The 576,716-nt window shown below is 42.0% G+C and overlaps 1 protein-coding gene and 1 non-coding gene across 3 annotated transcripts; both read left to right on the top strand.

Moving 5' to 3' along the window:
- Positions 1-196,232: 196,232 nt before the first annotated feature.
- LOC118787541 lies at positions 196,233-196,394 on the top strand. Its single transcript, XR_005005378.1, has one exon. It is a non-coding gene; the product is annotated as a U1 spliceosomal RNA (small nuclear RNA).
- Positions 196,395-227,149: 30,755 nt separating this feature from the next.
- Positions 227,150-457,348, top strand: mdga2a (MAM domain containing glycosylphosphatidylinositol anchor 2a). 2 transcript variants are annotated; one of them, XM_036542144.1, is made up of 18 exons: positions 227,150-227,349; positions 309,721-309,860; positions 320,805-320,979; positions 334,952-335,148; positions 338,060-338,192; positions 340,223-340,492; positions 361,120-361,449; positions 368,141-368,434; positions 388,818-389,087; positions 400,596-400,744; positions 431,201-431,378; positions 434,512-434,529; positions 438,765-438,785; positions 440,312-440,467; positions 443,842-444,000; positions 449,281-449,411; positions 454,921-455,020; positions 455,302-457,348. In XM_036542144.1, the coding sequence occupies exons 1-18, from the start codon at positions 227,277-227,279 to the stop codon at positions 455,388-455,390; spliced, it is 2,883 nt and encodes a 960-aa protein (XP_036398037.1). In that variant the 5' UTR covers positions 227,150-227,276; the 3' UTR covers positions 455,391-457,348. The 2 variants fall into 2 exon arrangements, with proteins under 2 accessions (XP_036398037.1, XP_036398038.1); XM_036542145.1 differs by lacking the exon at positions 434,512-434,529.
- Positions 457,349-576,716: the final 119,368 nt, after the last annotated feature.

The following is a 576,716-nucleotide window of genomic DNA, read 5'->3' on the forward strand; positions in this document are numbered from 1 at the left end:
ACACATGGGAACTGTAAACAAAAGCACATGGGCGACACTGACAGACAAGGAGAGCACAAAAACAGCTAAGGGGCCAAAGTACTGACATTTGGTGTATGCAATGACTGGACTATACAGGAAAATAAGCTTTGAACCCTAAGGATCTTTGACAGGGGGGAAATATTTGATAACAGTATCTCCAGTGGAGCTATAATCTATATGTTCATCCATCTGATAATTGAACAAAGCTTGCTTAATCCAGATCAATAATTAGCCAGCTAGTGGCTGAAAATGATTCATTGCTAGCAGGGGCGTCATACAAACCAAATTTGTGGCCACCATTTTCAGACATGTTCAACACACACAAGACAAAAAATACACATGCATATATTAATGTTCTTGACCTGAATAGCTTACCACATAGGCTAGCTGTCCCTTGCTGGAGTATGAAGCTTCAGTAGCATCTTCTGTTTGGTCCAAATCTGCCTTGTCCTGTCATTTTTTTTTTAAATCCATAAAACACCTCTAACTTTGTCTGCTTCATTCTACCAATGGAAATAATGCAATAATATAAAATAGTCACCGACAGGATGATGGTCATTTATTCAACAATAGCAACAAGTGTGTAACTACAGTCAAATTCTGTATGTGCCCTGTGGAAAGGCTACATAGGCTACTGTTTCCATCAGATTGGAAAAAAGAACAAGGCACACGGAACAATCACACATCCACAAAAAACAACTGGATCAAATTAATGGGCAAAAACGCACCATGTAAGTAGATACCGAATCATGTAACTATTCACAGTTGCCGTAGTGCATTACGTGGCGAGCATGAAATGAAGTTCTGTCAAGAACGGGGATCGGGACACAAACGCGGACCACCGGGTAAACGTAGCCAAGCGTTTAATTATAATCACCGAGCAGTTCGTCGTACAGGGACAGGCAGGGTTCAAAAACACGGGGAAGCAGTCCGGGGGCAGATCCAGGATCGGAAGTCGGGGCGGGCAGAGTCGGTAACCAGGCGGGCGAAGAGTGTCAGACAGGATGAAGTCGGCGGGCGAAGGACGAAGTCGGGAGACAGGCAGGATTCGGCAAAACGGCAATCAGAATACAGGTTCACTAAAGCGGGGACGAGACAGGAAGAAACTTACTGTGACGAACTAGCAACAAGACAGAGACACGCAGGGAAGATATAGGGCTGGGGTAACGAGGAGATGGGAAGCAGGTGAGCAGGCAGGCAGGTGCAGGCAATGAGGGAATCAGGTGGGCGGGGACCCGGCGGGGAGCAGGGCGGGGCAGGAACACAAGGAAAACAAAAGCACAAGGACAGGGAAAACAAAAACACTGCGGCTTAAGGGGGCGGAGCCCTGACAAGTAAGCAAGTTTGGCAGTGTAACATTTAACTAGCTAGCTAGTAGTGATGTGCGGGTCAGGGTTTTTTAATACCCGCACCCACCCGACCCGTTATGAGAGCCAATCCGCACTGCCCAACCCGCAAAAATATGCGTTAATCAACCACCCGAACCCGACCTTCAAACCGCCAACTTTAGCCTGTATAGCGATGGCATCCATATCATAGAGTAAAAGATAACGTTTTCTTATTTAGTGCATGTTTAAAAAAAGGACAGACACTCGTGTAGACAACAAAGTTTTGCACAAGCCACAGTAAGCTACAGCAAAGTGAGCAGTGTTGCACCATTTCGTTTTTGGCCTGTTTGCCCAAACATTAGCATAATACACTGATTGCAAGGCATAACCTAATAGTGTCTGGGTCTAGGCTACTAAATAAACAGACGAATTGTTCCAAACGGTGTTCTTTATTGTTGAATAGCAGCAAAACAAGTAACCCTTCATTAAAGACATGAACTCTGTCTCTCTCTTTCTCTTTCTCTCACACACACATACATCATGCATCCTTCACATCTTAATGGTGAACAAAATAGTAGCCTACATGTGTAGGGCTATACTGTCTTTTTTAGCCTTGGCCATCATATTTGTACAATGCCTCACAACTCAAGCAGATAACGTAATGGTGTCATCGGACAGGACAACCTGCCCGAATCTCTCCCTCTCTTTTGGCTCACTTTGCGTGCAACCTTAGCATCACCTGTTTTTAAATTTTCTCTGATTAAGTCAGCCATATTGTCAGTGGTAGCCTCTTCTTTCTGACCAAAAAAAAAAACAAAAGAGTTTTGACGGTGTATAATCTAAACAAAAGCTATGGATACCACTTAGGGAAAAACTCGTAGGTGAAGCCTATTATCAACACTCTAAAACGCATGCATTGACCAAATCCACAATTGCAAATTGATGATAAAACTGCTGATTAGATATTAGGACAGGCTAGAATTATAAATTATGGCCTGGCCTTATGCATAATAAATTATAGTCTGGGTGCAGAGAGATGTGTGGTAGATGCAGGTTAGTGTCAGGGCTCAGGCAAGGACTCAAGCGCGGACACAAGAGCTTCAGGTTCCAAGAGCTTTAATAAAGACGTCAGGCAAAGTAGCAAAACCAGAACAGGCAGTGTTGGTAACAGGCAGGCAGTCCGTGGGCAAACCAGGGTCAAAACAGGAAAAGGCAGGGTCGGTAACCAGGCAGGCAGACAATCAGGCAAACAGAGCAAGACGGAAAGCAGAATCAAGGTTGAGGTCCAGGCAGGATCAACAACCGCACGACTTACAGGCAAAAACACGGCGGGAACGAAACAGACGATAAACACTGCAATGATCTGGTAAACAAGACAGAGACAAGCAGGGTTGATATAGGGCTGGGCTTATGAGGTAATGGGAAACAGGTGTGCAGGCAGGCAGGTGGAGATGATCAGGTGGGCGGAGACAGGGCGGAGAGTGGGGCAGGGCTGGAACACAAGGAAAAACAAAAGCACATGGACACAATGACAGATGGGGAGAACATAAACAACAGCTAGGGGGCCGGAGTACTGACAGTTAGCACCTACTTTATAGTTTGGTAATGCTCGGTAATATAATTGACAGCCAGGGCATAAGGGGACCTCACCCTCCAGTGCGTGCATGTGTGTGTGTTTCAGAGAGAGAGACAGAGACAGAGAGAGGGGAAGAGAAGGTGGAAGGTGGACTAGTAATCACGGCCTAGCCCGGAGCACAAAATTCAGAGAGCCTATAACGCAAAGCCTATTGCCTAAGCCTAAGTTATAACTTAGTCAGAACGTTGCTTTGACCCGACCCGCCTGAACCTGTGATTTTTTCTAGTAAGCTTACCCAAACCCACCCGACCCGTGGGTCAACCCGCACATCACTACTAGCTAGCTAGTTAAGGTCAGCCAGAAAATAGTTCACTAGTTATGTTCAAAATATGTGACATGGAGATTGAAAAGGCTGTGTTGTGTTGGTGGCTAGCTAGTAAGCACTGACGGACAGTGTAATTGGTACAGGCAAAACTACAAAGTGACAAATAAGCTGTAGCTGGTCTGCCATTATAACTGAGGATGGGAGACCTTGCTGGCTAACGTTAGCCATCTAACATTAACATAAGTTGATAACGCAGCTTCACAGTATGTCTGTGCTAGCATATTGATTAAATAGCTAGCCAAGTAGACATGTGCGTGATATATTTTGACAGTTTTAGGCTACTGCAGCATATGTCTGTGGGACAACACAGGAACAATTTAGTTGCCTTCTTATTCTTGCAGCAGCACATTTGCTTGACTAGCAATTGTAAACAGCTAAATATAGCTAACCTTATTTACTGCCGCTGCGATGTGAGATGAACTTGTGGATGATGGGTGGGGGGATGGGGGAGGGGATTAAGAAGTGCGATTTGGAGGAAGCTTGCTCATTTCAGCTAAATCTAGCCCGGGTTACCCTGACTGCAGGCTTAATGAGTTAATGAGTTAATGAGGCAGTTTATTGATTGATTGAATAATTATAAATACATTTTTACATATTGGGTGGGCACGTGCCCACCTAAATTGATTGGCACGACGCCACTGCTTGCTAGCATGGTATATATTTTATCATAGTTCTCAACCAGTATCTCAAACTCTCTATTCCTTGCTGTGATAAATATGAGTGATGAGGCTGAGGGAGCATGAAAACATTGAAAGTTGCCAAATTCAAGATTATTCAAGAATTCAAGATTATAGACAACCTATGATTAAAATCTTTCCAGATTGATCCAAAAGTATTTATAACAGTATTGGCCTGACTGTAAGGCCATCTTGATCATAAGATGATGCCCCTCTTTTCAAAGAGGCAAATTAAAACAAACAAACAAAAAATAAAAACAATTTAAGAAACCCAAAACAATGATGCATTTTATCCAACCAAAAAGAAAAGACGGAATAAAAACCCTTCAACAACCAATAGAGGGAAAAAAATGTTTTCCATAAAAGGCAACAATCTGCCAGCAATTAGCAATCAACAACATTAACAAGATTTAATTTCAATATGCAACCAAAAGTGATTACCATTTTGCAAAAAAAGTACTTAATTTATCAAAACAGTCATGTGTTCAGTGTGCTTATTTGCCCTAGACTGCTGCATTTTTTACTGTCATTTATCCAAAAGAAAAAAGGACCATATATAAATCTTTAGTTAAGATTCCAAATAAAATTTGGAATCTTAACTAAACTGCAGTTTTGATATCACTGTAATTTTTATTATCTTATATATTTGTTCAAATTGCAGGTTATCAAGTATGTATCTGCATGCAGAAAAATAAATTCAGAGAAATTCACTGCTCCTGTAAAAGAACATAAGACAACAATTATTTAGAATTAAATGGATATTGAAATAATTATATTCTATGCCTTCATGTGCAGCATACATAATTCTTTTCACTGAAATATAGCCTATATATATAGAGTAGGACTATCCCCTGCAGAGTAATGTTTAAATTGTGTTCACTATGCTGTAACTCATAACAATAAGCAATCATGAATGCATTTTTAAATGTAGACATAATTATCTATAAGGGGAAATCTTCTGTCCCAGTAAGGATCACTTCTGTACAATGTGATATGCATAAAAGGTTGACAGATGGATGGACAGACAAATATGGATGTGTGATAAATATAGTACTCAATATGAAAATGATAACTAAAGGGTAATGGAAACCAACAATGTGTATTTGAGAAAACATGGTGGAAATTTGAAGAAAAAAAAAAGCCAGTTGTAAACCCTGAATTATTAGAGCTCTGTTTAGTTACATTGTGCATTTTAAAAATACTCTATTTTGAAAAGGCAGCCAGGGGAGCAGAACACTGGAAATCTTTGGCTGAATAAAACCTCTTTTTCTCATTGCCAGTGTGACGATCTCAGCCTGGCAGCAATGCCTTACTTTCTTCAACATACGTTAATCTGGACTAATGAAAGAATTAGTGGGTGGAGCTGGATGATCCAGCTCCTCTCAGCCACCCAGCTCCACCCCGTTACATAGGCTGTAGTGAAAACTACTGGTGAAAGCTGGAGAACATCAAGGACTGTCATTTGTTACCAATCAAACTTTCTGCAAGCCTATTTGTTGTATATCCTGGTGTTAGTATGCAATACTGTTTTTCGCTGTTATAAACTCAAATCAGTTTTTTACACTTCAGTTTGTTCTGCTTTCATGCAATTAGCCTAATTACCATACAGATGGGTTTAACGCGCAAACAGTCTCCTTTCCATTATCACTTTTTTCATTGTCATTTAACAACAGGGTGAACATGACAGGGATGAAAGAACATAGCATGCAGTGTATAACTTCTGTCTGCCACCTCTATTCCTCCATATATCACTATATGTAAAGTTCAACAAATGCTACCCTTGCTTCCCTCTGCAGTGACTTTTTTCAGCTCCCCCCAAACTTACACTTACTCACCTAACTAACCATGTTGGTGTGCATCGGGAGACGCTTTTATTCGTTGGCTTGACAGTAGTTCATCCACTGAGGCTTGAAATTGCATCCTCTGTACCTTGGCAGTCCCTGCTGGGGAGTGCCGCTCTTCATTCTAGGACTGTTGTGCTTACTTGTCACAGTGTGGCTGTGGTAGGTAAGCACTGACAGGATGCTGCCTCCCTGATCCTCCAGCTGTGTGGGAGGCGTTTAACTGGGGCTTCTCATTGCCTCGACCAGGTGAAAAGATGACCGTGAATTTCTGCACTGAAAGATGCAACGCAACCCACATGCAGCCAAGCAGACTTACAGACAAAAGAACACAGCCCATATGCAACCATGTTTGTAATGGTAAAGTTTGACAGCATCACATTGCTCCCAAATTCTCTATGGTGTGTGGATCAGCTGATGTGGTGGGCACAATGAATGGGATGGGCCACTTGGATGATGTCAGTGAATTAGATACCCTCAAATATGAATGAATTTCCATAGAAGAGGATGCATCACACTTGCAACCAATCAAAAAGGCACAACTTCACCATCCTCTGTCATGAGATTACTCTGCTTTACATGCATTTCGCAGATGGTCTTATCGAGAGCAGGATAACAGAAGTGTATCCACCTAATTTATATCACCAACAGTGATAAACCAACATAGCACTCCTAGCACTCCAGCAAGCACATGCAAAACACCATTAAAGCATCATCATCACAGAGACTACATCCTTCTCTGTCCTCTAATCATACCACGCTCTTTTACCCTCAATTGAAACACAGTGTGACACTCTCAGATTGACAGGATAACAGACTAACATGTCCTGTTTTAATGTCCATGGTCTATGCTCTCAAAGGGCATGATGTCAATTAAATCTCGATCCACTAAAAGTGCTTGGAAAACAAGATGTTTACTTCTGAAAGTTCTTCTTGAAAGTCTAATTATTTACACTGTCAAGTCTTCAAATCAGAATGCTTTCCAGCAAGCTATTGGTGATGCTGATGAATGACCTCTGTGAGGTCACATTAATCCGCCTTGGCAAGATTCAGCATTTGTTAGCAAGAAGAGCTTATTTGTATGCTTTTATATGGATTCAAGAGTTTATTTTTCAGAGAGACAGCAATGGTTACTTGTGAATGGGCCATGATGTTAACATAATTTCAGTTTAGACCACGAGTTTCATTAAAACCAAACATGCTGCTTAGATAAAATAATTTGTCCTGACTGATTGTGACAAGCAAATAAATAGATGCCTCTTATGTTGAGGTCTGATAGTTTACAACACACACAAGAAGACTGTTGAAACAGCTCTTACCTTCCTGTTAAACATGCTTTTTTGCTGGGGTGTAATGTGACTGGAACGTGGGTAGTATCATCCCTTCCCTCCCATAAAGGACCTGGTTACATTCAACACAAAGACTGAAAAGGACATGTTTTCTCAACAACTTGAAGAAAAACCATACACACCAGACAATAATTTCACATTTGAAGGGACAAGCATTGTTTCACAGCTCAGGTAAATTTTCACATGTGCACTTCCATATTGGTCTGGTAATAACCCACAGGAGAAATACCCAAGCAAGGGAAACAGTAACGGCTTTTATATTACATGAAATTTCATGATGGGTAAATTCCTGATGGAGGAACTGGGAAGTCCGTTAGCCAAAGCTTACTGCTGTATGGTGGACAAATTCCAATTGGTCATTCCCAAGAGACAGCTACAGTACTGTAGTATCTGTACCATACAAATAGCTGTCTGTTATCTAGTTCTTTTGGATGTAATCACATTTCAGGGGGACAGGTTGTTTTTTAAGAAAATTACTCTTCAAATTCAATTGTGGCAGGCAGTTGTTCATCCCCAGATGGGAGATGTCCCATTGCTCTGCCATTTCAATCTGACAATAATTTCAATTCAGACGATGATAATGCAATGCAATGTAATAGCAAAAAAGTCTTATTAAAAATGTTCAAACCATGCAACATGTCCTCTTGTTAACCGTGTTTAAAAATGTATTGGAATAAATGATAATATTAAATAAATGATATCCCAGAAATATTAGCATAAATGTATAGGTTTAAATATGCCTGTTTAAAATTTATCCAAGTGTTACATATTAATCATTGGACTGTTCTTGTATTCATTTTTTAACTTTGTAGGGCTTTGCAGCGAGTGTGTGGAAAACTGTCACAGGCTCAGGAAAAGTGCTGGCTCCACGCCGCGGGCTCCTGGGATGTCAGGCATCGCAGCACCGTCTCCAGTTGTTGATTTGCCCGCTCGGTCTGGCCGTCGGACTGGGGGTGGAAGCTGGACGACAGACTGACAGTGGCGCCCAGTAGCCTGCAAAAAGCTTTCCAAAAATGAGAAGTGAACTGGGGACCCCGGTTGGACACGACGTCGGTGGGCAGACCGTGCAGACGGAACACATGATTGACCATTAACTGGGCCGTCTCCTTGGTGGAGGGCAGTTTCGGCAGCGGAATAAGGTGAACAGCTTTGGAAAAACGGTCTACGACAGTGAGGATGGTGGTGTTACCGTCAGATGGGGGCAGACCGGTGACGAAGTCGAGGGCGGTGTGAGACCAGGTTCGTCTGGACACAGGCAGGGGTTGCAGCAGGCCGGCGGGTGGTTGGGTGGTAGTTTTGTTCTGGGCACAGACCGAGCAGGCGGCTACGAAGCTCCGGATGTCCTTCGCCATGGTGGGCCACCAGAATCGTTGACCGATGAACGCCGTGGTGCGACGAGCGCCGGGATGGCAGGTGAGTCTAGAGGAGTGCCCCCACTGCAGGACCTGGGAACGAGCAGACTGGGGAACAAAGAGACGGTTAGGAGGACAGGAGCTAGGACCCTGTTCGGCCCGGAGAGTGGTGCGGACGGTGGTCTCGATGTCCCAATGCGCTGCCCCGACGATACATCGGGCGGGCAGGATGGTGCTGGGCTCCTGGGTCTCCTCGGCAGGGGCGAACTGACGGGAAAGAGCATCTGGTTTACGGTTCTTGGTACCCGGGCGGTAAGACAGGGTGAAGTGGAATCGGGAGAAAAACAGGAACCAGCGAGCTTGTCGAGGATTCAGGCGCTTAGCTGACCTGATGTGCTGTAGTCGCAAATAAAACGTTGATAAAAGTTAGCAAATCCCAGAAAGCGTTGCAGCTCCTGATGGGAGGCGGGACGTGGCCATTCCTCCACCGCCTGGACTTTCTGCTGGTCCATCTGCATGCTCCCTGCCGTGACGATGAAACCCAGGAAGGAGATAGTGCTACGGTGGAATTCGCACTTCTCCGCCTTGACGTACAGGTGGTTCTCCAGCAGGTGCTGGACGTGTTCTGACAGGGAGCGGGAAAAAACGAGGATGTCGTCCAGGTAAACGAACACGAACTGATTAAGCATGTCCCGAAGGACGTCGTTAACCAGGGACTGGAACACGGCAGGGGCATTCGTTAAACCCAATGGCATGACGAGATATTCGTAGTGCCCGGATGGAGTGTTGAAGGCCATCTTCCACTCATCCCCCTCTCGGATCCTAACCAGATGGTCGGCGCTGCGAAGATCCAGCTTGGTGAAAATGGTAGCCCCCTGCAACGATTCAAAAGCAGAAGACAGAAGTGGCAGGGGATAGCGGTTCCTCTCCGTGATGGCGTTGAGGCCCCGATAATCAATGCAGGGACGGAGGGAGCCATCTTTCTTGCCCACAAAGAAAAACCCAGCCCCGGCGGGTGAGGAGGACGGACGGATAATGCTGGCGGCGAGGGACTCCCGGATGTACTTGTTCATTGCCTCGGTTTCCAGTGGAGACAGGGAATACAGGCGCCCCCTAGGAGGTGACGAGCCGGGCAGGAGGTTGATAGCACAGTCGTAAGGATGATGCGGGGGCAGCGAGGTCGCGCGGGACTTGCTGAAGACCAGCTTCAGATCCATGTACTCCGGCGGCACAGCCGACAGGTCCGGGAACTCCTCAGGAGCTGGGGCAACCGACGATACGGGGACCAGAGCGTCGCGAAGGCAGTTGGAGTGACAGAATTGGATCCAGCCCAGGATCTTGTTTCCTTCCCAGTCGATGTGGGGGTTGTGCTGGGCCAGCCATGGGTAACCCAGAACCACGGGAGCTTGAGGGGTGTCGATGACGTGCAGCACGATCGCCTCGCGGTGCTTGCTGGAAATGAAGAAGTTCACCGGGGGAGTGGTGTGGGTGATGCGGACCAGCGTGGCTCCGGTGATGGCGTGGGCTTCCAGAGGCAAGTGCAGCGGGATGCGGGGGAGATGCAGATGGGCCACCAGGTAGGCGTCGATAAAGCTCCCGTCGGCCCCTGAATCTATTAGGACAGAGACCGCATGAGGCTGATCCCCGACGAGCAGGGAGGCAGAGAACAGGGGGCGGATTTCAGGGGACTGGCAAATAGGAGTAACGCTCACCTGTAATCCCGTCGCTACGGGTGAGCGCCGGCTTTTGCTGGACAGGTCGCCACGAAATGGCCGGACTGCCCGCAGTACAGGCATGACCTGGTGCTAATCCTCCTCTGACGTTCAGTGGGGGACAGGTGAGTGCGGTCAACCTGCATTGGCTCCAGAGAGGCAGGAAGTGGAGGTGTGGACTCGGTGCTGCGGGCGCTAACGGAGGGGCTCTAGTGGGACCAGGCAGTCTGCCGGCGGCTCTCTCCCTTCGTCGCTGCGTCAGGCGCTGGTCCACACAGACAGCCAGTTCCACCAGGGCGTTGAAGCTGGGGGGTAGCTCCCGGGTGGCCAGCTCATCCTTGATAGGCTCTGCAAGACCGTGGAGGAAGGTGTCATACTGCGCCTCGGTGTTCCAACCACTGGTGGCAGCTAGGGTGCGGAAATCGATGGTGTAATCTGACACCGACCGGTCCCCCTGGCGGATCAGCAGCATCTCCCTGGCAGCCTCGCGCCCGTGCCTGGAGCGGTCGAACACCTTCCTCATCTCCTCGGCAAAGGCGGCGTAGACGTGGCAGAAAGGGGTGTCGGCGTCCCAGACCGTGGTGCTCCACTCCCTGGCCCGGCCTGTCAACAGGGTGATGACGTATGCGATCTTGGCTCGGTCTGTAGGGAACGTGGAGGGTTGGAGCTCGAAGATCAAGGAGCACTGGGACAGGAACGACCGGCAGGTTCCCGGATCTCCTGCGTATGACTCCAGAGGTGGCAATCGGGGCTCCCAGCTCAGGGGCGCGGGCGGGACAGGTGGGGAGGCTGCCGCGGCCGGAGGGGAAAAGGAGTGGCTGTCCTGGTTCAGCTGCAGCTGCTGCAGCTGAGCGGTGACACCAGCTAGGCTGGCAGCAAAGCTCTCCAGGGATCGACCAATGGCGTCCAGCTGACTCTGATGCCCCCCAACAACGCACCTTGCAGCTCCAGAGCGGCCTTCAGATGAGGTAGGTCTGCTGGGTCCATGATGGCTAGTTCGTAATGTCAGGGGCTCAGGCAAGGACTCAATCGCAGACCACAAATGCGCCGGTTTCCGCAAAGCAGATCGTAAAAGGCAGGGTCTAAACCAGAGAGGCAGTCCAAGGGAAAATCCAGGTACAGGAAAGTTGGAACAGGCAGGGTCGGACACGGCACGGCAGGCAATAAACAGATCAAAAAACAGGCAGGTCGAACACGGGAAACAGCAAACAGACGGGAAAAACGGCGGGGACGAAACAGTCAGAAAACACTGCTACCGACGCAGAAACTTAGGCATACATGTACCAGTCTAATTTCAATGGGCACATTAGAGGAAAAAGCTTGCCCTGGGATTGTGCAGGAGAATGCCATACCATTTGCTAATTAAATGCTTTCTGGGAAACCTTTGGCTAGACAGGACTGTGAAAAGGAATCATTTCAGGAGTTTTGGTTTTTGTCTCAGTTTCTAGGCTTTTGTTCTAAAAGATCTAATGCCAAGTGCCTGAGAGTTTGCGGTATTTCATCATGTTTTCTGTTACTGTGTTTAGTAATTGGCTGGGGTGAACAGATATGTTCCTATACAGAAAGACACAGCACACGTCTGGGCTGTGCACAGGTGTAATGATCTGCTACTGTGCAGGAAGCTTTCTTTAAAAGTCACACATCTGTTTATTGGATTTTGTTGGCAACAAGCAGAGGGAGCTGTCTGAGACTGTGAGCAGGTAGCTGATCTGAGGTCAGGTGTTGTTACACTTAAAAGCCATTCACCCAGAAGAGCAAAGAGTAATTCAACATCAGCTTACATTTAAGAGGAGGAAAGTTCTGTGAATTTGTGGCCAACTGTATTAGAAGCAATAATCATAGTAGTACATAATAGTACATTATTGAAAACACACACACACACACACACACACACACACACACATGCACACTGCTGATTAACCAGTTTGAACAGTGTACTTTCAGCAACAAATTGCAACAGAGTTGTTTGTTTGGAATGCATGCAGATGCAGATTCACTCATAATCATTTGGATGGCTCTCCTCTTGAGCTAACTGTATCAGCCAATCTACACAGTCAGGGCTGGCCCTAGCTATAAACCAGTCTCCCAGGGCACTGCTCATCCTGTTTTTATTTTTATTTATTAGTTTATTTTTTGGTTAGGCAGTGTGTGTGTGTGTGTGTGTGTGTGTGTGGGGGGGGGGGGGGGGGCAATCACCTTAGGAGAGTGCAGCTGAGGACACATCAGTACAAGCAGAGAGAGCAGTGGCAGTTCTAGCTTGTATGGCGCCCTGGGCGAAACCCCCACCACCAACAAAAAAAAGTACTAACTGTAATTTTTATTCAGACATTTGGAACAACACAAATAAATAATCATAACATTTAAACTATATAAATATAAAAATATATACAAAAATAAGACTCATAAATATCAAAAAGAAGTAACAAAGGCAAATAGAAACAAATTGTAGTATATAAATGTAGCAGAGCTGAAGTAATAGCTCGTGTGAGTCCTGCGTAAAAAGCCTTAGGTAGCGGGTAGCCGAGTGGTTGCAGCGGCTACGTCACTCCCCCGAGACCTGGTTAAGTAGCGTTGTTGCCGACAGGCTAAAGGCAATTTGCCTTTAGCTCAACTGGCAACAACACTGGCCATAAGCGGTTGGCAGCGAGCAGTAAGAAGAACCTTGGTTCAAAACTCGCTCGCTCGCAGACCCTCGTTAACATCTAATACACAACACAGCAAGATATCACCCGTTACATAAATACAAATAAAAAAGAGAATCGAATTATTACACTATTACCCTATTGCTAACAAAAAACACACAAATAAAACTAAATTGCACAAATCCTACATCACACAAATACACAAATAGAATAACACACTTACAACGAAGAGAACCTGATTATTACACTATTGCACTTCAAACAAGAAACACACAAACTAAATCATACAACTGTCATCTAAACCCTGACCTTTCTTGCCTTCCTTGATGCAAAGTCATCAATTACATCATCATAAGAAATCTGCCTAGCAATTGCATGGTTAAGTAGTTCCCCTGATTTTGCCTCGAAATACAGTATATGAGTCTGACACCCTAAATTCATTTGTTGCACAATTAAATATACATGTCATTATGCACAATTTATAAAACTTTCAGAATAGGACCCAAATGAGCCATACAACCTCCTTGGTTAATTCTAGGCATAACACACCCCCAAAAGACTCAATATATTACAAAATATACAGCATTGGAAATTCCCCTTACTGAGCTCAGAACCTAGTCAATACAATCACAGAAAATCTTTATGATGTCACCTCAATGAAAGCTAACCAAATCAATAACATGCTAGTTAGGTTGTAATCGTTTGCTGCAGGCTACACACATTATCATGATGAAACTGTACGAAAGTATATCTAATGTTATGTAAGCTAGTTGGACAGAAAATGGAATATTGTCGCCCTATGTGTAATAGCATAGCAAGCAACATAGCAACGTAGGCTAACAAACATAAGTGTTACACTAGCCTCTTTCATTACATGCATGATATTATATTCATAAAGAGATGACATAGCTGCATACCTTTATCTTTTGCACATTTCTCCTCTTCTTTCCTCTTTTTCCTAAACTGGGCACCTGATGGTTTAAACCTTTTCTTATCCATTTGTGTTGATTTGGCACTTGAGCATCAATACATTACCCATCCCCCAACACTGTCAACCAAGAGTCAAGACTAAACCAATTCACCTTGATGGTGTGCAGACTGGTTTTATATTATTCTTAACGATTTTGCACAAACCAGAAAGCAACAATATTTCCGTGAAACTATATATTCACAGTATTATGAATGAATTGTGGTTTATTTGGTAGCATTTTGTCATTTGACTGATTTTACTAATTGCATTAGTACTGTACAAAGTTAGAGGTATATATATATAGGTATATATATTTTGAAACTATTAATGCTAACCAGAAGTATCACAATATGCCAAAGCAGTGATGATGCACATATTTTCAATATATTGACTGAGCTAAAAATATAATTACTAAAATATATTCTCACTATATCATAATGTATGGGTTTGCGTTTAACTGCATCTTGAACTGAGCACAATATTATAATGTTCAACTATATTTCAATTAGTCAAAGCTACCCTGAGGGATGACATACAATATAGTTTTCTGAGGAAATGTTGTAAAGAATGGGAATAAAAGGCACGTTTTTTTAAAACATCAACAATGTGGTTCATTAATTTCATCTCACGACCTTGCAAAGGCTTGTCTTCTTACAGTAGATATTTGTATAGGATTTCATATAGAAGATGGCTGGCTCCCTGTATATAGGCTGATAAAAAATAGCCTGAGGATGGTGAGGCTGAAGTTTAAGTAAGTAGTTGCCTGGAAAAATTATGAGATGTCATAAGGACTTTATCAAAACCCCCTGGCCTCCAGGAGAACTATTGGACTCCTTTTTGTCCATTCTTTCAGTTCAGATACTGGGATGAGACAGAGCTGTCAGATGTGCGTGACCTAACTAACAATTGAAGGTCTTGTGGAACCATCTTTTTTTTAACTTGTTCATCACAGTCCACAGTTGTGTTGATGACTATTTAGGCAGCTGACTGGACTACCTTATTCTCATGTCATTTTTGAGTTGCCACTTATCAGTTAAAGCTCTCTGTTTTGCTCACTCTTGTGTCTGTATGTATATATGTACATATGTATACATGCATGTATATATCTTTTGGATGAACACTAGACTTCAGAATTTGATGAAGGCGGTTACATTTTAATAGAATTCATTTTTTCCCTTGAAAATAGAGTTTTGGTGGTGCAGATAAGGAGGGCACTGAAAACCCCCTTAAATTGAAAGCACCAAAAATCAGTTTAATTCCACTGAATGATTGGAAGGCAGTTGAAGTCACCTCTCTTTTGCTGAGCTCCTATGATTTGCAAGACCGCTCTCTAGATCACAAATACCAATAAACGTTTATCTAGCGCACAATCTTTCAGGCGGCGAGTTTTTCAAATGGAGCCTCAAGGTATTATTCATCCAAGGCCACAGAGGCACAGATGGGGGATGGAAATTGAAAATAAATGCTTTCCATGAAGAGAATTCTTTATTTTTTGCCAGAGACATTTCAGACCCCATTAGTTTTACAAATTGAGTCAGAGGTGCTTTGAACTCACCGCACCTCTGTGTCAACTTTGTGTTCCAACTATTTATCATGGTGGAGCGCATAAATTTGAGGCTGTGGGTGCAAAAGCAGAGGAAGTTACATCACACCAGCTGATATATAATGGACTTTATTTAGACAGTGTTATTCTTGTAGATCCCTCAAATAATAAAAAGAGTGATTGGTTTTCTCCATGTGGTTTTTGTTCCTGTTTTTTGTTTATTTTGGGATTGAAGGGTGTAATTATTTACTCTCTGAGACTGCTGTCAAAAAAACCGAGCACTTCAAGCACCCTTAATGGAACAATCATGGAAATATATTGAAGCTGTCATAAACTATTGTGCCATTCTTCAGGCTTCTACATTACAGGCCTTGGTTTTTAGAGCACTGTGTTGCTCTGAAGAATATAACAAAGCGAGCGCCTCCAATTCACCGGCAACAGTACAGCACGATCATTCGCATAACCAGTGGTCGGCTTTATTTAATTTCCAGGCAACTAACTCAGTGTCTGTCTACACTTTATGTTACAAAATTATTTGGTCATTCACAGCCAAACCAATGCAGAACTGCAGAAAAATACATACAGTCTGATATCAATGAATCTTTTTCAATATAGCTGAATATATGTTTTCTGTCTCAATTTGACTCATCCTGTTTTTCAGCCCATACATACCATTTTCCCCCAGTGAATGTCAACATTTGTATGGAAGCATCCTTTAACCACTAAAACCTTCATGTCTTACATAGCCCTGTGAAACAGATTCTTGCAATCGATTTGTGCTTTTGTTGGGCCTACATTTGAAATATAATTCACAGAATCTTACTTCAAAACCTGGCAACCCGCTAATGTGTAACATCAGATTGGGGTGTAAATGTTTCAGCAGCAGTCTTCATGAGACAAACAGTGAGGGGAGATGTAACATGAAGACATTGTGGTAGCTCTGCACAAAAAATCCCTTTCATGTCCTGCGTAGGTTTAGACTTCACAATGCTGATCAGACGTTTCTTTTTTAGTACCCACTACAAAAGACTCCAGTCCAAATGCAAGTTCAGAAGCACATCTGCTTCGGAGGGGAACAAAAGTCATCAAGAGAGCTCTGCTCGAGTCCCAGTTTCTTTGGTATTGCTTTAAATAAATCATCAAACCCTTCTGCAATTCTCAGGGCTTCTGTATCATTTTGTAAAAAGTTCAGAATGATGTGCTTGGGTGGTTTTTCCCCTTGAAATTCCATCACAAAGAAACAAATGTTCCAGTTGTAGATACAACCTACTTAAAAGCCCCAGAAATTAACTAATACCTTCAACACTACTGAGAGGAAAATGTATTTTAGTTCCTTATGTTTATATATAGTTATGGATTATGAGGCAGCTGTATAATAAATCATTTTTTTGGCTGCGAAGATTGTTTGTCATAACAAGCCCAGTAGGCTGCAGGCTCTCCAGACATAGCTGGCATTACGGGCTGCCAAGTTCGCAGACGTCTCAAAAGGCACTATCCATTAGAACACCGAAGATACAGTAACACCCTAAGATGACCAAGATTCTGGAAAACAGTGTCTGAGATTATGAAAATCAACCCATTGAATTGGATTCACATTACATTCTTGAAAAGCAATGAGACTAAGCATGCCCGTCGGCATAAAATTTTGCCGAACACAAAGTCTGATACATAATTGGCAAGCATCGCTTAGATTTCTGCACGAACCTCTTGATACGCATCCCACCTGTCTAATGGACTTTATGCTTTTCAAGAATGCAGTGAGTATCCACTTGTGGCAGATTGGCAGGGATAGCCAACATGGTGGGTGGTGATTGAATAAGAGCACAAGCCAGTGATGGGATATTTAGCTGGCAACCACGTATTTCTCCCACTTGGAAATAAATAATACATATCACATATCTTCCAGTGGAATTAATATGGAAAATCATATGTAAGTACCGTGTAATTATGCTGTAGTTACATGTAATTACATAGTGCCTACATGGGAAATGTTGTGTTGCACATACCTACATGTAATAGTAGTTGTAAGCACAAAAGTGTGACAAGGACAGTCTAACAAGAAAGAGATGAAATGCATATTTACACCTCTATAAAAATGACTAAGTTCATTGGGTAAGGACACCTGTGTATCAAGGAATGTGTAACAATGGCCAGGTCTAAATGTACCCATGTGTAACAAGGTTGCAGCACTCCTGTGGCTGTTGCTGCCCTTGGTGCTGATGCACTCCTGGACACATCATGGTGCTGTTCTTAGCCCTACAGCCCTCTTGTGGGTAGGACTGGTGCTGCTCTTGGTCCTGCAGCACTCCTGTATGTAAGTTGTGTCTGTCCTTGGTCCTACAGCATTACTGCAGGTATAGTGGGTGGCAGTCCTTGGTCCTGCTTTTACACCTGTCTGCTGCAGCACCTGGAGTGCTGAATGGTTGGAGACTGGGGTGTTCCATGATGAAACAAGATGATAACAAAATAAAAATGCACCTTTGGAAATAAAAACATTGACTAAATATAGTACAATTTTTGTTGACAAATAATAACGAAATTATTAGACAGACAAATGGACAAGAAATTTAGCTACCATATTTTTTTTATCAAATTACGTGCAGTCACTCACTTTACAAGATATGCATAACCGAGTACTGCATGCTTATGATCGGTTGATATACAGGTCCAGGTCGTGCTGCCCCACCAATGGAACACTTGGAAGAAAAAAGAGCCGATTTATGGAGAAATTGTATCTATATCACTAGTGGGAAAAACAGTACATGCATCGAGGCATTTGAAGGCGCAGCAACCAGAAATATATGATAGGGTAAGTTCTACAGCTATCAAAATCAACTTAAAGGCTTGACTGTTAGCTAAAAGCACACGGCTATCTTTTCTTGTTCAATCAACTTGTTAACATTAATTGTGCACATCTGTAGGTAAGTTGTTTGGGTGCAGGATGAATGTTAACATTACATGAACAACATACTAAGTCAATGTTCCTTGTATTATCTAGCTAGCTGGACTGCTCCTTAATTCGGACTGCCTCTTACTTCCCCACTCTACAGCATAATACAAACAGCGCTCACTCTCGTTCTTGCCATTCGGTGTTGGCAAGTTCGCAAGCTTATAACTAGGATATCCAGCAATGCTAGCGTTGTTCTGAGCTAGGTCCTACACTGTAAGACAAAGTCAGTAGAAATATTGTCTTTTTTCACTTTGTCGTTAGGAACAGTATTGCAAATGAAGCGGTGGCCAATATGTGTTACTTGTTAGTGTTTAGGTTAGCTTGCCAGTGCAATAGCAATTGTTGGCGTTGTTTGTTTACAGGACAGCTAGTGTACAGTGTCCTATTATGCTTGTGTCGTAGAGATATTGTAAATTTATAACCATTATTATAATCTTCGATTGTTTTCATGTACCAATACCAATGTAAATATTGTGCTAGTTAGGTTTTATTACTCTGTCCGCTTCCACTCACACTAATCCTAGTGTGAATGTTGTAACCGCAAGTGAGAAGCACTGCTCTGATAATAGCCTGCCTGAGTTTTGCTTAACTCAGTTCTGGGTTGAGACTACTGCTAATGCTGTGTTCCAGATGCACAGTGACAATGCCCTTATCACTAAGTCTCGTGTCCTTTATTTGTCCAGCACTTTAGTATGTCCTTTATGGTCATTTGCACTACTATTCCAAACATATAAGTGACTTAATTATACTATATTTGCACTGACTTTGTCTTACATTTGGGTAGGTTATATGCCCCGAGTATACTGTACCTCATTGCAGTTGTTTTTTTTTGTCATTGGCACTGCAATGATAAACAACCGAGTGCAAAAGAATATTTTTAAATTAATGTCAGATTTATTTGACAGATAGCCAAAGAATAAGTCATATTCCTTCCACAGTGCAAAAGACACATATTACATCTTTATACAGCATACTGTGCATGACACAACCTTTCTGGATGTAACTGTATTATTAAATGCATCAAGTTTAGGCTACAGCTAGGAGTCCCTGGCCCTGAGAAGAAAACCTAAGGAATGTAGCTGGCTGAAGAACATCTGTGTGCTTGATGAAAGGTCATCATAATGATTTAATAAAAAAAAGCAAATCGACTAAAACGTGACAAAAATGCATTTGCCAAAAATTAGACTAAATCTTCTATAGTTTCTGTCAACTAAAACTAGACTAAAACTAATAGTAATTTAAAAGGCTAAAATGTGACCAAAGCTAATATGCACTTTAGTCAAAAGACTAAGACCAAGACTAAGTCAAATTCAGCTGCCAAAATTAACACTAACCCAAAAACAGGATCAGCTCCTCTGCCCCTATGTCAACTCCCCTGGCATCATGCCATCCTACCAAATGGACTCAGTCTGTTACTTTGCTGGATTGGACTGGATTGATTTGTATTTGTTGTATTATTGAGTGGTTTTGAGCTGGAACAAAGTCGTTTTTGAGACAGAGTGATGTAACTTAGTCAGGCAACAGAAAGAGAACTGGGAATACAGCAAATCACATAAGCTGTTTTTGCACATGAACTCCGGACAAATGTCTGGAGAATCGGGTCCAGAAATTGGCCGGAATTGCCCTTTCACACATGTAGCACACAACAGGAGATTGTCCGTGACAGACGCATTCTCACATATTAGAAATATTCCGGCTACTTCTGGCGAGGGGCAGCGCCTGAGTAGAGCGTGCAGGAGACAGGACATGACGCAAAAAGTACGCTGCAGAAATCGCAGTGGCTGTATTTGAAACTGCCTACTGCATACTATGTACTGCGTACTACACAAGTATATACTGTACACTGCATGCTATTTTTCAGTGTAGTACCCAGTATGCGACCATTAATGATTACATTTGTAGTATGTAACATTGTCGCGTGAAATCATTGTGAGTTTAGAAACATCCAGTTTTAGATTTCCTCGTGGTATTTTCCAGTTAGACGCCACTTGCATTCTCACGAGTGAAAAGTATTGATGTGTTCATAAAAAGTATGCTAGAGTTGAAGTATTTTCAGGTTTTTTCTTTTCAATGTCTTCCCTTTTGGTGGTACGGGCACATAATGTGGCACAGAGGAGGAAAAGGCGAACATAACTATTGTACTTTTGGGTAGCCTATAAAATATATCACACATAGCCATCCAAATGGTGCTACCGGTACACATAATTTATTATTAATTATTAGGGGTGCAGCAGAACACAAAACTCACAGTTCAGATCGATCATGGTTTCTGAGTCACGGATCGGATCATTTTTTGGATCAGCGAAAAAAGGAGACAAATATAACTTTGCTTTCCATTTATTACTTAAAGAACACTTAAAGCAAGGGACTTTTGCCCATGGTCTTAAATGAAAACAACATTCAAGATGTCCAATAAAATCTTAAAATAAAATATTCAATACTCAATTGTTGAATGCTTGCTCTGCTGTTCTTAGGCTTTTCTGGATATAGCTGTCTGAAATCGCCCCCTATTCACTATATACACTACTACTATTCAGTATATAGTGCATATATATACATTTTACACTTGATCGTTGGACTTAACTGCCAGCTAGCTAGCTAACGTTAGTTTCAACTAACTTGAACAGATGAGGCTGGGTGCTAGTTCTTTATGTTAGCTACATAGGTAGTGGTATTATCTAGCTAGGAGATTAATGTAAGTTGCAACTAGCTAGTCACTTAGCTAGCTAGCTGGCACAGTTAGACACAAAGATGTTCATACAAATGTTTGAATAAACTATATCGTGAGCGATTTCGGAAGCAGCCTTTGTGTTCGCAATGCTTCTGCTAAGTAAGGTTGCTAGTTTTTAAAATGGCGCTTGTATCTTTTCACTGCAACTCTGCATCTAGATTTAGGAAATTATTACTTCAAAAAGTAACAGCGGCAGAAAAACTGCATTTCACACTATTATGGTTAAACTTTGCAATTAATCCGCTGTTTACATGCGTGCCAAACAGGGTGGGGAGGATCTGCATAGATTACGGATCAACTATGGTCCGTTACACCTCTATTAATTATACATTTATTATAACAGGAAGTAAGTTTTTGTTGTTCACTATGTAATGTTAGGTCACCAGTTCACCTATGTCACTATACCTATCACTATTAGCTACAGCTTAGCTAGCTACTAACCAATAATAAACTACTAACCAACGTTATTAATCATCGTAAGAGACAAGTTTTGACAGTATAGTATTGATTAGTATAGACAATTTTCTAGTGAGGGAAGCAAAGGCATATTTCTGAAAAAAGGACAATTTGGTGGATAAAATAAGACAGAATGGAGACCTACATGCCATATAGTATATTTCTGCAGAAAATGTTCATAGTTCTAAATGTTCATAGTTCTAGTTAAAACTTAGTATGAATACCAAGAGTCAACAGGTCATATCTTGGGTAGGAGTCAAACAGTGAAACTCCACATACAACCTTATCTCTTTGTGCTTTGAAAACACAATTTTTAAAGACAGCATTCACTGAAGAAACATATGCTTCAAACAGAAAATGATAATATTTGCAATTAGATTGCATTTCCTTTAAAAAAAAAAATCAGTAGTTTATTTTGTACACAGTGAACTGAGTAGACACAAGACCTCTCTTGTGGCATTAGCCCAAAACTATGCTGTTTTACAGAGGTTAAACTGTTTCCCCAGAGGGATTTTATGCTTAAAATGGTTGGAACATTGGGTTTTTGAACCTGAGTGTTCTTTGAATGAGGACACAGCTGATCTAATGTTTGAAAGAAAGAGGCTTAGAGAGTGTCTTAGGTTCCTGCGAAGATATCCCCTGGCATGTGGGCTCCAGACACAGGGTGATACCTACATGATGAGACACCTTCTGCTGCAAGGAGTTGCAATGGATTTAATTTATAATTATAGGTATGCCTCTATCAGGGGATATTACATAATTTTCTTACAATGATATTACAAATATTACATAATTTTAATACTCTAGCTGGCAATGTTGCAATTATTTTTTTATTATTATTTAAAACTATTTATTGCTTCCTCCAAACACCTGCTGACATACCCACCCCCATCGCTGGCAGAACAAAGCCAATTTGTTCCTCCACTGTGGGCTCATTGTCATTGTTGGCTCATGAAATAGCTGAGATCAAGCCTCTGCTGTAGAGCTCAGCTTGCACTGAAAGTGAGCGCCTTAGCCGCTGAGCTGCTGCGGGACCCCATATAGCAATTATTGTTCAACAAAGATAGCTAGACCATGGTGCTGCAGCTGCTGCTACCTCAGTTTCAACTGGAAAATGTAAGGGCCTTGGCTGCAGAGTTGTCTCCCTAACCCCATGTCCCTCTCTCCTGGGTTCCATGACTCCCCACTTCTGTGTGTTCTGTAACTGGTTCTACATCATATGCTTTCGTTGACATTCTCCCCTCCTGTGTCTGTTTTTTAATTCTGTTTGACTGATGGTAATTCTGTTGCGCCCTTTTGCCTCGTTGCATCTCTCTGCATGTGAGCCTTGCAGAGTAAACTTGACTTGCAACCTTTTATTATATTATAATTTTAAAGTCACTTACTATTACTTACTACACAGTATATCCATGTGAGTTTATGAACAGAACAATATAGGCTTAGTATTGCGCATAGAGATACCATTACAACTGTATTAGAGCCAATTATAATACCATTACAAGTGTGGTATTTTAGCAACTAAAAATTGTAAATATTTCTGCTTACAGTTTCTAGTGGCTAAATCCCCTGTTCTGACTACAAATTCGAAATTGAAAAGAATATTTAGTTTTGATTACATTCCTTCTTGTTTAAAAATAAGACATAATAAGGCATTTTTATTCAGCTGAACACCTGGTAACGATACTTTAAAATCATGGAATTCTCAATGCGTCCATCTACATTCTACAAAGTTGCCTTTCACACTGGGGCTTGGCGGGTGTCAGTGCTCCTGCCCCCTAGCCGTTGTGTTTTTGTTTTTTCCCGATCCATGTGCTTTAGTTTTCCTTGTGTTTTAGCCCTGCCCTGCTCCCCGCCCGGTTCTCCGTACATCTGATTGCTCATCGCCTTCACCTGCCTGCACACCTGCTTCCCATCCCCTTGTCAGCCCTGCCCTATATCTGCCCTGCGTTTCCCTGTCCTGTTGCTAGTTCGTAGCAGTTCATTTCTGACTGTCTTCGTCCCGGCAATTTTTCCTGTTTGTTGCCTTATTCCGTTTTCGACCTGCTCGTTTTTTGACCTGATTTTTGCCTGCCGCTCTGTACTGTTCGCCCGATCTCTCTGCCTGCCTGTTGTTCGACCCTGCCTGTTCCGGTTTACCCTCTCTTGGATTTTCCCACGGACTGCCTCTCTGGTTTTCGACCCTGCCTGTATGCTGTTTACGATCTGCTCGTCGGATTACTTCTGCCCGGACATCTATGCACGGTGGTCTGCGACTGAGTCCTTGCCCGAGCCCTGACATTACGAACTAGCCCAACATGGACCCAGCAGATCTACCTCAGCTGAGGGCCGCTCTGGAGCTGCAAGGTGCGTTGTTGGGGGGGCATCAGAGTCAGCTGGATGCCATCGGTCGATCCCTGGAGAACTTCGCTGCCAGCCTCGCCGGTGTCACCGCTCAGCTATAGCAGCTGCAGCTGAACCAGGACAGCCGCTCCTCTTCCCCTCCGTTCGCAGCGGCCCCTCCACCTGTCCCGCCCGTGCCCCTGAGCCAGGAGCCCCGATTGCCACCTCCGGAGTCGTACGCAGGGGATCCGGGAACCTGCCGGTCGTTCCTGTCCCAGTGCTCCTTGATCTTCGAGCTCCAACCCTCTTTGTTCCCTACGGACCGGGCCAAGATCGCATACGTCATCACCCTGTTGACAGGCCGGGCCAGGGAGTGGAGCACCACGGTCTGGGACGCCGACACCCCTTTCTGCCACGTCTACGCCGCCTTTGCCGAGGAGATGAGGAAGGTGTTCGACCGCTCCAGGCACGGGCGCGAGGCTGCCAGGGAGATGCTGCTGATCCGCCAGGGGGACCGGTCGGTGTCAGATTACACCATCGATTTCCGCACCCTAGCTGCCACCAGCGGTTGAAACACCGAGGCGCAATATGACACCTTCCTCCACGGCCTTGCTGAGCCCATCAAGGATGAGCTGGCCACCCGGGAGCTACCTTCCAGCTTCGACGCCCTGGTGGAACTGGCCGTCCGTGTTGACCAGCGCCTGATGCAGCGACGAAGGGAGAGAGCCGCCACCGGATTACCTGGCTCCGTTCAAGCTCCCCTGTTAGCACTGGCAGCACCAAGCCCCACACCTCTGCTTCCTGCCTCCCCGGAATGGATGCAGGTTGACCACACTCGCCTGTCCTCCGCTGAACGACAGAGGAGGATCAGCCCGGCCATTACGTGGTGACCTGTCCAGCAAAAGCCAACGCTCACCCATAGCAAGGGGATTACAGGTGAGCGTCACCCCCATTTGCCAGTCCCCTGAAATCCGCCCCCTGTTCTCTGCTTCCCTGCTCGTCGGAGGTCAGCCTTATGCGGTCTCTGTTTTAATAGATTCAGGGGCCGACGGGAGCTTCATCGACGCCGACCTGGTGGCCCGCCTGCGTCTCCCCCGTGTCCTGCTGCACTTGCCTCTGGAAGCCCACGCCATCACCGGAGCCCCGCTGGTCCGCATTACCCAGGTCACTCCCCCGGTGAACTTCCTCATTTCCGGCAACCACCGCGAGGCGATCGTCCTGCACATTATCGACGCTCCTCAAGCTCCCGTGGTTCTGGGTTACCCATGGCTAGCCCGACACAACCCCCACAACGACTGGGAAGGAAATAAGATCCTGGGCTGGAGCTAATTCTGTCATTCCAACTGCCTTCGTGATGTTCTGGTTCCTGTATCGTTGGTTGCCCCAGCTCCTGAGGAGTTCCCGGACCTGTCGGCTGTGCCGCCGGAGTACATGGATCTGAAGCCGGTCTTCAGCAAGTCCCACGCTACCTCGCTGCCCCCGCATCGTCCCTACGACTGCGCTATCAACCTCCCGCCCGGCTCGTCACCACCTAGGGGGCGCTTGTATTCCCTGTCTCCACCAGAAACCGAGGCTATGAACAAGTACATCCGGGAGTCCCTCGCCGCCAGCATTATCCGTCCGTCCTCCTCACCCGCCGGAGCTGGGTTTTTCTTTGTGGGCAAGAAAGACGGCTCCCTCCTTCCCTGCATTGATTATCGGGGCCTCAACGCCATCACGGAGAGGAACCGCTATCCCTTGCCACTTCTGTCCTCCGCTTTCGAATCGTTGCAGGGGGCCACCATCTTTACCAAGCTGGATCTTCGCAGCGCCTACCATCTGGTTAGGATCCGAGAGGGGGATGAGTGGAAGACGGCCTTCAACACTCCATCCGGGCACTACGAATATCTTGTCATGTCGTTCGGTTTAACTAATGCCCCTGCCGTGTTCCAGTCCCTGGTTAACGACATCCTTCGAGACATGTTTAACCGTTTCGTATTTGTTTACCTGGACGACATCCTCGTGTTTTCTCGCTCCCTGCCAGAACACGTCCAGCATGTCCGTCGTGTTCTTCAGCGCCTGCTCGAGAACCATCTGTACATCAAGGCGGAGAAGTGCGAATTCCACCGTAGCACTATCTCCTTCCTTGGTTTCATCGTCACGGCAGGGAGTATGCAGATGGACCGGCAGAAGGTCCACGCGGTGGAGGAATGGTCACGTCCCGCCTCCTGCCGGGAGTTGCAACGCTTTCTGGGGTTTGCAAATTTTTATCGCCGCTTTATCCGTGACTACAGCACGGTGGCGGCTCCCCTCACTAAATGCCTCTAACTTTGTCTGCTTCATTCTACCAATGGAAATAATACAATAATATAAAATAGTCACTGACAGGATGATGGTCATTTATTCAACAATAGCAACAAGTGTGTAACTACAGTCAAATTCTGTATGTGCCCTGTGGAAAGGCTACATAGGCTACTGTTTCCATCAGATTGGAAAAAAAGAACAAGGCACCCAGAACAATCACATGTCCACAAAAAACAACTGGCTCATAAATTAATGTGCAAAAACACACCATGTAAGTAGATACCGAACCATGTAACTATTTAGGGTTGCTGTAGTGCATGAGCATGCGAGCATGAAATGAAGTAAGCGAGTTTGCAGTGTAACATTTAACTAGCTAGCTACCTAGTTAACGTCAGCCAGAAAATAGTTCGCTAGTTATGTTCAAAATACGTGACATGGAGATGGAAAAGGCTGTGTTGTGTTGGTGGCTAGCTAGCAAGTACTGACGGACAGTGTAATTGGTATAGGCAAAAATACAAAGTGAGAAACGAGCTGTAGCTGGTCTGCCGTTATAACTGAGGATGGGAGACCTTGCTGGCTAACGTTAGCCAGCTAACATTAACGTAAGTTGATAATGCAGCTTCACAGTATGTTTGTGCTAGCATATTGATTAAATAGCTAGCCAAGTAGACATGTGCGTGATATATTTTGACAGTTTTAGGCTACTGCAGCATATGTCTATGGGACAACATATGAACAATTCGGTTGTCTTCTTATTCTTGTAGCAGCACATTTGCTAAGAAGTTGTCTTCTTATTCTTGTAGCAGCACTAGCAATTGTAAACAGCTAAATATAGCTAAACATCTGCAAGGTAAGGAAAAAGCTAAGAAAGTGGACCAAAGGTATCTTTCTGTAAATAAAGATTTTAATCTTATCCCACTTTTGCCTCCCTCTGTCAGTGCTCCCGCCTCCTAGCCCTGCGCTTTTGTTTTTTTTTTTTCTTTTTTCCCTTGTGTTTCTGCCCGGCCCTTCTCTCCGCCCTGTCTCCGCCTGATTACCTGCGCACCTGCATCTCATCCCCTCGTCGGTCTGTCCCTTTATATGCCCTGCTCGCTGTGCAGTCTTTGCTAGTTCGTAGCAGTAGTTTACTACCTGTTTCGTCCCCGCGTTATCTTTGTTCGCTGTTTTTTGTGATTCGACCTGCCTGTTTTTGACTCCGTTTTTTGCCTGCCGCTTTGCTTTGTTCGCCTGATCGTGCCCTCCCGTTTTCCGACCCTGCCCGTTCTGACTTTCCCGTTTTTGGATTTGCCCTCGGACTGCCTCTCTGGTTTTGACCCTGCCTGTGTACTGGTTTTTGATTCTGCCGTGTGTTTCTCTGCCCTCGCGTTTTTGGGTCTGCGACTGAGTCCTAGCCTGTGCTGCCTGACACCCTCCATTTTTAGATTTAATTATGAGCCAATTCAAAATGTCATTGTGGCTGGGAACTTCACAAAACTACACATGAATGTAGTTTTTTGAAAGAACTTCCATGGTTACAGATCAACACTGTCACTGGTAATTCCTGACTGTGTCCAAATATATTAATATTTTTATAGTGGTTTTGCATTTGTAGAAAGTAGTTACCCATAACTGAGTGGGTAAATTTAAATTTAATATGTAGTAAAGTGGGAACATGTCTGTTGCCAGTTTTTACTTAATGTTTCTACACAATACCATATGATTGTCATTTTATAATGTTGCTAAGTATGTATTATTAGGTAATTATGAATAATTACAAACCAGTTTATGACAACCTACTAATTTCTAAAAACTACTTTTTGGCATTTAATGATTGCATAGTGATTTTATGTGTTAAATATTAGGAATGTATTTTGGTAATTGCTGTGTAATGTAGTGCCATAAGAAACGGACCGTGGGGTAGTGATGCCATTTACCTGCCATTTGCTTTTTGTGTCTGTAAATTTGTAGTATTTGCATAGCAGTCCTCTATATTTATGGAGTTTCATGGACTGGTAATTATGAGTATAAATGTCAGTCACACAGCAAAAAGGGTTGTGTATGTTCTCTTTAAATATTTGAAAATACACAAAAAACCTGCTGTGTGAATGACATTTATAGTCATGATGGATAGTCCATGAAACTTCATAAATATACAGGACAATTGCGCATCTCATCCTGACAAAGCAGGGAAGCTTCACATGTTCCATGTACGAGATGTTGTGTACGACAGTACCGTTTTCCACTGTGTTATGACAGTCAACTGCTTTATGTGTACTTTCGTATTGAACACGAGAGATGTTCCGAGTAAAGCTAATGGTGTTTAAGTTAACTACTGTGCGGACCTCCAGTCATTGTGTTGGCTCCCTGACTCCCCTCCTCTCTTCATGAATGTCCCCACTTGAGCTGACGAACAAGTGCGACTCTTGATCCCTTCTTTAATCAGTTGGAGTTACACCATTTGCAGCAGCTCTCTAGGTTCAAATGAGGTATCAAAAATAAATCAAGGTGAAGGTGTTTCCATGTCATTTCTCTGCAAAGTATACTTCATGTCTTGCAAAAATAAAGTTGTTGGGGGTGGACTTGTCATTACAATATGTTAAACATATTGTTTCCATTTGTGAGATACACAAGTTACTTGCACACCTTTAATTAAATTTTCTTATTGGTGTTGCATATCTACAATTTCAAAAATATTTTACCCAATGGTTTGTCCAAGATTATTGACTTCAATAAAAATATTTAATCTGGCAGGCATTTAATTAATATTCCCACTCATTTCACTCACTATAAGACCACTAATAAACAATGCAAAATATTCCTTAGCATACAATATTAAAGCTGTGATGGCATAATTAAATATTGCTGCTTTCTCAAATGTGGTAATTTGCTATCACTTTCCTTTACTTTCAGTCATGCAAGTAAATCATGCAAGTAAATTGTGTTAACCACATTTTCTGCAATTTGTGTGCAATAAATGTCCTGAAATGTCCTGAAATCTGATTGACAAATTGTTTTCTTTGTACACAAGGACATCAGAACCTGTTGTTCAATTCATGATGAAAATTATGCTTCTGTACAGTTGTACATCAATCAAAACACATACTTGTAACATGATAGCACAGCAATAGGAAAATGATAGCAATCTGAGGAAAAGATTTGGAAACTCTCATTACCCTCAAGCTTTTTACACTTAGCAGCTATTTACATCTGTACATGTTTAATTTATTCCTCCCATAGGATTTATAACTCAGGGGGGAGGCAGAGGTCTCCTGCCTCTAAGCATATATTAATTGCTTAATTGAATGCATCATGCAGAGTGGATGTCAAATCACTTCTTGCCCCAGGTCTAAATCTATTCTTAATGGAGAGACACCAATAAGATCTGTTGTTCTCTGATCCTTGAAGATGGCAAATGTGCTTGCTTCTGTGGTCTGTTGCCCTCTGATATTTTCCTCATAACCTGCAGAAAAAATTGTATATGTGTGAGAATGTGTCCGTCCCCTGTCAGGGGCTGTCCTATGGAGTCAGTCCAGTGCAATCCTGGAGATGGATTTATAGAGTGGCTAAACATGTGTGTTAACACATTCACACAACCATCAAGCTTTATCCAGTTCATTAATGAACAGGATTCACAGCACCGGTCAAACTGGTGTTGTTTCATGTTGTGGCAGAGCTATGTACAATCCAATGCAATTTCCCACACTCCCTAATTATCAATTAAGCCAATATATGCTCAGGAAAGCAATGAGATGACATTGCCCAGGCATTAGAATCCTGTTCCAGAGAAGTAGTTTAAAACACATAAATAGCCTGCAGATCCAGCCTTGCCTAAACTGTTATTAATATCAGGGCTTGCTTTAAATATTAAATATCATCCATATTGACAGTTCCTTGCTTCCTTGTAATCAGGTCAGCATGACTCAATGTATGGATAGTGCACCAGTAGCAGTCTTTTGTGATTCCAACTTTTCAAAAAGTACCAGCTTTGTAAATCAGTGTGATGGATGACTGGCATGTTTTATTATAATTCATATAGTTAATATAAGCATTTTAACACAATTAGGCATTATAACACAATCCTATTGATAATGATTATCTATTTATACAGCCATTCATAAGATAATCTGAGGGTGTTTCAACCCCTTGGTTCAAGTGCAGCAGCAAAATATTACACATTTGGCTCGTCAGAGTGCGTGGCAGTCCATAAGTACTGCATCGAGTGAGTCAAGAAGACCAGGGTGAAAACATGACTAAGTAAAAACATTACACTCTTAACATTGAGTGAGTTATTATCTTTATTTGTAAGGTTAACAGAAGAAAGATAATAAAATATGGTAAAATGCATATTTCTTTTTTCCAAATTAAATCTTAATGATAAGCTGTAGCCACCAGTAATGTGCAGTTTGAGCCATGGTGATCAGCATGGCATTGGCTTAGCTGTTTAACTGTGGATGAGCACATTGTGAACCTAAAATAGCAAGGGAAACACCAGGCTCTGAAAAGGCAGATTTATGTACAGTCTGTGAGCAGTGCAGCTGGATGCCATGCCTGCTGACTAAAAAGGTCCAAGGGAAATGCATGGATAGGAAATTACTCTAGGGCTAGAACTGAGCTCTTGTAAAGTGTAAAGATTTCAGGCATGTGAACCCTATACAGCCCTTGGAAGCTGAAATAGAGCTACACCGTTGTATGCAATGATAATGTGGTGAAGAATTCCATACACACAGTGGACACTGCCATATGTCTGCTGTTAGTGAAGGCTAATGATCGTCTCAAGTGCTAGTCCTTTGATACATTTCATTTGTGCAGCATGTCGAGGTCAAGAGTCATGTCTCTGTACAGTGGCGGAGCCAGAGGGGTGTCCGGGGTGGCACTACACACCCCTGATATCTAATTAGCCGCCCCGGGTGGCACCCTGAAATTTCATTCGCTATCACTTGCAGTTTCATGCTGATTGACATCTCATTTCACCCGTGAGCTGTGAAAATATTCTCTCTTCCTCGTCCTCGATTTGAAAAAGGTGCCGCCAGATGTCAAAATAAACACTTCTTTCAAGAAGAGGTGAAATGAGATGTCAATCAGCATCAACTGCCAGTAATAGCGAATGAAATTTTAGGGTGGCAGTCAGACCTGCGGCAAAAGCACTGAACAACTTTTACGAAAGTGGAGTCGCTGTGTAGATGTGTATTGGCAATTTGGCTCTATAACAGACAGTTAATCAGATAAGAGAGATCGGTTCCCAATTTAGCCTAACATTATGTTTACATCTGTGCTAGTAATACACGCCACGCATATACAGTGCAGTGTCGTAAGTTAAGGTATATGAGTGTTTAGCTAATGTGGGGTAATTAGTACAGCTGTCAATGTTCAGCAAGTTAGCATTTAGCGATTTGAAATCCATTAACTCAGATTTTTGTACTTGAACTCAAAATGAACAATTGTTATTATCAATCTGTTAATGTTACTCAAAAGATTACCACAATTTGTAGACAGCCTGTTTGCTATCGTAAAGGTGTAAGAAATTATAGCTACTTATTGCAGAGTAGGGCTAGCCATGATCTAACTAGTAACTTAGGCTGGTACGGTAAAGTTATGATAATGGGGTTTTGTAATTAAGATTAAGATTGAGATTGGACTAAAATGTGGGTAATTGGATGCTTAGATATAACCATAGACTGTCTTATTTTTGCAATTCAGTCTAAATTGGCTGAGAAATAGAGGTTGAAAAGTAACGTTACCATTTTGTTGCATGTGCAACTAACAGGACAACAAATAAGTTACATATCAACAAAGCCTGTAAAATACATGTAAGCTTGAGTAACAAAAAAAGATGCACTTACTGTATGTTAAATAGGGGTTGTTGTTGAGAAATTATGTTTTTGAATAAAAACAACCTTGCAATAATTGCATGGAGCACTGTTTAAGTTTGTAATATTTGTGGACACCAAAATTATTTTTCTTTTTCGAGTCCATTCCTATTTGATAATATTTTGTGCAGGTATATCTTGTGTTTTCAGTCAGACAGAAAAAACATTGTTTGACCTGGGTGGATTGGAGGGGTCTGTACAAGTTGGTCATACCTGGTGTGTCAAATTTCAGTGTTTTTTTTTTTTTTTTGGTAAATTTACTTCCATAAACTATGCAAATTATGTCACACAAATGCTATCTTATCTCCTTGGTGCTTGAGCTTTATTTTCTGAAAATATTTTGGATGCTATAGACCCAGATTATAAATTCATGAAAACAGAGTGACCTAAGTCTCTCCAGTATGTCAGTACTGTACAGTGTGTGTGTGTGTCTGTGTGTGAGTGTGTGTGTGAGAGAGAGAGAGAGAGAGAGAGAGAGAGAGAGGGAGAGAAAGAAATTGAGCTGCAGTTCTGAGGGAGGGACACGGGCTATTCATAGTATGTTAAAGAATTCTAGTGAAGAAACCCTAGTGGACCACACTATCTGCCACACTGAAGAACTCCGGGTTAAGTGAATTATCACTTCTACCTCTACCTCAGCAATCATAGGATTCATTCATGCTCCTTAGATGCCAGGTTAGGGTTACACACTAATTTTCTGTCATGGTCCCAGTCCCTCACTCCAAAGCTCAGCAAAGCCTTTGAAATGATAGCCATTAGGTCCCGAGGATCGCCTGCATTTTGTCAGAATATTAATTGAAATCGTAACAGCCTTGCCGAGACATTGTTCTGTGAATTCCCCGAGTCTCCATCCATAAATGTTTAATGACATCAAGGTAAACAAAAACAGTGATGAAAAAAGAAGGTCCCTTAAAATGGAAATGATGCTCATGTTGGATAAGCTTATTAGAATTCAGTCCACAAGCTGCCTTCTGCCTGCAGTTTGGTGATCACTCTACATTCTAATCTGCTTATCTTTCATGAACAGCGATTTCCAACTGGGCCATCATGGATAACCTGGAAAATCAGGCATGTTCGTAATCAGTGATGATCAGATACTTCTGGTTATACACAACATTGTGGCAGTCTTTACTCTGTGACTTTTAAGGATGATTTGAATAACGATTTGAAAGTGGTTTTGAAATTCTGATTTGAATTGGTAATTTTTTTCTGAAGTAAATAGAGACAAAATCCTTGTGAAAATGTTTATATAAAATATTTCATACGCTACCTTGTGAAATGGTGTTTAAGACAACCAAAAGATATCTGCACCTTAGTAATGATGTATTTCTAATTGGAAGGTAATGAATTCAAATGAGTCCTAGTCATATCGAATCAGCTCACCATGTAAAACCCTGCACCTGTCTCTAACAAATAGTTTGTCTGTAAACAGATTGTGTAATTGTGTACAGGTTTTTGGTCCAAGTGCAATGCCAAGGAGTGCTTTAAATTGCAATCTTAATTATTTTCAGTGCTTGTGAACAAACCAGTAACCTTCAAATGTTCTTAAAAATCATGACCTGATATGTTCAGGCCATTGCATAAGGGTGAATTAACTATGCAATTGCATACTATGAAAGCAAACTTCATCTGTTGTACTGTATTTATCCTGATAATTATTGTGAATCTGAATCAGAGGCCAATGAGCACTTACAGAAATGAACTCCTTTCCTATATTCCCCACAGATTCCACAGTGAATATTTTATTTTTTATCAAGCTAGTGGGAAAGTGAATGGAAAGGCTGGTGGGAAGGTAAATGTATGCAGACTAACTGCACAGCCCTACTTTCATAATTCATCTGATGGCTGTAATCCCCCAGCGTAGCGTTGTAATCTCCCTCCTGTATGTCGCGGCTCAGAGACTTTGCTCTCTCTGTCTTTATTACCTCTGGTAGTCTCAGCTGACAGGAAACATATTTACAGTCTTCATTGTTCCTCTTTGTTCCAATAGCCAGCAGTCACAGTCTTGGCATACATTCTGATGGCATTTATTCAGTAATAACAAAGTAGATTATATTCATATTCGGGCAAATCTGTGATGCCCAAGGCACCCTTTTGCTCCGTGGCAGTCGATGATGTTAATGCCCCAGTCACTCATTTGTCAGGTAGGAAGATCTAATGCCTCTATCTGGTGAAAGAATGAAGAAAAAGGTAACATTCATATTGAGTTGTGATGCTATTTTTTTTCATTTTATGAAAGTTGTCTTCATTCCATGAACCCCCTTGTCTTCATTCCATGAATGTGTACATGGCCTGAAAGAGAAAGAGGGGGGGAAAGGGGGAAAATATAATGTGCCCTCTACCATCGTAGCAATCCTTCTCATCTCAACTAATTTCATATGACTTTACCTCATTTCCTCTAGAACACATGTTAACATGTATGCACTGTGAACACTATTAGAGATGTCGACATGGGCAACTCATTGCAAAAGTCATGCAAGGTACAGTTTATGCACTATGTAGCTAATAATGGCAAATTGTTGTGTAGTTAAAAATAAGTTAAATAAACCATCCACAAAAGTAAAGCTGGGTGTAAATATCTTGTAATATATTATTTTAGTTATGATCTCTGACCCTAGACTGGCGGTTGTAACATATAGCTGATGAGCCACCCACCTTTGTGTTTGAGGCCCTGGTGCTTTTTTGTGCTGAACAAGAGATTTTGGGGCATTTGAACATATGCCTCCACAAGCACAAAAAAGGCCTTCCTTTCACTGAGCTTCAATACAGAATTGCCATGACGACTCAGATTGCTAAAGTGATCAGTGTGGTTACCCTCCACCTTTAACCTAGGCCCTCTGTCTCAAGTTACTGTGCCAGAGGGATTGCCTATGCCAGCCAGCAGGGGGTGAACCAAGGTAATCTGACCATGGCATTGTCTTCACCAGCTTCGTCCTGCACCAGGGTGCAGATATCATTAAACAACATGGTTCAGCATTGTCAGCCTGATAATGTGTGTTTTAGCTAGCTAGATATACAGATGCAATGCTAGCTAGGTAACTAACTTATATACTGTCTTGTTGGTTATAGCTACGGATATATAAGCTACTGAACAAGATGTATAACTAGCTACTCAGCATTATAGATATATTAACGGGCAAAATAGATATGAGAGGTGCTTCAAACAACAAAAAATATATATATTGTAGCTTGCTAATGATCCTGCAGTTTTTGTCAGTGCCCACAGTAGCTCACATCAATACCATATACTCTTATCATTAGAAATGCCATTTATTGTGTTCAAATGAAGGTGTATCCATTTTAGCCAAATGGCATAAACCGCAGTTAAGTATTGCATACTGAATTGTAATTGTAATTGCCAAATTACTGTACTGTGTATTTCAGTCCATTGAATGATTGTGTGTTTTCATACAATTTACTGGCAATTTACATAATTTTGTGTGGCATATTGTTAACTTACCGCTGAGTAATTGTATTTTGAATAGTTTTACATTGTAGGTAACTCATGACCAAATTTATTCTTACCATGCTTAATTAGTAATATCTAACTCAACTAGTCAAGGAGACACCTCTCAGCCTTGAATCAATATGGCTGCTGTTGCTGCATAACATTCTCTCATACACATTTTCTATAGAGTAATTAACACATCTTAATTAAATAAATTGATAAAAAGGTTCATGCAGCCTCTGAAATAATCTGATCAAGGGATTATCACTCTAACTTGTCATAACTAATTAGTATATCATAAGTATGCAACATCAAGGTTCCCTCCAGCATGAATGCCAATAGCAAAAAGGTAAAAAAGATAATTAAAAAAGAAATGCATGTTTAAAAAATACTGGAGGATAACATCTTGGATCTCTACCTATGTCCAATCCTTCTAACTGAAAGGGACTGTGGTCTCACAAATATATCAAAAATTATCTGAAAGCCTGATAATCTCATAGTGGAAGCACAGGCTGCTATGAAAGATTGAATCTGATGACATTCTTACACAAACCCTGGGCTTTCAGCAAGGCCACAATGTAGCTGTTGTGTCACACTGCTGCTGATTTGGGGGGAGGTGGGATTAGTGACTAAATTAAACTGATTACAAGGCCATACATGACAATTTATTTATTATATTCATTGAGCTGAACCTCATAAAATGAATCTATATAACTCTGAATATTAGTAGACATGTCCACACATAAATGTGCACTGTGAAATTTTGAATGAATTGTACTTAGTGCCTTATCAGTTTGAACTTGTCATAAATATTTAAGTTCACTTTCGCCATTATTGTTCCTCCATTGAAATCGGTAAAATACACAGAGTAAGAATTATTACAACTCCCCATTCTCCCCTTTAAGGTTCTTCCTGAAGCAAACAATTTGGTTGTTCTCAGCAGATAAATGGGCTGTTGAGACAAGGACTTAAAATTCAACTGTGAGACTAAGGCAACTTTGAGAGGCAAGCATTGTGCAAAAAAACAAACTGTTTGCAAAGCTCTCAGTTTAAAATATGCATACCTTCATTCACACCTCTGCTCACTTGTTGCCCTTACACTGTTTTGCCTAATTCAAAGCCTATTCAGACCCAAGTGGTCATTTTGTGTTTATGACTGAAACTGGTCCAAGAAACTTCAGTTGCTTTATGCCTGGTATCTTGAGTTCCCCCATTCTGTTCACCTATAGTAGTGCACTACAATTCAAATCTTTTTTTAAAGTATGCTGTCAAATGAGAATACCATGCCCAAGGCCTGGAGGCACAATTTGCTTACTGCTTTTAAATAACTTATAGGGCTGCAGCTGATGGATCTGATTTTCATGTTAACAGAAACAAGATCTACCACCTACTCAGTGGACTTTGCCAGCCAAAGTGTGAGCCAAAGGCAAGGACTGATTACAGCACTCTGTTGATTTCCTCTTAAATTTCTTTTAATATTCTCCACTTTATTTTTGACCAATGGTGGATTTAGGTATAGGCAACATGGGCAGCCACCCAGGGCAGCATCTTGCCGGGGGGCAGCACGTGGCACCTGCACAAAAAAATTTGGAATGGTGACATTTGCGCGATCGGTTTAATGTCACTCATTTGCACGTCACATCAATGATATCATGTCACTGTGTGGGTCAATTAACCTTGTCGGAGTTGGCACCCTGATTGTAGTTTGTGAGCTTGCAGGCTACTGCCTGGGATAGGGGGTAGAGGGAGCGGGGGAATCTATCAAATAGCGCACTTCTAACTTTGTACAGTGCTAATGTAATCAGTAAAATCAGTCACACTACGAAATGCTACCAAACAAACCACAATTCATTCATAACACTGTGAACGTATAGTTTCACAGACATATTGTTGCATTTTTTTCTAGTTTGTGCAAAATCATTAAGAATAACATAAAACCAGTCTGTACACCACCAAGGTGAATTGGTTTAGTCTTGACTCTCGGTTGACAGTGTTGGGGGATGGGTAATGTAGTGATACTCGAGTGCCAGATCAACACAAATGGATAATAAAAGGTCTAAGCCCTAGGTGCCCAGTTTAGGAAAAAGAGGAAAGAAGAAGAGGAGAAATGTGCAAAAGATAAAGGTATGCAGCTATGTCATTTCTTTATGAGTATAATATTATGCATGTAATGAAATAGGCTAGTATAACACGTATGTTTGTTAACCTATGTTGCTTGCTATGCTATTACACATAGGGTGACAATATTCCATTTTCTGTCCAGCTAGTGTCATGCGTTTCACACAGTTTCATCATGATAATGTGTGTAGCCTGCTGCAAAGTGATTACAACTTAACTAGCTCATAATTGATTTGGTTAACTTTCATTGAGGTGACATCATAAAGGTTTTCTGTGATTGTATTGACTAGGTCCTAAGCTCAGTTACAGGAATTTCCAATGCTGTAGGCTAACTTAAAAGACGTCTATATTATGCTGGAATTTTGTATATTTTGTGATATAATGAGCCTTTTGGGGTGTGTTATGCCTAGAATTAGCCAAGGAGGTTGTATGGTTCATTTGGTTCCTATTCTGAAAGTTTGATAAATTGTGCATAATGACATGTAAATTTAATTGTGCAACAAATGTATTTAGGGTGTCAGACTGATATACTGTATTTCAATGCAAATTTAGGGGTACCTCTGAAATATTTTGGACTCATTGTTCCAAATGCCTGAATAAAAATTACAGTTAGTGCAGAATGGTGCTTTTTTTTGTTGGCAGGGGAGCACTGAAGGGGGGGGGGGTTCACCCAGGGTTCACTATACAAGCTAGAACCACCACTGATTTTGACAATGGACAAAATGGGACCTTCATTACTCCTGTCATTCTCTTAAAAGGGTCAACATGTTAGGTTTACTTTTGCAACTTTATTGTGGGTAAAAAAGTTTTTCTTTGGCCATATGGAAAAAGTTAAAGTATTTATTATTGAGTGATTATCTTTGGACGGGTTTTGTCTGTGTCCTGTGTCACTTCAGCAATGTGGTTGGCAGTCACAGTTCTGAAGGATTTATAAATATGTAAATGTCTGTGGAGGTGGACTATCCTACCTCTGGCAAGACGCAGGCAGTAATGGAAATCTACAGTGTATCGTGGTACTGCTCTTTATTATTCTTTGTCACAAAAATGATTCCAGGGAGTAAAATCAAACTTCTGTGCTTTTATTACAATCTCTCTTTTTTCTAGTGTAATCAAAGTAGAATGCTCTGGCTTTGAAATTTGTTTTAAGCAAACATAAAAGTAACTTTTTCTGTTAGGGAATTGCACTAGAGTTCAAAGCTGATTGTGATGCCCATGTTAATTTCCCTGTATTACCTGGTGGGATTTCAGGCTGAAACATTTGTACATAGCTGCTGAGTCAGTGAGATGTGTTTTATTCATGGCTGCTGGCAAATGCTGGGTTAACGTGGAACTCAAAAGCTTCAAATCAGCGATGTTTTGGTCCCAAAAAAGTGTCATCTTAAACATTGGGCAGGATTTTGAGGGGTCTTTGAGACATAGACCCCCCCCCCTTTGAAATAAAATATGCAACTACATGAATAAATACATTATTTATCATTATTACCATGTATTGCAAAGTCTGTTCTCATAGACATAACCCACCCTTTTCAAATAACTTTGCGACAGTCACAGGAAAAGAATTCAGCTTATGCTTTATACTTCCAACTGTTGCTTGATGAGCAGCCGTGCATGTGTTATAGCATGTATTACAAAACATATGTCTGTATATAACAAAATTTGCTTTGCATCACACTTGCATCTACATTATTAGTCTTGCTCATTGAAAACAACAGACAACAATGTACACATAAAAACCATTTAAAAAGAAGAGCTCTCATCTATATTGTAAAAAACTGAAAAGAAGGAAATATCCAATGAGTGTTCAATACAATCCTTGGTCTGGTCACAAAGTCCAAGATAAGAACTTTCAGTTTTTTTTTTTTTTTTTGCATTTTCCAGTGACAACAGCAGCTTCATAATAATAAAATCACAGCATCTGACCTGAGCCAAATAAATGAATGATGTTATATATAGTGCAGTGTTTGGAATTTGTAGCACTGCACCAACAAAAGATGTACATTATGATGTACATTATCAATTATGATAATCACAATGTGAGAATAAAATGGTCTCAAAGAAGCTCCAGAAGCTTTGAAAGTGCACATTTTTTATTTTGAAAATCTGTGCAATGACTTTCCTCTTAACTCTCCGTTCCTATGGGAAGTCATTACAGGTCAGAATTGCACTGAATCAAATTTCAAATTATGAAGAGATGTCTCATGTAACAGAAATGCCAATAATAACAAAATGAGTTACATTACAGGGGATCAATAAGAAACAAAAAGGCGAAACAGAGCAATATCAGCCATGTCCCCTTGTGACATTCAATTTTCCTTCGTGAATCTCAGCGCCAGAGTCGATGAAGTCGATTTTGTTTAATTAAAACACCATGATTTTATTCATGTTTTACCCAGGGTGGAACATACTGTATTCAGACTTTTACATAATTTATGTCAGAAAGTGCACTCTGTAATACCTCCCATATAATCTAAAAGTCCAAGACTTGCCTGCAGCAAAGCAGGCTTAATTGAGTCACATTGAATAAAAGATGGTAGGATGGATAAAAGGGCTTCTCAGCATGCTGAGGACTCCAGACAGGAAGTAAGCGGGGGCAATGTACTTCAAGTTTCCCTCAGAAAGCAATTGATGGCTGCTGTACTGGAGCAAATGTGTAATGGTGGATGATCAGTTTAAAATCTGACTGCAACATTTTGAAATGTGAAAGTGTTACTCCTCCACTCTCCATCTCCTCTTACTGCAACAACATAAATGTTACTTTTTGAGGATTAATTATTCATTAATTTCCAGTGAATCAAAGCAAATCAGAGAAGGTAATATTTCTTCATTTCAATTTTGGAGGGAGAAAAAAATGAAATGTGGATGTTTGCTCTGTGTCTCTCATTCAGAATTGATTGAAATATAATAAAGGTTAAGCACTCCATTGATGCAAAATATTGCAATAATGTAGGAACAATGAGAAACACCAGTGATACATTTTTGCTTAATATTCTACCTGGTGTACATTTGAATAGAAAATTAGTTACCTGTTATTGTCTTTTAGAATGAAGCATAAATATTTTAATGTATGGTGACTCCTTTTGACAAAGCTTATTTTGAGACTTCTACTCTGCAAAATGTACCAGAAACATGTTTAATACATCAAACCAGAAACATGTTTAATACATCAGAGTCTACCTCCTGGGAGTGACGGGTGCATAGAAGCACTGTCCTGGAGAGCATTAGTCCAGTGGCCTTATAATGAGAGTTAGAACATAAACACTTCAATGATGAAAACACAGCCATTCAGTCCATGTAGGTAAAAATCATCATTTCCCCTGTCTGCTTCCACTGCTAATGCTAATAAGCTATTTTATGCACTAAATAACTGGGCCATATTTTGATGCCAAAAATGCAAATCTCTAATGCAGTGTGCAGTTGTCAAAATAAGGTCATGTGCTGTCCTCTATACGAGTGATGTACTTTGACAGCCAGATAAACGCCTTTCTCATAGACAGAATGATTGTTGTCCATGGATTTATTTGTTAGGAAAGGGTGAAACTGAAAATAATACAGAAAGTATAATCACTTCAATTGTCTTACATTTGACAACCAGCTAACATGTCAGGATCGGAGATCGGGACACAAACGAGGACCACCGGGTAAACGGAACCAAGCGTTAAATTTCAATCAGCAGGCAGTTCGTAGTACAGGGACAGGCAGGGTTCAAAAACACGGGGAAGCAGTCCGGGGGCAGATCCAGGATCGGAAGTCGGGACGGGCAGAGTCGGGACCCAGGTAGGCGAATGGCGTAGAACGGGTCCAAGTCGGCAGGCAGAAACGAAGTCGGGAATCAGGCAGGCGACGGCAACAGCGAAAGACTCAAGGGAACTAAATGCGGGGACGAGACAGGAGGAACTCACTGAAACGAACTAGCAACAAGACAGAGACACGCAGGGAAGATATAGGGCAGAGGTAACGAGGCAATGGGATGCAGGTGAGCAGGCAGGCAGGTGCCGGTAATGAGGGGATCAGGTGGGCGTGGACCAGGCAGGGAGCGGGGCGGGGCTGGAACACAAGGGAAACAAAAACACAGGTACAGGGAAAACAAAAACACCACGGCTTAAGGGGGCGGAGCTCTGACATAACACATACCTGGCTCAATAACCATCTTTTTAACTAACATATCTTTTTAATGCTCAATGTACATATTCATGAATTACAGTGACAATGGAGCACTTTAATCTCCACATTAATGTACATGAATCTATGTATTTAACATAACATAGCATGTAGCTAGCATTACAAATAAACTGGCATAGAGTTTAGCTAACACACTTTATAAACTCACAAAATAATAATGTAGAAATAAAGGTATGTGTAAGAGATGAAAGATACATACAGACTCAGACATGACGTGGAGATGCGCTCTTCCTCCAAGCAAGGTTATAATAGTTCTACATTTTCAAATTCGTTTTTATTTTGATAATGTGTTTGTATTCAGTCTGAATTTCCGTTTAGTTTTAGTTAGTTTCACCAGTGTTTTCATTAGTTTCAGTTTAGTTTTTATTTCATGGACTCATTTCTATTTCGTTTTAGTTTATTATAGTTTCAGTTTTAGTTTTAGTAATTTTAGTTAAGGAGAAAAAATTGTCTAAGATTAGTGCAGCGTGAAAAATAATCTGCTTATCACTGAAGATATCAACATTTCAAGACTAAATTTAACTAACATATGCGATACATTTGTTTCAGACTACACAGAATTTTGGGAGTGTGACCAGTGGCGGCTCCTGCCAAATCTCTCGATGTTTAAATTTGGTCTGGGTGGTGCTAATTCTTTAGTTGCCAATTTATCCTGCTTACCATGACGACTGAACGGTATTTTTTTTTAATGCCACGATCGAGTTGCTCTGAGTTGAGGTAACATTAGCCATGTTGACCTTGAATGTGACAAGATCGCTGGCTGCCCCAGCTATCCCTACACCAGGTTCCGTATGACGAAAGCACATTAGTGCAAGCCCACCCAGAACCCATACAGATTGCATTGCAGCGCCTGCAGTTCGAAAAAATTGCCTTAATATGAGTCTATCAAGGCGATCTGTGCGATTTTCAACCAGACTGAAATCGCCCGAAAGGGGCGGTACTCCACGGAACACGACTTGACACTGATTGGACTATGATATTCAGAGGCAGAACTGTCTAGAACAGTCACGGCTAGTGTAGCATTGAAACTGAGGGGGCAGTTTCACCCGTAACCAGGTTCAGGCTAATTTGCTGTCACAGTGGGGTGTCGGTCAGGACACAGGAGTCAGGTTCCGGGTTCAGTTGTTTATTGGGGATTTTGGATGGGTGGATGTGAGGGTTTGTGTTGTATGTGTGTGTGGTTTCCTGCAAGGAGTAAGCAGGGAGAATGAATCAGTACATTGCACCAGGATAACAGGTATGGTACATACCGGCTTTGACTGCATGAATGGCTATGGAAACATTTATACGTCAAGGAATCTTAATTAACATGCACACCCCTCTCTCTCTACAGGCAATTGTATTACAACCAGTTGAACTTAGGCATACTACTTACTTTGGCACAGACGCACACAAGAACAGCACAATGCTTGGTCCCCAAAGGCTTGGTCTCCCCAGTTCTTCACCTCCCAGGTATTGTTGCGGTACTGAGGTGGGGGAGGTCACTACCACCTTTATATTGTCCCGTATCCCTGGCCCTATTGATGGCCTGATTGGTGGCCAAAGGATACGGGCAGGTCCGAGGGCAAATGGTGACCTGGGGGCCGTCCTTGGGGGTGCGTCTGTGCCTTGAGTTACCTGTGGGGGTCCTGCTGATACAGTGGGGAGAACAAGTATTTGATACACTGCAGATTTTGCAGGTTTTCCCACTTACAAAGCATGTAGAGGTCTGTAATTTTTATCATAGGTACTCTTCAACTGTGAGTGACGGAATCTAAAACAAAAATCCAGAAAATCACAGTGTATGATTTTTAAGTAATTAATTTGCATTTTATTGCATGACATAAGTATTTGATACATCAGGAAAACAGAACTTAATATTTGGTACAGAAACCTTTGTTTGCAATTACAGAGATCAGACGTTTCCTGTAGTTCTTGACCAGGTTTGCACACACTGCAGCAGGGATTTTGGCCCACTCCTCCATACAGATCTTCTCCAGATCCTTCAGGTTTCGGGGCTGTCGCTGGGCAATACGGACTTTCAGTTCCCTCCAAAGATTTTCTATTGGGTTCAGGTCTGGAGACTGGCTAGGCCACTCCAGGACCTTGAGATGCTTCTTATGGAGCCATTCCTTAGTTGCCCTGGCTGTGTGTTTTGGGTCGTTGTCATGCTGGAAGACCCAGCCACGACCCATCTTCAATGCTCTTACTGAGGGAAGGAGGTTGTTGGCCAAGATCTCGCGATACATGGCCCCATCCATCCTCCCCTCAATACGGTGCAGTCGTCCTGTCCCCTTTGCAGAAAAGCATCCCCAAAGAATGATGTTTCCACCTCCATGCTTCACGGTTGGGATGGTGTTCTTAGGGTTGTACTCATCCTTCTTCTTCCTCCAAACACGGCGAGTGGAGTTTAGACCAAAAAGCTCTATTTTTGTCTCATCAGACCACATGACCTTCTCCCATTCCTCCTCTGGATCATCCAGATGGTCATTGGCAAACTTCAGACGGGCCTGGACATGCGCTGGCTTGAGCAGGGGACCTTGCGTGCGCTGCAGGATTTTAATCCATGACGGCGTAGTGTGTTACTAATGGTTTTCTTTGAGACTGTGGTCCCAGCTCTCTTCAGGTCATTGACCAGGTCCTGCCGTGTAGTTCTGGGCTGATCCCTCACCTTCCTCATGATCATTGATGCCCCACGAGGTGAGATCTTGCATGGAGCCCCAGACCGAGGGAGATTGACCGTCATCTTAAACTTCTTCCATTTTCTAATAATCGCGCCAACAGTTGTTGCCTTCTCACCAAGCTGCTTGCCTATTGTCCTGTAGCCCATCCCAGCCTTGTGCAGGTCTACAATTTTATCCCTGATGTCCTTACACAGCTCTCTGGTCTTGGCCATTGTGGAGAGGTTGGAGTTTGTTTGATTGAGTGTGTGGACAGGTGTCTTTTATACAGGTAACGAGTTCAAACAGGTGCAGTTAATACAGGTAATGAGTGGAGAACAGGAGGGCTTCTTAAAGAAGAACTAATAGGTCTGTGAGAGCCGGAATTCTTACTGGTTGGTAGGTGATCAAATACTTATGTCATGCAATAAAATGCAAATTAATTACTTAAAAATCATACACTGTGATTTTCTGGATTTTTGTTTTAGATTCCGTCACTCACAGTTGAAGAGTACCTATGATAAAAATTACAGACCTCTACATGCTTTGTAAGTGGGAAAACCTGCAAAATCTGCAGTGTATCAAATACTTGTTCTCCCCACTGTAAGGGGAGCAGCAGGACCGGTTTGGCCAGGTTTCAGCTGAGTTGTAAACAAGTGCCTGTGAGAGGTGGGGGTGGTGCGCAAACAAGGACAAAGACAAAGACAGCCACAGAAACATGTGGCCCTTTTCTACAAGCACTGTGGTAGGATGTGTGATGTGAAAAATTCCCTCCTTTTCCTCCTTTGGTGGTGCGTCGCCCGATCGCCCTAAGGAACAAACCGCCCCTGAGTGTGACACCCGCCGTGTTGAATGGATACGACTACCGCCGTCTTGAAACGATAACGACAATTATTTTTTGTCTTTTCTTATTTTATTTTCTTTAGTTTTTTAGCAATCATTCTTAGTTTCGTTTAGTTTTAGTTTTACATTTTCTTCGGGTAAATTATTTTATTTCAGTTTATGAAAATGTCTAAAAACCATTACTTTTCGTCTTAGTTTTAGTTTTACTATACAATAATAACCCTGCTTCCAAGTACACGAAGTCATCTACTAAAAGTGACAATACAAGAGAGAGAGATGAACGAAAAAAATCACAAAAGCCCAACTAGCAAGACTAGCTAGCTCCAGCCTCACTAACATTCAGGACATAGTGGCTGAATTAAAACAGCTGCGAAAGGAAAATCAAGAGGGTCACCGCCAGAAAAAGTTGTCTCTTTCACGCCTTGAATCCTCGGTAGACGAACTAAAGAGCCAAATTAATAAACTCAAGGGTAGAATCACTGCTGTCTGCGAGATGTGATGAGCTGCAAAACAGACTTAGACGCAACGATTTAAGGATTTACAATGCTCCCGAAGATAGCGAGAGAGGGAATATGGAAAAACTCGTAACAGACATTCCTAAGCACAAGCTTACACTTACAGTAACAGAGGCAGAGATTAAGATTGAAAGGGGATACAGAGCACCTGTAAGCAAGCCAAAAGACACAGAGCCACCTAGATCAATCATAGTTAAACTTCAAGACTATTCCGTGAAGGAAACAATATTCCGTCAAGCTTGGTCACAAAAGTAGGTCTCTTACAATGGCAGGACAATATATTTTGACCAAGACTACTCTCCAGAACTGCAAAGAAAAAGAACCCAGATTCACGATGTGGTTACACAGCTGAAAAAGAAAAACAGTGGAGCAAAGTGCTTCTACCCGGCCAAGTTAAAGATTTTTCTGGATGCCGGTGAGAAAACCTTTCCTAATCTGATGGAAGTGGCACCAGCATTGAAGGATCTGGGAATTATAGTGAAGATCACTGGACGGGACTCGCTGGAACTATGACAGACGGACAAACGCAAAAAAGAACCAGCAACTTTATCCGAGACGGATGTGAGAGCCTTCTTCAAAGACACGACTGAGTGATTCTCTTGCTTACGAGAAACGGCGAAGTGGAGCATCTAAGCACGGTTACTGTAATTATTGAGGCTCATCTTTTTTTTTTCGACATTTAATGTGACATTTAAATATCAAGTTGATTTTTTTTCTTCTCTATTCAAGCATGGTTTGTTTTTGTCAGGCTAAGCTAAATGCTGGTTGTCGATATGGACGGACTTATATTATGATGGCCTATACAACTGGGTTATACAATTTGCCCAGCGATCTGCGATCATCCCGACTTAAACTGAGCAGAATGGTCGCACAAACAAAATGCGCTGAGTTGCACATTATCCCAGAGAGATTTAGTCACCCCTCTCCGCCCTTTGACCAACAGGAACTGGCCGTTTCATCTGTCTCCCAGTTCTGCATAACAAGGTGGAGGCCAGTTGGGTTTTTGGAAGTCAAACTGTACATATTTGTTTCTCTAATATGTGAGTTATTGGGAACCATTATGTGTTTGGCTTATGTTCTTGTTTTCAGTTAGTCCCTGACAGCAAATTTCTTATTGTTGTTATTTATTTATTTTTCACAGCAATGTGTCAGGAATGGCATTATCTGAACACATCTAGACAGTATTCATGGATAACGTAACTTGTGTTAGTTATAATGTTAAAGGAATCTGTAGCCCAATTAAGAGGAAAAAAATTATTAGTCAGCTAAAGGTGTTACACTGCTCGGTTGCTATGATACAAGAGACCCATTTATTTGAAGCTGAACATCTAAAATTAAGAGTGTGGTTTGATCAGGTGTACAGCACCTCCATTGGGAGGAAAAGAGGGGTTGCCATTCTGTTTAGCAAATCAGTTTTTTACAGCAATGAAAAAACCTTCTGGGACAAAGTGTCAGTGCTCCGCCTCCTTAGCTGTTGTGTTTTTGTTTTCCTTGTCCATGTGCTTTTGTTTTCCTTTTGTTTTAGCCCTGCCCCGCTCCCCGCCCGGTCTCCGCCCGCCTGATTGCCTGCACACCTGCTTCCCATCCCCTCGTCAGCCCTGCCCTATATCTTCCCTGCTTTTCCCTGTCCTGTTGCTAGTTCGTCACAGTGTGTTTTTCCTGTTTCGTCCCCGCCGTTTGCTTCTGTCTGCGTGTTTCTCGTTTTCGACCCTGCTCGTATCCTGACCTCGTTTTTGCCTGCTGCCTTGCCATGTTCGCCTGATTGCCTGCCTGTCCAGTTCCCGATCCTCATTCTATCCACGGTCTGCCTTCCGGTTTTTGACCCTGCTCTGCCCGTTTCTGATTTGCGATCTGCCTGACGATTGGAACCCGAAGCTCCCGTGGTCCGCGCCTGAGTCCTTGCCTGAGCACTGACAGTACAAACTAGCCATCATGGACTCAGCGGACCTACCCCAGCTGCGGGCTGCACTGGAGCTGCAGGGCGCATTGTTGGGGGGCCACCAAAGCCAGCTGGAAACTATCGGCCGGTCCCTGGAGGGATTCGCAGCCAGCCTTGCCAGCGTCATGTCTCAGCTGCAGTAGTTGCAGCTGAGCCAGGATAACCACCCCCTCGCCGCCCGCAGCAGCTCCCCCATCTGCTCCACCTGTACCCCCGAACCGGGAGCCCCGTCTGCCACCTCCCGAGTCATACACGGGGAATCTGGGAACCTGTCGGTCATTTAACTCCCAGTGCTCCCTGGTTTTTGAACTGCAGCCTTCCACGTTTCCCACGGACCGGGCAAAGATCGCCTATGTCATTACCCTGCTGACGGGACGTGCCAGGGAGTGGGGCACTGCGGTCTGGGACGCCAGCGTCCCTTTCTGCTATTCCTTCGCGGCCTTTGCGGAGGAGATGAAGAGGGTCTTCGATCGATCCAGACATGGTCGCGAGGCTGCGAGGGAGATGCTCTTGATTCGCCAGGGGCGTCGGTCAGTGTCGGACTTTGCTATTGACTTCCGCACTCTCGCTGCCTCCAGCGGCTGGAATACGGAGGCTCAGTACGATGCTTTTCTCCACAGCCTTACAGAGTCCATCAAGGATGAGCTGGCCACCTGGGACCTGCCGGCCAGCTTTGACGCCCTGGTGGATCTGGCTATCCGGGTCAATCATCGCCTGTCACAGCGGCGCCGGGAGAGAGGAGCCAGTGAACTGCCGAGCCCCTCTCGAGAACAAGTGCCCACGCCAGTTGCGTGTAGCCCTGCTATTCTGCCGCCTGCTTCCCCGGAGCCAATGCAGGTCAACCGCACTCGCCTGACTCGGTCCTGGGCCATCCCCGGGTCCTCCCGTGGTCCTGGGCCATCCCTGGCTAGCTCGGCACAACCCCCACGTTGACTGGCAGGGCAACGAGATTCTGGGCTGGAGCCCATTCTGCCACTCCCACTGTCTTCGTGATGCTCTGGCTCCTGTGTCGCTGGACGCCCCTGTAAGGTGGGAATGGGAGACGTCTGACAACATACGAACTGTGGCACACTAAAATAAGGGACTGTTGCTCAAGTAAGCAGTCTTGGGCCATAAAAGACAAGGAATGTGTCCCCACTCCTCCACACCAAGGAACTATACGACAGGATGGGTCACCAGGGGGTAGGGAGAGTCAGAGGGCACGGGATCTTGATGATCCCAAAACTCTCAGGGACCCTTCCTCCTGACCAGTGGTGAAATCCCAACCTGCAACTATCAACTATTATGTCTGTATATTCTGTTTGGTTCAAGGTACACATGTCTTGTTTGGTCTCATTTTGATCCATACAATGCGAGTAGCAAAGGGGTGACAGTTCTATAACAGTAGAGGGTCTCCTAACCCTTAGTCTAAAAATCCGCTCAGCAAGATGAAAGAGTGAACACCAATGCACATGCCCCAAATAACGGGACAAGAATAAACACTGGCACCAATCAATAGCCAGATAAGGACAAAACCTAGTGGGGCTCTGTCCATGACCCCACCTCATGTGCTGACCAACTCCTTATGGTTTGGGTATATAAAGGGAAAGATTTCTTCACTCAGGGAGCCCGTCAGAACGGCCTCCTGCGCATTCAGCGTATAGCTATGTCACTCCGTGTAGGGAGCCTGTCAGAACGGACTCCTGCGCATTCAGCGTATAGCCATGTCACTCCGTATAGGGAGCACCGTTAGCACGGACTCCTGCGCATCAAGCGTATAGCCACGTGACTCCGCATTGGTAAGCTGTGTATATTTGCCATCATTTGCACTCTGCCATGCTGTTTACTGTAATGCGGGAATTTCTAATTTAATTGGAACAGTTTGGACTAATAAAAATATTAGCCTTAACCTTTGTTTGTGATTTCTCATTTGGCCATTTCTAACGACGCACGTAGCAGGATTCGAGGTTTTTCCGTATGTTCTTACCGTACCGCTCGAAACCCACTGATACTTACGCTCATAGTCAGTCTTAAGTATTGCACTATTCTGACGAGTCTGCAGTCCCTAGGTGGGCCTATTCTATAACTTAGAATATAATACGGCAGCGAGTTATATTAAATGTGCTGGTACGGTATCCTACGTCGTGGACTATGTAGCCTGATCACCTACAAGCCAAAGCAAACTGAGAATTCCTGGGATGCTAAGTAGAATTGGGAATTGGGGAACTAAAACGCAGGTTGGAACAAAATGGAGTCAGATTTGAGATATTTGATAGGCAGATTTTAACATCACTACTTCCAAAGACGCAAACGCACGCATCTGCCTTCAACAGCCACCATTTCCCTCATTGGTTGTGACTGGCTGTCCTACACCCCCTCACCCGAGGAATTCCCGGATCTGTCGGCAGTGCCACCGGAGTACCTGGACTTGAAGCCGGTCTTCAGTAAGTCCCGCGCCACCTCGCTTCCTCCGCATCACCCCTACGACTGTGCAGGACCCCAGGGGGGTCCTGTACTCCCTGTCCCCGCCAGAGAGGGAAGCCATGGATCGCTACATCCGGGAGTCCGTAGCTGCCGGGATCATCCGCCCATCCTCCTCGCCTGCTGGGGCTGGATTATTCTTCGTTGGGAAGAAGGACGGCTCCCTCCGTCCCTGCATTGATTACCGGGGTCTCAATGCCATCACCGTCATCACCTCAATGCCATCACCTCAATGCCATCACCCCCTACCGCTCCTGTCCACTGCTTTCGAGTCACTGCAAGGGGCCACCGTCTTTACTAAACTCGACCTCCGCAACGCCTACCACCTGATCCGTATCCGTGAGGGAGATGAGTGGAAGACGGCCTTCAACACTCCTTCGGGGCACTATGAATATTCGGTCATGCCGTTCGGGTTAACGAATGCCCCAACTGTGTTTCAGTCACTAGTAAACAATGTCCTCCGGGACATGCTGAACCAGTATGTGTTCGTTTACCTGGACGGCATACTCGTCTTCTCCCGCTCTTCCTTGCCTGAACACGTTCAGCATGTCCGTCGGGTTCTCCAGCGCCTGCTGGAGAATCACCTGTATGTCAAAGCAGAGAAATGTGAATTCCATCGGGACACCGTCTCTTTCCTGGGTTTCGTGATCACAGCGGGAAACATCCAAATGGACCAGCAGAAGGTGCGAGCTGTAGAGGAGTGGCCTCGCCTCACTTCCCGTCGAGAGCTGCAGCGCTTCCTCGGCTTTGCCAATTTCTACCGCCGTTCCTGGTGTGGACCGATCATAAGAACTTGGAATATATCAGGTCGGCTAAGCGTCTGAACCCCCGACAGGCCCGTTGGTCCCTGCTTTTTTCCCGGTTCGACTTTACTCTGTCCTACCGACCGGGAACCAAGAATGGGAAACCCGATGCCCTGTCTCGCCAGTTCGCGCCAGCAGACAAGACCCCGGAACCCAGCACCATATTACCTGCCCGATGCATGCTTGCAGCGGCACAATGGGACATCGAAACCATCATCCACGCCACTCTCCGGACCGAACCGGGCCCTAGCTCCTGTCCCCCTAATCGCCTCTTTGTTCCTTGTTCTGTCCGCTCTCAGGTCCTGCAATGGGGGCACTCGTCCAGACTCGCCTGCCATAATATATTAATGAGTTATACATAGGGGGGTGAAGTGGACAGAGTTGGAAAGGGGAGTGTGTATATATATATATGTAGCCGGTTGAACCCCGGTAGTGATCAAATTGATTAGGTTCACCTGGTGCGACGGCTCGTAATGTGCATGTAACCTCCTCTGGTATTTAGAAGTGCCTCGGGATTGTTTGAAACTCATGCGGTCATCCCTGAAAAAAAGCTGTTTGTTGCGGGTAGCTGTGCCGTTTGTCCATGGAAGCTTGTGAGGTTTATTCCAGCCGAGTGTGTGAGGTAACTGCTTTCATCTTGTTCCCAATTCACTAAGCTTGCGAGTTTTAATGTCATCACTCGCCACTTGGTAGTAACATTCACCTGTTGTACCGTAGTGCACCGAGAGCTCCGGGCTTCTTTTTCTTCCCTGGGTCATCAGTAGCATTTACCCCTGAGAGTAATGGTAGGCATAGCAGTCTCATATATATCTCCTGCTGTCTATGATTGTGGTCTATATGGGTATAGGCATCCAGGCTGTTGGGATATTAAGATCTGCTCTTTCCCGCGACAGATTTTGTTGTGGCTGTGGACCTGGATTTGATCACTGTTTTCCCCGTCTTCCTTTTATTGTTGTTTTGGTTTAGCGTCACAGCCAGCCTTATGTTCTACAGTCTTGTGTTTTTTTCTCTCTTATTGTGTGCGTGAGTGTGTTTGGTGCGTGTACGTGTTGTACTGACTGAGGCTGTGTATGCAGTGGTTAGCATAGTCTAATCAATGCCGGTCGAGTAGCGTCAGTGTTTGTTTGACCGAGTCTACCGGCTGCAGAGTATAGCCCCCTCATTAGTTTTCCCCCCTTCCTCCCGCTTCTTAGCTTTCCCTGCCGTCACGGGTTCGCCCGTGTTGATTCAGCGGCTCACCTGTGTCCGGCTGCTGCGTATCTGATTCTCCCTCCTTGGTTCTACTCTCCCCCTTGCCTTTGCTCCTCTTCCTCTTTTGTAGTAGTTGAGAGTGGTGTACTTTTGTTCTGTGTTTTTTTTTGTTTTTTTTTCTGAATGATTTTTTTTCTTTATTGATTTATTTTGTTTCCGTGCCACTTTGCTGCCCCCATCTCTATGATCTGTGGCCTGACTGTAACTGTTCCTGTTGGCCGAAGTTTACATAGCAGTATTGTGTGGACACGCCCTAGTGGCAAGAGTGTGGGTTGCACCTTTTGTGTGCTTGCTGTGCAGTGTAGCGTGATGCTTGATAGCTCTTAACCATTGTGTGTACACATGATATAATCCGTCACTATGAGTTTTTTTAATACTGCTTAGCTCAGGGCACAACTGTGCTTCAGTTAAGTGGGCACAGGCTCTCAGTGAGGGAATTCTTGGTTTTGGCATCTTTGTCCGTGTGCCACTTGTTGGTTTAGCGTGTTCCCTTTGTCATTTATGAATGTATACTGCCGTGCTTGTTTTTAACTAAAGACTGCAAGAACACAAACATACATGAAATGGAATAATAATAAATTATTGATTATTTATTGACTGTAACAGCCTCCCTTCTCCATTTATTTGGACAGCCTGGGTTTAGGTCATCATCCATCACAATAGCCTAAAAAATTACCTAGGGTATCCTTGTAACTTGGGGTGTATATTCCTGTTACATATATATATATATATATATATATATATATATATATATATATATATATATATATATATATATATATATATATATATACAGGTTATATATATATATATATATATATATATAATATATATATATATATATATGGGTTGTATGTACAGTATAGACAAGATATGTACAGATGATTGTGTGTACAGCAGTGCAAATATAAAAGTAAAAGTACCAAGACAGTGTGGTAATGAGTGCAATAATGTTTAGCAGTGTGGTGTGGAGTTCAGCAGGGTCACAGCCTCAGGGAAGAAGCTCTTCCTGAGCCTGCTGGTGTGGTAACGGAAGCTCCTGTAATGACTGCCTGATGGGAGGAGAGTAAATAGTCCCTGGTTAGGGTGGGATACTGAGCAATTGCCGTACCACACTGAGATGCAGTTGGTGAGTATGCTCTCAATGGTACAGGGATAAAAGTCCACCAGTATCCTAGGACACAGGTGAGCTTTCTTAAGGCTCCGCAGGAAGTTGCCTTTTGATCAGGTTGGAGGAGTTGGGGGACCAGGTGAGATCGTCGGAGATGTGGACGCCAAAGAATTTGAAGCTTGATACACGCTCCACTACAACTCCGTTGATGTGGATGGGGGCGTGTTCATGGCTCCTAGCTCACCTGAAGTCCACAATGATCTCATTGGTCTTCTGGGTGTTGTCAGCACACCACGCGGCCAGGTGCTGGACCTCATCCCTACAGGCAGTCTCATTGTCCCCTCTGATCAGGCCTACCACCGTGGTGTCATCTGCAAACTTCATTATGGTGTTAGAACCATGTACAGGAATGCAGTCGTGGGTGAAGAGGGAGTACAGAAGAGGGCTCAGCACACAGCCTTGTGGCACACTGGTGTTCGGGGTGAGAGTGGAGCAGGAGAGGTTGTCTAACTTAACAGGCTGGAGTCTGTTAGTGAGAAAGTCCAGAGTCCAGTTGCAGAGGGATGTGCTAATACCAAGCTGGCTAAGCTTGGAGATCAGCTTGGAGGGAAACACAGTGTTGAATGCTGAGCTGAAGTCAATGAACAGTATTCTGATGTAAGAGTTGGGACAGGTGGGTCAGGGCAGAGTGGAGTGCTGTGGAGATGGCATCCTCTGTTGACCTGTTGGTGCGGTAGGCAAACTGATGGGGGTCCAGGGTAGTGGGCAGACAGGATTTCAGTTGTGATAAAACCATTCTCTCAAAGCACTTTGCAATGATGGGGGCGAGTGCAACCGGGTGGAAGTCATTCAGGGCCATAGCAGTGGAGTGCTTTGGCACTAGCACAATGGTGGCGGTCTTGAAGCTTGTAGGGACAACTGCCTGGGCCAGAGACAGATTAAAAATGTCCGTGAAAACCCCGGCCAGCTGCCCTGCACAGACTCTGAGCACACGGCCAGGTATTCCATCCGGGCCAGCTGCCTTCTGTGCATTCACCCTGCTCACACATGCTACTTTAATACCTCCCATAAAATAACCCTGCCTTAGGGCTCAACACCAGGACATTACATCAAAGCCAATTTTGAATCTCCCTTGTAACTCCACGTGAGTCCTACTGATTTCAGGTGGCTACTGAGTTGTTGATCTGGTACTTTGTCAAACTCTTTTTGGAAATCCTTGTGTACAGTGTCATAAGCCTGGTTTGAGTCTTCTTTTTAAGGAACAATTCTAAACTGTTCCTGATGACAGAATAATAGAACAATATACAACTTAAACCAACCACCCTGTGGTATCCTTCAACAGAGCAGTGTGATCCCCTTTGTTATAGCATGGGGAACACGCTCTTCTCTGATGAGATGGACAAACCCCCTGGCTAACCTATCCACTCTATAGCCTTAGCAAACAAAGACGACTCATTGCACTGCTCTGAGCTCCTGGTCATCCTTGGCTGATGACATGGTTGGAAACCAAACCGGGCCATAGGGCTCAGCCTGTGGTCTAAACAACCACTTTTTTCTGACCCACTCGGGAGCCCTAAAATACAAATATTTTAACTGTCCTCTTCTTCAACTTTTCTTTTTGTAGTACAATGCTGAAAAAAGTGCTTAAGGTTATTTTTTTTTTTTGCATGTTCAGAAGTTTGTTTCTTAAAGAGCCTTCACGCGTCACACCACCCATATATGTCTTTAAACATGGGTTTGTTTATTTCAGTGTACTAAATTATTACTCTCTGAGCAATCCATTTATGTATTTTGTAAAGCTTCTCTTGTCTGGTCTTCCAAACGTATTTATGTAACCACTGTAGAGAATGCTTAATCATCCTATTTTTCATTCATTTTGAAATGAATGTACTATGCATGTCAGGCATGATTTCTTTGAATCCATGTTGCTTCTCATTCACAGATCCTCAGTCGGGGGCCAGCCTATGTTGTTTAGATTCCCTTTCATCTTTTAAAAATTGGCATGTTTAAAATAAACCCTTGAGTTGGATGAGATGGTCTGACTTGCTGACAATGAACACTTTTTTATGGTATTTTATGGCAACCAAAACACAAACACTACTCCCACCACCACTAGCCCAACTGTCACTGCTGCTGTCAGTGCTACCATCACCTCTACAACCAGTATTTATACAACTACTACAATTGCTACTACTGCTACTTCCAATAATCAGTTTATTTAAGCAGAAGTATGTTTGCCAGGGGCATTCAGTCACCTCCCATCCAGACAGAGACAAGGATGAATCTTGCTCTGCTCTTTTTCCATCCCCTTTTTAATCCCCTGCCTTAGGCAATGCCCACACTGCTGATTTTAAAGACCAGATAATACATTACAGCATACAGTAATTTGTTAATTTATAGTCATTCTTAATTCAGTGTAATATTACAAAGGCAGTATTAATCCTTTTCTTAAATTCTAGGCTGTTAAGTGGCTATGTAGTCTCAGATTTTACTGGTAACTTTTAAAGATGCACTCCAAGCCAAGTTTATTTTGAAGTGATATTCAGATTCTGACAATTAAATTGGGTCGTTATAGGTAAAATAAATTAGCTTTTAAAAATGCTTCGAGCCTACAGGCCAGTGACACCAGAAACCAACATGTTCATCAAACATTTAAATGTTCATTAGTTAAGGTGGGCAGAAGGGTGTTTTCTGATTTTGAAAGGACTTGGTACCATAGCAACCGATAGCACCTCGAGAGAAGGGGGCAAAATCGGAAGGGAGTGAGCAATTCACAGTCAGACACACAGGCAGACATGAAGCCTCTGCGTTTGAATACATGGAGATTTGGTTTGAGTTATTATTTCATGTCATCATATTGTGTTGGGAGCTGCTGGATGATTTGTATTGATTTAGAGATTCAAATATGCATTTTCACTCATTTCCAAAAATAACCAGCCTGCAGAACTGTCCCTTTTGGTCTCCCATCACATCACACCTGAGCCAGCACAAGGGTGGTGTGTGACACTAGCTCACTTTAAAAAATTGCTCATTTATCTACCAGCAGCAGCAGTGAATGGTCACATTGTGCTGCTGATATACAACCCAAATAGGGGCCATGCCTACAGTCCGGGATGGTTTTTTTCACCCTTTGAATGGTATGAGTGCCCTTCTGCTTTTGTAATTATATATCTTCTTAATCTTGTTATAACTGCTCACCGAAATACACACATTTAATGCATTTTTACACATCTCCCCCAGAGTAATGAATCCTTACCCTCATATTTTACTGGATATATCCAAATTACCCTGGCAGTATATCAGATGGCTTTCACTGGTGTCTGTCTTTAACTTGTGTTCAGGGACAACAAGCCTTTATGCTCAAATCAAGTGCTTCTTACTTACTTAAGTACTTCTTACTGTTTGGACGAAAACCCTCTAGTCCTGTAACTAATAAACGCAAATTTACTTTTTATAGACCGCTGTGTACTCAACTGTGTCTTTGTATTATGGTTGTGGTGGATTGGTGTTACGGCGATTTTCGTCCACTTTGTTATTGCAGCATTGCTGGATTTTTGGCCTGTAACACGTCTAAATGTTCAAAGAATCCATCTTGAAGCTGCTGAGGGGTAAGGACAGAATCGTTGTGAGGATGATATTATTATGAGGTAGTACACACTTTGCAAAATAATACACAAAAGAGATGTTTTTTTGTCCAATTTTTAATTTGCCTTGCTTTACTCTTTATTTTAATAGTCCCATCCCAGAAATTTAATTAGAACCTCCTTAAACAAAAATGCGCACACACACACACATATATATACAGGACATACTTTTTTCATTTTAGACAGCACAGTTTGCACAGTGACCTCAAACTAACTTTTTAATTATTGCTCTGTGATCTCTGCTGTGTTGCACTGATAAGTGGAAGTATAAAAATGCTTGAAGAAATGCTGCCAACATAGCCATCTCACCATTAAGAAGTTTACAACAGAAGTATGGCTATGCATTACTCAAAACCTGCAATCACAGTGCTATTCCCCAAGGCTGTCTGATTTAATATGTCCTATCTACTAGACAAGTTGTTTTATTAAATGCTGAAAATAGTTGAATCATTTAAAATGATTGGACTTTACAACAACAATGATTTGAAAAGCTTATGATTTTGAAAATGATTTTGACAAATTGAAATTGGAGAGACATGTAACACAAAACAAGAAGAAACTAGTACATTACTTATTAGCTGCCTATTAGTAATGCATGGACTCTTCTAAAGGAGGCGATCCCTTTGGGGAAAACCACAAGCCGAGTAAAAGGCACCACCTGCATCTTTTAATGGTTTTAATGGTACTTTAATAAATCAAAATACACAGTTCCATATAGCATTTTGAAGCCATGTTTCCTTTATATTTCTAGTGAATCAGGCTATTGTGTCATGCATAAGTGTTTTTCACAACTGAAGTCTGCAGGAGCTGAATTCTGAAGTCTGACTCAGTAAACTGGTCAGCACTGATCCAAATGTGGAGGCAGATTGCCTCTAAAGGCTAATTTCCCCCATTGATCTCCAGATTGTTATTGCCATTAAAGCTACTCTTGTCTAGCCATACATTTGAACCTCCATTGTAAGGGCTCAGGCAGGGACTCAGTCGCAGACCAAGAGAGCTTCAGGTTGCAGGTGGGATTATAAATGACGGCAGGAAAGTTGCAAAACAAAAGCAGGCAGGGTCGAAAAACCAGAAGGCAGTCCGTGGACAAAAACAGGGTCGAATAACAGAAGCAGGCAGGATCAGGAACCAGGCAGGCAAACGATCAGGCAAAGGGACAAAACGGCAGGCAGAAAACGAAGACGAAGGGCAGGCAGAGTCAGGCACGGAGAATACGGAAATCCAAAAAATTGCGGGAACGAAACAGGTACGAAAACGCTGAGACGAACTGGCAAACAAGACAGGAACAAGCGGGTAGAAATAGGGCTGGGCTGATGAAGAGATGAGATGCGGGTGGGCAGGCAGGCAGGTGAAGGTAGTGGGGCAATCAGGTGGGCGGGGACCAGGCGGGGAGCGGGGCGGGGCTGGAACACAAGGAAAAACAAAAAGCACATGGACAGGGAAAAACAAAAACACCACAGCTAGGGGGGCGGAGCCCTGACATCCATAAACCTACATATTACCTGATAAAATGGGCATTACCTTACATAACATAAATCCTTACTTTTACCCACACTTATTAGAAGTATGCACAATATGTAGTTACACTCAAGTCATATGACTAAAGATTCCTTTTGAATTATTCATTGACAAATAACAGAGTAGGTGATGTTTTCTAATCAGCCAAATGTGTATTTGTGTGTCCACTCATTTTGAAAACTTATTACTGTGTAATTACATGTTGATTGGCCATTATGAGAATAAACAGCAACACCAAAAGCTGCTGCCATGACTACATCTCAGTCAGTCATGAGCATAATTGCACCATTCACCAAAAATAATAATAAAAACGTGACACTATAGTAAAAGAAAGAGCTTAGTGAATTGTTTTTAGATAGTTATACTCTATTTGCACATCTATTACACTTTCATTAATGACAATTTAGAAAAGCAATAAGCCTGATTCTCAGGACTGTGATTGTCCTAATTGAAGAGAGGAATCAGTGGCAATCAGTAAATCACAGGCAATGACAAAATAAGGGATGGTGTCAGATGTTTGCAGACAATCCATTGAAGATAATGGTGGAGAAACTAAAGCTGTTTTCACATATGAACTCCGGACAATGTCCGAAGAATCAGGTCCGGACATTTTCCGGAGTTGCCCTTTCACACATGTAGCACACAACAGGAGATTGTCCGTGTCAGACGCGTTCTCACCTACTGGAAATACTCTGTTTGGTTTAGGCGAGGGGTGGCGCCTGGGTAGAGCGTGCAGGAGGCAGGACATAGAGGAGGCAAAAAGTATGCTGCAGAAATTGCATTGGCTGTATTCGAAACTGCCTACTGCATACTGTGTACTGCGTACTACACAAGTATATACTGTATACTACATGCTATTTTTTAGTGTAGTACCCAGTATACGACCATTAATGATTACATTTGTAGTATGTTACATTGTCGCATGAAATCATTGCGAGTTTTGAAACGTCTAGATTTCCTCATGGTATTTTCCAGTTAGATGTCACTTGCATTCTCACAAGTGAAAAGTATTGATGTGTTCATGAAAAGTATTCGCGAGTTGGAGTATTTTCAGGTTTTTTCTTTTCAATGTCTTACCCTTTGGTGGTACGGGCACATAATGTGGCACAGAGGAGGAGAAGGCAAACATAGCTATTGTACTTTTGAGTAGCCTATAAAAAATATCACACAAGCCATCCAAATGGTGCTATCAGTACACATAATTTATTATTAATTATACATTGATTATAACAGGATAATAAACTACTAACCAATGTTATTAATCATTGTAAGAGACAAGTTTTGGCAGTATAGCTATAGCTAACTATCTCTTTAATGAGCGTTGGACGTATCCTCAATATCAACAAAAGAGTGGAAAGCAATATATAGGCAAGCAGAAAAGAATATGAAGCAGATGTTTATATTCTTCTGGTTTCGCACCATTCGCATGATAGAAACGTCATCAAAACGCCCACTCGCTCGCTGTGAATTCTCTGGACAATTTCCTGCTCTATTCACACATGGACTCAATCGGACATTATATGGACTTTGTACTAGGGAGCTGGCAGAATCCAACTGATTCGGACATTTGCGTTTCCACATACATCTCCTGCGGGTAATGTCTACATAAGTTCAGGGTTGCAGTGCATGTCTGAAAGGGGCTTAAATGACAGAATCTCAAAGCAAAAAGTGCTTGTCCTGGTTCTTGTAGTTTAATTCAGCAAATTATAAAGATGTCCTTTATGGATCAATGCTGCTCTCTTGAATTATTACAAGCATGTTACTAGTGACATGATGGACTGTTCAAGAGAGCATTTTATCAATCCTGAGTAATGTGCATAAAGCCGTGCGAGAGTACCTGAAACATTATTTAAGCTGGCTGCTTTCTCTGTCAAATCAGCAGAGGTGACATGGTCCAGTTTTTGGTGAGTGGTGCTATGCATCATTTCTATGCCTTGGGATATGACTAAATATTTTTTTGTTAAATAATTAAATATTGTTTGTTAACAAACTTACAATCTGGGCAAGCTGCTTGCCTGGTTAAAGGTTTAAGGCTATGGATATGGTGACAGGTGTGTTTTGGTCATGGAACAGAGTTAAGGTTGTGGTTAGGGTAAGTTTTTGGGTTACGTTTAGAGGTGGAGCTAGGATTATGCTTATATAATGGAGGTGTTGGGAGGAGCCTCTATAGTGGAATCCATTGACAAGACAAGGGTAACAGTTGACGCAACACACTGTTGTATGGTTAATATGAGGATTAAGATACATAACCAGGGTGTGGCCTTGGTTTGGGGTTAAGCTTAGGGCTAAGGTTAGGGTTAGGGTCAAGGCTGAAAATAGACACAACTCAATACAACAAAATCACCTAATGGCCCTATCAATTTGCATAGCTATTTCTTTCTACTTATTGTGCCTCTGCTTATTGTGTTTGTGTCTCTGGTCTCTAGATGGATCAATTTAAAATTCATGCTTTTGCTACAGATCAGTACCCCCTCATCTTCCATTCCTGTCCAATGTGTGTTTTTGAAATCATGTGCCAATGTGTACTGATGTTCTGCACTCTCTTGATTCTTTTTATCATTGTTGCAGTATGTTAACCCTTCAGGATTGTTAATGCATTTAATTGATTTTTAGCGGGTATATTTTAGCTACATTCATGAAACACAAGGTCAGTTCTCATGTCAGCATGCACATGCTGTTTCAACAACAGAACATGTGGTTCATAGCTGCCCTTGCAAATCACATGACATCTCTGTCTCAGGCAGTAAATGGTGAACCTTCTTTCCTAGGCAATCTCATCTTTGTCTTATTGTCTCCTAACTGAATTCCCACTGAAGTTGTTTCCACTCACTCAAAACAACTTCAGTGCAGAATATCAGACAATGACTAGTGCCTGCTATCACCCTGCTGTCACTTTCGGAGTTGGATTCCCGAGGCACTCATTTCCACTAAATGTCTTGGTGTCCTTTGTCCTGGTTCTCCTCAGTCTATCCACTACTTTTGATACAGTTGATCATCGGATCCTCATAGCCACCCTGGCTGAACTGGGCATTTCAGGCACTGCCTACAAGTTGTTTTCATCTTCATCTTATTTTTCTGACTGTTCTTGCTAAGTAAAATGGCATGACACTGTATCAAAATCTCCCAGCAAGTCCCCAGGGGTCCTCCCAGGAATCCATCCTTGATCCCCTCATATTCTTCCTGTAAACAAAATCTGTGGGTTTGATAATTTCCTCCCACAGCTTCTCCAACCCTTGCTCTGCAGATTGCTCTGTCTCCTGTTTTCACCCACTGACAAGCATATTTGCTCATGCATTAAGGTGTGCCCCAATGATATATCAAATTTGATGATCGGGAAACTTCTTACGCTCAATCTCTCCAAAACCAAATTGCTGTACATACCGGCTATATCAACCACTGCATGACCTGTCCTTTTCAATTGACAAGGTGATTGTGTTAGAATACCAGACTGCCAAAAACCTGGGTATGGTGCTGGATAATAACCTGTATTTCAAAGATAATATTGCATCAGTCACACCTGTAGAATCTGTCAACTTCCCCACAACAACAAGGACAGCAGGTTTACCTGAAATCACAACTTTTCAGAGTACACCTTGGACCCCTAACCCCACTCTACGCTACTCACGTATGATTGCTCTGCAAGGTACCCGGGCAATCATATTGTGAAGTTTGCGGATGACACGGTTGTTGTTGGTCTGATCTCCAACAACGATGAGTCTATGTATAGGAGGGAGGTAGAAGAACTCGTTGACTGGTGTGATGCAAATAACCTGTGCATCAATGCGGGGAAGACAAAAGAGATGGTGGTGGACTTTAGGAGGAGAGCTCACACCCCTCCTCCCCTCTTCATTGGAGGAGAAGCTGTGGAGCTGGTGAGCACAGCTAAATACTTGGGTCTGGATATATCCAATGACCTTACATGGGCCACAAACACAGCCAGCATCATTAAGAAGGCTCACCAACGCCTGTATTTTATGAGGAAGCTGAAGCAGGCTGGCTTCAGTGCTGCTGTGCTGACTTCCTTTTACCGGTGTGTGGTGGAGAGCGTCCTGACATCCTCTGTAACTGTTTGGTACGGCAACTGCTCTGTGGCTGACAAGAAGGTGCTGCAAAGAGTGGTTAAATCTGCTCAAAAAATGACCAACAGCAGCCTCCCTTCTTTGGAGGACATTTACAACAGCAGATGCAGAACCAGAGCAACAAACATCATGACGGACGCCACCCACCCAGCCCATGAACTGTTCACCCTCCTCCCCTCAGGCAGAAGGCTGCGCAGCCTCAGAGCTCAGACAACAAGGCTGAGGTGCAGCTTCTTCCCTCAGGCTGTGAGGCTCATGAACTCATAAGTTGCCCTCTGCACTAGATCCCAATGCTGCTCGTTTTAACAATGTGTTTTAGTTATTATATGATTTTAGGTTTTGATTATTTATTTATTTATTATTATCTATTTTAAATGCTGGTCCTGGGAAACAGTTTTCGTTCTTCGTGTTTTTAACATGTCGAATGACAAATAAAGAACCTTGAACTCCCTTGTACTACTGTGGTAAAGGCTTGTGGTAAAATTTCATTTATACATGCCAGCATCAGAGACTAAAACCTGGTGACAGTATAGGCCTTTGCTGGTCATCAGAATTTGGTGCATCTGTTGTGGTACAAGCTTTTAATGGCTGAAAATGAGAACAGTACATGTTTGTGGACCTTATGGCAATGTTTCCCACAATGGTCCTGCCTGACACTAAATATTTAGTAGCTGCATGGCTACATGCCTAACCCCATTGAATGCACTTTCTGAAAGTCACTCTGGATAAGTGCATCAGTTAAACGAATAAATGTAAATGTAAAATGCAAATGTCAGGTGCAAATTAGGTTCCTGGGGAGAGGAGTAGGGCACCTTAATTGCTGGGGATGAGTGATAGCTGCATCACATAGCAGAGCATGGGGATGCAGCTTGTTTAAGTCAGGATGTAGAGAATCAAGAGAGGGATTGAGGTAGTGAGCTCTGGTGAATGGAAGTGAGGGCCTTAGACTCACTTTATTTAGAGACACTTAGGGGAGTATTCCCCATTTTCTGTTTCACTACTTTATATTACTTTTTGTCTGTGTGTACGTTTATTGTGAGCAGAAAAATACACACTATGAGGGAGATGTAGCAGTGGAAAGTGAGGGGTAGGAAGCCAGTGGGAGAAAAGCTTAGCTACCAGCAACCCCGGGACAAAGCAGATAAGCCAGACTAGCTATGGAGGCTGAAGCATGCTCACTGAAGGGTGCCCCTGTGTAGATGAGGGGCACATTTTTTTCAGTGTGATTCCGGCTGTATATGTGTGATGAGGGGAGAGTGTGGTGGTGAGCCCTAAAAAGAGCATTATCCAGGGTCAACGAAGCAGTCAAAGCACTGAAGGTTATGAACTGTGCAAACAAAAGCTGACTTTTATTGGCACTTACCTGTTCTGGATGATGGGTACTGTGGAGGAAAGGTGCAGGTGGATCTCAGGGGTTCAGTCAACAGGTGACATAAATAATCTCACACTCATGTCACCAGGTACTGAATAGATGTATTATTATTATTTTAGGCACACACACACACACACACAAGGAAAACCTACACATGTACACACACTCCACAACATTGCAAAGGACTTTTGTTTCCATTAACCTCTTTAACTGGAAATGTGCGAGTTTTTCTACAATTCACCAGCGTCTATGCTTTGTAGACTTGACTGAATCATATTTTAAATAATTTTTGCAAGTGCAAATAAACATCACAGTGTGTTTATTTTAGTGTTCATTGCAAACCCTCGTAATCTCTTAATAAACTGGTTGTGGATGGCTTTTTGCCAGTCCACTTTGTGATTGTAATTCAGTCATATTTCAGCTGGCATTGGAATGCTGCATAATTCACTGTGGCAGTCACCACCCTCAGCCCATTAGTACCAGCTGGTCCTGGTGTTCGCTCCACATCACTTGCCTCAGTGTTAAAAACCGGCCCCAATAAGGCCTGCCTGCATTATTAAACACTGGTGAAACGCGCCATGTTCCTCATCTTTCTCATGGCTTCTCCAAGAGAACCCAGAGAAAGACTTCCTCCCAGGGCTTTGATATTTTTTTCCTTTTAATGTTCCAAAGGCAGTTTTCAATTAATTTTCCTTCTCATTGCTCCCCTTTTTATCCCTGTTGTGAAATCACTGGGCTCCATTAGATTGCATGACTGTGATGCAGATGTATTCATGTCCCTCATGCTGAGTGAGTGAGTCCGCTTTTATTGTTATGCAATTGATCTGGCACCAGTAACTTCTGCACCAAGGGTCAACCATATGGCCCCCATCCATAACCTCTCCAAGACCTTGCATCAGAGTGACCATGTCTTAAGGTATGTCATCATTGTAAAGTTGAATGCATCATTATTTTCGTGCTGAATTTATAGATGTCAATCCATAACAAATGTTCCAAATTAACCATTGGTTATACACAGTATAGACAGGCATCTGCAAAAGTTCAGTATGTCTGGTCTTTCATGTCTTGTTTCATGTTGTGAGGATTGTTTAAGTCAGGATATACAGGATGCAAGGGTGAAAGTGTCACACAACAGCAACAGCCAATGTATAGTTGACTACACCATGTGGTGAATGATTGAGCACCAGAACTTGTAAATGAATGTTCATTTTGTTCATGTGCCTCCCCTAAGGACAGTTCCTGCAGTGCACTCTAGGGGCTCCCTTCAGGATGGTGCAGTACACTAAAGATTTGTTAGGAGGTGCTGTTTGGGGATGTGCAATACACCCAGTCGCCTTAAATATGGAATATCACACAATGACCAATGACCAAGCTTTCCCCCACTTTTAGCTACAAATTGCCATACCACAGTAAGGTAGCAATAAAGATAAACAATGCTACCAATGCTACAAAGACGACTATTATAAAATACCATAAATGCCACCAATACAATGTTATAACCAGTCAGTAGAACCGTAATCACAGTGAGATGGGTAAATATGGCACACTTGCCATGATGAGCCCAATTTCAGCCCTGTCACTTTCCACCATGTTGAGGGTCCATGTGATGATGACCTAGTTGCTCTAAGTCCCTGGGCTGTTTTGAATGTGCTCCTATTAGACAGCTTAAATACTGTCCAGACTCTGCCTCTGCAGTCAACAAATATGGTTCACCTGCTATAGTGCCAACACTGAAAATAACTATGGTTACCATACTGCATTGTGTAGCTTCCTGGTTTTAAACTGGCTTGCACACAAGGACACAAAGGGTGCATTCCATTTCTTTAGAAATGAGTCCTTAGTTCTCCTCCCTGATTCCTCTGGAAAACAAACTGAGGAGTTGTGGAGAAATGCAGAGAGGAAAGGAGGTTCCCCACACAATGTCTTTGTTGAATTAAAAATCTTGCATTCATATTACTCTGTTCACAATTGCAAAAACCACTCCATACACCAATTCTGTATGATGTTTAGCAGGATTCCCTTCCCTCTTCAGGACACATGTTTTCAGCATGGAATGGTTGAATATGACATGTGTGGGAGCTCATATATTGGATACACTGGTGTTGCTTCTACTGGAGGAGACAGTCGAGGAAATGTCTATCTTCCTTCACATGTCTTCCACGGAATCTTTAAGATGGTAAATAGTTATTGATTTCCAGGTTACGGAGGATGCAAAGATGTTGGAATCAAAGATAGATATGATAAAGATATGATGTAATGTAGAATGTTTGATAGCCAGTTACAAAGATACAAAGTAATTGTATCCTGTACTCAAGCAACACTGTTCCCGATTGAATCGGTGACTTAAAGCCAAGTTGTGTTTGCTGCATTATTTGGCATGGAAAACTTTGTTTGTCTTAATGCTAACAACACTAGCATGTTAGGGAACTTGAAGCGCTGAGATCAATGCTGCTATGATGTGACATGCAATGTGCTGTAACTCAATGACAAAAGGCCAATCAAAGGGCAAAGGTAATCAGCTGGCATGTGGTGTCTTCCATGTGTTTCCTTAGCTTATATCTCATTGGTGCAGAGGTCTGTTTTATGACAGTCAAGTGAGCTCTAGTTCAAATTATAGATGCAAGCCATTATTAAGATAATAATCAACTGCATTTCAATAGGATTTATTTCTAAAGGGATGTATCATACAAGCTCTTCATTGCATTATTTAATTTTTAGTTATGGACAAAGCATCTATGATTTAACTGGATGATTCATTTTAACCAACCTGTGTTAATTCTTGCACAATAATGTACTTTGATTTTAATCAGTAAGTAGCAATTAGTAAAATTCACACAAATGAAGAAAATCACACAGCTCAACTTATCTGTAATTTCTGCAAATACTAAAAGCAGTACTGTACAATGTCAAATTTATTTGTTTTATGTCAATACACTGTGTAATAGGAATTCACACAGACAAAATGCGCCGTAGAAGAAAAAGCATAACAAACAGACGATTTAAAGCAGACTTCCCTCAGGATGTACCTCCTTCAGCATTGTCAAATACCCTGACAATTCTATAACCATGTATTATCTCAGACAGATGCTGTCACATACAGAGAAATGGCTATGCAATGTCAACAAGAACAGTTGGGTGAGAAACAGGTAACAGTTTTACTGCATGCCATTGCTTAAGATAGTGCAGTGGAGTTGGATTAATCAGACTCAATCAGATCATGCCATTGGAAAGACAAAGGTTGTAATTTCTGTTTTGCAACCTAACCTGGATTGGCTGGATTCTCATGGCTCATCTCACCTGGGGTACATTAACCTATGACCAAATCAATCTCCAGCATCGTCTTTAATAGCTCAGGTTGGAGAAAATGAAGAGCGATGATATGGTTCTATATAAATACATCAGCTGTTATTTTAAAAAGCCATTTTAGTTGTTTAGATACAGTACATACATATTTTTTGTATCTGACCAACACACACATTAAGTGTGTGTATTGTATGTGTGAGTGTGTGTGTATATCCACATACACTGGAACACAGTACATACTGCCTTTACGTTATGTGCAGACATTAATTTGAAAAATAAAATAAAAACTCAAACCTTCAAGAACAGTCAGAACATATCAGGATCAGAAATCCAGAAAACTATTTTTATATTTTGGTAGACAGTTTACACTCTTTTCCACCAAGTGTATTTAATGCGGAACCATTTTCCTGACTGTTAATAGAATGGATTTAACAGCTAATTAAGACTCCGGGCGAGGCAAAAGAAGCCTGGGGTTCATTAGCATAATGTTGTTGATAAAATGTAAAGATGCCTTAATCATGCCAAAGAAGGAATAGAAAAGATAAATTTATATTGCACAAATGAATTATTCCACGTCCTGGGTACGAATGAAACATTAACCCTCATTTTGACAGGGGGTTGATGCTGTGGGAATTTGCTGCTGTATTTGCCCATCACTGGCTTTTGTTATTTTTAATTATAAAGCACTGTCATTGTCTTTCCAGCTCAGAGAAGACTTTATTGAGGTCCTCCGTTTGCCCTCCCTGACTGATGTGAACAAAGAGACGACTGTGCACATTTGCTATCAAAGAAATGAGGCTGTGAACTGAGAGTTTTGGGAAAATAAATGTGATAATGTCCAACTTTAATGAAATACCAAGGTGGATTTCAGATTTACCAGCTTGACGTTTTGGTGTATATACACAGATCAGCACAAATCAGTGATGAGCATGGGCATGCATGTGTCCCATCCTAAACTATGATCTATGGGGAGATATATTGTCATTCCCATGATACAATAACTACCGCAATAACAAAATATATAGCAGTAACAATAATCATTATAATTTATTCATCTGGCTGATGTCATTATAAAGGGCTATCTTCAGCAGCTGCAGATTGTCCTTGTCTTGGTCATTTTGCCCTCGTTTTCATCTCTTAAATTTGGAGGCCATCTAATACAGTTTCACTGCCTGTTTCATCAGCTGAGCTCAAGTAGGAAAAAAAGAAGAATTCAGCTTGCTGGTGCCAAGGTGTTTTTGGAGCTCTCACCTTGCCTCTCGTTCTTGACATGGCAAGTCCAAACCCACTGCAAAATGATGCCAATGCAAAACCACTGCAGTATTTTGCATTTTGTGGAATTCAGTGAGCAATGAATGGGGATGGCTTTAGTGCTTTACCAGGATCAAAGTGGTCATAATCCTGCCTGGGCCCATGAAAAATAAACCCCTTGACTGTCCGACAAAAACAACTTCATTACAGATCTGTCCCATGCACTTCAGAGGAGCGAAGTCAAAGGACGAAAGCTAAAGCTAATCAAATGATTCCTTTTGAAGTAGCATGAGAGGCCTTCTGTGTGGGCTCTCCGTGAAATGCAGATGCTCTGCGCAACATCCTCTCATCCCCTCACTGCTGCTTATTATATAAGAGTATCAAAATCCTGCCTGGCTCCTCAGAAAGGCACAAAATTGTAGTATGAATCACAGAGTGAAGGCTAATTCTCTCACAGAGTTAGCGTAATGGGCTAATGCGCTGTGATAATCACAGTGGTCTAGGTGCGAGGCATGACTGTACTGCAGGATTCAGGCAATAACTCCCACCTCTAACTATGAGAGCAACATCCCTTTCACCTACAGTTCAGCCTAAATTCTGACCTACCTTGTAATTAGCAAACCCAGTAGTAATAGCAGCCATTTATCCATAGGTTCTTAATTTCAATATTGATTAGGGCTGTCAACGTTAACGTGTTAACGCTCGTTCGCAATTAATCGCGAAACTTTAAGGCGTTAATGTTTTAACGCAAAGTAATCACATTATCAAGTTAGACCGCAACTTTCTTCCGTAATTCCAGCGCGGATATTTACCTGGCTGAATTACTGAAAGGCGTGGCAAACGCAGATGTGCTGAATGGTAACTTGATTAATTTGCGTTAAAACATTAAGGCATTAAAGTTTCATGATTAATCGCAAACGAGCGTTAACGCTTTAACGTTGACAGCCCTAATATTAATTATTCATTTCCTCACATAATAAATCTGGTATTTGTAAGAAGGTTATCAAATGTGAAAACAAAATTGGATGGATCAAAATTGCTTAAATTTGATTGGCCTTAAATCGCTTGCAGTAAAAATGTTTTAACTGGAAGTGTTACAATCAAACAAGTCACTTTCCATTTCATCACTTTCATATTATTATTATTATTAGTAGTACTAGTTGTAGTATTAATAATAATAATAATAATAATAATAATAATAATAATAATAATTAGTATTATTATTATTGAGTTCATGGCATTTAAAAATGTAGGAAAATGTGAATATGACATTAAACACTGATTCTGTAACAGTTTTATGACATTTCATGGCTGACATGTAAAACCAGTGGTGGTGGTATACATAGGGAACACTAATTACATTTCATCAATATTAGGACATGGACATTTACGTGCAAGTAAATAAGCCTTGATATGAAAGCTCTACTATACACAACAGATTTAACCTTTGCAGATTACATGGGATTATATGCAAACGCTTGTTTCGGTCTGTAAAGCATTATAATAGTAGGTCTCCCTGCAGAGGAAAGTACGGGAGCAGGGTGCATCAATGGATTCAGTAATTAGCCAAAAGCATCTGTAAGAGCCAAACCATGAGGCAGGATGTGTTCACACAGGAACCAGGACAGGCATGTCACATTGCTCCTCTCCACTGCACACTGAACAGGATAGACAGAATGCTCCAAGATGTTTAACACCCAGCATTGAGGTGGGGGGTGGGGGTAGTTAGGGGGGGGGGGGGGGGGGGGTGGATGTTGATGTCACGGGTTAGCAGACCCGGACACCCAACTGCTCCAACCACTGTAAGCCCACCACAACGCAAGACTGAGTAGGTAGCAAAAAAAGCCAACTTTATCACAGTTAGGTTTAAAATCTTACATAAATGGTGTTCATTTAAAGACAGAACACCCTGCAGTCAGCCCCTTTTGCCTGCTCTCCCCACTGCAGGCCCGGCGGAACCTTGCCTCCTCCCGAAGGATAGCGCCCCCCACAGGTAAATGCACACACTGCAACCCACAGCACACGGTGATCCCCTCACACCCTCACACTCTGGCAGGTAAACAAGCACTGCAAATTCCCATACAAGCTGCAGGTGGCGCCTCCCTCTGGCCAGGGTGAGCTGGTCCAGGATCGGGGACAGACCGGGGGGGGTCACAGGCTGCCACAGGGAGCACTGACACTCACACACACACTTGATACAAAACAGGCGTTGCTGCTAATCGCCTCTCCCCCAGGCAGCAACGCCAAAAATAAAAATAAATCTTAAAACCAAACACAAGATACAAAAAAGAATCCCCAAAACTCCCTTGTGTCCAAGTAAAATAGAGTCCCTTGGTTGTCTGGATGCCAGGCAGTTCCGTGCTGCTGGGTGGGGTTATGCTGCCTTTCAGATCTGATCTCTCACCGCCCTGCAACTCCTGCAAACGTGAAGAGGGAACTGAGAGAGCTGGCATAGCCACTCCTGGTCACACACACACATGTATTGTGCAGGACTGAATGTAACACATTCCTTATGAAAAGCAGGGCGGATGCTCCTGCTATTTACGCCAATTGACAAGCCGGGCAGCAGCTTCTCTGTCGAGCATCTGAGGTCGACAACCTTCCTCCTCCCTGGGCTCTCTGCTCTGGCTATGTTCCGCCCTGCCAGAGTCCTGCACAAACACAAAAGCACGCGACCAAAAAAAGAAGAAAAAAAAAACCCAAAGAAACTAATACAACCAAGAAAAAACCCTCGAACTTACTAGTGATGTTACGTTCGTGACCGATCCAAGTCTTTTGAATGGCTCTTTGGTACAAACGAAGGGATCCGAGTCGTACTTGAGAGCCGTTCTTTTTATCGTTGTGCCAAATTACACTGCCTGCCCTAAATCCACTCAGTGGCTGCGAAGCTCCCCAACATGCCCAGCTAACAGGTGCCCGGCGTAGCTTGCTCATTATTCAATCATTCAATAATTGCTGTACCACACACACATGCAACTCCCTGGGCTGCCCAAACCACTGTCTGACATTGAGTTCTAGGGGACATCTGACTTTGGCCTATATGCAACCAAACATAAGTCTGATGCAGTGAAAATGCCACAAGATAATGCAGTAAAACTTAATGTAAATGCGACAATATGGGATGTAAATGCAGATGGATAAGGGGAGTATAGGGGTGGGGTTGACTGTAAGAAGGGAAGCCCAAGTCTCCCTTGTCAATACTCAGTCTGTGTCGCTTCTGACAACAACAAATATCAAACAACAACAGTGATACATCATCATCATCATCAACATTTAGCAGACACGTGTATCCAGAGTGACTTACATCATTTACAGGTTTTTACAATGTTATCCATTTATGCAGCTGGATATTTACTTAGGCAGTTGTGGGTTAAGTACCCTGCCCAAGGGTACAACAGTGGTGCCCCTGTGGGTAATCAAACCGGCAACCTTTCGGTTGCAAGCCCTGCTCCTTAGCCACTATGCTACACTGCAACAAACAACAACAGTAGTGCAGGACACATACATGGAATGAATGAGGTATATAAAAATAAATATGAACAGCTAGTATACAATAAGTTAACAGCTACTGCACAATAAGTTAAAGTGTACATGACTGCTGGCCGTGGGTCTGTACAACTATTAGTTTTAAACAGCTATTGCACTGTAACAGAGCAATAGTTGACACATCGCTGGTTTCAAGAGTGTGATGGAATATGGGAAGAAACTATTCCCATGTCTGCTTGTTTTGGTGGGTAGTGATCTGAAACGCCTGCCAGAAGGAAGGAGTTCAAATATGTGGTGGCCAAGATGTGAGGGATCAGCAATGATTTTGCCTGCCTGTTTCCTGTGAGAAGATCTGAGAGTGTGGAAAGGTTAACTCTGATGACCCTTTCTGTAGTCCTGATAGTGCGCTGTAGTCTGTTGATATCTTGTTTGGTGGCAGAGACAAACCAGACCGTTACAGAGGTGGTGGGGACAGACTCAATGATTGCTGCGTAGAACTGAACCAGCAATTCCTGATGGCAGTGGCCTCTTTCAACAGGATAATGCACCCTGCCATACTGCACACATTGTTCGGGAATGGTTTGAGGAACATGGTGAAGTGTTCAAGGTGTTGCCCTGGCCTCCAAATTCTCCAGATCTCAATCCGATTGAGCATCTGTGGGATGTGCTGGACCGACCGGCGGCTCCACCTCACAACTTACAGGACTTGAAGGATCTGCTGCTAACGTTTTGGTGCCAGATGCCACAGGACACTTTCAGGGGTCTTGTAGAGTCCATGCCTCGGCGGGTCGGTGGTGTTTTGGTGGCACATGGAGGACCAACAGCATATTAGGCAGGTGGTCATAATGTTTTGGCTCATCAGTGTATATATCCAATCTATTTCCTCATCTGTTTTCATAATGGAGTTTAAAACAAACAAAACAATGTGTCTTATCATCCACACATTAATGGCATACATTAATTTATATATGATGTTTGTTTGTCTGTGCAAATAAAATGATTGTGCAAATTAAATAACACATGTGAGTATAACAGTAGTGTTCTGCTCTGTTTCTTGTTTTTTATGTATGGCTGCATATTATGTTTTATTGGTAATTTTATTTTATTGGACAAGTAAGGCCCTGCTGCTGTGAAAAGGATCTGAGGCTCTACAGAGGGGTAACAAGGACACAACCTGTACCCATGCTTCTGAGGCCACAAGATCCCACCTGGCAATTCTTGTCATACCATTGGCTAATGAGAATTTTGTATTTCACATTAAGACGCTGAGGCAGTGTCTGATTCCCATACAAGGTATGACAAATAACTGCCCAGTGTTGTGGCTCTAGTAAAAGGCTGCACCTTCTGTTTTGCTGTTCACCTGTCACCTGAGATGTTTCCTGGCCAAAAAGGATGAAGAAGTAAAAACAGTTGCTCTTGTGATTCCCAGGATAAATGGCATTATAATGCCGACTGGCAGCATTGTGGTGACACTTTAAATACAGCTGCCAGTGGCAGCCAAGGCTGTCATTACTGCAGTTACTCTCATGCCAAAGAGTAAAAGATAAAGGTTCACTGTTAGATGGGCTTAAGGTTTATCTAGGTGCTGTTCCTGTTAAATGACTGATTAAACATTTCTATGGTTTGTCCTGTTTTTTAAGGAAAGATGGATAGTGCCTTACCACAGGGAGTGCTATACAGAGGATCTGTCATGCTGGTTCATGGAGTTGCTTAGTTTTCAGGAATCTCAGTCACAGCAATATTTCATTTGATTAAATTATCACCGTTGGACCATGACTTTTATCACCACTAGCTGTACACACCAAACCATACCACCATTTTATTGTTAATGAGATATTTTACATTGAAGTAGAGACTTAGTTACACTTGAAGTACTAATGTTGCATCTCTGTAGAAGGAACACAGTAGGTGAACACAGTGAATTTTAGTATGATTGTCATTGCAATATCAGATTCAAGTAATTTGTTTAGTACTTTGTAACCTCCAATTGAAAGTGCAATTGCTTTCAAAGAGGAAAGCACCCTTGATGTTTTCTACACCTGACAGAAATGATTATACATTATTTCCAATCAGGCTGTTGACACAGGGGAACTGCTGTCAGCAAGACTGCAGAGAGCAACCAAGGGGTGTGTAATCTACAAATTGAGTCCATGCAAATTGCCAGAAATAGCTGACAGCAGATGGGAAAACAATGGCATGTCCCCACAGACAGTTTTTGGGGTGTGGCATTGTGGGACATAACTGAAGTCACATAAACACTGTTCAGGGTACTGTGGTTTGGTGCCCTTTTTAAACAAGAACAGCACAGAATTCTGTCTTCTTTTCTCTATTTCTCTTTCAAATAGCATAGTGGTGACTGTCTTTGAAAGCCCAGCAGAGAGATATTCTGGCTGGATGTCCTCATTCCTCATACCAAGAGAGGGAATTGCTCAGCAACGATGTGTACAGCAAAGTCACTTAGAAATCACTTCTCCGAAAATCAAATTATAGAGCCATTAATTTCTTTGGCTAATCCAGACTGTCAGCCATGTTGGAAAAGCAATCACTTGGGGATGTTTTCATCAAGTGCCCGATGCCATTTGGAGTGACGCATTATCTGATTAATATGAAAGGGGGGAGAGTAGGTCTAACAAGTAGTGATTGCACACCCCACTCCCACACACCCCTAAAGGAGAGAAAAATAAACAGATGTATATCTTGACCAACAATCAGACAAATTCCATATAAAAGAAACAAGCGCATAGCTATAAATTCCTGTCTGTGCATACTTTTACATGTCTACTCAATGATCATGATTAGCTTGTTGGCAAGGTGTGCTGGGTAATATCTTGTCCTCTCCATGGTAAAGGGGTCACCCAAAAGGGTGGAGCTGAAGGTCTGGAAATAACATACAAATCTATCTATAAATACAACAGAACTAATTAAAACATAGCTCAGCCTATTTTATTGTGTTTTCACCCAGTTGCATCATTTCCAGCTGGTTCACAACTTAGACATAATGTAGCAGAAACTTCCCTCACTGGTTCCTCCTGTTCTGCAGTGAAAGCATCACTTGCACCAGACTGCCATTTAAAATATTGAAGGTAACAACTGATAATGTAATAACTCTGCATGGATAATGTAAGTTACAATTGCATTCAAAATGTAATAAAAATAATCTAATAACCTTCAGATAAACCTGGAGGTTAACCTGAAGAGACTTCCTAGTTAAGGTAAATTATAATAAGCTTGAACAGATAACATAATAATGGTTATTACTTGTGAGTGCATTTTGAAAAGAATGTGGTAATAAGCTACTAAAATAATGTTGTAATAATACTTTTACACATACAAGGAATTCGACTCTGGTTTCAGTGTCAAGATGACAACAACAAATATCAAACAACAACAGTGATACATCATCATCATCATCAACATTTAGCAGACACGTGTATCCAGAGTGACTTACATCATTTACAGGTTTTTACAATGTTATCCATTTATGCAGCTGGATATTTACTTAGGCAGTTGTGGGTTAAGTACCCTGCCCAAGGGTACAACAGTGGTGCCCCTGTGGGTAATCAAACCGGCAACCTTTCGGTTGCAAGCCCTGCTCCTTAGCCACTATGCTACACTGCAACAAACAACAACAGTAGTGCAGGACACATACATGGAATGAATGAGGTATATAAAAATAAATATGAACAGCTAGTATACAATAAGTTAACAGCTACTGCACAATAAGTTAAAGTGTACATGACTGCTGGCCGTGGGTCTGTACAACTATTAGTTTTAAACAGCTATTGCACTGTAACAGAGCAATAGTTGACACATCGCTGGTTTCAAGAGCGTGATGGAATATGGGAAGAAACTATTCCCATGTCTGCTTGTTTTGGTGGGTAGTGATCTGAAACGCCTGCCAGAAGGAAGGAGTTCAAATATGTGGTGGCCAAGATGTGAGGGATCAGCAATGATTTTGCCTGCCTGTTTCCTGTGAGAAGATCTGAGAGTGTGGAAAGGTTAACTCTGATGACCCTTTCTGTAGTCCTGATAGTGCGCTGTAGTCTGTTGATATCTTGTTTGGTGGCAGAGACAAACCAGACCGTTACAGAGGTGGTGAGGACAGACTCAATGATTGCTGCGTAGAACTGAACCAGCAATTCCTGTGGCAGGTTGAACTTCTTCATCTGAGGCAGGAAATATATCTTCTTCTGGGCCTTCTTGCAATGGAGACGGTGTTAGTCTCCCACTTCAGGTCTTTGGAGATTATAGTTGCAAGGAACCTGAAGGTCTGCACAGCTATGACAGCACTGCTGTTTTATTATTATTATTATTATTATTATTATTATTATTATTATAACCATCAGCATCCTCATAGATTAAACTTATAATGCATTTTTTATTATACCAAACACACTTTCCAGAGCAACCAATGTAAATATGACAAACGTATACTAATAGGCCAATAGGGTGATTATTCTAAGTATAAGCTGAAGAAGTGAGATTTGAGACAAGACTTAAATGGATGGAGAAGAACAAGCAGGAGGGGAGAGGTGTTCCAGAGCAGCAACGTGATAATGGTATGAAGAGGAAGGTGTCTTAATATGCATTAATAGTGAAGCAGGAAGTCAGAGATTTAGGTGTGGGCAAGTCTGGAAAATGCTTTATACGTAAGTATGAGAATAGAAACATATAGTATCATAATGTATATTAATGTATGTATGTACAGCAATGTGCAGTATGTATGCATAGTAATGTATAGTGACTGGTAATAGATGTCACACCAGAGCACCTCTTTACTTCCCAGCCGGCATAGGTCTAATATACTTACTGTTTTAGCACTGTCACTCAGAGTTATTTGTCTTTTTCCATGCCATTTTTAGCTGTCTGGTAACATTCAGCATCACTTTTTAGTAATGTACTCTTTGAAGTACTCTGTGGCAAGGCTTTTTAAGAGTACTATAAAGAAAGATTTGACTGATTGAACGTTCAAGGTTTGATTTAGACATAAAGATCTAACTCCTAAAACCCAAACAAATATAAACAAACACATTTGCAAACATTCAACTGAAGTTGATACATTTGATGTGCCTGATCTGTTTCTTCTGAGTACTGGAGATGAGGCAGAGAATAAAGATGAAATTCTGTGAGTTGAGTGATACTGTTTCTCTGAAAGATGTTTTTCTGAACCTATTGTTCAGACACATTGTGGCTTACCTGAGAGAGAACCAATGCAACATTCAGATGAGATTTTAAATTTCATTTTAATGAAATGAGATTTTTTTCAGAGCCCCCTGTGATTGACAGATTGACAGACTTTTCATCACTGAAAGTGCTGTGGTGTTCAGGTAGTATTAGCAAATATCATTTTGAATGAGAATTCAATTTGAATGAGGACGGAATAAAACTGCATTCAGGCAACCTGTATCGAAAGCTCAAGCTTATGACATTGAGCCCAGGATCCACCCACAACTGAAATGCCTGGGCAGATGGAGTTGATGCTCTGGCAGGGAAAAATTGTGCCTCTGTGAAGCTGCTCACGTTGCAGGAATACATTCACCTCATTCCAGACTTCATCACCCATAATGAGGCATCCCTTTACATGAAGATGCACGTCAGCCAAAAGCTCTATTTGGTTCTGCTCAAATCAATTGGCAGTGATTTTTTTTCAATTGGAGGTCGCCACTTTTTGTACTGCTTGTCTAAGCAGAAGACCAGAAAAGATCCTGACTCCTTTGGTATAGAGGACTAACGTTTATCCAATGTCTCAGGCTTTCCTCCTTTCTTTCTGTCTGTCCCTGTCCACCTGGTTCAGGGTTCAGAATAGTTTTATTAGCATGCCAATGTATCCAGTTAAACAAACAATTAAACAATTCCAATTAAACCGACAATTACGTAACGTAACCTGTTAGAAATAAAGATGATGAATGCAGATCTGTTATTGACAAGTTTGAGATGATCCCATTAATATTTTCACAAATATGTATAAAAGTTTAATACAACTAACCATTAAACAATTAAACAACTGTTTAGGGATTGCTGAAGCTGCCTCCTCCACAGTGTAAAATGTTTTTACAGAATTCCAGAAGTAACCTTTCAGTTTGATTTTTGTTCCAACAATTTGTGCTATTTAGCGCACTAGTAATTTAAGCCAGCATCTTAGATCACTCCCACAATGACACCCCACAACAAATTTTCCCAAATAAAACACACTTTGCCTCACCTGCACCTCATTTAGATGGACTTCATCCACTGATGCAGATTTTTCTTTCTCTTGACTTCACAAGGCATCATTTTTCATGTTGAGATGTCTTCAGCCAGTAGATAGATTATAAGGTTTTGTGGTGTGTTTGTTAATCACAAACCATGTGCATAAACTAGGTATCTATGCTCAGGTGTACAGCATATTTCACGACCAAATATACAATCTGAACAGTGGTTTATGGCAGTTTGATGAATGAAATGTAGAGTTCACTCACAACCATTTATTGTACACATTGGTTAAATCTTTAATAATTTGATAAATTAACTATTGTATTTAGTTATGAAGGTCAGTCTCTGTGCATTAATTAAACTGCAAAATAGCTTCCCTAGATTACTGTTCACACAAATGGCTTGGTAGTAGTTAGCATCAAATTTGTCTCCACTTTCATACGTTGGTGTAATTAGGCCTTGACTCCAGATGTCAGCAAAGAAAGATTCAGCTGTAAGTATGCAGTTGAGGAACTTGGGTATGGACTCCTGCAGTTAGGGCTACTGTTTCTTAGCATCTCCGTACTGATGCCATTGAACCCATAGACTTTCCTTGTCTTAATGACCTACAGTTTCATTTCAGGCTTCAGCAATGTGATTGGTATTATTCATTTTTTGTGCATTGAGGTGTTAGTGAAATGTGAGTTCTTTAAATTCCTTGGTGGAGACCTTCAGAATATTGCCATTTTGTATTGTCATTGTTTTTCTGTTGTTTGCATTGAGGAATGGTTACTGGGGTTACCTGCTGCCTTTGGTCACTTTCTTGCATTTCCTTATTTGTTTTTAGGTGTTATTCAGTCTTCGTATTTTTGCCAGTTTTACAAATATGTTGTTTGTGTTTTGTACAAAAGACTTGTTCCTGGTTCACTGTATTAGTATTGCTTATTTGCAGGGTTATTTAGCATGACTTCAGTCTCCACTGAAGTTCAGTGGAGTGTCCACTGAATGTAAGCTGAAGCTTTACCAGCTCAGTTGCGTGGTTTTGATCTCCTGTGGGATTTTAAAAAAATTCATTTTAGTTACAGAGATACAGTCTCAGAATGCACAGATGCATTTATACAAACAGGTTATCTGGGCTTGGAAGTGGACACTTTCCTCCTTGTCATATGGTAGGTTTGTATGCCACTTGCATATAAAGTCATTATTGGTGGTTATAATTTCTCTTCTGATTTGGATCCAAATATGTATGGGCCTTCTTAGTTGGGAGCAGCATATTGTTCAAAAAGATAATCCCTCTTACTCCTGCCTCCTGCTAGGACAGAGTGTAAACACATCATCACATCTATTTTTGTGGACAGTTATATCTGTTATTTACATTTACAAATTCAGGGTCTAATGATTTCATTAGAAATGTTGTGGAATTCAGGCCTTACAATACACATTTTAGAAAATGGATCAGACATCCTTTTGGACATCAGATTTCTGATATGTAACAAGCCCAAACTTATTGCAGAAAAACCAAAAGATCTGGAGTGGGACTTCAGTGACAAAAATACAGACCAAACCAGTTACGAAAGAAAGCAAGTTTAATAAATTATATTCTTTCTTTTGTCATTAAAATCAGGCAATCAGGCCAATAGCCACTCACAGTTCACACATAGGCACATCAGTTACAAAAGCTATAAATTCCCACACTAAGAAACCAAACCCTCAAATAACACTGCACAGCAGATATCAATATGGTGATATCACAGCAAATACACACACAGTGACTCACTTCAGTGACTGATCTGACCCTGCTAACTGTTCTAGGCAAGGGCAAGGGGCAAGAAGAAGAAGAAGAACAACAACAACAGCCCTTTCCGCAGTGCCCCTAGCAGATAGAGAAGCCAGTAATAGTCATTTTTTACACCGTTGCTGGCGTTTTTGACAGTTGAAAAAAGTTCAGTTTCTCAGAAAAAAACACCCTACATCAAGCGCTTTTTTGACAGCTGTCCAATCACAACTGGAGTAGTGACACCTGACGTTTCTCATAACAACCACCAAAAATGGAGAAGGTAGCGGTGTTGACTGCTTGAAGTTTTCGTTAGCAAAACTAGCCTGTTAGCTAATGTTAGCTGTGCAGCAATATATAGCCAGCTAGATCTCTAACAATGTACATGCTATGGCAGCAGCTCTCAACTGCTTTTTGGAACAAACGTATGGCGTCAGATTTATGTCAAAAGTCGCGAGCGCAGAAAATACTCTCGCAAGCACAGGAAACATGCTACGAGCGTATAAAACACTCTCGCGAGCGCAGAAAACATTCTCGTGCACAAAGCAGCCACCACGCGCGAGAGAATTTCTGCTTGGCGAGCGCTGGAGGGCATACGCGCTCGTGCGAATCGACCTGAGTTTGGACAATTTGGGGGCGGAAACCAAGGGAGGCACTGGCCCTCTTATGATTGGTCACTTTCAATGCAATCACACCCACACAACCTCCTTGAACCTTGATTGACAGCTTCCGTGAACTGAACGACAGGCAGACACTTTGGCCAGAGGCTTATTTTACATTTGCATTTATTCATTTAGCAGACCCTTTTATCCAAAGCAACGTACAAAAGTGCAAATAGTGGGCAAACGGGCACAAGGGCAAGATGTGTACAGGTCATACAATGCAGATAGCGCTGAAGCTGAGCGCAAGGTCAGTGTAGCGGCACAGAACTAATTTGATCTGAGGTTACATATCAAATACAGTCACTGGGACAATAAAGCTATACTACCTACGCAAAACGTGCTACAAATACAATGTAACTTGCTACAAGTAGGCTACGAGCCAAGAATCTTAGATTTACAAGGTCAAATGGCAAGGGTGTCAGTCCAGGTAGAGTCTGAAGAGGTGTCTTCAGCCCACGTCTGAAATTGCAAACAACTAAGAAATTTCAAACATTTCAAACAACTGAGTCCTACCAACAAGTTCGGAGTTGTAGACACAGTGGACGGAACAATGGCGGCGATACCTGAAGATTTATATGTAAGTGATACTGATAGATGGCTTCGTCTAACAACCCAGCAATTTACTCTGAAATTTGGCTGGAACATGTAAATAGCTAACGTTAGCTAATTAACGTTAGCAATGCTTCCCCTATCATTCAGCCGATTGCATGCAATAGACGTTAGAAGTAACGTTAACGTAAGTAAATTGCTTACATGTAAATCTTCAGGTATCGCTGCCATTGTTCCGTGCACTGTGTCTTCAACTCCGACCTTGTTGTCAGTGTCTGCCTGTCGTTCAGTTCACGGAAGCTGTCAATTAAGGTTCAAGGAGGTCGTGTGGGTGTGATTGCGTTGAAAGTGACCAATCATAAGAGGGCCAGTGCCTCCCTTGGTTTCCGCCCCCAAATTGTTGAAACGCAGGTCAATTTGCGCGAGTAGAATTCAATTTAGCGCGAGCAGAGTTAACCCGCGCGAGCGCGTATGCCCTCCAGCGCTCGCCAAGCAGAAATTCTCTCACGCGTGGTGGCTGCTTTGTGCGCGAGAATGTTTTATACGCTCGGCGGAAACCAAGGGAGGCACTGGCCCTCTTATGACTGGTCACTTTCAACGCAATCACACCCACACGACCTCCTTGAACCTTGATTGACAGCTTCCGTTAACTGAACGACGGGCAGACAGTGTTTGAATTTAGAACTTACGATTCCAGGACCTGTAGATGCAAAACAATCCTGAAAAGAGAATAGACCCCTTGTCATATTTTATAGTGGGTGAGATATTTCCTCTCTCATACTGTTAGCTTCACCTTTTTATACCAAACATAATGCTGATGAATGTATCCAAAATGCTCAGTTTTTAGACCATATGACATTGCTTTCTACCCTGTCAAATTTAAGTAGTCCTGACTTGCCTTCAGAAGAGACTTCTTTACAACCTTTTTTAATGCTGGGATAAAATTTCATGTTCATGCAGGTGACTTTGAATGGCACTTTTTATTAGTGTGAATGCAATATGCGAAGCAGTACAAGCAAACTATTGTTATCCGATAATTTTATTCTTCTTCCTCTTCTTATTCCACCACATTTTGGACCGCTTCTCCTCCCACAGTTTTTAAGATATCGACCCCAAACCAACTGTAACCCGTCCGGTCTGACCCCGTTCGGGTTGCTTGTATACAGCTAAGCCGTACCCGCACGTTCTCCGGTTTTTGTCATTTTTTCATCCCTTTTTCCCTATAGACTCCCATTCACTTTCAAAATCACCCCCCTCACGCTTCATGGCCTTCCCACTCGGTCACTTTTCACCCCAGAGCCACCATATCTCACATATTACCTCAGGACAAACCACCCAACACTCATCCAAGACCGCCTTGACCCGCACTCGTCTTTTTGCCATTTTTTTATCAGTTTTTTTTTACTCAATTATTCATCCCTCCATCCTGCCATTGACTTAAATTCATTTTTCAAAGTCTTACCGCTCGGTCACCTTTGGCCCGACAGCCACCGTACCACATATGCTGCCTCAGGTCAAATCACCCAACACTCATTGAAAGCCATACTGACCCGCACTCATCTTTTTGTCATTCACTCATCCTCCATCTTCCCATTGACTTCAATTCATTTCTCAAAGTCTTTCCCCTCGGTCACCTTTTGGGCTACGGTCACAGTACTTCATATGCTGGCTCAGGTCATGCCACCCAACACTCATTGAAACCCATACTGACCCGCACTCGTCTTTTACTTGTTTATTCATCCTTCCATCTTCCCATTGACTTCAGTTCATTTTTAAGGTCTTACCGCTCAGTCAGCTTTGCCCTGACAGCCACCGTACCACATATGCTGCCTCAGGTCAAATCACCCAACACTCAACGAAACTCATACTGACCCACACTTGTCTTTTTGTCGTTCACTCATCCCTCCATCCTCCCATTCACCTCAGTTCATTTTTAAGGTCTTACAGCTCGGTCACCTTTGGCCCAACAGCCGCCGTACCACATATGCTGCCTCAGGTCAAATCACCCAGCACTCATTGAAAGCCATACTGACCTGCACTTGTCTTTTACTTGTTTATTCATCCCTCCATCCTCCCATTGACTTCAATTCATTTTTCAAAGTCTTACCGCTCGGTCACCATTTGACCAATAGCCACGGGTCCTGATATGCTGCTTTGGGTCATTTGACCCGATACTCACCAAAGGTGGGTGTGTCCCTAACAACCATATTGTTTACCCTAGCAACCGCCTAGCAACCCCCTAGCAACACCCTAGCAACCAACTAGCAACCACTTAGCAACACTTTGGCAACCACCCAGCAATGCCCTAGCATCGCCCAGCGACCATATTGTTTACATTAGCAACCACTTGGCAACACCCTGTCAACCACCCAGCAACGCCCTAGCAATGCCACAACGACCATATTTTTTAACCTAGCAACCACCCAACAACACCCTAGCAACCACCTCATGTACCTTAGCAACCACCTAGCAACAGCCTAGCAACCACTTAACCACATCCTAGCAATCGACTTATATACATTAGCACGTTTTCGCTGCAGGGTCGCAATCACACTGCATTTTCTTTAGGAAAAGCACTTTTCTAGTTCTTTTCTAGTTTTCTAGATGTGAGATTCCAATTTGTTCCAGCTGTGGACTTTCCAAAACCACCTGTCTCACTGTCCATGGTGGGATGGCAGAGCGGCATCCTCTTTCTGGCAGGGTTTCCACTATACAAGTATAGCTTTACATTTCTCAATAATGGACACTAAGGTGTAAAGTGTTAAAGTTAACTTTTCTTCTTTTTTATACCCATCTTCCAACTTGTGGAGGCCAATGACCATTTGTCTGCAGTCTTTAAGAAGTTCTCTGGCTTTTACCATGATGATGCACATTACTGGCAAATTTCTTCTCTGTGCTGACTCTTTTTATACCTCTGAGGAAGCCTTTCTTGCAAGGCCTCTATATAATCACCAAATTGTTGGATTAAAAAAAATGCTTAAAGGTTAATGGGTGTAATCATTGTGTTTTTAGACCTAAATATGACTATGACCAATATACTTACTAATATAATTGGGTAAATAATTTGGTAATTATTGGATAATATCGAGGTGTAGGGTTTCAGTTTATTTTACAGTGCAGCTCCACAGTAGTAAGTGCCACGTGCCCTCCACCTGTGATGCTATATTAGGGCTTTATGCATTGAAATCCAGACATCCCACCTCTCCCAAAAGTTCCGGGAGTCTCTTGCATATTGATAACGGCTCCCTGGAGCCTGCAAATTATATACAATATCCCAGAAATCGATTTTTTTGAGAGCGAGAGGGCGAGAGAGAGAGACCGAGAGAGCAAGTGACAGACGTAGCGAGAGAGTGACAGAGAGAGCATCCTTATTGTTCTCTCTTTGTGCTAAGTAGACCTATCAGTTTTCTCTGTCAAAAATAATGACAGTGTTGCTCACTGCACTGTTTGCAACAGTGACTTTTCTATTTCCCATCGTGGGTTAAATTACTGTAAAAGACATATTGAGGTGAGTTTAACTGGTGCCATTCATTCATTAGCATAGCTAACGTTATTTAAACTAGCTGGCTAGCTGCTAAGGAGCTACTCTATTGATGTCTAATGTGATGAGGCCAAACTCCCTGTAGACTTGCTTAAAGTTGTAATAGAATAAGATTATATAAGACAATATAATAGGTATACACCTTATGCTTTTATTTCTTTTAGGGACCACAACATATTAGGGAGGCTAAGTGCAGGGAAGTACTGTATTTCACAATTCTTTTCAGCAGAAAACCAAAGTCTGACAGAGAAGGTCACTAGAGCTGAGGTGTACTTTACATCTTTCATCGTTGAGCATAACCTGCCATTCCAGGTATGTAAGCACACAGGCAAGCTATTCAGGAAAATGTTTCCTGATTCAGAAATAGCAAAAAACTGCCTGCTCATCAACCAAGACAGCAGCTATTGTGAACATGGCACTAGAACCTGAATGTTCAGAGGATCTGTTCAAGTTCATCTGGACAGAAAAAAAATGCCGTACAGTATTCTGGTTGATGAAAGCAACAATATCATGTGTGAGAAGGAATGTGCCATTGGACCTAAATGGCTAACATTTAGGTCCTATAATGAAACACAGGATAAGGTAACAGTTGGATTTGTAGACATGCCAGTGTGCAATGATGCCAAAGCTGAAAACATATTCAACTGTATCGCATCATCCATGCATGACAAAGGCCTTGAATGGTCTAATTGTGTAGGATTTAGCAGTGACAACTGCAATGTAATGACTGGCAGAAACAACTCTGTCTTATCAAGAGTGAAAGCACAGGCCCCTCATATTTACAGCGTTGGCTGTCCATGTGACCTGGTCAACATTTGTGCTTTCAATGTTACCTGAAGTACTGCTCATTGGCATCTACTACTACTTTGAGAAAAGTTCCAAATGAAGAGAAGACCTAAAAGTTTCTGCAATAATGCCCAGCAGAGAGTACGAAAACATTGTCCTACATGCCGGCTTTCTTTAGGAAAAGGTTTGGACCATCTGCTCCACCAATGGCCAGCCTTTATTTCATATTTTGAGACAAAGAGTGAGAATCAGAAGTCATCTCATATTCAGAAGAGGCTGAAAGATCCCCAAATGAAAATATACACATGCTTTCTCCATAACGTCACACAATGTTTTGACAAATTCAATTTGATTTTTCAAAACAAGGCACCTATCCTCTGTAGAAGAGCTCCTGCATGACATAGCAAGCAGATTTATTCAACCAAAGGTATTGAGAGAACAGAACATTCAGGAGATAGATGTGAGCAACCCTGAAATTCACGGCCCAGATGAGGAGCTTTTTATTGGGTACCTGGCAAGGAGGCAGTTGCTAAGCGAAGAAGCACAAGAGATCCCTCCTTACAAGACAAAGCAGTTCTTCAAAGATGCCAGATCATTCTATGTCAGGAGCTTTCAAAAAATCTTGGAGAAGTTCCCAATGAGAGACCAAATCTTGAAAAATCTGTCAGTGGTCAGTACAGAGAGCCAAGATGAGGTGAATCCAGAGCAGATTTTGACTTTGGCAGAGAGATTCCAAATGTGATCAAGGCAGATGCCAGAGAACAGCTCCACTTGGAAGTCCTGGATTATGTCTCAACTAACTGAAGGACTGGTGCCAAACTACAAAAGTTTGCCAGTTGATGAGTTCTGGGGGAAGCTGTCCAAAGTAAAATCTGTGAGCACAGGGCAGTTGAAATTCAAAGAGCTCTGCCAGTTGATGAAGCTGCTTTTGGTGCTGCCAAATTCTAATTGTGATGCGGAAAGGGAATTCAGCATGGTGTGTCACATTAAGACAGAATTCAGAAGTCAGCTGTCTCACAAAACACTTGTGAATCTGATGTATTGCAAAATTAACAAATTCATTGACATAGACTGCTATGAGGTTGAGACTTCCGGCAAAATGCTGAAATCTGCCAAGCAAGCCACATCACAGTACAAGGAAAGTTTGCAAAAGAAAGAGAAAAGCTATTTGCATTAGCATTTAGCTATTAGCATTGAGACTGCCAACAAAATACTCAACAAGGAATGTATATATATTGGACCAGGGCCAGGGGACTGTAAGGAAAAACAAGGTGCAATTCCGATCTTCGCAGAAAAGACTTCTTTATTTACAGGAATGGCAGTTGTCAGAAATACGTGAAAACGCACTCTGGGTTCAGCGGAGTCAATCTGCACCCCGAGCACTCAGCGAAAGCATTCTTTATACTGATACAGAGCTTTGATCAGGATCGGCAATAATTAGCATACAGGTGGTGAAATACAGGAGGTCTGGTAATTGCATTATCTTCCCTAGCAAGAACAGTTCTCAATCACCCATCACCGGTTTCTTTAGCCACGGCCAAAGTGACAATTGAGGTCTGTGAGCAGAACTGTGGTTACAATAAGGCCATCTAGACAAATGAATACAGGTATTAGCATACCTTAAGTGAGAGGATCTGTGCTATCTTATGCTGCACTGAGTGAGTTAGTTTAGGGATCTGGACCAAAATCTTACAGGACACTCAGCCTCACACATCTTCAACAATGCATATATTTGTACACTTTTCTCGTTCTTAATAATTGAAACAATGACTAAAACATGTTTCCTTCGTAGCTGTAGAGAACACAAATGAGGTGATGTAAGAACTTGTGAACATCAGAACTTTCACGGGATTTCCCTTTTTCTGTCAATGGGTTTCCTTAACCTTTTTGAACGTAACTTTTATGCTATGTAGCGCGCTGTTACATTGCATGGTTTGTTATGTTTTCATTAGCGTTATTAAGCTTCTCATAGTTTTCAGTTAGCATTTGCTATATTTTTTCAATGTTAAATCGCTGTTTCCTCAAAGTTAAAATTAGCTAGAATTTTTCCAATCTAGTTTTCTAATCGCATCAGTTTTAGCATACGGGCTAAACAGCTAATCACACCAGTGTGCCCGTACGCACGATAGGGTTAAAAGCTACCTACCTAGCTGAGATCAGCGATCTCAGTCACTTGTCAGTCAGTCAGACAGCGCAGATGACAGAGTGATAGGTGGATGGCAAGGGAGGGAAAAAATAGGTCAGAAACTGACATATTTAATAACAGAATGTAAATTGCTCTGATATTCTGCTTAACACAATGTTTTGATTTTACTAAATGATAGTTTACCGTAAAATAGTTTGCAGCAGGTTGCCTCCAATCTGGTAGCTAGCTAACTGTTACGTATTGAAATCTCAGCATTGTCAGGACAATCGTGGTTTGAGCAGAATATCAGAGCAACTCAAATTACACCATGGCTAGGTAATGCAGGCTAGTTTGACCATTTCCTAGCTATAACATTAATTAATAACTGGTCTTACTGATACTTTTACAGTAAGATGTGCACAAAATGTTTAGAAAGTCATGGAATTTGATTGTGTTCTCTGTGATGGAATTAACTCTAATATTAGCCTACCATTTCCAATATGTGTATTGATGTGGAAGTTAAAATTCCTCTATCTAGCTATTTGGGATAATATGTCTTCAGTGAGTAAACATGTAGTTTCTTCTCCATTTTTCACTTTTCTGTCTATAGATTATGGTTAGCAAGATTGCAAGGAAATGGTGATTGAAATTTTATGAGACTTTGAAAAGTAATGGAAAGGTTTGGAAATTTGAAAAGGTGTTGGCAGCCTGTGTATATTGTAATATTGTAAGATGTAAATTAATTCCAGTTTAGTGTAACTATTAAAAAGACTGTTTTATTCATATTACTTTGTGTTATTATTCTCTCCTTTAGTGGTAACAACACCATTTCTATATTTATTATAGATACACAGGAGATATATACAGTGGGGAAAATAATTATTTGATTCCCTGCTGATTTTGTAAGTTTGCCCACTTACAAAGAAATGAACAGTTTGTAATTTTTTTGGTAGGTTTATTTTAACAGACAGAGGTACAATATAAACAAAGAACCCAGAAAAAAACACATTATATAAAGGTTATAAATTGATTAGCATTTGATCAAGTGAAATAAGTATTTGATCCCCTACCACCCAGCCAGAATTCTGGCTCCCGCAGATTGGTTATGTGCCCATATGGCACACAGATTAGTCCTGTCACTTTAAGAAACTACTCTTAATCTCAACTCGTTATGTGTATAAAACACACCTGTCCTTAGAATCAATTTCTTCCATTACAACCTCTTCACCACCATGGGTAAGACCAAGGAGCTGACAAAGGACGTCAGGGACAAGATTGTAGACCTGCACAACGCTGGAATGGGCTACAAGATCATCAGCAAGAAGCTTTGTGAGAAGGTGACAATTGTTGGTGCAATTATTCAGAAATGGAAGAAATATAAAATAACCATCAATTGCCCTCGGTCTGGAGCTCCATGAAAGATCTTGCCTCATGGGGTGAGGATGATCATGAGAAAGGTGAGGGATCAGCCCACAGCTACACGGGAGGAGCTTGTTAATGACCTCAAGGCAGTTGGGACCACAGTCACCAAGAACACTATTGGTAACACACTACGCTGTAATGGACTGAAAAAATCCTGCAGTGCCCGCAAGGTCCCCCTGCTCAAGAAGGCACATGTACAGGTGCGTCTGAAGTTTGCCAGTGAACATCTACATGATTCAGAGAAGGCTTGGGAGAAAGTGCTGCGGTCAGATGAGACCAAAATCGAGCTCTTTGTCATCAACTCGACTCGCTGTGTTTGGAGGAAGAGAAATGCTGAGTATGACCCGAAGAACACCATCCCCACAGTCAAGCACAGAGGTGGAAACATTATGCTTTGGGGCTGTTTCTCTGCTAAGGGCACAGGATGACTTCACCGCATTGAGGGGCCAATGGACGGGGCCATGTACCGTAAAATCTTGGATGAGAACCTCCTTCCCTCAGCCAGAACACTGAAGATGGGTCGTGGATGGGTCTTCCAGCATGACAATGACCCAAAACATACCGCCAAGGCAACAAAGGAGTGGCTAAAGAAGAAGCACATTAAGGTCATGGAGTGGCCTAGCCAGTCTCCAGATCTCAATCCTATAGAAAATCTGTGGAGGGAGCTGAAGCTTCGGGTTGCCAAGCAGCAGCCAAGAAACCCACAGGATTTAGAGTTTATGTAAAGAGGGGTGGGCCAAAATCCCTCCTGAGATGTGTGCAAACCTTGGGTATCAAATACTTATTTCACTCAATGACATGCAAATCAATTTATAACTTTTATTTAATGTGTTTTTTCTGGATTTTTGGTTGATATTCTGTCTTTCTCCTTTAAAATGAACCTACCATAAAAATTAGAGACTGTTCATTTCTTTGTAAGTGAGCAAACTTACAAAATCAGCAGGGGATCAAATAATTATTTTCCCCACTGTACTGTATATATATGGGGGTTGCGGGGGGCGGGGATGGTGGTACTACCTCCCTGAAATGAGTTTTTGCAGGGTGGGATGCCTGGAAATCCCAGTTCAAACCTTACAAGTTCATGCGCAAAATTAGTGGGTAACTATTGGCTATTATCCAGGGAAAAGATATCACTTTCTTTTACAGTCCAGTTTCTATGAAATTACATATGAATTTCCAACATACATTCCTAGTACTTAGTGTCTAGAAATGCTATGCAGTCACAGTAATTACTGGTAACATAGGTACATGTAATATTAGGTACATACTTGTTTAGTACAATTTATCTGCAGAATCATGGGTAAATATTTTGAATTCAAATCAGGCACAGGTTTCAGGTAGACTGTGATTAGTTACTGGGATCAGTGATCTGTCAGAACTCAGGCAGGGACTCAAGCGCAGACAGAGGAGATGGATGCCAAAAACAGGTTTAATAATCCAAACGGGTAATCCACAAAACGAAGTCAGGGCAAGCAGAGTCAAAAACCGGGCAGACACGGCGACCAAAACCACAGGGCAAAAATGAGGAACGAAGTCAGGAAAAACAGGCAAAGTCCAAAACCAGAAAAACACAGCAAACATACCACAAATCAGGTCCAGAAATCGGAGTCAAGAATAAACAGGTAAAGCAAACGGAACCAACAGGCAAACCAGAACAGACGGCGAGTAGCGAAACAGCAAACTGAGACGAACTGGCAAACAAGACAGAGACAAGCAGGGTAGATATAGAGCTAGGCTGATGAGGTGATGGGAAGCAGGTGTGCTGGCAGGCAGGTAGAGACAATCAGGTGGGCGGAGACAGGGCGGAGAGCGGGGCAGGGCTAGAACACAAGGAAAACAGAAGCACATGGACAGGGGAAAGAAAACAACCGGCTAAGATGCCGTAGTCATGACAGTACCCCCCCCTCTACGGACGCCACCGGGCGTCCCAGCAGGCTGTCCGGGATGCCGCCGGCGAAAGTCTGCGATGAGGGAAGGGTCGAGTATGTCACGGGCTGGGACCCAGCATCGTTCCTCCGGGCCGTAACCCTCCCAGTCCACCAGGTATTGGAGTCCTCGGCCCCGGCGGCGAACTCCCAGCAAACGGCGCACGGTGTATGCTTCGGATCCGTCGATCAGGCGGGGGGGTGGAGGAGCCCGCGGAGCCGGGCAGAGTGGGCTGCGAACAACGGGCTTGACCCTGGAGACATGAAAAGTCGGGTGGATGCGGCGGAGGGAGGACGGGAGCTTGAGCCGGACTGCAGTGGAACTTATCACTCGGGCAATGGGGAAGGGACCGATGAAGCGTGGGGCCAGTTTGCGGGATTCCACCCTGAGGGGAATATCGCGTGTGGACAGCCACACTCGCTGCCCCCGGACGTAGCGGGGAGCTTTGGAACGGAGCCGGTCAGCGGCCCGCTTGATCCGGGCAGATGCACGTAGAAGCGCAGTCCGGGTGCGTTTCCAGGTACGCCGGCAGCGACGGACGAATGCCACAGCTGAGGGGACCCCAACCTCCTCCTCCTGAGCTGGGAACAGTGGGGGCTGGTAGCCTAGGCAGCACTGGAACGGGGACAGGCCGGTGGAAGAGGATGGCAGGGAGTTGATGGAATACTCCACCCAGGGCAGCAGCCGACTCCAGGAGCTGGGATCTTGCGAAGCGAGACATCGCAGCACCGTCTCCAGCTGCTGATTAGCCCGCTCAGTCTGGCCGTTAGTCTGCGGGTGGAAACCTGAGGACAGACTCACAGATGCCCCCAACAACTTGCAGAAAGCCCTCCAAAAGCATGACGTGAACTGGGCCCCCCTATCTGATACCACGTCAACAGGCAATCCATGCAGTCTGAACACATGATTGATCATCAACTCAGCCGTTTCTTTTGCCGTGGGCAGCTTTGCGCGACCACGGTTAGGATAACCGTATTACCTTCAGACGAGGGCAAACCGGTGACGAAGTCCAAGGCGATGTGGGACCAGGGTCGCTTGGGGATAGGCAGAGGGCGCAGCAGTCCAGCAGGGGGGTGATTGGAGGGCTTGTTCTGTGCACAGACCGAGCAGGCGGAAACAAAGCTGCGGACATCCTCTTCCATGGTGGGCCACCAGAAACGCTGCTCGATGAGGGCCTTGGTGCGTCTAACCCCTGGGTGGCAGGCCAGCTTGGAGGAGTGTCCCCACTGCAGGACCTGGGAACGAACAGACTCTGGAACAAACAATTAACCGGACAAGAACTGGGGCAGGCGTCGCCCTGCTGAGAAGAGCGTACTAAAGACTCAATGTCCCATAATGCTGCAGCCAGCAAGCAGCGAGCGGGCAATATGGTGCTGGACTCAGGCGCCTCCTCAGGTGGGGAGGACTGGCGAGAAAGGGCATCGGGTTTGCCGTTCTTGGAACCTGGGCGGTAGGAGAGAACAAAGTCGAACCTGGCAAAGAACAGGGACCAGCGAGCCTGGCGAGGATTAAGGCGTTTCGCCGTACGCAGATATTCCAGATTCTTGTGATCGGTCCACACCAGAAACGGGATACTCGCCCCCTCCAGCCAGTGCCTCCACTCCTCCAAAGCTAGCTTAACAGCCAGCAGCTTCCGGTCCCCGATGTCGTAGTTGCGCTCCGAGGCGGAAAGCCGGCGTGAGAAAAAGGCACAAGGATGGAGTTTATCATCTTGTGCGGACACTTGAGAGAGCACAGCCCCCACTCCCACTTCTGAGGCGTCCACTTCGACGACAAACTGCCGGGTAGGATCAGGCTGGGCGAGCACAGGCGCAGTGGTGAAGCGCCTCTTGAGCGCCTGGAATGCCTCTGCAGCGACCGGGGGCCAGGAAAAGCGTCTGGAGGGGGAAGTCAGAGAGGTGAGCAGAGAGGCAACCGAGCTGTAATCGCGAATGAACCGTCGATAAAAGTTTGCAAAACCCAGGAATCGTTGGAGCTCACGACGAGAAGTTGGCGTTGGCCACTCCTCGACCGCCTGGACCTTGCGACGATCCATTCGGACCCCTCTGGCTGTGACAACACACCCCAGGAAAGAAATCGAGTCCCGATGAAACTCACTCTTCTCCGCTTTAACGAACAGGTGGTTCTCCAGCAGTCTCTGCAGCACTTGGTGGACATGAAGGCAATGTTCAGCAGGCGAGCGGGAGAAGATGAGGATGTCATCCAGGTATACGTACACAAACTTGCCGAGCATGTCACGGAGAACATCGTTTACCAGGGCTTGGAAAACGGAAGGAGCATTGGTAAGACCGAAGGGCATGACCAGGTATTCATAGTGACCCGTCGGGGTGTTAAACGCGGTCTTCCACTCATCCCCCTCTCTGATGCGGACCAGGTGGTAGGCGTTGCGAAGATCGAGTTTACTAAAGATCTTCGCTCCCTGCAGGGACTCGAACACCACAGACATCAGCGGGAGAGGGTATCGATTTTTCACCGTGATGGCGTTTAACCCCCGGTAATCGATGCAGGGGCGGAGTCCGCCGTCCTTCTTGCCCACGAAGAAGAAACCCGCTCCAGCAGGCAAAGAAGAGGGGCGAATTATGCCGGCCGCCAGCGACTCCCGGATGTACTTATTCATAGCCTCTGTCTCAGGTGGTGACAGGGAATACAGGCGGCCCCGGGGCGGAGTGGTGCCAGGCAGGAGGTCAATGGCACAATCATAGGGACGATGAGGCGGCAAGGAGGCAGCGCGGGACTTGCTAAAAACTGCCTTCAGGTCCAGGTACTCAGGGGGCACTCCAGACAGGTCAGGAAACTCATCAGTGATGGTGGAAGCTGCAGAGACGGGGACCGGAGCATCTTTGAGACATTGAGATGCACAGAACGGACTCCACTCCGATATTCTGTTCTCCACCCAATTGATCCAGGGGTTGTGCTTGCAGAGCCAGGGGAGTCCCAGTACTAACGGGGCTTGGGGTGTGTCCATGATGTGCAGCACGATGTCCTCACGGTGGTTGCCAGACAGCAGAAGACTCACCGGCGGAGTAACGTGCGTGATTCTGACGAGCGGCCTCCCGGTGATGGCAACCGCCTCTAGGGGGGTCTGGAGTGGGACCCATGGTAACCCAAGCTGCAGGACCAGGCTGGCATCGATGAAGTTCCCGTCAGCTCCAGAGTCAATAAGGACAGCAACCACCTGTGGCTGGCCATGAACAAAGAGGGACGCTGACAGCAGTGGGCGAGTGATTGGGGAGTTAGGAAGAGGCGTTGCGCTCACCTGCATCTCCCCGGTTATGGGTGACCGCTGGCTCTTTACTGGGCACTTAGAGACGAAGTGCCCTGGGTTGCCGCAATACAGGCAGGACCGGGTCTGGATCCGCCTTTGTCGTTCCGCTGGAGAGAGGTGCGTGCGGTCGATCTGCAGGGGTTCCGGAACAGGGGGCATCGTTGCAGCAGACTTGGAAGGCCTCCGAAACTCCCCAGCTGATCTCTGAGACTCTGCTCTCTCTCTCCGACGAGCAGACAGGCGGTGGTCGATGCGGATGGCGAGGTCGACCAGGGTGTCGAACCCAGCCGGCAGATCCCGGGTGATGAGCTCGTCTTTAATCTCCTCAGACAGCCCATGGAGGAACGCGTCGTACAGGGCCTCTTGATTCCAGCCACTGGTTGCAGCAAGGGTCCGAAAATCAATGGCATAATCGGAGACTGAGCTCCCTTGCTGACGGATCTGCAGCATCTCCCGAGCAGCCTCATGACCGGTTGTGGACCGGTCGAACACTCGCTTCATCTCCTCACAGAAGGTGGTGTAGGAGGAGCACACAGGCGAGTGGGCATCCCACACTGCCGTTCCCCACTCTCTGGCACGCCCGGTGAGCAAGGTGATGACATACGCGATTCGTGCTCGGTCTGTGGGAAAGGTGGACGGCTGGAGCTCGAAAACCAGAGAGCATTGTGACAGAAAGCAGCGGCAGGTTCCAGGCTCACCAGCATACGGTTCCGGAGGTGGCAGACGGGGCTCCCTTCCTGGCTGAGCGGCAGGAGGTTGCGGAGCAGGTGCAGGGAGGTCTTGTGCAAGCTGGAGCTGCTGCAGTTGAGTGGAGAGATTGTCCATGCATGCCGCGAAGCACTCCAGGGTCTTGCTAACCGATTCCAGCTGGTTCTGATGTCGGTTGAGCAGGGCTCCCTGTCGGTCTAACACTGACCGTAGCTGGCTACTGTCTGCTGAGTCCATAGTTGGCCAGTTCGTACTGTCAGAACTCAGGCAGGGACTCAAGCGCAGACAGAGGAGATGGATGCCAAAAACAGGTTTAATAATCCAAACGGGTAATCCACAAAACGAAGTCAGGGCAAGCAGAGTCAAAAACCGGGCAGACACGGCGACCAAAACCACAGGGCAAAAATGAGGAACGAAGTCAGGAAAAACAGGCAAAGTCCAAAACCAGAAAAACACAGCAAACATTCCACAAATCAGGTCCAGAAATCGTAGTCAAGAAAAAAAACAGGCAAGGCAAAAGGAACCAACAGGCAAACCAGAACAGACGGTGAGTAGCGAAACAGCAAACTGAGACGAACTGGCAAACAAGACAGAGAAAAGCAGGGTAGATATAGGGCTAGGCTGATGAGGTGATGGGAAGCGGGTGTGCAGGCAGGCAGGTGGAGACAATCAGGTGGGCGGAGACAGGGCGGAGAGTGGGGCAGGGCTAGAACACAAGGAAAACAAAAGCACATGGACAGGGAAAAGAAAACAAGGCTAAGACGCCGCAGTCATGACAATTTCATAATTAAAATTGCAGCTGTCTTGCATTGGTTGAAGACAAATGGCTGTAATGGAACTTCGTTCCTCGTTCTTACCCTGTGGTTTTAGTCGCCATGTCTGCCCGGTTTTTGACTCTGCCTGCCCTGACTTCGTTTTGTGGATTACCTGTTTGGATTAATAAACCCGTTTTTGGCATCCATCTCCTCTGTCTGCGCTTGAGTCCCTGCCTGAGTTCTGACAGAAATCTACAAGAAATTAAAGCAGTTCGGCACTCAGCTGGGATCTCTTCAATGCTTCTGCATAAACACTAAAATTTAAAAATATTAATATAAAATATTTTAATTAAAAAAAGGAAAAACATGACATCTTACTTGGTCCAAAGTTCTTTCACAGTAGTTATCAGTCAGATAATTAACATAGCAACGATGAAGATATCGATTTAAATTTGAGAATCAAGGAATATTATGAAGGCATCTGTGTGTTATAGCATCCCACACTGAAACTGGATAAAGCAACTGGACACTGGAGAGGTAATTATAATGTTTTGTGATCTGTGGTCCAGACCAGGGAATTACTGGTTCAGTCCACTGAGTGGTCTGACATATTTAGTGTCACAGGATAATAGACCTTTTGCTAAAACCCTCCCTTGAAAAGTGCTCATCTAACCTACATGTTAGCAACATTTACTACCAACCATTTTTTAAGACAAACAAAAGTATTAGCAGGTGTAACACTCATTGCAAACTAGCAAGTAGTTAAACTAGATTACACATTATGGTTGTGCAGTGCTCATGGGTATGCTTGGGTCCAGGTACCCAGAGAAGTTTGACATAGCATTTTTGGTTACAGTTCCAAATCGTAAAGCTAATTTAGAGACATGTATGCTATGTATTAAGATTTGCTGCAGACCAGTTTAAAGGCCTTTACATTCCAAATCTGATGCAACTCCTGTCACCAGTGATAAAAATGGAGCCTATGAGCATTTAATAATTTGATCCTAATCTTAAGCCAGACAAAAGATGACGATACTGTATCACCCCATACTGAAAAAGAGGCAAGAGCCCAGGGAATTTCATTAGGTTGTCCAAGAGCTGCAAACATAGTATGGTCATTTCAAGACCTACTTCAGGATGTCTGTGGGGCAGTCTGAAACACTTTTATAAATGCTAAAACTTCAGTAAACAGAGGACCAAATATCAGTATCCCATCAATTCAGAACAACGTATAACAGTGTGTTTATGGTGAGATATGTATTCCTAAAGATTTTCTTAAAGTGACAGATGAGATCTATAGGCATTGTCACTTACTGCTAAGGTAGATAACCCGCTAGCTACAGTTATCATTGCAGTGAAATCTAACTAGCTAGCTAGTTAACATATGCCTTATTGCCAATGAAATTTCATTACCAAAACTGGATTAAAATATTAAACTAATTGCATGCTAACATTTACTAAGATAGTCAACCATTGCTTTCTGCCCCCAGTGGCCTTAACCCCACCAAGATAATGAAAGATATCTACAGTATGTTTACTCCAATGTAAGTTAAACACTTTTGCAAACAGTGCTTTACTTGTCACCTTTATGCTTGCTCTTACTTTCACCTCTCTCCTTCTCTTTCTCCTCTAGCTCTCTTTGTCTCCTTCTCTTCATCAAATTGTATTTATTATTATTCACTGGCATATCTTATCTAATATATCTAAGTAGTGAAATAACACAATAAATTGTAAGAATGCCAACATTTAGTGGCAGCTGAAGGTTGACCTAGGGAATCAGCTGAAGTTTCGGGAACACATTGCAAGGACGACACTCAAGGTTTGGTCCAGATATGGTCTTAACATCTAACTGTTCCAAGCAAGTGGTGATGTTGGAACTCACTGTCCCTTAGGCAGACCAGATAGAGGAGGTCCACGAGAAGGCCAAGTATCTCAAACTGGTAGAGGAATGTAGAAAGAATGTGTAGGAATGGCAGTCTGTATATCGGACACTCAGTCAACTTGGCATTAGAGGGTTGCAGGAAAGAAGAGCCACCAAGAACATAATCGAAGCTGCAGAAAAAGCTTTAAGGTGGCTGTGGATCAAGAGGGGTGATCCATGGTGTAGCGTGGTACTTGGACACAAGCTGGGGACTGATCACCCCTGGCTGGGTCGCCCGGGCAAGGGTGTCTGTCGATGTAAGACCCGAAACACCCTGTGACCCTGGGTTCAGTACTGATGATGTGGCGAAGTTGCACCATCTGGTGTTCAAGAAACAAAACTAATACATGAAGATACGAAAACAATGACAAAGGGTTCTTCAGCACGGACCCTTCCTCAGTTACCAGACCATGCACAAATATGTTTCCCTCTCCTTTTCTATACTGCCTTCTCTCTCTTTCTCTCTCTCTCTAACACACACACACACACCCATATGCTCTCTATCGTCCTCTCAGCAGGGTTGGTTCATTGCTTACATTGCACAATGCCTTGTCGGCACTGAACTTTGTTACAAAGCTCATAGAGCTGCTGATCCTGGGTGCTCTCCTCTTTTGAAAAGTGTTTAAATGCATAGACTAGAAATCTTATTCCCAAGAATGGCTTCAGCCAAGGCCATATGTGGCTTAAGGAAATTGATGCCTGGCCCCTTCATTCAGAAACAAACAACACCTCTCTCAGAAATCTGTGTATTTTTTCAGCCTTCAAACAAAGACTGCATGTTACACAGCAGGCCTTCCTGGCTGCATCCTATGAAGTGGTATACTTAATGCACAATATTCAGGATGCCTAAATTGCAATGGTCACATGTGACCACAGTACCAATACATGACAGTGCTTGAGGTGGGCTTCTATTTCCATCACCAGCAAGTGTATATGCAAACATCCCTGCCAGCAATCTTAGCATGACAAAAACAGAAAAGCTCTTAACAAAACAGCCAATCGAGAGGATATGGCTTCCCTTAGCATGCTGCTAACAGCCCTAAGAAATGAGAGGCTGCTCTTTGAACAGAACACAGAGCTCCCTGGCTCCCGCTACAAGACAGCGGTGCTTTGTGTGTTGCGGCCTGCGTAATTGATTAATTGGAGGCAGGCTGGAATCGGCATCCTGTCAGAAGGGTGAAGCAAAGTAGTGCAAGAGGTGCAATTAGGCCTCCCAAAGGAGCACCCGGAGTGACAAGGTGGCCTCTCACTAGGGATCTTGGGGCTGTCTGGGTCATTATACAACACTGCATGGTCCTTCCATCCATCCAGCACAGGGCCCAGTTTATAATCTTTTAATTGCCTGTAAGTGTAAACTGTTTGTTCAGATTCCAGCAACAGACCTAAAGAGCTATACGAGTTTGATCAAGGGCCTGGGATTTTTTTGTTTGTTTGTAGGAAATGGAATACAGTAAAGGATGAAAGAAGGAGAACAACTCACATCTTAAGTGGGTTAATTATTGGCTAAATTAAGTGGCTAAATTATTACATTACATTGTTGGCATTTAGAAGACGCTCTTATCCAGAGGGACTTATATCAATTACAGGTTTTTACAATGTTATCCAGTCATACAGCGAGATATTTTACTGAGGCAATTGTGGGTTAAGTACCTTGCCCAAGGGGAGAGCAGCAGTGCCCCCACAGGGACTCAAAACAGCAATCTTCCAGTTTTAGGTCCTGCTCCTTAACCACTACACTGCAGCAAATGGTGGACTGAACAGAATTCAAATTAACAGTGTGTTGACCTGTTTTGCTGTATGCATTCAAATGTATGGTACTTTCTCAGATTACTACTTGGAATGCCAAGAACCATTATCTACCAAATATTGATTTATTCTTACTGAACATATACATATACATATACATATATAAACATTACCAATGTTAAACTCACCTGGAGGGCTCTAAAAGCATGTAAAACGTGGAGTTATTACTTTGCTTTCACGCGGTTCCTCTGTAGACATTAATCTCAGTGCTAGTGATTTGCCCTGTTCCTAACAGCACAGACAAAAGGGTCTGAAACAAATGAAACAGGAAGGGGAAACTACATTTCGGGTCATTATCAATCACAGAGCGGCTCATATGACACTGAGGAAGTTGGGAAGATTCTTTTTTCATCTGTAGTTAAGCACAGAGACAATCCATCAGCAGGAAACCAAAACAAGCAAGGTTTTCAGCAATGCCATGCATAGGAGCACATTCCAATAAGGAGCATTGGAAGTGACAGAAAGTCTTAATGCACAAAACACAGTAATGAATTAAGGAGAGTGGGTTAAATTACAGCTTTGTGTACCTTTTGATAAGCTTTTTATAGTGTTTATCAGGTAAAAGGAGAACTTGTGCACCATTGTACAGCATTTCCAGTTTTGTCATTAAGTAACTCTGTTCATGGCAATTGAACAGCATTAAAATGTAATATTTTGTGAGGCATAGCATCCTAAGTGCACTTCTGCATTCAGACAAAATGTTCTGCCAGCTCCATACTGACGTAATATGTACTCAGGACGTTTCTGTCCAAATCACATATTACAGCAATAAACACAATAACAAAATATAGCTGCAAGCAGCAATACAGGGGCCAAGCACAATGAGGACCTGTTTTGCAATAAGGTAGACATTGAAACCATTAAGTGTGCTGAACTTGGCATGACTGAGGGAATCATACGAAGAAAGAATTATGATTTTAGGCCATGCAATTCAAAAGATATGTCAAAATATAAGTATAATACAAATTATATGCAATATGTTTCATAGCACCACCTAGTGGTCAAACATCACTAAAACACTTGGGCACCCTCAGGGCATAGTCGCAAACACAGGCACTCAATTTGGTGTCAGTACACAAAAGCACTGCTTAGATATGGCCTCACTACCTGTTTGGTGTCTTCGCTGTTGACTTTGTTAGCATATTACTACCGAGTGCTTTCCATAAACAAAAAATCATGGATGACTATTGTGTGGCATGCTCTCAATATGCTCTGACTCAATTTTTGAGAAGATTGGAGAAAATTTGTGGGAAAAGTAGCGAAAAGACAGTTTTCATTAAACTTCAAAATGGCGGACAACCAAATATGGTGGAAATGAAAATTTTACATCTGTTCAGCCTGACATGACCCAAGGAATCAAAAGTAAAAAGAATCATAATTCTCAGCTAAAGACATCAAAAGTTATGAGCAGAAATTCAATTGTTTTAGTTATAGCGCCACCTATGGGTGAAATGACACAAAACTTCTTGGACACTCTCAGGACTGCATAGGAAGTCCATATACCAAGTTTGGCATGAAGACACAAAAGCATTGCCGAGATGGACTCACTTCCTGTTTAGTGTCTTCGCTGTCAAACTCATTTGCATGTTATGGCCGAACACTTTGGAATATCTAAAATATTTGGATAACTTTTGTGAGGCATGGTCTGAAGATGATATGTACCAAATTTGGTAAAGATTGGACAAAATCTGTAGGAAGAGTAGTGAAAAAACAGTTTTTGTAAAAATTCATAATAGCAGACTTTGATGGCAATGGGTGCGTTGGACTCGGCTTGACTTATGGAATCTAGGAAAAAAGAATTGTGAAAAAATTCCAACAGGGTCAGGAGTTATGGCCAAAAATGTCAGCTGAACTTTGACGTAATGGTGGCGCTAGAGGGCTTGATTAACTGACCAAAATTGGTGAGTGGTCAGCTGGGACTGTCCTCTGTGAGTGTGCCAAATTTCATAAAAAGCGTACAAACGGATCTATGGGCTGCCATAGACTCCCATGGCAGATGTATAATAATAATAAGAAAACTAACAATTACAATAGGGTTCGTGCCCCTAATTATCATGCATGTCACAGACTACATGGAGAATGTTGCAGTTGCAATGTTTTCAGTATAAATAAATAAATAAATAAAACAAATAAATGAATACAAATGCAATACAAAACACGACACACTCCAAAATGACTGTTCCAGCCTCACAAAGCCTGTTGAAACATGCTTTGTGATCATCACACAAAAACAAATTTCATTCACACGGTCATCAATCAACCACGTGTTTTTTTCAAAACCATTTGAAAAAATCCATCCCCATCCTGGAACAACTCAGCGTGAGAGCATTTATTTATGTTTTATGAGGCAGCGTCTTCAAACCAAATTCAAAGTTATGGCATATTACATACAGAAACTCTGCTAGCATTATAATAATTGAACTCCATTAAATCAAAGCACCATTACATCACACAAAAAAGCAGTCTTGATTTCCCTTTAATTCAGTCATGGCCTGTACCATGTGTATGATGTCTATGAAAATGGTAAAGCTAAAACTCTGATAACTGAAACTTTTTGTTGTGAAGATACTATAGTCTACAGTGTTTGAAATGTTAAAGGTGAGTTCTCATTTTTTGGTGTCTCATGAATGTCACAGCTCCCACTGTCACACCCGCTCCCAGTCAGCCAGCTCAGCCACGCCCAATTCAACCCTCTCAGCCACGCCCAGTTCAACCCAGCTCTACCACACCCACTCATCAAGCGCACCTGTGACTCATGCCTCAATCAAGTCCTGGCTACATAAGGACTCAGTGTCTGTTGCCTCATTGTGAGGTATTGTTTGTTTTGACATCTGAGCCTGCTCTCTGCTATTCCGTGTTTTGTCTTCTGGTTTTGACCCTTGCCTGTTGTTTGGACCTTGCTCATAGTTGGATCTGATGATCCATGCGGCTTCTTGTTACTGACCAGTTTTGTCCCTGACTACAATTTTGCCTTGCGTCATTAAACGTGGTTGACCGCTCTTGGATCCCAGTCTGTTTTCATTACACCCACATTCAGATGGCAAAAGGACAGAGAGTCCAATAAATAATTTGGTGCTGCCTTTCAGTTGCTGGGATGTTTTGTGACATATGGCCTGTGATTTATTGTATATTCATATTTCAAGTGACAGGTCTTGCATTAAAATTTACAATGGTCCTTATATCTCTTAAAATATAACAAGGCAATAAAATGGCAGGACAAATTAAGCATTCTGGTGGTGAGTCCTGGATCCTCATGCCAAGGAGGTTGAAAAGCATGAGTCTACCCTCTCCCCATCTCCTGCTCTTTCCCTCTTCCTTTCTCCCTCTCTCCCTTCTGTCTTAGGGCAATATTGGTTTCCCTCACAGACTGCCCTGCTATATTTTTTGTAGGAGAAAATGTATCACTTTGTTTGTTCCTCCAGGCTATGGACAGGCTTGTTTTTGTTAGTACTTCAATTTTACAAAGTAAAACAAGACACATTCTTCTGCCCACTCACATATTTTGTTTTAAAATAAATAATTTCAATCAAGTTAATTAACAAAAAGTTCCTCCAAAACTTTGTCTGGACCATAGGCGTGATGTGGTTAAATAAAGTTGTTTAGCCTCAAGCTGTGAAAATTAATATACATCATCTGGGTTTGTTAGAATTGTTGTTACAATAGTCCTTTTCTCTGCATCATATCCAGATCAACGATTGGCTCATCCAAGCCATGCTATTAACCACTGATGTGGAATTGATGACAATTACCACTCTTAAGCAGGAAATAACCCAATAATTCAAATTATGAAATTTAATTTATGCACATTGCACATGTATAGAAATTATATAAATATCTATAGCCTCAATGATGTGAAAGTTAGCATTGCCCCCTGCCAACACTGTTTCAAAAATAACACAAACCAGGCACTGACACCTTCATGAAATAAATGAATATGGGGCCATAACCACCTGACAGAAGTGAAAAAGTATTTCTTTTTATGCAGACAAGAATACGGCCATTTAATGAAAACATGACCACCTCTACAAGGTAATTATACATGCTCATTTGCCACAACACTGGAGATGAATTTGATAAAACAACAAACAAACAAACCAGCAATAAATAAATAAATAAACATGAAAAAACCTAAAGCAATATAAAGAAAAGCGATTTATTATATTTATATTTCCATCTATTTTCCATCTTTGAACATACTACCATTAATACAATTGTCCCTGTGTCAGCTGGCTAGCTACAGGCAGTCCCTTAACTTAAAAATATAAATATAAATATAAAAATATAAAGATTTCCTTTATATTTACATATAAATATAAAGGAATTATACTTATATGAAAATATAAATATATATATGCATTATGTTACAAGCTAACTAAGGGGATAGCAAACTGTCTGAAAATAAAATGAGCTAATGGGATAACTAGCCTCTAATAAATACAGTTCAAATTGCTTCACTTTTAAATTGAGATCACCCAGAGTCTATTATCTTTGGCAAACTTCAAGTGATGCTGAACATAATCCTGAACATAACCCTTTCATGACTGACTAGGAACAATGGTTGGCATGACAACTAAGATGAACTTTTCAGACATAATGGTCTGTAGAAATAAGCTTTTTATTTATTCAAAGAAGAAGCACTACAATTTTTTAAAATTTATATTCTAAGCCAGTATTCAATGTTCAGTATATTACTGGCATATCGTTAATTAAACATGAGCAAAGATATAATTGAATCTGCACATAAATAATATAAAGTAACCACTTTCATAGCAAATTCCACGGTAATTAGTTAAGTGCATTTGCTGCAGCAGGCTATTTGACACATGCAAGCCCCAAGACAGCTTAGGTTGCAAAAGTTTGCATTTCTGAGACCCAACGTTTATCTTTGCAGACATTTTTGCATTTCTGAAACCTATTGTTTATTTTTCTGTCTTTTACTCTTTTACATAGTTGATATCCACCACTATTTGTGCCAAATAGAAGCTTGTGAGTTTGGACTACTTTTCCCTTCTCCAATTCCATGGGGTGTTTCTTAAAAGCTACAGTTTCAGTATTTGCAAATACATCACATATATTTTGCTGACTGCTTATTGCAGATGACTGTACCGTAATACATGTGAATGTAAAATGTGAACAAAGTGCCAAAATTCTCCTGCTCTGACGGGAAGGCTGATTTTGTTTAAATTATTTTATTACTCAAAGAACTGGGCTGTAGTACCATGGACTACTGAGTTTGTCAGTGTTATACCTTGGGACTCTTTGACAAAACAAAGAGAGTTGTTTTTAAAGTCTGTACTGCTTTTCTTTTTACTATACTACTTTGTTGTAGTTTTCTTATAGGTTAACACTAAATAAATACACTGTTCAAAGTAACCAATGAATCTGTAAATCATGTCAAAAATAGCATTAGTAACTTCAGAACTAATAACTAATGCATTAGCTTGAATATATCAGTCTTGGATGAATGTTACATTAGACACATTAGACCATTAGATCTTGTGAGACAGGCAGCCTTTTTATTTCACAAACAAATCTATGAAATAAAAGGTAGTTAACAAACACCACAATCATAAGCACACCAAGAAGTCATTGCAGACACACAGACCATGGTATTGGCCTCTAACAATCTAACAAGTAAAACACCTGAATACCCTCCCAGGGGTCTCATGCATCCCCATACTCTCCCAATGCAAAAAAAAGAAGTAACTTGGAGCTTGCTTACTTATAGATTCAGTCAAACATTTCTGCGGATTTCATCCCAGATTTATAGTGAAACTGTTTTCAATTTCATGTATATTTTGACCACAGTCCGAAGTTTTTAAATTTTATGTCTGTAATAGAACTAATAAAATTTAAGCATGACACCATGGCCAGGGACCAAGACATTTAACCAGAAGATTGTTGGTACAAAATCTGTGTGAGGCACAAACTACCTTTTTCAGTACTATAAATAACCAGCTGTATAAATGGATATTGCAAACTATTTAAGTTGTCTTGGATAAGGATGTCTGCTAAGCAAGTATGAAAAAGTACCAAAGTGTTACATTTTCATGAACATGCAAATCTAAGTCCTACGTTACTCCTATTGTCTCAGAAGAGAAACCTCCTCCTTTTCCACTTGAGAAATCTGACACGTACCGCTCTTCCCCTTAGCCCACACAGACAACTCCATTCCTGCTTCAAAGGTTTTATGTCGCTCCCAGGGAGAACAGCAAAGGTTTTGTCAAACACACTTTGATTGTTTCCTTAATTAAGATAAAAGTCTGAGAGCTGTTTCTTTGAGAGTAAGGCCTTGGAGACAGAGAGACAATGCAGATAGGGATGGAAATGCACTCCAACATTGACTAAAAACTGTCTGTTTCCACAGTGCTGCCTCCACTGGGTATTCCTGCAGCTGCCTCTCCCAGCTGATGGCAGTTTGTCAGCAACTGAATCATTTGAGTATCACTCTTCCTTGACCTTGGTGATTGGTCCATGCAATCCAGGGGTGGAGCTCAGCAGCAAGAAACCCAAACAGTAACAGACCTGGCAAGTGTATGACCTGTCAGTCAAAGGCCCAAATTCAATAAAATTGCATCATAGTTTGTCTTTAACTCTGAGTTACAAATCTAACCAAGTGTTACTTTTTCAAAGCTCACACAATATCAGTGCTATGGTCACTAAATTATCAGGAAGTGTTGCCCAGGAAGTGATAACATTTTGCACTTGCTTTATTTAGTTACTTGGATGTTAAAGACAAATGCATATGTAATTTTCACTGTGATTTTTTTCTCATGCTGTTGCAGATATCTTAATGTTTGTTGCAAATTGTTTTGTATTGCTGTTAAAATTGCAACAGTCTTTACTCCAAGTTTTTTTCTGCTTGTTCTCCTTTTAAATTAATAAATAACATGTTAATTGTGTAGGCAGAAAACAATTTTTTGGTAGTCTTAGACAGTCTCTAGACAGTTACAAACATTAATAGAAGCTATAAGGGTAGTCAGATGTAATTAAATTCAACCAATACAGTATGTCTCGTTTAATCGTTTGTTGATATACTTTTATCTCAGTTCAATCTAAAGAAGATTCAATTCCATTTGGTTTTGTATGTAACATTAGTTTGCTTATGTCAGGAGTTTCTCTTGACACCGGTAAGTGGACGCGTTGTATTGGCAGAATGAGGGGACTCAGGCGTAAAGCAATAATTGAATTATGAGTTGGGTGACGGGATTCGCTGCCGGTGTGTGCTCTGTACCTGCTGCCTATCTGGTTAAGGAGGACGCCAGGACTGTTTAGGCAGATGAGTGGAAGCAGCACGCAGAGACGCTGGGAGGCCGAGTGCATGGGTTTTAATGTGGGGATTTTTGTTTGGGTTATTTTTTGTTGACTGTGCCGGCACGGCGAGGTTTACGTTGGTTATTTTCCATTTGGTTTGGTTTCGCTTTGTATTTTGTTTGAGCCCCAGGAGTCGCAAACCAGGGTGGAGTTTTGCATTTGATTGGTTGATTAATTTCTTTTCCTTTTCTTTCGGGTGTGCGTGGATGAGAGGTTTGTCTTTGTGTATGTTTTTTAGGCTCCAGGAAAAAGCGGCAACCAGAATAGGGTACTTTAAAAGGGTTCCTTTCTGTTTTGTGTGTGTCTTGTGTGGTGTGCATGTGTGGACCGCCCCATGTGGACAGGAGCGGTTCTCTCTCTCCCTTTGCCCGGGTGGCAGGGGGCGCCAGATCACGGAGTGTATTGCAGGGGGCACGTGTGCGGAAGGAAAGTGTGTGGTGTGGGTTTGAAGTGTGTGTGGGGTGGTGCACCTGCTATCTGGGTGCGGGAAGGGGAGGACAGGAGAGGATAGCAGGATGGGGGGAAGGAGAACAGCTGTGGGTGGAAAGCGTAGTAGCATCTCCTTGTTATGAATTGTGTGTAATTTCTTTTTCTTTAATTTCTAAAATAAAGAACGTATCCTACTCACCTTGTCCTGGTGTCTTTGTGGTGGGCGGATCCCTTGGAAGGAACAAACTGGTTGGGGTGGGGCTGGGCATACTGTCCTCTCCCGACACTTACTAATGTCATAAGAGGCTATAAAAGTTGTGTCTCCTTCTTTAATAGTGATGCTCATGGTATTTAGTAGGGATGTACCTGAATCCGAATACGTTATTCGGGAAAGCACAAATAATGTGATGGAAACACATTTCTTCTACCTGAAGTTGCTTGTTATTATTTGGGAAAAAAAGCCATGATTGACATGTCTGTGCGTCAGCCATTATGTTTCTTCAAATTGATTTATATCATTGTGGATGGGCACAAGATAAAAATGCCCATTCTCTTTGCAACATAGGACTTTGATTTCACTAACTAGTCCTTTCAATTACTACACATTATTGAAAAGTGATCGCTATATTCTGTAGTTGCCCCCACCGAGTCAGGTGCGGGAGCTAGCGAGACATTACACATTATTGAAAAGTGATCGCTATAGTCGCCTCTGCTGAGTTAGCGCAAAGCATGCAGTGGACTGAGAGCTGACTATTCCAGGCTATCAGTCAGGGAAATTCTTGCATCAAGAAGGAGTCGTCAAGTGCAGGAGCTAGCGAGACAAAAGCCTGGTGTGGCAGCTGGATTTCTTTCAAACCCCTGCAACCTATACATCAAAATCTTTCAAATTATAAAACTTTTTTTTTCAGTTTCTGATTGTTCAATGTCCCCCAGTTAAAGGGCTGGGGGGGGGGGGTTGGGTCAGACAGTTCATAAAACTTAGTTTAGTAAAAAAAGGAGAGAGAGAGATATGGAAATATATTTCATAATTAATTATATGCCAATATTAAATAAATTTGATGCTTTGAAGACACAAAAATTGGATTGCCAATGAATTAGGTTAGAAAATAAATTTGCCCGATTTAACGTGACTTCCGGCATAAACCACGCCCACTTACAGTCTACTATCCGAATACAGACACAGAGACAGATAATTTTGTTGGTCGAACAGACACAGATACAGATAATGACGTCTCTGTACACCTCCAGTATTTAGCATGTTACATGAAGCTTTGAAAGGCCTCACACTAGGCCTGGAAATGTTAGTTTTAAAGCAAGACCACTGTGGCCTTTGATAAATCAAAATTTGACAGGGCATCACAGCCATAAGGCAAGGCAAATAGGCCAAAAAGAAATGCAAAGGAAAGGCACTTAAAATTGCAGTCAAATGTGTACAATTCCAGCTATAAAATCAAGAGATAACTCAAAGTATGCTGTTAAAACTGACCCTAGATCAGCTCTTTTACCGTGAGAAACTTACATACCCACAACAAAACACTTATACCTACCTGAATAGAGGTGTCTGTATCCCTGAATGTTAACATTTTGTGGTGGCCCATAATATATTTATACATTAAATAATTCATGAATAATTTGGAGTATTAATAGTCCCAGCAAAGTAAAAATTCAGATTGGTATAAAATCAAGTTTAATGTTTAATTAAGCAACTAAAACAAATTTAATGGGATGAGTGGTCTTTTTTGTTCAGGGTTACATCTGGCTGAGGTAAGTTAGTTAGCTAGCTGGTTAGTCCTGCTAGTTCAATAGGATGGTACAATATACCAATGACTTTAGGGATCTAACATCTTCACGTATAACACAATGGCAGTGTTTTTTTTTTTTTTGGGGGGGGGGGGGGTGTCAAGCTGGGAGAGGGGGAGATTTCATAATGAAACATTGATGAGCAGTGACTAAATCACCAGGAGTAAACATTTAATGCAGACCTATTGGCCACAAGAGTTGCATATGTGAGATGAGGAATCACAATAGTAAACAGTTGATCCTGACCTGCTAGGTTTGCTGACAGGTGAAAGAGGTCCTTATATCACGTTCTGCCAGTGTATGATTTTTGTCAGTTTTAAGCTTGTGGTTGGCTGTTGGGTGCCGTCATCCATATACAGTTTTCATTGGGTGACTGAAATGGCAATTCTAGCCAAGTGAAAAGTGGGCAGGGAAAAACTGGGTCTCTGGAAATTTCTGCCAAATCCACCACAACCACAGCATTGGCTGTTTTCCCATGGTATAATTCCTGCCCTGTCCCACACATTATTTTGGTGATTTAACTGAATGTCAACATAAGAAAAAATGCTTGGTTGATCCAGCTAGCTAAATCTGGTGGCTATTTGCCATTTCCCACACTGATGGATTTAAAGTGTTATTTACTGTGTACCTTGGATGTGTTAACAAAGCCAATTCAGAGGGGGTGACAAGAAAACAAATCAATGGTGAACTGCATACCATTTTTACAGCTCTTAGCATTTGATCAAACAGTTTTGAAGATAAAATATTTTTGGCATTACTTTTGCTTAGACCCCTTAGTATATTAGCTTTATTAGCTAACAATTTACCTGGGCCACAGCTCACTCAGGCCTAATACTGCATCTGCCCCTGGTGCTGGAGTGAATAAGAAAAAGTTGACAATGTGACTGAAAAGCTGCTGTCAGACAATGAATTTTTCTAGACATATGACATCCATCAATGGATGGATTAACACATTGTGCTCATTCATGAGTGATACGGTCAGGCTGGAGGCTCATAATTTAAGTGGTGAAATGAGAAATGACATGCAGCCTCTCTTCTTTTTATCTCCATTGGATAGATATCGAGTTTGAATGCCAAACTGAACACCAAGTGACATTGTTATGCAACATACATAACCTAGCAAATCTAGGCCCTCCCACTTAATGCAGAAGAGCAGACTCAACAGTCAGAAGGATATGAGAAAACGATATTGTGGATGGTGCTGCAGGGCCGTACGTCACATCCTAAGTCACATCTCTGTGACTGAATCTGTCAGAGCTTATAGTACTAACTGTATGGGATTTTCAATCTCTATCTTTCACCTCAGCGGCTTTCCATTTCACGCAGCCTCCCTAAGGGGCTTGTGCTGGAGTATGAACATATAAGCCTGGGTCCTTTGTCATCCACATTGGAGATTCTCCTTCTTCATCCAAGAATCACTTTAAAAAATCAAGAACAGGCAGTGTTTAGGTGTGACATTTTGGTGGGTCTCCATAGTGGTAGTAATGGAATACTGATGGTCTTCATATGTCATAACATGGACAGAGCTACTGGGTGATATGAATTGAGCATAGTGGTTTGTTATGGAGAATAAAGTGCTTTGGTAATGATTTAAAAACTACAGAGAATTCATGAGCACTGTATAAACATGACATAAAAGTTATATAAAGTATTATAAGAGCTTTATAATAATAAGTCAGAGAACTTCATCATTATAACACACTAAATTACACATTCATGAATGCATCATAAAACATTCAATGTAGCTTCATAACAAACAACAAGGTAAAGATTTATGCTTTATCCAAAGCATTATGTCATCACTTTGCAAACATTACATATAAGAGGACTGCTGACCCATACAAAACCTACTGACCTTCCAACTAGTTAACTTTAGTTTGCCACCCAGCTTATGCCTCAGCTACTTAGTTAGCGTGGTAGCTACCTAATGGAAAACTGGCTGGAAAAAGTGACCATTTTTATACTATAAATGATAGGCTACAGCTGGATGTGAATAGTTCATCCAATTTGTGGATAGTAAATGTCAAATCTTTGGTTAGAAGCTTAATTAGCTGCTTTCATAAACAACTTAAAATGGCTGTCATCTCTTTTCTGCTAAAGACAGAAATTATTGCAGTTAGGTACAGTGAACAGATCTGGCAATCGGCTGAACATGAGGAGAGACAAACATTTTTTATAGATGGATGTATGGCCATTAGCAAGGATGTTCACATGTTTCTACATTTTGTAATTACCATAACAAGGACTAAGATTTCACTTTAATCAATTTTCATTTGATTACAGCAAAATTAATGCTAAGTGTGGTGCAAAATGTTTGTGTCCTTTGAGTGCAAAAAGGGTGAAGATTCAATATATTTTTTTCTGTGATAACTCTTGTGCAAGACATGCAATAAATTACCAGAGCAAAGGTAGGAGGACCAATGCAATGGCCTGGATGCATTTACATGAATGAAATGACACCAAGATCAAGAAACAAAGACAAAGACCAAGTTAACAATAGCACAGAATTGTTGTGGATGAATTCCAGAGTGCCATCTTCACTTGGTTGTTAAGAGTGAGCATTACCACATCTGCGATCCTCTCTGAAGGCTTTGATGAACAGCGCTGCTGAATATGTTTTTGAAACAATAAAAGATCAGGGGACATAAATCAAAGGAAGCAGAATGAATTATTTGTTCTTTGAACACTTTGGTTTGTCTGCAATAGGTTGCCCTTGAGAACAGCCTGTAGTCCAAAGATAAGTGAATTTCTCAGTGAACAAACCCAGTACAAGGGGCCAATTTCCCTACAACAGGACTGGTGTTAAGCTTTAGCTACAGAACTCTATTCTTGTGTGCATCTGAAATTTTGTGGGCACATTCTGTTTTCCTGCAGGGGCATTGCTAGAATTTGGATCGATTCAGGGTAGTAATACTAGGATGTATGCATTAATTGTTGAGCAAAGTGTTTTTAGCTTTGACTGAATTGCTCTGCAAGCGTGATTACCTGAACTCAGATTTGATTAAGTAGTGATGGCATTTGAGTTGTTCAATTCAAGTAAAAAAGATTAATCCAAAAATAACAAATCATTCAGAAACTACCTATTGCTGATTGTATCTGAGCCAGTGCTCTGTGGTTTTGGTAGTAATCACAGATGTAAACAACTCAATGTTGGATAGTTAGCAGCAGTATCTACAAAAAAATCTGATACTTTGATGTTTATGGTACTTTAGTAAATGAAAATATTACATTTTTTAAAAATGCATCAACTAATATACTGAATGTGTACCTTGTCCATGGTTTAATATGTCATAATTAACCACATAACTGTCAGTACTTCGACCCCCTAGCTGTTGTTTTTGTTTCTCCCTGAGAATATTCCAGAGAGCGGGTTTAACAAACTCTGAGCCTAACCCTGAACTCTGAGTTGATGAACGCTGAGATGGGAAACACAGAGTTTTTGGTTACAGAACAGCTGATTTGTGTTAGTTCAATCAACTCTGAGTATGTTCACTCTGAGTTAAGTGTGTGTGTGACAACTATAAAAAGCCATCATCAATGGAGCTCTGATACTACGATTCACCATGGCAACTGGCGAGAAAAAAAGGTCGTCCTACTTCACCCCACTGGAGTTAGAAATTCTGATACGTGCTTATGGCGAGTATGAGCACATTTTCAGGAAATATAAGCAACACAACTGCAGCAGCAAAGGAGAGACAAAATTTGCGCGAGAGAATTGCTGCCCGAGTCAATGCGTGAGTTTGAATGCAGTAGTCTATTCATTTAACACCACACTTTCTTTTAATATTACAGGTGAAAAAGTGGTGGAATGTTATTGAATAAAATTCTACTTTCATTTAGGTGCAATCCCATGGGCACAAAGCGCACTTAGCAGCAGCTGAAAATGAAATATAAAAACATAGTTCAAACAGGTTAGACATATTTTGCTTAGGCCTATAGGCTCATGATTGTACCTCACTTTGGTTTTAATCATATTTGACAAGTAAATAATATCCTAATATCCTTCTTAACATTTGAGATTAACATTTGAGTTTTATTCAGCTAACAGAAAGAAGGCAGAGGCCCGCAAAACGGATGGAGGGCCACCAACGCCACCTCTGACAGAGGCAGAAGAGCTGGCCCTGAGCCATAATACTGGGCGACCAGTGGCTGAAGGCATCCCTGGAGGGAGCTCATCACCTACCATGACACAAGTGCCTACATAAGATGTTAGTGTGTGTGTGTGTGTGTGTGTGTGTGTGTGTGTGTGTGTGTGTGTGTATATATATATATATATATATATATATATATATATATATACACATAATATATATATATTGGATTTTTCATTTCTCCCAATAGTCACTGATGGTGTCATCTGCCTTTTTGAGCCTCCTGCCACAACAGAACTCCTTGTAGTTGTAAGTAATCAATACTCCAAAGATTTTGCCAAATATAGTAGCTCAAAGTATACTGAAACAGAATGCTCTTCATCACAGGATGATGATGATGAAGACACGTTGTCTCTTGCCACAGAGGGGGATTCAGAAAGGCCTACAGAGGTATACATCTTAATATTATGTATGGTAACTACTGACAATTCTCTCCCCATTTAAATTTTTTTACACTCTTGTGTGGAATTTTGAGTTTGAAATGTATATTGAAGTGATGAGAATAAATAATGAATGGAAAAACAATTTGCACATTCTTATCCTTTTTAACAGAGCGTTACTGGGCATTACCAGAAGGAGGGTCCATCAACCTCCACAGCACAGATTAACACAGTGAGATGTTCAGTAAATGCCAGGTTAAGTCTGCATGTAGAACTTAATGTCATCCTTATGTTTTCCCAGTTACCAGTAAAGGAGTTACAAAATGCATCTCATAAAGAAAATGGCAAAAAATTTTACTAGAAATGGTGTACTTGGAGCAGCAGATTAGAAAGGCAGATCTTGAAATTGAATTACTGAAACCCCGGTTAGAGGTGGGTGCATGGTCACAGGTGAATTATGTTAATTGTTGGAACAATATAAAAATACTAATTATATTTGTAGGAAATAAAGAAAACCAAATGAAATGTGAATGTTTTTTCTTTATTTGACTGCTGGGGGTGGTGGTAGCTTAATCTGTGACGTTCTGGCAAGTTATGTCTCGGACAGCTCTTCCATCCGGGACATCTGCATGGTGGATGGGAGTCTTCCTCAGGGTTGTACATTTGTGTGGCAGGGTGTTGCTCTCCTCTAATTGTGGCAATAGAGAACAACAAATGCCACAATAATGTCACATGCCCTCTCTGAGGTTACCCTGAGTTTACGTAGACACTGGAACAGGGCTTTGAGCATGTCTATTGTCATCTCAACCTGGGCTCTAATCCTCTAGTGGGCCACATTGAAACGCTGTTGGGGGTCAGGGTAAGGGGTCAACAGAGAGGACTGGCATGGGTATCCTCTGACACCAAGCAGGTGACATCAAACTCTCCTGTAATTATATAGTGGATACATTTTGAGGGTGTTAAAAGAGGGAGACAAGAGAATGATATTTGTACAACGCTTTACTTACCATGTGCACATCTGTTGCTCAGGGTACACTCATGATACATTTGTGAGTCATGCACAGAGCCGAGCAACTTGGCTTCAACATTCGTGATCAAGTGTGCTGCATCACATATGATCGTGACAGTGCAGAGAATGAGAGATATTAGTTGCGATAATATTGTGATGTGATGTATAGAATTTGTTATTGTAAGACAGTGGTCAATGTCCTTCCACATTAATGCTGTGGAAAGACTTCCTATTCACATAATCTACTTCATTAACTGAAGGAGCAGTGATAGTGATATGTGTGCCATCAATGCAGCCTATCATGTTGGGAAACCCTGCACCATAAAAACTAATTACTGATCCCAGTCAGAGGTCGCAGCAGTATGTCATGAACAGAATATACAGTAATTTAAAATATCGTCACTAACTTCAACTGAATGATTTCTACATCATTCACCTGCAATCCCGTGGAATTCCTCTTTGATGGTCCTTAGAGGTTTGTGCCCAGGGAACACTACTAAAATGTGCAGCAGGCGTTTAAGTGCAAAATTTTTTACGGCACTACAAACAGTTGCTTTTCCGATATGTTTTGCGTTGCCAATGTTGTAAAGGAAACTCCCGTTGGCAAAAAAAAAGAGCAACACAACAAATTTGCTCTGACCTGAGAACAAGTCCGCGGTGTGTAAGATGTGTGTGTGTAAGGCCGGAGAATGTTGTTCAGGTAAATGACAGAGTGTGACGAAAAACGGTAACATTCGATTAGGTAGTCATCAAAGAATGATAGCACATCCAATTGGGGTCTCAAAATCCTCTACCGACATAAGGCTATGCAAATTAATTCAGCTTCAACATCAATTGGGTTAACGAGGAAAGGACACCCCATGTCCGACAGCTGCTTTAGGCTCAGCAAGAGGGAGGAGATAGGAAGAACCTCAGGGTTTGTTAAAGAAAACCTGCTAGCGAGCAGGTTAGGTTCACAGAATCAGTTACCAAGGTAACTGACCCAGAGTTTGTTTTACCTTTCTTTCTGGAATGAAAAACCCAGGGTTTCCCTCATCTCAGGGTTAATGAACTCAGAGTTTTCACTAAACCTGCTTTCTGGAATACCCCCCGTCTGTCAGTGTCGTCCATGTGCTTTTGTTTACAGTTCCCATGTGTTCCGGCCCTGCCCCACTCTCCGCCCTGTCCACGCCCCACTCTCCGCCCTGTCCACGCCCACCTGATTTCCTGATCGCCTCAACCTAACTGCCTGCCCACCTGCATCCAATCTCCTCATTAGCCCAGCCCTTTATATACCCTTCTTGCCTCTGTCTTGTTGCCAGTTCATCTCAGTTTTTCTCTGTTGCGTACCTGCCTGTTTTCTCGTGTTTTCTCATGCTGACTTCTGACTTAGTCACTGCCCGCTGTCCTGCCTTGGTTGCCTGATCTGCCTGCCTGCCTGATTTTTGACCCTGCCTGTTCTGCCACCACGAACTTGCCCTGCGATTCTAATAAAACCATTTGGAACCTGAATACGCCTGGTCGGCATGCCTGTGCCCTGACACATCACAATTGACAATGACAAACAGTGAATACCTGAATGGTATAAGACACAGGAAAACAATACATTTACCTGTAGTAAAATGAAAGGAAAATAGATTAAAAAAAAAACATATTACAATATTGTACCTAGAAAGAGGAAGAGCCTCTTTTATTAATTTAAATTTAAAAGAGATTAATTTCCAAGTTACAAGGACACCGCTGTTCTTCTGTACTTAAGCACCATAAGCACCTGTCCACACACACACAGCTTCCAACTTACAATAACACATAACAAATTAAGCACTCAGCAGATGAACACTTGACTTTTCCCTAAAAAAGTGACTTAATATATTGGACTATATAATGATTAAAAATCACAATATGTCAGTGATATCCATTAGAGAATGTTTGCAATACTAACAAGTGTGCTGAGAAACATATGAATTAGGAAATTATGGCTAAACAGTATGTATTTTACTAAATTGGAAAGATAATTGTGTGAACTTTCATGAGGACAATACATAATCTTGTCACTTGATATACAGTACATCTGAGAAATCTGGTGTTCATTTCATAAAAGCAATCGGTGACCACATATATGTCCAAGATCACAAGAGCTTGATGAAAGCATTTCAAGAAAGATGCAAGTTTGGGAAATTTGGGACCAGTGTTGTTTTATGGAAGAGAAAAGAGAACATAGTGAAACTTCAGGGGCTGAATGAGTTTGTTGTATAATATGACAATCAGCCAGGTAAGCTAAAGACAGTAGGTTGGCATATTCTTGGCATGATACTGACACTGATTCCAGTAATTTTTACAAGTATTATCTGCAGTACATTTGTACAGCATGCACTCTTTACCTTCACTGGTTACATAGCTTATTTTACATTTTATCTATTTATACAGCTGGATATTTCATAATACAAATATATTTGAAAATATTTCACTGCATTTCTGTTATATGATTATAACCATCTAATGCATACTTGCATTGCAAGGAGACAAGGTGACTTTGTTTAGAATCTGTATTTTTTTATTATCAAGCTTGCCAGTTTTAGAAAGATTTGCCATCAACAGCAGATTCCTTTCTACCCAATTCTGTCTGTAATACAGCTGCAAAACCATTGCACACCTTGCATTTAATCATATCAGTTACAGCAAAGTGATCAGGTGACTTCAAATTCTTTTTATAACAAAGAGAGCTCTACTTTAATTTTTTGTTATACATTATAACTGCAATTATTCCATGAGAAGTGCACAAAGGCAGAGCTATCACATTTAGATGCAATCAAAGCAAAAAGGAACCAGCTGTGAATGGGTGATTGTTATTTTTAAATTAGCATGCAATCAACAATGGGTTCTGGATGGTTATCAACCAAGAAAGGTATTTTCATTGCCTTCTGTCCTGTTCGTAGCTCACTGGCTCCCACTGCTCCCGAGTCAGGGAAGTGGAGGGCGTTGGCTACCCATAACCCAATAAACTGTCTGCGGCAAAGAGGATCCAATAAAACTTTTCATGGGGTGATGAAATTATTTTATCTCTTTCATCACTTGATAAATGGGCTGTTGCATATAGTTATCACAATCATGTAAAAACAATTAAGCGTTTCAAACAGCACTGCCTTCAGACTCAGCCTCCTCAAAGGCCATCATTCAGTTAGCAACAAAAGGGTGTTTATTTCTTGATGAAACCAGCCAACAGTGGTCAATATTGCCATTATTTTAATAATATTTTCATAAACAGCATTTGAGGGAATAGCCTATGTTGAAGTGTGTAATACCATGACTGAATCAAGATTGTCTGATCTTGGGCATAAAACACATGAAGACAAGATCTTGACTAGTGCTGGCTGATAAATTGTATTTTTATCGTCATCGTGATATGAACATGTGTGATAAACACATCGCAAAAGACTGCCTGAAACGCGATGAATAAAAAAAAAAAAAATTATTTACATGCGCCATGCATTTACACTCAGCATGCCAACATTTTACCTATGTGCTCCTACCGCCAGGATAGGAGCACAGGATAGCACAAAACTGATGTTCCACCAATGAGCAGGAAAGGGGCAGGGGCATAGTGAGCACTGGTGTTGAATAGGAAATAAAATGCACTAAAGAAGCTGTCTTTGGAATAAACTATAGTCGGTCTTTTCGACAAGGTTGCCAGTCTGATTTCAAGTGAGGTCACATAAAAAGCTGAAATTGTGTTACACTCTATCAAAACCGATCCCCGACAAGGTTTGCTAAAACACCACTCTGCCAAGTGTTTTCTTACAATAAACTTCTAACCGTGGAAACAAACTGTGGCTATTTCTGCGCAGGAAGTGTTGAAATTGATGGCTAAAATGCATGTTTTATTTTGTTAAGTTGACGCGATCTGAGTAAGGAAACCAGACTTGCCATTTCAGTCACACAAGTTAGTGCGAAATCACTACCAATTAAGCAAAATAATTATGCCAGAACTGGCAGCCCGGGTTAGCGGATTCTGTTGTATTTCCGACCAATATTCTGTTGTTGGTGTTATTAGTTAGCCGACGTTACTATACAACGAAATTACCAAATCGTTCCAGGAGTGACCCTGTGAATGAGAAGCAAATTTTCGTGTTTTGACATTGTGGCTCATTAGCTACCATATGGGGGCATTTTGTGATGTGTAACTTAAACATTGCTCAATGTAAACATAATATCCAATATTGATTTGTTATTCAGTGTTGTCACTATGATGTTTGTATTTTTGTCAATTTTTCAAGATGAAGTCAAATTTCTACTCAATTACAAAGGTGGACAGTACAGCTGTCTTCAACGTAATTTTCTAAAGCGCCCCGAGTTGCATGCACTTTCTGTCAGAAAGGTGTCTTTCCTTTTTAATATGTTTATGCTCCCAAAAAGAAGCATATGGATGTTTTATTTTTTTGACAATCATCTCTGCAAATTAATAAAATTACTGTTAAGCAGATTAAAGAGTAGTGTTTGTATTATTTTGGAATTTTATTTTAGATTTAGAATATTAATTTTCTATAAAATATAATGCATTTTAATGTAATGTAATTTCACATAACATCAACATTTATTTTTGGCCCTTGGCCTTCCATCCAGATTAATTTTTGGTTCTTCATAGGAAAGATTTTGGGCACCTCCGGTTTAGAAAAAAATACTTTAAAGGGAGCAGGGGAAATTAAACTTTCATTTCTTATAGTTATTATGTCTTATTTAAATTAATGTTCTGTTTAATTGGTTGGGAATTCATGTGCAATTTGTTCAATAAAAGCATGTTAGAAATAATTTATTTCATTTCTTTATTCAGTGGGCATAGGCTATTCAATGTTTGGAGTCTATGTTAGCAGTGTACCTCTTAAAGCAGAAAGACATAGGAACTGTATAGCTAATATGCACACTTCAATATTTGTTTATTTATCGCAAGTCATATCGTCATCGCAATATTGAACAATATTGAATGTTATCGCACATCGCAGATTTTCCTCATATCATGCAGGCCTAATCTTGACTTGAATGGAGCAGAATAAATATAGACAGTCTCATTTTAATGAGTGAATGTAAATGAAACCCTGCTTCATAAATCTAGTGAGTGTCATGGAGGTTCTGATATAGTAGTGACACATCTTAATTACATAGTGAATTGAGCACTGTAATCACATGAGTGAGGATGTACACCATGCCTTTCTACCTCACTTACAGCTCTTTGCCTTAAATGGACATTTGTGAGCATGAACTAGAGGTGGCTAAGAATTACCTTTAAACTAATAATTGTCCTGAACCTGTTGATTGTTTTGTGTAATTATCAAGTGTGCCATTTTAAATAAGGATGACCCATCTACAGCCGATGATCCATCTGCTTGGCTTTGTGTCTCAGTAACGCCTTCAAATACATGGAGCCTTGCATCACTTGCCAGTTCCAAAGCTTGTTTCAGCTGCACAGGCCTGTGTATTATGTGAGATGAACATATTCACATCATTGGACAAAATGGAGCGAAGGTGGTTGAGGCAGGGAAACTCACCGAGTTGCTAAGGACTAGTATGTGTCAATACTGTCAGCTGATTATCTCAGCCACCAATCATCTGCAGCCATGTCTTCCTACCTTCTAATTGTTCCGTATGGGAGGTTGGGCACTTTAAACATACCCTGTTAACAAACAGAAGCACAGATGCTGTGGATTTCCATTTCCTCATCCACCCCAGCTGTCTTACTGTAATGTTTAACACTATGCACATTTTCAGTTAGAAAATTACTACTGCTTTCACGTGTTTACATAACACATTTCAAAAAGATAAGCATTACTTTTGATTATACTTATTAGCTTAACACTATGGAAGACAAAAAATGACATAAGCATAAATAAATAAATGCAGAAATTTGATTCAGTAAAAGGACTGGATGTTACAATCCCTAGTGTTGCATTACAACTATGTGTCAGGGCTCCCGCCCCCTAGCTGTTGTGTTTTTGTTTTTTTTTTCCCTGTCCATGTGCTTTTGTTTTCCTTGTGTTCTAGCCCTGCCCCGCTCTCCGCCTTGTCTCCGCCCACCTGATTGTCTCCACCTGCCTGCCTGCACACCTGCATCCCATCACCTAATCAGCCCAGCCCTGTATCTACCCTGCTTGTCTCTGTGTTGTTTGCCAGATCGTTTCAGTGTTTCTGCCTGTCTCGTTTCCCGCCTATTTTTCCCCGTTTGGATTTTTGCTGGTTTTTACCTCGCCTGTTCCTCGACATCGTTTTTGCCTGCCCTTCTGTCCTGATTGCCTGATCTGCCTGCCTTCAAGGTTTGACCCTGCCTGTTTCTGTTTTTGATCCTTGTTTTCCTCTTGGACTGCCTACCTGGTATTTTGACCCTGCCTGTTTTTGGACTGCCTGCTTGTATGACGATTCTGCTAATAAACGCCTGTAATTGGAGCACTCGTGGTCCACGTCTGAGTCCGTGCCTGAGTCCTGACACTATGTCTGTGGGAGTTACTGGCTGCCAAGTGACTTTTCTACCATGAGGACACATCGTCAGTCGTGTACCACAGCATCACAGGGTGTTTCGGCCATTTATCACGAGACACTCTCTGCTGAGGGGGGCCCACCGCAGGTTGATCAAGCCTGGGTTTGTATCCTGTGGTTAGCTGTCTCCCTTGGCAGCCCAGATGAGATCTCCTCTTTTCAGCCACAGCCAGTGACTGGTCTGTTCGGCAGTGTCGACCAGGTTTTTAATTTCTTGCCTGTGAGCCTGCCCCCTGACGCCTAACTCCCTCGGGAGTTTTACTGTAGAGGTGGCTACGAAGCCCCTACACCCCACCTTCATCGGGCGCACCTTCACCTTCCAGCCTCTGTCCTCTGCTTCGGCTGCTAAGTTGGAGTACCACAGCTTCTTATGCTCATACGCTTCATCGACTGCATCCTCCCAGGGAACTGTCAGTTCGACGAGGTAGGCGTGGTGGCAAGAATTGGACCAGAGGACGATATCTGGTTGCAAGGTGGTTGTTGCGATCTCTGGGGGAAAGATTAGCCTCTGGCCCAAGTCCACTCACATCTGCCAATCCCTGGCTGCATTCCGTGGACCTGAATTGGGGGGTAAAGGGTTGGCCTTCAGTTTATCCCCCTCCCGAATGAAAGAAGGATGGTGTCGGAGCACTACCTGGTTATTGAGAGGTTGGGCATTGATGGATACCCTCTTGCGCTCAAGTACATCTGCCAAGCACCTGAGTACTTGATTGTGTCTCCAGCTGTATCTGCCTTGGGTGAGGCTGGTCTTGCAGGCAACCAAGAGGTGCTTGAGGGTTGCTGGGGCTGAACACAAGGGGCAAGATGGGTCCTGTCCAAACCAGAGCTGCAGATTTGTGGGAGAGGGCAGGACATCATATGTGGCTTTGATGATGAAGCTCAGCCTATTTGATTCCATGTTCCAGAATTCGCTCCATGTGAGTTTCCTCTTTTCGACACTCTCCCATCTCATCCAGCGGCCCTGTTTTGCTTGTGCTATGGCTTTGGAACACCTGGCTGCTTCTTCTTGTCGGCATACCTCCTCTACCACCATGGTGCGTCGTTCGGTGGTAGTCGCCTTTTCCCAGGTAGGTGTTTTTGTTCCCCAGCCGAGGCCTCCTCTGCCTTGTTGGACGTGGCCTACTATGTCCTGGTGATGGAGGGCAGATTTCGCCTCCAGTACAGCTGTGACTGGAGTCCACTTCTTCCCTGTTACTAGGGTAGGAGCAGTACCTCTCACTACTGGTCCCGGGAGTCCATGAGGGACATGTCCAGTCTCACTTTTGTGCACTTTAACTCTTCAACCAGGCTAGAAATTGGTAGTGACAAGGTTCTGTGCCCGTAGAGGCTGATACTGCTGAGGCATTTTGGAAGTCCAAGCCATTTCCTCACCTGAGAGCTCACTAGCCTTTCCAGGCATTTGGCATGGGATAGCGAGACCTCGTACATGGTTATTGGCCACAGAAGTCTGGGTAGCAGCCCAAACTGAAAGCACCAGAGCTTCAGTTTCCCTGGTAGGACAGTGTTGTTAATTAGCTTAAGGTCATTAATGGTATCCTGCCGCAGTTGCTCCAGTTCCTGGGCATCTTTGAGATCTGCATTATACCACCGTCCAAGGCTCTTGATGGGCTTCTCTAGTATTGGTGGGATTGGCTCATCGATGATGTAGAAACGCTCATCCGCTAGTTAGCCTTTGACAATTGAGATGCTGCGAGATTTGCTTGGTTTAAGTTCCATATGTGCCCACTTGATGTTTCCCTGGAGTTTCTGTAGTAGGCGTCTCCTACAAGGTTTCGTTGTTGTTTGGATGGTCAAATCATCCATGTACGCCCTGATTGGCGGAAGCTGCAGGCCGTTGCTAGCCCTTTCACCTCCCACTACCCATCGAGATGCCCTGATGATGAGCTCCATCACCATGATGAATGCCAGAGGGGAGATGGTGCAGCCCGCCATGATGCCTATTTCCAGATGCTGCCAGGAGGAGGTTTTGTTCTGCGTTGTAACACAGAACTGGAGGTCCTGAAAATAGGTCTTAACCAGCTCTGTGATGTGCGTTGGTATGTGGAAAAAGTTGAAGGCCGTCCATAGGATCTTGTGAGGAACCGATCCAAAGGCATTGGCAAGGTCTAAGAAAACCACATGCAGGTCTCGCTGTTCTTTCTTGGCAGTTCTGGTGCCAGATGATGTTTGCGTGCTCCAGACATCCTGAGAAGCCTTGGATCCCAGCCTTCTGTACTGATGTATCCACAAAGTTGTTCCTTTGCAGGAATGTAGAGAGTCTTTGGGCCAGCACACTGAAGAATATCTGTCCCTCTACATTCAGAAGGCTGATCTGGTTGAGGAATTCTTCTCTCTGGGGATCAGGATTCCTCCTGCTCTTCGCCATGCCTTGTATTTTTACATTTATTCATTTATTTCTGTATTTCTACATTTATTCATTTATGCATTTCTACATTTATTTCTGTATTTCTACATTTCTACATTTATTTATTTCTGTGTCCGTATGTTAATTGAGTGGGTGGTCCTATACCTGTCTAAAGCTGGATTGGTCAGCTGGGCAAACCAGACAGAAGCAAACGATTCCTATAACATCTACATTACACAAGCTGGTTAGCTAACCTTGGTATTAACTCCACGCAATGGCTTGTACAAAACTTTCCATCAATAACACAGGGCTACATTAAAACTAACTGTCAACAACTCAGTTTAGCTAAGTGGCTAGTAGTGAGCTAAAGGCAAACCTCCCGTATAGAGGGTATGCACTGACATCACTTTCCCACTGGAATATGCCCCCTCAGTCGGAGTGAGTGGCAAAACATGCTGCAACATGGCTGCCTGTAGAATAGAATAGAATGGTCTTTATTGTCATTATACTCAGGTACAATTACATTTCGCATGGCTTCTCCCAATGTAGTAAAATAAGACAGATAAACAAATAAATATAACAAATAAATAAATAAAAGCAGTGCCAGTAAGACAGACAGCAGTATTAGCAGCAAAGATAGCAGCAATAGCAGCAGAATTTACACATACACAGAGTTGCAGAGAATTGTGTCTGTGTGGTAGCAGTTCTGGGGGTGGGAATGGGTGTGTGTACGTGTCACAGTCTTTGATGTGTGAGTGTGTGCATGACATTGTCCTGTCCTGTGTGTGTATCACAGTCCTAATGTATGTGTGCGTGTGTGTGTACTCACACTTCCTGTATTCTGTTCTGCAGTTGGGCAGGGAGGGGTGTGATGGAGGCCACAGCTCTGGGAAAGAAGCTATTCCTCGGTCTATTGGCGCAGGATTTTATTGCCTTGAACTGTTTGACCGCAGCGGTTCAAACAGAGAGTGGCCAGGGTGTGTGGTGTCCCTGATGATGCTGCTCACTTTCTTCCTCGGTCGGCTGGCGTAGATGGTGTCCAGTTTCGGGAGCTCCGTCCCTACAATGCGCTGGGCCACCTTCACCACCCGATGCAGGCTCTTTCGTTCAGCAACTGTGCAGCTAGTATACCACACAATGATGCAGTTGGTCAGGATACTCTCGATTGTGCTCCTGTAGAAATTTAGCAGCAGTTTCTGTGGGAGCTGGACCTGTCTCAGCTTCCTGAGGAAGAAGAACCTTTGTTTGGCTTTTTTGACCAGGTGTGAAGTGTTGGTGGTCCATGTCAGCTGTTTTGACACAATGACTCCAAGGAATTTTAGGCTTTCCATGCTTTCCACTGCTTCTCCATGTATGTGGAGAGGGAGGTGGGCTCTCTCCTTTGTTCTCCTGAAGTCAATGATTCTTTTGTCTTCGAGGTGTTAAGGGCCAGGTTATTGTCCTTACACCACTTAGCCAGATGTTCCACCTCACAATTATTGTGGTGTCGTCTGCGAATTTAATTATGGAGTTGGAGGTGTGGATGGGGGTGCAGTCGTGGGTGAAGAGTGTGAAGAGCATAGGGCTCAGCACATTGGCCCTATGGGGGCTTACGGTGCTTACCGATCCTGACTTGCTGTGGTCGGTCAGTGAGGAAGTCCCTGACCCTTGCGAACAGCGAGGAACCAATGTGTAATGTAATGGGAAGGGGGAGAACTTGGAAAAAGGGGACTTTATTTTATTCTGGTGTTTTCTCCCGGCATTGCCAGTAAGTAATCGTTAATGAACCTGAAAGTAAAGAAAAGGGATAGTTAGACATTTATGTTACCTTAGCACTAAGAAGCATACTTTCCTGTAAATCCTGTTGGAAACCTGTGGAGAGAAGATTGTTAGTAAAATAGCTATAATTTGTAATACTTTTATACTTACCCGTACCTGTATTTGTATCTATTTCAGTTTTACCTTTTCTTCATTAAATTCTGTCCAAATACAACACCCGTCTGTTCCTTGGAGAAGATAATGGGAAATGAGTTTAAGCTTACTGTTTCATGCTAGATGAAGACAGTACACAAGGCCTGGGTTGTTCAGTTTGCTGACAAGTTTGTGGGGGATAACGGTATTGAATGCAGAGTCCACAAACAGCATCCTCACATAACTGTTGGGTTCCACTAAGTGTGTCAGAGCAGTGTGGAGAGTTGTTGTAATGGCATCCTCTGTGGAGCGGTTTTCCCGGTAGGCAAACTGGTGCTTGTCTAGATCAGGTGGGATGATGGTTCTCATGTGTGAAAGCACAAGTTTCTCAAAGCACTTCATAGCTATGGATGTTAGCGCTACTGGGCGGTAGTCATTCAGACACTTCACCGATATTTTTTGGGCACTGGAATGATGGTGGAGGATTTAAGGCATGTTGGAACAGCAGTTTGTTGTAATGAGAGGTTGAATATCTTAGTAAACACCTCTGTAAGCTGATTGGCACATGCTTTCAGTACCCGCCCAGGCACTCCATCTGGGCCTGCCGCCTTGCTCACATTGACCTTCCTCCGGGTGGTCCTCACCTGGTGATGCTATAGAACCAGTGTCGACTCTCCGTTGGGTGAGTTGATGCGTGGAGCAGACCCTCCTCTCTGGGTGTCGAAGCGGGCAAAGAACTGGTTCAGGACATCAGGCAGTGTGGTGTCATCGCTGGGCAGCAGATTGTTGTTTTTATAGTCAGTCAGTTCTTTTATGCCGTTCCACATGCTGCAGGGGTTGTTGTTAAATTGGCCCTCAATGAGCTGTTTGTATTTGCGCTTTGCCTCCCTGCTGCCTCTTTTGAGTTTCCCCCATGCGTCACTGTAGGCTTGTTTGTCGCAAAACTCTCCTTTGACGCCCATTATAAAAAAACGCTTCATATGTTAATTTTGCATTTTTGATAGGAGATGGTGTTTGACATGTGAGATGTGAGACAAATTGGGTGATCATTGGATGCTATTTTGGAACATTAAGCCACATTAAGCCTTTTCCTTATAATGGGCGTCAATGGAGAGGAAAACGCTTAATGTAAGATAACGTCCATACTCATAGGATTTCGGTTTTGATTTTTTGACAGGTGAAAGTGTTTAGGCCTGTGACAAGAGATGTCCGAGAGAAATCTGGTGATCATTGATCGCTGTTTTGGAACATTAAACCACGTTAAGCCGTTTCACGTAGGCCTAAGCGTTTTAGAATGTCCGCAAAAGTCTTGACGCTTGGTCGTAGGCTAGCGTACTTCAAGGCAGGATTTGTTAGTGAAATTAAAGTGATGAGAACACCAATGGATATTCTGGTTGTATGTGGTTTGTACAAATATTTTTATTTGATTACAGCTTTTATTTGGAAAACTAAGCTACATGTTTCAGTTCCTGGATTCCAGTTGTTTCTCCGAATTGCAGCGATCCATTTGCTTCTCGTTTCTTTAGCTTTCGGCAGTCTGTAAAAAGATTTCTTGTTGATTCTATTTGTACAGTCAATCGCACAACAGCTCTTTCCCATTTTAGATGTGTTTTTTTGTGTTTTCGTAGCATTCAAGCTGAACAGTAACGCTGCCACTCATTAGCCTGAGTCTTTCTGCCACTCAGTGGGTGGAAGTCGCAGTGACTCCGCTTAACTGTGACGTCACGTGGATAACCTCAGTCAAGTCAAGGCAGTAGCAGTAGATCCAATCGCACCGCTATAACCAATCCAGCTTTAGACTGAGGTATAGGACCACCCACTCAATTAACTTACAGACATAGAAATACAGAAATAAATAAATAAATAAATGTGGAAATGTAGAAATACAGAAATAAATGTAGAAATGCATAAATTGATGGAAAGTTTTGTACGAGCCATTGCGTGGAGTTAGTACCAAGGTTAGCTAACCGGCCTGTGTAATGCAGATGTTATAGGAATCCTTTGCTTCTGTCTAGTTCGCCCAGCTGGCCAATCCGGCTTTAGACTGAGATATAGAACCACCCATTCAATTAACATACAGATGCAGAAATACAGAAATAAAATGTAGAAATGCATAAATAAATAAATGAAGAAATATGGAAATACATAAATAAATAAATGTAGAAATGAATAAACGAATACATGTAGAAATACAGAAATAGCCTTTTTCATTCCCAAAATGTATTTATGTATTTATTTATTTCTGCACTTATTTATGCTTATGTCATTTTTTCCATATAACACATCTCAACAACAGCTAAAGTATAACTGGATTTATTATACTTAAACATTAATTTCCTTTTCACAAATTCAATTTGTGAAATTGTTGATAAATTTGCAGAATTAGAAATACCCTCATAAGAAAATGGATGCTATCAACTTGCAGCATTAGTTGACAGGGAAACCATTCACTTCCCCTTTTTCCTTAACAATATCTTCCGAATTGCATCGTTCACAGATTGACATGTACCTATCATTTACAATAATATCACTGGTGATGTCGCTAAACTCAAACCATCAACTAAACATTAACTTGCAGTTTGAATCCCCACTAGCAACATGCTTGTTATGCTTATTAAAGTGATTCCCATGAAGTGGATACGGCTACTAGCTCACTGTTAGCTCACGCAATTTCACCCACACTAGTTACCTCCATCCTTCTTGTAAATAACAAATACCTCATTATAAACATTGCATAAGTGCTAAATACACTTTTACATTTATTCATTTAGCAGACGCTTTTATCCAAAGCGACTTACATAGGTTACAGTTCTTTACAATGTCATCCATTTATACAGCTGGATATTTACTGAGGCAATTGTGGGTTAAGTACCTTGCCCAAGGGTACAGCAGCAGTGTCCCAGCGGGGATCGAACCGGCAACCTTTCGGTTACAAGTCCTGCTCCTTAACCACCATGCTACACTTTTAAAGAGTAGATTCTAGATGGATAGCTTATATTAAACCATAAAAGTAAAACATTTTACCATGCTTGTTTATCACGCTATTCTGTGCTAGCTTCAGCTACGTTTCCATTCCTAATAGAGTTAAACACTGCATAACAGCCTATTGCTGAATTTATGTTGGTAAGTCTGGTTGTTGGACACCTGTATTCATATTTCGACTAGTATCTTAGAACATTTTTATAATTTCTCACATACAAAATAGTAGAGAATATTCTTAACACACAGGTATTATATGGTAGCTTCTACAATCCACGATCACTGTTTTTCAGGTAGATCGTCACTGCTAGAGAGTGCTATTACAGGGTGCACAGCGTGACCCAGTGGTCAGGAGTATTAACTACACTCTTTATAAGAACAGATAAATACAATGTTCCGTAATGTACTACTAACCCTTTCACATTTTCTATATGTGCCACACAAGTCTTAACTGATATAACATAACTTGAATAGTTCTTATCAAAGCCTGACTGGAAACTGAATTTGTATTAGTGGATTGGCAAGAATTCATTTTAGGAGTACTAAACTGACTGAGCGCTACCACTAGATCTTTAGTCCTTTCTAAAAATGGGCTTCAAATACCTCAAAAGAAGGTTTAATGCATGTTTAAGTATATAAAACAGAGGATAGGTTAATTAGCCTCTAACACAGCTCTCATAAAATTACATTAACGTCAACTTAAACGGCTCACCTGTGTCATTTGCTCATTTCTTGTGAAATGAATTGAGTGTGCCTCTGTCACCTAATTCGGGCCAATTAATTCTGTGAATTCGCATAATGCCTTCCAAAAAATTTCACCCACTCCCTTGTCTAGTTTGTTTAACATGTTGTTTATTCATTTATGTACTTTATGTACCCCTTTCCAAGGCACTGGCTTACATTTAACATATTATTCATTTATATTTCATGAAACAATTCAGGTTGAGTACTTTTCCTGTATTCTTCTGGCAATTCCCTAATAATTATTGTAAGCTTGTTTCAGATCTCAGTATAATGATTATAATGCTCAACCTCTTCCCATGGTGCCGTTTTGATTTCTTTTCCCTTTATGTAACCCTGTTTTGGAATTGGCAATTGTATATTAGGCTTTTCTCATTGCAGCAACCACTGCAATTGAAAAGGAGCACTAAGCTGAGTCAAATGCAATCCTCATATGTGCTTACATGCAGCCAGTGGCACTAGAATTTACACAGCAAACTGTAGTGGAGTGGGTGCTCATTGGAGGATAGGACCTATTACACTGATGTCTTCCAAGCAACTTGCAGACACCTTTCATATCAGGGTGCCTGGAACCCCTGCTGATATACTCACGTCTATCTCTGGCCAACAAAGCCAGTTTGTTCCACTGCCATAAGCTCCCAGTCACAGCCAAGATCGAACCTCGGCCATAGAGTTCAGCTTGTGCTCTAAGCAAATGCCTTCACCGCTATTCAGGAGCCAGTGGTGCCTTATTTAATGGTTTGCATTGCTTACAATGGTTTCCTATTGTTTTTAACATGTGCATACAAAATATTATTATATATATATATATATATATATATATATATATATATATATAAAACTGCCTCTCTATTTCAAATCTTAAAACCAATATCAATCATGTATTGAAGTAATTAATCTTAATTTACAGTGTGTTTTATACTTATATATGCTGTGGCACCTCACTGCTCCAGGATACTGAGTCTGAATATTTGTATGGTTCCCACATGTTCTCCATGTATACACACAGGTCCTATCCCATTATCCAAAGATATGGTGTCCAGGTGAGCTGGAATCTCTAAATTGTCCCATGTAGAAATATACCCTTTAGTGGACCATCTACCCGAGGACTGCTCTGCCTCATGCCCTCTGCTTGCTGGGATTGGTTCCAGCTTATCTTGATGTTCTAATCATTGACACATAGATACAGATATCTCACAGATGGACAGTAGCTTTTTTGTTTTAATTTACTTGTAATGAAACAGACTGGGATCCAGATGCGGTTATGGGGTTTTAACAACAGAATCCAAGAACGTGGTCAGTGACAAAACAGGTCAGCAACAGGAATCAGAAGCACACCAATCCAGAATCCAAAACACACACAAGCAAGGTCCAAAAACAGGCGAGACGTCAAAACACAGAGGCACCACAGTCGAATGGCAGCAAGCAGGCTTGGTAATGAATCTGAGAAACAATACCTCACAATGAGGCAACTGAAACAGAGTCCTTATAAAGGCAGGGCTTGATTGCAGGAATGGATCACATGTGTGCTTGAGTGGGTGTGGTTAAGCCAGGCTGAATTGGGTGTGGCTGAGCTGGCTGACTGGGAGCAGGTGTGACATTACCGGCAGACTGAAGCTGGTCAGGATGATTTACTGGTAAATAGTTAAAATGCATTTAGACTCCCTTCGATTAAATAAGTAGGCAAATTATTTTCTTTTTTCAATCTCTGGCTTTCCAAAAAGGGCTCTTTCAGATGTTTATAACATGAGCCTTGTTAGGTTGTGAAGAAAAAGTGTATTTTTTTTTCTCACTGGTGCCAAAAAGAAGATCAAACATGTAATTAGCATATTAATTAAAATTGAAAGTCTTTGATGAGAAAGGCGGAAACCATACAGAAACAAAGGTGAAAAAGAAACAGCAATTAAGAGGTTATTATTTTTGTAAAGTGATTTTACTTGCAATTCACTTAGCACTGGAAAAGACTGAATAAGAGCAGAACAAATCAATTTTGCTTCCCATTTATTGGGCAGATTTCAATTTGATGAGTGTTTAATAGATTTTAAGAGCTCAGATATATGCATAATTGAAATAGCTTGTTAGAGCACTACACCAAGTCATATTACGTTTATTTCCTACACTGACAAAACAATCAGATATGGACCCATTCTTACATTTTGTTCTCATGAGGCAGAGAGAGACAGATATATTTAATACACTATTGCTTGTGTTTTGACACAGTCATTATAGTTCACAAGTAGAGATAAGTACAAATCACACCACATTAAGGTTAACCATATACTTGCCAAAGCTTTCCAATGACTGGATAGTAGAGGCCTGCAACCTGATTGGGTGTGTGCATAACACAGCCCAGCCCAGTATCTAACCATTTACATTACACTACATTATCTCACTGCACTACATTCTTCAGGTAGTTTACTTACATCAGAAACAGGGAGTTTTGGTTGGTGTTATTGTCTTTAATGGTTGGTGTCATTGTCTTCAAAAACAGCTGGAGACAATTAATACACCATTAAGCATCACTATACAATAGCAGCTCAATATTCTGACATGGGGGATTTATGCATAAAACCAGGTGAACCAGGTTAATGTGTCAGGCAGCCACTCACATTCAGATCTTTCTGGTTCATGCATGGACAGGATGGAAACACATTTACATTTACATTTATTCATTTGGCAGACGCTTTTATCTGAATTGACTTTCAAGTGAGGTACAGTACAAGCAATATCCATGTAAGGAGTCAACAATATTAGAAGTGCTGCATGACCAAGTTTCAATAGCTGGCCAGACAAGGTACAAGCTAGCTAGCAGAGATAAGAAAACAAAAATTAAGACATAAGAAAGTGCTTTAGGTGGTAGTGGTTCAGGTGGAAGAGCTGTGTCTTCAGATTTTTCTTGAAGATAATGAGCAAATCAGATGGAGTGTGGAAGTTCAATCCACCATCGAAGGTTCTGGATAGTGATTCCATGCCATAATGTGACGGGACGCTGTTTGGTATCAGAGTGCAGTGGTCAGGAGGGAACACAGGTTTGTAGCAGTGAGTTGACCTGAAAAAAAAAAAAACAAACTCTTCAGGTGCAGTTTTGTTGGCTGACCTGGAAACCATATTTCATATCATAAGTGCACAGAATATATTTTAAACAGCATTTTGCTAATTTCCTCTTTGTTTTGCTCTTTCCACATAGTCACCTCCCTTTCTATCTCAAGAGCTCCAACCTCCAACCCCTCCTGTCTTAAATTATTCAGTTCCTTGGTTTACCAATCTGGAAATCAACAGGAAATATGTTGATGGGACTACATGTAAAAAGTGCAAGCACAAAAACATCTTGTTGTCTTATGACCTATAGCTGTATTCAGTACCACATATTGGCATACTCTAGTATAACTTAACATGATACCATCTCTAAACACAGATATGCGTAAAATCAAAGAGCCTTTATGTTTCAAACATTTTCAAAATATGCCCAAAAAATTCATGAGTCAGACTTTTGAAAGCATATTTTAGAAGTCTCTTAACTTCATTATAAATGGCATGCATCAGGAAAAAATAGGCTAGAGATAAAATCCATACATAGGTCTGTCTCCCATAAAAAATGAAATGGCAATCAACAAATGTAAGATACTCCCCCACCTTCTTCCAAGTCTGAGTAATCTTATCTGAGAGTAGAATCTGATATGTAATTTTGGTTCATTAAGACCAAATATGTACAGTACCTTTATCATGTTAATATGATGTTAATTGCAGAAACACATGTTTATAGGCATTGCCAAGTAAATTGTTTTAATAAAATTTCAAGAATTAGCTATTAAAATGAACATAATACAATATACTCAATCCCGATCAGCTGCAGCCATTTAAATTACTTGTTATATTATATGTATTTAATATGATATGTATATTATATGTTTAGAGGCCATGCCCAGTTTTCATATCACGGTTACTCTGTAATACATTTTACACCTCTTGGCCTCTGTAAGGTTTTCCTGAATGTTAAAAGTCTATGCTTCTGGTGATAGGAACTACACAGTAAAAATTAGTAGCACAAAGCCAGGAGGCCAATTATAGCATGTTAATTTACTAAAAAATTTGCTTTGACCTCAGAACAACATTCAGTCTGTATGATGAGACTCATTGAGCTATCATTGCTTGTTGTTTAGGTTTTGGAACTTTTTCAATATAATTACAAAATCAACCATCTGAGCCCATCCCGCACACAGCTGCATTAAAAAACTGTAGGAAATCTGAAACATACATTTGCATTTATTAATTAATATAAATTTATTTTTTCTTTTTTCTCTCTTTACAATGGGAATCATTGATAATTCCTTAATCTTGACATTCCGTCAGCTGAAGCACAAAGATCACCTTCCAATACACTCACACAGTCAAAGGCTGTTTTTCATAATGTGTCTCACAGTGCACCAATGGAGGATAGGCATATCTCCACAGACATTGTCTGAGTAAGTCATGGGTGCTAATGAGCAATGGGACATGGGGACACAGTCCAGTCTGGAGCTTGTGTCTGGGCAGTAGAGTAAATCCCTGTTTTATTTTCTATTGTGAAATGTTTCAGCATAGTAGACAGAAGACATAGCTGACTCGAGAAAGGCTCACCTTTCAAGTTAAACAACTGTACTGAGTTCACAATCGTATTTAACAATCATACTAAAGAAATTTAGTTGAAAAGTAGCCTACAATAATAGGATTTTGGATAGTCTGTTTTAATAAAAAATGCATAATTACCTAATTTTGATTACTTTTTATCTATTTAACATGTTTGAAAAATGCTTTTGTCTTTCATTTTCCAAAATATTAGTTTGAATATTTTTATTTTATTTACATTATTGTCATTCAGCAGATGCTCTTATCCAGAGACCACTTACACTGGTTACAAGGTTTTTTTTTCCCTTTTACAATATTATCCATTTGGATATTTACTGAGGCAATTGTGGGTTAAGTACCTTGCCCAAGGGTACAGCAGCAGTGCCCCAGTGAGGAATTGAACCAGCAACCTTTTGGTTACAAGTGCTGCTCTTGAACCACTATGCTACACTACCACCCCCTATTCTAAACACATTTCAGTATTGCTATTAATGTCACTAAAATTCAAAATATTCATCACAGTATTAAAAGGTAATGTAAATGGGATTTTTTGTGGCACCAGAGCAGTCAGGTTCCACAAAAACTGGTATTTTAAGGCATTTCAAATGAAGACTTTTTCCATGGCATTAACATCCATTCATGCTCTGTGACATATAAAAATGCTGAACAGGCCCAGTTGATCTCGATTTTGGATCAAGATGGCAAGAGGAAAAGATCTAAGTGACTTTGAAAGAGGGTTCATTGTTGAGGCAAGGATGGCAGGAGCTTCAGTCACAAAGACTGCTCAACAGGCTAGTGTTTCAATTGGTACAGTGACTAAAGTGACATCTGCATTTAGATCTATGGGAAAGACATCAGTAAATACAGTAGGGTCAGAAATTGTGGTCGACTGCACATTCAATGACCGTGATGCTCGCGCATTAGTGAGATATGTAAGGAAAAACAAGAGAAACTCCTCCTTGGGTGACTGAGAATGTCAATGCAGGAAGTGATCAGCGAATCTGCTTAGCGATTCCGATTCTTATCGATTCCCTGTTTTGATTCCAAAATGGTAAAAAAAAAAGAGGTCAAATATCTTTATTCTGTCCCTGTGAACTAATGTTACATCATAGTTGTCAACTTTAAGAACTGTAATGAATATTAATATCTCATGTATTCCATGACTACACAGTGGAAAGCAGTAGCGGTTGAACCATTTGTGGATAATAACATTTTGAGCTGCTTATTGTATGTCTTATTTATAGGAAACCTACTGACATAAATCATACAAGTCGTGTTCAAGAAAAATAAAACTCCATCCGAGCTGCAATAGGGGCAAAATGCTAGAACTAAAGTGCATTCAGTCCACAACACCCATCTGCCTGCAACCAAATAAACAAAGTCAATACAGAAAAAACAGAAGGTATGTATGCAACTTAACAGTTCTTGTTAAGAAAAATCAGCATTTTCCGGTAGTATGCATGATCTTTCTGGGCAAATAGTGTCTCCAGCAGTGGAGAAAACCCTCTCACTAGGGGTTGAGGAGGCCTGCATGCACAAATACGAAAAGGCCACCTCTGATAGCAAAGGATATGTGGTTCTTTGTTTCCACCACCAGGCAGCAGGGTCATCAGATGTCATTGTTGGTGGCATCTCTTGGTACCTCTTCAGCTCTCTGTCAGTCTGGTGCTGGTTGGATGTGGTGCTGTTTGATAAGATTTTAATCTTCAGATCGTCTTCAGCAGCAAAAAGCTCCTCCAGCGGAGACATTATAGCCCTCTTGCAGGGAGGTGGCTGCTCCTCCTCTTCCTCACTCTCCTCTCCTTCTTCCTCCTCATTCTCTCTTTGTTATTCTCCTCCTCTGACTGCATTGTTACACCATCTTCTCCAAGGTCATGCTCTGTTGGCTGCTCAGACTCAGTCAGCTTTCCTGCCATCAACCTCAACTTCTCCTTGATCATTTAAATCAGCTGTGTTGGAGCAGGGAGAGATCTAGAACGTGCAGGTGTGTTACTGACACACTAATGGAGATATATATATATATATATATATATATATATATATATATATATATATATATATATATATATACATATATATATATATATAGACTATATGGACAAAAGTATTCAGACACCTGACCATTACACCAACAGGGACATTGTATTCAAATACATATACTTAATTATGGAGTTGGTCCCCTTTTGCAGCTATAACAGCTATAACAGCTTCTTGGAAGGCTTTCCACAAGATTTTGGAGTGTTTCTGTGGGAATTTGTGCCCATTCATTCTGTAGAGCATTTATGAGGTCAGGCACTGATGTTGGACGAGAAGGCCTGGCTCGCAATCTCCGTTCCAGTTCATCCCAAAGGTGTTCGATGGGGTTGAGGTCAGGGCTCTGTACGGGCCAGTCAGGTTCTTCCACACCGAACTCATCAAACCATGTCTTTATAGTACATGCTTTGTGCACTGGGGCACAGTCATGTTGGAATAGAAAAGGGCCTTCCCCAAACTGTTGCCACAAAGTTGGAAGCATAGCATTGTCCAAAATGTCTTGGTCAAATACTTTTGTCCATATAGTGTGTGTGTGTATATATACATATATATATATATATATATATATATATATATATATATATATATATATATATATATATATATATATATATATATATATATATATATGATGCTTCACATCGTCCTGGTTCCAGTGTTTCCTGGGAATGGAAATACTATGGTTCTCTTGGATGCAATATATTGGCCAAAACAAAAACCCCATCTGTAATCTACGAGAACAAAACCAGTGAAACACGCCATGTATAGTACAATCCTGTTTCCCTACATAAATACAATTTGACTTCCGTCACAGTTCTTTGCTCTACAATATAAATGGCTTTTTTCCCTGCTGTGGATAATCCAGTTGTTGTATAGCACAGTGGTTATCTCTCCAGAAGTCTTGTGCAACCAGAGATACAATTACTGTGTGTTTAAAAATCATCAGGTTTTAAGTTAATCAGTTTTTATCCTGGTATTGACCATTCATTGGAACCAACAACAGACCACAAATAAACCTGCAGGCTCTGTGATGTAGGTATAGCTTGCTGCAAGACTATGCTGCTATTGTTTGTTTGGAGTCTGGATCCAACGGTAGCCTGTGGGTATTATTTTGAGTTAATGTCATACTAGTTATGTGCTGTGACTAGCAGAAGGGGTTAATGCAGAAGTGAACCTTTGTCTATCCTGTTCATTTCAAAGTGTCAGTGCTCCGGCCCCCTAGCTGTTTTTGTGTTCTCCCCATCTGTCATTGTGGTGCTTTTGTTTATTGTTTTTCCTTGTGTTCCAGCCCTGCCCCGCTCTCCGCCCTGTCTCCGCCCATCTGATTACCTTGATCATCTCCACCTGCCTGCCTGCACACCTGCTTCCCATCACCTCACCAGCCCAGCCCTATATCTGTCCTGCTTGTCTCTGTCTTGTTTGCCAGTTCGTTGCAGTATTTTTTGCCTGTTTCATTCCCGCCTGTGGTTTCCTGTTTGGATATTCTGGTTTTTGCCTTGCCTGTTCTTCGACTTTGTCTTTGCCTGCCGTTCTGCCCTGATTGCCCGATCTGCCTACCTTCCTGGTTAGACCCTGCCTGTTCCTGTGTTGATCCCTGTTTTGCCCTTGGACTGCCTGCCTGGTTTAGACCCTGCCTGTTTTACTATTGCCTTCTTGTCCGACAATTCTGTTAATAAATGCTTGGAATCTGAGCGCTTGTGGTCCACATCTGAGTCCGTGCCTGAGCCCTGACACAAAGCAAAATTTCTTTCTGTTGTATTGCCATTGATATTGTCTGGGAAAACACCCATGCTGCAGGACAGAATTTTAAAATTTAGCAAATATTTATTGACTTCTAATGACAGTCAGTACCATTTCCCTTTGGTAGAAAGGATGGTCTATTTTTTTCTCTTCTTTTCATCTTTGTTAATTACATACAAATAACAGGGCATTTAATCAAAGATTTTCACTTTTCAAAGTTACATTCATTCTCATACTCCTATCTGAACATGCACGTAGCAGTGTACAGGTTTGTATTCTGTGATTGGAAAGTGGGTTAAAGTTTTAATTTAATTTAGCCTCTAGAGAAATCGCTCAGCTTCTAAGAATCTTACACCCTTCTCTTTAAAATGGTTGCTTTCAGAATTTTAATTCTTTACCCTCCTCTGTAAGATGTACCTTAATAGATTGTGGCTATTCTTTAAACACGTAATGGTGAAAATATTTCCTAAAACAAAAGTATATATATCCTCAGAGGAAAATACACAATCCATGTTCTGGTTAAACACTATCCACTGAACTGAAGGTAGGCCAGATTTTCAGATGATTTCAAATCTGGTTAAAATGTAAGCATTAAAAGTGATAATGGCCATATTCTCCTGCTTCAACTTCATGTAATGTAATATGAAGCACCCTCCCAGTGCACCAAACACACAATGGCAAATCAATTTCAATAGCTCTGAAAATTATACAATATGGCCATTGCCTTTGTGCATTTGCCCCCTTTATTTCCATGTCATCAAAATGTTTATATTCTAACATTCCACGCTGCAGTGGAGAGAGAAGGTGCCACTGACTTGGTACCTTTGAAACCAGGTTGTTTCAATTTGCTTGGTAGTCATGGACATATTTGTAGGGCTAGGTCTAAGCCCTGACATGCTCTGTGTTGCACTTCATCCTACTCTTGTGAATTACATAATCACACGTCCCATGCCCCATGCAGTGGCCATTGAGAGCTGTCCTTTACCATGAAGGAAGGTTAAAAGATTCAAACCCTGAGGTAGTGTACAAGAAGAATTTCCATCCCAAGGGTTTGTTTGCTACAGGTCTGTCCATAAGTGTAACAGGCCCAATCTCTGCTGACTGCTGAGCTCTTTGAGCACTACTGTAATTTCAGATACTTTTGTAGCATATTAGCAAAGTGTCTGGGACAGGGCAGTTGGAATCATACTGCTGTCAATCAAATAAGTTAGGCTACTGTCAAGTTTGCCAACATGTTGTCACGTCAGTTACACTGTAGGCTAGCTACTGAGGTAGCTACTGATCTAAAGCCAGCAGTTCAGTGGTGTTAGCAAGCCAGTTTATCTTATAAAATAGCCAGATTTATGATGAACAAAGAAAGTGACCAGGCCAAAAAAAAATGCTATTTCCATGAGGAATGGGAACTTGAGTTTTTTTTTCTTTTCCATGAATGTGAAGGACAAGTGTGTGTCTAATCTGGGGTACCAGCGTTTCAGTCAGTAAAAGATGCAACGTTCAGTGCCATTTCAGGGACATTCTAAAGCTCTTAACGTGAAAAGGCTTAATGTGGCTTAATGTTCCAAAACAGCGATCAATGATCACCAAATTTCTCTCGGACATGAACACTTTCACCTGTCAAAAAATCAAAACCGAAATCCGAAGTATGGACGTTATCTTACATTAAGCGTTGTCCTCTCGCCAATTGACGCCAATTATAAGGAAAAGGCTTAACGTGGCTTAATGTTCCAAAATAGTGGCCAATGGTCACCAAATTTGTCTGACATCTCACATCATCAACACGTAGTAATGTTTTCTATGACTTTGGTGTGAATTTAAGTTGTTTTGATATGTGTGTGACAGAGTGCTGTCACTACGGTTGAGTATGTGCACTGACTACCATATCAACGAGCCTGGCTCTTTGGCATTGCGGTCAAAGCTGCAGTTTGGTATCCTGTAGACCCAGGTTCAAGGCTGGGTGGGATGACTGCTTGTGCCCTTTGCTACAGTGAGCTTGACACATTGAAATTTTAAACATATGAATACAGAACTTGCATTTGACATGCTATTGATGTGAATTTAAGATACTTTTGATCCAAAATGTGAGCTTTTGATATTGACATTTGATACATGTATATACAAAATATAGCTTAATTCAGCTGGTTAATGTGAGTGTTTTAATATGTTATGTGAATAAGTGTGAGTAATATAAGACATGAGTAATATAAGACATGAGTAACTCTCCGCCACTCATTTTTTCAAAGTAGCTCTCAGATGAAAAAAGGTTGGAGACCCCTGCACTAGCGTATTTTGTTCTCAGGAAAGGTTTGGGTTGAAAAAATCACATCAAATCACGAGGCATGTGGGAAAAAATTTTTTTTTTACCTGATGATGAATCCCAACTGTTCATAAATGAGATGTTCAGTCACGTCATCTGTAATAAGGATAATTAAACACTCTGAAAGTTCCATGTAAGAGCATTCTGTACTCCCAAGTTACAGGTACAGCCAATATGCTTCTGAAAGGGAAATAAAAACAAAACAAGTCTTTTCTCTCAGAGATTCAGTCATGTGAACAATTCTGACAGAGGTAGATGCAAGAAAAAAAAATCATTGCATGAGCAGTGGACAACAGTACAACAGTAAATCACTGGTCAAAATAAGCATGACTTTGAAAGGACTCCAGTGGCTAAATAAATCATTTTTATAACAAAAATCTTGTTCTTAGGTTGAATTCTCTAACAATGAAATTTGTATCCAACCTTCATTACATTAGATACATTACATACGTCATTACATTAGCACTGTAGCACTGATCCCTATGGAATACCTGTCTTCAGGAACCAGGGAAAGAATGTGGAACCCTGCCGGCAGACCTGGTAGGTGTGACCACTGAGGTAGAAGGAGAACCATTTCAGGGCCGTTCCAGTGATTTCCAGGGCCAACAGCTCAGACAGGAGGATCTGGTGGTTGACCATGTCAAAGGCAGCTGATACATATAGGAAGATAACAGGTGAGAGAGAGAAGAAAAAACATTTGTACCAAGGCCAATCACAATTATGTTACGCTACAGGTTATTGACTAGTGAGGGGTGCAGAGTGGGTTTTTTAATTAGTTGATGGCCTGCTTAAAGGACTCAGGGACAGTGCCAGAGGTTAGGTGCAATTTCTTGTAGGAGAGGTGTTGGTATTGGGCCTAAAGTGCCAGTGGTTGGTTTATGAGCTGAAATCAGATTGAGGATGTCAGATTCAGGGCGAGGTGTGAATTCAGAAAAATTCAGAAAATAGGCTAGAGCTTAGGGGTGATTTCAGGAGAGCCTATTGCTCTGGAATTTGGTTGAATGATGAAAGGATCTTATCTTCTTTCTCCTCAAAGAAATTTGCAAATTCTTTGCAAAAAAGCTTACCTTGGTCATTGGTTGCATTCTTGGAAATACTTGAACTTGGCTGAGGCTGTAGCAGCAGTGAGGTCCACTAGGAGAGATCTATAAGCTGAGAGGTCACTCTTGTCTGCTTTTCCTCCATTTCCTCTCTGCAGCTCTCAGGGTGGATCTGGAGTCACGCAGCACATCAGTCAGGCATGGAGCAGGAGCGGACCTGCAGGGGAAGGGGGGGGGGGGGGTGTAAGGACACAGGGCACAGGGCATCAAAAGTATCTTTGACATGGGAGGTCAGGGTGTTAGTAGCTGAGATAGTTGTTAATTGGGAAAAATGTGAGAGATCAGGGAGAGATGAGCAGGCTTTAGCAGAGAAAAGTAGAAGGAAGAAGTTTATGGAGGTTATGGTACAGAGGGACTTTGATTAGGGGGCAGTTAGCTTGTTATTGGGGTTGCAGAAGACTAGTGAAAGACAGGAAACATTGGTCTGAGACATGCATGGGAGAGACATTCATACTATATACTGGAGTATTTCTAGTAAACATAAGATTAAGATTAATTGCTTTGTGTGTTTGGGGGGGACCAGTGAGAAGTCTCATTTAAAGTGAAGATCGTGGGCTGTCCATCGGGTTGTTGAAGTCACCAAGGAGAATTTCTGGTACTTCACTTCTTTGCAGGACACTTAGGAGCATGTCTGTCTCTTCAAGGAATGCTCCAAGTGGTCCTGGCGGTCAGTACACCACAATCATGTACAGCTCAGAGGGATTGAAGATGGACACTGCATGGCACTCCAATGAGTAGTAGTTCATCAGCTCTGGGATTGCAGAGAACCGCCAACTGTTTTTTGCAGAAGTCCAGTCCCCCTCCTCTGCTTCTGCTCCGCGGTGAATGGGAAACTGAGAATGTAGCTGAGATGGCTGCCAGTGTGGCCAAATGTTCTTTGGGGTGATCCATGTTTCTGTAAGGGTTAGGAAATGCAAATTGAGAGAGAGAGAGAGCAAAGGAAGAAATTAAATCTGCTTTCTGGACTGCCGATTGGCAGTTCCAGAGACCACATTTAATTACAGAAGTAACAGCAAAATCTCTTGCAGGATAAATTAAATTGGGATTACCTCCATGTTTTGCAGCATGAGAAATGCGTTTTTTGTGATGCCACCATGTCTGTGATCACAGTGGTGATAGGGTGACACATAGAGAAAGTACGCAAGGTGATACGAAAGTGGAGGGGGAAAAAAGGAATAGGCAGTGAACCTTCCTTGATGGCGGCAGGGTGTACAGATGTACCTCTGATTATCAAAACAGGAGTCAGAAATGTCCACCATCTAATTTATCTGATAGTTGGGATGTAATAGGTATAAAATGAAATAATTGGGAAAGATACAAAGTGGATCACCTGAAGATCAGGCAGAAGACATCTTACCTATCTACAGGAGAGAGGAACAATACTTTTACAGTAGTATAATACTGCACAACAGATATATATTTTTCATCTCATCTGCCTCATGATTCAAACATCAAGGACCCTAATCATACCAAGAGTTAGCCATAAAATCCTTTCAAACCTGTTCTTTATGAAACCCCAGATAATATCTGGTCAAAGATTAGCAAAAAAGGGATGGCCAATTTTATCCCTTGATTCCTTTTCTTCGTTTCTTTTTTAGCCTAGATCTATATAGTATCTGTATCACATAACAACATGGCAGTGTAGGTGTCCTTATTTCAGAATGCTCTTCTTTAAGTTGACATGCCAGTTTGAGTTTAAACTCCTACATGAAATTACACTTCAACAAGAGACCCCTTGCTAAATTGAAATAAATAATTACGAGCTACAGAAATAGAATTATAATGTCTTTTAGTTCTTCAGGTACATCAATGTTATTTTCCGGCTCTGCAGGAAGGTACCTTCTCATGGATTTGTTAATAGTCATGCAAGAGATCACTTGTAAATAAGGTTCTAAACAGTATACCACCTTGAAGTCTTGCCATTTTCAGCAAGTATTTGCTACAGATGCCTCACACACTACTGTCACATGTTTTTTAATTAAAGAAATGTACATGTCAATATAAACAATGGAAAAAACTGCATGTTAAAAATTAATTTTGTCTTGGTAGTCTGGAATGGCAGTACCTGCAGATTTACACAATAATAATTAGTTGTCTTTTGTTTGGCAGGAATAAACTGTTCCTGATCACCATATCAAATCCAGAGTGATTTAAATTAATTTTCATCATTAAGTCACCTCATTGAGGGATGATTTGAAACTGTCTTTAATAGTAAGCAAATGTTTTCTTAGTTTTGAACACGTCAGACTATTTGTTTGTGACACTTGTCCACTATTTTTGACATTACTTTGCAAGATACCCAGATGCAAACTTCCCACCTCTTCAGAATGTATTTAATTTTCTCAACCTTAATCTGGTCCCTTCTTCCCTTTACATGTATTTTTTTATATGTGGTAGTTTTTGTACTTGGTATGTTGTAGCACTTTTTTTGAAATGTTGTAGTCATTGTTTAAAACATAGTTATTTGTGTAAACATTATTGCACTTATGTCTTGAACCATGTATGCACTTGTGTTTTAAGTAGAAAAAAAAAAGTTACAATTAGGCACATTGAAACACTGACGTGTTTTAATGTGCCTAATTGTAACTTTTTTTTTTTGCATAACATTTTATGCTGATTTGTTAAATGCGCTTTGTAGTCATACTTTGAAAGTTGCTCTGGATAACACTAACACGGAATGTTCCAGATTACTGCATTTCATAACATTCTCTTTCAAACAATAATAGGAACAGACCTTCCAATGCACCTTAAATGTTACAGCTCAAGAGAAAAAGCAATAGGAGGTCTCTGATTCACTGCTGACATTTTTTTCTACTAAAGTGATCAGCAAAAAATAAGAGGTCTGTGCATCCTGCTTCATTTTCTTCCATTTTAGAATGAGAGAGACATCTCTGCGTACATCTGGCTTGAATTGGACACACAATCCTGAGCACAATATCCCTGACATCTCTCATATTCAACATTTTACTATACAAAGACTTGTTGATGAGGTACACAGTGATAACGAAGGAAACATTTCATCACTTTTCCATGGGGCAATGTACCCAAACATGTGGCTAGTCATATTCTGTCAATGGTTATGGACCATTTGTAATGGTTGAGCAGGAGGGACCCAAATGCAGAGATCACTCAAAACACACAGGAGGATTATAACAACCAAAGAAACTTTACTGAACATGCAAAATGTTGGCACAAGAAGGCACAGAATGCAAGTTCAGACTAATTGCAGGGTGGTCAGGGTGCTGGCAGAAGTCTCTAAGGAGGCCCGGGTCGAGAATGTCCCTAGCAGGGACCCAGGAGCGCTCCTCTGGGCCGTAACCCTCCCAGTCCACCAGATATTGGAGACCCCCACAGACCCGATGAGAGTCCAAGAGGCGGCGGACTGTGTAGCCCGGTGGGCCGCGATGATGCGAGGAGGTATACAAACTTGTTGTGGACAAACTCTACATCGATGGACATCTATTTCGAGACTGTAACACCACACCCTGGCTTCTCTGAGACCCCATTATACCAACAATGCCGGCCACTAACAATTAACCCTCCTACTGCTGTGTAACTAACTCCACTGTCTTGACAACCTCAACACCAACACTCACACCCTCTACCTTACTTACTTATTCACTCTCTCTCACACACACACACACTACCTACACACATCTATATATATATATATTTCTTTCTCCCTCTCTATGTTCTATTCTATCTCATTGTTATCTGTTTGTCGTTGTCTCTCTTTCTGTATTTCTCTGCGTCCGTGTGTCTATCTTTGTTTAGAAAATTGGGAGAGAAGGGAAACTGGGAGAAAATGGGGATATGCAATTAATCTCTTAATTGGGATGACACTGTATTATGATGTAAGCAGGATGATTATGGCAAAGTCGCTTCTCTATGATGTTATTCATTTTTCTGTTAATGGATCGTTATTACTGCAGGTATCTCATTTTTTGCCAAATGTGGTATTGCAAACAAACACCAGCCCACTACTTTATAAAACATGTCGCTCAAATTCATAACCTGGAATATCCGTGGGATTTCCTCACAGGCGAAGAAAGTTAAAATTCTCAACCACCTAATCAAATTACAGGCTGACATATGCTTACTACAAGAAACTCATATAACAGCAGCTGAATCTCAAAAGTTAAAAACCCCACATTTCAATCAAGTATTCTCATCAACCTATAACTCAAAGAAAAGAGGCGTATCAATTTTAATAAACAAAAGAATACCATTAATTCATAAAACCACCATTACTGATCCTGAAGGGCGATATGTCATCATCAACGCTTCCATTAACAGCAACAATATCACCATAGCAAACATATACGGCCCCAATACTGACGATCCCACTTTCTTCCATACATTTTTCTCTTCACTGAATGAAACCCCAAATTCAACAATAATAATTGGAGGTGATTTCAACACTGTCATCAACACCAACCTAGGTCTAGCATATCAGGTAATTCTAGAAATTGGCACTCCACCGAAACACTTAAGCAGTGTATGAAAGATTTCGGCCTTGGTGATAGTTGGCGATTAAAAAACCCTTCAACCAGAGAATACACGTACTTCTCACCGGTTCACCAGTCATTCTCTCGCATAGACTTTTTTCTTACCAGTAATTCAATTATATCTGATATTTCAGACTTTCACACCCACCCCATCATAATTAGCGATCATGCCCCTGTATCCTTCAATCTAAACACTAAACAATTTAAACAACCCTCACCCAGATGGCGTTTCAATATCTCGCTGCTTAAAGATCCTGATTTTAACACTTTCTTCAGAGAAGAATGGACATCCTTCATGGAAATAAACGATTCCCCGGATATCTCACCCTCATCACTGTGGGAAACTGCTAAAGTAGTACTGAGAGGAAAAATCATATCATACTCATCACACAAGAAGAAAAAGGAAAATGAGATTGAAAAGAAATTGGAACAAAAACTCAGAGAATTAAATGTCAAGTATGCTAATAATCCCACGGAACAACTTCTGAATGAATTAACAACAACCAATTTTCAATTGAACACTATTATAAACAAGAAAAACCAATTCATACTGCAAAGACTAAGACATGACAATTTTGAATACAGCAACAAATCTGGTAAAATATCTGGCAAACCAATTAAAACGAGCCAAAGACAAATCCATTATCCCGGTCATAAAGAACTCAGCAGGGGAAACCATGCAAACACCTACAGATATAAATAATACATTTCAGGAATTTTACATTGAATTATACACCTCAGATCATGAACCAAAATTGACAGACATCCACTCCTTCCTCAATAGTACTGACCTTCCTCAGCTTAACAAGGAAACAGCAAATGAACCAGACGCACCATTAACATTGGAAGAATTCTATAACGCCCTCAACCAGATACCAAATAATAAAGCACCAGGACCTGACGGTTTCCCTGCTGAGTTCTTTAAGCACTTCTGGCACACAATCTCCCCACTTTTTTTTAGAATGACTGTTGATATTAAACAAAACTCAAAAATCCCGCCACATATGAACACAGCACTCCTCTCAGTACTACTGAAGCCTGACAAAGACCCAACTCTATGTTCTAGCTACCGCCCCCTATCACTCATCAATACCAATCTCAAAATTATCAGTAAAGCGCTAGCCATCAGAATTGAAAGAGTAACCCCATCACTAATCCACTCAGACCAAACCGGATTTATCAAAGGAAGAGATTCATCAAATAACATGCGCAGACTATTCAATTTAATCAATATATCCCAAAAAAGTAAAACAAAAACAATACTTGTTTCGTTAGATGCGGAAAAGGCATTTGATAAAGTAAACCGGACATTTCTATTCAGAACACTTCAGAAGTTTGGATTCGGGGAATCGTTTATTCAATGGATAAAAACACTGTATAACTCACCGATGGCCACAGTTTCTACTAACGGACTAACATCACAGAGTTTCATGCTACACAGAGGGACCAGGCAAGGATGTCCACTCTCACCATCACTATTCGCCCTGTTCATTGAACCTCTAGCTGCTGCAGTACGCCAAAATAACAACATCAAAGGAATTCAAACCCCCAACACACACCACAAACTCAGCCTTTACGCAGACGACATACTGCTTTGCCTCCAAGACCCATCAAATTCCCTGCAAGAAGCCATGGAGCTTATCAATTTATTTTCTGAAATATCAGACTACACTGTAAACTGGACAAAATCAACAATTTTACCCATCTGTGGTGTTGACTCATACGCTACAGCGAAAAACACGCCCCTCACCTCCTCAGGTAATATTAAATATCTAGGCATAAATATCTCCGCCAAGCTGTCAGAGTTGTTTCGCCTTAATTTCACTCCACTATTAAAATCAATAGAAAATGACTTAAACCGCTGGACAAATTTACCACTCTCTCTAAATGGCAGAATATCAACTGTAAAAATGACCATACTGCCTAAAGTGAACTACCTCTTCAAAATGACTCCAACTCAACCCACTACTAACTGGTTTAATTCACTCAACTCCATGACAACTAAATTCTACTGGAAAAATAAACCAACCCGGATTAAACTAGCAACTTTACAGAAACACAAATCTCAAGGAGGACTGGAAGCACCAAACTTCTACTATTATTACCTGGCTAATCAACTACAGTATATCTCAAAGTGGATTCATCCCAACCAACAGAATAACCCATGGATTGAAATAGAACAGTCAGAATGCAAAGAAATTTCAATCTCTGACCTGCCATTCCTTAGCACTTCCATAAAACACCACGATTGCTTCAAAAATACCGTAATCTCAACAACCCTGACAGCTTGGTGGAAAATTAATAAAATCTTTAAATTCACAGTGTCACCATGTAAATACACCCCAATATGGCACAACCCTGACTTTACACTCAACAAATCACCACTCCACTCCACCACTTGGAAACAAAGAGGTATCACACAGCTTCAACGCATCTTTCAGAATAACACCTTCATCACTTTCCAGGACCTGGTGCAAAAGTGTAACATAGGGTAAGAGCAATACTTTCAGTACTTACAATTAAAATCCATTCTAAAATCCAAAATTAATGAAACTAACAACAACCTACATCCACCCCCACTAGTGGAAGAAATGGAAAAAATAAATAATACTAAGAAAACTATCTCCAAATTATACAAACTAATATCATCCTCTGACCAAACAATATCCCTCCCCATCCAAGACTGGGAAAAAGACCTATCACTCTCTACCAATGCAGACTTCTGGACTCTAATCTGTAGAAACACTTTCACAATGACAAACAATACTAATCTTCAACTAATATAATATAAAGTAATCCACAGAACACATATCACCCAGCACAAGATGTATAAGATGGGATTCCTAGATTCAGACATATGCTCACATTGCACAATGAACACCCCAGACAATTATTTCCACTCTACCTGGTTGTGCCCACCAACTTACAACTTTTGGAAACAAGTTACTGACAGAATATCACTTTTTATGAGCTGTAACATCCCGCTTTCTCCATCCCTCTGTCTGCTCGGGGATACCTCTGTGATCAGCCCACCAATCCAAAACCCCCAACCCATACTTATCGCCCTAGCAATTGCTAAGAAAACTATCCTCTTAAACTGGAAAACAAGAAACACAATAAACATCACACAATGGTTAAACTTTCTCATAGACCACATATCCATGGAAAGAATTTCATTCCAACACCAAAACTTATACTTTCAAAAAATCTGGGCCCCTTTCATAAATTCACTGAATTTGCCTGCTAGCTAACCCCCGCAACCCCCCCCCCCCCCCCCCCCCACACACACAAACGCATACTTCAAAGAAACTATCACTATTATTGTTATTATTGGTAGTATTATTGCTGTTTCCATATTATAATTATTGGTGTTGCTTCCCCCATCACAGCATCAGTCCTTCGTCTTGTCCCACATATAGTTGGTTTTTTTTTTTTTTTTTTACTTTTCTTCTTTTTCCCTCACTCCCTTATTACCTTTCATTGATTTTGTCCTTCTGTCTGTCTCCTTGTCTACCTGTTCACCAGTCTGTCCTTCATTCTACAGTATGTCACCTGTCTGTCTGCATGTTTGTTCGTTTGTCTGTCCACCTGTACACAAGTATGTGGACTTATCAAATAAAATTTATAAAAAGAAACAAGAGAAAAAAAAAGAGGGAAAAGTACGATGTGACTCCCATGTTGGAGGGGTGGTGGTGGGCTTAAAAAAAATAATAAAAAAATAAAAATAAATAAATTTACAGTCGGAAGTGGTGCTGATGATGTCACCGATGATATCACTAATGACGTGAGCAAGGGATTCCCGTTCAGTTTTGTAGTTCTTACCCAACAGCATGATTTACAGTAATTGATCACTTGATAAAGCCCAGGCCAATAAAACCACCTAGCCACTCTGGCCAATGTCTTTTGCTGACTCAGATGCCTAGTCCAAGGAATGCTATGCCCCAGTTCTAATACCTTCGCTCTCCGCATTTTAGGGACCACCAGTTGCTCCCCGTCCTCACTCTGACGGTATAATTTGCCATTTCTGAGAAAAATCTTTGCCTTGGACCCTGGCCTATTGACCTGATCTGGCGTGCATACCTTCTCAAAATAGGGCTTAAGTGAGTCATCATTTTGCTGCATCACTTCAAAGTCAAGGGGGATAATTTCTTGCTCTTCCAGCCCTGGGTCTGGTAACACCTCAAAACATACGGTACCCTTCACTTTTGCCCTCCTACGTTCTGCTTTTGACTTCCTTGCTGTACCGGCCTCGCTGACCGCAAATGGCAACACGTCCCACACATTGTCAAGCAGGCTCTTGCCCCGTCCTCGACTATGAACGGGTCACCACTAAAGACTGGGCACTCTCAACGTCACCCTGCAGCAACTCTGCCAACACAGGAACGTCCTGACCCAGGATTACGGGGAAAGGGCTCTCATTCATTAATCCCACATGAAGCATGTATGTCTGGCCATCTATTTCCACAGCAGTATTTACAACCCTGTTTTCCCTTTCATCACCATGAATGCACCGCACCCGCAATTTGCCTGATGAACTCAGTAGATTAGGATCAATGCATTCCTCATGCACAAAGGTCTGACTATTGCCGGAGTCCACCAAAGCCCTCCAGCGTCTTCCTTTGATAATGACTGGTACAAAAACATCCTTGAACATTTGTGGGCCTGCCCTCTCACCCCTAGGGCGTGGCACAAAACACAGCTTTGTCTCCGCTATGGCCAGAGGACACTCCGGTTTGACATGTCCTGCCTGTCCACAACCATAACAAGTGATTTTATCTCGGTCTCTACTGTAAGTGCCTGCTCTGCCTGCAGTAGAACCAGGACTCTTAAACTCACGACCATGACCACCCACAGACTTACCTGGGCTTGGCTTGAAGCTTCTGTCTTTCCTGGGCCCTTATTCTCACTTTGGGCCAGATTCCGGGCAACCAAGTTGGTATCTCCTTCTGGTCCGTCGTGCTGCGATGAATGCCCCTGCAAGCTCGGCAGCCTCCCTGGACGTTCTTGGATTATGTTCTTTGACCCATACACGGAGCTCTGGATTCACCATGCGAAGAAATTACTCCAAGATGATAATTTCGTCGATCTGTTCCTTGGAGCGCTTTTTAGGGCAGATCCACTTCGCATAAAGATCTTTCAACCTGGCCTGAAGCTCTTTCGGCGTTTCCCCTTCATTGACAGTAAGAGAACGGAAGCGCTACCGATAAATTTCAGGCTGGATTTCATACTTATACAGGACGGCTTGCTTGACCTTATCATAATCCCTTGTCTCAGCAATGTCCATCACTCCATAAGCAGCTCTCAAATCCTCTCAAAGGTGGTGAGGTAATGCTCAATGTCCTCATCTTCAGTAAATGGACTCATCTCTGGGCCTTTCCATCCCCTATAAAATGGGGCTTCTGGCCTATGCTGCGCTGGGCTGTGCAATGCTGACGCTGATTCAAGGGGCAGTGTTGGCGCACCTCCTAACGCCTGTCACTCCCGCTCTCTGTGCTCGGCCATCACCTCCTCTTGCAGAAGCATGAACTGATGTTACAGTTCCATCTTTGTTCCTGGTGTTGAGCTTCCCGCTCTGCCCTATCCTCTCGCAGCTGCTGGACACGGATGAAGTCAAGCAGAGCAGCCTCCACTCTGGCTGTACTGTCAGGTGCTCCTGGGTTTTGCTGCTCCACCTCCAGCTCCGCTGCATTGGGGCCCTCTCCAGCTGCTCCCGCTACTGGCCTCTCCTCCAGCTTTTTCTTGGGAGACATTCTCATTCACCCCGTTGCTGTGCACCCCTATTGGCCACTGATCCCACTGCTGACACCATTTGTAGTGAAGGGTGAGAGCAGTCACCCCACCTGGCCTTAAACCCTGGTCTACAGGGTACCAAACATCACATTTGACCGTGATGCCAAAAAGCCAGGCTCGCAGGGCTCAGGGACATGGCCCTGTCTATACACAGCCCCCTTTAATGAGACCATGACTTGCTTTTATACTTTAGGAGTGCTGGAGCCACTCCCAGGCAGAACCATCCTCACCCCTGAATAAAGCTTTTAACATCTTAATTTCAGTAATCTGCTCCACAGTTACATCCTCACAGTCAAGTACATCAGCGGCTATCAAGAATACAATAGTGTAATATCATAGGATAACAATAAAGACCACAATCATATTACTAGCAATATAAAAAACACATTTTTTGCCGGGAAAACACCTTTCCCCCCCTTAAGGTAGTTCCAGTGCTTAAAGCAGCGCAAGAGTCAGGTGCGCGCTCCCTTTGAAGACTCCACGCTGCCAAATGAATCAGAGGTAAGAAGCCAGTCCTCCTTGGCTATGTGCTGTAAAGTTAAAATGAGAAGTTACGTGGGTAAATCCAGCTTCAGTGTATAGTTATCAGCTGTGTTCTCATCACCGAGTTCATATAATTTGTGGAAATTGATTAAGAAACTGTTCCGGGATTCACAGCTGATGTGTGCACTCACTGACCCTGAATCGGAAACAATTCATAACATTTTATCACACGACATGCTGCCGTAACAAATAAGGGACAAGTTGGGGAAGCAGGTTTATTTTATTGTGGGTCCCGCACAACTGCAGCAGGCGATTAAACAGATTAGCCCCAAATTATCACCGCCATCGAAATGTATCACGGCTGCGAGAACTACCGCAGTTGTAATGCATTAGGACGGGATGATGGGGTTCGGCCACAGACCCATCATCACACACAGAAAATGTTGCACAGTACCACTTCAGCAGTCTCTCAGGCTGAGGGGAGCTTGGGTAGTGGCAAAAATTGGCAGGCCTTCGAAAACCAAACAATTATCACCAAGATGGTTGTGTTGCCTTGAGACTGGGGTAAGCCTGTAATAAAGTCCATGGAGATATGGGACAGGGGCCGGGAGGGAATAGGTAGAGGATGGAGAAGGCTCTGATGTCTGGACCTGGGGCCTCATATATGTTCTTATGCACAGATTTGATTTTAGAATGTATGTATGCTCAAATCCACGCCAAACTTCAGATTTATAAAAATGGTCTTTGATGTGGAAAAGTACTTAGCTCCATGTCAGGTTCCAGCTTAGCATATGCACATTTCCTCGTGGCAATGTTGGAGTACTGCAGGTATTTGGAAATCTAAGAGCACCAACATGTTGTCTGCTGCCTAATTGTTTCCTCATTATTATTATTATTATTATTAGTAGTAGTAGTAGACAATAAAAACACATATTGGTTTTCCAAAACTACCCCTATTAGCATAATTGACACATCCTTGAAGGAAATTTATTACATTAATATTAATATACATGTTATGGTTCCACATGTGTTAAACATTTTGGTCAATCTATGGGCTGTAAAATGTCCAATAATGCAGTGGTTTGGAAGAGGAAGAATGGCAGCATTGGCACTTCTCAAAGATATCGCCAACCGCACAATAAGAAGGGAACGAGTTTCTATAGATTGGGCAGACGTCTTTGCGCATGATGACGAATGGCTGATAAGCAGGTACCGTTTGCCAAGAGGCAACAGCTATGCTATTAGAGCTTTGTGCCCAGATGGCATGTACTTGGTTTTAGTGGTAACGCCACTGGAAAGGCTCCCAAACAGCGTCCCTGCACGCATCTGCACCTCCGCCAACAGGACCTTGATTTCAGTCTCGCTAAAAAAAAAATTCTTGCAGCTTGTCATTATCAATTAGGGGATTTGGGTATTGATTTGAGCTCCTTTATATGCTAATAAAATTAACTAGGGGGTGTTTTCAAGGCGGAGATCTGAAACCATTCAGCTAAGCACATTTTCAAGATCATTTATGATTTATAGATTTCACATCTCTGAGAGTGGCATATGCATGTTTTTTGTGCGTACCTTCATTTTCTCTGAATCATACATACACACATTTCAGAAATGATTTTAGATCAAATGTAGGATGGTTTCTGCACAACTTTTTTGTATAAATGAGGCCCCTGCAGTGCTTATTTTGGGCGCAGATGGAATAGGCAGCCACAAAGGAACGAATGTCCTTTTCCATGGCGGGCCACCAAAAACGCCTTTGGATGTACTCCAAGGTCCAAATGGCTCCAGGATGTCCAGTAAAGGGTGACAAGTGACCCCACTGCAACACCTCCAAATGGACAGGGACGAAAAGATGACCCGGGGGGCCATTACCTGGATCCGCCTCCCTCTGTTGTGCCTCTCTCACTGCTTCCTCAATTCCCCACTGCAAAGGAGCCACAATACAGGAACTCGGCAGGATGGGCTTGTCTCGATCTGGGGGGTCAAAAAGCCTGGAGAGGGCATCAGATTTCTGATTCTTGGAGCCTGGACAGTAAGAGAGAACAAAGTTAAATCTGGTGACGCAAAGAGCCTACCTTGCCTGCCGTGAGTTCAGCCGCTTTGCCTCCTAAATGTACGGCAGGTTCTTATGATCTGTCCAGACAAGGAAGGGACGTTTGGAACTCTCCATTCTTCCAGAGCTAACTTAATGGCCAGCAGCTCTCTATTGCATATGTCATAATTACGTTCGGCAGCCGACAGATGACGGAAGAAGAAGGTGCAAGGATATGTTCTGTTGTCCTTGCTGGACCTCTGGGAGAGGACCGCACCTACCCTGACATCAAAAGCGTCCACTTCAACAATAACACAGAGCTCTGGATCAGGAAGGACCAGGATGGGAACAGAAGAGAACCGATGCTTGAGAACATTGAATGCCTTCAATGGCATCCAGATGAATCTTGTGGATGACCCCCTGGTCAATGCAGCTAAGGGAGCAGCGATGGCACTAAAGTTGCGAATGAACTTATGGTATAAATTTGCAAACCCTAGGAAGCGCTGCACTTGTTCCACCGTGGAAGGAGCTAGCCAGTCCCTCACTGCCTGGACCTTGCTGGGGTCCATCTGGATGGAGTCCTTTGCAATGATAAAGCCCAGGAAGGGTATGTGGATACATGGAAGACACACTTCTCCAATTTAGCAAAGAGGTTGTTGTCAAGGTGTCATTACAGGATCTGCCTTACGTGCTGGACATGATCTGCAAAAAACTTAAAGATGAGAATGTCGTCCAAGTAGACAAATACAAAGTGGTTCAACATATCATGAAGAATGTTGTTGATCAGAGCCTGGAACACGGCCGGAGCGCTGAGTCTGAAGGGCATGACCAGGTACTCATAGTGGCTGGTGGGTGTGTTGAACGCACCCCCACTCATCCCCTTTTTGGATCCAAACCAGATTGTAAGCATTGCGGAGGTCCAGTTTGGTAAAAATGCTTGCACCCTGCAACAACTCAAAGGCAGTAGACATGAGTGGCAAGGGATAGCGATTCTTTATGGTTATCCTATTGAGGCCCCTGTAATCTATGCATGGACGAAGACCTCCATCTTTCTTACTCACATAGAAAAATCCAGCTTCTGCTGGAGAGGTGGAGGGACATATAAAACCCAAGGCAACGGCCTCATGGATGTAGTTATCCATCGCGGCTGTCTCGGGACCCAACAAGGAGAAGATTCTTCCTCGAGGCTGGCAGGTTCCCGGCAGAAGGTCAATCGCACAGTCGTAGGGATGGTGGGGGGGGGGGGGGGGGGGGGGCAGAGATGTTGCTTTTTTTTGCAAAAAACCGTTTGGAGGTCCATGTACTCCAGAGGGATCAATGGCGGTGACTCGGTAGAGCAGGGCGGTGACTCGGGAGAGCAGCAGTGGTGAACGTATGAAGGCCCCCATTTACTAATGATCCACTGGACCAATCAAAGTGAGGGTTGTGTTGGACCAACCAGGGGAACCCCAGGATCAAAGGGAGCTCAGGAGAGTCAATGAAATGGAACTGGATGGTTTTGTGGTGGTGTGTTATGAAGAGGTGGACAGGGACAGTACACTGATGCACCTGACCAGAACCCAGAGGATTCCTGTCCACTGCAGTCAAGGTCAGCCAGGGGGACACCTAGGCGGGACTTGGGAGAGAGCCATCATGGACCTCCTCTTCCTGGATGAGGCTGGATGAATCTCTGGGTAGGATATGCGAAAATGTCCAGAAGCCCCACAGTACAGGCAACACTGCTCTGCGATCCTGTTCTGACTGCGAGAGATGGGTCCTACCCAACTGCATGGGCTACCCTGGGTCAGGAGTCTGCGGACACGAGGGGGCTTGGTGGTGATCAGGAGACTTACGAGTGGAGCTGGAGCTTGAGACCTTGGGAGAGGCGCAAAACCCTCACTGTTTGCTCCTTCTCTCTCGAAGGCGAATGTCCACCCAGATGACCATGTCAATGAGCGACTCTAGGCCATCCACTGCCACCCCGGAAGCCAGCTCATCCTTGATGTCCTCTGACAGCGCATGATGGAAGGTGGATATTAGCGCCTCAGGATTCCACCGGCTCTCTGCAGTCAGGGTGCAGAACTCTATGGCGAAATCCACCACACTCCGGGAGCCTTGGTGGATTTGGAGGAGCCTTTTAGTGGCTTCAAATCCGGTCACTGGGTGATCAAAAACTGACCTCATCTCTTCCATGAAACTGTGAATACTTGAACAAACTGGTAGCCTCTGTTCCCAAATCACAGTGGCCCAGGCAAGCGCCTTGCCGGTCAGCAAGGAAATGATGAATGTCACCCTTGAACAGTCTGTGGGAAACAGAGAAACTTGCAGTTCAAAGTTGAGTGAGCACTGGATCAGAAATCCTCAACACTTGTCTGGAGTCCCATCATATCATTCTGGGGCTGGTAAACAAGGACTCCTGCCAGGCAGGGATGACGAAGATGCGTCAGGAGGCAGCAATTCAGATGGTGAAGGAGGAGATGAGGCAATCAGTACCTGATGGGTCTGGAGTGCCGAAGCAAGGGTTTGGAGATCTCCCAGGATCTCGCGGAGGAGTTGTTCATGTCTCTCACTGCCAGATCCTTGAGAAGCCAGAGTGGTTTTCTGTCAGACTGGCTGTCACGAAGACGCCTGCTGGTCATTTCTGGAAGTCCTCTCCGAAACCCTGACACAATTTGTGAATTTGCAACAGCACATTGCCAGTGGAGTCCTTGAATGCCTCAAGGTTTTTCTTTTTAAAATATGATTTTGAGCAATTGCCTTTTTGCAGTCATATCCTCAAATTCTAATAAAAAGGAATAGCTGTGAGGTATTAATCATGTCTGTAAACCTGTCAAATTAAAGTGAAGAGATTACACACCTATTTATGTCATTTTACAGTTGTTCACCTGTGCTATGTCACTGTTTCTGGGTAGACATTGTTTCAGATATATTTTTTAAATCCTTTAAATGAGGACTCTGCTACCTTTTGTTGTTTCCATAGTATGTGACTCATCTGGAATGGCAACATTCTTGCTGCCTTTGTCTTTTTGAATGGGGCCTTTCAGTTAGTAAAGATGAGGAGTTGGGTAGTAAGTTAATACTTCTGTTTGTCTACTTTCCTCTTTGAAAGTTAACTTATAGGAGGAAAATCACTCTACCTCATACTTACTGTGAACAGGTTTGAAATGTCCTTGTTTCCTGTCTTGACAAGCACTACACATATGTGGCTTATCAGGCACACACAATTCTAATTCAATCAAAAAACCCCTTCCACTCATTGTGAAAGTGGTATGTTGTATGTCTCCTTGGTATTTGGCGCAGCACTCAAGACATTAACCTTGACAAAACAGAGTAGTTGGGTAAAGTAAATCAGATTAATTTAATGGTCATGCTGCTTTATCTCTGAGTAAATCCTTAACTGAAGTGGCTCCTTCACAGAAGGCAGACAGTTTCTATAGACAGTTGCTATAGTAGCGACAGTTTATAGTAACAGGCAAAGCTTTTCTTAATACTCAGTTCTACTTTTGAAATCAAACACAACTAGTTAAGTGATGATTATGGCAATGTTATATCAAGACAGTAAAAAACAAGGACCACTACATTTTTTGGTTAGTTTTCACTATGCTTTGTCTCAGTTGTACAGTAGGCTTATAAAGCAATTAATTCTTCTCAGCAGTCCAGGAGGAGCAGCAAATGTGTCTGAAAATAAGCACTACAATCTACAGTAATGGATAGGATAAAAGGCTATGTGAAGTCATTTTATTTAGGTTTTCACCTCTTAAGAGAGAGATCAGGAAGCAGCTGGACTGCTCCAATGAGCACTCCAGAAAAGAGAGAAAAACAACATTTGTAGTAGAGAGAGATTTTAAAGCAGACATGCTTTTAAAGCCAAATCGAAAAGAATAACTCCTATATGTGGATACAATTTCCTGAGAAAGAGTACCAAGTGGGTCTGTCTTGATTTTAGGAGATGTGTCAGGACTGCGGTGTCTTAGCCGGTTGTTTTGTCTTCCCTGTCCACATGCTTTTGTTTTTCCCTGTGTTCCAGCCCTGCCCTGCTCTCCGCCCTGTCGCCACCAACCTGATTGCTTGACTGTCTTCACCTGCATCCCGTTTTCTCATCAGCCTTGCCCTATTGAAGTCCTGCTTGTGTCTTGTCTCGTTGCTGGTTCGTCCTGGTTTGCTGTGTCGTAACTCGCCGTTTGTCTTGTCTTTGTCTTGTCATCGTGTCTGTCTGCCGGTTCTGTTTTCTTGCCTGTTTTCCTGACTTTGCTCCTCTTCCTGCCCTGTGGTTTTGGTCGCCGTGTCTGTTCTGGTTTTTTGATTCTGCCTGCCTTGACTTCCTTTCTGGATTGCCCTCTGGACTTAATAAACCTGTGTGCCCAGTTTTCTCTGTCTGCACTTGAGTCCCTGCCTGAGTTCTGACAAGATGTTTCCAAAGCTGTTTCAGGCTTAAACTGTGAACTTAAGAGTCACAAGTCATTCTGAGGTCCTCTCCTCAGGCTGAAAGAAAATCCCTTTGCTTTCAAGTAACTTTCAGATGAATCACCATCTGCTTGGGGACAGGCCTATCTTTCATCAGGATAAATCACACATCATCCAGCTCCCCTCACTGGATGTAAGGTAAGATAATGTTCTGCAAGAATCCATGATGCTCTATGGAAATGGAGCAAATTCCGTAATGGGAAGTCAAAGGATTCCATGGCAAAGGCCAGAAATGAAGGGTGTCATGGCTATAAAGAATCAATTTGAAATATGCAGTCATATGATACGGTAAGAATAATGCAGACAAGAAAATAAAATCAAGCTCCATCTCCTGAACCATTTCACAGATGCTGAATAAGAAAAAACAGAGTAAGTTACCTTACCTAAAAATGTAATTTCTAAGAAAGATTTTAAGAAATACAAGACAATGAACAACCAATAAATGTGTACAGAGAAGGAGAGCCTTTCTGAGACTGTAAAAATGGAGTGACCGAGAGGGTGCGAGGAGGATTATCTTAGCACACACTGTTTGCTTTCCAACAGCTGTAGGAGAGAAAAAAAATCAATACAGGCAAGTATGGCTGGGATACTATATCAACCCTTATCCCCTTTCACCAACATAATGCCGATTACTGTGTTGTAAGTACCACTGCATGTTTTATAGGGCTTGAGGCTGAGGCTCAGGTCTCAAATATCTACAAGCTCTCTAAATCTCCTTTAAAACATACCATCTTAAGGCACTTAGTGGTCCGAGAGGGGAGCCTTTCAGGTAAAGTCTGATTCATGTCACTGATTATGACATTTGCACCTGTTGCATATGCTTTTCAGTGACGCATGGCTTCATTCAGCCTTGACAATGCTTCACGAATTTATTATAGAGTTAATGAAATTCATGTGGATATGCATAAATGTTTCTATTGACAAACCCTGCAGAAACACAGACATGTCTATCAATGCATAAAGTTTTTTTTAATGAGGTTTTTAAAGTGATTTGGCTCATTTGGTGTCAAAGATATACTCTTATTCCTGATTTGGACATCATTAAAGTCATGCATAAAATTGCATTGCCACAGTATTGCCATCAACACATGGTTGGCAGTGTTACATCAGCTGTAGTCAACCATGTAATTTACATACGCAATGTATTTCATGATAAAACAATGCATAACACGTAATGATTTAGATGGCTAGATTCATTTTTATGTGTCACTGGAATGACTGAGCATCCTGTACAGAAGGTGACATAACCCCCTGAAGCCAGAACATCAGTAGAATTAGTACTCTTAGTACTCTTAGACTCTCATCAGAAGACCTGCTTCAGTTACATTTATATATACCCTCTCTGCTTTTGAAGTGCTGGCCAGTGTCTCCAAGAACCTTCACTGCTATGATTAAAAACATCAAACATCAATCATCTAAATCTCTGAATGCAGAGTGGACCCCCTCAGCTGTTATCTACGACATATTTTTGGCCTTTAGAAGAGGTGGCTGCCAGATCTTGATATGAAGTGTTTATATGGAGTCCAGTTTCATGAGGTTGCAACAGAGAACAAAGGCTCTTCTCTTCTCGTTGCTTTCCAGCACACCATCACACAAGCAAACTGATAAAACGCTGGTTTGTTGGTTCCTTGCCTTCTCCCCTTTTTCCTCCTTCCTCTTCCCTGAAATTGAGCCCTCAGTGACATTTATTACATGCCTGGCAAAGTGGGGCAGATTTCCTGAATTTAATGACAATGTCACACCACTTTATGAAATCATAACAGTGTAAGGAGTGACATCTGGTAAATACATGGTGCGTGTAATGTTTGCTCAGCTCCACTGCCTCCTTGTATTTCCACAGTTTGAGTAAAGCATGTGTGGCAGGGTGCCAGATGTGTGTGTGTGTGTGTGTAGGGGGGGGATCTTATTGTCTGGACATTGATGGGTTGACCAGGAGTGAGTATGATAGACAGAGAGAGGGAGATTCGAAGACATTACAATGAATTTTTGGTCAAAAAATTACAACCACACATGAACAGTGCACTCAAAAAAAAAACTAATGATAAATGCCCAATAAAACAGCATAGATCTGCTTGCCTGAAGCAGAGATCAATATTGAATATATTCATGTTATGTTTTGAAAGTAGGTTTATTTTCCCTCTTTGCAAACCTCACAGTCCTACACTGCAAGTAAATAGAGTAAATTAACCTCACTCCCTACTGTTAATGGAGTTGGGTAACAGGATGTCTGTCTCTCTCTCCCCACAGAATAACAGGGAGTTATAACTTTGTGGTCTGATCTTTTTTTATGAGCAGAAGAGCTTGTTTTCTTAGAATGACCGTCAAGAGAACACAGTGTTTTAGAGAACAGAGTGGCCTCTGTTTGGATTTTTGGTAACACTTCTTATGAATACCCACTTCATAATGCATTGTAAGAACATTTATAATTCATTATATGCTATAAATAATGCATCATAATGCACGGCATAGCCGCTAATAACTCCTCACAAGCAGCTATGACTACACTTATATAGCATTATGCGCAAGCAGTATAATGCCTTATGAAGCAAAGTGTTAGAATGTCCCATATGCAATGCTCAGCAGGAAATTCTGACCAGAGGAATATAATGTCTTATCTGACACACTGTACATTTTTAATGATATAATGCATTATAATTATCTGGTTTGATTGATACCAAAATTAGGCCTATCCCCCCCATAGCATTAAAAAACTGATTATGTGTATGACCTTACAGAAAAATCTTTTTTATAGGCTTTAAGTGAGGTGATGTCCTCTGGCACCATGTTTAACACATTATACAGCATAAATACTTTTACAGGCTTTAGTAATTACGATAAACAACATACATACTTGGAACACGTTTTAATTGCAATAAAAGCAATCAACCTGCCTCATTAACATAAGGTGTTACAGACTGAGACAACCTGTAATTTTTTGTAGTTTGTATGAGATTTCAAGCAGACACAAGACATCAAAGCTAGTCAGTTTAATTCAAAATTACTTGTTCAAAAAGCCATGAATCAAAATAATCCAGTTTACCAAGAACCAAAATAATTCAGTTTATCATCATCTGATGTCAACATGTTTTAATTGAAATATAAGCAACTAACATCATAAGGTGTGGGTAGACTGAATACTGTCACACTAAACACTTAACACATTTCATTTACTAGAGCAAATCAAGGCTAGTTACAGTATTTTATGTCAACAACTCAAAACATAACTAAAAAGAAAAACTCAAAACATAAGTGATTTTACTACACCAAAAATCAAAAAAATTACCCAAGCCTCTCAATAACTCTCCCCTTGTCAAGAAATATGATGGTCACCTTCGCTTACGGGGATGGCTTTTCTATGTCAGCTTCCCGGAAAACTTTATGTCGTGGAGTAACTGTCCAAGTATGCCCCATCTGTGCTTTTTTGCAAGCCAATGCCCCCATTCAATGATTTTAAGATGTTGTCTAAGATGACTGGTTGAACAGTTGCAACGGTGACGCCAGACATCGCTTTAAAAGTTTGCCTAGCCTGCTCTAGATGCTGACTGTGGCCTTCTGTTGTTGGGTCAACTGTGCCCAAAATGGTGCCCAAACCAATGCTCCTCTAAAGCCTGGTATACTCGCCGCTCATCAGTAATGACGTGGGTGCCCCTCTTCACATGGCATGCCACAATGGGAAGAATTTGTTGTCTTGATCAGGTTGAGATTATTTTCAAAACAGGCCTCCTGGCGGTTGGCTGAATTTCTAAGATCCCAAGCACCCACTTTTTGTGTGGTGCCATGCATGACCAATGCGACGACAATTCTACTGAAAACGATGATAAGAAAATTGTCAGTAATACTGAATCATACAGGGCATGACAAAAGAGAAACATCTTCAAGTCTGAAACACTAATATTACTGAACTAACATTAATACATCTTAGGTAGTCATAGCTGGGGGCTAATACAATAAAAAATCCTTTTTTTTGACATACTTATGCTTTTTGAATGTTCACACAAATCTTCCAATATGAGAAATAATGTACTTCTATATGAATAAGGTTCTACAAATGGAAGCGTTTGCCCTACTGAAGTCTGTTTCTGTCTTAGATATCTTCTTCAATGGCCTCTTTAATAAGTTTTTTGTGGAGGAATTATGAAGTATGACACTTTTATACCATATCCAACTCAACCATGTGCATAAACAATACCTGATCATTTCACAATACACAATATCACCTACCCAACTGAACTCAGTACTCCAAGAGTTTATTGAAGAAGTTGAAAAGTCAGGATGAAAGAGGAGGATGAGTTGCCCAGCCATTAAAGCTTAACACTGAACAACCTGCTGGCTTTTGGATCATGTGCTTTCTAGTAATGAAGTCATATATATATTTACCCCAATCCTGGAAGGTGAAGACTAGCACACACCTCCTCCGATTTGTGTGCTGCAAGCCACTGTTTATTTTTACTGTACGAGCTGTAGGTTTACAAGAAGGAATACAAATAACACCCATAGACTTCTATGGATTACATTACAAGATTACTTTTGAGGAGTAAACAAGAGTGCAAACATGAGAGCAACAGATTGTACATCAAGAACACACCTGTCAGCATTTTTCCATAAGAGCCATTAGGTTCCTACTCAGAAGTGATTAAAATTCTATGCAATGACATGGTGCCTTACTTTTCTTTTGTGTGAAAATTTACTTTCATCAACCATCACAAAGTGATGCCTGCCTCCAACACACATCCTTCCCTGTCTTTTGAGAATTTGATAAAATTGATAAAATACACACCTTTAATGGGAAAAACACAACATGGTCAGTTGCTTTTACGCTTCAATATTTGTAATGAAACAAGTCATCTTATATAGAGAGAGAATCTGTTGATATTTATTTCAAGACTGATCTATTACTGATGTAGTATGATGCCAACTACACGTAGATTAGACCACGCCACCCTCGCATTAATGGGGCGAGGGACCCTACTAGTCGTGACGGCTAGGCTCCCTGCAGTAGCTGTCTCCAATGACCCAGACAAGAGGCTGATGTTACAAAGATATAAGAATATATACTTTATTGTGTCACAATTCGAAAAGAGATTAAAAATATAGCTATTTAAGGCTGGCAATAAGGCTACAGTCAATTAGCGCAGCAGCTATCAAGTGGCAGGGCCTCCTTGTACAGGGCCTAAAAAAATCCCATCAAAAAGGAACAACCGTAGGCAGGCACTCAAAATAAGACACCACTCTATATATATACTGCCAACTCAGTATGATAGTTTTTAGCACAGCAAACCACGCCAATAAATAGATAAATAAATAAGGGAATGCCCATGCCAGGTTGAGGTTCTAAAGGCTAGTCAGCTATGCCAAATGATTGCACATTGCCCAGACCTTTAAACAGACCAAACACAAAACAAAGAAAATAAAAATAAAGACATTAAAGTTTACACCTGCGGTAGGCACACAATAATTAACAATGGGGAAAACCGGCAATTACACTTGGGGGCACCTGAATTCTGTAACCAAACAAAAAAAAGTACCATAAGCACAGGCCTGCATAGGCCCATATGTACATTGGTTCCCTTTTCACTCCCCCATGTGACAAAATAGTGCAAACATGCAATATAAAATACTGTTAAAAGCACACAGTGCAAGTGCATAAATAACCAACCCCATATTGCACACATGCCCTCCTTCATAGGCCTATGGGACCCCCATATTTGGACATACAAGCCAACAAAGAGAATAAAACAATTACAAACAAATACCCAGAACACATCTTATTATAGTTAATTAGTATATGGCTACCTTCGTATAGAACTCCCCACTCTAATCCATAGTCATCTATCCCGTTGTACCCCGGCTGCAGATGTAGCACACTGACACTGTTTGGGATGCAACATGACATTTAAATTCAGCTATTTGGCAGTATAACCAAGCACATTTTGGCAACAAGACTAAACTAAAACTAAACTAAAACGTACCGCTAGCGGCATTTTGCCTTAAACTCACATGCTTCGTGTAGCAATAAATATAGGGCTCCCCTACCCACTGACCAGCAGTCGCGTATAACATCCACCTTAACTGAGTGCCACTTGCGTGTTCTCAGCGTCTGCTTTATCTTTAATTAAATGGTGTGCTTAACACACAGCGAATAACAGGCAAACATCCACCTTTCACTTGTGGCTAGCATACAAAAATGGCGAACAAACAATTTAGCGCCGCTTCTCTTATGCTGCTTCCTCTTCCGCTCACCCAATATTACGTGGGTAGCAAAAGGAAGGAAAAGGGGGAAGGCAGCAAAAGGCTCCTTGGGTCCTAAAATCCCAGTTCTAAATAAACAACTAGGCAGAACTTAAAAAGGGGAAGGGGGAAATAATACTGACACTACACCCCATCATTTAGTTGGGATTTTGAGGCCAAAAATGAAATGACTGTATACCTGTAGATGAACTCAATTTGTTTTTGAAGGGGTGTACATGAATGGTAAAAGATAGACCCCTTCCTCACAGACACCGAGACTTCATTGTGTTTCCATTCTTCTTACAGAACCTGATATACATTAAAACAATACTGCTGTTGCATCCACTTACAATAGTTAGGCTACTGATTCACATTCAGTTATCTTTATATCCAATTATAGAATGAAACTGATAATTACACATCAAAAGCATGCCACGCCTTGCCAAAGTATTCAGGGCCTAGTCATTCAGGAACGGTTTTCCACAGTGCAGAGCCGTAGCCTAGGGGGGGTCGGCGGGGTCGTTCGACCTACCCCAAAACCCAAAAAGTCCACGCTAATTCAAATCTTGTGCTCAAAGTAAAAAGGTCCACTTTTTAGGAAAAAAGACCCACCCCTTCCAGTAGGCTGGCTATGGCCCTGCAGTGTTCATCCTGGGGACTAACTGTATATGCTTGACTTCATGATTAAAGAAATGGAATGCAATGCAATCCAGTTGCAAATCAATGTGGCAGCAAAGTATCTTATGAGCAAAACTGAACAGATAGTTTAGTTTTAACCTACCATATATAGCCATCCCCTCGGGTGACACAACATCTGACTATATCTCTCTTGCATCAAGGCTGGATTATGGCCAGTAGCGCCAATGCCCTGGGGCCTCAGACTGCCAGGGGGCCTCCAAGCCTCAGGCCAGGCCCAGTGTGTGGCCCAAGACTTCCGAAGGAAGTTGAACGCCAGGGCCCTCGGTGTGCACAGCGCAAGCTGACCACAGGTCCCTGTGTGCTTATAGTGTAAGCTCACCACTAGGGCCCCCCAGACCCCTCAGTGCTTACAATTTGAGGGCCCTCAGACCCCTTGATGTTTAAAACGTGAGCTGACCACTACTGCCCCCCAGACCCCTCGACGCTTACAATGTGAGGGCCCCCGGATCACTTGATGTTTAAAACGTAAGCTGACCACTAGGGCCCCTCAGCGCTTACAGTGTGAGGGCCCCCAGGCCCCTTGGCATTTAAACAGTGAGCACTAGGGCCCCTAGGCCCCTGCGGCTTAAAGTGTGAGCTGACCACTAAGGCCCCCAGGCAGACGAACATAAGAAAGTGGGGGGTCTCCAAAAGACATTTGCCCAGAGGCCTCATGGGACCATGATCTGGCCCTGTCTTGCATGCAGGGCACCTCATCTGCCTTTGCAAAATCTCCCTTCTTAACATCCATGAGATTGTCCTACGTTTGGTATGGAGACTATTTTTGGCTTTAATGAATTCCAGAATTTTCCTGTGTAAATGGGACATAATTACAGCCACAGTTGTTTCAAATCATATTCGCCTGTAGATGCAGAATTATAAATGCACATTTCATGATTTAGCACCTTTTTCAGCCCTTCCCTTCCCCACCACATGAAGTCGTGTTTTTCACTTACCCATCCTAGATTATATTCTACTAAGTGTCTTGTCCCGCTAGAAATGAGCAAAGGCTCGAAAGAACAAGGGAAGCTAGCAAACGACGAAAGCTGGAGGTTTGTTAAAATTAGAAAATGTACATTCTCAAACATTTAGTATTATAGATTTTGTAACGGTATGCTTAGGTCGTGGTCCTTTTATGATTATGCGTGGTGCAGTTTTTTTTTTTTTCAAGAGAATGAGTGTCCAGCCGAAAGTTCACAGAATAGCTAGCTAGCTAAATTGCCAGAAATTTCCATAGCCATCAAATGATAGCTAGCTAGTTGACTTGTTCATGTAATTTAGTTAGATAGTTAGCCAGTTGGGTTAAAGTTTGATGAAAGACAGGAAGTAAGCTAGCTAGCGAGCTAACAAACTACTAGCTAGCTATATATTGGAAAACGCTCAGGCATTTTTTTTATTATAGCAGAATGCAATTTCCAGTAACGTGCGGTGGTTTAATTATTTTTAAAATCTAGCTAATTGTTTTGAAGTAGTTCTTTTTTTCTATAAAATATTGGTGTAGTGTGGGCCAACACTACCCATTATATTTACTCCAGAAATCAAATGTGTATTCACATAAATAAATAAATAAATAAATGTTGCATGCTACCTCTAATGATTCCAAACCCTAGAAGTTTAATATATTAAATGAAAAATATATCATGAATAATAAGTTAAGTATTAGACTTTTACAAACAGATTTTAATAGCCCTTGAAGAACCACATAAAGTAGCCAGCTATGTGAAAAATGTTTTAGCTATAAATATTTGTAAGTACTAGCTAATATTTTCAACCATGGTATTTACAATATTAGCAAGCTAGCTATGTAGCTAGTAAGCTATTGATATGTCCGATATTATAACAAGGTCGATTTGAAACTCCCATTGCAGCACATTGTGTTCTAGCTAGCTAGCTAGCTAGCTACTGTGGTTATATTCATTATAACCCAGTGCTACGCGTTCCATTGATTTAGCGTATTGCCAAAAGACTACAATGTTTGCACTAGTGCTCTCATAAAATCAGATTCGATTCCGAATCTATGAAAATTATCAAAATTCCAATAGATTTGAATCCTAATTATTATTTTGGTCGTTAATAAATTCCACATGAAAAGTGAAACATTGCGCAGATGGTGCCGTTCTGTGATCAGCAGAGGGAACGAAGCCACTGCGCAGACAACTTCATTTCAAAAACCAAAAAGCTACTACATTTTTCCCCACATCAAATATTTATTGACAGCTTGTAAACAAACAAAAGATGTGGGACCTGTCAAATAAACTGCTGGTTGATACAGCTTATTTGTACTCAGAACAAGTGGTTTATTAACTCCACGACAATATCGTAACATGAGCAGTACACAAAGTGCTCACAACCAAGCATACTGTCTCACTTCCTGTTCGTCACAGTGTAGCTGCTTATTATAACTCTGATTGGTTACACAGTCTGCCCGTCTACTTATATTACCCAATACCTTGACATCTCCCCCTCAAATTATCCTCCTTCTGGATCACAGGGTTACAAACGAATAACTCTTTTACTCTAGACTTGTAACATACTGAACATTAATGTGTTACCTTAGCACTAACACCTTAAGGCATCATACACATAAACATAACATTTGCTAACTTAAACTGACAGTCCAGTAATCAACAGCTTAACTCTTTTTTTCTTTCAGGATAAACAATAACATTCCTAATTCCTCTTAACTTTTCATTCTATTTAGGACAATGTATATTAGAGTTTCCACTTTACCTCTTTAACAGGATATTACATTACGCTTACATATCAAGTCTTACTACAGGTTTACAAACTAAACCTTGTCGCTCTCCGACCTTCTGGTGTGTTTCTATTAAGACCGTTACTTCCACTCTGTCCCTGTCAAGAGCCCTGGTGTTTTTCCTGTTGGCTCTGTGCTTGCTGCCATAGTATCTGTGTTCGCTGTTGCTGCTCGTGGTGGCAGATGTCGCCTGTTCCTTCTTACCTCTCCTCCCCTCGATGAGTTCACTTGGTATGAGTGCTGAGTACAGGTTTCCCGGATGACAGATGCTGGTCCTCTCCATGTCTTGTCCTTGTCCAACTTTAACAAACTTGATCTCCTGGTTGTAACAGTGGCAAGTCCTTAACTCCATGTCTCCTGTTGAAGTAAAATACCTGTTGTTGCTTACACTCTGCATCTCTGTATCTGATGAGAGCTTTACCAGGCCACTTAGGGACCAGATTCCTTTTGAGTGAAGGGAGTGTGATTCTTATCTTCCGTCCCATGAGCAGTTCAGCGGGGCTTACACCAGTAGAGGTTGTTGGTGTTGTTCTGTAGCACATTAATGCTTATAGTGGATTTAAGGATGTGTTTTGCGGTTTGAACAGCAAGCTCCATGTGTCCGTTACCCTGAGGGTTGTGGGGACTGGATGTGACATGCACAATATCATACTGTCTGCAAAAGTCTTTCCAGGTCCCACTTGTGTATTGTGGACCATTATCACAGACTATCTGGTCAGGACTGCCAAATCTTACAAACGTGGATATCAGTAACTTATCAACCTGGTCCGTTGTGGTAGTTGGCAAGTACAAGATTTCCAAGTGACGTGTGTAATAGTCTAATATCACAATGTAGTGCTTGCCTTTAAACTCACATGTGTCCGTGGCTGTCTTTTGCCATGGTCATTCAGGCAGAGGTGTGGGTTGTAGTGGCTCTTTGCACTGTGTACGCTTATTTTTCTGGCAGAAGCGGCATGTTTCGATACAACGTTTAATATCAGCAGATATTTTAGGCCACTACACAGTTTTCTTTGCACATTCTTTACATTTTGACAGGCTTTGATGTCCATCATGTATGTACTGCAGTATTTCCTGTCTCATTGACTGTGGAATTACAATGCGACAGCCTAGTGTGATAAGGCCCTCACATGTCGACAATGAATCTTTCACTGTATAATAGTCTTTTGCACTGTTTGTGATGCCACTTACTCATTTAGGCCATCCATCTTTGATCAGCTTCCGTACACTTTGCAGCTGCTCATCCCTCTGTGTAGTAGACCTTATCATGTCCAGTTTGTACTATGATATTGGCCCACTGCAAGTGACAGTATCAACGTAACAAGCAGTGATCATCTCTGTGGAGTTGTCTCTGTCTTTTACAGGGCTGCGTGACAGGGCATCAGCAATGACTAGTGTTTTCCCTGGTGCATATTCTGCCTTGGCATTGAACTGCATGAGCTGCATCAGGAGTCTTTGACATTGCACTGGTACCGCATCCAAATCCTTACTGTTTATCAGTGGCACCAGAGGGTTATGATCCCTGATAAGTCGGAATCTGTCCATGCCTACCAGGTACTTTTGGAACCTCTCACAGGCCCATACTCCTGCTAAGCATTCCTTCTCAATCTGCGTGTACCTGGTTTCTGCATCTGTTAGTCTCCTAGAACAATATGCAACAGGCTTCCGGCTTTCACCGTGCAACTGTAGAAGGACGTCCCCTATCCCGTAACTGCTCGCATCTGCTGAAACAGCTGTCTGACGGGCGAGGTGATAAGGGCTTCTTTGAGTTGCTGAAACCCTTGTCGTTGTGGCTGATCCCATGTCCAGGCAGTTTCTCCCTTCAGCAGATCATACAGAGGACCTGCTGCTGTTGCCAGGTCTGGTATATATTTACTCATGTGCAGTGCTTTAGCTTCTGAACATTTGTGGGCTCCTGAAGCTCACTGATGCCGTTCACTTTTCCTTGGGTCTGCTCTCACTCCACTGGCGTCCACTATGTGGCCCAGAAACCGCAGCTCTATCTGTCTGAACACACACTTCTCCTTATTGAGTTTGAGACTGGCCTGCTCCATTCTCTCCAATGTGCTCTGCAGGTGTGTGTCATGTGCAATCATGTCCTTATACACTGCTACTCCCTCCAGTAGTTCATTAATTTTGCGCTGTGTAGGGGGAATGTTAGTCTTCCTCACATGGGGTACCAATTATGTAGGGGACTTGTCTATCCCCACAGAGGTACCGGCCATTTGGCAAGGATAGTTAACATTCCTCAACGAACATAATAATTAATAACATGAGGTCTTTTAAGCCTATTAGAGCCTGGTTTGTCAATACAAAATTCAGTTGAGACGACGATATAATTAATAAAACAAGTTTATTAACACAACGCAGACAAACATTGACAAAACAAAATAAACTAGAATATCTAAACAAACAGAACAGAAAATGAATTAATGAATCAATCGCGAGAAGGTTATTGTAGGACAGGACAACACAAAAAGGGGAAACGTGACAATAAAGATTTGTGTGTTTCAGAGTGGTTATCAGCAGCTAAGTCAAAGTACAGGAGATCATGAAGTGATAACCGTAGTTTGACATGCGCTGGCAAAACATAATTAGACATGTGTCTAACCGTGCAAGTTACCTTACTTGACAAGCTTAGCTAAACCATGTGTAAGTCAGTCTATCCAATCTCGTAATGGTAATCGTAATGGGGAAAAATTATCATTGTACAAGTCGCGGATATGTCTAATACATCTCATACAAGATGAAATCAGCTAAGCAAAAAACGATTCCAGTCTTAAACAATAGTCTGTTTTCCGTCGGAGGCTTCTAGGTTTGTTGGCAAAGACAGAGACGCATGCCGGAGAGATCCGTTGCCTGACGCGGGGAACAAACGCGGCGTCCAGGTCCATCACTGGAGGTCTGCTTATTCTGGCTTTCCTTGGCAGACACACATAAAAGAAGCGCTATGTATTACCCGCAGCTAGGTCTTCTGGCATCCTTGCCAGGTACAAATGTCGTTGACACAGGAATGACGAAGAGATCTGGTCGTCTTCGCATTCAATGAGACAGCCTCCAACTTTGCATCGGGGCATTTCGGTCTCTACAATTGCGTCGTTCATTGTCGAGGGTCTTGCTTCCAGAGCCAGTTGTGGATTCATAACAGGTCGACTGCAAAGAGCTTGGCCGTCCAGAGTTGAGGATGAGTTCACGATGCATTGGCGGTGAGCTCAAGATGCATCGGTTCGATTTCAGGGGGCATCAGTGATCAAGGAGTCTTCTCTTTCTCTTTCTCTCTTTCTGAGCTTGCTGATTTCAGAAAAATTAAGTGCATCTGTTTCGGGGGGAAAGGACTCCCCCCCTCCCAGAGCAAGGAGGGGGTCCCCTAGCAGAGCTAGATGAGGTGTGATGCCATCAGCAACAGGGAGCCTGGGAGCCAAGGGAGATCCCTGGGGGGCTAGGGACACTGCTTTTTGCACTTATATAGAGCCACTTCAAACCCTATAGTCCATGTGGGCACACAGTTCAGTCACTGGTAGAAAACTCACGCCTCTAATTGCCATGCAATCTGATTGGATGAGAGGAACCCATGTAAATGCTACATGACAAAGACCTTAGAATCTCCAGTGAACTATGTGTGATCCCATAGGGGCTCATGTTTCAGGTGTCAAGTGTCTCAGAGGTATTGCACGCATGGCTGTGCCAGGATGTTTGTGTTTATCTTAAACCAAGAGCAGTGTCATGAAGCCCAACAATAAATGGCTTGGTGTTCTTTTATTGCCTGATAAGGGTGAAGGGTCATGCAGAGCCCAATCGTCTCCTTACCAGATGGCCAGGGCCATATACATTCCGAAGATGCCAGGAGTAAGCATGGTAAATGACTTGATTTTGGTTGTAGATACTGTATGTGTCCATATCCCCTACAGCTGGAATATCTCTGGAGCGATAGTTATCCCAAAAGGCAGGCACTTGAAACAATACCTCCCAAAAGGTGTGATGAAGGTGGTTAGGAGTTTGCTGTCTTCATGCAAGGGTATCTGCCCAAAGCCTGAAGCTGCATCCAGAGACATGAAGACTGTGGAACCTGACAGCTTGGCCAGTGTCTCTTCTGTCATTGGCAGTTGATCTCTCTCTTTTGATGTTCTCATTCAGCTTTTGGAGCTTACACAGATTCTCACTGTGTCTGTTGGCTTCATGACCAGCATAATAGGTGCACAACAGTCTGTAGGTTGCGTGACTCTCTCTCACACCCTGCTCATCTATTCGCTGCAACTCAGTTTGGACTTTAGGAAGAAGTGGTAGAGGGACTCTTCTAGCTGTATGTACAGCGTATGGTACAGCTCCCTCTCTTAGGTGAATCTTAACTGGGTCTGTTTTAAGTGTCCCCTGATGTCCTGCCTCTGCCCTAACCTGCTCTACTCTTTTTACCAGCCCCATCTCTACCCCTAGGGTGTCTAGGGGGGTCCGCTAGATCTAACTAGCTTTCTCTTTGGCCTAAGTGCTCTGAATGTCTTCAGGTTCATTACGGTAATGTCAACTCCTGTATCAGTTCTAAATCTAACTGGAGTGTGTCCTACATTTGTTCTGTCCGATGCTCAACACTGCCCTGATTTACTTTACTTACTGCTCCAAGACAAAAGTTTTCCTCAGTGTCTTTACTATAACTGACTTCTCTTGCTGACTTGGAGAAGCATTTTCTCTCCCCTTTTTCCCACATTTTCTATACTCAGATTCTAATGCTGGGCATTTGACTGGGGCTTTGTGCTTCTCTTCCCTGTATCGGCAGCTCCTGGAGTCCCCCAAGTGGGCTTGCTCCCGTCTATCACTTCTCTCTTTAACAGGCTGTCTCCCACCTCTCTTCAATGGTCGCCGATGTGTGACCTCCTGCACGTTGAGTGCTGCCTTTTGCTCCTGCTGACTTATCTGCTGTGCTACGTCCTCAGCTTGCTTTCCATCTGCATTGCAGTTTCCAAGGTGGAAACTCAGTTCATGGTCTTCTTTGATTGATGTTTAGGTACATTAAGCCACGTTAAGCTTTTTCCTTACATTGGGCGTCAATGGAGAGGAAAACACTTAAAGTGAGATAACGATGCAATGCCACTGCCAGCAGCAGTAACGTAATCACCGAATCACCGAACGAGAATATTGAGGGCCAGGTGGCAGTTGAGCCTGAGCAACATCCGCAGGCTGCTCATGATGATGAGGGACAGACAGCAGAGGGACTTTCATATGGGCAAGCGGTAGGCTACTGGTAAGTAGCCAGGCAGGGACACAATTATATTTATTCAGGTTGCCGTTGCCCCCTTTCTCACTATAGTTAGCTTCTATCAACTAGGTCTGCATCATTAGCCCACATTAGGCTGCATTCACACTGAGCACCTCTTTGAGAGGAAAAAGCGCTGCCTAGAGCACTTTTTGTACTGATATGAGTGGCTCACACGATGCATACTTTATAACCATAACAAGAGGACACTCAGTTCTGCTTTGTACCCGATCATAGAGGCTAGCTAGCTAGCTAGCTACTACAAGTATCAGAAAGGCTATTTTCCTCAAAATTTAACTATTTTATACAAAACTACATAGCTAGCTTCTTCATTTTCGGCACTATAACACCTAAGATTTGACATGTCTGTGCAGCGCAGCGCGTCCATCACTGGGATCGGTGGCTTTTCCGCCTCCGCATGAACAATGACATGATGAAACCGCAAATAATGCTTTACCGTCGGTTTCTATGATGTTAATGTGTTTGCTGGTAGGTCTGGGGTTTAGCTAGAGTCTGTGATAACAATTAAAAGTTGTAATGTAAGAATCAAGGAAAGACGCAAAACACGGTACATTGTAATTTAGAATAGCAATGTATTTAAATCGGCTATGTAAGAGTTCTTTTAGTGCGCACATTTAACATCAGAACACTTGCTAATTGGCTGTTATTTATGCTGTTTCTAAATGTATGTATCTACTTACTGGTGGTTCCTGTACTCCTGTTGTCTTCTGGGTGTGAGCGAGCAAACTGGGGTGCAGGACGGGGAAGCTTTTTCTGCGCTCTTTTCGCACTTCGATAAGGAAGCGTTCATTGGTGCAGGGGTGCTCCGTGCAAATTTATTTTAATCGTTAAAGAAGTGTCTAAGGGCATTGATAAAATAAACACCTGATTGTCTGTAAGGAAGGTGTTTTGCCTAGGTGCTTAGATCAATGAAATATTGTGTGTAGTGGTTAATTGATTTATGTCTGTGCAATGGATGAGACCGGGGTTTTATATGGTTGCTGTGTAGCTCAGACGGGGAGATGCCTCTGAAGTGAGAGGTCATGCCATGGGACCTTTGTAATAGGGCCTAGTTAGAATATGGGCATTGTCTCAATGTTCTTTTCCTTTTTTTTGCCGAAGTGTTTTGTTTGTTTGTCTTTAGTGTTTGCATGTTTATAACCCTGCCGGTAGCCTAAAGTAAAATAAAAAGTTTTCAAATTGGAAACTTTTGTCTGCAGTTGTCCCTCTTTCAGTCTTGACCACCTCTCCGCTCGGGCACACTCCTTTACAATGTCATATAGCTCCTTATATTCACTCACAAACAATAGCAATCTCTCAACCTGCGCTCTCATTTCTCTCAGTTGTTTTAGTTGGACTAGAATAATAGATTGTTACGATCATGGTTGTTACTGTTTGTGTTTGTTCGTTTTCCCGATGTATGTGTTTTTGCTCCGGCTGCGTGCGTTGCGTCGTTTTATGTTTTCCCCAGATCCGTCTCATCCCTTCCCCGAGGTGTGTCCTTCGCTGGGTATCTCCTCCCCTCGACCGTGATTGGAGCTTTCCATCATTTCCTGGCCGGCCCGCTCCCTTCAAAGAGGCTCAGTCCGCGCAAAGGGAAGAGACCACTTGTTGTTTATGTATTTGTGATTGTTAGTTGTACATCATTGTGCGTATGCTTAGGTCCTCGTCCATGTGTATTTGTGAGTATTGCTTTTGGTCTTTGTGACACTGTGGTTGGGTGTGGGAAGTAGGGAGTCGATGCCATTTTCTTTCCATCTCTTTTTTCATGTTGGTTTCGTTAGGAAGGGAGAAAGGGAAGTTTTACTGTATCTTTTGTTTTGAGATTTATTTTGTGTTAGGTCAGTTAGTTTCCCTCTCTCTTTATTTATGTTATATGTTTTTTGTTTTTGTCTTTAATGTTAGTGTAATAAATTCTGTTACACATTTCCCAATGTTCGCGACTATGGTCTCCCCTTTTTTCCCTGTTACGGTCTGACCCTAGCCCGGGCCGTAACATAGATGTTGTCGTTATTTGTAATCTGTTCTTTATATGTCAAGATAATCTCACTGCACTTACTGCCAAGCACTGTCAAATGTGAGGGCATGGTTAAATAGAATAGCCTCCAGCCTGGTCAAGAAATACAGCATATAGGAGGTAAAAGCTTTTAGTAGATTATATGAAAGCTTGAAAAAATAAACACATCATCATCAGTGGTATTCTGATGTTATTTGCTATCGTGAATGTGATACCTTCATTGGCAGTATTGTGAGATAGTATCATGACAACCCATAGGGGCTCTGTGTATGCGTGCTGGTTGTGGTGGGCCTATTTGGGACAAAGTCCAGGGCTGTTTTTTAGTCCCAGTCCATCCCTGGATGTGAATGAGTTGCGCATGTGCAAACAGTTTTGCCAAGGACCAATCGCCAATCTGTATTGTTTGCTCCTCCTTTATTTTAATTTAAACAATTTAATTTGATCATTTTTACTGTTATCACTGTCTTATCACTCATTATCAAACATGGCCCAGAAGGAGGCTGTGCGGTGTGTGAGAGAAAAAATAAGATATTCTGTCACTTCTAACTTTCACTCTGAGTGATCATAGGGATGCACAATTTTGGATTTTTGCCGATATTCGATATGCCGATATTTTCAAACTCATTTTGGCTGATTGCCGATGCAGTGGATCGCCAATACAGATATGGTATATTTTATAAATATTGTTATGGTTGGGGAAGTGGGCGGAGCCCGACTAGCATGCTCTGCGGCTCATTGATTTGCATATGTACAAAATTGCCCACCATGACTGTGTTTTACAGTGCGTTACAGTTAGTCCCTTCCCTTTTGTGTGAGCCTGTTTGTGTTGCTAATAAATGGCTGACTAATATATGCATTGCTCTGTGCAGCAACGCTATAACTGGTGTCAGAATTAGGCGGAAGAATGATGCCATTTCAGGAAGTCAACAGGCTTCTCATTCATCTGCATGTTTTGGGTCATGCCCTTTGGTCTCTGCAATGTCCCAGCCATCTTAGAGCGCCTAATGGAGAGGGACCTGGCTGACATCCCCCGGAGCCGCTGTGTCGTGTACCTGGACAACCTCCTCGTCCACGCTGCGGACTTCGGGGGTGCCCTAGCCAACCTAGAGATCTTCTGCGCCATCCGCTGGGGCGGTGTGCGGGACCTGTTCGAGTCCCAAAGCAGGAACTAGGCGATTGTGGGTTGTCTTGTTTTATTTCCCATTGCAGTCTCTGTTTCTGGAGCCACGTTATTCAAATTTTTTCTCACGCACCCTCCAGAAGCAGACAAAAGCTTAGCAGCACACAGCTAGCATCTTCACAGGGTGAGAAACTTAGCAAGGGGTCGGTCGAAACCATTAGGACCTCCATTCGAGTCCCAAAGCACGAGCTCGGCGATAGCGGGCTATCTAGTTTCATTTCAAATGAATTACAGAGCCTTGTTATTTAAAAATGGTTCACACCCCTCCAGAAGCAGAGAAAAGCTTAGCAGCACACAGCTAGAGTCCTCCCAGAGTGAGAAAATTAGCTATATATTTTACCCCTCCTTGCAATTTTGTTATCTGTTTCAGTTACTTTGAAATACTTCCATACAGCTGACATGTTGAGAGCTTGTTGATGGCGCTCATAATAATTTGCCGATATTTAACTTCTTACATTTTTTTCGGCTGATACCGATATCATCATGCATCCCTACATTTTACATATAAATATAGCCGAAATCACAGCACAGCCGTTGTCTTTAAATTATGTGTATGGTGATTTTGTCTGACAACGTCACGTGACGTCGCATGACATCATCTAGCGACATTTAGCAACTTTTCGAGCAGGCTTTCCATTGAAAGTAGTTGGCAACACTGCTGCTAAATAATGTGGCCATATGTGGCCCAGACCACCTCCGAATGTGGTCTGAGCGATTGGATCTCAATGCGTCCTCAATGTGTCTTGGGTGCGTTCACACCTGTACTTAGCGCTGTCCACTTGTGATCAGATCACCCAAGATGCATGTTAATGCCAGGTGTGAACAGGGCCACGAACTATGTCCAAGTGATGTCAAAATCTAAATAGCTAAACTTGAGTGATTTTTTTTTAACGCAATACATAAAATACAGTCTATATTTTTAAATTATGATAACATAAGCAAGATGGAATCCGAAAAATGTTATTAGCGGTTTTTTAAAGAATGTTCATCCGACTAAGGTTCTGAACAGTTATTTTTAGAATGTTGACTTAGCATTCTTGTGGCTAACATGTTGGCACCCCTATGTTAAGTTATGGGCATTTCATTGCAGTTTCTTTAGAGTTGTAAATGTTAATTCAAAAACTGTACATTACACGAAAACATGAATTAGAAAAAGCACGAGCCACCCTAAATACATTGTTAGTGAGAAAGGAGTAGCTTAACAATATAATGTATAATATACGTAGTGTAAAATTGTTGGAGTAATCGCAGTTTTGAACATATGAAATTTCACTTGTTTTGTCACTGTATCTACTTGTTAGCTAGTTAGCTTTAATACTGTACTACTAGCCTACTAGCTAGCTGAATAGCTAATCCAGTGCAGCCAAACTACGTAAGATAGCTAGGTAGTGATCAATATTATCTTAAATAATGAAGAAGAGAACTTACTTCAACATGCTTCTTCAGGTTAGAGGTCGACTCTTTTTAAGCAGAGAGCAGTTTGGTTGCTGGCAAACACAGCTTGCATTGTACTGTTATGTTGCAACTTGTGACCTTTGCCAAATTTGAAAGTAAAATGGTTCCAGTATTTCCATGGCATAAACGTGTTGCGCTGGTTGCTTTCTGTCTCACTCTCCATTCTACTGTCTTGTGATGCAGGCTGTGTGCTTTTTTCTTCTTCTTTTTTTTTCGTGAGGGGCATATGGGAGATACACAACGGAGTTGCCTATCATTGGATAGATTTTCCAACTGAATAAACATTAAATGAAAAAAATAAATGAAATTAAATTTTAAAAAATCCAATGTAATCCCTTCAGTAATCTAAATATTTTTTAAAATGTAACTATAATTTGATTACCACCAATTTAAATAACTGTAACGGAATATAGTTACTCATATTTTGTATTTTAAATACATAACGCCGTTACATGTATTCCATTACTTCCCAACCCTGCTCATAATGCTATATAACTGTAGTCGTAGCTGCTTGTGAGGAGTTATTAGTGTCTATGTCATGCATTATAATACATTATTCATAGCATATAATGCATTATAGATGTTCTTATAATGCATTATAAAGAGGGTATTCATAGGAAGTGTTACCGGATTTTTCTATGATTAAGCATCCAGTACCCTTTATTTCCCTGGGTCATGGTTGTCTACTGTCCAACCCAGTATGAAAAAGGGCAGGGTTTTTCTCTGTGAGATGGAGCAGTATGAAATGGGCCAAAGTGACTTTTATTTTCCTGCCATGGTCTGAAATTCCACCTGCAACTTCACAGAGTGAAGTTTTGGGGTTTCCATTTACCCAACCTTGCCTGTTCACCCATTAATGTATAGTCAGCAGTGCTATGTAACGCTTGGCATGATTTTTACAGCTGATAATTTAGCCCTGCTCCATAGCCTAGGTTTCTTTGGGATAGGGTGCCTACAAAGATCCATTCCTGTCTTACAAAAGAGCAATGGTGCTTTCAATTTCTCTATAAACCTTCCTTGTACTAGCATTACTGCAAACATGGATGGCATCTAATTGCACATTTGGCACACTTCCACTACAATCATTTTCCTAACTTATCCGCTTATTTTCCAATTTCCTCCTCTTAATTATTTAGTAATTCTATCAGAATTAAAACAACTTTTACAGTCAGGCATCTTTTTTATATGCTTAATGATTTGTAGGGAAATAAATAAACAAAATGTCTGCATCCATCAAATATTAATCAAGGGAAAACAGTAGATTCATGATTCATACACTCCACAACTTTTCAAGTGTTGCTCAGCCTAAATGCTTTGCACATGTGAATTAGGCTATGCAAAGAATGATGCAATTGTATTACTTGAGCTTCACTAAACGTCTTCTTGATTAGTCCAGCTGCATCCATACATTTGTGAACCAATTTAATGGGGCAAATATGCTAAATTTCAGAAAAAAAATTGCTTATTTTTACAAGGTCATATTTAATTCACTACAAATCTGGAGTAAGTACATGAGTACATGCCTCAGAGGTTAGTGCCACAAATGTTACAACTCCATTTGTCATTGATGCCTCTGTGTTTGTTGCATGTATCACTTGAGGTCAGGAGTTCAGTCACAAGGAATGATGGTGGTGCACCGATGGGGTTATTTTCAGGTTTATGAGCACAATAATATGTAAGGATTAAATGCAATTTGTTAGAGTTTTATTGTTTTCTTAGCTGCAAAAAAAAATGACAGATGTTAGAAAATTGTAGTTTCCTAGAGATTGCGTTTATCTTCCTGGATATCCTCAGTATTTGCATTGATTGGATGTGACATGGGATGGACCACTTGTTTGGGGGTGTGAATTGGTTCTATAATGGAAGGCAGTAGTATTGTGATGTTTCAAACAAAATAAATAATAATAAACACGTGCTTAATATCTTACTTGTGGTACAATCCCAGGGGCGGCCACTATGTTGTGTAGTGATTGGACAACTTACTCCGATAGAGAAGGACTTTTAACATTGACATTTTATTTCCCCCTTTAAAGACTACCATGCCACAAAACAAGGGCTAAATGTGAAATAGAAAAAGGACTCCTTGGGTTTGGAGAAAGGCAGGACCACCCGACAGCAGACAAAAAACAGAAGTCTGTACTTTCTACTCCTGCTCCACCCATAACCTCATAGGCACAGCGACTTCCCTCTATCAGGATTAAAGATACCTCTCATCTGTTGGCACCATGCGATAGTCATGGGAAGGGTGAAGGACAGAGGCTCACTGCATTGAGCAGTGCAGGATACTGGAGTAGCACTCCCAGGCACCCCCAGTAGACAGGAGGGAAGCTCAAGGAAGATGATGTCTGGCAGGCTTTGTGAAAATTCAGAGCACCAGCACATTATAAAATGAGCTTTGCTAATGAAATAATAATTTCAGTTGTTAATAAATGGACAAGTGGTGTAGGATCATTGCTGTTTTGCCATATGTGGGTACTGTAGTGTGGAATTCATTTGAACTTCTTTTGTGTGAGAAGGCACATTTGGTTAGCAATAATAAAAAGAAAGTTTCTGAGCACTTACAACTGACCTAATTACACATGCTTCACGTGCAAAATAGTCATTTCCAAGTACTTCACATCCCTATGACTTACTTGTCAGTCAATTGTAAGCTTAATGTCAGTCAGTAGTAAGCTTTTCAAACCCTACCAGGAACTTGCAGTTGTTGTCTGACCTTCAGATCTGAAGGATAAGCTGTGTCCGACCATAAGCAGTGGGAACATCAAGTGTTTCATCAGGCAACTGCCGTGAAGCAGCATAGCAAAACACACATGTACTGGAGTCATGGGCAGAGGGGTTTTTGAGGCCTATCATGCCAACATGACACTCATTTGTTTTCATCTCACCATCCTCTTTCTTTCCTCTGTTCAGAGGGCTGGAGGTGACTTTGTAGCCAGGGCTCTTCAGAGGATCTCTCAGTGGTACCCCCGAATGTCACTGACCCCATCTCCCTAACCTTCACTTTCAGACAGCTTCAAAGTAGAGATGATGTCCACAGAGAGACACTGACAAGAATCTAACTGGATTTTCCCATACTGATCTGTGGGCATTACATTGTGGCCAACAGCTAGTCTGGCTGTGTATGATTTGATTTTTACTTTGTTTGACTGCATCACTCTTACACCCACATTTGAAAATAGCATATAGCATTTTAACATTTATTCTTTCTTTAATTTGTACATTCTCTGAGTGATGCAAAGAGGATCTGGCTTCACTTTTCAGGGATGTGTTTGCGGACAGTGATGGGGCTCAGGCATAGTGTTTGTGGGTCATCAAATTATCAGGACTTTTTTTGTTCTGTTTGTGGACGAGAAGCATGACATATTCACAATGCACTGGGCTTGTTCAGCTGGAATACACTTTGTTTTCCTGCTCTTTGTTGTCATGGTTACCTTGCCATTCAAGCAAATTAAAATGATCCACATACTCATTTTTCCAAAGGCTTTCAATACATCATGTGTTTCTGTACAAGTGTTTTGCATTCAGACTCTCTATTCCTGTTACTGTTTAATTTTGAGTCAAAGCTCCACAAAGGTGCCATGTTTGGCTGGCCTTTCTCAAAATAATTACAGAATTTTTAATATACAACTTTTAAGGTTTGTCATAACAATTAATTGACAATTACAACACTTCAGCATCTCCTTGACCTGACCACTCCAGGCACCTGAAAACATCTAACTAGGATTGTCCGTAATGGCTGTCTTTTGTACACAATGCATTATATTCGCTTTTAGCTCTACCAATCCTAGCAACGTTGATAAATGTGGATGTAAAAAAAAATTACCTGTAGTACTGAACTGACAGAGAATGTTGCCAAATGGAAAACCTGCATGTGGAACCTTGCAGAGAGAGAGAGTTGACAGCTCTCTCTTGTTGGCTGCAGATACTCCAGCTCATCATTCCACCATGGCCTCAGCAGAACTGTAGTTGCCAAGCTTTTTCATAGTTCAAAAGAAGCATAGCATCATGCCAAATTCTACAAGACAACACTAGTAATTGAAACGCCAACAGATTGCGTGGCCGTATGAATGAAATGGTCCCTGACAATGTAGATATTCTTCACTTATGTCTAATGTGGCTCAGACCAGAGGGATATACAGTGGTACATATATGTATATATATACAGTATATATATATATATATATATATATATATACTGTATATACATATATATATATATATATATATATATATGTGTGTATATATATATATATATATATATGTCATATCTAGCAGTCATTACTAACAATGATTCAATTAGAAACATCAATGTGCATGTAAATAATGTCTCTGATTCACAAACATTAGCCTTCCTGTACATTCTTGACTCAATATTAGTACCATCTAGATTGAGACTAAACAAACACATTATTGTAACCGTACATTAGACCTGGTAATTACCCTTGTCATTAACATTAGAAATCTAGCTGTCATTCCACATAATGCTGCATTTCCTGACCATTTGAGATTGATATTGCATATCTTTCAAACCCACAGTGTAGATATTTCCTTAGTTACCCTCTGAACTCGCAGTTCAAAATTTTATTGACAACCTTTCAGAATTCTTACCACAGTAATAAGAGCTCAACAGCATAACCTTACCAAAAATATATGATATGTCTTCAACCTTTGAATCTAGGGAAGAAACAAGCAATTTGGAGAAAAGACTTGCTGCATACTATACTCACTACACACACAGCTTTAAACAAGCCCACCAATTGATGGAAATGACATGCAAATGGCTCTCAACTAAATTAGAGGTATTCTTTCTTGAATGGACAGTGTTTTAAATGACAAAATGTGCTGCCATTTCTCCAAAATAACATTATCATGTTATTTTTCTAATTGAGGAAAATAAAAGCACTTCCTCAAATTCTTTGTTCAATTTTCAATTCAATTCAATTTTATTTGTATAGCGCTTTTTACAACACAAGTTGTCACAAAGCAGCTTTACATTGTTCCCAGGCCTGAGACCCCCTGAGAGCAAGCCTAAGGCAATGGTGTCAAGGAAAAACTCCCCAATTAACACGAAGAAACCTTGAGCAGAACCTGGCTCAGAGGGGGAGCCCATCTGCTTCTGGCTGGCACTGGGCAGATAGAATTAGAGAGAGACTTAAAGTTGTACAGTGTACTTTAAGACATTTGAGTTTGATAGACAGCAGTAATTAATGACATAGTAATTATAAAATCTATCTTATAATGTCTGGTTCTTGGCATGGTAGCAGGACTGGAAATCGGGATGTGACGCTTGGGCTACAGCTCCAGGCAGGAGCCCGGAGCAGGGATAGGAAACAAATAGAAAACATGTTTTCTATTTGTTGTTAATACCTTGGCTAAATGAACAACTAGTCATTCATGCCTTATCTCAACTTTACCCCACATTACAGCAGAAATTATTCCATCAACTTATCATATTATTTTGTTTAGTAATAAGTGCTATATTAACTCTCTCCTAATTCAAAACTTTATTCTAGCCCAGGTGCCCTTATACCCTACCTAAAGATAGTCAAAATGACTGTTTGGCTGTTCCAAGAACTAAACAAAGAACTAAAGCTAGTGGTAGAGTACTGTCACACAGAATCCTGCTACTTGTCAGATGGTGGATGGTTTATGGCTATAGAGAATTCCAGTATTGGCTTCATTGTTGGTGCAACTGCCCACAGTTTCAAAGGGGCCCTGTTTGTAGTTAAGTGGGACAGTCTTATATTTCCATCATGGCCACATTCTTATCCTTACTCCTCACCTCTTTTGTTTGCTGCCATAATCCTTACCTGCTGAGGCTTTGTGGTGTCATACTGCCCCTTTCATACTTTGCTCAATGACCTCAGCCACCTATTCTGGCCACTCTTTCTCTCCCCCTCACACCTTTTGCAGTGCATCTCGGCTACCAAAATGTGACAATGAACAGCAATCACCTTGTATCACTGAACCACCCTCTAAATTTAGGTAGGAAGACTTCAACATCCCTCTTCTGGCCAATGACAAGCAGGAAGACCCCTAACGCAGTCAGCCATATCCCACAAATGGGTTTATCTAGTGAACTAATGGATAGTTTAATGCACAAGTCTTCATTTTTCTCCTAACCAATATCCATTCAATCAAACCACCTTTTATTGGTTTCTTGCAATCAATTGTTTTTTATTGTTTTTTTTGTAAGTGGTACTGGGTTCTCTGTTTTTTTCTGTTCACTCTGGGAAACATGCTCCATGCAGGGCTTCATAACAGTATAATAGCAGAAAATGCATTACAACAAATGCTTTGCATTGATTGATTTATTGAAATATAGGTAGTTAGCCTGATTTCATGTCATGTGTTTTCATATATAGTTTGATTTCATGCTTGTCTTGAATGACTGCTTAAACACAGCCCCAGTGTTACAAAGACTAACATTCCTCCCTTTGTTTGTAAAACTGCCATGGAAATATCATGGATATCAATGGAAAAAATGTCACTGAAAGTTAAAACAAAAGTCATGGAGTGTGCAAAGTGTTCAGTCACAGGTGGCTGTGTTCTGGTGACTGAGTGCAGCAGTATTTTGTGACTCGCTGTGGTGCTATGTGAGGAGTTCTGATGGGTCATCCCATAAAAAAATAATAATAAAAAATAAATTAAATGCTTCCATCTGCCTGTCAGTTTGCTGTCCTACATCCACTATATCCTCTGTCCACTATATCCATTCCACATCCTGACAGACACAACCACTTTTGTAGGACAAAATGTTGGGACCTTAAATAAGTTAAATAATGGCAAAGGGCCAAAGATTGTAATAACAGTAAAAATGTTCCCTGGAAAAAGTCCAAATACGCACACATTGAGCTATTACCAAGTTGCTTAGTATTAATGCTGGCCTCGTTGACACTTGCAGTATTGCTCTTGGTTGCTGCCAGGCCATGTAGCTGTTATCTGTCTCAAAATAGGGGTTATTTCAAGGTCATGTGGGATGCTGAAAATGAATAAATACTTAAAAATACTGTATGTTATTTTACTATGTACAATTATGAATGCACACATCTCATTACAGCAAGGAATTGCTTTAGAGGGGAAGTCCATCAATTTGTTTTTGAAAAATTTGGCATTTATTTTAATACCACTTTATTTCAAGGGCCTTTTTAGGCTGTTATTAAACAGCAGATAACAACATCACTGCATATTGGTGATGTTAAGGAGTTTATTTAAACGAGGTCCATTAAATATTCTTCTCAGGCTTCATCCACTGCAACCCTCCTTGTTGCATGAAACTTTACAGCTTGTAAGGAGGTTGCTGTAGCTGCTTGATCATACTGTGGCATACTTAAGGCAAGGTGAGAAACAATTCTAACTATGCCATGACAGCTGTCATTGGAAAAAGGAGATATGGAGAACAAAGAAGAATATGAAAAGAGGTCTTTCAAACACAGGTACAGTAACCATACTATTTTCAAACTACTTGTGATAGTTGAGAGTAGGAGAGGGGATAGGGGTGTGGGTGCTCTGCCTCTCCGCCCCTATGATTAAAGATGGTGAGTGGGCTAGCCCTTGCCCAGGACCCCCCGATCTGTCAAAGTGCCCCAAACCAATACCTGGGCTTATCAGAGAAGCTACAATATAATGCAGTATTGCACCACAGGTCTCAAAGAGGGTTGCCAATTAATGTCAGAGCTGAATAAACAAGTATTACATTATTTACACCTTGGATTTCTGGGCACTAATGTACATTCCAGTTATATGCACTCATACTTGCCTCCAACTAAACAGACTAAACATGCTAAGAAACTTATTTGAATAAATTAACACCATTCTCTCTAAAGCGATTACAATTCATGTGTATGTGCGGGTTTCTGCATTGACTAATGTGTGTACCGGAAGCATCTTCTGCCTTTAGAAATTGAGCACAGACTGATCTATCAGAGTGAATGTGCTAAGAAAAACACTGAAGCAGGAGAGGGATGCAAGGGAAGCATTTAATGTTAATACAGCAGGGGCTTTTAATGAGCTACTGTAGTTACTGCCATGCCAGAGAATGGATATGTGAGTGTGAAGTGTGAGTTATCAACTCACTGACCGCAGGTTGGCTTTTTCCTCAAATATTATTCTAGCTAGAAAGAGTTAATGTCTTCAGTTGTGAAATTGGGAAAATTAAACGTGATACCAATCCAATGAAATTCCTTGGTCTCAGGTGGCATTACACATTGCTAGGCGCTGGCTCTGTAGTGATACAAACATGGCAATCCAGGGACATGACTGCTACTAATGAAAACATTCCTGGTTGAAATCACAAAACTCTTTCTTATGGCTCTGATTGGTGTGTGAGAGAAGTAGCTAGGGTCCCACAAGTGTTTGTGCCAAGGCCTCAGGATTCTTTAATTCACTCCTGCCCATGGATGAAGGAAAAACAAAACCCCTTCATGAAGTTGGCAAAGCATATTTTAGGGTAGGGGACTTAAAATTTCCAAACCTTTAATGACATTCTATATTTATTACCACCCTTACAACTTCAAAGTGCCCTTACAACTGTGCAGCTTTGATGCCCATGTGTGAGGCCAGAGCATGACACACACGTTGATCACAACGGAGTGAAAAAAATGGAAAGCCAAATCCAAATCAGGTTCACGCAAGCATTTCTTAAACCTAACTCAACCCTGGCTCCACCTCTGCTATTTGGTGAAATTTAAAATGCCATTGAACCAAATACTCAAAGGTCAAAAGCTCTGCCAAGCTCTGCCAACAATGGTGAATTTGCTCGCCACTTTCTTGCGTTGGCACCTGGTAGCTGGTATTCTGCAGTCTGCATTTTCAAAAATTCTGTCCACTGTGCTGGATGCTTTGTTACACCACAGTTACATACACACCAGCAGAAGAGGTCCAAGGTGTGAAACAGTTCTTCACAATTGTAGATATTCCTACTGTTCTGGGTGCTGTCAATTGCACACATACTCCACTGGGTCCCCCTTCTCACAACAAGAACCTAAAAGAAAACATATATACAAATGATATCAGTAGGAGGAGTAGGAGGAGTATAACATTCATCATCCGGTAGATGACAGTTGCTAGCCCTTGCAGCCCTGGAACTTGACACCAGTGCTAAACCTGCCGTCAGCGGCAGAACTACTATCAAGCCCTTACAAGCACAAGGACAATGACCGAGTGTACTTTCTGTGTTCAGAAGAGGCATTTTTGCTGCTCAAACTGCAGCCACAACATACACAACAAGATATATTTTTCCTTGTTTAGAAGAAGAATCTTCCTTTTTCTTTAGAATCTTCTTTAGTAGTTTTTTTGCAATAAAAAAGGTAGACGTTTTTGGACTTTGTGATCTGAATAACTAGCTTGTTTCATGTTCAAGGTCAGTGTTTGACTGTCCGTGAGAGAACAGATCTGATAGCTCAAACCAGGCTTTACTCAATATGTTGTTACAATTGCAAATTTCAAAAATAGGTGAGGTTTTGACTGACTGCACAATTACCCCGGATCTTAGTAAATTACTTGTAAATCTAACAGTTAAAGCCAGTTATGTAATTTACAGTGTTAGGATAGCATGTTATGCAATTATCAGTGATGTTATTTTACTCTATGTCAGTAAATCTGCTCTTTATTTGGGAAGTGCTCACATTAAACATTTACCTATATTAACTGTATTAACAGACCCTTCAAATAAATGTTGAGCACAATAGTCAAACACAGGTCAAATGAGGTGGAGCCAGAGCAACTGACAACACATAAAACATAGTGCAATGGCAAATGGGTTGGGGAAATTACAGCCAGGAATTACAGCCTGGTGCATCTGTCCTTGCACCAAAAAACAAAGAAATATGCCCAAAGTGTGACTGTTTCAAATCCCAGTTTTCAGATCTCATATCAACTCCATTATTCCAATAGCAAAGCAAATCCCCTGCTTAACCTGCAGGCAAAGTTTTAAATAAGAAAGAATTATGTAAAAATAATTTGTTTTTCAATTTGTCAAAATCTAGAGGTTGGTCATGCTATGCAGACAACAAATAGATGGCTGGTTGATAAAAGCCTGCAATGTCACAATGTGTGGTGTGCACAGTGCATAACCACAAGCTACATTAATTTAGCTTATTGAATTTTCACAGAGACAAATATCTTAATTTCTGCTTAATTTTTGCCAGGTGCAAAATGAACTAGCATGGTTGAACAGACTTCTGACAGGGCCACAACTGGGCCCTGGTGTGATGCATCCTCACCACACCCACTACAGATTTGATGTCATTACTGTAGTCCTTGAAAAACTTCACTGCCATCCACTAACATTTCACTCCCAATTTCAAATGATATTGCTCACATCTGAACTGACATGTTCACGTGTGTATATCGAACTTGCACTGGTCTGCCTCCTCTCTTCCTGTAATTAATTGAAAGAAACAGATGAGGGATGTCATGAATGTTTATCAATTATAGTAGGAATTGAGTAAATGGTCAGAACAACCTAATATCCTCATGATAAATGGATAGGGAGTCCACTTTAAGTGAGGTGTGGTTGACTCGCTAAGACACACTGGTCTGACCCCTGAAAGACAGTGGAAAGCAGAAGATATTAAATAAATACTGAATGCAGGAATGTGGCATGAAAATGCCATCAAAGAACAAGCAGAAAGAAAGCAACCATTTGCTTATGACAGATGTTCATTATAGTAAAGGACAATGCAGTGAGTTCATGCAAAAAGCATAACAGAGTATGCATAACCTGCCCTCAAATAATAAACACAAGGATTCTCTGAAGCATTATTTTAGCAACTTGAATTACATTTGGCCTTGGATGGCCGTTTAACAGTCAAATTACAGCTTGCAGGGCTAATTATACAATCCCTGCCACAAGTGAGGCAGGGATATTTCATTGAAAAGAGAGTATTCACTAGCTGGATCTATATAAATAAACAAAAACTCAAAATGAAACACTTGCTTAGTTTTATAAAGTAGGTGCATGCATACCTTTTAAAAAACAAAAAAACAAACAAACAGTACAAACAGTATCACAGGTGAAACTTCTTTTTAGCATTTTCTGTGGCCTTGAATTTTCCCCCTAATCACAGAAGGCCATCATTAAAATAGAGCTGGAGGGTTTGATTCATTATTCAACCCCCAACCCTTGGACACTGCAGTTTCACTGGCATGCTCAAATTAGGATCAGTGTCACCTTGGAGATTCCTTATTATTGTCACTAAAATCTAAAAACATGCATGGGTTCAGGCAGCATCTGGAGGATTTACAGTTATGTTTACCATCATGGAAGTTAAAGAGGACATATTGAACCAAAAAAGCCTTTGCAACAAAACTATGTTGTGAAATACAGGCAACTGCCAAAATAAAGAAAGCAGTAAGTATAGTATTTCATAAAGTATTTCAAGAGGGAGTTGGGACACCATGAGAAGGCAGACTGGTACTTTGGGACCTTGGGATAGATTCTAAATGTGTCTGGAACTTTGTTATAGGAATGTGAAATGCAGGGGCGTAGGAACCGGGTGGGGGGTGGTCCTACGCAAGCACAATCAACTTGGACCTAACCCTAAAACCTGCACACGCTTCGCGGGAAAAGAAAAAAGAAACAGACATTACTAAGTAAGGTAGATGATAGTGATAGGAGTTTGTGGATTTATTTAGCGACCAGTTTCACGTTAGTCATCTTTTGAATAATTTGGCAACAGCATTTGTAGCCTAGGCTATTAGGTAGCTAATTTCTGTACTGTTGAAACTACTGTACGTTAATTAAAATTTGATTTTAGGATACGTTGAATTCATGTTAAATGATGACCTCAAGCACAGTAAATTCATTAAACAGGTTTTTATTTTCGAAGATAACTACATGCTCCCGCTCGTTGACACAGCAGATTAACTGGGACACAGCTAGCTACAACAGTCATTTAAAAAGCACTGAGCTAAAAAAAAAACATTGAGTTCATGAGGTAACCGCCTTTATAAATAAAGGACGTAGGAAGTATTCTGGACTACTCGCCACACCCTATTTTCGGTATAAAATTCTCTGTAGCCTACTACTGAACAGTATTCTGTTTGAGTATGTCATAAATTTTTCATATATAACGTTAGCTTGCTACTTATTTCGCTGATTGTTAAGGAACAAGCTAACGTTACCTAGCCAGCTGTTTTGTCACTGACATAGGTCTATTGCTGAGGTAAAGTTCGTATCAGCTAGCGAGCTAGTAATACCGGTGGGAGAAATTTGTGACCAACTTTGTGAAGAAAACTTCACCACAGTATTCAGTTGACATTTTAAGTTTTAGAAACTGCAGATGAATAAATGTTTTAATTAAGTTAAACATAAAATGTACACACAATATGTACTGTACTTCCATGCTTTCCTGTTGTTCAAGGCCACAGATTTTCATCAACTTTGCACCTGTTTTCCCTGGCTATACAGTGAGGGAAAACCTGTCTGCTGTGTGCAGTCCATGTTTGGCAGTCTTCTGCGATGATTGGATGGCATGCACCGTTCATTACGTCAAAGTGTGACATTTGGTTGTGTGGATTAGTGTCATACACTTTCCATCTCTACGAGGAAAATAACTTCTAATATATAGGCCTAATGAGACACATCCTAATGCTGGGTGACACACCTTCATGTTGGGCTAAACTCTGCCCCAGATGTGCATCTCCTATATGTCAAAATGAGCTTAACAGAAGTAGTAACAGATGTGTCCAGCTCTTCTTGAAAGCACTTAAACAGTGTTTACACATGCATACCTTCTCATTTCCAGCTATGCTGATATTGTTTTATTCTTCAATAAAAGGCAGCTGCCAGAAAAATGCAGGATCAGCCATATTACAAAAGTAGCTAGCTAGCTAGATGTCACTGACAGTGTGGAGTGTGAAATGTGCAGGGGTGTATTGGCAAGAAGCCAATGTAATTATATATGTTTAACATATAGGTTGCACTGTTTGAGTCACATTATTAAAAATCAACCTTCAAATCTTGCAATCTCAGCATTTCTTGATGGCATCTGCAGCCAAGGGCTAAGGTACACTGTCAGGGAGGATTATTTTCAAATTTTGAGATATGGATCTTCTTTGCAGGACAAAGAAAATATGTGAAACATACAGAAACATACAGTACTAGCTAGATTTCTTTGTGACTATATGTACACACTGTCAGATGTTTTGATCAGTTGGTTCAATTTGTTGTATATAAGACGGTTGCCCATGGAATATAATTCTGTTGAAGTTGGTTGGTTGATGAAGCTGCCCCACTGTTTATTATATGGGATTATTCATTTTGTCAAAAGGAATCAAGGCTTCAACTGTGAAAATTCCCATCTGAAGGCAGACACGTTGAACATTTCCATCTTTACGAAATTTTGTCCATCATCATTTCCATAGATAAGGAATAATTGTTTCATTACTATCAAAGTATCACAAAGACAGCATGCTATTGATACATTTTACAAAACCTTGACAATTGCGCTAACTCAACATGCTCTATACTGAATATGTTAGTTGTGGCAGTAACCTTCAAAATTTTGCCATGAATTCCATGAGTGTTAGTATACACCACAGTATGGCCATGAAATGCATAGTACAATAATTCCACAACAATAAATGAATTCAAATCTATTAATTTATTTTACAAATTAATTTAGAACATCAGTATTTGAATATTAATGGGACATTAAAAAGAAACACTAATTTGGAAATATCTTTTGTTCTTTTGTGCACTGCAACAGTCACCCTGCATGAATTGTTTATTAGTATTGAATCTATTACAAGCTCTTTGACATAGAATCACACAAGGTTATAAGCTTGATAAAAGTCATTGTCCTCCATATTCCTGCACAGTTTTCATAATCTCTTGGTCAGTGTTACAGACTATTTGCAATAATGATTGACATTGTAGACAGGTAGTCTTTCAGACAGAGGCTTTGAGACATCCCTTGCAGCAAGTGCTGTTTTGTAATTGTAAGTGTTTACTGTAACATAAAATAAAGAGTTACCTTAATTGGAGGACCAAACTGAAACCTTTAAATGGGAGGAGCATCACATATAGTGTCCTCTATAAATCATGTTTAGGATTTTGGTTGGTTAATGGAAACCATGGCCAATTTTTGCACTTACAAACGCTGTCAAATCATAAATAACAGTGCATACTCTTGCCGTCAGATCTGTTTGTTGTGGATGTTCTTGATATTCCTTCCATGGCTACTTTCCTGTATTTCACCCATTAGATAAATGACTGTTTTTTAAAGAACATCTAAATTAATTTATGATAAATTACCTAAGTGATTGGGCAGATTGCTTAACCTGCACTGATAACTGAGTGCCTACAGTAACACCTGCACCAATTAAACCAATTAAAATACAGTTCAAATCCCCAGAGGTCTCATGGTTGAGAAAAACTGAGGGCCCACTAATGATGGATGTAATATTTCAAATTATTAATATACTGTATCATTAAGATAAGAAATCTTCTATCTTAAAAAAGATATGTCATCAATTACTAACTGAACTGTCATGAAATTGTTATTAAATGTATTGTTTAAATGAAAAAAAAATCTTTTGGTTTAAGTTTAAATAAGCCGCAAACCTGGCTAATGCTAGTCTGTTTACCTTACCAAAATCTTCAAAATATCCGGAGAGTCTTTTTTTGCCCTAAAGGTATAGAACTCATTTCCACAATTAAAACATACCCTGAAAAATTGTTTAAAATTAATTTATTTTATTGATCTTTGTTTTATCCCCCAGTTTTGATTTCATTGAGCATATTTTGTCATTTTATTTTATAAAGATTTTAGTATTGTTTTACCCATTAATATTTTGTATTGATAATGTTTTGACTACTTTAGATAATCTGCTGTTTGAAGATAATGGCAACATACGCAGAGAGAAGCAGTCCTGGTTGCATCTCTGTACTCTTTGACTTTTTAAAAACTGGTGATAATAGATGGCAAGTTAATGTTATTTCATCAAAATTTTGGACAAAATGCTGTGTCCCTTTCTGGCTGTCTGTTATTCCTTCTTGAGGAAGAAAAAAACTGCCTTTAGATCTCATATTTTTCATCCAGATTTGATGTAAGCGATGTTAATGAATAACGAGGTATTATTAGCATTCATGTGGTAATGTGGTATGTGATTTTTCACACCAGTTTTATAAAATAAAAACTGAGCAAAATAGATGAAATATAAGAAAATAGAGTCAGGCACATAGCAAGTTCATTATTATGACAAAATAATGAGCTGTCTACTTTAGTTCCAAATCCACCATAAAACAGCCTGCCATGTAATTCCACTAGTTTCATTTGTTGTGGTATTGTTCTTATTTCCTGTTGTGTATTCTTTTTTTTTTTTTTTTTACTATTACCTGTTTTGGATTTGACTGCTCTTATTCATACATTGTCCTTCTGTCCAATTTAGGTAAAGTGTCTTGAGTTTCAGAAACACTATAAATAAAATGCATTCTTCTTACTATTATTCTTCTTATTATTTTGTTTACAATGAAACCAGTCTTGAGTCCACTACTCATGACTCTGTGCTCAAAGGCCCATCTTAGAGTCTGCCACTGCCATTCAGCTGTGCTCAGATGTTCATTAATAGCAACGTCTGGGGGGTTAAACGCTGGCAATGAAAATCAGCAATGAACTGTCTGTACAAATAACATTAGACGCAGACAAAGGCAAATGATATGTTTCCATAGAGCGGGAAATGTGTATTTGCCTGGTAGAGCTCAAACAGCACAGTGCTCATCGGATTTACATTATATTTATGAGCAGCAGTATTCACGCATCACAGACTGGCACCCACGATGCTGAAGGCGAAATTATGCGCAGCACAAAAAATATGCAAAGAGCTACTGGCACGACCCATTAAAATGGGAAATTAGATTTTCCTTGGGTGTCATGCTGGAAGTCAGTGGTGGTATGTGTATTATTCAATCTGATAGTTTTGCATGGCTTTTTTGGGGAAAATCCAAAATCTGCATTACCATTAGTGATGGGAAACTGAGACTTCATGAACTTAAAAATGGAAGGAGAAAACCATTTGGAACCACCATATTGTTTTGCCATGGAGAGCAAAATCTTTTTATTGGTTCACATAAGAGTGATGGACAACATGTGATCACTCTGCCCATTATGGGGTACATGAAATGTTATTCTTCCACTGCAAGTTACCACATGTCCATCTCCTCTTAACAAAGTGTCCACAGAAGTCATTTTTGTCACATCAGGGTATCAGACTCAGTTACAACATGTTGAGAGAATTAAAGATGGGCTCCAGCTAACTACTCCACAAAATGGCATTGAAATTTTAGTTTTTTGGGTAGTTCAAGCAGGATTTCAGAGAATTTAGGTAGATGTCATGCATTCTCCCAACCAGAAATACATCATCCTTGATGATGCCTAGCAGAGTGCCTTTTCTTGTAACGCTATTGATGTGTGTTAGAAGTAGAAAGATGAGTTGTAGTCTAAGCAGTCTTTCCACTTTTACACTATTTAAAAGTGGGGTTTTTAAGATAACAGCATCTACCACCAGATTTGTCATTACCCCTCACCAGAGAAAACAACCCTTTCCCACCCAGTGCTTCTCTGCTTGATTGAAAAGGACATGGCTGAATCATTTGTTTTATCCAAGTGTCTTCTGATGAGCCCACCAGAACCTCTGATATGAAAGAACAACTAACCAAAGCCCTTGATGGAGAGTGACGTCTCAAAAAAGAATAGCAGGAAAATGACCCTATTTAATAAAGGGCTGGGAAAATGGCCTCAGGCAATTGTCCAGTATCTGAAAGAAAGAAGAAGAGTTTTTCCCCTGGTTGGTAGAAATCAATAATTACATAAGACTCTTATGAAGGTAACAAACTTACTAGTAACATATCAAATTCCACCTGCCCTGATGGATTGTTTAATAGTGCTGCCAAATTTACATAAATTATTCAAGGGCCCCTTTTAAATAGCCACTTTTAAATGTGGTTAATAATACAGAAATACTCTCAACCATTCCCTTATGTTTGCCTTTTAACTGACCCATGCACCATCTTTTCATGTATGAATCAATTATGAATTGATTTCCACCCCAGGCATATATTGACTACCAAAGTAAAATAAGGTATCCTTATGTTTACAACTTAACCACAACTCCATGGTCTCACATATGCACACACCCACAGGCACACAGAAACACACACACATCATTGACAGTAGGGCACTGATTGAAAAGGGTGGCCATACCTCATTCTCCAGATTAGTTCATTAAAAGAGAACAAAGCTTAATTGCATTCAACAGTAATAAAGTTAGCAGCAGACGGCCAAATGTCTTCGATAAGAGTAGTGGTAAATAATAAAAAAACAAAGCCACATTAGGTGCTGGCCCAGACTGAAGATGTGAAGATTAGGATGGAGGAAACACAATGGCTAGCAATGAAGCCTGGTGTGGAACTGGAGTGGCACACCTCACCTCCATGTGTTTCGCATTATGCCTTCAGCTATGTGATTAACCCCTCCATCAAGGCCTGCTCCTATTAGCATTCCCCTTTGTGCTTCTCAACAAGGATACCAACCCCAAGGCATATCTTTTTGAACAAGGTGAGAAATGGCTTGGTTCAAAGCACGTGGGCTTTGATAATAAGGAAGTGCTGAGAGTCTGGTGGGGAGAGAGATGGATATTGCTCATGTAATAAGAGCAGGGCCTTTTGTTGTCCTTTTGTGCTCCTGTGCAATTCTTGTTTCTTGGTCAGTGGCTGCAGAGGGTTAGTAAATGTCACAGACTTTACAGCACTTGTTACCATGCTGTACTACAAGTGTGTGTAATTTTAGTAGAAGAGCTAAACTATAGGCCATGTATCTGGATGGCATTTTCTCCAGAGCATTTTAATGGCATGCCTTATTTTAGTTGTGCCTCCAAGAGGGTATTGGTGGACAATGTAAGCAAACCTAGCATTTAAAAGTAAGGTAACTGCAAAACAGTGATGTCGAATAGAGCAGAGCTAATGGAGTCATTCTGCGCTCTGCACCTTGGATTGACAAAGATTCCTTTTTCTGAAGTGCTGATGACAGTCTAAATCTCATTGGCTACATAAGTGATCTGAGGGTTTAAGCAATAGGAATACAGAAAAAAGCTGCTGTGAGAGCAGGCAGCAGTCAAACACAGGAGGGCACAAGGGCACATATCCTTCACAAGGCTTAATGAAATAACTGGCTTTTCTTTTTCTCATTTGGCTTGACATTTGTATGTATTTGTATGCCTATTGTCTATTTTTACTGTACTGTACTGCACTTACAGACATGTTAATTGTTATGAATTAAGTTTATTAATATCAGCATATGTAGCATGTCTGGCATGTACAGATGGGGCTGGGATGGCTATAATATTTATATACATGAGAGAATGCAATGGGCATGCTGTACTTGTATCTAAACTGAAAGCAACATGGATTCTATCACTAAGCAAAAAGTGAACAGCCAACCTAAACTACCCCACGAAACAAATGTGTGGCTGTGCTCATTCTCCCTAGAGTAAAGTGAGAAAAGCATCACAAGCATTGATTTATTATCTGGAGGTGACACTAGATGTCCCCTACTGACACCAAATAAATACAGGGTGTGTAATGGGCAGTAATACAAAAAGAACAACATTAGTGTGGTGTGCTTAGTAACCCTTTGATCACCCAGAATATAACACAGCTCAGCTTCTGTCAGACTGGAAATAAAACAGGGCATAAAGGCCCGAACTAAGTAGCTGCCACTGCCTCTGTTGGGGTGTTGCATTACATACCTGGCAGGGGAGATACCATGATCAAGAAGGTGGTTCACCCAGGGCGAGGCTCAGTCATTGCACTCTGGCTGTGCTGAGCCCTGCGAATTCCAAATGTGGGAATCTCGACTGCATAATTTCTGGTAGTGGGGGACTGTGTTCACGCTCTCCCCTGATTTTTATTTTTTAATTTATTTTTTTGTTTGTTTGTTTGGGGGGGCAGCACGAGTTTGCATGTTCTCCCTGTGTTTGTGTGGGTTTCCACCGGGCGCTCCAGTTTCCTCCCACCATCAAAAGACATGCATGTTTGGAGTTAATACTTCTGTCAGTGCCCTTGACCAAGGCACTGGCAAAAGAACTGGAGTTGGTCCCGGGTGCTGCACTGCAGCTGCCCACTGCTACTAGCTCTTGGTATGTGTGTGCTTACTGCTCACTGTGTGTGTAGGATGGGTCAAATGCAGAGGACGAATTTCCCCATGGGGGAATATACGATTATTATGTTGGCGGACAGAGAAACCTCTTTCAGGGACTGAAAATGACCATGGGGTTCAGCTGTGTATCCTGTTTGAAATCTTTCTCTTCACTTTGCATTCCTTATCTGGGCTTCGGGTAGCATTCCACAGGTTAGCTGACATGCCAGCAGTTGTGAGCATGAAAAGATTAATATCATCCAAGGGACAGTGAGAAAGCCTGTTACCTCATATTATAATGTCATCTAGCTCACGTAACAGCCCCTTGTGCAGGTACGTGGTGTTAATGTGGCCAAACTTAGAAAATTATCCAAAATCCATCACAGTGCTCCTGAAGGCTGCTGCAGGCAAGGGGCACTTTGTTTCATCTAAAAAAACTTACAAGAGAAAACATTACAGGGAAGTGTAATAAATCTGTAGGCTTGCCTGTCAAAAAGGACAAGTTTTTATCCACAGTCACAGTCAATTTTTTTTTTTTTGAAAGTTTGGAAGGTGGAGTATAGGGTGAAGCTTTTCTCATTGCAGTTACTTGTTTATAATATTTCAAGTTGAGGTTATCCAAAGATAGTGTATTTGTAGACACCAAGACAGCAACTGCTGTATTCTTTACATTGAAAGTTATGTCCCTGCAGTGTTGAACACACAGTTCCATTTCCAGAACTCCCTGGTTTAGCAATTCAAATATTGACCCGGATTGCTGGATAAGGAGGCAGTGATCAACGTCTTACAATGTAGCTTCCTTAGCAGTGAACATGCATGATTGTGATTGTGAGATTATAATTAAGGGAAAATAAACATAACCATTGCACTGAAAATAGAGAAAAGACAGCCATGCAGCATAACAGACATTGGAGAGCACAATATGAACATTCAGGAAGGCCCCCATTCAAACAGCTGAACAATATTCAATTAAATACAAGTTTGAATGGAAAAATATGTATACACACTGCAAGCAGTTGCTCTCATCTTGAGTAATTTTGAGACTTCTTGTGGAAATTCATATTTTCACCTCATTTGTTGCTTCATGACGGAAATGTCAGTGCCCTGCCAAACAGAGAATTGTTTTATTCTGTTCTATTCTAAGCATATTTTGGGTCAAATTGTTGTGTGAGTTTTCCACATTGTTTTCATGCCATGTGTCGTTGCAGGCATTTGAATAAGTCAGATAATCACAGAATTCAATATTCAATATAGTTTGGACAAGTGCAGTAGCACCTCAACTATCTTGTACTTGGTCAGATATATTGTTATTAACACTAGCTTTTGATGCAACTACTTTTCACACCTAGTCATTTGAGGCATAGAGTGTGTCATGCATCCCTTGGAAAAAGCAATTAAAATGCAAATGCAACTGACTGATTGAAGTGCAAAACAAAACAAAAAAATCATTCAGATTCAATCTTGAATTGTGTTATTCGCCAAGATGCAATTACACATCACTAATCACCCCCAAAGGGTCCCACACTCTAAGTATTAAATGTACTGTAAAGTACAGCAATTAAATTCTCATCTTGCACACAATATCGCAAAAAGAAAAAATCCAGTTACTTTGTTTACGGACAGAACAAGCCATACCAATATTTTTTTCCAGCAGTGCAGTCTAGAGTTTGGCAACACAAGAGTGCAACACTGCACTCCTTTATCTAATTTGATAGTCTGCCTGTTTCTGCTTGTGGATGGTGTGTACTGAATTAGAACTGCAAGCAAACAGAATAACCCTATTCCCTCTGCTTCATTGCAGGGCTACCTCAGCAGCCTAAGATCAAATCAGGGGTTTTGATGCTGAAACATATTATATGGCCCATCACTTCACTGGTCCCACTCCTCTGCACAGAGAAAAGCTGATTACCACTTCACTGATTCTGCAAGTTGGCAAGTTCTACAGCGATGATTCTTCTATTCGGAACCATGAGCAGAATATTTTCCACTTTTTTTAATCTCATTTGAACACTTATCTACTGATGAAGTATATATGCCCTAGGGTGTGGTTTTCTGGGGTTTCTGGTAAGATTGTCATCACATTGATCTGTGTTTTCGTTATTGGTTTGTTATTGGTAATTGGTTATTGAACAGGTCAATTGGCCTCAACGAGCCTGAATGAGAAGATTGCTAGAGCCCATCCTTTGTGATTCAGTTTAATTTGGTGTGTCTTGCATCACGAATTGGAGCTGACTCAGTTGGCTGCACTGTTCTATGTATAATGCTCGCTGATGCTTATCAAAAGACTTTCAGGTGAAGGGACAGATGGTACTCTACAGTGCATTCTCAGGAGTGAGACGCCAATGTAAGTTGTATCGCTTTGCCAACATTCCACATGTCGTCAGTAACCAGTTAGTGTATTGTTTTACCCTGCTGATTCTGTTTACGTTTTTGTCTGCTTCATTTGTTCACTGCCTTTCATTATACCTGCATACCAAATGAGTGAACTTGTGCCTCTGCTAAAATGGATAGTCTATAATAAATGACAGTATTTATGGAAGGAAACTGTCTTTTATAGTCTGTTGACTTTGAACATCAGAAATAAATTCTAAAGGCATTACATCATTTTTGTTTTTCATCAAGAATGAGAAAACCATGCTGATACACTGACCACAAAGTAGAATTTCAAGACGTGTTTATTATTTTCAGGATAAACAAAGTTTGGATCATGACATCAACTGTAGACGATGGAAGAAATGCAAATATTACCACCATATTGCTCTGGCTGAAGCCTTCCATGTGATCTGAATATCAGCTTGTAAATGCACCACTGTTGCTGGGGAATGAACCTTACTTTCCACTCTGGGAAATTGGAGGCTGTCATATGAGCAGCCACTGCTTCACCACCACGAAGTGGAGGGGTGTCACACAGGAGTGCCACACACAATGGCTTTGAATCACCTTTTTTCATTCATTCATAATACAGTACACCTGTGTTGAAGGAGCAGCAATATAGTGGAATATTGTTAGGATAAAAACAGATGTTTGCCACTATACTGCATATTTGCTTATATTTGCAGCAATCTAAAGCCAGATAAGTCTGAATCAATTGGAAAAATAGAGCTTTTATTATATCATTACTTCAGCTACAGCGTCAAATCCATTTGGTGTAAATATGTTCATGTGGCACTCAAGGAGGCTTTCAGTCTAACCACTTTGGCATAAATATTATGCCCTTAAATTTGTCTAAGGAGTTTAAAGAATCACCACATTATTTTATTACACATCATCAAAAGCTTGCGTATCTACAAAATCAATAAAAACATGGTATAAGAATTGAAAAGAACAATATATGAATTAAAATAAAAGGACATACATTTGCTATACCTTAAATTTGCAAATATTATTGTAATGCATATAAATTTGCAAGTGCTATACCTGCCTTAACACCTCCCGTGCACAGAAAAAAGCATTAAGATGATGGTCATCAGGTAAATTGTTGCTCATGATAAATTACATATGAAGAAATTTCACTACTATCACACATATGACAATGGTAGTTAATAACTAAGGATCCAAGTCATATTTGAGGGTGCTAAGCTTTTGGTGTCTATGTGTCTTTTGAATTCAGGCTTAACTTATGCACCTGAGAAATTCTTAAAATGACTGGTACAAAGTTGTATGCTTTAACATTATATCAATAGTACAACAAAAGCAATCCAGCTGTAAGGATTGAACATTTTTTGATTCTTTACACTAAGAGGGTTGATTTAAAATTAAGTCTGGAGGAGTTTTATTAAAGCATCTGTGTGCTCTAGCATCCTACATGTGAACTGGTTGAATATGGACTCCCCATGAGTCTATATTCAATATAACCTTGCTAGCTAACTACCAATTGCTAACTAGCAATGGTTACTGCAACTGAATTGGCTGAATTGTTGCTTGTCCCCAAACACAACACATTAAAATAATTTATCACACTGGTTGTCAAACGGAAATTCCAGTTTTCCATGTTTATTTTCACTGGACTTTGCCTGTCTAGTTGCCAACAGTGTTGTTGTTTCATGCAAAAGCTACTGTGGGGTATGACTTATTTGATCTTTTCCTGTGCAAAAGGGTTGCGGAGAGAAATGAGACTTTTTGTCACATCAGAATACATGTATCTTATAAAACAATAAGACACACCTTCATTTTGGGCAAACTCTGTCCCAAATGTGCATCTCCCACACAGGAGATTAAACTGTCCATGTCTGAATGCACTCAGCAGTAACAGAGGTGCGCATCTCTCTGAGAAAGAACTTAAGCAGGGTTCACACCTGTGTATCTCAAATCTGAATCGCCCCCTACGTGTATACAGTCTATTAAAATCCAGTTACATCCTACATTGTATTTTCTCAGTCATATTCTGAAATACTGTCATATCTCCTGCTTTTCATTAAATTCAAATAATGACAGAAATGCAAATCTGGAGCTTGTAATGAAGGGGAATACCCCTCAACCTGTAGTGCTAAATTTTCAGCCAAGGTGATACACACTGGATTTATGCCTAAAATATTACTGACATGGGAGCAGTATGTTCATACTGTTACAAAAAAATAAACTCAGTGTAGGACCTGTGAAGAGCAATCAAAATAAGTGACATGCACTACAAAACAAAACAAAACAAAAAAAACCAACCAAAAAAAAAAAAACAAGGTGCAGATATAGTAACAACACCATCATTATTATGCAATTTATTATGCAATAAGATGGTAAAAATGGACTACTTACAATACTTACAATAAACTGCCAGCATATTTTGGATGAACTTGCTAGCTCATATTATTTAGAGAGAGTCTGCACTCTTACATACAATAGATTCAGCAAAACTGCCTTCATAGCATCACATTCATAGCACCTAGGGATACAACTGGTTGTTTTATGCTTCACCATGTGGGATGATTATTCAGTTTTGAAATAATGTAATTTTTCCCACTGTGTGTTCATATTGTCTCAAGGAAACTGCCGACTCAACTCTCCCAATTCCACGCACACCTGTTTTTGTTATGTCTGCATGCATTAATTTAGGGTGTCTCAATGGGGGCATTTGTGGCCTTCAGGGGGGAGCTGAAGCAAAAGTTGTTGGAAGGGGGAGAGCTCAAGCCGGAAAGAGGGGAGCTGCATTCTGAATATCTAACAGATAAAACACAGTAAGCTGTATTAGAAGGAGAAGGTGAAAATAAAATTGATATTAAGGAAATCAATAATGTGGGTATAGTAAAGGGGCTAAACACCCAGCTCACTGCCTTTGATCAGAGCCGAGATCTGTGCGCCTCTGTTTTTGAGCAATGAGAAAAAAAGCCAATCAGCATGACTCTCTTTCCTTTAATTTCATTTAAGGACAAACGTCTTGTCTCAAAAGCCTTATGAACCAGCCTATTGCTGATTTTTTTGTGATTGTTTTTGGTCTTTGGTTTACTTTATTTTTCAGCTTTCTGGTTTAAACATTTAATGATGGTTAATGCTTCTATGGCCATGATTAAATGATATTTTTTATTTTAATTAAAATTCAATATTTAAATTATTAAATTTTATTTTAATTTTATCATTTTGATGATAAACAATTGATTCATTTGAGTGATCACTGCAGCTTCAAATAATCACTGCACAATAAGACTGGTGTCACACAGTTAAATAAGCAGCAGTATACCAACAAACTGATAGTCTAGGTACTATGGCTAGCTACTATGTGTAAAATTTGAATATAGGAATATGTGAAGTTAGTTACCTATAACAGCATTGTTCATAGTAGAAATTAACATGGTTGCACACAGTAACATATTTCCCAATTTATGCTGCTACATGCTTACAGGACAGCAGTGTAGCTTAACGGTTAAGGAGCTGGTTAACGAAAGGTTGCTGGTTCGATTCCCCACAGAGGCACTGCTGCTGTACCCTTGGGCAAGGTACTTAACCCACAATTACCTCAGTAAAAATATCCAGCTATATAAATGCATAACATTGTAAAAACCTGTAATGGATGTAAGTCACTATGGATAAGAGTGTCTGCTAAATGCTCATAATGTAATGTAAAAAGAATAGTATGCTGGTGTTCTTTCAAATAAACTGAAACTAAATGGTAAATGGTAACACTGGCTTGTTGGTCAGTTTATTTATATATCTCAAATAAACTGAGACTAAATGGTAAACAACACTGCCTTGTTGGTTGGCTACTTGTTACAAGATGGAAATTGCTTACAGTATATACCTAGCTAGCTGTATTACTCATTGTACAAAGTAGTGAGGCCACAGGAATATGTATATACATAAATATCTTAAATGTCCTCAATTCACAAAACTAATACTAACTAATAACTAATTACTAATAACTTTTTCTTTAAAGTTTATGTGGCCAGATGTACATTAAAATCTCAATACCTAATGTGATCCTTACAAACATGTGAACCTAGCATTTTCCACTGTGCACTGACAGTTGTGGTGGAAAAGCAGTATACAGCATACAGGTAATTCATAAGCATTGGCAGTGGGTTATTTTAGGTCAAGCGGATAATCGGTTATATTTTTTATCAGCAGTATGCGGCCTTGGAAATAATGGTAGAAAGCCAAGGCAGATGTGTGTTTTTTATATACTAGAAATGCATGGCCTTGGAAATAATGGTGTACAGCCAAGGCAGAAATGAAGTGGGAACAAGGCCAGAATGGGAAACAATGGTGTACAGGAGAAGGTAGTCTGAAACTTTAGGGAGGAATTTGAGTTTAAACTCCACAAACGGAGGAGCTAGGGGAAGAGCATAAAAGAGAAGTGCATGCAGAAGGTGAGGCAGAACAAGTAAGGGAGTGAGTGTGTGAGTTGCAAAGCGCAGACCAGCCCGGTTTATTGTATGTTATGAATTCAGACTCTGTGGATTGTTCCTTTTTTGAAAGAAGTGCTAAACAGTGTGGAGTGAAACACTTGGTCCATCTGGCCCAAGCCAGGAGCAACACTACCACATTTAATTGATGAGCCAGCCAGGAGAGGCTTGAGGAAGCCGAACGCCTGGATGGAACTGCTGCTTCTCGGTTCAACAGTGGCCACAAGAAATGAGGTAAGCAGAGCCTTTTTCCAAAGTCTGCAACTGTCAGGGTGCAGGCGCGGACTCAGACGCAGACCAGGCGGGTGCAGGTTTCACAGGTTTTATTAGAAATCGCTGGGCAGACTCAAGGTAGCAGTACAGACAGGGTCAAAACCGGGAAGACAGTCCAAAGCAACACAAACTGGGAGCGGGGATCAGGGATAGATACAGGCTGGGTCGGAGCCGGGTGGGTGATCAGATCAGGTGACCAAGGCAGGAGCAGCAGGCAGAGACGAGGAACAAAGTCGAGCAGGAGTCAAACACAGATTCAGTGTTCAGATTCATGCAGGTGAGCAGGCAGGCAGGTGGAGGTGATCTGGAAATCAGGTGGGCAGGGACAGGGCGGAGAGCGGGGCAGGGCTGGAACACAAGGGAAAGCAAAAGCACATGGAGCACATAGACAGACAGGGATAACACAACAACAACAGCTAGGGGGCTGGAGTACTGACAGCAACTGTTAGTTGTATCTGAGAGCAGTGCGTGTCCACCCGGGCCAAGGCAGCGCAAAGCCTCTCCTCTAAAGAATCTAAACTTGTTAAGGAGAAGAGTCTGATGCAATGTTGAGTGTACAGTGGTGAATGAGAATGTAAGAAGGAATGACTGAGTGGATGCTTGAGGTGAAGATAGTGTGTTGTACTTGTTGTTTGTCTTGCGTTTGATGGAGGTTTGGCTCATTTGGTGTTGATGCATTACAAGTAGTGAGGCAAGGGACAGACAGACAGGAGAATAGTAGAAGGTGCTATTGGTGCATGTGAAGTCCTGTGGATACCGCTCTTCCTGTTTTGAGGAGGTGTGTCAGGAGGAGGTCTGTATGGGCTGGCAAATAAAGAGGTGTAACCCCTGTGGACACCGCTCTTCCTGTATGGAGGAAGTGTGTCAGGAGGAGGTCTGAATGGGCAGGTGGTTATTCAGTAAGTAGGGGAGCTTTTGGGCATTTAGTTGTTGGGGGGCGTCTGGGGCGGGCATTCGGGCCATTCATTTGTGTGCTTGTTGGTCCCCTGGGGCCTCGTTCATTCAGTGGTTTGACTGTCCGTCTGAGGATGGTCACTCATTCAGTTGTTTGCGTGGTTGTCCTTGTGGGAGTGCAGGGTGGGGCGTTCGTTTGTTTGCACGCCTTTAGCTGGCACTCACTCATTTGTTCCCCTTCCTGTGGGCCCCTGTGGACTTTCATTCATTCAGCGGCTTGTCTGTTCACCTGGTGTTTGTTCACTCTATTGTTTGCTTGATAGTTTGGGAGGGTCCTTGGTAGGGCGTTCAGCTGTTCTTACACCCTGAGTAGGGTTCGACATTCGTTCCACCAGCCAGGGCCTCTTTGGGTTGTTCGCTAGCCTGTGGCATGTCCCTGTTCATCTGTCTGCTCAACTGATCGTTGAAAATAATAAAAGTTTGCTAAGGGGCCTACGGTACAGCAACTGAGAAGTCGCTAAGGGGCCTACGGGACGGCGACACTGGCCAGAAGCATGTGAATGTGCCGGCAATTGTATGAATGGAGAGTGTATCTGGTGAGTCTTATGTGTTGAATCAGCTGTGTGATTGGGGATTTGAAGGAGTAAACTGGAGAAAGGCATCAGTGTGCATTTGGTGTCATAACACAAAAATAACGGTGCATGCAAGGGAATATTTTGAAATAGGAAATGTCTTAATAACAAAGAGTAAGAATTGAATTTAGCCTGGAATTGGAAGTGGTGCTGAGAGTACTGCGGAGGGTAGCTAATGTGAAATTGGAAGAATTATAGAGGCAATAAGATTTAATGTGGGAGACGGTATAATCTGGAAAACTCATGGAAGGAAGCAGAAAGGGAATTGATTTTGCTAGAGCTAGGTTACCCTAGGAGATTCTCATTTGAAACGGATAGCATACCCCGATCGCCATGTGAACCATACAGGTGTTCGGCACCAGTGGGAGGAGAGGCAAGCACGCATTGTAAAATAAGGTGTCGGCAGTATTGTTTTCATTTGACTCCTTTCTGACCTCTTTTGGTTGATCAGAAAAGGGATATTGAGGAGAGTGAAGGCTGGTTCTAGGAGTGGCGTGAGGACTGGAGTAGATGCAGAACCTCCTTGAGTTGCCAGTTAACTTAGAGGAAGAGTGCCCAGAGAAAGTAGTAATTAAACAACATACACATAGGGGCGTACAGACATTTTTGGTCTTCTGGACCATTTCATTTGTGGTATTGTGGATAGCAGTCATTAGATGGATGTTTAACCATAGATAGGGGGATATAGAAACTCAGGGGATTCAAACACACTTTTGGCTGGAGCGTACCTACATAGATTAAGAAGGAGTTGAACAATACCAGGACACACAGTTGATTAACTTAAAACATTGGCAAATTACTAAGTGGTTAAATTTGAGACAGGTTCAAACAGATTTTCCACACATACCGTGGGTACCGTTATTGCAAAGACTGTGGACAGTAGTGACATTGGGACTAGTATTAGAAAGACTGTGTGACAACTCAGAGGCAACAGCAACTGTGACGCTGGTAGGTCTAGGAATACACCATTTGTAGCGAAGGGCGAGAGCAGTCACCCTGTCTCTTTGGTGTCGCGGTCAAAGTTGCATGTTTGGTACCCCGTAGACCCGGGATCGAGGCCGGATGGGGTGACTGCTCTCGCCCTTCGCTACAAATGGTGTTAGCAGTGGGATGGCTTGCCACGAGGCCATCGGAGGCGTGCCCGGTGTGTGACCCGTATGAGGGACCCCCAGGGTCAGTTGACCCCGGTGTGTGAGGGACCCCAGAGATGGGTGAAGCACGGTGTGAGGGACCCCACAGATGGGTGAAGCACTGGTGAATGGGGCACCCTGGGATGGGAGAAATACAGCAAGAGAATGCGTGAGGGACACCTTGGTGTGTGAAGTGCACGGACATGCTTCCCGAAGGGGAGGGCAGTGTGACGGAGTGCTGTCACTACGGTTGAGTATGCGCTCTGACTGCCATACCAACGAGCCAGGCTCTTTGGCGTCGCGGTCAAAGTTGCATGTTTGGTACCCTGTAGACCGGGGTTCGAGGCAGGGTGGGGTGACTGCTCTCGCCCTGCATTGTACTTCCGAGAAGTAGAGTAAGCAGTGAAAGTGAAGGAGAGGAAGAAGCCTTATGAAAAAAGACAGAACGGTTGGTGCATGGGAAACTGTGGATAGAGAATGAGCGAGAAGCCCAAGCCAGAAGAAAAGACAGTGAGGAGAAAATGCAGAGCAGGGTGGAGAGATCATTAAGACGCATGGATATTATTGATAAGGAAATCAAGGCGCTGGAGGAAGAACTGCAGGAGGAACAGGCCTGTGGGGTGTTGGAACCCATGGTGTTGAGAAATGGTAAAGGTAATGGTAATGGAAAAGGGAGCATTCCTGATGCCCCTAGTTCAATAAGGGGGTCAGACGCAGTATGTGCCATGGTCATTTATGGACATGGTAGGGTTAGCAGGACGATGGCCAGATCTAACAGCGGGAGCAGGAAAGTGGATTACAGCCCTAGAGGAGAGTACAGGGGGAACTAGGTTGGCTCTAGGTAATATTAAAGCTCTGTTGATGCACCTGGTTGGAAAGCAGGTGACCAACGAGGTTTTCAGGGCTATGGGGTATGGATCAGGTAACTATGGAGTACTCAGTAGATCATGTAGGATTTGGAGGATACAGGACCCAAGAATGTGCAGAACTCTGGCAACAGTATCCGGAAAAAATGGATCTCTCAAAGCTAGAAGGATAATAATAATAACAATAATAATAATAAACTTTATTTATATAGCACCTTTCATACAAGAAATGTAGCTCAAAGTGCTTTACAATAAAGAAGTTACATGCACAGAGTGCTTCAATGAACATAGAATGTCATAATTAATGTAAAGTAAGATGGAAAATAAAAAATAATAACAAAAAGATAAATAAAAGTGAAATTAGAATACATAGAATGCATAAAGTCAATTAAAATACAGCATTTTAAAAGACGTACAGTATTGCATAAAAAGAATTTCAGGCCTGTATCAGGGAAATCATAGCTAGTTAAAGGCTAATGTGAAGAGATAAGTTTTTAGCTTCCTTTTAAAAATATTTAGCGAGCTGGCTTCCCTGATATCTATAGGTAGTGTGTTCCATAGCTTTGGGGCGTGATTGACAAAGGCTGCATCCCCTATTTTCTTTCGGCTGTTGCTGAAAACTTTCAATAAACCAGCAGGAGATGATCGCAGCGTTCTTGATGACAAATAGTTGAGAAGGGAGTTAGCAATGTAGCTTGGTCCTAGCCCATTAAGGGCTTTGTATATAAAGAGGAGGACCTTGAAATCAATCCTAAATGTTACAAGAAGCCGTGCAGAGCAGCTAAAGCTGGACTAATCTGATCTCTCCTCTTGGTTCTGGTTAATAGCCGAGCTGCAGAGTTTTGAATGAGCTGAAATCTCTCAGTGTTTTTTTTTTTTGGGAGGCCAGTAAAAAGTGCATTACAGTAATCAAGTTGGCTTGAAATAAAAGCATGAATCAGTTTTTCAGCATCTTTTTGATTTATAAATGGTCGTACTTTAGCTATGTTCCTAAGGTGGAAAAATGATATTTTCATCAACCTTGTTAATGTGGGACTTGAAGCTTAGATCAGAATCTAAGACTTGTAACCTCAGATTTAATCAAGGGAGTTAATTTCCTCAGATTATTAAACAGAATTTCCCTTTTTGTTTTAGGGCCGACTAGTAGGATTTCAGTTTTGTCCTCGTTTAACTAAGAAATTATTGCTCATCCATTTATTTATTGCCAAAAGACAGGTAGTAATAGAGTTTCTAGCTGCAGCATCATTTGGTTCAGCAGAGATGTTCAGTTGCGTGTCATCCACATAACTATGGAAACATACATTGTGCTCTCTAATGATGTCACCAAGTGGCAGCATGTATAGTGAGAATAATAATGGACCAAGGCAGCTCCCTTGTGCAACCTTGTGCAAAACAGATGTCATGTTCCTCTGACATATGATTTCCAAGACTGACGTAAAACTTTTTCCCTTTGATGTATGTTGTTAACCAGTTTAACACACAGTCAGAAAGACCAACCATCTTTTCAAGATGATTGATTAAGATATCATGATCAATCGTATCAAACACTGCACTTAGGTCTAAGAGGACAAGAACTGAGACCTTATTTTCATCAGAGTTCAGAGTTTTTCCCTTTCAGAACACAACTTTTGCCCAGGTTCTCTATAGATGAGGTCAGACACTCAAACTCAGCATGCAATTTCATTGATTGTCTGGACATGACATCATTTGTTCCTACATGCACAATCACGGTGTGGACAGAGGAGTGAAGATCAACAAGCATTGAAATGAGTTCGATAAAATTCTGTACTTTATCACCAGAAATACTGTAGGTAATGGCACCAGGAAGATTGATGAATCTGATGATGGAGTCGCCCACGCACTGAATCTCAGGATCCCTGCCATCTCAGCATCTGTTGTTTATGGAGAGACGTGGAGAAAGCGACTGACTGGCAGCCACGATGCTAGCTATGCTAGCAGGCCCATTTCGAGCCGGGGGAGTGTTCTCCTGGTTCGATAGCGGTGAGGAGGCAGGAAAAACAGGGAGGATGACAGCTGCAAGAGTGCTGGATGCTTGATAGACCCTATCTCCATCAAGATGTTGGCTACTTTGGCTTCTGTGATAGATCGTCTCTCCGCCATGAATTTATTTCTGCACCACATGAAAGAAGGGGGCGAAAGCAACAAGAGAAACAACAGTTAGCAAAATTACGCTGTGTGAGGGCAAGTGGACAAACTGATAACAACCGGTTCCTTGTTTAATACAGAGGTCACTTATCTGTTCAAGCCAGGGTGAATGGCGTTGCCTTCCAACTAAGACTCCTAGTTTGGGTCCCGGCTGGGTCCTAGCCAATCGGCGTCTGTCTGGCATTTGGGAAGTGAGCAACAGGAAGCAGGTAGCGAGCAGGTAGAGAAGAGTTAAAAGAAAGAGAGAGTGTGAAGACGTTTCTGCACACATTCTAACATAGATGGAGAGAAGAAACAAGAAGTCCCTGGAATGCAAATGCCACCACACAGAACTGGTTTAAATTGATGATCAAGAAGAGCAGTACAGAAGTCCCTGGAGGGGGTAGTACGATTAACAAAGATGGAGTGGCCAATGTTTTCAAGATGTGAAAAACCATACAAGGTGGTTCTGATGACGCCTACTGCACTTAAGGTTGAAGGTAAATCTGTATAGTTCCACCTTAATCACTGATGCAGGGCTGCGGAACCAGGACGCATGCAAGACGAGGCGAGAGACGACTTGAAGAATGAATTGCTGAGGGGAGTATGGGGTGTGATGTTCGGAGTACTGTTTCTGCTGGTGGGGATAGGTCCTGCTGCACATGCTCTGCCTGTTGCCATAAACAGCGGCCAAGTGGAAGGTGGAAAAACATTACATGATGCGCAAACTCACCAGTGGCTGACATTGAGCAGCAGCATACATCACGATGGTAGACGAATATGTTTTACCAGCAGCTGAACTAGTATTCAGCAAGGAAAGCGAGTAAGGACACGTGTGAAGAATAGTAATGCTGACGGAACCGTTCAAATCACTGTGGAGAGTCTGGTTAGAACTCCGGTGCTGTAGAAGAGGGATTCCAATCACCAGGCCTTGTTACCATAAAGGGTTCCTTTATTTAGGTTTGCTGATCAAAGCTTGAGGTAGTGACATTGGTAGCATTGAGACTCGAGGTATTGAGATTTGTGGTTTCTATAAACAAAGTAAACAGAATACAACAAACTTAATAAACCCAAATACAAATCAACTTAAGCATACATATGAATCTATACACATTAAATACACATCCTCGCTGATATCTTTAATGAACTCAGAATAACATGACCCTATATTGTCTTAGATATACCCTCTACTTAGGTGCATGCTATCTGGTTACTGGTCCACGTAAGAGGCGCATGAGCCTTAGTGCACATGCGCCAGTGTAAAGGAGAAATGGCATAAACTTTGCACTTACTATTATGTACAGAGTACACGTATGCTTAATTAATTTAATATACGGCTCACTAACAGAAAGGCGAACTATTATCTTTATCTTGCGATATTTACGCCGTCTTACGATGATCGCTACAAACCGTAAACATGTTAGCATACATGCTGCGATCTCTCACTGCTTACTTATAGAACTATGCAAAGGACAACACAGAGAACAACTTACGGTTTACATCGACGCACAAATCCCAATGTAACTATGCTAATTGTTCCTACACTGCGTTATTTAAATTCGTTATTTAACTACACTCTTAATGAACTCGCGGCTCTCCGTGCTGTTCGCGAAATTGTTTTTCTCAATTCTTACGCAGGACTCTGGGGGCCCGCCTTCTGCTGGCCAGTGATTGGCTTCTCAGCTCCCACAGTCTTAAAGGAACAGTCGGCCTTTTTAACAACGTGCATATATATAATATAATAGTGTGCAATATGTGAGCCAATATTAGCCAACACTTGTGCAATATTCAAATACAGCTAATGGTTGTGCAATACCTTGCTACTTGAATATAGTCTTATTTATATATTATATGTTATTTTACGCTCTATTTATTGCATTGCTTGCCTACTCTGTCTTATTCTATTCTATTCCATTTTTATTCATTGCTGCATTGTTTTGTTTTTGTTATTGTAAGTGAGCAATTTTCGGCACAATAATTTCCTTCGGGATCAATTAAGTTTTTATCTTACCTTATCTTATCTTATCTTATCTAATCTTATCTTAAACTCCCACACATAATTATTTTCTGCACCTCTGCCCAAGAAGAATTATGACCAGCAATGGCTGAGTGAAGTGCTAGCAACCACCGGCTCCGGCTCAAGACCATGGGAGAAGAGAAGACGTGATCCCATAATAAAGTCTGATTATGCTTCTAATGCGTGATGTTTGATTATACCGTGACTGGTTCCACTACTGATGTAACCATGCTTAGCGGGCGTATTTAACTGATGCAATTATAGTATGTAAGAAGAGTTAGAGGACAACCTGCATCGAACTTCGTTGAGTGGTACCGAGGGCCATGTTGTAGTTGCAGGGGCCTCCAGCGAGAGGCAGTCGAAGTCCAGGTGGCGGGTGAACAGAGATCCCAGACCACTGCAATTATAGCCAATATCCATGTGGAGGGGGGCTACATGGCGATGTATGCCTTAAAGACACTGGCATGCCTTCATAGACAATCTGGCAACTTGGGTAACGTCAGACAAATATACAAAACTTATGGATCCGTGTATGACGATTATTCATAATAAAGTTTGCCATGCAAATTAGGGGAGTTTCCCTGGAGAAACAACAAAACAGGAGGGCGCTGGGAGATGGCCTTGAAATACAGGAGAAACCCGGGAAAACGGGAGTGTTGGCAGGTATGCCCCTACCTAGTGCTCCAGTGTTATGCTGAAGTCTTACACACACTCAATATACAAGATTTCATGGATGCAAGCCAAGGCAATCAACTACGCTATACAGGCTTTGCACACACATCACCAAGTCATATATCGTTAACATGACTTAGCAATTTGAAAAAATATGTGATTAGTACCTAATGGAAATAAATGTCATTGTTTTATTCACTGAGGTCTTGTCACTCAATCATTGGATGAAGAATGTGCTTTATTTTATGAAAACCTGTGCACGTCTTTTGACCACAACTTTTGAACCATTGCAATGAAAAGCAAATACATTATTAGGGGTCCAAGCACCGAAGGTGCTGGAACCCTCTTGTTTTTACTCGGATTAATATTATTATTCTTTCACCACTTTTCCAATTTTGCCCATAAAACCAAAACCGTGCATGGAAAAGTCACCAAAATTGGTAGGATGGTAGAGGGTCATCTCCTGAACAATTGTGTACAATATTGCATCCATAGGTCACATGACCTGGCAGCCATCTTGGATTGAAATCGCCATTTTCAAAAGCTCAGCCCCCTTGACCCATTTCACGAAAATTCACGAAACTTGGTACACAGGTTCCCCTCAAGGAACAACTTTGCCTCTTGAACCTTTCAAGTCCGCCGTATTGGATTTTGAGCTAATTTGCATAATTATGATTTCAGCAAAAATGACATCTTCTCGGTTGGGGCGATTTGCACGGAACTTGAAACATGTCGTCTTGAACCAAATTACGACTTAAATTGCGAAAAAGAAGCTGCTACATCAAAAAAGCATGGCCACCACAATCCAATCAATTTGCCTCATTTATTAATTAATATGCAAATTGCCCAATATCATTCACCCTTGCATCAATCATCATCTTTCTTGTGCACAATAACAAGGCCTCACTGACAGGATATTCCAAATTTGAAAGCAATCTGTCAAAAAACACAGACTCCACAAATGCTTGAACACGCCCATTTTTAATATGTGAAAAATATACTTAAAAATCTTCTTCCCATGAACCGTAACTTCAATTGGTGCAAAATTTCCAATGTATTCCCTTTGGGGTATGCTCTATCTAAATTGCGAAGGAGTAGTTGCTACGTCAAATAACACCAGAGCTACGTGCCAATCAATTTTGTTATGCCCACGCATTAGATGCACCTGGGACCTGCCTGTCCTTCAGAGAAGCTCACCTACCCCTTTCTTCACCCAAGCTGTTTTTGTTTTTTTGTGTACGACTGCCATGCTTTCAGGAAACTATCGCATACAACTGAACTAAGCTCGAAAACTAAAAACGCAGAGCTCTTTGCCGGCGGAGCGGCTGTTTGGACTGGCCCGGAGAACTTATGGAGCGACCTGGTGAGGGTGAGTTCCGGTTTCCTTCCAGTTTTGCCATTCCAGGCCAGCTTAATCACTAATTTCAATCAGGTGTGTTTGGAGTAAGGATAGATAGAAGATATGTAGGACAGGAGCAGGATTGAGAAACACTGCCCTCGACCAATCGTGCCCATGACAATTTGCAAAGGTCTCAAATCAATGTTGAAAAATAATTGTGTTCAAATGGGTATAAATTCTAGACAGCTGCTTATAAAGTGTCAATACTTTGCATTCTTCTATAAGCCCAAAGGATGATTCTTCTGTATGAAAATTTTGTACACTAATGACATGGTTTGGCTGCTACATTGAATTTTATGTTACAAATTCAGTTTGTCTTCCTACCAAAACAAAACACTGGGAACTCCTGAGACTTAATAGGTATGTTTCTCCCTCTGTCAACAATCATCCCAATGAGAGACAATGCCATAGGTCACATCATTTGGTGAACATCTTGAACTATCTGTAAGACTCAACTTTTGTCAACTTTTCTTGAACTGTGTGGCATGACCATAATGCATTCCCCAAGGCCTTCATAACTATTTTCAGACGGTTTTATTAACAATGAGCCAATAGTTTTATCTTTCATCAAATTCTTCTTAACACCGGCCTGTGAAAATCTTCATCACAGACTTTTACTGCATGATATTAAAGACTCCCAGGCAATTAGCTTATTTGTGCTTGGACCCCCCCCCCCCAAGTAGCAAAAAATACGCGGGCCAAGTGCAGCTCGATTACGGCCACCCTACTCGGCCGAGCTCTGGCCTTGAATCTAGGTCCAGGTCTGGCCCGAACACTCAGCTTGAATGCGGCCCGAGTGTGGTATACCACATGCTTACGAATCGGACCGCTTCCGGCACAGACAAAAAAATACCCTTTGCCACACACTCGGTCCGATACCAGAACCCCGAGTGAGCAGGTGCTGCTTCGGTTTGGTCCAAAAACTTGCCACTGCGTACAACTTAGCTATACAGGTTTACTGCTTAGCTATTTAAGGTATTTCAGCTCTGACATGAACTGCTTGAGCTGCTACTCCTGGCAAAACTGTGCTTTTGAAAAACTATTAATGACAAGGTAAGCTTAATAAACAATTCCTACTAATAATTACACTGTAATCATACTAATAAGGAGACAAACCAGGGCTGCATCCGAATACTCAGTATGCACTAACGTCGGTTAAGAACGTACTACCCGACAGTTACTGTACGTACTATTGAGTATGCGAGCGAGTAGTAAGGACACAATTCGGACGTACTCCGCCGCCATCTTACCTGTTTTTTGACCCGGATGTTTAAATGTTTATATGTTTTAAAAATCAGTCTGCTTTACTTAGCTGACTGTCAACCTGAGGTAAAACAAAAACCTAACATTACATAACCAGCTAATTGATTTGTTAGCTTGACCAAGCTGACAACACTGCCGTCTTCTTTCTCTTTTTCCCCGGGGAATTCTTCTTCGGTTATTTGGGCTCCGGCTGACTTATGGGATAGCATTGTGTAGTACGTTTGCATACTTCGGATGTAGTAGGTCATCCGGGTACCGTTTGACTACTATTAAATGCCTACTAGTTATTCAGACACCCTACGTAATGTGACGTACTGCTTTTTGTGTACTATATAGTGTGGAAGTATGAGTATTCGGATGCAGTCCGGGTTTTCTGTGGAGTGTTGACACTGCCTTTACTCTTTCACCAAACCGCCTCCAATTTTACAACAGTAACCTATAACCCGAAGCATAACACTTTACGCCAACGCGGTTGGAGGGAAGTACATCATTGACGAAGACAGTTACATTCACAGTGGGCTTAGCAACAGTCAATCCCCCCAAAGGATGCTGGGAAGCTCCACCCACTTACCCCTAACACGTTACAATAATTGGATAATGCTGCCAAATGATTCTATATGTAAATTCCAACCCGTTGAAACAAACGCAATAGGTCTAATATTGGGCTACATACCTAACAAGTATTCATTATTCTTTAAACATAAATGTAAATTTGCTAGCCAGTTAACCCAAAAGCCCCCCAAATGGTTAGCAGGTTAGCTAGCCAACGTTCAAACCTATCTGGTCAAATGGTTGCTAATGTTAGCAAGCTGAGTGCGAGCCTTTGCCAGAGGAGTTTCATAAATTTGTTCAACTAGATAACCTTATCGTTATCGCGTGACAAAGAATTTTCTACATCAATAACTTTACCATAGGCTACTGGTAACTGCTTGGTCAGCTCAAAGCTCTTGGCGCTTCATGTTAGTTGGCTAGCGTAAAATGTAGCTAGCTACGGTTTGCCATGTGAAAATAACGTTAACAAGCCTGACTTCATTTTTAACTGCTCGCTGCTGCTCAACACATATTTAGCCAGCAACAGTATGTAAGAGGTGATATTTAAAATTTACAAATTTATGTGCTAAAATATTTTCCAAAATGTTGATTTTGGTCAGCTAATTTGGCTATAATATTCCAATGTCAGAGTGAAATAAAAACGAAAGAAATCACAAGTAGCCCAGGAATTTGTTTTACTGAAGGTAATTTATTTAGGTTATGGCTGTAATGGGTTATCCTTCGCGGTTTCCTGTGGCACATATAGGTTAATGTGCATCTGGGCTGAGTAAACACACACGGAATCAGCGCTACTGCATTTTGCCGAGGCGCTAGCTGTCAGGTGGCAATCCACACTCGGCCAGATGACGGTTGACCGTCTTAACCGAAGGCGCCGAACAGTTCCTGGACTCGGCCCAAGTCTTCTTGCTAGCTGGGCTGGAATTGCTGCTTGCAGCTATGTTTTTGTGTTTATTTTTCATACAAAGTGGGATGTAATGTCAGCCCTATGTTGGAGACAATGCAGAAATTTGCTGTGATTTAAAAACCGAATTACTCGACAATGCACAGAGAAACAACTAGTATCATCGGAAAGGGTTACGCTGTTTATTTTGATATGCGGTACGTTGTCAAGCGATAGGAACTTCGTGATTTATTCAACCGAGAAACAGGAGTGTGAAAATGGGTGAAGAAATTAGTACAGATATTACTTTGCAGAAGTTTGATCTGTCTTCATAACGTGAGTACTTTGGTATGTACAAATATGTGACTAGCATCATTACAAAGCTCCAGTTCCGCTCTTTCTTGTGATATAGTGGTGTTCAAATGATTATTTTCGGTTCGGTTCCTTTCGTTCAGTACAATAAAATTACTTGAATCTTTGACTCACTGATTCGTTCATTTCCATATCCGGTCGGGCGGCATACACGAATCTTTAAATAGTTTTATTGCATTTTAAAAATTACCCTACATTGTTCCAAACATTATGTCCATTATTAGCCTGCTCTGCAGCAAAACAGCACCTGTGAAACACCTCTGAAATTCATGTCAATGAAATTAATAATAATTAAATCATAATATCCATTACGTGACACTGCACCATGGTATTCAAACAATCATGCAGCCGCTGAGTATACTTAGTTTTTAGGAAGGTAATGGAACCCCTCATTTTAACGCGTATAATAAGTAAGCCTATATGTAATTTACTAAAATAAATTAAAAAAAAAAATGCACTGAGGAAAAAAGAGCTACGCTTATATTTGAAATGATTCGTTTTACAAGAACTAACCGAACCCAAACATTTTCATATAGGCTACGCATAGTCACCACTCAAATCGTAATGTGACAGTGGGCATGTCACTGCTCCCGCCATCTGTCATACATACGGTAGCCTAGTTCATTAAACGCACCTAACAAACACATGGGGTCTCCCGCGCACACATGACCTAACATAACGGTGTAACAATGTAACATAGCCTACATAACAAAGTCTTAAAGGAAGAACATTAATCATAAAGAACAGCTAATGACAAAAGGCTTTAAGGGTTGAAAGACATTTTTAGTGACAATTGCAAGTGACAAATAATTTTTTAAAGATTTTTCCAGAGACCCCCCAAAATTTTGCTGTTGAGGCTTTCAGGGGGTCTCAAGTGTCAATCAAAGGGTCTCGGAACCACCGAGACCCCCCGTATTTCGCACACCCTGTATGTAACTGTATATTGATAATCTGTCTAAAAACAAAATTGTAGTTCGAATATAAATACTATGGACACAATCACATCCAATTCTATGGACAACATGTAAGACTTATAACCCCTGTAAATTGCTCTGGACACGAACATCAAGTTTTATTTTAAATATTAATGTAGGACTTTGTCTTAACTTCCTTCCCCCAGCCATTACTTCAGCAAAGATCTTATTGTGAATTGATGAAATTAAAAATCTATTATCTTTATATACCACTGATGCTCTGATGCTGACTGTATGAACCAATCAAAAGTCTTTTCCTGTCATAGAACACAAATTCAAGTCACTGATTACACACAATTCATTGTGAAGGCTCAACCTGAACAGACTCAACACACCCACTGCAGACTTTTTTCCTGACTGACACCTTAAACATGCATGTACATTCCTCTGCTCATATATTTTTCACCAAGTCTTTCAATCCATACCCAAGATTTGCTGCTTCCCTTGCTGATATTGTTCATTAAATTGTTGCTAACCACTAACCACTAATCACTTGCATGTTGAATTAGCTTTTTCAAACGTATTTCCAAAAAATGTAATAAAATCTTGAACGGAGGTGACAATGTTTATGCCTAAAAAGGTAACATTACAAATGTCAATATAAAATATTTTAAATAAAAAAGGAAAAAAAAAAACATAGCCTATTTTAATAAATGTTCTCTTTCACTTTATCTTGTAGATAATGCGATGAGAGCAGTAGAAAATACAGAAGTTTGTATATGCACAACAGCCATACTGTATGAACTGCTATAGTTAACCATATTGCTGAATTCTTCGTATGAAACAGTACATTTAAAATTGAATGTTTGGTAGTTTTATGGTGGAATTTGTGCATCACTGCATCCCACACAGAAGTTGAAATAAGAAATATTCAGCCCCCCAAAAGAGATGGAGGGTGTAACATTTCATGGTTCATTGTCTGGACAAATGGCCAATGTTTCCAATCGTTCGACAGAATAATTCTGACAGCTGTCTTACTGAGCTTTATCCTGTCTAGCAAGCATTTTTAACATGCTTAAACTAGCAGGAGCAGGCCTCGTAACCAAAAGGTTGCAGGTTCGATTCCCTACAGGGACACTGCTGCTGTACCCTTGCGCAAGCTACTTAACCCACAATTGCCTTAGTAAACATCCTGCTGTACAAATGGATAACATTGTAAAAAACTGATATAAGTCCCCTGGATAAGAACATCTGCTAAATGCCAATTTTGATGTGATGAAGATGTTTAATTTTCAGCAGCATTTATAAGATAGTCCTATTGTGATCCTCTGCACATAAGGCTATAAAATTTATTCAGCATTCAAATGTGAGATGTTAAATTCCTTGCAGGACATGGGGTAACTTATAAAGCATAGTGAGAGATGCTTTATAAGTTTATAAGAGAAGCTAAGTGTGGTAGATCACCCGGTTTGTGTCCTGAACCACTGGACAATCACTGGACACTAGCCCGAGTAGTGTGAACTGCAGAATGTTGCCACTGCTTCCACACTAATGGCAATATGTCCCATGACAAGCACTGCAGTGACCCAGTGGCCAATACTGAAAGTGTGCACATTATTTTCAGTATAACTGGGATGACAATTTGATTGATGTGGCTTTCCAGGTTTTTGGGCGGTTAATGTTGAGCTAACCAATCATTCAAAGTTCGTGCCCTGCATGTTACAATAGTTCTTCATGTAATATTATTTTGCTGCTTCATCTAAATTACCTATTGTGGCATGTAGCTAAGTCCCTCTTGATTTCCAATTTAACAGTGGCACAGTTTGACTTCTTGGAATTCTTCACTTTATCAATGTTAAACCAACACCTTTGCAAAGCAAGCAACTCTTCAAAAATACATTACATTTGAATATTATTTTTTTGTCTGATACTAACCCCCGTTTAAGATGAATGTTATCAATACAATGGACTTTAGCTTGTAGCTAGCTACTTATGGCTGTAGTTCGCTAAGAATGGATGCAGAACAATGTACTTGCATCCTTGCTATTCAGACAACAATGTTATGGTTTAAATATAGGTGAGTTTATAGTTATGCATCTGATTAGCTAAACAGTCATGTTAGCTTAGTATTATCATTGTATTAGACCAAGTTTACTTCATTATCTAGCTAGCTTGTTCTTTCCAGTGTTTTCCCAAAAGTGTTGAAAACCTGTTCACTAGCTAGCTAGTCAAGATAAAACATTATACTTGCTTATTTGCTTAATTGCTTGCTAGCAATCACAATGTTAAAATAGGTAGGAAAACTAAAAACACAACTCTTGTTCAGCCCTCCTCTGTATGTGCAGTCAACAGCACTACCACAGCAAGTGACAGACATTACACATTTGGTAAAAATGCCAAAATAATCTGATGTCTTTTTCATCCTAACTGTAATGTGATCAATTTTGCTAGTGTGTTGTTGACCTCTAAAATGGTAATTTTATGTTTTGGGATATCATATGAAGTCATTGATGCCCTCAATGTATGCAATTTATTTGGTGACTTTAAACAGTAAAGTTTAAAACAATTGCTCACTGAGTATATCAATGTTTATTTGTTACAATTACAATTAATTACAATTATAATTCTTATTATTATTGCGGTAAATGAACAGTGTCATGTTAATGAGAATATTCAGTCATTTAAACTGAGGAATTAAAGCTTCTGTTCAGTGCTGAGAAATAACCTGCCGTCAGGGTGGCTGTCAGTACTCCAGCCCCCTAGCTGTGGTGTTTTTGTTTTCCCCGGTCCACGTGCTTTTGTTTTTCCTTGTGTTCTAGCCCTGCCCGCTCCCCACCCTGTCTCCACCCGCCTGATTGCCTGATCGCCTTCACCTGCCTGCCTGCACACCTGCTTCCCATCCCCTCGTCTGCCCTGCCCTATATCTTCCCTGCGTGTCTCTGTCCTGTTGCCAGTTCGTTGCAGTGTGTTCGTGCCTGTTTCATCCCCGCCATTGTTTCTGCCTGTTTGCTTTCCCGTGTTACGACTTTGCCTGTGTTCCGACCTTGTTCCTGCCTGCCGCCTTGCCCCGATTGCCTGATTGCCTGCCTGCCTGGTTCCTGACCCTGCCTGCTCCTGATCCTGACCCTGGTTTCATCCATAGACTGCCATCCTTTTTCCGACCCTGCCTGCTTTTTATTTGTGATTTGCCTGACGATTGCAATAAACCCGCCTGGAACCCGAAGCCCTCATGGTCTGCGTCCTTGCCTGAGCCCTGACAGCGGCACTAACTCAGTCAATTCAAACAAAACAAACCACCAAGGAAAATGTCACTTCAATTCAACGATGTTACTGAAACCACACCTCAAAAGGTAGTTTGTTTATCTGACATTCCCTACCCTCATACAACACAAAAAACTTTAAACAAGCATCAACAATTGTAACTGGGCACCGAGGCACTCTTACTTATTACAGTTGCTTAGCAGATTGTTTGGGTTCTTTTGCTTTGAGCTTGGTTGATGTGCAATGAAGGTTTTCAAACATGAAGCTAAACAAATGTGATCCATACAGTTAATTAGTGCATATTTCATTTTATGTTTTCTTGAAACCATGATCCCAGTATAAATTTGTTCATACACTAAAACATGGAGGACACTGATCCATAATGTTTGACTGTCTGAAGACACAGTAGCTGTCCCAGTGGATTCTCCAGCTTAGAGATTACAGCACTGAAAAGGGTGACAAGACAGAAGCAAAGTGTTCACAGTCCCCTAAGGGCCCCAATCCATCTCTGCTGATATAAAACAATTTTTAGAGCAGCTTGCCAAAGTAGCGCGTAACCTCGAGCGTGAAAGTGAATGCTTTTAAAGAAAAAGAAACTCTTGCAGGGCAAAACTCACACAACATACCTGCACACCTCAAAGCTGCTGACTCAAGACCACCACACCAGGGTGTATTATGAAACACACACACACTTCAACAGAGCACACTAAAACACTCAATTGGTCCTAGGAGGGAAACATTGTTCTTGTTAACAAAATTGAGACAGTTCAAGACACTAAAATGAAGCACTCCTAATCACAACAGAACAAGAGGTTACAAGCATGTTCATGATGGCCTTTAGTGTACACTCACTGTTTCACCAGGGTTAGTAAATGGAAGGTGTAAGGTGCTAGTAGCCAGTTTGATCACAGAATAGGAGTTGCGAGCTCATTGCCATGCCTTAGTAGAGCTAGTGCCCTTTGAAGTTACGGCTGGTGTCTTTGATTTGAGGGACTGTTGAGGAAGTAGTGAAGGAGGAGAGAAGTAGCTCCAGTCACTTTGAGGTATCAGCTAATGGTATGGGCTGTAATCACTGCAGATGCATTTTGTTTGTTTGCGTTACCAGAACCAATCAGTGTAGGGCTTTGTGAGCCTCTTTCAAGTAAATGATCCCTGTCTCTGCTCCGTTATCATTTCTCTCAGATGACAGTGATTATATAACTATAGTGTCTAAATTGCTATTTAATGTGGATACAAAAATAGAGATAAGCTGTAGAATCAGGAGAAATGAATAGTGCAGAGCCACACATGACAGTGCTGGCCAATACATTGCCCATGGAAATGCCAAAAAATATAAAAATTACAAATAATTCACTTTAAAAACTCCAGCATGATCAAGGAACCAGAGCACTGCCAGGGTCAACCAACTAAACCAGCAAAACCAACTATCCACCCTCCACAACTATTCAGCTGCTTACTGCAGCTGCCATACACCTCATTTTAAATCAGGTGTGACTTCATCTTCAGCTTTTCTCTGCCTTTTTCTCTCTGTCTCACACACACACACACAAGCACACATTCCTCACACAGACAGAGAATTATCCAGTTAGAAATGAAGTCGATTGAATTGATCTGCAATTGCCAAGTGTGGTAATGGAAGGTATTGAGCACTGATTATCCTCAGAGGACGCATTTACACACACATTCATTCTTGCACTTAAACCATTTAAAATACAAATGACGTGCTGCTATTATTTAAAAAAAAAAAAAAAAACAAAGTGAGCACAGTTTCTCTACATACATAGAAGATGAAGGCTTGGAATTTTGGAACACATTTCTCTCTCTCTCTCTCTTTTTAACTTTCATTTTTAAATTTTATCGTTTTTGAGAATAACAGCATCTGCTTTAATGATAGGTAAGCAGATAATATTAAAGTATTCATGAATTGTAAGTTGAGGGTTGGGGTTAGAATTAGGAGAAAACGTGTTTTGGGATAAAGTAAACATAAATGTGCCATGAAATTTTGTTCCACATTGGTAACTGTGTGACACTGTGAGCTCAGCATAAAGTAGCATTCAATGTGTTCAATGCAATTCAATTTACCAGTCACCGTGGGTAAAAATTGGTGCATCACTGGTGTATGTGGTAGTATTATGAAAATATGATATATGTTCACGTTTAAATTGTACATTCATGCATAATTTGAAGTGCAGTTACACTTTATGACCCACACCCATGTTAAAAATTACAATTTGTTTTTAAACATTCACATTCATAAGCAGTGAAATCTGTGCCTCTCCTCTTGTTTATTTTGTGATGCATTCCATAGACCCTTTGACGATAATCACATTCTGCTGCAGCTCTGGATATTAGCAAACGGTTTACACTGGGCGTGTACTGCATAAGATTCTGTGCTGGTGTGTGGCTTTGTTTTCCCACCTCAGGAATATTCACAGGACTGCTTTCTGACATTCAGCTCCCTCAAGACCCTGGAGTGTGGACATCAAAAGAAATGTGGAAAGGATATGGGCTGGGTGGACAACTCGGAAATTATAGGGTTTGAAGATGACATCACACCAGGAGAGAAGAGTGGACCAATGTGATGCCTCTAAGTGGAAACGATCAACAATGTGCCACAGGCGGAATGTCACATCTTTTCCCCCTGTGATACATTTCCAACTCGATATGGTAACGATATTGTATGGTACTGCGCCAGAGCTGGCATCTCAATGACTAAATTAATACTGCAACACCAAGTAGATAAGAAAGCACAGCAGCTGATTGGTGAAGTGCATATTGGATTTTGGTCTACTAAAGGAATGGAAAATGGGAAGCAATAGAGCTTTATATATACACATAAAAACACACACAGGCTCACAGACATACACAAAGACACGCACATGCACGCACACACACAGGTAGATAGATAGATAGACAGATAGATTGATAGATTTGTACTGTGAAGGAATGCATTGCCTAAAACTGCCTATATTTCTACTGTAATGATTTCAGGAAAATTATGCAAAACATGCAGCATTGTGGAACATCATTTGTGATCATATTTCTGTCTGAAAAGTTGGTCAGATGTTGACATTTTCTGCTTTTCACTGTGAACTCAGTGCAGTCTTATCATGTCCTTATCATGTGATTATGAATTTTTCACCAAGCATGGTTTGAAGTCTTACTGCAATGTATACAGACAGAAAAAAGAAATCACTAAAAGGAAAAGGCCAGGGACAGATCAAATTGTCCTTCTTGAAATTCTTGATCTGTTCATATAGAAAATAACATGCAATGGAAAAGAGGCACACAATTCTATCTCTTCCACAATGGAATGAACAATTCCCTCCCTATTATAGTAATAGATCACTGTCCCACTGTCAGCTCTGATATACCTGTACATTGTCAAGAAAAAAGGCATAAAATTGAATCCTTTCCATGCCCGAGTGACAAAAGAGATCTGTTTCATTTGCGTGGTGAGGCCAATTATTAGAATCTGGGAATGCATAAGCTGGTGTGCAGCGCCATGCATTCATCATTTTGACAAGATACAGTCCACCTCAATCATTAGGGCTTTGTAAATCAAACACATGGCCCTTGTGCTCCTGCGGTTTAACAGGGATGTATGTCAACAAGAGACATTTTGCTGTCTGCTAGACAGCAAAATGTCTTGTGTGTTCATAAAAGTGTTGATAAAAGACTAGCGATGGGGTGATTATACAGAAACACTCTCCTACACTGCGGATTGCCAGACAAACGAAAAAGCAGTGGTACGCTACCTAAATTTTGTCTACAGTCTCTGTCCTCTGTCCTATACAAGTGCCTCATTTCTTCATGTCGGTGTTTTCATCCCCACTGACGTAAATTACCTGTTATTATTTTTATCTGACAGTAGAGGGCACCCCGCAACACAACTCTTACAGGCTCTACATCGGCTCCGATATCGACACATTTGCCTTGCAATAAGTGAGAGGCATATTTATTATGTACTGACTGTGGTGCGAAAGACCCTGGAACTTAATTGTTTCTCTGTGATGATGAAGAACAGAGCGGCGCCTCTGGGGTTTATTTACTCTGGGAAATAAACTCGGCATGATTGTGTTGTTTTCAAATATCCACCTCCAGAATTAATTTGCATATCGCAAAAGGGGCAAACCCACCTGGAAATTCGGAAGCGCATTGACGCACTGAACGAGAACGAGAACTTTTCTGCTGAAAATGCATAACGCATTTTCGTTGGAAGGCGTAAGCTTTATTCCGTGAGGGAACAGTCAGTTCGGTGAAGAAGTATCAAAACTCAAAATTACATAAATCCACGTGCATGTATCTCATTTTGTCTTTGTTTCCGCTGAAAGAGCGTATTTGTTCCTTTAATGTGCAAACCTGGTGTGTCAGAGACACCCTTATGAGTAGCAAATCGGGTTTTAGCGTATCTTTACAATTTATTACAGTGCACGAGTCACAGAGGCATAGTTAAATCAAAATGAGGTAACCATTTAGCAAATATAGGTCTTAGACTTATCACTTTAACGATGTTAAGCTATAATGAACGTGTGTGTGGAGAGACTGCCCGGGAAATTTTAAGATTGTCCGTTTGAGAACAACTGCGTGGTATTGCTATGCTACACATGTAGCATATTTCTTCCTCTTCGTGCCATCAGCAGGAAATTCAGCTCTGGTTCCAGCATCATTTTGCTCCATTTCTTTCCCAGTTGGAGACCTGCGGAACTTTTTTTAAATGTTTTTTTTCCCCTGAAGGTGCTCTAATAATGCTTTGGGCAAGACCAACACTTGAATACACTACTGGTAATGTGAAGAAAACCACTCAATGATTGCTGTCATGCTCCTTAGTAAAATACTGTATAACAACAACCACTATTTCAAAAACATTTGCAATGATTTTCAGTTTGGCACTTATCACCACACCGAACATCGTGAAAAATGAATTTTGAGTGAAAGGTGTGATTGCTCATGTCTTGCACTGTGAACTGTGAAGCTAGTAGGCCCATTGCTAGTGTCCCCCACCTCCTCTTCTATGTTACATTATATTCATTTAGCAGACGCTGTTATTATGTATGTACATGCTTTAGGTACGTATGTATAATCACCAGCATCAAAATTAGTATCACTAGCGTCATCACAATCATAATTATCATTTTCAGTCAAATTAAATGACATGGCATGAAGACGACGACTACTATGATAATGATAATGATAATGATGACGATGATGATAACTGTTGACAAGGAACATAATCCCTACATTTTGGGGGGGGGGCTTGGTACATGTAAATCGGAGACATACAGCCGAGACGGAGTTTTGTTTAGCAATGGTTAACAACTCAGTGGTTTCCATGAAAGCTGTATGTAACAATTAATCGCAAAAGCGGAATAGCTATGGTAGAATGACAGAGGGCTTTAGTTCGGCGAAGTATAATTTTCACAAGCTTGGTGATTTGTAAGCACTTTGCTGTTGTCTTATTAAACTATCCTTTCCTTATTTCCACCTCTCTCCGTCCAACAGTAAAATTTTTCACAAGATCCGCTTGACGCTGCTCGTTGCTTCCCATACAGATGAGATCTGAGGACTCACGCACTCCTTGACGTCGTTGGCTGGCTGCGGCTCCGCGCTCCAGCACAGCACGTATTGCGCAACGTGACTGATCATCCCTCAACCAATCCATCCTCTAAAACATTCTGTGTGTATGGGGGGGGGAGGGGGAGGAAACAACACACACATACATCCACAAAATTCACCTCCTAGTTTCTTTCTTTCTCGACGAGGCAGTTGGGGGGAGCTAACAAGAAAACAGGTGCATTGCCTCCGTTACTAGACCCGTCCTCATCCGCCGGAGATGACTCGTCTGGGGTCCCTGGATGCAGCTGTGGTGTGTCTGTGAGCGCATCCTTCCGCTTCAGAATCGTGGAACTCCCTCGCCTTTCGCACCCATCGGGTCGCCGTGAATATTCGAAAAAAAAACGAGAGGAAACAACTTGCATTATTTTACGGTTCCCTCGGATCTTCAGACGGACTACGGCTTGTAGGATGTGTTTTGTCTCGCTATAGCAATGGGAGCTTCTAGAATTGGTGAAGAGGCACGCCAGTGGATATTGCAGGACTGCAATCAAACGTATTTGTATAATTATTCTCCGGGGACCATCCTCTGCTACTTTTAACGTGTCAGACCCGAAGAGATCCTGGTTTTTGTCTCCGCGCTGTATCGCGCAGCCCACTCAATTTCTCATCGGTTTCTTAGCCGTAGAATATTCTTTTCCCCCATCACTGTGAATCCGTTGCTTGTGTGTATACCTGCTTTCCAGATCAGTTCATCAAATCTCCGTTAAAACATTCGTTACAAATGACAGCAACAAAAATGAAAAAACATTTGGTGATCCTCCTTTTAAAAATTTAAATCAATATTTTTTATTTTTCACACTGTATTCAGGACCTTGATTTGTCATCGGGGGCACGGTGTGATTTTACCCACGATACGAGTTCTGTCTTGCAGTCTCTTGCCTCAGGAAGGACTCGTCACCATCGTGCTGGATATGTTGACATTCACGTAAAGATGGATTTAGTTTTCGGTCTCTTGTGGCTACTCACTGTGTTTCTGGAAGGCATTTATTGCCAAGGAGTGTATGGTAAGTGGATATGCACAGAAAATTTGAGTCGCATTTTAATGAATACGATCATGACCTTGTGAAAAAAGGAGGAAATTCGCGCCCAGAATAACACTAATTTCCTCTTAAAATATGGAGACGATCTCCATATTTTACCGGATGTCATCGTAATAAGGGGTTTATGTGTGTCAGCGCAGTATTTACTAGAAACCGGCTTTCCATAAATCACAGGTGACATGTATTGAGCGTATTACCTGTGAATACATAATATTCTCAGCAGCGCAGCATTTCATATGAGTCATGTACAACACATTGCTCCCTGTTTTAGGACACAGGAAAAGCTTCTTATGAGTAGGCTACTACACATATTATACCGCACTTTCTGATCACTGATATGGTTAAATATCGTTTTATCTCAACAGTATCCATTCGTTTGCAAACGCCAAACCAATCTTTCACCACAGAAATTTACCGGTTTCTAAGTAATCAAAACGGATGTTCGTTGATATTGCTACTACTAGCTACCAATACATCGGTGTTGAATTCTCGCTCCTTCGGCGAGGTCATGTCATTTATTAGGGGATCTTGTGTCCCAGTGTCGAGGACAATGAAAAATAGCCATCTCAAGACAGTTGGGTTAACTCTTTGTATGCATCTTTTCACAAATTTTACCGATTACAATCATGTTGGCTACAGAACGGTTGTAGATGGAAAAAATAGTTTCTGATTTAAGGTTGCTTGAACCGTAAAGAAGGCGGAATTTAATGTTCACGCAAGTCAAATGCCTAGAAAAATACTTTTGTGGTACTCTGTTAATAAATCTATATTCGGTTTTCATTTTTTCTTAGGGACCGCTCAGATGGTATGCGGTGCTATTTTATGCCAAATCCACATTTCTAAGTGGAAGATTCAAATGATCGCATGGAAAATTGTATCTGAACTCTGTAATCCTGTTCATATGACAACAGCAACGTTGAGCATGGTCAGAATAGGATAATGTCGACTTTGTGAATGAAACGCCTACAAGTCCTATCCCAAATAATCGATGTAAATTAGAAAAATAGATGTCATCTGAAATCTTCCCCTCGGGCTGTTGAAGCTTCACGCTCAAGTGCAACCGGTTGCACAGTGATGCGCCGATAACGCAGACCATTTGGATGAATCGGTTTATTTCTTTTTGGGAGGCTGGAATTAAATATCAGTTGTAGACATAAACGTCATCTATGGACATGAATATCATAATAATAATAATAAATTAAACAGTGTTGAATTGCAACTGTAAGTTGAGGTTGGATAAAGTCCATCGCAACCGGTCGAATGGATAGCACCAGGAGTAAAGCGGGAAAGTGCGAACGACAACGTGATGCTTTGACAAATAACTGCATTGGTCAGTAGCATCTGACATTCTCTCAGACTGCCGATGTCCAGCTGATTTGGCACACTTGTGAACAGCACACTCCTAGCTGCCTGTGAAGGAATGAAGTCATATCAAGCCGTGTGAAATAATCGCAAGCTCAATGACGCAAACGCTTTGGTGGTCACCGCTTTCACTTGATGAATGCGATGGTGCTACGCTCTAGAATGTTATCTATAGAATACTCTAATTTCCGCTGCTTGATTTTTTTTAAAACGAGGATGCTGTTTAAGAATTTGAGGGAGAAGGAGATGCAGAGACAAATCATTAGGATTTATTCAATGCTCAGGTACGCGAAAATGTAAAACAAAGTGGTTATATATGTATCCTTGCTTCTCCCGTTGCACTTGCCCACGCCTGTTTGCCTATGAGCACTGGTCTGCAGATCTTAGACTGGACCTTCGATTGATATTTGGCTGTATTGCCACTTTGCAGAAGTCTTGATTTCTAAACTTCACAAAAGAAATCAAAATGTTCAAAACAAATCAAAAAGTTTTTCCCGTCGCTATCTCAGATATGTAAATTCTTCTAGGCATATCGGAAACACCATTACATACTGCATGGGTTTTGTATTTGTAATCACTTGTAAGCTATTTTAAAGAACTTAGCGAGGCTTAGGACGCATTTTGGAATACAATAACAACAATATGCAATATGTTATTTGCACGTTTTTTCTACATTGTAAATGTTAGTAACTACATGATAACATACAACATGAAATCGTAATCACAATACAGGCCACATTTGGTGTTTTCATGAAGAGGTCTGGCTTAAATCTCTGTCAGAATTGATACAAGTTTGGGATGGGCCTTTCTTTAGCATTATCTTAAAGTCAGCTGGTCAGTTCCTCTTGGAATGTTTGAGTGTCCAGGAGCAGCATGCTGCTCCAAGCCAGGGGAGTCATTGATTATCACTGTCTTTGCTCAGCAGACAATCTATGTCTGTGAGCACTTAAAAGTGGGTAGAATTGTAGATGTTTGGTGACCCATGTATGTATATGGCTGAATGCTTGCTAAAGCAGGCATGGTGAAATGCTTTAGCTCAAGGGCAACGCTGCACTCAGCACTGATGTCACCTAGGATGTTAAATTATCACTGTATTTTTCAGTACGTTAGTCCCACATGTTCACCTTTCCTTTTAACTGAAAGGTAGATGAAAACTGAAGCACCATTTTTATTATTGCATGAAAATAATGAATCAGGTACAGGTATTGCTCATTAGACCTCACTGATTTTCTTTGTCTGGTGGAATAAACAGTATATGTATTATTAAATAGATTAAAGAAGTGGTTGGGAACTGGATTTATAGACATCACTGGTTCCAATCCCATTTATCCCTGTAAATACTCCGCTGTTTAAACAGATATGCAAAATTTCATCAACAAATAGTCTTGCATGAAAGTTGAGTGTGTCAAAAAAATACACTGGGGTAGCTTTATGAATATGGCTTGAAGATGAATTTGGCCTGAAGATGGATCTTCAGCTACTGGATGGATATGGCTTTATGAAGATGATCTGAGTTGATGAATAATACTGTATTGGAGAATGAACAGCACAATACAACATTTAACTCCCAACTTCCTTTTACATATGGAAAAAAGAGAAATTGTTGTGAACACCCAAACTTATCATTATCATTAATCACAATATTCTTGCTTTGAAGCTGCCTTGGATATTTGTAACATGAAAGCGTACATGAAGTGTAAGTGTGACCACTCTCATTCAGCTGGGTGGAAAACTAGTTTGCTTATCATATATCTTTGATCAGCATGCCTTGTTCTAATTTTTTAGGCTTCGTGTTTCTTTTAAGATCAAGACTGAGAAATATAAAGTGCAATGGAAGAGATTTAATGAGCATTGCAAGGAGATTCATTTTAGGTCAATAATGTTTCACTTTCAAAGTGGTACATATTCTGAGTTAATATGAACTGAATAGAAAAAGACCTATGTTTCCCTCTTTGAACACCTGGGAAAATACAACCATATTGAATCTTTATGATCTTGTTCTTTGTTGGTAAGCCATTGGGCCTTGATGGGGCTATTCTGAGGAAATGGTTTTACTGAAGTAAGAATGTGTAGTAGGGAGGGTAAGCAGTGCAGAACGAAAATTAAAAGCCAAATGCATCCCTTCTGTTACTGGAGTTTATGTTATCAGCTGGCATCTGTTCATTTTTTTTTGTCTGCGAGGGAAGGTGTCTATAACTGCTGATGGATTTCTACTTGAGTATCGGCAGATGATGCAACAGAAGTCAAACCAGTTTGAGCAATCATGTAGCAAGGCAAAATTAGTATAGGTGGGAGGTATTAGAAGGAAAAACATAGCACTGAGTATTAAAATCACCCTTTGATATAGATGCCCTATAAGGCATGAATTCAGTACTTCAATCAATGTCAAAAAGACCCTGTTTTATCTCCATTTCATTTTGTAAATAACAAAAGGAATGTTCATCTTCACTGGCCAGGTAAGTCATGTGCTTCCTCAAGGTTGTGGAAAGCACTGTGTGACACTACTCTAGGACCCAAAAGGCTGTACTATAAACAGAGGCCTGGCTAAGGCCAACACAAGAGCCCTTTCCTTCCAATTAGCTTTGAACAGGCTTTCTGACATTCCTAACAGCGTTTGTTACCAACTCTGTCGCTATATGCAGACCTTGCAAGACACATGAAAATGACAGTGCGTGGCACAGAAAAGCATATATGGAAAATGGAAATATAATATGCTACAAGCCTTGTTTGAAAACAGCATGTATAACCTTTTGAAGGGTGAGTCGACATCATTTTAAGGCTACATAGACGTTAAAAAATGGAAGCTTTCCTTCATTTGCACCTGTACCATTGTCCTACATTATCTTGAGGCATAGTACATCTACTAGTAAAATTCTTTTTTAGTGTCCGTCCAATCCCTATTGTTAATGTGTTATTATTTTAAGCATTTTGGCAATTGTTTTGACCAGGTACAGATAACTATAGAAATGATATTCCTGTTATACAAAAATGCTTCTAACCTGCAATCTGCCAATGAAAACTCCAATCTTTGCTCTCAGTACATCCTCTACACTCATCAGCTCCCCTGGACCATGCGAGGCCCTTTCATTCCCTACCAGGGTGAACCATATTAAAATCAGCCTCCTAGCTCACCCATCTGCTTACTATTCTGTAAGCCACTCGGGAGGAACTCTTGATCCTTGGTCAGATATAACTTAAGCACAGACAAGAGAATTCATTTAGTTTCACCTGAAGTTGAAGATTCACTCTGGTCTTTTTCCTCTCAGCTTTCCAGGAGGATTACACTAAGCACATGCCATTGGCTCAGTTTGTCCTTTGCTGTCTGTGCAAGTTGTAGTTCCTTATAGATCAGAACACTGAGTTCCAAGTTTTAGCAAACAGTAAGTTAATGGACCCAATAAAATGGTCAGGTGTGCTGTGTCTAATAGCTTGTGGAATAACTGCAACCTCTGTTCACCAGGCTTGCTTGGAGACTTGACCCACCTATGAATGTACATGAAGTAGGTGGCCTTGATATGGGTGTGAGGAGATAAAATATAAACAGTGTATTATCATCATGTGAGCCCTGCATTCTGATCATAGAGTCAGTTTGTTCATTACATGTTTTTATTTGCTTAATGGACACCCTTATGTAGGGCAATTTACACATCTTACATTTTATCCATTTATAAAACTCAATTTTACTGAAGGAGCTCTGGTTAAGTGCTTTGCTTAGGGGTACAACAGCAGTGCCCCACCCTGGAATGAATTTAACAGAACTCCTTAACAGCTACACCACACTGCCACCCATGCTACAGTACTGAGACTTTTAAGGAATTCTGTCAATATAACGTCTTCACTCAAAGCCCCATTGTCAGCATCTGGGATCATGAATAATATTTCTTACCTGTTTGTGTGAATGAGGCTGTTAATTGATGGGACTATTGATTCATGGCAGGCTGTGTGGTATAAGACTGTTGCTGGGATGTAGCTGGTGCTGAAGTTGCTCCTCCAGATGAGGGGCTTTTGTGTAGCCTGGTGCAGTCACCGGCATTATCCTGATGTCTTGTTGGTGAGTTATGCATCATCTACAGATCTGACAGCTGGTGGGGCAGCAGTAGAGCCTCGCGTGGCTAGAGAATATTGCTGGGGAATGATTTGCCTGTGGAAAAGTAGAGGTTTTATCTGGCTGGCGCATAGTGCTATGGTTACAAAGCGACCTTTGTGTCACTTTGACAAATATGATACCCAACGACCAGGGATCACTTTGTCCCCCACATGGTGAAGGGAGTTTTTTTATAATGCTGCCTCTCTTGTGTTCCCACTGATCACTTCAGTAATTTGAAAGTACATTATCAGATCATTTCCAAATGCATATTGGCGTCACATCTCTAAGGTGGAAGCACATGACCAGTGGACTAAAGGTCTTGGCTAACATTATACTGTTGTAGTGAGCTTGCTGTAGTGGTCATTTAAAAATGCCCAGGGTATTGTCACAAAATTTACTCCACTAGACTTTTCAAACAGGCATTTGGGGCTTTTGGACACACACACACACAGTAGAAAATGGGTTATATCTGTAAAATATATCTTTTTATATCTTGACAAATCTATATCAAGTCATGACCTCACTGAGAATTATTCACTGCCACAACTTTATACTTGTTGGGGAGGCTAGGCCCACCGCAACAGTGATCAGTCTGACAGCCACAACACCTGCATGACACAGAAATGCAGGAAGCCCTGAATCATAGCCATTATAGTCCTGGAGCAACTCAGGAAGCCTACTTATCTCTGTGGCAAGTAATGTTTAAGTAGCACTGACAAGCAAGAGCAGGGTTGAGGTATTGTGCTGACAGTGAAGCCTTCAGAAGCCTCAAAGCTTAACAGTCACATGCTGAACATGTCATGCAGCAGACATTATTAAATTCAGAGGAGCAGTGCATAATTTCAGCTTTCTCCAAGATGTTTCAACATTCAGATTCTCTCTCATTTAGTTACTGAGCAGAATCCAGGATATTTGATGATTCATTTGAACTATTGGTTGAAGTGAAATGTACTTTTACCTATATCTACATATGATCAAATGTATCATAAGAACTGAGTGCACAGCACTAAAAACTGAATACATTTTTTCTTCACTTTGTATTCAGTTACTGGTGTGGTATATGGGGAGCTGAACTTGTAACCAGGTTAAAGTCCCACTTGTGGACTGTTAGAGGTCTCAAGTGCTTTACCCTTGTACATGGTACTAGACCTGAACTATGTATATAGGCTTGGACAAGGGAAATTGAATAAATGATGTAATGCTATATCAGGGGCCCAAGAATGGATGTGCTAATTAGTATCTTCTACAAGAGAAACAAGTCTAAGGGTATAGTGGGGAAGTGATTCATAACAGGTGTTAGGAGACAGTTCTGTGGAACGGCACGGTGTTTGATCCGGAGACAAGCGATGTGTATTAGAATACAAACGCCGGAGACAAGTGATGTGTATTAGAATACAAAGCGATGCCGCTACATCCGACCAGAGCCAAAAGGCGCCTCTTGATAATAACAGTCTGCGGAACAGGGGGTCCCCATGACCATAAAACTTGTTTTGGTATTTGGGACAGTGCCAAATTTGTTTGTGAATGTCCCAAATACCAAAACGAGTTTTATTCTAAAGTAGCAGATCCGATGTTCGTAGCAAAGTCAGGAAGGTTTATCTGCACAGCAGACCGTGGGAACAACAGCATGGAGCAGAAGTTCGACAGGTATAGGATTTATGTCTTTTTTATACAGTTACAGTAGGTACATTTACATATGAGTTACAATGACCAGAGGGGGTGCTGTTTTTGATTGGTTTTGTGGAGCTGTGCATTGCTAAACAGCTCCCTCTCTAATTGGGTCTCTCCTGAACCTCGTTACCTAATTGACTCTGTAGGGTTCAAACTTCGGAAGTGAGGTCCATATATGGTCATGGGGAACCCCATGTTCCGCAGACTGTTATTGTCAAGAGGCGCCTTTTGGCTCCGATCGGATGTAGTGGCATCGCTTTGTATTCTAATACACATCGCTTGTCTCCGGATCAAACGCTGTGCCGTTCCACAGAACTGTCTCCTAACACAGGTAAAGGTAGAAATCTTTTCAAGTTAGACGAAACGCTTCCATGAGCTTTTTCAAACTACACCAGAATATTAGCAGTTGGTGGCATGTTTATGATGCCTGTCTTTTCATAACTGTGTAACTTTATCACCTCCCATGCACTCATTGAAATAGCAAACAAGGGATAGGCATAGCAGGGTTGCATCATCTTATCTTCAATGAGGTGATGTGTGCCTGCATCTTTCCAATAACTTTAACTTACAGTGGCTTTGCATTAAAATCCTTTCTTGCCGTGTAATTTTAGTTTGTCTTCTGTATTGCCATAAATTGCATAATTTAAAACTATGACCTTAAATAGCAATTTGCTACCTTTGTACACATGAAGGATTTTTACTTGTCAGATGATCATTGCTGTTAATTCAAGAGGAATCCTGTGGCGAGCTGCAGGTGGGTAATTTATGATTAGACTATTCAATTTAATATTGAATTTAGTGCACTGCAAGCCTCTAAGCATTTGGTCAACACATTATTTTTCTGCATTATCTCTTTGAGAGCTGACTGGGGAAAGCACTTTTCCCTCAGTGAAGAGATGCTTCAGCTTTAATCCTTTCCTGCACCATTCACAGATTGTTGAACGTTCCCTCAGAGGTACCTGAGGGCATTGTGCAGTTCTGCGGTGTACAGATGAAACAGCCTCCGTAAAACATCTCAGAATTGCTTTGGAAGTTAATATTTGTGCAAAGGGAAATTCTATTAGTTTAATCGTACATGTGCTGGAATGTGTGGGAAAGAGGAGGGAAAGTGTGTAAACAATCCTGTGACATTGGAGTTTTTATTACCCATGTACCCCTGGATAAGGTGTTGTGAATGAATAATATATATAACAACATGAGAGAGGTAATAACTGACAGCCAAGGCAGGGTGTGTCCCCTTTTTCACCCATCGGTGTTTTGTGTCCTTCTATGTTGGCCTGCAGAGTTCACCAGCTGAAGAATAAATAGAGATAGATATTTCCTCATGGCAGACTGGACAAATAGCTGTGAGCTTGGCATTCATCCTCAACATGAGCAATGGGCTGTGGATTAGGTGATCATCTCAGTGGTGCGGGAGGACATAGATTATACCGATATCCCTTGCAATTTTTGGGACTGCAGAAAATGTTTTGCTGTCCTAAAAATTAGGAAAGAGCCTGTTTTTAGGTAGCTAAATTGAGGCCAACATTCAATCCATCTGCAATCTAACCATGCACTTAACTTCGACCACCATTTTTTAGCAAGTGTTACTATTAGTCATTCCCCTTTTAACATTTTTCATTAATTCCAGCAACAGTTTTGGCAGGAAGTGAACAATACCCAAAATGTTAACACATGCCTAATTATGCAATAGCCAAAGTATTTTAAAGTGGTACTTAATCAAATGCAGGGTGTTATTTTGGGAATCACAGCACCTTCAGTCATCTGGCCTTTCTGCATGTTGGCTGGTTTGTCTCCTTTGCGACTCCTCTTTAGAGGAGTCAAACCTATTTTCAAGGCCCATTGTTGTAAGAGCTCTCAAAAGGCACCAGCCTGGGCATGGAGTTGCTACAAAGAAAGAACAAGGCGAAGGAGGCAGCTGCATGTGACAGTCTGGCTCCTTTCCCATATGACAGTTGTGTCTGACACCCCTGAGTGTCCCCTCTGCATTCTCACTCTAGTCCTTGAGTCCCTTCGACCATCAAAGCCCAGAGGCCTAATGCGAGACATCCACTGTGCCACTGTTTACAGCTTATAGGCTGAATCTGAGCTGCGTGAGAGACCAGGGAAGTGTGAACATTATGGTGTTCTCCAGAAGACTGAGCTGAAGACGGGAATTCAGAAAGCCTGGCTTACTGCCTGAGCTGAAGGCGTACCGTCTCAAAAAATATAATTATCAGTTTCAGTGATTACTTGCATTATGCAGAATAGCCTCCCCACAGCACAGGTACAATATTGACCACATAGTGGAAAAATAACTGATAGGTGAGATCTGCAGGCCAACAGGTAAAGCCAAGGTGCATTAGTGGAGCTGTTTTATGGGGCTGTAAATTTTAAGCCTGAGTGTCAGGATACTGGCTATGTGTAGAAAACCGATTTGGACAGAGAGCCACAATGGAAGTGCTTCTGTGGTGTGCTTTCTGTCCAGTGATTTGTTTTGGCATTTAGGGAGTTGGATCTCTTGGTATGAGTGATAGTAATGATAAAAAATTATTTTGGCAAAGAAAAAAGTTTTTTTCTTAGTGTCGGAAAACAATATTACTCAAAAACAATATGACTCGTAAAGCGTGGCCACAAGATCAATAACTCATGGCCACGAGCTAGTAAGGTGTGGGAATGAGATAATTAAGTCGTGGCCTCGAGTTAATAAGGCATGGGAACGTGATAACTAAATTGTGGCCACATCTGATATGGAATCTGTTGTTTACTGGCAACACCGGGCGAACTCCGTAGGGCTATTATCACGCATGAAGCATGGATAAATTTGATATAATTTCATTTTATTTTAATCTTGGGATGAATTATAATGATATCCTGCAATCTCTTGCAGTTAAGCACAGTGTTATTATTAGTAAAAGTTCGGAGCCCACCTGGTGACATTGGTGCGAAAAATATTATTGCGTGCCTGCGTGGCCACGAGTTAGTAACGCGCATGCGTCCTGCGTAATAATAGACCTACGAAGCTCGCCTCGTATTGTTGGTAGTGATGGGAATTCCGGCTCTTTTTAGTGAGCCAGATCATTTGGCTCGGCTCAGCAATAAGACCCGGCTCTTTCGGGTCCCAAACGGCTCTTCATTTAGTGCTACTACTGGCTTTTATAATTCAGCCAAATTTAGCAATGTTTTGACCTATGATTGGTATGTGTGCATGTATATCACTTAAATTATTCAATGTAATTATACTAAACCTTATAATTTTCAGAATACCATTAGGCCTATTTTACATTATGTTTGGTATAAAAACATTAATGTAAAAACATCAAACGCTATCACACATGTGTATTGAAAGTTTTATTTATGCGCCAATATTGAATGTTGTAAATTAGTGTTTCGCTACAAACACTAAACACAGTGCATCTGGTCCTTGTACATAAATGTATGTTACAATTCTAATGCTACTGTGATGTCCATATCAAATAAAATAGTAAAATAAATAATAAACTATCCAAAACACAAACCATTCCAAACAAATCACACTCAAAACGGAACACGGTGTGCCATATAACAAATAAAACATAAATTACAATGTGCAAAACGGCAGCATCAAACCGTTTTAACAGTGAAACATTGTAAGATTGTCTTTAGCTAAGTGCCTCATCAGAGGAGCTGATCCGGTTTCTTCTCTCTGTTATTATCTGCCCTGTTTTGGAGAAGATTCTTTTTGAAGGGACTGATGTTGCTACAAATGGCTCTCAGACAGGAGCTGGCTCCCATCGTTCACGTAAAGGAGCTGGCTCATAGAGCCAACTTGTTTGCAACCGACACATCACTAGTTGTCAGTAAAGAACAGATTGTGTATCTTGTGGCCATGCATTATTAAGACGTGGCCACAATTTAGTTATCACGTTCCCATGCCTTAGTAATAATAATAATAATAATAATAATAATAATAATAATGTTACATTTATATAGCGCCTTTCTCAATACCCAAGGTCGCTTTACATGGTAGTCAAGGGGAAAAAAAGGGTAGAGCTATGCAGTGGCAGTGCAGGAGAAGTGATCATTGAATTAGAAAGGTCTTGAGATGTGCTTTTAAGAACGGACTTAATTATCTCATTCCCACGCCTTACTAACTCGAGTTAGCGATCTTGTGGCCCCGCTTTACTAAACTTGTGGTCACGCATTACTAACTTGTGGCCACGCAATAATATTTTTCCCACCAATGTCACCAGGGGAGCTCTGTAAAACCCCAATCCATTCAATAAAACAAATTAATATGGATAAAACAAACTAAAATAGGGGCTCCCAAGTGGCTCAGTCGGTAAAAGCAGTCATTCTGAGTGTAGACTGAGTGCTACGCCCTGGGCTCGAACCCGACCGTGTCACTAGCCGACAGCGACCCGGAGCCCATAGGTGGAATACATTGGCTTTGTTCCGGCGTGGATAGGGGTGGGTATGTCTGCAGGGGCTTCGGTCCCGTTAGCAACAGCGACCCCTGCTGGTCGATCGGGCACCCGTGGTCAACATGCCAAAGCTGCATGCGAAATGTCTTCCTCTGACTCATCTCTGTGCTAGCTTAGCTTGTGGACCACAGTGCGAAAAGAATCAGTGGCTGACATCATGTGTCTTGAAGGAGGGCACATGCTTGTTCACACTCTCCCGGATTGACAGTGGGGGTTGTGCAATGGATCGAACATCGATGATGACAAATTGGACATTCCAGAATTCGGGGAATTGGCCATTCCAAATTGGAGAGAAAACGGGGGGAAAAACTAAAATATGCCAGCTGGAGTTCCACAAAAATGCTTTATTGTTATTAAAAAGCCTATAAAATAAAACAGAACATTTCACAGGGTCATGTTGAGATTCACTTGACATTAATGATTCAAATGAGTGGATTTGTCCCCGACATGCTCATTAGGTTGTACGTATAATCGTATGCCTTGCCAGTATGACTGTGGGAGGAAAGTCTCCAGAGAACAGTAGCAATGTGAAATAAATTGCTTTGTGATAATAAATGGGATTATTTAATGTTTAATCTTTTAATAACATGGAGCAGGAAGTTGTACGGTGTTGTGTGCTGTAGTCATTATGGTGACCTGTAAGGTTGCGCAGAAAATCCTCAGACAAAGAACAGGGAAATCCTGCCCCAAAGGGTCTCTGCAAATGCACAATGATATGGGTTCAGCTTCTGCTCGAGTATTGTGAATCACAGCAATTGTGATGGCTGGTTTGTGGATGTTCTCAGCATTACTGCCAGGTTTACTCTGAAGGTTATAGCTACTTCAGTTTCCTGCCTTTATGTGGTTTTATGAGCGGGGGATTTGCCTCATAAATAACCTTGCTGTCTGCCTGGGTGCAGCCTCTGTCGTGTGGTATTAATGTCCAGTGTTAATGGTCACATTAAAGGTGTCGTACAAGCAAATGACCATGAGAGAAAGCACACTGTCTCCAAAGGCTGATTGGATTGTGTCTGAGGAAACAATGTTTCCAATGTGCATTGCAGCCATTACCCAATCAATATCCCTTAATAGAGAACTATAAATGGGGTCTGCTCCAGTTTACCTTTATGTGTGAACCACAGATATTTTGCCCTAGGAAATTTCTGGGTGTCACAGAGCAGTCCCATGTAAAATGTACTGAATGTTGTTTTTTTAATCAATTTGTCCAGTTGCCACATATATGTACACTCCTGGGCAAAAATGGGCCAAGCCCAAAATCGCAAAACATTAACCTTTTAATGGTCTTAATAACAAATCATTGGTCAGGAAATTAGCAAGAATTATACAAATACACTCCTGAGACCTTCTGTGCCACCATTTGCTCGTTAACTTTTGCTGCAGTGAATATTTTGGGAGAAAGCTGGAAACAGGGAAATTCACTTATATAGTGTTCTTGTACACAAGGTAAAAATAATAATAATGATTACAATGTTTGATATAAAATTCAAACTAACACATGTCTGGATGTACAAAATTTTCTAAAAATATCTTCTGGGATGTTTTTATTCTGAAAAGATAAGTCATTATTTGGTGATCTGCCACACCTAACGCAGCCCATCAAAGGCCTGATAATGAGCTCATAAGTGGAGCCAGGAGTGATAGAGAGATCTACAATATGCAATGTTGTGAATCCCAAGGAAAATCTGCTCCAAAAAAAGCAAAATATCATGCAGGGGTTGCTGTCAGAAATCGCATAGCTGGTCTTCATCAGGCCAAGTGTAATTATTCTGAAATTTACAAGACCCTCAAGGCAGAGAAAAATACCTATTTCTCTATCAGCTATTAAGAGAATAAGTCAATGCTTTGAAACAACAGGTGATGTTGTTGAAGGCCAAAGTCATGTCATGCAGGGATGACCACCTGCTGAAATTTACAGTTCTCAAAGACAGGAAAAAAGAGGAACAATGTTTTCTAAAGAGGAACAATCAGACATTATTTTTCAACAAGACAATGCTCCTGCCCACACTGCAAAGACCACCAAGAAGTGGCTTGAGAACAAGTCCGTCAGGCTCATGTTTTGGCCTGGCCAGAATCCAGATTTCAACCCTACAGAGAATAGTTGGTCTCACATTAAACACAAACTAGCCGGGAAATGTTTTCCAACTACTCATCAACTGTTTGAAGCCATCAACACTTAGTGGAACAATATTGACTCTTCCCTCTGTAAAAACCCCCAAGGCTTCAACATTTAAAGAAATTACAGGGGGAAAGCTATCCCATACTTAGTTACTTTATCTACTTGTTTAATTCTTGCCAATTTCCTGAAATGTTATTTGTTATTAAGACCATTAAAAGCTTAATGTTTTTTTTTTTTTTTGCCCAGGATATATATACTATAATATACTATATATGTCAAATATAGTATGTGTCCAAACCAATGCCAGTTCCTACAAATTAAACACAGTCTTACATATTAAAAAGGCTTTGAAGTCAGCCATACAGGCTATCTAAAACCAACCATGCCATTTCTAACACCAAGGGCTGTTAAAGGATATTTCATTCTTTTCTTGTTATTTATAATTTACTTTGTAAGCAAACCACAGTCTTGAGAAGAATTTAGCAATCCACATTGGGAAACAGTAACATGTAGTTCACTTTAAATCAGCACAAAAGAACTGCACATCTTTTATTACCCCATGGCCAGTCAGTTAAGTTTCACAAAGCTGTGGTCATTTTTGAGGGGATAATGCAATGCAAAGTTGTGAACAGATTGGCGTATTTCTGTTGGTTGTGGATTGGCTGTTATGGTGGGTATATTGAATGATATGAGTCATCCAGATGCTGTAAAGACAAGTGAATCTGCACAGAATTTTATGGGGTGAGGTGCCCTCAAACATGACTTCTATGAAGATCATGAACTATTTGTGTATAATAGTATTTAGAGTCTGTTGCAGAAAGTGCAGCATTTGTTCCATTCAGTAGTAATAATTCTGCAAAGAAAGAAGGTTCGTTCTATTAGAATACTGCCACTCATGCAAGACTGAAAGCAGAACCTTATAAATGGAAGAGAGTGGCTACTGTAGTAACTACCACTGGGGGAATTAGAGATCAAAAAGACCAGTACTGGACTCAAATATGAGGGTCTTGTATACATTAAAATATTTACTTGCTTTACAGACACCTTTACTAAGACCAAATGACTTAAAGTTTATTATAGTTTTTACTGTTAGATACTTACTGAAGAAACACTGAAGAAACATACTTACAACATCAACACCCAATACAGGATTTGAGCCTGTGGGAAATCGCATATATATATAGTCGGAACATGGTTTTATTTTTTAAGAGTATTTAATTTATGGTTCCCACTGAGGTGACACATTGAGTGTGTGAGTATGAACTGAAAGCTTACTCCTTGCTCTTGTTGCAGAAATATGAGGATTAGCATGGATTCTGAGCTGTATTTACATGTATATACATCCTGTATATTATTGCTGTCTGTGGTTGTATTTTAGTTGTTTTTTTTCTTCCTGCAAATCCACATATTTGTTTGGCTGTGAATTGGCTCACACTCCAGTCTTTATTTTTTGGATGTTGGCCTGTGTCTGACCTCTTACTGTTTGTGTCATTCTTGAATAGTACCGAGCATATAAAACATAGCATAAAATTACTTCCTCATGATCATTTTTAAGTTAGATGAGGATAAAATACGCTTAGCTATCTAACCTTTCCTGTTTTGGAAAAAATCCTCTTCTCAATTTATACCTCGGGTTGCAAATTTCAGTACTTTTTAAGGTATACAGCTGTGCAACAGAGCAGCAGAAAGAGCATTCCAGACAGAACAAGCAGTTCAAGCAGTAAGAAAATTGCCCTTCTTCTCCGTTGTGGCTTCCACAGCCAAAAGAGGGATTCAAAGCATTTTTGCTTGGGGCCAGCCACGTTAACTGTGGGTGTCTCACATCAAGCTCACTCCGTAGAGACTTTCTCTTAACGAACACTGCTCAGAAGTCACGCACTGAATGGATTGAGCAGAATTTGGCATTCTGAGTGATGTTGCCACAAAAATAACAAGCTTTGAATTCCGCACGTTGCCTCACGGGCAGAGCTTTCTTGTGGTGCCTTCTTGATCTAACAGGTTCAGACATTTCGATGAAGCATTAAGGAGGAAGAGGATCCTCTGCTCTACCTAGACTGATTAAGCAGGTTGATTGTGGCTGAGTGTGGTTTATGAGACTTGGCGGCCATTGTTGTTGCGCCAGGGACCTGCCGGCAGTAAAACTCACAATGTACCCTATGTCTGATTCTGAATATTTTTCATTCTCAGCCTGCATACAGCTCATGCAACCAGGCCTTTTTCCATTTAAAATGGATGGCTTCAATTATATATAACAAAGAGAGGTCATAAAAACACATCTCTCCCCAGTTCTCTAAAGATGAAAACGTCTGGGTCAGATCAAAACGGAGTGCAGTATACCATCTTTTTATGAACAAGTGGTGTGATATATTAAATGGGGGAGTACTGCCCTTAAAAAGAATTTGCTTTTCCCCATTGCTTGTGGACTTCTTGTTGAGTAATGCTCTCACAGGAAGTTGATGGAGGCTTCAGCATTCAAATGTTGACTATTGAATGCATTTGTGACACTCACCAATGTCTGTCAAGCTAATAGCTGCATCAACCTAAATTGGCAATTGCAGAAAAATGAATGTATTTAATGAATTGAGATTTTAATTGATTATTGTTCACACGTCTTTGACCAGCTAATTCGTATGACATCTGTTACATGATCTGAATGCGTTTCACCGTTCTTGCACTGACTGATGGAAGAGCACTGTGATGCATTTTCCTGTCCTTTTGGGTACCAAATCCAAACACTAGAATATGTGAATATAAGAAATGCACCAAATGCAGAAATGCACACCTTAGCAGGGTGTGCTGCTACCCTAGCTTTCTTGGATTTCACTTTCTTTTCTGTCTTTTAGTCCCTCACTGGAAATGCAGTGTCCTCATTTTTTTACGAAAAAAAGTTACATACACTGAATCTATACAGTGCTTATTTATTTAACCTTTATTCAACCAGGAAGTCACGTTGAGATTAGAGTCTCTTTTTTGATAGAGATCTTGTGTATGTTTAGGAAAACAACACATAATTCAGATTTGGCTGTGGGCTTCTCCCCTTTTGCTCATTGCAAATTTATTCTGTTCAAGCGGGAAAAAATGACAAGGTGTGCAAACAAAATTCAATCGAAGTGGCTGTGGTTTGGCTATCTCTATGAAAAAGTCAAAATATGTTAAAAACACATCTGTAATCTCATCCACCAAACATCCACCAAAATTTTCACCTAACTTTGCTCACTTGAGAGCTCAGAGGATGCTAAAGGAATACTAGTGTGGGATTCTCTTTTGTGTTTTACTGCTAACACAAGTTGCCACTCCCGCTTTTATTAGGCCATTAGCTGTAGATTGGGTGAAATGAGTGTTAATGAGGATGCTGTTGATGAAGCCATTACACGGCTACCCCCTTCCCCCCAAGGGAAGCCAAGCTGCGGATTAGAAGCAGCAGTGTGGACGTGCTTCATTTTGCAGTTCAGTGCACAGTTCAGATTTATGTGTCCAGGTTCGCGTTCCTGGGCCATCACTGTGGGATTATCCCCTGGAATGTTATCTCTCCCCAGCCGTATGAAACCAGGTCATTTGTCTGGCAAGATCCATCAAAGGCTACAGGAAGGCCCAAAGCCTGTTTTGACTCAAAGGTCAGCGGATCTACATGGTTCATCTCTGCATCAGATGCCATCCACTAACTTTCAATCACATTATACTTTTTTAACGTCTTACTCAGAGAGGGGCTGGTGTGCTAAGGGATGAGGACAAAGGTAATTGTTGTCTCCCTTCTTCTGTGCTCTTACTTGTGCTTTGCTGTCCAAGACCTCTGGTGACCTTTTTGTGGTGTGTCTTTTCAATTACCGAATTAATTACTCACAATCTGGATGGCTCACTCACTCAGGGCTGCTGATAAATTCCAGTCACATGGAAGGTGAATTTTTTTTTCAAAACAGCTTTGCCAATGCACAATTAAAATGAGTGATTAGTTCCCAAATTTACATGAAACCAGATGCGCCCTCTGGAAGTGTGAGGTAGAATAACATAGAGGTGCGACCACTGAAAAGTGATATTTGGTGGTTTATTTGCTCTCAGGGAAACAGATGGTGGGCACACACCACTGGCCCATGCTTGCCTCTGTCAGACATATGTTGGGCAAGTCAATCGCCTCTGCGATTGAGTTATTCCCCAGCCTCTTGGAGATGTTATTGTGGCTCTGATGCTCTAAAATGAAGGCCATTTTTATGGCCTCTGTGGCAGTGGTCGTGCATCTCCTCAGCCAGAGCAATCAAGGTGACGGGGCCCTGCCAAGGTCAGGTTATGTGGCAGATTAATGGCCGCGGCCAGGAGAAAGAGAGGCTTGTGTGTCAGCCCTGTATCATCACAGCTTTGTAACGTGCAGAGGGCCTTATTTGTTACAGGGCTCCTGGGGTGGTGGGGCCAGAGAATGTGTGTAGGATACATCACAAACCCCACAGAAAACTCCCAGTCTGACATTCAATAGAAAGTTACATTCTCTGTGTGTTTATGGAAGCTGTCATTTGAGAGGCAGACTTGATATCAGCAGAGATATTAGTACATGATGAAATATACACCAAATATACATAATAAACACAGATGTGTGCAGACTTTTTAAAAATCATTTAACTGTGTTTTAGACAAAGTCTGCAACTATTTTAAAATGATGATGGTGATAACGAAAAATAATGATGGTGAAGATGATGATTACTACTACTACTGCTACAGCTACTACTACTACAAGTAATAATCATGTGTATATTACATGTTGTATTTCTTGCTCAAATTCTCAAGTAAAAAAATGTTACATTATTTCAAGGAATAAAGCCACCATGAAAAGAGAGGACAATATCTCCACAGGAGGACATCATTTCCAGCATCCTAGATGTCCTCAGTCCCTAACTGTGGATAGTCCCCTGTGCCTCCTTACTGTTTTTAATTTTGTGACCCGTGTATATGACCTTCGGATGTAATTACTCAAGCCCCTTTCACACATGCACTGGACGCCGGAATTTATCCGGCCCTTAGCCGGAGGAGCTGTATGTGAGAATGCAAATGTCCGAATCAGTCAGACCGGACATGTGACGGACTTCGTTCTGCCAGCTCCCTAGTAAAAAGTCCGCCTCATGTCGGAGTGAGCCCATGTGTGAATACAGCAGGCAACGTTTCCGGAGAATCCACTGCAAGCGAGTGGGCGTGTTGATTACGTTTCTGTCATGCGACTGGCGCGAAACCAGAAGAATACAAACAACTGCCTCGTAGTCTTTTCTGTGTGCCTGTATATTGCTTTCCACTGTTTAGTTGACATTGCAGATATGTCCAAATACATGCTATTTTGAGTCCAATGATCGTTAAAGAGATAGTTAGCTATGGTTATACTGCCAAAACTTGTCTCTTACGATGATCAATAACGTTGGTTAGTAGTTTATTATCTGGTTAGTAGCTAGCTAAGCTGTAGCTAAGTAATAGTGATAGGTATAGTGAGATAAGTGAACTGGTGACCTAACATTACATAGCGAACAACAAAAACTTACCTTCCTGTTATAATAAATGTGTAATTAATAATAAATTATGTGTACCAGTAGCACCACTTGGATGGCTATGCGTGATTTTCTATAGGCTACCCAAAAGTACAATAGCTATGTTCGCCTTGTCCTCCTCCGTGCCACATTATGTGCCCGTACCACCGAAAGGTAAGATATTAAAAAGAAAACACTTCAACTCGCGAATTCTTTTCGTGAACTCATCAACACCTTTTACTCGTGAAAATGCAAGTGGTGTCTAACTGGAAAATACCACAAGGAAATCTGGACGTTTCTAAACTCGCAATGATTTCAAGGGACAATGTAACATACCACAAATGTAATTATTAATGGTCGCATACTGGGTACTACACTGAAAAATAGCATGCAGTATACAGTATATACTTGTGTAGTACGCAGTACACAGTATGCAGTAGGCGGTTTCGAATACAGCCACTGCGATTTCTGCAGTGTACTTTTTGCGTCATGTCCTGCCTACCCAGGCGCTGCCCCTCACCTAAACCAAACTGGAGTATTTCCTGTAGGTGAGAACGTGTCTGTCACAGACGATCTCCTGTTGTGTGCTACATGTGTGAAAGGGCAATTCTGGCCAAGTTGCGGACCTGATTCTCTGGACCTTGTGGTCATATGTGAAAACGGCTTCAGTGTCACAGGAATGACTTACAGGGGGAAAACTGCAGTGTAAAGCAATGGGCTTATTTAATGATGAAAACAAAGCTTCACTCCATGACTCCCTGGTGGTCTTATAACACTGGCTTCCAGGCCCCAGCATTTACTTACAGCAGAGGTCTTGCCTTAAATGTACAGGCACTCTTAAACCCAAGGAGAAGCCTCTGAGCCTCTGTGAAAGAGTCCAGCTCATGAAAATACCAGAGGATGTCATTCACAATTCAGCTGGAACCACTGTGTGTCATTTAACTCCATGAGGTTGGAAGCCATGTTGCTTATGGAGTCTTCCACTTTCGAGAAATACCATCTGACTTAAACAGAGCAGGCTGACCCTAAGGCTCACATGAATTTAGGACCCTTATGTGTGAGAGATGTGTTTACATGAGCACCATTCCCTCATGGATGTCTTGTATACTGTCTTACAAGAGAGTCTACAAGACTTTTTTCTTACAAGAAGGTGTAAAAGATGTATATGTGTGGATTCAGCCAGTTTAAACCTTAAGGGCGTACTCACACTAGGCCCGGTTCCCTTGTACCGTGCCCGAGCACAATTGTCCCCCCTCCCCACTCCCCCACTGGCCTGTGCTCACACTGCGCTTAACGTTCCGGGCCCGAGCACACTTACGTCATCACGATGCGAACTTTTTGTGTTAAAGAAAAGCACTCCCGCACAGCGCAGTGGAGTTCATGATTGTACTTAGTTTGTGGCTTATTTGGAGTCGTTTTGGGTGCAGTGACATACGGCCCTCTCACATGCCTTATAGATTATGCAACGCATCGATTTTCAGTTAATCGTGCTGCACGTATAAGAAGATTTTTATTGAGGCAGTTGACGTTTCAGTCATTATGCTAAGGGACAGACCAATATTTTGTGTCAGATTACAGTGGCCTAATCGCAATAATGTTAGCTAATGTTAACCAGTTAGGGCTACTACTTGTGTGTGTGCTACTGCCATCATTACAACAACAAGCATCTTCTGTTACTACTTGGATAGTACACTTTTCAATTCATTCGAGAATATTTAGATTGATAACGGGTCTGGTTCTCACCTTATTGATGAACATGAATTGTAGTCAGTGAGTAAAGCTCCAAATTCCTCCCTCAACATCAGCTGCCTCCATAAAAATCTATTTATATGTGCAGCACGATTAACCAAAAATCGCTGCATTGCATAATCAATGCTAAATGGCTGGGGAGCTAACGTTAGCTATCTAGCGATAGATTTGACAAACATAGCTAGTTAGCTAACAGGCTACCTATCTGAACGATTGTTGAAGACTAGCTACTTAAACAGGTTGGCTACTTCATTTGTGATATTCTGACTAAGCCCTTTACAACAGCAATGCTTACATCGCCATGTACAGTATTATGGTTAGTTTTATTTCACTTGCTAGTAATCAAGCTAATGTGAGGATCCACAGAGTTATTTTTAGGTATAGATCTACAGAACTAAACAGTCAAAGATCATTTTGGAGGCACCCAGCTTGTTATATTTAAGGAAGTCAGCTAACTAATCAAATGATGGTTTAAAGGAATTATTATGACTGGACGTGTAACTAACAGATATACAGCTAACTGTTGCTATAACGGATATATTTGTTAAATGGGACAGTTGCATCATTGGCGTCATGTTCGAGTTCCGTGCCCAGGCACAGTTAGCGATCACACTGATGCGTACCGTGCCCGAGTCCAACTGAACCGTGCCCGAGCCCACCTCTTCAAGCGGGCCAGGCATGGTACGGAGCAATCACACTAGTCAAACGAACTGGACTTTGGGGGTCAAACGTGCTCGGGCACGGTACGGATTACCTAGTGTGAGTACACCCTATAAAAGGAATGCTTATCCCAGCAACTCTTAAGAGCCTCTGTCCAAACCTCCATAAAAGGTGTCATTGTAAAAAAGTGTTTCCATGCCCTGGCCTGCTCTTTTACATTTAAATCTTCTGAATTGATTGCATTGTTAATTTAATTGTGATCTTGACTGGCAATCGAGTTGTGTCTGGTGTAGTGCTCTAAACATCTCTTTGCATGCAGTGTTTCCCACAGGTCTGAAATATACTTGTGGTGGTAGCTGGCGGAAAGGGCCAGCATTACCTGCCAGCACAAAAATGTGACACTACATGTGACAAACAACAAATACGTGTGACCATTAACACATAATTTTGAATTATTGAATATTACTATTAATTTCACATATTTCACAAATCCAGCCCAACCTTCCCCTCCATTGACCCACATGGGAAGAGTAAGACAAAGTAAAAAAAAAATCACGATAAAACACTCTTTAGTGTGTACAAAGATGACACTGTTTGTCAGAGCACTTAATCTTAATCTTTCTTATATTTAGCCAGGACACATTGGCACATTGTTGTGCAATGGTCAAATTACATGTGCTGAATACACTCCTGAGTCTTGTAGCTACCAACGCAGCATAGTTGCCGCTTTCTTTCATTCCAAAGCTACGACCAAAGTCAGATAACAATTAAGCTGCTTACACATGACTAGTGTTGGGGCGTCAACGCAACGCTTAGCATAGGCTTGACATGCCGCTCAGTCCTCCACATGACAAGCGTCTGAGATATGTAATCACGAAAGTGCTATTTTAAAAAGTAGAGCGGGAGAGATAAGGCAAAGACAGAACCTCAAGTATTTACTATCTCAACAACTTTGCTGAACGTGTATTTCAGCAAACAACAAAAAAAAAGCCCTGGCAATTGCTCTGATAGTTCGCCGAAGGAGGAAAAGAGTCCGTAGAATGTGTGTTCACGAAATGTTGCTGTCTCGGGATCTTTAATGTTTAAAATGTTTCGGATGTTTTACTTTTACCTATAATTTGTTGCTAAACCGTAGACATTCAAATTTGTTGAGTCAGAGACGTCTTCCAGATGAGCAACAGCTCTTTTAAATACCTCTTCCAGATCTATCGGCATACGTCGCATAGACGTCTAGGAGATGTATGTGTGCTTACAGGGATACTAATAGGCTACACTAGCTAGCTATCGAGTTTTTGTAGCTCTGTAACGTTAATATTATAAACTCACCTTTGGATTTGGCAGAACAACTAAGCTAGCTACTAGCTAGCTAGTTAGCTAATAACCAGGGATGTAGCAAGCTACTGAGTATGCCGGGTATGTAGCTAATAACTATAAATTATTACAGCTGAATCTACAAACCTGGTAGCCCCATCTCGATGCTAACTTTGCACCATGCATGGTTTTTTTTTAGCGAGGTCGTGGTACGACTTCGAAGTGGTGTCATACAACTCTGAAAAGCCTGACACACACAGTATAAGTTTCTCTAGTTTGTCCTCCATTCTGACTTTGATTGGATATTTTCAATTCAATGTTTATATTTCGTGCTGGTGTCGCGCTGCCCATGTACGTCACTGTAAAATCATTGGTTACACTCAGAAAGGTCAGCGCAGATCGGTAGAAAATAATCGATTGTGGATGGCATCATTCTCTTGGATAGATAAAAAAATAAAAATAAAATATAGCTGCAAGCAGCGATACATGGGCCAAGCACAATGAAGGAATCAGAAGAAGAATTATGATTGTAGGCGATATATTTGTTGTATCGCCACCCAGTGCTCAAATGACATGAAAACGCTTGGGCACCCTCAGGGCATAGTCACAAACACAGGCACCAAATTTGGTGTCAGTGAACAAAAGCATTGCGTACATATGGCCTCACTACCTGTTTGGCGTCTTCGCTGTTGAATTTGTTAGCACATTACTAGCAAATGCTTTGCATAAACAAAAAATCATGCATATCTTTTATGTGACATGGTCTCAATATGCTCTGACTCAATTTTTGTGAAGATTGGAGAACATTGTTTTCATTAAAATTCAAAATGGCAGACAACCAAACATGGTGGAAATGAAAATTTTATGTCTGTTCAACTTGACATGAGGACTCAAAAAGAAAAAAGAATCATAATTCTAAGCTAAAGACATCAAAAGTTATGAGCAAAAATTCAACTGTTTTGGTTATAGTGCCACCTAGGGGTGAAATGACACAAAACTTCTTTCACACTCTCAGGACTGTGTAGGAAGTCCATATACCAAGTCTGGTATGAAGACACAAAAGCATTGCTAAGATATGACCTCACTTCCTGTTTGGTGTCTTCGCTGTCAAACTCATGTGCATGTTACGGGCGAAAGCTTTGGAATATCTAAAATATTTGGATAACTTTTGTGAGGCATGGTCTCAATATGATGTGTACCAAATTTGGTAAAGATTGGACAGAATTTGTAGGAGAAGTAGCGAAAAAAACAGTTTTCCTAAAAATTCAAAATGGTGGAAAATCCTTTGAGTGCTTGATCCCTAATACAGTTTTTTTCAATTGTTTAAGCACAATTTTCCACAGGGCTCGGTTTTTCAAAACACTTCACACAATTAGCACAACACTACACCCAAGTACCACAACACCTCAGATCATTTGCAAAATGGAACACTTTAGTCAAAAATATACAATTTCTTATGAAAACCCTATTTTCTTGTCATAACATAAACACATCCATCATATGGTCTGGTTCTGTTTGAATCAGTTAAACACTCCTGTGCTCAACCTAAAACACTTTTAGCATTTACACAGAGTGTAAAAATAAATTCACCAACACTACATGACACCAATTGTGCAGACTAATAAAAATATTTATTTCTTTTCATATACTCAAGTCAGTCAATACTGAACATTTCAACAAAACATTCATAACAAAACGTTTTCCAGTTTTCATACAGTATTACTAAATGTACCATTGTACTGTCAGCTTACAGTAGTACTGTAACATAAATTACATATCCAGTTCAGTACTGAAAAAAAAAAGAAAACTAAACATCATCTCTTCGCCTAGCTGGATCTGGCCACAGAGCCTCGTCAACATCACAGGCTATATTTTCATTTGCAAGGCAACGTGGGAAGAATCTTCTGGAGTGACGAATCCGCCCTTGTATTGATGCTGCATCAATTTGATCACATGCTTCCTCCATAGCTTGAATGAGGGGCGTCTGGACATAGGGTCGGAGATCATAAACCTTCCACCGCCATGCTGAGAAGAACTCCTCGATGGGGTTTAGGAAGGGGGAGTATGGTGGAAGGTATTGAACTGTAAATTGTGGGTGTTGATGAAACCAGTTTTGGACCAGAGCAGAATGATGGAAAGATACATTGTCCCAGATGACAATGTATTGCATCTGGTCCCTTTTGGTTTGCTGCTGTGATAATATTGTGTAATCTGTCTAAAAATGTAAGAATGAGGTCAGTGTTGTAAGGACCTAAGTTGGCATGGCGGTGGAGGACCCCATTCTGTGTAATGGCAGCACAAAGGGTAATGTTACCCCCACGTTGCCCTGGTACATTGACAATAGCCCTGTGGCCAATGATGTTTCTTCCCCTTCTTCTCACTGTAATCAGGTTAAATCCAGCCTCATCAATGTATATAAACTCATGCGGGACCTCCCCCGCATCCATTTGCAAAACTCTGAAATACAGCAAAAGATCACATTGTGTAGATCAATATACTGTAGGTCTGCTATACAGTAAAATTACATGTACAGTAAAAAAGTTATGTGTGTAGTACACAATACTACTCAGTGAACAAAACTTACCTCCACATATTCACGCCGCAGGACTTTCACTCTGTCTGAATTTCTTTCAAATGGCACTCTATACAGTTGTTTCATCAGAACTTGATGTTTTTTAAAGATACGAGCTATTGTTGACAGAGAGACCTGTTGGACATTATTGCAAATTGTGTGATCATTGACAATATGGGTTTGAATTTCTCTAAGTCTGATTGCATTATTGGTCAAAACGAGGTTTATGATCTCTCTCTCTTGCCCCTGTGTGAATATGGGGCCCCTCCCTCCTTAGTGTTCTCGACGTTCAATCCTATGTAGGCCAAACAAAATACATGTAGCTTACTGTAAAATGATACAGGAATAGATACCAAAACTGTTGAAATAGTACATGCAGTAAACTATGGATTTTCTGTTGACAGAAGATAAGTTTCTCACCTGTGCTCTTGATGAAATGTCCAAACTATTGATGCCACCGTGTACCTGCTTAGGTTAGGCTGTACTCTCAGTCCAGCCTCCCTCAGTGTTAGTCTGTGGTTTATTACATGGTCCACAAGTGTAGCACGAAGTTCATTAGACAGATTTGGTTGTCTTCTTCTTTGTCCACATCTTTCCCCTCCTCCAGGTCTTCCTAAATTTACATTTATTTATTTGGCAGATGCTTTTATGCAAAGCGACTTACATAGGTTACAGTTCTTTACAATGTTATCCATTTATACAGCTGGATATTTACTGATTTACTGGTTAAGTACCTTGCTCAAGGGTACAGCAGCATGGCCTCTAACTCGGCCTCTTCCTCCACCTTGTTCTCTCCGGATTCCTACTCTCATTCGCACTCTCCCTCTTCCTCTGACACTGTCCATTTTTGTTGAAGACAGGTGAACTTACCTGTTGCCTTTTTATAGTGCTTAAACCTGATTGGTGTGTCTACAATTAAGCACCTGTGTGTGTGCACACCTGGTGGCTGTGTTGAACCAATTGGTTCATGGGTGTGTTCATTTGAAAGCCTTTGCTTTGAAATTGCAAGGAAATGACATGATACATTTCTGTGTCAAATGTATACAAGGGGGTTTAGTGTTTTGCAAATCACTGTCTGTAGTGTTTTGCAAGAAGTGTGAAGCTGACAATGTGCTTACAGTTGTGCAAAATTGGGCCAGTGTTTTGCTCCTTGAGTGTAAGGTTTTGCTAATTGTGGGAAAGTTTTAATTTTAGTCTGTAAGCAATCGTAAAAAACTGTAATAAGAAAACTAACAAAAACAATAGGGTTCCAGCACCTTGGTGCTTGGGCCTAAAAATGCTAAAATGGGTCTCCAAATATACGTTGGTGGCCGTTAATATACCTGGGCGGCCCGCCCAAGTAAAGTCTATGTGTGGGAAACACTGGCATGTGAGTTATAAAGAAGTGTATTTGCATTAAAAATAATAAAATTAAAATCATACAATAAGACAAAGGCACTTTATGCAACTAATTTTTGTTTGTGTCTGCTCTATTAACAAATCTGGGGCATCTCTCTCAATAAAGCCGAGTAAAAGTTTTCAGCACTATAAAAATTGATTGGAGCTAATATAATCTTAATTGAGATGAATACTAATTTGACCAATTCTTAGGGGGGACGAATTACATAAAACAAAGGGAAGAAATTGTTAGTTTTTATTGTTTTACACACCTCCTTTCCTGAAGAGGCCTTAAGCATCAGAAGTCCTTGTACCAACATTAGTATTCAGTTAACAGCTAAATCAATCCTAATTACTCAAGCAAATTTTGAGTGAAAACCAGCTTACACAATGGATCCCTCCCTAGACCAAGATTCGGAAATGCTGTTTTACAACCTCTGTAACAGTCTACGCTGTCACTAAGGATGACTAAGGTAGTGATTCACAAACGTTTTAGAGATCCCTGTTGAAAATGTGAGTTCCTCAGGACTAAGGGATAGGAGGCACTATGCGAAGTAGGTGAGCAGAGCGAGCATTGGATTAAATTCACTGAGGACGCACTGCTGTCTGTGAGGACTCGGGCTGCAGCCCTTTATGAATATGCAGTGACACATGTGCGCTCTTTAAACATTCCCTCGATGTCCAGTCATGGTTCATATAATTCGGCTCCCCACGGCATTCTCCGCTCACCATATATGGAGAACTGCCTCTGCTACATACACACCTCTGCAAATTACCATCGCTGTAAATCATGACATGCCATAAAATCCGCTGTTTGCAAGAAGGTCAGTAGGAATACATTCATCTGGAACAATCTGAGACAATGCCGGGGCCAGGAATGGTGGTCTGTGAAAGCTGTTGTGGGTAAATGGAGGGTTATTTTGCTCCACTTGGCTTTGGTGGAGCCCAAGGCTGGGTGGAGAATTGAACCTGATTAAAACTGTACGCATGATGGTCCCTTTTGGACACCTGTTAAGTAAACGTGATATTATTAGCAATTGTTCCATTAGAAGTTATTGAAGTCAGCTGCTTATTGGGGTGACTGTGTGGCCTCTGAGATGCTGAGTGAGCAGTATGCATCAGTGCGGTTGGTTTTTAAGGCACGCGTGTAAAACACTTTACCGCTGTTATGGACGTTTTGGTTCATTAACTAAATCCAAGATGACACTCATACTGGTTTAAATTGCCCAGAATGGAAATCATGGGATGAAAATGCAAGGCTGCTTCCTTTTATAAATGAAACATGCTGTCAGCTGTGATTGATTTCCATGTTTCTGGGGTGCTTTCCCCCAATCACCATGATGGACTGACTATTGACTGTGGTGGAACATTAGATCTACTGTGAGGCAGGGCTGTTGAGGCAGAATTAAGACCATGTTGGCTTATCAATTGGAGCTGCTGTCTGTCAGCAGAGGCATGCAGTGTTACAGGCTGTGTGGTGCAGGTTAGCAGTGCATACGCGCAGGCGCTTTGCAAACATGAAGGGTGCATACAGCATTAAAAGCAGGAAATGTGCACACACAAAGGAGCGTACATGCATGAGTCCCAATGTATTCATCCTCATGCTTATGCTGGCTCCTGGTTAATGTTACAGAGATGCAGATCAGGCACACCATGCCCACCAGATCTGCAAGGAGAATGCAGTAGTATCATGTGTTTGGCAACTTGATAGCACCCAATGAGGGTTTGGATTTTAGATTTCCTGGAGTTAAGACATCAGACAGGTATCCTGAAGTCAAAGGTACAGCCGTGGCAGAGGACATGGGAGTTCATCCCACAGCCAGTCTGGTTAAATGTTCAATACCATAACCACTACTCTATACCACTGTCTTCCCCTGGTACCATATGGTCAAAAACTTAGAATAGGAATCTGGCCTCCTCTCTCTTTTCCTCTTCACCTTTTCTAATTGACAAGCATACCACTGCTCCTCTCAAAGTAATCAGTAATCAAGGGAGCTCTCCAGACCACTTCATCACAGAACAGGTGCCTGTTTGCTAAACAGAAGCTCCATCCATACCGTGTCCTCGGTACCGCTTGATGAGAACCATCAAAATAGTTGACAGAGCGTGTGGCAGGACATCACTGAAGGTGGCTGTCCCTCTTCTCTGCCCTGTGGCATTGTGATGACATCACATTGTTGATAGATGCCACAGTCAAAAGATGCATTTAGAGTCAAAGTGTGTGACAGGCTGGGCCATTGCAAAGCAATAATGTCATGGCTTTTTAGATGAACAATACAGTAACAATACAGACAGCACAGGAGTGTGATTCTGTGCTACGCACACTACAGAAGCATAGGGGGTTTTGTGGTTTTGGTTGTTGTTGTTCTTGTGCCTGATTAGACTTTTATGGGCCCATGGTCTGATCCATTGGTCCCCTTCTGATTTTGTGACAATTGTCAAATACTGGAGAACCAAAAACACAAGCACTGGGGGAGCAGGGGAGGAGCAGGACTGGGTCAAACCTGGCCTTCACAAGCGCTTGTTACCCATGGTGTCAGACAACAATGCGTGTAACCGTGAAACTGCTGTCAAACTCCCACGCCGCCCGGCTGTACCTCATTAGAGCATCCTATCACTTGCTCTCTTGTTCGTTCTGTGGTACCGATTTAGTCACGCTCTTCTTACTTCTAGAAACTCACAAATCAGTGATGATCAAAGCTTCCTACTGCTGGTGATGTCTCTGATGCACACACTTGTGCACACATACATATGTGCACAAATACACACACAGGTGACACTGCATGCTCTCAAGCAGTGTGGAGGAGGTAAGCGTGGGGAAGAGCAAAATAAACTGTTCCCTCTCCACTGAAGAAGCAATATCCGGTATCACAAATACAGAGTTTGCTAGTTTAATATTATTGGTCTGAGGCTGCTCATTTGACAGGCGAGAGGCCGACAGTAATCTGAAATTCATTCTTTCATGAAAGTACTTTTAGATATGCTGTAGTACTAGCTGCAACTCTACCGACATGACTCCCAAGAAACAACATGTGTATTTGTGTTCCTAAGAACCCAAGCACATGGGAGCTCTGGTTAGTGTGTGCATCATGAGCACTAACCTGCTTTCTGCTGAAAAAAAAAATCTAGTTCTTTGTGTAAAATAGATGAATTCCCATGTTTCTGCCCTTAAGGTAGAGGTAGTCAAATATATTCAATTTAATCCCATAAAACAGATCCAAAGTTTAGTTATAGTCATCAGTACATTTAATCTACATTCTACATGAAAAAAATCACAATAAGAAGCCAAAGATACCATTAGGGAAGGGACCAGGACTAGTGAATACCACAATTCACTACATGCTCCAGAATATACTTACAAAGGGTAACGTAACTACCAAAGTGCACTTAAACAATTGTCATGCATTTTTTTTTATTTAAAATATTAAACTAGAAATGCACATACTCTGTGTTATCTACTTCCTGTAGTTACTACAACAGCTCAGAGTTAACTTGATGGGTCCACTTCCAGCAACTTCAGCTGCACCGTAACTAATCCAGACTGGTCTAGGCCGAAGAAATCAAGAGCAGCATTGTAGTTCAGGTCTGATTACTGTGTGATTTATGAGCAATTTGCATACTTCAAAAGTGTACCTTTGATCAGAGTAGGTCATTTTTGCTCTTTAGGTAATACTGGAAATAAATGGACATTAAGCCTGTGGGTATTTCCTGTACACAGCATGACAGGAGCCCCTCAACTCATCCATTGGCTCAGTTCATTTCCTGTCCCTGTACCTGGTCTTGATTGCATTCTGACACAAGCTTGGCGATCCCTGTGGGGAGTAGAAGCCATGGGAACACATTTGCTAATTCAAGCAAGTCCACTGTGTCAGGTTTGCATTGAAGGCCTTGCATATTACCAGTTGACTCTGAGTTAAAGCCGCATGCAGTCGCAAGGACTCGTCAAACAGGGGCTTCATGGCCTATGCATGGCCTAGCTCCATGGCCCAGCCTCACCCCTCTGAACATCGGCATCAACACAGAACATGACTCTGGCATCAGCACACTGTGCCCTCAATGCTATTGCGAAAAGCAACCCTCTCAGGGAACTGGAGCATGAGGCTAACTTTTTTGCTACCATTCCTCCCAGAAACAGTCCCAATAATATCAAATGGGAGATTGGTCTGTTTATACACGCCATCTTCTGCTCTGGTTTTGATTAGTTGGATTCGCAGAGGGTGGTAGTGTTCATTAGTGTTTTCAGTGTAGGACTCTGTTTATCCTCATGCACTGTAAGACATGATCAGCAGGGTATTCTGTTTCCTTTTTAATGATGATGGAGATGGGAGGAAAACCACAAGAGGAAGGTGTACATTGAATCAGCCTTTAACCTATATCTCATTTTTTCCATGACAAAATTATACACCACAATGATAAAATGAGACTAGTTTTTAATTATTCTAGCCTTTCAACAAAACCATTTATATAATATTCACAAAGAATGCTAAAACATTATTACATTATTCATATTTATATATTTATTATATCTACCTGCCCAAACACAAAGACAGTGAGAGTCTTTCTATTTGGCCAGACAGATATGTTGCCAAAAAGGTGGCACAAATTTCGGCTACATGGATGTTGGCTGATTTAATTATATAATTATCAATCCTGTGAACAGTGTTCATATCTCTGTGCATTCTAAAGACTCTTCATACCAGAATTTGTTCTCTCTGGCTCCCCTTCATTTAAAAGGAAAGGCCTTGCTCCCAACAGGCCCTAATGGAAAACTCCCATAAAGCTCTTAGGAATGTGCTTGTGAATCACTACTGAATTGCAGGTAATGAGTGCTACGCATTAGATGTAATTTTGCAGAGATCACAAAACTCTGTTCATTAAACTCTGAATCAATGAAGTCCTTCAACAACTTTCAAACCACAACTTGCAGTACATGAATATTAGATATTCTCTGTCATGCACATGTACGTGTTGGATTACATTTCTTCAGAAGCTGTAGTGTTTTTGCAGTTCTTTCAGAAAAAAAGAAATCATATATAAAGAATGGAACATCTTTGATAAGTCTCTATAGGGGATAAGTACATCCAATGGAAGACAAAAGGGTTTAGTGATTCAGACAACAAACAGAACTGAAGTGAACAGAATCTGTATCCAGCTATCAGCTCCGTGAAAAGAGGACTGTTCTGTTCCTTTTGGGTGCATGTGTTCAGAAAAGAAGCCCCTTCATCCCACGGGTGAGTCATATTAACAGAAGCAGACTGGTGCTGGGTACTTTGCTGTGGGAAAACAAAATATTTCAGACATTCTATGAAATACTCAGCCTAGATGCAAGTCATTGAAAGTAATGTTTTTTTTTTATTATTATTAATGATACGACTGTCCTGTGTGATGGAATCACAGGCCGCCAAATACCCTAAGTGGGAAAATTCTGGAGAATCAACATTTCCATCTCACTGCAAGGATAAATTGGAAATGTTCCCAGAAACTTATGGAATTTAGATAATAAATTCAAGCCAGTGGTTTCGAATAACTAATGTAAAAAAAAGTGAACTGAACACTGTTCCACTGATTCACATTTAAAGATGGTTGTCAATGGGCCTGCTTTGTCTTTTTGTACTGTGTAAGTGAGAATAACCTTTATCTCTATTCTTTTGTTACATTTTCATTCAGCAGATCATGAATAGTGTGCATGTTGATATAACAACTACAAGTTTTATGTCCATATGTAACATGAGATATGTTGTGAAACAAAATGGATTCAAGATTTCTGCAGATTAACACAGTGACATTATTATCAAGCTCTATTCAGATAAATTCAAATAAAAAATGACTGTCCGTCATTTATCACAAAATCTTTATGTCCTTTTTCCAGGAAACAATTGGATAATTAAGGTAATGGTCAGAGCATGTTTTTGAAATGTAGGGCGAGACCAGAAAAAAGCTTTGGCCCATCAGCTAGTCACAGATTACGAACCCATTTATTACAGCAGTTTCTTTTGGAGGGAGAATCAAAAGCCCACAGGCAAGCAACAAATAAAGATGGTGTTTTTGGGGGCAGGTTTTCTGTGAGAAATTAGCAGGTGTGCCAACATTTTAATTGGATTCCAGCTTTAGAATCACAGTTGTTGGGCAGCAAGACTTAAGAACCTGAAAAGATCTATGCATTCTTGTGCTGGAGTGTGTACATATTTATGACATGAAAAGAGAGTTGAAGGGGGCCCTTGACTCAGGTTGGCCTATTTCCTTTAAAAGAGAAGACAGAAAAGAGAAAATGGTCCTTTTGCTTGGAGCCAGTCAGTGTTCCTGTCTATGCTTGGTTAACATTTTAAAATACTCCTCCCAGTTGATTCGTATGAGCAGCTGTTTATAAGAGTTTATCCGTTACAATTGTGCCTGTTGGGGTCTATTGTCAAGAGGAAAGCCAGATGGACAAATGATTGACTGGGTAGGGGGAGGGGGACATGGCAGGATTTCATGCTCATGTGACTGCATTGACATAAAAATACTCTGTACACACATGCTATTGTATACCCTAGGGAAATTAACTGATGTTTACATCATTTAAATTAATAGGGGATGGTTATAACGCAACAGTAAAGTATATGTGCAGTGTGATGTGCTGCATTGTTAAGCACTCATGATTCTATTGGAACATGATTGGTCACAATTTGATTGGGTTACTGAAGTGCGTCCAGATAATAACTGCACACATTAAGTGAAACTCAAACTAAATTGAAAATTTGGTGTATACAGAATAAAGACAGCATCAAGACTAATATGAAGTATTGGAGATACAGACATTTCTTATCAAGGTCTCAATGTGATGAACACTTTATTATATATTTTGTTAAAGGAATGTTAGTATTTTAGTGGGTAATCCACTACCTCATAGAATTTTGTTTATTTTTAAAACACAGCTGATAGTTCAGCCAACATGCAAAAAACAGTGTCAAAAGTGATCACTTTCTTACTTACATTTACTCATTTGGCAGACACTTTTATCTAAAGTGACTTACATAGGTTACAGTTCTTTACAATGTTATCCATTTATACAGCTGGATATTTACTGAGGCAATTGTGGGTTAAGTACCTTGCCCAAGGGTACAGCAGCAGTGTCCCAGCAGGGATCGAACCAGCAACCTTCCGGTTACAAGTCCTGCTCCTTAACCACTTTGCTACACTGCCACCCACATGTGACTTGCATATCACAGCACATTTGTAGTATCAGGTAAAGTGCAATGGTATGTATTTTTGTCAGTAGTAAATGTATTTCTGCAGTTGTGTTCACACATATTTCTCATTTGTAGCCCTGGATTGAATTAACTGTGATTTATTTCAATGTGTGATTACCAGAGAGGACCTTAGCAGAAAAACTACACTATAATAAGCAGAGAGGTGTCAAAAGGGATTTGGGTTCACAATGAAGATTTACTTTTATGATTTACTGATGTTTTTCAATGATCAAATTACATTTGATTGTGATCCTCCACCAAGGAGCTCACAACAAAGCAGAATGCCTGTTTCAGTACAGCAGTATATGGAGCTGCACCTTAGGAAAAAGTCTCTTCTTTCTAAACCAAACTTGGAATCCTGCAGTCATGACTTAACTCTCACCATGAAAAGTTGCCATGTCAGGCTAACTGGAGGCATGCCATATGCACTGCCTCACCAACGGGCACCTGAATGGCTTCAAGGCTTCAAAGCTTCACTTAGACCCATCAATAAAGCTCCCTAGATATGTTTGGTAGGGCTCCGATCCCTCCAACAGCCTCTGCAGCAGACATTTTTATGGCAGTGTTGTACATTGGCAAGGCTCAGCACAGCATTTCGAGTGTGCCCTTGCGACCCGATGGGAAACATAAATTTGCAGCTGATTGGGTTTCAGTTGTGGTGCCATTGCCCAGTGAGGCACAGTGGAAGAACCCCTGTGTCTGTTTCAATCTTCAGCTTGCTCAACGGAAACACATTGGATTTTCTATTCAGTGAGCTTATCCGTACAAAGAAGTAGTGAACAGATGCAGAGAGGTTGCAGTTGCAGACGCATGTACGTTCAGTTGAACAATTCCGACATCTCTGGATGCACTGTGGGCCTCAGCTGTGTTTTCAAGACTGGACGTTACTTTCCCTTGGCAAGCTTACTCTGGTTATGGAATAATTCATGCAGTATCTAATCATGGTCTGTATTTTCTATCTTGCCAGGGGCCCTGTGTTCTTTAAACAAATAAATGATTAAATAAGAGGAATGCAGTTGTTCTTACATATTCCTGGTAATGAGTTTGTTCCTTGTTGTATTCAGTGTATGCTCTGAATAGAAGCTTTTCCTCTGGGAATTTTCTGGTCCCCCTTGCCATACTGGAGGTGAATCTATTCCTTTCTTCTTCCTCTTATAGTTGAGTTCATCTTCACAAAGGCAAGAGTTCTCATAAATAAATCACACTTTGACTGTGAACCCAGCTAAGTGGTGCTCACTTGGTTTAGATTCTGATTAATTTGATTAATTTGCATTGCTAATCTCAGCTGGAATCTGCAGAGGCTCAACAGGAACTTGGTTGAACTTGACATATCCTTTGTTACTGTTGACACAGGCAACCCTGCCTTCCTGGTGGTCTGAAATTAATTTTCATTATTTAGAAGGATGATTCAGTTGCAGTGGTGGCGGGTCAGGTCAGGCCAGGAGGAACAGGGTGGATGGAGGTGGATGGAAAACTGCAATTCAGTTGGTGATGTGTATCACTGAATAATCAGTGGTCAGTGAGGAATAATCAGTGAATAATCACCAGTTATTGAAGAATAATCACAAATCAGTAAAGAATAATCAGGAAACAATCCAGTCAGCAGAGAGTTTACAGTACCATAAGAACATCTGTACACGAATAAAAATGTCAACCTCTCTCCTGCAGTTTGGAGTTGGGAAAATGGGTTTTCAATACAATGTTTTGGTGAGCTGCAATTCTACAGGGAAAATACTTTATTGATGTGCAGTGCAAGGGAGTAAGCAGCTTTGTCCAAGATGCCTTAAGAGTAATATTTAGTTACACCTACTGATAATGTGCTAACTGAGACTAAATCATATGGTTTCACTATCAGTCACAGTGTTGTCGTTCTGGATGTCAGTACCTGTTAGTACTGAATAGTACCTGTTTGTTGCTAGGCACCATTATGAAATACAGAGAGGAACAAATTAACATCTTTCATATTTAAAAATGTATTTGCATATGTAAAAATATTTGTGGATGACATGTAAATTAGTCAACAGATAACATATGCATGCCATTAGCTGTAACATCAGAATCAAAATGATGAACTAATGAAAACCTGGTACGTGAGATTTGGTGAGAGAGCAGTTAGCTAGCAATCATGTATTTAAGTTGATTTGGCAGTAACAGTCATGTCACACCAAGTGTGAGTTCTGTGTGAAATTTGTGATATTGTGAAAATACGAAGCACTCATTTAATTGATTCAAATTAATCAATTTAGTTTTTATGACTTCTAAAAGCTGATTTTAATATTAAACACATACATCCACTGTATTGTGAGAATGCAATTTTGCAGTTGACAATAAAAACCACCTTTGTGAATTTATACATAATTAATAGAATTATTTTGATGTGAAATATTTCTCACGAGTTTGTACAAGATGCCTTGGGAATGGCCTTGAATGTAATACACAAATGCAATACAAGTGGGGCTATTTAAGCAGGGGCGTTTCTTGCTATTGAAAAGATCAGGGGCTAAGTCAGGTTTGCCTGTGGCTTGTCTTTTTTTTTTTTGAAGGGAGATCAGCATCAGTAGGTTGGGGAGGTTATATCTACCTTTATAATAAATAAATATTATCACACCTTCGGATGCTGCAAGTCAAGTTCTGCTTTGTTACACTGTCTGTTGTTTTGCTATAAACACCTCCTTTTTCAGGGCGAAAATACTCAGGGCTAGGCTTAAAATATTCAGGGCTATAGCTATAGCTACTAAATGCAATCCACAGGCAACTAAATAGTAGTAAGGGCATTTTGTTTTGACTGTGGTCAGGTTAACTGGGAACTGCGGTCTTATCTTTCATGTTTCCTTCATTTTTTGTTTTGAAGTCAAAGGTGGATGGTCTGCTTTGCTTTTTTCTGTGGATTTTTTTTTGTGTGTAAATAAGCAGTTCCCCCTATCCACTATATTCCAACTACAAACTACTGATATTTACAGTTAAGGTGGGTCAACCCTTCTGATATTATTAAGTGGGATGAATGCACATGAACAATTTCATAGTTAGCTAGTAACAGGTACTTGAAATTTGTTGGAGTCAGTTAGCCAGCTAGAATTATACATGAAGCTGGTTTATTTGCTAGCATAGCATTTCTATAATGAATCGGCATTCCTTTTGCTGTTGGTGTTTGTTGTTGTCATATTTTATACCTATTTTATAAGTTAGCCATAGAGTCCACAACCAACCTTGCTACGCAGCTAACTGTTAATTTTGAAGTTGGTGAAGTCAACGCAATATTCATCTGACTAGTAAGCAAGTTAATATAAACAATAATTAACCAAGAGCTGCCTTGCTAGTATTCAGTTCAAGCTTACATTGATATAATATTGACTGACTGTAATGCATAATAATTGAAAAATGTGTCCTTGATTGATCCATGATATTTTACGACATCAGCCTGGACCTCTGTTGTCTGTCTGGATGATGCCTGGGGTAAAATCTCTCATGGGAAAGACGGACATGCCCAATACATATGTAGAGGGGACCCATACCATTGTTAACCATTGTTGTGGGCAAAACTAATGAAAGGAAATGCTTAGTCTACCCTTTTGAGATGTTTGCCTAAATGACTGGCTGCATGGCACCAACACATCACCTTGGCTGTGGAAATTAGTCAACGGTGGACCAGAGGTGCTGTCCTGGTTAACTTAGGCATATATCATTTTTCTTTGACATAAAAACATGTATGAAAAGTTAGTTAGCATTATGAAACAAAAATAGACAAAACATAAAATGTTATTTAACAGTAGGGAAGAATGTTCTTTTAAGAATATACCTCCTCCCACAATACTGGGATAGTTGTTTGTTATATACATGTGAAAAGGTTAAATGCAATTCATTTCGATGAAAACAGGACTTATCACGGAAAGGTTTAGCAGATTAACTGGACAATCAATCATCTAATTATTAATCATGTCATTTCAATTAATTATTACAGAGGAATGCTGTATTGAAGAATTTATCAACTTACTGTGCTAATAATAATTAATGTATACATGTTCTGTAGTCCTAATAACATAAGTCTACTAATCCTCCTTGCCACAACTTTGCATGCTACAGATACTACAGGATATTCCTATGAGTCCCATGAGATCAGATTTTTATAATGAAGCAGAGGAGTTTGAATTATCCATTAGGACATGTTTATTATTCAGTATGTGAAGTATGTTGAGTCACTGCAAAAGGTAATGGAAATAACAACAACAATAATGAAATGTTGATTCTTCTGTTTAATAACATTAATATAAAAGAATGTTTATCTTAAACATGTATGTATTGCCATTGTTATTGATATCAATACAATGATCAAGAACTATTTAGTACTAATTTCCCAAAAATGATTTTTGATGCACTATTGGTGTGTCCTCACACCAAATGACAGACAAATTCCAAAACATATGGCTGGCCCTCTTTTTGTCCAGGCTAATTACTGCAGCCTGCTGAACTTGGCTCTCCTTCCACCTTAGAGAGAAGGAGAGGGAGAGAGAGAGAAAGGGAGAGAGAGGAGTGAGGTGAGAGAGAGAGTCTCTCATTGCTGGCTGTCCTCTCTGTCCTCTCCTTTTTCCAAGGTCTTCCTCAGCACTGCCCACGCCTGTGCACCCCCCCAGCTGACTGTCTACAACAGGTACAAAGAATGTGACCTAAGGCCTGAGCTGCAGGCCAGTAAAAGGTGTAACCACAGATTCAAACTATTTTTAGTTCTTTAAAATAATAACTTTATTGTCAGATTGTTAGTATTCCGTGTCACCACTAATGGGAACACACTGACACATTGACTGGTGCTGTCAACTTCTTACAGCACAGAAAATTAAAATTAACAGAAAATTAAAACTCCACTACTTCTTGAGTCTGAATGCAGCCATTAAAAATTGATGACCACCTTCTTTTTAAAATAAATCTGGAAGTATCCCACTATAAAATCTTATTCCCAACTATGACTGTGTCCAAACATTTTACATCGTGTATTGCTGTACTGTTATAGGGTGGAGCAGCCAAAGACAGAAATAGTGGTTCATATATCTTCTGTGTGAGAACACCAGTCAGGCATTGTTTACATGTACTGTAATATATATTGTAACAGAGGGATCACTCAGGTGGACCTGGCTAACCTCCTTCGATAAGAGGGGACCTTATAATTTTCTTTACAGCTTTGGTAATTACTGCCACCTTCTGGCTATCCCCTGTACTAGATTTGTACAACATTGCTGGAATTGCACATTTACATTTATTCATTATTATTATTATATTTGCACTCTTAATGTTCATAATAAATTAATATTTCATGGATCATATCAAAGTCTAGACTAGGCCATTGTTGCTCACAGACTGAAGGCTCCAGACCCCTGGTCTACTGCACATGCATCCGACAAACACAAGGCCTCTGCTGGTTACTACTGCTGGAATGGCGCATATCTCAACTTACCCAAACAGTAAGCAGTAAACGAGAGAGCTAGAGGCAAGTGTGATCACAATTTCTTGTTTGATAATGGGCATTCTGAAAGAGGAAAATTCTACTTTTCTTGTGCTTAATTTTCAGTATCTCTTAATACTTAATGCTCTTAATTACAGTACAGAAATTTCAAACATCAACACTGATTTTATCCTGTCTGATATATCCAGCTTGCTCGTTCATGCTTCTACCTATTTCCTTTAATGAGTAGCCACATTGTAGTCATTTCTTTAATTTGTGGAAGACGGTCGCCCCCCCACTAGGACAATTCGGCTCCCTGCCCCATCTCCTCTCAAAGCAGTGCAATTTCGGGAGGATTTGTGTCTGGCCTCGTTCCCACTTAGCCTGACTCTTCTTGTTCTGTAGGTGTCCTGCTAGAAATAAAGTTGTCCAATTAAAAAGAAGAGGTTTAAAGGAGATATGAGCTCAGATCAATTTGTGTGGAAGTCAGAGCTGGTACCCTCTCATAGAGGCACTCGCCCCTGTGGTTTGCTCCCCTCTCTCACCAGACAGTCAGAGAGATGAGCAAACACAATTCCTCACCCCTAGACCGGACGCCTTGTTAACTTTTCTGCTCTAATGGTTTTCTGTCAGCCGTGCTTCTCATTTGATCATCTTTCCCATGTTTTCTTTTCTTCTTGCAACTGTAATATTTTCCCTTTTCGAAGTTAACAGGTATCTTCAGGGAGCAGAAACTGGTGGTAAGGTAACATGTCTCTTTTCACAGCATCCATTCTGGCATAGCCTGAAATTTACTGCTCATCTTACCAGCATTGTTGCCTTTTAATATTTCCAAGACATGACTGAACTAGTCATGGCAATGTCTCTGTGCTGGGTTTTAACCCCTGGTCAAATGCTTATTCTTTGGTGGGGTGCCTGTTTCCAGTATGTCAAAACAAATAGCATTTGAGGTTATTGCAGTGGTAGACGATGCATTTTCTCATAAAATGTGTAATATTAAAATGTGATTGATGTAGTGTGATGAATAGCAAGCAGACTGCCATACGAATACCCTTCAGTGAAACAAAGCCCTTGTAACTTGAGTAAGTCACTGCTTCTACAATGAATTAGTGACCTCAGAACACAAGGCCTGTTTGGTTGATTATTGTATATCATTGGAAAGTATGAATTATGTCATGCTTCAGTGTCCATGCATATTTTATTGACATTCTTCACCCCGGTGACTATGAGGAATCTATAATCATACACCAGAAAGTCAGGATTATTAAATGGTGGTGGTGAGCCATGTACTTGGGCCTTATTTAGAGGTTTGTAGTCAGTGAATCCACACTCAAATAATACCAAAGGATGATCCACCTCTAGTTTCAAGATTAAAATGGGGGGAAAGAGCTGTTGAGGCACAGACAGGCAGTGCATTTTCTATTGTTATTTTTATACGTTACTCTGATCGTATCTGCCCTGTTGCAGAACATTAACATGAAAAATGAGGACAGAGAGTTTCATCACAGCAAGGTGCTCCTTTGGCATTTGGATTCCTCAGTTGTTTTCTCTCTCGTCGACTTCATGAATTTACTGAATAAAAAGAGATCAAAGGCTCGGAGGAGAAGCCGTGTTCCAGGGACTGGGTATCAAATTAAGTAGAACGTGGGGATGAGACATGAATTACAATGTAATCCTACATTGTTTCCCTCTCCTTGTGGCATCCAAGACTGCAGAACAATAAAGCAGACAAAAAAAAAGATTAAATTGTTACAGTGGCTATTTTTAGAAGGCCATGGATGACACTTGTCCCTGAGCTTACAGTCAAGGTGTCCTGAGATCTTCTGGAGGCATTTTAAAGTGCCAGGAAGAGAGAAGTGATGTGCTGATCATGTGATTATTTTCAATGATAGCGAGCAGAGTTCCTTAGGATGATGAAGCTCAGTTTTAATGCTGAAATTATGCCCATATGCTGTCCATTTTGCATAGCTAAGGAATTCTTGTCTCTCATTCTCTGCTGTCCATTCTGAACTGGTTGGCGTTACATTCATGGTGCAGGAGATAGGTGTGCACTGCAGTCCATGAAACTCAATGCTGTTGATATAATAGGCCAACTACTTCCATAGGAAATTGTGTTAGCATTTACAAGCATGGATGCAGTTGTCTGAATGTGCTTTAAGACAGGACACACCATCGGCTTAAGCACACTGCACAAGAGGTCTAAGATTCTATTCTGGTGTGCCTATAGTGGGCTGGGTTGTATGAATTGCATTCAGGAGAACAGAAAGACATTTCTGCACATTAACACAATGAAAATGGAACTCTGTGTTAAAGATTTCATAGCAGCTCTGAAGAGATATGAAGTCCACAGATGCAACATGCTTGTTGTCTGCAGCAGGTGACTAGAAAGAAGCAGATTCATCCAAATGACAAAATCTGGAAGCACTGAGTTTTCAGACAGGCCTTTTGAATGGAATTGGCATTTCACTGTCAATAGTTTTACACTGTAAAGTACTACGCGTTTGTGTTCACTGACATTTGGAAACAGCTAGCCGGTTCTTGTGAAGTCAAGTAAAGCAACAACAAAGAAACATTAGTATGGCCAGTGGGCAGACAATGAAATGTTATGTAAAATAGCTAATTAACAAATAATGTCGTAGAGCACACCATGTAGTGCACTGCAGAAAAATGATATGGAATTATAATCAATACAAAATGGGAGCTACAAAGATAGCTCCCACAACTGTACAAGAAAGCTCTCCATTTTACATGCTCATCAAAAATCCCAAGAAACGACTAAAACTGTTACCAACCAAACAAGCCCTTCATTGTAGAATTCACCTCTGATATGTAAAATTTCTGGTTCATAAATGTCTCAGCAAAGAAATTGTCATGAGTTAGTGTCTTAGGAAACACAACAGGCTTGAGAAACTGAAAAGACATAAGGATTATAGTCTCATTCAGCTAGGCATTATAGGCCAGCTGTCAACATCTGACATGTAGTGCTGTGTCAATTGGTAATGTGAGATATTAAACAATAAATAAATAAATTCCCTTTGCATTAAAGGTATTAAACAACAAATACTGAAAATTGGACAATAGTACCAGGTTGTCTTTTTTTTTCAACCCCTGGCCATAGGGCTCAGCCAGCACCTGGAACAAGTGCCTGAGCCACACAGGGGCCAAAAATAGTGCATTCTTCATGTTTAGCATAATTAAAAGGTTTAACATTATACATTAAAACCTGTTTTTTTTGAAGGACTGAAATGACCAGAAACCTTCCTTTGCAGACTCTCTCTATTTTGTGTTAGGGGGGCATAAGCTGATCACACTTTCCACAACAGAAGTTTTCAGTTTTCATTCATATAACCTTAGCTTTGCCATTTCTGGAGAGAGGCTGAAATTATGGCATTACTGGCCATTTCCTACCAAATCATATTTTTAGACCAATTGAAAGCCTTAATCACACATAAAATGCAGTAAAGAATGTCTTTACTTTGGGGAAATAATATTACAGGGATTTATTTGTCTTTTATATGTCAGCAGGATAATAAACACATTATTTGATTATGCAACAGTTTATTTATACTCACAAGGTATTACCCATGCTTGAGTGAGGTTTGGAGGTATATAAGCTGTTTCACAGAGAGTGAGCCAGTGAGAGAGAGGGGGAAACAGAGAGAGAGGGAACACAGTGCTCAGCTATCTGCCTGTCACAGCAAAGGTCTGTTTCCATGCCCTGGTCTTGTGCTCTCAGCTTAATTCCAAAGTTACTCTCCAGTGCTTTCATTCCTGTGCTGTTTAAATGCAGCTATTTCATCTACCTGGCACAGTACACATCTACATGTTTTACTGAAATATGTATCCATGTGTGTTTCATTCAGCTATTTTTGAATGTGTGGCGCATTACACACTAGACATTGCTATATATGATAGATGCAATCACACCCAAAGTGAGATGACCCTTTTGAAGCATATTGTATCTGTGGAGAAGCTTTTTTCAGCGTGCTGTTAAACGAGACATTTGAGAGTCTTGATTAATCTTAGCTTTGAAGGATTGGTGTTTTACCACTGCTGGTAAAAACACATTACCATTGAATTATGAGTGGTACACAACTACGCTCAGAAACAAAATACCCTTCAGTCTTTGCATGCTGTTTTTACTGAGTGAAACTCTGCCTTTTGATCTATTTTTCACATATTTTCCATATTGCTGTGGATATATTTCCTCTCGCATTAACTATTTATTGTTATTATTTTTCATCTTCTTTTCCCTTTGATTTTCCATGCTGTTCATTTTAATATTTATCTGCATTAAAAAGCCAGATTGATACAATATGAGGCCAGCATTTTAGAGCAGAGTTGGGGGGTGTATGCATTTGCCTTTTCTGCAGTGGTTTCATATGCTTCTTGTGCCTTTCCATAGAAAAGCCAACATTTTCTTTGATTTTCTTTTACCTAACAATTTGCCATTACATTACATAGATCATGAGCACAGAAAACAGCCCACGTTCAGTCTAACCACAGTGAGCTTTGTCCTTTGACTGAATGAGCAAATGAGTTTTCTGACCCTCCTATAAAAATATGTTGATGTTCTGTATGTTCATTAGTTTAAATAAAGGGCATATTGCATTGCAGTTAATATACTGAATTTGGACTTACATCCACAATGGTATGTTACCACAGTCCCATCTTCCCAAGATCCACTCAACATTTTCATCTTTCATAGCCTCCATCACAGACCTTTTTCTTTAAAAACTGAAAGAAAGAAAAAGATTGTGAATAAGTACAAAACACAAGCTAGCTTAATGCTCCTTAGATACTGTTTAACTGCTTATACAGCTATGTTAGCTGCAGCCCTGAAAGAAATCAGACATAGATAAAGGCCCTTTAGGAGCTATAGTGATAGCTCACACAGGCTTTGTATGGGGTAAATGAAGCCATTCTAATGATTTCAAAAGGGGGCCAGCAGAGACAGTCTATAAAGGATTCACTCAGGACTGCATTGAGTAAGCAGCACCAAAGAGACAAATGATTTTGTTTTTCTCTCCAGTTGAGCATTCTTCATCAAAGAGTTTTCAAATGGAAATCTGCCACAGAAACAAGACAATCTCAGCAGTCAGTTACAGTTCCTTGCAAACAAAATCCTATTCTGCGTGTCTTCATGACTTTCAGTAATCCTTTATCTACTGCAAACATGTTTTGGTTAATGGATTTGCAGGTGCTTTATATTGCTGTGGTTTCTGAAACAGTTTCCTTTACCTAAACCAGATCAAGAGGAATCCACTCATCTTGCTCATACCCAATTTGGCAGCTGTTCCTACATTCAGAGGTTCCATGGCCCCTAATTGAAACTCTAAACTGCCGAGCGGTTTGTAGGACAAGAAAATAATTTGAGCCACTCTGCCACAAATACTCATAGACCTCTGGGAAAACAACAACAAAAAAGCCAAGGTCAAACACAGGATCTGAGACCGATGAATGTCATTACACCGCTGTCTGCAGACATACTGTCCATCTCAAGCAGTTCATTACTGGGGAAAAAAGGGGAATGGCTTCAATTAGGAGAAATTGAGTTGATGGAGAAAGAGTGCAGTGTCATCAGTGTCCTTGGGAAAGTGGCAGTTCTGCCTCTGTAAATTCTACATCCACTTCTAATCACCTGCTCTGAGACCAGAGCAACAGGCTCTTGACCCTCTACTTATTGGATTTAATTGCATTTAGTTCATCTCTGTAAAAGTGCCTTGCTGCAAATCAATTCCTTTTCTATCTGGAGTGTAAAGTAAAATGTACACACAGGGCATGTGTGTGGCCAGACCAAGCTAAAACCTTGACCCATATAATAATTAATAAGTATGCAGCAAGTGCAATTATGAGCGGTTTTGGATAGTCCTGCTTCAGTACTGTAAATGCACTATGAATTGGTTCAACAATAATTGATTACCAGTAAGTGGGTTTGCTATGATTAGTTAACCATTTGCTCATTTTTGCTGTTTTTCCTTTTCATGGGGTAGTGAGGTAATGGATGTTGTAGTGTTGTTACTTCTTACAAGAAAGTTGTGGGTTGAAGTCTGGTATCATTGCTGTCTTCCAACTAAGCAGATTTACCTGACCTTCCAGGTATGGTTCAATAAACTACAAAAGTAAATTCACTAAATTACTATTGCACTGTTCATTTGTCAGATATAAACTACCCATAGTTTAATAAAAACTCCATAACTGAATAGAAATGTCACATCATATTGTGCATATGTTCTTAGCTCTGACAGCAAGGTTTTTCCCCCTTGCAGTAGTGTACAGGTATGTCATTATTAATGAAACCACATTTCCCTGAGTAGATCTAAAGGTGCAATGTTGATGGGAATTGGAGAATCTGGAGTTCCATGAAGACTGCCATGCCTGATGGAAAATAAATCATAGCGATCAATGGGATCAATTCCACAACTTTCCAGATTTTCTCTAGTAGTGTTCAAGCAGCTCACAATGTTCTCTTTGAAGACATCTTTGCATAGTAACATTAAAGGTATCACACCCACTGCCAGTCAGCCAGCTCAGCCACACCCAGTTCAGCCCAGCTCAACCTCACCCACTCATCAAGGGCACCTGTGACTCGTTCTTCAGTCAAGTCCTGGCTACATAAGGACTCGGTTTGTGTTGCCTCATTGTGAGGTATTGTTTCCTGCAACACTACCAAGCATGCTCTCTGCCATTCTGACTTTTGACTACCGTGTTTGACCCTCGCCTGTTCTTTGGATGTTGCTTGTGTTTTCTGGATCTGGTTTTTGTACTGCTGCTTCCCGTTGCCGACCTGTTTCGTCCCTGACTACATTTTGGCTTCTGCGATTAAATCTTATTGACCGCACTTGGATCTCAGTCTGTTTTCATTACAAAAGGAGTTAAACTAATAAGGCCTCCCTTTCAAAAAGTCTGTCCATGATCCAAACACTTGAAATTAGCACCAAGATTATTCTATCCAAACACATTCATCAGTTTAAAAGTTGAATCGACTCAATTTGTACAAATTCAAATCAAATCATTGACAAGTATTAAAAATGGTGTATGGACACAGGAGTAATATATAGTGTTTGAAATAACTGTGGCCTTGTCAACAAATCACTCTGAAAGACAACTAATGGGGGTCCTTTTGATACTTAATTTATTACAGGAATGTTCTCCATTACCTTATTTAGTTTGTAATGATTTGAACAAAATTACATGCAGGCCATCTGTACTGTGCTCTGACCAAGCCTACAATGTTCTCTCCATCAAACATGGTAAAAATGTGTTAAACACAATGTTAATGAATTACACTTCCATCACAAAGTGTACTGTAGAAAAGAGAGTATGAAAACTATTTAATTATCAGTTGGGCCTGTCAAACATATTACTCATGCTAAGCTATCTAGTTTGTCCAAGTTTAAATAAAGATGAGGTGAACTCATTAAATGCTTTATCATGTTAGTGTTATTGGGTTAATGTAGGCTATATTAAGTTATCTGGTACTGGTAACTCCCTGCTTATTTTTTAGCTCGATCTTGGTGCTGTCAGATTTTTTTTACTCAGTGTCTCCAGTTTGTATAATTGCATGTAATTAATTGATGGGACAAAATGGTTCTGTGTTTCCTGTAATAAGAAAGTACAGAGGACTAAACATTTAGTACATACTGTATGTATGTGATGGTGTGGCTGCAGTGCAACCTACCTAGAAGTGGATTATATGAATTTACTGAGAGTGGCTTCTGTGACACCATTTATCAACGATGCTTGCAAGTACATGTGGGTGCAGTGGATGTGACCTCATGAAGAGCAGTACTGACAGCTGACAAGGCTGTCCACAGGGTGCTGGGACAACCTGGTAGCACAGAAGGACAAGCAATAGCTGTTACCTTCACAGCAACAGGTAGAGAATGTGGAACAGGTTACTCATTAAGTGCATGATAGATATCGGTCACTGAAGCCACTGATAATCCTCTGAAACAAAAAGGGATCATGCCAAGGTTCCTTTTCATTGCCATCCCTTTTGTGACTGTCCCCACCAAAGAACAAATGGTTGTGTGTTGGAGTTGTTTCTCTATCTCGTTCTTATTGTGGCTGCCTGGACCATGTTCATGCTGCACTTGACTATCAGTGTTTTGGTATTCAACCAATGAGGGCTATTTGCTGTATTAATTATTGCTGTTTGTACAGAAAACAGAAGTAGTCAATGATAGAAGCCATGCAAAACAGCTAGTATACTTATATTTTTCAGTTTCACTGTGTCTGCTCAGCAATCAATAGCATTTAGTTTGTTTAAATTTCAATGTAAAAACAACCAGTGCAGTCAATGAAATTATTAACACTGTCAATGAAATGTTGGCATTCATCAGCAGATGCCTTTCTCTCTTCTCTAATAGTTGCTAAACACTACATCAAGCTTTCCATCAGGTCTCAGGTGGTCTAAATGCACATGGAAAAATGCCTTCTGCGCTGTGCCCCTGTGCCCTGAATATTCACAGCCATACCCACATTTTTTGACCATCACCCATCGCCCGTCTACTTTTGACAAAGCGCCCCTGGCTAATGGGACAAAAATAGCAATACCGGTGCAGCTGGCATTTTTTGACGACTGTGCTGACATCAAATTACCAAACACAGCTGCCATTGCTGCCATGCCAATTATGCCATCATTTTGTGCCATTAAAATCAGGCCATCAGTCTTGAATTTCTGGTTTCAGCTAATTTTCATCAGTTTGTCTAAATTCCATTCATTTTGCTGCAGGTAAACTACCTATTAAGTAGTTATAGACCATTACCTGAGGATGGGATGTTGTTGAGAACAGACCCCTACACATGTGATAAGATGGATTTGGAAGTCTCTTTTAGAGAATAGCTTTCTAGCCATTAGTGCATCTCAGTTACTGGTGAAGGATGATCTGCAAGATTTAGCATTGTTCTAGATGTGTGTAAGCTTAACATTACAAACAAGTGAAGTAATGCTACTGTCTCATGTGTGCAGAATACATACAGAGTTTCAGTTTCAGTTTCAGGTGAAGTGACATTCATTCACATACTTTAGACATTTTATAAACCTTTAAAAGAGCAGAGATGGCTGGTAGAAGCACTGAGGGCCATATGCATACTGCAAACATATGAACTTAATGCAGTTGTGGCCTGTAAAACTAGGTTTATAGAAAGCAGGTAACGGCACAGCCAATGCAAGAAACACCACACTATTAACAGACAGACAAACACACACACACACACACACACACACACACATCAGAATCAGAATCATAATCAGAATTTTTATTCACCAAGTACAGATGTACAAGGATGTGCAAGTGTCGACATTGCCAACAAAACATAAATGCAGACAGAATTATACAATACAATAAATACAATAGAATACAAAACAATTAAAGAAACTGCAATGCCTTTGGTTTTGTACATTTGTGCAATAACTTTACAGTTTTACAGTTCCATTGTGGGATCTGTGGGATGGACAATTAAAGTGCAAGTGTGAAACTGGACAGGGGGTGGATATGGGAAGGATCCTTATTTGAGAGGATTACAGCCTGGGGAAAGAAGCTGTTCAGGTGACGTGTAGTCCTAGTCTTTATGGATCTCACAATTACTCTGGGTTTAGAGGGTAGCCGCCGGAAGAGAGAGTGACCAGGATGTGAGGGATCAGTCATGATTTCCCCCACCCTCTTCCTCATCCTGGACGAGTACAGGTCTGTGAGGGGGGGGAGCTGATGGCCAATAATCTTCTCTGCACATCGCAAAATGCGCTATAGCTTCTGCTTAGAGTGCAAAGACGCAGATCTGAACCAGACGGAAATGGAGGATGTCATCACTGATTCAATAATGGCTGTATAGAACTTGATAAGTAGCTCTTGTGACAGTTTGTATTTTTTGAGCTGTTGTAGGAAGAACATATGCTGTTGTCCTTTCTTGATTATTGTGATCATGTTCTCTTCCCACTTGCGATCCTGTTGGATGATGGAGCCAAGGAATTTATAGGACTTCACTCTGCTGACCGTGGTGCCGTGCATTGCCAAAGACGGGTGTGGGGTGGGCTTCTTCCTGAAGTCAATGATCATCTCCACAGTTTTTTGTATGTTCAGCTCCAGGTTGTTAGCTTCACACCATGACACCAGTCATCAGCAAACTTAAGAAGTTTGACAGATTCACTGTTATAAGTGCAATCATTGGTGTAGAGTGAGTAGAGCAGTTGAGACCACAAACATCCTTGAAGAGCGCCAGCACTGAGGAAGAGGGGGTCTGAAATGTAGTTACCCACCTTGACATACTGTTTCCGATTGGTTAGGAAGTCCTGGATGCAGTGGCAGACAGGGGTGGACACGTTAAGCTGTTTTAGTTTTTCCAGTAGTAGGGATTACAGTGTTGAAAGCAGAGCTGAAGTCTACAAAAAGGATGTGGGCATAAGTGTGAGGGCTGTCTAGGTGTTGTAGTATATGGTGCAGAGCCAAGTTGCTGGTATCATCAACACACCTGTTAGCTCCATATGCAAACTGCAGGGGGTCCTGGAAGGTATCACTTGTGGTTTTGAGTGCAGGATGAGTCTCTCAAAGCACTTCATGATAACAGAGGTTAAGGCAACCGGCCTGTAGTCATTCAGGCAGGAAATCTTGTTTCTTGTGGACTGGAATGATAATGGAGGTTTTGAAGAAAGCAGGCACAGTGCACTGGGCCAGGGACTGATTAAAGAGATCAGCCAGGGTGGGAGATAGCTATTGTGTATTGTGTATGTGTGTATGCACAGTGCATAAGTGTTGCCGGTGAGACACGATCAAGGCCGGCTGCTTTTCTGATCTTTTGTTTCTCGAGAATACAGCTGAGTTGATGGTTGATGATAGTAATAGGAGCCGGGGAGGTGGGGGTTGTAGGTGTAGGGAGGTTAAGGTCAGAAGGGGGGAGGGGGGTAAACAGAGTGTCTCAGAGTGGGTGTGGCTAGGTTGGGGAGAGGGGGGTGGGGTGAAAGTCCTTTGTTTTTCAAATCTGAAGTAGAATGTGTTAAGCTGGTTTAGGAGTGAAGGGTCTGCCATGGTGTTGATGGGTTTATGTTTGTAGCTTGTGATATTCTGGCATCCCCTCCAGATGGAAAAGCAGTTGTTAGTGGAGAAGTGGTTTTCTAGTTTGTCCCTGTATCTGCATTTGGGAGTTTTGACTGCTTTATTGAGTGCATACTTGGCCCTCTTGTATGTGTCTCGGTCACCACTCCTATAGGCGTCTTCCTTGGTAGAGCATAATTCCCCCATCTTTGTAGGAATGCAGGTCTCCTCACAAAAACTGCTGTAAGAGGTAACTGCCTCCGCATAGTCATCCAGGCTGTCATTGGTGTTTCTGAAAACATCCCAGTCTGTGGAGTCCCAGCAGTCCTGCAGATCCTCTATGGTCTCAGAGGACCATATATTCACCGTTTTCACCTCAAGCTTGGCAGTTTTAAGCTTTTGTCTGTATGAAGGGATGAGGTGAATAAGGGAATAGTCAGAGTTCCCCACTGGGGCACAGACAGTTGCCTTGTATGCATCCTTGATGGTTCTGTAACAATGATCCAAGATTTTGCCTTCTCTGGTGGGACACTTGATCGGTTGTTCACATCGGTTGGACAAAAGTATTCAGACGCCTGACCATTACACCAACAGGGACTGTAATGACATTGTATTCAAATACATATACTTTAACATGGAGTTGGTCCCCCTTTTGCAGCTATAACAGCTTCCACTCTTCTTGGAAGGCTTTCCACAAGATTTTGGAGTGTTTCTGTGGGAATTTGTGCCCATTCATTCTGTAGAGCATTTATGAGGTCAAGCACTGATGTTGGACGAGAAGCCCTGGCTCACAATCTCCGTTCCAGTTCATCCCAAAGGTGCTTGATGGGGTTGAGGTCAGGGCTCTGTGCGGGCCAGTCAAGTTCTTCCACACTGAACTCATCAAACCGTGTCTTTATAGTCCTTGCTTTGTGCACTGGGGCACAGTCATGTTGGAATAGAAAAGGGCCTTCCCCAAACTGTTGCCACAAAGTTGGAAGCATAGCATTGTCCAAAATGTCTTGGTATGCTGAAGCACTAAGATTGCCCTTCACTGGAGATAAGGAGCCTAGCCCAAACCCTGAAAAACAGGTGTTAAAAAAGTTTGGTCTAATACAGAACTCCTGAAGTGTTTTAACCCCAGGAATGACCTGGCTGACGCACTAGACTTGACGTTGCTAAATTCGCTAAACCTACCAGATTGTTCAACAAAGAGACGGTTCTTTAGTAGCAACGCAATCCTCATTTATTCCACAGCAGTCGCAGATAAAGCTCAATGTCCATTCCCGAAACACCACACTAAACAAACTTGTGGTATAGCTTACAGCAGGCATGAGCTTAGCATGAGCTCAGCGAGAACCTAGCGGTCAAAAACCCTTTGCTCTTCCAGGGTCAAACACCTAACCACAACATTGAACTTGGCTACCTATATACCTGAGCACCCCAATTAATAACACTGACACCCAGTGTACAGAAAGAAAATTGCAACTGAATTATCAGCAACATTTGGCTCCTACAACAGGTGTGGCCAAATACTTTTGTCCATATAGTGTATAATGATGACTGGAGAGTCAGGGTATTTTCCTTCAACCTCTACAATCTGGTCTGCAAGCTGGTGTTGTGCTGAGTGGGCATTTGCCTGAGGTGGAACGTACACCCCAACCAGTATTACAGAGGTGAATTGCTGTGGGGAGTAGAATGACTTGCAGTTGACAATAAAACTTTCCAGCTCGGGAGGATATTTTTCACTGCAGTTTTGTTTAAATTAAGGTGTGTGTTTGACTCCTAAAGATGTATATACTGTGCTGTACGTGGCATGTATAGAACAAAACAGACCTAAAACGGCAGTAATTTAACATGTCAAAATAATGAATATAATTTCAAAGTAATGCATGCTGTGTGGTTGTGGGTTTCCCTGTGCTAGTGTCCTACCAAACTCTTTGTGCTTGGGGAGGGCACATGCAGTGCACGTGTACTATTTGCGTGTATAGGTAGGGGCCCGTGGCGAGTCTGTGTCCAGGGCCTGTGGTCATGATAATCCGTCTATGCTCGGGAGAGCACATTTTGCCCAAAATAGACACATCGCTGCACCAGTATTGGTTAAAATAAAAACATATTCCTCCGCCTCTGGATTTCTGGCAAAGTGCAGGATCGCAATCTGCTCTGAACAGTGAAAAACCAGGCAGATCTACCGCAGCGTCGAGAATGTTTTCATGTAACCACGTTTCAGTGAAGCAGAGTGCAAATGTAGTAGAAAAGTCATTTATCGTGCTTACCAGCATTTGCAGTTCGTCGGATTTGTTGTGTAGGGAGCGAACATTTGGAAGAAATATCCCAGGAAGTGCCGGTCAAAAGCTGCATCTGTGTAGCCGCGAAAGAGAACCACCGCCTCTGAAGAATAGTGAACTTGTGCTGATGGGACCGTTCAAATCACTGTGGAGAGTCTGGTTAGAACTCTGGTGTTGTAGAAGAGGGACTCCAACCACCAGGCCTTGTTGCAATAAAGAGTTCCTTTACTTATGCTTACTGATCATGAACTTGTACTAAACTTGAGGTAGTGCAGCTTGGAGTATTGAGACTTGTGGTATTGAGACTTGTGTTTTCTATAAACATAAACAAAGTAAACAGAATACAAACAGACTTAATTTGCTCATGTCACGTCGCTTCCATTTTGAATATTTTATGCGCGAAAACGAGGCTGAGGTTGTAGGAACAAGGAAGTTCGTTGGAAAGTTGCAGTGAGTGAATCGAGTGATTGACAAGCCATGGCTTACTTCTGTGTACCAGGCTGCCATTCTTACCAAAGACGCAATCCAGAGCTGTCTTTTTATTGTTTCCCAAAAGACAAGGACACCCGTCGGCAGTGGATTGTCAAAATAAGGCGTGATGTTGCACCATATTTTCAGATAACTATGAAGTAATGCAAGAGATAAGCTAGCGTTAACTTTCAGTGTTGGCTAATGTGTGGGGTCGATAGATGCCGAAGCACCAACGAGTGCAGCAAAGTTAGTTATAACGTTAGCTAACGTGGAAAGTTACCTTTGCAAGTGAATTAATAAAATAAAGTGAACTATTTTACGTGATAATACTGATAATACATCTCTCATCTCAGAATACGGACAACACAAGAGTGTGCTCCACACACTTTACTGATGACTGTAGAGTCAGGTTGCTCACCGGTTTAAAGAAACTTAAGAGTGGGAGTGTGCCGACTGTGTTTTCATGGTGTCACCCGAAAAAAAAAACCTGTGAACTATAACCTTGTCACAAACACATTAAAACACAATGTACTGTTACATAAAGCATAGGCCTACATCATATTTCATGTCTTCACTTTAGTGAGAAGTATATATTCGGCCAGGGGTGTCAAACATACGGCCCGCACATCAACCAGAGGATGTAATACAGGCCCTACTATTTGCGTCAACTCTTTACCATTACCACAAAACGTAATTCGTCATCCATCCACTAGGTGGCAACAACCTCTTTCAACTGAACAGCTAGTCCTCTTTCATGACTAAAGAAAGATCGCGAGCTAGCTACTTGCTGGCAAGAAAATGTTGTCAAAGATAAGAAAAGTTGATAAAGAGTGTCGGGCCTTTCAGGAAAAATGGACAAACGCCCACCTCTTTTGGGAGGTTAACAGTAAGTGTATCTGTTTAGTTTGCTCACAGCAAGTAGCTGTTCCAAAGGAGTATAATATTAGATGGCATTACCAGACTACTCACGCTGAGAAGTATGATCGCTACACCGGGCAGTTGCGGGAGGAGAAAGTGAAGGAGTTAGTGGCTACATTACAGAAGCAGCAATCAGTATTCACAAGAGGCCATGAAACAAGTGAGGCTGCTGTAAAGGCCAGCTATCTGATAACCAATGACATCGCGCAGGCACCAAAGCCATATTCTGAGGAAGAGTTTGTAAAAAACTGGTTAAAGCAGCTGAACTCGTGTGTCCAGACAAACGACAGGTTTTCGTCAACATTAGCCTCTCCAGAAACACTGCGGCAGCACGGATTGAGGACATCGCTGGACAGCTGACACAAAAGCTCATTCAAAAAGTTCAGGGATTTGTTGCGTTTTCGGTCGCAATTGACGAAAGTACAGATATAACGGATGTGGCACGGCTGGTGATTTTTATTAGAGGTGTTGACTCTACTTGTAACATCACAGAGGAATTCCTAGAACTGGTACCCATGACTGACACTACTACGGCTAGTGACATCTTCAGTAGTCTCGCTGCATCATTGGATAAATTGGGAGTGGACTGGGCCCGTGCCTTAAGTATGGCGTCAGATTTATGTCAAAAGTCGCGAGCGAAGAAAATATTCTCGCGAGCGCACGAAACATGCTGCGAGCGTATAAAACATTCTTGCGAGCGCAGAAAACATTCTCGCGCACAAAGCAGCCACCACGCGCGAGAGAATTTCTGCTTGGCGCTCGCGAGAATGTTTTCTGCGCTCGCGACTTTTGACATAAATCTGATGCCATACGTAAGTCTTGCGACTGTTGTGGCCAGACTTCGAGAGGAAGTGCAGCAGTGTGGAGGGGGTGAGTTTTGGAATTTTCATTTCAATACTCCACAGAGAGGCACTCTGTTGTAAAACACTGAAAATGGACAATGTCATGGCTGTTGTCATCAGAACTGTCAACTTCATTCGAGCCAAAGGGCTCAATCACCGCCAATCTCTAATATTTATATGTTAAAAGATATGAAACAAAAAAGTTGGAAATGTATTGAAATGGAATCAAATAAAATAAATGGGAAATTAGCTTAGTAGTTGTTTTACTGATTCCCAATGAAACGGTGTTCAAACTGTCTTGAAAAAACGAATCGTACTGCTATGCAGATTTCATGGTTGCCCTTTTTGAATGGATGGCCAACGATTATTTGGCCCTCGATGACCTAGAAATTTAGTGATGTGGTCCTCAGTGAAAATGAGTTTGACTCTGTATTAGGCTATGACTGAAGTTAGCTCTTCACGCTACCAGTATTTTGACGTTTGCTAAGATAGTGCACCGATTGTTTACTTAACTTCTATATCAGTGATGTAGCCCTCTATCCAGTTGCTGTAACCTTTCAGTAATACTGATCTTGGGATACGATTCCCTTCTTCAGCCCACTTCTCAACATCAGTCATTGTGAATGATGGTAGAGACTCAAGGCTTGTAGTCAAAGCCAACCTTACGTTGTTGACACTGAAACTGTACGGTTGCATTGTACTCCATGCAATGTAACAGAATGTGACGTCACAGCTACCACCTCTGCCTCGTTCTCGCTTCAGCGTGACGTGAGCGAAATGACCAAATACAAATAGACTTAAGCATACAGATGAGTCTGTAAATATCAAATACACATCCTCTCTAATATCTTTAATAAACCTAGAATAACACAAACATGTATTACTGTCTTAGGGGTAACCTACAAATATTCTACAGACTATTCTCTACTTGCATACTATCTGGTTACTGTTTACGAGGCTAAAGCATGCAAAACATAGACATAGACACCATGCAACCGTTGCTGCCTCTCGGGGCACCATTTTAATTAGAGGTACAAGTGATGACAACACTTAAAAGAACAAGTTTTCTAATGTCTAACAGCAGAATCTGAAATCCAATCATGCACAGAGTAGAAATAATGGTATTATCACACGTTGAATGAAGGTGAACCAGCACATACAGACTGAGCCAGAAGCCAGTATATTGATAAACTGGTAACATGAAGTGTCGGAGGGAAAACTCCATTACACAATTCATGGTAGTCTATAACTTTTTTGATGGGACTGTATTATGCGTTTGTTACCTTTGTTGGATTGGATCCCTACCTTATCCAGATATAGCTTATACGTACAAAAATTGGTAGAAGCTCCAAATACCACTTATACAAGCAAGTAAATGCACGTACGCACGCACGCACGCACGCACGCACACACACACACACTGTGAAGAACAACTATGTGGACATTTTGACCCATTTAAATCAGGCTGTCTGTGCTACACTATATAAATTCAATTGAAAGGAAAGAAAATGTCCATGCACATATGAAGCTTGCAGATAATATTTCACATAATGTAAAATATAAATCTGTTGGAATACTCATTGGAGTTAAAAAATCCCCTTCTAGTTTGTGGCCTTAATCCTATTACATATATAGGCACATATGTACCAAAAGTGTCAAGGGCAAAAATGCACAGTTTCATTTTGGGCAGCTGTTGCTGCCGCAAATGCGAATGCAATCCTTAAATAAGTCCCATCTTGAGAATTAAGAAAGGTTCTTGGTTTCATTCTTTTGAAATTGTTGTGAATGGCCCACAGCGAATAGTTGCTCCTGAACTTCATGAAGACATTGTTCATTGAGAAAACATCTAAATGAAACCATTTATTGCTATTCTCAAAGAGATAATAATACTGGGTCATAACCTTTCCCATTGAATGCATTTATAAAGTGATTGGCAAATAGCCTCCTGCTGAGAACAAGAAAAAGAAATAAAACCAATGTGTCATCCCCTAACGTTTATGCTTCCTTCTCTCAGATTTCAATGACCCACCACAGGTACTTTGAATTGAAGCACCAACCTCAAATGAAAATCTGAAAATTAACAGAGGTTCACTGGAATTTCAAAGGGAAACTGATGAAAAATAATGAAAATGTATCCCTGCATATTCTTTTCTCCATGTCACCATATTGACAGCATGGAATAAACGTGGAATATGTGACAACTACTTTTAAACTAGGAAATTACTGTTGTTCTTTTTATTATATTGGAATATATATTATATATACATTTTCATGTGACATAAAAACTATCATAAAATCAATAGGTTGTTCAGTTGCTAAAACGGCAACTGACTGCACTTGAAATCTTACCAACCTCAGGGCCACTGCAAAAAAGTAATGGTAAAGTATTTCTAATATGACAGGGCTGTATAGCCCCAGTAGGGCAGCATTAATAAAAGCAGCAGTTGGCAAAGTTAAATTTAATTTCTGCACACAATGCAAAAGCTTCCCATTACAGTTTGAGCTGAAGTTTGTTTGTTCATTAAATTTGTATCTCTCAGAGCAATAAAGTGAAAGTTTTGTTTGCTCTTTCAAAAAAAAAAGTTTAGTAGCTTTTTTGTTGTTTATCTTTAATTGGGCGATCCTCAGAACGACTGCTCCCAGGCAATTTGTCAGATAATGTTTAATTTAGGTTCTGCAATTAATTTAAGTGTTATCACAAGGATACGGGAAAGCTATAACTCAGGAGTGGGTGCCTAAGGAGCACTTGATGATGACAAATTGCCAAGTGGCACAGGCATATACATTGGACCCTATGTGTATATTATTTGCAGACAATATGCCTTTGCTCTGCGCAATACCATTAAACGATTAAGATGATCAAGCATAATCTCAAAAAATAAGCAGAAAAAAATCCAATATGCTCACTTTTCGATTATGTCAATTTTTTCCCCTGTCAATCAGGGATAAGAATAAGTTCTGCATTATAATGTAATAGGTGACAATAATGCGCTAAAGCAATGTCAGGCATGGCTCTGGGGATATCATCACTACTTACTAATGTGTATTAACTAAAAACAGTAACAATGAACATGCTATTTAAATATACTCTCTCCCTCTCTCTCTCTCTCTCTCTCTCTGGATGTGTATACAGTATATGCACACACATCCAGTCAGTAATTGCACATAACACAATAGAGATGTCACATAACATCACAAAACATCACATAACACATTAAATATGTCTCTCATTCCCTGAAAAGGTTGTGTCTTTTTTGGAAATAAATACAGGTAACATTATCTGGGAGCACAATATTATTGTTCAGCCCCTAATTTTTGCCCTAGTTCAAGATAAGCCTCCAGAAAGCACTGAAATGAACAAGCATGAAATACATTTGTGTACACGCTACATAACCATCACCCCCTGCAAAGCTGCACCAATCCTTCCAATTGTCAAAGATAATATACACCAAAGTCTGGTCAAGGAGAAAGATTTCTCCCTACAGTTGTTTTGATTCACAAGGGCCTTTAAAGACAAGAATGTTCTGTCCAGCTACTGTATTCTGTCACAGTCACTCTGTCGGTATGCATCTGTATAAACCCATAAAGCTTTTGTTGTGTGAATCATGGCAAAGCAGTATAAAGTGCTAGGATGTGATATGCACAGCGTGAACCCATTATCAGGATAGTCTCCACTTTGAATATATAGAGCCTTATAAAATTGGGCCGATAGATATATTACTGAAGGTCATTCATTGACTGCTGGTTACAAGAATGCTCGGCAGAGGGCAAAGGGGGGACACCATACATTCTCAGTTCTACAGTTTTTTAGTCCTGGAATTTTTAGTGGTCTACAAACTATGACCCATGTCATCCCTGAAGCACAGCCCGTTTGATTCAGAAATGTTTGGTAGTCTGCGTATTTTCATGTCATCTTGGGACGAGATGTTTTAAACAGCCAAGGAGGACCTAAATCTGATTTTGAGATATAGATCCTCAGCTGAAACTGCATGCCTTCCTACTGAATGTGATCCATTGCTTTTGTGAGCACATGCCAATATCAGTCAGATGGCTACTTATTGAAGACAGTCAAATGACATAATGGTGCAATTGATTTTTATCAGTGTACTTTCTGTTATTTTCACCATCAAAATTAAGTGTCTTCATCATACACATTTTGCCACCAAAATCTTTCAGGAAATAATGTAGCTTAATTGTTTTACCAATCACATATTTAACGTGCTTTATCTAAAAAATGGAGGTCTCTTTGAGTTATGTGATTATCTATTATTACTTTGGTGATATTGTTTTGGATACAATTTATATCCCATCCCAGGTGATTAACACAACTTACATTTTATGTCCATGTAAAATGTATACATCTATATATAGACAAAAAATAGTTTGGGTTAAGGTCAACAGCATTGCCATGTCTGGGACTTGAACCTGAACCCACCTGGTTATAAGCACAGTTATCTTCCCTTATCTTCACACCACCCTCTTGTAATCTCTGAATGTAGCTGCCTCCAAGCTTATGATCTCTATACTCTATTAAGCTATATATGAATCCTGGGTGAGATGTGTCTATCATATGGCTTCTACAGGACCGTAAGGGCATGAGGCTCCTCCCCCATGATGAATTTTGTATCCCTCTCACAATGAATGGGGCATGACAGCCAAGCTGTTTACCTGTTGTGATGACCTCTGTCTACTCCCAGGGGGTGCCAGTAGGATCAGTGGCAGTCTGACCTTGCCCCACTGTCGGCAGCCTGTAAATCCTGTCTCCCTCCTGTTCGGTGCAAACATCTCATTTCTTGGGCCCACTGGAGCCTGCGCTGCCCAGCAGAGGGTACAGGACACACTGGAAGGGTGTGGCAGGCAAAGGTTGTATGACTTTTTGGATGAATGCCGACCACCTGGCATGTCGTTAATTAAACGCCAATTGCTTGGTTGGGCACTGTTTCCGAGATTCCAGACAATATGTCTGAAACTGCCAGGGATTTGCATAGCTTTTTCTGCTGAATATTTCCTCTGAATTCTTTGCCACTCAAAACAATGATAGTGTTCTGTACTGAGAAAATATTCTGTAACCAAATAATCACAATAAAAATCTGTCTCATTGTACAAAATTATACTGGAGTTTTATATGTGCATCACTATATTCATCATAACTTTGTATTACAATCTTGAAGTACAGAATGCCAGAGATAGCCTTTGTAATGTACTCTTTAGGTAGCAAAAATTTGACACCTGACAAAAAACACCATGACAAAAAAAACATTTAATGTCATTCAATCAATCAATCGATTTACATACTGTATATGCTATTTTTTCCTTGTGAACATTTTGTCTGTAGTATAATATATTGGTCAGTATATATGGGCAGTGTCCATAATCCAGACAATGTCTGTCATTATGTATGTCTGAAGTCATAAACAGTTGATTTTCTAGTAAGATTTTCAGCACATCAGTATTTTGTTATACATAACTGAATGAAATGATACTAGTTATATTTTCTGATTATTTAAAATGGCAAAGTACCTACAGTTTAGGAGGAGACACTTTTATATGAATGTTTTCTTCTGCCTTCCTGACAAATTAAAACTCATCTTTTGAATCTGTATCTCTCGCCTACCTTCCTCCCTATCTATGTCTATCTATCCTATCGATTGCCATTTTCTTTATAAAAAAAAGGGCACTCTACACTAGCTTAGCACTTAACTTACATCTTACTGACCTCTTGTAATATTTCGCGATAACTACTCATACTACTTACTACTTACTACTTAGCATAGTGATGTACTTATTTGAAAGTCGCTCTGGGTATGAGCATCTGCTAAATGAAGTAATGTAAAAACTCAAACCTTGCTCTTAGTTCTTAGTCTTGTGGCGCTGTGTTCACTGTTCAGTAATGCGAGGCAATGGGAGAACATGGTGCCAAAATGTACAGAATGTCCTTAATTGTCTCAAAGCAACAATGGAAAATGAGGCCAAAGCCCAAAGTATTGATTCACCTCTAATGAGTGGTAAGCGCTAATGAAGCATTGCATAATCTACATCAGCCTAAAGGCTTAACAGTCTTTGTCTGTCTCTGAGGAAAATGGTTTCCCTCACTGTAAAAAATAACGATAAATGTGAGATTACATTTGATTTCTCACATTTGTAATTATAAAGCTATATTTTGGTCATACAGACTGTTTCTATACCTTATATATTAATTTTTGAAGTGGAAACATATTTACCAAAGAGGATCTGCAATATCAGTGTTCCTGCCAAAAATAAAAACAGAAAGAAAACAGAGAGACACATTGTATTCAATATTGCTGATGAGCCACATTTAATATGTCGCCTCAGAGAGTGTGGAATAATATGATGTGAGGCATGCCAGGAGCAGTCATTATAGTTTGGGTTCACCAGTCCAGCTCTTATTTGTACCCCACTCACACCTGTGCTCTTTGGTTCCTGTCTCTTTCTCTGCTGCTGGATTGAAAAGCACAGCATGGAGTTAGCAGAGCCTGCCATCAACAAAGTTTGCCTCCTTTGTAAATGAATTAGGGATGAGGGCCCTGAAAGGATAATGCAATTTCATTTATTGTCATTCTTTCACAATGATTAATACCATGGCTATGGGGTGCATTGCTAGGTATGGGTATTCGAGCTTACTCAATTTACAGCCTAGTGCTTTGGTGGCATACCTCCTAAAAATTAAGTTATCGGGTCACCTGACAGTCAGTCAGTATTTCATCGAGCTGACCTGCACAAAGGCAAAGACAGACCTGGAAACAGGTGGCAAGTGTATTTCATTATGATAATTTTTTTTTCTTTCATGGAACTAAGTTTGCTCTTATGTTTGACTTCGCCATATTTTCAGACTTCCAATGGCGTTTTGTCATGGAAGATTAATGGTATAATCTTGTGCTGTCCTGTCAACTGTGTCCAAGTCTTTATGCATGAACAGAGGCTTGAAATATGTCTGGCATAGGACTTGCTGGGAGTAACAGAATGTGGGGGGCAGCAAGCCATCATTTCAGCACCTTCTGAGGCCTCTATTTTTTGCACGACCTGTGAAACTGAGGGGGCAGTTTCACCCGTAACTAGGTTCAGGCTAATTAGCTATCACAGTGGGGTGTCGGTCAGGACACAGGAGTCAGGTTCCAGGTTCAGTTGTTTATTGGGGATTTTGAATGGGTGGATATGAGGGTTTGTGTTGCATGTGTGTGTGGTTTTCTGCAAGGAGTAAGCAGGGAGAATGAATCAGTACTGATGGTTACATTGAACGTGCAATATACAAACAGGCATGCAAGCAGTGCTGCAAAGTACATTGCACTGGGATAACATTGTATGGGACATACAGGCTTTAACTGCATTAATGGCTCTGGAAACATTTATACATCAGGGACACACTATCTTAATTAACATGCACACCCCTCTCTCTCTACAGGCAATTGTATTACAACCAGTTGAACGTAGGCATACTACTTTGGCACAGACGCACACAACAACAGCACAATGCTTGGTCCCCAAAGGCTTGGTCTCCCCAGTTCTTCACCTCCCAGGTATTGTTGCGGTACTGAGGTGGGGGAGGTCACTACCACCTTTATATTGTCCCGTATCCCTGGCCCTATTGAGGCCCTGATTGGTAGCCAAAGGATACGGGCAGGTCCGAGGGCAAATGGTGACCTGGGGGCCGTCCTTGGGGGTGCGCCTGTGCCTCGAGTTACCTGTGGGGGTCCTGCTGATAAGGGGAGCAGCAGGACTGGTTTGGCCAGGTTTCAACTGGGTTGTAAACAAGTGCCTGTGAGAGATGGGGGTGGTGCGCAAACAAAGACAAAGACAAAGACAGAAACAGAAACATGTGGCCCTTTTCTACAACCTGTCTGCCTGCTTCAAATGATTATGGATTTTTTTCCTTTCCTCTGCTTTTGTATATGTTGATCCACACTATTACCAAAATGATTACGAAAATGATTGTTATACAAATGAAGATCTTTCCCTCCCCTAACTTCTGGATTATACAACTGCAGAAATATTGCTGTGCAAACTCTGTCATTGTTTGAGCCTTTTCTGCACAGTTTTGTGATATGTCAATGTTTGACAGTGCTCTGCTACTATAGAGGATGAGCATGGTTTGGGGCTTTATCAGCAGGGCACATTACCACTCTCAGCACTTTTAATGCCAGTTCTGAGTGAAACTTTTGATGAGGTCACCTTTCAGTGTTATGTATTACTTACATGTGTCATAGCTGTATAGGCAGTTCTCTCAAAGTGCATTCAAATGAAAATAAGATGATCTTGGTTCCAAACCAATGAAATGTGGATAATCTAGAATACCACAGGAATTTTGACAGATATTGATGGCACAGCTTTGAAATGTTCAAATATCACTGACAGGTAGTAAAATGGCGATTAAATTAAGACTGATTTTAGCATGTCAGCCTGGAGAAGATCAAACTTTAGTCATTTAAATAATAAGAGAACATGCAGCAGTCACATCGCTGTATGAACATGTTTACTGAGAGAATGAATAAATGCAATGAATCAACACTACAAGACCATGTGAATTCAGCATGCATGGAAAAAGCAAGACATTATGTCATGGAACAACTCAGTCCTCCTCCTGCTAATTTAATAGATTTTCATCTGTGAAATCATTACCTCAATTTCATCTGAGCACATCCTAAGGAATTAATTCCTATCTAAAGATGGCATCATGTGTAACATTTTTTTAATCTCAAAGTTAAAATACAATAAATACCACAAAAATATTAAATATTAATAAAACAAGATACCATAAGAAACTTGCTATGAGAAGAAGAAAAGCTAATTGTCTTTGTTTTCAGAATTCAGTGACATGTAGTGCAGGTGAAGAGTACATTTTGCAGTGAAATGGACTGCAAAATCACCTATGTAGATTTCTGCTGGCTACACATGAAGTCAATTAATGCATTTTTTCTGTCTGTTAATCTTGAATTTTGAAAAAGAACAACAATTCTAGTCTTCCTGGGTGACCCGTCTGAATTGGCAGTAGTGTGGGATAATAGTGACAGATGTACAGTATAACTGGCATGTTTGATTCCCTGGTGGGCCATAATATGTTTGAGCAAGTTGCTTATCTGCAAATTCAGTAAATATCCAGCTGTATAAATAGATATAATAAAATGTATGATGGTCAGTAAGCAAATTAACAATAATTTGTCGCTCATATGCACCATTGTAGAAAAAGGGTGACCCAAGGCTATTCTTTTAGGAAGTGAATTACTACTTTTGACACATATCCCACAGATCACAATGTTTAAATGTAACAACAGTAAATAAATTAATTGAAATGATTATGGTTACAAACTTGGGTTAAACATGCTCACATGAAAAAGCAAGGACAATTTTTTAAAAATGTACTTCTCAAGATTTGTGTTTGGTGGGGGGTGCTGTTTTATGTTATGACACCCATAGCACAAAACCAAGTCAGTCATTTTAGGTGGACTCAGAAACTGTTTTTGGGTTCAAGCACACATGACACAGTTCTGTTTTGGACAGGAATGAGGTACAGCCTTAGAATACACATGGGTCATACACAGGGTTGGGAGGGTTACTTTTAATATGTATTCAACTACAGATTACAGAATACTTGCCCTAAAATGTAATTTGTAACGTATTCTGTTAGATTACTCAAGGTAAGTAGCGTAATCTAAATAGTTTGGATTACTTTGAGAACAGTTTTTTAAAGAATGTTCATCCGACTAAGGTTCAGAATGATTATTTTTAGAATGTTCACTTAGCATTGCTGTGGCTAACATTTTGGCACCCCCATGTTAAGTCTATGGGCATTTCATCACAGTTTCTTCAGAACTGTAAATGTTAGTTTAAAGACTGTACATTACACGAAAACATGAGTTAGAAAAGGCACAAGCCACCCTAAATACATTGTGAGTGAGAAAGGAGTATCTTAACAATATAATGTATAATATACATAGTGTAAAATTGTTGGAGTAATAGTAGTTTTGAACATGTGAAATTTCCCTTGTTTTGCACTGTATCTACTCATTAGCTAGTTAGCTTTAATACTATAACTACTAGCCTAATCCAGTGCAGCCAAATTATGTAAAATAGCTCTAACTAGTGATCAAAATTATCTTAAATAATGAAAAAGAGAACTTACTTCAAGATTCTTCTTCAGGTTAGAGGTCGACTCTTTTGAAACGGATAGCAGTTTGGTTGCTGGCAAACACAGCTTGCATTGTACTGTTATGTTGCGACCTTTGCCAAATTTGAAAGTAAAATGGTCCCGGTATTTCCATTACATAAACACGTTGTGCTGGTTGCTTTCTGTCTCACTCTCCATTCTACTGTCTTGTGAGTCAGGCAGGCTGTGCGCTTTTTCTTCTTTCTTTTTTTTTCGTGAGGGGCATATAGGAGATACACCCTGGAGTTGCCTATCGTTGGATAGATTTTCCAACTGAATAAACATTAAATGAAAAAAATAAATGAAATTACATGAAAAAAAATCCAATGTAATCCTTTCAGTAATCTCAATATTTTTAAAATGTAACTGTAATTTGATTACCATCAATTTAAATGGTAACTGTAATGGAATATAGTTACTCATATGTTATATTTTAAATACGTAACGCCGTTACATGTATTCCGTCTCTCCCCAACCCTGGTCATACACACACACACACACGCACACACACACACAAATTGATTCTGACGAAAAATAAAAATATGGATAACTGACAACACAGAACAGTGAATTTTCTGCTGCTGGTCTCACTTAAAACCTCTGGCGTCCTGTGCATTAAACTTGAATCTACCCATGACTGCAGTACAGGAACATTTTTAAGTTGGGCTTTGCACATCAAATAGTCATAGGCTTTGAAGTGGTCTGGTAGTCACATTTCTGCCAATAAGGTTTGCATGCAACAGACAGAGTGCACGATTTGCACTGCTGTTTGTGCGTATAATAATGAAGACACATTAAGCTATCTGGGGCTGGACTTCGATCCCTGCAGTATTGTTGAATGGTTGAAGCCACACTCAAACAAACCACTTGGTGGAAAATCAAGAGGCTTTGTACCTGTGGCTAATAGGTACATCCTCTCTGAAAGTGCATTGTAGATTTATTTATTTACTTTCCCGCAAGTGGCTTTATCTGCTACAGTAGTATCCTGTCAGTGACCAGGGACAATAGTTTAACTGCTCACTGAAGTACATGTGTAATCTGGACATCATGAAGACTTGCTGTGTCAGTTTAAATATGAAGCTGAGGACTGATTTTTCCCAAATGTTGAAAACAATGCCCTGTTTGTGTGCAGTGCTTGGTTTCTCAGTTAACAACATAAGTCAACCCATGCACTGAAATCCCATTATAAATATAGTCTTCTTCCCCTGTAATAAACACATATGCGTCATGCTGAAAGTGACTGGGGTTCTATTATCAGGTGTACAGAGGATCACAATGGATTACTCCCATGAGCGAGGTCATTCTCAGTGAGGTCATTTGCATGGGGCGTCAGCCAATCACCTGCCACTTTTACACCCACTACACTCTCCAGCGGATTTGTGGAATTTCATTCCAGGGAGGTGTTTGTACCATCTCATTCTAATAAAGCTCTCTAAAATAAAGTTATTGAAATGCTGATCCCTGTCTGCTTTTGCCCCCAGTGGCCCACCCACAACATCTGCTCCTGTTTTGATAGCTTTTTGTACAGATTAATTTTGTTTTTGGAAAAGGAATGCCAGGTGTTTGGGCAGGGTAGATGGGGAGAACTGGTAAAGTCATATTCAAGGCCACAAGTAGTGTATTTCCTCCATTAACAGCCTTCATCTGATTTTTCTTTGTGACTTCAGAGGCTTCTTTTGCTCATTAATTTCATTTAAAATTGAAGGCCAATAAACTCAATGACAGCAAACATTTCCAAGGTGGTTTTGCAGAAGTAAATACAAGAATATAGATATATATTTCAGCAATAAATTTCAAGGCATAAAAAAGTTCATAGTTGATCTCAAAATAAAATATTAATCCCTCTTATTTCTTTTTAAATAATATGAAGGTGATCATCATAGCCATTGGCTGTTACAGTGAAGATGCTGATTATACACTAAATCAAATAATTTTTGATTACCCAGCTTCAGATGAACTAGCATGAATTATTTGTGAAAAATCTCATCACTGACTCATTGATCGTGAAAACTTAAAATTTTAAAAAAACAGCAGCTAACCATATTACAGCACTTACTGTTGAAAAAGCTTTTGTGTATGATTGGAAATAAGCAATTACATTAAGTTATTATGTTGCCGTGGCACAGGTTTGCTATTCAAGCTTTCCCCTCCACTATGGAATTAATGCTGCCTGGAGCATTGGTGAATCAAAACAGTAATCTAATCAGCACCTCTCGTGTGGACAGCATGCTGTATGGGGGGGGATTAGCCTCACTAAGCCGTAAGCATCTTTTCTAAATTTCATTATTTTATTGTTTATCATCAAGTGCTTTAATAAAATGCCCTGGTGTCTCTGAGATGTTAGCGATGGCTCTGATAGTAAACAGTGGCAAACCTTTGTGTCATGTGCATACAATATTGTTTCCCACCACAGCTGAAAGCATGATGGCAGATGAGGTTTTATTATTAGAAGCACAACATGAGGTGCGCGAGATTCCTTTCCATTATGATTAAGTCAAAGAAAACAGACATTGGATCTCATTTAGATTCTCTGAAGCTGTGGCAAATGCGATTTGTTGATCGGGGCTTTTATTTCACTCCGTGTCAAAACTTTGGCAGCCTCAGATCAGACGAAGGGCAGCACACAAATGGTATTCATGAGCGAGCTCTGATCTGACAGCATCAGTATGCTGTGCGGAGCCCAGGCTAGGACACTTTTTGGCAGCTGAACTTTCCTCTGTGCTGTTGTGGGATGAGTCACTGTCGGCTCAGTGCTGCCATGGGTGCCAAATCGCCATGCCTGAAATCAGGTCCAGCAAGCTCCCCCGTGTCCTGTGTGTCCTGTTACACCACAGCAGCAGTCTGTGTCTTCCCGCTGCTCCTGTGCTCACTCACGCCCTCTCCTCTCCAGGCAAACAGACTTTTTTTTTACATGTGTTTGACATCTGATAGGCCCCCTTCCAAGTTTATTTTTAACTACAAATACCTCTTATGGTCAGACCTGTGATTTGCATCTACACACACACACATACACACACATGCGCGAGTCTTGGTCATTTTGAAATTTTCAAGAAAATCCTGAAATCTTAATAATAGTGCCAAGAAAGTATCTGGTTTTAATAAGTTGTTTTGGTACATTAATGGTTGTAATGTACAGTAATGGTTGGATTGACTGAATCAACAAGATTACCAGTAATAATAGGTAGTGATGGGTGCTAGTATATGCTGTCAAATCACTGATTTGTATGAACCAATCAAAAGACTGCTCTTCATAGCAAACCCTATGATTTGTTCACATCTGTCAAGAGACTGGCATATGATCATCGAGCCTTGCCTTCTCATTGCTTATCAAGTTAAAAATTCTAATGAAATGCATATGTAGTTCCAAAGGCAGTGAGGGATCAACATGAAACAGAGTGCTATAGCTATTTCTTACATCGTAAAAACAGTGATAGAGTATTAGCAAGTCCTTCTTAATTCTGTAAATGCATGTCTAATTTAGTTCGATTTTACATGATAACCACAATCACCACATCAGCCAACAGTTATCACAAGGGATGCATATATGATTTCACAATGAACACACTGAAATATTGCAATCCAGGAGGTAAAATACCATATGACTTCCATCACTCTGGAGGTGGACACTCTTATAAATTTTAGTGTGTTTCTTTTCATCCTGTTAACTTTTGAGCTGGTGATGTCTGACAGTTTGTTATAAAATAGATTGTGCAGTGACAGTGCTAATACCCAGCATTATCACCATAACTCTGTCATCTTGAAAAGATTTCTTTTTTGCAGCATCATTGTAATGTCATGTGGTATTTCACTGTACTATGTAATGCTGTGGGTTTATGTTTTATGTGGTTTCATGATGTTTTGTGTTTGAACAAGCAGACCTAGAAGAAAGCGGGATGTTATTGGTATGTGCAAAAGGAAATAAATGGCATAAAAGATGCCGTTTGTTGCGTTTTTTAATTGAGACGCAATTTCCCTTGAGATGGAAACATTTGTGACTTTGTTCTAATGGAGGGTACTTGAGTGGAGCACTAGGAAGCTTTGATCATGAATTTCTTTGCACATCTTTCCTCATGCAGATGCAGTGCCCTGATAAATCACAATCTGACATTTTATGAGTGCAGCCATCTGACATCTTACCAGACGGGTTGCAACTTTTTTGCAACGGAATCCACAAAACAGCAACCGAAAAACATGCCCTGTTGCCAGCTACGTTGCGGTGCCGCTCACTTGTCAGCCCAGGGCTTTTTGGACATGGCCGCCTGCATCCTCTGTGATCGCAGTTCAGCAGGAGTTATGATGTGAATCAGAAACACTGTGTTTATTAAACATTAATGCGCTGACTGCACACCAGCATCTGGTCCCCTCTGCTAAGTGCCTGCTTTTCTTCCTCCTTAGCTGACGTTTGACTCTCACAGCTCATGTGCTCCCTTTCTACTCTCCTCACTGCTCTAATTTGTGTCTAATAGATGAATTTGCAGCTTTGGCCAGAGTGCCGGTGTGCGGCACGTGGGAAGGTTCCACCTCTGCAGCGTCAGCTTTGCGCCTGATTACTTAGCCACCCCAAAAAAGGACACCGTCCACACCTTATTTACTGCTGTTTGGGTTTAATAAGGACGTGCTGGGCAATTCCATTGTTCCTTGGCCCCGACTGCAAAACCAGTGAAGCATCTTGAATTGCAAACACCAATAAAAGACACAGCGAGGAAATGGAGCCAAGAAAAAGAACTTAGCATGAGGGTCAGGGGGTTACGAATGGTTTTCTTTTGTTTTATATCACTGTACTGCTGCTCCCTGCAGAAAATCCTGCTAACATAAGGCACAACAGCGGGTGGGAAGAAGAATTACAGCAAGCTGGCCATGGACGTTTAGTGTTCCAACATATTCCATTCATTCATGGACACCAAGTAAACCCATTTTACTTATGTATTTATCTGCAAAAACAGGCTTAATTTGTGTCATTTCAGCACTCAAAATTAAACAAGCATAACTTGCTTTTGTTGAAAATTGCTTGCTTATGCAGTCCAGAGTGCAGCGGATATTTCTTGTCTCTTGTCTCCACTGTACTGTATCTAGACCAGCAACTTCTCTTTCTACACTTTACTGATGGCGGTATTGCACCGTAGTCATTATTTTGCACTCAAACTCTTGTCACAGCACCTCTTCAACCCTTGCTGATGGATTTTGCTTGTCACCATCAAAACGCTTCATATAAAACGAAGCAACTTTCCCATCTAGGTCGGGGTAACAAATTAAGCTTGCACAAGCATTGTGCCACTCTTGACTCTCGACTTGCTTACTGGGGAGAAAGGGAGAGGTGTGGTGCACTTTCCCACTGACTGATTGCTGTGTGAAGAATTGATTTTGCTCCGCTCTGGGCCAGCACACAAAGGTGCTGAGCTGTGGCCTCACAGGGGGATCGCCTGCCACCTGTTGGGGGGCATGTTCAGAGCTCTGGCAGGCACCCCCTGTCTCCCTTTCATCACCCTCCACTGCTGTGCCTGAAAGTGATGCAAGTTACAGAGCATGGGTCAAAAACTCTGTGGATTTTTTCACATTGATGTGTACAAAGCCAGCATTTCGGTCAGCACCAAGTAAAGTGGAATGTTGAATGCAACTGACATTAGTTTTTTATCAAAGGTGGGACTTGGTTTAATTTCTTAATTATTTAATTGCTTGATTTCTTAATTAGATTAATTGTATGGCTTAAGCAGACTTGAAGATAATGTGTTCAAAGTTGATGTAGAGGCAATCCAGGATTGTGACACCTAAAAAAACACAGGGTCATTGTCAAATTATGGAATCTGTTTTCACAAGCATAGGCTGCATAAATCCAGTTCCTTAGATTGATTGACCTCTCTGTTGTTAGAAAACATACTAACAGCCAAAATTTTTCTGAGTAATCCAGGTGTGTAACCCTGAGAGGGCAGATGAGATAACTGAATAAATTATCCTTAATAGTCCTTATTATACATACTTCATGTCCTCCAAACACTGCATTCTTTAAGTCTACCAATATCACATGCTGTATGCAAATATTGATCATGCTCTGTCCAGTACTATGTGAACATTGGAGTATCTGTCACTCTAAATTCACATGCATTCTGTTACACTGTGACATAGTCAGTGACAACTGCGTTGCACAGGTCACTATGGTGAATTGAATTCAACTGGTTAACTAATTTTACGTTGATGATGGCTTGGCCTGGGGTAAATGGTTAGGTTAACACAAGTATTCACCATTCGATCATGGATTCCTGTCTATAGGTGTCCCTCCCTGGACTACTGTAACCCTCTTTGCTTGCCTTCAAACCATTACAACTAATCCAGAATTCAATCAAACCGCTACAGCTACTCCAGAATGCAGCTGTGTGACTTGTCTACAATTTCCCTGAACATAGTCAATTTACTCCCCTCCTCACCTCACTTCATTGGCTTCCTGTTATCGCTTGCATCAAGTTCAAAACCTTGGTGCTGGCACACTGGACAGTGAATGGGACATACTGTACTTATGACAATTCTTCAAGCCATAAATACCCTCAAGATCGCTGTGCTCTGCATCTACGGGGCAACTGACTGTCCCGACCCAACGGGGTCACTCTTCTCAGACACAATCCCTGTCTGTATGGTCCTTCAGTGGTGGAATGAACTCCCCACTGAGGTTAGGACAGTGGAATCACTGGCCATCTTCCAACACAGACTGAAGACCCACCTCTTTAGACCGCATCTTGGTTCCACTTCATTCCCTGCCCCCTAACACCTGATACCTCTCGTATGTTATACTTATTTCGCATGTAGAATCGCAATGCATTTTGGATTCTGTGTTCTAGGGACTGTTGTGTTGTATTATACTTGCTGCTTTCGTCAGTCTGCTTTCGTCAGATTGCACAAGTTAAGTTGTGGTAGGCTTGAAAAGTTCTATGCTCACACTCACTTGGAGTGTTGTTAGCCTGGTCTGACACTGTTGTTCCTTTAAATTGAATGAATACACTTATGTTCTTTTGTGCTGGAAATTGCTCTGGATAACAGCGTCTGCTAAACGCATGTAACGCAATGTAATGGATTCCTGTGCTTATCACTTAATAGCTATGCTATTCTACTTACTGAGTTAACTGCTGTTAGGTGCAGTCAGTGCTTGATCATGGACTGCCACTCATTTTGAGTGGTTGTCATCTGATGTGCAGTACTGTTTTAAAGATGTTTAAAGAGGAAATTTTTGAGTGCTGGATCACTGGTTGCTATTCTGGCTCGAATTAATTGAAAAACTCAGACTAATATTTTCATTTAGAAATTCTCTAAAAAAGGCAGCCAAAAGCATACAGCCATTACTGCACATAGTGTATGACATCAGCATATTACTCAGTGGCTCATGAAAATAAATTGTCCAAATAGAAATGAACACCAACACCAAGCATGTATATTGCTAAAAATATAGTGACACAACTGTGTATTTATGTATGTGTATGTCACTAGCTATTTACCCTAAGTCATTTCTGTGGGAGGTTATCACTGTATAGCAAGGTCATATGATATAACAGAAAGGTCTTTTTCTGCTTAAAGCTTTAAAATATTTAATCCAAACTGCTATTTTAGTAGCTTGACATAGAGAAAACAGGTATTTAGCAAGAATTTCTCAACAGAATCAAGGATTCTGACATATTATTTATAAAAGCTACTCATAATTTTTGCAATCTCATAGTGGCACCTTGGATCATTTTCTGAATGTAGTCTCATAATTCTAGAGAGAGTGTGTTGCAAAAGGCTGGTAATGCTTTTAGCTTTTTATATGGACTAGAACTGAGAAACTTGGTGGATTTGGACTGTCTTCTGTGCATTTGACTACAAACGGACACACCAACAAGCTTTAGCTCCTCTTTCAGAACTCTAAGGCCCAGGGCAAATTAATTTTTTCCCATCTTACAATCATGCAAATTGCAAACATCATTCCAGTGATCTATGAGCCAGAGGAAGCTTTGATGGCCACTCTGGGCCTAACACATCCCTGCTGCAATGCCACTGATTTTATTTTAGATAGAAAGTGCCTTAAATGTGCAAATTAGGTCAGAAAACATTAAGTTAGGACACATTATGAATTGCTTAAGACAAGGAAGATGAGACATTTGCTTGACAATAAATAGGTTATTGGCCATGATTAATATTGATGACTGAAAATGACAGGACATCTGAAAACGCATTTGCCAGGATGCGCCCATTCGAGCACATAGTCTTCACAGAATTAGTGCCATGGTAATGAAAGGTAATGACTAATTTCACTACAGTAATTCAATTGGTCTGCATAAATCAAAGAGGAGGCACTGTGAAATCGAATCAGGCGCACTTCCTCACTGAGACGGAAGGGTCCAGCTACAAACAGGCAGATCAGTCTCTTACAACCAGTCTTCTCCAAGGAGGTGGCCATAACCCTAACCCAAGGGTAACCCCACCCCCACCCAACTAAATCTGGAGATGCTAGTGTGAGTGATATAATATCCATGGGCAGGACCTGTCAGGCAGGCCTGTGTTTTTGGGAGTTTCACCCCCTGGCTTCGACAGGCAGCACCTACTAGTCTGAAATAGCAGGCCATCTTGCTTCCGCTGTCACTCAGTGCTCATTGCCTGCCCTGCCAATTGGGGCCCCTGGTTCCAAATGCGTAATCACCTTTACCTTGTTTGGCAGCATTGGAGGTTTAACAGACAAAGAGGGTACAGTGTCCTTTGGCTTAGCGTAGTCCAGTACACACCATCAGGTGCTCCCACAACAGGTACAAGCATTTGTGGAGTTGACAGAATTAAGGTGAGAGACCATAGTGGCAATCCATGTGCACCCTCCCAAAACACCCCACCTTGGGAGATATAATAAACTGTTTCAGGAGGTGTTGTCGTCGTGTTGGCAGTACCAAATCTGTGCCTGGTGGCAGTCTAAGCTCAGCAGTCTAAGCCACCTGCAGCCCCCTCCTGCCATGTGCATCAAAATGATGATCAGAGAGCCAGTGGCTCTGTCCAGCCAGTCGTATCCATTATCCTCCCCCAGCAGATGCCTGATTAGAGTGATTGAGGGAGAGGAACTAACTGTAACAGGAGATTAGTGCTGAATGGGGCCTCCCTACGCCAACGGCGTACACAGGATAGCAGGCCTGCTGGAGAGTCAGCTGGAACACATTCCTTTGTGCCGTCCGGCTTATGCATAACACCAACTGTACCAAATATATTCCGTGCTCAGTGTGAGTTTATCAAAGCTAACACCTCTAATGAAGGACACTATTGAATTATTCCAGCTTCGGTAGATATGATTTTTTTTTTTTTACAATGGGAATGTAGCTGTTGGAGAACATATAGGTTTGCCATTTGAGATGGGAGGGTATAGGGGTGTTAACAGTCATATTGAGGGATTTCGCCTGGCAATGAGCCTGAGGCTGTGGTTGAAGGGGTGGAGAAGGGGTGCCATGAAGAGCTGAAGTGCGAAATATGTGGTAAGTGAGATTTTTATAGTCATAGATGTCTAGGGTTGGTCAATTGCACCGGAATTGTCTGAAAATTCTCCTTTCGAATTTTCATTTGGAACTTCAATTTTATGAGTTCATCTTTTACTCCAATATCATTGTATTTTTGGTTCATGATGAAGAAGGGGGTTTACCATGATAAATACAAATTGCATTTTGTAAAATGAGATTGTCTGATAATGTCAGTATGAATATCATAGGACATATATCTGAGCTACCTTGAGTGTTTGAGTTTATTCATCATCATGAATTTATTCATCACATTTATTCATCATCTAAATGATCACCTCTCTCCTGAACACAGATTTGTCATAGCAGTACAAGTTTGATCCGAAGTAAAAAAGTAAAGTGCTAGGCAGTGAAGTATTTCCTATTTCCGCAGTGATTTCTCCAATAACTTCTGGCCAGCAAGTTAATGGCTTGTTTGAATGTTATTCATAAAATCACATCCTTTTAAACAGGACAGCAGCACTGTTTTGATAGGGAGTCAAACTAATAGGCAATGCACTGTTTGTTCTTTGTATTTCTTCTGAGTTCAATGCTCCTAAGAATAACTTCACCCACTTTTGGGACAGTGGACAGATCACAGAATAAGAGGCCCCCTCTGAGTCACAGCTTACACCCCAAAAGCAGAGTAGCCAGCTTCTCCGATTTTTTCTCCATTTTTTAAAAAAAGATTTTCAAACTCCTCTGCTGTTCATTTCCCAAATTGCTCAAAACACCCCCTGAAACCAAATATCAAAATGGGAATGGCTGTGTTTGCACAATGAAAAAAAAATCCATTTGAAAACTGAATTTTAAATGATAATGGACAAGTTCAGCAGAATCACAGTGCTGCTGACGTGGAGCTTCAATATGATTTTATGTGCTATGAAATGAAATTAGAGCCCGCGAGACCCACTTTTTAATATGTTTGTTATACAATCAAAAGGAAGCTGGCAGAGATGAAAATCCAACCCTGAAGGTGTTCATCTCCTCTGTTTTTCTGTAGGCTGATCATTTTGAATAAGTCAGTGATTTTGTTGGAAAACTAGCCAGAGTTCATCAAAGTAACGCTCTGGCTGATGAGTTAGATCATAACAATGGCCAAGCAGACATGGTTAGCTCTACTGGCGTCGCATATACACACACCTGAAAATATCCCATTTCAGTCTCTCTATAGCAGCTTTGTATTTCATTTTGATTATACATTTATATTCTGCTCCAAAGCAGGATTTGTAGGCAAGTGTAAAACCAATGCATTTGTAGTTCTATCCAATGACCTGTTTTAAAATGTTTTCAGAAACCAGTCAAGGTGGGCCTAAATGATTTAAAGAATTATTTGAAGAATGGTTCTGGCAGACCTATATTGGTGTCTTAAAACAGTTTTGTGAAAATCTCCTGAGGTCTCATTTCTTCCCTCAGTGCCCACTTAATGTCCCAGAGTCCTGCTGAGCATCCTGGTGAGGGAGGGGGTAGGAAGGGATATTTCATCACAGAAAGATCAAATCTGATGCTTTACAACCCCTCTCACATTTACGCACCATATCAATAATTGAGCCACTCCGCCACAGTTGCTACAATCCAGTTTCTTTTATTAATCATGATAATAAAGAAATCTGCCTTGTTGTCACATCTCAACTCATTTGTCTTTATTGACAAGGTTATTGACATAAGTAAAGACAGTAATGAAATCTCATACTTGTTACAGCATGTCTATGCAGCTGCTCAGGCCAGGCCTTGATTGGATGGCTAAGGAAGTTTAATTTTAAATACATTTTTCTGTAATGTATTAAAGTTTTAACCGCAGTTTAAACAGATGTATAGTCATACATGCTCGGCTACATGGCCTTACAGTCAGCTGGTCTGAACAGATTCAAAAAGAGAACTACTGGAGAAGGGATGAAGATTTTCCACTAATGTGCCAGAGCATGTAAAATGACTTTGATAAGGCATGCACCCACGCGCGCAGATGCGTGCACTAATCACACGAAAGTCAGAGGTGGGCAGAACTTAGTAATGTCTCCTGGGGTTGCAGACATTAAAATGCACTCCAGTGAGCCCCAGCTGTTCTGGCTCTTCATGCTAATGCGTGTGTTAAATGTGCACTCATTCATCTGCAAGGAGAACAAGCAAGCGAAGCAAGCAAAAAAAAAAAAAAAAGTGGCCATGTATCTTGGTTGTCCTGCTGTGAGAAAGGCATAAAAATACATTTTTTTTCTAGGGCTGCAACTAATGACTATTTTGATAGTTGAATAATCTATTGATTATTGAAACGAATAATCGACTATTTGGATTATGAATCACACAGTTACTCGATTTACACAATTACTTATGACACAATTACTTATTTATCTATCAGCTTTTAAATTTAGCTTGAGGCTGATTTAGGCATGTGCTAACTAACAATAAAGACAATTAAGATGAGAACTTCATTCAAAAATATGTCTTTTAATGAATGGTTACTAGGACTAATTCAGTGAGGGCAGTTGCTTGCTGGGGAGTACAAGTCTCCTTCCTTTGAAGAAAGCCATCTTTCACGATTTAGAAAGTATCAAATGCTCAGGTATTCTCTAAACTTGTACACTTGGCAGCAACACTATCTCCAGCCATAAACATCGCCATGACAACGACAACAATGAAGCGTTTAAGCATAGAATTTCTATATAGCAGACGGGCTCTGGTTTAACATTGTAAAGTTAGGGCACACTTGGAATGTGAACAGGATCGTTGTGAATAATAGGTTATTATTTGCTACACTGGTTGTTCAACGTCATTAATAATTTATTGATCAAGAGAAAATGTATTTCAAAATAGAAAACGTTACAGCTCATAACATGAAGTAACATGGCTTTTAACATTAACATTAGCTATGCTAGCTAGATAACTAACTTAATGAGACGCATCTTCATCATCCAGAGAGCCAACGTGCCACCTCTTAAGATGCTCGAGCATAACTGATGTGCTCCCATGCCAGGCAAGGTCAGGTTTGCAAATGTTGCAGTTCACAACCTTCTTGGCAGAGTTAACCCTTTCGCATGTACAGTCATGTGCTCCCATGCCAGGCAAGGTCAGGTTTGCAAATATTGCAGTTCACAACCTTCTTGGCAGAGTTAACCCTTTCGCACGTACGGTCACACCGGTGTGATTAGCCGTTTAGCGCATATGCTAGAACCGCTGCGATTAGAACATGAGATTGGAAAAATTCTAGCTAATTTTAGCTTTGAGGAAACTGCGATTTAACATATAACAAATGCGGTGAAAACTATGAGAAGCTTAATAATGCTTATGAAAGCATAACAAACCATATAACGTAACATGTGCGCTACATAGCATAAAATAAGTTAGGTGTGACAGGGTTAAGAGTGAAATGCTGCCACACTTTTGAGGTCTTTGGTCCTGAAGGTGGTGCCATCTCTTGTTCACTCCAGTAAAGTAACGTAGCTTAGGCTACATGTCTGAACATTCCTAGTCAGCACAAAAAACACACGCGATGATGTCACCAACTAATCGACAATTAAATTTGGTTAATTTGGACAAACTAATTTGGTCATCAATTTTAGTTGACTACATCGATTATTCGTTGCACCCCTATTTTTTTCTTTATCAGTGGGCCAGTAGTTACTGTCATTTAGTGTATTATTGTCATTCCCATTGAGTGGCTCTTCTCTCCCATAGATCCCCTGATGATGACTGGGGAAACAGGGGAAAAGGCAAGAGCAATGTGAATCTTAGATTCCTATTTGGAATACCCTTGAATACCCTTAACTGAGGTCTTGCAATTGATGGGTACCCATAGTCTGTGTGCTGGCATTAACTCTGCAGTAATGGACGAGCTACAGTGCTTTCTTCACGAGTCATGCTTGGCCTGCTTCCTTGGACTGACACCTGACCCTGAGAGCAGGACCCCAGGGCCTCTGTGAGAGATGCAATCTCCCTGTGCTGAATACAGATCTGTGGGTGAGGGAAAAAATTGAGCCCCAGGCCTAGGCATGGGCCACGGACACACACAGCAGGTTGGTGTCTGAGAATCCTCTGAAAGGTTGTGTTTCATATTATAATCCAGAGATGCACCACAGCTGACCTGCCTAGCTGTGTTTATCTCCTCTTTGTGTGCCTCTGCTTGCAGGCCTCCTGGTGAATACACAGAGCAGAAGTGCCCTTTCTTTTTGCCTAAGTGAATATGCCCAAAATGAACGAATGGCTTTAACCATTATGCCTATGATTGTTACTCATTTGTGTGCCTTCTGAAAGTGATTCATATGTGTTCGCTCATCATCGGGCCCTGCTTGTCATCACATGGTGGATACTGACCTATTGACAGGTATCTCTAATACTCATTTAGCCGACTGTTCCTGATGGATCTCCGATTAGCAATACTTCAAAATCAGGGAGCTTCAGTGCTGTGGAGATGTCAGCAATGATTGCTCCTCATGGTGTGTGTGTATTCATTTCTGTGACTGTCAGAAAATCACAGTGATTTGTAAGACTTGTATGGCTTGCTTAACGTCTAATGCTCAAAGACAAGTAATTGGAGAGGCCATGTTGACTTAATGTCTGGTGCACATACCCAGATGGAAAGTTGCATATTTACCACAGATTAGCAGTTGATGTGTGGATTTGGAAAGGACTTCACTTTGCTGTGGAAAGATAGTTTATTATTTGGATTTTGATTTGCTCTTGCTGGAAAGTTTTCCCTTGCTGTTCACTCACGTACCCCTAGAGAAGCATGTGGGCTCGCCTCTGGTTGATCCCCTCATTGAGAGCTGTCCAGTCACATACTGTAACTGCCTTGGGATTTACAGCATGATGCACTCTCTCCTGTTTGCCTGCTGAAACCATGTTCAGTCGGTGTCTGCAATAGGTCAGAGTGTCAAATGATGACACCTCAGTAAATAGTTTTACTTATTAAACAGTACCATCAACACTCCCACCTAGGGAAATGACCTAAAATCCTGTTTCTTGGGAAAAATAAGTAAAACCACTCCCCCAAACACAGCAACCCATAGACTGTTAGATGGCCCAGTGCATCACACCATGTGGTTAGACTTGTTCAATATCTGCCTTGGCTCCTTGCTAGGTTCTGCTGCGGCCCATCCAGGTATAGTGGGTAGGGGGCTTTTTGATCAGACCTGTCCCTCTTGTTGATGAACCCAGCAACCCCCCCAACCCCCCCCCCCCCCCCCCCCCCCCACCTTAAAATAAATAAATAAGTAAATGGCACAAACAACATGAATTTGGATTATGGTTCTGGAGCATTTCAGGATCAGGGGTAGGGTAGGAGGAGAGACCTCTGACACATCACTTATTTCTAATTTGTCCCAGTATTCCCCTCATTCTGTGCCCTTCCCAGCTGTTGGCTGAGCGATACCACGATAGAGGAGCCCCGTCAAGCAGATCGCCAGATCTGAAACCACCACGAACAATCAGAGAGAGATCTAACTGCTGGCGGGGGCACACTCATGTGACCTGCGCCATGCCAGCCATTAAGCTTAGAGGAGAGCATGGTTGGATGTCGCCATTTGTATTCTCTGGGGCCTGTGGGGTGACGTGTCTCGCAGGAGGAGGGGGTGTCACTTTATGGGAAGTCATGAGGGGAAACAAGCTTGCCCTGAGGAAAGGAGGCCATGGGAAATTGCTGGCACCTGGAACAGAAGAATACTTTTGTTTTCCTTAGCTGTGGAATTCAAAAGCGCACTGCTGACCTGTCCCCTGTCAGATTTGTTTTGTGTTTTGTTCCCAAATGGCTGAAGCGCATTTCTAGCCACCAAAAGGGCACTGCTCCTTCCTTTTTGTTTTTGTTTTCTTGTCTCTTTGGGAAGCCATTGCTCTCTATTTTGACTGTATTTGCCATTGCTAAAATGTGGGATCCACGTTTTGGAGATCAGATTTCAAAGTTATAGTTTGTTTTCAACTCGTTATGTTGCCTTGAAAAGTACATGGTTCATCTTTTATCCCTCCAATGTGTGAATTATAAATCAATACTCATGCTTAAATGAAATAGCAAAGACTCCTATGCTGTATGTGTCAGAAATGTGCAAACACAGGACATGGTCTAATGCAGTAGATTCTGTCAAGGTGTGGTCTTTGAAATATTGTGCTTTGCCATTTAAAAAGTGTCAAAAAATGCTAGGCTATCACCCGATTGCTTGTGATTTGGCTAACTTTGTTGAGCAGCAAAACACTGTGATTTGTTCAAACCAGTGAATAACTGAATAACATATGAGAGCTCCACCCATTAGCCTCAATATACCCTCTGTACAATGTGTATGGTTGGGAAAGTATTCACTTGCTGAGGAAAACCAGATGATACCAGTGGAATCTATCCACTGGTATCATCTGGAGTCTCACAGCAAACCTAGGAGCATTAGGTCTCATCTCAGCTATTACATAGCTGAAGCTACCTAAGCACGCATGACCTGTGGCCACCCATACATACTTAATACAGTGCCATGCTTTCTCTCAGACACAGCTGATGTGAATCTTGATATTCTAAGCCCCCTTCCCACTCCCACTTCAAAAAAAAAAAGAATTGAAGGAAAAGTAGGTACGTTTCTGTTATTTATCATCAGAACCAACCCACTGGAGAAAATCCACACTCTAGTGACCTTCTTATGCAGCCATGAAAAAAGAGGGGGAAGCAGAGGTGGAGGAGAGAGTGACAGGAAAGGGTTGAATCGTATTTACTTCAGGACATTGTTCTCTAGTCAAGTACTCTATTAATGCAAACTCTGACTGCAAAATACATCTGGCATTTAAATATCATATATTTAGGGAGGTTTGCTTTAAGCATTTTATTGAAAAATAACATGAAAAAAGTATCGTGATTTTAAAGAGATTGCCTGTTCTTAGATGGAGGGCAACTCAAGTTACCTTGAAAGAAAGTTTGCCTTTCTTTAGATATGTACAGCAAAATCACTTTGAATTATGAAAAACATAATAATCTTTTGTACAGCTGACTGCCTTAAGGCAGAATGCTGTCAAAGCATCAATGGTGATTTTGGAAAATTGCATTTAGATTGAAGCGATTTGGGGGAGTACTTCATAAGTGAAGATTACAGCGGTGCATGCGCTGTGCTGGGTTTTGTTCTGCTGTATAAAGGAAAGAAAATCAATAGGGGGAAAGCTCTGCTTCATCATGCTCTCGCACTGAACCTACACACTTGTGGGAAAAAATGAGATAAGATATGGTTATGGCTTTTTTATATCTCGAGTGTTGGGGGGGGGGGGTGCTGATAATCTGTTTTTATTTGATTTTACTCTGCCAGAATGTGCTCCAATTCCTGCCTTCTGGGAATATAAAAGTTTATAGTATCCTCATGGTGGGATTAAAAACACTGGTCCCTGTCTCAGAACATTTTAAAGTAAATGAAATTAAGTGTATTGTTATTGTGTTTTTTATGACCATCTATGGATGAATGGTGTCCTTGAATCAGATATCAGTACTAAAAATTAAGACCCCATATGCAGAGTAAAAACACATTGGTAGTAGCTCTGTTTAAGAGAGAATTTTTCATTCTGATAGAAAACCAGCAGTTTTAGATTTGTGTTGACAAATGCTGTACTACTTACATATAGTGATGTCCAGCTGTGTGTTGTCTGAATTGTCTTGTTCCCATGATTGAATGAGTTGCTGCAGACTCATGGTCTTCTCCCCTCCGCAGCTCCCCCCACTGTGCGAATTGTGCACTCCGGCCACGCGTGCAATATTGAGGAGGAACACTACAAGGAGAGGGTGTACACCATCCGAGAGGGTGAAACTCTGGAGCTGGCCTGTTTGGTTACTGGCCACCCTCGTCCCCAGGTGAGATCATCAACCAACCGTTAGTTCCTTTCTACACCCACCAATCATGTTACATCCATCATTAACCCTGCCTCTACAGGGTCCTAATCCTTGCCCTGAGCCTTCCCACAGAAACTCATAGGATATGTCAGGAGCTGCTACTTCACAGTCACATCCTCTGAGCAGGGCCTAATCAGGGTCCCTATCAGATGTGCCTATCCACACATCTCATCTGACACACTCAAATCCAGCGGCTTGTACCTTGGGGCCTGATGCCTCTCTGTGTGCTCAGACCTGCCTTAATTACCCTCTGTGACATCTACATCATTCATGAGCATGGTCTCCCACCATGCTAATCACGACTTCAAGTTAAGGCTCCCATACAAGGCTTAGCGTACAGTCCAAGGACACGAGCACCACTAGAAACACAAAAAAGCTGCACCACATGTCAGACAGTGTGAAGGGACATTAACACCAGGGGTCTTGACCCATCCCAGCACCATTCAAAAGTATGTTCACTGCATCCAACAGCAAAATGAGCCATGACCAACCAGATCGTGGTGCCTCCTCCGGTGTGTGACATCACAATAAGGTGATGCCACCACTGATCAGACATGACAGTTTACCGGTGTCATCTTGTCTGAAGTTGAATCATGTTGAATGATACTGGTGATTAATTGGACAGCATGGGTGGATCAATGGCCAGTTTTATGTCCTTGCTTTCAGGAAACTCACTTAGAGAAACAGAGATGTCTGAGCAGCTTAACGTGGGCCTGATTAAACAAACACACAAACAGAAAAGGAACAGTTGGAGACAGCTCTCAGCACACAGTTTTTTTTTTATTTAAACACCCTCTGTCAGACGAAATCACAGATTATCATCTTCCTTATGCAGTGTGTGAGTGGGTACATGCAGTGTTCAGTTATGAAGCAGTCCTGCCCCATGTGCATCATGGGAAGCTCAAGGAAAAGTCGATCTCACTGATTGCCACCGAGTTGTTTTTGATTCATTTTCAGTCCATATTGCGTTCAGCATTTCCATATTCATAATTTAAGCTTTTTACCTCTAATGAGAACAGAGCTGAAAGGGAAAACAAGAGTTTGCATGCCAGGAAATGCACATTTTGTGAATCTTGTATCTCACAGCAGCTTGTAGCTGTTGTTCTATTCAAATCCTGACTGGGGCATGGCCTGTATACTGTAGCTCTGCTTTAATCTCCCTCATTTAGCTGGGAGAGTGAAAAATGTAAGTTCTGCTTGTAAGGGTTTCACCTTATGCGAAATGTTTTATAGAGGAATGTTGAATCTCAACCGAGTGTGCACACAGACAGCATCCGCTCAATATTTTAAAAGGATGGCCCCACTCAAGCTGGTCAATAAAATTCATTATATCTAACTAATAACATCTTGTGAATAGACTGTGTCAATTTATTCTTAATTAATATTTTAGACCCTTTGTGATCGATGGACAGCCTCTTGATATGTGCAAGTGATCATTCATAACGCATATTGACTTCTGTTTCAAATCAAAAGGTCAATCCCCCTTGAATAAGCAAGATGTTCCGACACAGCGGATTTACAACCACAATGGTCGTTTGCTGTTTCATCAACTGTGTGTCTTCTTAATTGAATGTAGGAAAAAAGATCAAAGTTTTTTTGTTCCAGGGCCTGAAAAGCCAGTGTTTCCTTTGAAATCAGATAATTGGAATCTTCATTCAGATCATGAGCAGCTAAGAGTTAGCGTTCGTCACCTCCACCAATGCTGAAGGGATTTGATGTGTTCACGTTTCATTATCTGCCTCTACTACCTGAGGGAACTCGCTATGCTAATCTAAAGGAAAGTGCTTCAACATACACAAACTGAGAGATTGAGGGGATGTATTTGTCAAATTGGTTTAGTTTGTTTATTTGGTTTGTTTCATTCATGTTATGGCACGAGCAATAAGTAGCATACAAAGATATACAAATCAGCAATTTTTGCAGAAAAGACACACAGAAAAACCTCTTGATGTGGAGGGACATGAATGTTTCATCTCCTTTTTATTATTTTTCTGGAAGCCATACAACCTCACCGGTCACTCCACAGACAGATGAAACGGGGAGCATTAATTGCTGAGTTTACAGGGACGCCACAGGCTTTTCAGTGGACACACGCAGCGTACCACAGATTGCCTGCAAGTATGACCACTGTAAAAGCATGTGACCGCTGACCTCCTTTTACCCTGTGGAGATCACCAGTATTTGCATTACAATTCTGAGGTCATCAGTTCATACAAATGACTTGTTATTGGAACTCATTAACTGCCTAAATATCCCAGTGGGACCAGCACGTCGGTCAGAATAAAGGATGGGTTTCCCGTGGGAGACATCAGGTCCTCCAGAAGCAAAGGAGGGCAGATTCCATCTTAAACGGGGCACTTATTGCTGCTTTTACTACTCTTTAATTCTTTTCATGTCAGCTTGGGTTGATGGGCAATAAACACATTGTAAATTTCCCAGCCTCACCCTCGAGGCATCTGTCTGATGGAACCACTGGACCTCATCCAGCCCCGGCTGCGGCCCTCTCTTGGTGGTTGGGGGTGTCAGTGGCCCTCCTCCTTTCCCCTGGGAAAAAAACCACCGTGCAATGGAGCTGCAAAGCCACACCCACTTCTGCTCTGCCCATTAAGGAAATGGCTTGTGTTGTCAAAGCACCGTACTTCTGTCAGCCAGTCCCTAGTGTCAGGATATTGCATTATTTTTGTGTTATAGTAATAACAACAACAACAACAATAATAATAATTCCTTTACTTTATAGAACATCTCAAATAAAGGTATCATATATTATTTAGATTTTTTTATAAGTAAATGCATCATTATGCATGCTCACATGAACTAAATTATTACAAATCTTATGCCACTGTTTGTATTTCAACAAATTACAACACATTTACTTTTACATGCTAAGTTAAGACACTTTTTAAGTTCCAGTGGGATCATGTTCACTTTCAGAGGCCCAGTTTTTCATTGTTATTTGCTCTGGATCGGTCCTTGGTGCATGTCAAAATATTGCATCCCAAATTAGAGGGGAGAGGCACTTACTCTGAGGCTCAGGGTAAGCCAGTCTGAGGAAAGTGTCAGCTCGGGGAAAAATAGGTGTTGATTACCCAGAGGCCCTTGCACATGAGACCTGCCTGCTTCTCCCACTCTGGACTGAGCTCCTGTTGCTTCTTATCTCCAACCAGCAAGGTGTTTAGTTATGCAGACCCCCCCAGCCTTCTCCCCAGTGCCTGCGGCCACCTGTCATATCAATCTCCCTCCTGGACCCTGCCTGATGTGGCAGCAGTCACAGATACATTGTTTGAGAACACAGGGCTGCATTGTCAGTCAGTGCTGTGTAAATATTTCCCATTTTGTTTCAATCAGCCTCCTGGGGTTGAGTTCAAAAAGCTCTGTGGTAATGGTATGAGGTGCGGTCAGTTCATAGGCCCTGGGCAAGATTTAATGTGTGATGTGTAATAAACATTGAAAACTGGTGCTCATTTTTAGTGTGCAGTTTGTGCAGAATCAGTAAAACAGAAACAGTGCATGAGTTCAAGAGTATTTCAGTTTCATCTTTGGGCCTTTCTTTATATAATCCCATACATATGCACATCACCCAGTACGAGCCGTGGCCAATCAATTATCACCTTATCCAATGTCTGTAGAGCTACAAACATCTTCATGCACACAACCAACAAAGTGGTAAGGAGCAGGGCTCTTAATCAAAAGGTTGGTGGTTCGATTCTTCGCCAAGGCACTGTTGCTGTACCTTTAGAGAAGGAGCTTAGCCCAGAATTGCTTCAGTAAATATCCAGCTGTATAAATGGATAACATGTAAACTAATAACCTATGTAAGTTATTCTGGATAGGAGCTTCTGCTAAATGACAATAATGTAATAATGCAATGTCAAAACAGGAAAAATAAGCTTTCTATACAAGCACAAGAAGATAATTTGGTGAACTAAATGACGCATTGCTCTTTCCCCTTAGTCCTGTCCACAAAGGTTCACACAAAGCCCTTATGAGCACATATGTGAACTGGCAAATGAGCTTTTGTTTAATGTTCAAAAAATGCCAAGATAATGCAATTTGATGCTTGGCTGTACCAAACATTACATATGCTGAACATATGGTAGTATCCAGTGACTTACTTAGCTTGCATTTTTACATGTTTACATTTATAGAGCTGGGTATTTACAGAAGCAATGCAACTTAAGCACCTTATTTAAGGGTGCAGGAACAGTGCCCTGTGTGGGAATTGAACCTGGAGTCTTAAGGTACAAGTCCGCACCACTACACCACACTGCTGCCCCTAATGAAAAGCGTAGGGCAGTAAAGGCTATTCAGTTAGCATTTCCATTAGACATTGGACACATTGGAGAACAAATGAATGGAAAAATGTCATTGCAGGGCAGTGCACTCTTCAGTTTATGAACCCTCTGCTACAGCATGTTCTGAGGTGAGACCAATTCACATGGTGGAGTAGATGTGACTGCAGAGCAGAAAATTTCTTTTTTGAACAGTACATGTGTTGGGTCAGCCGACTGGCTTGGGGTTTGGGATAAGACACACAGACACCACTTGAACTGTGACTGGAATCCACCCCATGGAGTTGAGCGACACAGGGGGAGCCCCTTTACTTGTGGCAAGGCATTGAGCTCTGGGGACCAAAGCCCAGCTGCATTCATTCTTCTGGGGACTTGCAGTAGGGTCATTTGGGGATAAGTGCCTGGAGTTGCCCAGATCCAGGATGCAAGTTGGGAGTGTAGCTGTCACTCAGCGGTGACAGATCAGATCCATGTCATAAGAAGAAAGCTGCAGCCAGACTCTCCTGCAAGCTCAAGCCACTTTTTTCTGGGGACAGTGCAAATCGTGTTTCTTGACATGGGGAGGTCTCTCCTCCTTCTGTGCAAGGTATGAGCCATGCTTTTGCATTCACTCTGCTGCGTGCCTGTTTAAATGGGCACCTGCATCACCTCCCTTTCTCCCTTTGTCTTCTTCTGTCTCTATCACTCTGTCTCTCTTTCTCTGTATCTCTCTCTCTCTTCTGGAGGCTGCAGGGACCAGCATGCTGACTTTGTGGGTGGAGCCGCTGTGGCCACGCCTGCAAGAAAAGCCGTGGCCCTGTAGGAGCCTTGCTTTCACAGACTTGTCATTGATGCTGCTGTTCTGTAAAAATTGAGCAGAACAAAAAAACTACCTTTTTTCCTGCACATCATCAGTCTCAACACTAACACTATGCCCCATGCCAACTGCCCTGAATGCTGACTGCTGACAGACGTTTAGTGTGAGGCAGGAGTGTTAAAATATGGCAGTTGTATACTTCCAATTTTGGTTATACTGCCAAATGTACAACTACTGTAGCTGCTAGCAGAAGGCAGAAACACAATGGCCAAACTATGTTAAAGGTTCTGTTATACATGTTATACACTGTTGTACTGTTACACTTTTATACAAAATACAGTGACATAGAAAGCTTTGGTTCATTCGGTTTTTTAATGTGCTGCAATATAGCTGCAACTGTGCTAATTTTAGCTTTTTTAATTTTATTACATCTTATTACAAGTGGCTACAATGAATATTGTAGTCATATCACAGTTTCTTTTTTATGCATTTCAGGTAAAATACAGTTTTGTGCATTCTTCCTGAAGATTTTAAAAAGTAACTAAAAACTGGAACTTTTGATTGCATTTTCACAAATCAAGTGGCAATAATATTGCGGCAGTGTGCATGCAGATCAATCCACCACACTCCAGCAGAGTATGAAAAATAGGAACAGAACAAACCTCTTACAGAGATATTCATGTCTGTGCTGTGGCTTCAGCATTTTAGACTGTTCTGTGACGTTAATCCCTAAACAGTTGCATTGTGGGAAAAACAAGAAGGGGACATTGCTCAGGAAAACAAGTGATTCTTTTTAAATCTGGCCTTACAAGTTACATGAAGGTAGAGTGTTGTGAACTTGCAAACCAGAAAACTCCCGTATAAAAAAGAGAGCAATATTTAATTTCACAAATGAGATGCCTGGGCAAATCTCCAAAAATGAGCAGAATAATTTGCCAGAAAAAAAGCCCATAAGAGCTGGGGTAATGTTGCTTTGAATACTTGTTATAAATCACCCCTAAAAATATCAAATCATTCATTACAGTAAATGAGTGATTTTTTTATTTATTTAGGGACACTGCAAGGCCCTGTGTAGCTCTGTCTGGCTCTAAGTGACATGTATTTTTAATATGTGAAAAAAGCTGGCATTTCTGACAGTTATGACAAGTAGGATTTCATTAGTTCATTATCTCCATGTTGGTCCCATTAGATACCAGCTCTGACAGAGCTGACATCATTGGCAAGGGGAAATAGAAGAGGTACAGCAGTTTGTTTGTTTGTGTGTGTGTGTGTGTGTGTGTGCATTATACACATGCATACATGTGTTGCACATGTGTTAGTGTGTGTACAGGTATCTCTGTGTGCCTTTGTTGTGCATGTGTGTGTGTGTTTGTGTGTCTTTGTGTGTGCATTTATGACATGTGTGTGAGTGTATTGTGTATATTTGTGCAAATACTACGCATGTGTTAGCATGTGTGCAGGTGTTTGTGTGTGTCTGTGTTTTGTGTGTGTGTACATGTTTAAAGGAGAGATTCATTTTACTGTAAACAGTCATTTTACTGTTCACTGTTTTGGCAGCATTGCCATGTCCTGTAAAACATCTAGAGAGAGAGAGAGAGAGATGGAGAGAGAGAGAGAGAGAGAAAGAGAGAGAGAGAGAGATGGAGAGAGAGAGAGAGAGAGAGAAAGAGAGAGAGAGAGAGAGAGAGAGAGATCCATCAGAAACAGCTAAAAGAATTGTAAGATTTTGACAGAAAATGTGAACAAGTGGTGATAAACCGTGGTCAGGAGGCTGCCAGAAGAGCTCCCTGATCGCAGGCCTTAAAAGACATGACGGCATTTCCTCTTGAGCCAGGCCACTTTGTTAAAAGAGTGTCGCATTATCATGGGGCCAGCTTTAACACAGCTTTTATAGTGCCACATGTCCATTTCAGCTCCACCTCAGGGCCTCTGTGAGTTTGCTCTGGAACTTCTCCTCTGGTCCAAAACCTCAGGCAGGAAGCTTACAGAAATTCAATATGGATTCACTGTTATCAGGACAGAGTTGATAAAGACTCTCTATTGTCCAATAGTGGCATTCTAATGCCCCAGAGAAATATATGCAGATTCACCAAATAGTTCACCTTTTAATATGAACAGGAGCCAGCTGTGCACAAGATGGAAAAGGAAAGTAGTTTCTGGCCTTTTTGAGAGATTGACTTTGTCGTGAGTGATGCTAGTGTACAGTATGCCTGCAGAAATCTGAGAGGTGCTAAACTGAGGAGAACCGGGTCACTGTTCACAACCGTGCTCTGCTCTTGACTGGCAATCAGAAATGTGTCAGATGAATGAGAGCTGGAGAGAGGAGAAAAGAAAATGTATTTTTCCTTTGCACTCATAACTTATTTAAGTCATGCTGGCTGTTGTTTGGCAGTGCTCAGATCCATTGCCTTTGGAATCCTCAAATTTAAAATGTTCCACATAACCAATTCTGCTGTATATCTCTACTGAGATGTATTTTCTTACCTCAGCCAAAAAAAAACAACAGAAAAAACAACAAACAACAGAAAAAAAAAACGCAGCTGACCCAATACATTGTTCTGTCATCTAAATTTTCTTGTTTTAACACAGATCAAAAGGGCTAATATTGGCCTTGTTTTCATGCGCTGCTGGATGGGTGATGCATGCGGAATCCTCAAGGCCTGCTCTGTTATGGCCTGTCATCTGCACAAAAAGGGCCAGGGGTTTTACCACATAGTTCTTTTCATTTTTTCCTGCTGTGAACAGCACCGCAGTGCTGGGGAAAATGAATTTGTCAGGTTAATGATAAAACCTGTCTCATTCCCCTGGCCACAGTGCTCACTGCTCTCTGCTCTCTTGAGTGGTGAGGCCCTGTTTGGGAAAATGGAAGCTGAATTTCAAACCCTGGCATCCGCGTCAGCTAAATAAGTCTCTGCTCTCACCTGGTGGCCAGCGCTGGAATGGACATGGATGGGGGGGTCGCTTCCCTGAGGGCCTCCTTTCATATCACCCCCGCAACCCCCCCCCCACACACACACACACACACACACACACGGTAGGAATGCTGAAGTGTGGATCAGCGACTTGAATTCCAATGCATTATTATCCTTAACCAAACAAAAGGAAGATATGTGTAAACATATATAAAGACCCCCCTGTAGGTGCAGGTCTGAGGCCTGGACTGTGTTTTTTCAAGGCCCCTGATAAGTCCTGGCCTTATTTTCCCCCAATTTAATTCCAACAAGAGAGGCCATGAAGCAGGGTGTCACGATGAGGGGTGAAGCCCTCACTGATTAGTGAGCATGGGAGAATAATTAGCGGGGTGGAGGGGGGTTGATGTTTCCTGGTCACCCTTCTGTATCGAACCCCCCACAGTTGGGCCTGACTCCAGCCACTCCTTGTTTGTAAAGAACAGCAATGATAAAGGGGAGTCTTGTTGCAATGTAGGTCACTCACACAGGAAGCCTTAGACAAGTGAGGCAAGGCCATACCAGGGCTGAATGGCTGATTTGCTCCACTCAGCGGCGTGGCCGGCGCAGCAGGGGCACGGAGGGGTGCGGAGGGGTCTGCAGTGGCGCTCTCTAAAGAAACATTTGCAATTCAGAAGTGGATGCGCATCGGAAGCGAGCACACAACTGATCGCATGTACATGCGTGCACAGGGACTGGGACTAGCTGCCAAGATGTAACCCCTCCCCATTCCCTTTTTTCATGTGGTCATGCACACATGTGCGGTGTGTGTCAGTCTGGTAAAAAGCATACAGCAGTGTTCTGTAAGATGCCATGACTGTTTGTGGTTTGGGAGCCAGCGCCGGCAGTTTTGGAATCTGTGGGTAGGTTCTGCACCTATTTCCGGAGCTGAAAAGCTCCACTCCACTCAAAATGTTATAAGGGCTGTTCTGTGGCAGGGCTTAGCTACTCTTGCAGCAGTGTTTTGAATGAGGAATGCACAGCTCTAAAAAGAAAACAATTAATCTGGCATTTCCAAGAAACTCAGGAAGAACCACAACATTTTAAGATGCACAGAGAGAAATGGGAGTGTAATGTATAAACTGCTGTCTGCACATGTAGCACAACTGCTCACAAAAACATTAACAGTATGTGGGAGATGAAATACCAGTGCAGTGAAAGTTTATAGCTATGTTTATCAGAGCTTTCTGTGTTTATGCAACACCATGAAAAAGTTCTTTTTCATTGTATAAATATAGAAATATTTTGGTAATTTACTAGCTGCATGTAAAAGAATTTTCTAAATGAAGCATGGAAAAATGGAGCATGCACAACATAATTACTTTTTTGTCTTTGCTTTGAGGATAAATTGATGCTAATTATTTCCTGCTAATTAATTCTTGGAAATTGTAAATATTAGGCCTTCATCTGCTGATCTATTGCTTCCAAAGCATAATTTCATTATTTCTCATTAAAGTAAATCAATTTGTCAAATTCGGTTATTACAGGAAAAATCAAATTTGCAGTACAATTGGTCATCTACTTATAAGTGAACAAAAATGTTCTGAAATGATCCAGTGATTAAGAAAGGACATCCTGATACACGTTAACTTGTTTTTTTCATGCCAGAAAAAAAACAAAAACTGAACTCAGCTCCAATATGAAAACTTTGTTTGTTAAGACATGTCAGAGTTGGAGTTCCTTTCCTGCAAACTGTAGTTATCTGTGGACAACAACGTTTCCAAGACACATGTTGTTTATTTTGAACAAAAAACATTTCAAAATGTGATGGAATCTGCTTGAACACTTCCGGTGGCAGTAAGAAGTTTGCATAGCTGTGGAACGAACAAACGTTTGTTGCTGCATGTAGGTGGAACAGAGCTGAATCATATCATTCAGCTACATGGCAGTTTGAATGTGAAGTATTTTGCAGAGTATGAAACGGTATATTAATTGCAGACATTTGTGAGTTTGTACTTCTGGTTTTTATTTTATCGAGATTCAGCAGCTATACTGTATATTGCTCAAGGCTCTAATAAGATGTGATTCAATTGTCACATCTTTTGCAGTTGATGCAATTTGCCAACATTACAGTAGGTGGCACTGAGCTGTCATTACTAACTAGGCAAGGGTGTGAAGGCTTTTGACAATTTCTTCAGTAATTAGATTTCAGTGGAGAGTTATTGATTGTTTTTGTGTGTTACTTTGATACTTTGGCAAACCTCTTGTTATATAGCTGCATACATTTTGGATGTCATTCTGAAACTCCAAATAAGGTTTTCACTATGTACTGAGACAGGCATCACAAACAAAGCTGCCATAGTTAATCACATCTGAGACACATAGACCTGATCCTGGAGCTTATATGAACAACTGTGATGGTCTGTTTTGGCCACATACGGTTACGCATTGCTGTTGGTCAAACAAAAACAAACAAACCAAAAAGCTACAGAAAAATTAAACAAATAAACAAAAAATATTTTGTCTACCGCATGGCTCTGTGAGATGAATGAGACATTCCCGCAGTAGCCTTGCTATTGTCATGCCTCCAGTTCACACCAAGACACTTAGTGGCTGATGCATGCAAAGTAGGCTGTGGAACAGAGCAGAGGTGGCCACTAAGGGGGCTGCCCAGGACTGTCTCCTCCTACTTCTCATGGACACTAGAGACACCTGGTGGTGTGATTTTTATTTCTTCATTTAGACTCCAGTTAAACAATTAGCTGGAGAGTTGGGATAAAAACCAGCAGGTTATGTGGTTCTGGAGGAGTGCAGATGTTGCAAGATGTTGACAGCCCTCCTGAGCACCAGGTGGTGCTATTCTTTATGGCCCCTGGTCTACCAGTGTCACACTTCCTTATGATGTCTATCTCTGTCTCTCTCAATCACATAGATTCGATGGACCAAGACAGCAGGCAGTGCCTCGGATCGATTCCAGGACTCCAGTGTCTTTAACGAGACACTGCGCATTACCAAGATCCAGCGCCACCAAGGTGGGCGCTATTACTGCAAGGCGGAAAACGGCCTGGGCTCGCCAGCCATCAAGTCCATCCGGGTTGACGTATATTGTGAGTGAACAGGCCTGTCTGGCTACAGCATAACATCAGTCTCTGGATTGCAGTTTCATTACATTTTCTGCTTATACTCAGTATCCATGACTTACTGTGCTTTCATTTTACATGGTTTGTACATCTGCATGATGATGTATAACCCATGAATATGGCTTACATTTACTGTAACATTAAAATAATTTTACATTGGCAGCATCCCAATGACAGTAGAGCCATTTCCCATTTCTACTGGTGAGTCCATTGCTCTAAGGCATTTCCTTGTCCTACATGTTTTAGATCTCTCCCTGCTCCAACACAGCTGATTTAAATGATCAGTTTGTTATTAAGCAGCTTCAGGAGTTCACAACGAGTTGATCATTTGAATCAGCTGTGTTGGAGCAGGGAGAGATATAAAACATGCAGGACAAGGGGTCCTCCAGGAGAGGTTTGGGAAACCCTGCTCTAAGGTCTCTGTAGTATGGCATCACTCGTGTAATACCAAACATCACTTCCTGTGCCTGTATCTCCCTCCTTTTTGCTTCATTATTATTTCATTTGTGTTCAACCAACGTAGTCCAGGTCTCCGAACCTGCTGATTACTCCTCTGCTCTTCACTGCTCCTCCAAAATACTCTGTCAACCTTTCTTCACACCGAAAACTGTGCCGCTTTATAGTGTATTATCCTCACTGCTTAATGTCCGGCCTTACATGTCCTACATCCTACACTGTGTCTAATTGATTCCAGAGAAATCTGGATCAAGCGCCTTGCTCCCTCACCATGGCTCCACAGTGCTGCCAGAGATGCGCAATCCTTTGCAGACATGAGTTTCTGTGAGCCTCCTCTGGTGTGCCAGTCGAGCTGTCTGTCCCTCTCCAGTGGGTTGACTTAGCCCCCTTTACAGAGGCTTGTGTCGGTCTGTTTGTCTGTCTGCCCGCGCAGGTTACCCAGCCCCTCCCCCCACCGCTGCTCTCTGCTACATCACAGCATCTGTGCCTTGAACCCTTTCATGGCTGACATGTTCAGAGCTCAGAGGGGATGAGGTGGGGGGAGTGGAGCAGCGTGGAGGCGGAGGGTGGGAGATGGGGAGGCTGGGCTGGGACCTGGTAAACAGACACGTAAAACTGTTATTAAGTGCCGCTCGTTGGCAGCCCTTATAATCGAGGGCTTGATTGATCAGCGGCGTTTTTTTTTCCAGAGGCGTTCTCAGTAGCCTCAGAGTTTATGAGCTTCACAAACAGCCATTCCTGAGAGGCGTTTATTTTATGGTCTGTCCTTGCTCCTCACGCTGGTAACAAGGCCTACTTACGTGCCCCTGCCCCCACCCCCACCTCCACCCACCGTCCTCCGGCACCAGTGCCAGAAACCTCCCAAACATGTTGCAGATCCCTTCTGCCAGTGCCCCTGAACTGCACCTGAACTGCAGTCAACGACGCTCCAGAACAGATCATGTCTTCCCCTGCCCCCAAGAGAAGGGTAACATGGGGGTGACTTGCCAGGTGACTCGACAGTGTGAGCTTCTGAAGTGGGCCCCCTGGGAGACCTGGTGTGAATAGCTCTCTCAGTGACACACCAGCGAAGATGGAAATGTGGCAGGCATGACATTTGCAGCCTCATTGCTGGAAATCGTCCCTGTGAAAGCACCTAAGGAGGGTGGGGGTCGTGTGGGGGTGTGATCTGCACCATTAAGATTCATAAAAACAGGAAGTTGGCCAAGCTGATCCCTGTCCTCTGCCGCCACACAGGTTCCCCAGGCCCCCATTCGGGTCCTTTCAGTGCGTGGTAAGCTTTCAGATAAACACTCTGGAGATGTGATTCCTGTGACGGTTTGAGATACTCCATTGTAACATGTTGATGTCTCGTCTCGTCTCCTGAAGTGCTCCATGGGCAGGAGGAGACAGAGAGGGGCATGCTGGAAGCAGCTGGCCTGTGCCCATTGATTGATTTTTTTTTTACTGTGGCACAGCTGGACAGACCTTTGCATTTCCCCTTAATGCAGCAACTTCACTTCCTTTTTGCTGCATAGGAGCCAGAAGCAACCCCCTGTGGCCAGTTGTAATTGATCTTTGCCTTACAGTTCCAACTATTTTTAGAGTTTTTGCTGGATTATTTTTTCCCTCCAATTAGCATGGAAATTGCTTTTTTTTTCTTTTTGTTTTTAAAATCGACAACATGCAAAGTCTCAAATGTGGCAACTCAATGGGAATTTGGTTTATTATGCAGCATGAAATAGCAGATACCTGTCCCCAACTTAAAAAAAATAATAATAATTAAAAAAGCACAAAATGCCATTATTACATGGTGCCTAACATGGCAGTATCAAAACATGTTGAACTAAACATTATAATAAAAGGAAGAGAGGGAGGGGCAAAGGAGGAAGACCATGAAGGAGGAGGGGTGAAAAGATTGACAGAAAAGAGAGGAAATCAGAGGCATTTACAGGTCCTTTTTGGATGGTTGCTGCAAAGCTAGGTGAACACAAAGAGACTCTGAGGTGCAGACAGCCTGCTTGAATCCAGTGTACCAATGAGGTAAATGGGTGCAGCCCTTGGTCTTACCTCCCCCTGTTGGTGGAAGCAGCTGTGCTCCATGGCTGCAGGGCTGTGCTGTACTTTTCAGTCAAATGGAGTCAAACTGACTGCCTTCAGAGCATGTGTGTACATGGCAAGTGTTCTGGTGCATCATTTGGGGAGAGTGGCAGATGAGGAGACACCTCCTCAAATTGCTCCCTTCCCCACTACCACCCTGCACATACACTAAAAAAACAGGCTTGAGATTTGAGATACATGGATGAAAACTATATGAATACATATAATATGTAGAATACATATAATATTAAAAAAGGGATCATCAATATTACTCCTGTGTTGACCTCATAATGCCATCAATGACTCGAGGTCACAGTGCAGATGTGAAGAAGAAACAACAAATAATAATAATAATAATAATAATAATAATAATAAATAGATAGATGGATAGATAGATAAAAACTAACCCTGGCACAGAAGCATTTAGTACTGCTGGGGTTGTAATTCAGAATTCAGAGGAGGAGCACCAGCATCTCACGTCTCATCTCATGTCTCTCCCAGCACCCCTCATGACTGTGAAGTAGGGAGCTGAAATGGAATTAGCTGGGGAGTAAGGAGGACATGATTAATGCACAAAAAACAGGAGGAGGATGAGGAAGGAGACTCTGATCCCCACAATGCACTGGGGTAGTAATGATGCTGGCGATTCTCAACAGTGGAGGCACAGATTTAGGAAATCTGTGGTCATTTATAACAGCAGGTCTCTGTGGAATGGGCGAGGGGGGATGAGGGGGTTGTACATTAGCTACTCATTAAAAAGTAAATCAGAAAAGTTTGAAGGCGGTTTCATTTATGTCCACACCTGTCGTTGTTGTACACCTCACCATGTTCTTGGTTAAATCTTTATGAGGTTAATGTCCATGTATGAGCTGATAATAAATCCTCTCAGGCCAATTAAATAAAGGCCTTTGGGGCCCATCCTGCTCTCATGCAGTGGCTGTGCTTGCTTTGTATCACACTTGGTACACTTGTACCACACCTGTATTGTACAGGTCTCATCTCTGAAAGATAATGAAACTCCAAGTATTAAAAGAGTAAAAAAGCAGGGTAAAAGAAAAAACTTTGCATACACTTGCATTCACAGGTATTTTCAATTTTCAGTGCTTTACTTATAAGTGAATGTTGCATTGGATATATATTGAATTTAAATTCTATTTCAACTATGTAAAATGAAATCAGTTCATAGCACTTGGCTGAAATATAGTACTGTTCTAGAATAAGCACTGAAACACAGTAGCTTTTGAGGTTACATACAAATAAACTTTTAGTGCAATATCACTTGCCCATTGATCATAAAAAGATATGTCAAACTCAATAACTATGTATGACATATGGTTCCAAACTCTGAACGTGCAGCACTGGTAGCTGTAGCTAATGCAATTGCAATGCCTCCATTTCATGCTGCTATAGTCTCATTTAAAAGAGCATTCATCAGAAAAAAGCTCTCAAATAAGCCCTATAAAAATAAAAATAACTATAAATTGCTGAAGGATGTTTAATCACTCAACACACCTGTCAATCAATCTCCTCTCCATACACCCATGAGAAGAGAAAGAAGCACATTATACAACTTGCTAACTGGCTTAGCTTGTTAGTGCTCACTATTATGACCCACACATCCCTCTTTTTCAAAGCATTGTTGAAAGATGGGTTGCTTTTGTTTAATGTTAGTGTGGCACATGAACGGCAGTACTGAACTGTCCTCAACAATTTTGTATGAAGCTCTGTATAGCATTAGCTAATTGCAAAAAGCTGATTTTACTCTTTGTTCCTTTCATATCAATGTATGGGTCACAGTGGTGTATTAGTTGCACCATTCCTTATACAGGAATGTGAATTATCCAACATTTTATAGCAGTGATTCACACCATGACATCACCATCCATCTTTAAATGAAGTCTGGGAGACTTAAAACGAAGTCCATAGATAAGCGATACACAAGTTACTTTTTATCACGGAACTGTGGTTAAAACAGACTCAAAGGGACTACTTCTCATTCATTTTAAGATCCTGTTAGTTTAAACAGGGCTAGAAAAATAGTCTTAATGGAGATGGTCTTAACTTCAACTCTCCCAGGCTTGAGGGATTACACACCCCCTCTGCAGTCTAATGCAGGTGGATGCACTGGGTTAGATCGTGCCAGATACTCTCCATGCTGTACCTCCGCTCAGAGGCTCCTGAGCCAGGCTGATAATTCTTAGTGTGTACACTGCATCTGGAATAGCATTGTTTTCAGCCTCTGTTTAATAACACTCTGTCAACATGAAACGTGAAACAGGCCCACATTCTCCTGTTGTTGTTGTTGTTGTTTTTTTCCCAGCTATTGCCTGACTTTTCTAATCAGAAGGTGCAAACAGGGGGCCCCTTGTTTTTGGTGCGTCCTGTGTCAGCCTCATGCCTCATGCCGTTGCCCACCTCCTCAGGAGGGGAGAGGGAGAAGCATGGCGTGGCCCACTGGCTGCTGCTCTCACCTTGGTGGTGGGATTACTCCTTTGTCCTTGCATTGTCTCCCCGCATTGACTGTCTCCCTTTGATCTTGACTGTGGGAAGCTTGCGAGAAACAAGATTAAGTGGATGTCTGAAAAAAAAAAAACGCTTTCCGGTAGAGGGGGAGCAGTGATTGTGAGAGTGTGGCACAACGCAAGGCATCACGTTTTGGCTGGCTCTGTGAGAAGAGTCTAACGAGCTTTTGAGCGTTTCCCCTCCTGGATGTGTGGAGCCCCTGGTCTGGGTGAAATTGGAACAGTATGAGCTCTGGAGCCTGTGCATTACGTTGAGAAAGCACGTCTCCGTCGGCTATGAATGTGGCATGCTGGGATATTAATAGAGACGGAGAAAGAAGGCCAGATCCTTGCCAAGGGACTGAAACGCATTCTGAATCAATCATGGCAGCAGCGTCAATGGGGCCCGGCTGCCGCAGATGGACTCAAATGAGGCATTATGCAGATGCAGCGAGTTTGCAAGCCTTCACATCATTGGTATTTGCAATCCCCACATTCAAAGAGGCTCAGATTCAATTTCTGAAGAGAAATGTGTGTATTTGTAATGGATGTGTGTGTGTATATAATGCTGAACGTGCGGGTGCGAGGGGACGTGAAGAGGTGGGGGGGACTCAGCTATTTTCATGAGGCTAAATTATCAATCTGGGAATGGAATTGAAGGCGGCTGATTTGAAAGTGCTGTAATAGATGCAAGAGAGAATTTATTGGCTGTCTGCTGTGAAGTGAATCGAAAGTACATGGACCCCCACGGCTGTCTGTTCAGGGTTATTGACTGGCATTGATATCATCATCTGGAAAGGTTTACAGCATCAGCTACCCTGGTGCAATGACATGGAAGCTTTGGAATGTCACTCTGGCTGATTTTAAATAGTCCATATTAATTTTACTCAATTTTACATTCTGATTACAATTTTATTTTAATGGTGGAGATACTTCAGACCTGGAAGTACTTCTTTTTGAATGACCTGGTGTAAGCAAAGAGATATCTGGTCTCTGGCCTTATTTGAATGGGGATCAAATGAATCAACACACGTGAATTATGCAGACATTTGTTTCCATACTTAATGGAAGCAATGCAGCATCAGGCTTCCACGCGATTCTTTCAAGGGCATTCTTTAGGGACAAGTCCTTCATCAGAGGATCAAATGAATAAACATTTATGTTAAAATATTATCATATTTCAACTTCAGACTAAAATTGCTTCATCTATATGTTGGCACTGATAGCCTCACCATGCCCTGAATTTAATGCTAATTGAGTCAAGTAGAGCAGAGGAGACATTCAGCCCTGAATGAATGCATGAGTTGGTCCCACCCATTAATTATTCCAGAGATTTGTTGATGCAGTTTATGCAGAAGATAACATGTCATATAAACCAATAAAGGTTGGACAAAGGCCAAACATCCTTGGGGCCTCCTTGGAGTCAATGGGATCTCTGAAGAGCCCTCTGGTATGCTGTACATAGTCTTCTCTATTGATGAGTCTTAAAAGACTTAGTTTTGCATGAATTACTTAACTTTCAGAAATGTCATCTCTGTAACAGAAAGCTCAACTCCTCTAAGAAATAGGAAAAACAAAGAAAACTGCAGCTCAGTGGTTGAAATTCTGAGTTCTTGCCAGTTGCTGGGTAGAGAAAAAACAAACAAACAAAAAAAAGTGGTGTCTGCACTCTTAAGGTACCTCCAAGGGAGTAGGGGGCTGGCTTGGCCTGGTTCTGAGTTGGTAGATAAATGAGAGAGAAGAGGGACCCTGGCAGATGACATCGTCTTTAGGAACCAATACATAGAGTCTTTACTGCTGAATTCAGAACCGTGGGACTTGCTGTTCCCTTATCTCCATTCCACTGAGGGGGGTGGGGCCAGGACAGAAGTCATCAATTGATCAAGTTTCACCCAATCAGGCAATACAGTCAAAAGACTGACACATGCTGCTAATAAGGAGAGAAGTGCTCCAACACATGGATGGATACTGACATTGTTTTGTGCTGATTCCCTGAAGGCTCTTTTACTGTTAGCAGTGAGCAGTGGCAAGGGGTAGAGCTGTAGAAAAGGGCTTTGAGTCCTGGATAGTGTTACTATTGTGCTCCTCTTGACATACAACAGCGTGTGTGTGTGTGTGTGTGTGCGTGTGTGTGTGTGTGTGTGTGTGTGTGTGTGTAAAGGAATTCTGCAATTCAGATTGAATTAGTATGTGTTCATAGTTAAATACTGCTACAGCTAGGACAGCTACTTGTATTGCAAACATGTGTATTCATATGAGTGTTTGTGTATGCCTGTGTGCCTGCCTATCTGTATGTATGGCTGTGTGTAGGTGTGCTTGTATACATACGTGAGTTCATCCATGCAAGTGTGGGTGCATGCATGAGTGTCTGTCTGTTTGTGTTTGTGTGTGTCTGTGCAAGCATGGAAATATTTGAATGGTATATAAATGTAGACAGTATGCCCCTCAGAAATGAATTACTGAGGTCTGGTGGGGTGCAGGTACTCTGTGCAACTCTGTGCTCAAAGGACAGCCTATAAAAGCCTTTGTCTGAGGCCATTCACATGAAAATGTTGAGACAATTATTCATTGCTTGTTAAAAAAAGCAGGTTGAAGAGTACTCCAAATGGAGTGCTGGCAGGTACCAGGTGACCCTCTACACTGAACCTTGCATGGGGTTGTGGCCCTCAAAAACTTTACTCAGCACTTCAGAGTCAAGGGTGCTCTTATGGAACAAAATTACCATTAAAATCATGGATAAGAATGATTACTGAAGACCACAGTTCAAAACCATTTAGCCTCTTTGATTTACATAATTAGTCAACATATTGGCAATATTGTAAATGCATCAAGTTTTTGCTCATATGTTTAAAAATACTAATGATGCACGAGTGTATTTTTATCATACTTCTGAGTTGAGTCCCTGGGGGACAACCTGATTAGCAGAGCAGCAAACCAGTAGTCTCTAAATGTAAATTTATTATAGTATTGGTGTAATTTCTTTAGTGTCTGAGTGTGCTGCAGGTTGTAGTTAATACAACACCCGAAGGAAGACAGCAGCAGCCTGTTCTGTCGTTAATTATTTATGACTATTTTCCTCCCTGTTCAGGTATGGGATGTGAAATAATCTTATTCCATGTTCTGATTTGTGTTTACTGTCAGTTGAAAGTAACGGTTATGAGTGAAACAATGCTGTTGTGTCTACACTTTTAAGTTAGCTAGCAGTTTTGCTAGCTATGCTACGTACGTGTGTGTGTGTGTGTGTGTGCGTGTGTGTGTGTGTGTGTGTATGTGTGTGAGATGTCTGTCAGAGAGAGAGGCAGGAATGAAGGAATAGCATGGTGGAGAATGTGAACAATAGCCATAAACAATGGGCAGGAAACTGTGGGCCTTCTAATCATTTGCCTCAGTCGGATACCATTTTGCCTCGAATGTATAAAACTTGAAGCACTGTTGTCTAGTTAAAAATGTGTGAATGTAGCCTAACCTAGTGATTGACATGGCCATGTTTGGGCATGTTCCCCCCCTCCCTCCTTAGAAGTGATCTTGACCATGCATGTTGAGGGCCGTAGAGAAAGAACCTTAGCCTTCCTTGCTTCTTGCTTGTAGGAGGCCTTTGAGATTGGTGTCTCTTTTGTGCCTGCCAGAAAACGGCTCACTTTTGCTTTCTGCGAGAGCTGAAAGCCAGGCCTCAGGTGGGGCTGTGACTTTCAGAAGGATTACTGAACCTCAGAATCTGCATTGATGTCATTCACACACACTGGATTCATCTAGTCTTTCAAGGGACATGGTGAAACCCTGCTATTGTGGATACTATTTAAGCAGTGGTCAAGAAGTGATGGCATCCATTAGATGTTTTTGTCTATGGCTTTTGTGGATGAAAATAGAACCAAAATCCAGTGCTTCAGAATGATGAAACACAGAGGAAGGCAACCAACATCATGACATCCCATCATAACATTGTAACCATACTGCTGGATTTGGGTGATTGTGGCATCTGTAAAAACAAAAAATTGAGGTGCCTAATGAAAAATCTCATAATCAGGTGTGCCTCCTAATGGTACATTTTGGCCCTCTTGTTTCAGTCCAGCGATCTGAAAGCACGTTGCTCATCTTTGACATAATGGGGTGTTTTTGCGTGCTGAAAGCTGAAATGCAAATGTCAGTGAGGTCTCTCTCATTACCTGTTATCAAGCTGAGATAATTATTAGCCCAGTGCATCCTGGGCTATGTTCATTGCAGCCTTCCATAACCCAGTGCTGACAGCATTGATAAGCCAGTGCATGCGCTGTCTTTTTTAAAATTACAGCCCTAGATTGAAAGCTGCACATTATTCCACCTCTGTGCACCCCCCCATTCCCTCCCTCTTTCCACCCCCAAAAAGGAGGGTTTGGAGGTTTAGTCTGTAATTGTTATTCAAATGGAAGTCTGCTTTGAAAAAAAATACACTCATGTTGTTATCATTGTGACAGAGCTTGCTTTTAAAGGAGTGTGGTCTCAGCTCACATGCAGTTTAGTTAACTGTTGCTTGACTCTTAGATGTCCATGCAGTCAACAAACATTACTCACATAAAAGGTAATTACTTGCTAGTAGAAAATGCATTATTATTACTGTTATTATGTCTATTACCAAACTATAATGAGATGTTAATACTGTTATACTGCTATAATATTGTGGTGCCACTGTCATTTTGTATGTCTTAGAATGTCTTTTAGAATAGCTTCACACATTTGAAGATGTCCTAAAGATGTTTTTGTAAGGTGCACAGCACTGTTACAGGTTCCCTGGGTTCTGCTCATGCACCTTGGTTGCAGAGGTGCATGATTACAAAGGTTCTCAATTTGATCTAAGTTAGCTGGCTATGCCGGTCAGTTGACCTTAGTGCCCACCTCCTCAAAATACACATTAAGTGTTGTCTTAGTTACAGTATCTAAGTGTTACCTGTTATCTTACACCTCCAAATTGTTCTGCCATAGGAGGGGCCTTAATTAGTGAAGTCAGTACAGATACACATTTCCATATGTAGTTCCATATGTATACACTTATCTGCAAGTGAAAGAGAGTTCTGATAACCTCTCCTGCCTTTGACTATGGAGTGAGTGTCCACATTCAAATATTTGCTCATTTGTACAGCTGTGATTGTGCTGGAGTAATTAAGTATAGACACAACAGCAGTGTGTCATATGAGGACAGAACCTGTGCAACCCTTGGATAACCCTTGGATCAAACATTACTCCACTACACAACGCAGATTGTCAGAGTCCAGCTACACCCACTGCCATATGAAGATGAGTTGTGGCTAGTCTTTACTCCTCCTGTCCTCATTGACAAATACATATATGAGGAGGTTTAGCACAAGAATAAATAACTGCATGGCTGGATGATCCTTATAATGAAATGAGGCATCCACAGAGCAAAGAGCTGCAGTGGGGCATCATGGGAAATTTCACATGAGGATTGGTGGCACATCTCAAGTGATAGGAGACTGATGTGTGGATTTGCATTTGGTTTTAAATTTATCAAGATTTAAAACCAAATGCAAATCCACACAGTGGTCATATGCTTTTGATTTCAGGGAACATGGGGTGGCAGTGTCAAAGTGGGGTTGGAGCTGGGCTTGAAGCCTGAAGTTGTCAATTAGATGGGCAGGATGGGTACTGTCACTGTACCTGTGAGCAAGGCAATTAAATAACCTGGAATGCCTCTGTAAATACTCAACTGTAGGAATGAGCGAAGGAATGGGCCTGTTCTTGGGCTGCTTCCTCTTAGCCCATTGTCAAATAAGTATTCTGTAGTACATATCTGTCTGTTGGGCAGACAATCTTCCTCTAATCACAGAACAAAAGGATCAAGACCTTCAGAGAATGACCAAAGTGATGTCTACAATCGTTTTTTTATGTTTTTTTATGAGACAGACAACGTCATACAGTAATGTCTAGAGACACATTACTGTCATGACTGCGGCGTCTTAGCCGGTTGTTTTCTTTTCCCTGTCCATGTGCTTTTGTTTTCCTTGTGTTCTGCCCTGCCCCGCTCTCCGCCCTGTCTCCGCCCACCTGATTGTCTCGACCTGCCTGCCTGCACACCTGCTTCCCATCACCTCATCAGCCTAGCCCTATATCTCCCTGCTTGTCTCTGTCTTGTTTGCCAGTTCGTCTCAGTTTGCTGTTTCGCTACTCGCCGTCTGTTCTGGTTTGCCTGTTGGTTCCTTTGCTTTGCCTGTTTATTCTTGACTACGATTTCTGGACCTGATTTGTGGAATGTTTGCTGTGTTTTTCTGGTTTTGGACTTTGCCTGTTGTTTCCTGACTTCGTTCCTCATTCTTGCCCTGTGGTTTTGGTCGCCGTGTCTGTCAGTTTTTGACTCTGCCTGCCCTGACTTCGTTTTGTGGATTACCCGTTTGGATTATTAAACCTGTTTTTGGCATCCATCTCCTCTGTCTGCGCTTGAATCCCTGCCTGAGTTCTGACACATTACCTTACATTATTGTCATTTAGCAGATGCTCTTATCCACAGTGACTTATGTAGGTTGCAGTTTCATCCATTTATACAGCTGGATATTTAATGAGGCAATTGTAGGTAAAGTACCTTGTCCAAGGGTTCAACAGCAGTGCCCCAGTGGAGAATCAAACCAGCAACCTTTCAGTTCATGAGGCCTGTTCTATACCACTACACTTCTGCCCACACCTCCTCTGTGACAATTCCTCTGTGAACTCAGCTTGCATATATTGATGCAAGAGTGTTCTGGGCACATCATAGTTTCTCATGTATTTTATTGTCATTATTTGTACTGTTATGTAGAGCATGGTGAGGAGAGAGGAAATGGAAAAGACCTGCGTCGGGGTCTGTATTAATGAACTCCTGATGTGTCCGTTTATTTATTTAGTGTAATGAAAAAAGCCAGCACCACCCCCCCCCCCCCCAAAACAATATAGATCTCACTACATCTAACAAACACCCCTTTCATTCGCTTGTTTCCTTGTTGCCATTTTCTTGGAAGTAATTGCTCTTACCTGAGCTACTACAGTGGATTCTCAAAGAAATATTGACCAGCACTACATTTTAATTAAAAGATTGTAGAGCAGAAAGACAGTCAGCTTCTAAGTCAAACTGGCATGAGTATTTTGTGTGTGTGTGTGTGTGTATGTGTGTGTGTGCGTGTGTGTGTGTGTGTGTGTGTGTGTGTGTGTGTGTGTGCATGTATATCGCTATACATATAGATACTGTTTATATGAATTTATACATGTATGTATTTATCTTGTACTGATGCACATGTGTGTTTGTTTGAGTGTTTTGGATGTAGTATGTTTGACATATGCAAATATATTTTGTGCAAAAATAGTGCTCTGTAATGTTAAATATGCTTGTGTTCCAAGAATGTGCCTTAAATTGGATGCATCAGGTTGGTAATGATGACATATTTGTGCACGAACCAGAAAAAAAAACACTAAGGCAAGTTGATTATCTTACTAAACAGGTTTTAAAACAAAATGTGGCAAATAATGGCCAAAGCCACACAGGAAAACCCAACACAATGTGAGATGGACATTTTTATGTTGGTTGGATTTATATGCAGAATATAATTAACAATTGAGTTTAACTGTCGTATCTTTGGTTTCTGAAAATCTAATTGTATAGTACTAACAGTACATATTGATTTTGTGTAATCAAGAATAAGCACTGACTTTGCTTATTTGAAAATGTGTTAAGGAGTCATTAGATGCAGTGTCTATTCTCTAACACCAAGCTAAATAGCTTGAGGCACATACAAAAACATTTACTTAAGACAATTCTCATTTTATTGCCATATATTTAATGTGTATCACAGTCACTGAAAAGTAAATTTGAACTGGTGTTCTTGTGGCTGTGTTGGCTTTTCATGTTGACTCCAAGGCTTGATACATAGCCAGCCAATGATTATCTCTGTGCTGGTTTTGCATGCATATTGAATTTTTGCAGAGGCCGTTGATGAATGACAAGCACCAGGTGGACAGTACATTTCACACCAAGCAGATGCCTTCTGGGGACCTCGTGCTGAAGGCTGTACTATCTTGGTTCACATACCCCATGTTTTTGGGGTTTGTCCGCGGCGGAGAACAAGACAGTAAAAATGCATTTGAATTGAATTGTTCATATAATAAGCCATTAACCACAGGGTCTCTATGAGCCACCACAGGTGGTCTGTTCATTTGACAGTCATGCAGCTTGTCCTTGGATGCCGAGGCCATGTTTGCATCTCAGTTTATCCTTCAAAACACTGTAGGTACCATACAGATTGAGGTCTGGGAAGAGTTGAGTTCTTGCTATGCAGTGCCTCTGTCTGGGAACATGACTCACAGCCATTTCCAGAACTAATTGTGAAGGAGAACCCCAGGGTCTGCTGTGGGCATAAATGTGCAACTGTGCAGCCAGGAGCCAGAGAGGGAACCATTATGGCTCAGATAATTAGAGGATCACAGCAGGGTGGACGCAGGTGCCCTATGCCACAGTCTCCCTCCTCTCTTGTCAGATTTCATTTCACTCAGTACATCCAAAATCGGATGGGACTCTGTGTTTCGGTGTCACTGTTTTTCTGCCCTGAGGGTCTGTTTCAGCAGAAGTTTTGAGATGGGCCCATTTTCATACAGCAACAGACTTCTGTAAAAGAGAATGAATTCAGGACTACATTGTGCAACTGCATGGTGTTCTCACATTGCACTCTCTGTGTAGCAGAGTGGGGTTGCAAAAAAGGTATAAGGTGCTTTAGCCAACAATGCTCTTGTAAAAATCCAACTGTAGAAATGTGATACAGAATTCATAAAAGGAAAATCATAAGCTCTGTTCCCTGTCCTGGTACACAATGTAGTGATGCAGAGTCCCAGAATAAAGTTTATCTTGGGACAAACCCCTCCTAACCAGACATTTCTCTGCTTCTTCTCCACAGACCTGGATGACCCTATTGTGACAGTGCACCAGAGCATTGGTGAGGCCAAGGAGCAGTTCTACTACGAACGGACTGTGTTCCTGCGATGCGTGGCCAACTCCAATCCTCCAGTCCACTATAGCTGGCGCCGCGGGCGTGAAATCCTCTCCCAGGGCTCCGACAAGGGCGTGGAGATCTATGAGCCTTTTTTCACACAGGTAGGCCACGCCCATCTCCCATTCAACAGTGGCCTTATCGCTCACATAGCAGGGTACCTCCTGAGAATGTTTGCTCTGTGGACACAGAGGGGAGAGTCAATGTTAGACTGGCAGTTATACTTATATCTGATCCCTGACAAAGTAGAATTTTTGTGCAAATGTTTGAGTTTTCAGACCTAATTGAGTTTAATATTTCACAAACAACAGGCTGGAAATGCCACAAAATTTATGCAAAAGGGACTATACTTCTCAACACTCCAGCTTATGCTGTGCATCAGAGTGAAAGTAGTAGAGTTTGAAAAATCAATAAATGGGAAAGCTTTATTTGCATTTACTTTTGCTTTACCTGGTTTGTAATATGAATGGGGGAACATAGGATAAATGGATTAAAGGTAACATGTGACTATTTATCACCAGAGAGGAAATCACAAGACTGCAATATGTCAATGGAGATAAAGCTGTTGAATTTGAAATGTTAAATGAAAACAGAACACAGAAGAATTTGAGGAAGATGGAGGGGGCCTTTGTTTGGAACAAGATTTAACGGCATCAGTACATGGGTGTTTGTTTCCCTGTCCAATCCGAGCGCTCTGCATTAGACAGCAACATTCCACTTCCATCTGGGCACTTGACATTTTAGCTCTGATGAGGGCCCTGCCTGAAAGCCTTGATGTTTTACCTTTGTAGTCCATTGTTAGACTGTCTCATGGTGCTTGCTGAACATTATGTCAGAACATCACACCAGTCTGTAAAAGAAAAGAGGGGGGATACTACTACTGAGGGGAGATACCCAGGTCTGCTGAGAAACTTTGAAAGGTGGAATTCTTGCTCTCTCTACCAGTATGGGGATTTGGGTGCAGGTGGGGGGTTTAGAGGGATCTGACAGTGGAGGTCCGCAGTGGACAGGCTGGAGACTGATGCGCACAATCAGAGAAAAGAAGCTGTGTCTGGTGCCATAGCTGCCCAAGCCTGGGAAGCTGTCCCTGATGCTGAGTCATCTCATGGAGTGGTGTCATAGATATGGATAGAACAGTGAGACGGAGCCTGAAGTGGCATTTCAGACTCCGGAAGGTAATTGTTTTGTTAATTAGCGCAGGCAGACGTGTCATGCGGGGCGTCATTACCTTTATTTCCATTCTTTATTCTGTTCGTTTTGTTGATGTGAATGCTGTTTTCCGAACTCTGGTGCGCACCAGGATTGTCCCTGAGTCCTTCAGAAAACGGGGGTCTGGGGTACGATTCACCTGAACTCCAGTGCGGTTCGCATTTGGTGTGAAAGCTATCCGATCTAAAACCAGGGAGCAAATGCTACTGATGACGTATAATTTGTTATTTGCTTGTCGCATCTAAAAACTATTCGGGAAATAATTGCAGGTAGCTACACTGTTCACTCACCTTGACGGGATGCGTGTATGCTCTGCAAGCAAAGCTGAAAATTCATTTCACATTGCCGCCTGTCTCCGCAAAAACCTCCTTATCTGAACAGCTCACATCACTCTCAGACAGTGGGACGCATTTATGGCATAGTGAAAATGCCAAACATGGTTACTTTGGTGCTGACACCATATTAACTTCAAGATGAATAAGAGAACTAGTGTGACTTTACATTTTGCCTCCCTTTTGCATCGTTGCCTAGCGACATTGGTAAATAAAAGCTGCACGTTCCTTATGTGTTGATGATGTAAAAAAACCAGGGTTTGCAACCAAAAAATGTAATGTGAAAGGAGACCAGCGGGGGCTGGGGGAGGGAGGAATAATCACACTCGAGTTCAGACCAGTGTACCAGAGTTCGGACCAAGTGTGAAAACAGCCTGTCTGTCGAGCTTGTAGACGGCTGGTGAAGTTTTCTTATGCCTGTTCTTGAGGGTTTTTGATGTTGATCTGAGCCACATCCAGGAGTCCCAGCATGGGTCCACCCCGCCACTCGGCATGATGTCTTACCAGCCGAGTCAGGCATCTCCCTGTGCATTTCCCCTCAGTTTCTGTTTTATTTTTGGATCAGTATCCAATGTCATGCATCACAGGCAAAGAAAAAAAACACCCTCCAATGTCAGCGAAAGAGAGAAAAGGTGAATGTGGGAGCATAAATCCGCAACTAATCAAATTACGTCCGAATAATAAAGAGTAATTTGATAAAAGGCTGCCTGTCCAAGGACCATTACAATGCGAGCTCCAAGATGCCTTCATTTTTCATTTTGGGTAAAGTTTAGATTGAATGCACTGTGCTTGGCTCTGGGCCACGCCATTGTTGTGTTTGAGCTTTTGTTCCACGCAGGCAAAGTATATGGTAATCTCTCTTTTGTTATTAAGCCGTCGAGTAGAAGGACACTGTATGTCTTGGCAGAGATCCTTCTCCACAGGCAGACACGCCTTCATTACCACACCAGCTGGCCTCATTCCTCTGAGGAAAAAGAACAAACACTCTTCCCATTGACCTTCATCATCCAATCCGCATGTATAATCAGCCCTGTCAATCAAAGCCAATGCATCCGTGCACCAGTTGTACAGGTCGGATGCCTAAATGACAGGCCAGAAATGCACTGACCCATAATGCTCAGCAGCACTACTTTCCCAGGTTTAATAAATCCTTTCACTGCGAATTATTGTGATCATCCAATTAAATTCTTCTTTTTAGTAGCTAATTAACTAAGCAGGTAGCAGGCATAAAAATAAATCCAAAACCTCTGCTTTTAAATACTGACACAAATGAGTGCTTCCTAAAGCAATGCATTTTAGGTGATACATTTTACCTCTGGGGTCAAGTGCTGAGATCAGATAAATGGCAGATTGACAGATCGCCTTGGACTACTGAAACCAAGTAAAGACATACAATAAAAAAGAACAGTAGCACAAATGTTAATACCACAAATTCTGCACTATACGCTGTTATTATTATTGGTCTGAGTTGCAGGGGGAGACAAAGATCTTAAAGCTGAAGAACCTTCGACCTCAGGACTATGCCAATTACAGCTGCATCGCCTCAGTCCGAAATGTGTGTGGGATCCCGGACAAGAACGTCCTCTTCAGGCTCACAAACAAGACAGGTAAGCTCCTGTAAAATTATCGTACCTCAATGTCTCCAATGCGATTCCATCTTTGCACTACTGCACCAATAAGTATAGTCCTTGAAAATGGTACATTTATCTTTACAGTTGAAAACACATTCGAGAGAAAAGCCACGTTTTTCATAGAAAATATGTGAGTGGGAGTCTTGAATAAAAATGAACTGAAATTCATCTCTGTATTTTCTGAATATTTGTCCTACCTGTAAAGCAGTTACTGATAGTCCACTATGTTCAGATAATAGTGCAGGTTCAATGCAACAGGCCTTCGTGATCTTCTGCAGCTAACAAAGGCTGCATTATTTATCACTGAGAAGGAGACAGGGCTTATTTTAACTCTCCTCCAGAAATGAGCCAGAGGGTTTTTTGCATTCTTCTGTTTTTGGCCAGAGGCCCCCGGCTGCTCTCATGTCCTTCTTCAGCCCTGATTAAAGGGGGGAAACACAGATTTCATCTCCTCTGATGTGCCATGGTCATTTTTGAAGCCCCCTCCACGCTTCTTAACTCAGCCATGCTAACTAAATGGTCCCCAGCCTTTATTGTTACTCCGGGCCCCTGTGGAGCATAGATGCTTCAGCGCCAAGGCCAGACCCTTAAGGGGTTCCATTAAAGGGAGGTGGGGATGGGCTTCCATCCCCTGTCTCCTTTGACCTTTGCAGTGAGTGAATGCCGAATGGAGGGAGAGCCATCGTCCCCCCGAAGCGCCCCACAGATTGACTGCTTTGCCCTTTCCTCAGACCAGCACTAATGCCATTTGTACCTCAGCAGGTGCTCCATGCCCTGGTGGGCAAGCTGTTCACCCCTCTGGCCAAAAAGCACCAAAAAGAGCCGATTTGTGAGTGCAAGGTTGACTTGTGCCACCGCACGTTTCCTGTGGAAGCTTACAGGTCTCCTTGTTGTTTATCTGATTTTAAGTTTAATTCTATCCTGAGAAAAGTGATAATCCACAATATGATGATCATTTTGAGACAATTACCATTGCATTATTGACCTGTTTGAGATGGGATTGAAAATCCCACAACACTGCTCTTACAGTAAAATTAAACACATCTTTCAAAAACAATTGTAATAAAAAAAAATGAAAAAAAAAAACAGGGCAGTTTTTTTGTCCCTGGACTTTCCATTCTTTAAAAGCTGTGGTTGAGAGGCTCTGTCTCACACAGGGATTCCTCCTCATTCCTCAATGTCCATCACTCTGTAATCTCCTCAGTGGAGCAGTGGAGTGTGTGCTCTTGACCCCACTCCTGGCAGCGGCCTCAGGACGCATTCCTATGGCAATAAACCCTTGGCAGCTCACTGGAGCACTATGAATCTCCAGGGATGCCTCACGCACAGACAGGACATCAGATCTATTACATCTGGGAACTTCTTGTACTGAGACCAGTCTCCATATTCTGACATGATGCTTGGGGAACTGGACAGGCAGCCAGCTGGTTATGGTTTCAAATCCCTGTAGGCACAGTGCTGTTTACCATTAAGCAAAGTATATACTCACACACTGCTTCAGCAAGCATCCAGCTCTGTCAAAAGTAAACATGTGAAATGTAAGCTGGGTATGTCACCCTGGACCAGGACTACTGCCCTGAAGCAAATAGGTGAATGATATTGGAAGTGTGCAGCAAAAACAAATGTAAGAGAGAGGGCCTCAAAAGTGTTTCAGACAGCTGAGGTGTGGTTAACAGGCTTCATTACATTACTGTCATTTAACAGACATACCTTTCCAGAGTGACTTACAATTTTATCCATTTATTTACTCATCCATTTACTGAGGTAATTGTGGGGTTAGGTACCTTGCTCAAGGGTACAACAGCAGTGCTCCATAAGTGAATCGAACCAGCAATCGAACCAGCAACCTTTTGATTACAAGATCAAACTCGTGACCGCTACACCACACTCCTGCTGCTTTAAAGGCATTTGTGTGCAGTAGCTGAGGAGTAGTAGACATGGCTGCTCTGTCTAGAGAGGGAGCTATGTGGCCATGTGGTGATGGCTTTTTCCTCATGCTGCTGCAGCGTCTCCCAGCATCAAGCTGCTGGGGGAGGACCCCATCGTGGTGAACCCAGGCCAGACAGTGACACTGGTGTGCATCACGTCAGGCGGCGAGCCCCCGCCCACCCTCACCTGGGTCCGCAACACAGAGGCGTTGCCGGAGAAAAGCGTCCTCAACGGTGGCACCCTCACCCTACCTGCCGTCACCTCGGAGGATGCTGGGGTCTACAGCTGCGTGGCCAACAACAATGTGGGCAACCCTGCCAAGAAGTCTACCACCATTGTGGTCAGAGGTAGGCCTTGCCCCGCCCCTCCTCACCCCTCATAGGTCTGCAGTGCCAGAGGATCTGCAACGATAAGCATTAGGGATGGCAGGCTTTGGTGAGGAGCCAGTATTGCATGTGGTGTGTGTTGCCAGAGAAACATAAACAGCAGTATCTCAAGTCTGACAGCTACGTGCTCATCAGGGGTTTCATTTCCAATGTGTTGTGTAGGGCCTGGGAGAGCGTTCAAGATGCCGGGTCACTGTTATGGCTTGTAGAGGTAGAAACTGGGAGCACTGTGGACCAGCACTGTTTTTTGACTCATCTTGCTCTGAGCTGCACTAATTTGTGCTGTGACTGTGGAGTAGCCTAGATTTTCCGTAGTCTCCGCAGTCTCCCCTCCGCCTCCCCTCTCCAAAGAAGCTGATGAAAAATTCCATCAGATATCAGGCTGCTATTTTATGTAACATTTATTAAGATGAGTTACAGAACTGCATTACTTATTTACAGTCAATATGCACCATGGGTGAAAAGCAAAGGCAACACTAATAATTATTTGTTGTCATCAAAGCAAGTTGGTAATAATGGTTTCTGGCTATGTGACCTTTGATGCAGTATCGAGCTGGTAGCCAGGTTGGTTGGTCTTATGTATCTGCAAATGGAAATATCACATCATTTCCAAAGCCTTTTGCACCATGTTTCATGACTAGAATGCGGACTGTGGAATGTGGAATGCTCTGTGTCACACAGAACAATGACAATAATCTTATAGTGTGTGAAGCCACTCCTTTAACCTGTGAAGGTGGAGGAGTTTGGTGTGCCTCTGTGGATAGCTAGCGCTCAAACACACCTTGAGAATTTCCAGCAGCATCTGTCGGGAGGAAATGCACAATTAGCACATGATCATTAGGGCGACTATGTAATGATACGGCAACACTCCTGGGAAAGACGATAAAGAACATTGTGAAGAGGAGCATCAGCCCCTAACAGCGTGTGCAGCCAGAGAGGAACGGCACCGCAGTCATGTGCTCACTTAGATCAATCAGAGCGTGTTTGTACATGAAACTCTTCAAACAAAGGCCAAGCTTTATTTAGACAAATATAGACACAGCAAGGCACACACCGCTCGGCAGAACACTGCAGATGCATAGTGTAGGGACGACAGAGACACATCTTTTCGGTTCAATACAAGTGTGACCGCACAGTATGTCTAATGGAATTGCTTTGATCTGTCACATATTTCCTTTGAACAGTGTATCCAGCTGCAGGGAAAGCCAGAAAACAACACTGGCAAGAAAAACAAAAAAAGTAGTTTTTTCACAGGGTGGCTTTCCAGTATTACCTCTCTGTTGTATCAGACCAAAGTTTTACTGCTTTTCCTACTAAATACCACTACTTTACTGTTTTACTTTACTCCCCATCCTTCACATTTCTTCCTCATCAAACCCCACATTCCCCTCCCCTTCCTGTTCCCCAAAGAAGATCCCCCCATGTGCTGAGACAGCTGCTTCAGCATGTGGAGGCCTTATATTGGGTTTGACTGGGTATCCTTTGTGACTGTGTGACCTGATGTGACTGTGCATGAGGTCTGGTGACACAGGAAAAAACAGATTTGCATGGGGAGGGCTTGGCCAAGGTATCTAATTAGACAGAGGTGGATTCACAGCCAAGTCCACCAATCAGGTCGCAGAGAGAGAGAGATTGTTTTTCCGAGTGTCATGTGCTTTACGTTGTATAGCACAAATACACAATGACAAGTAATAATAAGTAAACCCTGCCCCCTAAAAAAAGAATGATGAGCTGTTCTTTTGAACGGCTCTTGGAAAAGAATGGAGGTATAAGATCCGGCTTCCTTCAAAGAGCCGTTATTCCCATCACTATATTGTAGCACCAGCATGGTAGGAGATACAGTATTTCAACTTTACGTTTAGCTGTATTCGCTCTCTGGTACAGTATATTGACAGGTAGTAATGCCTTGTTTAACGTTTATGTTAGCAGTCATATTACTTCACTCTGTTATATATGGGTTTAAGTCAATAGCTTGTAGCATACATATTGTAGCAAGCTGGGTCCTTTTGGGAAAGAATGACGTTGCCAGTTACTTAGTTTGGCTAGCCAACCGTTTTTTATGCAACAGCAACAAGACATATATAGACAAACATTGACGGGGAAGGAGGGGACTACACAAAAAGGGAACGCAGACACAGTCACGGTGGGTAAACTATATACACAAAAAGGACACTGTCCGCAAGTCATGCTGGGAAATGTTCCGCCCACCACCCCCAACACGTTACACGCCCCACCTAGATAGTTAGCTGTCCCCAGCAACCCACGACAAAGTCCCAGAGGTGTTTGGGGAGCTGACGCTGAAGCTGAGCCTGCTATGGAGGTCCCTCAGTGGCCTTCTGCGATACGACGGGAGTTGGTGGCTGACCCTCGGGCCCTGGCTCCTCCTCAGATGGAGCCAAGGGTTGGTAGGGTGTAAGCCAGTCATGGTGGAGCACCACCACCCGATTGCGCCTGACCAACTGCACCCGGTACACAACGTTCAACAGTTCCTCCAGCACCGTGCATGGACCGAGCCACTGGCTCATCAGCTTGGGGGAAAGACCCTTCCTCCACTCAGGGCTGTACACCCACACCTGCGCCCCTAGGATAAAGTCCTCCCCCGTGCAGTGTGAGTTGTATGCCCGCTTCTGTCAAGTCCTGGCGCTGGAGAGGGCCCATCTGGTCAGCTCATATACTTCCCAGAGCCGCTCCCAGAGGTTATGGAGGTAGTCCAGGCCAGACTTGCCCTCCACCTCTCGGCTCGGGGGGTGGCCCGAACACCAAGTCTGTGGGGGTCCGGAGCTCACGTCCGAACATGAGGGCCGCAGGGGTGCACTGCTGTCCAGTACGCCCACAGGACCAAGGGCAGGTGCAGGTCCCAGTCCCACTGCCAGCAGCCGGTCAGGATGGCGAGCTGGGTAGCCAGGATGCAGTTGAAGTGTTCAACCAGCCCATCGCTGTTGGGATGGAGTGGTGTGGTCCGGGTCTTCCTGATGTCCAGCCACCGGCAGACCTTACCAAACACCTCAGCCTTGAAGTTCCACCCGGTCGCTGTGTAGCTCCTCGGGAGCACTGAAATGGCAGAAAATCTCGCTGATCAGGTGCGCGGCGGTGGTGGCGGCGCTCTGGTCCAGAACCGCGTACACCTTGAGTTACTTGGTGAAGTAGTCCATGGTCACAAGGATGTAGCGGTTCCCCCAGTCTGTGGTAGGGGAGGGACCCAGGGTGTCCACACCCCAACAATCCATCGGGGCCCCCATCTGGTACTGCTGCAGGGGAGCGTGGGAGTGCTGGGTTAGCCCCTTCTGCACTGTGTAGGAGTCGCACCGATGGACATAGAGCTCTATGTCTTGACAACACCCCGACCAGTAGAACCAGGACCGCAGCTGGTGTAGGGTCTTAGCGACCCCAAAGTGGCCCGTCCCTGCCGAGCCATGGACAAGCTAGAGGACCTTGGGGCGCAGCTGATGGGGCACTAGGAACTGGAAGATGTCGTGGCAGCCCTCGAGGGACTGCCAGTGGTGATGGAGGAGGCTTCCCTGGTTGGTGAGGCTGGACCACTGGGAGTATATAGCCTTGGTCTCGAGGTCCAGCGCTGACACTGCCGCCCATGCCGGTCATTGGCCTGCCCCCACCCAAGCCTGGACCCGGGAGAGGATAGGGGCTTGGCTCTGGCCCAGTTGGAGCTGCTGAGTGTCCATGGTTTCCATGCCGCCGTTGCCACCCACCGGAGAGGTGTTGTCGTCATCCGTCGTCCGATCTGCAGGGCCACCACCACTGGGGTTGCCGTGTCCTGGTCCTCGACGTGCTGGCAGCACTGGCACTCTTCTCCGTCACAGGGGCATCGGGACAGAGCATCTGCGTTGGTGTGGAGACAACCAGCCAAAATGGTAGTCCTGCAGAGTCTCGAGCCACCGGGCCAGCTGCCCCTCTGGCTCCTTGAAGTTGAGGAGCCAGCTGAAGGAGGCACAGTCAGTGCACAGGATGAACCTCCGCCCATAGAGGTAAGGCCAGAAGTGGCGGAGTGCCAGGATGACGGCCTGCAGCTCTCAACAGGTGACACAGTAGTTCCACTCCGGTCGGCTGACCTGTAGTAGGCGATGACCTGCTCACCATGCTCCCCCTCCTGGGACAGCACTGCCCCGAGGCCCACATTGCTGGCATCGGTGTCCACGATGAATGGTCACTGAATGTCTGGATAGGCTAGCACGGGAGCCTTGACAAGTGCTGACCAGAGCCATGCAAAGGCGGCGGCGCAGTCCTCACCCCACTGGAACGCCTGGCCTTTCTGGGTCAGCCAGTGAAGCAGGCTGGTGATGGTGGCAAAATCCCGGATGAACCGCCGGTAGTAGGATGCCAGGCCCAGGAAGCTCCGCAGCTGTCCGACATTGTGGGGGACAGGCCAGTCCCTCACTGCGGCCACCTTCGCCGAGTCCGTGGATACCCCTGCAGCACTGACTACATGCCCCAGGAGGGATGTCTTCCGCCCGAAACAGGTGATACTTCTTAGGGTGAGGGCGCAGGCCAGACCAGACCTTGGCGGATGGCTTGGAAGACGTCTCTCAGATTGGCCAGGGACCCCCAAAGTCCGCAGCATGGACAAGGAGGTCATCTAGGTAGACGACACAGTGGATCCGGGGGATGTTAGCCAGGACCCTCTTCATCAGGCGCTTGAAGGTGGCCGGGGCATTACAGAGGCCGAAGGGCATGACCCTGAACTGCCACAACCCCTGGCCAATGGAGAAGGCAGTCTTGGGGTGCTCCTCCGGCATCACCTTCACTTGCCAGTAGCCGCTGCGGAGGTCAAGGGAGCTGAACCAGCGGGACCCAGTGATGTAGTCAAGGGCGTCATTGATGTGGGGCAGAGGGTAGGAGTCCTTGCAGGTGACTGCATTGAGGATGTGGTAAGCGCCAAGTGCCATCCTTCTTCTGGACCAGGACAGCTGGAGCTGCCCAGGAGCTACTGGAGGGCTCGATGACTCCCGCCTCTGCCATCTCCTTAACCTTTTTCTCTGCCACAGCCCGCTTGGTAAAGGGTAGGCGACAGGCGGAAGCGAATAGGACGTGCATCACTGGTGTCGATGTTGTGTTGCACCAGGCTGATGTCCATGCAGTCCTCGTCCCTGGCCGCGAAGATGTCAGTGAACTTCTCCAGTAGATCCCACAGCTGACGCCTCTGGTCTGCCCCCGCAACTCCTTTGGTACAGGTCGTTGACAACGTGTTTGGTCCCGGTCGGGGGTTGGAGCATCAGAGATGATGTGGGGACCTCCTCTGTCTCTGGCAGCGGTGATGAGGACCCTCTGGCTGGCACCAGTGACGTGGTGGACCCTCCAGCTGGTGGCGGCTTTAAGGACCCTCTGGCTGGCACCAGTGATGTAGTGGCCTCCAGCTGGTGGCAGCGGCATGATGGACCTTCTGGCATGCAGTGGCGACATGGAGGTAGGTCGCAGCCCCTCTTTACCGGCAGTGCAGAGTGCCATGGCCTCTGAACCCAGGTAGAGCATAGCCCTGGGTATGTCCACCGTGGCCTCCCAAATTGCCAGCCAAAACCAATGGTCGACACTGTGACTAATGACGGTCACCCAGATCTTTTCCCTTGCATCTTTGCGTGTTCGCCGGTGATGGTGGCAATATGCAGCTTGGTGGGTTTCCAGCCACATGGTCTTGACCCATCCATACCAGGCAGGGTTCCGGGGTGGACCAGAGAAATGGTGGACCCCGTGTACACCAGGGCTCGGCATTGGGGTGCCATTAAAGTCGCAGTCCAGGTACAGCCCATGTGTCTGGCCCAGCCGCCCGAGCCGCAATTGTGACTTGGCGAGGGGAGAAGGGTTGTTAGCGGGTGGCAGTTCCCCTCAGTTCCACTCAGTGCCTTGTGCTGGGGGGGGCAATCTCCCGTGCACAGCACATGCTCGACCCGCTCCGCCTCAAGTAGGGCTGCCATCAAGGTCCCTGGTGTGATTAGGCAGATATGCTCTCGGAGTTGTTCTGGCTGGATCCCCCGGACAAAGGCCTGGAGAGCAAGCTCTTCCATTACGCCGGGCACCCAGACTCTCTCCCTTTTCCTGTTGTAACATGGCAGCTTCATCGCACCCCAGAGCGAACCTCATGGTTCAATGGGGGAAGCTGTAATGCTGAATCCTACGTGAACCATGGGGGAGGCAGAGACTGGCCCCGAGGACCATGGCATGATTGGGGCTGCCAGCAGTCGGCCCGGGATTGCAGCGGCGTCTGGGATCCAGCATTCCTTTGGTAGTCCGGCGTGGCTGCCAGGCATTATCCATAATGCCTCGTGATGAAGACCTTAACATTATGGAATGTTATAGATTGATTTATTATTAGGAAGTTGTACTTTTAGCTTGAATGTCTTGAATGTCTTGTTTTCCCTGTCCTCTGTGATCTAACTGAACTTGCATGGCAGGCCAGTATTGGCACAGAGGAAGATGATGGAAAGATTAAATGTGTGATTGTCAAAAATATGGTTTGCAGAAACACAGGCTCTGAGGAATGGACTAAAACACAGTATGCTTCAGCACTACTCTCATCAAGCCTTATTGTGTCAAGTTCTTGTTAGTCCCATGTTATACAATCACTGATATGCATTATAAAAGGAAGGAGGTTTATTCAACAAGGGATAGTCTAGCATTACAATGTTGCCTGAATGTATGCTGCTGAAAATTGAAAATTGTCCCCACAGAGTACTCACCAGAGAGGCATTGATTCCTCTAAACTGTCTGTGGCACAAATTATTTTCCTCCCAAAAACAAGGACAGAGTATTCTTTAATAGAGTATTCTTTATTCTTTAAATAAAGGCATCTTCACAAAGATCATTTCATAGCAGTGCACTTGTTGTCATTGCTTCAACATCCCCAGATGGAAGCAACACTTTGTGGGTAAAGTAGGACATTTCCACCCCGTGTTTGTTCTAAATAACAGATTAGTAGTTTGTCTGGGATTGGGCCATTGTACAATCACAAATTATAAATCTGACACAAAACACGTTTCTGCTTGTCCCATGACCAGTTTGCTGATACTCATGTGAAACTCATGTGAGATGAGGCTTGCATGTCAATATTTGCGGGTGGCCCACGTTTTAGATTTGTTATGGCTATGAATGAAACTTGCACACGTGTATATACCCATCAATTCACTTGTGCAGAACAAAAGATATGCCTGAGGACAAAGAAAGGTGCGATGTAGTCTAAACATACACTGGATATAAAAAGTCTACACACCCTTATGAAATTGCAGATTTTTGAAATGTAAAGACAGAAATAACCACAACATAAATGTCAGACTCTTTTCGTCTTTAATTTGACCTTCCAACAAACAAAAATCCAGAGAAAAAAAGAAGAGTTAATTATTAGGGGAAAAAAACCTACAACACCCTGACTGCATAAATCTGCACACCCTGTCCAACTAATACTTTGTGGAAGCACCTTTTGCATTTATTACAGCAGCAAGTCTTTGTGAATAAGTCTCTATTAACTTTGCACATCTAGGCTTTGGAATTTTATCCCACTCTTCTTTGCAAAAAGTTCCTTCAAATTGCAAAGGGATCTCCTGTGTGCAGCTCTCTGTAGGTCATTCCACAGGTTTTCGATGAGATTGAGGTCTGGGCTCTGACTGGGACATTCCAAGACTTTGATTTTCCTTTTCTGAACCCATGCTGTGTTTGACTTGTTGGAATGTTGGAATGTGAAATTCCTCTTCAACTTCAGCTTTCTGACAGAGGCCAGCAGGTTTTGTGCCAAAATATCCTGATATTTGGAGCTATTCATTATCCCATCTATCTTGCTTCAAAGTCGGTATGGTGTTCCTTGGATGATGAGCTTTATTCGGTTCAAGGTTCAACCTTTGTCACCATAGCACATTTTCCCATATGGTTTGGGGTGACTGAATGAATCTTTTGGCATAATTTAGATGGGCTTGGATGTTCCTTTTTGTAAGAAAGGGTTTCCGTCTTGCTACTCTACCCCATAGCCCAGACATGTGCAGAATACGAGAGATGGTGGTCACATGCAAGGAGTAACCGGTACCTGCCAGAAATTCCTGTAGCTCCTTCGGTGTTGCTGATGGCCTCTTAGTAGCCTCCCTGAAAAGTTTTCTCCTCATCCTCTCATCAACTTTGGAGGGTCGTCCTAATCTTTGCAATGTCTCTGTGGTGCCACATTTTCTCCAGTTAAGCTGGCCCCACACTAGAGGATAATTGGGCCAATTTTCTGGTCCAATTCACCCCTCCCAACGTCCAGGGGGGCATTTCCGAGTCGGGGCTGGTCTGCCCAAATAATCCTGTAGTGTGAGGGGTTTACAGACATAGTCTTAGTGTTACTGACTTGATTGGAGCCGATTTGATTGAAATCCTGTAGTGTGAAAGGAACAGTGATGGAATCTTGAGCAGAAATCCGCAAAAGCCAATGACAGCGAGCTGACCGGGAAGCGTCACCAACCCAGCAATTGACAGCTCATACAAGCCCAGAGTACAATAATATTAATATGAAACAGCATCTCCATGGCAGTGGAAGGTCAGACAATGTATAAAAATGACTACATTTCTAATGATCACAGGTTTCACTCTCCCCTCCACCTGTGTACAAATAACAAATAGCTTGTAGCAGTAGTTTGCATGAGCCCCGTTTGAGACTAACAATAAAACTTTATTTCCAACTCAACTCCAGGTCGCGCAGCAAAATGTATAAGCCTGCTGATTTTGTCTTCTTAGCCATGACTTCATCCACAGTTTTTTTCTCCTTAGTTTTTTTCTGTGCAAAACATAGCACACACAAGTGCAGCAAGCTGAAGCTGATGGTCCACCTCCATGTTTGCTTTGCTCTGATGTCACGTTTGATCACACGAGTTTCTGTGAGATCCCAAGTCCCTGGAATTGCCACTCTGAAATCGTGTGTGGTCATGTGTCTTGACTGAATTGTCTGGTGTGTGCGTTCTTATGATTAAAATAGTAAAAATCAGTCAAATCAGTTGTTATGTCTGTGGTCTCCCACGGTTTTTAAAATCAGCTAAGATGAAAATCCTCTAATGTGCACCAGGCCTTATTGGTGATGGTTTTGACAGTGCAACATGGAGGTCCAGTACCTTCGATATTCTTTTATATCCCGCTCCTGATTGGTACTTTTCAACAATTAGCTCTTGTAGTTTCTTTGGCAAGGCTTTGTGGACCATGGCTCTCCCAGTAGGATGCAACCCCAAACATCAAGCAAATCCTGCAGCAACAGCTGACTTTAATCTGGGTTTAATCTGAATCACTTTCATTCATGGCAGGTGTATGCTGTTTACCTACAGGCATGATTTTGAATGTGAGTGGTTAACTTTGAACACAGCTAGAGCCCTCATTATGAAAGGGTGTGCAGATTTATGTAACCAGTGTGTTGTAGTTTTTTATTTAAAATGTTCCTAACTATTTGTTTTCTTTTTTTTGGATTTTGTTTGTTGGAAAATCACATTACAGATGGAAAAAGTCTGACATTTACATTGTTGTTATTTCTGTCTTTACATTTCAAAAACCTGCAATTTCATAAGGGTGTGTACACTTTTTATATCCACTATATGCAAAAAAGGTCAAAGCATGCTAGGTAATGACTCGCACATGACATATTTATTGTTGCTTCATGAGGCATAAAATATATGTGATTAAGCTAGGGATTAATATTTGATCTCCCATTGTTTGAGAGTTTTAACATGTATTTATAACCTGTAGAATTAAACATACCCAGTGTGTTCCTCACTTAGTAGTGTATTCACTATCTGCACTGAACACAGCAGGGAATCTCCCACACATCTCTTCATGTTTTTGAGTTTAGCACACCATCAGTAGTTTGGTCCATCACTGGTGCGGTTACAATTAGAGAATGTGACACCCATTCATTTAATTTTTCACTCTCATGATGGAAATCTGTTTGTGATTAGACATTTTTTGACTACTTTTTCTGCAGTGCCTCTGATAAATGTCCATATTGGATTTACAACAGGTGCTCTCCTAATTATAAATGTAATAATTCTGGATTAAAGCAAATTTAGATTTATTTAGATTTATTATTATTTGGAGATCTGTTTATCTCCATTTATCTGTTTATTCATACTATTACACACTTGTAGTACAGTACATAATAGTTTCATGCAACCTGAAAATATGTCAAGAATTAATGTAGTATTGTCAGATTTAGACAACATAAAACAGTTGATCCAGGTTTTTCTTATCTCCAAAAATAAATAAGTAATAAAACAAGCTGCTTAATGATTTTTAAAAAACCAAATGATAAATGATAGTACAGCCACAAAAAAGCAAAGTGCAAATACAAGGTACAGTTCAATAAGGATATGATTCTTGCATGAAAACAGCAGCTGACAAATTCGGACACATTGAGGGCTGGCTGCAACACATTGCAACAGCATTTATCTTCAGCCGCTCATTGATTTCTTAGAAAGAAACAAGGAAGAAGAAAATAATCTCATTTAGGAGTGAGGAATGGAGAGAGAGGGTACACACCTTGGTTGCCATGCCAGCAATTATGCTGAAGAAAAAAAGCTTGATAGCCTCCTGACTTAATATTTGCTGTGACGTGAACTCTGAAGTGGAAGCTGCATGTATGTGCAAAGGAGAGTAGCAGGACAAGAGCTGGTAAGAGCAGATTTTTTTGAAGAAAAAAGAACCATCTGCCAATCTTGCGTTCAAAACTAACCTGAAAGAACCCCCATCAGCACGCAGCAGAGGGAGTCTTGGCAGTGTGTCATCTAATCCTGTCCTCAGTGAAGACGTGTGACTGCAGTCTTTTTTGCTTAAATTCCCCTCACTCACAAGTCTGAAGATTCAGCTGTGGTCTTTTGAAGATTGAGCCGTTAACTGTGATTCGTAACAAATTATTATTCCCTTCAAATAACAGTTCAAATAAGGCAGTTTCACTGCCTTACAGGTACTTAATCGAGGTAGGCACCCTCTGGTCCCTTTAGGAATGGAGAATAGTTTTTTTGTGTATGTCATAGGAAGAGAGGTGCTTTCATATAGTTCCTGCAAATGAGCAGGTAGCCACTCCTACCCATAATCAGTTTTACTGTATGGTGTAGGGGACATAGCTAACAGAGTGTGAACTCAGCCTGTAGCAACAGTATGGCCACTCTGGCAGGTTTTGAGGACTCACATTTTTAGGACAGAAAATCAGGGACTGCAGTGAACGATAGGGATTTTACGAATGACATTACTCAGACTTGGGGCATGGATGGAAAAATGATGGTCTCAGATTCCGCCGTTTTGGCAGAATAAGAAAAAGGCCATGAGACAGAAGTGCCAAAATGGGTGGAATTTGAGACCTTCATTTTTCCATCCGAGCCCCTAGTCTATACAGTGTCATTCGTAAAACACACACACCCCCCAGACACACACACCACATACAGACACACACACACCTCTCCCCTACAGAACACACACACGCACACACAATCGCTCCGCCCTTACACACACACCCCTCTCCCCTACTGAACACACACATACATACCTCTCCCCCACAGCATGAACAGCCCTTTTCAGAGGCCTTGTTGAAAAATACCAGTGTGTGAAATATGCCAGGGTGATGTCATCTGTGTCAGCTGAGTGCTGTGATATTTAAAACTCCCCTCTCCTTCTTACAGTGCTGAGATTGACCACTGAGTCCATTGCTTACTTCATCAGGTTCCTGTCTGTACTCAATGAGGGCAGTGGCTGGTGACTCCATCATCCTGACAGACCTGCATTTTGACTTTCCTACTCATGCGGACAAAAGTGGCAAAGGAAAAGGTTATAATGGTGTAGAGGTAAAAGACTGTTGTCTTTGCTAAAGCAGAACACACACTTCATATCAGGCTACATGCCATCTCTGTTGGCCTATATAAGGTGCTGATGCCAACTACACTAGTGAGGGCCCAGTTATGAACCATTTTTAAACCCTCTTTTTGGGGTTTTAATGGAGTTTCAGTATTGCCCATGGCAAAAAGACTGACCTGGTCAGTTCACTGCTCTCACACTGCAGACGTTATTTCAGTACAGATTGCTGTGTCCCATTCTGGCAGATTTCGATCCCAGGCCCGACAGTATCATCAATTAAGGAAACACGGGACACCCAAGTTCTCACGTCCAGGCCTTGCAGTAAAAGCATCAGACACACAGAGACGATTCAGAGGGTTAGATTATCAACGTATTGACTGGGAGAAAATAAAGAGGCTGTGTGGCGTATGTCTTATTTATAAAAAAATAAAGAGGCTGTGTGGCGTATGTCTTATTTATAAGTGTAGGCCAGCTGCTGTGTGTGCACACCACCACAGAGATCACTTTTTTATTTAACAACAGCAGTTTGCCTCAGCATCGACCCACCCGTTTTTTTTCCTAATTACTGTGCGCTCTGTGTATGATAACACATGTGTGTTTACACCAAAGCGCGTCTGCTATATTTAACGCATAAACAGATGTGGCTCGGCCCTCACTATCTCTCTGGAGCAGGAACCACGGCCAGCTTATTCCATGGATTGGGCCATGCCGCGCAGCTTGAGTTTGGCATGGGTGGCCGGTGTGTGTGTCGGCCCCGGTCCTTGAGAAAGCCTTTCAGGATTGTTTTGCCGCCGGGGCTGTCTGTGTTTCCGCCGATCCTCTCGGAGCAGATGGCGGCTCTTCTGGCTGGGCTTCCAACAGTGTGGGATGTCTTTCGGTTTGGCCGGCCTTACCAAAACACCGACTAACATGCACCTGGCATGCTGAGGCCTTTGATCATGATCCTCTGCATGGTTCAGAACCCATGGTCCCATGCAAACAGCAAAATGGGGCATCCAAATGATCCAGATGCTGTTCGACTCTGTGCCAGCCAGTGCACCATTAGCCCAGTCTTAAGGTGTACTGGGGCCAGGGTCTAAGATAGATGGAGGAGATGAGCTTTCACCACAAAAGAGAGCGCGAGTCCATTAAATAGAGAAACTGCAGTTACTGTCCTCTCTGACTGATTTTTCGGATAATGTCCCAAAGGACAGACTGGAATTCCATGTATTCAGTGTGTGGCAGCTTGCAGATCTGTGTAATGTATCATCCAGTTCATCCAGCTCACAAGTGACACTGTGATAACAGCACTCAGGGCCCCCCATGGCGTGATGAAGAATTACTCATGTTCACATGTCCGGTTTTGATATTCAGAGGATCGCCCTTTAACTTCCTTTCTGAAGTCTGTGGTTTTCCCTTAACAAAATGGTGACATTCACTCACAGTGTTTCAAGGACTTTCCAAAAGTTACTTTCGTGAAGTTACGCCTTTCTGACACAAGAAGTTCAACAGTACCTGAGACACTAAAGAATTAGCATGAAACACTACGTTTGCTGTGACCTGCCCCACACCAAGTCTATTTTGCAAGAGCTCCCGTAAAAGTGCTCCACCACCCCCTGCATTATTGCCTTTCTTTAATACCCCTCTTCACAAAGACAAAGCGCATATGAAAAGACCCAGCTGAAATGTCCTGCCCTAAGTCCACTGACCCAGCATCCAAGAGAGAAGCACCGATAGAAACTCAACAGGGTGAAAAAAAGTTTAATTAGGTTAAGCGGACAAGAAGAAAAAAGTCCTGCTTGTATTTTGATGTTGCAGTTCAGTGGGGCATACATTGACACACTCATCCATTCCAATTTGTTTTCAGTCTGGATGCATTTGGACAGGTGCCAGGGAGGGGCATCAGAGCCTGGCAGCCTGCATGCTCTGCCTCCCCTGCAATGGCACCTTCGGCATTCCGCAGGAGGACAAACAGCACCTCTGTGGAGGTATCCAGAGTTTATCTGCCCATTTCTGCTGTTGTAGTTTGGCTGCACACATAAAAGCCCTCTCAATTTTGACTTGTAAAAACTCGCCTCCTGCATGTAAATCAACATGTAAATCAGCTCTTATCAAATTTGTTATTGAATTATTTATGGGCCTCTGCCGCATTCCATCTCCATTAATAAATGGCAGATCAGCTCTGTGGGTTATGGGTGGAAGTTAGCCCCCCCCCAGCCTTGGTTCAGCGGCTCTTGCCGGAGGCCCTGTGGAAACGGCTGACCCAGACTTTGATGGACAGGTGGGGTCAGCCTCCAAGAAATCCCCTAGCAGATGTGTCCTGAGGGGACCAGATTTTTTGCCTCTGTGCCATCCTGGCTGAGTGGGATCACTGAGACAGATATCCATCACTCCGAAAGGGGGAGGAGACATGCCAATATCTCAATAAAAAAAAAACTTTGACCCAAGTAGCATTTTTGGGTGTGCAGGTTTAAACAGAAACATTGTACAGTGCAGAGGTCAACAGTCAGTGGTGGTGACAGCATCCTCCACCATGGGAGCTTGCTATGTTGGTTTATGGTGTTCCAGTGTAGTGTCCTGCATTCGCCCAGGCCTATTCAACAGGCAGTGAGCCATCTTCAGCTAGCATGGTCCTTCTCATTGCATCAGTTCTTCAGTGAAGAGTGTGTGGCAGTACATGCATTGTATATCAGTACTGTTGGGGGCTGGCATCACGGCTGATATTGTGCAGTTTGAATTTATTTGATAGCTTTACCATCTCCTCTTACACCATCAGTTAAGCTTAGTTCCTACCCAGTATTTCTGATCATATTTATATCTCTGACATGTGTGACGTTCAGATTGATGCCATTCTTATGTGGGGATTCTGTCTAAAGTATGACATTAATTGTTGAATATTTATTTGAAAAAAAAATATGTCTATTTTGATTTTGTAGATATTAAATGCTTAAAAGGTTGGGACTTAAATGTTCACATGTGGCAAATATTCTGATATTTTTCCAGATGGGCTCATGCCAGACACTGTCTATGCATTAACCCTTGTAGATTATATGAAGAGTGGATCCTCACAGTTGCTGTACAACTTTGACCTTCATGAATGCCAGTTTATATTTTATTTGTTTAGTATTTTTTTTCATCTAAGATTAAAAGGATGCTTAAAAAGAAGAGCTATTATAGGCATAAATTTGGACTCAGAACTCTTTTTTTTCCATTTTATTGATAGAAAATCATACATACAGACATAACATACAACACAAAACAATCAATCATAATAATAATAATCATAAATAATAACAATAATAATAATAGTTACAATGATAAATAATAAATAATCATATATGATGAGAGTAATAATAGTATTACTAATAACAACAGTAACAGTAATAATAATCATCATCATCATTGTTGTCATCATCATCATCAATAATAGCAATAACTGTGAATAATACTAATAATAATAATGACAGCAAATAAGTAGTGGTAATGCATAACAAAAAAATTAAGAAAGAAACTAAATGAAAAAATAAGGGAGGAAGGAAAGAAAGAAAAGGTGGGGTGTCAATTTGTCTGCAAGTTGAGACTTACAAGGATTGGTTCCCAGGTATCACTGAATTGTTTGAATTGTCTATTGTTTTTAGCTGTGATTCATTCCATTGAGAAATAGTTTATTAACAAATTAAGCCATTGCGACATTGAGAGTTTGTGCCTGTATTTCCAGTTAAGGAGTATTGTTTTTTTTGGCTATGGTTAAGGTGAGAAGTATGGTTTTGTGATATTTGTGAAGATTGATGGGTGTGAGGTCACCTAGAAGGCAAAGAGATGGGGAGAGTGAAATGCTGTGACCCAGAAATTTGGAGAGTTCATCAGAGTTACAGAGTTACAGAGTTACAATTTGCCAGAAATTTTGGGTTGGTGTGTATTGCCGAAAAGAGTGATAATAACGATCTATTTTGTTCAGGGTGCATTGTGGACAGACATCTGTATCGGTGAAGCCCATGAGGTGCATTCTGCGATTGGTGATGTGTGTTCTTTGCATAATCTTATACTGGATTAGCTGTAGTCAGGAGTTGTTCATCATGGAGTAGATGTTGCTACGTCTAGCAGAGAGTTGGGTCTTTTTTGGGTTTAAGGAGGGGTGATATAAGTGCTGTGTTCATATGGGGTGGAATGACAGAGGAAGTTATAATTTCTGTGGTCATTTTAATAAATAATGGTGATATTGTTGGCCAGAAATGTTTATAAAATTCTGCTGGGAAACCATCGGCTCCAGGTGCTTTATTATTTGGCGTTGAGAACAGTGCTTTTTTAAAGTCATCTGATGAAAGTGGTTGATCTAGATTTATTACTTGATTTTTATTTAGCCTGGGCAGTTTGATAGTGTCAAAAAAGGTTTGAATTGCAGATGGATCACATGTACAGTTGAATTTGTAAAGGTCACTATGAAAGAACTGGAAAGTTGCTAAGATACACTATATGGACAAATGTATTTGGCCACACGTGTTTTTCAGGGTTTGGGCTAGGCCCCTTATCTCCAGTGAATCTTAATGCTTCAGCATACCAAGACATTTTGGACAATGCCAAGCTTCCAACTTTGTGGCAACAGTTTGGGGAAGGCCCTTTTCTATTCCAACATGACTGTGCCCCAGTGCACAAAGCAGGGACTGTAAAGACATGGTTTGATGAGTTTAGTGTGGAAGAACTTGACTGGCCCACACAGAGCCCTGACCTCAACCCCATCGAGCACCTTTGGGATGAACTGGAACGGAGATCGCGAGCCAGGCCTTCTCGTCCAACATCAGTGCCTGACCTCATAAATGCTCTACAGAATGAGTGGGCACTAATTCACACAGAAACACTCCAAAATCTTGTGGAAAGGCTTCCAAGAAGCGTGGAAGCTGTTATAGCTGCAAAAGGGGGACCAACTCCATATTAAAGTATATGTATTTGAATACAATGTCCTTACAGTCCCTGTTGGTGTAATGGTCAGGCGTCCGAATACTTTTGTCCATATAGTGTATCATTTGGAGCTGACATGGTATTCCCTTCAGAGTTTTTAATGACCGGTATGATTGTTTTTTCTTGTCTTTTTAGCTGATTTGCCAGATACTGTCCAGATTTGTCATTTTGGTCTAAATGGTTATGCCTGAGTTCTTTCCGAAGGTCGTTTGATGGAATTTCAGCTATTAGCAGAGTAAGCTTACCAACTCTCTGCTCAAGCTTTTTTTCCCAGTCTTGTTCTTTCTTTTTTCTGTGGGTGGAATATGAGATGATTTTTCCTCTTAATACTGCCTTAGCTGTTTCCTATAGTAATGTAAATGAGGTTGTTTGGGAGTCATTCAGTTCAATGAAGGATGTCATAACTCTTAAGTAAATAAAGCAGAGATGCTTTCATTAATTGGCAGAACTCAGAATTTCAACTTGATAGGATGGGGAATGTGACTGTCACAGGGAGCTCATTTCTCTTCTGAAGGAATTAAATTCACTCTTTTGTTTTCTGTGGTGAGTGAGGGGACAGAAATGTCAACGGTGTCTTTTTTGGACTTCTTGCACTTCTTGAACATGAAGTAGAAAGCCAGAGCATCTTTGAGCATGTCCACCCACACTGCTGGAGCGGTGTCACAGTGGAGGGGAGGACAGAAAGAAAGAAGGACAGAACTCCAGGGTGTTGCCTCATATCCTTTGCAGTCCACAAGTGCTTCTTTACTTTTAGCAAAATTGGGGTCTGTATCAACATTATTCTTTAACTGAATAATCAATTAATCCTCAAGAATCTCATCAGAATATTGTTTTTTCCAGCTTGATCAGATCTTTGCCTGATTTAATTTGTATGGTTCATTATTGTGTGGAATACAGTTCTATTTTTAGGCCAGGAGAAATAAGATCTAATATCTAAGATCTTAAGTCTAATAATATCTAGGTAAAGGATGATTCATTTAGATAAGTGTCTAAACCCACTGGGATTTTGACATGAAACTGTATTTTATGTGGGCCTTTGAACCTCCAACTTTACAGTAACTCTTTTCTTATAAATCACAAAAAATGGCAGCTTTATGACCTGGCGAACTTGAGCTCACAAAACAAATCTGGAACCCCTCCAGTCTGATGCAGGAGAGGTGTATGAAATCAAGACCGGGTTCTCTGAATCAGATATGTTTTGTGTAGCTAGGGGAGGGGACCATTATGATTGTTATAATTTACACCAGTAATCACATTAATTAGCACTAAGTCACATTAAGAGATTGCTGTGCATTGTGGGTAAGACCTTGTTGAGTATCTGGGAATTTTGGGGTTGCCTGGTGCATTCTGGATAATCCTGTAAAGGCTGCTTCTCTAATAATATCAACACCCTGACTGTTCTGAATTAGTTCTCTGCTGATGCATATCTCTTGTCTTCTATCCTCGTGCCTCTTGGAGCTCACCATTTTTGGCACTTTTAAAAGCAATCTGTGGCTTCGGATTACGCTAAACTTGTTTTAGGCCCATTGCCGCTGCACATCCGGGGGCATGTATTCCGGTCTCTTGAAGTGCTCAGCAGAGCCACTTACTATCCTTTTCAACATGACAAGAATGCACTTCTACAACCGGGATTTTCCCCAGCACCAAAACCTTCCAAACCCACAGAACTCAGAGGTCTGATAATAGGGAAGAGAACACGAGAAAAAATGGCTTATCTCAAGAGCCACCAACGTTTGGATTGTGCCAGTAAATGGAAAAATGCTGTTTTTGGTCAGTGTCCCTGTAAAATTTAACAAGGGCTTCACAGAGAATCGTGTTTTCCTGTATGTGGTGAGGAAACTGTGATAGCAGAGATGTGCTAACAGAAAAAAAAAAAAACAAACATCCTGTAGTCACTTGTTCTTACCAAGGTATAATTATCACTAGCCAGCCACTCGCATATCTGTGAAGTGTACTGTGAGGCTCTGATGGCCTAAACCAGCACGTTGGGCACTGTACATATGCCGATCTGCATCACCAGGGCACTTAAAGGCTTTTGAGATAGGCAAGTCAACAACAGAAGCAAATTGCACGGGTATAAATAGAAGCTCTTTACAGGAATGTCAGCTGTCATGGAGATCCCGCAGCGAATTTGCAGCAACAGATTTGACTGAATCTGTCGTTTGCCTAATGCCACGATCTGGCGGCAAATGTGAGCGAGTCCATCCTGCTTCTGTGCAGTGCCTTGCAGCTGGCATGGTGCCCCCTCGCAGAAAGAGAGAATATGCATGTCGCTGGTGAGAAATGAACGACTTTCATTATGGCTCAGTTCTGATCAGCGTGGTGTGGTTTTTCATCGTTTGTACGTATTGCTACTGGGAACCTTACCTGTGCCAGCAATCTCCCACCTGTGCTTATTAGGCAAGGGTGTCTGCAGCTTGGTTTTCCCAGAGACAGGGGCTGAAGAACACTGCTTGACATCGTATTTTACTATTGCTTAAATCAAGTTCTGCTTTAAATAAACTTGATTTCTAACAATGGTTCATTCTCATTAACACTCAGGACTTTAGCAATAGAAACAATCACTAGAGTTACTGCATCTATACCATGGGCATCTCTTGTGTTGATACCACACCTTCTGTTTCTGGGCAGGAGTGTAGCAGTCTTCATAACAGGGAAAACTGCTTTAATGCAGTGTGGTGTTTTGAAATATACATGAAGGCACAATCTATATTTGTCTTAATGATGGCTGAGGCAGGCTGTATGTGGTGTGTTTAAGTTTGTCAACATGCTTCTGGAGCTGGCAGAAACCACCCACTGACTGCCCTAAGTTCCCACGGCGATGGTAAACTGGTACTTCCATCGTATTGGCTGGGTAATTGATCCACTGTGCCCTGTTATAGAGTGCAGGAAAGTTTGGAAAGCACTGACGGCTTAGGAGCCAGAATGGCCGTGCCTGACCCTCAGCCATGGGGTCATCGCTGGCTGGCCATCCTCAGCAGTTTATCTGCGCACTCTCAGAGACTGAGCTCAAAACAAGAGAGAGGAGGAGAGTGCTATATTTGGACCATAATATGACTGCTTTCCACAAAGCTGTGGGGGTATATGGAGAGTCTCACTAGGAGTGATATTGCCAGCCCCCTTTTTTGCCAAAATGTCTCTCTGTGTGTCATAGTTGGGCCGTAATCTTCTTGGCTTGTCAACCAACCTCATTTTCTGCAGGGTAAACTTCCTCTACTGAGCTCAGGGAATTTAAAAAAAGGCTGTGAAGACATTTTGTTTATCAATATCTGATGCATTTTTTTTGTTGTAACATTGTTTTATTACTGTTGATTAATGGTTGCTCTATGTGGCAGCACCACCCTTTAATTGCTAATTCTTCACAGTCATTAATATCTGTATGATGATACACAATTTTCTAATTACTTTAGATTTCCTCTGGGAGGTACATCCAAGGTTATCTATAGTTTACAGGTCTCTGTAGAAATCTGTCACAAACTGAAAGACACAATCCAAATGTGAGTGAAAACAGAAATTAACATGCTGCCACAATCTTCTTTCTTTTAAGCTATTTATAGAATTCAGAGGTGGTGTTAATCATTTGCTTTTACTGGGTGGATAGATGAGAAATTGATTTGCTATTTCATTGCATGAACTGGTTTATGAATGTATCATCCATGTAGAATTGTTCAAGGTAGTTTGTTTGTACTTGTTTTTTTACTTGTTTTTTTATTGTTTTTTTATTCCAAATGTGGAATTAAATTGAATTTTAAAAACCCTGGAAAACCTTTTCCTGGGGACTTCCTGGGGACTTTGGGTCTGCTTAAATGGTGTTACTGCAATGTCACATGTCACAGCATCCTTTGCTTTCCCTTCAAAAGCGCTGAAGAAGGGCAGATTCTGGATCACCCCGGACCCTTACCATAATGATGACAACATCCAGATTGGGCGAGAGGTCAAGATATCCTGCCAGGTGGAGGCCACGCCCCCCGAAGAGCTGGTGTTCAGCTGGCTGAAGAACGGCCGCTCCCTCCGCAGCTCCGAGCGCATGGTCATCACTCAGACTGACCCCGATGTCTCCCCAGGCACCACCAACCTGGACATCATTGACCTCAAGTTCACCGACTTCGGCACATACACCTGCATGGCCTCCCTCAAGGGTGGGGGCATCCCAGAGATCAGCATCGACGTCAACATCTCCTCCACTACTGGTGAGCCCCAATTCCCAATAGCCCCCACCCCCCCCACACCCACCCCCCCCAACAAACTGGGCCCAGGAAGAGGCACCCATGACCTGCTTCAGAAAGACTAGAAATTAGAGCAGCTAGCAGACATGAATCAGTACGCCAGTTTTTGATGGCACTGCTTTTATGCAGAATATCATTAATTGGGGTTCATCCATGCATTCATAGGGGGGTTTAATTGAGGTAGACATTCTACTAATGTTTTGAAGCACGTTAACAAACCAAAGTGGGTGATTAATCACATCATAGTGCCAGAGGTTCACTTGTATTATTTTGTGAGATTAGTACATTGTGAGCTTCTGTTTATGGGTCTGTGAGTGCAGCTTATGAAGTGGGGCTTTAGTTGTCTCCATTTTTGCAGTGGGGTTCTTAAGGTTCCTTTTAATGATCAGGAAAAATGTGATGATTATTGGGGTGGAACAAAAAGCTTAAGTTGTAAGTTTTAAAGGGACAGTCTATAGTGTGCTTGGACAGACCTATGTGGACATTTTGTTTAATATTTGAACATTTATGGTAATGACAGTTAAACAAATATACTCATATACATGTTTTATGCACCTGCAGCAAGAGTCACCAGGTTGTTTGTGGAAAGAAGGCTTTTCACAGAAAACAGGATACCCTCATCCAAGAGTTATTAAGAGGGGGTGACACAGGAACTACTTTCAATTTGAGGCAGAGAATACTTTTTTAGCGCTGAAGACATTTATATGAAACTTCAACAAAACAGTGGGGAAAAGTGGGAAATGATGGCCAAATTGTTCATCCTGTGAGCACAGATCAGCAGCATTGGCCCCCTCTCCTCCCAAGTCAAGGTTCTCTCTCCTCTTGTCGTCCATTACTGTGGACAGAGACAAGCCCCAGCCATTAGAGCAGGTTTTATTACTGTTTTCTGGGGACTCACAACTGATCCCATCTGGTCATTTCTCACTGTGCCAGTAACTGCAGGTGCATTAAAACAATGCACTCTGCTCTGATTGCCCTGCATAGGTTTTAATGTGCCCACACCTTAATGGGAACAACAGACATCACATTCTACAAGAATACCACATTCTACCTGCCAGAACACAGCAATAGCAATAACAGCAATGTAGCACCAGTGCACCTGTGGGACAAGTGTGGCTGATGCAGTAGTGCTGGTGTGTGTGTGTGTGTGTGTGTGTGTGTGTGTGTGTGTGTGTGTGGGGGGGAGGGGGGGTGAACTCTGAACAGCATTGTAGTCAACACTCAGGGGTCAATCAATAAGAACACACACCATGCTCACACAATGAGAGCTTCTAACAGGCGGTGTGTCACCTTCCATTACGGTCTCCCTCCGTGCAGAGGATAAAGGACCTTGAACGGGTCAATACATGAAGGCAGTGGCAGACGAGCAAGTCCCTCCCAGTGTGAGTGCTCTGCTATGGTACACACATTCCTTAACCCCTTCTGTCACACAGCCAGATGGTTCACATGAGGTCAGCTGTTACCAGACAGCCCTGGCTGCAGTGAAAATTGCAGTGAGTTAGTATGCATCATGAAGCATTCAAAGGGGGGAAAAAAGGAAAAAATTTCTGATGACTGGACAGAACTGTCACACGATTTGAAGGAGCCCTTGCTTGTCTCCTTTGGACAGATGCTCTCTGCTCTGGTGGAGATTTCCGCTGTCCTCAGTGGAATATGAAAGCATGCAGTTAGCATTTTCGTGTAATTAGCAGCATACTCTCCTTTGAGAGGGTCAATCCCACGTGATCACCCCTGTCATGTCTGCTGCATTACCTTGAACTAATGCAGCCATTTCATTCAATCCATACATTGTCTCGTGTTCATTTAAAACAGCATTGTGTTGTGTAAGGGGCAAATGAGGTCACTGCTTTCAAGATGTTCACAACAATATCCCCAAATTTCACTGAATGTATTCATCAACCTTCTGGGAAATTTAAATGTAATTCCAGCTAAACAGCTCTGTGCTGGTCTGTTAAATGATCAGTAATACAAATTATTGATTCACAGATTAAGCCAATGTAGTTCAACTCCTTTGCTGGAGACTCAGGATCTTTTGCTGCCACTATGCCCAAACATAGGCATTCTCATTGAGAAACTGGGTTGGATGCAATTACTTGACGCCTTCAAGTGCAGTTGTGTTATTAATAAAACAACAGAGAGAAGCATAAATGCCAAGTCTGACAGTTTTCCTGTTCCAGAATACAATAATAACCACAATTTCTTGTTATATTCTCATGCTGTGGGAGTAACTGCCTACATTCAAAGCATTGCCTGTAATTGCCTTGCAATTTTCTGCCGTGTTATAGCAATGATGTAGCTTGATATGCTGTAGATGGGTATGAATTTTTACATTGTGTAGCATTTTCTGTGCTGCGTGAGGACATGTGAATAGCTTAGAAAAAAATCATGACAAATGTAACCTAGATCAAGATTGGAAAGTTAGATTTTTCTCTCTGTAAATAAAAAAATACAAATTCAAAGTGGAAAAGTGACATTGACGTGATATAATTCTCTGTGACACTAGATATGGAAAAATATGAAAAATATTTTGACTGAAGGTAGTCATTAATCAACTGATTTTTTTTTTTATCTTACTTGGTTTCATTAATTGAAAAAGCCAAATGTGCAAAATGATTAGCTCCACAATTGTAGCAACATTAAAGAGTTAGGACAAACTCAGGCATTTTCATCTGTCTTGGTAAAATGCAATTAAACTTCACGTTGTACACATCTGTAATTTGGAAAGGAGCTGCAAACTACTGGTCTCACAGGAGGAAAGACTCGTTAGTAGACAGCTAACTTGATAGGATTCAGTTCATGTAATACATGATTCCATTTCCCAAAGGGTGAAGATTTATGATCAAGTCTTCTGATGCAGGAGTCGCAGAGTCTTTGTTAATCAGTCATAGATTCTTGTACTTGTGGGCTAGCTGCAATTAATCAGTCACCAGTGTTCTACACAGCCTTTATACTATTTATACCACGACCAGAAGTTTTTTCAATTAAAATGAATCAAAAACATTTTCACACAGTTAACAAACAATTGGTCTGGGGAACACTGACCCTCACCTTAATGAGGTCTCATATTTTCACTGAATGCCTTAAACATTCTGCACATTTGATAGTGTTGACAATGTTAAGCTATACATTTTAAATTCATTAAGGCATTGGCCACAGGTTTTTTGTCCAACCAAGACAGTTTGAACTATTGCAGTGAACTCTCCTCAGAGATTCGTCTTAAAGCTAATGCTGGTGGATTTGTTTGTTTGAAGTGTCCTGCTCAGTGCTGTAATGTGGATTCAAAAATGAATCTTTACAAAACATGAATTGCATGGCTGTGCAATCGTCATACACCCTGTGCTCTGGAAATGAAATAACAGTAGCAGCAGAATGTTCATTATCATGTAATCTGGTTGTGGGTTTCTTCACCTTTTCCACATTGTACTGTCCTCCCCTCTCTCCCTTGCACACGTGTCTGGAGACATGCATTTTTTACATTTACATTTACATGTAATGCAAATTGCATGCTCCTAATCCAAATGATCACTGTGCCATTTCCACTACAATCACCAGTTATATTACTGCCGCCCAATTTACCCTTCAGACAGCTCTCTCTCTCGAGTTAATAAGCAGAGCTGACTACTGTACAAGCTGATTAAATGATTCCTGGCTTATAGATCAACACACTGAAGACAAAAGAGCAGAACAATGGTGGGAGTGAAAGGCAGATACCCAGGCGTATTTTTACTACAGCTTTAGGTTTGTAACTCATCATCTTTTGGGTTGGTGGTTGCTGTCCCTGTCAACGTAGCATTTGGGCATTCATGCCAGTGAAGTACCTTTGACCTGATCCTGGAGACCTACTGTAGCGAAGGGCAAGAGCAGTCACCCCACCCGGCCTCAAACCCAGGTCTACAGGGTACCAAACTGCAGCTTTGACCACAACACCAAAGAGCCAGGCTCGTTGGTATGGCAGTCAGAGCACATACTCAACCACAGTGGCAGCACTCTGTCACACTGCCCTCCCCTTTGGGAAGCGCACCCATGCGCTTCACACACCAAGGTGTCCCTCACACATCCCCCACCATAGTTCTTCCATCCCAGGGTGCCCCACATACTGGTGCTTTACCCTTCTCTGGGGTCCCTCACACAGCTCACACACTGGGCACAACTCCGATGGCCCTGCGGCAAGCCATCACACATCTGACACCATTTGTTGCAATGGGCAAGAGCAGTCACCCCACCCAGTCACCCCACCCGGCCTCGAACCTGGGTCTACAGGGTACCAAACTGCAGCTTTGACCACAATGCCAAAGAGCGAGGCTTGTTGGTAGGGCAGTCAGAGTGCATACTCAACCGTCACACCTACCGATCGTAAGACAAATCTAAACACCCCCCTCCCCCCCCAATCATTTAAAAGTCCCTTGAGGAGGCATATACTACCATTTCATGTAAATATTGGCAAGCACAATGAAATTGTGATTTTAGTATCATATGTGTGGATGTGGATTTCAGAGTCAGTTAGGCAGGAAAGGACTCACATATCAGAGGTGTCTGTAAACTTCATTCTATGATTCATCAAGGTTAACATTAAGACCAATCCTTTTGCTCAGCAGTCCAGTAGTCTCAGTGGTAATTGACCGGTGCCGGTCAGACAGCTGCAAGATCCATTAGGTTAAGTGTAAGTTAAGATTAAATTAAAAAACAAAACTGGGTAACACCAACTCACGTATTTTATAAATAAACAACTAAACTCTCAGTAACTCAAACTATAAATAAATGATATAAAATAAATCACAAGATGAATGATCTCATGGTGAGGAATCTATTTTGTGGCGTCTCCGTTTTCAAACAGTCAGTCAGCTGGTTTGGTCTCAGGCAGTGAGAAAGGGATCAGGGCATTCTCAGCATGCTGATATTACTCTGCTCTGCCTGGGTCAAGTGCTTGAAGTTTCTCCATTGATGTGGTCTGGGGGGATCTCTGCCTGTGACCAAAGGTGGCCAAATGGGGACTAGTGTTTTAGAGAGACAAGGAGAAATGTTATGTGGGGGGAGAGTTAATGTGTGATCTAACATACCCCTTTTAAAAACATATGTTACATGCATACCTTTTGTTAAGCTCCTGTCAAAAAAGATTCTCTTAAATGTTTTGTGTAGGTCATTTAGTGACTTTCAGTTACTCATCTTAACACAGCAGCAATAGTTCAACACACAAGCTTGTTTCAAAACATTATAAAATTGCAGTTATATTTCAGAGAGTGAGAGAAGTAGACAGGCAGATAGAGACACTCAAAAGACAGAAAAATAACAGATAGATAGATGACAGACAAATAGAAAAATAACTTTATCTGTTTGCTGCCTCACCGGCTGCATTTGTACTGTATGGACCCTGCACCGCGAGGTGGGTTGTAGCTGTCCTTGAAGTGTACATGGATCTGTATCAGACAAACCCCACTGCAGCTGTTATTGCATCACATAATGGCATGCCTCAGTTTTTCTACATCAGGCCTGTTGGCATATTTCCCTTAGAGACTGCTTTGATTGGCCCACTTCTCTCTGTGCATGCTTTGATTGGTCAATATCTCTATGAGACTGCTTTGATTGGCTGGATTCTCTGTGACCCTGCTTTGATTGGCCGGATTCTCTGCAAGTCTGTCCTTTCCATCTGGCTCATAGTGTTGGCTGACTGTTATGCTGAGCCCTCTGAGAGCCCAGCTCTGTTCTACTGCCAGGGTCCAAAAGCGTGGGCCGAGGGAGCAGCGGCGCCTCTGTGCACTAAGGGAGGGGCCAGACCAGCAGCAGGGAATCCCAACAGCTCAAAATAGAGAGTACTGGTCCCTGGGGCACCCTGGAGCTTTACAATTTGCATCCTTTACATGAGTGTGAACTGATTTGCTGTAATTTCCTACAGCAAAATTATTTTTTTGTTCTTTTACAGTTCTAGTCTGTATTTTTTTCAAGGAAGTGTTGGAGTTGAATAGTAGTGGAGTGAACCGCAGGGAGATGTGCATTCGAGTGTGGAATATCAATTCAGCAGAGCAGACTCTGTGCATAGATAGGGCAGACTTCGTCTGGAACCTCTAAGAGCAAGCAAAGCAAATTGTAACAAGCAAACTAAAGCTGGAGCCAAAAAAAAAAAAAAAAATCTAGACAATCAGGGGCTCTCTGTTAGCAGGTGCTCATGGCTGTCATGAGTGCCACTGACAGCAGACAGGGTGCATATTATATTATATTATAAAGTCAATGCACGTTATAGCTACCTTCTTATAAGAAATTGGTTATAGATCTGCAGTATATTGTGTCAAAGAAAGTAACTGCATCTGATTGTTGACCACTCAGAAGCCCAGAGCTATTTTTGTTTAATAAAGTGACAATGTAATCACCCATATAGACCCAGCCCACATGCCACTCTGAAGCCAACAGGTTCTGCAGACTCTGTGTTATTTTCTTGTGTTACACAAGTGCTCTGGAACAACCAGGTTTTCAAAACTCTGAATCTTGGTGCCTGAGTTAGTAGTGAATATTCCCCTACACTAATGTTGACTTGGAGACCTCCCCTAAGTGTCGGCCTGGCCTCAGTTGATGGGTTCCTCCTCCAGAGCCAGCCACCACCTTGACCCCACTATCTGACTTACTAGAGCCCCATATCATCTGCATCCATTTTTCTCTTTCTTAGTTCCCCCTAACCTGACAGTCCCACGAGGGAAGTCCCCCCTCGTGACCCAGGAGAGCGACACGGTGGAGCTTCAGTGCCTTGTTTCAGGGAAGCCCAAGCCCATCATCCTGTGGTCCCGTGCTGACAAGGAGGCGCCAATGCCGGACGGCAACATGCAGACAGAGAGCTACGATGGCATCCTGCGCATTGTCAACGTCTCACGGGAGATGACCGGCTCCTACCGCTGCCAGACCAGCCAGTACAACGGCTTCAACGTCAAGCCACGCGAGGCCATTGTGGAGCTCATCGTACAGTGTGAGTGTCTCTTGCTTCCTTTCTTTACCCATGTGCAGGGGAGAGTGTCGGACACTAGGGTCTTGGGTCAGAAGCTGGTAGGGGTCAGAGCATTGCCATTCTCCCTCACAGGATTCATTTCTATTTGATTTGTTAGATTTACCCACCGTATGAATTATGGAATGCAAAAGCACAGTTGAAAGCAAATACATCAGCAAAGACAGATTTTTTGAAACCAGGGCTCCGGGTCCATAATATTGATTGATTTGCCTACTACATGCTATCCCTTGTAAACTCTTATATGTTTACTCCAGCAACATGGGCATGTCTTTGGGTTTGTGATCTCTGTTGGGTTCCTGGTTCACAAGACGATTGAAAATGCATATTTTCCCAAAGTGAACTCTCTGTGTATTCAAAGCAAGTTGTCTCATGGAGCTGTTACTAGACTTCATTTGCCCAACTTTATGATGTGATCGATCTGTGCTCCAGTTTTAGATATTTTGAGGCAATGGTCAGAAACAACCAGTTCTTTCTACACAGTTGAAAACTTTTACAAGTAACCAGAAGTACATGCGCACCACCAGACAGCACAGCACAGCAGAGAGAGACATTTTGTGTACACATAACATCTATACTGGACACTGGCCTAAAGGGGCATCCATTCTAACTGCTGTGGCACTTTGAAAAAGCATTTGAAACAAGCATTACATTTTTTATAGTTTTACACAATATGATATAACTGCTACAGTGGTTAGACTAGTGGGGGAACCATTGGCTCAATTTATATATAACCCATAAACCCCAGAAGTGAATGGGTGCAGTAGGGTGCCTGGGGAGGACAGGACGGTCTGTGGCTCATGAGGATCTATTCACAGTCTGCCGGAGCAGGGACATGTTCCCTGTGGTGATTGGTATGAAACCTGAGTGGAGAGAGCCCTTGGGAGCTCTGGACATTGGCACTTTCCTCGTAGCCCCGCATTCAGAGAGTTCATATTAAAGCATTCAGAGGGTATCAATCAGGCCCGGTCTGTCACGGCCACAGCTCCAGCTCTCCCTCGCCTCTCCTCTCCACCTGGAGAAAGTCTTTGCATCTCCATTCAATTAAGCCACCCTGACAGAGAGCCCCATGATTCTGCCAAGGAGAGTGTAGAGTGCATAATACCTCACACACACACACACACACACACACACACACATAGACACGTATATACATTCAGATGCACACACACACACACACTCAGATGCACAAATTCACACACTCGGATGCACACACATACACACACACGCTCGGATATGAACAGACATACATACACACACACAAGTGTACTATACATTCTTTCACAGATACATCTGCACACATTTGCATGCACACACACACCCAAATTCATATGCATTCACACCAGCATAACCCCAGATACCCACACACACACACACACACACACACACACACACACACACACATACACATACACACACAAACACACACATGTGTGCCTTGGGGGTTCTCTGTTGACTCAGTATTTCTGTGTGTTTTCTAGCCTCTGTCCATGGGGCCCTTGGCATTACGGGACTGTATTGGATCTGAGAGTGGGAGCAGAGCGCTGGAGGGGAGAGGGGGTGTGGAAAAGCCAGGCTGGTGATCAGAGGCAGCAGGAGGCTGGGAGGTGGGGGAGGGGTGGGAAACAGGAGGGGAGGAATATGAGCTGACAGGGTGCTTTGTCGTGCAGAACCTGGCAGGAATGCAGGGCAGCAGACTCCAGTATGGGGGTGCAGGTGCCCTGGCTCTCAGGATGTGCGTGTTACACAATGTGGCCACAGAGACAGCTAGGGGAGTCACATGACCAGATAGCCAAATGTGGCTAAGGGGATTGGTGTATGTATGCATTGCAGTGACACAGGAGCAGGAGATAGAGGTCAACTCTGTGTTTCTGAAGTGTGTACTGCCACTTTTCCCACTTGGATAGAAACAATTATCCAATAAGGAGCTGGGGAAAAACGTCCAATAGGAATCAAGAAGAGACAGCTATTTAATAGGATTCCCTATTCCTCAGTTTACAAGCAATTCCTGTGGGCCCTCTCTGCTCCCTTTGTGTTTCAGATACTATGTATCATCAGCACGTGACACACTTCACATATTTTGTCTGTTTTTTTTCCATCCCCTTCACATTACACCACAGCTGTGTCTTCAGCACCCTCTAGCAATGCATCTACAGAGTGTAGACCCGTAGCACTGAGAGGGCTGGAGGTAATGACTCACACCATTCACATTCATCCACATCATCCAGATGCCTCCTTTACCCCTCCATGCACCCCCCCTCCCATATAGTACCTAAAAAAAGTCTGGATTGCAGTGGCAGGAAGTCTCGTGCTAATCCCTACTCGAACATCATTAATTGTGAAGGGTCTGGGCACATGTGTATGCCACTGAATGACGCAGGCTTATTTCTGTGACAGCTGAACAGTCCCTGCAGAGAAGAGGGAGAGCGACAGAGAGTAAGAAAGGGAGAGAGGAAGAGAGAGAGAGAGAGACAGCAAGGTAAAGAAGTGGAGAGGAAGGTGGGATAGAGGGAGGGGGAGAAAACGCCTCTGGATTTAAACCCCCTAATAACACTGCTCTATTATATTTGTGATGAAATGAAAAAAAGGCTTCTCTTTCTCCCCCTTACCCATGGAGCATAGTAACAACATTAATTCCTAAGCACCATCTGTTAACCCCCCGCCCACTCTGCTTTCTCTACCACGTGTCTTTATGCACTATTTAGCCACTTCCTCTTTCTCAGCCAATCATGTGTATTTCTGCCCAGCATCCTGGGCCATATAAAATGGAGCAAAAGCAAGACGGGCACTTAGTGCACCCCAGCTGAATGGCACACCTTTAGTCCCCAGATGAGCTCCAAGTCTTCACTGTGGAACAAGAATGACAGCGCAATAGGAAACCAAAGACAAATACACTTTGGATTGTACAGGAAATACCATCAATTTATCATTTATCATCAACCAATGCCTCATTAATATGCACCTTCTCACCTTGTCAGATCAGGGATGCTGTGTGTTTACACTCATTGCTGGTGTCTGCCTTTTAGAATTAGGTCGAGAAACTTGTCAGGTCTTCAGAATCAGCAAGCCCCCCACCCTCTTTTGTTCTGCTATAATGTTCTGCAGTTATGCAACCCTCTGCATTGTTAATTTGCACATTAAAGCTCTCCCAGCTCCCACATTAATGGCTGAGGATTGACTTGATCTTCCACCCAAATTAGGATGTTGCTTGAATTGGGTGTCGTCAGTGCAGCTCCACCAATCAATACCGCCTGTTTTCTCACGCAGCTGTGGTCTCCCCTCGCTGGGTGGTGCAGACAGTGCCAGCAGTGCTGTTGCAATTCCAGCACTGCTTTCATTGGAACATCAATATAATCAATGGGAAGGATGGATTGCAGGCCAATCGCACCACAGGCCGTTCAGCTTAGCTGACTCTTAGATAATTAAAAAAAAAACAGGAGTGAGGAATACCATAGGACATGTAATCACCAGGACTGTAATAATTCAGGCCCTTTACAATGACAGAGGCTGCAGGGGTCAAACGCATGACCCATCACTCCTCAAACAAGGGCAAACATGACACTGGCAGCCGCGCCAGGAGTGACGGCATGTGCCTCCATGTTGCAGTAGTTATTGCGTCAAATTTCGGGGTCAGAGGTCAGGGAGCAAGTGACAGGAATAGAAAGTGAGTTCTCAGTACGACTCAGTACCATCATGGCAGCTGCTTGAAAATGCTGAGGATATGATTGGGGTTTATTTAATGCTCCCAGTAGACTCCCAGGAGGAGACATGCATTTCATTTTCCTAGCTTCATAGCAGCCAAACAGCCAGAGAAAACAAAAATTAAATAATAAAGACCTGAAAATGAATATGAAAGAATACAGACTTCACATAGAATATGATTCAGAGAGAGTTTTGATTTATGTGGCAGGCTAATGGAATATGTGTTTCGGCAAATTCTGGTTATGGAAACGTGAAGGTGAGTTCCACTGAGAGAAAAGGGGGAGAGTACGTAAAAAAATGAAGCTCAGGAGGATTGATGATTATTAAAAAGGACACATACTAATGTAGAGGCCACCAATAAACAGAAGCCAGGAGTTTGCAGGTAATGCATTTGAACCCAATTAACACTGCTTCAGTGGGCTCCTCTGTCTCTGCGTAGAGGACACCACACTGCTGACAGACTCCCAGACAGAAGGGTTAATCACGCTTATTGGCAAGGCGCATGCCAGCAAAATACACAGATGCTAAGTCACATGACTTGGGGCAAGTAGGACTTCACCCGGATCAGCCTTACCCCTGCCCCCATCCACTGGCTCCGGAGTCAAGCTGGGACAACAGGAATCTGCTGCCTTGATCGCATGACCACAACCTCATCAGAGGCAGCCTGTCAGCCTCAGCCTCAGTGTCGTGCGGTTTGTGTGTGGCATTTGTCACGTTCCCAATGACCTCAAACAGAGCACAGACAAATAACCCAGTGGGGGGGGGGGGGGGGGGGGGGGGAGAGACGCGTTTCAAACTGCTGTCTTAACAGAATGGAGGGAAGGTGCTATTAAAAAACATAAATTCCAGATAAATCTGGCACAGAATTGTAATAAAACAACCCTTAGTCAGTCCTGAATCAGTCGAAACCACAAGGCTGTATTATTGTCCAAATTATCATATCCTGTCACTTTAAAACCAAAGAATCATAAAAATGAATTTTCCAGAAAGATGTCTGTTTCATCCACTAATGTTGAGTATGTAGTCGATTTTAAATGGCACTACATTATTATCAATCTGTTTGTTCATTGGCGTCGTTCAGCTAACACAACAGCTCCATATCTTTATAGAAGCAATGCTAGATATTATCATTAGAGCCCACAGCCTTATGATCTTTACTTATTTTAATTGTAATTGTTCTCATGAAGTGCTATTTCTATTCAAATGAACAATTTTATGGAAAATGTTCAACCAGTAACATGTAATTCATATTCATATGTGCCAGATAATCCATTTTCATTCATGCTCCACCTGTTTAAAAGTAGACACGCCGGGTGTTAAATGTATAATGATAATGTCATAACAATCTAACAATCATCTTTTGTGCATTACTTTAATGGCATGCAAATCCGGAATGTGGATGTTTTTGTCATCATCTTTGAGGGCAAATGCTGAAACATCCAGATAACCCCCTGTTATAGTCTGAACTACTGTATGCTTTTCTGTAATTTTTAGCATCACACCAAGCTTGTATGCATACACCCTGCAATGTTTTACCATAGAGAGAAAGGCTTTTTGATGAGTGTCAGTCTTTTACAGCCCATGGTAGCTCTGCCTTCACTCCCCCATTCTCAATGAAATTTTCAGATTAATGACAGAAACTGGGAACCTTTAACTCTGTACCCTCAAAATCCAGATGGTACACTGGGCCCCTGCAGACCATACAGGCATTAGATATGAAAGGTATAAAAATCCCTATTCCAATCACTATTCCTATTCCAAAAGTGGGCAAAAGTTCACAGAATCATAGGTAGGTGACTGGGATCCAGATGTTCATGAAAGCCTCCAGGATCACCCCTCTTCAAACAACCTACACCAACCCTCTGCCCCCACCTCCAAAATTAGGACATGAGGTGGAGGCTCAGGCCAGCTTATCCAGCAACTTCTCCACAGAAAGTTGCATTTAGGTCCCAACTTTCATTCAATACAATAACCCCCCCTAAATTTAATATGTAATTAAAAGGATTCTGATCCGTACTGAGGTAAGCAGCTTGTCACTGCACAGTTTAATGACCACTTGAAATGTGGGCTTATGATTTGAGAGGAAGAGAAAGAGAAGTGTATCAAATGTAAAGATTTATATTACCCAACTGAAATGAATCTGCGCCCACCCCCCACCCCCCTTCCCATTACCCTCTTTACTAGGAGGTGATAAATAATAGCCAAGTTCCGCTGTGCAAAAGTGGAATAAGGACCCCGTAATTATCGGCTTTGTGATTAGCGGGAGGGAGGGAGCGCGAGCGAGGGGGATGACGATTCCCGCTTGTCCCTGGGAACGGGCTCTGTCACAGAGCCGCGCTAAATCCCCACTGTTAGTTAAGCATGGCATTCAAAGCTGGCTCCCAGCCTAATTAGCAGAGAGCTAATTTATCCCCACTAGTATTCATTTATGTAGATTTGGAAAGAATACTTACTTAAAAGACGCTGGTGTTCGTCGGCATTACCCATGCATGCTGTGAGGAAAAAAAAGACTAAAAACTCTTTAGCTGCAAAAGTCCCAAAACAGGGCACAGATGAGGATGTTGCCTAAAAAGTTCTCAGTATGTAGGATCTTTTCTTGTATGTGCTGGAGATTTGGAGGCCTGCATGACATGAGTCTTCAGAGCACAGAATTGTTTCAAGGCCATGTTTGTTATTTGCATATACAGCACAAGCAATATCATGTTCAGAACAAGATGAGGGGATAAGTGCTTCTCTGTGCTGAAGACACCTCCTTCCTAAGAGCACCATCATGTTCATAATGTAAAGAGCTTAAATAAGGCATCAAGTCAGAGACAGTGGCTTGGACTGGAACAAGCTGGAACAAGGTCCATGGTGGACAGGAACAAACATCACTAAATCTTTGGAGGGTGAAAACTGGAAGTGCCTGTTGAAGCTTCTCACAATGATCCCCTTAGAGCTGTACTCCCCCTCAGAAATTGGCAGTTAGATTCATTAAAAGTCATAACGCTCTTTAAAAAATAGTAGAGAGCGCAAGTGCAGACGGGCACACATCTTCCTCAAGTGGACTGTGATTGAAAGCTGGGGCCCTGCAGGGAAGTAGCTCTCAATGTGAAAATGTTATGACTACCTTTGAGATGCATGGACATGGTTGTTCTTGTTGTTATAGTAACCTTAATAAGCTTCAAACTACTGTGTGGTCATGTAAGATCAGAAGCACATATTTTGTCCATGGGTTTCATGTTATTTGGTTAGTTTCATATTTGGAGCAGGTACTCACAGAAGCACTGTGTGTTGCTCGGTTTGATGCTTTAAGACTCATGCTGCTGCAGCTCTGATCACTCTATGTTCTGTTTGCAGAGGTTGGATATTACAAAGAGTGAAAACTCCAGTGGATTAGAGCTCTAGAGACTGAGAAATACCAATACATTGTACCATTACCAATGGTATACCAATGGTATACCATTCCCTGAATTGTTACAGTCCTGGTGATTACATGTCCTGTGGTATTCCTCAATCCTGTTTTTTTTTTTTTTTTAATTATCTAAGAGTCAGCTAAGCTGAACGGCCCGTGGTGTGATTGGCCTGCAATCCATCCTTCCCATTGATTATATTGATGTTCCAATGAAAACAGTGCTGGAATTGCAACAGCACTGCTGGCACTGTCTGCACCACCCAGCGAGGGGAGACTTGAAAAACAGTGAGGTCCGGGGGGCGGGGGGTTTGTCAATGTTGTTGTCCGGGCGGGGTTAGGTTTTGTCAAAATTACACATATGAACATTACATACATAGAAAAAGACCTGTTGCTATTGACAAGAAACCATTTTTATTGAATAATAAATCATAAGAACATTATGCATCAAAATACATAGGTCTATGGTATGAAGCATGATAATTAAGCTAAGGTTATTTGTAACCTTAACTATCTATAAAAATAAAAGAAAAATGCTTGAGAGTAATGCCATTACAAGCTAACATCATTGTACACTTATATTCATATCCAAATTTGGCTTTGAAATGTTTCGTAGGCCTGTTATTAATACCGTCGCCTACATAAGCTATTTTTTAATCAATGGCGTTGTGTGAAATGTTAGCTAGCCTACTAATATGAAAGAAATAGCCTAGCCTTCATCATGGCCAGAGTACGCATATTTAACATGTTTCATACAATTGCCTTTACTCCAGACGCTGTACCAGGTTACTGTTTTGAACATTTCTGCCAGTTCACACACAAGCCACGTGCTGCTGCCAACGTGTGTAAATTCCAATTGCTGCTCTTAGTGGAAGTGCTGATGATGCAAGGGGCTGCGCTCACGCCCTCTCTAACAACTCTCACACACAGCGGACACTAACTAACAATTCTAAACTGAATTAAGCATGCACTCGTCTCGGAGGAGAAGTTCTCAACCACTGATTTTTTTATCCAGTTGTATTTAGCTTCAAATTTTATTTTTAGCTCTAAGAAATTACCGCGGTCTGGACCTCGGTGACCTCATAGCTGGTTACGGGCATGGATGTATCTATACATTTCCATGTGTATGTGTTACACTTATACTAATAAGTGTATATATTATTATACTAATATCCTGAAGAATTTGAAGACACAGGAAAATATATTTATAAGTACTGTAGTTGTAGGGAGAAGCTGCTGATGGTAAATTTTAATGAGGTTGCAGTAGCTCATTTTCCCACATTTCAAAATACACCTAAATGCTTAACTCAGATTTTGGTTGAACGTACAGTTATAGGACCTATAATGTTAAAAAAAGATGTAATTCACTGTTGGTAATGTTAGACATCATATTAGCTGTAGTGTCACTGGCAACCTCATACCTGGCAACTTCCTTCTTGAGGTGTGGTAATTACATTGCTCAATGGCTGCAGTGTTAAAATATAACCATACCATCACTGGTTTAATTGATGTTATTTATTTTTTTTTGCCTGGGTGGGAAGTCACATCATGTGGTACTCTGGTCCATGCAAAAGCTGTACTAATTTAAAGTCAGTGGGAACCTCTAAAACATCTGCCCCCTCAGGACCAGTGTGGCCCACCTCTGCACTGCGCCAGCCTGCCTCCAAGACTGATTATACTCTCTCGTTAGTTGATTTATGTCAAAGATAGTGCTGTAAACACACCTTAATTAGCATGCTCCCTGTATACCAGTGTCTGAGCTCTCTTCTCCCAGCCAGCTTTGGGGGCTGGAGGAACTCGCTGGGAGTGAATCACGCTGTCGATAATCAGTCACCACCCTGTGACACCCGCCTTCCCTCCACAGCTATTTTTAACCTTAATTTCATGCCCGCTCACCGGGACTTGCATTTTAATTCCGCACCCCGTACCATCAGCAATGGTGATGGCCATGGCAGCCGAATTAGCATATTTGAAAGTATTAGTTTCTCATGTCTGTAAGGAACGGGATGGGGGGTGCGGTGTAGGTAGAGGCACAGGCTTTGGATGGGATGTGGCCCCCTGTCAGGCTTGGTTGCGGTGGTACCTAGGGTGTCTCTATGGGGAGGACCTGTCATGGGAAAATGAGCGGGTTTCTGGAGGATGTAGGCGTTCCAGATGTCACCGTGCAGAGTCCAGCTCTGTGAGCCGCGGCACACATTGAGGTAACCCTGTGGAGTGGAGGCATCATGCATGCAACTCCAACCCTCTTCCCTTGCCAGGATGAAGCATCTTCCTGCTTTCCAGTAGTCCAAGTCACTGGCATCACCGTAAGCCAGTAAAGGTGAAGGCTGTTTGCAAACTCTGCCAAGAAGGCTACCCACAAATCACCTTCCCCCCTCCCTCCCCCCACAACCCCCCCAAAAACTAGTATGTATTGGTGTCAGCGTTGGCAGCATGTCGGAATGGGAAGTGAGAACATGGGTTTCGTGTCACCCCGGGGCAGTGTTAGCCTGACTCAAAGTATCAGTCCAACGCAATTTAATTTTCACAAATATCTCCACTCTGACCCCGGCTGGCTGAGACCCCTGCGTGTCCTGACAAGTGCAAATTTGAAATAGTGCAGTTTAACCTCAGATCACTGAAGGGCTAATTATTAATCTTCTAGCTTGCAGCATTCTGCCATCTGGCTTCCACACTTGCCAAAGAGTTTAAACAGCAGCAAATGGGAGATGGAGGGGAAAAGGATCTGCTGCATGCTGTAGCTCACTTTTCCAACTTTCCTCTCTTTTAACTGGTCACATGCCCTCATACATTAACATCAGCACCATCTGTGGGACCACATCACTTTGGAGCATAAGCCCCCTGGTCAGGTTTAGCAGACACACAAACAAACAAAATCAAACATCTCACTATAATGTATACCCAGCTTCTTTTTCTGTGTTCAGCACAGGTCTGAATGAAGGACAATGCCACAAGGAGAAGGAGTAGCCAAGCATTTCAAAGTATTCCTCCAACCTCCAAAATATTCAAGACAGGGTAGTTCTTCTGAGACTGCATCTTCACTTCATCTCTGCATGCAATGACAGCTGCCATTTTATCAATTCATGCAAAATGTGATCTGTGTGGCATGGAGAATAGATGCAGCTTCAAAGCAGGTCACATGGCTTGGTGGTAATCAATATTTGCACCTGCTTGTGCAGGTTTTTCCCTAAACACTGCTTATGCATACATTGCCCTGAAAAATATTATGAAAATTATTATGTAATGAGGCAGGATTTCAATTAGACCTTTTACTTTGACAGATGTTATAGCATTATGTGTCTGGGCTGATTAATTGCCCTAACAGATGTGTCACTGTGCACATCCTGATCAATGTTTAAAGTGTGTCCTATTAACACAAAGCGATTATCATTAATCAGATCGGATCACTCATTAGACACTGGATATTACTGACTATAGTTAGTCTCGGAGGGTGTCAATGTCATGTCTCCGGCTCCTGAAATCGAACCAAGCCAATCTAAACAATCTGAAAGCGATCCACTCTAGCTGCTTTCACAGTATAGACAATGTTACCCCCTTCCATCTTTGTTTAGAGTAATTTAATCCTAATGGGTCTTGTCCCTTTGACAGAATATTGGCTGTTACAAGCTTCCAGGGCTTTCTGGTACACCTGTTGTGGTCCTGCTCTGATTCAGAAGCTGTAGATTTGGATGTCCGATTCTTTAAATATAAGACTTAATGCACCAGAGGGTTTTTTGTGTTGTGCTCGGTTGGCATGACAATTGGCATAGTTAGCAATCCCTTGAGATTCCATTTCTATTTCCCAAGTGTTCCTGCTTCTCCTTTAGAGTCTGTCAGAGATTCCCTGCCATTGGTTTCTGAGCCACATGCAAATCCACATAAAATAGCTCAGCCATGGGCAAAGGTGCATTCCTTTGAAGAGAGGGCAGTTTGAAGGGCGAGGAGGGGTTTAACTACATTTAAGTTGTTTTTCCGTTGATGTGCATGTTATTCCACATCCACCGTAACAGTGTTTCAGGTCTGGAGAATTGAATAAAGCCCCGTTCAGTAATCCCATATTTGAGTTCTTACATCACGACAGGGAGGAGCTGGCTTGAGGTCCCAGTCAGACTACTGTACACGCATACCTTCAGCTACAGCCCCTGCTGTTAAACTGAACTACTGCTACGGAATCCCTCTAGGGAATGGTGCCATGAAAAGAAAAAAAACTGTAGTCAGAGTCAATTCATTGTTGTAACACTACTTTGTTCCACCTCAAGATGCACTGTATCAGCTCCTATGCCTGTTCCGTCCATTTCCCACGGCTTTGATTTTAATTAATTAATTATGTTATTTAGTGAGCGATGTTGTGTTCGATGGTTGCCAGAAGTCGTAATCAAAACCGATACAAAGCAGGATGGCCTCAGTGCAAAGATCTACACTCTGTGACAAAATAATGGATGGGATACTGATGATCATTGTTTTTTAATCACATTTGTCATTCACGCATCAGCTAAACTGCATCATGGTCAAGGTGATGCCCCAGGGCCCATACCTTATTATCTGTCACTTACCACCCTGGTGCAGAGAAACGAATCCATAACTTTAGCTGTTGGCGAGAGTGCAAGGAGCATTTGGTCCAGAATTTAATCATCTGTTTTATAGAGCAATAGTGAACGATCAGCCATGTTGAATTCTTTGCAGAGGTCAACAAACACGGCATTTGTAAACGATAGCACACAGCCAACTCTGCAGATTGAATTTGTGGCACAAGCCATAACTCATGTTCAGCCACAATCAGAGCCAAACAGCTATTCACACACTACTTACACACCCTCAGTTGAACAGCATTAATTGTTTCAAAATGGTATCAGTGATCATAAGTGCCAGATGATGATGGTGACAGTATACTTTTTATTTAATAACCTCTCCAGCCTGTGTACAGCCTTCATTCTCAGCAAAGCCAAGTAAGGATTCAAAGCTTTTCTGTAACATGCTGGCAGCTCATCATAATTTTGTGATGGTACTCTTTTGATCAGTAATAAGACCTTCTGAAACAAGTAGTACACAGACAGGGGTACCTTTAGTTCCCCTAAAGCAAGAAAATATACTGTATGTATGTATATACTGTTAAAATGGATCACAGAGGCTGGTATTTCACTGTAGCAGGGTCTGAAACTTTATCTGGATACCAAGGTCATGAACAGTGGTGATGACCAGCGAGTGTTTTCCAATGTCAAACGGCATAAGTTGCATTCATTTACATTTACATTTATTTATTTAGCAGACGCTTTTATCCAAAGCGACTTACAAAAGTGCATACAGCAAGTATAGCAGTATACAGTTCCACAGTGAGACAGTTCTCAGCTGAGAGAAAGGTCTGTTTGAGGACACAGTACTATTAGATTTGTACAATTACAGCCTATAGAGCAACTAATACGATACACTTTCAAACGGTGGACTTCGACAACTTCAAACGGCGCAATGAGCATCAGGGTAAAGGCGGCAACAAGAAAATTTAAAAAGCACAATTTAAAAAGCAGAGCAATTTACGACAGCACTGATGGGGGGGGCAGCAATTGTGTGCTGGGTCAGTCCAGGTAGAGTCTGAAGAGGTGCGTCTTCAGGCCCCGTCTGAAGGAATGGGGTGAAGAAGCTGTCCGTAACGAGACAGGGAGTTCGTTCCACCACTGGGGAGCAATGTAGGTGAAACGCCGATGTCTGGCAGAACGAGCACCTCCTGCCTTGACCATGCAAGAAGCGAGGCGTCCAGTTGCTGCTGAGCGCAGGGGTCGGGCTGGTGTGTAGGGCTGGATGTGTTCTTGGAGGTAGGCAGGGGCTGTCCTGTGATTGCAGAGAAGGCGAGGGTCAGGGTCTTGAATCTGATCCTGGCAGCGACAGGAAGCCAGTGGAGGGATTTCAGCAGGGGAGTAACATGGGAGAATTTGGGGAGGTTGAAGATCAGTCGGGCAGCTGTGTTCTGGATGAGCTGGAGAGGCTGGGTGGTGCATGCTGGGAGGCCTGCGAGGAGAGCGTTGCAGTAGTCCAGTCGAGGGAGAACTGTGGCCTGGATAAGGAGCTGCGTCGCGTATGTTGTCAGAAACGGACGAATCCTCCTGATGTTGTGGAGGAGGAATTGGCAGGCCCGTGACATGCGAGCAATGTACTCCTTGAAGTCCAGGTTACTGTCGAGGATGATGCCCAAGCTCTTTGCTGTCTGAGAGGATGGTATTGTGGTGCCATCAAAGGTGATGGAAAGGTCATGCAGGGGGGAAGGGCCGGCTGGGATGAAGAGCAGTTCCGTTTTACTGAGGTTCAGCTTCAGATGGTGGGATGTCATCCATTTGGAGATGTCAGCCAGGCATGCAGAGATTCTTTCGTTGACCTGGGGGGTAGAGGGAGGGAAAGAGAAAAAGAGTTCGATGTCGTCAGCATAGCAGTGATAGGAGAAGCCATGTGATTTGATAACTGAGCCAAGAGAGTTGATATAAATTGAGAAGAGTACTGAACCCTGTGGAACTCCTGTAGTGAGGGGGGTGGGTGCAGAGGTGGAGCCTTTCCAGTAGATCTGGGAGGATCTACCAGTCAGGTAGGACGTGAACCAGGAGAGGGCGGTTCCAGAGATGCCCATCTCAGACAGCTTTGATAATAGTGTCTGGTGGTTGACTGTGTCGAAAGCAGCAGAGAGGTCGAGGAGAGGACAGTGCGGTTTCTGTTGAGTGTCCAGCTCTGAAACCTGACTGATGGGGGTCCAAGAGGTTGTTCCTGAGAAGAAAAGGGGAGAGTTGGTTAAGTACTGCACATTCCAAGGTTTTAGATAGAAATGAGAGAAGAGATACTGGTCAGTAGTTTGTAACATCGGATGGGTCGGTGGATGGTTTCTTGAGGAGTGGTGTGACCAGAGCTTTCTTGAAGTCTGTGGGGACAGTACCAGAGGTTAGTGAGGAATTGATAAATGAGGAAAGAAATGGGGCGATCTCACCAGATATGGATTGGAGCAGGATAGAGGGGATGGGGTCCAGAGGGCAGGTTGTGGCATGGTGGTCTGTGATGAGTTGGAGCACTTCCAAGTCTTTGAGCGGCATGAAGGAAGACAGCTGGTTGATGCAGTTGCTCGTGGTGGTCAAGAGTGTTGTTGAAGGAGTGAAGGAGTCCCGGATGCTGGTCACCTTTTCCTCGAAGTAAACCCTGAAATCATTGGCAGAGAGGAGAGAGGGGGAGGGAGGAGGAGGGGGGAGAGGAGGGTGGAGAAGGTGGAGAAAAGTTTTCGTGGGTTAGTTATATTGGCATTAATTTTGGATTGGAAGAAAGAGGACTTAGCTGATGTTGTTGCGGTTGTAAATGCTGTTAGCAGAGAGTGATAGGCAGCCAGGTCCACGGAGGATCTGGATTTCCTCCACTTCCTCTCAGCAGCTCGCAGCGCAGTCCTAATTTCCTAAGGTTTCCTAAGGACCTAATTTCATGAGCTACAGTAGGCTGTTAACTCTGGGCATAGGACATTGCACAGCTAAACAACCAACTGTTTGCTACATTTATGAATGTTTGTACATCCCTGTGTTCAGATCATTACGAGTAATATAACTAGCTATGTTTAGTTGTTCCTAGCTGATTTGTCTCACACTATTCACCATGCAGCGTTAGTTAAGATACCACACAGAGACGTAGGGTCCTTGCATGCATATTGTCTTACTAACCCCCGGTACCTTCTTTTAATCCACATAGCATAACCCCGCGGTTATCAATCGTCCAAACATATCCTGTACCAAACAGACGTTATGTTCGCTCACACATGCACATAAGCAACTTAAACTCGCCGCCACACGCATGTTCCTTTGTTCTCATTGAACATGTGTGTTCAGCAAGCACGCGCAACACACGCACGATTCAGAACAAAGGAGCATACACACCCTCTGACACGCTCACACACACTAGCGCAAGACATTCGTTCGAACCTTCACATAAGTGTAAGTACATACACATTCGCTTCAGTCATTGTACATAAATGTATTGATTTGTGTATGATTACTATGATATCCCAATAAATGCATTATTTTTCCAAGGTTGTCTGTTGTAATGTTACACGTGGAATGAATATTGCCAACCTCTGCTGATCGGAATTCTAAATGCCTTCACCTCTTAATGTTGTGATTTGATTAAGATTAACTATTGATGTGGTAATTTCGATTATGATTATTTAATTAATTGAAGTTCCAAATTAATAGTTTAGTATATTTTATGAGACTGATATACAAACGACATTGAGACTGATATTTTATTTTAACCACTATGGTAAACGCCATATTCAGTATGGCGCCTCCATGTGTTTAATTTAATTATCACCAACATAATTGGTACCTCATGTAAGGATATTCCTTACACGCAAGTGGTACCCCCTCTAATCGTAGGCATTGTCCCTACATAATTGGCATTGCCCGTGTGAGGAAGACTAACTCCCCCCTACATAACCTTCCCGGAACTTCATGAGACTCGTATGAGACAATCGGAAATAACAAAGTTAACAATTAAGTAGGTGTGCAGGATCAAAACAAATGTCAGAGTCAGTAAGTTTCTCTGGCCCCATCCCCATGCGGCGCGATGACGAGATCTATAGCAGATTAACGTCACTTAATCATTGGTTGTCTGAGTGGTGCCCCTCTAACAACGTGGGTTTTATAGAGGCCTGGTCTTTTAAAACGAGATGGCATCCACCCCTCGAGGGAGGGTGCAGCTATCATCTCTAGAAACCTGGATCATAGTCTGAATTCCTCTAAACCTTGACTTATCAGGGCCAAGGCCAGGCAGCAGACTTTCTGTCCTACACAGATATCTGCTTTTTCCCTTGAACCACCTCTTAAACTCATTCCCATAGAGACAGTGTCTATTCCCCGACTCTCAGTCCCAAACTTCTTAAATATAACTAGTAGGGGCATCTGTGCTGATAATCTGATAAAAATTAAATTTGACAAACCTGAAAGTAGTATTTGCAGACAGAATGGTCCTTAAGATTGGGTTAATAAATATTAGGGTTGTTACAACCTAAAGCTGTGTTAGTAAACGAATTGATTACTGAACACCAATTTGATATCTTATGCCTGACTGAAACTTGGCTTAAACCTAATGACTTTATTGCTCTTAATGAATCAACTCCTCCCAGTTACAGTAATCACCAGGTCCCTCGACCTACTAGCAGAGGTGGTGGTGTTGCTGCTGTACACAGCTCCAAACTCTGTGCGACTTTTAAACCTGGCTATAATTTTCATTCATTTGAACTGTTAGTAATGAATTAGCTTTGCACATCCTAACAAGAGTGCATTTCAGCTATTTACCCTTGTCATAGTTTACAGGCCACCTGGCCCTTATAGTGTTTTCTTAACATAATTTGCTGACTTTTTATTCAACCTGGTTGTTAATACAGAAAAGACTGTGACAGTAGGTGACTTTAATGTGCATATGGATAATGAACGTGACTCGTTCAGATCAGCATTTTTGTCTATCATTGAACCTATTGGACTCTATCAAGCTGTGGATAAACCCACACATTACTGTAACCATACTCTAGATTTGGTCCTCACATATGGAGCAGACATTAACCAGGTAGAAATTACGCCATACAATCCTGTGTTATCAGACTACTATCTCATCTCTTTCAATTTACCGCTAATGTGCTTCACATACACGGAGCCCAAATTTTCTTCTGGACGCATGTTTTAGTCTTAGCTAATGCCTTTATCGATGAGCTCCCTACATCATACAGCCTGTACAATGAAATCTCCTCTAGCTTATGTTCAAACCCTACTTTAACTGAAATTAATCAACTCGCAGACAGTATCAACTCTATGTAAATCTCTGGATGCCGTTCCTCCTCTTAAAAGGAAGAAAATCACAGACAAAAAGATAGCACCTTGGCACAATGACCATACCCAAGCTCTCAAACAAGCTATGGGAAAACTTGAAAGAAAATGGCGCTCCACCAAATTACAAGTTTTTCCTGGCATGGAAAGAAAGTCTCCTGACCTATAAGCATGCCCTCATAGCTGTCAGATCCAAATATTTCTCTACCCTTATTGAGAAAAATAAGGACAATCCTAGGTATCTGTTTAGCACTATCACCAGATTAACTAAGAGTCCTGCATCAGTTAACCCTAACATGCCAGCAATTTATAGTAGTTAATACAAAAATTTCCATCAACTTCTCCCTCTTGCCTGGCCAGTCCCGTCCCAGACAACCTAGGTATGTCTATTAGGCCTACCTTGTGCTTTGACTCTTTTATACCCATTGAATTTAGTGACTTTTTTTCTTTAATCAATTCATCCAAAAACTCTACCAACCAAGTAGACCCCATACCAACCAGCTTCCTAAAACAGCTACTACCTGCAATTGGCACACCACTATTAAATCTTATCAACGCCTCCCTTACGTGTGGACATTCACCTCAGTCCTTCAAAGTAGCAGTTATCAAGCCTATTCTGAAGAAGCCCAATCTAGATCCCAATGAATGTCAAACTACAGGCCCATTTCGAATCTTCCATTTCTCTCAAAAATCCTGGAAAAAGCAGTATCAAAGCAACTCTGTGCATTTTTACAGTCTAACAACATTTTGGAAGTTTTTCAGTCTGGGTTTAGACTTCATCATAGTACAGAAAACGCTCTTCTGAAAGTGCTCAACAATATTCGACTCTCCTTTGACAATGGCTGTATCTCTCTTCTTTTGCTACTACACTTAAGCGCAGCCTTTGATACCATCGATCATCGTATCCTCCTTGACCGCCTCAAAAGCCTGGTTGGCATAAGAGGACAGGCTCTATCTTGGTTTAGGTCCTATCTATGAGAATGATATCAATTTGTCTCCATTAACAATGAATCTTCCGCTCGTTCCAGAGTAAGATATGGTATACCTCAAAGATCTGTGTTTGGGCCTCTGCTCTTCTAGTTATACATGTTGCCTCTTGGTGATATCATCCGTAAACATGACATTAGCTTCTACTGTTACGTGGATGACACTCAGTTATACATATCTGTCAAACCTGATGTCCCTCTGAATATATCAAATATGGAGGCCTGCTTAACAGATGTAAAGAATTGGATGGCCCAAAATCTTCTCCTTAACTCAGACAAAACCGAAATATTGGTTGTTGACCACAATTTAATCAGGAGCAAATTCACTCATTTTACACTTAGACCTTGATGGTGTCTCCCTTGCCTCAAGTGCAGCTATCAAAGACCTTGGTGTTGTTATTGATCCTGAGCTCTCTTTGAAACCCATGTAACTAACACCTCTAGGACAGCCTACTTTCATTTGAGAAATATAGCCAAAATCAGTTGGTCAGTCCCTTAGCATGACTGAAACGTCAGCTGACTCTATAAAAAAATCTTCTTATACGTGCAGCACAATTAAATGAAAACCGCTGCGTTGCATAATCAATAAATCTGAGAGGCATGTGAGAGGGCCATGTGTGACTCCAAATAAGCCACAAAGCAAGTACAATCATAAACTCCATTGCGCTGTGTGGGAGCGCTTTTCTTCAACACAAAAAGTTGCATCGTGATGATGTAAGCGTGCTCGGGCTCGGAATGTTAAGTGCAATGTGAGTGTAGGCCAGTGGGGGAGTGGAGGAGTGGGGAGGGGGGACAATCGTCCTCAGGCATGGTACAAGGCAACCGGGCCTAGGGTGAGTACGCCCTTACTGTATCCTCTAATCAGCATTTTCTTCAGGTTGGTGCACTGTGGGACTTGTAGGATGAAAAAAAGTCACTACAGGCATGTAACTGTATCAGAGGACAACATTACCTATCCCCAGCACTCCTCTGTGAATGCAGAGGTTGTTGCAGTGAAACGAGCCTAATATGCAATTGACATATCAAAAAAGGGGTTGCTAAGATAGATAAAGGCATGATATAAATGACCCTCCTTTCAGCGTGGCTTTATTTAGTGGAAATGAATCAGCACCCCAGTGAGCTGTTAGGGTAGGTAACCTTGTTACAGCTCCATATACTCGATTATGTAAGACGCTCTGTAGATTCCCTCTTGGAGGGCATTCGTCTCATATAGTTGAGTTTCACTTTGTCTAATCTGGCATGATGCCACTCACAAACGCTGTGGAGCAGGCTCATGCTTTCCTGTAATTTTTGATGAAAAAACCAGGAGAACAAGAATGAGGAGAAATAGGGCAGTTCACTGAGGCAGCAGTGTGGTCAACTGTCCAGGGAACATGCCTCTGTTTAGTTAACAATTAAAGTATGAAGGGTTTTCTTTGAGATCTCACAACAGACAGGAAGAGCATTTTGCAATATAGGGACACCATTATAACCAGCCTTAGTTAACAGGCATTTGCCTCCGACTGCACATGATTTAGAAAAATATTCAACTAATCAAAAAAAAAACCCCACAATCTCTTAGTCCAATCAGTACATAGTAATCATCTACCAGAATTCTGTTTTTTTAATGACAGTTACCTTAAGCATCCTCCCTGATAATGTTTTCAGCTTGTTTGTGAGTCCACCTTTATCTTTCATACAGCGACTGTGACATTAAAATAATAAATGTATCACTAAATGAATTTAACACAGGGGATCTGATTGAGTCTGTTCTAATGGAGGAGCAGGTGGAGGATGTTCCTCTGAAGTGCTACTTTTAAGTTAGAAGTTTTTTCTTTTTTTGCCAGGCCAAGCTTTTGTAATTGCAGTTCCCACGGATCACACATCTTCGGACAGCTTAACGAAAGGAACATTAAAGAGCATTAGGATCTCATTATTATCATATCTCTTTCCATTGAAGATGGAGCCCTCTTTGCAGCTAATTGATAAAGCTGGAGCCACTGTCATCTTATGACTGAGTGCATTTGGATTAATTAATGTCATTAATGTCAGGATTTTCTAAATGGGGAAAGATGAGGCCTCCAGGGGCCTTAAACAGCCTTTAAATATTTTATGTGTTCAATATGGACAAATGGATAGATGGATCTCTTATTGTAAATGGGCTAGAATTTGGGTATGGGATTGCACATGTAGTGATGGCAACAGTAAGAAGCAACCCTAGAAACAGATGTGTCCTTCACTTGCTCATTTTGTCGAATGCCTCATTTCCTTGCTCAGTGATTGAGTGTGTGCGAATGAGTCTGTCAATAACAATGTTTCCCCACTAGGGGCAGAAACACTGTGCTAGACGGAACAGCCAGCTAAGTAGCTACAACCATTTAAACAACTTGTTTTCAGTTTCTGGTATACATACTGATATGTTCTTCCTTCTTCCTCCTCCTCCTCTTCTTCTCCTACAGATCCACCCACCGTGGAGCCAGTGTTCACCGAAATCCGGCAGGGAATCAGTCGCACCTTCTCCATGAGCTGCAGGGTCCTGCGGGCCCACCCGTCTCGGGTCCTAAAGTATGAGTGGCGGCTGGGCTCCCGGTTGCTGCATGCAGGGCAGTTCGACTCGCAGGATGAGACAGAGTACAGCGTGAGGAACTTGAACCGCGAGGGCTACGGGGAGTACACCTGTGACATCATCAATGAGGCTGGGGCGGGCCGCTGCAGCTTCCTCGTCACAGGTAACCTAACCCCCCCGGAGGAGCGATTACTGGTCACAGCTTTGTTATGGCAACTGCTGTATACCTTGTCTTGCATCTACTGCCTCTGTTTCACCAAAGAGATAAATACAGTTAAGATGACATACATTACTGAATTGTTGCTGGATATTCTCGGTGAATCCTTGGTGAATATTGCCTTCCTTTTGATTCATATGTACTTATGCATAACTAGTGGCTGCAGTTGGGTAAATATGTTAATGGCTGAACACAGAGAATCCAGTTTACTTTTGCCTTCTCGTGTATTTATGCAGTGGTCTAGAACACCACCCTGTGCAGCTCAGCTGTATTCATTTTTCTTCAGTTTTCTCAAGCACTTATTCTATATCAGGCTAAATTCATTTAATTTTCCATGGAGGTAATTGTTAAAATCCAGGAAGGGGAATAAAATACAGCCTGGCATTTTTATTAAATCGTGTTCTGTATAAAATCCTTGTTAGTACCTATAGACCGAGGCATTTATAAACACTATAAGCCGCTTATGAGTTAACAAAAGGAACTCTACTTATTGTGTTTCTCATGAATTATTTAAGAAAAAATATAAATGAGAGTTTTCAAGAGAATGGGAACTTAGACGGTGGTGAAGAGATGGCATGATTGAAGGATAATTGCTTTTCTGGATTAGCCTGTTATTTTCGGATCACAGAGCCTCCACATGTAACAAACACGTGGCTGTCACTGTAAAATGAACACAGTATTGACAGCTTTTGAAAACTGAAATCAAACGTCACCGGCCTCCTCATCTCCAAATTTTTTTCTTATTTTTACGCAATGAGGTGATTTGGGACTGTCAGTGCATGCCCCAGATTGGCAGAAATAACACTGTCTCTCTTGCCCCAGTCCCCGCCCCCTCCCCCTGCCCCCCTGCGCAGCCATTAGTTAAGATTGATGGGCAATTTGTCGCTTTGATTTTATGCCACTTCTTAAGTAGCCCAACCTCTCTCCCAGTGCACCCTTTTTCTCCTGAAAAGGGAAATGTTTTTGCTGCTGCTTAATATTCATACATTGGACTCCCAGATGGCGGATGAAACATACTGAAGTGACAGAGCTGGAGGGAGGAGAGCTACCTACTGGTGATAGTATATAGGTTACTCACTGAGATTATGTGCCCTCCATCCAGGTCATTTACTTTGCATTGATAATGTCCTGCTCTGCATAGCAGGCCTCTGATAGGATTATATCACTTTCAGTCGTGCCCTCCATACTGGCCAGATTTCAGCCATCTGGACACAGTGGCTGCCAAAGGTGTGGATGGCTTATTGCCTTAGGGATAAGAGGCACCACAGCAAAAAAGCACACTTGAATCAAAGTCAAATATTCAGAGTGGATAAGGCTGAGTGCCCTCCACCCCCTCAATACCGTATTCATAGTTTTTTTTTTTTTCATTTTTGTACATTGTGACAAAGATTGTTTTTTATTCTTCAAATCACAATGTTGCCATCTCCGGTGGAACACAGAGACAAAGTCCATACCTGTGCTGAGTTAGCATTTCAAAAAGTTGCTTTGGGGAGAACAGTTCCCCTGTGTGATTTATGACAGCATTGATTTATATGAGTGGCTCAAGAAAGGAAAAAAAAAACAACAAAACAAAGAACAACAGCATTTCTGCCTCCACAAGCTATAGGAGGAGACTTGGTGCATCAGTGTTTGTGAGCACTCATGGATGGGGTCACCCTGCGATCCTGACACAAACGGGTGGATGGGTGGGGGGGGGGGGGGCAGGGGGACGGGTGGGGGTGCTCCCGGTGATCAAACAGAGCGAGATGCTTATGTGTGCTGGGTGCCAGGTTGGCAGGAGATCTGTGGTGTCGGATTTGCAGTGGTCGCTATGATAATGAATGTCCGTCGGGATGGTTGATGCACAGCTCTGAGGAGTCTCACATGAAATATTCATGGTATTCTGGTTTACTCTGCTGCTACAGCAGCCCCCCTCCCCCCAGAATGACACCGCAGCACATACCTAATGAGAGATAACCAAGTGGCTGGGGCTTTTCAGATCAGATAAATTAGGATAAGGTACATTTTAACCTCCCCAAAGGGAAATTAGCTGGGGACACACAATCAAGTGCTGCTGTACACAAAACATAACATTGAGAATGAATGTCTGAGAAAATAAATGAATGAATGAATAAACAAATAGTTATCTCATTCTCCATCCTCGTCTCATGACTTTGCTTCACTCAGGTCGCACTCAGATGCAGTCCAGTCGACATGCCCTCATTCATGTCTTTTCTGTGATGGGAGTTTCTCCTTTTCTTAAACCTTCTTAAACCTTAAATTTGCCTAGCTAATGTTTGCTGGGGCAATGCTGGGTGAAGCACCCTTTTTAATAGGCTCCAATGGCAGCGCCTTGTATCCCATGGTTCACAGACCTCCGGTCTGGGAGTCCAATTGCTTTAATGAATGGTTGCAATGCTGCAGAGTTCTTCAGCTATTTTTTTTTACTTTGACCACCTGTAGTTTGACCTTAACTGCCTCCCTTATACTGCGCAGAAATCACCAGCTTTTAAAGGAAGCACATACAAATAGATACTCAAAAAGGGTTCTTCCTGATGAATGATCTGTAGTAATTAATTTTAGCAATCACTATTATTCAATGAAAATTTACACTTGCAACCTGATGAAACCGAGTCTCGGCCTCAGTAGTTGTTCCCCTGCATTCTTTGTTCACTCCTGGCACTCCACAGTGTACAGTAAGATATTTTTTCTCTCCTAGATAAATTAAACAGTCATAATATCCAGATAATAATAATCCTACTAATCCATTTTTGTTATCTGCGTGCCTTATACACGGTTATTAGGTGGGATGCAAAGCAAGACAGTGCTTTGGATAATTGAAAAATGCTGTGCACATCAATGGGTGCAGATCACCTTTATGAAAAGCAAAGGAGGGGGGAAATGCAAGAAAATGGGATCCAAAGCAGATTAGATTAAACAGAGGTGTTACAAACATTATTTGATTAGGCTTTAATTAGACATAGCAGAGGCTGTGTTCTGTCAGAATCTTGTATATCCCATTAAAATCTATTAACTTCTGTTATTCGCACAGTGGGGTCTGGTAGCACTGCATGAAATTCAAGGAAAAGGATAAAAAATACAATAAAAACTTGGACAAATGGCTATTGGTTAAGTGTTGACTAATATGGTGACTACCCTTGACTAAGCTGTTTTTCAGGTATATGGGAATTGTTTCTTTCACATGGGGGCTGAGAGAGGACCCGCACTGCAAGCTCTGTGGTCAGAAGGGGACACTGGCATACATACTGTCCGGGTGTAAAACATCTCCAACTCAAGGACGGTATAGGTGGCGCAATGATAAGGTGCTTTTATCTCTTGCTGACACACTAGAGCGAGAGAGATGCAAGAAGAAGCCAGCCAGCACGGACTTGAAGAAGGCCATCACCTTCATCAGGGAGTCAGGCCTTTCTCAACCAAAAGGCTAAAGCCCAATCTGGCTGCAGTTCCCAAAGGTGGTGCACACAACCCTCCGTCAGGATATTTTATTGTGGTCAACTGAAGACATGAAAATAATTCTGGTGGAGCTGACGGTGCCGTGGGAGGAGAGTTGCGAAGAGGCCCATGAGAGAACGGCCTTGAAGTACCAGCCCTTAGTTCAGGACTGCAAGGACAAGGGATGGCAGGCATGGTTGTTCCCCTTGGAGATCGACTGCAGAGGTTTCCCAGCCAGATCAACATGGCAGTTGTTGTCAGCTCTGGGCCTGGACGAAAGGAGCAAGAAACAAGCAGCTCATAGGATGGGGGAAGAGGCAGAACGAGCCTCTTGCTGGATATGGAGAAGGCGAGAGGAGGGAAGCTGGAAGCCAGGAGCAGATGGGCAGTGATTTGGCCACCACTGCTGACCCACCAACTGGAGAGTGTCGTGGTTAAGGGTCAAAACACTCAGTGAAGGTTGGGTATGACCTGATGACATCTGCTCCTGGCTGAAGGCTACGGTTACCTCATAAGGTAACGGGAGAATGAACCCCAACAGGTGTATGTCACGAGTAATCTCTTGTTTTACCAGTGGCTTGCAGGAAAGACTGGGTGGCAACGGAGAAAGGTCGGTGACGCTGGGGAGACAGCTGACCTCCAGGAAAGACTGGCACGGGCACACAAGGTTAGCACCCTTGTGGGCAGCACTCGCATGAGGGCACCATCCAAGCTATGAATGAACATGAAGAGCAATACCCCCAGAGTCTCCTGAGAGGGGGGAGGATGAGAGACTCAACGGGACGGACTCAACGGGACAGACACACCGGTAACGGCCAGGACAGAAATTGTGACTATGACAAACCTAAAGCAAACAATACTGGGTGGAGAGGAATTCATGGCAATGTGTCATTGTGGGAAAGTCTGCAAAAACATCAGAGGGCTCAAGATACACAAGAGCAGGTCTATTTGTGGAACAACAGTGACCCAAATGCAGCACATGGGCTCAGTATCCGGTGAGACGAAGGAGAACTCCAGGCAGGAAGCACTCCACAGAGCTGAAGATCTCTCCACACTTGAGCCGCCTCAGTGCCAGAGAACAGACCAAGTGAGTTCCCCTTCAGTTACCCCAATCCATTTGTCAAGGAAAGAGAGGATCAAATGGTCTAGATCATCAGACAACATCGCATGGATGCAGTTCGATGACAACCTTGACAGCATCCTGGAAGCTGCCTTAGCAGGCCTAGTACATAGAAGTTCAACTCACTCACAGCCATAATGTACAACCTAGCTAAGGAATGATTTGGCCCAATGGAGCGGAGAGGCTAGCCCCAGCCACCGCTGCAACCAAACAGGACGGAAAGGGAAATTTGTCGCTTGAGAAGCAAAATAAAGATGCTCAACAAGCTGTTAAAAACCAGCTCACTGGCTGAAAAAGTAGGTATCAAGGACCTAACACCGGAGGGCAGAATATCTTCGACAGCAAAGAAGGAAGAAAGAGAAAAGGTAAGCACAGCTTGTCAAAGACCCATATAGCTTCAACAGGACTCTTCTCAGCCAACAAAAGTCTGGTACACTATCCAGCCCAAAGCCAGAGGTAGAGGAGTTCCTGTGGGATGCACACAGCGACCCCTGTAGGGGTCAAGGACTAGGAGCTAATCGGAATGTTCGCAAACCTAGAAAACCAGCAACTGAGCTGAATGTGAAGGAGCCTACATGGCAGGAAATTCAAGACATCATCCGGAAAGCCAAAGCATCAGCTGCCCCAGGCTCAAGCGGTATACCTTATAAGGTATATAAGAAATGCCCAAAACTCCTCCTTCTCTCAAACTATATATGGCCCTGCCCATCTGGTAAGGAGAGGATTGGGCTCTGCATTACCCCTCACCCTTGTCAGGCCATAAAACAACCCCATTCCATTTGTAGATGGAATTAATGGCACTGCTCTTGATTTTAGACAAATACAAACATCCTGGCACAGCCATACATGTAACCCCACCTCAAACATGACCACTGATGGGGTCACCCAGAGTATACTTTAGATTCTCACCTCTCTGTCACACAGCATCTATACTAGCTCCAGAGGTCATAGCAATTAGAGGCATGAGTTTTCTACTAGTGAATGAATTGTGTGCCCACATGGACTGTAGTGTTTGAAGTAGCTCTATATAAGTGTGGCAAGAGCAATATCTGAGGTCCCCTTAGTCCCCTTATTTCCCTCAGGTCCCCTTATTGTCCCCTGTTCCCTTAGTTCCATCCCTGATGGCTTGACACCTCAGCTAGCTCTGCTAGGGGACCCCTCCTTGCTCTGGGAGAGGGGGGGTAGTTCTTCCCCCCAAAACAGATGCCCATAATTTTTCTTAACTCAGCAAGCTCTGGAAGAGAAAGACTCCTCAACCACCAATGCATCCTGAACTCACCGCTGATGCATCCTGAACTCATCTTCAGCTGTGGATTGGGCAAGCTCTTTCCAGCACGCTCCATTATGAATCCACAACAGGCTCTGGAAGTAAGTCCCTCAACAATAAACGATGCACCCTTTGAAACCGAAATGCCCCAAAGCGAAATTAAAGGCTGTCAGAAAAGACAGTTATCTCACTGAATGCGAAGACGACCATGTCTCTTCGTCATTCCCGTGTTGACAACATTTATGCCTGGCAAGGACATCAAAAGATCTAACTGCAGGTAATATGTAGTGCTCCCCTTGCGCAAGAGTGTGACCCAACACGAAGTTAAAGGCTGTCAGCAAAGACAGCTATTACGGATGTAAAAGCGATTGGATCTCTTCAACATCCCTCACATCGACAATGTATGCCTGACAAGGAAGCCAGAAGAAGCAGACCTCCAATGATGTCGTTGTTTCCCCAACGACAGTTGGGCAACGGATCTCCCCTGCATATCTTTTTCTCCCTGTCTTCATTGGCAAATCTGAACTTTTTTCCGAAATCTCTTATAAGACGAGTGGATTCCATGGCCATTTTAGCTGCTAAACACGAATCCACCAAGTTCTTGGACCTAAAATATATTCTTGAACTGGTGGACTTTTTCAAAAATGGCGGCAAAAAGTTGACTTTTTTCTGGAAATGTCTTTACAAATTTACCACTGTTCCTTGTAGTACATCTTTTTATAGGTTTTTCAGGTTGCTGAATTCAAAAATAAATGAATTAGAACAATTCAAGCATGTCTATTGCATGAAATGTGTAAAAAGTAGGCAATTTCACCATTATTCCAGTGTGAACATGATACAGAAAAGCAGGATTTGCAACAAAATTATCACATTGTCAGTGCATTCATAAATAGACTGTCGATATCTCTTGTGATATTGTCTTCTGGCTTCAAAGCATTTCTTATGGAAATTCAAAGTTCCTTCATACTGAATTTCTCCATCTTGAACTTTCCCTCTGCTGTTTTGACACATCTCATCTGTCAAATGTCTGGGGCAATCGTTAGCCTTAAATAGGAAATTTCAGCTAAAATCTGCTTCTCTCTCACTTCAGACAAATCATCCAAATTGTTTGGTGTCATGGGACCACCATGGCTTTTACAACTCTCCAGAACAGTTAATGTTTTGTTAGCTTTCTTCTTCTTCAGATCTTCCTTCTTGTGTAGTGCCAGTTTCTTTACAGAATGTACTGTGGCAAGAAAGTCCGCATCTAGCTTCTTTACTTGCTAGCTAATAGTTTTGCAGAAATTTTGATTTTTATAATTTAATTGTTCAATATTTTTACCTGACCATTTACCGACACCCTTGATCTTTCTGATTTGTTCATATTTGACTACAGGGACCCCTGAAACATCAAATGACACATTACAAGCAATGGGTGTTGGACTTCTGACAAGTCTTCTGTGTAGACATGGTTATGCTGAAATAATGAAAAAAACAACAAATGTCATTGTTTTCATCTTGATGGCAATATGAATGCTCCAGTTGCTTTGATTCCTTCATTTTTGAATTCAACCGTGAAAACCTATAAAAAGATATATTGGAAGTCATGTTGGTAAATTTCTAAGGAAATTTCTGAAAAAAACTTGAATTTTTGGCCGCCATTTTGAAAAAATCCACTGACCAGTTCAAAAAATCATTTTAGGGCAAAAATCTTGATGGATTCGTGTTCAGCAACTAAAATGGCCATAAAAAACACTTGTCTTGAAAAAAAGTTAAGATTTGCCCACCCCTACTAATAGACTTAAAAGATCTCATTTTATCAATTTTTATATTCGTTATTCATAATGTTATCCTGTCCAAATGACCAGTGCTTCTGTGGGAATAGGCATGTCCCTTACGTAATTAGTGGCCAGTGTGAAATCTAACATCCCCTGCACTATTCTGTAAATTCTTTATTCTGTTTATTATTTAAGTTGCGAGTTGCAGTATAGTCCTGCAGAAGAAGAGTCTAATTCTTTTCTTTTTTGAGGTATTTCAAATGCTGTGAAATAGAACACATCTGACTAAAAATGAACATGGTGATTCAAACCCACACTCAGCAAAGAGGAAAAATAAAAGCTGGGTGTGGGTTTGAAGAGGTTGCTTTTGAACCTCATGTTGCTGCATGGTGCTTTTTATTAAGGTAATCTGCATAAGCAAGTTGCTATAATGATACAGTGCCATTGTTCCATTTCACCATTGGAGATTTGTCCATGAATATGTATATTACACTCCAGGAAAGACTTGCAGTTTGTTCCTCAATATGTTGTGTCAGTATGTTTCCTTTCTTTTAAATATTGAAGAAATTTGTAAATCACACCTCTTGAATGTGCATCTGTTTTTATTACAAATCCTCATTCACTGGATTTAATTTCACTATTGGCTTACTCCAGATAGTGCATCCATCAAGCCAGAGTCAGTGGTGAATAGGAAGGATTTTAATAAAAGCCATCATCTTTTCATGTAATTCACTGTGACTTGTTGTTACAGAGTCTAATGTAAAGAGATTTCTTATCAATTTTGATCTCAAATTAATAATGCATGAAAGCAGCGATCAAATATTCATGGCACACTTCACATGAATGCTCTGTATTTTCTTCCATGGAAATGAATCTTCAGAGACTTCATATATATAAGGGGCTGCTGACCCCAGGCATGTGGAAAACAGTAGCTGCTTCAGGAATAGCACAGTGCATTAACAGCTACAGTAGCTTTGGTATACTGAATAATCGACAGAACCTCACAGATACTTGGTCCAAAAATGCATGTTGGGTAAATTTTGTGGTATGATCTCATGATCATTGTATGATATATTTGTTTTCTTCTACAGCTATTTTTACAGCTCTGTTTTAACCCCTGTTAAGAACCCCTGTGCTTGCTTGTGTTTGCCAAGTGAACAAAGCTGAATGGAGCACTCTTACATTCCCAAACATCAGCACCCCATTGTAAAGAATCACAGCAAGAATGGATGGTGCTGTACTGTGACAAAAGCCAACTTACTGAAGTGTTTTAGCCTTTGAAATCATTGTTCAACAAAGAAAGAACACACATTCTTTAAAGTAATTATTTCATTCTTTTTCTGGTATTTCATAATTTTACATCAATCATTGTGCAGACGATAGGGGTTGTAGAACTAAAATAAAAATATTTTACTTATTAATTGAGGAAGTCAGTGTTATTTTTATCAAATTTTTCACAGATTTTTTTTTTTTTTACACAAATTTTACAGTTGTGGTATGTCCATTTTCAGAGTCACAAAGTCACAGACTGTGGATGAGAAATTAGCTATTTAGTTCTCTGTCTATATGTAACCCCCAGTACTTCCCACCTGACAACTCTACTCTGCTCCCAGCCCGCTGCTCTTTTAAAGGAATGACCCACTCTTATAACATGAATGAATTTGTGTTACATTCATTACATTTTGTCACTTACCAAAAAATGAGTACAAAGTGCATCTAATAAAGTGACATAAAAGACAGTACCTAAGGGAAACTGATCATGTTCAAACAAGCATCAGCTCCCTACACTGTACTGATGTAACTAGTGAAGCCCCTCTTGAATAAGTGCAGTTCAACATATTATACAGTAAAACTAAACAAATAAGGGGAGATGGGTTATACCTTGGTAGAGGAGCCAAAAAGCAGTCTGAAGAAGCGGTTCTTGAGTGTGCGATGGAAGATGGCCAGCCATTTTCATTCATTACAGCTCAAAATAGAATGTTTGCTTGTTGCCTGAAATGCAGGCATGCCTTCCAGTACCTGTTCTTCAGATGAATGTCTGACAGGAATGTGATGTGTTTTGGGGGTATTTAAAGAATCGTCTCCCCGTGCTGGAATGCATTCAAGTTGTTGCCATGTGAAAAGAATGACAGAAGTGGGTAATTAAGATTTTTCCCTGCTCAAAAAAGAACAGGGTCTAATTCCAGAATAAATTTGCTGTCATCCAGGCAAGCATCCCAACCGGATCAAAGTTTACCCTTTTGGGCTCAGCCAAGGAAATTCTGTTGGATCACTGGAAGCTCTTGTGGTCTCATTTTATCTTAATAAACCTTGGATAAAATAAACACCTCTTCCAGTGACAATTTTATGGTTGTACTCTGCAGAGATCAGCAAATTCCCATTCCCAATTTCATTGGAAGACCTCTGACATCTTGATTTATCTAAGTTGACTTCCCTGCAGTACACCCCCACGAAAAAACAGGCATTTCCTCCAGTCACATCAAATGTACTGTAACAAATTTAGGAAGTGATTGGCTAGACTTCAAGCTCACATATATTGCTGCGTGTGCAGTCTCCCACATCCTTGTGTATTAATATGCGGGGTTTTTTATGCGGCTGTGTGCATTTTTGACTCCTCGTTGAGTTTGTTTTTTCGTTTGATGTCACACAGACGGGTCTTGCTTCCACATCCTCCTCACAGCCTGTCAACTTTCAAACCTTCCAGAGGAGAACCTCCTTTGCTGCTGTTTCTGAGCTTGCATGTTCTTTGAACTGTTGGTGTTGGGTGCCTTTATGGTGCAGTCTCTTTGTTAATTAATCACATCTCCAAAGCTTGCAGCTTCCCAGCATCAGTGAGGAGATGCTAAAGAAGCCACCCCAACGTGCCTGTGCCTTTGACTTCCAAAAAAAACTAGACAGCCTTGTCAGACTACATAACAGCTTCCATATTACTACACTACTGTGTAGGAAGGGTGTCCATTTTAAGTCCCAGAAGGAGTACTCAGAAGAGGAAAAAAATATATATGTATAGCTTTGATATCTGCAGTCTGTGCTATCATTACATCATCCAGAATGTATTCCTAAATCTTTATATTTAATAGTTTCAGTGACATTTCTTATAGTAGAAATAAATGAATAAATATGCAGTTTAAAAGCAGAATTCTTTGCATCATTTTGAGCTGTGAAAGGGTAGATACCACCAAATAGAACATCATCAGGAAAATGGTCTAGCCTCTCCCTTTGAAAGAATATCATCAGTTTCACAGATCTGGCTCACAATTTGATGTTGTTTTTATGCACAGTGGGCAGGCCCCTTCTCCCGGACCCTTAAGTATGGAAGTGAGCCTGAATACACTTAAATCTATGTCAACTGCTGCACTGACCTTTAATACCACAGATGAACTTGTTGTTTTAAAAAGCAGACATTTGCCTTGTTTGAGGATAAGTATTTGTCTTTGAAATTCCATCATTTGCATACAGTAGTAAATCAAATCAAATTCTATTTTGTAGGTTTGATTTTGTAATGCATACAATGTATATTTGCTCTTCCTCAGCAGTGTACACACTGATTATATCATCCACAGTTAGCACACACAAGGAAGAACAGGCACATGGAACACATTTATTTCAATGCAAGGAATTGTTTTTGCAGTTACTTCATAGTTCAGGACAAAGGGGTTGTAGTATGGTGCAAAACTATGAAGAACTCTGTCACCTGTTGCTAAGAAACTGATGAAAGCAGTTTAAGTATATTACTGCATTGAAAGTAAGATCTGTGAGTGGGTAATATGTAAAAACACAGAAGATTCAAAGAAAATACAAAGACTGTTAAGATACTGCTTGTACTTCACAGAGAGAAGAGCCATGTTTAACTGCAGTCTGATGGTTCCTTCTTACAGGAAAGGCCTACCCTCCAGAGTTCTACTATGATACCTACAGCCCATTGTGGCAGAACCGGCTCCGGGTGTATGCCTACAAGCTGCAGTGGACCCAGATGAACCCCAATGCTGTGGATCGCATTATGGCATATCGCCTTGGGATACGGCAGGTAAGGGAGAGGAGTGTCTGTCTGCCCTTATCCCTCCCCCTGCCTATACAGTGTTTATATGGATATGTCTACGTATATGTATATGTATATGTATATACATACACACAGACAGATGCACAGACAGACACACAGATGCACAGTATAGTGTGAACTATATAACTGATGCTGAATACATATATTTCACATTTGTACTTTGCACAACAGTTAACCTGTTGTTCAAAGTACATTTTTGCATGTGGAGGAAGAAATGAGAGGCTTGCACAGTGTGGTTCATGTCAATCCAAATATATTCATTTAGTCCAGTTAGATATCATGCCGTGCAGGACAGGTAAGTGAATCTTTCCAAGATGAATCCTTGAATATTACCAGAGAGCATACCATTTAGAGGGTACTGGCTTCTCACTCTTAATTACTTAAGTCTGCACTCACATTACTGGTGTAAAAACACAGGATCGCTTAAGCTCTGTTTTCTTGTGAGTGTACCATATTCTGTTCTGTAAAATGTTACCACTGTAAAACCATGCCAGTGATCAGCATTAGTTTGTAGACTCCTGCAGTTTGTTGTAGGTTTTTTGGATTCTGACATCACCACATTCAAACCAATGGATCAGATCAGAATCTTGACATGTACTGCAGTTTGAGAAATCTGCTTCCAAACATTGAGTGTTCTCAATAATGTCTTGAGCTCTGTCAGTGCAACTGTGTTGGATGAAATATCCATCTCCACATTTACAGATCTTGGATGGAACCTGATGTATTTTGAATGGCTCAGGAGGTAGTTTTACTGGTAGAGAGCAACCATTTTGGGCAAACCTCGAACTTTGTTAGCATTATAAGCCTTCTGTAGCTTACATTGTCCAGCACAAATGTAGTCTTGATTTTAAAGTCAATTTAAAACCAATCAATGAATTGTTTTTCTCCAGTAATCTTGTTATTAGCCATTAATTTTATGAGTCATGTGCTAGTGCTGATTGTTTCAGGTTTTCTGAGATTGGAGTCCATACAGGGACCCCTGGAGGATAACTATTGAAGTGCAGGTTAAAAGCCCTGCAGGACATTTAATAAATGAAAGACTCTGGGCCTTATTCTTGTTCTGGAGAGTAAATAAGCAAACAGCCTCAGATTTTTTAGGATAAATATAAAGTTTAGCTGCTTCCCTTCACCAGTATTAAAAGTGTATTATTTAGTAGTAGATGTAATTGAATTTGTCTGCTGTGAAAAGGAAAAGTATTCTTTGTTCCAGACAGATACATCTGAATAGAGTCACTGTGTTGTCATTGCCAGCTTGTTATGTGGAGTTTGCTTGTTGTTTTCCCTGTGCACTCAATGAAGATTTATGCCCCTCATGAAAGAACTTTGTTCTGGCATGCTGTAGGAACAGCACCACAAGTGTGGCTTGTCTATTAGGAATGCATTGACGGATACCCGAATGCTGCCTCAGATGTTTGGACAGCATAGGTCACACATTGTTTGTTTTTGATGCCATCCTTGATGTTTTTTTACACTGCTGCTCTGTTTAGAGCAATATTATTTTAATATGTCTTGATTATCATGCTGATTGGTACACGGATTTCTCTGCAAACACAAGAGACAAATACCATTTTGAAGTCAACATCAAGGAAGAAAAAGTCAAATCTCACATTAGGGGGATTAATTTAATATCACTGCATAAGTTGTTCTACTTTCTGAAATGCTGTCACAATATTGCAAGCAGTATACCTCTTTCCTAAGAAATTAATTAAACAAAACCCTACCTATACACATTTTCAGTTTGAGGTCAAATATGATAGATATCTTTATGGGAAAAACACCCATTCCTTATGAGGGTAGAAGAGGCCAGGGGCAAGTTACACAGCAGATTTCGTTCTACTCATAACTAACTTTCCTTCAGTTCATTTTAGCCAGCTCCATAGATTAGGATTTGTTGAAGCATTTCAGAGTATGTGACTCACTCTAATGTACAATGTACTTACACACTCTGTAACCTATGGACTTGAACCAATGGCCTTCTGGTTCAATTGTCTTATGGCTTCATTCAGATTCAAAATGGTGGTCTTGCAGTGAAGTTGAGTGCAAAGCAGCGGGAGAGCCTTCATGCCTGTGAACCATGTCTGTTTCATATCCATGGCAGTGCTTTTGGCCAGTTCCCTGGGAGACAGGGACCCAAGGTTGAGACACCTGCAACTGTTACACATAATAGACATAAAACAGATTTCTAATAGCGTGACGTGCAACTCAGTGAGTGATCCCGAGTGTGAAAAGCAAACCAAGAGCAGAACAGAAGCCCAGCCCAGCGATGTCTTGCGAATCTCGACCACACTGCCATCATTGTCATCGTCTCCTTTATGATAATGCCGCTGTTCGACAAGCATGCTCTACTGTTTTCGCCCCCACTCTTTCTGATTAAAACCCACTTTGTCTTCCCTGACCTTTTCACAGCTTCCCCTCCGCATTCTCTCACCTTGACAAGTGTGAGTTTTTTTTTTCTTTTTTTTAAAGCCTCTCTTCTCCTCCGGCATTCTCTCTCCCGGACTAACCGTGCTCTGATGACATTCAGAGTACTCACGCTGCATTGCATCCTGGACTGAACTTGGCAAATTATCTAAGCTGGCATTCTTTGTGACCTTGCCCTCCCCCTTTCCTTCAGCGCGTTGATTAACCAGTGCCTCTTGAAAGCCACGCCAGGTTACTTCTTGGCGCCAGTTTTCTGCCAGCCAGCATCCCTCCCCTGTCTCCTGTGTTGCTGCACAGCAGACATTGCTTCAAAAATTGTTCTATTAGTCTCTTCTCCGTCAACCCTGCAGGGTTGTTTCAGCCTCCCGGAGGGGTATTGCAAGATCCCTGGCTTGTGCAGGATCCTTGTTGACTCCAGAGTTGAGGTAAAAGGGAAAAAACTAAACAAAACAAAACAAATTGGTACGCAATGAAAAGGCCTTGGACGCAAGCTGTGCTACACCACAGTACGAGCCTGACACAAGGGCCATTACAGCTCTCATCTTGTTTTTATTTTTTTGTATTATTTCAAGGACACTCTTCCTACCTGAGCCTCTGCATAAATCATGGGCAGAGCATGTGCTTTGCGCTTTTTTAATGCTCACTCGAGGTGAAATGTGGGGCTGGCTCCTAGCCATAGCCATCCGCCACTGTATTCATTGCTGGTAATAATCAGCAGAAACCAATGGAGAGCTCTGTAATGAAGAGTTTCTCTGCTCTCACGTCTGTTATTTGCCTTGAGGATTTTAAGCATAGATAAGGGTTTAGCCTTTTTTTAGAGAGCATGTTTCAATTAGCATTTTCTCTTGAAGGACATTAGGACAAGTGCATTGTACTCAACCCATTCCATTAATTATTGATTATTGATTGATTTTGCATACACAATATTAAAAAATGCTCATTATCAGAAAAGTTTTGCTTTCCGTTTCCTCATATATATATACACTACATGGACAAAAGTATTCGGACGCCTGACCAATAAACCAACAGGGACTGTAATGACATTGTATTCAAATACATATACTTTAATATGGAGTTGGTCTCCCTTTTGCAGCTTCCACTCTTCTTGGAAGGCTTTCCACAAGATTTTGGAGTGTTTCTGTGGGAATTTGTGCCCATTCATTCTGTAGAGCATTTATGAGGTCAGGCACTGATGTTGGATGAGAAGGCCTGGCTCGCAATCTCCATTCAAGTTCATCCCAAAGGTGCTCGATGGGGTTGAGGTCAGGGCTCTGTGCGGGCCAGTCAAGTTCTTCCACACCGAATTCATTAAACCATGTCTTTATAGTCCCTGCTTTGTGCACTGGGGCACAGTCATGTTGGAATAGAAAAGGGCCTTCCCCAAACTGTTGCCACAAAGTTGGAAGCATAGTATTGTCCAAAAAAAAAAAAAAAAAAAAATATATATATATATATATATATATGTGTATATATGAAAGCATCTTCTGTGATACTGCAGAGGGGCAACATCTTGTAATGTAATTGTAGGGAACTACAGGAAAGCACTGTGCTCTCAAAAGTGCTTGTGCTCTTAAAAATCCCCACGCATGCCTGTTGTACCAAACCGCGCTTCTTGTCAGCAGTATGAGTGGAGAGGAGTATGTCCTCTTCCCCGTTTCTTGTGTCCCCTTGTCTTTCTGAACCAGTGCCTGCACTTCCCAGGGGATCCAACTTTTTCAGAAGATGGTGAGGAAGTGTATGGTATGTCGGCTCTCCAGGGTCCAGAGTGAATGATGCCTCTTGGGCTGAGGACAGAGAGGCACAGGTTTACTGACCTTGCAGAGATTTTCAGTGACCTTTTATGTTGAATATGCAGCAGACGCTGAGACAGAGCGTGGGCCCTTTTTGGTCCTGAGGGCAAGAAGACCAGTGATGAATCATCCATACAAGCATTTAACCCACTTTATGGCACAAATTATATCCTAAGTGAAGCCAGAGGAACTGGTTCCCTGTTCCTGGAGTGGTAATCATTCCTGGAGAGCTGGTAGAGCAGACTGTTTGTAAACTGGACAGCACCATGGCTCAGAGGAGATACTTCTGCAGGCTGCTGAGAAAATCTTTCATTAGAGCTAATTTGAACCTGGAAAACATGGGTGACTGACTCCTTTTCCAAATGAGGGTGTCAATGAAACAACTGAGCAATCTGAGCTGGAGTTAAGCGGAACACCCCCCTGCTCACCTTGACTGGAACTGCCCACCCTAGCCATAGACGCTGATGGGCAGAGAGCGGGGTGTGCTTTTTTTTGTCCCCTGGCTGGTCGTCCTCAGCGAAGCACGGAATGCTCCATTTACGCCAGGGCATTATCCACTGTTCATTTATATTACATTATTTGCGATAGTTAGTTTACTTTTTTCTTATGTTTCCACAATTAGAATCTCATTATTTACAGGACACTGATTTTCCACTGATGCCACTAGGGGACATTCCAGTGTGGCATGATGGTTGCCTTGATTTGTAACCCAAAAGTTTCAGGTTAAATTCCAAGTGGTATTAGTGCTGTTGTACCCTCAACTCTATCAATGGATAACATATTATGCCATATGATTTGCTTTGGATAAAGATGTCAGCTGTCGTACTTTATTAAGTACTGGGCAGAGTCCTCACCCCTTCATAATGACATCGTGTGACTTGATTTATTTCTCCTCAGGTTTGTCATTGCTGGTAGCCACCCAGTGGTGCTCAAAGTCAACACTAAGCACACAAGGACACTAGGCCTTCTTCCCCAAATGTGTCAGAAAGTAACAGCTAATCACACATCACGATTTGGCATACCGTCAATCATCACTGCGGAAAACCCAGAAAGGGTTTGCTTTTGTTTGTTTTGCTCAGTGAGGTTTTCTGACTGAGAATTCTTGTTACAGCATCTGCTTCATTTGCTGGGAAGTTCTGTGCTGCTGGACTGGGCTAAAGCAAAGCAGTTTTCGTAGTGTGGATAGAAGAAGAATGAATGGGGGCCCTGGGGGCTGTGGGTTCAATCAATCGTGGAATGTAAGGCCATTTTCATGCTAGATACGCACTGTTAGAGCCATGTCAGGTGTCACCTGGAATTTTCTACAAATATGATCTACACAGACTTTGATTGGGCAGTTTGCCAGCTTAACCCAATTTCTTGCCATGGATCTGTGAGCATGATCACTACTGCAGATCACATTCTCAGTTCTCTGTGTGAGAACACCGCCCTCCTGTTTTCTTACAAAAGGCACATGAAGTAGCTAAGCCTCAGCAAGTCATTTACCTTATTGGTTTACTCCATCTTTGAGCTGGTTTAAATGTCATTTAAATGTCAGTTAAAGCAGAACAGTTGTTTAAATCAAGCTCTCTCAACTTGCACTGAGCAGTTCATCTAACCAGATGGCATATTTCACATCTAGAGCTGGATAACAAGATGGAGAGCCAGGTAAATTATGTCTGTTATGTTATGTGTTATGTTATATGTTATGTCTGGTGTTTAAGGTGTGTGCTGTGGTGTTTCTCCTCAGTATGTTGAACAAAAGGACAGTTGAAAGAGCGCAAAACACAAAAGTACTAAAGGAGAGTAGTTGAAAAATACTATGGTGGCCAAGCTAAAAAATCCTCCGTATCCTCCCCAGGGGATACAGTGAATACCGATGTATCTGACTGATATTACTTATACCAACACAGGGCAACTCAAAGCCTTTGTGAAGCACAGTTAGATATGGTTTAGGTGGGTCACATTGAACCAGTGTAGCATGTTTACTTAAAAGCTTTTTTATCCTCAGAGCACAGGTGCACCTTCATTTCCCCATAATGCAAACACAGCTTAACATATTAAAAGACCATAAGTACAGGCTGTGTGCCCCTTGCGCTTTCAGTGGAAGCACCACTGTGGTATCATTGCTCACTATCCAGATATCCACTGAAAGAGTGATCACTGCACCTTTCTGAGAGGTAGAGAGAGAAAGTACATGCCTATCAGAACTCCTGCAAGGTAGGAGACTGATAAACACCTGCAGCAGCTTGGGTGATGGAGGAGACAGTCCAGACGGTCCTTTTCATTCTGTGAGAGCCGGCGTCCTGATGAGCACACCTGACCAGGAAGAAGAGAGAAAAGGGGATAGGGAGGACAGAAAACTCATTTACAACTGTGCCCTGAGGTTAAGAACTGCACAAATAAGATAAGGGACACAGGAGAAATCAGTTATGGAGCTCGGCAGGAACAGGGTGGAGAGGGGGGAGAGGGTGGTAACCAATGCTGATTATGCAAACAGAGTGTGCTGCAGCTGCAAGGTGTACGCAGTAGCTCTTTGCTGGGAGGGGGCAGGGGGAACAGCCATGACTGACTGCTCTGGAGTTCAATCTCGGGTGTCTTAGACACAGGAGATATGCCAGCGCTCTTCCCAGCAAGAAACATTCTCACGGCATTAGCCAGCACATTGCCGATGTGACGATGTGGAAAGGTTGGGTTTGTCACGTCATGTGTGACATGCGCCTGTCTCTTTAATATGTCCCATTGCAGCTGGTGGCCGGGCTGCCTGCCCTCTAGGCCCACGCGCTCTGCACAGACCTCTGTGGGCTTCTCTGGCTGGCTCGCCCCTGACATTTTCAGGACAGCGCCTTTGGGAATATGGCCCACCCCCAGCCGGGCCTCAAATTCAGCTGGTTCAGAGAGGAGTCTTACGGACTGCAAGAAGCCAGTAAATACTCTCATGCATAATGCATCCCCAGTTGATGTTCAACTTATGTCCCCTTAAAAAAATAACAGATTTTATGACAGACCATAATGAAAATTACCTCTGTGTTTATCTTTAATGTTTTATTTATTTGTGCAGCAAACAGCTTGCTTTAATGTTGCTCGCCAGGCTTATGTTCCTTCATACATTTAGAGCCCTATTTGTAAAGTCATTTGACGGGAAAAATTTAGGAAAGGAGACTCAAGGGGATAGTGGCAGTGTCTCACCAATGATTCAAAACCAAAGCCCTTAGTGTGAGATGCCGTATAGGCCAGTCAAATTTACTGGAGGAGCCAAAAGGATGGTCACTACAGTAGCACTACAAGCCATTTGTATCACTAACAGATCACTCACTGTAGCTTTTCAAACCATCCACCATCCTTTCAGGAGCTTAGCTCTCCACTCATGTGCTGCTGTCAATGGACTATCTCACTGGACCTATAACATGTGCAGATATGCTTTTTGCAGGTTAATGTATGGAGTATGCAGGTTAAATTTATGAAGTATCATTATGTTTTATCACTAATTGGTCTTTAATTTTTTAGAGAGGTTGCATTAATGGGAAGTAAATCTTTATTTAATGATTTTGTTTTTATTGCTGTTGTAGGCAGGCACACAGCAAAAGCTGTGATAACAAAAGCTCCTTATGTAAGAAGTCATTGCATTGTTTATGTTGGCAGGCATGGAGCAGGAGAGTTTCGATAAAGATGCAAGTTAAGGATTTGTCTCTCAGAATTCTTCACTGGATGTGCAAACAAAGCAGAGACTTATGCTTTGGAAAAATGATGAAGTTAATCTAATCAAAATCCATTTGTGCCAGAAAGCATTGAAAATTGCAATTTTTTGTCTGTTAGCAAAGCTTTCCTAATTGTTTTGCCTTGCCTTTGAAATCCAATTAAACGAAGTCATAGTTTTAAAATTGTGCTTCTTTAACTGGAGGATGGCATAGGATATTGTTGTATCAAGTTAGTTTGTGTTTGTTTGCTGTCTCATTTTGGCAGTTCACTTTTCTGTGATGTTTTGTGCTATTCACTTGATCGGTTCTAGAGTGAAGCCACTGCAAAAATGATGGTTACCAGTTAACAGATGGGAGTCTGAATAAAGACATTGCAAACTGATAGGTAGCAAAGCATGTCAATGTCAATTACCTCCACTAGGTTAAGGGATAAAACTGTTTTTTTTTTTTTTACTTATTTTTTACTTTTTGAACATTTGTTCATTTTTTCAACTCATTGCATTCATCTCTCTGATCATTTCAGAAGGAGACTGAGATCCTTTTCAGACGCTGCTGACAAGAATCACAACAGTCATAATGTTGAACACTAGCATGCTCACCACCAGTATTGGGATTGGTAGTTTGGATTACTTTCTGAACACTGTTTTTAATATTTAAAAGTATGTAAGTAAAAGTATATGTGGCATGTTGGGTGATTCTCTACGTTTCACTACGTCCAAGTGATGTCAAAATCTCAATAGCTAAACTTGAGTGATTTTTTTTTTTTTTTTTTTTTTTTACTGCAATACATAAAATACAGTCTATAATATGATAACATTTGACATGAAAAAAAGGCTAATTAAAAGGTGTACTTTACTGAACTTTTCACATTTAGACAAACAGGTACATGAAATGATCACAACAGTACATTAAAAGTAATTTTCAAAACATATTAATATACTTTTTAAATAAATTTTCTCTCATTACTGAAATACAGAAGCCATGGATGGAATCCGAAGAACGTTCTTAACGGTTTTTTAAAGAATGTTCATCCGACTAAGGTTCTGAACAGTTACTTTTAGAATGTATGAAGGGAAGGTCTTCACCCGAGTCGCAACGAAACGTCAGTGCTGGCTGACAACTTCATGGACCATCTATTGTTATGACAAGAGGACTTTTCAATGAAAAAACAAGGTTCTCCTATACATAGTCATGAAAGAAATTAATTGCCTGAAAATCTTGTATATAGTCATACAAACTGTGATGTCTACACTGCTGAATTTGTTATTTCTAATAGAAAAATCAAAGCACAGAAACAGTCGAAGAGAAGGTCTAGTCTGTTAATGTACCCCTGAAAGGTCGTAGCCCAGTAAAAAAGTTTGGCCATGAACAAAAGGTGAACATGGCTCTGTTAAACATCCGGTCACTTACTAATAAGATATTTGTTGTAAATGATCAGTGAACGGAAGCTAGATTTTATTTTTCTGACTGAAACATGGCTCGGTTCAGAGGGAGCCTCTCTCTTAACTGAAGCCTCCCCTCCAAATTCCAGTTTTATCCACTCGATACGCGAGGGTAAAGAGAGGAGGAGGACTGGCAGCTATTTTTCAAACACTTTTAAATGCAAGCGTTTGCATTTTGGTAGTTTTTCATCTTTCGAATATCAGGCTATTATATTGGAAAGTCAAATATCAATGCTGTTGATTACTATTTATCGACCACCAAAGCATATAGCTTCATTCTTACCCGAAATGTCTGAACTACTGTCAATCTGTTTTACTAACCATGATAGGATTCTTATCATTCTTATGCAGTCTCGGACTGCAAGGCTTTGGAATTTATGCAACTCTCTCTTATGCAAGACGCTTTTTAAGTTCGTCTTCAGCCGCCAAGTTCTCGTATCACATGCATAGTCTGCCTCTCTCAGATGAAATCTCATTGATACATGAAAAAGTAAATCACTTCAACTCTAAATTAAGATCTGCTCTCGACATAGTGGCACCTGTGAAAATTAAAAAGAAATCACAGACTAAAGTAATGTCTTGGAAAATGAGCGAATACGTCTGCTGAAGAGGGAGTGCCGTAGAGCCGAGCGAATGTGGAGAAAAAACAAAGTAACAATCCACCCTGAGATCTTTACAAAATCCCTATATGTTTATAACAATGCCTTACGTTGTGAGAGGCAGGCATGCTTCTCTAAGATTATCAGCGAAAGCGGGAACAACCCTAGAATCCTATTCTCTACCATCGATCGCCTTTTAAATCCTTCCCAGCTTTGTGAGCAAATATGTCTTGCCTCACAGCCAAAATGTGAGGAGTTTTCATCATATTTTGATAATAAGATCATTAATATCCGAGCTAGTATTGCGAAAAATGTTGACAATCAGAACAATCTGACCGTTAGTGGCTCTCGGGGAAATTTGAATTCTTTTTGTAAAATTAGTATAGAGGAATTAAGTAAAATCATTTTGCAGTTGAACTCATCCACTTGCTCCCTGGATGCAATTCCCACTACTTTCTTTAAGGAGGTTAGAGGTTCTTTAGGCTTAGATTGATAGTCTGATTGGTGAGGTACTGGATATTGTAAATTGCTCTCTAGAAACAGGCATCTTTCCAGATGCACTCAAAGCAGCCCTAGTCAAGCCCTTACTCAGGAAGCATAATCTTGATTCTTCTGTTTTGAGAAATTTTAGGCCTATTTCCAACCTGCCTTTTCTGAGTAAGATATTGGAAAAGGTAGCGTTTAAACAGTTGGATGCATTCTTACATGTCAATAAGATTCATGAAAAATTTCAGTCTGGTTTTAGAAGGGGACACAGTACAGTACATTGATTACTTTTACAACAGCGCTTGTAAAAGTAATCAATGATCTTAGAGTGAGCGCTGATAATAACAAAGTTTCTATTCTTGTACTTCTTGATCTGAGTGCTGCCTTTGACACAGTCGACCATGGGATAGTTCTGAACCGATTGGAAAATTGGATTGGTCTCTCAGGCACAGCCCTGAACTGGTTTAATACTTACCTCACTGGCAGAAGATATTTTGTTAGTCTTGGTGACCATGTTTCAGACAAGCATGACATTCTTTCTGATATTCCACAGGGTTCTATCCCTGGTCCTTTACTGTTTTGCCTGTATATGCTGCCACTTGGAAAAATTATTTGCGATCATGGAGTGAATTTTCATTGTTATGCTGATGACCCTCAGTTATATTTATCTGTAGGGCCAGATGATACTGATGCCCTGAATCCCTTGATGAATTGCCTATCCAGCATTGTACAGTGGATGACTAAAAATTTCCTCAAACTAAATGAAGATAAAACAGAAATTCTTATAATTGGTACAATTGCACAGAGAGAAAAGATATTAAGCAAACTTGGAAATCTGGCTCTACAGAATAAGCCTGAAGTAAAAAACCTGGGTGTTATCCTTGACTCTGAGCTGGACCTTAAATCACATATCAACACTGTTACAAAGATTGCTTTTTTTCATTTAAGAAATATTGCAAGAGTTAGACCCTACCTCTCACTGGAAGATGCCAAAAAGTTGGATTACCTAAAAAAACTATTGATAGGCTGCAACTTGTACAAAATGCAGCAGCCAGAATTTTAACAAAAACCGGAAAAAGAGAACATATTACACCAGTTCTAGCCTCATTGCACTGGCTCCCTGTAACGTTGAGGAAATATTTTAAAATTCTTTTACTTGTTTATAAGGCCCTAAATGGTTTAGCACCTCCATACCTCTGCGATTGCTTATCTAAGTATGTTCCAAACCGTTCCCTTAGGTCGTCTAGTGCTGGCTTGCTCAATGTCCCAAAAATGAATTATAAAAAGTATGGTGAAGCAGCTTTCTGTTTTAATGCACCAAAGGTTTGGAACAAACTCCCATTACAAATAAGACAAGCAACCTCTGTTGATAGTTTTAAGAAACAGCTCAAAACCCTTTTTTTTATCTTGCTTTCAGTTAATTCCACTTTCATTATTTTACACCATTTTCATTATTTCATGTTTCTTTTATATTTCTTGTACTTGTCTTTGCTCTTTATAACTTAGGATTGTTTTTTATCATTATCAATTTATTTTATTACTATTATTGTCAGTGCTCCGCCTCCTTAGCTGTCGTGCTTTTGTTTTCCTTGTGTTTTTCCTGCCCCGCTCCCCGCCCGGTCTCCGCCCGCCTGATTGCCTGCACACCTGCTTTCCATCCCCTCGTCAGCCTTGCCCTATATGTTCCCTGCTTTTCCCTGTCCTGTTGCTGGTTCGTCACAGTGTTTTTCTCCTGTTTCGTCCCCGGCGTTCGCTTTATGCTTCTGTCTGCCTGTTTCCCGTTTTTTCGACCCTGCTTGTACCCTGACCTCATTTTTGCCTGCCTCCTTGCTTCGTTCGCTTGATTGCCTGCCTGTCCGGTTCCCCGACCTTGCCTGCTCCGATTTCCCGATCCTCGCTCTGTCCACGGACTGTCTCCCGGTTTTCGACCCTGCTTGTTTTCGGATTAGCGATCTGCCTGACGATTCCATTAAAGACGCTTGGAACCCGAAGCTCCCGTGGTCCGCGCCTGAGTCCCTGCCTGAGCCCCGACAATTATTGTCTTATTTATTTATTTATTTGTTTATTTTTAAATCTTTTTAGGTTTTTTTTTTATTGTTTTACTGTTTGTTTTTTATTTATTTTCCCTTTGTACATTGTGATTTTTATTGTTTCTCTTGTAAAGCACTTTGAGCTCCATTCCATGATATGAAAAGTGCTATATAAGTAAAGATTATTATTATTATTATTATTATTATTAATGTTCACTTAGCATTGTTGTGGCTAACATGTTGGCACTCCCATGTTAAGTCTATGGGTATTTCATTGCAGTTTCTTCAGAATTGTAAATGTTAATTCAAAAGCTGTACATTACATGAAAACATGAATTAGAAAAGGCACAAGCCACCCTAAATACATTGTGAGTGAGAAAGGAGTAGCTTAACAATTTAATATTGTTGGAGTAATCCAACAATAGTGTTAGCTTTAACACTATACCTACTATACTTACTAGCTAGCTGAATAGCTAATCCAGTGCAGCCAAACTACGTAAGATAGCTAGCTAGCGATCAATATTATCTTAAATAATGAAGAAGAGAACTTACTTCAACATGCTTCTTCAGGTTAGAGGTCGACTCTTTTGAAGCGGAGAGCAGTTTGGTTGCTGGCAAACACAGCTTGTATTGTACTGTTATGTTGCGACCTTTGCCAAATTTGAAAGTAAAATGGTCCCAGTATTTCCACTACATAAACGCGTTGCGCTGGTTGCTTTCTGTCTCACTCTCCATTCTACTGTCTTGTGAGTCAGACAGGATGCGCGCTTTTTTCTTCTTTTTTTCGTGAGGGGCATATGGGACATACACCCCGGAGTTGCCTATCATTGGATAGATTTTTCCAACTGAATAAACATTAAATAGAAAAATAAATAAATTAAATGAGAAAAAATCCAATGTAATCCCTTCAGTAATCTAAATATTTTTAAAATGTAACTGTAATTTGATTGCCATCAATTTAAATGGGAACTGTAACAGAATACAGTATATATACTCGTATTTTGTATTTTAAATACGTAATGCCGTCACATGTATTCTGTTACTCCCCAACCCTGCTCACCACACATTATTAGGTAAAGGCTATGACTGGGAACAATTAGGTGGCATTGTGTAAGTACTGGACATGGAAATCTTCTGCCCTTCTCTTTGCAAAGACTGCTGATGCATCATGGCTGTGATTTAAAATAGATGATCCTACTTATCTGAGGTCTTACTTGCGGTCTTATTCCTGTATTGGGTTTTTTGGTTGTGATCCCTCCAGCCACCATATTCTTGGAGACAGGTGTTGAGAATTAGCTTCTTGCCATTAACACTCAATACAAAACATCTCATACTTCCTATTTTACTTGTACCAATGAGATTGTACTGTCCACTTCAAATTCAAGTTCAAAATAAACCAACTAGCTAACCAACAGACTAACTAAACCACATTTAGCCACGTCTAGTCATCCTCAGTCTTCCATCCAAGAACTCACAAGGTCCTGGGAGGTTTAGCATGTTACAGAAGAAAGCAACATGGCACTATGCCTGCTGCCCTCATACAATAGCACTACCCATCAGATTGACATGAGAGAGAGATATGGAGTCTTATCTCACAAAGAGCCCTGTGAACACAAGCCATTATGTTCACATAATGTCAACATGGCACTGTGGTAGTGTTAAGCCAAAAATGCTATGGTAACATACCAGTATACGCTTGCTTTCACATTGACTTTTGCATTTCAGAAGGGAAAGAATGCAGCGAGTAAGCAGACAGCAGAGGCTTCTCTGTGTTCTCTAGATTCCTGTGTCTGTGGGTCTGTAGGCCTGGCCTCAGTGCATCCACCCGTCCAATAGGAGCCCTGCAACTTTGTGACACATGGCAGCTTCCAGAGTGTGATCTGCAGGGCACTCTTATCTCCCCACAGCCTGCAAAGATCTGCAGCCCCCATGCTGCTCATCCTTTTAATTTCCTCAACACTGACTTCTTGCCACAAACCCTCTGAAGTTCTTACAGGCTGAGATGTGTGCACTGCTGTAAACAACATGAAAGTCCTCAGACAGAAGAGGTTTTCTGCCGCCTCTCCCGGCATTAATGTGGAACAGTCCCACTATGTCACCATCATGCAATGCGTCAGGAATGTCAGCACAATGTTTTGAAAATGCCACATGTTACTGACCGTTGTCTCTCTAGTGACAGTTTGACCCCTGTTGGCCAGGTAGAGGTGTGAAGGCTTCAAGGTTAATTGGGCTTAGCGAAAGTTGTTGTACGATTGAGACACACCAGGAAGTGCATATATATACCTCTGCCTGTTCTGGACATAATCTTATGGCATACTTTAGGGATGTATGGATAATAATCAACAACTGTAGTTAACTTTGACTCAATTAAAAGCAAGTGTGCCTTCTTTCAAAAACACATTTTGGAGCATTTAGCGATTATGAAATGAATTCAACAAAATTGTGGATGGATGGTGACTGAGCTCTGGGGCAAGTGTTTATCTCTAATTGCCCTCATAAGCAGAGATAAGCAGATTATATAGATTAATGTTGGAGGTTCCTGTGAAAACCTTAGGCTATGAAGAGAAGACACTTTGGATGTCTTGCATGTCACTTGTCAGGTCCATCTACCAAAACAGCTAGAGCAGTTTTTTAGGGCTACTGTTTTTTCGTTTTTTCCTGGTTAGTTGGAAGGGTGACAGGCACACATATGAAACTTAAATGAGGAATATGGTATGTTGTGTATAGCCTACGGAAGCATGAGTTTAGTTTCAGGAGAGTTATTTATCAGCTGAAGTCAGGCTGCTGCAATGGTCCTGAGGGGACTGTAGCTGAAGCTGTGCAGATTAGATAGAATTCACCTCAACCCTCTATGGTCAATATCGCCCCCGTTATCTGTCCTAAAGGAATGGGCCAAGGAATGAGTTGTACATCACTGATAAGTGCAGTCCCACCATTGTCTTGGAGAATACCATTTAAATACATGCTAGGAAGGCTGCTGGGTCGTTTATTTGTCTGAAAATCAGAGAAGGCAGCCCTTTCATTGATTAATCCCTTATGCATTAATTGGCTGCTAAAGCTCTATTACAAAGTTGTTCTCCCAAAACACCAAAGGAGATTTTAAAGCAGGGTTCCTTGGATGAGGGAGAGGCCAGGGGGAGGTTCTTGATGAGGAGTGGGATTTGCAGAGCATGGAGCGAAGGTACGCTTTGCTCCATCGTCATTATATCTACCAGCTGCTAAGTGCTCACACAGTGTATGTGATCTATCACCCTGCAATGATACTTACTACCAGGACCTGATCCAGAGGCAGGCATCACCGAAGAAGGAGCAGTAATCCAAATGACATCCCGTTTTCAGATGTATCCTCTTCAGGAACATTACAGAATGGAATATATGTCAGGCTCATTTGTGGGCCTCTCAGTCTTTTTCTTATTTTCTCTCCTTGAGATTGATGACAGTAGGGACATAATGTTCCCGCAGATCTGACTCAAACATTGACTGCTACTTCATGAATCTTGACCTTGCTGTTGTCCGTCTGGTTTCTGAGCTGACCGTTTTCATTTCTGAAATGTAAAATACAGAAGAATACAGCAACAACCGTTTGAATACCAACATGCTTCATAGAGAAAGGCTTAGGGCAAATGTAGAGCCATGAAAAGACACTGATGTGTCTGAAAACCATGCAAGATTTTGACCTTTATTTGGCATTTACTGGGTTATATGTTGTACATCCAAACCAGTGCATATGTAGCAGAGCTGAAGTGAAGAGCTCATGTGAGTCCTGTGTAAAAGCCTTGGTAGCAGGTAGCAGGTAGCCGAGTGGTTGCAGCGACTACGTCACTCCCCGAGACCTGGTTAAGTAGCGTTGCTGCCGATAGGCTAGGGGCAATTTGCCTTTAGCTCAACTGGCAACAACGCTGGCCGTAAGGGGTTGGCAGCGAGCAGTGAGAACCTCGGTTCAAAACTCGCTCACCGACCCACGTAACATCTAATACACAACACAGCAAGATCACACCTGTTACACATACTCACATCAGGCTTATCAGGCCACAGCATTTAGCCTAACCTTGCGGCAAGGTTTGAAGGTACAATACAGCACTTCAGCACCGATGTAGAGGCATCAGAGGACATGGAAGCAAGCATGTATGTGACTTTGAACTGACACACAAGAACTGAACTTCCTGACTCCACTATAGATTTATGTTTCTTTTCTAGGGCAATTTTAGCAATTTAGATTATCAAAAGATGCACTAAAATCCATCTGATTCCCCTGAATTTCAGGATTTTAAGCAATTTGAATTTGCAAGGTAGAAAATCCATTCTTATCATTAAAAAAAAGAAAACGGGGCTCCCGAGTGCCTCAGTCGGTAAAAGCACTTGTTCTGAGTGTAGACTGAGTGCTATGGCCCGGGTTCAAACCCAACTGCGTCACTAGCCAACAGTGAACAGGAGCTCACAGGCGGAACACATTGGATTCGTTTCGCTGGGGATAGGGGTAGGTACGTCTGCAGGGGCTTGGGTCCCATTAGCAACAGCGATCCCTGCTGGTCGATTGGGCGCCTGTGGTCCATGTGCCAAAGCTGCATACAAAATATCTTCCTCAGACTCATCTCTGTGCTAGCTTAGCTTGTTGACCGCAGTGCAAAAAGAAGCAGTGGCTGTCATCACATGTCTCGGAGGAGGGCACGTGCTTGTCCACGCTCTCCCAGATTGACAGTGGGGGTTGTGCAATGGGACCGAACATCGATGAGGACATTCCAGAACTTGGGGAATTGGCCATTCCAAATTTGGGAGAAAATCGACAAATGGGAAAAAAAACTTGGGATTGAGGTCTTATGGCGGCATTATAATGAGGATAAGTATGCGTGGGTGTTTCAAAGGAAATGTGTCAGTTCCATGGGAGGTCCCAGAAAGGATGCTTTCTGGGTCTGATATAATTTGAATCAGAGGGAGTGAGTTGAGGGAGGAATTAGCATGAGCAGAAATGCCCCTCTTTCTCTTTGTCATGGTGGGACCTGCAGAATGATGACATGAATGAGAAGAGAGGGGGCGGTTGCCACGGCAACAAACAAGGCATTTCACACCCAGCTGGCATCATATATTAAATGTGCAAAAATAAAAGACTGAACAACATCGGAAAAACACTCCCACTGGAAAGTCAGGAGGCCAGGAAAGATCCATTGTCTTGTTTTTTTTTTTTAGTGATTGTTATTTGTGTTGCTTCGTTGCATTTGATGTAGCTGTGTCCCGAAGCACAGAGCCCGATGGCTCATGAATACACATGGCGATGAAAGTGACTGGAATATTTGACTCACTTTGCCATTCCAAAGCATTGCCGACAGTCTATTTTCACTTAGGCTGGGGGAGGGCCTCAGCTAAAGGGTATCAATCAGACTATAACTGCTGTAGTTAAGACATGCTCTTTTATACCTTACCGAATGAGGGTTTAAAAGCGACAGATTGTTACGGCACCTGAGACGATATCTGTCTGGGGCCGATAGCATGGGAAGTTTACGACTTTCACCTTAACTGGAAGGCAGGGGTTGTTCAACAGCACCGATGCTACAAAAAGCCTTTTATGAATTCATTCTAGATTTTATGGTTAAGTTTCACTACACTACGACCTGTATATATCCCCCAGATGATGGTATTTGAATAAAGGTCATTTGGGAGTGAACGAAATGTCAGAATTGTGGGCAGAAGCATAGCAGCAAAAAAGGGGGGAGGGGTGCTGGGGTGATAGGGGAGGGTGGGAGAAGATCTCTCAGGCTCAAAGTGATAATCATCTTGGTCAATAGGAATCATGATCAAATCCTCCAGCAAGCTCCACCAGCCATCTGATCCAAGCGATGTTTAAGCATTTAAAAGAGTTTTAAATGCTTTTATGGAGAATAATCTGGGAAGAAGACTGAGCTTTTCATGCCCAACACAGAAGAGGAGGAGACCCATAGCTCATTATTCCATTATCTTACATACGTAAAAGACTGTAATCCTGGTTATTCTGGGCATTTTTTTAGCTGAAATCAGGATGAGCGTGGTCAGCAAAAACTTGTGCATCTTAATATTACAGAAAGGATGCACAGCTGGGACTGTATGGTGGTTTAGCAGTAAGACTTTAATCACGTCCCACACTCATTTAACCCCAGAAGGCTCATTTGCCTGAGAGAGTACACAAGGTGCGGTGCTCATTGCTTCACTGCAGATTACCTTAATCCCTCACCGCATATACCTTTATCTCCACACACTCAGACTGGAATGTGTGCAATCACCACAGCAGCAGCCATTAAGAAAGTTTTCTCGCAGGCACAAGTTTGTTTTCCCGCAATTAGCGACTTTCAAAAAAGTGTCTGTTTGGACCCCCCTTGGCCAGTCTCTCAAGGGTGCTTCAGAGGGAGGCACACGGCTTGCGAGCTTTGACTGAGGCTTCTTGTTTGGCAGGGTCTGAGGAGTGTGCTCAGGGAGAGATTGCTCTAGGGCCAAGTGATGTTAATTAAAAATACTCTGCGTGCCACGTTGATTCATGGCTCCAGCCCCTTTTTCAAGATTAAGAGTCTCTGCTGTCCCCTGTGCAATGATGGACTACCCTCATCTTGCCCCCAGTCCAGTAAGGTAGGCACACAAGGTCCACCACTTCCCTCAGTTTTTTTGAGGTGGGAAGCAATGCTTTATTAAGATCTGTCCAGTCTCATGGCCATTTTTCAGCTCAGTCTCACGGCTCTTTGGTACACCAGTGCAGGGGTGTCCAGAGTGGACGTGGTTCAGACCAAAGTATTGAACAGAACAGATCTCTTGTACATGCTTTCTGCATCTTTGCTCTCACTTCAAGATGGATTCTGTCACTGTATGTAACCAGTTAAAAGTAAAAAGAACTTATCATCAAAGTCTTTTCAAGCAGAGTGGTATAGTGTTAAGGAGCAGGGCTACTAACCAAAAGGCTGCTGATTCACTTGCTTGCTGCTCTTGTACCCTTGGGCATGGTACATAGCTCACAATTGCCGCAATAAATATCCAGCTGTATAACTTGATAAAATTGTAACCTATGTAAGTTACTCTCCTTGAGAGCATGGATCCTCAAACTTTTCAGGCTACAAACCCCCTCCCCACCACCACTTGCACCCAACACAGACTGTTATATGTGCACACCATTTTGGCAAACATTGGGTGCCTGTGCCATAGGATCTGTAATGACTACAGCTGACTCATGGATAATGAGGTCCAAGTGCCACCCGCTCCACCCTCACACCCTCCTCAGTCTGAAGCTGTTCTCCTTTCATCCTTTGTCTGCCTCTCCTGAAGACTGGTTTTAGAGTCAGAGCTGGAGATCCTGCTAGACAGCACCCCACTAAGAGTGGGGTTGAGGAGGGCCTGATTAAGGATGGGTTAATGACAGTGAATTACTGTGACAGACAAATGCAATAGGTCCTCTGAACCCCAGAGGCCATGTCGTCACTGATGTCAAAGAGCCTGGCTGTCAGACCAGGTGTCTAATCATCGTGTTTAGGGGCCCACTCTTCCCCTGCTGCACTCTCCCATTGGTGGACATATAACCATGATTACGTCTTCATCCCTCCCACTCAGGAAACAGGGCCAGTAATGACAGTCAGGTTCCTTTGACATGGATGAGCTCATGTGCTCCTACATGAAGGTGGCATTTGATAATGCCACACATGCACATCTCAAACACATGCACACACACACAGAGAGAGGTGAGAAAGACAGCCTAAGAATAAACAAAGATTAAACCACAGGATGCCTTTGTAGACAGCTGGAATCCTTATGAAAGGCTTAAGGAGTCTAAAAGTGTAACTGAAAGAACATATGACCATGACAAATATAGTCATGCCTCAGGCATAGTTATTGACCAACTACACATTACGTCCCAATGAAAGGAACTGTCAAATGTGTGCGGGCCAAGTGGTGACATCGGACAGAAACAGCCGTCTAAGACTTTGGCAGAAGCTCCCTCAGTTTAATAAGGCCGTCAAGCTGAGCAGAATAATGGATACATTGAAATTTATACTGGATGTCATGGTGAGTAAGACTTAAATGAATGGACCTTACAAAGAACAGTGAGCGAGTAACTTTCTGGCCTAAGGGTTCAGGCAGGTCAGTTTGGCTCTGCTTGCAGGTAGAGCCTCAGGACCAAAGCAAACCAAAGATATAAGGGAATACAGGGTAAAGCTAGGCATGCATCAAGCTGAGAGCTGAATTGGCTTTTCTTTCCGACATTTCTCCCCCCACTCCTCTGTGTGTACATGTACATATATGTGCAAACGTGGACCTTCTGATTCTGTTATGTGCTGTTCTGTCCTTGTCTTAGCCGCCAAGACAAACAGCACTTTGCTCCTGTCCTCCATATCACGTTCCTGTTTCATTTGTGTTACATTTTTTCTATCGACAAGTGTGTTCCTCAATTACATTTTCATCTGATTTCACACATTGCATGTCAAATATCTGGCCCAAAAGATTTTTCCTTTCCCCCCATTAGTGCACATTTCTTCTTGATTTGACAATGTCATCCTCAACATTAAGAAACAGAGTGTATCTGAAAAGCAGCCCCTCACTGCTATCCCTGATTTTTTGGTCATGAATGTTTCATGCTCTGTCTCATTTTGGCACTGCAGATAAGGAGGATATGGAGGGAGACGTGTTGCATTTCCAGAAGTCCAACAGGGAACCGGGGAGGCGTTGCTCATTCCCACCTAAGATTTCTGATTATGTACTTTTTGCAGAAAGCAAAGACTTAATTCCTGATGCAAGGGAATCTCATGATTGAGACTGTAGGCATTTTCATTCCTCCACCCCTTCCTTCTCTTGTGAGAAGAATGGCAAGGCTGCAGACAGCAAGCTGCAGGGTGCTCCCAAGGAAGTGACTGACAACTGCCGTCAGTCTTGCCAGTCTTGCAATCGGTATTGATCCTCAACCCCCTCACCCCCCCCTCCTCCCCATTGCTGACAGCCTGCTTTACAAGAAAACATGTTGCCAAAATAGTCTTCTTTCTCCTGGGAGATGAAGATATAAGTAAAGCCACCTTTTGAAAAAATGTAGTCAAAAACAGGTGGTTATAAAAACGGGGGTCTGTTTTGGAGATGCACCCAAAAGAAAAAAATGTGTGTGACCCTGACCCTCTGGCATATGTTCTGAGATCAGAGCTCACCCACTTTTAGTTTTATTTTCCATTGTATGACCCAGAGGCGGTGGGGATATTTATTCCTTAATGCAGATAAAACATGCTTAAAAGGCTCTTTGCTTTGTTCTTCTCTTTGAGAAGGCCAAAACTGCAGTAAATGTGTGCACATATGGACATAAAGGCCAGTCACTGCATGTGCAAAGCACATTCTCTTAGGTTAATTCTGAAATGTTTATCAAACTTTTCACAGAAATCTAAAATGAACTTCAGACTCCAATGAGACATGTAAAATGCTGATTGAACCATAAATTACTAGTAATATTCTAAAAGCCAGAGGTGTCTTTGATGTAGATATGGTGTAGCTAGATAATTGGTTAGTCAAAATGCAGGATCAAAACTGATTAGGGTTACATATTTGGTTATAATGCACTTCATGGCTGTATGCATATGGAGGATAGCAATGTATTTGAATGAATTCCATTTCATTAGATTGGGCATCAGTGCTCCGCCAGCATAATCAGGCAACACATATGATTTCTATTTATTTTTTTAATACAAAGGTTGAAGTTTTCTGAATTGGGTTAACCATTACAGTCAATGATTAAGAGATTGGCCATCATTGTAAAGTATAATTGTGAAGGATTCTAAAAAGCCTCAGCTCCCATTTTTCCCTTGGATCTTAAAGCTGCTGTTATAGGAAATGCAGGCTGACAGAAAGTGCCTTTTCTATAAGTGAAGCTGTTAATGGAAACTGGAGAGAGAGGAGGGCCACAGATGACTGCACCCATGAGCACAGTGATCACAGCACCACATGTGTGTGTGCACATAGGTGTTTGTGTGTCTGTGTGTGTACATGTACTTGTGGTTGTTTGTGTGCATGCTTCTGCATGTTTAAGCTCCTGTTGTGTGTGTGAGTGAGCACACTCGTGGGAGCCTATACCATTGCAAAGTATATAATGTGTTGACCCAGGTGGACTGCAGCAGATCTCTCCACTCTCTCAGCTGCACTCTGGCCACTTTAGCCTGCGGAGTCAAACATGTGTGGCTTCATATTAGGCCCCATAGGGCCTGGAGAAAGAGCTGAGACAGAGGAACAGGTGTTTCTGTGTGCTCAAAATCAGATGCAATCTTAAGTAAATGTTCGTGATTAGGTTTCACATTAACATGCAATTAAATCAGAAAATGGGAAAGTAAAAGAAAGGGCAAGGCCATCACTCAGCACATACCTTAATCATCTTAAAAGACTTTTTTAGTAAAATGTGTTTGAGCCTCATCTACCATTTATTTCTTCTGTTAGCTTGTTTCAATATTTATATTTGTTCATAACATATGAATACAAGTTGAGCAGACACTAAATAAGAAAATGTGCTGTTCACAATACTCAAATGTATCTCTTTAGACAGTTGTTCACTGATCACATTCACATAGGTGATGACATCAGTAACTGAGTCAGCCAGTCTGAAATAACAAGATTGAAGCAAGAAATTGTAGTCAGTAGGACTGGTCTTATTCATGACTTTAGAAAAAACAGGTGTGTAACACAATCAAGAGTGTGGAGGCTGGTCCCTGCTTGGATATACACGTAGCAGTCAAGGAAGCTCAAATAAGGGCTGAGGTGCTAAACCTCAAAAGTTAAACTTACTATAAGATAGAACAAATGGATCATAAAATCAGTCCATTTCATTTTTTGTTATGTGGTTTCCTTCAGTGGTAATGTACCAGTTTCAATCAGCTTCAGCTCCCTGCAGAGCTCAGGAGCACTGGCTGGGAGGAAGAGCCACCTGCATGCCTGCTAAATCATCCACCGACTGCTGCCGCTTATCCCATTCCTGCAGAGCATGAGGCTCTCCAAGAGTCCACGCACCAGGAGGAAGCGATACCCTTCGAGGTGCCGCAGTTCTAGTGGAACAGCTGCTGTCCATGGAGGTGTTGAACTCAGTTTACCCCACACTGGAGGAGGCCACAGCACTCCAAGGAGGCAACTCCAGTTTACCCCACACTTGCTCAGAGTCGCCAATCTCTGACTCAGATGCATTCAGGGCACCTCCCTGCACAGGGTAACAAGGTCATTTCACCTGGTGATGGGTGAAGGAAAGCCAACTCTGTTTTGGCTTTCCTTCACCCGTTAAGCTCCTTTTTATGAAGGGCAGGGAGGGCTGCAGGTGTACAGGTCTTTTTAAATGACTCCTCCTCTGCAAGTCCCCTTCGGAGGACATAACGAGGTGAATTATTGGAGTAGCTGGTTATGGCTCAGTCCTTGTTCCCTGCTGATATCTGCTTCTCTTTTTCTCTGCTTGGATGGGCATTCTTCATCACGTGGCAACTGAAGGCCATTGCTTGCAAGCACTTTCTCTCATGCTCTGTCTTGCTCTCATGGATAGTAATGACTGCTTTAGGAAACTGTCTTTGTTAGACAAATAATTTTTCCAAAGATAGAAGAAATGACTGCCACAAGCAACAATATTTCCAGTAGCGGGTGGGATCAAGGGATAGTGTTGCTGTCAATGGAAATTTCAGCCAAGGTTAAGTGAACACAAAGTGTCTTCACTCATGATAAACTATATGATGTGAAACATTTTCATGTAGAAATACGTATATAATGAGAGGGGGTCCACTCATGGAAGAGATTGTAAGGCATGTGGAATTATTGTTTGGGCATCAGCACACATAAAGAGATAACAGGCTAATACACATTAAAAAAACATTTAATGTTTTACTTATTATCATGAAAAAAGTTAAAGTAATGCATACTTTTAAAATAAAACTGACAATAACTGCTGACAATAAAGTACTTCACTGCTGTCACACTCCCATGCCCTCAAACACACTCTCATGGCCCAAGGAGCAGCTGGTTGTCATGGAGAACATTTGCTCGCAGTTTTTTTTTGTTGTTGTTGTTGTTTTTTAGAAGGATGGATTATGAACACATTAGTGAATATGTTTGCATTGAATAAATATTTGGTCATAAAAAATGTATTTGCATTGAAGGAATCTGCATAAAGAGACTTTGCATTAAATAATGAGTCCCTGTGATCATTAAAATCTGTAAGACAAAATAGCATAGCATGCAGGGCAAATATCCATCACAAACAAAAGAAAAAGGCTAATTGCAGCCTTATAGCTGCAAGTCATTGTTTACTTTGCTCTGGGCTCTGTAGTTACTCCAGTCATCCTTTATTTTAAAGTCAGTCATCAAATCTTGTGTTGCTGTGTTGGGTTTTACCTAATTTCTTTTGGTCATGCTCAGAAGTGCTGCATACCCAAAAACAAATACTGTACATCATGTTTGCGTCTGTACAGGTCGTATCTGTCACAGTTTGTAAGCTGAACAAATAACCTTTTACACTATCAACCTCCAAATCTGAGATCAATCTGAGATTAAAAGAGTTTTTCCTAAAAATCTGAGTTATTACACCTTTGTGATATTCTGGATACCTTATCTGCTTCCCCTCCATGCCCAGCCAATCTCTATGGGGCTTAAAGGGAGAGGACCTCTCTCTATTGGGCTTAAAGGCAGAGGGCCTTAAAGAGAAAGGATTGTAATGCTACAAGTACAGGTATGACATCTGAAAACATACAGGGATGGTAAAACAGTATTTGAACATAGAGATGGGAATCTCATTCTGGAGGTGGAGCAGAGATCCTGTCAGGAACAGTACCAGCCCCACAGGCCATCTGATTTCACTGCCAGGTCTGTTTTCCTCACTTGGTTCAGCCCCAGCTTTCATTTGTCCCAGGTGAGGTGGTGGAGTCTCATTCAAGCATTTTCACCTGGTTTTGCCAGGGATCCTCAGCGAGCTGTGTCTGCTCGGCTCAGCACCAAGATCAACATCAGAGTGTCGCTGTTTATCAGACTCCATGTGGAATGCCAGGTTTCTGCATAGGTCACATAGCCAATGATTGTCCGCGGAAATTAAAAACCACAGGGGGTCTGTACGTATATAGATATATGCAATAGACAGACCTTCATTTGATATGTTTCACACCTCAAGAATCATAAAATGGAGACCCCATTACTGTGTACGATAATTTTTTTAAAAATAAAATTAGTCCAATTAGCCCGAAATGTGCTATTCATATAGTTTTGGCTGCACATAGTTGGTTTGATTGTCATGTCAGAATATTATTTCTATTATGCCGTTAGCCTAATAAAGATTTGATGTAAATCAGCTTTTATTTTAATCAAACTGGCTTTCACGGGTGGTTAATTTCCGAGTCAGAACGGAGAGAAGTTCCCTGTTTAAAAATAGAGATGTGTACAATATCGTATCACCACTGTGGCTCAGTGTTTTTTTCTAACGAAGGGGACTGGAGATTGGCTTTCAAATGACCAAGGTTTATCCCAAGCCTTTTATAGTGGAGTATCTCACGCTGGCATTCGCCCTATAATTATGAGACACTTATTCTGGGTTTGTTTACTGCAGTGGTATTTACGTCCTGGGGGCCCCTTGAGAATTCACAGGCAGAATTGGTGGTGCTGTATTTTAATTAGCTGTGCTCTCACTCCTGGCGCCGAGATGGTTCTCCAAAGCATCACCCAAAACCTATTTACGTTTAAAAGTGTTCCATTTAAGAGCTGGCCAGGAAGATAAAATGACTTCTCTCCCTGCTTGTGCTGTTTGGCCTGCTTTCGACACTATTGAACAGGTTAATCGCGGCAGGGTCAGTGTGCTGAAATACTTTGTCAGACAGTTATTTGTTGCCTCCGAAACCATGCTACAGCCTTATTGTTGTTTTTATGTGGGTTGTTAGGATTTTTCTTGACTTATTCATGCCCTTTCCATTATTACTTATTCAGTTCTCTTCAGCAGTTACATTTCAGCACCCACTGTCGGGTTCTTTTATAATTTTCAACCCAGAAGTTTGCATTCAGCTTGCAGCATCAGAGAGAACATGCAACCCCAGAATGTGTGTGTGTGTATGTGTGTGTGTGTGCGTGTGTGTATGCACACACATGAGTGTGCGTGTTTGTGGTTATGTCTGTGGCTTCACTCATTTATTTGTGAAACCACAGTAGCCATTATTACCTTGCTATTCACAGTCACCAGTTTTCTTCTGATGAGAGATTTCAGTCCCCCCGACCTCTTCATGTTGTTACAATAGCAGAACGCCAGTGAGGGATTTTTTTTCATCACTTTTTTTCAGAAGCATACTATAAGCAAAGTGTGTTCACAGAGCAAAACAACAATTTTCCTCACACGCTCAAGAGCCGATCACAAAGTGTGTGGTTTTTCCTCCCCTCAACAGTCCTGTTCTTTCACCAAAAAACGCAGGGGCTCTCAGTTATAAATACGCTCGACTTTCACACATTCAGCCGCAATTACCCATTTGAATTACACACTCAGCAAAGCGCTTTTGTCCCCCCAGTGATGAAAGGATCAGCCGATTTGTATTCCCTCCATTTCTGCTTGTCTCTCTCTCTCTCTAATTGTCTTCTTGTTTAGTGTTTTGTTCAGGAGAGAGAGCTTTCTGAGTGTGTTTGCCTGTGTTTTTCCGGGAGTCAGAGGAAGGGCAGCTCTAACCTTCCCACATTCCTGATGTCTTAGACACACAGTCGGAGATGGATTGCCATGGCGTCTACAGCGGCAGCTCTCGGGCGCTGTGAGTCCGAGCAGGCTGCAGCTGTCTTGGGCAGCGGAGTGTTTGCACCGCCTGGCCCCAGTGACAGGTTTGTTGCTGCAGAGGAAGTTTGGTGTCAACAGGCCAATTTCCTCCCTGTTGTCAAACTCAGTGAGGATCATTAATCAGTAATGAAGGGAAAAAAGACGCAGCAGACCCGTGCCAGTGTAAATAAGTGAGGTCCAGACCAACAGGCACCCGCGCAGTAATGAGCGCTTAGAACACAGGCCTCTGTGCTCCCTTCATTGCAGCTATTTAGGGAAGCGCATAATCCTCACAGCCCATTCAAAACCAGTGTGATGTCCTCTCACTGCTGCCTCTACATTAAAACTCAACAGTAGCAGCATTCTGCCCCCTCTGTAACCTCCTGTCAGTCAAGGTTTTGGAAAAGTTGGGCAGTAGGCCTGGCTAGGAAACACTCATGATCTGAAAAAGCATAAGTGTGAACTAAAGGAGACATGTTATCATTTTCCTGAAATGACCAGCTGGCACCACAGCCCACATTTTCTTTCCCTCTCCTTTCCATATTATTATCATGTTAGTTTTGGTGTACCATTGGTGTTAGGGATGTGTTTAATGTGCATATATACCTACTCTATACGTAGGGTTATGCGGCCCAGCCGAAAGAACGTGACCTGAACTGAGAGTGAAGAGTGCAATGTGGAAGGACAATGGCCGCGCTTTGTTTTGGCCCTAGTCAGCCCGCGAGAACACGCTCAAAGATGGTGACTCATGGCTGGAATTTTAGCATCAGCCAGCTGTTCAGTTGCAGCCCTTGCCATGCTGTTGAAAAGACAGTGGATGAAAACAAAGCAGGAAGAGGGCAGGGGGTCGCAGGTTCTGTCAGCACTCAGAGGTAAGCGAGGGGAAATTAAAAAGGTAGGGCAGTAGGCAAATTACATGGGCAATTATCAGCACATGCCAAGCGCAAACAGCCTACTCCCAATACTTTCCCACAGCCCTACCTTTTCAAATGACTGTAATTTCTTAATTGCACTCGCACCCCGCTCCTGTTTTTAATTGAGATAATTATTCCGGTGCGGCTTTCAGATGTCTGCTGCTCATTGTTTCACAGTGTGCATTCTGGTCTCCTTCCTGTTTAAACGAATCAGCCGGATTGGCAGGAAACTTCTGCCATATGGCAGCCTCCAAAAAAAAATAAATAAATAAATAAATAAATCAAGAGGTGATGGAGGCACGGTGCGGTCACTGATGCTGGGTCTGAGATGTATAGCTCCCTGCTAGGATGCAGCTGCCTTGCTTTCTGAGGCAAAGGGGTAAACCTGGTATCCTCAAAGGGAGTGCCTTTTGTCTAACTAGGCCTGTGTGTGTATAACAGTGGGAGTGAGACTTCTGCTTCTGTTTCCGCGTCACTGACCACCGCGGGGATTAGGAGCAAGAAGACCCCCAAAAAGCCTCTCTGTCTTTCACATCACAAAGGCCCACATTCTATCTATCAGTAGTGCTTTATTTTTTTTTTGCTGTAATTGATTATTCTTATTCTTATTCTGGCTAAAGGTACTGGATAGATAAAAATTGATTCTTTTTTCCAGCAAGAGATAGCACATGAATAGCCTAAGAAATTAGCACATGACAACCATGAAGATTTCAATGCATTTTTGGGAAACATTGTAGTAACTTTCTTGAACTCTTATTTTAGGAAGCACGAGCACCAAGCACATGGCTGTGTATTTCTGTATTTAGCACATGTATCACAGTATGCAAGCCTGCAAGCATGGGCTTTACAGATGTATATCTCACATTTGCAGCACATTATGTTTGTTTTACAGTCCTTCTTTGAGGGGTAGAATTGGCATCTCTTCCTTTTTCCTGCCCTGGCTGCAGACTCAGGTTGATGTCAGTTGACATGTGCAGCACCTTTATAACATTATGGCCCCACCTCTGACTCCATTCCCTGTGAGAAAACAATGCTCTTCTGCAAGAAATGTTGTTGATTTTATTTTGTTTGAAATGGTGTGTGAAACTGAGTCAGAGGTGTGTGTGTGTGTGTGTGTGTGTGTGTGTGTGTGTGTGTGTGTGTGTGTGTGTGTGTGTGTGTGTGTGTGTGTGTATGCGTGTTTGCGTGTGAGTGTTAGAGAATGAGAGAGAGTAAAGTACTGGAACTCCATTTGAAGCCATGCATGTATGTGTGCTCATGTGTGTTAGTATGTCTGTGCATATGTACATTTTATATGTGAGAAAGACTGAGGGAGGAGGAAATGGAAGAGACAAGGATATGAAGAGAAAATGGCCTCAGGTTCTTTACTCTGCTTCATAGTTGCTATAAATCATTTTTAATACTCCAATTCGTCTGTTAATGATTTTACAACTGCCAGGTCAAAAAAGACCCGAAAGACAATCTTGGTGGTGTACAGCTTTTATAAAAATATAAAAAAGGGCAATGTTTCACTTTTTCTAATGGTAGGGTCAATCCAGGAAAAGTCATCGAATTTCATGCTGAAAAAATTAATTTAGGGGGTTTTCTCTGATGTGAAATTCAGAAACAGATCATTTGTGACCCGTAATACAACACAAGAGTTAAGCAAGTGGTACAGGGGTTTTACATCTCTATAGTAAATCAGTTTTTTAGTGGTCACTGCAATCAGTGAGAAAATGATGTGGAAAGAAATGGAAATCTTAAACTAAGTTAAAGTTGAGGACAAAGCACATCATGGTTAGATTTAATCTGGGATGATGCCTTAGAAATAAAGTTTGGAATAAAATCCAAAGGAATAATGAATGCAATGGACAATAACATAACCTGATACTCAAAAAAGTAAGCCACAGAGAATTGCACTCAAAGGCATCTGTGTGCACTGATTCATACTGTAGCTATCATTAGTTTTGTAATGGATCATCATAAGCATTATCATCATTACTAAGAACTACTGATCATTATGATTATTAAATACCATGGAAAACATTTGCTCACTTTCATTTGGTTTAGTTTACTCCGTACTAACGGAGCCCGTCTCAGTTTTTCATATTTGTCTAAGCAGGGAGAGTGAGAAGGTAACCTGGGAAGAATGCTGTCCTTGAGAGTGCTGGGAAATTTGTACCAGTAAAATGCATTCGTGTCTGGCACCAGTGTGTGTATTTGTTTTATCATGTTCTCTCCCAATTAAAACTACCCTGGCAACACTTAAGCAGGTGGCAGTGCAAAGCTATGCTCCAGGGTCACGAATACAACAACCACCCTGATAATCACGGTAAATAGTCAGAGGTTCGGTTTGTCATCCTGTACAGACAGGGCAGCAGAGGTGGTGGGAGCAGGAGATACCCATCCATGGGATGATCCAAAAAGGGGAACTGATCACCTACAACCTGACTGAGCTCATCAAGCCTGAGGCCTACGAGGTCCGCCTCACCCCCATCACCCGCTTTGGAGAGGGGGACTCCACCATCAGGATCGTCAAGTACAGTGGTGAGTCTCCCTGTCTCTTTTTGTATGTTCGCAGTCACCAACCCACCTTGTGCAGAGCACCTAGATGAGAGGTAGAATACAGGTGTAGCAAACCACTTATTTTCCCTAAATTTTGGAGTCTGCTCAACCTATTGGCTGGTGAGACTCACAGTAAAGCTCTCACACGTTTGCTCTCACACTGAAAGATTTTGCAACATATACGCTAGTGGGGTTTGCCTTGGAAGAACTTGCCTGTGTTTCACTGGCAAACCCAGACTTAGAATTTCCATGTTTGATTTTTGACCATCTCTGTACCCAGATCAGAGCAGCAGTTTGAAATAATTCATTCCTACTGCAGCCATATGCTGTTTGGTGTCATTCTGCCATCATGGCTGGCTGTCTGACTCCAAAGCCCTTAGTTTCTCCCTGTGTCTGATACAAGGTTAATGGGCTCTAATTGAAATCTGTCTCACTCGTGAATATGCTGATTGACCTAATATGTATTGCTGGCATGTCATTATTATTTAATAAAGTCTATTTTTCAGAAATTGAACTCAAAAACCAACAAAAAAGCAGAACATATATTTTGCAGATGACTGATGGACAGTGTTAGGGTTGTAAAACAACACTCAGTGCAAGAGGATCTTAGCAATAAAAATGTGTAAAATAATGTACAATATTTATAATGAATATATGTTAATAATCTCATCTGTCGCCCAATTCGCTCATGCGAATGAAAGGTATTCCTGCGTACTTTTTCTGTCACCCTAGAAGTAATAGGCCAGGGCAGCTGCAGGTGGGGGCTGATGTATGAATCACTGCCTTGCTATGTAGGTCCACTCTACACTTTCTTGGAAGGTTTTGGATATATCTGTCAAAAACCAGCAGAAGTACTGTGCTTCTGCACTAAGATTTGAAGAATGTTCCTGTAACAGCCATGGACTGCAAGGAGTAGTGCAAAAAATAGTTTAAGATGGTAGCATTATGCAGGAAAGGAAGTAGAGGTAGGACAATATATGCCTTTCTGTTATAAACCAATTCAGTATGTGATGGGGTTTTCTTCTTCTTTTCTTCAGTTTTCTTCAGACAATTGAATTTAATCAAATTTAAATCTTGAAATTCATAGTACAAAATTCAGGCAGAATTAGCTTCAGTTGTTGAGAACATAACACATATCTAGATATGGAGTTATTCAATGATGATATATACACATTTGACTAGAGAGTCATGGCACAGACCTGTGCAATGTGCAAGTTGCGTCGTCTATGTAAAAATTGAAAAGTGGGGTCTGACAGTTTCTGAGGTTGGAAGCAACTCCTTAACTCGTGTGTATGCACTCATCATAGGAAAAACTTCCCCAGGACTCCGTGTAAAAGATGAAATAAAGGTGTTTATTCCAAACTATAAACGTAATAGAATATGTCGAAACAAAAGTTCTCTCACAAGAGAAGATCTAAAGCTAAGTTGTTTCTAATGCAACATGCGATTACGGTAAGAAAACGGTGTTGCTCCGCACCTGAAAACCCCCCCAACTCCCTCCTTAAAGCCGGACTCAATAAAAAATATAAGTGCAATGCCAACCTTTCTTAAAGTTAAGGTATATTTAAAAAATGTTACGAGCATAAATCCAAACGTAAAGAAAGGCGTCCTAAGCCTATTAATTGTATATTAACAATACAGCTTTTACCTGTGTCATCTATGAACATTATGTATTAACAAAAACTAATACGCTCTTTACTGTTTATGATAATACTACTGTTCCCTGTTAACTTTATACGTAATATAAACAACAACACTTAGATATATGATTATCACACACATGTCTAAAGTGCTTTGGCTCCCTCAGGAAATGAACACACTCGGTTACACAAGTATGGATTTTGTCCTGCATTTTACAGCAAACGACTTATTTCAGAAAAGAAAGTTGCCTCCTGCTGGGTTCTTATAATGCAACAGGGACACCTACTGGTTGTACAATATATATATTTATTCTAAATTCATTGATGAGTTTTGAATAAGGAAGGTTGGGAGCGTCTAAAAGGACTGCTTTGGGTAAACAGCTAATCGACCGGCAAAGGAGCTTTTCAAGGGCTCTTCTCTGCCAAGTACACTTTGGAGCATCTGGGTTGTAGGCAGGAGAAGGGCAAATGTTAATTATTCAGAAATCCAGGGAAAGAGGAAGGAAACGGATGAATTAATGGGGGTTACGTAGGTGTGCGGGGGTGGAATCAGTAAACGCTGACCTGATAAATCTGAAAGGTGAGGACAAAGCAGGAAAACACTGAGACCGAGAAATAACCACGGTGCCTTGGGATGTGGTTGCCAACACGGCTTTGAAGAGAACACCAGCATCTCTCCTTCGGGGGTCAGTGGAGCTCTCTTTATGAGAGGTACCCATGCGAAGCTGTTGGTGTGCATCAGCCGTGTACTGCAGTGAACCTAGGTGGAACGTAGAGACAAAATAGATTCATCTGTGGATTATTCTGAGTATCATCTTAACCATACCCATAGCTGACTGACTAATTACTGTCCTGTGACAGCTGTGTGGTGACATTACACAGTTGGTGGGGGAAATTATTTGTTCCTTGCTCTGGTGTGTGTTGGTTATTTTGTAATGCAGGTGCAAACAAATTCCTGTGATTGTGAAAGAGGTGCTCTGCTGAATTTTACTTAAAGATTATTTTAATTTTACTTTAAGAACACAGCTGTAATAGAGTTTATGTAGAGACAAATGCAATCAAACATGATCTTTCATCCTATCAAAACATACCAACTACCAACATTCTGTAATGGAGAAGTGATTGTAAGGAGATAATTATTAAATGAATTCTGCCATTGCAGATATTGGACCAGTTAGTGGTTTGTAGTAATTGGCTCAGTCAGTATGATCTGTATTCACACATGCAGCTGGGTACCCTTCTGCAGTGCCTTGACTGCCCATTCCACAAGGCACAAACTGAATCTGTTTTCTCAAAAGTGCACAAGTCTGAAAGCTCCTTCACTGGCAAGTCAACAGAGCAGTGTGTTTATGTGGCCGTTTATTCTGATATATCCGTGCGTGCGGTTATGCATGCTCTCATTTTTGCACAAGCTTGACCTCTGGCTTTGTGGGTGCATTCATTTGTGTTGTTTTGTTTTGTTTTGTCTCACAAAGGGGTCAGAAGAGATGCAGGTAAAGTACCTCTAGTCACCTGACATGCACATCTGTGGGTACTAACAGACCCTCTGGGCAGGAGGAAGCCCCTCTGGGCAGGAAGCCAAGCTGTGACACTGCTGCACATGACGAGAAAATGTGGACACACACACGCATGTGCACACACATGAATGCATGCACTCACAAACATACACATACACACACACACACACACACACACACACATACACACACACATTCACTGAGTGAGTAAACAATGGCAGGTAGCGGCAGGCCATTTTTTCTGCAGGATGCAGCCGTGCTGTGGCTTGGATTCCTGCACGGAGCGAAATCGCCTCATTAGCTGAAGTCCGCTAATGGCGGCTGGCATCTCATCTTATTCCATTTTATTCCATTTCATTCCATCACCCCCCCCCCCACTGAGCAGCACTTTACACGAGTTCTCATTGCCAGAGCACCAGACATGACCAGACTAGTACTACAGGTCATTGACCTTCCCTGCTGGCTTGCGGTGTTCAGCCCATTCCTTTTATATTTTCCTCCCTTTACTCCCAGCTGTGACTTAGACAAGGTAGCTGTGCAACTTCAAGCTCAGACATTTCAGTCTCTGTTGAAAAAAAAAGTCTTGCCCCCCCCCCCCCCCCCCACCACCACCACCACTACCACTTTTTAGGCAAGATGTATTTGAAGTTCTGGTTGGGCTTAATGTGTCCTAGGTCACTCCTTAACTTTCGGTTAATTAACAACCAGTGCATTACGCGACCTTAATTCCATTGGAGGCCGAAGTGGCACTCAATTCTCCCATTAACTCTGCTGTAATGGAGTTGTCTTAGGATGGGGGAGTGCAGACAATTCCACTCTCTCACTTGTTGTCTTTTAATGGCTTGAGATTCAAAGGCAGTTTAAAGGTGAGATTGCTCTGTGGATTAGAAGGCTTTACATGACTGTATCTCTAAAACAGATGTTTGTTCTTATTTAGAAATAGACAAACAAAACTTGAGATACTGTCCCTAAAGGTGTTCTACGGTGCATTTTCCATCTGTTTCTTTTCTGTTGTAGAAGTGTTGTGCCAAGTGTGTGTTTTTTTGTGTTGCAGTGCCTCAAATCCAAAATGAAATGACCATCCACCATTTTAATGTGACCATCACAGCAGTTTCTCACTACAAAACTTCACCTTATCAATGACAAACGGAATTACAATGGGAAAAAATCAATAAGGGAGTACTGTCTATGTTGTTTCTACGATAACAAAATGAGGAGTGCTAATAGTGTGTGTACACAGTCGACTAACAGTAAGAGAAGCTAGGTATGTACAGCAGTACATCTACAAAATGGGGGAAATTAGGGGCAGTAAAACTGAAAGACAACAGGCAAGGAATGATCCCCAGAAAGTAGGGTGTTGAACTGAAAGCACTTAAAATATCATTTCTCTTCTCCATCCTAGTTGGGATGAATTACACACCAAAAAAAAACTTGCTTATCAGAAGCCCCTACTTGGATGATTGATCATCTTAAGGGCAACACATCATTGGCTCTCCACGCTGTGGGCCACCACAGTGCATTAACTATGGCATGTTTCACCATGTTTGTTCAGTTTCATGTCAAGTGAAACTTCACGATTTTGAAGTCAGCTTTGCATATGATTAAATGAATTACTTGCATTCATAAAACGTGTGCGTATAGTACAGACTGCAAATCTTTGCCTTTGAAAGCTAGCTGCAGGGTCACCCTAGAAATAATCATGCTTTTCTCTTCTGCAGTCCCATGAGAGAACACCTGGTTACAGCTAGCCTAGTTGTTTACTTGGGACATAAAAGGTATTTTCCCAAACACAGCTGTTGGGAATATTGCAATACAGATGATGGTCACTAAAGGGACTAATGTGGGTGAGCAGACATTTAATAAGAGGAAATAGGAGTTTTATGGTTAGGGTTAGCTACACTATATTAACTACTTCACTAACCTACATCATACTTATAGTAGTTTTTGTGACTCTGTGTATGGCAGAGGTGGAGCTGAGGGTTGAAATTTATGCTCACAAAGTGCCAGAAAGGCAATTCTGCCATTGAATTTTTGCTATTTAATGGCCTTTTCCTGTATGTTGAAACTGTAATGAATTTGCTGTTAGTGTTATCCACCATTGTGCTGTGGATACTCTGAAGGGAAATAGCAGCTTCAAAGCCATTTTATTCAGAGTAATTCTTTCCTTTTCTTTTACCAACCATCACCTCTTGCTACATCACCCCTTATTTAGCTACGGCAGTTATTTTGTTTGACTGAATTGACTGATATATAGTATGATTCACTCGCAGGGAATATTAGATTTTATTTTGATTAAATGCTGGTGGGCCGAGCTGGATTTGCTATAATTATGGAATGGAATTAAAAGTCTCTCACCGAAAGATGCACAGGAGTAAAGAGGGAGGGAGAGAGAACGAGGGAGAGAAGGAGGGAGGGGGGAGAGATAGGAGCAGTGCCTGAGAAGTCCACATCCATCAGCCTTAATAACATTCCCCCCAACGATGTTGTAATTGGAAGCTCAACAGCCAGGAGCCCCTTTTTGTCAGATTAGCAGCTCCTTGGACAAGTGCTCCCCTGACCTCTCTGGATGCCGTTTGAAACAGAAACTGAAAGGTAAAATGCAGCAAGGTGTGTAGGTTTTGTTTGGTCTATAATAATCTGTGTAGGCCTTTACTCTCTGAGCTTATCCACTAGCAAGCGCCTCACCACAGTGTAGGGTGATCCTGTTGTATGGAATTGGGATTTGAATTTTGAATTTATAATACCCCTCAGAAAATGGCCCTTGCTTCTTTCTATGCTTACAGCCCATCCCCACTTTTGCCCTGTTTGGCGTAAGCCGAATGGCTGATCAGTGTCCTAGATAAGCTGCAAACAGGAGAGGCGGAGAGTTGCGTATACCTTTGTTTGATAATTATCCTGATCATCATGCATGATTAACAAGCGTGTTAGTTCAAACAAGGCGAATGCATTAGCAGCCCGTTCCTTTTTGCTGTGATTGTGCCTAATGTCATAGCTCTGACTTTTTTTTTCATAGCAGGGAAAATTGAAAAGGAACACTCCCCCCCCCCCCCCCCCCCCCCCATGTATCAATTGTGAGCACTGTAAGAAGGAGAGATTTCCAAGCCCATTAATTAGGCATTGTGGTAATACAGCCTGCATTTTCCACGTGTGCCACATCGGTTTCTCTCAGCCATTGTGGCCCCCTCCTCCTTCCTCACAGAAACAGGTGGGTAGGTTGGGGGAAAAAAGTAACCTCATGAGCTTGATGCAGCTCGAGTCAGTCATCGTGAAGTTACTTTGAGTGCATGCCAAACGTGATATGACAAGATACCTATTTTTTCTTGCTCTTTTAAAGATGTTCTTATTCAGGAGAGCATGTTTTTGAACTACAACTGAAATATGACAAAAATGTAGAATGCAAATGCAGGCCTGTTTGTACTTTCAGGTGTCAAGATGTTTTTAACTGTTAAAACACCTTGACACCTGTTAATTAAGAATTCCTTTTTGAGAGTGGCTGGTAAACAGGCACAGCAGTAGGCAGGCTTTGAACAAGTACTCAGCCTTGTCATGATAAGGGGGTACCCATACACACTCTGAGTTGCTCTGTGAACACAGTCTGCCTTCCCAAGCATTAGGAAATGCATGGTTTGGCAGGAATCAGAGGAAATGGTGGAGCAATCTGCCCCCGACAAAAGTACTTACATATCCAGGCACAAATTCTGCATTGTGGGACATTGTTCAGTCAGCAGCAGGGGTTTGCTGGACATTCCCCTCCCTGCTGGACATTTCTCCAGTCCTGTGCCCATCATGCAGTGCAGTATTCCTTGGGATTGCAGAGGGCACTTCTGCTGAGCACAGATAGGACAGTTTTGAATTAAATGTAGGACTGTGAGGTCCACTCCTGTATTTTGCTCAACTTTTATGCTACCCTCATTTTCCCATAATCCCCTCTCCTCCTCAGAATGATAAAGAAGACAAAGATGCCATTTGCCATCCTTTAAGTCCATAAACCTTTTATGGAAGTCTAAAGAAAATAAAACAGCAACAGTTTTCTTGTGGGACAAACAACAGGTCCATAATGCATATTGATATTGATTGCATGTAAGGAATATTATTAAAGTCCCACAGGAGTCATTTATTCATCTCTAAAATGTAAACTGCTTGATCATACTTTGCAGTTTTAAGATGACACAGGTTTGACAACGTCTAATGATTTCTTTCTTTTTCTGCAGCTCCAATCAACCCACATCTGAGTAAGTATCTCTTTCATACATATGTGTGTTCGATTTAATTATGAGAATACCACATAAATGTCGTATACCCATGTCTTTCACTAGATGTATTAATGCAACATGATACATAGTCAATGTGCTCTAACGTGTAACAGGACAACAGTTTGTGATTTATCTAATAACATGAGTTCTGAATCACCCAACTCCTAATCCTCATTTTGACACCCCCCTCCTCAACTCATAACTATACCCCACCCTAAATCTGCCCTACACTTTGTGTATATATATATATATTGTCCTGTAGCAGTTCTTAAAATTACACAGTACTTGTCTACTGTGTCATTACATATGTATATTCCATACTTAATATAAAATCTACCTGATATACAGTATGTATACAGTTATATAGTAAGTACAAAGTAATTTGAGAAAGAAAATGACACAGTTTAACTGTAGATGTAACACTGGGAATTACACGCTGATGATAAACATGTTGTCTTTTCCTCAGAAATGAATGTAAAGTCATTAATGGGAATTTGCTGAGTGACAGAAAAAAATGCCCTCAGGAAATTTGACTGGCAGTACCATTTGCAGATTGCAGATGTCAACATAGCTCTGTGTGGGGATCTGTGCATTATTAGCTTATGGAGAGGCCTTATCTGCTCAGGCAATAGAGGTGTTCCAAATCTAAAACCATGAACTTGTAGGGGGAAAATCAGGTGAAAAACCTAGCAGCATAGCAGAGCTCCATGTACCACAGACAGTGCTCATACTGCAACACATTTTAATGCAATAGTGCCATTATTTTCTGTATATCATACAGGCATTCTACTACGTGCATTCCTGTTTAAGTGGAAACCTCATACATGCCATTTTGTTGAATTCTGCAAAACTGCCTCCGTAGCAGGCTTTTATAGCAAACAACCAAACACCTTAGCTAACAGACCATTGCTTAGGGATGAATGGATAATTGGATCTCCAGCTTACTCTTTGTTAGCGGAAGCCTGCAGTCACTTAATTGACAAATGTGTCAAGAATCAGTTGGCTAAAACCATATTCATAGTTCCACTTGGAGTGATTTCTGTTTATGCAATTGCTTATTCACAGTCCCAAAAGGTTTCAAAGCATAATTAGCTGAGGAGATTTGTACTTACACCAGATGCAAAATAGTTGCTATCCAGTTGTCAGAGGCAGCTAGAAGTTAGATCAGATGATCAAGTCATGCAGACAGGCTGTGTGGTCAGACAACCCAAAAAACACATTTCAGTGTTTCCCCATTTCCACTTCCACATTCCTCATTTCAAAAAAACGTCAGCTTTTTCCTGCTTTCAACAGTTAGGGCAGCATCCTCCCCCTCAAAAGTATTTCTAGTAGCTTCCGACTGGCCAATGTATTATAGAACAGAGGAGATTGTGGTTACCGTCCCATAAGGATCATCTTTCAAGGCACAGTACTCACAGCACTGATGTTGCGATATGTATGTATTGCGCCTTCTCCACTCCTCAAGTGTATGCCTACAACCGGCCTGTCTCTGGATCCTTCCACAGGGGAATTCCACTGCAGCTTCGAGGAGGAGCCCATCTGCATGTTCACCCAGGAGAAGAGTGACGACTTTGACTGGACCCGGCACAGCGCCGCCACCAGGGACACCAAGTACACACCCAACACTGGGCCCAGCAGCGACCGGACCGGATCCAAGCAAGGTGAGCATAAATGCACCCTAACAAGGGGGTAGCACCACCAAGGTTCTCTGTTTCCAGTCGCCTGTAACTTTTTTCACTTAGTGGACAAGTTGTTGTAAAACCATGGTTCATGTGCAAGAGCGGGGTAAGAAAATGCTACAGAGCCAAAAATTCTGTATCTTCACATTCAATACTGTGGAAACATATGGACTAAGTGGTCATACTTGAGAAATCACAAATGCATTCAGTTTAGCTCTAAATGGGCCAAGACCACCTCTCTCTAGTGGTTGTAGTTCATTTCATTTCTTTTCATTCATTTACCAGGAGCTAGCGCATCACTGTTAGAGGTTTTACATGCTGCTCAAATATAAACCAAACAGCACACTAAAAGTAGTCGAATGACCTCTAGGAGTACAGTAAAAAAAAAAAAAAAAAACAATTTTTGGTTTTCTTCTGTTTTAGTTTTGTTTTTTGCACTGTATTGCACATTCTTGAACTCTGACTGGTGCTCTTGCCAGGTACTAGTCTACAGACCCTATTACAGTGTTCCCTCACAGGAATACCACTCAAATGCAGAGTGTGGTTGTAAAGTACCTGTTCACAATTTGATCCAATTGAAGTTACTCTCCAATACCTCTCTCACCTAGCCTCCCTTTGTAGAATAATGCTGTCTTAGCCACCTCGGTCCCCTGTTTTCCATTTTTCCAGCAAAATCCACATCACAGAAAGCACAGTGCAAATCAGCTTTCTCCAGGAGTGTTTTATCGCACATTTTTTTTTCTTTTTTTGTCTGGTGTTTTTTGTCTGGTAGTTCAATTCAGTTCAGTAGTACAATCATTTGGTTATGCCCCCAAAAGAGGATTTACCCACAAGGCTGTGGACCGAATAGGCCTGACCTTGGGGTGAGCATAATCATTTATTTCCTGGGAAAAGCATGTCGACCAACATGCTTTTCACCTGGTCCTGACTCCTGTAACCCAGGAGTGTGTTTTGCCAATTGCACAGGGTTAATTTAAGTGCTTTATTTCATCCCACACCCTTTTGGTGAAAGCATTACTCTGAAAACAGAACTTAAAGGGCAACACAGTAGCTTTGTTGAATGCACTGAGATTCATATTACTCCAGAAAGCTGATTTTCAGCACTGTGAAAAGACAGGAGGTCTCTGCCCATAGACTTTACTTATTTAAGTGTTTTGGTAAGAATTCCTTTGTTCATGACAACAAAAAAAGAGAATAAATTAGAAAATCTCATAAGAGTAGCCTCTTGAGTCCTTTCTAACTTCTAACTTGAACAGGGTGGAGAGTATACCTAACATGACTTTGCTGTGGATTTTCATTACTCCAAAAGGAGGTACTGGATTTCAGGCTTTGTCCCTGCAGAATTGGGTAATATTGCATTTAAGGGACTTTGTTGGGAGGGTAAGAAGGGAGGCTCATGAAGAGGCTCAGCTCAATGCTGCCAGTCAGTCAATAACAGCTTGTTTCACATCTCCAATGCACTAGAGAAGATGAACACAACTGATTGTGCTAATAACATGTCCCCAGTTTCATCCACCATTATTACAGTATTGATTCCCCTCAGCCCTTATTATGTGCAACACAGACAAATTATTGTACGGTGGAGCTGTTGCCCATTAAAATTGTGAACTGTTATTCCCGGCACAGCTTCCATTAGGACGCATTGTTCTTGCTACTGATGCCTCTTCCTTCCTCTGCTGCATTTGCCGTAATTGCTCCCCTCACCGTGTCTCAGCAGCACAGAGACCGGCATGCCGGATTTGATGGGCATCTGTGTCACTGCAGGAGAGGCACAGCCCATCCATTAGGAAAAGGGTGGGCACGATGAAATATGGGGCCTGTCACCATCGGGCCACTGACATCCGCCTGAAGGAGAGAGGGGACGCCAACCACCGGTCCACAAAACCCACAGCGCACCAGTCCAGTCTACCTTCATTAATAGTTCAAAAAGAACCTGTTTAAATCAACTAAATAATTAACGGGGGGCTCCCATGGGAGAGGTTCATTGATGTGCTCTTGTCTTTTACAGGCATGAAATGGTCGTAAATAATGCATCACTTTAATTACCTAAGGCCTTGAAACTTCAGATCTGTTGTCCAGAGGTTTCATTCCAGCTAATATTCTTTGTAGGTTGTAATTATCTGCCATTAAATTTGACATAAGATGTTCAGAACAAGATAAAAATATGTACTGTTGCTTGGAGGGTATTCACTGCTGAAGTCTATCATTGACAGTCATGTAGAGAGAGGGAGTGAACAGTGAAGGTCAGTGAAGGCTTTTCTTCATGTTGGCATGTTCTGGCGCGGTTAAGCTGAAGGCCCCATGTTATTTGTTGTTGATGAGGTCGCCCTCACTTGTCCTGCCAACAGATGTGATGTGATAATGACTTGGGCACCATCTCCATTCATTTTGGACTCTCGGTCTATCCTTAGATTGTTTTCATCAGGCTCAACTACAAATTAAAAATAAATCAAATACCACACATAGAGACATTCATGTCTTTAAATTATTTCAACATAGACATAGACATTTTTTCTTATTGTTATGGACTAACGCTGAAAAACCTGCTGGAAAGCATTCTACATTTGCTATGCATTTTGGCACTACTACACACCTGACTTTTTACAGTTGTTGGATTCTCTATGTTTCTTGCCACTAGAGCACAAGGGCAAGGGGATCGGCTGCTCTAGTCCTGGGAGTGAGCGAGGATGGCTGATTTCCATTGATTGCATAAGAGCAGTATTTAATTAATTTGATCCGAAATGAGACAGGCTACTCCTCCTAGTTTGCGGCCACCCTTTGTTTGAGATGTGCACATTTCTGTGGGGATGGAACCCTGGAGCATTGGAGCTGCCTGTGCTCACTGGGTGGTCACAGTCTTCTGTAACATGTTACACCAGAGAATTTACGTGCAATGGAATTTGACTACGTAGACTCCTCATAATGACATGCAATTTCACCATTACAAGACATGATTTATAATGACATTGACACAATATCCAATGACATATGAGGCTGCATATCCAAAGAACAAATACAAGCGCTTACAAGAATGTATGAGACACCATTTGTTGCATAATTCAAAGTTTGCCCACAAACACAGTTGAAGCATGAATATTTCATATGTGTGTGTTCAAGGTAAAGTTTGAATTAGGCCACAAATGGCATCTCATGAGTCAGGAGCCAACTGCTCAATGCCATTTTGACACAACTGAATCTGAACAAAACTGATGCCTTCTCCATGATAGATTCAGATGGATTACAGTATTTGCACAGGGATTGTCAGAAAACACTCACTGAATCTTCATTTGAAACTAATGGTATGGACATGAGGGGTTTTTTTTCTTTACATTTTTCAATGTTTTGGAACTGTTCAGGTTTCTACATGTACATTGAGACGTCAAGACCACGACTGGAGGGAGAGAAGGCACGACTGCTAAGCCCCACCTTCAATGTGGCCCCTAAAAACCCATATGGGAGCACCAACTCTGTCTATTGCTTCAGCTTCTATTACCACATGTATGGGAAACACATAGGTAAGCTTGCACCACCACGATGCTATGGTACTATAGTGTGAATATGCCATGCGAGGCAAACGTTAAGCATCATTTTGTCCTAAAAATCCAAGGTTTGGCAACTGTCAGCATTGTGTTACAGTAAAATAACTGAGCTACTAACCAGAGGACAACAGGTTTGATTGTCAGGTATGCTTCTGTTTCTGTAAGCTAGGGCAATGTACTTGGCCTGAATTGCTCCAGTACTCAGTGGATAGTCTGAAAAAAATATATATTCTGTATTGTCCTGCTGTCCTACACAAAGCAGGGATTCACAGTCATATCAGACACAGCAGTGGCCCTGCTATGGTTATTACAGAGGTGTTTGTCTCTTAACCTGGTCCTGAGTCAATAACATTTGATAGTTTCCAAGGGATCTGGACACAGTGGGCTTGTGACAGCTTCGAGTGATATGACCTGTGAATATGTGCGTGAACACAGCCTTCAGGGCATCTCCAGCCATTCCAAAGGTGTTTGCACTGAAATTGAATCTCTCCTACTCCTTGAAACTCCAGCGAGGGGCCACTTGTTTGTCTTGAAGCATACTTGTAGTCAGGGTGCATGCTGGGTGTCTTCTGCACCCTAAAATGGCAAATATGATACGAGTGCGTGGAGCTCTGCAGAGGCTACCCAGAATGCACTCCAGTCCCTGTGGAAGAGGAGAGCCAATAAGAATGGGACACTGGGGGATGATGGAACGCGTCCATGGCATAGTTGGGGGAAGGAGTATAATCTGCAGGAGAGTACAAGGGGGAGCCAGGGTGCAAGCCAGCAGACTTTCTGGCAGTCATGAGCACACCGCGCAGAGGGCTAAAGGTCCACCCACACTTAGCAAAGGTTAGACCAGTCTTGACATTTCCCATTTGTCCAGATTGATCGCTCTTGTTGGTGCAGCGTGGGCTCCTGTGTGATGATAACAGATGAAAAATGTCAAGGGCCGTATTTATGGGGAGGAAAGGGGTGCTGGCTTCTCTTCTGCCGTTGTTTGTTTCTCCCAATATAGGGCTTGTGTAACACTTACATTAGGCTGTAGAGAGCCAACTGCCATCCTGTCATATAAAGCCTGTGCTGCAAACTGCACACGCTGGATAGATGATGGCCTTGACATCCCCTGGCTTAGAGACGAATAATGTCATGCTTTTGTGCTCTTGGATGAAAGGTTCTGCGTGAAGACAAGTCATTTTTATCATCAACATCAATCCTCATCGTCATAATAATCATAATCATTCCAGTATTAACAGTAGTTATTGTACATACATGACAAATGCTACAAGGATCAGCGTGTGTGCATATGGAATGGCAAAAAAACATTATGATGAAAAGAATAACAGGCATTGTGCTTTGTCTCCGAACCACTAATTTGTTGGAAATGCAGTGATCCTCTCAACACCCCCTTTTTGAGTTATGTGGTGTCCTTTGAGTTGGATTTACTCCTTTTTCAAGATGAGATCCAATTTCTCTGTCACAGTACAGCTGTACAAAAACACAAGAAAACAAACAACTGTATTTGTTTTAAATTACTGATTAAGGGCTGGTCCTTGAAGTAGGAATCAGGCTAGAGTACTCTTGATAATTTAAGGAAGATCATAGAATGTGAGGGGATGTACCATGTATGTTTTTTTGCAAGATTCTTATTAAAAACAAGACTGTTTTGGTCCCTTGGGTCTTAGTTTATTATATGGATTCTTCCTCTTTATATGGATTCTTCCTCTTTATCATACATATTTAATCCTGACATAAATATTAAAGACAGTCATCAGTGCCTTATTCCCTTGTCTGTGGCTTTGCAACCCATCTGTGTGGCATTCTGGGTGTGTGAATTAGTTTTGTGTTTATACATGCAAGAGATAATTGACCTGAAAGATTCTCAGAACTGTACGCTTCCCTGGAAGAAATAAGAGAAATAAGAACTCGCTGCTTTCAGCCATCTAGGGGATGTGCTTTTATTGCTGGAGTGAAAACTGGGTTGTTGAAAAAGATTCCTGAATTCAGATGAGAGTAGTGTAAATTATACTTCACAGGGATGTTCTTTCCTTTTCATTGCTCATCAAGGAAAAATGACCTGGTATTTAATTTTTGTGTGTCCATCACAAGTTGGCTGAGCATTGCTCTAGGCAACTTAGCTTCCCTGTTCTTTGGAAGCCCCGTGTGTGGCTTTGATTTGGGCAGTGTTTATGGACCTGCAGTTTCCACCTCAAGCAGGAATATGTCCCATTAGCCTGTGCTCATCAGGAGGCTTAAGATTCCCTCTCTCTCGAGCAGAAGCAACCTGAGATGAACTTGGAGACTGAAGATTATGAACAGCGTGTATCATCAGACTCTAGAGTTTTCTAATCCTTCGCTTATGTCTTAGCTGACAACGATTTGGGGAAACAAATCACATCGCTGACACCAAAGCTTCTTTGTACATTAGCTTCACAGAGAAGCTGTGGAATCTCCCAAAAGGGTTTACTTAAGATTCATTAGTGGGGAGTGCTAATGCTGTTCAGATTTCAGTCACACTGCTTTCATTTCTTCTGTAATCAATTGCTTTGTATTAGTTGTTTAAACACTCCGAAAACATTAGACTTTAATGACTTTGATACTTTTTTTCCCTTTGTAGCGTTGATTTTTCATACGAGAAGATGAATTATTTAGCTGATGTTGAACTACAGCTAATAATGTGCCACTAGATCATTGCCTTTTAATGACACTGCGATGCATTTTAATAAGTTAAAGTATTCTACTCACAATTTTCTGGCCTGATTGTTTCAATGGGCCTTGTCAAAAAGTCACAGGGTTTTTTCCATTGTTCCTTACAAGTGTCCTTCCCCCTACATATGTCAGGGACTCGAGCATGGACTTTAGCTGTAAAGATTGACACAACTTTTTATGGCATAGTCTTCCACGTTCAAGACTGGAAGTAATTCATCATAAATGACCTTTCCTGGCATGTCATTCAGGATTCTCCCATTCATAGCACACTCTTCCCTGTTCCCGTCTGTACTGTGCCTGCCTCAGACAAAGAGTGGCACTTGAGAGATGGTAATGACCCCCACTGGCCTTGGCAACAGGCTTGTAACTGTAATTTTCTGCTTCACGAGGCTGTTTGATACAGACTGATTGGAGAGCAGCAGCCTAATCCGGCCAGGCCTGTTACGCTTTGGGGGACGTTCTCTTTGGGAGTCAGGTTTAAGGGCACTCAGATAAAAAGCTGGGACAGGGTTACACAAGCCCTTGGGCTCCAGACTGCCCTCTCACGTATCAGTTTTTGGGTTGTGTCTTCCTTGCACGCATTGCCTTGTGTTGTGGGAAAAGAAGGCGCCCGGCCACAATTCAGCACCATGTATCACCATTTCCCATTCGCCTTGTGTGCAGGTGTTATGAAAGAGCCAGCTCTGAAGGCAGAACTGAGGTCAGACCTTTACAAAACACTTGTATAACTGTCCACTGGGGTCTACCAACAGTAGGGTATTAGAAGGATCACAATTCTGGCTGAGATTTGAAAATGCAACATTCAAATACTAACCCATGCTCAGTCAAACACATTTTTGCATTCATGTGTAAAGGGCTCAAGTAATTAGGCATCTCACAGAGAGCAGGAAGGAGAGAAGCAGCCCCAGCCAAAACACAGAAAGCTGGAAGATAGCGCTGAGTAAATTCCTATTGCAAAGGGGAGGCATCTGTTCACCCAGTGTCTTTTGTAGTCATGTCATTTCCCGCTCCCATTGAAGCCCATCCCAGGGGAGAGCAGCACCGTGGCCTGACTGTGCCTTCACCATTTGATTTCGAAATATTCACTTTAGCGTCTCTTCCCTACACAGCGACACGAAAGTTGACCAGGGGGTTTGGCTGCCTCCCAGACAGGGGGGATGCAGACAAAACAAAGCAATCCTGTAGACTGTGAGAGCATTTGAGCACATCTCACTCTCTCTAAATAAAGCCGACGTCATGAGGGATGCCTTCAAGTGTTTCCGATGAGATCATTAACCCTGCTGTCCTGCCAACAGCGCCTGGAAGTCGACCGCGGTTTACCCTCCCTGTTAATATTTTTGGGGGGCCATTGGAGCGCTGTTTCACTGCTTAATCCTGTTCATTTGGGCTGATGTGTAGGAGAAGAATAATAATCAAGAACATCTGTGGAAGCGTTAGCGGTTTACACAGCTACCAAGACACCCTCAGCAAAATGTAGAGCAGCACCTAAAACCTGGATGGGCTTTTAACGAGATAGCAAGGGAATTTTTTTTGTTGCCTCTTTCCCTAATTGCTCGTTAAACTTGCATACATGCAAACCCTGACCCGATTGTGATTCTTGCAAAGGCGTGGGTGGTTTGCGGTTCCACGTGCCCAGCTCACGTCTGAATCTCTGGTGAATCGAGGTGTTTCAGCGCAACCAGGCATGCCTGGTTTAGCTGGGAGGGCGCAGAGAGGTGGTGAAGTGATCTGAACGCTTCCGTGATTGAAACCAAAAGTGATAGCTGTGGCCGACTTTTACCAAAGGCCTTTTTTAAAGCTGAGACACTTGCAAGGCGCTTGGGTGTCAAGTGGTGAGAAAACACTTGATGACTGAGTGAAACAGGAGAGTATGGTGTGAGGAAAACAATCAAGTGACAGGAGTGCGGGCTGCATACTAGGATCAATAGATCCATTTTATGCACCTGCGCCTCTCACTATGGCTACCATTCCCACGGGCACACTACGAACTCTTCCCCGTCGCCCAAAAGTTATCACCCTGTTATGGTATGGCACATGCATGACCTAATGTATGTGGTCGTAATCTAATCCCTCTCAGTTTTTGTGGTGAAGGATTGGGACAGCAGGTTTATGTGCTGCGGGCAGCATCATTGATCAAAACCAGAACTGAGTCAGTTTTGCATCTCTGGGTGTTGTGCAGTAAAAATGCATTGCAACAAACATTCAAGGACATTTTATTCATAAAGTGTAAGCAGTATATTGAAGCTTGATTTAAATGCAAATCCCTTTAAATGACTTAAGTGGCTGTTGCATTTTGTGATTTCATGCTTGCCTACCCTTCCTTACATGAAACAGCGCAGTGTGAACAGGGCAGGTTCCCTTGAGTAATTTACAGTGTCAGCACTTAACATGTGCGTGGGCTGAGGTTAGGGAAAGGCAAGGTAATACCTAACACTGAGGGAATACATCCAGGTCTGCAGCTTTTGCCAGTATTAACCAGTAAGTAGACTGAGAAACAGTTTACAATGTCAGTTGTATATACTGATCACAATTCTATGGTGCCCCCCACCCCCATTTCCATTTCTGAAGGGACTCTGAATGCCTATCTGCGACTGAAGGGACAGACCACATCAGACAGTCCAATATGGACACTAAGTGGAAATCAAGGTGACCGCTGGAGGCAAGCCAAAGTCAACATCCACCCAACATCAGCTTTCCAGGTGAGTCTTCTTCTTGGCCAGTCCATGTACAAAGTTAGATGTGATTCAACCAAAATTGAGCACATTCTGCAGCAACATCATTGTATTCTGCAAGATCCTGTGCCGTGTGTTGGTGCTCCAGACATCTTAGTAGGTGAGAGACTTTGTGTAAGAATCAGTCAAATATTTCCCAGTAAACTCTTGTTGTTGTGGTGGTTTCCATCTTCACCATTTGCTGAACCTGCTGCTGTGGACACTGAATGTTGTCAGTGCAAGACAGATCCATCCAGACTGATCATAATGCTTAGCATTTTATTTGACTAACCTGAATACCTGGAGCCCATGTGACTTTTCTTGGCGATGGGATCTGTGTTCTACCCCAGGCTGAAAATGATATATTTTATTACATGCTAGCACTGTCCGAATAGGTGCAATTACTCAACATCAACTGTCAACATTGTTTCTAGGCATAGACATATTTGTGGATAAAAAAGACTCCTAAAGTGGCTCACAGTGACAGTAAGATCAGTTACCTAAATCCCCCACCCCCCACCCCCCACGGTGGGATTCTCAGTGACATGTATTGATTCTTTTTATTGGTCCTGTTAAGAGTGGCAAGAGTTAGATATTGCTGATCTCTGGGGAAAGGATTCATATTGCAGAAAGATAAAAGTCCAATACTGCTCAGAGGGATTCCTTGCAATCGATTTAATTAGCTTCATCAAACTGGGCACATTCACAAAGGCCTTTTATTTCAGTTCGAAACCATCTGAAGCCATTTCTTTTGTCTTTTCTTTTCATTCTGAGTTCAGCTTAACTTGATGTTTCCCTTTAAATTTTAGAAACTGTTAGCAAAGTTCAAGGAGGAGATTTAGATTTTAGGTTTTGCAGTTTCCCTGGTTAACTGAGTTGAATTAATCATTCAAGCAATGAATGATTGTAGCAGCTTTCAAGATTCTCAGAGGCCTTTAGGGTGAGTTAACTAAATTCAACCACCTCCAGTGGATAATAAACAGCTATTTTTGCTCCAGAATGATCACCATACCCAGGCAAGGAGTTATTAAGCCAATTATAGATGACACTGCAGCCACCAAGCAATGGGAAAACTGTGACTGTATCCTGCAACAGGAAAGGCCCCTGCAGCCAATCATTTGGGAACAGAGGCTTTTTATTATTCACATAATAGTTCCAGAATGCACTATGCATAGAAAGGTTCATGAGGACTCAATAGACAGGGATTTAAAGAGACGTTGGTGACCACGTTCTGTTGTGAAAATGTCTGATTTCATTTAGACAGACTACCTGTCTCTTGCTGTGCACCATGCCAGTGGAACGATAATGAGGGGGCTGGTGCATGCTAGGGTCCTCAAGCTCACTTGATATGGAAAAATCAGACAAAAACAAGTATCATTTCATAGTATCACAGTATCAATCCAAGGCCTACAGTTACCCAAGGCGGGAATTAAGAACATAAGAACATATTATGAAGAGAACAGGCCATTCGGCCCAACTAAGCTTGCCATTACAATTAAAGAGAATCCAAAACTACATCAAGTCTGGACTTGAACACAGCAAGGGCCTCTGCGTCAACTACATGACCTTGGAATCCTATTCGATGTATTGTATTGTATAGTTAACCTTATATGAGTCCTTTTATAAATTTAAAAACTAAGTCTAAATAGGTTAAGTAACTTGAGTCTTTCCTCATAGCTTTCATATTTCATGCCAGGAACTAATTTAGTTGCCCTTCTTTGAACTTTTTCAAGAGCCTCAATATCCCCAGAACTGCACACAATATTCCAAGAGAGGTCTGACTGAAGCATTGTATAATTTCAACATAACCTCTTTAGATTTACAATCAATACTTTTGGCTATATATCCCAACATCCTGTTGGCCTTTACTGCTACAGCTGTTGACTAGACCCCCTAGTGTTCATCTGCAAATTTTACTACTGTACTACTAACCTCTGCATCCAGATCATTTATGTATATAAGGAATAGCAAAGGCCCCAACACCGATCCCTGCGGGACTCCACTTCGTAAAAAACCCTGCACTGATACAATACTTCCCACAGTTACAGTATGCTTTCTATTAGACAACCAACTTCGAACCCACTCAGTGATAGCTCCTGTAATTCCTGCAGATTTCATTTTCACTATGAGCCTCTCATGCGGTACTTTGTCAAATGCCTTTTGAAAGTCCAAATAGATAATATCAAAAGCTTGGTTTGAGTCTAAACACACCGTAGCTTCCTCAAAAAAGTCCAGTAGGTTTGTTAAGCATGACCTCCCTCTGCGAAAACCATGCTGGCTATCATTTAAGATACCATTTTGTTCAAGGAATAATTCCAAATTATGCCTAATGATGGATTCCAGTAATTTACATGTGATACAAGTTAAGATGACGGGCCTATAATTTCCTGGGTCAGTCTGGTCACCTTTCTTGTAGATAGGTGCTACACTGCCATGTTCCCAGTCATCTGGTATTTCTCCAGTTTTGAGACATTGTTTAAAAATAACTGTCAGAAGCTTGTAAACCACTTCTGCTAGTTCCCTGAGAACTCTTGGATATATTCCATCAGGGCCTTATTTGTTTTAGGTTTTTGGAGTTTATCTAGTACTTCTGCATCATTTAAATCAATTTCCTCCATAAGACTCTAAGAATTGAATGCACCTGAAGGCATATGTGAAAACACTTCACTAGTGAATGTCACGATTCAGGCAAAGACTCAGTTGCAGACCACAGGAGTCGAACACCGGGCAGGCAGAACAATTGGGCGATCAGGGCAGAATGGCAGGCAGGAATCAGGTCGAACAATAAACAGGTCAGAAAACGAGATTAGCGCACAGACGAAAAACGGCGGGGATGAAACAGGTGAACACACGCTGCTACGAACTAGCAACAGGACAGGGACATACGGGGAAGATATAGAGCAGGGCTAACGAGGGAATGGGAAGCAGGTGTGCAGGCAATCAGGTGGTAGGAGATCGGGCGGGGAGCGGGGCAGGGCTAGAACACAAGGAAAACAAAAGCACATGGACAGGAAAAACAAAAACACCACAGCTAAGGAGGCAGAGCACTGACAGTGAAACTCTCCACAAAGTATTTAGGGTATCAGCAATAGCTTTGTTATCATAAACCATAACTCCATCCTTATTTTTATACCTCTTATCTCATCTTTAACTATCATATTCATTTAGTTGAAAGTTTAGACTTAGCAAGATGAGACTTAGGGGTGATCTAACAGAGGTTTTTAAATTTATAAAAGGACTCAATAAGGTTAACTACACAGCTCAAAAAATTAAGGGAACACTCAATCATCACAGTATAACACCCAGTCAATTAAACTTCTGGGATATTGACCTGTCCATTTAGGAAGCATAAGTGATTGTGAATCAAATTCACCTGCTTTGGTGCAAATGAAAGCGACAACAGGTGGACAGGAGAGGCAACAGCAAGACAACCCCCAAAAAGGAATGGTTTTGCAGGTGGTGGCCATATACCATTTCTCTCTCCTGATCCTTCCTGACTGATTTTTCTCAAGTTTTGAATTTTGCTAGTGCTCTTGTCACACCTGGTAGCATGGGGCGGTATCTGCAGCCCATTCAGGTTGCACAGGTAGTCCAGCTCCTGCAGGATGGCACATCCATACGTGCCGTCGCAAGAACGTTTGCTGTATCTCCCAGTACAGTCTCCAGAGTGTGGAGGAGATACCAGGAGACAGGCCATTACACGAGGAGAGCTGGACAGGGCTGTGGAAAGGCAACAACTCAGCAACAGGACCTGTATCTGCTCCTTTGTCCAAGGAGGAACAGGAGAGCACTATCAGAGCCCTACAAAATGACCTCCAACGGGCTACTCATGTGCATGTTTCTAACCAAACTGTCAGAAACAGACTCCATGAGGGTGGCATGAGAGCCCGGCATCCTCTAGTGGGACCTGTGCTCACAGCCCAGCACCGTGCAGCGCGATTGGCATTTGCCAGAGAACACCATGGCAGCTTCGCCATTGGCGCCCCGTTCTCTTCACAGATGAGAGCAGGTTCACACTGAGCACATGTGACAGATGTGAAAGAGTCTGGAGACGCCGTGGCGAATGTTATGCTGCCTGCAACATCATCCAGCGTGACTGGTTTGGTACTGGGTCAGTGATGGTCTGGGGAGGCATATCCTTGGTGGGTCGCACAAACCTCCACATGCTAGCCAACGGTACCCTGACTGCTGTTAGGTACCGGCATGAAATCCTCAGACCCATTGTCAGACCTTACGCTGGAGCAGTGGGCCCTGGGTTCCTCCTGGTGCGGGACAATGCCCGGCATCGCGTGACCAGAGTGTGTAGGCAGTTCCTGGATGATGAAGGCATTGATTACATTGACTGGCCCTCATGTTCCCCAGACCTGAATCCAATTGAGAACCTCTGGGACGTTATGTATCGGCGCATCCGACACTGCCAAGTAGTGCCACAGACTGTGCAGGTGCTCACTGATGCCCTGGTCCAGGTCTGGGAGGAGATCCCCTAGGACACCGTCCACCGTCTCATCAGGAGCATGCCCAGACATTGTTGGGAGTGCATACAGGCACATGGGGGCCATACACACTTCTGAGCCACATTATGAGTTGTCGTGATGAAATTTACGCAAGTTGGATCAGCCTGTGATTTCGATTTTTCACTTTGATTTTCGGTGCGATTTTGAATCCAGCCCTCAATGGGTTGATGAGTTTGGTTTCCATTGACCATTCTTACGTCATTTTGTTCTCAATGAATTACACAATGTATATCAATGAAGATTTTTGACTTGAATATTTCGTTCATCGAGATCCACTGTGTGATTTAAGTGTTCCCTTAATTTTTTTGAGCAGTGTATAATAGATTTTTAGGGTGAGTTCAGTCTGTAGAACAAGGGGACATAAATAGAAGCTACTGAAGAGTAAGTTCCACGCTGATGTAAGGAAGTACTATTTTACACAAAGAGTTATCAATACATGGAATAGGTTGCCAGGTCATGTAGTTGATGCAGAGACCCTTGCTGTGTTAAGTCCAGACTTGATGCAGTTTTGAATTCTCTTTAATTGTAATGGCAAGCTCAGTTGGGCCGAATGGTCTGTTCTCGTCATAATATGTTCTTATGTTCGTATGAAAATCAGTTGTGAAATCACTGACAGGTTACTTGGGATACTATTTGAGTGCTTGCCAATCCAATGCATTCTTTTTAATTTACCGCCATGATGGAGAGCCTAAGTTCCTTGCATCACATTACAGGATGACTATGGATGATTCACTGATATTATTCATGTCTGTTTTTGAAAGTGCGTGTGAATGCAGATCTGTTTGCAGTAAGCTATTTTTTTACATATACAGATGTGGAGTTTCATCCAGTGCCTGGGAAAGGAAAGCGGAGTTCAGTTTGAAAATAGAGATCCTTAACATATTCGATTAGATTAAATCAAAGTGTACATCCATTGGAAATGTATGTTATATAAACAGACAGGGCTTTTAGGGGTTAATATGTCCTCCTCTGTGTTCTCCTAGATGGTGTTAGAAGGTATTCGTGGCCCAGGAATTGAAGGTGACATCGCCATAGATGATGTCACCATTGAGGAGGGAGAGTGCGGAGACCCTCCACCCAATAGTAAGTTGATTGCAGGTACTTTGTGCATATATCCTTTTTATAGGTCAGCATGAGCTAATGTACAGTAAGTAGCATTGAAGTTCGGTAATTGGTGGCCACTGGAAAGAACTGATGAATGGCATGAAAAAAAAAAAATCAAAACATCTTCCATGTTCCAGTGCTGATTAGGCATAATACTTAATCGTAGAGATTTCTGGAATAAAGAGATCAATGCAGACTGACTTCATCTTTCACAAGCTTTCATTCTACCTCCACCCTCCCCCACACCCCCCAATTGACAGATCGGAGATCCTCAGCTGCACCCACCGCATCACCTATATGGCAGTTATGTGTCACCCTGCTACTGGCTCGTTTCATCCATTGGAGGTGACCTTGCAGTGGCAGAGGCTAAAGGAGGATTGACATGGCACCTGTACCAAGAAGGAGTCTGCGTACTTGGACCTTCAATATATAATTACCAAAGATTCATCCAGTCAAACTGCTGAGGGGAGATGCAGCACACCTAGGGCTCAGCTGGGAGCAAAAATATATATATATATAAAAACATGACTAAAAAAAAAACAATGATAAAAAATAACCAGTAATAAAGATAATGAAGATTCTATTATTTTTAAAGAAATATATGCATAGAATGTTCCCGAGGCCAGGAGGAACGTTGTTTGACTCTGTAGACAGTCAATTCGGTTCGGGTGCCACTTGGGCAATCCTGGATCACCGTAGAGACAGGCTCGGGGAGCTGAATGGAAGAATCTTTGTAAAGCACAAGGACATGGCTGAGGTTTGTTCCATAAAAATTCTGGAATTCTGGTCTGTTCTCTGTGGGGGGTTGTCTTGCCCTTTGTTGTTTATTCTTTTTTTTGACCAAGGAAATTGACTGTGTGAAAGCAAATACGGGCGAAAGACTTAGTCTGGCTGAAAGGTTTGGTTGAGGAACATTAATAACCCCACCACCCCTGTACCCTGCCCATGACAGCATGATCACGTGACAAACACTCGCACCTTTGTTGGTTCGTTTCCCACCAGTAACTCCCACATCTCCAGGCATACAATTTTTTTGTTATTTTTCCATCCTTTTCTTGCAAAGAGCAACACTGAAGCCCTTTCATCAACCAGACCTTTCACTCCAGTACAGCCACATATAAAATTGAGAGAGAAATCCTCGCATTGATCTTTTATCCTGGGGTAAGCTCCTGTCCATCGTTCCACAGCACTGTGCCCACTCATCATTGTGGTGGTCTAGGAGAAGGCTGCTTGTGCAGTGGGGGAAAGGTGGTTATCCTCTTCTACATCCTATTTCAGCAACTTGTCAACCTGAGGAACTGGAGCCACTTTCTGCCATGAAACCAAGTGCCTTCAGATTTCAATTAAGATCATAACCCTGAAAGATTAACGCATTCAATGATGTTTCCAGCACTACTGGTGGGCTGTTTGCTACATAACCCTCAGCTCATAAGCATGGTTTTTGGGCAAATAATACAGGAATTCATGGCTAACTATACATCAGATGCTAAGCAATGTTTACGGATGACCCAGCTTCTGAAAACAGGAAAGCTCAGACACAGGCTTCTTGGTACTGATACAGGCAGTTACCTCCCTCAGCACAGCCATGGTCTTTGAATGTGCGACAGACACCATTCCCACCCTCAAGCAGGATGGAGAAATTCAGGTGCTGGGAGCAAGTACGTGAGGGCAGAGCTTTTGCACAGGTATGGAGCAGAGACACTGGGATTGGACCTGCAGCATCCCTGGGAAGATGGGCCAGCAGGACATTAGCAATCTCTCCTGATCAGCTGCCCCTGCTCCACAAGGATAGCCCTCCACGACGCTTCAGGAGGGCCCTAGCCGTGCTAGGAAAGAAACTTTTTTTCACTGCAGTGTAAAAGGACTATAGTGCAATGAAGGCCTCAGCATCAGAACCTTTATAGAGAGTGTGACTGAGGACTGCCATCACACTGATGAAGTATAGGTTCCCTGCCTCTGCCCTGGGTTTCCAGCTGTGTGGATTCTGACAAAAAAAAAATATTTTATTACTCTAGCGAGTGTAGCTCTGCTTTTACACAAACTGTAATGAATGACTTTGGAACTACCTGAGACCATTCAATACCTTAACCAGCTGGTTTTTGAAAAAAAAAAGAAAAAAAAAAAGTATTGTAAAATCTCCCTTACACTGTTGGTTATGACAGCAGCTGAAGACTCGTTTTATTTTTTTTCACCTTTCTCCACCGTTTTGTCCTGCCTAAACGATCTGACCATTTAACTTCATGTAACAGACATGTTTTTTTTTATTATTGTTTCTTTCAGGAATATAGCTTTTTTTCCTTTTCTTGATTCCCTCACATTACAAAACTATGGAAAAGAGCAGAAAATGATATGCAAGTAAATTTGGTAAATAAATTTTAAAAGGGGTTCTATTAGATAACATTTGTGAGTATTCATACAAAAAGCACAAGATGTAATAATGTTAAAAATACAATACAGAGGCTTCATTTTTTTTTCTTTTGCTTTATTCTTAGATTTCTCACCCAAATTTAAAAAAGTGATATCCTTGCAACTTATGACGACAGAAAAAAAGAAATTTTACATCTGTGTTCAATAAAGCTCTTTTTCGGGTAAGATGTGACTTACTGCATGTGTGTTTACTGTTATAAAAACAAAAATATAAAAAAAAGACAAAAATTTTCCATTTTACGTCTTGCTCCCTAAAGACTCACAGCTCTGTGTTTGTTTTGTTTATCTCTGGTTTGTGCAGGCATTAACAGCTCCCCTGTGGACGCTTGTCTCAAGTTCAAAGGAGTGGGGGAAAGAGGACAAATTCATCTTTCCTGTCTTGCAAATTGTTCTTTTTTGCACATGCAATTTTGAGCTTTTAAATGTACTTTCACAAAAACAGATCAGGTGACATGGTATTGCCTGTGTTTTTGGTTTCATAGCTATCCCAAGCAAAGTGGGCTTTTTACTTTAAGGTGCATGGTTTTGAGGGAAATAATTGTTTCAAGGGGGTCACGTGAGTTCTTTTTTCACCTAGAAGTAAACGAGTTTTTACACAAACTACATTTACTCTGAAGTCATACGCAGCATTACTGACCAGTGTTCATCCTTGGCTTTCTCTTGCATCTTTACTTCCAGGCTCAACCAATAATCTTCCCCCATTTTCTGTTTAATTTTCCCACTATTTCTATAATATAATTATCAATAAATACAGTTAATAAGCTTATTTTCCAACAGGTGTTTGTTCAGCAAGAGTTTGTGGGCTTCCTGTGTGATTTTTGTGTCATTTTGTTGTAACGCGTCAGTCTCTACAACACTCCACCATATCAGTGAAATGCATTTTTACCACTATCTACTTTTACCACTATTCCTAAAGTGGTAAATTGATAAATGAGTTTTCAACTGTCACAGTGACAGGATTATTCACTGAAGAAGAAGACATAATTTTATTATCATGAAAAAAAGGCTACACTTCTCATATTACATCTGTCTCCTACCACAGGAATGTTCATTGGGCCTGGGATGTCTATTGTTTGGTCAGGGGGTGGTTCAGGAAAAGCAATGTTCTTTTCTCAAACTACCTGTGTCTAACATTGACATGGGAGCAATCCTTACATTTATTTCTGTATGTATGGTATCTGAATATTACATATTTTACTTAACGTTCAACACGTTTTCCAATGATTCATATTCAATTACGGGCTTGCATGGAGGAAAGGTAGCCTGCTGTCCAGAATTTACTGCCGTTTTACCATGTTGCCAAGTTTGGAGGATGTCAATATGCCATCGCTGTCAAGAACATTTTGTTTCATTTCCAACTTTATGTCTATATTTGAGTAACCTGCACCATAACAGATTAAAATATACAGTGTTGACCATGTCCATAGAGTTATAATGCTGTGTGGAAGTCATTTCATATTTGTTTTTGAATAAATTATTTTCTTATGTAGGGCTTATTTTGTTCTTCTCAACTAACCAATCATTCTGAGATGTTATTTTCTTTTTAAAATCAAATTTACAACATACCATGTGCTCACAGCACAAGCAAAATGACACCTTGTGAAACCACTGTGGTGGTAAAATATTTAAGATACATGGTACCAAGAGTCAGAGTGTAAAACTTTTCCTGCAGTACAGTGAGTATAGTAGTTTTAAGCTCAGAGTGGGGGTGGTGATGGATCATCTCTGTGTCTCCATCACCATTGCAGCAGGAAAAAAGCATCTTCCCAGTAGCAAACAATCATAAATTCCTGGCAAGGCAATGCTAGGGAAAATTTTGATGCTTGAAGGAATTCCACAGATGCATATTGTACCCGCACAAAGGAAAAAAAGCCCATCCGCAAGAGCAGGAACCAGAATTGGACAGCTGAGAAATGGAGACCAGTCCATGGACTGAGGAACTATGTCCTCAGTCTGGCATGTTGGTGGAATATTAAACATTTTCTTCCATTCTTTTCCTGCAAGAATGTCATTTCTCAGAGAATTATGTCATTGCTTTCATTGTGTTATATTTCATAACATTGCATTATTATATTTGAGGATGAAAATGCGCAGGGTTTTTAGTGTGCCTTTGTCCTGGATGTATTTGGGTGCAATACACATAAATGTGCCCAGGAGGCAACTTTGTCTTGGTCCTTAATAAGAAATAGGACACCTCCCACCAATGTGTTCTTTCATAACTTTTTCCCATTACATTTCAAGATAAATCTCATGTCAATGTAAAAGTTGGTTGTCTGCTTTGATTGGGGTTTTTTGTTCTGAGATGCAGGTGTTTGTCACCATGTCTGCTGGGCTTCAGGTAATATTTTCCCTGATAACTGATGTATAATCAGTTTCCCTACCCTGCCGATCCTATCTCCAACATTTACTGTAATGCTTGAAAATTCTGATCCAGGATCAGTTGAGAGAAAAAAGTACTCCAGTCTCCAGCTGCTGGGTGATACTTGGATTCCCCCCACGTCTCTGAATCCGGCAACAGGGCTGCGGGGGATCCAGAGCGCATCTGGAAAGGAACATGTCCATCTGCTACCCCTCATCTGCAGTCAGCCCATCCACCCCATGGCACATATCACACACCCTCTCCTGCAGATTATTAAATGAACATATGGTGCACATAACAGCCATGTTCCTTGGTGTGACTGGGGTGTGTGCACAGGGAGGGTCAGGACAGGGTGGGGCACTATACAATGCATAATTATTATTATCAATTATTTACTGTCAACAACAACAGCTTTCTTTTCAGTTCATTCATGTATAGTGCAGCTATATGAAAAACAGATTCAAAGCATGGATGCTGAGCGTAAGATAAATCATATGAGATCATGTTTTAAAAACACAACAAAGGAAACAAAAGGAAACATTCAAAATACAAAAAAACAGAACAAAAGAATATTTAACAGTTTATCTTTAAAATTAAAAATGTTTTCTGTCACTCAGAGTTGCCTCAGACTCTAGCCATTTTCTCATGTGAAGTCCTGACAATGTCTGGAGTTGCCCTTTCACACATGTAGCACACAACAGGAGATTTTCCGTGTGGCTTAGGTGAGGGGTGGCGGCTGGGTAGAGCGTGCAGGAGGCAGGATGATGCAAAACGTATGCTGTGGAAATTGCAGTGTTTTGTTTACAGCACACCGAACATGGCGGACGAGGCTACGGACTTATCCGTAATGATGACTGTTTTTGCATTGATATCAATACTACATGTATTTGAACATATCCGCAATATCAACGAAAGAGTGGAAAGCAATATGCAGGCGTCCTCATGAAAATGACCCTTTCTCTTCACTCTCGGATGTTTGTATTCTTCCAGTTTTGCGCCAGTTGCATGATAGAAACGTCATCAACACGCCCACTCACTTGCTGTGAATTCTCCGGACGATGACCTGCTCTATTCACACATGGACTCAATCGGACATTAGACGGACTTTGTACTAGGGAGCTGGCAGGGTAAAGTCCCTTTAATGTCCGGTCCAACTTATTCGGACATTTGCGTTCTCACATACAGCTCCTCTGGGTAATGTCTAGATATGTTCAGAGTTACAATGCATGTCTGAAAGGGGCTTCACAAATCAGGGCTCTCTCTGATCTTTTTATTTGTGTCAACAAATGGCCATTAAATAACAGGTGACCACAGACCAGAGCTGGCCCTGACCAATTTGGTGCTCTAGGCAAGATTTTAGCTGGTGCCCCCTGCATCGCAGCCAATTCCACCACCACGGTTATTTGTGGTTTTAAACTATTCTTTATGGTCAGAACGTGGCAAACACTTGCCAAACAGCATTAACAAATCTGAGGTAGAACATTCAAAACAATTATAATGTAAAATCTTTTTTCAACATCAAAATATGCATGAGTAAAATTAAGTAAAATCCTTTTTCAGTCCTTTTTCATCAAGAAAAATAATTATCTTAACAGAAAAATTAAGTGCTGCAGTGTGATACAGCACACATGTAAGATGACTCAGACTGCAAAGTGTTTTAAAGGATAATGTCAATAAATAAAAAAATAAATAGACAAAGAAATCTTAATTCTGGTCAGCATGCCAAACCCTTTGTACAGACGCGTTGAAACATTTTGCAAGTGTTTTTGCTGACAATGTAAACAAAATAAATAAACAAAAGAAAAATCTCAACTGTGGTCAGTATCTTCTGTACAAGTTTTAAGCAAGCAAAGCCATTACCCTACAAGTTACGGGCAAGAAAGACAAGTCTGTCTACAGTCTCAGGTTTTAAAGCTGCCCTGTGACAGCTGATAAACTTCTTGAATCCCTCATTTTCAACAGTGCTAATGGGAAGCATGTCTTTTAAAATGCAATATGCAATTGCATTTGTGATGTCTTTGTGTCTTTTTGTTTTTTTGTCGTAAGGCATGGTGCTGGAAAATGCTAATGATCATTTGCGGCTAGGTAGTCGTACTGTCGGACTGTAATTTCTTACTTTCTGCATGTTGTGGTGGATCGTCCTCTGGCCTGGGCCAGTTGGGTTGAGGGCTTCCCTCCACACTTGGACTGCAACAATGCTATTAACAAACTCAATAAAATAATCACAAAATTAGCACAAAAAACCTTTCAGAGTCTGATGTAATTGGTTTATTGTATATGTGCGCAAATCACATACAGTGAACCAGGCTGGTCCGCAGAGCAGTCAGTCTCTCAGTAAATTCCCCAAAAAAAGTCCCCTCATCCTCTGCCCACACATCCTATTATGCCCTTTTCCTAGGCACTCCTGCTCTGGGACTTAGACTCAAACTCCTCCTCAAACTCCTCCCAAACTCCTCCCTCATCTCACACCATCCACCTGATACATCAGTATCTATATTCCACTACAGATTACAGAATTCTTGCCCTAAAATGTAATTTGTAACGTATTCCGTTAGATTACTCAAGGTAAATAAGGTAATCTAAATACTTTGGATTACATTCTGAACACTAAAAAAAAGTGTGAATGTGGCATATAGCCTACTGGTTGGGTGATTCCCACGAACTATGTCCAAGTGATGTCAAAGTCTAAATGGCTAAACTTGAGTTATGAAAGTTTTAAAAGGATGTGCACCAGTATAATTCTCATTACCAATATATTTTATGATGAAGGGAAAAGACTAATTAAAAGGTCTATTTTACTGAACTTTTCACATTTAGACAAACAGGTGCATGAAATGATCACAACAGTGCATTAAAATTTGTTTTGAAAATATTTTAATAGACTTACTCGAAAGAGCAAGATGGAATCCGAAGAACGTTCTTAACGGTTTTTAAAGAATGTTCATCCGACTAAAGCTATGTTCACACTAGCTACCTTTACATGCACACATTTTTTTCATTCGGAATGAAATCATTCCGATTGATGATTCCGAATGTACTGTTTACATGAAAGCGATCGGATAGTTTGTGTGCGTTGTGAGCGTACAATCGGAATAGACTGACATGCGCAAGATCCCGCATCCAGCATTCCCGCGTAGCCGTCTTAAAATATGGACGTGCCGCGTAGGCTACTATAGCCAAACTTTTCTCAATTCTAATAAAGCAACAGTTCGAAATAAACCTCCTCTTTGTACAGATATTGAATGAGAGAAGGCGAGAACGGGATATTTTGTACCGGGATACAGTCTTGTACAAAACAATAGCCTACCATTGCTGCCCATTCCGTCCGCCAAAACAAGACAGATGTGGATGAAATTCCGAAGCAAGGACTGGTGGGACAAAGTTGTCCTACATGCATTTACAGATCTGGAATGCAGAGACAATTTCAGGATGACACGACAGTCATTCATGAAGTTATGCTCAATGACGGAGGGGTACATGGCATCAGAGGAGGTTATACAGTAAGAGTTCCCATTCCTATCACAATGCGAATTGCAATTGTGCTATACAAACTGGGTAGCTGTGCAGAATACGTTCACGAGTACATCACAAGTAGGCTACAGGAAAAATGCTAGTTTGGTGGCGGAGGGAGCCATTGAAAAGTGATACCGGCGGTGACGGCTGCATGAAATAAGGCGGAGCAGGCAAGCTTCCTCCGTCTCTGATGCTGTCTCATTATTTTTATAAAACATGCTCCACGGCTCCACATTGTTGTCCTAAATAAGCAAGCCCGTTTCATTACCCTCAAATTTGGTTTATTTAGTCAACTACTTCTACTCAAAAAAAAAAAAAAAAAAAAAAAAACATCAACACTAGGAATTTTAATAATCACAGCCCTCCCCTCTATTTAAAGTTACAATCACTCAAACCTAAAAAAATGTTATCCCAAATATACAAACTCCTAGCATCTGAAGACAGCACTATATCAATCCCTATAGACAAGTGGACCACAGACATAAACAACCTACCAACAGATGTTAATTGGCAAAGCATATGCAATAACTCATTCTCTATGACATGTAATTCCAAAACCCAGCTTATACAGTATAAAGTCCTCCATAGAACACATGTTACTACCCACAAACTTTACCGCATGGGCTTTAGCCAAAGTAATACATGTTCATATTGTTCAGCCTCAATAGATGATTACTTCCATGCCCTCTGGCTCTGCCCACATGTCCAAAACTTTTGGTCGGAGGTCTTGAGCAGGCTATCTGAGATCCTTAGCCTCAGCATCCCTTTATGCCCCATCATAGCTTTACTTGGCGATGTCTCTACACTACATACACCGAAACATCTCAAATCATTCATATTAATATCACTAACCATTGCCAAAAAGACCATATTACTGAACTGGAAAGACAGAACCAAGATATCCATAGCTCACTGGCTCAATCTACTAATAGACCACTCAAATCTAGAAAAACTTACCGCATCTTTGAAAACATTAAATCCTATGAAGATAACTGGTCCCCTTTTGTACAATACCTTCAACGCTGAATCCTCTCTACACAAATGACCCTTAACATTACTATTCTTTTTTATTTTCATTTATTTGTATATTTTTTTTTCCTTTCTTATATATTTTTCTCTTTTCTTTCCATTCCAACAAACCTACATGAAAACACAGTGTGCAGTTTGTCCCACCAGTCTGGTCTTGTCTGTCCTGCCCCATCACGTCTTGTCAGTCTTGTTTTGCTTTATGCCTCAACTTTTAAACGTAAATACATATATAGAAAGAATGATGTATTTATTTTATTTATGTATTTATTAAATGTTATTATGGGTTTTGTTTTTTTTTTTGTTTGTTTTTTGTTTTTCCTTTTTTTCTTTTTCTTTTCTTTCTTTTTCTTCATTGCTTCCCTTTGTTTTTTGTAGTTGTTGTTGCTGTTGTTGTTAAATAATAATAAAAAAAAAAACTACTTCTACTCCCGGGCGCAGTGTCATTACCAATGTGGATAAGATCGAAAATGAGGATTGCCACCCGGACACACAGATCGGATCCGATCACTTGAGTAGCAATATATAGGCTAATGCGGACAGTCAATCAGGAAGATGATGTTGAGTCCATGTTAAGTCTATGGGCATTTCATCGCAGTTTCTTAATTGTAGGCTAAAAGTTGATTCAAAAACTGTAGCCTACATTACACAAAAACACAAGTTAGAAAAGGCACGAGCCACCCTAAATACATTGCGAGTGAGAAAGGAGTAGTTTAACAATTCAATGTATACTATGCGTAGAGTAAAATTGTTGGGGAAATTGCAGTTTTGAACATGTGAAATTTCACTTGTTTTGTCACTGTATCTACTCGTTAGCTAGTTAGCATTAATACTATAACTACTAGCCTACTAGCTAGCCGAATAGCTAATCCAGTGCAGCCAAACTACGTACGATACCTAGCTAGCGATCAATATTAGCTTAAATAATGAAAAAGAGAACTTACTTCAACATGCTTCTTCAGGTTAGAGGTCGACTCTTTTGAAGCGGAGAGCAGTTTGGTTGCTGGCAAACACAGCTTGTATTGCACTGTTATGTTGCGACCTTTGCCAAATTTGAAAGTAAAATGGTCCCAGTATTTCCATTACATAAACGCGTTGCGCTGGTTGCTTTCTGTCTCACTCTCCATTCTACTGTCTTGTGAGTCAGGCAGGATGCGCGCTTTTTTCTTCTTTTTTTCGTGAGGGGCATATGGGAGATACACCCTGGAGTTGCCTATCATTGGATAGATTTTCCAACTGAATAAACATTAAATAGAAAAATAAATTAATTAAATTAAATGGGAAAATTTTCAAAATGTAACTGTAATTTGATTACCATCAATTTAAATAGGAACTGTAACGGAATACAGTTACTCGTATTTTGTATTTTAAATACGTAATGCCGTTACATGTATTCCGTTACTCCCCAACCCTGGTGGGAAGGTATGCAGCTGTGAGATCCCACGACGCAGAACGATGCTATTGCGTACCACAAGCCAGAAAGTAAGGCCCACCTGTAAGGGAATTAGAATGAATTGGAAATAATGTAAATTAAAGGGATATATTTTTAAAAGAAGACAGAAATGTGCTGAAGTACCACAGAGACATGCAAGGGGGGCGGGGATAACAGGAGAATGTGGTATGACTGTGAAGAAGTAACAATAGTGTACGGAGAAGATGGGGTGACTCAAAGGGAGGAGAGTTTCATAAGCAAACATTAATTAGGTTAGGGTCAAAGTTAAAGTCAAAGTTAGGTCAAAGTGAATAATCAATTATATATTTTATAGCAGCCAAGGCAGACATGGGGCTGGAACAATAGGTTTCTGTATGCGTCAGAGTGACAGAGAAGCCGACATAGGGCCCTATCTTACACCCGGTGCATGGCGGCTGGTGCGGCGGCGCAGTTGTCTTTGCTAGCTTAGAGGTAGTGCATTGTCAGTTTTCACGTCATGCGCTCACGCCGTCAAAAGAGCAGGTGAACATGCGTGGCCTTAGGCGTGGTAATTAAAAAAAGTTGTGGTCAAGCGCATGGTATATAAGATGCTATTTTGACAGCACTGAAAATGCTCTGCTGACCAAGCGCCGTTGACCAAGAAAAACCTGGTCGGAAGTCAGTGGCGCATTGTTTAATGTTATTTTAAGGGCACAGTATCAACTTACTCATGTCAGGCTGCGCGATCATACACCCTGCTTCTGTCATACAACAACAAGCAATAGCACACATCCATGCAAAATATAACAAATTAGATTACAATGGGACACATTGTTTTGGGATAAATGAAGATATGAAGAAATGTATGTCACAATGAGTAGTTATAATAATCATGTATTCACAGATATGGTAGATTAGTAAAATTAGGTAGGTAGACCTATTTAAAAAAAATTTTTTTAATTCTTTCACCAATAGCAGCAAGACCACGGGTATTTAAGGACACGTGTCACAATGGAGCTGTCGGTCAATAACCAGGAAACTAAATCTGACGGATCAACACAGGCGGCTACTTTAGGCTACACCAACACAAGACCATGTAAGTTTATTAAAACATCTTGAACTCTTCAGTTAAATATCTTTGCAATTGCTCATGTTGTCGATTCGCGCAGCCGAATGGAGTATCTGATGGCACAGAGAATTTAAAGACGGCAAAGGCAGAGGGTTCATCGGCCGAGACATTCCTATCTGTCTCTCAGTGAGGAGGAATGTAGGCGTAAGCTGCGCCTATCTCGCCAGGCTGTGACAGACATCTGTCATCTCCTGGCAGATGATCTGGGAACTAATGCATCCTGTCCCTATGCCCTTCCCATTGCTGTTAAAGTAACTGCTGCGCTGCAATTCTATGCTAGTGGGTCATTCCAACATCCCCTGAGTTCAATTGGAGGCATATCACAATCTGCCATAAGTTCGGCCGTACATGCAGTTACCTCAGGTCTAGTCCGACATGCTAGTGAATACATTCAATTTCCTATGACACCTGACAGCCAGGAGCGGGTTAAACAGGAGTTCTGGGCGATGAGTGGGTTCCCTGGCATCCTCAGTGCTATAGACTGCACCCAAGTGCAACTACGTGCACCATCTGAAAATGCACTGATTTATGTCAACCGCAAGGGGACCCACTCAATTAACATACAGGTGATCTACGATGTTGCATGTCGAGTCACCCATGTGTTTGCAAATTACCCTGGCCCAAGTCATGACTCCTTCATACTGGGCAATTCTGTCATTTCTACAGTCTTCCAGAGGAATCCTCCCCTGAAGGGGTGGCTGTTAGGGGACAATGACTACCCATTAAAGACATGGCTGATTACACCATACATCATGCCAAAAACAGTGCGTGAATTGTCCTTTAATTGCAAAAGCACGCACTGTCATAGAAAGAACATTTGGGTTGCTGAAAATGCGCTTCAGATGTTTGGATAAGTCAGGTGGCACATTACAGTACAGCCCTCAGAAAGTCAGAGCATTCTTTGCGGCATGTTGTGTGTTGCATAAATATATAGACTAAGTAAATTTACTTGAAAACAATACACACAATACATAAAATGTTAGTATTCATTGTTTTTCCATACTAATGGAACTGGTAGTAAGCAGTATTGTACATCTACCTGACATCATTGTAGCGTTTTCGGCATTGCAGAGGTATTCTGGTGAGGCCAGAAGACGAGGAGACGCTCGCCGCAATGTCTGCTTGACCTCGAGGAGTTTAGGGGGATTTCTTCTATCCCCATATATGATCTGCTTGTGTGCTTTTACTTTGCGCACGAGCAGATCGGTCTCTTCGGAAGAAAATCGGTTTGGTCTCCCTGGTAATTGCGCCATTGAAATAGCAGTCCGCCATTGATCAAGCGCCTCGCTTTTAAAGGGAATGACAGATGAAGATCTGATTGGTTATTTGCATGTCATGCCCAAAACACACCTCTGATTAATTAGGTAGAGTAGTCCAACCCTTTTGGAGCTTGGCGCGTTTTTTCCGCCGTCAAAATAGCAAAACGCGCCAGACCACACCCACAACGACAGTGCGCCTTCACGCCATTGACGATGCGCCTTAGATTGTTAAAATAGGGCCCATAATGTTGCTTTTCTTGGTGCAGGTGCAGATCTTCACCCGACCCTCACTTCTTCTGGTGTCCCGTGCTAGGGACACGACTGATACCCCCTCCCCTCGTCTCTGACCACTCCGGCTCCAAGGTCACATATTACTAATACTGATTGTCCTGCTGCATTAACCTTAAACAGAGCTTATACTGATTGTCCTGCAATAACCTTAAACAGAGCTTATAATACTAACAGTGGTTATGTCAGGAGTGACACTATGCCCAGGTAGTTCACCCTCCTAGGGATCCGCCCGCCACAAGAATGCCAGGACAAGGTGAGTAGGAGCAACTCTTTATTCTTTTTAAAAAACACAAATTTAACAACGCAATTCATAAAATCTGAGACGCCGCTATCCCTCTCCCAGTGAAGCCCTTCCCCCTATCCTTCTATCCACCCCTGTCTGCCCTCCCCAGCTACAAACAGGCGGGAACGCTACCCAGCCGCTCACACCAAAAGAAGAAAAGAAAAAAAGGAATCCCCACACACACACTTAGCCTCACTGCACACACCCGTGATCTGACGTCCCCGCCCACCTGGACGCCGGGAGAGAGAGGACTACTCAATCTCACTGCCGAGGGGGGAAGTGCTGCCGCTGTGGGGGAGGCTCCTCACACGCACGCACGCACACGCACGCACACCACACAAGACGTACAAAATGAAGCGAAAATATAAGTGGGGACGTAGCTCAGCCCGCGCCACACTGCCGGGCTTCGCCTACGTCCCAAAAAAACAAAAAAAAAAAGAAAAACTCCAGACAAGGCCCCCGCGTCACTGCTGCGGGGGATGGCGGCTCCGGCGGCGACCCCCGTCTTCTCCCCGGTAGTAATTCCGCCGGCTCCGCGGGATCGCACTGAGGGAGACACAGAACAGCAGCCGGTCAGCCCTCCCTCTCCACCCCGTGCTGGTGACCCACGCACTCTCTTAAGGTTTCGCGGTGCCACCTCCCTTCCAGCTAGGGGATCACCTCCCCAGCACGCGCTTCCACGGGGTGGGGGCTCCCTTCGGCCCCGGCTGCGTCCGGAACCAAGCGTTGTTTTCCCCGCTCCCTCAGGGATTCACCGCTAGAGCCCCTTCGGTCGCCGCTCTTCTGAAGCCGCCTAAAACACACAAACACACTCGCGCATCTCGCACACCAAAGCAAAAACCAAAAGAAATTAAACAAAGCAAACTCAAAACCCGCTCTGGGTCGCGACTCCCAGAGCTCAAAGAAAAAAAACGGCAAACCTTGACCGTGGTCGTCGCCGACTGGTCCCTGACAGGCACCGCCCACCCGTACTTCGAGAACAAATCCGTCAGCACGAGCAGGTAGGGGTACGGGTCGCCCGGGCGCCCCAGCGCAAGGTGGTCCATGGCCACCACCTCTAAGGGGTAGGAGGTGGAAAGAGGGACAAGGGGGGCCCTTACCTCCGGGCCGGCCTTGGCCACCACACACTGGCCACAATCTGCCGTCCAACGCCGCACGTCCGCCCCCAGACCCGGCCAGTAAAACCGCCGGCGTAAGGCAGCCTCCAGCTTGTTGGCGCACAAGTGACCCAGGGCCTGATGGTACCGCTGCCAGACACCCTGGGCCTCGCCCCAGGGCACCAGCACCTGCCACAACGGCTCTCCAGCAGCCCCGTCCTGCACCCGGCGGCAAAGGACCCCCCCTCGTAAATGGAGCCGCTCCCATTCCCTCCACCACCTACCTTCCTCGGGTGAGGCCTTCCTCCGCTCCTCCCGCCGAGGGGGCTCCCCGCTCTCAAGCCGCGCCGCCAGAGCCCGCAGATGCTCATCCCTCTGCTGTAAGGACGCCCAGTCCCACGCACCCTCAGCTGCGGCATCCAAAGCCACCTGCGCCACAACCCCCTCCTCCCCAGGCAACCGAGACAGGGTGTCCGCATTAGCATTGCGGGACCCAGGGCGGTACTTTACCTCCAGATTATAGCTGGCCAACTGTGCCACCCACCGCTGCTCAGTCGCCCCGAGGCGCACCGTCCCCAAGTGTACTAAGGGGTTGTGGTCAGTGAAGACCGTGACCTTTGTGCCCCAGAGATAGTCCTTAAATTTCTCGGTCACGGCCCACTTCAGTGCCAGCAGCTCCAGCTTGAAGGCACTGTAGTTCTGGTCATTCCTCTCCGCAGGGTGCAGGCTCCGGCTGGCATAGGCAATCACCCTCTCCTTACCCTCCTGGACCTGCGACAACACAGCCCCCAGCCCGTCCATACTGGCATCCGTATATACCTGGAAGGGCAACGAGAAGTCAGCATAGGCTAGGACTGGGGCGGAGAGCAGGGCAGCCTTCAACTCCTCGAAGGCACGCTGGCACTCAGGGCCCCACTCCACCCGCTGTGTGCGCCTACCCCGAGCTGCCGTACCCACCAGCAACCGATGCAGGGGAACCGCGATCTTAGCGAAAGCGGGGATGAACCGCCGATAGTAGCCGGCAAACCCGAGAAACACCCTTACCTGCCGCACAGTCTCAGGGGCCGGCCAGTCCCGCACTGCAGCCGTTTTTTCCGGATCCGTGGCTACCCCCGCCCGACTGACAATGTGCCCCAGATATCGCACCTCCTTCCTCAGCAACTTGCACTTCTGAGGCTGGAGCTTGAGCCCAAAGCACCCCAGGCGCTCAAACACCGCCTCCAAGTGCCTCAGGTGGGTGGAAAAATCTGGGGAAAAAACTACAACATCATCAAGATATATCAGCAGAGACTCATGCAGCAGGTCACCCAAGCACCGCTGCATGAGGCGTTGGAAGGTGGCCGGGGCATTACATAGCCCAAACGCCATTCGCTCAAACTGATATAAACCAACGGGGGTAGCAAACGCAGTCTTTTCGCGGTCCCGTGGATCCACCGCCACCTGCCAATACCCACTGGCCAGGTCGAGAGTGGAATACCACTCTGCCCGCCTCATCCCCGCCAACGACTCCTCGATGCGGAGCAGAGGGTGGGCGTCCTTGTGGGTAACGGCATTCAGGTGGCGGTAATCAACACAGAACCGCCACGCGCCGTCCTTCTTTTTCACAAGGACCACGGGGGCTGCCCAGGGGCTGGAACTCTCGGTGATCACCCCACTCTCTAGCATCCCCTGCAACAGAACCCGCAGCTCGGGATAAAGGCCAGGGGGAAGAGGGCGACAGAGGGCAGACAGGCAACAGGTGCGGAGCACACACCAGGCAGCGAACACCGTCAATTGCCAATTATTCCATCCCGAGCCCCCTCGCTCTCCCAGGGAGTGCAGCGCGGTCATGTCAGGAGGAACTCCTGACAGTTACACACATATATACTGTATATGCTTACTACTACCATATCAACTAAATTTCCCACTACAATGTTCTAACGGGTGATATTGTTTCAAATGATGAAACAGGTTTGTGGTGTTGCCTGTCTTTGATGGCACGTGTCTTTGGCACAGTTTGCAGTGCATGCTGCTCTGTTTTTTGTCGGAGTGTAAATAGCCAAAATATCTCCAAACTACTGAAGTTGAATGACCTTTCTTGTTGCCGATGTCTTCATCCTTCGAGCTGGTCATGGGCACTGCTTTTTCTTCAGTGTCGCTCATTTCGCTTATTTTGCTTATTCCGCTCCAACTACTAGCCTGTGTATGTAAACAATACCACGTGCTTGCCTGAATTTACACCTCTCACCATGCACCCTAACTTGCGTAATGCATACCTCTATTCCTGCGACATGATTGGCAGTTCGTGATTCATTTCTGTGGATGCTATCTAAGCATGGAAATTAATTATATAGAACATTTGTTATGTTTCTGTCAAGGAAAATTATATCTGGATAATTATTGTTATCGTTTTATCGCCTAGCCCTACTTTACAACCATTAATTACAAAACGGGATGGAAAAGGAAAAGTATTTTAATTGACCATTACAAGCAGGGCTAACGTTTGCTAATTAGACTAAGATGTCAATAAAAATGTATGCCTGGCTTCTTGAAGCAGACTGGATGGTACATACAGGACACACAGAGAAAAAGTGTATTTCTCAAAATTATGTTGTAGGTTATTCCCCAAACACCAGAATAGTCTTTCCAACTCTCCCTAATGAATTTAAGGTGGGAGTAACTGACATTAACTCTAGCTATTTATTAAATTAGCAAATGTTACTATCGTCCAAAGTAAGCTAGTAACACTCTGCTCCAAAGATAACTACTATGTAATAGATAAACTATTCATTCATCACATTACCTCTGTCTGCTTTCTGTTTTTCCTCCTCCTCTTCTTTTTCTTCCCTGGGCACCAGAGGGCTTTGGTCTTTTTGACATGATATATATATCTTTGAATTAGGGTACTGATGTCATATCACGTTTCACGGTCTGTGTCACTCACTAGCTCAGATAACTTGCCCATCCCCCACAATCAGGTAAGTCTAACTAAGGGGGGTGGTTGGCGGATGTGATGCTGTGGGAAACCCAGAAAATAGGCTATGTAGTTATGTTGTTGTGGGCTTTGTGATATTTCGAGATAACAGCCTATGCCACGGGCCGGCTCTGCCACAGACAGATGACATTAAATATCGATGCTTACACCACTGATGGCATGATTAAGATCATCAAGAATCTTTTTGTATCTTAATTTGGGAACATTACTGTTCATTGATCTTTTGATATTTCTTCCTGTAACTCACTCAGCTTGCCAATATTTTTAAAACTTATTTAATGTTAACATCAATTTGCAATTTGAGCGCAAGGATACCAAGAAAATATATGCAGACAAGTTAAGTAGTCATTTGTTTGAATTCTCACTTTAAATGAAATTGTGTCTGAAAGAACTGCCAAGGCTATGCAAAGGAAACCATGAACATTCTTTTCACTTAATGATGGTCTAGACAGGCCTTCAGAGAAGCTTTGTGTTCACGGAGACCAGCCAAGGTTTCTCATCTTTTTCTCTAGTCAGTTGCTCAAGTCACTTTTGATAACACTGCAGTGCAATAAAGTCTTGAATAGGACTGGAATTCCCAGTTTGCCTTGATCCATGTCTTCAGCCTGGTGTCCCTCATCAGTTTTTCAGCAGGACATATTTATAGTTCTGCTGCACCTGTGACATCTAGAAATGTATGTCCATGCTATTTTTGGATGCAGGGAAGAGGGTTAAACAAGCCCAAGGTGAAACCCCCCCGGCTGATAGTATCATTTTTGCCTTATCTTTTTCCATTGGGGCCACATGCAGAGCAATCAACATCTTCCAAAGCTCGAGAAGGTTAGATTTAAACATCGATTCTCATTGTTATTGACTTGTCACATTGTTCAACCAGACAGGGACAGTCGTATTGTACCTTATCTGGATTCCTCAACTACTTTGGGTTGACCTACACCCATTTTTAGGTTGACTAAGCAGTTAAGTTTATTCTGCAAGGGACTTCTGCATATAATTGACCTTTAGAATCCCGATCTGCTACCATCGCTGCTTTTTACCTATTTTTATCTTACAAACTCGCCCCCATTTTACTCCATGTCTGTGTCAGAATGCCTGATATTTGTTCACATTAAAATGCACAGCAGATATCCCCTTTCATCTGGTATAAAATGCAATTTAACATTATATCATGTCCTGTCTCTCCTTGTCATGCCCTTTGACTTTGCTGTTTTTGTTCAAGTATGGGGAAATGCCATGGCATGTTAATGGCTTCATACCGTCCTGAGGAACCTATGATGTCAGACATGTTAAATCCATATAGAATGCCACCTTTCAGTCAGATGGGAACGCATGGCCCAATAAACTTGGGCTCAGATTTTCAGAAAAATGATGGTCACGAGAAAAACCACACAAACATCAAAGAGTGTTAAGAGTGAGTAAAGTGACATACTTCTCACATCAGAAATGTCCCATGTGGGGTTCTGATTCAGAGCTCTCAAGTCCAGTGACAGGGTTCCAACCCTTTTTACACTTCAAGCTATACATATAATAAAGTGCCAGTGTTACAGCAGAATAGATAGTTATATAAATGCTAATATCCATTTCACATAACAGGTCTTATGTCATTAATTTGGCCATTATCCCCAACAGTCCAGGCAAGTTACATATAAGAAAGGTGAATTGACCTGAACAATTTATGCTAATTTAGTACAGTCAAATATGAAGGTAAATGCAAATACTACCTATTGGAAGTGTTCAAAAAGCAAATGCAATAATGTCTTCATCAGAATGACTGAAAATTACATGAAAACACAAATATTACTACCTAAATATGCAAATATTCAAATACAATGCAAATACAATTTATGGTTAACTCAAACCTACTGCAAGTATTTAGCCATATCTCTTATTCGCTTAAAATTATGTGCTTTTTCAGTTTTTCAGTTGTATCAATGAGTTGTGGTTATAATGCAGGGACACTAAAGCCTGCATGTACAGACATCTGTTGCAACAGCCTCTGCAATGACATATGTGGTTGGGTCCTAGATAAACACAACTTTTTCCACTGCAAGATAAGTTAAACCAAAATGGTTTAAAAGTACAAAAAAGCAAAATACTGCCTTCGCCAAGGTCAAATGGCTTTGGGTTCAACTGACTTGTCCTCTAAAGAGTAATAAGGACACTAACACCTGCTGCTCTTGTAATTGTAAATCACAATTAGTGTCAGGCCTGGTGACTGAGGTCAGGACAAGGCAAGAATACCCTGAGAATGTTTTTGGCTGTCAGAGAGCTTGCCAATGGCATTGGCCAATACATGAAAAGACTGCAACACTTAAGGCTTGGCAACATCATGCGAGCAGCGCAGTCTGGCCATACCACAGAGAAGGTCAAGTGGCAGGAAAATACAGACAACAATGTGTGCATCATGCTCTGCATTTTGTGAGCATGCTCATCAAAATCCCCAAATTACTCACGGAGAATGGAGGAAAGTGAATAGTATTTTTAAAAAGGAGATTGCAATGATCCAGTGAATGATGCAGTGCTATTGCTGGAAGACTGAGTATTGTTCTGTTAGTTGCTGTGGTTGTGGAGGGGAGTGGCTTTGTAATTGCTCATGGGGTAGGATGTGTGTGTATGCCGTTCCTCTAATTATTACTGGTCCCCTGTGTGAATGTGTCAGTGCTCCGCCTCCTTAGCTGTCGTGCTTTTGTTTTCCTTGTGTTTTTCCTGCCCCGCTCCCCGCCCGGTCTCCGCCCGCCTGATTGCCTGCACACCTGCTTTCCATCCCCTCGTCAGCCTTGCCCTATATGTTCCCTGCTTTTCCCTGTCCGGTTGCTAGTTCGTCACAGTGTTTTTCGCCTGTTTCGTCCCCGCGTTTGCTTTATGCTTCTGTCTGCCTGTTTTCCGTTTCTCGACCCTGCTTGTACCCTGACCTCGTTTTTGCCTGCCTCCTTGCCTCGTTCGCTTGATTGCCTGCCTGTCCGGTTCCCCGACCTTGCCTGCTCCGATTTCCCGATCCTCGCTTTGTCCACGGACTGTCTCCCGGTTTTCGACCCTGCTTGTTTTCGGATTAGCGCTTTGCCTGACGATTCCATTAAAGACGCACGGAACCCGACGCTCCCGTGGTCCGCGCCTGAGTCCCTGCCTGAGCCGCGACAGTACGAACTAGCCACCATGGACTCAGCGGACCTACCCCAGCTGCGGGCTGCACTGGAGCTGCAGGGCGCGTTGTTGGGGGGGCACCAATCCCAGCTGGGAGCCATCGGCCGGTCCCTGGAGGGCCTCGCTGCCAGCCTCGCCAGCGTCACGTCCCAGCTGCAACAGCTGCAGCTGAGCCAGGGTAATCGCCTCTCGCCGCCTGCGGCAGCTCCCCCACCAGTTTCACCAGTACCCCCGAGCCAGGAGCCCCGTCTGCCTCCTCCCGAGTCATACGCGGGGGATCCAGGAACCTGTCGGTTGTTCCTCTCCCAGTGCTCCCTGGTTTTCGAACTGCAGCCCTCCACGTTTCCCACGGACCGGGCGAAGATCGCTTACGTCGTTACCCTGCTGACGGGACGTGCCAGGGAGTGGGGCACTGCGGTCTGGGACGCCGGCGTCTCTTTCTGCCAGTCCTTCACAGCCTTTGCTGAGGAGATGAGGAAGGTCTTCGACCGATCCAGACACGGTCGCGAGGCTGCAAGGGAGATGCTCAGGATTCGCCAGGGGCGCCGGTCAGTGTCGGACTTTGCGATAGACTTTCGCACTCTCGCTGCCACCAGTGGCTGGAACACAGCGGCGCAGTACGACGCCTTTCTTCACGGCCTTTCGGAGTCCATCAAGGACGAGCTGGCCACTCGAGAACTGCCGGCCAGCTTTGACGCCCTGGTGGATCTGGCCATCCGTGTCGACCAGCGCCTGTCGCAGCGGTGCCGGGAGAGAGGAGCCAGTGGATTGCTGAGCCCCTTCAAAGAACTGCCCGCACCGGTTGCGCGTAGCCCCGCCATTCTGCCGCCTACTTCCCCGGAGCCGATGCAAGTAGACCGCACTCGCATGACTCGCCTGTCCCCTGCCGAGCGACAGAGGAGGATTAGCGCCGGAGCCTGCCTGTACTGCGGTCAGCCAGGGCATTTCGTGGCGACCTGCCCTGTTAAAAGCCAGCGCTCACCCGTAGCAGGGGGAGTACAGGTGAGCGTGACCCCTTTAAGCCAGTCCCCTGAGATCCGCCCCCTGTTTTCGGCCACTCTGCTCATCGGGGGTCGTTCCCATGCTGTCTCTGTTTTAATCAATTCGGGGGCCGATGGGAGTTTCATTGATGCCGGCTTGGCGGCCCGATTGCAGCTACCCCGTATCCCGCTGCACTCGCCGCTAGAAGCCCACGCCATCACCGGGGCCCCTCTGGTCCGCATCACCCACGCTACCCCCCCTGTGAGCTTCCTCATCTCCGGCAACCATCGCGAAGAGATCGTGTTGCACGTGCTAGACACCCCACAAGCTTCTGTGGTCCTGGGCCATCCCTGGCTAGCTCAGCACAACCCCCACGTTGACTGGCAGGGCAACAAGATTCTGGGTTGGAGCCCGTTCTGCCATTCTCACTGTCTTCGCGATGCTCTGACTCCGATGTCACCTGACGCCGCCGCACCCGAGGAATTCCCGGACCTGTCAGCAGTGCCGCTGGAGTACCTGGACTTGAAGCCAGTCTTCAGTAAGTCCCGCGCCACCTCGCTTCCTCCGCATCGCCCCTACGACTGTGCGATTGATCTCCTGCCCAGCTCCTCACCCCCGAGGGGGCGCCTGTACTCCCTGTCTCCGCCGGAGAGGAAGGCCATGGATCGCTACATCCGGGAGTCCCTAGCCGCCGGGATCATCCGCCCATCCTCCTCGCCTGCCGGGGCGGGGTTTTTCTTCGTCGGTAAGAAGGACGGCTCTCTCCGTCCCTGCATTGATTACCGGGGTCTCAATGCCATTACCGTTAAGAATCGCTACCCCATACCGCTCCTGTCCGCTGCTTTTGAGTCGTTGCAAGGGGCCACCGTCTTCACCAAACTCGACCTCCGCAACGCTTACCACCTGGTCCGTATCCGTGAGGGAGACGAGTGGAAGACTGCCTTCAACACTCCATCCGGGCACTATGAATATTTGGTCATGCCGTTCGGGTTAATGAATTCCCCCGCTGTGTTTCAGTCTCTGGTAAACGATGTGCTCCGGGACATGCTGAACCGGTTTGTCTTCGTTTACCTAGACGACATACTCATCTTCTCCCGCTCCCTGTCCGAACACGTTCAGCATGTCCGTCGGGTTCTCCAGCGCCTGCTGGAGAATCACCTGTATGTCAAAGCGGAGAAATGCGAATTCCATCGGAAGACCGTCTCCTTCCTGGGTTTCGTGATCACAGCGGGAGAGATCCAAATGGACCGGCAGAAAGTGCGAGCAGTAGAGGAGTGGCCTCGCCCCACTTCCCGTCGAGAGCTGCAGCGCTTCCTCGGCTTTGCAAATTTTTACCGCCGCTTCGTTCGGAATTACAGCACGGTAGCGGCTCCCCTCACTGCTTTGACGTCTGTCAATAGGGCTTTTACCTGGTCCCCGGGAGCCGAGGAGGCATTTCGCAACCTGAAGGGCCGCTTCACCTCAGCGCCCATTCTAACCCAGCCCGATCCTGCCCGACAGTTCGTCGTGGAGGTGGACGCCTCAGACGTGGGAGTGGGGGCCGTCCTTTCACAACGCTCTGCTTCCGACAACAAGCTCCGCCCATGTGCTTACTACTCCCACCGTCTTTCACCCTCTGAGCGTAATTACGACATCGGTGACCGGGAGCTACTCGCTGTGAAACTGGCGCTGGAGGAGTGGAGGCATTGGCTGGAGGGGGCGAAGACGCCGTTCCTGGTGTGGACCGATCATAAGAACCTGGAATACATCAGGTCGGCTAAGCGTCTGAACCCCCGACAGGCTCGCTGGTCCCTGCTGTTTTCCCGGTTCGACTTCACTCTGTCCTACCAACCGGGAACCAAGAATGGGAAACCCGATGCTCTGTCTCGCCTGTTCGCGCCAGCAGACGAGATCCAGGAACCCAGCACCATTTTGCCTGCCCGATGCGTGGTCGCAGCGGCGCAATGGGACATCGAGACCATCGTCCACGCCGCTCTCCGGACTGAACCGGGTCCCAGCTCCTGTCCCCCTAATCGCCTCTTCGTTCCTCGTTCAGTCCGATCCCAGGTCCTGCAATGGGGACACTCGTCCAGACTCGCCGGCCATCCCGGCGCCCGACATACGGCGGTGTTCATCAGTCGGCGGTTCTGGTGGCCCACCATTAAGGAGGACGTCCGCAGCTTTGTTTCTGCCTGCTCGGTCTGCGCCCGAAACAAGACGTCTAACCAGCCGCCTGCTGGTCTGCTGCAACCCCTGCCGGTTCCCCGACGACCCTGGTCCCACATTGCGCTGGATTTCGTCACCGGTCTGCCCCCATCTAATGGTAAGACCACCATCCTCACCATCGTCGATCGGTTTTCCAAGTCCGTCCACTTCGTTCCACTCCCCAAGCTCCCCTCTGCCAGAGAAACCGCCCAACTGCTCGTACACCACGTGTTCAGGCTGCACGGGCTGCCCATTGACGTGGTGTCTGATCGGGGTCCCCAGTTCACCTCTCACTTCTGGAGGGCTTTTTGCAGGCTGCTGGGCGCCACGGTCAGTTTGTCGTCCGGTTTCCACCCCCAGTCCAACGGCCAAGCCGAGCGGGCGAACCAGCAACTGGAGACTGTGCTGCGGTGTCTCACCTCCCAAGAGCCGTCAGCATGGAGCCAGCAACTGCCATGGGTAGAATACGCCATCAACTCCCTGCCCTCGTCGTCGTCGGGACTGTCTCCCTTTCAGTGCTGTCTAGGCTACCAGCCCCCCCTGTTCCCAGCCCAGGAGGAGGAGGTCGGCGTCCCCTCAGCGGCTGCGTTTATCCGGCGTTGTCACCGCACCTGGAGGCGTGCGCGGCTCGCCCTGCTGCGAGCCTCAGCCCAGACTAAGCGCTTCGCCGACCGCCGCCGCTCCAAAGCCCCCCGCTATCGCCTGGGTCAGCGGGTGTCGCTCTCCACTAGGGATCTTCCCCTCAGGACAGACTCCCGCAAGCTCACTCCTCGCTTCATCGGGCCGTTCCCTATCGCCAAGGTGATCGGTCCCGCGGCGGTCCGCCTCAAGCTACCGCTCTCTCTCCGCCGCATACATCCCACCTTCCATGTCTCCAGGATCAAGCCCGTCGTCCGTAGCCCCCTCTGCCCGGCTCCGCGGGCTCCTCCACCTCCTCGCCTGATCGACGGGACAAAGGCATACACTGTGCGCCGCCTGCTTAAGGTTAGGCGACGGGGGCGCGGACTCCAGTACCTGGTTGACTGGGAGGGCTACGGCCCCGAGGAGAGGTGTTGGGTCCCTGCCAGGGACATCCTGGATCCTGCCCTCATCAGGGACTTCCACCGCCGGCATCCTGGCGCACCCGCTAGGACGCCTGGGGGCGTCCGTAGAGGGGGGGGTACTGTCAGTGCTCCGCCTCCTTAGCTGTCGTGCTTTTGTTTTCCTTGTGTTTTTCCTGCCCCGCTCCCCGCCCGGTCTCCGCCCGCCTGATTGCCTGCACACCTGCTTTCCATCCCCTCGTCAGCCTTGCCCTATATGTTCCCTGCTTTTCCCTGTCCGGTTGCTAGTTCATCACAGTGTTTTTCGCCTGTTTCGTCCCCGCGTTTGCTTTATGCTTCTGTCTGCCTGTTTTCCGTTTCTCGACCCTGCTTGTACCCTGACCTCGTTTTTGCCTGCCTCCTTGCCTCGTTCGCTTGATTGCCTGCCTGTCCGGTTCCCCGACCTTGCCTGCTCCGATTTCCCGATCCTCGCTTTGTCCACGGACTGTCTCCCGGTTTTCGACCCTGCTTGTTTTCGGATTAGCGCTTTGCCTGACGATTCCATTAAAGACGCACGGAACCCGACGCTCCCGTGGTCCGCGCCTGAGTCCCTGCCTGAGCCGCGACAGAATGTGTGTGTGTGTGTGTGTGTTTGCGTGTTTGCTCATGCAGGTCATGCTTTGTGTGTGTGTGTGTGTGTGTGTGTGTGTGTGTGTGTATGTGCGTGTACTCTCCTCATGTTCTGTTTACTGTGTCTGGGTTTTTGAGAATGTCCATGTGTTGAGACTTGGGATTTGTGGTCTTACAGAGCAGAAAGTTTTGCAACCTTTTGGTCTGCCTTGAGCCCCTTTTAGATGGAAGTTGCCACAATACAAATCTGTTGGGGATTTATTTCTAGGTATGGACTAGATGTAGCCTGCCGTCACATGTACAAAGCACAATCTGCCACCACCAGGTAGTTTTCTTCACTTTTCTTGTTTTCATAAATCTTCTACAGGAATTTTAAATCCCAGAAGGCAAAAAAGTCCAGCCACATCAGGGCTGGAATGAAAACCACTATTTTTACTAATCCCTCATTTCTGAACAGAAGCTATTTGCACATTCACAAATGAATTGTCAGCCAATACACATAAGAAGAATTACCAGTAATGACCTGTGAAGTGTCATCACAGATCATTGTATTGACACTACTAATCAAGTGCTGGAATTTAATTAACCAAGTGGATGCATCAATATTTTTCCAGACAGTATATCAATTATTAGTTTTGTCTAAGAATGGAATAATTCTCACTTAATACCAAAATTCTTCAAGTGAAGAAATTTGACAAATTGCACAATGTACAGAAAAGGCTAATCACACAGCCAAAAACATCAAAATGTATATAACTGACTGGCAATGGTTAAGTAAAACGATGTAGGTGTGCATTCTCTGTCTTCAGCTGTAACATGGTAACATCAGATCTGGTGCCCAAACACAATTATGATTCAAGTTTGCTATCTCCCTCTCAAAATCTCAGAGCAACCACAACTGCAAAGAGTTCTAATGGGTGTTTGCCAGGGATTATTGTGAGTAAAAGGATAACATTACAAATTGAACTGATGTGCACACATTTTAACAAAGGCTTCTAAATGGTCGTCTGCTTTCCTGGGACCGCCCATACTGTGCAAATTTTGTGAACAGGAAGAAAAATCTATATTTTTCAGTGTATTTCATTATTATTCAGTGTGCGTAATCCACACTGTATCCACAGAACTTCTGCATGGCCAGCAGAGTTGTTATTGATTACAATGAAAATAGACATAATTTGGAAATATGTTTGTGTGGAGAAGCTAACTGATGCTCCTCCACTGTCCCTTCGTTCCTAAAATAAACGCAGGGAGATCGCTACGCATAGCGAGTGTGCTCAGGCGTACGATGGGTGCCTCACTAGTTGCTAGCCGGTTTCCTACAGCACAGTAGTTCGGTATCATGTAATGTGGTTCCGAATGATTTCCGGGTTTAGTTATCTGTCCATTAAACAACACTCCTCCAGTTATCTTTATATTTAGTTATAATACTTGTTACGATTTGTTTAGTTTTGTAGTTTACGTAGGTACCGTGTACAGTGGTTGTTTGTGTTCTCCCGCTCTCTCTCTCTCTCTCTCTCTCTCTCTTCCGGATGCGCGGTCTCGGTGTGTGAAGGAAGCCAGCTGCTCAGGGAAGGAGGTGGTCAGAGGAAGCGCGCGCCCTGACTACGTCCCTTTTCTGAGGTTTCGCCGTAGGTTTCGCGCGAACTTTAAGGAAGGTTCATCGTAGGAGTGGAGGGGGGAGGAAGGGATATTGGTAGTTTGTTTTATTAGTATATGTAATGTTTGTTTTATTGTTATTTTGGTTGTGGTTGTCATTTTGAATATAATGTTACCTTTTTTGTTTGATTAAACTGTTATTCAAATGTAATTCCTCCAGTTTCGGAATGTAGACTCGCTAGGACTCCCCTGTTCAGGGGGGGGTTCAAGTCTATATATAGTCAGCATGATAAACAGAATGGAGAGTGAGCTGGTGTCTGTGCAGGCCAGCATGCTGCAGCTGGGTGCAGCTGGTTAATTTGAGTTAATTTTGTTTAAGTTATTATTAACTTGTTTTTTTTGTTCTTCTATTGGAATTTCATTTTGGTTTTGTGTCTGCACTCCCTTTATGAGGGACACTGATGGCTACCATTTTTGCCTTCAATAATAAATAAAAAAAATCTTTCCCTGGGAATCCTGAGGACTGCGTGATTACTGCTGAGCTGGTGTGGCCACTTAGTGTCATCCTGGAGACTCAGGTCATTGCCTAGGTCTCACATGTGGTGTCAGAAGTGGGATGGTACGCTGAAGTGGAGCAGCAGTAAGCAGCAGAGAGGAGCCAGGGCTTTATGGGACCAAAGACACGACGCCAGCGAGAGATGGAGGTTGTTCCAGAAGAAGAAGGGGCAGTGGGTGGAAGTCCCCCAGCCCACCAACTGCCACGGCAGGAAGAGCAGCCGGCGGGTTCATGGGGGGAGATGGTCCGCATGCTCAAGGACTGTGTGCGCTTCCAGCAGGAGCAGGGGAGCAGAATGGACCAGGAGGCGCTGAAGCAGGAACAGCGATGGCGGCGGGTCCAGGTGCAGCTGTCCCAGTTCCAGGAGGAGATGGAGCAGCACCGACACAAAGCAGAGGGAATTGCCAGAGCCACTTACTCGTTGCAAGAGGAGCCCAGTAGGAAGAGCCACGGTCCACAGGAGTTCCAGAGACCAGGACATCAGACAGGTGAAGACTCCGATGACGAGGGGAGTCCTGGGATGTCCCTGCAGTCCAGTGGTGGAAGCCGGAGGATGCCCTGGGCCAAGCCAAAGCTTCCACCGTTCCAGGAAGGTGACGATATCGAGCAATATCTGACCACCTTTGAGCGCCTGGCTACTGCCTACCAGTGGGAGAAAACCGAATGGGCTGTGCTGTTAGTGCCCTACCTGAGTGGAAAAGCACGAAGTGCGTACGTGGCTATGGATGTGGAGGATTCCATGGACTATGACCGAGTTAAGGAGGCCATCTTGGCAAAGTACGAGATCAACCAGGAAGTGTACCGACAGAGGTTCCGGGACCCCGAAGTGCGGCCTGGTGAGAGCCCTAAAGAACTGTATCACCGACTGAGAGACCTCTACAAGAAGTGGATTAGGCCGGCAGGCAAGACTGTGGAGGAAGTGGGTGAGATGATCATTCTGGAGCAGTTCTACAACACTCTGAACCCTGAAATCAGAATATGGGTTAAAGAGCACTGCCCCGACACTGCCCAGAGAGCAGCAGAGCTGGTGGAAACCTTCCTGGCCGCCCGGCGAGGCTCCAAGGCATTCCGTTATGAAGGCCCCAGACCTTACACACCAGCCGGTAAGTCTGTGGGGTTTGGTTTTGGTGGTGGTCCAGGGGGCAGGCCTAAGGGGGGTGACTACCGTGGTTATGAGAGGGCTAGGCCCAGTATTGAGGGTGTTAGGGCAGCTAAATCATTTGCTGATAATAGCAAGGGGATTAACCCTGAGACAGGTAAAACGATCTGTTACCATTGTAGACAGGAGGGACACATTAAGCCAAATTGCCCTCTGAGGAAGCCAAAAGCTATTCACTTGTGCCTTTTGCCCCGACCAGGGGAATCTAATGGTGATGGTTTGGGGAGGGTGCAGTTAATGCCTGTGAAGGTTAATGGGGCTAGTGCCATGGCTCTGCTAGACACAGGCAGTATGCAGACTTTGGTTCAGCCTCAGCTAGTGAAAGACCAGTGTCAGCTGGGGGGTCCTCAGATGAAAGTGCGTTGTGTTAATGGGGATGAACATGAGTACCCCATTACAGAGGTTTACCTGGAAGTGCAGGGACAAACTTTCCTGTTGACCGTAGGGATTGTTGAGGGGTTGAGATACCCAGTTATAATTGGGCAGGATGTGCTGGTTTTGCCTGAGCTGGTCTCCGCATGTACCCCAGTGAGCATGGTGACAACTCGTTCCCAGGCTAAGGTGATGGAGCAGAATCGGCCACCAAATGAGTCTGGGGCGGATGTAGAAGCCCTTAGGAAGATGCCCTTCATAAATTGTGAAATCCCTACAGTTGGCCAAGGGAAGATTAGGAAAAGCCGAAGGCAGAAACGTAGGGAGAAATTATTGGGCACTGTGCAAGCAATGGAGAAGACAAAGGCAGTGCCAGCTATTGAGGATGTGTTGGAGGAAATTCCCCATAACCTTAAACTGTTGCAGCAAGAGGATGAGGGCTTAGCTAAAGCCTGGCAGGAAGCGGAGGGAGATGATGGGGAAGCTGGGGAGAAGGGTTATGTCCAGCAGGAGGGGTTACTGTGCCATAGGCAGACAGCAGGGGGAACAGAGCGGTTGGTGGTTCCCAAGAGTTTAAGAGAGCAGGTGATGGCTATGGGTCATGGAATCCCCTGGGCTGGGCATATGGGCTTTCAGAAAACCCTAGACCGCATTGCAGGGAGGTTTTATTGGCCAGGGATGCATGCCGATATACAAACTTACTGTCAGTGCTGCCCTGAATGCCAGTTAACTAGTGCAAAGAATGTAGCCAAATACCCACTTCAGCCACTTCCCATCATAGATGAACCCTTTAGCAGATTAGGGATGGATATTGTTGGCCCACTAGAGAGAACACAGGCAGGTAATCGGTACATTTTGGTAATTTGTGATTATGCTTCACGTTACCCTGAGGCCTTTCCACTCCGGGATATGTCTGCACGGCAGGTAGCCCAGGCCTTGGTGCAGTTTTTTTCAAGGGTGGGGATACCTAGGGAGATAATCACAGACCAGGGTACTAATTTTCTCTCTAAGACCCTGAAGCAGGTGTATAGGCTATTGGGGATTAGGGGGATTAGGACCACTCCATTCCATCCCCAGACAGACGGCTTGGTGGAGCGCTTCAACGGCACGCTCAAAAGCATGTTGAAGAAGTTTGTTGCAGGTAATGGCAAGGACTGGGACCGATGGCTGCCTTATATGCTGTTTGCTTACCGGGAGGTCCCCCAGGCATCAACCGGCTTCTCCCCTTTTGAGCTCATCTATGGAAGGCAGGTACGGGGGCCCTTGGATGTGCTGAAGGACTCCTGGGCAGGGCTAAAGAAAACCAAGTCCCAGGATGTGCTGAGGTATGTGCAGCAAGTGCAAGAAAAGATGGAGGAGATGTATGCTTTTGTACGCAGCAATATGGAGAAGGCGCAAGGTGCTCAGAAAACCTGGTATGATAAGGGAGCTCGGGAGAGGACATTTAGACCAGGGCAGAAGGTGCTTTTACTGTTACCCACCTCAGACAGTAAGTTCTTGGCTAAGTGGCAGGGGCCATACACAGTCCTTCGTCAGTTGGGGCCGGCCACTTATGAAATTGAGATGCCAGAGAGACGGAAACCTAGGCAGACTTTTCATGTGAATTTATTGAAGGAATGGAAGGAATGGGATGTGCCTCACCAGTTTTTTGTGCAGAAGGTGGATGGGGAGGAGGAGGATTCGGTCCAGTTTTTCCCAACCAGGCAGAACCGGGCCAGTCTTGACTGTTCACATCTACCACAGCACCTGCAGCAGGAACTCGCCCAAGTGATTCCTGAAGGCCTGTTTCAGGAGGTTCCGGGTTCCACGGCTCTGGTGGAGCATGATATTATACTCCATGATCCAACTCCAGTGCGTCAACCCATGTGGCGCATTCCAGAAAAGCTACTGCCGGTGCTGAAGGAAGAGGTAGAGGTAATGCTGCAGTCTGGGGTTATTGTACCCTCCACTAGTGAATGGAGTAACCCAGTAGTGCTTGTTCCAAAAAAAGATGGGAGCATCCGATTCTGTATTGACTTCCGCAAGGTGAATGCTCAGTCCAGGTTTGATGCCTACCCCATGCCAAGGTTAGATGACCTAATTGAGCGCATTGGACAGGCAACATTTATTACCACTCTTGACCTGTGTAAAGGGTATTGGCAGGTCCCCCTCACAGAACAGGCTAGACCTTACACAGCCTTCCGGACACCCCAGGGCTTATTCCATTTCTGCAAAATGCCATTTGGCCTCCAGGGGGCGCCAGCAACCTTCCAGCGGTTGATAGACCAGGTGCTCGTGGGCACAGAGGGGTTTGCAGCTGCCTATTTGGATGACATTGTGATTTATAGCAACTCCTGGGAGGAGCACCTGCAGCATCTCCGCGGGGTCTTTGGGAAGATCAAGGGGGCAGGGTTGACAATTCATCCAAAGAAGTGTTCTCTTGCGCAGGCAGAAGCCCGATATTTGGGGTATGTCCTGGGTGGTGGTGTCATCAGACCTCAGCAGGACAAGGTGGAGGCAATTCGGCAGAGTCCCAGGCCAGGGACAAAGAAGCAGGTACGCTCTTTTTTAGGTTTGGTTGGGTGGTACAGACGCTTTGTGCCAGATTTTGCCACACGAGCAGCGGCGCTGACAGATCTGACGAGGAAGTCGGGACCCAGTAGGATCATCTGGGACGACAAGCAGGAGAAAGCTTTCCAGGACCTGAAAGATGCCCTGTGCCATGAACCAGTACTCCAGAGCCCTGATTTTGGCAAGCCTTTTACCGTCCACACGGATGCTTCAGGTGTGGGTTTGGGGGCGGTCCTCCTTCAGGGGGAGCCAGGTGACCAGCAACCAGTGGCCTATGTGAGCCGGAAGCTGTTCCCGAGAGAAACCCGCTACTCAGCAGTGGAGCTGGAGTGCTTGGCCATTAAGTGGGCGTTAGAGACCTTTAAATATTACCTACTGGGAAGAGAGTTTGTCTTGGAAACTGACCACCGTGCCCTTCAATGGCTGGGAAGGATGAAGGACTCCAATGCGAGAATAACTCGTTGGTTCCTGGCCCTGCAGCCCTATAGGTTCCGGATACAGTATCGAGCAGGGAAGGAGAATGTCATTGCTGACTATTTGTCTCGCATCCCTGGATGCGAGTCTTCGGAGGGGGAGGGAAATGTGGAGAACCTAACTGATGCTCCTCCACTGTCCCTTCGTTCCTAAAATAAACGCAGGGAGATCGCTACGCATAGCGAGTGTGCTCAGGCGTACGATGGGTGCCTCACTAGTTGCTAGCCGGTTTCCTACAGCACAGTAGTTCGGTATCATGTAATGTGGTTCCGAATGATTTCCGGGTTTAGTTATCTGTCCATTAAACAACACTCCTCCAGTTATCTTTATATTTAGTTATAATACTTGTTACGATTTGTTTAGTTTTGTAGTTTACGTAGGTACCGTGTACAGTGGTTGTTTGTGTTCTCCCGCTCTCTCTCTCTCTCTCTCTCTCTCTCTTCCGGATGCGCGGTCTCGGTGTGTGAAGGAAGCCAGCTGCTCGGGGAAGGAGGTGGTCAGAGGAAGCGCGCGCCCTGACTACGTCCCTTTTCTGAGGTTTCGCCGTAGGTTTCGCGCGAACTTTAAGGAAGGTTCATCGTAGGAGTGGAGGGGGGAGGAAGGGATATTGGTAGTTTGTTTTATTAGTATATGTAATGTTTGTTTTATTGTTATTTTGGTTGTGGTTGTCATTTTGAATATAATGTTACCTTTTTTGTTTGATTAAACTGTTATTCAAATGTAATTCCTCCAGTTTCGGAATGTAGACTCGCTAGGACTCCCCTGTTCAGGGGGGGGTTCAAGTCTATATATAGTCAGCATGATAAACAGAATGGAGAGTGAGCTGGTGTCTGTGCAGGCCAGCATGCTGCAGCTGGGTGCAGCTGGTTAATTTGAGTTAATTTTGTTTAAGTTATTATTAACTTGTTTTTTTTGTTCTTCTATTGGAATTTCATTTTGGTTTTGTGTCTGCACTCCCTTTATGAGGGACACTGATGGCTACCATTTTTGCCTTCAATAATAAATAAAAAAAAATCTTTCCCTGGGAATCCTGAGGACTGCGTGATTACTGCTGAGCTGGTGTGGCCACTTAGTGTCATCCTGGAGACTCAGGTCATTGCCTAGGTCTCACAGTTTGTAAGGGTGTGTGTGGGCTCTTTGTTGGAAATGCACAGGATCATTTCTATAAATGCATGAATACTACAAGGCCATTACAGCTCAATTGTCAATGTTTGAGGACTCTGCAGCAGTTACGAATTAATTTGAACTACACATCAAAGACAACCAGAGAATCCTCCACAGACTGTACTGTAGCCCATCTTTTGGAACCCGATATAAATACCGCCATTTTTCCACCAAAAAGGACAATAAAATATTCCCACACTCTAAGTCTCCATCCCCCCATTAGAATGCAAGTTAGGCAGCAAGACATGGCAAATGCCCACTGCTGCATGTGCCAGTGGAGAGGGGCAGTAAGAGTCACAAAAATGCCTCATAATTCACTTCTGCCCTTCTCCCCATTTTCTCATCCTCACAGTGCAGGTTGGTTAAAAAGCACTTGGACTTTTTTAAGAGGAACTCTTCTTTTGCTCAGGTGTTTCATTTTGGTAATTATTGCACTTTACCCACATAACTACATCCTAGGACTCAAAGTGTAAGTCATTTGAGAAAAGTGCAATGTAAACACTGGACAGCAATCTGATCCTACAGAATAAAGGAATCCTACAGAAAGGATAATATATAATATAATAATGTAATGTATGAATGATCCTGTAGGATTCCTTGTGTTCGTCAGATTGCTGTCTGATGTTTACACTAAGCAAAATCCTAACAGAGGATGGCTATAGAAAAACAAGCGTCTTCCTCACTAGACATACTGTAGATTTTTGATGTTGCTGTCTCCTATTGCTAAGATGGGCACAAAAATGACCTGAAAGCATGCTTGCACCACCCCCCCCCCTTCCCCTATTCTCTCAATTTAGCAATCATTATCAATACAGTACAGTACTGTATCAGTACAGTTCTCCTATTCATTCACTGCTGAACCTCTTCAGCTAACTATGCCATGCAAACTAAAAAAAGTAGTATATTAAGATAAAATCAAGTAAAATCATGCATTTGTTGGAGAAAAGCCTCAGATTTTAGCTGTGATTTTTAGCTGTTTTTACAAGGGTGCAAACAGTTTGTACAATGATGTGTCTTGTGTATGATTCTCTTATTTGTAAAATGGGTCCTAAAGGCATATGGCATTAGTTATAGCTCACAGGATCATATAGGCTTTATCGATGGAAAGTCATACGTTTTACAAAAAAAAAAAAAAAAAAAAACATTACAAGAGGCTGTACTCTTCATTAATCCAGCATTTGACGTGTCTATTGAAGAAGGGAGCAGGTGATAAATAAATCAATCTGTCATGGCATGGTCCTGGCACCCAAATGGGCTCAATTAATAGTCTATCAGAGCAGCGGGAGAGCAAGATAGGAAAAGAGAGAGAAATGGCTGTACACACAGGGACATTTGATTTTTGGGATGGCTTCCAGCTTTTTGATGTGGGCTGGCCGAACTGTGTTATTGCATGGGGAATGCTTAGCAAGTGCTGCAGAGAGCTGTGAGAGTACAGCCTCTGAGCCCAGTGCTCTGCTGTGTACAGACTCACAGTGGTCCACCACAGCGTGTTCTTGGACTCAAACGCTGAGTATACAGGTTTAGAATGGCATACATTTGCACAATATATACACTGATGCAATAAACGAAAAATTTGGTTTACATTTATAATGAACTAGTTGCTCCCTTTTGCTCCTTTAAAAATAATAAAATGGACTGCATAACATGGATTGAGTACATCTGACATTAGCTTTCAAATCTCTGTTCAAATCAAAGGAGGTCAACTACTTAAAAGATCAAGTTTTTTTCCAGTGCAAGAGTTTAATATCTCATATATCCTCTATTTACTACTAGCAGTGGTATTGGTTTTGGAAGTATTTTTTTCCTTTTGTTGGAATTCGATGAAATTGCTTCAATTTGATGTACTTGAGCTAACTAATAAAACTGTTGACAAAAAGAACTGGACCTCGGGTGAAGGAGAGAGAAAAGACTGTTTATTGATGGTCTTCAATACAGCAAGGCTTCACAGGCGATGGTCGGCTCAGCAGAGTTTCAGATGTTAAATTCACAAAGTGTTATGCTTGCAGTCTCACCTTACACACTCTTCAACCCTCTCGTGGTCCCGTTTCCTATCCCTCCTCCCCCCAGGGGCAACTCTACAGCAACCTAAATAGTTAGAACTGTTTACGTAAGCCTTGTAGGATATTTGATTTTGCTCGACCCTGCATGGCCTGGAGTCTGTCGCCTAATTGGAAAAACATTGCTTCAAAAGGTATCCTTGGATTGATAGTGAGCACACACTGACCCAACTCCTTTCTGTCACAAACCTTGACAGGGCAGGCAGAGTGGGAGAGTAGGTCGTACCACCAAATATTATGCACCTATATCACCCAGGATAATAACGAGAAGCTTCAAAGGTAGTAGGTAGAGGTAGTTCGGTTGTAAATTGGGTCAGCACTCTTGAGTGGTTAAATATGAAGTGATCAAATTGATAACAACTACGTGAGTGTATGAAATCATGGGCCTCTCAGATTGTGGGCCTGAACCACGTACACACAATCATGGTGTGCATGTGGGTGTGATTAATTCAACATAGCAGCATCACATTGGTAACCTGGACTGTGTCACATAACCTGATTATGTGAAGACCCTAAAAGCTACATAAACACAATTACCATCACACGGTTAATACTAATTATACAGGACTAATCATTATACTGCTTACTAACTATGGTAGATAATCAATAAATAATCACCATTATTCTTCACTTTGCTAAATATTATTCCACTCATTAGGAAAAGCTGCTCACTGCAGGTTAACGGTCGTGGTGATCGCTTAGGTTGGTGTCGGGTGAGTGGGATAACTGGTCTGTCTCCTGAACATTGTACCATGCAAGGAAGGCCTCACAAATGAAGCAAAACAAGCTCAGACAGGGAACTCCCTGGGTTGATAGGCACAACTAAGCAAAATCATTGTCAGCTGATTGTCTCTACTTCTAAAGCAAAGCATTATGATGCAAATCCTGCTTGGGAATTGTACGATTGAATGTACCTTTCAACATACAGATACACAAAATGTTTCTCTTAACACGTAATAGAATATAGCAATAAAGATGTGAAACATGAAATCAAATTATTTGTATATTGGTTTTTGCTTGTGGGCAATGGTTGAAGTATAATGATTAGTAGTATTAACAAAATCCAACAGAGTATGACTAGCCCAATTTACTGTAAAGATAGCTTGACAGCCTGTAAAATCTACAGGTTGTCAGATATATTGTGAGGTACACTAAAAACTGTAACTAAAGGCTAAACCCTCAGCTCATATCTACATGCCCGTGTTTAGTCTCTTTAAAAAAGGCAGTTTGCTCATATGACCCTCGTATTGCTCTTTCTATGACTACATAAAACAAATAAATGTCATTCACCTGTTTTCAGTTGTGAGCTCTTTGAGGAGTTACCAAAAACTCCCCCTTAAGCATTCCAATACTCTTGACCATAAATGGTGTAGCACCAGTGCCAGGGTCTTTTTGCAATAGGCTTCCAAAAGTATGTTGAGCTCTTTTTCTGCAGGTTTTAAACATACCTGGGTAACCACAAAGCACTTGTTCTGTATTATGTATTATGTAATATATCATGAATATCGAACATGTATGACCATCAGTTCTACCAATTTAGGCTTGTCTAATTGCAGCAACATCTGCATCTGTGCATGAGTGCAGAGGTGAGTGGAATGCAATCCTCTATTTGCACTCAGCCAATAGCTTTTTTTATAAGTACACTACAGTGGGGTGGAATCTCACTGGAGTATAGGCACCTCTCCGCTGATGTCATTGGTCTGACTTGCAGATGCCTCAGAGTGCTAAAAAGAGGAGGCCCTGGCCGATCCACTGAACCCATCACAATCCCCAGTGGAACAAAGCCAATTTGTTCCACTGCTGTCTCGGTCACCGTTGTGAAATGACACAGCAAGTTCAAAGAGTGTCTTGTCATTTTAACATAAAGCGTACACTGGGGATCAGGGTCGCTGAAGGACTTTGTGATAGTAATGATGAGCCAATTTGCATGTGTAGCTACCCCATATGCCTTTGGGAGTGATGTCCTATATGCATAAACATGTCTGACATGTACACACAAAAGGAAAAAAGGATAAATTAAGATTAATTAAGAATTAAAATTCACAGCTTTTGCGAGCTGAGCCACATTCAAGCTGAATTTTAAGAACCTGCTTTGAAAAGTAGGCTATAATTTGCTACATAGTCATTGAAAGCGTACTTGATAGAGAAAGCGTAATGTCACTTCAATGTTCTATTTATTCACTTACTCCTGACAAACAACCATCAACTCCGTGCTCTGTGATAGTGCTGACAACATGGTGGCCATCCCTGCAGTCATGCCTCACTGATCCAATAGATTTAATTTCACAACATCTGCAGACATTTTTACAGGGAACTGAACTGATGCTGCCAATCTTGTAGCAGGACACACATGATCATCAACGTTTATAATCGTATCGGAGGGACTGTCCCAAAGGGATCTTGCCAGTATTAGTGGTCTAATAGTATCAGCATCATGTGGCTGGAGGAGGTCCTCTGCAATTAGATCTTAAAGTAAATAAGGACAGTGTATGCAGTGTTTTTTTTTTTTTTTTCTTTGTGTATGTGTACAATTTGTGGTCCATTCACACACCTGGTGGATGTTTTATTCCTGCAGTATGGTTTCATACGGAGGCAGCTCAAAATCTCCCTGGCTGAATCTCTTTTTCTGGCAGACTATGGTATTTAGTTCCAATACTTCTACTTCTGACTCTGGGGGTGGGGAGGGCAGCAAGAAGCACAAGAGCTTAGTTTAAATTTGCAGTTTATGGGCTGAATTCTCTTAGCTAATTGAGACGGATGGCAATCGTTGGTTGATTGTTGTGTTGCTCTATATGGGTTGCAGTCTCTCATAGAGATGCATACATGCCTGTGGCCTGAGCTCAACCTAAAATGGCACTAGTTGTATAGGCGAGGGACTATGGAGTATACCAATAGCATAATAGATTCTATAAGTGCGTAAATAGCAGTTCTCTTACCATACAGTGATCAGCTGCAGCAAGTAAGAAGGATGAGCATCAAGTTATGATAAATGAATTTATTTGTTACAATGTATGGGCTTCCAAAGTAATGAACAGTCGACAATGTGATAAAGAGCAGAGTACAACGGAGAGGCAAAGAATAATGAATGGGCTATATGCAAAAGTGCACAGGAGGTTGTGCTAATGAGTCTCCCCAAACTCTGCCAGTTTCCCCCTTTATATACCTGAACATAGGGTATCTGGATTTTGGTGCTGTGACCAAACATGGTAAGCTCTGAAACAAGTGTAGTCACAATTCAGCAATTATAAATACTGCAAGTCTTGCGATAATCAGGGGGTACAAAGGGGTGCTAGCACATGAGGAATGCAGAGATAAGTGCATTTTTCTCTGTCCACTTTTGTGCCACATGTTGTAATCTTTATTATGAACCCATCATACCTCCTTGCTACATGTACCATTGATGTGTGTGTGTGTGAAATTAGCTTTCAAATGAGACCAAATGATTGTCGCATGAGTGACCATATTCCATCCTTTTTACAAGAGACGAACGGAGTCCTGATTGTGGCTGTGCTGTAGGTTGCCTAGCAGCAGACAGAGTTCAGAGTCCAGAATGCAGCTGCCCTTAGCGTGACCTGCTGACCAGAGATTAGCGACAAGGGCTGGACTGCCGCTACCCCCCAGTTGGGTTGCTTAGTCATCACGTTCAGTGGGTGTCGCAAGGTAACTGAGGTATCCAGATAACTATTGCACCCTCCTGACCTCCTGCAAGCCCAGAGGTAAACACTTGCATTCCTTTGTAGGGTTTTGCAGGAGATGTGGTCCTGTAAATTGCCCTACAATTGCGTGATTACCTGATTTGCCTGAACAGTTCTGTGAAGAGGTGGTAAATATTGCACTAACTGTCAATGTATCTGACTTGCATCTAAGCCAGATCACTCAGATTGATTCCTCCGAATTGAAATCAATGTTCAGGGGCATTAAAAGTAGGGCAAGTGCAGTACCATTGTGATTAGAGGTTTGACTCTGATGTTGGAAGGTTGTGGGTTTGCATGAGTCATATCTTTGATCAAAGCTAAACAAGTCAGACCTGGGAGAGTGGCTAGTTCAGCTTTCTCAAGACTGCTAACATTCATGGAATGGGGGGAGAAGCTCCACTGCTTTAACAAAGACAAAAGAAAATGATTAATTGTGATGAGTAATTATTATAGATTAGGCTGCTTTGCTCTTAAATTTGGTTCAAAAACAAATTTAAAATATTATTTTTCCAGTTTGAAAAAATATACACTTAATGTTATGGACAAAGCATTTTGCAGTTAGACTGAATACTGACTTTCCTTCTGTCTGTCTGTAGATACTATTTGTGTCAAGGCCATCCTATCCTGGTTTTTGATGTATTCCACTATAGCGATCATCCAGATAAAGCATGTTAATATTGCCTTGGCTAGAGATCACTTCCAGCCCCTGAGAGACAGCTGGAAAACCTAGGCTCTGGTCCAACACTGGACACCACTTGATTCACCACTTGATTCATGCAAAGGTAAGCTGAATGGACAGGAGTTGGTTTGTTGTCAGCCCACAGCTGAGGAACCAGGAACAGACATTCAAAGACAGTCAAGTCACTCCTTAGTAAATGGCCTGTCCACTGTTATCATTATGACAACCGCAATCTGTGTCAGCTCATTCTTTATTGATAGTAGCACACTATACTAAGAGCTGTGAACAGACTCTGTTGTACACAGTTTTGGAGGGCACCACTTCTCTGTGATCCATGGACCAGGCTGCCATATAATTTCTACTTCTTACATTATTAATGTTTACACATTGATGAAAGATATATATGAAAACATCTGAGCACAGTTCAAAAGATAAATGAAAAGGGTACTGTGTGATGTGCAGGGCCGCCTCCTTTTGGGAAGTCATGCCTACAGATGCAATACTTTTTTTGGACAACTTTCTGATGCCTGTGCTCAACAGGTTTCCTTTGGTTCTCTAAATATTCAGGCAACCTCAGCTGCAACTTGGCAAAGGGTTCCAGCCTCATAATAGCCTTCTCTAATAAGGGGGAGAAGGTATTGTCATTGGTTTCCATAACTGGTATTTCTGCTGATGATATCAGCTGAACAAAGACTGAATATCCTTTAAAGAAAGAGAGCTGTGTCTGAGATTTCATATATTTGAGGTGGCAGTTGCCTTACAATCAACTACTAGCTAGTAAGCAAGGGAATTTCCAGCTCTTACAAGTATGAGGTTTCTAGTTGCTTTGATTCATCAGTTCATGAAATGCTGTGCATTCAGAAAGTATTCAGACCCCTTTTTTCACATTTTGTTATGTTGCAGCCTTATGCTAAAGTAATTTAAATTCTTTTTTTCCTCATCAATCTACACTAAATACCCCATAATGACAAAGTGAAAACAGGATTTTAGAAAATTTTGCAAATTTGTTAAAAATAAGAAACTGAAATCTGAAATCACTGACTGATCATGACTTCAGGTCATTAACTGGAGCAGGAGTATTAAGTTCTTGGACAACAGACTATAGTGTGAAATACTCAGTCCTGCATGTAAGCACTGACATACATCATAAAGCTTGCCAAATATTAGAGTTGTTTAGGTGCATTTACAATCATGTCTTTTGTTAGCCTTTAGAGATAGCTGTGGCCACTATGTGTGGTTGAGATGAAACATCAGTAATAGGGCTGGTTGTGGACTCAGCACGAAAAACTACCTTTAAGGACTAAGAAGTAAAGCAGTGGGGAGGGATGGTGTCAAAGCTACAGTAATGTGGTTAAAACACCTTTTTACTGTTTAAAAAAAAAAAAAACAGATTTAGCCAGGGATTCCTGTGGGCTGAACTTTGTGTAAATGTTTTATTTGGGACACAGATGCATGATTACATGTTCCACAAGCCCAAGAGCTCCCACACCCAAATAGTTAGCAAACTGCAGTCTCCTTACACTCACACTGTTTTCCACCTCTTTTGCAGTGCTATGAGTTTCTCTTTCATAGATCTTTTTTTATTATGAGAGGGATCACATTTCCACGTGTAGAACCTAACAAATGTCAAATAGTTCTAGACTCATGATTTAAAACTCATTCGAGTACAGTATTTAGTTGGTCAGCCCACAGGTTTTTTCACTCAGGGGAGTATGCCCCAATTGAATCCATTCCATTCCAACTAATGCATACAGACACAATAAATTCCTAATTTGTACTATGTACACTGTCTTCCTCATCTTCTTCCCTCTTCTTTACGATGCAAGTAATTGTAGCTTATGGTCATTATGTAAGGTGTGAGACAGTTTAAAATTGTTCTACAACAATATCAAAAATTCAGAACTTGCTACCTTGGTAAAAACCATCAAAACTGAGTTTTGCTAACCAGCTAGCAAGCAAATAAGATTGACAATGGATTGCTCTTGCTTGTGATTGACTGCTTCTCGGTTCCACTTCTATCCCTGCCCCCTAACACCTGCTACTTTTAGCATATGATGTTCATTTTATGTTTAGCATTATGATGTATTTTGATTTTGACTTCTAGAGACTGCAATATCACACTGTACTTGACTTCTGTCAGATTCCACAAGTTAACTTGTGGTAGGGCTTGAAAAGTGTTATGCTCACACTCACTGGTCTGGGATTGTTATTAGCCTGGTCTGACACTGTTGCTCCTTTAAATGGAATGGATACACTTGTGATCTATTATGCGGGAAGTTGCTCTGGATAAGAGTGCTAAATGCATGTAATGTAACATAACATCAATTCATATGCATAGTATGATATGTGCATAGTATGATAAGTGCAGCATATTTTTATGCTGCACTTACATGCACATTTGTTATCTAAAGCTGCAAGTTTAATGGACTTTGGCAGTGTTTAAATGTGGTGGGTTTTCACCATTTTGAATCAAGCCTCAACATGAGCTTGCTCTTGCCATCAAACAAATGTATAAAATTTAATCATTTAATGAGTTATCCACACAAGTCATCTTTGCCTGGAGTGATGCGCTCATGTAGACTGAGTGTGTGACACATTTTCTGACGCCAGAACGGCAGAAGGGAGAGCAATAAACCTTCCCAAGATACCCTTCATCTTTTGTCCTGAGATGATTTCTCTAGGAGAAAAGCATGTGGTTTCATTCATGGCAAATCTGAAATGGACACACCATTAGACCATCACGGTGAGTCTGCGGAATATGGCAAATGACAGTCTCGCAGTTTCATTGTGTGGTTAACCCTTTCTGTGAGGTTTGTCAGGGTATGGCAGTAAGTTTTCAGTTTCTGAATCAAACCCTATTTACAACCGATATTCATTTTGTTACAATTACATTTTGTCACTTGTCAGGCACTCTTATCCAGAGCAGTTGGGTACAAAGGACACAGAAATACATGTGAGAAAGTCACCAGAACAACGGCACATACTGGAAATGACAGACCACATTACAATATGTGTAAATCCATCACCTGGTGCTATAATAACTACTGCCATTGTTATTATAGAAGAGATACACTAAGTTTCAATAACTGCAAGAATACCTGACAGCACTATATTCCTTAATTCCTTAATTCCTACAGTGAAGCACGGGGGAAACTCAAAAGAGGCATCAGGGATGCAAAGCGCAAATACAAACTGTGCATTGAGGATCAATTTGACAATAACAACCCCCGCAGCATGTGGAACGGCATCAAGGCACTGACTGACTACAAAACCAACAATCTGCTGCCCAGCGATGACGCCACACTGCCTGATGTCCTGAACCTGTTCTTTGCCCACTTCGACACCCAGAGAGGAGGGTCTGCTCCACGCATCAACCCACCCAACGGAGAGTCAACACTGGTTCTACAGCATCACCAGGTGAGGATCACCCTGAGGAAGGTCAGTGCAGGCAAGGCGGTGGGCCCAGATGGAGTGCCCGGCTGGGTACTGAAAGCATGTGCTGATCAGCTTAGAGGTGTTTACCAAGATATTCAACCTCTCATTACAACAAGCTGCTGTTCCAAGATGCCTTAAATCCTCCACCATCATTCCAGTGCCCAAAAAACCATCTGTGAAGTGTCTAGCACCACTGGGCGATAACCCCCATAGCCATGAAGTGCTTCGAGAAACTTGTGCTTTCACACATTAGAACCATCATCCCACCTGATCTGGATAAGCACCAGTTTGCCTACCGGGCAAACCACTCCACAGAGGACGCCATTACAACAGCTCTCCACACTGCTCTGACACACTTAGAGGAACCTAACAGTTATGTGAGGATGCTATTCGTGGATTTTAGCTCCGCATTCAATACCGTCATCCCTCACAAAGTGGTCAGCAAACTGAACAACCTGGGCCTTGGTTCCTCGCTGTGCGCATGGGTCAGGGACTTCCTCACAGACTGACCACAGCAAGTCACGATTGGTAAACACACCTCCTCCACCCTCATCCTAAACACAGGAACCCCACAGGGCTGTGTGCTGAGCCCTATTCTCTTCACACTCTTCACCCACGACTGCACCCCCATCCACACCTCCAACTCCATAATTACATTCGTGGACGACACCACAGTAGTTGAGCTGATTTCAGACAATGAGGAGACGGCCTACAGGCATGAGGTGGAACATCTGGCTGAGTGGTGTAAAGACAATAACCTAGCCCTTAACACCTCGAAGACAAAGGAGATGATCACTGACTTGAAAGTGTGGAAAGCCAGTGTTAAAACAGCTGACATGGACCACCAACACTTCACACCTAGTCAAAAAGACCCAACAAAGGCTCAACCGAGAAACAGGCCCAGCTCCCACAGAAACTGCTGCTAAATTTCTACAGGAGCATCATCAAGAGCATCCTGACTAACGTCACTGTGCGGTATGCCAGCTGCACAGCTGCTGAGTGAAAGGACCTGCATTGTGGTGAAGGTGGCCCAGTGCATTGTCGGGATGGAGCTCCCAAAACTGGACTCCATCTATGCCAGCCAACTGAGAAAGAAAGCAAGCAGCATCATCAGGGACACCATACACCCCAGCCACTCCCTGTTCAAACCACTGCGATCCGGCAAACGGTTCAAGGCAATAAGATCCTGAACCAACAGACAGAACAGCTTCTTTCCCAGAGCTGTGGCCTCCATCACACCCCTCTCTGCCCAACCGCCAAACAGAATACAGGAACTGTGAGCGCACACACCCACACACACACACACACACACACACGGGACTGTGACACACACACACACTCTCACACATCAAAGACTGTGACACATATGCACGCACACACACACCCACCTCCAGCCCAGAACTGCTACCACAGACACAATTTACTTACAACCTCTGCAACTCTGGCAATGTGTAAATTCCGCTGCTATTACTGTTGTCTTTCTAGCACTGCTTTTATTTATTTATTTTGTACCTGAGTATGATGACAATAAAGATCATTCTATTCTATATTCTATTCTAATTTGTGGCTTTGGAACCTGAGGTTCTCTGTGTCTGTAATCTTCTGAAGGGACACCAAAAGCCCACAACAGATCTATGTAAGCAAATTAAATAAATTAAATCTTTATGGATTGCTTTCACCACTGCTATATGAAGGAAGTGTTAGAGTAAAAAACAGAAACAAGAGTGTGGCTTTTAAAAATCAGTCTCACTGAGCAATTACCATAACACCCACCTTGCCATGCCCCTCCCCTACAGAGTGCTTAACCTGTGACGTGAGGCAGATAAGTGGAGCTGAGGTGGGCAGGGAGAGGTGGGGCTGATCACTCTAGATCACTACAAAGACTTCCCCCGCATCTCAGGTAGACAGGGTCCTCGCAGCAGGGAGCTTCAAAGATGAAGGCCCATCAAAGGCTCGTTCAGATCTGTGCTGCCTGTTCCCTATCCCACTTGTCTACACTTCCAGAATAATAACATTAATGGTGTCTTGATGGGGAGGATTTGTAGCAAGCAGGGATTACATGTGTGTTTTTATCCTTCTGAGGAGAAGAAAGAACATCCTTACTAACATCGTGCATATCCTACAGCCCCGCCCCTGCGTGGGCCTGGATGCATACATCAATGCGACCACCACTATCTCTCCAGCTCTGCAGTAATGCTCTGTAACAGTTCTAACTACCCAGCTGCTTTGGTGCAACCACCAAACTACCAAGGAACAGTACATTCACAAATCAACTAAGTAAATAAAATAAGAATGTCAAATAGTAAATATATGTTAAATTAGCTCTGCTTTGATGACCAATCCTAACACCACCCACAAAAATAAAAAACAAAGAATGCTCAGGGCATGAAAATCCCAAAAGTCCACTTGCAAGTAGCATTTGACCACTTACAAGCAGATCAGCAGCATCTGACATTCTCTCTCATCAAAGCAAAATGATTCTGTCACAGCTGTAAAGCACGCTGTCTGTAACAGCCAAGTCTGTGGGGAAAATCAGTCATTGGTTCCCTCTGGCTGTAGTCTCGCTTTGATGAGTCCCTTCCACCAGCTTGCATCCATCTTGCCTGTCATGCCCATTAGCAGGAAGTTAATTATGAGACCCTAAAAATGAAAAATGTGTTTTTAATTGCCTTAACTATATTACAGCATGATGCCACTCATGCAATTATCATTAAGTCAAAACCAGAAGACTAGAATTGTTAATATTAAAACAAAATTAAGTCATGAATCTTACATGTGTACAGGATAATACACAGTGTAAAGTAAAAAAGTTCATACCACCTTCTGTTCTGTCAGGGTCGGCACCAGAGAGCAAAGGGTGGGCACTGACAGGGGGGTACCACACCACACTTTTATTGGCCTTTTTTTAGAACAAAATCACCATTTTTTTTTTTACAAACAAGACAACAAGACAACAACAACAAGAATATGGCAGCCACCAACATATAGGCAACATATAATTGGATTTCATATAACTCGCTACTTAGTAGAGCTGAAGTCACCGACTTTGCAAAATCTCCTCATCACAGTATCTTTCCATTGATTTTGAAATTTTCGCGTGAGATCACGCTCAAAAGCAAGCTGCACAAGCTGACCCTTACGACTGTGTAACACTGAACGTCTGTGATCGCTCAAAATGTTTTTCAAAATAGAGAACGAGTTTTCACAAATGGCGGTAGATGCACCAAATGTGACAGAAAGTTTAAGAGCTAACAAGACACTCAGCTTGACGGAATATTCAAGCCACTCGCGATTCTCATACCATGTTGACATGAACGACCTCTTCCTAGCTCCAAAGATGCAAGAGGTACCTCGTCAGCCTGACTTGTGTTGGCCCATCCACACTCAAATCATCAGGATCGTGGCAGATAGCCTGCTTAGCAGAGCTAGCATGGCTAGCTGGAGCATCACGATTAGCACTATCTTGGCTTGTGTTCCAGGAGGATCAGTCGAGGAAAAATCTGATCCATTTGCTTGGCTGTGAGTGAATGGATCGGATTTTAACATTCCAGCATACCATTTTCTGATGTCCATCATGCTATTTCTTGTTAGCCCGCCATTCACCACCAGAACGACCGCCAGAGAAACGCAAGAACTGATAAGTTCGATAATGTCTTAGTAGCTAATATAGAATTGATTGGCTGCTCACTGCAATGAGATATAGTAGTTGGTTTTAATTGGCCAGACAGGGTGGCATTTATAGCTTAAAACAAAAATTTGGTGTTTTAGTTTGCATCAGTGTTCAATATTTCTGTATGACCTAATTTCAATCATAGCTGTAATAATATTTAGGCTAAAAGTTTTTTTTTCAAGAACTTAGTTGGGCACATCAACCCTTGTGGGCGGGCCCGGTCCCCTATGGCCTGCCCATGACGCCGACCATGTGTTCTGTACTGCTCACGTATACTTCAAAACACGTTCAGAATTATGTTTCCACCAGTAATTGCAAACATTTTATGTATACCATTATTATTAACTTCAGACCAATATAAGAATCAGTTCAAAAATGTCTGATTACATCATATCAATACTAAATGTTGAGGCAGAATTGAAGTGTTTTTCATCAGGTAAGTGCTTCCCAAGCCTTGCTTTCTGTAATTAAGTGAAACTGACATTTTTCATGAAATTTTCCACTTTTTGTTCCTGCCAAATACACTCAAACATTTAAATAGAATGCCTTTCGATTTCAGCAGAATCTCAAGTATCAGGTCTATGATAAGTGATCTCCTTTTAGAAAGCAATTAATGATTTTATTTAAATACCAGACATTCAATGATAACCAGAAGAGGTCTTAGTTCAGCACATGCTTTTTTTTTTTTTTAATAAAGGCTCTTTCATTGACATAGGAAAATCTTTATTTAAACCTCAGTTACAACAAAACGGAATGAACAAAAGAAAAGACTGCAATAGCAGTCTGCAATAAAATGTTTGAAAACAGACCAATATTGCACAATTATTCTGAAATCTGATCAAGAAATTTGTTATTCCTCCATCCTCATCAGAGAATACAATGAGTTACTTATATGACAAGATATAAAGAAATATTTTTTTCTTATTGCAAAATGGATACGAATGTATTGACAACATTTGACCAAATGAGAATATTTTTTCAGTTTACATATCAATAGGCCTACCACAAAATTCCAGGGCCAAGAACCAGGGTGCGAAATATGGGGGGTCCGAGACCCCTTGATTGACACTTGACACCCCCTGAAAGCCTCAACAGCAAAATTTTGGGGGGTCTCTGGAAAAATCTTTTAAAAATTTCATCACTTCCAATTGTCACTAAAAATGTCAACCCTTAAAGCCCGACAAGCGCAGCCTGCGTCCAAATTCACATCCCTACTTCTCGGGAGAATTGCTCACGAAGTATTCATCGCTAACGATGCTAGTTGCTTGTCTATGCGAGGAAGTGTTGGCAAACTTTATTATTCATGAATAATCGTCATACACGGATCCATAAGTTTTGTATGTTTGTTTGATGTTACCCAAGTTGCCAGATCGTCTATGAAACACAATCTACACACTACATACAATTATTTATTTACTCATATAAATAATTTTAAAAAATAATATATATAGGGGGGACCCCTGATTGCCACCGGGTATTGCACACTGCCAATAACATCTAGCTTTTTTGGCCTTTGTTCCAAGTTCTCCATGTCTCCGTGTCATGGTATTACTAAAAATGCTGGGTTTGTATTTTTAATTTTCTCCTCTCTTTGCAATTCCATAACCCTGTGGAAAGCTGCCTGCTCTCTTACAAAGATCCCAATTAGCTTCCAGGCACTCCTTGTCATTTCCTGGCTATAATTAAAAATACATGAAAACGGTCATCTCTGCAGTGAAAACAGAAGGCCAGATCTTCCTTTCAAGTTTGCGCTCACATCGATGGCAGACAATGTAGTTTCTGATTTGTCTTTGCTGGTTCACACTTGAGTATTCACAGGAAGGTCACTGAAAAGCTCCCAAACATAGTCTGCTTGAGCTGCTCCAGAGATGTATGGTTGGGTTAGTCAGAGTTCTTGGGGAGCTCATTATTATGTCTGTTGCACAGAGAACAAAAATGGTCAGAGCCATAAAAGCTATGAAGGAGGAATTCTGGATCATAATCTTACCTCAAATGGCTTCAGTAGACCTGCAGCATGGTCATATTTTTAACACATCCCACTTCCAACAATTCATGCTGAAATCAATTTCTCCTGTACTTACTCTTTAGTATCCATTTAAAATATACTGTGTGCTTATGGGTAATATCTATAGCATGACAATGTCCCCGACTCCCATGAGAAATATAGAACTGGCTACTGACCTTTCTTCCTAACGACATTGAAAATACAGCTACAAAGAGGAGAAACTTAGTCTACCTTTTATATCATGTATGAAATATTACCATTTAAAGGCTCTCCTGTCTTTCCCATTTAACTAATCTATGGCAACAGATTAATGATCTTTGTCTCTTTTCAGCGATACTCTTCCCTCTTTTATTGCCTCCCTCTTGGAAACTTTATTAATGTGACTAAACTTAAACCCACTGTTTTCTTCCTCCCCACTGTTGAGCTGATGAGGTCAGAAAGAATTTGGGGATCTCTATTAGGTTATGCTATAAGTGCCTTGAATAATTATTTGTAATTTATGGTCTGAGGGCCCCAGCCAGCGAACCCATTTGTCACTCGTGACACTCCACTAAGAGAATGCACATCTTATTCTGTAGAAAGCTAAAGTGCATATCTCTCCCCTGTTTTTAAACACTGCAATATAGGATAAAATTACAGCCACCAGACAGATGGCTTGTTGCATCCTCTTCTTTTTGGTCATGTTTAAATTATAGACATTACATTTTTAGTAGAATCAACATGATCTGTTCACACCTTGATGAGTTTTTGATTATTTTTTCCACAGAAAAGGCATTAATCTATACAGTAGATACATGTCTACAAATGTGCTGGGTCAGTCAACAAAATGAGTAATGCTCTGCATGTTTAGGTCACTTCAGTGAGCCATTATAAACACATTTCCCTCATTTATAGCAGTGCCTGCCCTAAAGTACACATAACTCACTATACACATATTTTGCCATGCAGTACTTCTAATTATGTTGACTCTGTATGGTTTTTTACTTGTGTTGTACTGTACCTCACTTGTAAGTCACTTTGGATGAAAGTGTCTGCCAAATGAATAAATGTAATGTAAATGTATTTGGAGACAAGTACTGCAAAATGAGCCAACACACAGGCTTGGGGAGTAACGGAATTCATGTAACGGCGTTACGTAATTAGGATACAAAAAAGGTAACTGTATTCCGTTACAGTTACAGAAAAAAGATGTAATTAGATTACCGATACATTTAGTAAAAATTGGGGTTATTATCAGGATTACAATTTTAAAATACATTTTAAAATAAAGAACGATATACTACCATGCACATGCGCACACATTACAACACTTAACGAGTCTCGCAACACCACTCTGGTCTCGAGTGGAACCATAGGCAATCTTACAGTTGCCAATTCATTATCATGGCCTCTAGTGAAAATAATGCTCTCACTGGGTGGAAATTTCGCCATTAGTTTGTCTTTAAAGCAGAAAAGGGCGACAACATCACAATATAGTGCAAGTTATGCCTTACAGCTGTGAAAATACTGTCATCATCCAAGGACTCCGACATATAACTTTAAGAAACAAATACAGGTAAGACCAACCGCTAATGTCAAGTACACAGAAATCCAGTTAGCTAAAGTTAGCGTTAACGTTTGATAGTTAAAGTGCTTGAAAGCTAAATTAGCTAGCTAGCTACTTGCACATTCAACTGAAAAGTACAAACACCACATTACAAAGACAAATCTAGCTAGCTAGCTACAATACAAACAAAACAATAAACGTAACTAGCTAGCTACTATCACATTCCGCTGACAAATACAAATACCACCTTGCAAACAACATAGCTAGCTTAGCTAGCTACAATAAAAAAAACGCAGGCCTACGATAGAAAGCTAGATAGCTTAGCTAATTTGGCTTTCACGCACTTTCCTCAACTGTCATATTACTAATAGCTTTCTGGCTAGCTATCAAACTAATACAGCCTCATCACGTCTCTTCTGACCAAATAGTTAATTTTACCACAGACACTGCAAGCAACTTGTTCTGACAACTTTAGTACTAGTACGCTAGCTAGCTAGCGACAAAATTAACATTATAGTTAGTAAATTCGCATAGTTACCGCCAGTGTGTGAAATACCCGGGGACCCCTACCCATACCTGCTAATATTTAGGTTTCAGTATACGGGAGGATTTTTCGGCGGGGGGCGTTGGATAGTAAATAATCGTATGCAGTGTGTAGATTGTGTTTCATAGACGATCTGGCAACTTGGGTAACGTCAGACAAACATGCAAAATTTATGGATCCGTGTATGACGATTAATCATAATAAAGTTTGCCATAGAAATTACGGGAGTTTCCCGGGAGAAACAACAAAACGGGAGGGCGCTGGGAGATGGCTTTTGACTCATTGCAATGAAAAGCAAATACATTATTTTGTGTTTACATCCCACTTTGTACGAAATATAATATCAGCCCTATGTTGGAGACAATGCAGAAATTTGCCGTGATTTCAAAACCGGATTACTCGACAACGCTTCCTCACACAGAGAAATAACAGGCAAAGCTCAACTACGCCACCTTGGGAGTCTCGCCCAAGGAAATAGTTTATGTATGTAAACCCCAAGTATACACCTGCGCTACAAGAAAAGGGTTCCCCCCAGTTCTTCTATAAGGATAAAACAGAGACGTGATTCTGGGAAGCACAATAAATTTATTAAAGTTGAGAAAAGTCAATTTATTTAAATACATTCCATCATTACACAGTTTAAATATATAAAAATACTATACTACTAAAATTGGTTGGGGAGAAGTATACTCACCACTAGGGATACCCGCATGTGAAAAATACTCACCTAAGTGCTCTCTCATTCACTCTCAAACCGCAAACGCGTGCCTACGTGATAAAGTGCAGTTAGCATTAAGACACACAGTGAAGAGGAATACCAATATGCTAACCGCCCCACCAAACAGCTCCTTGCCCACTATACTAAAATCGTTCTAAAACAAGCGGTTAAACCTACCTACGACCCGTTGGTTTGCGTTGGATTGCGGGTAGAAACACGCCGCCACACAGAAAACACTAGGAGTTCCCGCAGTCTAACCTAACCCACTCCGCTGAGGGCGGAACTATCGAGAGGCAAAATAGCAGCTAGTGTTGCAGGAGGGGACAACCTAAAACACAAGGACACAATCAACTCTGCATCATCACACGCATTATGAACACAGGAATTACCGTAAATGCTGGAGAAACAAACTTACGCCATGAATCATTACCTCGACTAAACACAGCAGGAGCCACTACTCCCAAGAGCTCACAGACAGAGGCAAACTATGGCTCCAGCACTGGCCGACCGATACTCTTGTTATGGGTATGCCACATGACGTCAGGAAAAGGGTGCACGGAAGTAGGGGTTAGGGGTCACATGACGTCAGGGTCACGGGTGCACGAACTTGTGCACCTCGGGTAATTTAAACGTCTATGGCGGCAAGCACAGTCGGGGGGAATTTGAGTGAGTACCAGCGTACTATATTGTGCGAATTTAGTTGTTGTCTCACTTCGTGTTTAAGAGCAGCTTTAGGTATAAAGTTCGTGAGACGGTGGTGCATTTTTTGTCGAGTTTATTTTCTAGTTTTGTTTTGGTTGTTTTGGGTAGGACGGTGGAGCCGGTCCGACGGTCTATTGCAGACTGGCCGGTCCCCACCGTTTTATTTCATTATTTTGCGCACCGATCTCCAGATCTCCACTTTTCTTTACTCCACATTACTTTCTTCCCTCTCTCAAACCACTCTTTCTAAAACTCCGGAGCACTGCTGTCTCTCCAACTATCTGTTCTCTGATCCGTATAACCACTGTTCACCCAGTTCAACTGCAAAGCACTCGCCGCTGCGTCTTCTGCCCGGCTGGATCAAATATGGAAGAGTGAGTAGCCGGGTTGTTGTATTATTATGTGCGGAGTATTTGTCCTGCCAACTGCCCTGTGACTGCCTGTAGTCACCTTTGGCAGGAGTCTGGCCATAACACTCTGAACAAACATAAAAGCATTAGGTTAATAATACATGTATTGACATATTCGCATGCATTTCCCGTGTAATGCCGCTATGAACTATACCTACCTATACACCCGACAGGGTAAAGATTACCTCGGTAGGCAAGCCCAGGACACAGGACAGCTGACAGCGTGTGGTCCAACACCACTGCACAGACAGGAAACGGGAGATGCACAGATCCGGAAGCAGAAGCAAGGTCGCTAAACAGGCAGGCATACGCAGCTTAAATAAGGAAAACTAAGTGGCTATGCGTAAGCTACCACACCCCCAATTATCTACGCCACGTAAAGTAAGAGGACAACCTACCCACGTTACATATGCAATGACGAGTCCATGAGTAAGCTAATTCAAACAAGAGTAATGGGTATGGAGATGGACGCAGAGCTGTATACAGATTGTAACTATGATTAAACTGATGTAAATTCAAAATGATTTTTCTCGCCAACACGTCGTCGCATAGACATCGTTAGCGATGAATACTTCGTGAGCAATTCAACCGAGAAGGGATGTGAATTTGGATGCAGGCTGCGTCTGTCGGGCTTTAAGGGTTAAAAGACACTTTTAGTGACAACTGCAAGTGACAGTTTTTGCTGTTGAGGCTTTCAGGGGGACCCCCGAGACCCCCCCGTATTTCACACCCTGGTTACCGCTATTAATCTAAATGTGCATTCGCGCATAACAATGGAAGGAGTACAAACAATTAATAAACCTAACAAGGAACATAAAACATTATATTAGGCTAAACAATTTCACGAGCACATCCAATCCAATTCAAAAGCAATGGAAAGTAATCAAGTTACTTTACTTTAATATTGTGATACTTGGATTAGGTTACTGATTACAGTTTTTATCGGAATACATTTTTAAAGTAACCCTCCCAACCCTGTCAACACATACATTACAGTGTGTTTATTGATTGTTGATTTTTAGGATGCTATTAATGCAACTGCAAAACAAATGATTTAAGTTAAGTATGGTTCATCATATTATATTCCTGCTTCCTGCTATATCATTCTGACTGATACATTGTCCCTATGTTACATTATATTCCTGCTTTACCAATCCAACGCCCACATTGTCCCTACATTACATTATATTCCAGCTTCCTGCTCTGCCAAATTGAGATTTTTATATGCATGTTTGATCTGAAGTGCTGCATCCAAACAGCTGCAATATGTTTAATATTGGCATCACATAGTTATGACAAAATATTGTATATGGCGTCAGATTTAGCGAGACAGAACTAATCTCATCTGAGGTCACATATATCAACTGCAGTCACTGGGACAATAAAGTGCAGCTATACTACCTAGGCAAAAACGTGCTACAAATACAACATAAGAGAGAGTGCTACAAGTACGAGCCAAGAATCTTAGATATACAAGGTCAAATGGCAAGGGTGTCAGTCCAGGAAGAGTCTGAAGAGTCTTCAGCCCACGTCTGAAATTTCAAATAACTGAGTCCTGACAATTTTGGAGTTGAAGACACAGTGGACGGAACAATGCGGGTGACACCTGAAGATTTATATGTAAGTGATACTGGCAGATTATGAGGGGTGGAAGTAACAAAAACTAAGTAAAAAAGTAAAATTCATGTAATTTAAAACTATCAATGATAATTAAATGCAATTTCATTTGAAGTTATATTTAAATTAAAAATAAAGTTGAAAATAAAATTCCCAAATTTAAAACTATCAATGATAATTAAATACAATTTAATTTGAAGCAAAATTTAATTTAAAGCTGAAATCATATTTCATTTTGATGGATGCCCTTCATTTCAGGTTCATCTGACGCCATAGAGGTTGGCGATATTATTCCACGTGTAACATTACAACAGACAATCTTGGAAAATATATACACATAAGGTGGTAATGCACGAATCAATACATTTATATACAATAAGTGAAGCACGTGTATGTATTTGCACTTACATGTAGTTTTGAGCTAATGTCTTGCGCTAGTGTGTGTGACCGCGCCATAGGGTGTGTGTTTCTTTGTTCTGAGTCGTGCGTGTGTTGCGCATGAACGTATGTGCGCATGCTCACTGAACATGTGTTAGAAGAGAACAAAGGAACATGCGTGTGGCGATGAGTTTGAGTTACCATGTGCATGTGTCAGCGAACATAACGTCTGTCTGGTACAGGATATGTTCAGATGATTGATAACCGCAGGGTTATTCTGTGCGGATCGAAAGAAGGTACCGGGGGTTAGCAAGAGGATATGCATGCAAAGACCCTATGTCTCTGTGTGGTATCTTAACTAACGCTGCACGGTGAATAGTGCGTGACAAATCAACTAGGATCAACGAAACATAGCTAGCTACATTCCTCGTAATGATCTGAATCACACGCAGGTACAAACATTTATAAATGTAGCTAACAGTCAGTTGTTTAGCTATGCAATGTCCTATGCCCAGAGTTAATAGCCTACTGTAGCTCATGAAATGAGGTCCAAATCTTTCGGTTCGGTGGGTGGTTTCGTTGGCGGTTCCATCATCGGGGAGCCAGGGCTGGTCTGGTTCGGTTCAGGCGCTGATGAGGGTTTCTTTCCGGGGGACATGTTGAGGTGGATCAGGTCACACCTTTGTCTCCGTCTTATAACAAGTTTGCGATTGCTGGTGCTGAAACTCGGCTCTTGTTTTATTGATTTCCGCTAACAACTCGTCGCTAGCTTGGAGAATCAAAGCCAGGACAGGGCCTTCAGCTCCGCTGTCCATGTCCCGTCCGCATGGTGTGGCCTTCAGGAACGAGAGAGGCGGGGGGGCATTTCCTGTTTACTATAGTTGTCCTTGGTTGGGTGAGAGGTCGTCAAACTGTAACATCACTTCCTGTGAGATCGCGTTTCACATTAAAAGCAATTTATATATTACTGTCTGTAAAGGTTGAACAAATAAAATGAACGAATCTATCTGTGGACGGCACTGTACCTACAATATTTATGCAAGTAATGTTTGAGAGGTGTATTAAGAAAAATAACCCACAATTTTGCCAGTCAGTTTTCCTTAAAAAAGGATTAATTTCTCCTTTGTTTGTGCAGCTTGTACATCTAAATTATACACCAGAAGGACAAAGAGTCCATTCTTGTCTTGTGTGTGTATATATATATTAGCAAACATCTGGAACTCCACTGAGGCAAGTAAGAGCCGTCTTTTAAAGCCTTCTTCAGAACTATGCCACACATGCTAGATGTTGACCTAAAGGTCAAGTTTTGGAGATGGCGCCACTCGAACCTATCTGTAGTGACCTTCTCATTTGTCCCTCAGCTACTGCTTCAGGGCAGCAGGTTCCATATCCATGCCTCACATTGCTCACCTCATCTATGACAAATGACCATATCTGTCTTTGAAAGCAGGGAAGAATGTCCACTTCAGATTCACATCTTGTACTCACACTAGGCAATCCGTACTGTGCCCGAGCACAGCACACCCTAAAGTCTACTTTGTTTGACTAGTGTGATCGCTCCGTACCATGCCCGGCCACGGTACGCTGAACTGTGCCCGGGTCCGCTTGAAGAGGTGAGCTCGGGCATGGTACACATCAGTGTGATTACTAACTGTCAAGGCATGGAACTCGAACATGATGTTAATGATGCGACTCTCCCATTTAATAAATATATCCGTTATAGCAACAGTTAGCTGGATATCTGTTAGTTACACACCCAGTCATAATAAATCCTTTGAACCATCATTTGATTAGCTAGCTGACTTCCTAAACAAGCTGGCTACCTCCAAAATGATCTTTGATTGGTTAGTTCTGTAGATCTATACCTAAAAATAACTCTGGATCCCACATTAGCTTGATTACAAGCAAGCAAAATAAATAACCATACTTTATGTGGCGATATAAGCATTGCTGTTGTCAGGGCTTGGTCAGAGTATCACAAATGAAGCAGCCAACCTGTTTAAGTAATTAGTCTTCAACAATCATTCAGATAGGTAGCCTGTTAGCTAACTAGCTATGTTTGTAATACTGCTTGCTTGGAGGTCAGTGTCACGTCCCTGTATTTATTCTAATGCACCTTCAGTTTATTACAGAATCATTGCACATGGTTGCCCTTCCCCTTGCACTTTCATCAAAGTACTTACTCAGTTTGGTCAGTATATTTATCATCCATCCAGAAATGCACTTTCCAACATGTAGCCCCAGGTAATCATCAGACAATGGGACATGCAAGTATAGATAAAGTAGTAGATAAAACTGCTAGCCATGTAAATTGCAATTTGCAGTCACTTTTTAAATGAGGAATTTAATAGAAGTAGATATCCTAGGTCTTGTTGTGGAAGGAAGGGAGACTGACGTGACAAGACTAGCCTGATCTGTCATAGTCAATCAATCCAATTAAATTGAGAATGCAAATGTCCAGCTAACAAGCCTGTAATGAAGGGGAATTCTAAATTCTTTCTAAATTCTAAATTCATTCTAAATCCTTGTAGCTGCTCCATACTCCTCTGCTGTGGCATTGCTAGCCATTATCTTGTCATTACATAGCACTATGATCATTATTTACTTTATTCACAATAGTCCATGTGAATTAGCATTCAAGTGACCATTTGTCTTGAAAATTTCCTATTTGCACAGTATCTCACAAGTCCTGTATATGTGCAATATCTCATTGCATAGCTCTCCACCTATAACAAATTAGACATGGCCAGGTGTTTACAACAATATTTAACAGTAATACCAAGGCAATGTTGTGCAAATGTCCTTGTATGCATCACTTAACATTGTGCAAGATTAATGACATATGGATATAGCTATTTAGATCACTGTTGTCATCCTGCTTAAGGAGGTAAAAGCAGAGGTGGTCACAAAAAACCTGTATTCTTTCTTGCCTTTGGCCAGCATGTCCTGTAGGGAACAGTACACAATACACAATTACAGCAATGAGCCACAGCATTATAAAACACATGCCAATCACTGACAATTGAAATGCTTTATATCCAGCAGGAAATTACTTCTAACTCTCCCAACGTACTGAACAATCATTTAATAGCTGCATAGTCACACATAATACTTGAGTTTATTCATGTGCCCTTCCTTCTGCCTCTGCTCTCTGAGTCAGCGAGTGGTCATCCATTAAGTCACACATTAAGCCTCTAAATTATTGCACTGATGTCCTGAGAGATAGGTCATTGCAAGTTGTTTAATCTATGGTGGAATAATTTTGTAATCACTCAGTTCAGTTGAGTTGGAAACTGAGTGCATGCCTGAAGGAGCTCCATTCTGGCAGCAGTGTGGCATGGTGTGGAGGCAGCTGCAGCAGGATATTGCTGAATCCCAGGTGGGACACTGCTGCTTTATCCCTGGGCAGGGTGCTTACTCTGAATGGCTCTGGTATATATGCAGCTGTATAAATGGATGGCATGTAAAATGTCAACTGTGCAAGTTGCTCTTCAAACATGTCTCTTAAATGAATAATTGATGTAAAAAATGGAGGGGTTTCTTGTTAGTGTTGTTACCTTCCTTATCAGAAGGAGGGGCTATCAAAGAGAGGGAAGCTTTATTTGGCTTCTTTGTAAGCACGGGTCCCACATGGTTAAATCAAAATATTTGTGATGGGTGTTTTTGCAAGTGTGGAAATATTCATGTACATGATAAGCCATATCTACTGTGTGTATCTGTTTGGGACATTTCAAATACATGTAGAACTTTTTTTTTGCTCCATGTAGCCGGTTTTAGCCAGCGCTGAAGGAGAGGTAAATTTAGTATTGGGTCAATAGTGAAATGACCAAGGCAGGCCAATGCAGGGTAAATTGTCTGGTTGAGCACTAACACAGGAAGGGGCTGCTGCAAGCTGTAAAGTCCCAACATTGCAGCAATGTGTCAAGTTGCAAGCACATGGAATTCTTCTACTTTTAATTTGTAACACTATTTACATATGTGCTCACACCGCTGCACTTTATTACTGCAACGGTAGAATGCGACTCCACCGTGGTGAAGTAGACCTGCTACCTGGCTGTTGCACTTCTTGTAGGATCACCTTTGTTTGTGCAGAACTACTATTGCTGAAGACAATCTTATCAAGGATGATGAGAAAAGCTGACATTTTGCACATTCACCATCCATGTAGCTGGATATCTACTGAAGCTTCTCAAGTTCCATGGACAAGGGTACTACCACTACTACTGTCCCACTGGAGACAGAATCTGTAAATCCTTTCAGTTACAAGTGCAGTTCCCTTAACCACCACTGTACTCTGCCACACTGAGGAGCTTAACTACTTGAGCCTGGATTTTAAAGAGGAAAGCAGCCTGGAAATTCATGTCTTGAGGTAAAGTCAAAAGGGGTTTTTAGAACTTTAAATTCTGTAAAATGTAGAAGGATGTGCTAAAGGAAGGAATCGCAGATTAGAAAGCATTAGAGCCGTGATGTACACTGGCACATCATGCTGCATTTTGCCTGTTTTTATTCCTTTGAAGTATAAAATGCAAGACGCTACAGGATGTCTAATGCTGAAACACCGTGCCTCTCAATCTTTACTGTGCTGGACTTTCCTCATCATTTAGGCCACTTTGCAGGACTGCTTTGAATAGCCCATCAGTCCAGTTAGATAATTAAGTGCTTGGCCGTGCTAAACAGAAGAAGACACCACAATGCTCCAAGACTCCAGCAGACTCTGCAGGATAATGCATCTGCCCACAAAGTTGCACCTCCCACCTCACTCAGCATAGTCTGACTATCTGGGTAATCACAATGAGCGCTTTACTTTGTGATGCAACCCTGATGACCAATTTACCCAGAGGCACGTACTTACAGCCAGCTTTATCAAATTGAAATTCCTCTTAGAAGCGCCCCGTGCATCACCCACAGACACAGGAGGGTTTACTTGTGTCTCCGAAGGAGGTGTTAATGAATAGGCCTGGGGTGTAATGGAAAACGCCCAGAATCCTAATGCGGTCATCAAAGGAGGCTCAGTCAGTCAGCATTAGGGGAAAGTCGGAATGTGTTGGAATTCCCCTGGGATGCATGGGGAGGGAAGAAACCAATTCTTGGGTACTTGCTCATTGGCTGCAAATCATAATTCTATCGGCTTGCAATGGGAAACTTATTTGTGAACTTTTTGTAGGTTCACAGTTTGACTAGCTGCTGTGTTTTCATTTTCTTAGCAGTTAACAAAGACTTAATGGAAGTGGATGGGGCAAAATAAAGAGTCTTTTGCTATCAACCAAGGTCCACTGGAGTAAAAAAAGACCTGTGGCCGTTTGAACGGTGCAAACATGGCAATAAGTTTGATGCACATGACCATACCAATAAGCACAAGGAGGTTAGACCTGTACATATTATATCAGGTGAGAGAGACTTCACAGACTACTTTGTAGACTAATAATTAAATTTTTACCAATTACCTGTAGAATCTTAAAAGTCACAAAATAATATATTAAATCTTAGATTCATAACAATGTTTTCGATAATAATCACATGTTCACAGCTATATGTTACTGCCTTAAGGATAGTCGATGCAACTAATACAAGCTAACATGTTTTGTTGGGCATATTAAATAAGCCACAAGGACCTACATAGTGAGCCTCTTTCCATCTACACTGTGCAAATCCTAGAAAGTTCAGTTGTCATGTTATGTTACGGAGGTCTATAAACCTGAACCTGCTACTGAGCCTGTAGAGCAACACTGTCTTTTGTAATTCAGACTCTGGTATTAGAATATTTATGTTATGCCCAGAATTGTATTTTTTTCATTGTACCATAAGGTCATAAGGCCATCATATAATGCACTAGATCAAAAGTTCAGACTTTAACCTTAAATAAAGCATGAACCACATACAAGGCCTGCCTGCAGTCACTGACCATTACTTTCATATTCAATAAATGAGGCATTCTCTATGAACATTTATGTTTTACATTTCCTCTATAATTTTTTCTGTTTCTGTTTTCTGTTTCTGTTGAATTTCATATTGCATGTTTCAGGAAATAAAATCATGTTAAAAATGTAAGATTTCTATTGCAGTAATTAATAGGATGTAATGAACACAATAAGGAATCATAACAGGAGGATGCATATTTTGAATAATATGTCAACCATATGAATAAGATACATATATAATGAAAATTCCATCCCTCACTTTGACTGTGAAATGTAAAAGTAGCTGTGATCAGTGCTTGAAAATTCAACAGCATGCAAATAAAATGATGTATTTCATTTCTTCATGCTGTATGAAACAAACTGCATCCAGATTGTATGGGCAGGAGATGAATTATTAAACAAACTGCAGAGTTAGTAATGTTTACAGCATAAATCCAATGTCAGCTATAATAAAGCTGAGGCCCCTTGGGGGGAGGTTTGGTGCCATGCTTATCTCTGGCAATCTGTTTGCTTACTGCACTAAAGATGAGACTGTTGTTGTCCACCGACTCAACAGCAGTACTTAGTTAAAACATTCAGCTATCATTCCTGCAATGTCAGCTGTGCCAATATATCATTAAGCTACTTTAGGCATTCATTATTCATTATATTCATTCTAGCTTCAATATATTGGAGAGATAGGAAGGAAATTTGGTTTTGTTTTGTTGTTCAGTAATTTACTTACGCAAATAATCTCTGACATGGCAGTCTCCAGTGTCTGGTGAGGCTGGCAAAGTTAGGATTAAGTCTACAGGGGGATCAGGGAGATTTGTTTATCACTACTGTTCAGAATTGAGATTGTTATGATATCATCAGCTTGCACAAACCTTCCGTACTGATGCTACAGACATGCTGTTTTCAGAGGGAAATGTGGAGTATACCACCTGCCCCACCCAGCCGCGCTGGATTCCATATGCGGCTCTTAGCTTGCAAGAGGGGAGTGATTTGTCATGCTGAGTGGGTTAGTAGCTGGGGGGGGGGTATGGGTGTCGGACTCCACTGCACTTTGATGAACGTATATCATTTCGGATGGCTCACGCACCTGGACTGTCGACTTCATTAATGGGACGCTGCTGGCTGCGGTGAATGCAGAGAGTATGCTGCGAAATCCATTAGCCCAACGATAACGGGCCAAGGTCATCACTGATGTCTTGTACAGCAACAGGCTTTTAAATAGTCTCTGATGCACCTGGCGTTCAGTCGGAGAGAGCGATGCAGTCTTCCATGTCCACTTTCCGCTGTATGTAACTATGTAAATACTAAAACGGAGAAAAGCATTTATAATCAGCTTAGCCATGGTGTTGAGGACAGGAAGTGTTTAAACATGTGCTTTTAAGACAAAAGCAAGGTAGACCACATGTTTCATGAAAAGAAGAGAAACTATCCACAAAGCAAGCACAACATTCTGTAATGCACTGATACGACAGCTTTGTGTTTTGTCTGAGTTTATGTCACTTTTTCTAAAATGCTTATGCTCACTCAAGGAGAAAGGAACAGCAAAGCACAGTGCCAGATGCACCAGACTGTTGATCTGAAGGTTATTTGAATCCTGCGGGCATTGAGGTTGTACATCATAGATTAAAAGCCAATTGTCAAAGCTGTTGGAATTGATTACAGAATATATGAAATCAACTAGGAAAGAAACTGCCACACCAGATATGCAAATCATATACTATGTAATGAGTCAGTCAATTATATTTTATATTATACTGTGCAAATGGCAGCTGTTGAGCAAAGAGTAGATGACGGTCATGAATATATTCATTTGTGTGGGTCAGGGCACAGGGCTGTAGTGATTGCCCATGATTGCAGAAGATGTCCTCTGATGATTCACAGTGGAGATGGATATCAATCACACTCAGAGAGCTCCTGCATTGTGCCTGTAGTCCTCTTCAACACTCTGAAGAACACTCTGTTTGCCAGACAGAAGAGAAGAAGCACAAATTGGCCACTCTTTTCACATAGTGATGGAAAAAGATGATTTTTAAGAAACAAAGTGCATGACTTTGACAAGTTGGACCTGCTGTCCTTATTACATCAGAATTTTAGGTCAAACTAATTGCACAAAGTACCATTATTTTTCCCCCTGAATTGTAAGAATTATATGAAAAGATAAATTATATAATAATAATACTAAGATGCCTGACATACGTACATATGTTTTCAGTTTAGAGGGCCTGGTTTTCAAGTACAATTTATTTTCTTGCCATTGGGTTGTCTAATGGGTTTTGCTTGTTCCTAATATATATATTTTTTGTTTTTATGTATTTTGGATACTCAAATTTGTTTTTGTTGTCCATGGTAAGCCTATAAAGAGATTGAGTCAGTTGCCTCACATAATTTGTGTGTGATATACTTTTCTTTCTCTCACAGGAGGTGTTGGTATTCCCTCAGGGCCTTGGGGCCTTGCTGAAGCATAGCCCCTAGCTGGCCAGACTGCCTGTGTACTGAGGGCTGCCTTTGGGGTGTCTGGACCTTTCTATTTGGCTCACAGCCTTGGCCAAAGCATGGTTTATTTGCTGTTTATTGATCTGTTGCAGTTTCACTGTTTGAATTTAACGTCAGTGTTTCAAATATGTAATTATTAGTTGGCACCAAATGCATTTTTTATGAGCTGGTTTTGTAACTGGTTGGAAGCAATCTAATATTTTTTCTCCACACGTTTAGTGATGTTTTCTGAAATTCTCTGCACTGTTTCCTCTCAAGCTGTACCAAGTCTTATCCATAGAGAATCCCCCCTTGGTCCTGCCATTTAATATTCAAAGGTACAGGCTTTTACTAAAATACTATTGGCGCTCTTTGTTGTAATGCAATTTGTGTGTTACGGTGTCATTGTCCTGTAATGGTTGTGTGGTATGGAGACATTCATCCCTCCTTCTCTCTCTGTGTCTCCCTCATTTACACTGCATCAGTACTTGGGAGTGATAAAAAGATGCAGCACTCCCAACACTTTTGTACTCCCCAGCCTGACAGCTGACTCAATATGAACCCTCAATATCCTCATGCTCAATCTGTCAAATATAAAAATGAATGAATAAAAAGATTGATTGTTGTAATATCCTAAACCCTCCGACTGTTGGCTGCCATTTTAACTTTCATGTAAATGAAGAACTTGCTTGGCCACCAGGATCCTTAACACAACAGGCTTGACTACATTTTTTTCTTAAAGCAGGCATGTTATGAGGGATCATATGAAGTTGTAACGCTAGGCTTCCACACAGCGAAACACCTCACAAATTTCACCCGGCGAATTTTCACTCTGGGGGCGTGGTCACAAAAACAGCAAGCATGTTTTGGTATCCTGTTAGTAGCAAGTGTAGTTGTGGTGCGGCGACGTAGCCAGCAAGCCAGCTAGCTAGCTATTGCAGCACCCGATTCAGCTAGCTTGTGAAGTCAACCAGTCAACTGTGATGAAATGACATAAACATTGCGTTGTGTATGCTCTCTACCAATTTAATTACCTCCCGTTTTTTGCCGTTGATGTTCTGAATACAGTAAGGTCACCCAGACATCGTAAAATGATATAAATGTTTTCATGCCAACGTTAGCCTAATCTGCATAGTGTATATGTGGTGTCTGAAAACGTTAGCGGTTAGCCTGTCACCTAGCTTAGGGGTCTGTTTGTCTCAGCTAAGTTAATGTAACATGGAAACAACAACCTGTGTTGATGTAGACACAAATGGTTGCCCATACATCTTTTAATCATATACATGTTTTCATGCTACATGTAGCCTTTAGCCTCCACCATCTTGGTCAGATTTTTTTTTGTTACTCCCACTTCTCTTTTTAACGTCACGTACCAAACACATCACACACTGTACTGATCGGTTCTCACGTGGTTCTCATTTGCATAAAGTTGAGATTTCGCCATCTCAATTTTGCTTGCCTCGGCGAATTCGCCCCAATTTTGGCTAGCCAGAGCGAATTTCGCCCCCATACAAACTGAATGAGAGCGAAGCGAAATTCGCTGCAGTGGAAGCGCACTGTAATAGTCACAATCAAGCTGTAAAGCTGTTTCAGAGACTATATGAGCACAGAGCATCTGCATTGCTTAAGATGACTGATTTCAGCATTTCCTTCCTCCCCAAAATGCCGGAACTTGTATGGCTCTGCATCAGAGCATGCATGGAAGATGGAAGTTCATTTTAAGGTCACTCAGGAAAAGGAGAGATATTTGCAGTCTTAAACAGTCCTCACCTTTATACATATAGTATAACATCCCAGACGTAAACTCAACAATGTCAGATTTGGTATCTCACTAACTAGGCTTATTTGGATTTGCAAATCTAGATCACAGCGCCCCAGGAAGTGATATCTCTGGTATAGATCTGCTCATGGTTACAGCCTTGACCCTTTGTAGGCAAGATTTTGTACAATATGTTTAAAGCAGTTGATAGTTGCTTGTAAAATATCCACTTGTCCTTTCTTGAGAATTTGACAGTAGCTAGTGACAAAAAAACATTACAAATGAATGTCTGCTGATAGAAGATGTTGACATTGTGAGAATGTTAACTTGTATATTATCTAGTATGTAATGTTGCTGCCTCTGGTTAGCAACTTTAAGAACCAGGAACACTAGGAATTGAAAGGAAAAATTGGAGGAAGAAAACACTCATTTAGTCAATGATGTATTAACTAAATCAGTACCTGAAGACAATGTTAATTTTTTTTACCATTTTCAACAATTGTTTGAGAGTACCTGTTACTGAGATGAATAAACAATTTTGCAGTGCCTGTCCTGAAGTAGCCAGTGTTACATCACTTAAGACTATAAAGTATTAGTTGGCTTATGTTGCTGTGTTTGTCCTAAATCAATTTGTATAGGGTGAGTGATGTCTTCTTCAGGTCAGGCACTTCAATTAACTTTCATAATTATTAATGGGACCTTTAATATAAAGTGTTAATACATACCTAGGTAAACATACAAGGACACGTTTCATGTTGCGTCAACTTCCAGTCAGTAAGGCTTAAAGAATCAGCAGCAGAGGGCTGTCAGAATCAAAAGCTGTATGGTGAAGGAATAAATACCTTCTGACACAGAGCTGTCAGTGTATAGACTTCATTGAGTTTACATCCCTCCCCTTTCGGGGTCACATCAGAACAATCACGACATTACATTTCTCTTAGGTGTCAGCTCAGATTAAATGGCTGTCCTTGCATGAGACTGAGGTGCTTCGTTAAAATGCAGGTATTGCAGATACCGGCACCTTTCTACAGCACACGTCCTCTGCAGAAAGAAGTAGATGCAGCTGATAAACTATGCTAATTGCCAGGATTAGTTTATTCATCTTCTACTTAAGATGTCAGCCTGTGATAAGTGGTTCTTTTATGTAGGAATGGCATCGCCTCGCACTAAGACACATGGTGTTAGCCACTAATGAAGTTTCTAATGCAATTACTATCAGCATTCCAGAGCTCCTTTTGGCCCTCCAGTTGGTATATCGCTTTTCTATTGTATTCCATTCTTTCCTTTTTGTACTGTGATCCATAATGGTTGGTTGTAAGTGCATAATGACTGTGTTTTAAATGAAATTGGTAAATCATTTTAATTCAATGCACATGAAGGGCTGTGACTGAAACACTGTATTGTGGGGAAGGAGGAGGAGGCAGAAGCTAGTTGTTGTCTTCTTGAGTATGAACTGACAGTAGCTCAAGGATAGGTATGTGGTGGTCACTCACTGAAAGGTAGAAACAAATCAGTAAGGCGGAGCCCATAAGGTTTTTGGTACCGTATCTGCTTGTTTCAGTATTTTATTCTGAGCTTGGGTTTGTTTTGGATCCCTTCATTTCAGTCACACTCAGAATGTTGAAAAGTCATCTTTGATTAACCCATATCCCATTTATAGTCTGATGTGAGCAAACCACTGTAATAAATCAGCAACTCACTTAAAGCTCTCAGGAGGTACGCATGGCTTGGGGCCCACTTAACCACTGTTAGAAAGATGCTCTTCCCCCCCCTCATGCTAAACAAAACTACTATCACTATATAAAAAAGGACAAAGATCATTAGCCCACTACAAATTCACAGCAGACCCCATTTAGACTTGACTGTAAAAGAGCAGCAGAGGGCTGTTAGCCAACCCAGAGCTCCCTGATTGCAAGCAAGTATTGTCTACCTGACATTCTCTCCTCACTCTGCTGATTAAAAGAACTGCCCTGGGAGTAGATATAGCACTCCAGCAGCACCTGGAGAATATCTGAGAACCAGTACTCTTTCCTGCTGTGCTCCACACTGAGAGCTAGTAACAAGAGCCAATGCTTGTTTATTGCTTTCCCAGAACCTGGGAGCATTGGAATTGGTCTGGTCTAATCTTAGCGCACTTCACTTGTGTGGAACATTATTGTTTCTTCCTCTGAGAGGGGATGTCTCTCAGTCCAGACACTGTCCCTCTGTTGAGTTTGAAATTATGGAGCCATTCACAAACCCCAAAAAATCCAGCAAGTAACAGTTTGGTCTTTAGCCTCTGCCTTTCTATAAAACAGTACTCTGAAGAATCGGAATTTGAAAAACAGGATGTTGGATGGCACTGGGTGGCTTCCTGTAGCTGTCTTGTACAGTGTAAGATGTTACTTGGAGCATGCTTGGTATATAAACCAAAGCATCATCCCGGTTTTAATCTTAAACGTGGTTTTGGAAATTAATTTCACGGATAAGTCAGCTCAAAGATCACAGTATGCTTGAAGATGCTTATTACCTATTCACAAAAGAATCCCTCTCAGATGAAGCTCATTCATCATGGGGAGTGTGTGAAGGTAAATTTGGTAAGATAATTATGTCTAATCAATGTGGAACTTCTGACAAGGTAACTATTGCTAATCATAGAGATTGAAGTAATAATAGTGGTCAGGGCACATATACTGGGTGGTATGAGATTTGTATTTCTCTGAGCTTTTTTTTTCTTTAAATCGACTAGCAGAGAATTTTAATCACATGAGTACTCTGCCGGCTAACACATTCCTAACCTTGTTCCATTAAATGCAAATGTCACTGTAGAAAACAAGTGATAGTATTCGCTGCAAACTTGACTGTCTAAACGAATGGCTTACCATGAAATTATTGGCACACTTTCAAATGTAGGTACAACCCTCTGCCTGTCATCATTTTATGTTGACAGCCCTGTCCTTGCCCCAAACCTCTCTGTCCTCCTATATTTTCATTCCTGAGGTTAAGCTTGCCACACATGTAATTGTCGATTGATGTATTTGTTTATTGCCTCTGTGGATTATATGTTAACATGCAAATCATTAAAGATTTACTCTGCTCTCCATAGGCTCCTCACAGTTGAATGAATACGAATGAATCTCCTGACATCATAGCTTATTCTGCCATCAGTGACCTGCCTAATAATAATAATAATAATAGTAGCAGTAAATAGGAAATACATAGTGCAGAACTGTTATGCTTAAGAACATAATAACATCATACTAAAGAGAACACAGAGCAAAACTTCTACACAGAAATTTCACAATAATAAGACATGTTAACTGAGTTAACAGTGGGAGGAAGATACTGACTGCATAAGCATATGCACGCTTAATGTCAGAAACACACCGATGCTCCATTTTAAATTTCCTGTTGAGTCTTCAGCAAAGCTCAGAAGGTCTGCACTGGTTTAAAGACTGTGATGGGAGATCAGATCTTAAAGTATAAAAGAGCTTTCCTGCAAAACAGCACAGTCACTACAACACCATATGGTGCATTGGAATGAGTCCAGCTTTTCTGTGATTCTTGCGTTTTCTGGAATAAAATTCTAATATCCACACACACACACACACACACATATACATATAAATATATGTGTGTGTGTTTGTGTGTGTGTGTATATGTGTGTTGTAAACCCCTACGTGCCTGAAAATAATTGATCTATATATTGAAGAACCCAGGGGCTCTGTAATGAGGGTCAAAGCTAATGTGGCTTCCACTGCTCACGAGAGCCTTCACAGATCATAAAGCTCTGCAAGGTGCAACCCAGCACCATGATGTTGAGAAAGATCAAGTACACACAAAAGGGTCTTTTGTGATTCCGTCTTGCACTCTCAGACACTCTCAAAACAGAAGGCCCAGCCTTACCCTCCATGAGAAGCATTTGCGGTATCTGGGTCGGCTCTGACGGGAGACACACAGCCCCCAGAGGTGAGAGAAGAGAGTAATGAGAGGAACCCTGCCCTGGGTCCTCTCTTTCATCTGTCTAGTCCTGTTAATATGACCGACACCTGCAAAATGTCAGTAGGGTTTGTTTGATTCTGACCCACAACAGTGTCACTTTGGATGTTCAGGAATACCTTGTACATGTCAACAGGGATAAGGTCATCATGCCCAGTGCAGAGGAGGGAAGCAACATTTGACGGTGGGAGAGCTATAGTGAGGAACTGTATGGGGATTAGGAGCTGAGGGAAAACAAAGAGGGTACAGCACTACCCTAGAGCAGCACCGCTGGTCCTCTGTATTCTTTACTGTAATAAATCGGTTTACAACGTTCAAAGCTGCAGAAGCTTACACCACACCCACCCCCCTCCCAACCTGCTCCTTGTATCTACTTAATACCAATATAAGAGTAGCTTGTGGTTGCTTGTATCAATATATTAATCACCTCTGTGGCCCATTGACCTCAGAAGATTGAAATCAATAGTAACACACCCACATACTTCATAAGCAATTGCATTTATCACTGATGGTGTTATTGAGGCCCAAAGAATAGTGGTACTTTCTCATTGGCCTCTAATGCCATGCATTAGTTGGATGTCTACACAGAACAAAACTTTTACTGCATGCCATCACACTGTTGAAGACATACCGAAGTAGAGGGAAAAGCCATTATGCTTTGTGTTTGTTTTTCACTGATCATTAAAAAGCACCTGCAGTTTTGGCGTACATATATCATTTCTGATGGAGAGACACTACTGTCTCTGTCTCCAGGGGAGCTCAAAAGAAAATGTTCACTGCTTCTCCACAGGGGATCTTGCTCTATATTATTGGATTGGGCAAAGGACACTGTAACTGCGCATCTATGCACCTGTCTTTTTATTGTCCTGCCAAGTTTTGAAGTGTTGAAGACTATTCCATTTAGGCTGTAATTATTCAAATTATTAGCCACAAAAGCATCAAATGACTGCATTCCTTTTCCATCTGCAGCTCAAGTATGTGGAAGCTGCACTGTTGTCTAATCAGGCACAAATTTAATTAAAGGGTGACATTTTAACCATTTTCCTTTTGATCTGCATATTTAATTGCTCAATGGAACAACAATTAACCGTTCAATTGCAAGGGTGAATGTCTGCATGGAACAATTACAGATCACATGCTATTCAGGGTTTGGCATGGGAAAAGGATTTGTCTTGGTATCTAATACTGCATCAGTCATAGCCTACATATCCAGTCATCAAGGAACTGCTGAACAGTAAGCAATCTATATCACGGCAAATATGTCAAAGTGAAAAAATGAACTGTTTAATACCTTTATTCCACAGTTAATTAACTTAAACTCTTCATTCTTATTGCCTTATAAGCAATTGCATCTGAATACAGTCAGTTTAACTAGTATGGGTTAAGAAATACTGTAGTATCACTCATTTTAAAATGATTGTACATGACATTGCATATCTGTCTCCATCAAAAAAGCTGGCACTAGAGTGCAACGTGTGGGGCCCTGACTCAAACCAAATAGAATCTGTAGATTATTGGCATCTGTAGATTACCTTTCTCTAAGGATACATGGCAAATATCTAAAAAATATCACCATCAGTCAAATCAAGTCATTTGAATTTAAAGTTTTTTTTTCTTTGCTTATTGTACAATATAAACAGGTATGATGGATCTGACAGCGTTGCCTTTCACTTTTTTTTCTTAATGTGACCAAATTGAAGCTGGCGGATTTCTCAGTGGGAGGTCAGAAGTGTTTACTAGAAGCTGGCCCAGTAATAGAAGGAAGGAGGCAGATGTGCAACTGTTGTGGCCCCCAAAGTTTTGTTTGTCTGCTCTGGGTATTAAAACTGGTCCAAAGATTATGCAGATTTCTATTTGAGCCAAAGCAGCCCTGGCAGCAGCACAACAGTCCCTAATAAGACGACGCAGCTCCCCTCCAGCCTGATGCTATTTTCGGCTGCACGTCTACATTATAATCAGCGCAGTTCTCTGCCTCCTTACTTTGTGTTGACAGGCAGACTTTGTCACAAAAAAACAAAAAACTTAAAACTAGGGACATATGCCAACTGCAAAGAAAATTAGGTAAATTTACAGTGCTTGGGATTAACTTTGAATTAATCAATGTGCACTCTTTCCTGCAGTGGGGTGCACACTTCAGTATGAGCACATCATTGGAAATCAATTCATGGAAATCATCTACAATTCACCTTTATGGGGCACAGATTACATCACACTGAAGATGATGGGCAGAATACAGTCTAAATCCTTGGTACTTCATCCTCTACTTTAAGTAACAAATATGAAAAGTATGACATTTTTGTTTTACCATTAAACTAGATTACCATTTTGACAGATAACGGAAATTAACACAAGATACAGTGTGAGAATCAAAAAACTGAATGACTGTGAAACTTAAGCAGGAAACACCACATGACAGAACTTGCCCCATTAACAAAACATGAGAAAACATGCCTCATAGTGCTTTATTCTGCCAGAAATATTCATCATAAATCAGCAGTTCTCTGTTCATTTTTGTTTCACATTTTTTTCTGTTTTTTTTTTTTCACTGAATTACATTGCATTTTTTCTCCAATAATTTCCTGCATGTGCCAGGAAATGCAGTAACCTTGTTCTGGCAGATTTCAGTCACCTCCCTGTCTGGGGATGGAGTAGGACATTGGGCAAAAGCAGATGGTCAGTGCGTGACTCTCCACATCTCTGAATTATCGTCTGCTGGCTTGGGGCAAAACTAACACAGTCACCCCCATAACATGGTAAAGGCCAAGGTGGGATCCAGCTAACATGCTGGATCATGGCCCAGCGCAGGCGTGTGGAGAGCTCTGTAGCCCTGTAGGGGTGACCACAGGCTAGAGGAGAGTTAATGAGTTAGCCCTGACCAGTCCTTCCCTGATCTAAACCCTGCAGGAGGTTAGGGGATGAGTGCAGGGTGAACATGGGTGTCTGTGAGATGCATGTGTAACTGTCAGAGTTACCCTTTTGCCTCTTACAAATTTGTTCTCCTTGCAGCCACCATAGTTTCTTCCCTTCTCAGCCACGCCCCCCAAGTAGTATTCGGGTGGCTAACCACTAATTAGCTGAGGTTCCATTATTGTATATATAACAGCTTCATCAGGTGTGGCACTTCAAGTCCCCTGGTTCCTTGCTTTACTGTTCACATTGCAACCGACACTGAAAGGTATGTGCTCCCTGTTTGGTTATATCACTGGTTAAATCGCTCCTGTTGCTCACTCGTGTTTAAATTTGAACTTTTTGGTAACAGGTGCTTCCTGATGGTATGTGTGTTTTCCACCGAAGGTATCTGCGTTTTATTCTATTTCTTGCACTCGTATCTTAGTTCAAATCCATGTTACAATTGAGTGATTTTGTATTTTAAATGTGTGTGTATATATAACAGTGATGTTTTGACTTAGGTCTGTGCTGGGAGACGCCGAGTAAGCACAGTCGCGCTAACGTTAATTGGAAGGCAAGAAGAGGTAAAGTTGCACTATGGTTGCTTGTTCCTGTATGTGTAGTTCATGACAATTACGAGTAATATGTGTGTTATGTACTCTTATATTACTGACACGTGAATGTACAACCTTGATTGATATTGAATCTCTTTAGGAAGATTTGCCACTGCTGCTTTGCCTCCTATAAATTTAGCTTAGTGCTTGCCTTGCTTGGTTTTTTTATGTATGTGGCCTGAATTTGTGTTTTGTCTGGCCACCTTTTTTTTTTGAATTTTCGGACGGACCATAGGCGTGGTACTGGCTGCTCCAGTGTTTTCTTCCTTTGTTTCATTGTTTCTACTGTGACTTGTCCAGTATCTCCGTTTATGAAGTTTATATTCAGTCCTTGACCAGCTGGTTGGGGCTCTAATTATTCTCCCCTCAACCCCTTCCAGGTACCCAGGGAAGTTGAAGAAACATTTTTGTCCTATTTCCAAAACACAAAGCTAACCCAGAGAAATGTACGCTTTGGATTACGCTTTGCTGCAGACCACAATAAAATTTTAAAGGACTTTACACAGTCCGATATGAATTTATTATCCGAAATAATAGTTGTATCCAAAATTTGACGAAATCTAACTCCGATGTGTTTTTTTTTTTCCCTTGTTAAAAAAGGAGCCTATGAGCAGCGACAACGATTTGTTCCTATGGCTTAATTAGTAGAGCATGGCACTAGCAACATCAAGGTTGTGGGTTTTATTCCCAAGGAACACACATAATAATGAAAGGTATGTCCCCATTGTACTGTAAATCACTTTGGATAAAAGCGTCTGCTAAATGAATAATTGTAACTGATTTAATCATAATAATCTTTCTGTCAAGCATCAGACGGCAATACCGGTTTGCCCCATAATGAAAAAGAGGCAAGAACCCAGGGACCAGCTAGTTATTGTTCTACTCCACTGATTCTCAATCCTGCTCCTGGGGCCCCCCTGCTCCGCATGTTTTCCATCTTTCCCTGCTCTACCTACCTGACCGAACTCATCAGTGGTACTTTTGATTAGCCGAACACACCTGATTTAATAAAGAGCATGTTAATTATTTCAAGCAGGTGTGTTTGCAGCAAGGATAGGCTGAAGATATGCAGGACAGGGGGGCTCCAGGAGTAGGACTGAGAAACACTGTTCTACTCTAATGTATCTTGTTACCAGAGGTGGAAAACCCTGGCTTCAGAAAGTAAAAGTCCTGCCATGTATTTGTTCTAGCCATTCACTAAACAAGGTGATTTCACTAATTAGCTCCTCTACCTGACTGAAGAGTTGTGCTAATTAAATTCAGCTGGTGTAGTGCATGAGTGGAAAAAAAACATGGCAGGACTTTTACTTTCTGAAGCCGGGGTTTTCCACCTCTGCTTGTTACAAGCAACGTAGCTAATAGCTAATTAGCTTCATGAGAAAGATAGGCACGGCGACTACCAATGGGAGTGAAGGCAGCGTGCTGAAACAAATGATGCAACATTTTGATTAGTTCTGTAACCTAGTAATCACAAGCCAGGAATGCCCATAAGCGACAAGGGCTCCTGTGTCATCCGTGCGACTGGCTAATTAGCTAGCTATTTAACATGCATCATTTGTTTCAGCAACGTGTGTCACACTGCCTTCACTCCCATTGGTAGTCGCCGTGTCACATCACTCAGTATTTGCATAAAATAGACCTCTAGTCTATTTTAGCCCCGCCTAGTTGGCTTTGCAACGACCGCTTGTCTCTTGTTACTGTAAATTGCCAACTCTCATTGAAAATGAATGGTAGCCGGTCGCTTTGTCTCCCTCCTGTGTCGTCTGTGTGACTGTCAGTATCGCAGTCTTTCCTCTCCAGTTTGCAATCTTCAGCTTGAAGGGAAGTGCACAGAAGTTGTGTTCTGATCAAAAGTACTTCTGATGCTTTAAATATTGAATGAATTCACATAGTAATCATTTCATATGAGTCACGTAAATGCTGTGATAGTTCATATAAAATTTTTGTTAATTAAGATTTGTTGTAAAAGAGCGTTTAACAGAGTAAGCCTGGTGAGACGATTAGCATTTTAGCATATTAGCCAGACCGCATTTCTTTTAGTGTGGTTTGGCTAGCTAGCTCTATATAGCAGCAAAGTGAGCTTTTATTTTGCTTCTTTCTTGCTAATCTAGGAGAGTGTACATGGCCAGTCCTTACGTGAATTTGCACTTGCTCTTTTGCAACATCAGGTATGTTGGTCTTTCAAGTTTTGCGATTGTATTGAAACATTTCTAATGTGTTTGTCATTATACAAAATGTCCTCACTGACTGGGTTGTACATGGCAAACCATTACATGATGTTGCACTCCCTCTTTTGCAACATCAGGAAGATCAGTAAATGGGCGGTGCGCTTGACGACAGATCCCTTGTGTCAGGCCATTCTTGCAAATCGCACAACACCGAGTACAGTCCCAGAGCAGCGTGTGAGCACCACCCCTGCTACATTTGCAATATCAATAAGCAGTTGGAAGTTGACGTTACGTAGGTAGATGGCTAGCTACTGCATCATTCCATATCAAATCACACAGTTTGAGAAAAATTTCCCAGGTCAGATTCCCTTGAAAAATTCACAGGTGCTCCTATATCAAACTTATGGAGAAATCCCAAATATTAGATCTGTATCTCTAATAATAGTTTTGAAACTACAGCCTTTGGAAATTTTAATTAATTTTATGCATTGTGCCGAACAAGCCTTTCGGTCCATCTTCCGACATTCATAACTCCTTTGATATGGCATGTACAGCTTTGAAACTTTTTGACTAGGGCTAACTTTTTTCTTTTATGAAAAAAAAAGTTTTGGAGAAGTCCATATCAGAAGGCTTGCAGTAATGCTATATAAGCTGAGGCATGCCAGCATTTGGGATGAAGCAATTTAAGATGAGGTCCTAATGGATGAAGAACACACAGTCCTTGTTTCAACTCATCATCCTCATGCCCTGATATGGCCAAAGTGGAGTGATCTCAGTTAAACAGAAGTGCTCAGTAAAGTGACTGTATTACAAAAACTGAATAGTTATAGTCATCACTAAAATGTAGCTTGGATAGTAATGCAGTCGCTGGATAAAAAAGTTTTCAGTGTATATTGATTGTTGCAGGTTTGCAATTGCAATGGAGGCTTTATTTAGCTTTTGCTGGTTCTAATGAATCACTGTCAGGCAGGACACCAACATACATGAGCACTTTCCCGAACTCCCTGAGGTCACGTAGCCCCCTACGTTTTACTTTATTACCGTATATCACACAGTATATGTGCAAGCATATTAGACTACCGTATATGACATCTCCCCCTCTTTTGTGTTATTTCTACAACATCAAAGGAGCACTTTATCAGAAATAGTTATTTTAGCAGCACATGTCATAAACCAAGATTAACTCAAATTGAGACATTTCAAAATATACCAGTATCTTTCTTATGCAACCAAGATACTGTAATATTAGTGTTACAGTTTTATAATCACAAATCAATATCGACATCCACATCAATACAAGTTTTGTTTCCTCCCTTTTTTTTTTTTTTTTTTAGTACCCTTGTGTCCTTCTCAGCCCCCAAAGGCCATATGATCCGCACTTGTCTACAGGTCAAGCCTGTCGACTGGCTTGCACACCCGTCCAGATCTGGTTGTGGGTGTAGCCACACTCTGACTGTCAGGAACAGTCTCTAACATGGTGGCTCCATCAGAATGGGCTCCTGTCCCTGTGCTCTCACCGAACGCTGCTAGGGTGGGCTGGGGAACAGGCCCTGGTTGGAGGTTCTGCCGCAGCTCTGCTCCTTGCTGCGTCCTGATGACGAAGGATCTTGGGGTGGTGCTCTCGCTTGAGATCACCGCTGGCAAAGATCACAACTTTTCATGGTCCAGCTTGGAGAATACAACATCTCCTGGTCGCAGGGCAGGTAAGGGCCTGGCTCCATGATGGCAGTTGAATTAGTGAGCCTGTTTAGCCTTTTCCCTCCCATCCTTTTCTTTCACAGCTGTTCTGCTAGGCCATTTTGGTAGGAGATTTTTCTCCAAAGTGGGGAGTGTGGTTCTGATTTTTCTCCCCTCAACAGCTTGACTGGGCTGAAGCCTGTGGTGGAGCAGGGAGTGGATCTATAGCTCATTAGAGCCATCACAGAATCCTCTTTCTTGAGAATTTTCTTTGCCATCTGTACGGCTCTCTCTGCGTGCTCATTGTCCTGTGAGTGGTGAGGGCCGGATGTGCAGTGCTTGAAGTCGAGCTGCCTCATGAGCTCCTGGAACTCCGCACTTAAAAACTGGAGTCCATTATCGCTCACCACCTCATCTGGAATGCCAAACCTGGCGAAGACTGTTTTCAGCTTTTGGATGACTTGTGTACTCGTCGTTGAGCAGGGCTTGAATTTCAGTGCGGGTTTGCGGGTATTGCGCATAATTTAATCGATTCCCACAAAGGTAGCACTTATAATGCGGGAAATTCCCGCACACATTTATAGCGATGTCTAAAGGTGTCTCCTGCCGTTGACTTTTCATGCGACACAAATGCATGAAAAGTCAACGGCAGGAGACGAATGGGCGGAGTTAATCGTGGCAAAACTGCGAGCGACGTGAAATGTTCAACTCGAGCGCAAAGCTAATCACCTTCAAGTAGGGATAGAAGACACGCCCCCTTCCAGAAATCTCTTCTGATTGGTTTATATACTATGCACCCAAACTGACCACCAACGCCGGGTCCAGCGGGACTTCCAGCGAAGATAAAGCACAGCCACGGCACTGACTTCCTGTCGCTGATCCATGATCACAAGAAATGACAAACTGCTTGTGTGCAGTATTTATGTATGCTAATTAACTAGCTAGCCGCAGTCTAAAGACAAGTTTCAGGCTAACTGGCTCAGAATATATCCGTGGCTCGAACTTAACAATGGTGAAATGAGCTGCTCGATTTGTAAAATGTACAGTGCTGCGCCTTTTACCAGCTGATGTTACAAAACATCAACTTTAAGTCGCCATTCAGATGGCGTTTCTCATACAGCAGCCTTGAAAAGAAAGCGTGTGGCAGATTCAGCAAAGAATGTGATGGCTAATGCTGTTGAAGTTGCGCAGTTGCAGTGTGAGGAGGAAACGAAGGGGCTTCTCAAAACCGCCTACTTTATAGCAGAAAATAAATTGGCTAATTCAAAATTTGGTCATCTGGTTAAATTCATGAAAGAGATGGAGTGTCCTTCTTTCCAAAGGAGGAACACATCAAGTTATGGAAGCTACCTTAATGAGAAAGGTCTGTCAGAAATGCACCAAGCTATTGCAAGTACTTGTGGAGGATGTTGACAAGGCTGTGCTAAAAAGTCCTGTGTTTTCCTTAATACTGGATGAGTCCACAGACATAAGTAACAAAAAGTGACTCATTACATATGTAAGGTACAAAGATGACAACAAGATTAAAACAAAATTATTACAGCAATGTATATAGTTCAGAGAGTCCCTTAAATTAGAGGAGAGCGGCGAAATGCAATCTGAGATAAGAATAGGACAAGGTAAGACCTGTAGTAACCCCCCCCAAAGTGTTTAAATCCCCCCCTATGTGAAGCATTTAAGGGGGGAATTCCGCCCCATTTTGAAAAATGAATTTCAGGCCCTGTTGAGGGTAGGTGCAGTATTTCTATAAATCTGGAGTAATAGTCTGAGATTATCAGGTAGTTGTGGAGTTTGTGCTCACAGAGGTCCATTGCAATTCTCTTCCAGGGTCGCTCCAGAAGTGGTGTAGAGATGAAAAGTTCCTTTTGTTGTGTTCTTTTCAGTTCACGGCACACCTGGCATGATGTCACAAGCTTGTTTATTTCCATAGATAGTCCGGGCCACCACACAGATGAACACGCTCTCTCCCTACATTTAACTAGGTCCTGGTGCCCTTTGTGAATTTTCTGAAGAATCTCGCCTCTCATTGACCGTGGCACGACGATCCTGCTTCCTCTGAGGAAAGGCCATTGTCTGATAGCTCTGATTTCACTTGGACGTACTTTCTCGCATCCATAGGCACATTGCTTAAGTGTTCAGGCCATCCCTTCTTTATGAGCTTCACGACAGACAGCAGTTCGGCGTCAGCTGCTGTCGCCATTCTGATTTCATCCATCTTGCTTGTAGACACGGGGATCCCCCCCCACTACACTAGCCACATAGCATGCCACCTCACTGTGTGTGTCAGTCTCTGCGCACGTGGTAGCCAGTGGACTGCATGACAGGGTGTCTGTGACGATCAGAGTTTTCCCTGGAGCATACTCTGCTACTGGATTGAATCTCATGAGTCTCATGAGAAGACGCTGACATCGTAAAGGTACATTGTCCAGGCTGTGGCTGTTAATGAGAGGCACTAGTGGCTTGTGGTCAGTTACTAGCTTAAACTGCTCCAGTCCATTGAGGTATCTGTCAAACTTCTTGCACGCCCACACACCAGCCAGACTTTCCTTTTCTATCTGGGCGTAGCTCATTTCTGCTTCTGTGAGGCGTCTGGAGCAATATGCCACAGGTTTCCACTGCTCCCCATGGAATTGAAGGAGTACACCCCCCAATTCATAACTACTTGCTTCCACCGACACAGCAGTGGGCTAGTTCAGGTTGTAGTAGGCAAGTACTAGTATAGTTGTATGTTAGCTCAAATTAAAGACAACTTTCACTAGCGTGCAGCAACTTTACTAAAGCATGCTAAATACATTCACGTAGAACAACTACAGCCATACATCAACGATGACCACCGGAAGTACAATATGTCCTGCGTAAATACAAAACACTCGGGGAGAAGACCCCCGGATAGCAATGTGCAGTGCCTGCTAAAAATATTCAGCTTAACAACAGGCGGGATCCCGGACCGGTCAATGAGATGCCCAAGGAACCGCAGCTGACTCTGCCTGATGGAGCACTTCTCACGGTTGAGCTTCAAACCAGCCGTCTCTATGCGCTGCAATACCTTCTCCAGGTGACTGTCATGCTCCTCCTCTGTGTCCCCATAGATGAGAATGTCATCCATGAAGACCTCAATGCCCTCCAGCCCCTGCACGGTTTCCATCATCCTCCGCTGGAAGATTTCGGGTGCACTTGTTATTACGAATGGTAGCTGCTTGAAGTTGAATCTGCCAAACGGCAAAATGAAGGTAGTGAGCATACAGCTGTCTGGATGCAGCGGTATCTGGAAGAACCCACTGGCGGCATCGAGTGAAGAAAAGACTGTGGTCCCACTTAGTTTTGCTGTAATCTCATCAGTATTAGGCAGGACATACTGTTCTCTTTTCACAGCCTTGTTCAGCCTCTTGAGATCAACGCAGATGCTGGCTTTATCTGTGCTCTTCTTCAAGACTGGCACCATGGGTGCACATCAGTCGGTGAGCTGTGTCACCCTCAATGATGCCATTTTTCTCCATCCTCTGGAGCTCCTCCTTTACTTTTTGCAGCATAGGGAGAGGTATACGCCATGCTGTGTGCCATGTTTTTGTTCCACCCATGCACCCATTCAATTAACCAATCACTGCCAGGCCAGAGGAGGGCATGGCAAGACTTTGTTGTGTCTTTTGCTTTTCAGTTCCGTTTCAGACCTCAAGGAGGCTCCATGCAGCACTAACTCACTGCTTCAAGCCTTGCCCCAATCCCTACTCATTGTCTTTATCTTGTTGAGGTTATGGCTAACAAATGGTCATTGTTGCATGGTTCCAGAATGGACTCACAGTCTTGATGTTGATTAGTTAGCATGCACCTTGTTATTGTTATAGCTAATAAACCACATCTGCCATTCAATAGTCACAATTCAAAAGATGTTATTTAATTACCAGATGTCCATTTTTCATTCAAATAAATAACGTTCAATGTGCTAATAACAATAGATAGCATATTAACATGGAAACAATAACATGATAATACAAAGCTGATGAAATGACCAAATACACGACATTCTGTTCTTTATGTTCGGTCATTAGACAATTGTACAAAGTACCACTTTTAAGGAACAAGCAAAGGCTTCTCTTCAACATGTAGCACTCCCACGGATAACCTGGCTCGCTAGTCCTTTTACATACAGGGGAAAAATGCAAGTGGGATGCACATCTCAACCATTTAGGCAACCAGTGAGAATAACCCTTAAGAGTTTCTGGGTGCACTAAAATCCTTAATACACACACATACAACTGTTATTATTATTGGGGAAAATAACCGTAATCTAAAGATTTCCAAAAACGTCGAATATAAGGTTTGATTACCTGTAATAATATAACTGACTCATTTAACATAAACAGCACAAGCAGAATTGAAACCAAAACATGGGATTGTATTAACAAATGACCTCACTAGCTGAGGCTAACACTTAGCAGAATTCACCGATAACCCCACTGAATAAACAGTTTGATTGAAAAGGGTGAAAACAAAACACTATTATCTGGCCAGGGTTTGACCAAACACAGGAAAATGTTGGCGCACTTAGTTGGAGCTCATAAAAAAAAAAAAACTGTGTTACGTCCTTGGACATAGGCTACTGTTCATGTGTCTTCTCCCGCTCTTGCGCTGTTACGCCCTCTGTTTTCTGTTTTTTTCTGCAGATTGGCGCCTCGCTGCGATTGGGTGAGGAACGAGCGGGAAGATTTAAAAGGAGGAAACCTCGGGATGGAGTGGCACTTCCCCTCTGATAGAGTGATACCTGATGATGCGCGTTTGTGTGCGTGCGCTCTGTTTTTTGTGTATATTTGTAAATAGCTGTAAATACTTTGTGTTACTGTTTTGTTATTTAGCCAGCAGGTAGTAGGGGGTGGGTGCCGTTTTCTGTTGTTGGTTTTTTTTCTCCTGTTTTCAGATAGTTAGAGAGTCAGGGAAGAGATTGTATTTTGTTTTCTTATTTTCTTTGATGAGGTCATTTATTCCCTTTCTCTGAGCAGAACCAACCTTATCTATGCAATCCTCCATACGAGGAAGAGGAAAAGAATCGGGTTTGGTTACTGCATTTACCCGCTGGTAATCTGTGCAGAAACGGAGTGTGCCGTCAGGCTTCGGCACCAGATTACACGGCGAACTCCAGGAGCTAGCACTGGGGACGGCAAAACCGTTATGGACTAAATACTCCACCTCTATCTGCATTAGGTCCTTTTTAGCAGGTTTCACACGATAAGCGTGCTGCTTGATCGGTGAATGATCACCTACATCGATGTCATGAGACAGTACATCGGTCTGTGTGGGAACATCGGAAAAGATGGTGGGATGACTTTGAATTAACTGAATCCCTTCATCACGGGCAGGCAGAGACAGGTGAGACAGGTGAGACTCCACGTCTCCCAGGATCTCGGAGTTTTGCAACCGAGCACATGACACCGGAGCGGAGCGCATCACCAACCCATCCTCCTCTGGGCAATAAGTGGACAACAAGGAAATTGAACCAACACTTTTAATCTCCGATTCCATCAGAGATGACGCAGAGGACACGTTGTCGCTAGCCACACTGCGAGAGACATAAGCTTTTAGCATATTCACATGGCAGACCTGACTTTTTCGCTTCCTATCCGGTGTTTAACCACATAGTTTCAGTAAGTTTTGACTCGATGACGTAAGGGCCAGCGAATCGGGCTTGCAGAGCAGAGCCAGGGATGGGAAGCAAAACCAGGACTTGGTCGCCAGGCGAGAAGTCTTGCTGCCTCGTCCTTTTATCAAAATGAGTTTTCATTTTGGATTGGGTCAGTCCCAGAGACTGTTTCGCGGCAGTGCAAGCACTGTGAAGCCGCTTGCGAAAAGAATTTACATAATCTAGCAGGTTATGCTCAGCACGATTTTCACTAGATACCAGGGATTCACATAACAGTTTCAGCGGTCCACGAACCGTATGGCCAAACACCAGTTCAGCAGGACTGAAACCAAAAGACTCTTGCACGGTCTCCCATATGGCAAATAAAACGAGGGGAAGTCCATCGTCCCACTCATTATCCAAACTCAGGCAATAGGTCCACAACATAGACTTGAGAGTCTGATGGAAATGCTTTAGTGCACCTTGGGACTCCGGGTGATAAGCACTAGACACCTGGTGTTTCACGGACAATTGTTGTAGGATTTGGGCGAACAGTTTGGAGGTGAAATTTGTACCTTGGTCCGTTTGAACGACCTTAGGTAACCCGAAGGTAGAACAGAGTTTCACCAGTGCCTTCACAACTGCCTTTGCCTTGAGTGTGCCTAGCGGCACAGCTTCAGGGTAGCGTGTGGCAGCACACATCAAGGTCAAAACATACTGATGTCCTGATTTCGTTTTAGGCAGGGGACCCACACAATAATAAGCCTCTCAAATGGCTCAGCGATAACTGGGATAGGATGCAGCGGAGCCTGGGGAATCACTTGATTATGCTTCCGTGCCAACTGACAGGTGTGACATGAATGGCAATATTTCGACACATCCGTCTTTAACCCGGGCCAAAAGAAATATCGGGAGACCTGATGATAGGTTTTCCTGACCCCTAAATGACCAGCTAAGGCATTATCATGTGCTGAGCATGCGTCACCACACAGGCCAAGAAGGTAGAAGGAAACTGGTCAGCTAACTGGTGACACACACTCAGTTCGTCAACCACCTCAGGCAGAGGAAACATTTTACCTCCTGCGAAATCGTTGCCGAGGAGGAGAGAAACACCTTCCACAGGCAATCGTGAACACACCCCAATCCATACATAACCAGACACGAGCTTAAAGTCTAGGTAAATGGTATATAGGGGAACTGACACACAGCCCAGCTGGATACCACGCACCAACACATGCAACCCACAAAATGACACCTCCGAGAAAGGAAGCACACTGTCGAGAATAAGAGATTGTGCTGCACCAGTGTCTCTCGGCACAATAACAGGTTTTTGGTCTTTTTTATCATTACTAAAAGAAACAAAACCTTTCCCCAAGAATGGGCTATAACCAACATCGCACCCTTCCGTGACAGGTGGGACAGATACCGGTGGTACAGCCTGGAGCAATGCAACACTTTTGGGATCTGAACGTTTTGTTCCAAGCCTTGCAGTCCGCAATCAAATGACCAGGCTTATGACATTTTCCCCCCTCACATGAGGGGACCGGGCTGAGACATTTTTGCCACCTGCAGCAATAGCCTTTCCCAAGTGCATGCTGAAAATACCGTCATGGGTTAACACAAACTCATCTGCCAGGACAGCAGCATCAGCCAAAGACATCACTTTCTGCTCGTCGTGCAAACACCTCTTAAATCCTTCAGCAGAACCTACTCACGGAGTTGCTCAAAAGTAACCACCTTACTGGCTGCACACCATTTTTCAAAATGTTCCGCTTTTTCACGAGCAAATTCCATGAATGTTTGGTCGGCAGTTTTCGTGTGTTTCCAGAACTTTTGCCGGTAAGCTTCAGGGACAAGGTCGTACGCTCGCAGTACAGTGCTCTTAACCACATCATAATTCAAACTCTGTTCAATAAACAAGGCTGAGCAAACCTCTTGAGCTTTCCCGGCTAACTTGCACTGGAGCAACAACGACCACGTGTCCTTCGGCCAGCGCAGAGTTGCGGCAATATGCTCGAAGGTAGTAAAATATGAATCCACCTCCGATTCACGAAATGGAGGCACCAGACTGATATGCTGACTCACATCAAAATCAGGAGTACTGGAAGCTATCACATGAGGACTCTATGGGAGATGAGCCAATGGGAGTGGTAGCTGCAGCAATGACTGGAGATGAGACAGGAGTAGCAGGGGAACTGGGCGTTGGGTCCAGCCCTCTGAGGTACAGGCACCGGACTCGATGGCACAACACCCGCCTCCGCTTCACCTCAAGCCGGCGTAACTGTATATCCCTCTCCGCCTCAATCTCCAACACTCTTGGAGTTTGGTACTCTTGCCTCTTCAGCTCCAACTCCAACTTTTTCAGCTCAATGGCTAACTGGTGACTGACCAACGCGGTACTGGAATCTATGGCTGGCGGTAGCAAGTGTTTGGCGTCAGCCTCCACTTCAGTCGCACCTGCCCTTACCAGACCAACACCCGCAACGTCGCCCCAGCACCCTGCGGTAACACTCCCTGGTCCATCAGCGCTGGCTCTAACACAGACTTGATTTCTTTTTTTGTAGCACCAGCAGGAATCGACACATTAAAGAAATCGGCAATCAACAACAGATCTGCCTTGCGACAGCGATTAAACTGTCCGAGCATGGGATGTATGACAAATTCCTCCAAATTAAATTCCGTGACTCCCCCACACACAAAAACGGTACTGCCAACCAAAAATGCAAAACTCACCCGAATGAAGCAGACGCTGCAGCCCAACACAGCAGGATGGCGGACGATCCCAGACGAGCCCCCAAATTTTATGTTACAACCCCGTCTAGGGTGAGGTGCAACATAAAACGTGGACACCCGCTTTTTGTCTCCAATCCAGAACACAGACACTGCAAATAAAGCCAGGGTTCTTTTATTAAACCAAAACTTCAAGGGTGGGCAAGGCCAAAATAACAAACATAACACAAGTTGCTGAGGAGAAAGGGAATAAATGACCTAACCAAAGAAAATAAGAAAGCAAAATACAGTCTCTTCCCTGACTCCCTAACTATCCGAAAACAGGAGAAAAAAAAACCAACAACAGAAAACGGCACCCACCCCCTACTACCCGCTGGCTAAATAACAAAACAGTAACACAAAGTATTTACAGCTATTTACAAATATACACGAAAAACAGAGCGCACGCACACAAACGCGCATCATCAGGTATCGCTCTATCAGAGGGGAATCGCCGCTCCATCTCGAGGTTTCCTCCTTTTAAATCTTCCCGCTCGTTCCTCACCCAATCGCAGCGGGGCGCCAATCTGCAGGAAAAAAAAAGAAAACGGAGGGCAGAACAGCACGAGAGCAGGAGCAGACACATGAACGGTAGCCTACATCCAAGGACGTAATAAACAGTAATCGGGTGACATGCAATGGTAGGCTACTCACGAAGGCTCTTAGACAGCACAGTCGGTGTCCACGATGAATGCAAAAGTCTCCAACGATGATGCAGGTCGCAGATCCTTTCGAGTGCAAATCAGCTGAATCAGACGAGTTTGTCCCCTTCTCACAAACCTGTTTCCAGCAATAGTAGGTGTAGTACGTCTCCTGCTAGCCAGCATACACACAGGCTGTGTCCCAACAGCTGTCAGCTGCCTGCTGCCTGCATCCTTAGAAGTGAGCTCCCTTATAAGGTAGCATCCTAACAGAAAAGGGACCTCAAAAGGCAATGAAATCGGGACACACTTTGAAGGCAGGATGACATCATAAGTCATTTGCATCCCTCGAGCAAAAATTAGTTTAACGTTCTTGTAACTAAATAACTAGCCACTAGATCAGTTACTTTTTTCAATTTAATCAGATTATCATGTTAAGTATTTCAGTATCTGTAAAACACTTCACATTTGTTGGATGGGCAACCAAACTACAGCTACGTTAGCTAGATCGCTAGCTTTTTCTATTGGAAAGTAATGTGATTACTCGCAAGCTAGCTAGCTAGTTCACCGAAAGCTCACCGAGGCATAAAAACATTACGTACATTATTCCAGTGTATTAAATAATTACAATGTATTTTTTTAGATATAGCCGCAACAAATTATTGAGTTCACTGTATACAGACATTTATAATGAGCTCCTCTGCTACATCTACTGCTGTGGTGTTTTAATGGAAGTTGAGAAGCTTGAGGTAATCGCAAAGACTTATGGGATACCCTACCTGGCGAAGGATACATCAGATGCTGCCATCAAATTTAACTGAAATAAGGAACCTTACAATGGCGCATTTTATGATGACTTCGGTTTGGGACATGCCTACGAAGGGCAAGTGTGCAAAATTGTGAAAATAGTGAAAATGCTGCCTTCTAAGGCAGCTGACTTCGTATTGGGACACAGGCACATGACTAATCTCTGCTAAGATAGTTTACGCGTTAGCTAACCAGCCAGTACCTTAACTACCCAAATGAAAATATTACATCCGTTTCGAACCAGCATTACCATTTACTTTAATCATGAACAACCATGAACTTGTTAGAAACAGTGAAAGCCCAGCCCCCCCCCCCCCCCCCCCCCCACACACACACACACACACACACACACACACACACACACACACACAAAACAGTACTTTGTCAATGCTTATTTTTTTAACCAGAGATTTTCACAGATATTTTGTGAGGTGTCTGCTTTTAAATTCCTCACACTTTCTACCATCGTTTCTGCAGTCTGGTGCAGAAAAAAGAAATCCTGCTGGGATTGGTTTGTTTTATCAATAGGTCTCACAAAAAATGACAATGACTTAAAAAGCTAAGCAGCTATCATCTTCCTTTCTCATTTTTCTCTGACAATCTTCAGCTGTTTTCTTTTATTGTGTGTTCTCACTGAGTCTTGCTTTGAAGTCGAAGTTGCAATCAAAATCTGGTCTCTGAAGAAGATGAGGAGCATCTCAATTTGAGCAATTTTCTTAGCTATTTGTTTTCAAATTCTAGCATAGACGTAGAAAAAAAATGAGAAAGAAAGCAATATATATTATAATCAAGTTAAACACCTTGGCATCAAAGACATGTCAGCATACACAAGGAATAAAAATACACTACAATAATTCCTTATAATGGTGTGTCTGTCTGCATATTCACCTTGCAAATAGGTTTTGGTGTAGTCTGAAAATGAACCTTTTTAGTGTATTACTCGTAATAATCTGAAAAAAATGATTTATTGACCAAGCCTAGACAACTTTGTATATATCTGTTGCATTACCTTACAGCTGTAGTGATAATTCACCTGAAATGTTGGTGTTCTATTTTTGCCACCCTCACCTCAGACTTGGCCAGGGAAGTCAATAACACATCAGGATGGAAGGGGCACACCTCTCTGTGAAAAGGAGCAGATGCTCCTGACCTTTCCTAGTACTCTGGCTTTTTAACGGTAATCCATCCTTCTGTTTCTCAGGACGATGTGACTTGCTCCCACATAACTGACAGCTGCTGCTGTGTCAGGTCTCTGTAATGCTGATGGTGGTGAATGTGACATTCATCGTGTCTCTTTCTCTGAAACAATGTGGACTGTCACCTCCTTGCTGCCTGGTTCCTAATGTGAAGAGAGCCATACCAGCATACCATAGGGAATGCAGGAACCCAGTGACTCAAATAGTGTTTTTCAAGTGGGAGATCTTGTGTATGTATATGTATATGTATATGTATATGTATATCAGGGTTTCCGTTAGCCGGTAATTACCGGTTTTTACCTGGTAGAATTTATAAAAAAAAAAAAAACGAACTTGCTGGTCAAAATGTCCGGTAATAATACTTTTTTTCCCAAAAGCGTGCTCTCTTTTATTGTGCGATACTCGCTACTAGGCCCACTTCTCTCTGCAGAATCAAATTAAGACAGCGCTGTGAAGTCATCTGGAGGAGAGTGACGTGGCTGATTCGCATTGCAAACTGCAAAGACAGATTAGACACATTTGATTTCAAGTCGGCACTTCAAGTCAAGGATTTTGCCACAATGAAAAAATGAGAAACAGGCTACAGATGTTACAGGTTACAGATGTTTCGTAATAGCCTACATTTTATGCGGCTAATGTTGAGGTTTTGCTCAATCGTTACTGTTCTTTAAATAGGCAAACTGATTTGAGGTCATTGTCATTCTTTCGTCAACCTAGGTGTACATTATATTTGCATTTGTAATATAGACTGTTATTGAAACATGAACAGTAAGTTTCAAATTTGTTTTCCACAAATAGCCTAGCTTATGTTGTTTTAATTTATTGACTTTACTGTGCAAACCACTACGTATAGCCTAAGCAATGTGTTCAATCTGGCAATACAACTACAACAGCATTTACTACTAGTACTACTAGGCCTACTACTACTACTACTACTACTAGTAATAATAATAATAATAATCGAATTTCTGGACAAATTTGGAATTACTGGACAAATTTGAATCGAGTTTCAAATTTGTCCAGTAAAATAAATTCTCTCCAGACACCGGATCGGCAAGAAAAAATTCTAGTGGAAACCCTGATGTATATGTATATATTACAATATATTACATTAATTTAGCAGACACTCTTATCCATACTTCCAGCGCAAAAGAACAAAAATGTGTATGTGTATATATATATATATATATATATATACACTGGGCAGAGAGCGGGGCAGGGCTGGAACACAGGGAAACAGTAAACAAGAGTACATGGACAGGGAAACAAAAACAAACCGGCTAAGATGCTACAGTACTGACAGTTTAGGTAGGTGACACGTGTCAAATTGACGTCCACATGAATGGCCGGACCCAGATTTTCCCAGCAGAACACTGCCCAGAGCATCACAATCCTTCCACCAGCTTGTCGTCTTCCCACAGTGCATCCTGGTGCCATCAGTTCCCCAGGTAAACAGCGCACACGTACACGGCCATCCACGTGATCTAAAAGAAAACGGGACTCATCAAACCAGGCGACTTTCTTCCACTGCTCCAAAGTCCAGTTCCGATGCTCGCGTGTCCATTGTAGGTGCTTTCAACGGTGGACAGGGGTCATCATGAGCACTCTGACCGGTCTGCGGCTACGCAGCTCCATACACAGCAGGGTGCGATGCACTGTGTGTTGTGACACATTTCTCCACTATCATTAAAATTTTCTGTGACTTGTGCCACAGTAGACCTTCTGTCGGATCAGACCAGACGGGATAGCCTTTGTTGCCCTCGTGCATCGATGAGCCTTGGCTGCCCAACACCCTGTTGCTGGTTTGTGGTTTGTCTCTCCTCAGACCACTGTCGGTAGGTACTCACCACTGCTTACTGGGCGCACCCCACAAGCCTTGCCATTTCAGAGATGCTCTGATCCAGTCATCTGGCTATGACAATTTGGCCATTGTCAAAGTCGCTCAGGTCTTTACTCCTGCCCATTTCTCCTGCATTCAACACATACCAGCCTACGAGAACTGATTGTTGGCTTACCATCTAATCTACCCAGACCTTGACGTGTGCCCTTGTTTGGACATGATCAACATTATTTGGTTCACCTGTGAGTGGTCATAATGTTTTGGCTCCTCGGTGTATATATAAACACAGTTTCTACATTATTTTATCTATGCGTCTGTTAGCTGATACCTGATACCAGGGTGCGAAATACGGGGGGTCTCGGGGGGTCCGAGACCCCTTGATTGACACTTGACACCCCCTGAAAACCTCAACAGCAAAATTTTGGGGGGTCTCTGGAAAAATCTTTAAAAAATTATTTGTCACTTGCAATTGTCACTAAAAATGTCAAGCCCAACAGACCTGCATCCAAATTCACATCCCTTCTTCTCGGGTGAATTGCTCACAAAATATTCATTGCTCACAAAATATTCATTGCTAATGATGCTAGTTGCTTGTCTATGCGACGACGTGTTGGCGAGAAAAAAATTTTTGAATTTACAGCAAATTTAATCATAGTTACAATCTCCATACAGCTCTGAGTCCATCTCCACACCCTTATTATCCACCCCCCCCCCAAATCCGCTGAAAAAACCTCCTGTAAACCTAAATGTTGGCAGGTATGGGTAGAGGGGAACCCCCGATTGCCACCGGGTATTTCACACACTGCCTGATACCATTATCCTCCAAGGGCAGACCTACAAGGCAGCATTGTTTTCAGCATTGTACCCAGAATATGTCTTGTGGGAGTAGCTGAGCTCCTTCAACTTGGCATGATCTGTGAGCACAAACACATTAACGCTGGAGAGCTGGTCCCAGGTTTCCATTACAGCTCAGGACTCCTGAGTGTTTGATTTTCATTCCTTACAGAGGTCTTGGCTGCACATCCAGCATGGTGATGAAAGCTTGGCAGAGACAGGTGTTCCTATTACTCAAAAAGGACAAATATACTATTGATCCTTTGTAATCAAATTGCATCCAGAAGTGAAACAAGCAGTGGTATATTTTGTAACTCACTGGTGACACAATTCACTTATACGTGTATAAAAAGCATCTCTGATCTCTCTGGTTTTGGTTGTTGGGTGGTGGGACAGAACAGCACATGGCACATGTAGTCAGCTTTTATACCACCAGTTCAATGCAGCACAATTACTTTCTTGCACTGCATCACCACTGTGGCCCTAACAGGCCAAGGGCTACCATATGTGCAGCCCAATACACACACAGCCAAACGGTGCTTCCTTTCCACATTGTGGCCAACCTTGTAGTATGGCCAGGGCTGGCATGTTTGAAGGACATTGTAATCTAGATGATTACACTTCTGAGGTGAGCAATGTGAGCGGTGGCCAGAGCAATGAGAGATATCCCTATGCCAATTGTACACTAACCTCCTTGGGTGAGGGTAAGCCAATCAGTGGGACCTCTGGTTGTCAACAAGCCTTCAGACTCAAACCAAGAAGGGATGGCACAGGGCTCATCTCTGTACAAACATGCCTTAACGGCCCCTGTAGCGTACATTTTAAAACTAAACACACGTAATATCTGAGGCAGATGGCTTTTGTTAACATTGAAATATTGACGTAGATGGTTGCTACTTTATCAATGAATTCATACAGTTTGCTGGATCCAGTGCCTCTTTCTCCTCTGCTGTAGGGGTCAGTCTGTTTTTTTTCCTCCAGATTTCAAGAGCACCTCTGTGGTGAAGAGGCCAACCAATAGTACCATCCATTTGCATTTCTCTGTCCCTTTGCCATCTCACCATGGGATGGCACAGTGACATTGCTGTCAGAATAAAACCACATTTATTTCACTGAGGCCATAATTAAACACATTCCATTCTGAGGATGAGTAAAAAGCATTTAACTATAAGGGCAGATAGCCAAAATGTTCTAACTGCATTAATATTACAGTAGGGCTGCCCCCGACTAAAGATTTTCCTAGTCGACTAGTAGTCGTTAGTTCAAGCCATTAGTCGACTAGTCGTCGCACGTTTATGATATTAATTTAATTATTTAAATATATATTGATTATTTTTTGTGGCATCAGAAAATGGTTTGATTTCCAGGGCTGAGAATGAATGTTATAAGTAACATTGTTAACACTGTGCTACATTACAGAGAAATACAAAACCGTAATAATGAGCCTTTAAAATATAAATTTTACAAGTGCACGCTGCCTGTTAACGACAATGCTAACGGCAAAAGCCATAATGATTCTGAACGTGTCAGAAAAACCAGCAAGGAGACTGAACATTTTGTTAATTTATTTCAACACAGTATAATATAATTTATGAACTTGTAACACCAACACAACATCTTATTAAACAAATGATAAATAAAAAACAGAGCATGAAGTTAAAAATGCAGTATGCGAGGTAATTTAGCTTCCCCAGTCTCCACGAACACTTGGATAAGCCTAATAGGGCATATGACAATATATTTATTTAGATGCATATAGCCTTAACTTTGCAATTTGTTAATGTTAATTAGGCCATTAATTATTTAGCATAATGGAATAACCCTTTCGTGCGGTCACAGCCATGTGATTAGCCGTTTAGCGCATATGCTAAAACCGGTGCGATTATAACCGTAGATTGGAAAAAATGTAGCTAATTTTAGCTTTGAGGAAACAGCGATTTAACATTAAAAAATATGCTAACTTAAAACTATGAGAAGCTTAATAACGCTAATGAAAAAAGATAATGTTACAGACAGAAAGTAATTTTTGTTGTGATCAACAACTTATGTGTGTTCTATCAATACCAGGTGCTATTTTGTACAAATATGGAATATGGAATGACCGCTTGACTGAATTTACTTTTCATGATCGAAAACAGCTTCTCGGGTATAACTCCGCGAAAGTATGATGTATCCACACGATTTTCCGGGGTTCTGATAAGTGCTGCATGCTGTACATGCTGACGCAGTCAGGCTTATCAGGCTTGTATGGGCTCGGAGAAAATCGCCGTGTTACTTTCATCATGTGTTACTTTCGTACTGGCTGTAGCTCCCCTACATGTTTCAGATGGTAAGTCATGTTTGAGGTAGACGAATGATAGGCGAATCTTTGCATGCAGAGTTTGCATGTCACCTTCTTGGGGTAATCCTTTACACGCTGGAAATTATCCCACACTTTGGATGATTTCCTGCCTGACATAGTCTGATAACTTTTTAACGACAAGGCGCAGCTCCCGAATGGAGTTTGAGGGTTTTTTTTTCTGCGACTAACCGACCAATGAAAACTTGGCCGACTAAGACTCTTCTCATCGACTAACGTTTAGTCGACTATTAGGGGGCAGCCCTATTGAACAGTAAATTCATCATAATCCATATGCATATGCTTTTATGTCACATTTTCAGTGTAAATACCACATTTGATTTAGGGCACTGTTCAATGAGTATACTACTTATGTACCATAGATTTGGGATTCATAAATACATTCATAAGATACTTTACAAGGGGTGCTAGTGTCAATATTTTCAGTTCAATTCAATATTTCTCCTTCAAAAGGAAACATATTTGTAATAATATTGGTTACTCTTTGTCAACATGATCCTTAGTTTTGTATTTTCCCTCTTCACATGCACATGTATGTGATCTCTGACTCTGGCTGTTGCTAACACTGGGTCCTGTTACAGGGCTCTTATGTTTACTTGGAAGAAAATCTCCCTCTCCCTAGTTTTAGGCAAGAATGGACATCACACAATTGCCATAATTATCAGGGTTTCAGAGACTGCTACCAGAAACAACCAGCAGGTGTCCACGTGACAGCCTGTCTGTCCCTTTTGCCTGCCGCTTCGCCTGAGATTTCGCCAGAGGTCCCGCCTTCCTGTTTGAGCCATTACCCAATCTAGTTAATCAGTCCCACCTGTGTCTTGTTAGTTTGATCATGTGTTTTTGTGCCCTGTATAAGACCTGCCTATTCCTTTGTTCTCTGATCAGCCTTGAGCTACCCTGCCTTGTGTATGCATGTGTACACAAAGCTTGGCATTTTTTCAGGCTCAAGTAAAGGTACTGTTTCTTTATAATCTGGTCTGTGTGATCTCTGCAAGTGGATTCCTCCTACTCACTCGTTCAAAAAATAAGGAAATGATAAGAGTCATGGAGAGCATATGGGCAAATGGGACTTACTCAACAAACTGTCTAGAAATGTGCAAGATGACAGACATATAACTCCCACAATTGTGGTCTGAAAGTAGAGCACAAACAACCTCATTCCAGTGCATAGGTAATTGTACCAAATTCAAAATTACATTCACTGACATTGCAGTGACGTTTATCCGCTGTAGCATTTTTGATTAGAGGAGCAATTGTTTCCAATTCTGAGAAGTGGTTATTATCGAGTAATCGTAAAACTCAATCATTGCAACAGATCTGCACTTCAGAAGTTATTGAAAATAATTTGACTGAAAATGTGTTTGATTTGTGAGGACTGATGTAATATTTTGAAATGGTTCCAAATGCTCCAGATCAGCATTTCATTAGGGTGGCTTTTGGCAAGGACAGGGCTCTTTTTTGCCATTTAAGTTTCCATGAATAAATTACACACCCAGCTACACTTTGCCAGAGCTGTAATGGTATAAGACAACCAACGAAATGAGTAACATACTGTATAAATCAAGCAAAGCAAAGATTATCATGCACACAAAAGAAAGAATAGTAAAAGTGGAAAGCATTTAGTCAGTTTATTGTATAGATCTACATATGTGTTCAGATGCTGTGAAAGGTTTCTAAGAGAAGATCATGTTTGTGTCTGTCAGACAATTTTAAAATTCAGATTACATCAAGATACTTGATCAGTGAAACATAAAAAGGCTTGAAAGTAAAATTATAATATACAGCATAGCAAGTTTACATTCAAGCAGCACCCATATTTGCATTTAAAAATGTGTTGTCTGTTCTCACCTGGATTTCCTTAAATAATATGCTCACTTTTATGGATTGATTTACGTCTTTTGAATTCAGGGCTAATTTCACAGTAGTAAAACTGAAACAAGTCCAGTGATGTGCGTAATATAGCACTGTAAATCTCTCCCCTTTATCTCCTTAAATGTGCAAAGGTGCTTTTTAAGGCAGAAAGTCATGTCTTAGCATGAAAACTCCAGTCAGGAAAGAAATCACCTCAGTCTGTACCCATCTGATTAATTGCCTGTTAAATTAATAGATGTTAAAGGCAGCCTTTTATTGTGTTATCATGAGACATATTAAAACTCAGCAGCTAATTCATATTGGCTCATTCCAGTGTTTGTACGGGTAAAATCATGGCATTGTGATATGCAGAGAGTGTGAATCTGTCCCAGAACCTCATACTGTGTTCATTAGACACAAACAGGAGTTTGTAAGTGTTCCCACAACCACTTGGTTGGGAGGACACACCTCATTAATTGGTTTCTAATTATGTCAGTCAGGACTTCTTATTACTGTTGTTTTTGTGTCTTGTTATTCTTATGTAGCAGACATCTAGAACAACAACAACACTTTTACATATAATCTATGTGGACCAAGATTAAAATAATGCATATCAGGAGCATTGCTCAAAGGTACAACAGCAGTTTCTCGCCTAGAATCAAACTAGCAGCATTATGTAGTGCCATTCTCTAACCTGTGCACCACATGGCCACCCATGGAATGAGCACGCCCCTGTCTTCAATTGACAGTGACTTCCATTTTTAAGGTACACAGTAAAAACAAAAACAGTTTCTTGAGATGAGACACAATGTATAACATGCATGCTTCAGATGTATGATCAGCAATGAAAATGCATTTATGACATGCTGTATATGTACTCAGTTGAACATTGTCTGAAATTCTGCATAATTCCTTTTGAATCATCATGCCAGTTTTATCCTGTGTCCAGACAAAACATCAGCTCCACGGCACTTTCCAAAAATAACTCCTTTATACCATCAAATGATGAGACCGCACCAGGTACTGTCTGTAATACTTATGAAACTTTCTTTTGTTAGTTAAGCCTTGAATTTGTTACATTATTATAAGAAATACTTTCCTCACTTTGAATCACCTCAGAAGATTTGTACTGAATTAGAATATGTCAATGTTAATTATGGGAATGAAATGGAATTGACCACTCTTTGACACTGACAAATGTATGGGTCTACAATTGGTCATGTCTCTAGGTTCACATGGAAAAAGTATAGCTAAAAGTTTTGGTAATGGGCTTAAAGCAGATGCTCATGTTGAAAATCACAGCTAAATCCACCTAAACTCATATAAATTCAAACATTAACAAAAAAATGATTGTACATATGTTTTTTTCTGTTGCAGAAGGTAGACTTTCCAAATGCCATGTGCTAATGAATATACTGCAAGATAACTGTACATTCATAAAAATATATTGTTTCTTTGTACACCTCTGATACATATTCAGATGAAAGTGAAGTGAAATGTCTTAAGGGTGTCTGCTGCTGAGCTTTTGGTTTTTAGAAATCTTGGGCCTCATTTATAAAACGTTCTTACGCACAGATTTGATCTTAGAATGTGCTTACACTCAAATCCACGCCAAAGTTTATTTATTGATTTATAAAAACGGTTTTTGACGTGGAAAAGTATTTACCTCCACATCAGGTTCCAACTTGGCGTACGCACGTTTCCTTGTGGCAATGTTGGAGTACTGCAGGTAGGCTATTCGGAAATCTAAGAGCGCCAAGCAGGGTTTCCGCTAGGATTTTTTCTTGCCGGTCCGGTGTCGGGAAAGAATTTATTTTACCGGCCAAATTTGAAACTTACCGGTAACGTTTCAATAACATTCTATGTTACAAACACAAATATAATGTACGCCTAGGTTGACGAAAGAATTACAACGACCTCAAATCAGTTTGACTGTTTAATGAACAGTAACGATTAAGCAAAACGAACAGTAGCCTAACGATTGAGCAAAACCTCAACATTAACATGTAGGCTACGTTTGGTATGAGCATTATTACCGGACATTTTGACCGGCAAGGTTTTAATTTATCGTTTTTTTTTTTTTTTTTTTTTTTAATAAATTTTACCAGGCAAAAACCGGCTAACGGAAACCCTGGCGACAACATGTCATCTGCTGCCTAATTGTTTCCTCATAATAATAATAATAAGTATTATTGTTATTATTATTATTATTATTAGTTGTAGTAGTAGTAGATGCTGTTGTAGTTGTATTGCCAGATTGAACACATTGCTTAGGCTATACATAGTGGTTTGCACAATAAAGTTATCAATAAATTAAAACAACATAAGCTAGGCTATTTGTGGAAAACAAAACAAAAACACACATTGGTTTTCCAAAACTACCACTATTCGCATAATTGACACATCGTTGAAGGAAATTTATTTAATATACATATTATGGTTCCACACATGTAAAACATTTCGGTCAATCTATAGGCTATAAAATTTCCAATAATGCAGTGGTTTGCAAGAGGAAGAATGGCAGCATTGGCACTTCTCGAAGATATCGCCAACCGTGCAATAAGAAGGGAAGGAGTGTTTACAGATCGGGCAGACTTCTTTGCGCATGATGAGGAGTGGCTGATAAGCAGGTACCGTTTGCCGAGAGCTACGCTGTTAGAGCTTTGTGTCCAGATGTCACATACTTGGTTTTAGTGGTAACGCCACTGGAAAGGCTCCCAAACAGCATCCCTGCACGCATTTGCACCTCTGCCAACAGCACCTCGATTTCGACCTTGCTAAAAAAAAATTTCTTGCAGCTCTCCATTATCAAGTAGAGGATTTTGATTCGAACTCCTTTATATGTTAATGAATTTAATTAGGGGGCGTTTACAAGGCGGAGATCTAAAACCATTCAGCTACGCACAATTTCAAGATCATTTGTGATTTATAGATTTCATACCTGGGAGAGTGGCGTACAAACATTTTTTTGTGCGTACGTTCATTTTCTCTGAAACACACGTACGCATATTTCAGAAATGATCTTAGATCAAATGTAGGATCATTTCTACACAACTTTTTTATAAATGAGGCCCCTTGATTTCCCCTGGTGGAAGCTCCATATCACAGCTTTAGCTTCCATTACTGTGTCCTTCCAAACCCTGTTGGGATTCTCTTATTAATACTGAAAAAACAATAGAATAGAAAAGTGCATGCTAGTGAGGGGGGGTGGGTGTGATCTGATGACAAGGCCTTTTAGATAAAGGCTGAAAAATGTTGAGAGGCATGATGGGAGCTCTGCCTTGGCATTCACACAGGCAGACCTGGGGCCAGTGGGAGGGAGGCTTTGGCAGTCCCACAGGAGACCCAGTACTGCTGTGGGGGTCTCCGCTGGGACACGCAGAGTTATGGGTCGGCACCTAATCAGCTTACTTGGAGCATAAGCAGCACATCAGCGGGACAGATAAAAGTTCCAATTACACAAACAGCTTAGCGGCGCATTTTTCGCAATCCGCTGCAGAGGTACGGCAGCCTCCCATGGGGGCACTGAATGTTGAACAATTAGAACTGCAAGTGATTAATAAGCATGAAACTGCATAAAAAACACCAGTGGTTCAGGCACAGACTGTGCCTGAATATGATTCACGGATTAACAATATAAAAACATGCAGATTCTAAGCCCTTCTCCTCTGACTACGTTAATTCATTATCAAAATGCGTGCAGCGCCCACTGCTGGACAACATGAGAAGAGGCTCCTTCAAGCACATACAGTATGTCACCATGTCATTTTGATAAAACAGTTTGTTCAGTTTTTTCAACCAACTTTTTCATGGTCAGCGATTGTACATTAGGCCCATCTCACTGAGATAATCTAGCCTGAACATCTGAAATCTAACGATACGCTCAAATGCCAACCACGGCTATTCTTCACACTCCAGTTTCCACGCTGACCCAGGGAGATGTTGAAACGTTGATAAACGCATTTCTCTATCATCATCTGACAAACTCAGAAGCATCCAAACATGCTGCATAATGCCGAGAGTGGTGCAGCAAGGGAACCCTATCAACGTACCCGCCTCACCCCAGCAGAACAAGGCCAGTCTCATTATATGCACTGTGTACTCCTGGTTGCTGTTGGTAGATGACATGGCTGGGCATGAACCCAAACCAGATGGCTTCAGCTGTACTTGCAACAAGAAAATTAACTCTTAGATAATACATTTTAACACATGCTTTACCGTTTTTCCCTCTTATTTTACAGTTTCATATGTAGAATTTCAGCACATGACTTGCATAACAAATAAAAAAGTAATCCTAAACATTTTTCCACCAGGCAATAAACGGCCCTCTGTACATAGTAAGAGTCAAGTGGAAATGGAAAAACTAATCACAAAACATGCCTTTGACCATTGTACTTATCTGTAATTGTTTCAGTAAACATCTGCCTGCATAAGTAAATAATATGTAGCCATGTGATCTGTGCAAGCACTCCAGCAAGCAAATAAAGTAAATTGCCCGGAAAAGCATCTAACATTCCAGAAGAGACCCCACACGGCCTACATAACCCTTATAAACCCACTTTCATATTTTCTGTGCATACTGTTTTATTGTTTGTTTGTTTCTTTGTTTGCTAGATACACATCCTTTTTGGCCTTTTTTCATTTGAAGTTCTTTTCAGTATCATTAACACCTTGTGATAATATCAAAAACTGTAATTCATGATATTCCATTAGTTGTGCAATCAGTAGTGGATTGTTATTCTGTATAGACACATCCTTTCATCTCATTCCCAGCCCTCTGTTTTAGTTTCCATCCCTTTATCTCAGTTCTTATCTTTCTGTCTCAATTCTCATCCCCATGTCTCATTCCCATTCCTCTGTCTCAGTTCTCATCTCTACATTTCAGTTTTCATCCCTCTGTCTCAGTTCTTATCCCCAGGTCTCATTCATATCCCTCTGTCTCAGTTCGCATCCCCACGTCTCATTCCCATTCTTCTGTCTCCAGAAGTGCTCCATTGTATGGTGTCTGGAATGGTATGATCATTTCCCCTAGGCATCTCAGATATGGTTTGGAAATGCTGATTGATTGTATGAAAGCCTTGCAATTTGCAGAATTAATTGATTGTGAAGAACAGTAATCATTTCATCACAGTCAGAGGCATGGTCAATTCATTTTCTGAACTTTCATTTTATCTCCATAGCAATTAGTTCTGAACGCCGTCCACGGCCATTTCCAAAGACAAAGTGTAACCAGAACGCTGTCCTTAGTTTTGCTTTATCAAAACTATTTAGTCAAAGGCATAAGAGATGAGACGGCAATAACTTTTTAATATTTTACAAATAAAAACTAGTCTGAACTATTTGTTTCACTGTCACTGTTAACATTAATTCTATGCCTCCTTCATCCACCTTTGAAAAATAACATAAAGTCCATTTTAATTGGACTGACCAAGCATGAAGGAAAGAGACAGCCCATTCAGTCTGTTTATTATCATACTGCAGCATCCAACCAATCCACATACTGTATGCTTCTGTTCACAACACCACACAGAGCACCATCCTGGTGACTCTTTGTACTATGGTTGTAACAAGCTATTTAAAAGCAAAACGCTTTTCACTTTTAATTGGGTAATATATGTGTTTGTCCAAATATGCTCAGCTTGAATGAGTCTGTAATCAGCTTTGGACAAGTATGCCCTAAGATCTCGGGGGAAGTAAATCTTTTTTTCTTAATCTTTAGCCCATTTTTATTGCGTGGTAGCACTGTACTTCAATAATCCAAAGTGGGGTGGCACACAGGGGCAGATCTCATGAATATGACAGGAGCAGCCAAGAAGGTGACCGGGCAAATTCATCTACCTTTAATTCCTTTCCAATTTGGCATCCTGACAGGCAAGTAAATACAGTTCTGACTATATTATGCAAAGGCTGTAAAGAACCCTCTTCAGCAATCAGGTGAGTCTTAAAATGCAGGACTTGAAAAGTATGCTGGAACCCAGAATACTTGTGATTTCTGAAGTTTATTCAACAACGGCCAAATTGGAATCAAAATCAAGACCTCATTACAACATATTTTTCCCTTTTTCTCTAAGGTACCACTCAACTAAGGTACCACTTTACCACCAAGGAACAACCAAATGCCTTATAAAGGAGTAACCTTAATGTAAATGTAAATTTGAGTTTATGTTTGTGGTAGGATTCAGTTATGTCTGAGACTTGAGTTCTGGTTAGGATTCGTCTTTATTTAAGGTACATTATTCACTTTCACCCTGTTGAGGAGAGAAGGGAATCTGTGGTGATCTGCAGCCCAGGCAGTTTAAGCCTTTTAAACCTCTCTCCTGGATGCCAGGCCAGGAGGCCATAGAGCCTTCAGACAAGGACTAATCACTTCTCACATCAAGGCACAATCAGCCAGATTCACCCAGTGTCAGACCAGGGCTTGGTCAGTGTGACGGGACAACCGCAGCAGCCAGGCAAAAAAAAAAAATCCAAAAATGGAGCCAAACAACAAATGAAGTGGCAAGGGTGTTTATTGGTTCCCAGGTGTGCAGGTGAAGGTGAGGGCTATATATAGTGCAGGTGGCAAAAGTATCAAAATAAACAAAAAACAGAACTCAAGCAACAAAGATGCAACAAATACAAAAAATAAAATAACAAACAGGTAAACCAAACTATTTACAGGGGTTTCCAATAATACCCACTCACTGTATGCACTTTGACTTGGACCAGTCTTCACTCCCATTCAACTAACCCCAAAATGAGGGAAAAGACTCCCTTAAATACCCTCCTAGCTGGCTGGGATGATCCAAAACCATTTTAATTATTTTTAATCCCAAACTGTTAATATTGCCTTAAATAAAAGAAATAATTTACATTAAAAGTAGCCTTTCAATTATAACACATTCTCCACATTTTCAGATTTACCCATGTTCTGAAAATAAACCTATATGCAAACTGGTGTTAACTGGACTATACCACCCAAAGTACATTATATTATAAATACAGTCCAACGAATCACCCTTTGCTCCCATTGACCCGGAAACAGTGGCTGCTGACTGAAACACAAACAGGCGCGCAGTAAGAGGTTTGCTAGTTAGCACACTAACACAGTACCATAAACATTTAAAACAAAGTTAAAACTGTTTAGCAAAGTTTTTATCAGCCTGTAGCTTCACTGCCCTGTTAGTTGGCTACCCTAACAACAACAATGTAGCCTGAAAGTAATTTAAAACATTGTTTTGTAAACGTGCGCAGTACGCTTGGTTGTATAATAACAAACTTGCCAGAATTCCACGAACTGTTTTTGTACAATACAGGTAAGTTATGAACAGGCCTGGATTACCGCACGGGCCTATCAGGCACAGGCCCAGGGGCCCAGAGGTCACAGGGGCCCTAAAAACCCGCACCAAGAAAGCCTCGCTGCTCCAGGGTTGACCCTGGAAAGACCTTAAAAGGCCCAGCACAGGGTGGTTGGACTGTGAGTCGCTTCTTGCTGTACTCGTGCACCCAGGGGTTGGGGGGGCCCAGGAGGCTTTCGTGCCCAGGGGCCCTTGATTTCATAATCCGTCCATGGTTATGAACAATCGTGTATGTTGTTATTTTTTAATTGTCCCAATTATAGAGGCATTCCGTAATGGGCTAGCAGCTCCATTACAGTGAGCAAGCATTCAGAACCCCAACAACATGATGAGACTGTAATATGTCTATTGTATGGGATCAAAATAGTTCCTGAGTGATACTTTTCAAGGTGCAAAATTATGGAAGCAGCAGTTTCCTTTTTCACTAGGGTCTTATTGCGTGAGGTGAACTTGAGGATTCTAGGAAATGGATGGAATTTAGGATGCCTTTTGCTAAAGTGCTCCGGGTGTCCGGTGATTCTGATGTATATGCATTAAAGGAAGGACTCTTTATGCTTCACTGTGGTTAATATCCTTGTGCACTGAGGTATAGATGATACAAAAGAATTTCTCAGTCTTTGCTGAAGAAAGAAAAGATAATGGTATTAACAATTGTAAGTAGTTAGGCCATTGTAATGCAAAATAGACAAGAGGGCTTTACTTTAACTAGGGATTTTTGCCTTCACTCCAGTTTAATGTAATTTTTTATCTTTGAAAAAGCGAAGGTGACAACATTTTTATGTGACTTGAACATCCGAAGGTCATTAGATGAAACATTGAAAAAAGAGGACTGTAACAGCTTATAATAAAACTGAACTAAAAGTTAATGAAGTCACCAGAATGGGTTTTATGCCCAAATGGTCTGTAGTTCTTTAACAAACAGGGCTGAAACCAAATTTACCAATATAGTTCAGGCATGTCAGATATGGCAAGCAATATATTTTTTTCCATTTCCTCAGCACGATTTCCCAAAATGTAGGAAAATGTAAAAAGTCCCTAAATCGTTTAGCCACTTCAGGCAACAGCATGATTTATGATTATAAACAGGTTTTCTTTGGCTCAGGGGAAAAATATGTTTGATAAATATATAAAGTACAAAATAAAGTATTGTTTTAAAGCTGCTATGTTTATGATTGCCTGAATTGCCATTTTTTTTACCACATGGCTCTAGATGTAAGAAAGCACTAAGGATGTTGACATTCATAACAACACTGTTAAACAGAACAGCTGCTCTTCATGAGCTTCCAGTTTTGCAGTCCCAACAAAAATCTGAGACAAATAAGGTATGCACTTACACAACTACCATGGTAGACAAAATCATCACCTCATACCTGATTATTCTTACATTATTCTTACTTAAATATCCCTTTCAAGAGGAAGCATGGTCTCTTTGGTATTTATCTATCCCATCTTTGCATACATTTGTAATACATTTTTTCAGAAGTGTAATTACATAACACATTTCACTGCAAGGTCGTAAAACTCAGTAGCAGTTTTCATGCTCAGGGCCAACAGATGCATGTTCTGATCATGGCTCTCTTGTGTCTGCTTCCTACTGTGTACACTTCAGCACAGATTTTAATCTCTAATATCTCTCCCTCTAAATTTACAGAAAGTTAATTTACTGTTGCACAGTCTCAACCCAGTTACCAGCTACAAACTCCACAGTGCAAAATGCAGTGCAGGCATAGCAAAAACTTGTGGCTATGTGTAAGCTTATGAAGTTCAACAGAAACTATGTGTTGTTTTAATAAATATCCAGCTGTATAAATGGATAATATATAAACTGTACACCCATGTAAGTCCCCCTGGATAAGGGTGCCTTCTGAGAAAAAAATTAGTAAGAGTAAATAATGCATTATGCGCGCCAGATTGCAGCTGCTTTAGTCAAACTTGACATTAGCCTACTTAGCAAGCTGACCAAAGCTATTCTTATTCTCTGCGCTGACACAAATAAATAATAGCATTCAAAACTTAAAGGTTGGAACTGAATTTATTTGCACATGGGTATGTCAGTTGAGGCGTTGGAATGGAGCTCTAGATTTCCTTGGCAGTAGTATATCACAGTGAGAAAAAAATGTGTCATCATGTGAACATTTAACACTGTTCATTTTAGATTTGTTGATTGTTAAGCTCATTAATATGTAGCACGAATGTACCATAGACAGATTGTATTTCCTAATGGAGTTTCCTGTGCATTTCAATCTGAGGAGTTTCCATTTCTAAAGCATCTTGTTGCTGCATTTGTTAGTTACCTTTGCAAACTCTTGCCTTGTGAGGCAGTCGTGTCCTGCCAGAAACATCTCTAGCTTCTGAAACAGATATAGTGCACCTGCGTTGCATGTGGAAGTAACGTTTTAAATGGCTTAATGGAATGGGATGAAAACTGACTCAGGTAATCCATGTGGTAACCTGAAAATCACAATCCTGTCTTGAGAGGAACCATCTGCAAATCCCATGCTCTGCTGAGTGTGTACAAGGTTTTGACAATGCATCTCCACAAGAAATATGTGTTCATTATTAATGCAGTCCTGAGGCTTGGAACATGCATTTTCTCTGCCCTTTTCTCCTGGGTCCTCTGTCTTTTTCCTTTTTTATGAATGATCCAGTAGTGTCATAGGCACCTGAAATTTTGGCACACAAGCCTCTCTGCTGTGTTTGAACCATGACTCATAACCACTTCCTCACAATCAGTTTGCTCATCACTCCATATTTGGAACAAAATGCTCTGGCGGCTGAAGACATGTGAACATTAGTGTGGGTGCCGGGTTATACTGTACTTTCATCATTTGCAGAATGTGCACTACCACCTTATAGCAGTAATGACAATTATCTGCTAGAAGAATGGAAGTGAGGGGTTCATTATATGTTGTGAGAGGTCTGCGGGTGACAGCTGAGCATCATCACATTCATCATGGGAATGGGTGTGAAACATGGAAATCAATATTTGAGGTTTCATGCATGCCTGCCTCAGAGTTCTCTCTGTTAATAAGGGCACAGATGATTCCACAAAAGCCTGGCCTGGTTTTGACAAGTCCTTCCCTCCATGACTGCAGCATTAATTTAGTGCAGTCAATACAACTGTACTTCATGTGCTGTACGGTTGCTGTACAGTCCTATGATGGAAAATCATTGTAACAAGGAAAATGTAATGTTTTATGAGTGGTCATAATACGGTTAGCATTTTGTAATGTGCCTTAAAAAATGTTTTCCCGCAATGGAGTGAACCTGCAAAATCAAGTCAATAAATTGAACTCTGAAGTAAAGCTGTGTTTTTGTGAGCTGAGCAGAATAAAATAGATTTGTGACACACTCTGTAGATCTATGCTCATAACCATGGCCAATATTGATAGGCTGCAGAGGAATCTGTGGGTTTTGGATTAAAAAAAGGGGAACATCTTTATTCCTCACATATAAATTTCAACAAACTGGAATCAACAGCATCTTCTGGTTTTTGTCCTACTTCGTCATGTCATTACGTGTTACCTCTCCAATCTAAATGCATCTGTTGGTGATTGAATAGCTAAAAACATCTGCCATCCCTGTAGTATGCAATTTAGTGAAATCAATAATTATCCTACAAAAGGTTATTGACATAACATAGTTACAAGAGATGAGAATAAATTCTGAAATAATTACCAAGAACACTTATAAATGTACAACTCCCACATTCAGAGTAACTTCCAAATTATCCATAGATGCAATGATGCACAGTGCATAGCCCAAGGGAAATGAAAATACATGTGGTAAATAATTCTATGTTCTACTCCCAGACATCATATGGGGAGGCAGTGGAGATGGATTTTAATTTCCAGCCCTGAAGGCTGACTCCAAAGGAAAAGGCGAATCAAACTGCAGTCAGATCAAATAGGCAGTAAGTGTCTCACCAAAGCTGTGAAAACGAGTCTAAAATTGTTTAGTGTTGTTATTCATTGACCTGTTGGAGGGACATGTACATGTGCTGTGAAGATTATCAGACTACCTTTTAGGGTGCTTTGCAAATTTTTAATGCTTTTTTAGAGGGGTATATTTTCTAGCACCCTGACAGGGGATTGTTAAAAGTTTTTGGTTTGAATTGATCATTTTGATTAAAATAATTAAAGTGAAAAAGTAGAATAGAATTTTATTTTACCATAACTCAGCCCTGATACACACACAACCATACTCCTATGTCTTTTTTTTAAATGCAGACAACTTAGCCAACAGGAGATAGTATGGAATAAATCATAAACTGTTTCAACTGGATGCACTTTTTGCTTTGTTTGTGTTTTTTGTTTTTTCTCTGTTCAACTTTTCTCTATTCAACAGTGCTTGCAGTGTAGAAGAGGCACCACCAATAGGGCAAAAATAATGTGGCAGAGTGAATGGTATTACAAAGGGCTTTGATTTTCACAAACTGCTCCACAGTAGTGTTTCTTTTTTTGCTTTCATCTTTGAATTTCTTTAGCTTGGATTATCAAGCAAGCAATTACAGTGAGCTGAGTAAAACTGTGGTTTCTGCTTCAGGTGGGGGTGTGAGGACCAATCGTTGTTAATTCTTGGGATTTAAATAAATGGGCTACTTCCACTTTTGTGGCTCTGTCTTCAATTCTGTCAATTTTTTTCTTGCACTGTTGTTACCGCTTTTCAAAAGAATTGCATTTGATGCTGCTAATGCTCCCCCAGCCATATATCGCAGCAAAGAAACAGCACAGTGATGATCTCTCCCTTTGAAATGAATAGGAAACCAGCACAACACAGGCCACAGTCTTGGAGGCTCTTGACCCTCCATCCCTCAAATGTGTTCATTTGTCCAAATGTATAAAATTATATAACAGCAGAGCAAAGTCTCTGGGGACTGATGCACTTTCCAGAGCAGCTAGGAGTCCAACGAGAGGAGATGGGTTGTCAGAAAGCATTACCTTCATCTCAACAGATGGCTCCAAAATGGTGTTCTCGGCAAGGTGATGTGTAGTGCACCTCCATATATTGTACACTGTTTGAAACAAAAACATAACAGCTACTAATGAGAGACCCTTATGCTCAATTAGAAAGGCAAAATGAGGATTAAAAAAAACTTCATTTCATGACAAATGCATGTACCAAGATTTGTTCCCTTACATTCAGCAGAGGTGATACTTAAGTGCCATGCCAATCAATGCCATATCACAGTTGCATGAAGAGAATTTAATGCCATGAATCATTTGATTTAATTGTGACCAAAAACATATTCAGGAATAAGTCAGGAAGTTTGGGCGATTTAGCAGAAGATGCAGTCAGTCATTGCACAGGACTTTAACATGACTGATCTTGTTAGCACAAGATGTGGAAGCATTTGAGTCACCCAAACCCAGGCCCATTTTAGCAATTGGAATTGTCACATGCATTAATCTGACATCCAGAAACTCGCTAAATATTTACCGTACACCAGTGCACATTAAGTTCCAGAATAGCTCCCATATTATTCTAATTTGTCAGAAGCAAATGCTGCAGAAAATGCTATGGAAAGTACAGAACAGGGACTGTGAACCACTAAGAAATGGACAACTTGCCATAACTAAGACATTGTAGACAAATGTAGACAAATAAACATTAACATCAGCATATACATCTCAATTATTTGATTTATATAATACTGTAGTGCACACAATAATGTCCACATTCAAGAAATGCCTGTGTAGAATAAGAACATCAGCTCCTACATCACAGGCTCCTCATTTGCTGTTAATGGTGGTGACATAAATAATGGTAAAGGTTGCAGTTGGGGTAGGGTTTTCTATGGGATTAAAGACTTGGGTTGTAGCCGGTGCTTAGAATTCAATGAACATCACTCTTACAAGAGGTATGGAGGGTATTCAGGTCTACATATATTTATTTATTTGGAATTTAAAATTACCGTGACATCTGTGACAACTATATTACTGTGTGTGTAGTTTTGTTCTGATTTAGTTATTGTCGAATGTAATCACTCCTCTAATGACCATCATGTTGTGCATATGCCATCGTTTACCCACTGTGGGCACATTGTTTATTACATATGTAATTTTACAAAATATAGTACTTTTGTCAAAACATTCCTTTATAAGAAATATTATTTGCCATCTTTTTGTTGATACTGATAGACATGAGGTTTATGATTAAAGATGTGTTTAAAAGAACCAAAAGGGGTCAGATTCAGGCAGGAGCATTATTGTTGTTGCCTTGAGAAAGGTACTTTGAATGAATTGCCTCAGTAAATATAAACATGTGATGATATGTATGAAATGTTAGCTATATATTCCCCCTATTTAAGATGAAAAACATGTATGAACAGCAGCAACTTTGCTGTTGGGTTTGAATGACCTCTAATACGTCCAATTCCATCAGGACATAATGCATCAAACCTACACTTTCGTACATGCAGCCTCCCCATTCTCATTTGGGCTGAAAGTACCTTGCTTCTTAATCTGATCTTAAATTTCGAATTATTCTTCTCATATTAAACTGTAGGATTCCTCTGGGAAGTCGCCTTGCCTTTGCCTGCAGAGTAATTATCCAGATCTGTTCTTTCTGTGACAGCACTAAAAAAAGGATCCATCATAAATTCTCTGAAAAAAAAACTTGTTTTCCAATCAGATGCACACTTTTTCTCCCATTGGACTAAAGACATGTTTTGTGGCTTGTGCTAAGAGGAAACAACTCATTCTCACATTGCTGAAGGTGGAAGACCAAAGGCAACGTGGTCCCAAGTCTCAGGAAACAAGCCCTGTTGGCGAGTAGAAAAGTATTGAGAATGTGTGAGAAACTCACAGGTTTTTATGGGCCCATCTGTGCAGGTGAGAAAATCATGTCACTGCAATGTGGAGATGGTCGAGGTTCAGAACACCCCCCCCCCCCATCCACCACCCACATACCCCAATAGTGTGTGTTGATAACAAAACAAATTAACTCCCCAAAAATGTAACACATATAATTCAACTGCAATTTTATGAATGTATGTGCTGTCTCTCACCTATTCAGGAGACCCTCACTATTTACAGGGGAAATGTACTGGAGATCCCTGTGAGAGGGGAAATTTGTGGCTACTGTATAATACAGATAATAGACTTGTGCACAAAAGGGGTTTTCTTCCTGCCACATAAAGCACATTAAATGTATTGTAATATTGCAATAAACAAGTGACTAATATGTGTATTTACATTATAGCAGAGGTAGGAAAATCATTCATTTAAGCAGTAGCCCTCTGGCCTACCAAAAATTGAACTGTGGTAGACCTAAAGTTAAATTTTTACACTATAACAAGCACTAATAAATGAACAGCTAAATTTTCATCATAGGATACACCCATACATCCAGACATGCATGTTATCTGTTATAACTGCAATAAAAAGCAGTAGTCTCCTGGGTGCATCACAGTTTAGTAATAAAAAATAATAACAATATACTAGTAGTCCCAGGCATCTAGACTACTGGGTTTTTTACCCACATCCAATTAATGTGTGTACAATGTAAAATAATTGAGATGCAAATGTAGCTTTGTGATAGGGGAAAGGGGGGGTGCTGCTGGATGCAAAAATGTGAAACCACTGATCATGAATATGCAGATGGTGAGGGTGTCTTGAAGTGGGAATCTACACTGAAAAGTTCTTGTGTAGAAATTCTTGTGTAGTAAGTGAAGCCTCACAGAAGCCCCTAGAATGCATTTTGTACTGCAGCAATGCTGAATGCAGAACTCTTTGCTTCATCTGAAATCTCACAACATTAGAATATCCCTATAAAAATATAAATGGAGTCGGTTACCAAAATAAGCTTAGAGGGCTTAAACTGAGATCGTAAAGAATAGTAGCTTGTTACACACAGTCAAAACTCACTGCTGAGTGGCACAGGTTGTTATTCTGCGCTGGTTCAGTCTTACACCTCATACCTGGGCTCAAGTCTAAACTGTGTCATTCACTTACAATGACCGAGAGTCTGTAGTGGTGGACCACAATTGGCTTCTTCACAATTGGATTTGGATGTCCTCCAATCGGCATTTGCTCTACTATATTGCACTAGTGTGAAAAACACCCACTGGTTGCTTGTGAGTGCATCTCACTTAAGCACTCTTGCAATAACATGCTGGATGTTGCAAAGAGGTGAACTGTAGAATAAATGTCAATATCAAATGAAGTGAACAAGGGTAAAGAAAGGCTAAAGAAAAGACAACAAAAATATCTCAGTATCCACTTGCTTCCCACTTCCAGAGGGGTGAGTGCTGTCAAGTCAAGTGCTGGAACTTCATAACTGTAAATTAAGAAACCAATGAAAACATTCTCTGCTGCTTAGATGATTTAGTATACTTGGCATTTGCATAGTAAGTACAAAGTAAGGAGCAACACGAAAATAGAGATGTTTGAGGTGTTGTGCCCCTTTAATTTAGCAAGTACATTTTCTATAATCATAAAAAATGAATGCACTCACTCTTTATATTTGTGTGCATTTGTTATTTAATTAGCTTGAGACAAGAAATCCTATTGGTATTTAAAAGGGACTGTAACTCACTTTGGCTTTCCTTATTTACAAACACCTATTGATAGATAGTTTTATCTGCAGGATAAAGTAAGTAAGTAAGGTCATCCTCTCAATTTTTTACATTCTGCATATGATAATCATGGGCCTGACAGAAAGATTAGGTTATCTTAAAGTGCTGGGAATTTAAACCCTTGAAATAACCTCTACAGAGCAAGAGGAAGAGATCTCTCTGCAATAAAATCCATTGCACAGAGCTACTACAAATCTTGTTAACCACAAATTATTCCAGCCTAGCTTTGGACGTTTTTCTAATGGGTCATTCAGGACAAAAAGTAAGAAAGAAAGTAGGGAAGGGAAGAAAAGATGAGACAGAAAAGTGTCTAACATTGAAGGAGTCATGAGCCAATCCAGGATCCTTGACATACAGGTGTGTGCACTTTTCATTGCAGGTGACCAAATGACACATTTGACCAAAGATAGATACAGTTGATTTGACCTTATAAAATGCAGAACTTAAAGCCAATTTGGGAAAGTATCAACAATCAACAAGGTAATGAGATACTGTAGATGGACAAATCAGCTGCCACTTTTACAAAATGCAGGGCAACAATGGGCATGATTTTGAAAAAATGTCACAAACATACAAGAAAAAATTCCAGGGTTTATATAACTGCTGATGTCCCTGATGCAGAGAACTTATGTGCACTCCACTACTATGACAGCAATCAATGGCTAGCATTGGGAAATGTAACTTAACGAACTGTGTGCTCTTCTGTCAGTTCCTTTACAGATAGACCTTGTTTCCTTCTAGTTTTTTCTCTCTCTCATTTGGATGAGATTCAGGTCTACCTGAATCATATTCTTTTATGGGTTTATACTGTCAGAGTTTTAGTATTAAATAATAAAGACAATGCATTTGATGAATGGATTTGATCATTTTGATTATATTGTTCATACAGAAGGCAGGATTAATTAAACAATGTTAGAGAGCTACTTGCCATATTCATGCTTCTGTTTATAATGTCTGCTTGATGACTGCATATAATTCAGCATTTTAATCTTTGCTTTTCTTCAGCAGCCATTGCTGAAATCATTAACTTTGTTAATTAAAAGGCAGTGTTCCTCAGCAGACTCCTTTCCCATATCTCTCATAGTTTTTACGTATACTTTTTTAATGAAGCATACCGTGTAAAATGTCTATGAACTGCCAAATTTTCCACCAGCTCTGAGGTGGCACAAATGCAAGGGCAAAAATGCTTACTGTACAGTGCCCAAAATACCACTGCACCCTGAAAATTCACAACCATGGCATTCTGGCCACCACCCATCTCCTTCCTACGCAGGCCAAAGCTCTAGTGTTAGCAGGACGAATATATCATGCTGTTGGCCGTTTTAGCAGACAGCTCTGATTCAGTCTCTCAAAAAACACCTACACCAGTAGTGCCTGCCAACTACATTGCATTTTATCGACATCATAATTGGACCTAAGGAATGAGACATTTCCTTTATGACTTTATCCTTTGTGAATGATACCTCCAAACTGCAGTTAGGCGAGAGGCAACCACTACTCCTGACTACTGATGACATAATTGGAATTTAAGATTCCCATACACAATTTTAGCCTTGATTTAGCAATGTTTATTATCCTTTCTATTTTTAGCAATTCTCAGAGAAATTCAGAACCTGTATGCTGAAATCATACCTTGGCTCAATGTCTATGGAAGGTCTTAATTTTGTGACATGGCAGGCCCTAAGAATGATAACCACTCTCTCATATATCTACAATTTGCAAGTCAATATCAAGCAGCCTTTATGTTTTTGCCTTTTCCTGTTCACAATGGGACTTCATAAGCAGTTTGGGGTCCAACAAAATAGTTGTTTTCTGTATGTGTTTCCTGTATAACTGCAGGATAAATCAGCAAGAGAGCCATGGAATTAGAAAGACACAATGCAAAATAGGGAGTGATGAGCAGAAATCAAACGCAGATGATATAAAATTCATTAAAGTAACAGCAAACCACAAAACAAATTTATTAAGTCATTTTGTAGAGTGCAGTCTAGTGGGAATCAAAACGGAGGTGACCGTACCATCTGCGGGGCACGGTGTTTTCCTTTTGTTTCCCACATTTTGTTTCTCAAACTGATTCACTCTCATGCTGGTTCATTTCCAGTGTCCAGTGAATTAAAGAATGATTTTAGACTCCCTGCAACAGGTCAGTCATTTGTTACATTTACGTTTACATTTATTCATTTGGCAGACGCTTTTATCCACAGCGACTTACAAGCGAGGTACAATACAAAATAAATGAAAAAACATATAGAGTCAACAATATTATAAGCACTGTATGACCAGGTTTCCAAGGTTGGCCAGGCAAGGTACAAACTAGCAGGTAAAGCTAACAAGTGCTTTAAACCATTAGATTACATTTTTTATGTAATTTTATTTTATAGTTTAGTAGGAGACAGTTCAAGACATGAGCTGTTCCTTTAGGGGGTAGTGTTTCAGGTGCTCAGATGAGAGCGGAAGAGCTCTGTCTTCAGATGTTTCTTGAAGACCGAGAGGGACTCGGCAGAACAGATGTTCATTCCACCATCGGGGGACAAGAGAAAGTCCTGGATAGTGATTTTACGTCATGATGCAATGGGACCACCAGGCACTGTTCAGTAGCAGAGCGTAGCGGTCAGGAGGGAACATAGGGTTGCAGCAGGTAGTTCAGGTAGGTAGGTGCAGTTTTGTTGGTCACCCTGTGCGCAAGCATCAAAGCCTTGAACATGATGCCAGCAGTTACAGGGAGCCAGTGGAGCAAGACCAGGAGAGGTGTAATGTGAGCCCTTTTTGGTTGGTTGGAAGGCAGATGTTCAGCCGCATTCTGTATCAACTGCAGAGACTTAATAGGGCATGCAGGTAGACCAGCTAAGAGAGCATTGCAGTAGTCCAGTCTTGAGATGACCAGTCCTTGAACAAGGAGCTGCGCAGCATACTCAGATAGGTACGGCCTGATTTTCCTGATGTTGTACGGTGCGAATCTGCATGATCTGGTAGTCTTAGCAATGTGGTCGGTAAATTTTAGCTGATCATCAATCACTACCCCAGGTTCCTTTCAGACCTGAATGGAGGTGTCGTTGAGCCTAGCTGAACGGTGATGTCATGCTGGATCACAGGCTGGCTGTATTTGACATTATGCCATGTGTATACATTATCATTCCTCAAGGTGTCAGTTGACATGGACTGTGCCTTCAGTCTCCACGGTGCTCTGCAAGGATTTTCAATTCAAAGAGTGAGAGATGGGAAAATGCGTTCTGGGGTTTCAAGTGCTGTCAGGTTGTTTACAGATAAGGAATTTCTTGGTTTATTGCTTTGTTTGCTAATTTCTTATCACCTGAATTGTTTCCAAATCTCAACCATTTACTAAAGGCCTACAAAACAGTGTAGCATTAAAGCTCAGTGGCTACAGCAGGCAAATGATTTGTACTGCCCAAATGAAGTAATTGGGCCCACTGGAATCAATCTTTTTAAAGTTTTAAAGTTTCTCATCAAATTAATGGAGCTATGATTCACAGTTGCAGCAGTCATTAGTTATGATGATTGACCAGACCTCATTCAGGTCTCATGAACCTTGGCAGCTCTATATTGTGTTAAGGGAATGAATAATCCTCTTGGCATCTAAAGTACAAATGAAATATTTCTATTTAGACTGTGGATTGCCATTATTTTTTTTTCCAATTTTCTCCCCAATTTGGAATGGCCATTTCCCTGAATTCTGGAATGTCCAATTTGTCATCATTAATGTTCGGTCCCATTTCACAACCCCTACTGTCAATCCGGGAGAGCGTCCTCCGAGACACGTGATGTCAGCCGCTGCTTCTTTTCACGCTGCGGTCCACAAGCAGCTAGCACAGAGATGAGTCGGAGGAAGACATTTCATATGCAGCTTTGGCACATGGACCACAGGCGCCTGATCGACCAGCAGGGGTCGCTGTTGCTAATGTGACCCAAGCCCCTGCAGACGTACCCACCCCTTTCCCCAGGGGAACAAAGCCAATGTGCTTCGCCTGTGAGCTCCTGGTCACTGTCGGCTAGTGACATGGCCAGGTTCAAACCCGGGCCATAGCGCTCAGTCTACACTCAGAAAAAGTGTTTTTACCAACTGAGCCACTCGGGATCCTGTGGATTGCTTAAAACTGATTTTACCAATTACAGGAGGAAAAAGACCCTGCATTTTTCGTTCCTTGTGAAGATCTTTATTAGTTCATAAAGAAAAACTAATTTTCTTGAGTCTCCCAACAACACGACCTGAACAAAAACAATGATTTCCAAATTTAATTAAAGAGCATTGCCTTGTAATACTGTGAAAGGTAGAGTTCTACTTATACAGACTCATCACCCTCAATTTAAACATTTAATAGGAGTGATTCAGGGCACAAAACAATAGACACATTAAACAGTGCCTAGGGTATACACCATGTCCCATGTCCCCCAACTCCTTGGGAACTTTGGGGGTGATTTACACAAGCAGCGATTACCATTTTAATGAATTCACTCAGCCTTGACTCTCCTCCTTTTAAATGAATCCTATGACAGCATCCCAGAGCTGCTGCACATATTTTAAAGAGAGATATAGGGAAGTGGAGCAAAAAGTTATCTGTGTAAGGAAAAGAACAGACTTCTGTGCAAGTTATGCATAAGTAATGCTGCTGAATAAGCACTGGGTTCCTTGGTCTTCTAATGCTACAGCTCCACATTATTTATAAGTAAAGGATGCTAGCGTAATTTACCCCAGTCTCCCTCCAGTACTGTTGACAGGCACAAAGTGGCCTGAGTGGTGAGTGACATAGGACCCTTTTTTACCAAAGAATAATTTGCATGTCACCAGATGAAGCACAGGCAACAAGTTATGTTATGGAATCACGCAATGTTATTCTCACGAGACTTCCACACCAAGGGATGATTTTCCTTTGGCTTAAAAATGTCATATTCAATTATTTCCAATGGTATCTTGCATCCCCGCCTACCCAAGTTGCTATATAATCTTCTCCCAGCTCTGCATGGTTTGTTTTTGAAATGTTTGTTGAATTTTTACTCTACAAAAGTAATCATGGACCTGGAGGGCTTATAGAACTCATGAGCCCTTGGAACTGAAGGACTTGCCCCAAGATTGCTTATGTGATTCATGTAACAACACAAAAATCACACCTTGCACAAACCAAAGCAGTGGAGCTTTGATTCTGGAGCCCTGTTTGAAGGCTACACTCCTGTGATGTCCTCATTCTCATGTGCTGGTATGGAAATGTTTTCCTGGGCAGCTCCCAGGGCTTAACTGTTTAAAAGCCCTGGCCCGGCTGGTAAGAGCAGATGGTAAACTCTGTGTTTGAATCAAAACCATCTAAGTAGTAATAGTCATGAAAAAGCATGGCAGGCTTAACAAAGGTGGGATGAGCAACAAACTACAACCATACAGCCCATTTTCCATGTCAAAAATTGTTGTGCCTGGATGCTGGTTATAAAGAGGATTGAAAGCAGGGATGTTTCTAGCTGTGGAAAAGATTCAGGGCTAAGTCAAGTTTGCCTGGGGCTTGTCTTTTTTTTGAAGGGAGATTAGCATCGGTAGGTTGGGGAGGTTATATCAACCTTTATAATAAATAAATATCATACCTTTGGACGCTGCAGGTCATGTTCCACTCTATTACACATCTGTCTGTTGTTTTGCTATAAACACCTCCTTTTTCAGGGCGAAAATATTCGGGGCTGGACTATAGCCCCGAATGATCGGACCTAATGACGCCACTGATTGAAAGACTTGTGTGATCATCCTTGTCTGTTTCCAACTAATAGTATCTAGTCAGACTAATGAGCTGAAACATAACATTTGTTTAGTTGAATTTAAGCATTATTGATATATTGCTTTCATTGTTTGATGACTGCTACCTAATGGCTAAGGCACAGTAATTAAAGCATTAAAAAGATGCCATTCAAATTCTACAGGACTTCAGTGTACGTTATCATTCCAAATGTGTTATACATCCACAACAGTTTATCGACATGTTAAATTGCCCAGATGTGTCTGACTGAGTATTCTCACCTTTGAATATAATGGATGACTTCCTGCTGTTCTTACCCTGATGCTGGTTGATGTTACATTTTAACTTTAATAATGATGGCAAAAGAAACACACAGAACATATTAGTATAGCTAGACCATCAACTTCTGTAGTTTGTAAAGTAACATGTAGTCTCAATTACATATTTACTGTATATAAAAAATACAAATCAAATCTGTCAAACATGACAATAGCTTTGCATTAACCATAAAATCAAAGTCTCTTCCTTTAAAAACATGAAACAGCCTTTGCAATAAAATATCATTATATAGCTAAATTTCAGGACAAGTCACTAACATTAGATAGCTAACCAACTCATTCACATTTTAGCCAACAGCTGAATATTTATCACATAAATGGGATAGCTACCTGAATGCTTGCTCATTTAGCTGTCTTACCTTAGCAAGTTATTCTAATATTACTGAAGCTAGCTCACAAATTCATATGAAAAAAATCTTTGAGCTAGCAGGCAATATTTTACATTATTGTCATTTAGCAGACACTCTTTTCCTGTGTAACTTACAGAGGTTACAGTTTTTTGACATGTTACCACGTAGAGAAGCTGGCTGACACTTCTCCCATAAATGAGCCCAAAAAGAACAAAATGTTTAAAGAAACGATTTATTTTTAAAACCAAACAACAAAAACAAAGAAACCAGCCTATGCAAACCACCAGCACAGAAAAAAGGAAACAACACCAACAAATGAAACAATTGAAACCCCCCAGCAACACCTGTATTTAATCAGACTTCAATTAGTAAGGTGTGGCTCGTTAGCCAATAGGCCAGTTCCCTTACAAATCGAGACAGGTGAATACAACTAGCAAATGATTAACAATTAGGTTCAAGGGGGAGGTGGTGAAGGCTCTCCTTCACATACCCATTCATACAGCTGGATATTTATTGAGGCAATTGTGGGTTAAGTACATTGCCCAAGGGTACAAGAGCAGTAGCCTAGCGGGGAACCAAACCAGCAACCTTTCAGTTACGAGCCCTGCTCCTTCCCTACATTGGTTAGCATGTAGCTAACATTAGCTGGATAACACATCAGATGAAATAAGAAAAACATTCATAAAAATGTTGATGACATAACATGAACATTTTTGTCACCGACTATCCACCTCATTGCCTTCTTTATGGTTTGGACCTTTTCATGATGCATCAGTGCTTTGCTGTTTTTACACAAAATGAAAATAAAAACTGATCCTGTATCAGCGGCAAGGGGTAACTTCTCACAGTCCACAAGGGCCGATGTATCACTGTTGGCTTTTTTTCACACGTTCAACTATTTACCATCCCCCACACACGCACACTCACACACACACATACACAACCCCACTCTCACATCACTCAACCCCACACTCACATACACATTTTTACCTGAGGGGGGCTGTAACCCACTAACAAAAAAAGCAGCCTGCAGCTAATAGCTAGGGCCAGCCCTATCTCAATTCATGTATAAATTGAGTAATGTTTTTGATGCATTACATTATCTTGAGGACAGCAATGCTTCAAAAATTATATGAATCCCATAGCCAACCCCCTTATGTGACTGCTGCAAAACTCAAATGAAGGCAGTCCTGAGATGTTATTAAGATGGGCTTACTCAAAGTATACATCTGTGCCCTCTGGTAACATACATGGACAAAACAGAGTTCTGCAAACAACCTTCCACTGCTGAGAGCTGCCTCAGTTTCCTTTAGATCATCAGTGGTATGGAAACGGGTTCTGTCTGGACTGAGTGAATTCATCACAGTAAGGGTTCATGGATATTATACAGCTTTTCAGATTATATATGTCTCTCTGGTTGCTTTGGGAACTATAAAAGTAAAATATGGAGTAGCATGGTTATGGAGAAAAGTGGTCCCAGCTAGTGGCCTTGAGCAACGTAAGTTCAAAATGCATTTAAGTGTGTAGGGTCATTGCAAATTTGTCAAGACTCATAGCAAAGGGAAATTTTTCCAGTGCATCTTTGTGGGAGCTGTGCACTGATTTTCCATTCTTGTATCAAAGCATGCATATAAAAGGCTTCCCTGTGCAAAAATGTGGTGAAAGCAGTGCAGGAGACACATAACTGACAGATCTGAGCAGATGCTCAATGCTAGTGGTTAATGAATACAAAACCAAAATCCAACACAGTAGTATTTTAATTGTTGATGCTGGATGCTGTTGGATTATGCATTTGGGATTTGGGTTGTGGGTAGGACTTATTCATCAAATTACCACTAAAACACATTTGGATTTCATGACAAATTCAGGTTTCATGTCTGAGCAATAAGTACACATACATGTTACAAATGGCAATTATTTTAGACTGCTAACAAGTGGGTGTACCAATAGAAACTAAGCTTGGATTTTCAGAAAACACACATTACACACATTAGATTCCTTCGTCAGTTTCCAGTTGTCCTGATATAGCTTCCTTATTTGAATGTAAGTGAATTATGCCAGCAATAGATGCCCTGACAGAAACGGAATTTTATTTCCCCTTGATAAAATAACTATTGGTGGGAAAGTGAGGCTTTCTTAAATAATTTTTACAGAAGTGTCTCTCTACAAGAGGATCTTTCAATCTGTGACCTGATGGCAGCTTTTGAAATTGAAATTAAATGAGAGTGAAAAATCATAACAGATATGGATGCATTTTCTTTTCATCAATTGGTCAAATCGTTTAATAGAGGTTGTTCAATGACACTTATTGAACTGGCTGGGTTGAAGACTTCTGCTTATTTTTATTACTGTAAAACTAAGAAGGTTTCAGTGATCTTAATTTTTTTAATTTCTCTCTAGTCATAGAAGTGTTTTTAATATTCTAAAAAGAAAATGTCATTGCCTGGCTTTTTTCCAGATTCAATCTTACTTTTGAGAAAACATATGCTTTTTGATCTAAAATCACTCTGAACTAATGAAACCCTGAAACCTCCTCAACCTGTTGATATGGATAACAGTGATGTAATTGACATACCCAAAATAAAGCATGTCGCCTGCCCTTTCTGGAAATTAAACCTATGACCATCTGTGCATAATGCACTTGAGTCAAGACACCTGACCACTACTGTCAGCCTGATAATGTTCCACAGGACTATATATGTTGAATGCGGTCATGGTAGACTCCCCTCTACTGCTAAGCAGCACAAATTCTTTGGGTGAGACTGGTGTTTCTATCTTACAAACAGCAAGGACTAATGATATACTATGTTATACTTAATACCATAAAAGCCACGTGGATTGCAAGTAGGCACCCAATTATTATCAAATAAGCAGACAGCATTTATAGTTGACTACATATACTGTATAAATATAACAGATTAAAAGTGAGTGTGTGTGTGTGTGTGTGTGTGTGTGTGTGTGTGTGTGTGTGTGTGTGTGTGTGTGTGTGTGTGTGTGTGAAAGAGAGAGAGAGAGGTTGAGGGTGAGTGGGGGGTTCTGGTAATGTAATGACAAGCTCCTTAGACAATAAAACTTTAAATTGTTAGGATATTACAACCATAATAACCTTTTCAGCACCCATAATTAATTCAGATAATTTTGAATTAATTATGCATTTAATTTAGTCTGTGTTTTGATGCTTACTAAATGATTAACATTTTAAGGGACCAGGTATGATAAAATTGAATGACACACTTTCAAAGTCTCTATTTATAGGCAACAAAATTAATTTGGATTTTGTCCAAGGTGCTTTCTTTTCATGTTTAACTCGCAGAATTTGTACCATTGTTCTTGCACATGAACCTGTTCATGTTTTAGAACTTCCCAACATTTTAATCATTTTACCATGGCAGATTTCAAAGAAGTGAACAATCAATCAAATGTATCTATACTGTACAGTGCTCTTAGCAGAGGAATTGTGACACTACAGAAATGCAATGGATTTATATGCATGAAGAGGATGGTGTGGAAAAAAAGAGTACAATGATGCATGAAGACAAAGTTCAAAAAACGTGAAAGAAATGGTACTAGGAAAGATAAGGCATGGTTTACTCTGAGCTCAGCTAAATTGCAGACAAAATTTTTGGACAAGGTCAACTGAAACTGTCTGAAAGTCACCCTTGAGTAGGCAAAAATAAATAAATAAATACAATACTCCAGCAGGAGGGCCAATTCTCCAAAACCAAAAGAATTCTCACTTTGAGTAAAGAGGATTAAACTTCACAAATAATGTATACTTTTCAACGCATGGCATTTGCAACAAGGATAATAAGTGTACCAAAACCTTGTGTTATGCAAAGTCTCAACATTATTTATTTATTTTGTTGTCCATTAAAATTTTCATGAGGAAGAGACTAGCGCTTTGGAGTAACATTTTAATGTGATTCCATGTAGACAGTTGATTAATCTCTCACATTAACTTTTCAGCAGAAAGTGCTGTGATTTCCATGTGCCATGTGATTTCCTGCTGTAGTACGGAGTAGGTATTTAGATATGGCTTAGCATTCACTCTGCCTCCCTCTGATCCGACTCCCCCTTAACTACTATAGGGCATCCTGAAGTAAATATTGAAGATGACACAATGCAAACAATATAGAAATAAACACTATATATAGAACCATGGTGAGAAACATTTCAGTGTTTATACAACCAAAATTGAAAACAAAGATTCTGCTATATTACTGCAGTTGTCAACATCCTGTTTCTGTGTTTTTATCCTTGTCATGCATGTCATTTTGTGTTCCCTGTGGAGACAGACTGTATATTTCTTTAGGTGTTTTAGACTATCTGAGTTTTTAATGTTTTTAATGGCCCAAATGGAGATAAAACCACGATACTGCTCAAACAATTAGGTTCTGGGGATGATGAATATTTAGCAGATCACCATGCATTTTTCACTGCTTAGATGTTGTTAACATTCTAGTCAGTACGGGTCCCTCTCTCCTTCCTCAGAGGTGAAGAAAGGAGCCTTATCTTTGCAGAGGAGGCAGCTAAACAGGTAGGAACAGGAAAAAGTGTGTCTTATGCAATCAGAACTCCCCCTGAAATCCTGAATTATTTATTCATGATATGTGTGATTTTCTCAAGGTGTTTCTGAATGAGGACATATATAGATTAGTGAGTCATGATGTTGACAAGGCTTTGAACAATAGTTTGATATTCAGACAATGATAGCCTTTCATATTTATCTATGTTTTTTACAGTAATTTAACAGATGTGTATTATCCTTCTTCATATGAGTAATAATAGGGATAATATGTGTACAAAATGTTTCCTCTGTGAATACAAGCTACTACTGTGCTGTAATGTTTTAAGCTTTTTACCATACCATACCACTTTGCCAGGAGCACAACATGATAAAGCCACCAATAAAAGACTG

This window comes from Megalops cyprinoides, chromosome 12, assembly GCF_013368585.1.
Source record: "Megalops cyprinoides isolate fMegCyp1 chromosome 12, fMegCyp1.pri, whole genome shotgun sequence".
Classification (NCBI taxonomy): Eukaryota; Metazoa; Chordata; class Actinopteri; order Elopiformes; family Megalopidae; genus Megalops; species Megalops cyprinoides.

Bases quoted from the DNA above. Each gene is read 5' to 3' on its own strand.
- mdga2a (XM_036542144.1), top strand. From the start codon at position 227,277: ATGGATTTAGTTTTCGGTCTCTTGTGGCTACTCACTGTGTTTCTGGAA. The intron at 227,350-309,720 runs GTAAGTGGATAT...TCCCCTCCGCAG, and splicing joins TTATTGCCAAGGAGTGTATG to CTCCCCCCACTGTGCGAATT. The intron at 340,493-361,119 runs GTAGGCCTTGCC...TCCCTTCAAAAG, and splicing joins TACCACCATTGTGGTCAGAG to CGCTGAAGAAGGGCAGATTC.